At 39.9% G+C, this 422,352-nt stretch overlaps 10 protein-coding genes and 1 long non-coding RNA gene across 20 annotated transcripts; 2 read left to right on the plus strand and 9 right to left on the minus strand.

Annotated features, from left to right (window-relative positions):
* Positions 1-2,105: 2,105 nt before the first annotated feature.
* On the minus strand, positions 2,106-237,509 carry LOC144021765 (uncharacterized). The gene is made up of 6 exons (XR_013284174.1): positions 237,433-237,509; positions 237,215-237,251; positions 173,653-173,702; positions 97,376-97,438; positions 29,127-29,221; positions 2,106-2,182 (listed from the first exon to the last, which is right to left on the minus strand). It is a non-coding gene; the product is annotated as an uncharacterized LOC144021765 (long non-coding RNA).
* An 8,484-nt stretch (positions 237,510-245,993) lies between these two features.
* Positions 245,994-252,789, minus strand: rragca (Ras-related GTP binding Ca). Its single transcript, XM_077527826.1, has 7 exons — positions 252,361-252,789; positions 250,566-250,769; positions 250,231-250,430; positions 248,197-248,311; positions 247,978-248,120; positions 247,573-247,721; positions 245,994-246,632 (listed from the first exon to the last, which is right to left on the minus strand). The coding sequence occupies exons 1-7, from the start codon at positions 252,541-252,543 to the stop codon at positions 246,475-246,477; spliced, it is 1,152 nt and encodes a 383-aa protein (XP_077383952.1). The 5' UTR covers positions 252,544-252,789; the 3' UTR covers positions 245,994-246,474.
* A 901-nt stretch (positions 252,790-253,690) lies between these two features.
* Positions 253,691-256,375, plus strand: mycbp (MYC binding protein). The gene is made up of 5 exons (XM_077527895.1): positions 253,691-253,853; positions 254,135-254,207; positions 255,339-255,387; positions 255,470-255,599; positions 255,831-256,375. The coding sequence occupies exons 1-5, from the start codon at positions 253,839-253,841 to the stop codon at positions 255,873-255,875; spliced, it is 312 nt and encodes a 103-aa protein (XP_077384021.1). The 5' UTR covers positions 253,691-253,838; the 3' UTR covers positions 255,876-256,375.
* A 952-nt stretch (positions 256,376-257,327) lies between these two features.
* Positions 257,328-263,150, minus strand: rhbdl2 (rhomboid, veinlet-like 2 (Drosophila)). Of its 2 annotated transcripts, none has more exons than XM_077527894.1 (8): positions 262,942-263,150; positions 261,190-261,438; positions 260,772-260,920; positions 259,389-259,501; positions 259,170-259,270; positions 259,023-259,083; positions 258,880-258,941; positions 257,328-257,644 (listed from the first exon to the last, which is right to left on the minus strand). In XM_077527894.1, the coding sequence occupies exons 2-8, from the start codon at positions 261,424-261,426 to the stop codon at positions 257,462-257,464; spliced, it is 906 nt and encodes a 301-aa protein (XP_077384020.1). In that variant the 5' UTR covers positions 261,427-261,438; positions 262,942-263,150; the 3' UTR covers positions 257,328-257,461. The 2 variants fall into 2 exon arrangements, with proteins under 2 accessions (XP_077384020.1, XP_077384019.1); XM_077527893.1 differs by lacking the exon at positions 262,942-263,150 and adding an exon at positions 262,536-262,933.
* A 659-nt stretch (positions 263,151-263,809) lies between these two features.
* On the minus strand, positions 263,810-273,233 carry akirin1 (akirin 1). Its single transcript, XM_077527662.1, has 5 exons — positions 272,584-273,233; positions 265,171-265,317; positions 264,981-265,109; positions 264,772-264,843; positions 263,810-264,339 (listed from the first exon to the last, which is right to left on the minus strand). Exons 1-5 carry the CDS (start codon positions 272,789-272,791, stop codon positions 264,329-264,331), a joined length of 567 nt encoding a protein of 188 aa, XP_077383788.1. The 5' UTR covers positions 272,792-273,233; the 3' UTR covers positions 263,810-264,328.
* Positions 273,234-275,472: 2,239 nt separating this feature from the next.
* cnr2 (cannabinoid receptor 2) lies at positions 275,473-285,940 on the minus strand. Of its 4 annotated transcripts, none has more exons than XM_077527710.1 (6): positions 281,901-285,940; positions 281,705-281,811; positions 280,412-280,473; positions 279,303-279,363; positions 278,644-278,738; positions 275,473-277,729 (listed from the first exon to the last, which is right to left on the minus strand). In XM_077527710.1, the coding sequence occupies exons 5-6, from the start codon at positions 278,696-278,698 to the stop codon at positions 276,678-276,680; spliced, it is 1,107 nt and encodes a 368-aa protein (XP_077383836.1). In that variant the 5' UTR covers positions 278,699-278,738; positions 279,303-279,363; positions 280,412-280,473; positions 281,705-281,811; positions 281,901-285,940; the 3' UTR covers positions 275,473-276,677. The 4 variants fall into 4 exon arrangements, with proteins under 4 accessions (XP_077383836.1, XP_077383838.1, XP_077383837.1 ...); XM_077527712.1 differs by having other exon boundaries at positions 279,303-279,366; XM_077527711.1 differs by having other exon boundaries at positions 278,644-278,797; positions 279,303-279,366.
* On the plus strand, positions 284,987-289,588 carry pnrc2 (proline-rich nuclear receptor coactivator 2). The gene is made up of 3 exons (XM_077527715.1): positions 284,987-285,194; positions 285,436-285,711; positions 287,157-289,588. The coding sequence occupies exon 3, from the start codon at positions 287,179-287,181 to the stop codon at positions 287,635-287,637; it is 459 nt and encodes a 152-aa protein (XP_077383841.1). The 5' UTR covers positions 284,987-285,194; positions 285,436-285,711; positions 287,157-287,178; the 3' UTR covers positions 287,638-289,588.
* A 637-nt stretch (positions 289,589-290,225) lies between these two features.
* On the minus strand, positions 290,226-294,616 carry LOC144022695 (uncharacterized). Its single transcript, XM_077527714.1, has 6 exons — positions 294,413-294,616; positions 292,922-293,028; positions 291,837-291,938; positions 290,829-290,994; positions 290,710-290,760; positions 290,226-290,619 (listed from the first exon to the last, which is right to left on the minus strand). The coding sequence occupies exons 1-6, from the start codon at positions 294,475-294,477 to the stop codon at positions 290,352-290,354; spliced, it is 759 nt and encodes a 252-aa protein (XP_077383840.1). The 5' UTR covers positions 294,478-294,616; the 3' UTR covers positions 290,226-290,351.
* Positions 294,617-294,737: 121 nt separating this feature from the next.
* fabp10a (fatty acid binding protein 10a, liver basic) lies at positions 294,738-296,142 on the minus strand. Its single transcript, XM_077527716.1, has 4 exons — positions 295,995-296,142; positions 295,753-295,925; positions 294,930-295,019; positions 294,738-294,833 (listed from the first exon to the last, which is right to left on the minus strand). Exons 1-4 carry the CDS (start codon positions 296,059-296,061, stop codon positions 294,783-294,785), a joined length of 381 nt encoding a protein of 126 aa, XP_077383842.1. The 5' UTR covers positions 296,062-296,142; the 3' UTR covers positions 294,738-294,782.
* A 1,675-nt stretch (positions 296,143-297,817) lies between these two features.
* Positions 297,818-378,552, minus strand: myom3 (myomesin 3). 5 transcript variants are annotated; one of them, XM_077527704.1, is made up of 37 exons: positions 378,272-378,552; positions 362,602-362,727; positions 356,022-356,126; positions 345,398-345,551; positions 344,152-344,309; positions 343,345-343,437; positions 343,158-343,246; positions 341,022-341,060; positions 337,801-337,932; positions 337,572-337,733; positions 335,708-335,849; positions 333,508-333,707; positions 331,372-331,425; positions 328,830-328,957; positions 325,363-325,546; positions 323,903-324,077; positions 323,710-323,831; positions 322,074-322,261; positions 319,433-319,559; positions 317,221-317,402; positions 315,609-315,723; positions 313,126-313,282; positions 311,182-311,288; positions 309,753-309,797; positions 309,504-309,640; positions 305,815-305,959; positions 304,362-304,421; positions 304,127-304,194; positions 302,635-302,745; positions 302,477-302,564; positions 302,366-302,404; positions 302,162-302,267; positions 300,503-300,666; positions 300,395-300,431; positions 300,286-300,308; positions 300,156-300,211; positions 297,818-298,922 (listed from the first exon to the last, which is right to left on the minus strand). In XM_077527704.1, exons 2-37 carry the CDS (start codon positions 362,706-362,708, stop codon positions 298,650-298,652), a joined length of 4,272 nt encoding a protein of 1,423 aa, XP_077383830.1. In that variant the 5' UTR covers positions 362,709-362,727; positions 378,272-378,552; the 3' UTR covers positions 297,818-298,649. The 5 variants fall into 5 exon arrangements, with proteins under 5 accessions (XP_077383830.1, XP_077383832.1, XP_077383831.1 ...); XM_077527706.1 differs by having other exon boundaries at positions 378,170-378,552; XM_077527705.1 differs by having other exon boundaries at positions 377,933-378,552.
* A 3,033-nt stretch (positions 378,553-381,585) lies between these two features.
* Positions 381,586-395,211, minus strand: ifnlr1 (interferon lambda receptor 1). Of its 2 annotated transcripts, none has more exons than XM_077528022.1 (7): positions 393,559-395,211; positions 390,729-390,855; positions 388,158-388,327; positions 387,899-388,083; positions 386,985-387,123; positions 385,155-385,294; positions 381,586-383,434 (listed from the first exon to the last, which is right to left on the minus strand). In XM_077528022.1, exons 1-7 carry the CDS (start codon positions 393,566-393,568, stop codon positions 382,580-382,582), a joined length of 1,626 nt encoding a protein of 541 aa, XP_077384148.1. In that variant the 5' UTR covers positions 393,569-395,211; the 3' UTR covers positions 381,586-382,579. The 2 variants fall into 2 exon arrangements, with proteins under 2 accessions (XP_077384148.1, XP_077384147.1); XM_077528021.1 differs by lacking the exon at positions 393,559-395,211 and adding an exon at positions 392,357-393,338.
* Positions 395,212-422,352: the final 27,141 nt, after the last annotated feature.

Here is a 422,352-nt window from a genome sequence, read left to right on the forward strand (position 1 = left end):
TCTGCTTACACAAAGCAGCACCTTTCTGAAGAGTATTTTTAAAACTTTGTGAGTTAGACTGATGTATATATATATATATATATATATATATATATATATATATATATATATATATATATATATATATATATATATATATATATATATATATATATATAAAACTTGATTCATTTTTATCCGTTGGTTTTCAACGCAGCTTGAGACTAGCCTTGTTTTATTGTATTGCCAGTTTTTATTGTTTCGAACTTAATCATTTTATAGTTTTTTTTTGTATTTTTTAACTTATGTTTCAATTGTCTTATGTTTGACTTGTATGCAATTTGTTTCAGCTGTGATCGTTCCTAAAGTGGTCCATACATAAAATAGAGTTGAGTTCATGTTATGTTTACGTCACTAAAGTCGTACAAAACTTTGGAGTATGGACTGACGGCAGTGACCTAAAAAAAAAAAGATTCACACTGTGCTTTATTTGTTTGACTTTTTCGCTAATGTGAGTGAAGTAAGCGGGCACATTCAAGACTCAAGCATCACTTATCAAGAGTTGAAGTAGAGTGTTTAAGCATTTTTGTATTTTAAAGGGATACTTCACTCATTTAGCCCATTATAGCAATAAAATGTTAATATTTTGTCTATAATTAATTTGATACTTTCATTATTTTTCACGTACAATTAGTACCTTTAGAAACACATTTTGCAACTTGCTGTCGACTGAAAATGACATCACAAGGGCTCAGGCAACCAATCACAGCTCACCTGTTTTCTAGGTTTGGTCACGTGACATTCACAAGCTGAGCTGTGATTGGTTAACTGAGCCCTCTGATGTCATTTTCAGGTGACGGCAAGTTACAAAATGTGTTTTTAAAGGTACTAATTGTACAGTACATGAAAAATAATGAAAATATCAAATTTATTATAGGTTAAATAATAATGTTTGACTGCCAAAAATGGCTAAATAAGTAAAGTATCCCTTTAACAACAACAATAACAAAAATCGATAGAGTAAAACAAAACGAACTCAGTTAGTGACAGCATTATTATCTTTGTTGTTTTGATACGGCTGTTATAGTGGAACTCAATAGCGATATGTATACAGTACTTTTGTATTTAGTCAGCACTGCATTAAAAATAAACATGCAGATTTATGATTTAGCTCCTAGGACCTGCATCAAAGTCCATTATAGGGAAAGCCCGTCGGGTTTAATTGACTGCATTTCCAGTAGTGTATGCCCTCTGTCACCTGGGGTGTGTGTGTGCGTGTGCGCATGTGTACCTGTCCAGCCAAAGCCCTGAAACGAGGAGGCCTGGTTTTTACTGCGCGCGCGCGTGTGTTTAATAATGCATGGCCCCGAGCCAGGACGGACCCTTTGATAAAGTACAGCTCTGCAGCACATGCATAAGCAGCTAGCAGCCATATGCACAAAGCGGAAATTGATGGTGGAGATAAAGTCCATACTACCGCACGCGCGCGTGTATGCCTGTGTGTGTGTAATAGAAAATGCGCTTCAGAGGGATTTATGGATCATATCAATGTCCCTTCTTTGATCAGGTGGCCATTTTACAGGAAAAGTCATAGCATGTAGCATTGCTTAACCCACATGTCATGCCGTAGGGCAAATAGATGAATTAAAAAAACATTTTCAAAAATGAAAAAAAAAGTTTTTAAATTAAAAAATAACATTTTCTTGTATCTTTTTCCTTTTTTTTATTTATTATTTTTATTTTTTATTTTTTTACTGATGGCTAAACTCACATATTAAAGTTGTTTCATTTAAAAATACTGCCCTTTTTATCTTCTTTTGATTACATTTATTATTTTTTTTTTTTTACCGTTTCTCATCACTAAACAGAGAAAATAGGGATACATTTATCTTACTTTCCTTCTTTATTTACATACATTTTTCCATATGTACCACAAATATTGACAGCGAGCCAAAGAAGCAAACGAGGGATGAATTAGCTGCAGGTTTATGAGCAGGTAACTATGGAAACGTACACTGTGCGTATGTGTGTCTGCATGTTGGTCATGATTGTCTCAAGTCAAGTGCAAGTGTGTGTGTGCGTGTTTATGCGTGTGTGTTACCTCCATCCTCTCGCTGTGTTTGAGCTGTCAGTCAAATTGAAAGAGGTCACGGGTCATTGCGTTGAGGTTCAAAGGTCGCCACCCTCCTCTCACTGTGTGGTTCTGTTGGAGGAAAATAAACATTTTTTTTCCCCCCTCCAACAAGCTGCAAGTGAGCAAGCATGTGAGCATAATGACCACACATGACCCCTTCCCGAGACCCTTTTGAATTAAAAGTTCTCATATTCAAACTTCTTCCTCGACATTTCCCGTTCTGTTTTGGAATATTCTACCCTCGAAAAAGTTTTGCTTTGCAACATGAAATTTGGTCGACGAGTCTACCATGAGCAAACTCGAAAACGTCAAGAAAACATGTTTGGAAAGACACAGGAAGTTGGCCAATTTGGAGTCAAGCGGCCAGTTTGACGATGCACAATTAGATTATTATAGTAGACCTACAAAAAAGCCTCAAGATACCTGAAAAGACATACGGAAGCTTCCACTTTTGTTTGGAGAAGCCGTTCCAGGGACATTTTGGCAACAAGAACTCCAACACGCTACGACCATATTGGCCGTTTATCATGCACCAAAATATGACCAATTGTTACGTATTGTAGTTTAGCGACCTCTATCGGCCATGTAAATAGCAAACAATAGTAAAGTGAACCATAAGTGGAGTTAACGGGACTCGAATGCAGGTCATCTGGTCAGAAGATGAAATCCTATCTTGATGAGCTAACAGGCCTGGAATTAGTTTTATGTTTTTTAGTGTTGACGTATGCCAATTTGTCGTCACCGGGACGTACGGTTGATGTTACAAAACAGTCAACACGTAAATAATTGATGGCTTCCGACCTCAATCAGATAGAGAGTCGTCTTCTGACCACACTTCCCGGGTTCGAGTCCCAATAACTACACTTACACTTTACTATTTTTTCGTTATTTACATGGCCGATAGGGGTCGTCTCCATTTTGGCCAATTCCAGGAGCCCTTCAAAGATGAACTTAGAGATTTGCTTGACTGCTACCAAATTTTCACACAAGTCATCATAAAACACAAAATCCAAATACCTCTACTGTCCAATCTAATCTAAACTAATCGTGACATTTTTACCGTCTAATAGCAAAGCCATCCGATTACTCAATGGAGTAGTCGATAGGATAATCGAATCTCAAAAGATTCCATATTGACGGCCTTAATTTTGACATACTCTCAATTGTAAACACTAAACTTTTAAAGTGGGCTTGCATTCTCATCTGCCGCCCACCATCCTCACCCCATCTCCTCCCTTCATCCACCCACACCCTCCCTCCTCCTTCACTTGCATATCCCCCCGCCCCCTTTCACCCAGTCATAAAGAACAGACATTCAGATATACAGGGGTGGAGAATAAGAAGCCCCCCATTTCTTTTTGTTGCAGCTTTAATTTACTTTGTGCATTAATATTTCAGGGCCCTCTGCAGGCTCGGTGAGGGAGCCGGTGGGAGCAACACTGTGGGTGTGTGTGTGTCGAGTATGTATATGTGTGTGTCACATTCCAGCTGTAGGAAGGGAAGCGAGAGGATAAATATTTTAGCGGGCCTTATTGGAGAGCCCCGTTTCATCTCTACCGAAACACCGTGGTAGCACGGGTATCCCACCTTGATGCTCCAACCTGGATACTCCAGCCTCTATGAAGCTATCTCACATATTTCTATTATTTCCTTAAGCAAACAAAGGTTTTTCGACACGTCAAATTAGTAATCAAGGCACCAACAGACAGCTGCTGTCTGCTATGATTGATGACACGACTTAAAACAAATGTCAAATAGTCAAGGTTAACAGGAAGCTCAAGTCAGTGGTTGGCCAAGTGATTGATGCTGTGTGCGTTTCTCATTCTTATACGCATCATCTGATAAGTTCTTACTAATGGCTTCCGGCGACATGCGCTGTATGAAATACAGACACGATTATCCAATGGGACCCTATATAAGAGATGTATCAACGTAATGCTGAGTTTTGACTGACAGGGTAACAGACGTATTAACGGCAAAATAAGTAAATAAAATCATTGACTTCCTGCCCAGTGCATCCTGTTACAATAGACCTGTCCACCCAATTTCAAGTCAATCTGGGAAGCTGGCGTTGAGGGCTAATTTGATTTCAAAATGTTCAAAATTATCATGGTTTATGACAAGCACTCGGTGCATGGTTACCGTCGCTTACTTTCAATCCAGGCAGTGTGGGTTCGCTTCCCCACCTGGAAGACCATGTTTGTATCTGTGTGTGAGTGAGTTGCATTAAAAAAAATAAAATAGTGGCATGAAATGTGACCCACAAGACACAGGAAGTCTGCCATTTTGGTTTTCGGTGACATTTTCAGGTCAATGTAACCATTTACAGCAGTCCTAGAAGAACAAACTTTTCCGAGGAATTTTGACCGATTCCTACCAAATTTTAACCCATTATATTAGTCAGATGAATGACACTAAATTGGGAAGGCAAGGCAAGGCAAGTTTATTTGTATAGCACATTTCATACACAAGGCAACTCAATGTGCTTTACACGAGGAAAGACAACACATAAGCATCAAGAAACAGTAGTTAACATTCAGAGGAAAAAAAATAAATGAAAATAGGTTACAAACTAACAATCTTAAAACATTATTCAACAAACTTTAAAAAATTTAACATAAGGAAGTTTAATATGATAATGATAAAAATAAAAATAAAAATAATAATAAAAAAAACACTTAATTAAATTGGGAAGAATTTTTGTCATGGCATGTGGGCGGAGAATCACTGCTATGTTTGATGATTGCTTGGCATTGGACACAAAATTCATCTCGATGATGTCATAATTAGTTTCACTTGGCAAAATGGAATTTGTTAGGCAGACACTTCTATAATGAGTAAACCCATAAAAAAGTATCGAGAAACCTCGCCTGAAAAGAAAAATAATAATAATAATAATAATAATAATAATAACAATAATAATAATAATAAATAACTATAAATAAATAAATAAATAAATAAATAAATAAATAAATAAATAAATACAAATTTTGGTGTAATGCAGGCCATTTTCTCTGGTTATGGATCCCACTACAGCCAAATTTGGGCTATATATGGGCTACTAGATATTATGGACAACACTTAGTTGCATTTAATTTTCATTTTTGATCATCATTCCTGATTCCAAAGGGTTATAACTTCACCAAAATGTCTTGTGTGTGGTATAAATCTCTTCCAAAAATAAAAAAGAGACCATTGAAGTAAAATTGCCATTTAGAACATTTATTTGCCAAAAAAAGAAATATATATATATTATTATTTTTTTTCTGGTCCCTTAATTTTTCCTGACATTACAGTAATACGTCACTTACTTTGATTTAAAGAAGTCTTTATGCCGCAAAATATGTGCGCATGTGAAGGTTGTGTGTGGGAAAAGACCTCTAAGCAATTTCAGATGGTGAGGACGGGGGGTCGCTCGGAATTGGATTTTCAAGCGGGAAGAGGATGGGGAGGATGCAAAATGGGGTGTTTATCACAGACCAGTGGCTCTGCAAGTGAGGGGTCTCCTGGTCATTGCATCAGGGGCACGCGGCAGGAGGCCATATTGAAATGAGCTTCACCCCACCGCCACCGCGACCCCCTCCCCCCCCAAGGCTCTGAGCCACTCCCGTGTTTGTGTTGTTGGTGTGCGCTCGCCGATTGCCTCCGCTCCCCTGCTACTCGTTTCCCCACCCTCGCTTGCCTCCGATTGGTCCTCGTCCTCTTGATTTGCCTCTTCGTTTAAAAAGCACAAAATTCCTACTGAGATCCAATATGGGCTTGAGGCAGGGGGGCGCCAGCGGGCCCCCAGCAGGGGTGGAAAACACGAGATGAAGACAAGGAGGAGGAGGTGGTGGAAAGAAAGGGAAAGAGATGCAAAACGTCTTCTTTTGGTGCAGCCCACCTTGACCCCGCGGGGGGCAAAGGCAACCCAGTGCATGCGTGTGCGCCACTTTCTTTGGATGACCACCAAAGAAACGGCAGAGGAAGCTCTCAAAAGCTAAAGAGAGGCAACTTCTAAAAGTTGTCCTGCGGGTTTGAAGAGTCCAAAGGGGGAGAAAAAAAACAAACACTTTGTATAAACGCTAAGGGAAAAGTTGACTAGCCCCGAGTACTATGACATGTTTTATGCATGGCCGCTGTGTTTCACAACAACAAAGAGTGGAAGGGGGGTAAAAGGTGAGCAGTGCACTGGCAGAGGGCATGAAGGTGGGGAGGGGTGATGACAGTTGAGAGGAACAACACAGAGTAAACACATTCAGACCGAATGAGAATTGTTTGGGAGCTGCTAGGGAGAAGTGCATGCAGACGAAACTTTTTTCAGTTTTAAGAAATTATATCAGTGTTGTCCCTATCATTGACATGATTGGTATAAAAACAGCAAAAAGAAACAAAGCCAATAGACTTCAGGCAGCTGAGGTTCATAACCTCTTTTTTATTTTTAATTGAATATACATACCAAAAACAACTTCAAGCTGATATCATTAATACTACAAATCACAAAATATAAAGTCATCCTATATCAACATAGCTGACGTGGCTAACGTCAGCTTGTTTACAGTGATAATGCTAGCTTAATATTGCTAGTGATGCTCCTTGCTTGAAGTTGGGACTATGACAAATATGCACTTTCCTAATCACATGAATGAGTTTGAGGTATTATTGAAGTGAGGCTACATTCAAATCTTGCTAGCAGTTTGAAAACTGCAAACTCCTTTCTTTAAAGTTGAATGAAATGTGGTTAACCACAGCTAGGCTGAGATGGTCATGCATGCCTCAAAAGTCAACAACAAACACATCAGTGGGGTATTCATTCAACCTCTATTTTAAAATTCAGCCCCTGAAGCCAGCTTGACTCACAACATGAATTTTGGTCGACTTGTTTATCAAAAGTAGACACACAAAATTGTCTTCAATAAGACATGCTCAAAAAGAAGTCAGCCGTTTTGGTTTGAAGCTGCCATTTTAAGGTCGATGCTGAGTATTGAAATCCAACATTTCGCTTCGTTGAACCCTCTTAAGCATGCCTATCATGAGCAGACCCACATAAAAAAAAAGAAAAAAAAAAAGCCTGAAAAGACTCTGCCATTTTACTTTAGGTGAATCTGAAAATAGACAGAAAGTCAGCCATTTTGGTTCAAAGCTGCCATTTTCTAGATGTACTTCAAAGATGGACTTGTCCTTGAGTTTTCAATTAATTCTACCAAATCTGAACCACTCAGATGACACAAAATGGCGAACAATTTTAGTTTTGTCATTTTGTAAGGGCGGAGCAAGCTTGATGACTCACCATAAAACACAAATCTAATCTAATACGTCAACAAGGTAAGAGCTTCAAGTTGTGGTCAAACTCAAACGCAAGCAAATTCACAATTACAATTATTATTATTATGCACCTCAGATGTCAACAAATTACTCAAACAGAAAAATCACTGCAGTACTTGCCACTTGCCTTACATATGTAAAGAACGGAATATTATAGCGTTTCTATGGGTGGATGGAGGTAAAGTGCAGAGTAAAAGAACTGTACACCATCTAATTTTCATTACAAGCAATAAAGGACGGGTATTTTTTAATTACATTTTCTGTACAACTGAGAAAAGAATACAATTACGTAAGTAAATTTTAGGTGCAGAAATTCGAACAAAAAATAAAACACAACAACTAACAAACAAGACACTGGTGAATGTTTATCACATGGTAACAAAGCACACAAAGTAGCTCGCAAGCAGGAACACTTACTGCAGCCTCTTCTCTGATCTTCCTCTTTTATCTGGTTATGGGCACATATGAAAAACGCTCACACACTCCACAACGCTAATTGCACAGACCAATTTTCGCAACGTAAACAGAATGGAGCTGTAACCAGCTTTCTCCATATGCTACAAAACAATATAAACTAAAAGCTCGGATTCAAAATAAAATTCCATTTCCCCTGGAACGTTACTGTATTTTCTTTCATTCCTCGCCAGATTGCTTATTGTGCGCCTTTACCTCGTCGACTGTTTATTTTCCTTGTGAATATTTAAAGCGCGGACGTATCGAGAAAGCAGTGCGTTTAGAGACGTGTTGTCCCAAAACACGGCAATCAGAGAAGGGCCGTGTATGCAAAGGAGGCGACACTGGCGGGGGCCCGCCTCCCCCCTCCGCTCGCCGCGTTTGACGGAGTACCTTTCACGCTTGAATACATTAGGGGAACCTGTGGAATGGGAGCAAATGAATGCCCGCTCACTCCCCCGGCAGCCAGGCACGGCGGCCCGCCGCCATGGAAAACAACGATTCATCGCCATTACATTTTTCATTACACGTTGCCGTGTAAGCGCCTTCCCAAGCCCACCATGCACCACAAATACCACCTATAGTGCTTACTTATGCAATGCATTTGTTCAAAAGCCTTGACCCTAAAGCTAGATATACACTGCAGGTCTAAGTGCCAAATTTCGATTGACTGCCTATTACCTATTTTTCTTCTATTTACTGTATTAAAATTCACTCAGTACATAAAACAAGCTACACAACACACCCAAAATGTAGGTTAACAACAACTATACAAGTGTAAAGAATTACTTTGGTGGATTTAATGGTCATGTTAACTTGCACCTTTTAAAAACGACACTAAAAATCTCAACAACAGTGGTAGCTATCATGAGAATAACTAGCATGCTAACGACCTACACATGGACCCAGTAATTTGGCGACACCTCATCCTTCAATGGACAGGTGTTAAACCACCAGTAAGGTTGAATGCTAACATGATAACAGTTGGTCACTGGTATGCTGAAATATAGCAAGATAGCAACCTGAGCATCATCAGATTGATGATGATTTAATATCTTACCCTGTTGTTGGGTCCTGTTTCTGAGATGTTTTGAGAATCTTACAAAATTAACTTCAAGGCTCACAGACAAATAGCAATAAAGTAATAAAGTAAACAAAGCACCGGGGCAGATTGAGAACCATTTTACAACAGCTAGCTTAGTGGTGTACTAGTTCAAAGGAACACTTATAAAACACGCTATCATGCTAAACAGTTTGCTGAAATACACCAAGATAACCTGAGTGCCAAAATCTATGTAAACTTTTTTTGATCTTGCTCTGTCGTAAGGTACAAATTCAAATTAACATGCTAACAATTAGTAAAACGACACATGGTCACGTAGCAACCTGAAAGCACTAATTGACAAATGCTAATGTTAAAAGTTCACGCTGAGATGAACTAAGCAAGAAATCTGGGGTGCTAAAAGTGCTCAGATCAATTTACAAGTATGAGGCACCTTAGCATATTGTCGCGTATTATTTCTACATGCAGACCTGATTAAATGTAAACAACCTAACAATTGTTATGCTGACATATAGCAAGATAACCTGAGTACAGAAAGAGCAAAAGAAGAGATATTCAGATTTAAAAAATGGATAAAGTTAGGAGGTGCGATAGCGGGGCGCAAGAAGGACGTTTATCCTTCCTTAAGCCGGCCTGATTGGGGAGCGCCGACCCGGGACGCTGGGTCACTGCGTAGGCTCCTTATCATAATGTAGGCCGTGTTGTCTTCTCCATTACACCTCGGCCATTCAATTATCCCCCATTACCATAGTAATAGAGCACTGCGTTGCCAGGGTCGGGGCTGACAAGGGGAAGAGGAGAACGGGTCGGAGCCGCGGAAAGCGCGCCAAGTGTCATTATGACTGCGGGCGCGTTTGCGTCGCCTTCCATTTGGGCAGGCCAAGGTCAGCTGTGGTGACTTGTGGAAGGTGGAATCGCGCCAGATGAAGAAGATTTGAAGGACGACGCTCAAAGGCTGACACCCATGCTGAGAACTTCAAGGACTCGCTGCCTTGAAGATGACAAATTTCAAAGTGCATCTTTAATGCCACCCTAGAACGGCGACAGTGTGATAGATGCGGTGACCTTGCAGGACAAACACGAGCAATTCATTGTGGAAATTAAAGGAGAAAGCAAAAGACAAACAAGCAAATAAATGTTTTTTTTCCCCTCGCCAGGACATCAGTAGTGACTTGTAAAAGAGATGAATGGCAATGTATGCTGTGGGAGAAAAGCTCTTTTATTACTGTGGAGCACTAGCAGGAGGATTTTGTTGGAATTTCTGCTCTAATTTTGTACAAAAGCCTACAAAAATATCACTGGCATCAGGCAGAATCATTGCACTTCCAAAATAATCACTTTTCAGGAAACCCCAAGAATAGCATGTTTTTTTTCAATCTCCATCTGTACCAACAGTAAAATGTTTACAAAAAAATCCAGGTTGAATAGAATAGAATGCCATTTATTGTCATTTTACATCGTATAATGATCATAGGAGAGCTTACTCCTGTACGGATAAAACAATTTTCACACTGGGAGCAATGAAAACAATACTCTCGTTAAGGAAAAAACAAAACAAATCAAAAGCTATACTATCATTGTTAGGGTACTGACACAAAGGTAACACTACACTCCAAAAACCTTGTATTTGATTGACGGTTGACAGTTGAACGGGGGATATTGATAAACAATTCCAGGGCCCCGCCCACAGTGTTTGAGAGCGAAGACAAGAGCTTGTTTTTCTTTATTTAGAGTGGTTTGGTCCGGTTTTATTTACTTGGCTCCTTTGTTAAAATCATTCCAATTTGGCAGTCTTGTTTTTGACACTTTTCTCTGTGGTGCGTCAAATATACAAGTCATTTATTTTCTCTTTACCACATCATATTAACTTGTAACTGAAAACCAGGTTTAATTAGTAGAACAATAATTGTTTCCCTTCCTGCTCAAAATAGAACGAGGCTGCACTAATCACTTCCAGAACGTTAGTGGTCTCTCTATGACAGGTGCTATATATTATATTTGTAATATATATATATATATATATATATATATATATATATATATATATATATATATATATATATATATATATATATATATTAGGGGTGTGAATTGCCTAGTACCTGACGATTCGATTCGTATCACGATTCACAGGTCACGATTCGATTCGATACCGATTAATCCCGATACGAATTTATAAGTCGATTGTTGTGATTTTTTTTCATTCAAATTTAGAAAATACTAATCAGTAAGCTTGTAGAGTGTAAGATTTATATGAAAATGTATTATTTATTTATCTGAAATTTCAGTCTTATAGAGGTTGTAATCTGTTTCATGTTTGAACAGCATTAAAATAAAATATTAAGGCTTAATGTTCCGTTTATATAACATTCTTCCATGCTTAAGGTGTGAATCCTAAAAAAAATAAAAAAATAAAAAAATAAAAAAAATAAAAAAAATCGATTTTATCGATTATTGAATCGATTCGAGAATCGCGCGATGTAGTATCGCGATATATCGCCGAATCGATTTTTTAACACCCCTAATATATATATATATATATATATATATATATATATATATATATATATATATATATATATATATATATATATATATATATTACTTCTATTTAATTTACAAAAAAAAGACGAGTTTTTTTTTTTCCCCCCAAAAAAATGCAGTGTGGAGTGGTGCGTACAAAAACACGGTGTAATGACCACAGCAGAGGGCTGCTGCATCTGGTATGCACTTGCTCCTTTTCCGCAGACGTCGGTTTTGCCCCACTGGCTTTGGCTGACAACGTGGCAGACAGCCCGTTTGAAATATTGAATGGTGAGGATCTGATCTGGCCACGGTGGTGGTGCTTGGGCAATCAATGCTGAATGCACGGCTGGGTGCTGGGGGGCAAGTCTCTGGGTGTGCGCCACATTTGAATACAGTGCATTGCCATGACACCACAACTTTTATGTATTATCTTTTTCTTCATCCCAACTTTTTGTGTTTTCCTCATCGGTTCATTGTCGTGTGCCAGCGTTGCCTCTCGTCGCCATCCTCACTTTCTGGCATCGTACCCACAGTGCAAGTGGGTGAGAGAGGCAGGGGGGAAAGGGGAAGGAGAGAGGATGAGACGGAAAGATGACGGCCAGAAAGAAGAAAGGCGAGGAAACAAGGGAACGCATGCAGATGCAGACGCCCATCTCGTTTACAAATATGCAAATGATGTTGCCTTTGTGATATGCAAATGAGAGATTACAAAGCACTAATTAGGGTCAAAAGAACTGTTCACGTCAATTAGGAGAGTATGAAACAACGATCCCCTCCTCCGGTCCATCCAACCCTTGCCATGGATCTCCTCGCCTTTTTTTTTTTTTTTTTTTTTTTTAAATGGAGACATGAAAAAGATAAATAATGAGAGACGTGTACAAGGGGTGGGACACCACAAACAGCATGCACTCATCTCAAGGGCACAAAGGTCCGTGTTTGTTTGAATGGAGGGTCGCATTGGCTTCATTTGTCCCACATAAACAAATAAAAGAATACACTGATTTAAATCAACTGAAAAGTTTCCTAAACTAAAAAAATGTCTGCTTTTAAACCCATCCTGTCCATTCCCTTTTTAATTGAAACAATTGTAATATGCATGCCGGGCCACTAGTTGGCGATGTCACAAACCATTATGGAGAATTTCATTGTGAAGATAAAGTGATAAATTGTTTATCAGCATTTCAGTTTTCATGATTTTTTTTTGGGGTGTGGCTTAAACAACTTCAGAAAGTCTGCTGACATGGCTGCTTTAGAGCGCCTCGTCGGTCGTGAATGCATGCACACCATGCAGAGAGAGCTGGAAGAGTGAAGAGGGCGGATTACTTTATGATTTTTTTTTTTAATGTCTGAGTTGATAGCCAGGGTGTGGACCAGGGCTTCGAGCTGTTGTGGCCACTTTAGAGTGCCTCGTTGTAGTGAACCAAGGGGATATATTCCAGCCACCGAAGGCTTTATGTTGATAAAATACGTAAGATGCCCACAACATTTGCAAGATTTTCCAAGCTTTTGAACACTCTTCTCACTTGGTAAACTGTTTCACTCTGAAATGATCAGATCATCACCAGAAAAAAATGTCCACAATCCATTGCTTTTATTTTAACAGAAAAAAAAAAAAATGCTCTTGCAATATACGCATTTGACAAAGGGACAATTCTTATCCTGTTTCATTTGAAGGTGGTTCTGAACATATACAGAAAACGAATAACTAGGTAGAACACAAAAAGATGAGCGAGCTGTATTTTGGGATCTTTTCCTGTCCCACTACGTTCCATCATTCCTTCTTTTGTAAGTGTGTCCGTCAGGAGTGTGTTATATTTGCATTCTAATGACCCCTCCAGTGGCTGGGCCCTCTGCTCTACCCAGAGATCAATTAGGGCCAGGGCCCAGCATCTGCTTGCCTTCCATTGTCACCCCGAGCAACTTTCTCTCACTGTCGCTCCCGTCCCGTGTGTCCTTCCCCACCAACTCGTCCACGCCACACAACACAGACACCGGCGCACATCCATCCCGAGCCACACGATCCAACCATTCCGCATGCAAATGTGTGCAGACACATGCCCCGCATAGCTGCTGTCAGTCCCTCTACGAGCCTCGGCGGTGCACTGGAGTGCCGAAGGAAGGATGGCCGGGATCGCTGCGCTGTTGCCTATTGTCTCCGTCGCCTCGTTGCCAGGCAAAAGCGCACAAACACAAGGTTGCGAAATGTACATCCTTTTTGACACGGGCGCGAGGCTTCATTCAGCCCTGCCTGGCTGCCAATCAGATGGATACAAAAGCACAGAGAATCAAAAGCAGGATAAAGAACTTCACCAATGATCAACGGGGCCGCCATTCATTGTAGCTTGGCATTGCACAGGAGCTTTATCCTCGGACCGACGAGGTGCCAAGGATGTTTGATTCTTTCAAGAACAGTTAACAATTTCTTGTTAACTGTAAAATTTCTTGTTAACTGTAAAATTACACTTTTTTACACTTTTTTTTTTTTGTCAGGATGTTGGCTGCATTAATTTAGGTTCAAATGCCACTATTTTAGAACAACAGAAGTTAAATGTTACAGGATTTCAAAAAATGTTAGAATATGACATTTGAACAATTTCTAAGCGGTTTGAGTGTCAGCAATACAAATGAGGGATGTCACGATAAGGACAATATCGTGATATCGTGATATTAAAACTGCCACAATATCGTCGTCGTCATGTTCACAATATTTAAAAGGAACACATCTGTTTAAAAAGTCAGGTTGATTTCCATTTGTGCATTTCTAGCACCCTCTAGTAGCTATTTTATTAGTGCAATTTAGTTTTCATTAGGGATGTTTTGGCCTTCTATGTTTAATATCTATGCTAATTGTCAGATGAAGGGGAACCTAATTTGCTTGTGAAGCGATCAATGTGTGCTTGCATTAGCAAGTAAGAACCTCAATATTGTTATTAGAGATTGTAGGTGGTTTATATGCATTGCTGTTATATACAAAAGTACAATATTGTGCTTTTTTTTTCTTTTCCTATGAGCTCTTTTTTTTACAATATTGTGATGTTTATTAAATATCGCTAACGCCCCCACAATATCGTGATAATTATCGTATCGTGACCTTCATATCGTGATAATATCGTATTGTGATGTTTGGATATTGTTACATCCCTAATACAAATTGAACAATATTATCCATATTTCAAAACCACTAAGTCAGAATGTAAATATGTAGCCTTACACAACATTGTGGAGCGACCACATGTCAGAGTATACTGAAATGCTAATCGTTTTTAAAAACGACATTGTAACACCATGCGAGGTCATCTTGAACACTCGACATGATTACAAACACAGTACATGGAGTCCTTGAGTTAGGGACGAGTTCCATTCCTACGCTGGCGACGAAACCCGAATTTCGACGCAAGTTGGATTTCACCATTAAAGTCTATATTTACATCAAAATAATTTGTACCATAATGAAAAATGAATAAAACATATCTGCGACACCCAGAAGATGCCTTAACCAATATTTCGTGTTTCCGCACGGACATTCATTGCTGACGGACGGCAAAGCGGAGCTCATGGAAACTGAAACACGGAAATCTGATGCGCCTGATGGACACTTGTTGCTAGAAGTAACAACAACACAACTTAAAATAACTTTAAACTGCCATGATTACTGTTGAAAATTATCGAAAACGACGGTGCTATGGACGAGGCACGGGCGCCGTAAAGTCAAAATGCAGTAGGTCGTAACTCGAGGACTCCCTGTAGATTTCAGTTGATGATTTAAAAAATTGGCAAAAAAAAGAGAACCTGTTGACTTTTATAACGAGCTGAATATACTGACTTCCAAAAACCCGCAAACAAAAGTCGATTACTAGTTAAAACCAAAACGTAGGAGGTTTGTGCAAATCGTCATCGCCATTGCCAAACACAAGTCCAAATCCTGTGGTGTGTATATTTTTAGAATTGACAGAATGAAATAGAGGCGTTAGTGGGTGGATCATAACATGCTGTTGGAGAAGGCCAAATGTTCATCAGGTTTCTCCTTGAATCCAAGCGATATCGGAACGCTCGGGGAATGCTTGTTGTCGGGAAGGTTACAGAGGCTGCAGGTGGCCAATAAATCTCTCAGCAAGGAAATCAATGCCAACTCGTTTGGGGCTATTGTTCGTTTTCACTTCCATCGTTAATGACCAACACAGTAGGAATTCAAGTGATGACGTGATTGGGACCTGCAGAATGTCTGGAGGTACGCCATACACAGAACTCGTTGCAAGTAGGCTATACAAAGTTTGAAGGGAATCGGCGTGTCAGAAGCAGTGTTATTAGATGATTTCATTTCTGCCAGTAGAAGGTGCCTATGATTCTCAAGGATGAAACCTTCATCACAAAAGATGTTTGGTCAAGATGTGACCTTGTGGGGGAAGTTATTAAAATTCCATGTTTTATGGCAGAGTGATCTGTTCTCTACGTGGTTCAAATTTGGCAGCCATCAGACAAAATCTCCTGGTTGGCTTTGTTTTTGAAGGACTCCTGAAAATGACTAAAAAGACTGTGTATGTTTTATTTATTTTATTTTTTTAAGGCATGTTTACTTTTGCCTTCTGTTGTGAGTCCACACATGAAAGATGTGCCTTTCAATGTTCAAGTTCAGAAGGGAAACTAGTTTTAGGTGGGCACTCTAGATCCACTTTTTGGGAAGTCATGCCAAGAACCTGCGGCAAGTGTAAATTTTTTTACTAGGGCCAACTTGCCTATGGAAGATGTTGAGGTTTTGAGTATGCGAAAGCCCTTAAAATGGTGTCTAAGAATTATAATGAGGGAAAAGTGAAACATTTTAAAGACTGGTATGTTTGACTTTTGTTATTATTCTTGTGGATGGCCTCAACATACCTAAAAAAAAATCATCATTTGAAACAACTCAGTAACATTTAAGTCTGATAAAAAAAATAAATAAAAAAATTAAAAAAATGTCCCTGACCAGTTTCACTGATGGACTTGAAATTGGGTGGTACATGTCTTTCACAACAAAATGGACGAAACAGGAAGTTTGCTGTTTTGGACATTTCCCGAGCTGTAGCCTACTTTGATGGACTCCTACTTGGAATTCACCTAAATGAGCCCCAATCATTAAATAGGTACAGACAGGTGAAATTCCAAGATTTTCTTCCTTACACCATTTAATGTGGGCGGAGCATGGCAGCAATGTTCGAGCATTATTTCAAGGATTCTCAAAAAGTTCAACATAATTAGCCTCCTGACGCCAGTTTCACCAATCGACAGGAAACTATTTGGACTATGTCGATCAAAATCAAATGCAGGAAAATGTCACAAGCACACATGCTCAAATATTGACAGGAACCATTTTGATTCTAAGCAGCCATTTTGGGTGAATTCCAAGGATCACATTTGGCTGAATTCTTGGCGGGGAATTCACTCAAATGAAAACTGGATGGATACATCTATAATACAAGATGCATGAAAAAGTATAAGGACTTATACTTGAACTTCAACAGAAAGTCATCCATTTTGGTTAGGAGCGGGCATTTTGGTTGAAATCTAGAACTAGAGGAGAATGTGGCCAAATGATTCCCAATTGGAAGCAGATGATGTCCTTGCTACTGTCGATGGCAACAAAAACGAGTAAAGCTTTTCTTTTTTCTTTTTTTTTTCCTTGATGAAAGTCTCAAGCACAATTGGCTGAATTCAAACAGGAGGTCGGCCATTTTGGTTTGAAACATCAATTTTTGGGTGAATTCCCAATTGCCAAACTCATAGCAGCGACTCTGAAGCTGTGTGATGTCATTTTCAGTCGACAGAAAGTAGCAAAATGGCCGCCACCTGAGATGGATAAAAATGGGTGGATTTTGCTGCTTAATTCTACCCCACAAACGTAATATTAATCAGAATACCATGTTGTGACTAGTGGGTCTGCAAATATTTGAGTGAACTTCCCTTTTAACTTGCCATCAACATAATGGCTAAACATGTCCTCGTGCTTTCAGACAACACATCACATCTTGCGTGACGGTGCAGACGACGCCGTTGGTTGGAGATGAGGGACAGATTTAGTGAGGTAATAATGGGGATGTTTTATAGCGTGCGCCTCGCCGCGCCTATATGTCTCATGCAAATGTGCACCTACGCCGCGCCGTGAGTATATGCACGCCGAAAAGACATTTGTATTTATGCGTCTGTCACTTATGTCACAACACTGGTTGACTTTAAGCGTTGACGTGTGAAGGGCTCGCAAACAAAGCAGGTTTCCCCTCACTCGTCGCCGTCTTCTCTGTGCCCCCATGTGGGCCCCTGAGCCTGGGATGGGAAGGAGGAGGCCAGCCACCCTTCCTTGTCATCCCACCCCCCCCCAAAAAAAAAACGGGGCTCGGGGACTCGACCCCTGCAGCCTCCCCTCTCATCTCTGCACCGAGGCTCCCTTTGCTCTCTTCAGCAGCTGTCAATCAAGAGCCACAGATGGACAGTGGAGGGGAACACGGCCGAGGCGTTAATGTGGGAGTAAAGCAATGTGTTTAACTGCATCCACTCGCATTTTGAACCATGCAATTTCACTGAAAACACACTTTTTGAGCTTATGTGTTATATTGTTAACATTATATTCAAGTTAGGATATTAAAAACCATTCACTGCCAATGACGTGTATTTAAGTCTTCTCAATCAATTCGATCATACATTTCTAGATACTTTTATAATTTTTTTTAGGTGGAGGAGGGTCTGAAAATGGATGGCAATGTTAAATAGTTAAATAGTAACTTCACTTTATGATAGCTCAATGGAAATGAAAGGACTTTCTTCAGACATCTTATTGGCTAATAATACGTATGGACGCACATTTAGGGCTAGAGCACACCCTGATGATTTTTTTTCTTTTTTTAAGCATTTTCGAGGAAAAAAAGATGAGTTTTGAATGATTATTTTCAAAACTTTAATGCTTTTCGTTGCTGTTTTTCTTGCTGTGCCTTTTTCGAAAAACATTTTCTGAAAACTTTTGATTGGCTAGAACTTCCTCACAGTTCAGTTTCAAGTGGCACCTGTTTGATTGGGATTAAACATTTTTTATGAGTACCTTTTTTCAACATGGAGTATTTAAACTTTCAATCTATCTTCATCCTGCAATCCATTTTGTGCAGTTTTTTTCTCTCCTTTTGCACACCGGAGTGAGGAAAATGTGTTTGAATAATTGCCTAATTGTGTTGAAATGTTTGTTAATCTTTCATAACACAGTGAATTCAGAGAGAATATTTGCACATATTTACACAATATTGCACATTTTCCAGAAATGACTTCACTGATAGGGCAAAGCATTTTGTTCTGGATTGTCTGTTTCATTTGAATGTGTTTTAACATGGGCTACAGTTTTACAGCTTTTACGAAATACTGGCACAAAATGCCTTTAATTCTTCACAAAAGCAAACAGCGGTGGTTACATGATCTTCCCAAACTCTTTTTCAAGCGTCTTAGAGCCAAGATGAGTGTCGCAATAAATATGGTTCTAAACTGACTAAAGTTTGTCCCGAATTCCAATTGGCTAACATGGCATTACATTTTGAGATTATGTCACTAGTAGTTGGTTTGGTGAGTTATTGAGCAATCAATTTCAGCTTAAATGTATACGATTACTATCCAGATTTGATACTTATAGACACACAAAGCCATTTTTTTTTTCGTTTGACAACTACAAGAATTATTATATCTGAGGTATAACATTCATCATGTCTCCCGTTAAAATTTCGCAATCTTGTAAGAATCTACAGGACATCATCAGGACCAAGCAAACGAGAGCTTCAGCGATAAACATCTGCCCCCACCCCACCTCAAACAAGTCAAGTCATTGTGCCTATTGCAGGACTTTGGAGCCCTGCTGATCACTGCCATTGATCCCTGCCTCAACAGTCAATTAGATCAATGGAGCATCTTTAGGCCTGCTTAGCCATGTGTCAACTGTCCGCTTCAATTGTGCCGCCAGCGCGCAGATGGCAACCACGCGCACAGTCGGCCAGCGTTGCAATCATTGGAAAGTGATCCACAAAAAAACAGATAGTGAGGATTGTAAAGGGGGGAAAAGATGGCGTTCACGCTTCAGCAATCATGAATTTGTAATAAGGGATTTGTTGCATGGCATAAATGTTTAAGCGTGTTTTATACTTTAAGCTGCACTTGCACCGCGACCTTATTTGAAGGTAGATTTGTCGAATTAAAAATCAAACATTAAAGGCAATTCCAGCTCATTAGCATGTACTATTTACCACGTTTTGGCCTTAGCCTGCTTAAGGGCATAAAAATCTCTTATTTACTAATAATGTGTTTGCCCATAAAAACCTTGTGAGGAAAGTTGCTAACACCGGAAATCGACTTAAGCGAACATTTTCACTTTTGTACATTTTTCAAGATTATTCATTTGAGATTTTGCAAATAACACTGAATACAATGCTCTCGTTTTGGCAATTTGACAACAGTGTTTGTGAGCCTGAAAATGCAAACTTTTGAGAACATGCTTTCTAAGTTGACTGCTTAGAGGGGGGCACGGGGGGGGGGGGGGGGGGGGGGGGGGGGGTCATTTTGGTTGTAAATGCTAAAAATTGTTGACTGCCAAAAAGGAGTCCAGTATGTGCACTTTAACTGCTGTGTTGTTTTGTTGCAACCCACTACATGTTTAACCACCAAAAAAGTGAGTTAGTTTATTTCCGTATGTTTTTTTTAATGAATATATACATTGAATATGATATTACAGTACATAAATTTAGTACAAGTATAACTAAAGTGTGTAAAATGGACATTCGTCCCACATTTTAACCCCTTGTGTCACATGTCAGACACTAGTGGCGACGTTAGCGAATATAGTGGGCCATTCGTTTACAATGGAGCTCCCCACCTATTGGATTAATTAATAAACACATTTGAATTACAGTAATTATTTGTATGCAAAAATGCCTAGGACATACTGTATATACAGAAAATAAAAAACAAAGTATGGTGAGATTGCCACATGAATACATTATTATGCCGCTGTGCAAACTATGCTGTTTATAATTTTGATATCCTCTTTGATGTGACCGTAGAACTCTTGCAATAAAATGCATTGCCTAATAAAGGTGTAATAAACGTAATAACATGATATTGATTATTGAAAATGTATTGTCAATTTATTAAGCTTCTCCACAACAGTTGTCTGTCATGTGGTGTACTGGACGAAGGTTTTTGGTTCTGGTGTCTTCTTGAATGGAATTTTATGGCACGGATTTGCAATTTACAAAGTTTTACAACACTTCTCAGGCAGTTGTACTCAAGCCTTTTTCAACACTTTAACAATGCACAATAATAACACCAACGATAGGGACATACAATAATATTGATTTACGGGGCAAAAAAAAAAATGATGACAGAATTTGGACATACACAGGGCTTCGCCTGACAACGATATTTTATTGGTATTTACGACTTTTGAGAGCGAAGTAAGGATTTAAGCTCTGACTTTTTTTTTTCAACCATGTGTAGACGCTGCCAGGTTTTAATTAAGAAACATGCTACATAATAGTTTCTGGATGGAGCAGCAGGCTGGTGTACACATGCCAACAGTGGCGTGTTGCTACCTTGTAACCTCACACACACATTTTGGACCTCCACCCCACGGCGGCCTGTGTCAAGACCCTGGGAGACTGACCCCACCACCCCCCACTCCACACACCTCTTTCCCCTCCCACTGACCCCCTCCACCGTGGACCATTGTTTACTTTCACTCTCCTCCATGGCCCTGCTGGTCCGAGGAGGGGGCCGAATCGTTACATTATTGTCTGGTCCTCCCATTCGTCCCCCCCACCCCGACCCGGCCTGACCCCATTCACAGAGCTCAAAAGCACCATCTGTATCAGCCAACAGTCAGGGAGGGAGGGACGGGGGGGAGGCAAGAAAAGGGAATGGAGGGATGACGGAGGTGTTGCGCCACGAGTCGGAAAGTATCTGTCAGACACTTTTAACAGTGTGAAGGCTTCCCTGCTGATTCTCCTCCTTCAAACATTCCGCTTATTGATTTTTTTTTTTTCCGCAATCTTATAATCCTTTGCCCGGTCTTCAACTCCTGGTTCCCCCTGACCCGCTTCTCGATGCCCCTCCTTCTCGGAGTACATCCTTCATCAGGCTTGTAGTGTTTTTTTCACGAGAGCATTCCAGGGCCTCTTGTATGGGCGCATGTGTGAGGAAGGCGGATTTTTCCCATGGGGACGCAGGTGAAAACTGGGACTTGGGCTCAGTCCGCCGAGGGACGCCATCTGTCCCCGTCTCTACACTTGCTAGAGGGAACCCCCGTCTCTCCCTCCCACTTTCCCCTCCATCGGGCCATCCTTCCACGCGGCCCCTGTCCAAGCCACTCGTCGTGCCCCTCCCTCCTGCCTCGGCCCAGAAATTCCTCTTTTCCCTCCCTCCACGTCCCCAATCAATCATCCGCATATGACACTAAGTGGCCAAAAAAAAAAAAAAAAAAAAAAAAAGATCATGCAACTTGCCAGTGAGAGAACGAGGCATACCGTTTTAATTGGCCCGGCCGCGACCTCTAATTATGCGTAGCGCAGTGTATTCGTTTGATATTTCGGAGGGGATGAAGTCAAGCGAGCGTGACATTTTCCAGAAGATAAAGCAGCAATTACTTAGATTTGCTTAACAAATCGGCCCAGCATTAGAGCTACAATAGCGCGTGACGTCACAGCAGCAGGATGGAGGAAGTTACGCCAGAGGTGGGGAACTTCAAAATCATCTGCTGGTTTAAAGAAGAAACATGTAAGCCTTTTTTTGGGGCAATACAATGCAAGGCAGCTTTATTTATATTGCATATTTCATACACAATGTAAAGCAATATGCTTTACATAGTTATAAAACAATATCTAAAGGCAAAAATATTTAAGATGAACAAACAAACTGAAGAATTTAAGATATTTTAGTTTTAAACCTGGATTTAAAAGCATCTACACTCATCTACACTAACTTCAGTTCTATTGGCAGCTTATTTGCATGCATGCTCAATAACAGCTAAATGCTGCTTCACCATGTTTGCTTTGAACTCTGGGCTCCATTAATTGACCAATCTGCTGACCTCAGAACCCAACTGGGCTGCATATTCCAAAATAATTTATTCCACGTATTCAGGACCTAAACCATGCAGTGTTTGACAGACTAGAAGCCTAATTTTAAAATCTATTCTACAGCTAACTGGGAGTCACTGTCAAGTCGTTAGGACTGGAGTAAAGTGGTCTGATCCCTTTTTCCCAGTCAGAATCTGATTTTAATATGCTGAATGAGGTGCAGCTGTTTGATGCTGCTTTCCGGAAGTTCAGTCAGTAGTTTGTTACAAAAATCAAGTCTACTGGAGATAAAATGATGGATAAGCTTGTCCTGGTCACCTTCTCCAGCTGGTAAACGGCTGTTTTAGATTTGATGTGACTGCTGAAAGTCAGATGTGAAGATTTGGGACTTGGTCTTTAGTTTTTGGAGACAGTGACTCCAAGTCTTTACTAAAAAACAAAACAAAAAAAACAATACACTATACCTCAGGGTTGGAGAATGTTTTTTCTACTCTTTGTAAAGGGTTTAAGAACTTTTTTAATGGATATATTTTGTGCTTGATTAAAAATATCCCCCCATAAAGTTTATGAAAGTTTGACAATTAGTGTTTTGTTTTGAAGAAAATAAAAAACAAACAAAAAAAACCCCTCATGTTTGTATACGTTTTCTAGCCTCTCTTTGTAAACAAACTTCCCGAGTTCAGCCTTTGAGCCTCACATTGGAACCAGTTGGCGTCCCCTCAAGCCGGTGGGGTCCGCGGATCTCCGAGCCCAGCTGTCAGTCTCGGTCGCCGTCCGTCTCGCCTCTGGTCCGTACCGCTGTGATGCCCAACGGTCGGTGACAAGGGGCGCACTTTCACATGGGAAACCCCCGGTTGAGGTGCGCAGACAAACAAACGGGAAGGGGGCACGGGAGAGGGTGAGTGGAAAACAAATCTCCCCCACCCTCGCCTCCACCCGCCTCCTTGCACTCTCCAATCCTGCCGCGCAAATCTCGGCGAAAGACTCCCACCGTCGGCCCACTCGGCGCGTCCAGACATGCAGACACGCACCCCCCTTTAATGCTCCCAACCCCCATCTTGTCCCACGCCCACTGTCAATCACAGAGTGTCACGCAGTCACCACAGACACTCTCTCAAAGACAAGGAAGGCGGTCAAATGGGGAAAAAGTGGCCCATCAGTCACTTTATCAATCTAAGCCCGGACAAAGCGGGACACAACAATGCTACGACTTTTGCAATCGCAAAGCCAAAAGCGAATGGCCGACTCAAGTGTTGCCAGTTTCTCACTGGCCGGCCGCAACAAAGAAAGCAGGCGGGACCCTGCGCCACACGGCACCGCACCCGGGGTGGCGGTTTTCGCCGGGGCCCCACTTCTCTCGCCCTCCTCGGAGGTCACCCCCTCCGATGACCTCGCCTCGATTGTTTCCCGTCGCTCTGTCAGCTCCGATTGTTGCTGACTGGTTAAATGGCCGAGACCTAAAATGCAAGGGGGGCTGTGAAGAGGAGGAGGGTGGGAAAAAAAAAGTGGGAAGGAAAGAGAGCGAGGGTGGAAGATACCCCCTCTTTTTTTGTCTTTCTTGCTGTGATAACTGACTATTTGACCCAAATAAACAATCTGTCGCCACCAAAAGAAGTGGCAGTACGAGGAGGAGGGATAGTGGAAGAGGGGCGGGGTGAGGTGGGTTTGAGGTCCAAGTTATTGTTGTTCAGGATGGTCAAACAGCACCTCCTAGATCTCATTAAGAAGAACTTTCATTGTGCGCCAAAAGGGTCTAGTAGCCCAAAAGTTCACCGGAATTGGAGGACAGGAAGCTAAAATTGAATGGGATGAGGTGGATGTCAATCGGTAGCTGCAGGTAAAGTAGATGGATGGATGGATGGATGGATGGATGGATGGATGGATGGATGGATGGATGGATGGATGGATGCTTGATAATTGACAGATGATGATGATAAATGTATGGGTGGGTTGATGGAAGCTTGATAATTGGATGGATGAATTATTAACTCATTCACTCCCAACCATTTTCACTGAAGCAATCCCTGTAATGGATTTTGACTGCTTTTGCAAGGCCCACAGAGTATGGTGTTCTATTGCTATAAAACATGGAATCTACCAAAAGAGAAAATAGCATCTCTTCTTTCATCAGGAAAAAAAAATTATTAATTATATTTCCATCTGTTTCCGTTTTGCAGCAATTAGCATTAGAATATAGTTTATTAGAAATCTGTTTAAAACAGTGCGTAAAAGAGTTGTTTTTTGCAACATGGCCCTGTTTGGTCTCATACTCTGCTGCCACCTGCTGACTGTTTTTGTAATAACTACCATTGCTTCAAGCGTTTTCTTCAGTTCAGAGGCTACATCAAAGTAAAAACAAACAAACAAACAAACAAACAAACAAACAAACAAACAAACAAAACGTATAAATCCGTCTTTGGGAGCAAATGAGTTAACTTCAATTCACATCTTCACATCACTTATTCACATTGACCATCGATCAATTATAATTACACTCAAATTTGGTATCAACTAGATAAAATCTCTTGGACAAGTTTGAAAACTAAACTGACACCCACTCCCACCACATTCCGGTCCCAATAAAGTAAAAGTACTCACCCTTTGAAGACGCCTGACAGACACGTGAAGGCAAGGAAGCAAGAGGACCGTGAGTAAGAGCCAATCGGCATATTTGTCAAACTATCGAGCCGATTTTATTGCTCGCACTCAGTCAACTTGCTTGTAAAGAACAGGAACACATGCTCCGTATTGATCATCAGTCAATGATCAATTAAGCGAACCATTTGTCTAATTAGAGCAACGGGTCCATCCAGACGGGCTTGTTTAGCTGTTTGATTGCCAAGCAGTCGCGGAGGGAATGCGAGGCCTGCATAATTGATTAGCGGCGAGTCTTTAAACACTTATCTCATTCACGTCAGATCGGCGGCCCGCACGGATTCATCGTGTCTCTTGCCTCTTATACACTTATTTAGCTGTATTTTATTTTATTTAATGAATAAATAAAGTTAATGCTGCTAAGATTACCAATGACAATGAAACCAATGAAAGTGTCCGGCCTGATGCGTTAGTGTTAGTGTCCCCCGCCTACTGCCCAGAGCCAGCTGAGATAGGTGCCAGCTCCCCCAGCGACCCTTGTGAGGAATAAGCGGTCAAGAAAATGGATGGATGGAAGTTTGACCAGGTCATAATTGAGGATTTTATGGTGTGGGGTGGAAAAAAATGGAGGATGACATGGTATCTAATCAAAACAATGCCAACACAACACAGATCATGAAATGTGCTTGGCATATGGACCACGAGTAGACCCACAAAAAAGTCTCTAGATGCTATTTCCCAAAAAGGTCATTTAAGTGCCATTTTGGCCAACCAAAGTCCTTCATTGCAATAACTTGTCCACTTCTGAATCTGATGCCACAACTTCCTTCAAACCTTGAAAGCAGATCTCGGAAGTCAACCAGTCTCACAAATGTCACTTTGGATATTCCACTGTTTTCAAAGATGAATTGGAGTGAAAGTGCTTGGTAGCGCTCCAATAGAGATGATCCACATTCAATTCCGGAGACCATCTTCATGTTCATTTCACATCTCTCCTGCACTTAAGTGTCCCTTATGGGTCAACACCTGTTTGAAAGCAAGCGTGGGCGAGGTGGGTGAGACCTTCCAATAGAATGGAAGGTGGGGAGGAAGGATGGGTGCTGTGGATCCCTTTGATGTGCTCATAAATTGTGTTGAAAGGAGAGCCGGCGAGAGGATGCAGCCGGCGAGCGAGGCAGAAGAGACACTTGAGGGGCAGCTCGAGTCCTTTTCGCTCGCCCTCCAGCCTCAGGTATCCTGCCGCTTCCCCGGGCTGGCTCGATTTAATATGAAATGCTAAGACAAAAAAGGAGCCCCGCTGAAAGGGACGACGGGAGCGTGGCGCCACAAAGGGCGCCACTCAACGCCTTTGAAGAGCTGCCGAGCGCACGTACACGCACAATGACCATCTTAATGGTGTCAATGAATAGGACAGCAAATATCCATGTTGCAATTAAAATTGTATCTGATTTTCCATCGAGGATTTATATTATGCGGTTCAATGGAAGACTGATAACACGCAACGTGTTTTATGTTTGTGGGACGAACGTACGTGAACAACTTTGCGATGACATCCAAGGTTTCAAAGTAACGCAAACGTACACGCTGCATAAAATGGGAGGATGGAGTTGAATTGAAAAGAAGGGATTAGGTATTTAATGTGTGATAAACATGTACTATAATAATGTGAAATAAACAAGAAGGATTGAAGTATTTGGTTGTCGAACACATCTGAGATCAATCACGAGGCTTAATTGTAATGCATACATACACACTTTATATTTTAGTGTGAGGAACTATTATGAATCTGAGGGACCAATGGATGTGAAATGACAACAATGAATTCTGTATATTTAAGAAAAAAAAAAAAAAAGTAAAATAAAGGTTTAAAGTAAAATGTGATGCATTTGTACAGCAGATATGTATTTAGGGTTTCAAAGCAGGTTTAGGGCAGGGGTGGCCAAGTTCGGTCCTCGTGAGCCCCTATCCAGCCTGTTTTCCATATCTCCCTCCTTCAGCGCAGCTGAATCTAATGATCAGCTAATCAGCAAGCTTTGCAGACGTCTGATAACAATCCTGATCATGAATCAGGTGTGTTAGTGGAGAGAAACATAGAAAACGGGCTGGATAGGGGCTTTCGAGGACTGAACTTGGCCACCCCTGGTTTAGGGGTTCAAGACAGGTTTTTAATGTAGGGTTTGGGTTTCAAAGAAGGGTTAAGATTTCAAAGTAGGGTTTCAGAGTCTGGTTAGGCCTTCAAAGTAGGGTCACAATTTTTAACAGAGGTTATGATGCAGAGTTGAACACATTCACTGCCAGCCCAGCAAAAATGCATTATTTGACGTCTTTTTCCGGCAATGGCAGTCAATGAGTTAAGATGAGATGTAACCAAAATTGACGGATTTTTAAGCAAAAATGCATTATTTGACGTCTTTTTCCGTCAATGGCAGTCAATGAGTTAAAAATTAAGCCGCCTTGACACTTGCACGATTTTGTGGCACGAATTGGCACCACTCGAGTCGTGCCAATGCTCGAACTAGTCGTAAAGTGGCGTGAAGTGTGCGTAAACCCGTCGTGACTGTGTGTCATGTCGGGGACAAAATTTTGAAATGTTCCAAATTTTTGTCACGACAAAATTTCGCGACCGGGTCGTGAACTATGCGCAACCTGTCGCGACGATGCGCCTCGTCGTACCAGTTCGTGTCAATGTGGACACAAATGGTCACGCAGTCGTGAACTCGTCGTGAACTATGCGTCAACTAGTCGTGAACTGTGCTGGAACCTCCCAGTTCATGCCCCAAAATGGCACGACTTGCCACGACAGAATCGTGTCCTAAAGTCGTGCAAGTGTCAGGCCGCCTTTAAAACGTTGTTTTAATGTGTGACTTAATGTGGTATCAAAATAGGGTTTTGCTTTGAAAGTACAATTTTGGCTTTCGAAGCAGGGTTTCAGAGGAGGGTAAAGCTTTCAAAGTAGGGTAAGGATTTAAAAGTGGGATTTAAACGTGTGAGGGGAAAAAAACTGTCAATTGTCAAAATGTGTGACCTGAGGTTTGAACGTGGTTAAGGTTTCTAAGTAGAGTTTCAATATAAAGTTTGAAAGAAAGCTTTCAAAAGGAGGATCAGTTAGTTTGCATGGAAAATTTATAGTGAATGTTTATCATTGTTTCTTTTTTTGAAGACCTTTGGTATTTGGTATTTTTAGTGCTAACAAATTTCTTGAGAACAGTGAAGGATGGATTAGACTTTAGTCGTTGCAATAATCAATGATTACCTTCGTCATGACATCCATGCATCATTTTGAGCGTGTCGGAGAAAGCCCTCATCTTTCACAATCAAAAACCCGTTTAATTGCGATGATAGTTTAACACTAATGAAATCAATGCCACGTCCCAAAAGCTTGATTAGGATCATTCGTCTGGTGTCCGAAAAGGCCGGTCCAAACACGTCCACCCCTCCCCCGAAATGTGCCACCAGCGAGTCGGCGTCGATGACACAGACGGATAACTTTGCCTCAGAGAGGATTTTCAAAGCAGACGACCTCCATCGGGCAAACTTCAATGGGCTGCCTTTGGAAAACAATCAAGCAACGTGCTCCCTCCCTGACCTTTAGCGACTGGCCGGCCTCAGTCCAATCACCGAGTATTGACATTATCTCCCCCACGCCATTTATAACCGCGTGCCTCAAAGGTCCGGTTGAAATATCAGCGCAGTCAAGTCGGGTTTTGGTTGTGTTGAGGTGGAAGACAAGGAGCGGGGTAAAAAGGGGTGATGGGCTGATTTGAGTTCGTTTCATACTGGATTAGAAATAGTGAGCCTTTGCTAACCAAAAAAGCAGCACCTAGGTATGCAGTCAAGTGAGGAGACTTTTCCATGAGCATAGTACATTCCAGGTCAATTTTGATTCAGGCCAATAAAATCTAATAATTACCTATATCAAATAATACTGCAGATCTATTCAAAATGTACTATCAGCCCGACAGTGTCAGAACAATCAGAACCAGAATCGTTCGATATTACCTACCTGAGGGAAGGCGCTGGAAGAGGTGGTGACCAGGATGTGGAGGGTCCGAGAGAAGGCCAGACATCTCTTTCACTGTTTTAGATTCCCCCATGACCCTGCAAAGACCAACAGAAGCATTTTTGGTCAGTACAGATGTAGTAGAAACACAAACAGTTCCAGAGACAGTTTCAAACTACCTTCCGATCACACATCCCCACTGTCCAACAATTATTCACATACGTAGACATGACTTTGACTCTTTTGCTGTTTTGAGATTCCCCCATGACCCTTCAAAGACCAACAAGTAGTTATGCGGGAACTTGAGCAACTGTAGTGGACCACATACAGCTCTCGGAATTCCTTCAAAACCCCCATAAAGGCTAGAGTATGCTTTAACACCATACGTTCAAACAAATTACACAATAACAAAAGGCTGCTAGCATATAATGGGAAATGTCATAGCTCGGAAATTATCACAACATTGCGTAATTAGAAATGCAGACGTTCACAGGTGTCACAGCAACTCCCTGCTGTAAATCAAACTAAAGTAAAGTAAAACTAATCATGCTGGGAAGTGGCCTGTTGCACACCAATTCATATTCTGGAGCAGCCAACACGTTTGGCTTGTTCGCGCCCCTCCAATTTGAATCGCAAGCTGACGTCATTCCAGCGTGTTTGTGTTCAGACACCGAAGCCGGCTATTGAGACTCCATATACGAGGCCCATTGTCGGCCGCTGAAAGCCGACAGCCGACTTGGAGGCTCGTCCCCCCCGCGCCCCGCCTCTCACATGCCTGCACACACATAATGGCCATTTCACAGCTCGTCTGGGAGTAATGGAGCCTGGCTGCGGCCTGCCGAGATGGATAGCCCCCAGATGGGGATGAAATGGGTGATCTGGCAGGGTTGACGAGGCCTCGAGGTGCTTTTACAGGACCCGGCCCGAGCTCGGAGGTGCGGAGGCGCGAGGATGAACATTGATTTGGACAATGTTGTCGCGTAGTTAGGCTGACGGACCAAGGTGTTCCATCAGTAGGCCTTTGCATAATGTTTGTAAACAATAGGTGCCCGTGTGCTTCCGGCTGGCACAAAGTGATTGACTACCGCTGATTTGAACTGAAAACCATGACAAAAAGTTTGGTTTGTGCTGCAACCAATGGTGGCAGAGAACTCAACTCAAGTTACTTTACAACTAGCAACAAGTTTGGCAGATGGTGAACAATTTTGGATTTAGTAACACTCCCAATTGAGGTGGAGCAACACGCGGTCAGACAATAATAATCAAAAACATATTTATTAGCTTTTGTGAAAACATATTAGTATTACTTCATCTTAATTGACCTTACCGTAAACCATGCCCGCATGACCTAGTAAACCAATCAAGACACAAGAAATGTTTGCGACGGCACGTGCATTTTGCTGCGGACAAACAAAAACAATCCAGCTCCTGGTAGTGCATTGTGTGATTATCCAAAGCCAAGAAAAAAGCAATAACAATGGTTAAACGCTGTAGTCACAGCTTGTATAAGAGTGATAGTTATTATCCTGATAAACTAACCGGCGTCCTACGGTAGTTACGGCTTGTTTAAGAGAGACACTGTCCGGATTATTCCCTTCCCTAAACCCTCAGACAACTACAAAAAATATCTGCGCTGCCCCTCCCCCCAGCCCCCATGGCCTAGGCAAACAAACACGAGAAGGAGCGGCACAAAATCCATTGAAATGTAGCAAAACGTGGCAAAAAAGCTTAATTCTTTACATTCTATTTAATTATGTAATTACTCTGATTACAGCTAATTTAAGTCATGAAGAGCAATCAACAACCCACTGATGACGATGGCAGATATTCCAAAATAGGACACTGCCTCAAATCATCTTCCGCGTCTACACGATGACATCATTAGCCAGTCACGGCGTCGAGGATTACATGACAGCGGCAACGTGAGGGAGGAGATAAAAACAAAGACGAGATGAGGAGTGATGCACTCAACCCCCCCTCCCATCCTCCTCGAGAGAATCCTTGTTATCAGGGCAACAATAGAAGGCTTAATGCCGAGACCAAGAGCTTGCTTGTCACACCTAAAGTGCTTTGCATTAATTACATCTCATCACATATGGGCTCTATTAATAAACACATTGCTTCCATAAGGCCTCGCAGGTCGTGGTCTGTGTAAAGAATCCATGTTGGGAAACACTCTTAATAAAATTAATTTGTGATGTAAGGCGAAGGGATTGTACCATTTGCAATTCTGGGTTGGGGCCTTTAATGGACTATCCCATTTTTTGTTTAGTTTTAGGGTTGGAGCAACAGTTCCATCATGACTCAAAAGGCATGTAGATGATGTGATGCCTCCGATTCATGCTAGTTTTCAAACACAAGACAAACCGACATAAGTTGACTGGACCGCACCATTTATTTTGGGGATTTGGGTGAAGAGGGGATAGTTCCTTTTGGATCCAACCAGCAAAAAGTGGAACTATATGCCGCTAGCAAAAGTGAGAAAATGATCACATCGCTGTTTGCCCATTCAGTTTGTAGTCAGAAGGCCACTTTCTGGTTGTGTATGTGAGTATGCCATTTAGAATTTGTTCGAAATATAAACTACGGGGACATCATCTTCGCGAGTAACACATCACACGTTCAAAATAAATAAGGCTCTGTTGTCCAAATTCAAAATTCTCGTTCCATTGATGCAATCATAATCAAACAGTACATAACACATTTCAGGGGGTTAATTTAACACTTAAAGAGTTCAATTCAATTCAGTTGATTATTTATTCTACAATGTATGGAAATAATGGCTAGAAGTGCACCTTTATCCAGATTTGCACCAACATTGTCCACGTATACTGTACTGTAAGTTATCCCTGCATTTGTGAGCATGTGTGTATCTTTTAGCCAAGCGTAGATAAACAGCGGAGACAAACATCAGTTTAATGAGCCGTCCCTGTAGAGTCCCTCTACATTCAATTAAGCGCCGAGATAATTAATCGGGCCGAGCCGCTGGCTGGCGGATGGCTAGCGGGAAGCCAGGTGGTCTTACGGGGAGGTAGGTGTATGTGTGTGTGTGTGTGTGTGTGTGTGCATGCATCGACTATGCAGGTTATAAAACCGAGACAGAGAGCCTCACGATAGACTTCACAAGCGAAAATTGGCACACAACGCATTCTGCTAACAGTGCACGCTGGCCATCAATCTCCACGCCACTGAAGGCTGAGACTCAGGCGAACACCTGTACTGTCTCAAGGTGGAAATCGAGTAGAATGAAAATTACATTAGCATTATTTTTAGACTGAATAAACTATGAATTATCGTCATGGTTATTACAGTAATGTGCTCCGAGGTGTCCTGTTATTGAGGAGCAATCAATCGGGGTGGACCCAGTGCATACAAAAAATAAATAAATAATAATAATAATAATAATAATAATCACAATAATAATAATAATAATAATAACAATAATAATAAATGGATGTACGGATGGGAAAACATGTTTTATCATAAATGATAATCAAATGACAGATCAATACACGGTACATATAAGTATGGATAGGACCCCGCATTCATTATTATTTTTTTTTAGAACAATTCCAATCATTTAGTCCTGCAGTTAAAAAATGCTGGAAAAAAAAAAAATCTTTAACTCAGAGTTTCTCAGCCTAAAATATACTGTACTTCATGTTTTCAACATTATTCATAATATATATTGATTTGAAATAATAAAAAAGTAAATCAATGAATGAAATACATCCATTTCAAAGAGTATTTGATTACTGACATTAATATCAATAGTAATTTTGTAACATTATTTTATGGTAAGAATAATTAGATTTTTTTTGGGGGGGTGAGGGGGCAATTTTTAGGTATTTCTGCATGCTTTGAAAAGAAAAAAATAGTGCCATCTAGTGGCAAATACAAAATTGAAATCGGGCAGTCCACATTGAAATAGGAACATTAATAATTTAATTTGTTTGCAGTGGGATAAACGAGAGGTAAAACGTGGCATTTTGCTGCATGCTTTGAATGAGAAGTAGTGCTATCTCTTGGACTAACATAAAAATTACAACTTCAAGGCCAGAAGTTCTAATTGGTTTTGTAACGTTGAGGTTTGTGATAAGATAAATTTGGTATTTTTAATGGGTTTCAATGGGACTCTTCTTGTGTTGCAAATTACAGTATGTGACAATTGGCTGCATGCTTTGAAAGAGTAAAAGTAGTGCCATCTGGTGGAAAAATGTATAATACAGAAAAATCTAACAACTTCAAATTAATATCTCCCCATTAAGGATGAAATTATTTTAGGTGAGAAAAAAAAAAAGTTAAATTAAAGAAATATGGCATTTTCAAATATATTCAAAGGATATTTTGCTGCATGCTTTGAATAGGCAGCAAATCGCCAAAAAATCTTCAAATAATCTTAAACCTACATTTTCATTAGATATTAATTGACTTCAAGCAAATCCATTATGGCGGCGTATAAAGGCAGAACTGTCCAAATACTTCCGGATGTGACTACACGAAACACACGCGCACACACACGCTTTCATTTTCCTTCCTTCTTTGCCAGCTTGTTATGCAGATTCTCGGATTTGCCTCCTCCAAGACAGATACACACAAACACACATGCACAACGCACACACACACACACACACACACACACACACACGCGTTACGTCTGTGCCTCCCCAGGGGCAGTGGGGAAGGGCAGAGCGCGGATGGAAATGAATGCAGCCATGTTGCAAGTGGCAAATCTGCATCTGTAATTACCCACAGAAACGCACGGGGAGCTTTCTTCTTCTTCTCCTCCTTCTCCTCCTCATGCCCTCACTCGTCTCTTCCCCACCTCTTCCTCCTCCTCCTTCTCCTCCTCCATGTCTATCTCCCACCGTCTTCCTCTCAAAGGCTTCTTAAGTGTTGCTCGGTGGGCCAATTAAGGTGAGTAGCAGTGTGGGTCTGTGTGTATACAGTACATGTGTGCGTGTGTACGTATGTGCGTGTGCTCATGCATGCATGAGTGCATTTATGCATGCATCAAACACCTTGCGCAGTCTTGCTTATGTCCACACTGTCTGTGTTTGTGTCTGTCTTGCCGCACAAATGTATTTCCGTGTGTGCGCGCGTGTCATCTCTTTGTGTCTGGCTCGGGTCATATTCATGTGTTTGTAAGTGTCCCCTCAGGCCGATTACAGCTCAGCTGTCTCGTGAAATGGAACAATATTCTCTGACAATTTCTCTATATATCTATATAGATATTCCCAAACATATATTCACTTTATGCGATCTAGCGGACGCTCTTCTTCAACACGGCAGCCGTGATTCTGAGCGCAGTACATCATGGCATATCATAAAGTTTCGAGAACTATAAAGGAAGTTTTCCCTTTATACGACACAGAGTTCCTTCCCTTCTGAGCAGCACTTGACTTGTAAAACAGTCGTTAAATTTGACACTTGCACTGTTGTCCATCTAAAAAACAAAAAAGGTCCAAGCGGGGACATACAAACAGCCTAAAAAAAAACAAAGCAAAAAAATAAGGATACAGTTATTATTATTATTATTATTATTATTATTATTATTATTATTATTATTATTATTATTATTATTATTATTATTGTGGGAATGCTTCACAGTTGGCCTTCTGAGAAACTTCTGTTGGAAAATGTTAACGTTTCGTTTTCATAAAATGATGAATGGCACTTCATTTATGTTGCAGTTTTACACCTTAGAAGGCTCTCAAAGTGCTTTACATTCGACTACTCATTCACCTAATGACACAGCATCAGGAGCAACTGCGGAGGGATTCAGTATCTTGCTCAAGGATACGTTGTCGTGGTCACAATGGGATGGGTTTGAACCCACAACTTCTGGGGTTGGGAGACGGCCACTCTACCACTGAGCCATGCCCCCCAAGATAGAAAGGAATTACTGTAATCCTCCTCCATCATAGAGGTTACATTCCAGACCGCTCACAATCAGTGAAATCCGCAATCTAGTAATACCCGATTTAAATACTCTCAAATAATTTATGATTATTATTTTTTTTTAATAACATTCACGACACTTACTTTTTTAAGGTCGTTAAACACACTTAATCAACCGATCTCACAATCTACACAAAAAATATTACCCAAAAATGTACATTCTTATATTAACCTATAGCTGACACTTTCTGTAGACATAAAAAGCAGGATGAGAGCAGATGACATTAAATAACTTTCAACAAAAACTAGGCTGTGTTGAAATACCGTACTTCCTGTTTTGTTGTCCTTTTAAATTTACACTGCCTCAACTGAAACAAGAGTGCTGCCATCTAGTGGTCCACCATGGAATTACACCAATGTAAACCAGAGACCAACATCTAACTTTGAACTGAACAAAAACAAATCTGCAAAATAATGGGAGTGTAAACCTCAAACCTGTCATGGAGGGTTATTGTATATGTATTTGTTTATTATTAAACAACGGTATAGCCTTATTTAAATACACAGAGAAAAAAATATGAGCGTTCCCCTCTAACGTATTGTTTAACTGTTTTGCATATTAGTTAAAATAACTGAATGAATTCCCAGAAGATCAATTTGAGGCTTTCTACTGATTACAGTGTGTTACTCTACGTGTGATACTGTCCCTGTGCAATATATTCTCACCTTCAGTGTGATGTGCGACGTTGGATATTAACATCATTTAGCTCATCTCACGATAAAGCGAGCACATCGGCATCCAGTGGTGCATCCAAACATTTACTTCGCCAATTGTTATTCATCACAATGTTCTCCCTGTGCATCCAGATAGGTGATTGGAGGAGAGGAGGGTGGGGTGAGAGTTTACAATGGAGGTGGGAGGCGGGGGCTATATAAGGAGCAGGGAGAAATGAAGGAGAGACGATGGCAGAGGAGGAACATGCCATCTAAGTGGTAATTGTATTTCATTTATTTGAGCAAAATGTGTAATAACACTTGAATCAATATCATTGGTGTTGAACAAGAGGCTTTTGCCGCTTGGCGAGGGCCGTGAATATTTATGCGGGCTGATTAAATCATGATGTAACGGATATTAAAGAGACTCAAATGGAAATAAACCGCCTTTAAATAATTAGTGCCCTCCCTCTGTTAACCACTTGGAGCTGACGTCCTGCCTGCCTGCCTTCATTGTTCCTGTCCTAGATGCAATTATTGTACTAATAGCTTTGTCTATGAATATTTCATCTGTAATTCGTTGGGCTCAAACCATCAAAGCTCAGTGCATGACCACAGTTCAGCGAGCACCCGTGGTTAGCTTCTTTTTAAACTTGCTTTAATTCACCTTACTACACTCGCGGGGATTTCACATGCTTTGACGACGAGGCGCTCTAAAACGGCCATCCCAGCGCGAGCTCCTGTCCATACGCTGGACATCACTTCCGACTGTCCCTCTCGCCTCCCCCTTCTCGCTGTTCCGCCTTTCTCAACATGATGTGCGCACACTCAATGCCATCAATGAGGCGCTCTAGAACGGCCACGTCAGCATAATAAGACGCACTGTTGAACTGTAGGCATAGCTGGCTAGCTAACCTCACATTGCAATTGTATTGTATTTCATTACTTAAAATTTTCACGCAGCATAAAAATGTGTTCCATATTAAACATATAATACTATATGCAGTATTCCAATTTGTAATGCACCTTGTCACAATATTGCATCAATACTGTAGCAAAGTTCACAACAAAAAATGCTAAAAGGTGAGAGCGAGAAACTCCAAGGCCTTCGAAGAGACTGAACAGCGGCCGCCATCTCCGCCCGGCTTCCTGTCAGCATGTCGTCTCGTGACACGCTTCAATCATTCTTTATTGAGCCCCGCGGTCTCGCTCGTGTTCCATCCCTCGCTCTGCCTGTCTCGTTGCCACCCTCAATCAGTTATGTTGTTGCTCACGATCAATAATCAATTTCCTGGAGGAAGGAACGGGCGGGGGGTTCTCTCGCTGCCGTTTCGGGTTCTGGCTGTCAAGCTGTGACCTTATGGAAGGATAATGGCGAATCCAAGGAGGTTGTTGGGATGAGGGACCTTTCTGCCGCTCTCCGTTGACAGGCGGCAGGGATTGAAGAATGACCTCCAATGTATTCATGGGAGGGAAAATTATAACCGAGACTTGAATGGTGGACACGTCTTGATTAAGGTGGAAAATACTGGACTTATGAAAGGTAAAAATCAGTTTCGAGTTTTGTCCACAAATTGTCAAAATAACGGTACAGTCATCTCTCACTCTAAAACTTTCTTCTTTTTTTTTTAAGCACTAAACTTCAACTGTACGGTAAATCAGTACTTCTCAGCTGACGAGGTACAATTAGCACACAAGTCGGTGTTTAGTTTAAGGACACTTCGGAAGAAGGAGCGCTGATTACGTCCTCAACCTAAATGCAGACCGGTACATGTATACGACTATAAATAGCACCAGAAAAAAACAAAAAAAAAGAAAATTAAATAACAACTTGACACTTGCCTGTAGTAACTTAACTTCTGGTACGGCCCTCCAAGGACTACAAATCACCTATTTTAGGAAGTTAAATATTCACAATATGATGCTCAAACAGAATGCTGGCAGAGAGAGAGAGAGAGGAGTGAAAGAGGTGTGGCGGTGATGATTTTATTATTCACACAAGGCATAATAAAACAGGCACGCTCGGTTAGCAACACTTAAACCCCCAACGTGTTGTAGCAGTTAGCCGCTAATGCGACAGCCGTGATTTGGACACGTCCTATTAATAGTGCAGGGGGGAGCTTTCCGGGCATGCTAATGGTGCCACATATTAGCTATTAATAGCGTAGCATACGAGAGACAGGTCGTGGGATGGGATTCCTGTGGTTGTGTGGGAGGAAGTTAATAACTGAGATTTTTTTATTTTTTTTTTCATGTGCGTGTACACACCTGTGGGAATGTCAAGGTGTTGGAAATACTGCCTGTGCAGAGATTGGTGTCGACTAGTCGCTAATCGTGTTTTGTTAAATTGAATGAGTTGTTTTTGGTTTCTGAATGTGAAACATTATGGCTCAGCAGGGAAAGAAAATGGCGGATCTTGGACCAGGTAGATGACAAGTCATGAGTTGAGAAACTTGTCATGGGTAAGATTATTTAAATAAATTAATTTTTAAAAGAAGCAGCTAACAAAAGATTTTGCTTATTCATTGCTACTTCATAGCTAGAAACTGTATATTTTCTTCATAGCATCACAATGGAGCACTTCAACAAAAAAACATGTTTTTTTTCCTTTTCATTTTTATTTCCCCTTGTGCAAGAGGAATATCAGTAAACAGCTTTTCTACTAGAGTATTATCTTGTGATTCCAGTGTGCTCATTTAAGAGCCTCGTGGCAACAGGAGTGTGTGTGCGTGTGCGTTTGTGTGTGCACAAAGGTGCCACTTTTCCCTCTCCATATTTTGACACGTTACCGTATCACACATTAAAACCAGACACATGACACGCACGTTGTTTGCTTCCTGTTTGGATGCTGAAGTCACTCCAGGTATCGACACTCCCGTAACAACCACCAACCTTCAAATTCCATTTCGAGGAGGGCTGATTTTGATCAAATTTAAGAAACAGTCCTCAAAATTACTAAACGTGTTGGCAAAATTTGATGACTTGATAAAACACCAAACACAAATGACTCAGAGGCCCTTCATTGGCAAACTCATCTCCGAGTTTTTGCTACCATAATTGAGCTAATTACACAAGACAAATGGATGAAGATGAATTGTTCAAAGCAGCCATTTTTGAGTCATTTTGGCTAAATTCCATGTAGGGGTCCTTCAAAGCCAACACTGTCATCGAGATTTTAAGCTAAAAATCCACATACTGGCGACACTACATTGTGAAGACTGTTTTCATCATTGGGCAAAAGTTGATGACTAGCCATTAAACACAAAACTCTATAAATCAACTCTACAAGGTCAGAGGCCTGACCAAACATCTTGAGTGTGATGAATGAATGATCCAATAGAGTGTGCATGTATTTGCGATAGGTATTGTTTTCCAATGCGTTTCTGATTCAGAGAAAAAGAAGCCAACGCAGATCTAATGAGCATGCGGCCCAGGGCACAGCGGGGAAAGTGTATTGGCCCACTAATGTGAGGAGATGGAATTATTCGAGACCCCTGCGAGACCACCTCATACCTTCTCTCTGCATCGCGCCTCAGTAATTCCCCCGGTGGACGCAGTGCGAGCGCTCCGGCCCGCAGGCCTACGACGCCCGCCCGCCCTTCATGGGAGTACAGGTAATTGATTTTTTTTTTTTTTCAAGTGTGGTGATGCTGATGGCGACAACACGGCGCGCGAGGCTGTGCGTGTTGACAAAGCAGAGCTTTACAGTACGTCGCAGTGATGCGAGTTTGATGGATTGCTGCAGAGGTGGTGGCTTGTCTTATACGAATTGAGCTATTCTTGTCATGTCATTATATAATCAATGCAGTTTACATTGGTAGGAGTGAATCAGTGGCGGGCAACACGGATAGAGGCTAACACATTGGCTCAAGTTGGTCAGTTTTAACGGGAAGACACATCACGTTGTGACAGCTAATCAGCATCAAGAATGTGCTTACTACTGTACATAACGCACACAGCACATACACTCGGCGTCCTGGTAGCCAGACGAAACAATGTACAACACCGCCAGATTCCAATGTGAGCCAAGAAGAAGCAAACTTGGAGAATGGGGAGCGAGCAAGTTGGTTTATCTGGGCAGTGTGGTAACTTGTTTACCGCTGCGGAACTGTGAGCCAAGCTAGCAATAGCATTTAGCATTAGCCAAAGTTTTAGCATAACCACTAGCCAACTAATCGACTAGCGTTCATTTTTGGCTTGGTGTGAATGAAGCAGTTAGGTTCATATCCCGCAAGCTGTGATATTTCATCTTCGGTCTGGATTTAGCATGAGAAGAAGAAGCTCAAGTAATTCAAGAATTTTTTTTATGCCTTGGATACCCGCTTTTCATGTACACTGTCGGGCAGTAGGAGTCAACAAGCCAACCGCAGCAACAATTGTTCATGATATGCACGACAGTAACGCGACGACAACACGGTGAGAAGGCCAGCCTTGAAATAAATCTTACCGGAACAAATATGGAGATCAATGACTTGAAAAGCTTTTATTTTGATTTGTTCCGGGCAGGGTGTTGCGACACAATGGCTGACTTGACTAAACTTTCCGTGTTTGGGGCGTTTTCGCCACCACAAACTGTTGCTACCAACATCAACAACACAATTTTATTCTCAAATCACGTTCAATTGCCACTTAAGGGTGCGGAAAAAAAAGAAAAAAAAAAGAGAGACTTAATCATGCTAACATATTGTACAACACCTGTTGACAAGGTTTAGCAGTGGCTCCAGCATTTAGCAGCGAGCAATTAGCGCTCATGTTCCCCAAATAGACAGGCAAGAGCCATCGGATAACTTTTCGAAGGGAGTTTAAATGATGTAAATGGCTGCGCACTCTTTGATGCTGACAGCCTGACACAGTTGCCGTTCCTATTGCTCACTTTTTAACAAACCGGGCTTACTCAAATGTGCTGTTTTCACTCCTGTGGTTCTGACGTCATTTCGTCTCTATGGAGAGACATTTGTCTAAAATCTCACTGATGTTTCTAGAAAGGAGAACTTTAATGTATTTGATTATCTAAAAATGAAAATTAGTTGGTCGTTGATTATTAAGCTCAATGTTGTTTTTTTTAACCGACTACTCAATTACGGTACTCTGTTCAATTTTCAGCAGGATACCAAAATATTCAATAGATGTAGTCCTACAACATATTTTCTCGGATTGCTACCAAATCTAAACTACTTGAGTAATCCCAAATTGAGCAGAATTTTAGATTTCCAAATTTGACGACCTACCATAAAACACGAAACCAACAACTCAGCTCCTCAAGGTCAAGACCGACTAAATGATGAAAAGGATGAATGATAAAGATTTAATTATGTTTGTTTTTCAGAATAACTGCTTCAGTGCTGCTGTCATCCGTTGGCCTATGGGGAATGACTGATTGTCCCCTGCCTTTTCTGCCTAGTAACAAGCGGCCTGGGTAATGCTGAGACGTGACCAGGAAGAATAATCTGAACTATCGATTTACATCGTCACACACTTGGGTAGCTTAATAATGAATCACAACCGACAAACGGTTTGTTACTAAAAGACAAAGTAAGAGAGTAATGTGGTATAAAAAACACCCACCCAATAGATGCTAATTGTAGTTTACAAATCTAATAAAGGAACATGCACTGACTGACCGTTTAACATATGTAGGCCTGCATAGGGAGACATGCATTATCTATGTGAGTACATGCAGTGAGTCACACCATTGATGTGTGTTTGATCGTGCGTCTTGCCTTTGAACCCACACACACGCCTAGCGCTTCGCCGTGAGTGCGTGTGTGTGGTCTGTCTAGCAGGGGTGATGATCATGTCTGCGCATTGATATTCAAATATGCCCCCGAAAAGACAAACCCTTATGTCAGGGATCAAGGACTCGCCTGGTTTCAACACAATCACTTCACTGCGCTCGCTCCTCTCATAAATAAAGCAGCGCCCGCCCCGCTACTTCATACCAATGTCTTTTAATTATTAAGACACACGGCGCCGAGGTTATCTCGCCCGCATTTGCATGTTTGCCACCATATTGTGGTGTGTGTGTGGGGAGCAACAGGGCAGGAGTGACACAAGTTGAATTGTATCGAGAAAGATGCTTTCTGATTTATAGCTTCTAGTTAGAAAAGTGTTTTTCATTCAACAACTTTACAGCAAATCCCAAAATGTTGCAATATGCAATACCAATATGTGACCAAATTGTGGTCTATGCATGGGCCGATTACAGCCTGACAGTTTACTGTGGTATGAAAAAGCAGAGATTTCAATAACCGCTAATACGGTTTGTCACCTTAATGAGCTGAGGGGACTTCTAAGCAGGGCACAACATCATCGGGTACTAGTTAGCCTGAATGATAACATGAGTAGGCCACAGCTTTGTTCTAAAAATAGCTCACCAGTGATGACATTTATTTATTTATCAATTAACATGGCACATGGTTCTTAAAGGGATACTTGACTCATTGAACCATTTTTAGCAGTGAAAAGTTCATATTTTGCTCGGAACTAATTTGATAACTTCATTATTTTTCTTGCACAATGAAGACCTTTAAAAACTATTTTTTTTCCTGTTGCTGTCCACTGATGATGACATCACCTGTGCTGAGGAAGTAGGTAACGACCAATCATGGTTCACCTGTTTTCTGGGGTTGTTCAGCAAACTGAGCCATGATTGGTCATTACAGACTTCCTCAGCACAGGTGACGTCATCATCAGTCGACAGCATGTAGAAAAATTACATGGACAGTACATGGAAAATAATAAAGTTACCACATTAATTGTAGACAAAATATTCAGGTTTTTTTTTACTGCTGAAAATGGCTTAATGAGTCAAGTATCCCTTTAATGTACCAGAATTTTTACATTTTATTGAAAAACAAAATAGATTGTGTTAATAAAAAACAAAAAAAAAATGCTATTTTTTTTATCCAAATATTTAAAAAATAAATGACTTTTATAGAGCTGTCATTTTGATACCGAGATATCGCAATGTTTTTGCTCACTGCTTTCATAACATCAGATTATTGGTAGATGCTTATTTTGGTCACATGCCACAATAAAATAAATAAATAAATAAATGTTTTAAACGTAAAAAAGCTATTTATATATATATATATATGTTGTTTTTTTTAAAGTGGCACATTGTAACTGATGTGGAGCAAATGCAGCACGAGCCACGGGTGGCAAGGTAGATCCATCTTGAAGTGCGCGGCGGCTACACGAGGTGAATTATCATTATGGCGAACACCCACGTGCACTGCGCAGTTAACGTGGTCAGCAGCATTAAGAAAAAAAAACAAAAACACAGCCGCATTTCAGCCCTCATTAATTTAACAGCGGGCGCCATTATTTGTCCCCCCACCCCGCGTTCATTAGTCAGCTGAGGCTGACACGGGGAGGCCACCCGAGCTGGGGAGGCGAGGAAGCACTAGCTTACCTGTTGCCGGATTTTTAATTTAAACGCGACTTGTCCTTGAATGTTAGGACATTGGGATAAATACAAATAGTTGGGTGGCTTGCAATCTTATTGATTTTTCTTCAAACAAAAAAAAAAAAAAGGGGGGGGGGGGGCAGTGTAACAAAGGCGCTGTTCTTCCTCTTCTGCTTTTCCCTCACACCTTTTACACACTCGCCTTAGCATATTAGGTAGAGGAATAATGTGGAAAAAAATGCTTAGCACACGAGAACATGGCCGGTGTGTGCGTGTTTATGTGTGTGTGTGTGTGTGTGTGTGTCCCCTAGGGGGTGAGCTGCGGTGGAGCCCCCTATCCCATAAATCCCAGCTCTGGTGCAAACAATCAATTTTCAATTTTAATTATTTACCATAGCCTGGCGGACAGAGGCATTTATTTTCCCGCCGCTGTCCGGATTAAAAATTAAAAATTTGGGAGATGGGAAGAAAAGGAATAGAAAGAATTCTTTATTATGCGTCGTGACGGGAGCATTCATGACAGCCCAAACGACTCAATCAGCCACTTCATAAATTTTCACACGACGTACGCACTTCAAGCCGGGCGCCATCTGCTGGGTCAGTACCACTCAGCACTTTGGCCTTGCCGCCGTGCTGACATTTCATCTGTGAACGTAATCACGCCAGCTATCACTTGTCAAGCTCGCGTTGATGCAAGCACACCGGCCCGCGATGAAATATACGCTTCGGATAAAACGCATTATGGTTCAGTACTCGCACTTTTTAAGTCCAGTCAATGCACTGAATGAGTCTTAGCTAACTAAACACTGAAACAAATTGATATATTACAATTTTAACATCTATTAACTATTCAGTAGTAGTTGGGGTAACTATTCAACACAAACTAATCACCTTCACTTGAGGTTCAACAGTATTATTAGCTAGAACACGTACTAGCCTAAATAACACTAGCATAAACTAACAAATCGGAAAACAAATATGTGCTCTAGCATAGGATGCCCAGATATCCCGTTTTGGCCAGGACAGTCCAGTTTTTGAGACTTGGGTCTCATGCCCAGGTGGACTTCGACCACCTCATTGTTTTGTCCCGACATTACGCAGGTCCTGGTTGAACAGTCACCCAAGATAGCATTCAGTATTATCAATTGATACGCATTTTTGGCCATCTTTCGCACGCAACCACTTTTGGCTTTCACGTATAATAATACATTTTCGAGAATATGGGAACATTCGAATGGCAACGTAGACTTCACGGGCTATTCGTAGCTGCATTGGAAGAGAAGCGAAAAGACAAGGCGGCCTATTCACTAAAGGTTTGCGTCGCTTTTGCACCACGCTAACCGGCAAAAATGGAGCAATCTGGGAGCGCCTAATTCACTAAACACGTGCAGATGGGGAAATCCGTCACTAAGTGCTCTGCCAACTAGATTACGTCACGATGCGCCAGTGTTATTTGCGCGTATGTAAATTAGGTAATTTGCCTACATTTGACGCAAAATATGCCCACCCCAATGCAAATGAGACTCATTGATATGTAGTGTCTAATTCACTAACGCCAGCGCAAATAGCCACACCGAGCTTGCGTGACGCAAATAACGTTTTTGGAAAGCATGTATTAACCTGCTGCAACCTCGATCTCCGGGATCATGACAGCAGTGGGTGCCATTTGCAGCACAACATCCACGGCAGATCACGCAGAGAGGAGCGAGCGAGAGAGAGAGAGAGAGAGAGAGAGAGAGAGAGAGAGAGAGAGAGAGAGAGAGAGGGTGGGGGGGGGGGATTTTTCTATGTTGTTTTTGGACACATAGCGTAACCCGGGCTGATCGGCAATGGCGGGGAGGCATTTTACGATCATTCTTACGTGCCAGATGCATACTGTACGCCCACGCCAACCTCTGAAAATATATATTTTTTAAAAACGATCGCACCAATAATTTGTACTTTATGAATGAATGACGTCGTCGTCGTCCTCTCTGCTCTGTACAGCTTAATAACAGCGTTTAATAATAAACGCTTACTCTCGGTCCAATTTCGCTTTCTGATAATGTCATCTTTCTCGCAACTGTTACGATAACTACCATGTTGTTGGCGCAAATCCATTGCCATCTGTGGTAAATCAGGTGCAAATTTGCTTCAAGTTGTCAGTTTTGTGTGCGTGTTTGCGCCGGTTTATGACTGGAGCAATATCCTAAGTGAATAGATGGGTAACTGGGCGCAGACTGCGGGTGCAGTTGTGGTGCAATATTTTGCGCTATTACCGGACACAGTGCATTCTTAGTGAATATACCCCTAAATTTTCATTTATCGTTTAAAATAACTTAAATTAACCACCATACAATTGCCAATGCCAAACCAAATGTGTTTTTTCTTCTTCTTGCTTTTGGTAAGGTTTTAAATTCATTTAAGTAATCCATCCATGTAACGTCTGTCGTACCAGCTAGCTAGCGCTAAGCTAACCTATGAGAGTCCATCCCTCCGGCCCAGCGTCGAAGTTTGCTAACTCTTTGTGCTAGCATGGCGTCAGAGGCCAACAACCTGTTTTCAAAACAGCTCTTGTCCTGTAAACAAATGTCCAAAAGTGTTTCCTTTGTCCGTTCAAAACAGTACCTTGTAAACAGCCTCTAACAAACGCATAGCAAGGAACAGACAACCTTTTAGGCGGAGTTAATTACTCACATAGAGGAGTGGGGGAAAAACAAGACGCAACACATTATTGTCTCACTTTTCACTGTCACCCTCCCGCTTGTTTATAGAAGGAGTTCTAATGTCGCCATAAATTCCGGCGAGCAAACACACGGTGGAAGTGGAAGCTTTAATGGCGATCAATGGGACGCTGTCGATGATGTCATTGGGCTTCATATAGTGTGTGCGGGTGTGTCTGAAAACACTTACCTATATAGTGTGACTTTGTTAGCACTACTCGTCTACGGAGTGCACTTTGCTCTGTGACATCATGTAAACACTACAGTATGTCACTATTTTGACTTTTGACAAAACTGGGGGGGAAAAAAAACCACACACACACAAAGGAGGCCACCCCATTGAGTTATTTTGGTATGAGGATGTAGAGGTCAGTGACAGGCACACCTGTTTACTGCAGAAGGACACATTCCATATACACTAATTGTAATCAGCGGAAATCTGTACTATTGAGAGGACATGTTAACTTTTCCTTCGTAATTCATTTTTTTCTACTGTTGGATGCATAACATGTCAAAATTCACCTGTGACATGGCTTCAAGTTGACATCAATGCAGTTAGTCGCTTTAGTGGAAAAGTCTTTAAAAGGCAAAAGTGTGGCTAAACAAGAAGATTTGATTGTCAACATTGTGGCTCATTATTCAAGTACGTGTCAATTTCATGGATACTACGGCTTCGCGCAACCTCAGGAAAAATAACTGACCGATTAAAGTATTTGGCAGACTAAAATTCCAATAACCGATTAACCGGCTAATTACAATTCTATTTGGCAGACAAAAATTTTGCAACCGATTAATTGGCCGATTAATTAAAAAAAATGAATAAATGAAAATAAATATATATAAATATTTATTTATTTTTTGTCTCTAAACGTATACAACTAACTGTATGAATTACAGGCAGAACATTTGACAGCTTTACAATGCAGTACTTTGTCGTTTGGCACAAAAAAAACAAAACAATAATAATACAAATCCACAAAAATATGTTTTGGCCAATACTTTAAAGTCATACTTGTCTTATGTTGCAATGTGTTCATGTGTGGGGAAAAAAAAACAAGAAAACAAAATCAGCAAAAATGCCGCAAAAAGAAAGAAAAAAGAAATTAAATAAAAATAAATAAAAATCAGCCCATTTTTGCTGATATCGGTCACTTCTATCTGCAGGCCAATTAATCATTGTAGCACTTTAATAAACTGTATCTATTCTATTTCAGAACCAGAAATGTTTGGTGCATTTTGTTGCTTCATCAAGTTAACTGTCTTTCACATATAATACAGTGTAACATAAATATATAACAATCTAAATAATATAATAATAATAATAACACAACATACGTATACATAAGAAATAAAAAATCTAATATAATAATAATTCACATAATAATGGCATTATGTGCAGTTTGCATTAAGTGTAATTATTGTTATTCCACCTCCCTCCGTCACTGCACGCATCTTTGTGTATGTTTGGCAGAAAAACAAGAAAATGGACTTCACTGTCAAGTATTGACGGATGAAGGTTTAATCCATTTACTGCTATGCTAATGTACTTGAACCTTACACAGCACATCTCCAAAGACTTGCCGTGTCAAACTGAGGTCGATCAGTTAGAGTCCAGTAGCTAGAAGCTCCGTTCCGAGGCCTCCCTCAGCAGCAGCCCATCATGTCGGCATAAGGCGTATTACAGCGGACGCCAGGCTACACTTTCGTCAGAACGAGGGGGCCGTGACACCTGGAAGCAGCAGTGAAAGCGGAGGCGGTGAAGGCTTGACCTCCCTCTCCGGCCCCCGGTCGGAGGCCAGGTCAAGTGTTTGACCTCGGGGGCCCGGTCGGGGGCGGCGGGTTATTGAAAGCCGTTGACCCCGGCGACAGGCCACTTGACCCCGCTTACCCTTGGGCTGGGAGAGCTCGCCACGGTCCGGCAGTTGCAACCGGCCCACGAGCCACGGGGTAAGGAACGGTCAGGGCCGAACAAACGAGGTCAGGGCGTCGGCGCCGGGAGATTTATATCTGCCTGTGAAGTGCTTTCCGGCCCTGGAGCGGCGGGCCCGGGCTTTCTTTGTGTGATGAATGATGAATTTGTGCAACCTTGCCACGGAGGTTTTTGCACTTTGACACGGCGAAGAAGGGCTTCAAGTGCAAAATACGGAAGGGAATCAATAATCATGGACGTCAAGTGCTGTAGATTCTCAACACTGACATTTCATTTCTTTCCCGTTTCTTACCCTAGTTTTATCCTATATTGTTTGGCCTCTCTATGCAGCACAACATTTGAACGTGCTTAGTAATAGACTTGTGGATATTGTGATAGTACGCCGTGTGATTTCTTTATTATTGTAATCCTTTCATACTATGTCGATATAAAGAAAAGAAAGTGGCCAAGCGAATATGTGCAATATTCATGTATGGTGTTCCACCTGGTTCAATTCTGGGGCCTCCGCTGATTTTATTGTATTTGTGCCCCTGCACCTCCACAGTGGTAGTTGTTTTTAAGTGTTCTATTAATATGGAGTATACGGCAGAAAGCATACCAGATATTTTATTTTTTCTAATGTCTTTACCAAGGGTGGGCTTTGGCCCCGCCGTTAACGGATGCCCGCCTTTTCGGCGAGTGCCCACATTTTCAAGTGCATTATAATGCGAAGCCTTGAAAAAAAATACATGGACTAAGAAAAAACCATCTGTACTCACCCAGATCAACGGACGAAAACCTGCTTCAGTCGATGCTCAGTCCCAGTAGTTTTTAAGAGGCTTTACGTCATTTTGCATTTGTCAAAATGTGGGCATCCGTCAACGACAGGGCCGAAGGAGAGATGAAAGTGCCCACCTATGTTCTTTGTCCCACCACTATATTTGGATTTTGTCTCATATTTTTGGATTTTTAACCAATAATTTTTTGGATAATTACAAATTTTGTTTTTTTAAATCACATATTTCCCCTATTTTTGTAGTTTCAATTTGTATATTTGTCTTTTTTCCTTCATTTTTAACATAAAATTATGAATATATAAGCTCATAGATAAATGTAGTTTGACGTTTAAATCTTATTTGAACTATTATCTATTTTATTTTTTATATTTTCTAAAATACCTCATTTCACGATATTTTGTATTCTTTTCTAATTCTTGATTTTTTTTTTGCCTGATGTCTGTGTTTTTGTTCATTTTTTTAACATTCATCTACATTTTATCATATACTTTTGCCAATTTGTCTTTACTTTTTGTCATATTTTTTGTTTTTTACATTTTTCATCTTTTTTTCTCCTCTTATTTTAATATTTTCCAAATATTTTTGTATTTTGTGTTAATTCTTTGATATTTTCCATTTTTTTGTTGACCTTCGTGTTTTTGTCTTATAATTTGTATTATTTTCTAGCATTTCTGTGTGTTTTTTTTTTTAAATCATTCTCTCTTTCATTATGATATTTTGACTTGTGCCACTCTCATACTGATAAACAGTAGTCATCATGCAAGCTTCATGTTGAGTTTGGACAGACATTCCTTTATACATTCATTAAAAAAAGAAAGAGAAAAAACGATTTTGAAGCTGTTGATTTCAGCTAATGATGACAATAAATTCTTGCTTGGAAGCATCATGACCTCAGCGTCCAGAAGCAATAAATCAGCATGCAGCACTAAAACTTACTAATTTGTCCTCGTTCTTCCTGGTGCCGCCTAACATGAAAATAAATGTGCACAACGCACGTATCAATCCATCTGGCGAGGCCCCCCTCTTTTTAAAGGCACGCTGCGGGCTTTTACCCAAATGGCGGCGGGGCCACCGGTATCATTTATAACGGTGGCACGGCGGTGCTAATGCAGCGCACGGCTTCAGCCGCCATGTTTTATTCATGCTGTTTTATTATTAGGGCCCCCACTTAAAAAAGGTGAGGCGCTCCCGTCTTCTCCGGCCGCATCTTTCAGGGGGGTTTGACTGAGGCGCCAGCTTTATCTATCACCCTGACAAGCGCGCCTTCCCCGGGAAGTCTTTCAGAAAACTTCAAACGGCCTCGCTATTGATTTCTCCCGCTCTCCACCTGGGCACCGGCATGCATCTTACCCCCACTGTGCAGGGACGGAGTAAAGGAGGGGGGAGGGGTGGGGGTCGAGGAAGAAGAAGGGAAAAAAAAGCCAAGAGACTGATGGAGATAAAAGTAGAAGCAGCCCGGCCTTTGCATAACAATATGCGTGACCTCACTTCACTCCATTGCTCCACTTTTCGTTGACTTGGCATCCGGCAGACGCGGTGATGACGGCGGCGTTACGACGGTGACGCCAAGTGCGCTGCGTTGCCAGGCGGATGCACACGTGTGGCACGCCCGCCAGGCATCACGGGGACACACTATCAAGGTTCATTTCAAGCAGAAGACTGGGGAGGGTAACTTTAAAAATGTACTCTGATATAGTTACTAGTTATCCGTAGTTAGTAATGTAATCCAAGTAATCCATGTAATGTAACTTGATTACTTTTAATTACTATTGGATTACTCCAATACAACAAAATATATATATATTTATATACAGTGATTGTTCTTTTTCTTTTTTTTAATCTTATTGATGTTTTACATGCATTGTTTTGGAAGGTTGGAGGGAATGCATGAGGGAGCCTGAGCACAATTTAAATCCAAAGCAAAAGAGCTGTGAGGCAGACATCTTAAACACGATAAATGGATGGTTGGATGGATGGATGGAGAGAGAGAGAGAGAGAGAGAGAGAGAGAGAGAGAGAGAGAGAGAGAGAGAGAGAGAAAAGAGACAGAGCAGAGAGAGAGAGATAGATGACTGACAGACAGACAGACAGACAGACAGATAGATAGATTTTTTTGTAACTTTTGTGATTTTGTCAAATATTTTAAAATCTAAATGGGGTTTTACTATTTTCTACTACAGTATGCTATTTGTGAAACTTCATTCTTTTTTTGTCAAATAAATACTATTTTAAAATATTTAGGATTTTTTTTTCATAAGCATTCTCTCTTCAGCTCTCAGATTGCGCAAGGATATGTTTTGACTTCTCTATGCTGATCATCCGAATGATTTTAATTAAAAAATTGTAAATGATTCATTTGAGCTACTACAGAGAAGTGTTTTTTTTTGCGATTCTGAAGCAGTTGATGTTTCGGGTAAAGTTACAGTATTATAAATTGCTGCTTGGAAAACATCCTGACCTCACACTCCGGGAGCGATGTGTGTGCGGGCGGGTGCAAACACCCCCTGGCACTTCTTAACACGCTCAGAAATCGATCAGCACAAGCCCCACAGGAGGAGCATGGTGGAAGCCATTGATTGACACGTTGCACTCGTGTCAAACAGCAAAACGAGGCGTGACAGCAACCACCTGTCATCCCGCTCTCACCTTCCTCCCCCCTCAAAGCCCCACCATTCTGTAAAAGTGTGCCCTAGTAGGAAAAAAAAAAAAAAGTTTTGTTTTGAGATTTCTATTTTAAAGCCATTAAATGTAACTGGGGCGGCACAGTGGATGACTGGTTAGCACGTCCGCCTCCCAGTGCTGAGGACGCAAGATGGAGTCCAGGCTCCAGTCCTTCCTGGGTGGAGTTTGCATGTTCTCCCTGTGCTGGCGTGGGTCTTCTCCGGGTACTCCGGTCTCCACCCACATTCCAAAGACATGCATGGCAGTTTAATTGGGCGCTCCGAATTGTCCCTAGGTTGATTGTGAGTGTGAATGGTTGTTCGTCTCTGTGTGCCCTGCGATTGGCTGGCAATCAGTTCAGGGTGTGTCCCGCCTACTGCCCGAAGCCAGCTGGGATAGGCTCCAGCAGCCCCTGGGACCCTTGTGAGGTGTAAGCGGTAAAGAAAATGGATGGATGGATAAATGTAACTGTTTGATTCCTAGCCAGTATTTGCAAAGATCTCAGAATCAATAATGCTGTGTTCAAGAAAGCTGGGAAGTCAGATAGGAGGCAAAATGGAGTGCACTACTTGTCTGCGACCAGCAGAGGTGCTCTTGATTCAGTGCCACTGAACATAAAGCCTAAAGAAGTGCAAAAGGGATGTTAAAGGCAGCGTTTGTCTGCCAAAACAAAACATATCGGCACGGAATTGCCAATCCTGATCGTTCAGAGACATTCACCAATTCAGAAATTCATCATTTGTAGACTTACGATGCAAAGAGTGAACTATTTCATGATTTAATTTATCAATTTGAGGATTACAGCTAACATCAAGGCAAAATCTACATCTAAATGAATATCACATAAGAAACAATCAAAATGACTTAAAATATAGTGGTACTTTGACTTAAAGGGCCCTGATTTATGAGGGTTATTTTTTTTCTTTCTGTCTTAAGAGACCGACTGAATGCATTTAACGCTTCAGTCAGAAGGCGATGTAGCAACAGGTTGGCATGAACATGGATTATCGTATCCATCCATCCATCAAACAGCCAAAACTAAACTTTTTGTTTCTTGTCTCACTCTTGAATCACCAACAGAGCCCCAAAAGGTACTCTTGTTTTGTTCACATTAACATGTTTCCATTGGTCTGGCCTGGCCAACACCGCACAGCCTCAGGCTATCACACCATGACCTGTGTGGCATGGTATTCTTTCTTTTTAACACCCATTGACTCTCGTTTGCACTTTGGTTGCACAGACAGAGAGAAAGTGCAGCTCGAGTGCTCGCATGTTTGGTGTGGGGCATCTTTCAAGGGGGCATAAATTAGCACCCTGCACATCGGCACCCACGAGCTAGCTCGGCATCAATATGGAGCGAGAAGCTAGCCGGCGGCATCTCCAAGCCAAACGGTTGGGAGGGGATGTCGCATGTCAAGAAAATGTCAGGCAATGACACAAATATCACATGGAGTAGAATAGGCATTAAAAAATAAAACAAAAAAACAGCCATTATAATCAATTCCTATAATGTGCATTATACATTGACATAAAGAAGTACAACGTATTGGCCCAAAACAATAAATATTGCCTCGAGTAAATATTTTGTCATAAGTGAAATATTCATGTTATGCTTAGACCTCCTATCAGTCCTTTGGGTTGCGATCTAAAGGGAGTTGGTGGGCATCCGGTGTCCCACAAACGTGATACACAACGGGACTAAAAGACAAAGAAGACTCCTGAGTATTCATTAGTGGCATCGGAGCTCGTGGGAGACGTCGAGATGCGATGGATGCCATATATTTTTTAAATACGGACAGTCACAGCGGGCCCTCATGAGAATTAAGTCGAATATCAAATGAGCAGATAAAGATGACCAGTTTCTTACGTACGCAAATGACAATTTGAGTGTCCACTGTGTCAACACGCTAACCGAGCAATGAGACTTGCTGTAGCTTGATATTTTAAGTTATGATCCATTGCTCAGATATTTATTTTTTTTGCTTTTTGTTGTGAGCAAAAATTCAACTTAGAATACCAGCCAAGGGCGTTAAAATAATTTCTCCGTCCATGAAAAGATGAAGCTGCTGCTTCTGAATGTGAGGAAAGCATAAAAAAAAGTTCATTGAACGTTACGTGAAATCGGCGTTTTTTGAGGGGCTGGAAATAAACGTCTCATTGTCTCTTTAGATGGAGCCAAAGCCAAAACAAATGGCCATTGGTGTTATAATTGCATAAAAGTTAGGGCTGTTAGTGTCTGCATTGCTCATATCTGAAAAAGATGACAAAGTGCCTCTTCGCAAAGTCACATCTCCGAACCTTTCTGCCAACTTTCCTTCACTTTTGTGAAAAATGTCATCAGGTGAACATTGCGTGATGAAGTATTGCTGACGTAACATGGCCATGAAACTCTTGAGCATCTTCGCGTAAAATTGGTCAAATTTTGTGGCTTGTTGATTTCAATCAGGCGTGTTCAGCTCACTGGTAGCACTCTGCACTCCAAAACTGGGCGATCCCTGGGCGGACACACAGATGTGAACTCGAACCCTTTATGTGCTAGCTTTTGCCAGCGGAAACTTTACGGTGAATAAGTGCTTTGGTGTGTGATGTAAAACTTACAAAAAAATAAATAAAAAAATCAATATTTGTTTATCTCTTCATGGGCCCCTTCAGTTCAATGAAACAATTAGAGACAGCGTCACGTTTAATTTTGACTGCATGGATGTTCGTTTGTGTCGTTTTGTCTTCGGGACGGCCCCGTCCGCTTTCCACCACCCTCTTCACCGTCATCCTTCCTTCGCTTACCATCGCCGGCAGAGTCAAGGACAAAAGCAATCGACGTGAAACTTGCAAAAGCGAATTTGGCCACGTGTGTCACTTAAGCGGCGGCAAGGGGAGCAAGCAAAAGGGGGCGGGGGCAGCTCCACTCCCGCCGCATCATTTGTTACTCAGCCCTGATTGGCCCTGACAAAACAATACCCTAAAAACTCACCAAAGTAAATTATAGTCGCAGTAAATGGCCGCTGATGGGCGTGGCGGAGGGGGGAAGCGGGAGGCCAGGAAGGAAGCGGCTGTCGGCCGGGACCCCTCCGAGCCGCCTTGGCCCGCCGCCAGACGCAAAACAAAGTAATGTGCATTTGATATTAATAACGGAGATGATATTGATCGGCGAGAGCCACTCGGCCTCGCTTCATGGTGCCCCCCCCCCCCCCCCCCCCTCCCCCCATTGTGGTAACAAGGTAAGAGGGGAAGGAAGCGCTTGGGGATGGAGGGGCTCCTTGAACAACCAACCCGCCTCTCATCCTCCTTGCTGAAAGCCACTCTTCCTGAGGGTCCATTTCATTTGAGGTTCTTTAATTATATGAAATGGATTCCATGGGAGAAAAAAAAAAACATGGCGGAAGCAGAACACGAAGGGGTGGCCCGTAGATGGACGTTCCCATGTTCCCATTCGTTATATGCGAGTCACCATTCTGTCAGCAGTCATGTCTGTTGGCTTTTTAAGTGGTGGGAAAACAAACTCCGGGATCACAAGATGAATCATCCAAATGAACTTTAGGTTTTATTCTGACTTGATTATGGATATAATAAGGAGAAGCTGCTGGCAGGAGTGTTGCTGGTGCCCATAAATTGTTAGCTACAAGCCCACAGCGGCCGTGTATTCCACTTTAATTCTTCTTTCTTTTTTTTTTTCTTTTTTTTTGCGTGTTGTCATTTCTGAAGTAAATGTATATATATCTTTAGTCAAGCCAAAAAGAAGACGGGGGAAACCCGGGTCCATCGGCATTTATCTGCTATTTCATAGCAGCCTTGTACACAACCTGAAAGCTGACATCGCCTGAGGCGATGTTTTTTTTTTTTCTTCCACCCCCAAAAACATTCTGCTGCAGGCATGCTGTTGTCTCACAAATGGCAAAGTAGTGTGATTTTAAAAAGTCAGGGGAAAAAACAAGAGGAACACAGAAAAGACATACTAAGACAAACTCGGCAGCAGACAAAAAGTTGGTTTCTATCAAGTTTTTTCGCAGTCTTGTTTGGACTATTTTGCACTCGATTAGGATGCAAAATAAAAATGACACCTACAAATTTTTGCTGAAATGTATTGTAGCTATGAACATGGCTGAAATCCTAAGAAGTAGTACGGTGGAAAACAAACCGAACTAACAAAATTGTAAACAAAATTGCCATAATTGTTCTTTAAGCAACACATGCTTAGCGTAAGCAAAACCAAATCATTTAAGTACTGGTATAATAAATCTGTTATTGCCATTGTAATACTGATTAATGTTTTAAATGAAAAACAAAAATGGCTTATTAAATCTCGTTCTGTCAAAATTAAAAGCATTAACTCATTAATTACAAAAAATATTGCATTAATTATGTATTAAAGCAGATTAATCACACTTAATTTTGACCACAGATTATTCTTTAGTTTGACAGCAGATGGTTACGTTCGAGGTAGCACAGGTTGTGTTTGAGCAATAAAGATAACTACATTAAATAAATGTTTGCGTATGACATTCAGAATATTTGTTCAAACTGCTGGGGTCACTTTTTTTTATTTTGAATTATGCAAGTAATTAACTGATGAGAAAAAGAGGATGATGAGAGTGCAGTGGATCAAAGAATGTTGAAGATGTCGAAAGAAAACACATAACAGGTGCTCTTCAAATGTGGCGGGCAGAAAATGTTGATGAAAACTAGTGCTGTCAAAGTTAAAGCGTTAACTAATTAATCACAAAAAAATATCGCATTAATCCTTGTATTACCACAGATTAATCACACTATTAATTTTGACCGCAGATGATCCTTTTTAGCTGACAGCGGATGGTTTGGTTAAAGGTAGCTGTTTGAGTTTGAGCAATAAACATAACTACATGCATTAAAGTAAAGCATTTAAGAAATGTTTACATATGCCGTAAGTCATTTTTTCCCATTTTAAATTATGCAAGTAATTAATTGATTAGAAAAGGCAGTATGAGCGTGTGCAGTGAATATAAAATTTTGAAGATGTCCTCATAATATTAAATGTCGAAAAAATTAACATAACAGGTGCGCTTCAAATTTAGCGGGAAAAATATGTTGGGGAAAAAAATACTTTTTAAGTCAGTGATTAATCATGATTTATTGAAATTCTAAGATGTGATTAATCTGATTAAAAAACTTTAATCGTTTGAAACCTCTAATAAAAAGTCTTTTTCATTAAGTGATTAATCGTGATTAATCAAAATTCTAAGATGTGATTAACCGGATTAAAAAAAATAATAATAATCGTTTGACAGCGGGCAATAATACACACTAAGCACCGACAATCAAGAGGACTCCCCTCCCCTCCTTTCCCTCCCTTCCCTTCCTCTCTCTCGGCGTAGCGCTACATTAACTAGCCCGTCCGAAACGAGCTGGAAGGTGTCAGTAAATGCTAAATAATGGAGAGGGCTGCGTTGGTCTGGGTCAGAGCGCTGCCTCGCTCCGTCTTCCCTCTGATACATTATTAAGTGAGGATGCACTTCCTGCACCGCGGCGGGAGCGAACAAGGGGCAGGGGGGCACCCTGTCTTCTCCACAGGAACGGTGGAGGTGGGAGGAGAGACCGAGGCTGCGTGTGTGCGTGTATGAGCGTGTGTGTGTAGGATTAGGTGGGTACACCAAACAAGGTGCAGGAGAAACTCGCACCGCTTCCCTCCGAGCTTCCTCATCCCCCACCTTCCACGCAGAAGTACCTTGAGCCCATTTGCACTAATGACTCGCTTTGCCTCTAATGCACTTTATGGCGTATGATGGTTGGATATTCATTGGGAGTGCTCCCGCTATACATGACGGCTCAGTCCAGTATGTAAGATGGATCATTATTTCGCAAGGAGTGTGGCTGGCAACAGTCCAGAGGTGATATGCGGGTAGTAGTTCTGTTTATTTCGGCTGGTCCAGCTGGCGGTTAGCATTAATAACTGGAGGACATTTTGTTCACTTGGTGCGCAATAAAAGTGTTTTCTGAATATTTTTATAGTCCCTGTGAAGTGAAATTACAAAAGTTTGAACAATTTAACAAACCAGAGAGGGATGTGCATCAACTTGTTCAAGAGGAAGTCAACTTTAAACATAATATTTTATATGTGACCTCAACATGACATTCTGATTAATATTACATTTGTGGAATATGAGTCTCAGGGGGCGGCCATTTTACCACTCTCTGTCGACTGAAGACGACGTCACACTTGCTCAGGCTTAACGGCGAATCACAGCTCACCAGTTGTCTGAAGCTCAACTGTGATTGGTTGTTACTTGAGACCTGAGCAACATTGATGTCATCGTCAGTCGACAGCAAGTGGCAAAATGGCCGCCTTCTGACCTTGACAAAAATTGCTGGATTTTGCTGCTTAATTCATATTCCACAAACGCAATATCAACCAGAATACAATATTTAGACTAATATTATTGTCAAGAAAATTTGTGCGGGGGGTTGGCTTCTCCTTTAAATTAGCATAGCAGCTAACATAGCACATAGCATAGCATAGCCTTGAGCAAAAGAAAAAAAGCTCTTACATAATTTTGTTGCTGTTGTGCAATGCAACAGTTATCGTTAAGACATTAAAACAACCTTTCAAAACATCGGCCAAACATTATGTACTATAAGCACTTACAGCAGTTGTACACAAGTGACATCGACCCACGACTAGTGACCCCCACTGAAATGCATTTGGCAAAAAAAAAAAAAAAAAGTTACTTTATGCATTATATTTTTCTTTCAAATTAATCGGCTGTTTAATCAGTATTCAGTATTTTTTTGCTGCCAAAAATCTGCATCAGCCTTGGCCTAAAAAAAAAACAAAAAAAAAAACATGCCCGTCAGGCTCTAACCCAAACAATGTTTATCTTTCTGCGTAAAAACCAAGTGGATCCATGACAGTCGAGGCTGGGGCTCAAAAACCAATGGGGGTCCCCTCGTATCCGTTCCATTGCAACCAATGACACTCAACCAGTAATAGGAAACAAAGCCTGTTCGGACAAACTCCCTCCATATCATACGCTGTATAAATAAGTCATTAAAAAGAAGAGTTGTGGCCCGGTGGGGGGCACTAGGGGAGGGAGCACTGCCACGAGAACACACAAACACATTACCCCCCCAGGAGAAGGCACAGTCAGGGGTGAGAGGAGATGAGCAGGCTTTCTACCTGGGCTACCTTTGGATCCGGAAGGGATTTTTCCATTAATAATGAGGGCAAATGTGTGCTCGTGCACAAAGATATGATGGCCTTTGAGATATCACTGGATGTTAGTGTAACCCCGGGTTTTCACCGGATGCGGTTGCGGTGCGGTTGCGGTGCGGTGCGTCTTGACTGCGTGCTCCGGACGGGTCAATTTTTTTGTCAATCCACACCGGCTCCGCACAGCTGCGGTCCGGCAGCTCCGTCGCCGCCCACTTCCCAACGTGTCTCGCGGGACCGCGCGTGCGCGATCATGTGGCATTTCACAACGACCAACATACAGAAAGTCTGTGCTCAACAGAGAAGCAAAAAGAGAGGTGGTCTTCTGCTATGAGATTCCATGCAGCATCCTTTTTTTGGTTGTCCTTGTAAAGTATATTAATAACGAGAGTCGGGTCAGTGCGGGTCCACTCTTTATTTCTGTCTTCCCCGTCCGGCTGCCGCTCAGTAAGGCAAGCGAGACGGGCACAACAAGCAATCGCGAACATCAAACTCACAATACATTACAGTCCTTATAAAAAGGATGTGCCGTGTCATATGTTATTTTGTGGTTTTCCACCTCCAATATAAACCTCTCCTCGTCCATGTTCGCTGGTGTCTAAACCGTGAATGAGCACATGGCCCGGCGACGCCACGTCACGTTTTGCTGAAAAACTTGCGAAATAGGAGCTGGCGAGTGTTTTATTCTGAAAGGTAACCGGAAATTTATTTTGAAACTGCCTCGGTCTTCCTGTCCCGCTCGATGTGTTTTGTGCTAGCTTGCCATTTGCCGGAGGTCTACCGCTGCGGCGTCCGGCAAAAATAGAAAATAGGTCTATCCTTGCGGAAGGCTTGCGGCACGCCGCAGGCCTTCCGCAGTCGACACGCAACGCACCCGCAAGCGGTGTAAACTGCACCATTCGAATGAATGGAATCTAATTGCTTGCGTCGCCGGACCGCACCGCAACCGCACCGCAACCGCACCGCAACCGCATCCGGTGAAAACCCGGGGTAAATGTAGTGTTTTGCTTTGCTGGCAGTAGAGATGGGCATTTACAGGTATAACATCCCCAAAATAGAATTGGTAGCACCCAACTTGAATTTTTGGAAAATTTAGTACATGAAGCCGGTCAGTTCAACTTCAACCCATTTCAGGAGATATACTTGCCATACTTGCTTCAAGTATTCAATGCATATGACCTTGCAACTTTTTAGATACAACGATGGGCACAAGGAGTGCAAGCCCTCGTCCATCTCCGCTCTCAGTTTTAATTTGCTTTGTTTTGTCTCCTGCGTGAAGGTTAAAGACCTTACGAAGAAAACATCATTCGGTTATTAACGTGCCGGGTCAAGGGCGCTGTTGCAGGTAGAGCACAAACCCAAGGATAATGGATTCACGTCTAACATCATTAACTCCGCATTCTTTAGCCAACAACATAGCCATGCAGAATTGCTCGCTTAAATGTTAATGTGTTGGTCCTGATCTAAAAAAAAAAGAGCTCGGCGGGTCTTTCGACGTACAAGCGAGCAGCTTAACTGTTTGTTTGCGCCCGTTCTGGCCTGGTGGCACGAGGCCCGCTGTTGGGGTTCAAGGCTTAGTTGGCATATGCCGGAATGTGGAGGAGTTAATCTGCGAGGAGCGGCCTCGCTGAATAATGTACTTGCGCAAGGGCAGCCCGTGGCTCCATTCCGCTTTTGCCCTCTTCTACTACTCGTGACGCGTGATGTGTGCAAATAACGCGGCAAAATTTTGTTCAACTCCTGCACGGATTTCACTTGAATTGAATTGAAGCGACTTTTTCACATGGATATTAAAAAAAAAATTACACCTTAGGGGAAAAAATACATATTTGTCCTAAATGCAGACCTCCAAGAATGCAAAAATACATGTTTAATTTCAAGATACATATTATTTATTTGCTATTTACTATGTACAAAACCTATTTACTATGAGACTATTACAGGTACAGAGCTCATTATTTATCAATAATTTGTAATATTAAAATAGTTGTCCTCATAAGCGCCAGTATTTTATTAGTATTTATTATTTGTAATAGTACTGCTGTAGCATTCTTTACAAAAAAATTAAAAAAAATATATAAATATGATTAAAAAGAAAATTTTGAAAAATCTATCAATTTTTTTAACCGCTCATCCTCGGCACATAACTATATTCATTTCAATTATTTCACTTTATTAAATAACTATTAAAAGCAGATCTAATTTATTTGTTTAGTGCTATATGTATTTTGTATTGAACTTGAAAAATAAAATAAAATGTAAATTTTTACACCTTCATTTATAAATTTAAAACATCACAATATAAAATTGCAGATTTATGAAATTTATTTACACATTTTTTTAAAAAGTTGTAACAACAATGCTAAAATTATATTTGACATTCTACTTTACAATAATTAACTTTTCGTGCAAAAAATACTACTAATATAATGAAAATATATAACTTTATTTTTTATTATTATTATTTAATATGTTTTTGCATTGTAGCTCATTTTATTAATCTTTACTACTTTACTTTATAATTTAAATAAAATATATGTATTTACTCAGTGACTAAAAAAAAAAATTCAATATCAAATCAACACATAATATTACTTTTTTTTTTTTTTTTTTATTCAACAAAAAACTGTTCCAGGTAACAATGTGTTTGATTTGCCACTAATAATAGTTTACTATCCGGCTATTATCTCTTGTGATAAGGCTGACAAAACCACTGATCTACTTGTATAATGCTGCGCTTGTGTCATTGGCAATCAAACGAGTTACCTTGCCAAAGCAACAAGATCCACTTTGGAAGGCGCGCGTGTGAATAATCCCTGCGTTTGTTTACACGTAATGAGCGCTCCTTGACTGATGCGCGAGGCTGCCGGCTAAAAGGGGGAAATGATGATCCCCGTGTGTTTAAACAGGAGCATTAGGCTAAAGAGCTTGTTACGATTTACATCGATTTCCTCCCGCACGCGTGTCCCTCGGCCCGCGACCGCTCGTAAAGACCGGCTTAAATCGCCAAAGAAGCGCAAATACAGACGACTTGTAATGATGTCCCGTCTGGAAGGGGATGATGATCATGTCCCATTTGGGAATGATACGTGTGTCCATGCATGCTACTAAACATGCTGTCTGGAAGACCGTTTGAATACCGCATGCATGACTGATGCTAAAATGTTACGTGAATTAAATGGACTCCCAGCAGGAGTCTAGTTATTCTTCGGTCAAAGTCAGGACAGACTGTTTGGATGTTTTGCAGTGATTAACTTTTTTTTTTTTTTTTTTTTTTAACATTCAAAAGCAATCTTGTGACCGCACAGTCTAGACTATGAGCACACATAGCCTTAGAACGTGATCATGCTGTTCTAGACTATGACCACACAGTTTTAGACTATGACCATACTCTACATTAGTGTAGACCCAGACAATACCGTTGTAGACTGTGATCACACAATTCTAGACTATGCCGACACGTCGGTCTACTCTTGACAATGACTAAGCATAGTTTTAGACTATGAAACCCCATGGCTGTAGACTACACCCACAAATGGTTCTAAACTGTGACTACATATTACTTTAAACTATGACCATACATAATAAAATATTATCTTCTTCTTGGAGGTGTGTCATAATAAAAAATTTAGAAGCCCTGGTCTAGACTATGATCATTCATAGTTTTAGATTGTGACTATGCAGTGCTAGACTATGACCAAACACAGTTCTATACTGTAGCTAAGTCATTCTAGGCTATGACCACACAATGTTTTAAACCGCGATCACACAGTGCTAGACTATGACCGCACACAGTTCTAGACTTGGCCATGCATTGTCCTAGACTATGAACAAGCACTTATATACTTAAAAAATAAAACATCTGAATAAAATAGAGTGTGTTCTGGAAAGGACTGTATTCTAACTTGGAGGTTTCACTAGGTTCATTTCAATGTCACATGTGATTCTATATTTGTCCACCATATGTTAATTTGACAAGCCAATAGAATAAATGAGTGGATGAGGTGCTGAATGGGTTAAGGCAGAATTTACCAACATTTCTAATAGTATTGAAAATGTGAAGTAATGGGCGGCGTCACGTGCCGCAATCGTGTCGGGTTCATGTTCAACAAAACAAGGGCACGGAGGGTTGCCGGGCCATGCATTCCATAAATAACTAGATAATGGGATTTTTTTTTTCCTTTCAATTATTATTTTATTTTTTTTTTTAAACAAGCCGTCCACCAGTCATCCCCCACCCCTTTTACCCGCCTCCAAGCCTTCATAGGTGTGTGCGTATATGTGTGAAAATGGAGAGAATATTAGAATGCAAATGGATTCACAGCGCATCGTCATAAACAACAGTGTTCATTTAACCCCCGACCCCTGCATTTAACTGCCCATCAAGTCATTTGTGCCGGGCCAGACACGTGGATGCTGCTAGGCCAGCTTCTTTCAACGCGCGCATGCATATAAAAGTGTTTATTTGTTGTGTGTGTGCGTGTGCATGTGAGGGCCATTTTATTGGAGGTGCGGGTTTCACACTTTACCATCTGCAATGCTCAATTAATCTTGTCAGCATGCATTTACTTTGGAGGGGGAGGGGGGATGAACACCTTTTAAGGCGGCCCCGTCTCTGTCACTCTCTCCTCGTCCATTCATTACAGCCGTCCAGACAGACAGTCCTTTAGAAGACCTTCTGCACGACACACGTGATTAAAACATCTACTGGAGGCTCCCTTAACTGCTTTGAGCTGCCGCAGCTCCTTCAGCGTGAACGTCAATGTCGTACAGTGTCGCTTTTGTGCTCCTCGGTGTCTGTTTCCATCTGTCACGCCCGGTTTTATGCTACTTTTGTCACTCTGTTCAACATGTCTGGGATTATGTCAGTCAGTCAGATTAATGTGAAGGGCTACTAGCTTGATACACACTTCTGAAATAACAAATGTGCTCTAATTACCTTGAAAGCAGAAGTCAACCATAAACATTTTTTGACAATAATGTGACCTCACGAGTCCAATCATGACATTCTGTTTATTAAAATACATTTGTGGAATATGAGTTATGCAGCAAAAATCCAGCTATTTTATCCATATCGGGAGGCGGCTATTTTAGTACTTGCTGTCATCTGAAGATGACATCACAGTTGTTCAGGGTTCCAGCAACAACCAATCACTGCTCACCTCTTTTCTGAAGCTGCACTGTGATTGGCTGTTACGTGAGACCTGAGCAACGGTGATGTCATCTTCAGTCGACAGCAAGTAGCAAAATGGCCGCCTCCTGGGATGGATAAAAACGGCTGGATTTTGCTGCTTAACTCATATTCCACTAACACAATATTAACCAGAATACCATATTAAGACCAGTGGGGCTGCATATAACATATTATTGTCAAAACAAAATTTAGTTTTCTTTAATAATATCATTATCTTATTATTGCTAAGCAAGATAGTAATTTACTGTCTGTGAAGACATTGATCATAGTAATGATTTCTCACGTTAATTAGGATATGGATAAATATCAATATAACACACTTCACTTCGATACATCTCTGCCAATGTTCACAATTTCAAATCATTTGTACAACATTCCAGGAAATCACAATGTCTCATCAGTGGTGAGCTCTTTTTACAACAGGTTAGCGGGCTACTCAAGTGACCCTTGGGGGCGATCTGTTGGTGACCTATGTTCTAGATTAGGGTTTCCTCCAGTGCTTTATAGGCCTGCCAGGGCTATCTTGTCCCCCCCGATAGAGTAAGCACGACCAACCACTCCTTGATGAATAGTAATTTCCATATTTCACCAGCCAGCGTCAACACCTTTTAAAAAAGTAGCTAATCCATCGCAAAATAAATCATAATTAATCACGATTAATCCCATTTTCTCCTACTATTTTCTACAAAGTTTATAACAGATATTTAATTCATAATTGCCAACAGGCTCAAAACGACGCTCTCCTTTATTCTCGCATGATATTTGTCTATGTGGTAATACACTTCTTCCTTGACAATCGCACCATGTTTTTGTGGTTCAATTCAAAAAGTAAAACAGTAAATTATATGGAGACTCAAAAGCTGATAATGCCATGTGGCATGAAGGGTTGCTGATATTTTTTATTTTTTTTTGCGCCGGTCCACTTACGGCCAACTTGTTTGGTATGTGGCGGGCCTTACTTGACATACTGTCCTATCTCACAGTGCGCCATCTGCCATGGCTTTTGTGGCTGTAGCCGAGCTGCATGGCGAGAAAACGGACCGAGAGAACCGTACTACCATTGTTGCCACCGGAATCGGTATCAACGCATCCCTGTTTAACACGTCCATACGTTATAAGCCTATATTTTTTTAAAACAAGTGTTGGAGTGGACATGACTTTACTCTGCACAATTTCTTGCACATTAAGAAGCCAGAATAGACAAAAGGATGGTGCGTACAGTCAAACAGATGGAAGCAAGTTCAGCTCATAAAGAAAACGAGCAATGAACCCGTCTGAGCAAAGACAATGATGACTGAAAGATGCAGTAAGTCACGCCGTTAAAGAGCGAAGGACTTTAAGGAGAAAGTCAGTCACAGTGAAGGCCATTTTTACGAGCCCCCCCTCTCTCCCACCTCCTTCCCCTTGTCTCTTAATCCCGGGCGTTTGTCGCGGCTAATTACGGCGGACAAGCCTCTTTATCGAACCCGCTCCCGCCACGGGCATTAGGATGCATGAGCTGCGCCTGTTGTTTTAAACGCTCTCATTAAGCACACAAATCAGCGCTGTTGACAGAGTGCTTTTGAATTAAGCGTCTCTCGCCCCCGCCATTCGCGCGCCGCCGCTCGCCGGGGCCCAGGACAAGGAGCAATTTATAACGCCATTAGCCACACTCGCCGAGGTTACAGGCATCAAAATTGTTCCCGTCTAATTATTCCTAATGGATACAAGGGAGGCAGCCACGCTCAGGACAGCTTTTTCATTAGCCCTCAATCAAGGGGGGGGTTCGGAGTGGTGAGGTACGAGGGGGGACGACGGGACCAAATGCTCCGGCAGCAAAAAGCGGGAAATCAAAAATAATTATGTTTGCTTTTTTCATAATACAACAAGAATGCAGAAAAGGCGGCCAAGTGCGGCTCTTCTCTTGCGATAAGAACGAATTCATCAGCTTCAAGTGACATTTTGCTTTTTAATGGCGCCGTGCACATACTGTACAGTGTGACATACTTCTTAGCACTTAATGAAGGCTGACGTCAACTTCGGCGGGGAAAGGTTTAATTGTTACATAATTGGGCTTCCGAACATGAGCCATACTGTATATACAGTACATAATGTGGAAAAACATACAATGCAAACTGCAGCATTACCATCAGCAGGGGTAAATCTGATGCAAAAAGATGTGAAGGCCAACTCGTCAGCAACGTTGTACAATACAGCACATATGTTTAGACACACCTCATTCAATGTGTCAATTTATATTGTAGCTTGTCACTGAAGGCATCAAAACTAAGAATGAGAACATGTACTTAAAAAAAGGTGAAAATATATTTCAGATTATAGTTTCTTCAAAATAGCTGCCCTTTGCTCTGATTACTGATTTGTACACTCTTGGCATTCTCCCCTCTGGGAACTCCTTCAATACTGTTGGAAAACCATTTCAGGTGACTACTCTTGAAGCTCATCAAGGGAATGCCGAGAGTGTGCAAAATAAAGAAAACATCAGAGCAAAGATTAACTATTTTGAACAAACTATAATATAAAACATTTTAAGTTATTTCACCTTTTTTTAAATTTACATACTGCGCATGTTCATTCATATTCTTTTTTCCTTCAGTGACAAGCTACAATGTAAATAATCATGAAAATAAAGAAAATGCAGTCATGAGAAGGTGTGTCCAAAATTTTGGCCTGTACTGTATATGGCAAAGTAACTACTACTAGAGTATTAGACATCAGTCAGGGCCATGTTGCAACAAGCTCTTTTTGACAGTGTTTTCACCAGGAATGTGAATAATGTTGAAACTTAGCTGTATTCTAATGTGAATTGCTGCAAAACGGAAATAGGTACAAAATACTTTTTTTCCCTGATAAAAGAAGAGACTCTAATCTTTATTTTGGTAGGTTCCATGTTTTTGTAGCAATAAAACACAATATTCTGTGGACCTTGCAAAATCAGAAAAAATCCAGTAAAATAGCGACGGGGGTTGCTTCAGTGCATTCATTGTATGATGTACAATGCGATACATCCATCCATTTTCCTGACCTCTTATTCCTCACAAGGGTCGCGTGGGGTGCTGGAGCCTATCTCGCGCTGGCTTTGGACAGTAGGCGGGGGACACCCTGGACTGGTTGCCAGCCAATCGCAGGGCACACAGAGACGAACAACCATCCACACTCACAAGCACACCTAGGGACAATTCCGAGCGCCCAATTAACCTGCCAAGCATGTCTCTGGAATGTGGGAGGAGACCGGAGTACCCGGAGAAGAGCCACACGGGCATGGGGAGAACATGCAAACGCCGCCCAGGAAGGCCGGAGCCTCGACTCGAACCCGAGTCCTCAGAACAGGGAGCCAGTCATCTACCGTGCCGCCCCAATACCATACAAATACCAATAAATGTTTTTAAAGGTCAAACTATGGGAAATTCCTTCAATGAATTCTGAAAATAATTCTAAGCATTTCTTAGAAGTCTATGGTATCAAGAGCACTCTTGTTAATAACAGAACTTTCGCATGGTTGGGGGTGGGAGGTGTGCACTTAATAATTTCGAACGTTCATTGTCATTTTAGCCTGAGGCGGGCATGACGTGACTCAACCCAAACTGCGACGGCACCCGCTCAGCTACTGGTAGTTATCTCGCCTCAAACACCAGGAGCGGTTGTCGGCCCGACAATTAAGCTCCCCCAAAGGCTGCTCCGTCATACTGTATCTGTCATAGCGCCGTGTCGGAGAGGGGGTGCCGACCGAGCAAGGCGAGCCAAATAGTGAGTGTTAACCATCATTTTACAAGCCATTAAACGGGAAGACATTACGGGCGCGGTCCCTTAACGAGGACTGACATATGCGAGCGAGGCCGTTAGCGGCTAACATTAAGACGCGTCGGCTGGCTGATGAGATGGGACATTGTCCATGAGGGAGGTATCAGCGTTAATTAGGGGGATAATCGGCTGGCGGTTTTACATCCCCGCCGCCGCCGTATCGCGTCGCGGGCGGGGAAGGGATACGGCGCTTATCGTTCACTCGCGAGCGATCCTCTCGGCGGGGAGGCCGGGGAAGAAGCAGCTGTCGACACCTACAGGAGGATTCCGCGTGCCAGGATGCCGGCATGAATCACTCGCCCGCTAAGCAACATGCCAGGTTATTGCTCCTGATTTGGAAAAGCATGTTGAGTCAAAAAAAAAAAAAAAAACCCTCGTTGGGCCACTCCCAAAGTTTATTGTTCAGCTAAACATAAAACAAAAGGAATTACATACAACTTTGTCTTGTTAGCTTAATGCTAACCAAAAATGCAATGTTGCAATACTTTTACCCTCATGTTTTCTTATAACCGCACACATAATGTTTACTGATAAAAATGCATCCCAATTAACATTATGAACCACTTTCATTGCAAATATTTTAATTCTACAAGTTTCGTCATGAAATATTATTTGTAGTTCTTTGAGATTGAAATGAATCAGTTTGACCCAGGCTAATTTTAATGTTCCAAAAACATCTCAATAATGTATTACAGCTTATTATTAACAGTTTTCAATGCAAATGTGTTAAAACGAACCATTTCAATTTCCTTTTGATGAGAGTTTTTATTGAAAAATAAATAAATATACACATTTGTAGTTTATCAAGTTTAAAATGGGTCAATTTTACCCGGGTTATAATGTTTCAAAAGCATTCTGATAAATATTCATTATTATTATTATTATTATTATTATTATTATTATTATTATTATTATTATTATTGTTATTATTACACATCAACCATTTTAATTGTCTGTTGATGAGAAGTTTCCCATCCATCCATCCATTTTCTTGACCGCTTATTCCTCACAAGGGTCACGGGGGTGTTGGAGCCTATCTCGGTTGGCTTTGGGCAGTAGGCGGGGTACACCCTGAACTGGTTGCCAGCCAATCGCAGGGCAATGAGAAGTTTCATGATGAAAAAAAATACTTTATCGCCCATAAAATGAGTCAATTTGACCTAGAATGTTTAATATTTCAAAGCAATTCAATAAACAATGTTTATAGCTTTTCATTGCACATGTCGAAATTAACAATGTCTTATAGTCTGTTGACATTAAGTAAAAAAATAAAAATAAAACAAATGATTTTATTTATTTATTTTACTTTAAAATGGGTCATTTTGACCCTGACTATGTTGAATGTTGCAAAAACATCCTGAGAAACATTGTTATAGGTCATTATTAGCTGTTTTGATTACAAAGATGCCAACATGATCCATTTCTTGTTTCTTGTTGGCGCCAAGTTTCTTAGCAAAAAGCTTGAAAGTGGGTCATTTTGACCCACAACATCACAGGAGTGTTGAGCAACAAATATTTGAACATAAATGGTCCATCAACACACATAGACAGACAGTATAACAATACTCACAGGGATGTATTCCTTATCCTCTGTAAAAAAAAAAAAAAAAAAAAAAAACTAATGCTAATGCTTCAAGCATTGCGGTTTTCATCTGCATGACTATTACACTGCCCCCGGTGGCTTAGTCAAGAACACACAGAAAGAGGTGCAATTAATTAGTCACTGGTGTAAATGTTTTCATTATTTACATTCTATCGAATATATTATTATAGAGTTCTATTTTGCTTATTTAGAATTATTTCAAAGGGAAAAGTTGATTTCAGATACGATATATATATATATATATATATATATATATATATATATATATATATATATATATATATATATATGTATATGCTTAGTAAATCTTTCCCATCACAGATGCATTTCTTTTAGCATCTCAAACAAAGGTGACAAATGTGTCCTCAGATTTTTCAGTCTATGGCCTTCATGGGGAAAAGAAAAAAAAAAAAAAAGTTTGCTTCACGTGTAACTGGTCTGTGGTACAAGAAAAGGTTGGGGAGATCTGATTTTAAAAGAATGTCGCCGCTTCTTGATGATGAGAAAATGCGGTTGAAACAGTAGCCGTGAAGCATTGAGGGACCGCTAACGCAGCACGCGAGTTACGATGAAGGCCAGGCGGCGTGGAATGTCTCTCGCCTGCGGGGCGTCCACGGGCACCGAGAGGGAAAGAAATCGGGCTAAGCATCCCTTTGCACTCGCCAGATTGGCCCAGGGCGCTTTTTGTGTCAAAACCAAGTGAGCAAAGAGGAGCACATGCTGCGGCACAAATGCTAGCACGAGCGCGGTAACGCGGCGCTCAGAGCGAAGAAAGTGACAAGGATGGACGGACGGATGGACAGATGGACGACCATGCACAACTGTTGGACGACATATTGATCGCCTTCGACCAATCATACATCTCAATGGGCGCGGGGTGAAGCGGACCAGGATAACAACTTCCCACGTCGCCCCGAGGTGGCGGCGATGCGCGAGGGCCGGACTCATGCCTCCCAGCAGAGGCCGCCAATCACGGCGAATTACCCTCGGCGGGCACGGCGGCCACGTGTCAGGAAGGATTCGGGTTGGACACAACAAAGAGCGCTTTGTGCGGTCGGTCAGTAGCCTGCAGACAAATGCCTCCGCTGCTGCCATCTCGTTGGCTCGCCACAGGTAATGGACGCCAACAACACTCTTGGCTCCATTTTAGAATCATAACAGGAAGTAACAACATATTTCAATCACACTTCGCACAGCGACGACTCAAGGTGTGGGGAATGTGGGGTTTAGGTCATCTTATTTTAAATCCACATGTAAAACATTTATTAAATATAAATTGCATTGTTCTTGAGGAGGTGATGTCAACGTACTCACTACAGTTGAGCTCTTTTTCTTAATTTTTCTGTACAACTTTTATGATGTCATCCATGCTGTTTATAAAATGCAGGATGACAACATTGACAAGAAAACAACAAATCAAATCGAGAAAAAAAAATCAAATATATTTTCACATTATAAATGTCATTTTACTTTAGTTGAATAGGTTCTACGCTTTTACAATTTATTTGCTTGATTTAAAGCAACAAAAAGATCATCAATGTAAAATAACCGAACATTTTTTTTTTTTTTTTTTATAATTAAAGATTTTTCCAATTATTTTTATAATAATTGTGAGCACACTAACACAAAATTGAACAAAAATTTACTGTTAAAATCATTTTGTTTTTATGCAACTTTTGTTTATTTATGTTTTTACAACCATCATCACCATCATCTGTAATTGATACAATGACAATAATAATAATAATAATAATTTTACAAAATAAAAATACTATAAAAAGTAAAAAAAATAATGAACTAATTTTCTCAAAATATATTTTAAAAATAATTTGAATAGTAATTAAAAAAATAGTGAGTTATACAAATTTGGTGGTGCCTTTTTTATTTACTGCTCAAGATCAAGTTTGTTATATTACATTGTATCATTTTATATATTATACAGAAATATATACTTGAAGATGACATATTTTGCTTTCATCTGGTTTCTGTGAGTTTAATGGAGCATATTTTAATGAGGAAAAATAAGCTATATTTTTGTTGTTGTTTATTTAAATGACACTACCTTATTGTTGCATGTCCTACTTAACTGCTTTTAAACACACACTTATTTGATAATGTTGTATTTTATAATAGTATTATGGAAGAACACATTTTCAATGACATTTTGCTATACAGGAAATGGTTTTTTTTTTGGTTTTTTTTACACTTTTTATTTCTGTGTTCTATTGTAATTTCCTCCCATATTTTTTTCTTGAAGCAGTGAGGCAGGCAGAGTTTTTTTTTGTTGATATGTATTCGCCCCCCCCCCCCCCCCCCCATTCAAGGTCATGGCAACCATGCATATGACAGTTCTGGATGATGTAAAGCACTTGGGATTTAAGACAATTAGCTGTAAATAAAATCAAGGCAGAGTGATTCAGTCATGCGGAACACAAGCATTCTGCCCAGAAAACAAGAAAAAAACAAACAAAAAAAGCTGCAACTAGGAAAAAAAACAAAAAACAGTCACGGCAATTAAGCGTGACTGAAAGACAACGATAAGCAGTGCTTAATATTCAATTACAGAAATTTCTTTTTAGAGTCATTAAGCGTTTATTAATCTGATTTGTAATGCATTGTGAAGTGCACTTAACGTTGCACATTTTTATCTACCCCTCCTTCCCCCCCCCCCCAAAAAAAACAAAAAAAAAACAAGTGCAAACTTTATGGCTCAAGGTTTTTCTTTTTTTTTTTTTCTTCCCTTTTTCTATTTAGATTGACACAGCACAACGGAGCATCTGGCTGACGGCTGATTCGCATCCCGCAGCACCTTGGCACAAACAAAGGCGCTTCGACGGCATTAGGAGTACAAAAAAGGTGCAAGGACAGACGCCTTAATAGGTTTCTCTTCAAACCAGTCAAAATGTCTTTGAGAAAAGTCCGCATGGATGCAAAGGAGAGCCCGCCTTTCCCCTCACTTGCCCTTTAACGCCCGCCTCTTCCCGTGCATGCGTGCGTTGCCCAGCGCGGGTCATGTGACTTGACAGAACATTCCGGGGGGCATGAACGCGGTGCCATGTCCGTCCGCCTTGCTCTTTGCGAACGCCCACGGCACGTCCTGACAAGGTCTCGCTAGCTGCTTCTGCGTAATTTAACACAACTTTCTCCCGGACGTGTTAAAACACGGCTCGCGTGTCTCGTCGGGTATACGCCAGGATCTTAACTGCCGGGACCCTTTACTGTCATCTAAAGTGGGGTACACCTACCGACAATGGGGCAAGATTGAGCAATTTTTACGCCCTTTTCCATTAAAGTCGGCATGATGGGCCTTCTGTTAAGTCACTTCAGAAATGACAGTGACACTTCATTTATATAGCGCTTTTCCGCCTTGCAAGGCCCTCAAAGTTACTCATTCATCTACTGATGACGCAGCATCAGGAGCAACTGGGGGTTCAGTATCTTGCTCAAGGATACTTCGACGTGGTCACAGTGGCATAGATTCGAACCCACAATCTCTGAGTTGGGAGAAAACTACCACAGAGCCATATATATATATATATATAAATATATATATATATATATATTACTTAAAAAAAAAAACAAGATTACCATCTTACACTAAATGATCGAGATGATGAGAGTGTGCTGTGATTCCAGTAGAACTCTAAAACCTCCTTCTGACTTGAAGTTTTTAGTCTGAGACTGTAAAAAGGTGTAAGCCCAGCAAAAAGCAGCATACACATATAAAGATAATCAAGTCAAATTTGAGCATCCTTGTCCCCTTGCGATCAAAGTCAGCAAAGACTAACTCTCAGGTATCTCTATAAAATAATCCCGAACAATTATCCTGTGGTGTGGGGTGTGTTCTTCCCCAATCTGCTGGGAAAACGGTTGGGCCCATCAATTGTAACTGTCAAATTGGTTCAATATCTACAATCGCAAATACTGTTCAACACAAAGTCGAACAGAACCACATACTCCCTGATTGTGATGTGAAATGAAATGATGGCCGACTGAAAAAGTGACCTGTACGTCTAAAGCAGGGTACACACATACCGATACTGATTAAATGTTTCCATTTGTGATCTAGAAATCCGAACAATATATGGTCAACAGAACCGAACTGGCAGAAACATGGATTTCCAGTTTAGCCTTTTCAGAAACACAGAAATGTGAACTTAATCTTATTCTTAATATGACAATATATTCAGATAACTTTTACATCTCAATGAGCCATCTCGCAATTATCAACTCAAGCATATGCAGCAGGTGGTAATCTGTGAAGACGTACCAAGTGGGGGTGATCCATTGTTCAGCTTTAATGGAGGTCTGTGAACTACTATGAGTTATCGGAGTCTTGAACTTGCAGCTCCCTAACCGCCTCATTGGCTATCTGGTCACACACACATTCTCAGCTTCCTCCTACTTACTCGCTACCTTTGACAGTTTCCGGTAAAACAAGGCTGATCCTCCGCCTAAGCTCTCCGGCTCTGCTATCCGCTGAGCTTCCTAGCCGGGACTCCCGTCTCCGAGGCTCCCGTTGCTCTCACATCTCGCAACCCCTGCTTGACAGCTTCATGTGATCCGCACGACTTTGGGCAAGACTATCTGGCATCCCGCCCGACCCGTAGGACTCTAAATCCCACGGTTCATCCTCGCAGGTCTACCCCTCGTGCACTTATCCTCTTCTTCTTCCCACTACCTCTCGATGTGTGGCAAGAGTTTGACGAGAGGACAGGTAAGGCCCCTGAGGGGCCGGTGGGGGTGGGGTGGGGCGGGTGGGGTGGAGGGGGACAGCTAACTATGTTCTCATGTGAAGTGACAGTTTTTCTTCCTTATGGCCTTTTACCAGGGATAAAAGTCACCAGTACTTTGTCAATAAAAAGTGACAAGGAATTACGGATGTTGAAGGACTGGATAATGTTTTGTCGGCCTAAAGAAGAATCAGATGTTTTTTATGAAGGATACAGTAACTGCAGGTGCTAAGGATTTTAATGTATTTGGTACGGTAAAGAGGAATACTGAGGTTCCATATGGATTGTGAGAGAACAATCAATGAAACCGCATAGCACTCTAACCACAAATCTACTCTGTAAACAACCACAGTGCATCTCAGCCAGTGGGCAACGGAAGCCATGGCTATTGCTGCACGTTTGGCAACGTGTTAGAAGGGTATTTATATTAATTCTGCGTCGAGACAACATGGTTGTGGGCCAGTAAACGCTGAAAAATGTTTAAGTCTTGGGGGAGTTCTACAGTCTCTGAGAAATCTTCCTACACCCAGCACAAAGACTGCTTTGGGAAAGTTTGTTTTACTGAAGAGTCACACTCCTCGAGTTGGCAGCATGATGATGGAGTGGGTAACATACCTGCCTCAAAGCTCAGACTACATAAACCTTTTAAGGTCTTCATGGTGGCAGTTTAGGTCATCATTTTTGGCTCAGATCGGCTGTATAGTCACTCGCTTTCTACGACCAAGAAGTTTGTCCAGTCTGTGTGGTAGCATTATCAGGGTTGTGTGTGGAAGTCGTGCGTGTGTTTTGGTCCCTGTCAAGCCCTTGTCTAAGTAAGTCATCTTCGTTTCAGTCGAGACAACCTTGTCTTCGTCTAGTTATCCTTGTCACCATCCAGTCGCCCACATCACCATCAAGTCATCCTCGTCTTCGTCATATGATCTTTGTTACCGTCCAGTCGCCCACGTCACCTTCAAGTAGTCCTCGCCGCTGTAAGTTGCCCACGTTCTGCCAAATTGCCCACGTTTCGCCTATTCGCCCACATTCCGTCCTCTCGTTGAGTCCAGTCATGGAGACCAGCCCTCTCTTGTTCAGTCCGGTCATGGCGACCAGCTTCCCCTCGTCCAGTCAAGGAATCCAGTCCAGTCACCTTCTGTCCCGTCATTGTTCATTCACTTAACCTGTTACGTGTAAATAAAGTTCTTCACATTGCCCTTCCTGCCTGTCTCCCTGCCATGTTTCCCCATGTTTTGGTCGACCCATTTGCAATCACCCGCACCCACCATGACAGCCTCAAGGATGACCTAGAACATGCCGGCAAGATTCTGTCTTCTGGTTGGTCTTGGAATGATTTTGTGAGCCCGGAAGAGTTGGCCGAATTGGATGGGGAAGGGGATATCCAGCCTTCCTTGCTTGCAGTGCTGCAGACCCCAAATAAAATGGATGAACCTCAAAACTAGCAGCACTTGTCGTCATTCTGGAAGAAGTGACTCGAGCAAATTCCAAGCCAAAAATTATTATGCCCGTAGCCAAACCAAAAACGACTGCCATGTCACTCTTGCAGTTGCCACATCCACTCCTCTTTATTTATCCAGACATAGTGGGTAGGGGGTAGCTGTTCCCCTGTCCTGAAGCACTCCTCACCGCCCATGTCACCAGGTCATGTCTGTCATTTTGGATCTGCTCCCAAACACGGGAGGCCAGGAGGTTAATAGGGACCAAAACAATTGCCCGGGCGCAGACACAACAAAGACCGTGGGAGCAGCTCGCCCGTGGCAAGCGTCATCTCCCAGCATGCCCTGCGAGCGTCCCGCCGCCGCTCCCCCGCCACACCCCCCTCCGCATCCCACACGTCCCCCCTGTCAATAGCCTCGTCCGGTGGATGCTCATTTATACCCATTTGTAAGGTTAATTGCCATTTCATCGCCGTCTATTTATGCCATAAAAAGCCTTGTTAGGGGCGAGCTAATAAAGTGACAGCGAGGATTGCCACCGAGAGGTAATTACCGCATACGTTTAACAGCCTGAGCTCAGCAAAGTGAGGAGGATGTGGCGTTTGTCATCTCGCCGCCGTAATTGTTTCTCTCCGCTGGAGTGGTAGAAATGGCGGGAAGCTGTTGAATATCTCGATGAGACAAGTATGTGTGTGTGTGTGGAGCAGTGAAGAACATGTATGATATGGATGTATGTGCACGCCTGCACTACTTCCTGGCAATTCACCTAATTTGCTCACAGATCATTGGGGGGGTGGGTACCAAGATTTACAAAGATCCTTTGGAATGGTGTGAAATGACAAAATGCTATTTGCTGAAAAGCTCAGTTAAATTGTCATTTTAATGTTACATAATCATTTAAAAAATAAAAAATTCAGAAGTTACAAATCTGTTGTTAAAAACGGTAAGTTTGAAAAACTAAAAGTTAAAAAGAAATAAGTTGCAAGCTAATTCAAATCTGTAGCCCAATTTGAATGTCTTTTGCTAGCTTCTGTTTATCCTTTCCAGCCAGAATATACTCACTCATCGAATAAAAATGCATTATAAAAAAATAAATAAATAAATAAAATGAAAGAATAATTTTTCTCGCGTTGTTGAAATCCCTTAGAATCCATCCATTGGGCCATCTATTTCCTAAAACAAATTGCCCCATTTTTGGCCCGTATTAAGACCTCAAACATTGGCACAAACACACCAAATTTGAACATGATCCGGATAACTCAACTTATTTTTATTGATAAAACTGATCTCTGCGGTGACGGATGCACAACTATGACTCTTGCGCAATCTCTCCAGATCTCCATGATTAGATAAACAGGAGTTTGAGTATATACTCCTCTATTTTTAATCAAGATTGTAAAGTTGTAGTGAGAAAATGCACTCCTTTAGAATGCTTAGCTGATGCTTAAGATACACATTTATAAATGATAGACAAGTGAGACACTCCATTGTACAGTTATTGCACCAATGCAATTAGAGGGTAATGAGACAGAAGTAATTGAAGGTTCAGAGCCTCTTATATACTTGTGTAATGATAACATCCATTTAGATGCGCCATCCCCGCCCATTTAAAATCACTACAGCTTCCTCGTCAAAAAAAAAGAAAAAAATCATAGTCATAAGGTCAAACAGATATGTAGTATTTCTATGACGACACGGCTTTTTGATCCATGCGGACTAGACGTGAGCTCAGAGCGAGACAGTGTGGGAACGGCCAAAGACAAAAGGGGAGGGTGAGAAGGGAAGATGGAGGGGAATACAATGAAGTGGCTTAGCGAGGCCGAGGCTTCCTAAATCCTTCCGTGTGCTCACACGGAGAGCTAAGGCAGGCAAGGAGGAATAAAAAAATAATAATAATAAAAAAAGACGGAGTCCACTCTTTAGCCTGGTGTTTGCTCAGCAAGCTAACCTGGCTGGGAGGGAAGCGGGGGTAAGCGTGCTGTTGGGATATACGTACAGGGAATATAGAGGAGTCGTGACCAATATTATGTCAAAAAATGGATTGTGTTAAATATGATGGGTTTAATCTTAGAAGTTAGAAGAATGAGCAGTAATCAGATAAGTTATTGTAGTTGTAGTAATTTTGAAAGGACCAATGGAAATGGTTAAATTGACAATAAAATGGCCACTTCAAATCAAAATGGCTGACTTCCTGTATCTTTTCAGGTATGAGCTCTTGAGACTTTTTTTGTGGGTTTACTCATGATAGGCATGGCTAACAAATTTCTTGTTGCCAAGTCAAAGTGGTTGTGGTGGCTGAATTTTGTAACGGAAAATTTTATGCTTCATGGCGAAGCATCAAGAGCCAAGCTCGGCTCACAAGCAATGATGAATGCAAAAACAGTTCACAATTTCACGTGCCCATCTGTCTAGGTATATGAAATTCAAATTTGGTAGCAATCGCGCAAAATCTGTAGTACAAATTTGTCTTTGAAGGACCTCAGGAAAGGGCCAAAATAGCCGCTTTAAACCAAAATGAAAGACTTCATGTGTGTGTTTTGGGCATGGCTTATTCAGACTTTGTTTGTGCATCTACATATGAGACATAGTGTGCAAGGCATGGCAACTTACTGTACATGGAGACCCGTCTCAGCACCTCACTACGGCACAAAAATTAATCTTTCTTCGAAGAGGATAAAGAATATATGCCTGTGAGTATTGTTACATCACACGTCTAAATGCGTTTCACTGCGGTTTGTGTTTAAATATCTTTTGCTTAAGCGAACGCAATGGTGCTTCCCATTGCATGTTAGAATTAAGCTAGCAAACTTTCTGGTTGTTTTGAATACACACTGTGGATTTATTTCGGACTTATTTTTACAGGGATACCTGGATGTGCTCACTTTCTTGAATTCTTTGGATCAGGTCAGCTTCAATTGGTCAAACTGTTCACCCCCTCCCACTTAACCCTAAAGAGAGAAGCGATCAGGGGGTGTCCACTCCCAACACACACACACCACTTACTGCATTTTGTCAGACTCAGCAACAAATCGGACAGTTAAGAAAAAAGATAGGGAGTAAGAGGGGTTGGGTGGGGGGAAGTGGTATCGATTATCCTTCAGAGCTCCATGTGGGCCACTTTCATCGATTAGGAAGGAGAGAGCGGCAAAGCACAAGTGTTCCCTCCCTCTCTCTCTTTCTCTCACTCTTTCTGCCTTCTATCTCTCTGGGGCCCTTTGTCCGTGACGAGAGCGATATAATGGCCCTTTGAGAGGGAGCGAAGGAAGGAGACGGGAGATGGCGGAGGAGTGATGGGAGGAGGCAGGGGCGGGGGTGCGCGTGGAGGGATGGCGCGGAGGTAAAGAAAGACGGCACGGCGCGGAGAGAAAAGTCTCAATGACAAAAGGTCGGGGCAGCTGGGCTTAGGGCGACGGGGACCAAAGGGAGCAGCGGGATAATCTGCTAAAGCCCAGAAAGGAGAGATTCAGCATGCGCGCCACCCTCGTAGGGCCTAAGAGCAAATTTGCACATAAATAAGGAGCCAACTTTGCTTTGAACGGGAGGTCGAGGGAGAGAGCATCAGACACACAGACAGAGAGAGAGAGAGTGAGAGAGAGTGCGGTCGAGACTCAGCTGCCTGCTGGCTGGACCGACGTGCGCATTTCGGGGCCTCTCATGTTTGAGAAAGTAAGCAAAATAGATTTATCATCCTTTTTTTTTTTCCCGCCCCCCACTTTAGGTACTTCTACCCTAGGCTTCTTTCTTAGTGTGGCCCTCAAAGACTTGTCTGTCTTCTCTATTGACATCCCGAACACTCGGGGGACGTATGCGTGTGCGTGAGTGTGTGTGTTTTGGGAGAGATGGGGGTCTTTGTTGTGGCTTTTCGGCACCTCCAAGATGCTGCCTCCTACTAAGTTAAACGAAACGACTAAATGTTGTACATAGTTTACACAGCAACAAAAAAAGTATATCATATATATATATATATATATATATATATATATATATATATATATATATATATATATATATATATATATATATATATATATGTAAAGAAAAATGTAACAAAAATGCAAATGTTTAAAAACTGCAAATGTTTCTCATGTTATAAAACTAAAAAATAAGGTAAAATAAGTCTAATTTAATAAAAAGAGAGAAAGAAAGAAAGAAAGAAAGAAAGAAAGAAAGAAAGAATGAAAAAAAGAAAGAAAGAAAGAAAGAAAGAAAGAAAGAAAGAAAGAAAGAAAGAAAGAAAGAAAGAAAGAAAGAAAGAAAGAAAGAAAGAAAGAAAGAAAGAAAGAAAAATATACTGCATTTTAAGTGTCTTTGTGTATATAATATGTATAGCCTGCAATTGGCAGGCAACCAGTTCAGGGTGTACCCCGCCTACTGCCCGAAGCCAGCTGGGATAGGCTCCAGCACCCCCTGCGAAACTTATGAGGAAACGCTGTTAAGAAAATGGATGGATGGATGGATGGATGGATAATATGTATAGCATATACAGAATAAACATACAGCATATATATTTTTACGTGTTTATTTTTTGAAAGTAAAAATAAATACACTAAAAAAGAAAATACAGAACAAATAAAAAAATGATTCTAAAATATATATTTCTAATAAAAAGTGAGAACGGAAAAGCATGTTAAAAACATAGCATGTTAAGCATCCGGGTAGTACTGTAGTACAGTATGTCATTTGAACAAAGATATTATTGTCAGTTTGTTTGTGTTGCTGCGCCCTATGTATTCTTAAAGGGTTACAAATTTTGGCAACATTGGTACTTGTATTGTTAGCCTGATTATGGCATTTAGCATTGTGTGTTAGCACTAAGCTAAAACGGTTATGTAAGTTAAGTGGTTTGGTTAAATACAACAAGCTCTACTGGGAATAAACAGCTTGGATCAAAACGTGTTTTACGCAACAGTTTGTCTTGTCGCCATCAAATTTTGACCATGTTCAAAATTTCTTTGCGACTTGAAAACCTGTTTGTGACAAAGAGTTTGTGAACTTATGGCGAATGTCTTTGCAACCTGGAACGAACCCTGACGAAAAACAGTAAAATTTGCTACTCGCCTTTGCCGCTCAGTGAGATACAAGCTTTAGGAACACATGATCGAGTACGTTTATTTGCAGTCAATAACAGTTTTAAAACCAGAATATTGCCAATACTCAGAACCCTGAATATGCGTATTCTGGTTTTTCACCACCGTGTAAACATGATGGTCATGTGGATGAGATTGGCATAAGCACATTACTCTGCGGATAAAAAGAAACGACAGCATTCCCTCAGTAAAATGAGGAAAATTTAATTTGATTGGTGGACCACAGATGGGAAATTATCGTCTTTTGATAATATCCATAAACTAAAAAATAAATAAAAAATCATTATTCCGTTATATCATACGATTACATATGGGCGATAAATATTGTTTTATCGCGCAGCTCTACTTGACGGTGCTGATCAAAACTAATGCTTGACATTAACTGGATTATAATCATCCCTAAGAAAATTTTCGTGTCAATTTCTTGAAATGCATTCCTACCCAATATAATGAGGCATCCGGTGCTTGAAAAGGCAGCGTCGGGGGATAAACTGGAGTGGGGGGGGACTGCTTTGAAGAACGAGCCGAGCCCGTCACACGTCCATATTGATCGGCCTTGGAAGTTATGAACTAGCTGTCATTTCCCTTTCATGAACAGCTCAATAGCTATTGACTGTGGATGAAAAGCATGCCGGCATTAAGGTGAGGACAAAAAAAAAAAAAAAAAGTTGAGACGAGAAGCACTCAGGGCAGAGGATGGTATATGGGGGGCCCTTGACATCAGACTCTTACAAAAGAACTCGGACAATAAATTCACAACCACGCGTAGCTTACGTAAGGCCAAGGCAGACCCTACAGAAAACAAAGTCCTGATGTAATGAGATCACCCAAAGAACAAACATAGTGGATGTAGGAGAGCAAGATGGGCGATACAGATTTGAAAGAGATCCAGAGGTGGAGGGATTTGGTCTTGTCGCCATCCCCGCTGCGAGTGGACACCGGCCGGCCTCATGTCGCACAGTTGGCGGGACGCCCTACAAGGCGCAGATAAAGGCGACGCTTTCGGGCCTCCCCCTAATCCCGGCTCATCCCTGTTCCATGTTCCGTCGCTCCCGCGCGACGCTTAGCCGGAATTTCACGCCGGAGTTTTCATGCAGACCTAAAAGCCGCGTGCTACGCTAAAGGGATAAAGAGCACGCTGGCAATAGGATGAGCAACCTTTTGTCACTTACACCTCATTTTTGTATTGTCTCTGTGTTCGCTTTGCTGTCTCTCCGCCTCTTCTTTGGGTTGCAGGTTTTTTGCCCTCTTCTGATCAAAGTCAGCTAACGCCCAATTGGTGGATATCTCCAACAGTGTCGTACAATGACTAAAGTGAATGTGATATGACGAAAGAATGAAAAGTTGTTACATGTGCATTATTGGACATAAAAGTTCCGCGACCAAGATGGACCTTCACTTTGCAGCGCTTCCCTTGTTTCTAGCAGCCAATGTAATTTTAAGACGAACGCGGATTAGAATAGGTGAAGCTAGCGAGGATATTCCACTCTGCGCGATCAACACAATGCCATGATAGTTTAATATTGATCAATACAAGAATTTCTTCCGTGTGTTCAACAATGAATTTGGACGAGCCACCAACTTTTTCATTATTCAGACTTGCATCCAGTTGTTTTGAATTTTTTCAGCAAATTTACTGACAATGCGCCAAACGGACATGTGGCCTATGCCCGTTTCCATTTGTTCTTCTTTTGCAAATATTGGGATGCGACTCCGCCGCTGTAGGTGGCGGTATACGTCATAAAGATGTGATCCCCACCAGTAATTTAAAAAAGAAAGAAGGAGAAGAAGAAGAAGGAGGAGGAGGAGAAGGAGAAGGAAAAGAAGAAGGAGAAGATGAAGAAGGAGAAGAAGAAGAAGAAGAAAGAAGAAGAAGGAGAAGAAGAAGAAGAACAACAACAACAAGCAATGACGTTGTGAGTTTGCTTTTGTAATTCTTGATAAACCGTAGTGTTTCTTTTCTGTTTTCCATCTAAAATTGCATTAATATTCGCTTCTTTAATTAATTCCAAAAAGATTTCTGTTTCATCGTCCCCTCAAACATACCTTCTGTCATCGTCCGCCATAGCTTTGTGACTACCAACGTACGCGTGACGTAATGTCCGGTCAAAACGTGTGACGTGTTTCCGGTCTTTTAACATTTAGTCACAAAACATGTTTCCATAGCCAAAATTGACACTTTCCTTTTTTCCTTTTTCGCAAATTCTGGGCCCTTTTTTCACGAATTTCAAGCGTTTCTCTTCAGTTTTATTTGTGCATTTCTTGAAAATTCTAATAAAAATGGGTGGATGTAAACCTGACTATTGTGATGTGAAACCACAGTTAAGTAGTTACAGGTAAGATGAATAGGCTAGCTTCTTATAAGTGTTCTAATACTACTTTCATTCTCTTCTGGATGCCCTGTGCTGCCTCACACAGGTCAGTCTTGGTACTACAACAGGCATCAGGCTTGGTGGAGTTGACTTTGTGGTTATCTTATGCAAGTAGTATGCAGTAAACTACACCAAACGCTGATTTATTTCCATTGCCATCTGTGCGGTCTTCTACATTTTAAATAATTGGTTAAGATGTTAAAAATAAGTATGTGAGGAAGCAGAAGAGTTCACTGCAGAGGAAAGTGTCTCATCCCAGAATAAAGCAAGCAGGGTGATGTGCATGAGGATGAGACACAGGAAGGGGGGCAGGGTAAAGAAGAAAAGGAATTAAAAGAAAAAAAAATCCAAGGGGGAGTGTAAATAAGGAAGGTAGGTATCAACCTCCCCCAGCAAATCTTACTTTGCTGAACAGCGGCGCCCACAGAAAGGGACGGTTTTGAATTGCCGTCCCCGCTCAGGCGCATCGCTCCGGGTGCAGAGGGAGCAAATCCGCACCAGAACTAAGTCCCGGCGAAGAATGAGCGAGGCGGGAAAAACAGCGGCTAAGCGCGTTAGCTTCACCTCCGCAAATACGCGCGTGTTGGCAGCGCGCTGAAAAGCCGAGTGGCCCTCGCGCCGCGCCGAAACAATGACGACGGAGTGGCGGGATTCATCGGTGACGGCGAGCCAAAGTGAAAGCTGTCATTGGCTTGTTTTTTTTTTTGTTTTTTTTTGCGTTATCTCCAAACCCAAACACATTAGCGGCTATTCACAATGTGGCGTGTTGACTCATTCAGTCCATTTATCCCGGGCATTTTCATCATTTCTGTTTGTCTTTAGGGCAAATTATCCTCTCCAGATTGTTTTTTTTTTTTATTCTACAGTCTAGAGATGCATTTGCATGATGAAACGCTTCACCACAGCTGAAATCCTCTAAGAAAATGTGCCATTAGGGAGAAAGCCAAGTGTGTGTATGTATGTGTGCAAGTATAGGTGAACTTATTTGGGTTTTGTGACCTGGCGGTTACCTTCAGATTTCTTCCTCACGCATCCTAATTAGAAAATAAATAGGCCTATCCCGGCTGATTTCTGGCCTGTCTCCGCCGGTGTGCTCGGGCATAAAGCCCGCTGCTGAGCAGCTGACTCGGGCTTTGATTGCGCCGGCATCAACGGCGCGACCTAATGGGGTGCATGACCGAGAGATCCGAGGCGCCCGGGCCCCCTTTCCATATGCATCTACCCCCGCCTCTCCCTCCCCATCGCCTCTCTTTCGCCGCATCGCAAATCTCACGCGGCATTACCGCGGCTAGAGAGCGGGCGGGCCACGCTAGACTAGCGATGTTCAGTCACGTAGCATCACAGTAAATGGGATTTTTCAAATTTGTATCGTGCGTGCCTGTGTGTTTGTGTGTGAGGTTGCAAAAACGTGAGCGTCGGCTCTTTGGGTTGGTAATTTGCAAGGACTGCGAAGAGCCTTTTGCCAGTGTGTGCCTGCATTTCTTATCGCTGAATTTGGAACTGAATGCTATGCCTGTTTGTAAGCAGCAAGTAGATGCTAACAGCAGCAACGGGACAAAATATTGGAATCGCGATATCATTTTTGGTCATGTACAGTGGTGTTTCCCAACCTCTGAACCAAGGAAAATAAACATCTTACAAATGTCACAAAGTATACACCGTGGTTCCTTGAGTTAAGAGTTTAATTTGTTCCATGACCACACTCGTGACTTAAAGCAGAAGTCACCCCCCCCCCCCCCCCAAAAAAAATAAAATAAAATATTGACAACAATATGTTCTATGCAGCCCCACTGGTCTAAATATGGTATTCTGGTTAGTATTGCATTAGTGGAATATGAGTTAAGCAGCAAAATCCAGCAGGCAAAGACCAACCACAGCACAACTGTTTCCTGAAGCTGACCTGTGACTGGTTGTTACCTGAGACCTGAGCAACCGTGATGACATTTTCACTCGACAACAAGTGGCAAAATGGCTGCCCCCGATTTGGATAAAAACGGCTGGATTTTGCTGCATAACTCATATTCCACAAATGTAATATTAATCGGAATGTTATGTTTAGACTAGTGAGGTCACATATAACAGTAATGTCAAGAAATGTTTAAGGTTGACTTCCCCTTTAAAGCCACATCCAATTAAACGTCACAGATACTACAGCATTAAAATTTGAAGGACTCATCATCACAAATATTCTTTATTTACCCATTGAAATGAATGGAAATGATAATGTGCAATGGTTCCGATTAAACTGTTTTCATGCGCATTGATCGGATTATCAATCAACATAAAGCACCCCCCTCGTTTGGAATGAAATCTTGATCGGAAAGGGCTTGATCAGGTCCGAATATTGCAAACGGGGTGTGTACATGAAGCATTTTAATTCCGATCAGGTTTTGAATCCAAATAAATGCGTCCATGTAAACGTAGCCATTGTTAGTGCAAAAGCTTCAGCCTCCTCTTAAAGAGTCAAAAACAACCACAACAACAAAATCTTACCAGGGCAGAAATTAATCTTGTACAGTCATGGAAAATGAGCACAAACTTAAAACAATTTGTAACTTTTGGATCATATTGTCTGTTGACGCGGTGAACCCAAACACATGAAATATGTTCTGTTTTCCAACCTTTCCGTGCTCCTTATAATTATTTTTTTGAGTGGAACCTCACAACAAAGCAAGTGTCGACAAACCTTGGAAAATGAACGTAAAGTTTCAAACTGATGACTGACTGACTTACAGTATTTCACGGGCAAGTTTGTGTTGTCACCCTGCAACATGCGAGTAAAAAAAAAATAAAAAATGGGCGTGGGCACACACACAGCATCTAACTGGGGAGCAGTTTAGTTGTATGTTAATTGAAGCGGCTTACACGAGACTCCATTGACAGTGAACATGCCCTTCAAGGTGTTCTTTGTGGTTCAGCACTTCTGTCAAGTCATTTTGCTTCACCTTTAGTTCTATGCTTGACTACGCCGAACATTATGGAACACTGTGGGGCCCGGTAATAGATGTAAAGTGTGTGCATGTGTGTGTATGTGTGGTCAGATCGCTCACAGATGACCCAACCGTGAGTGTATGCGCACTGCGAGACATCCACTCAGGGAGGTCATTTGACACACTAACTAGGGATTTGAAAATAGTGTATTTGTAGTTTTGTATAAGTACAATATATTTTGGATTTTGTCAATTTAAGGTAAACCTTTTTTAGACTCAATTGGAGGGGGAACAAATATTCACCTAAACCACACTATTTTCCTCACATCCATCCATCCATCCATTTTCTTGACCGCTTATTCCTCGCATGGGTCGCTAACTACTGGAATTGGATTTGGGTTACTTGAAATTCCATCCATCCATCCATTTTCTGAACCGCTTGCCCCTCACAAGGGTCGCGGGGGTGCTGGAGCCTATCCCAGCTGGCTTCGGGCAGTAGGCGGGGGGGTACACCACAAACTGGTTGCCAGCCAATCCAGGTCCTCATATTTAATTAATCTAAAGTTAACAGGACTAAGTTTTGGTCCAGGTTTCAATCATTTTAAATTGTTATACATTAAAAAAAAAAAAAAAAAAAAAAAAAAAAAAAAGGTTCATGAGCGCCAATTATTATTTTTCTTAAATTACTAAAAAAAAATTAAGGTTATTCTTGTTTTATTTTTAATTTGTCATCTACTTTATCAGAACACTTCCATTTAATTTAATATAATATTATAAACTCTTTGAATTTGATAAATTAGTTTTAATTAATTTAATCACTTTTTTACATGTACACAAAGAAAAACACGGAATGACACTAAAAAAATTATCTATATATTTTTTTTAACAAATTGATAAAATATTTTTTATTTCTTTTTTAGGGAGATAGTACGGAGCCCCTAAGGTGACATGGTAGAAAAAAACAAAAACAAAAAAAAACAACAACTTTGTGTTCCCTCGCAAAACACCTTTGCAATCTTTGCGAGAGAATGCAAAGTTGTTTTGCGAGGGAACGCAAAGTTGTTTTTTTTCGCCTACCATGTCACCTTAGGTGCGCCGTAAACACTTCCGGGTCATCTCCTCGGTGACCAAAAGCGACGTGTAAACAAAGCAGTCCAGGTCGCTTTGGGAAAGCTTTCCCACTGCTTCGTTTCACGTTTACAAACCTTCCAACCTCGTCGCTTTTGGTCACATGGAAGATGACCCGGAAGTGTTTACGCCGCACCTAAAGGTGACATGGTAGGCGAAAAAAACAACTTTGCGTTCTCTCCCAAAGATTGTGTTCCCTCGCAATCTTTGCGAGGGAACACAAAGTTTTGTTATTTTTTCTCCCATGTCACCTTAGGGGCTCCGTAAGATAGTATATTTAAAAAAATGTCATCCATCCAAATAAATAAATAAATAAATAAATAAATAAATATTCAAGTTCTATTCCAGTTCCTATTCAACTTCTAGTTAAATTTAATTATCCTTGGGGAAAAAAAAAGAAAAGATGGAGACCTATTCTTTTCTAATGTGCATTTTAAAAATAATTATGAGATTTCCTCCATTTGTGCAGGGCAAAAAAATAATACAGCCTTTTGTTTCATTTGACAATATTTTGGATTTCACAAGGAAAATCCCACCTAATAAAATCAAATTGGATTGATTTGTACTATGCTTGGATACTATTTCAATTTGTCTCCACGGATCCAGAAGAACATGCGGGTGAACTTGATGTCTTCGCTGTAAAGATGTGTCAGCGTCAGTGTTTGATTCTTGGCTGAGGTCTGCGCTCTGTGAATACTTTGTGTTTGTCTGTAAAGCCACGCTGGCGTTGTCAACTCTTTCGACCTCTGCTACGATGATTATTTTGCATGTCTCGAGTCGCATTTCATTTGAATTCATGAGCACACTTGGAGCCGCGTTTTGATAAGCGGAGCGGGTGTCAGTCGCCATCTCATGTCTAATTGCTGGGCCGTCGATCTGAAGACGGGCACCAGACAGGGTTTCCCAACTAGTAGATCAGAAACGGGGGCCGCGGTCTTCCATCACGGCGGCAAGGTCACTTGTCACTTAGCATGCCTCGGCCACTGCGCATGTTTGATTTGCTTGACACATTAACAGACAACTGTGACATTTACTTGTGGATGCGAAGAGGACAATGCCCTTTAAACTCTCGTCGGCGCACTTGGCAACCTCCCTCGGACGCCATCCTGCCTCCCTTCCCACTTTTTGTGTGCCTTTAATCGGCAATTAGAAAACGTTTAAAATTCATTGCAATCAATTAGTGTTTAACATAAGGTGAAGTTAAACGGTATACCGCAATCATCGCTTGTGCCGCCCTCACACACTATTAATCACGCGCATGCATTATGCAGCCGGCGGATTGGGCATCAGCACTTTTGAGCTGGATGGAAACTACGAGGATTCCATACTCAAAACATTGTCACTCTCCGTAGATATGACACGAATAAAAGGAATGCTATCTTAGTTAATAAATAAAACAAAAAATAGAAAAAATAGAACTGCTGATGTTTAGTTCATTCTGAACCTTTTTTTTTTTTTGCTACATATGCTATGTACATCATGCTGCCTATTTTTACTGTTGCCTCAAAATACAGCCACTAATAATAGCTAAACCCATGGCAACAAAAGTGAGCCCACTCCTAAGTGAAAATGCCTAACGTGTCAATATTTTGTTCGGCCACCATTATTTTCCAGCACTGCCTTAACTTTCTTGGACATGGAGTTCAGTGATCAGTCTAAAAAAGTTCAACTTTCTAAGCAATGATTTTTATGAGAATTAGTGATATAACTATATGCAAACATCACAATACGATATCACGATATGAACCTCACAATACGATAATTACCACAATATTGTGGGGAAGTTGGAGAAATTGAAAAAAAAAGTCACAGTATTGTTTAAAAAAAAAAAAAGAGCCCTTACTAAAAAAAAAAAAAAAAACAATATTGTGCTTTTGTACATAACAGCAATGCATATAAACCACCTACAATCTCTAATAACACTTAATATTGAGGCACTTACATGCTAATGCACGCATAAAATTGTGTTCCTTCACATATTGAGTCTGTTCACAAGCAAATTACGCTCCTTGTCATTCGACGACTGGTGTGGATTTCAAGATAGAAGGGCCAAAACATCCCTTATGAAAATTAAGATCCACTAAAAAAAATAGCCACTAGAGGGTGCTCGAACTGCACAAATGGAAACCAATTTGACATTTTTAACAGATGTTTTGCTTTTAATATTGTGACATGACAATGACGACATTGTGGCAGTTTTAACAGCGCGACATCACAATATTGCCGTTATCTTTACTTCCCTAATGAGAATATGACAACTCATCCTGAAAAATTAGCTTTGCAAAACTCTGTCAACAACTTGTCAATACTGCCGTCCTTCTAATCACTGAGCCACCACAGAGTCCATTTTGTTCGCATCTCGTCCACCTTTCTGCCCTGACCAAGTTGACCAATCAATGACACAAAAGGTCACGACGGCAGACCAGTAGCCAAGCGTCCGATCCACCAATGGCGAGGGCCGCCCTTTTGAGCACGTGCGTAAAGCTGCTCGTCGTGCAATAAAGTTGATTTAGCACTGTGGCGCTACCTGCCCAGCTGACGCTCTTTTGTTTTTTTTTACGTTGCCGTTTTGATTAATAATGGGCCGAGAGGGATTTATTGTATGTGGTACATTTGCCTCAGCGATTTAATAATGGTGTAGGAGGGACGCAATTAATCAGGTGGGGTTGGTCCACATGTGCCCGCTTTGCTAAAAAAGTGTAAAATTAATGACTGTGAATGTGTGTGCTTGTTTGTGAGATGCGGAGCAGCGTGTGGTCGCGAGCTGCACTGGTGAGGATAATCTTCAGGAATGGTCAACATGAGGGAAGATGCGGTGAGATCCACATCAGTCCACTTTATGACGATTTGGCATTTTTAGCATCAAATTCTGTGTTTTCTTGCATGTAAGCAGAATGTTTTGAAAGACGTTTTGCAAAAAAAATAAAAAGCTGATGACAAATTCATTAAATAGCTCCGAAGAAGAATCCAACCGTTTACTGCCCCCGACATGTATTTGTTAAGTACAGTTTACAATGGTTAGACAGTCTGGCCCTCTTGACATGTTTCTTTTCACAAAAAGCTTTTTGTTTTTCATTTGTTGCAACCATCCTATATTATACTGCTAATAAGAACAGAAAAATAGTTATAGTTATTGTTCTTAAAGTCCATTTTCTGTCAGGATTTGTTGCAGGTCACAAATGTTCACCAAATGTTTGCCAACAGTTTTAATGATTTTTCATATCGCAAAGAAATTTTGAACATGTTTGCTTCACACATTAATTAACAGACATGTTCCAATTTATAACAAGAAAAACTGTCAGTGAGCATTAAAACTGTTAGCAAACATCTGGTAAACGTCTTTGCGACATTAAATGAACCTTTACGAAAATAAGTACCCGATACCCTCGTAAACGTTCACCGCTCAGTGCGAGACGGGCTTAAGGAGAATTAAGGCTTTCATTTGGGTTTTTTTTTCAGGATCTGCAGGCACCCGTCTGAAGACTGAAGAACAAAGGGGACAAAGCAGATTGCCCTTACTTTGACTTAATAAAACAAGTTCAGACAACTTATTTTATTTTAATATTTTTTAATTAATTTAATCCTTTTAATTTTAATTTAGTTTTAATTTTATTAGAATTTGAATTATTTTATTTTAACTCATTTACTCTCAATAACGTATAAATACGTTTTTTAATGTAAGTGTACCAAAGACGTATTTATACGTTTTTTGTTTTTTTTAATGCTAGAGCATACAGAAGGCTTTGATGCAGCCTCTCAACTGCAAAGAACGGTTGCAGAAATGGTAGTTATTACACAAACGGCCAGCAGGTGGCAGCAGAGCAAAGGAGATGAACCAGAGCCATGTAGAAAAAAAGCTCAATTACTTACAATTTTAAATAGATTTGTGAAAACTAATGAAACTTAGCTCTCTTCTAATGCTAATTGCTGCAAAACCAAAACAGATAGAAACATACTTTTTTTCCTATTGAAAGAAGAGACTTTAATCTTTCTTTTGATAGGTTCCATGTTTTTATAGCAATAGAACACAATATTCTGTGGGCCTTGCAAAATCAGTCAAAATCCAGTAAAACCGCCGGGAGCGAACAGGACTGCTTCTGTGAAAATGGCTGGGAGTGAATGAGTTAAGTATTAAACTATGAACCACGGTGATTTAAACGTGAACTATCAATGCAATTGTGAGCTTTGGGGAACATGTCATACGTTGAAACTAGGCATGTAACAGTTTTTATGTATGATACAGAAAAATACGATGCAAGATCAAGTCCAGGCTTCGGCCTTCCTGGGTGGAGTTTGCATGTTCTCCCTGTGCCTGCCTGGGTCTTCTCCGGGTACTCCGGTCTCCTCCCACATTCCAAACACATGCATGGCAGGTTAATTGGGCGCTCCGAATTGTCCCGAGGTGTGCTTGTTGTGTGAGTGGTTGTTCGTCTCTGTGTGCCCTGCAATTGATTGGCGACCAGTTCAGGGTGTGCCCCGCCTACTGCCAGCTGGGATAGGCTCCAGCACCCCCGTGACCCTTGTGAGGAGCAATCAGTTAAGAAAATGGATGGATGGAAACAGACAAATACCAGATGCCATTGAAAACGTTTCAATTGCAACAATGTGTTTCTTATAACACACTTTACCGTAAAACAGTTTTTGCATCACTGCATCCCAACAACTTGGCTCCAAGAACAGAAAAATGCACACCATCCGTTTCCGTCCCGCCGTGCCTTCTCTCAGGCTCAAACAGGTATGGGCACCTCCCACCCGCTCTAATCATCATGTTCCGACGAGCCTTGGCACCGTTGAAAAATAATGATGCGCTGTCCTGTTGGCTCATTTATCAGCATATTTTACAACAGGCGCCGGCTGCAAGTAATTAAACTCTGCCATCACTACAATGAGCCTGCCGCACCAGCCCCCCACCCCCAACCACCCACTTCCCCACCATGCTTAATAGACACCCAATGAGACACTGGAGGCCTGCGTGATAATTGTAGCCGCGGCTATGAGAGTGGTTGTGTGTCATCTAGCCCTGGTAGGATATATGATCTGATCGTTTCTACTTTTCAGCTCTATGAGAACAGCAGCATATTTGTTCAGACAGGAAGTGTAACTGTATTGCACTCTGGCCACACATCGACTTGTTAACAGTGCAGCTCAGCCTCTGGCTAGTAGGTAACGATAACGGCAATATCGTGATATTAAAACTCTCACGATATATCGTCGTCATGTCAGAATATTAAAAAAGCCGGGTTGATTTCTATTTGTGTAGTTCTAGCACCCTCTGGTGGCCACTTTTTTAGTGCAATTTAATTTTCATTAGGGATGCTTTGGCCTTTCTGTTTAAAATCCACACTAATGGTCATATGAAGGGAAATGTAATTTGCTTGTGTACTGAGTCAATATGTGTATATATATGTGCCTGCATTATCAAATAAGTGCCTCACTATATATATTTATATATTTTTTATATATAATATTTTTAGAATATGTTTCATTTTAATAATGTACAAAAGCACAATATTGTGTGTTTTTAAAAAAAATATTAGCTCTTGGTTTTTTGTTGTTTTTTTTTAATATCATATATATTATGATAATCGTATTGTGACCTTCATATCATGATAATATCGTATCGTGATGTTTGGATATCGTTACATCCCTACTGGCTAGCAGACGTCATGGCTAATGAGGTGCTTTTGTCAGTATGTCAAACTTGTGAACTCATCACGTGAATGAGAATATCAGCGCAAAATGAGTCTAATCAGTATATCGCCATAGTCAGGGATACAAGAGGAGGACACCGAGGAGCTAAGGAGGAGTGAGGGCACAAGCCCGGATCGTTCAATAAACAGATAAATACCTTGCACGGTTAATCTGCCCACTTATAAGATTTCTGTTATAATCTAATAAAGGCACAAATTGATCTTCTCGGGGGAGCATGAAATCCAGGAGCAACACGCGATCCATATTGTTAGCGGGCCTCCCGATTTGCCGGCCTCAAGAAAGCAGACAAAAACAAGTCCGGCAAGTCAACTCCAGCTCGTCCGTCATCCCCGAAAACAATTATCGGTGCTTTTCTCAAGGATATGTCGGCGATTAAGACGCCTGATCGCCAATTTGCATTGCCAGCCTCACGACGTGCGCTACTTTCTTAACCATACCTGCGCCATTTAGCATCACTTACAGTTCTAATGGCGCGATTACCCTTCACCGCCACCGCTAATAGTACTCTCAGAGATCCTTCTGACGTTACGACCCTCGCGCGTACCCCCTTCAAACCTCCATTTAGCTCCCGACGTCTGCACTCAGCGCCGTCCCGAGGCCCCCCCTTACTTTGGAGTTATCGATCTGGCAACCCCCAAACGCTACCTTCCAAGTCCCTAACGCCACAATCCTCCCCCATACTTATCTGGCTCCGTCCTTAACCGTGATCTCTCCACCCACCTTAATCCCCCTGATAATCAAATGGGGCCCAGATTGGCCTTTCAGTGCCGTACCAATTAGCCTGCAGGATTGTGTGCGCCAGTTAACATGGTGGATAGCGGTTAGCGGCAGAGGTGGCGGCAAACACAGTGGTGGTATCCAGGGAGGCTGTAAACATCCATTAGCGGTTAACCGTCCCGACTCATTTTTTTTTCCCCTCTCCCCAAAGCTCTCTCATTAGCGCAGCCAGCCCTGACAGGTAAACAGCACTAATGGGAATGGACTATCAATAAATGCCTCCTGTGTTAACAGGAAGTTCGAGCAGTGGGACCAAATAGAAAAATAAAAACGGTAAAGGCTAAAATGTGGATTGTGTGATATAAATAGAGGGCGCAGGTATTAAAGGAGGAAGTGTAGTAGAACCTCAAAGGTCAAACATAATTCTGCGATGTTGGTGGGCTTCAAGTTTTTATTTATTTTTTTTCATATTTAAATGTTTTCCCACTGGAAATAACTGAATTATAAATAAACCACATCCTTCCAGGGTTAAACAGTCGTCATCATAAATTAAGCGTCCAAGCAAAAGTTGAATCAAGGCAACAGGACTCATCTTGGTTGTTTAAGGCAAGGCAAGGCAGCTTTATTTATTTATATAGTACATTTAAAAAATTACTCAATGTGCATCAGTAGTTCCAAAACAACATTTAAAGGCAAAATACAACATTTAAGGGGAAAACAAAAACAAAATAGAAGAATTTACCAAATTAGAGAAATAAAAAGTATTTTACTAAGATTACTAGACGAATATACAGCGCAAGAACGTGATTTTGGGGGGAAAAAAAGATAGAAATGCTCTAATACGGTAGCAGCGGACCCCGGTCCTTGAGAGTCACTGTCCTGCCTGTTTTCGATGTCTCCCTCTTCCAACACAACTGACTCAAATGGTCAGCTCATCAGCAAGCGCTGTAGAAGCCTGATAACGATCTGATTCATTGAATCAGGTGTGTTGGTGGAGGGAGACATTGATTCTCAAGGAAAGATTTTCATATATTTGCTGGTAGTAAGCATAGTTTTTAGCTTGGATTTAAAAGCAATAACACTTGTTGATTTTACTTCTGCTTGCAGCATAACAGCTGAACGCTGATGCACCTTATTTGCTTTGAGCTCTGGACTTCCATAAATTGAACCTACGGGGTTTATATATTATATTCAATCAGCATTTTTGAAAATGAATGTAAGTCCTATGTGATTAAGTGATTTATCGACCAATAGCATAATTTTAAAATATGTTTTACAGCAGACTGGGAGCCAGCGTAAAGTATTTTAGACTAGAGTAATGAGTTCTGATCTCTTCCGTTTCCAATGTTCACCTTTAATCCAAAAAGTCTTCTTTAGTTTTTAATTTGGAGTGTGGAGTCCTCCAAGTTATGTCTCTGGTGGGTGTGTCCCGATTCGGATTAAAAGGTCAGAAGTCTTCATCAAGCAAGGAGAGTCCAGATGCCTCGATTCAACTTTTGCCGAGTACCATGACATGGATGACTGACCATCTACACAGGCAATGTTTTAAGCATCACTTTATAATTTATAAATCCTGGTATAAATACTGTTTCAGGCTCATAAACCCCAGTTTGTGAATCACCGCTTTTTGAGGTGTATCCCTTATTTATTATTTTAATCATTATGATTGCATGACTTCAGCTTCGTTCAACTTAAAAGCTTCCGCTGATGGTGACATAAACATTAGAAGATAATGCATCATCTAATAAAATCAAATCTTTTGAACACTTCTTTGATGCTGGCATCATTGTCACGTGCAATGGCCTCACTCAGGTGCTTCCAGGGTTGAGTTTGTTTGCGTGTATGTGTGGATTGCCAGCCGTGTAGCCTCCATTGGCGTTAATGCTTCTATTTGCGCTCACATGAAAAGAGTAAGGGAACTAGAACTGGAAGGCAAAAAAAAAAAAAAAACAGAGGCTAAAGAAAAAGAGGGAGCGGGTGGGGAGATGATAGAGCGATGTTATTTATGTTTGGAGCAGGTTCACTCCGAGTTCACCTTACCATGAGACGTCCCCGGGCGGTGACAACCGACACTAGTGCGGCGGCGGTGTCTGCCAATGTGGGGGTGTTGAGGATCTTCAACCATAAACCTGTGTGTGTGCGCACGCATGATGGGGCGGTGTGCATACAAGGGGGCTGAACTGAGGGTCAACCGCCGAGCGGGAACGTCTCGGAGAGGACAAAGGACGCGAGGCTGGGAACTCCACTGTGTGCTTCACGGGCCTGTGACCAAGCCTGCAGAGCACTAAATCAGAACTGGATGAAGCCACCGAAACACACACTCACGATATACTGCTGCTCAGTCTTTTACAGCGACACAAAATACATGTAAATGTACAGTAGGGAGCCTACCATTGTAGTCCTTTCATACATACTATTTCTCTCAGATTTCACTCAATTTGACACTATTACAAATACCCAACAAACAAATGTTTCCTAAAATGGTTCAACATACACGTGCACAAAATTGAAATCTGATCCTTTTTTTTTTTTTAATATGGTGTAGGTCTTCAACTTGTATAGCCCTTTTCCACTTGTTAAGGCATTCAAAGAACTTCACGCTGACTTTGCATTCACCTGATGGCACAGAATCCGGAGTAACCGGCATTTCAGTAACACTTCAACATGTCACTTTGGTCAAGGATCGAACCCATCACCTCTAGGTTGGGAGACAACCACTCTACCACTGAGCCATGCCATCATAGGCATGGACCATAGATAACAGTGTTTAGGAGGGAACTTGAAAAAGAATAGAGAACTTCATTTGCACAGACACGTGCACCCTTTGGACTCTCGAAACAGGAAAAGAACTCAAGTCATGTATATGTGCATTTTTGTGAGACAGTCCGAATGATGTTTACGTGGGACAGGGATGAGCAAACTCGTTCCTCGAGGGCCAGAGTCCTGCAGTTTTTGGAGGTTTCCCTTCTCCAACCCAGCTGATATATGATTAGCTCATCAGCAAGCTCTGCGTAAGCCTGATAACAATCCTGTTGATTGGAAACAGCTGCGTTGGAGCAGGGAAAAAGCCACCTTGGGGGAGTTATCAGTCCAGAGAACTGTGTGTCCACACCACATCTGTTTCCACAGAAATGTTTGGAGGGTTTAGGGGAATCTCGAAACAGAGAATAAAAACAGCAGGATTTCAATACTATTCATTGAAAAAATACATAATTTTATTTATTATTATTATTTTTTTAACAAACTATGAATTATAGTTTCAATGATTTTGTGGCACTGTGTAAAATTATATCTAAACTGTATCTGCACACATTGCACATGCTGGATCAGCACTTTTCTCTATCTCTCAAAATCCTAATAATTATTTGGTGAGTGGGAGTTTTGTTTAATTAAAAACCTCGTTAAAAAAGTATCTATAAAAGTATATTTTCTATTTGTTTGTATCAGCATACTGAATGTGCATGTTGTGCTAGTTAGCCATACTCAGTAGCCAACTAGCACGATATAGCAGCTATAGCTAACAAACCTAGCTTACATGATGAATAATCAGAAAAAGAGCTAATTTTGATTTCTACATCTATTTGTTGTACACCTTTTACAACTTCAGTCAACAGTAGCAAGACGAGGAGCCACAATTAATCCAAAAGTAAAATTAAAATTCTTTCCATAAAACCCGAATTTGGTTTATCTATTCAATGACATGCTATTAGACAAAATTGAAATTAATAAAACTGGACAGGGCATATATCTGTCCTAGAAAACCTAAAAAAATAAAATAAGATTTGAGATATGAAATCATCTCTAACTACTCAAAACGTACAATAGCAAAAATGAACATTTGAATGCACAAAGTGTTTGGCCAGGACCACCAGACCCGGATAGTATCATGCCTCCCATCCTCAGACCAAAGTCAGACATCCACGGGTCTAATTACGCCGGCTGACCTCCTGCAGGTCGCCTGAGTAAAGAGGCACCACCCCCCACCCCCCAAAAAAGATCAATATTCATTCTTTAAGATCTGTCATCCGCTTTTGACACTATCGACCATGGCCTGTGTCTGCTCGCCCTCTCTCTCTTTTTTTTTCTTCTATTTAACCCCCCCCCCCCCCCCCCCCAAACCCAACCCCCAACCCCCTTTCCATCCAACCAGCCTCCTCATTCTCTACCGAGCCGTCGTATCAGCGTTCGAATACACCTTGGCTGCTTACGACCGAAATTTACCCGGTTACAAGCTTACTTGAAGCATATTGGAGCAGTCAGTGTGCAGGACTTACCGTCACACTTGAGATGGAGACTCCATAAAAGTCTTCGGAAAAAGGCAGTTGATCCAATGGAACCTGGAAAGAGAATTGGCTCGGAGTCAGTTACATTAGCATTGACAGATTAAGGTGAATATAAATAAATGTAAAACGGACTTTTTAATGGCTTATACAAATAGTTGGGTCTCTGGAGTGCTTTGCCCACCCATCAAGTGCAAAATTAAAGAGCCAAGTAAATTGTAAATTTTCTGAATAACGACATCACATAGCTAATTTACATTACAATGTCCCCACAGTTTTTATGCCCATGATTTGCCAAGCAGGCTGGGTGAAGATCCTCTCATTTCAAGCAGCAGGTAAGTAAGTTAAGGAGAGTTGCATGAAGTGTTACGGCAAGGTCGATTCCTTTTGTTTTTGTTGTATAGTGAAGACATTTAGGGTTCAGATCAAAGGTGAATATGAGACAAAGGCTCAGAAATACAGATTTGATTTCATGGTATTTACATCTAAACGTGTGCAACAAAACAGTACAGAGTACTTTTTGTTTGAAGCCACTATCAACTGAGCAAATGTATTGGAACAGGCATTATTAAACGAACTTAACGTGAATAACATTTAATATTTAGCGTTCTATAACGCTTACTTGCAATAACCGCATCATGCCACCAGACTGTTGCATTCTTCATCTGAAATGCTTTTACAGGCCTTTACTGTATTCTCTGTCAGTTCCTGTTTTTTTCTGGGGGTTTCGTCCTTCACTCTTCTTCTTCAGAAGGTATAATGCATGATCTTTGGGGTTAAGGTCAGGTGATTGAGATGAAGGCCCTTGTTTCGTTGGCAATGGGTTTTGAGTCATTGACTTGTTGATCTGAAATGTAAATGTCTTCAATATATAATAAAAACAAATGTATTGAACTTGTCGTTCCAATACTTTTATTAGCTTTAGCATTAGCTTCTGATTTTTTTTTTGTGTTGCAAAATTTGAAAAATGTGACTTGATTTAGCTTCAGACAGTCTGCCACTAGATGGCAGCACCAAAATCCACGCCACCCAGCCACCATCAGCTGACGCATTTGCCTCGAAGTTTGTTGTGTTTCCATTTTGCCCACTTTCAGTTTGCTAATTGCTCCTAAGAAAACGAGTACTGAGAAGAAGAAGCAGATGATGTCCACTGAATAAAAAGCTTGGAGAACATTTCGACGATAGATATTATATGGAAGCAGAAGAAGTCCATCAAAGTTGTCGCGTCAGCTGAGGACATTGAAATAATTTGCGGAGAAGTTGCTGAACAAGTGGCGGGGGAAAAAAACAAAACAAAACAGCAAGATCCTCGTGTTGCATCAATGACTGTGGCCTCATCTTGCCCTCGCCTCGTGTGTTATTTTGGAGATAAGCAGCACGTGGCTAATGAACAAAGAGGGGGCGCTTGTTGAAGGTCAGCCTCTTAATTTAGGAATGCGCCCCTCCAATGAAGCAGGCTCTTCATGGCTAAACACACATCATTGTAATAATGCCAAGGACCCTTCGTGTTTCAGCCCACTGGTGTTATTCACATCACCGTATATTCACCTTTATCTGAATAATGTTGATTATTAAAAAAAAAATCTTTTTAAAGGCGCTTGCAGAGTGTCCGCCGTCTGCTGATGATAGGGAAACGCGCCCTAACACAATCAGAGATGCAAAGCGAGGTCGGCCAGGGGGGTGGTTGGGCAAACGGGGATGGGAGGGGGGTCAGCCGAGCACCAAGGCCGGCCAAGGTCAGGTTCATCTGCATGATTAAGGCGGGGGTGGCGCGTCACCCGACCTCTGGATTAGTGTACAAAGTGCGCCGTTCCCAAATTTGAAGCGATGATTGACATCTTGCTCATTACGCAAAACAAGCAACCTCCAGTCCTTCTCCTGTTCTTGTGAGGTGAGGACATTCTTTCACCCCCCCAGTCCTCCTCCTCTTCAATAAAGTGGAGGGAGGTGTCTCCCTGCTCTCTACTGTCCCCTTCTGGAAGGATCCAATGACAACACTGACACTTGACTATCAAAAACAGACTAGCACTTGGATTATGTTACGTTTGACGGTATTTGAATGAATCCGAGAGCATCCGATATGAAAGAAAATCTCAATAATGCTGGTTGACTAATTTCAATAATAATAATAATTATGAAATATTATTAGATTTTTTTATTAACAGTGCGGGTGTAATTTTCGTAACATTTTCACACAACTACCTGTCATATTTGTTTATTAAAGTAGTGGTGTAGCAGTTGACAATAGTATAAAGACAAATCAAATGTATAGTAAATAAAAATAAAAACTCCGTTTTGAGGTTCATCATGCTCTGTGTGCCTTTCTGTGTGGAGTTTGCGTGTTATCCCCATCCATTTTCTCAGAAAATTCCATAAACATGCTCCTTACATTCATTAGAGACTCAGACTTGTCCGCCTCTTGCGGAAGTTGAACCCTTGACCTGTCGTGCATGCTGCCAAGAACAATAAATAAATACTACACAGGTACTACTACTAGCAATAATAATAATAATAATAATAATAATAATAATAATAATAATAATAATAATAATAATAATAATAATAATAATAATGATTATTATTATTATTATTATTATTATTATAGAGTGAAACCTTAATATCAAGCACAAAATAGTTTGAAACTCTGGTGAAATTTGAATTATTGGTGTGCTTTTAATTTGAAGGCCTGACTTTTGACAGGATGTGTTACGATAATGTTGCCAAAACGTTTTCCCACATTTTGCCGAGCAGACCTAAAGAGTTGTCAATGCCTTGAGTTATTAAAAGCTTGTATAGTGGAATGTGCTCAGCTGTTTTTACAGAGTTCTGAGTTACAGCCACTTGATACAAATAAAAAATAAAATTAAAAAAAAGTGGCAAAATTCAGGTAACAACCTGAGCAAAGTATTAAAATTGCTATTTGCTACTTGCTCTCCCCTCCTCACCTCTCTTCCATTCATTATCACAATTCTTCAGTGAAGGTAAAAGACGAGACTTGTAAAAATGATCCATTGTGATCCAGTGATCACTATAGTCGTTTATTTTAGTTTTCTGGATATAAATCTATATTTAATCCCCTGCAAACCAATTTCAAGTTCAAAAATGTTAAATGAACTGCAATTCAATATGCCAATGATACTAATATGGAAAATAAATTACTTCATGTGATATAATTTAAAAAATAATAATAATAATAATAATATTTTTAACCAATAATTTTAGAGAAAAATGCAAACAATACTGAAGCGCTCTTGTAACATGAAAGCTTATGTTGGTGGTAGAAAAAACATCCTAATTCCTAAGTGACTTACATCAATCTTAATAACAAAACACAGCCATTAATCAGCCAGCCGGGATCTATGAGGGTGCACCATTTGGTGCCGATCCAAACCGGGGGCTCGGCGGGCCTTGGCAGAGGTCTTGGCGCTTAGTGAATGTCATTCTTGTCGCTTTTTCCCAACAGATTAATTGCTCCCTAATTCTCACGGCTGGTCTTTCTTTTTGTGTGCGTTTCCGAGCATTTCCTGTTTGTCTGAGCGTCCGCTGCCATTATACAGCCAATCCCGCTATAGCAGCTGGCAAAGGGGACCCCCACAACTACTCCCCTGATCCCCCCTGCCCCTTCCCTTCCCAAACAGAGTCCAACCACTATGAATACTAATGCATAAGCCAGCAGGGACACAGTGTAGGAGAGCGAGGAAAAGGAAGAGAAACAGTGGAGTGTTTGGAAATGTAAGAGTGAGGTGTGTGTATGGGGGAGGGGGGGTGGTTGGGTAGACCACCTCCCCGGGAGATTTCATCAGACTCGCCGACTAACGCATACACACACAGTGCCCCCCGAATCGTCCCCTTTGCCCTTACTTCACACTTAACCATGCAGGCATCATTTTTTTTTTGCGAGAGGTCTGCTGAAAACATGGAGGAAGGTGTGTGTGTGGAGAGGGGGGGGGGGGTGAGTGGCCTCCACAGCAGAGGGGCCACGTGTCAATCACCTCCTCAGGTGGGCTTGGGAGACATTACTGCAGCCCGCCGACATCAGGGGGAATTAAAAAATAAATAAATAAAAAATACACCGGCGGGGAGCAAATGGAGCGTCGAGATGCTCCAGTATGGTACAAGGTAGATTCTGTAATAGACGTTACCTGCCACAAATAACTTGAAATAAGTAAATAAATCAGCATGCATCAACCACAACAACAACATGACGGACCCCCCGCTTCTCCCCGCAAAAGGAGGTGGGAGGGCGGCGAGTAGTCAAGGGATGAGAAATCGATGGACAAACAACTTTAAAAAAAAAAAAAAAAAAAGTGGTAACATGAAGCATTTTAAGAAATACAGGACTGGAAGGGGAGGGAGGGTGTTGGGGGGCCGCAAACACAAAAGCGCCCGAGGGTCGAGGGTGAGGGCGGCGCAGCTCGGCCCCCACAATGCCCCGCGGCCCCCCCGATAGGCTTGAGTGACCACATCGAGTGTGAGGCGAGCGGCGAGGCGCTGGCAAAAGCAGATAGCAAGGAGTCAAGAGGATTACACTTCGACTACCAATTCTATATAGAAATACATACTGTCTGTTTTATTTTTTGACCCCCGCCAACCCCCCTCGCCCCCAGACCACCGTCCTTAACCCCCCCCAACCATTCCAGGCCGGCCAATCAGGGAAAAGCAGGACCAAAGAATTACTAATAGTCTGCTTTTAATGTTTCAAGTGGTAAACTAGCACCAAAGTAAACAGGTCAATAGTATTGATCCCGATTCCCAGTCACACGCACGCACACACGCACACACACACCCCAACATGGAATGTATTACAAGCCTTCTGCCTTGCACTCCAGTTGAGCACCCGAAGTTGTACTGGATCTAATAACACGCTTCTGCTTGGATTTAGAAGGAAATAATGCAAAAAGTTAAGGCCCAACTGATATGGATTTTTTTTTTTCCTTTTTGACGAATTTTGACTAAATAAAATTTGGATTACCGACAACAAAGAAATTCATTACAGGCATAACATTTTACTGTTTTACAATATTTCGTTGTTTAGTATTTGTATAACTTAAGTGGGAAAAATAAATTTAAAAAAAAGTAAAAAAAAGTGGTGTTTTTCATTATCTCGGTCGTATGTTGTAACGTGTCAATATGGACAAAAAATACAAAAAAAAGAAATTAAAAAATATATCAAAAATTGGACTGAGGATGCAAGATCGAGTCCAGGCTTCGGCTTTCCTGGGTGGAGTTTGCATGTTTTCCCCGTGCCTGCATGGGTACTCCGGTCTCCTCCCACATTCCAAAGACATGCATGGCAGGTTAATTGAAAACTCTGAATTGTCCCTAGGTGTGCTTGTGAGTGTATGGTTGGTTGTTCGTCTCTGTGTGCCCTGCGATTGGCTGGCAACTAGTTCAGGGTGTACCCGGCCTACTGTCCATAGCCAGCTGGGATAGCACCAGCACCCCCGTGACCCTTGTGAGGAGCAACCGGTTCAGAAAATGGATGGATGGATTTTAAGATTAGCCAATTTTCGCTAATTTTAATAGCGCCAATATCAGTCCGCCAATTCATCAGTCAGGCCCGACAAAAAAAAATTACATTATGCGCTTTAAACAATAGCACCTTTTCAGTTCATTTTAAAGGGGGGCATATGGGAAAATGTTCTTTTTGGCTTGTATTAGGGGTTGTAGAATTTTTTTGTTGACTATTATGTGATGAAAGTAATATAAAGTAGTATATTTATAAAGCAGTATAAGCAATAGGGGTGGGACGATACGGGTAAACCACGATTCGATACTTTGACGATATTTGGCTCACGATATCGATAATATCACGATACACGATATCTACGATTTTTGATTTATTGTCCAAAAGAAATTAGCACTATATCACGATATGTGACTGAAAAGCCAACAAATGCCCATAAAAAAGGAAAATGTCTAATTATGCATTTATTGAATGCCAAAATTTTGTACAATGTACAAAGTACAAAGCCTCACTGCCTTTGAGCCTTTTAAGTGTAAACATTGTAAAGTGAGACAAATTAAAGTGCATAAACATTTGTAACATAACACTGCACAACTGGACACATTATATAGATATCTACCGTCAGTGTATCGATAATTTATTGCAACAGAGAGCGCAACAATATATTGCGATATCAATTTTTTCTTCCACCCCTAATTAGCAAGTATAATAAAGTAGTATGAAGTAGTATAATGTGATGAAAATGTAATGATGTCATTGATATTTTTTCAACACACGGGGTTGTTGATCTTGCTCAGATCATTGGGAAGTTTGCTTCTGTACGTGCCACCACGCCGTCCAAACCAACCAACCTGCCAGTCGACAAATAGTGTTCAGTGCACCTCAGCCACCATCCATAGTTTTTTTCAGTTATGTTCATGAGCAAAATTAGCATTTTTTTTTTGTAGCTCACAATGCTAGTAAAACTAACAACTGTGCAATGCCATAAAAATGATAAAAACTGCAAAGCCACTGAGTAGAGGCCAGACCTTCAACAAGGATTTCTGTGTCCCATTTGCACACGTTTTTTGAGTCCATTTGTATACTGTGAATACTGCTCATTAAAACCAAGCTAGTTGCGGCCTAAGACTTTTGCACAGTTTTGCACACACTGACTGAGCTCGTCATATGAATACAGATTCCCATTGTCCACCCTCCCAGCCTCCTTTTTTTTTTTTTGTCAATACAACTCAGCAGTGCTGAGGGGGGAACCAGCGCGGTCAGCAACATTAGCAGGCTAATTAGCATTTTCTTGGTTCCTCCGCTAGGTTGATCTGTTCAAACAAGCCCGGGGGGGGTCCGCTGTACTTACTGTAATTAAAGGGAAGAAAAGGGGAGCGACGACTGCTGGAGAGAATGCACGCGTGCAGTAAAGGCTCTCAGGACTGAGACTCGTGGGCAGTTAGCATAGTGGTTAGCGAGGTTGTCATCTAACTGGGCTTTGATTTTGACGCACAAAATGGCTAAAACTAGAGTATCGTTCATTTCTATTATCTTTTTTTTCCCACACCTAAGAGCAAAACAAAGTGCTGAAGCTGCACATGAAGGCGCCGGGCGTTTCCCTTTGGGCAATGCGCAGAAGAAGAAAAGATGTGCTACAATGAGACTCATTACAGTTTGCCTACGTATTTACTTCTTTTTGCACTAACTGCTGAGGAAGTAGAATAAAAGCGTAATAGGAGCTTTTGCAGGAAAGTTCTTTCGACTTCACTGCTTGATTTAAATTGACAGACAACAGCTTGTCTAAGAGCTACGGCGGTGATCGGCGAGGCGCGAATGGCGCCGAAGCAACAGGATGAGTGAATAACACGTATGACAGTGTTCATTTGAGGGAAAATTATAGACTGTCATTTGTCGAGGAATGACGCCGCGGAACCAATGTTGAGTGACTTGTTTGTGATGTGATTGACACGAGTATCGAGTAACCTGAACGGCATGTAATTATTGTATCGTTGCCATTGAATATTTTCATAGCAGTACAACAACCTAGCGAGGCGTACATCCAGTGGATTTGTTCAACATCACCTCATCTTTACGACATTCATTTTTTTAAAGGTAATTTTGTGAAATTGGCATCACAGTTCTGAGGTTCTGAGATTTTACTGAACCACAAAAACATGACACGATTGTCGAGAAGTGGATTGCCACAAAGAGAGAAAACGTCGAGAAAACTCTTCATGACCACTACCGTATTTTCCGCACTATAAGGCACACCTAAAAGCCTTCAATTTTTTCAGAAATTGACCATGCGCCTTATAATCCAGTGCGCCTTATATATGGATTAATATTGAGCCGCAACAGGTCTCGCTGTCAATACGGTATCGGTGACCCTGCACGATCGGCAGAAGATCCCGCCATCTTTGATCGCTGGCTAATACTACTACTTTACCTCAGAGAAATTAATAAAACAGCTGTTTATTCATTTTGGGAGTGAATGGAGTTGTCAGAAAGCTGGTTTGTAATCTATTAATAAAGTTTGACTGACCTATCTGACTGTTTTGTTGACATTCCCTTTAGCGCAGCACCATCTAATGGATGCATAACGTAACCCCAGCCTCTACTGTAGCGCCTTATATATGGAAACAGTTTTAAAATATGTCATTCATTGAAGGTGCACCTTATAATGCGGTGCGCCTTATAGTGAGGAAAATACGGTATTTGAAATTTCTCAATTATAAAACAAAAGGGAATTTGAGGGAAGCAAGACTGACTGTTGACCTCCTGATTATTATTTAATAACACATTTGTTGTTGTTGTTTTATTAAAGAAGACTGTTGTTGGCTCACATGCATTATGTAGCATGTGTAAATAACACACCACAACAGTAGTAGGCATGTTGACAGTGTTTGTGTTGTGACATACAGTACTTGTGTGCATCTTCCACATGACATACAGAAAACGTGCAGTTTAAATATATATGTGTGCGCATTTTAATGCTCTTGGGGGTGGAACCACGTCGCATGTGACAGACAGCTGTCCAGTTGGATCAAAAGCTCCCTCAAGTAGATATTTCAGTGTTCCGCCACATTTTCGTCTGCCATCCTCCATCCTGCCTAACTGCGAGAGAGCAAGCGGGACCAGAGAAAATGAGCCAGAAAAATAATTGGTAGGTTGGACGCCTGCGATGTGGCGCTCGGGCCGTCCCATCGTCCGTCCGGATCGCTCCGGTGGCATCGGTTCCCATTAGGAGAGAGTGTCAGGGCAAAGTGGAACTGTCTCTATCACTGACGCTTGTTTCCTCCTCTGTCATCTTTTCATATTGTTTTGTCATTTGGTGACATTTAAACATTTTAATTGCCTTTGTCTTCCATAGCCGATATGGTGCTTCTGAACTACAAATTCACATCGAAATCTGGATTGCAGCATGCTCAAGTAGGCATTCTGACAATGACAATCACAATAAAGCTTTGGACAAGCAATGCCTGGCCCTTTCTAATAAGCACCCTAAGAAATGTGCAAAACCAAGCACTGTTACAAACACACAACCTGAACATGAACCAAATACATCTGCAATCTGTTTTTGAGTACAATACCTAACGGCTATCTAGCTTTGAGCCGCCAAGACTGCAGCCGGTAGTTGGAAGGTGACCAATATTAAAGCCTTGGCATTTTGAACCTTGAGGATTTTTGTACGTGGTGTCTTTATAAAACATTGAGAAACTAAAATTAAATCTGTCTTGGAAAAGCAGAGTTCTGTGGATCTTTTTCCATTACAGAGCCAGCCTGACGTGTTCGGCCTTGCAGGTGCTCCGCCGAGCATCGATACCATGTCGCTGTCATGTCACGAGGCCATCTGAGCATCTCATGCGGACGAGCCGGCTGGCAAGCGGGGACACGGCGAGGAACAAGGGGAGTGAGGATGGGTGGGGCAAGATGCTAGGGGGAGCGCCGACGGGAGTTAATGCTGTAGCCGACACGCACATGGTGGGCTCGTGTGGATGAGAAGCCGTGACAGGGACACTGGTCGGGCTGTCATCGCAGGCGCTACCATGCGATGGTGCGGGGCTGACAGGTCAGGGTGGTTTCATGTCGGACAGAACATGTCGGGGGGTGGAGGCGGGGGCACACTAGGGTATTAGCTCCCCAAACGTCACAATCGCTGAGCCATGTCGCGTTGTCTCTCTGTGCGGGCCTGACATGTTTTGACCTAGCCTAGCCCACTAGTATTTGGGTGGAATGACCCTTTATTGATATACAAGATGGGACGGAGGTAAATGCCTGTTTTACCCGTAGCACCCAAGGGTGGACTGTTCTCCATATGGCCGTCAAGTACATCGAGAGCCTGAAGGCAATTTGAACTTCATGACCCTCCAGTTTACCTGGCACTCGGCAGTGTCCTGCAGACCCTTAACGGTTGCTTCTTGCATAAGTGAGGACCCAGACCTCTGACCCGCTTTTCAGGATACATTTCGCACCTAACGAGGACTCCTACGCAAAGTGTCTCATGCCGTTTTGCCCTTGAGCCACTCGCCGGTGAGTCGTTCAGGGGGTGCCACAACTGCCTTGAACAATGACATTGAGAGGAGACCTGCAGCCCCCCTCCCTTTGCCCCAAGTCTCGGTGGATTTGGGGTATCCATCCGGCTGCTCGTGCACAAATAAATAATGCAGCGGCCAGCTAATGCGCTGGGCCCTGACGCAGTGGCTGGCGTTGCCTGCAGCTACCTTTGGGCTGGAAAATAATTACCATGCAAAAGGAGGTGGTGTTGGTGTTGGGAGCTTGAGGGGGATGTATACAAGTGTAATAGCGAAAATGGGGTGCCACAATGAAGCCGCAGTACATGCGTGGACACCCCTCATTCTCCATCCCTATGGTTGTCACTCTTGGACACCGTTTTCCTGTAGCCACTGACTAGCCAGTCGGTGTAGTCCGAGAGGCTATTAGCAACACCAGGTCTGCACTCATGGTGTGACACCCTGTCACACTTGTCAGAGTAGATAAACAGCGTTGCATCATGGCAAACTTGTTAAACTAGTTTGCGGAGAGGCTTACGGATGCCGCTCCCCGAGTTTGACGGTTCGATATTTCTGCACGAGCACCTCAAGTTCCCCTTCGCCCTCGGGCGTGATCTGCGTTCCGATGAGGCCTTGGCATTGAAGTTGGTCGGGCCGGCACAAACATGAGGGAGGGGTCGGTATGTTGACTAATCCAGTGCAGCCCGAGACGTGCTGATCATGAATAGTGGCTAATCAATGGAGTGCTGTTTACACGGGCCTAACAGTGTTTGCTGAGACACATTTAAACAGCCCGGCCGCGCTCATCCGTCAGTCCGCCGATGGGCGCAGGTCTGTCGTTTATCTCTGGCCCCAGCAATCGTGAGAAACTCAAAAAAAAAAAAAGGTCCTTGTGACAAGAGCAGTGCCAGGGGTTATTTCTGGCAGAAATGGGGGTTATTTGTGGGGATATTTCTAGAAATAAATTTCCCAGAAATATAGCCAGCCCTGCAACGTAGTGGTTAATATTTACTGTACAGTTCTGAGGAACATGGTTCAGATGTCGGATACAGTACATATGCGACAAGACTTGTGTTTCTTTGATGCGTTTCCGCTGTCTGAAGAAAAGTTACTGTTCACTGGAAAATCTGTACAGCTAAAGAAGCAATGAAAATGTGTTTAGAACAAGTAGCTCTATTGCCCGCCGGAATTGTCCTGCAAACATACAATTTCTGTTCAAACTACACGACCCAAGATTGGTTTCCGCTGCATTTTCTGACACCTTGCTGTGGGGGAAAAATGTTTTATTGGTCCTGAACCAAAGAAAAGGTAACCAGACAAAAAAAAAAAAAAAAAAAAAAAAAAAAGTCTTGATGAGAGAATTTGGGACAAAAGTGTTCATGTCCTTCACACAACTTCTCGAAGAGTGTTCCACTCTGTGAAAACCAAGAAAGCCAATAATATATGGACAGTCTGTTCTCACATCTTCACCTCCCATCAGCTCATACCAACTTTCTGAGGACTATGGCGGGACGAAGGGAGGATGAGTGCCACAGAGACGCCCGGGCATCATGGGATTGTGGCCTGTTGGTCACAGCAGAGAAGTTCCCCTTTAAATCTCTCCGGATTGACTCCATGGAGTATCTTTGCAGCCTTGGCCTACTCTCCCAAAAAAAACTCCACCCCTTTGCGGCTGTTGCTACCATCTCCTCCCCGGTGACCTCCCTTACACATCCCTTTTGAAATCCCCAAAAGTTATACCCCTCCTTATCTCGGTCGAGAGCTTTGCCGTCCAAAAATTCAACCAAAGGAGGGGTAGCAGAGAGAGCTTAGTTTCACTTTTGCAAACCAAATAAGGTTTAAAATGGTAAGATGTCATGAGAGAGTAAGTCTTAAGCCCTGAGACAGACACGCAGGGGTGAATACGACCCGCCTCGCTTGAGTGACACTGTCTGCATTTGCTCCATTCAAAAATGTGACAAAAACTGAGCTGTCCACCTGTGATACGCATGTAGCCATATTTGTCATTCGGATAAGCTGCCAGCCATTGCAAAGGCAGAATCTATCTATCTATGGGTAGCGTCAATTAGAACTCTGCGAGTGATGGCACCTGCTACGGGCAGCATCAATCGGAGCTCTCTTGGTTTTAGAAATCTGAATGGCAAAAAATTGTAAATGTGACTTATCAGCACTGCTTCCTGAATGTATGGGTTGTGGGGTGCGGTTGGGTACTTGGAGGGAGCGAGTACTAAGTGCTGATGTTTAAGAAACAGCTTTGAAGGCACATGTATCACAGCGCTGCTCTCCATCCCGGAGCATTAGACTTGCTGATGGCTTGTTTAAGAAGTGATGAAATGTGTATTAGATGTGTTGTGACTCAAACAGCTGCGTTTGGTCGTCGCACGGCACGGCGGGCTTGTTAGCTCGTTTTGCACAAGGGCCCCCGCAGCCTCCCACCCCCCTCCTCGCGCCAAATGCCACCGCACATACGCGAGTTCCATTTAGGAAGCGCGTTGAAGTATATTGCGTGTCGCCGCTCTAAGAGAATTAATTGAAAAAAGGGAGGAGACAAGATAGGCTCAAGCCCCGGGCTGCTGAATATGAAGTACGGGGGCTTAGAGAAAAGTCGGGGGGACAAAGATAAAGGAGGGCGACTCAACTTCCCTTGGAGAAGCCCCCAGACATATTCTTGGAGCCAAATCTCAGTACTTTTGCTTAGTAAGTGATAACCAAGACTTACTTAAAAAACAGGTCGGTACCTTCCTCAAATTTAGTACAAGGCTGCTTTCCGAAATTTCCTCTCTCTGGTCCCAATCGGTTAGTAAACAACACGGTGAGTAAACAACGGTAAAAATTCCAATCATACCAAAAAGTATGTAAACTGAAGAGTAGAGAGTGATAAGTGAATAAAGCAACATAAATACAGAACAGATGTCTATTCCTACGATTGTGACGTAACCCGAGACTCAGTGTAAAGTAGCAAAGTCATAATTACGGTATATATTGGCCTGAAAACATATTTCTATTCCTTACATACAAAGCAATCCAATGAAAACCAGTAAGTTTGGCGGTAGCAGAGTTTGCCTTCTTGGGCCATTCACCAAAAACTGTGAACATCCCAAGGCCAAACTCTGTCAATCAAACCTGAACTAGGTCTACTTGAAGGCTTCCCAGTTGCCCAGAACACTGAATTGGTATGACTTGATGCACACTATGTCCTTAGGAGCAAATGCTCATCTTAGGCCCAAATATCTCCAATTTCTCTTAACAAATGGTTTCACCTCATAGCTTCTGATGCTACTAAGATGTTGTCAGCCCAAGTCTCAATTGTAAGATATTGTTGTTACAATTGCTTTGGCCTAGTGTACCAAGGTGGGTGGCACCACAGTATCCTCTATCTGCCGTTGTCTCTCTGGTTTACCGGCTGCTTGGTTTGTGCTTTTAAGCACATCAATTTCATTACTGTGGTATAACGTGATTATTTTCTTTGGCTGATAAGACTAAGTCAGACAGCAATGGTCTGAGAAGGAATTCCTGGACTTCCAGAAATGAGTCACCACCTCCACTGAGGCACTACATGTCACCTAGGACTTCATAGGCCATCCGCCATTTCCTTGGTTTACACTAAAGGCCTCCTCACAGTTCTTAACTCATTCACTGCCATTGACGGAAAAAAGACATCAAATGATGCATTTTTTGCTGGTCTGGCAATGAATGTCTTAATAAATAACTTTAAAAAAAAAAAAAAAAAAATCAAAGTGGCCCATGCAGCTTTCCATTTTTCTGGATGTGGCCCTCAGAGGAAAAAGTTTGGACACCCCTGCTGTACATTATATCAACAATTTATAATTGCTTCATTGATTTTTTTACCATGTTTCACTCAATAACTGCCATTGACGGAAAAAGATGTCAAATGATGCATATATTTTTTTTGCTGGTCTGGCTATGAATGTGTTAAGTTCGTACTAAATGAGTAATCCCAAACACACCTGATCAGACAAACCGAATAACTCCACTTTCTCTTGCACCAAAGACAAGGTATACATTTCACTCTCCCGACAAATTTATTGAGTACACAGCTTCTGAAGGCTCCAAGGCGCCGCTGCCACTCCCCGTTGTAAGACACGTGGCCCATAGGGTCCCCCCGCAGGACCCGCCCGCCGCTCCCCTGAGTAACGACACATTGCGACATAATCGTCTTTAGAGAGCAGAAGACTCGTTTTGACCTCGTCACCCACCCTCCTCTCAGTCACGAGCCGGGCAAGAAGACCAAGTGAGAGACAGCGGGAAGAAAGACAGTCAGAGCAAATTGCACCGTGGACCCGGAGGCCAAAAGGAGACAGAGGGCGAGGATAGTTAGTCGTCGCCTTTGATGCTCCACTCTCGACGCCGATGGAGAATCATAGAAGACGTGCGGAGAAAGCCCTCTCTCCGCGGGGCCGCTAAAAAAAAAAAAAACGCCGGCCTCGCAGTCACTCTCGCATGCTAATGGGCTGCCATTTGGCTCCTAAATCAACCCAGGGCAGGAGACTGAAGAGAGACAATTATGTAGTTCATCATAGGGAGTCGGTGGAATTATGGTAGAGGGGAAACATTAGAAAAAGATGATTTGTCTTTTTTTTTTTCTTACTGTAGACACAAGGAGGAAAAAAAACACTCACTCAAACTCATCCATGTGGCATAAAGAGGTTCACAGCAGGGAGCACAATGAAAATGATTCTACTGTACCTTCAATCTTACTTCTTTTTTTTTTACCATCTCTCTCTTATTGTTTCACTCCCTTGCTGATCCACTAACCTAGTTTTAAAAGCATGCAGCCAAGCAGAAACAGCCCATTTTAGTAGAACTATACTTCTAATGAATATTAGGGATGTAACGATATCAAAACACCATACAATTTTATCAAAATATTAAGGTCACGATACGATAATTATCACAATATTGTGGGGAGGTTGGCGATACAAAAAAGGTCACAATATTGTGAAAAAAAAAAGCTCATACTATACTAAAAATAAAAAAAAAAAATATATATATATATATATATATATACACATATATATTGTGCTTTTGTACATTACACCAATGTTTATAAACAACCTACAATCTCCAATATTTAATATCGAGGCACTTACTTACTTATATAAGCATACATTGAGTTCATCCACATATTGACTCGGTTTGTATTCATAGAAGGGCCAAAACATGCCTTGTGAAAATTAAACTGCACAAAAAAAACTAGCCGGTTGCTGCACAAAAAAAACCAGAGGGTGCTAGAACTGCACAAATGGAAACCAACCTGACTTTTCAACAGATGCGCTGCTTTTAATATCGTGACATCACGATGACGATATATTGCGGCAGTTTTAATATCGCAATATCACGATATTGCCGTTATTGTTATATCCCTTATGAATATACTCAGTGACTGTGCAATCACCTGTGTTGGTGTAGGGGTATATAAAACAGATGTGATTGAAAATCAGTACTTTATTCACCATTTTGGAGTTGTTATCACACTGAAAAATTTTGCACGCAATGTTCATTATGAGAGGATGCACGGAAATCAACACAGGAGCTATAGTATGAAATTTGGTTCAAAGATGCAGTTTTGCTGCGTGGTGGGCCATTTCCAGGGGTTGTGCCTGGACAAACTCCTCCAAAGGGAATTCACTCAATAGCCACCTAATTTGAACCTCATATACTAGACAAATGGGCAATTGAAAAAGTCCCGAGTTTTCACCAAAGGGGTCAGTCATCGCACTGTGTGGCAAAATATGGAGTGATTAAAAAATAAATGAATTTATATATATATATATATATATATATATATATATATATATATATATATATATATATATATATATATATATATATATATATCACACCCACCAGTGTGTCCAATTGTCATATAAGCTGTCACGCATTTTAATCTTAAATTTAAATTCATGGATGCTGTTCGGTGTTGGCTATTCTGTTTGAAGGTCATGTTTGTTTGTTTGTTTGTTTGTTTGTTTGTTTGTTTGTTTTTCTGGGATTCATTGAGACCAAGTTTAACTGGGTGCACTAGACAAATGAGCGACATGTTATTGTGAAAGTTTCCTAGCAGTTTGATGATAAAATAGAAAACTCATAACAGGCGTTGAGCTATTGGTCACTACAACTACCATCCACCAATCAACCAAACCTGTCATCCACCCTTTTTTGGATGCAATACATAGTCTTCGTTCGACTGAAATGTCTGTGGAGTCTTTCTTTGCTTGCCTTGCTCAGGAGCAGCACATTTGCATTTTTAGATGGAAAATGCATGACTTGCATATTGCTTTGGCCAATTGACTTTTGTTTGGCAGGTGTATGATTCTCAGGGAAAAACGCAGACAAAACACAACCAGCTCGTCTATAAACATGCATGTAGGGTCAATTGACTTAATTGATTCTTATCCTGTTATTAATTTCCTCGAGCTCCCTCGATTTGGTCTCCCTCTCTCTCACTGCCTTCTCCTCTGCCTCGACTTGGGCTTCATCAGCAGCCTGTCAATGGGCTTCCCGGGCACGCTCCATCTCTTATCGTCGCAGGGACGCCTCAATCAAAACCCAATCAGTCACTCATACTCGCCATCAGCACCCAATTCTGCAAAGCGCCGCACTCCGTGCGACACACATACAAAATGCACACACACAGAAGCAAAGTACCCATCAATGCATTGTTATCAAGGGAATGTGCTAAATGGGGGTGGAAAAAAAAAAGTCTATTCATCTGCTCTGACTGGAGAAGAACAAAGTTAAAGGATTGAGAAAACAATTATCAAATCTCAACATGTATTTTTACAACATTTAGGGTAACTGTAGCAGCATTCTGGTCATTACATACGCTGTGTATACAGTAATAATTATAAACACACATAATAGAGGTGTGATGTGAAGATAATGTTGTGCTTTCAACCAAAATAAAATATTTAGAAAGGTATCAAATGATATTTGGCAAGATTGCCTGTAATGTATGTGTATGTATTAGGGCTGCACAATATATCGAAAAAATATCGATATCGCGATATTGGCCCTTGCAATATGCATATCGCAAAGCATGCAATAAGTTTTATATGGAATTTTATGCTTTTTATATGAATTTGACCAGTCATATGCTAACTAAAATGTGCATCGCCATTCAATAGTTGAAAATTATCAAGACATAATTACAATTAATTAACTAAGATTACATCAAGTTTGCTTATTTTGCCACATGAAAAATGTTTTTCTTTCATTAGGTAATAAAAATGTAATTTCTTTAGGTACATGTTAAATATCGCAATAATATCGATATCGCTATGTTCAGCAAGTATATCGCATATCGCATGTTTTTCCAATATCGTGCAGCCCTAGTATGTATATATGTATATATATATATATATATATATATATATATATATATATATATATATATATATATATATATATATATATATATATATATATATATATATATATATATATGGAATTTAACTCAAATACAATCAAGAGACAATTTTCCCATAAATCACATACCGTCATGTTGGAGATTGACGTATTGCTTTGTTTTGGTGCTTATTGGATGTTTCTATCAAGGGAACTCCCGATCCCAACCACCAACTTGGCAGACAAATAAATACTGATCAGATGAAGGAAAACTTTTGATAAACTCATTTTAATTGAGTAACCCTGGTACGGAAGATGTTTTTTCTCAGAATTTTCCTGGTCGTAGTCTAATAATAAATGTCATGATAATGACGATATTAAAATAAAGATTAAATACATGAGATTTTTAGTATTGTTTGCAAGTTAGCCATAATTAACTTACAGGTATAATAAAAAATTAACAAATAATAATGATAATAAATAAAATAACTTCTTGTAACTGTTATTTTACAATATATTATTATATCTGATATACACACACACACACATATATATATATATATATATATATATATATATATATATATATATATATATATATATATATATATATATATATATATATATATATGCTCAGTATTGACTTATTAACTGAGCCTAGAGTTGCATGAAGCATGCAAATCTGCAGACAAGCACACACTCTGCCCCTCCCTTTTGCCCCCCCTTGACATATAGCAGACGTAGTGTCCCTCCCCCCGGCCGGCAGCCACATCCACGTCCGCCCATCCTCTGGCCGGCACCGGGCGGCCCAGTTTTGTTATCATTAAACCTCTGGTGCGCGCCCTGCTTTGCCTAATACACCAGCCCGCAGCCTGGCAAGGAAGGGGTTAACACCATTTAGCGTGCATGTGCGTGCGTGTGTGTCCACATGGCTCTGTTTGTTGGGGTGTGTGTGTATGTGTCCACAAGGGCCGTGGTCCTGCTCGCTCTGTGTGCGTGTGTATGTAAAGGAGAAATTTGCCTGTCCTTGCCTAAGTGAATGGCTAGGATTAAGCTGACAGCCCACCTTAGTGATGGCGAAATAATTGGTTGTTCAGCTCTGTCCTTGTCAGAGCGCTGACAGTTCTGCAGATGTCCTGTGCGGTTCTCCAAAGGTTAGGCTCAGCTGGGGCCGCCATTCATTAATCATTCCGCTCTGACAGTGCACCGAGCAGCCTGCAGCTGCCACCCCGTCCCCCTCAATTTCTGTCACCGCAACCACCAATGCTAACCCCCCCACACCCGCCACACCAACGCCAGCCTCCTAGGTCTCCCCTCCACTCCCATCCACAAACAAGCTCCAACATAAATTTGCATGAGGGATGTATACAAGTGTAACCCGCCACCACCACTATCCACCACCCATGGACATGAACCGGACAAGAGCATTGTAATGGATGCGTGTAAACAAAACACGCTAAGAGAAAAGTCTACGGCCGCTAATGATGCAACTCCCTTTTCCCGGATGTATGGCGACGAGCTTGTTAATCCCGCACTGTTATGTAAATGCATGTACAGTACACCCTCCACTACCTGTATTAACCCTTATGGACCATAAAGCCTGTTATTCATCACAAGTAAATGCATGATGATAGTATAACTATAGAAATTTAGCATTAGACCTTTCCAGTTTCAAATAGCGAAACGAAGAAAATGAGTCACTATAACGTGAGCCGGCTAGCTGATCTGATTGGAATCGGATTTGTTAAAGAAACAGCCCCATCACTAAAATAGCTGATGTTATATTGGCCAGCTCGAGCGACTTTAAAGGTCCTGGACAGCTTAGAGTGACATGGCAACACAGATGCTGCAATCTGATTGGACAAAAGCAACCCAACATCCACATTTACTTGGAAGCAATGTAGCCAAGAGAAACACTACAAAATAAAGCAAATCGGTTGTTGGGAATAAATTTAGACAATTTCATGGAAACAATTTACAAATATTGAAATTTAGTTTGTAAATGTAGGTCAGTGCTTCTGATAGTATTTATACCAGCATACATTAGCTTGTTAAAAGTCATAATCATGAAACTAGAGCTAGCAAGTACTACATGAGTACATCAGTGAACATCACTCCCCTCTGGCTAGTTGATTTTTTTCTGCTTTTTGCCAGGAAATTGTGCTATTTTGTCCATTCAACATTAAAAGATGCCCGGCATTTTGGCATTTTTGCTAGCGCTGATGTACATCAGTGGACGTCACTCCCCCCTGGCTAGTTGATTGTCACCCCAGGCTTTTAGCTTAGCAGTTAGCATACATAACTCTCCGCCGGTGAGAATGACGTATAATGGTTGAAAGACCAATAAAAACAACATTTATGCTTCATATAACAAGTCTATGAATCGTAATGACTTGTGTTTGTGGTCTGGACTGATTGTGCTAACAAGCTAGCAGAGCCTCGCTAAAGCTGAGTCGATTAAAAAACAGGAAAAAAAATGGTAAACAACAATAATACAGCTTGTGTGTTTTTTCGCCATGGCAGCCTCATTGCTCCGACCCCTTTTTCTATAGCACACCATCTAACGACCCCCCTCAACTTTCTCTGTCCCTCGTTGCGGATCCTTCTCTTCCACCTTCACAAATATTGCCCTCTCTCAGGAGGCCCGTTTCCTTCACAGAAGGAGGAGGAGAGAAAGTGAGGTGTGCAGAGGTGGAGGTGGTATGGAGGTGGCCGCCGGGCACTTAAGTGGTGTGAAGAACCCAGATAAATCCTCCATTATGGTCGAACCTCTCACCAGCATTGATTAACAGTTAACTGGAGACAGCTGGCCAGCAGGACTGGTAAAACACACACAAAAACATGTGGACTGAACTGTTGGCGGCTTTGAAAGTGTATCTCACAAGAGCGCACACTGATTATATTTTCATGGGACAACACAGAATAAAATGTTTCAAATTTAGTAATGACTGCTTGACTAGTTACAGTAGTTATTAAGTACTTTAAACGATGACTTGCCATCTCTATTGAACACTTTCTACATTGTTGACACCACTTATGTTCACTCAAGTTGTTCATATTTTGGGTGTCTAGAACTGATTAATTGGATTTACATTATTTCCTATGGGAAATATTACTTTGGATTTTTTCTAATTCAGTATTTCTACAATGGATTAATCGCATAAACTGAGGTTCCACTGTATGTATGAAATATATTTAACAGACAGTGTTTGATATTATGTAGTCCCTCTCATGCGTCCAATATAACATCCCCTTTGGGTCAACAAATTTTTAGTATTTTTAGATGTCCATTTATCAGGTTTGATGTTAAATGAATTCTGGGAAAAAGGTTTCGTCTGTAGGTATCAGCAGAGTTATCTAGTGTCCTTTTTTAGTAAATGACAAAATAACTGTCGCCTCACACCAACTGATGCCTCTGTCCCCCTCTACAACTACTGCTGGTTATTTCATAAAGGCTAACAATAAGATGATGTATTTTAGTTTTTACTGTATGCGTTAAGTCAACAATTTAGGGAGCTTTACACACCAAGCGAGATAAAGACATTTCTATGTGCGGTGATGATCGATAAAATTCAAATGATATCCAGCTCTGTATGAGCGAGAGAAAGAGAGAGAGAAAATGTGAGGGAATTTCTGGGCGTCAAGAAGGTCAGATCAATAAATGCGGAGGGGGAAAAAAAAGTGACATTACAGCCAACCCTTTCTAATGCCGACTTTTAATGTGAACACGCCACTATAAACGCCCTTAGAGTATCTCTATCATAAGTGCTTTGGCCTTTGTGATGAATGCAGGTGTACAGTATGCTCTTAAACCTTAACACGCAAACGACTCATTGTTACTGGTCAGAGTCCATATCTTTGAATATACATTACATATGATATACAATATGAAGTGAAATATGGTCATATGCTACAGACAGTAATGCTAATCAATGAGAAGAGAGTTTGATCAGATTTCGTACAGCACAATTGTATAGCACAATACTTACACTTAAAATGGCATGTTCATTTTCAGACATGACACCCTGAGACTTTTCATACACCCTGTTTTGATTTAAAAAAACAAACTAACAAACAAACAAACAAACAACAAAACATCCACACAATTTTATGCCAATCAGTGAAACATTGTGGGCTAATTTTAACATACTTTACAGGGGGCGCTACTGAGTTTTGGGGTTCTCTGGCCTGCTAAAATGCTACCAGGCTAAAGACCCATGCATTTTTATTTATTTATTTAATTTGATAATTTTAGCATTAAAATGTGATTTGCTCATAATATTCATGTGTTAACTGTGACATCTAAAATAAATAAATAAATAAATAAATAAATAAATAAATAAAAGACATTGGTGATTACCAATGTTATTCATTCAGGGACACTGTTGTATAAAACTTTAAATTACAAAGTAAGGGTTCAAAAAGGTTCTTTATAGTTGAATCCGAGGGGAAAATGTCCAATTCATTCAAAATTTTTCAAAGCTAATTTTTGATCTACGTTGAGATGTCAACGACTGATCTGTATAGATTGTGACCTGTGCACAGTACGCAACAGCCCTGAATTAAATTTGGCATCTGTGATTGCCAGATGGGACAAATTTAGAATTTATTTTTATTTTTTTTGTTAATTATGATTGGGTTTCCCCCCCCCTCCTCTGAAGATAGACAAGCAGACAGTGAAAAGAACAGAACACTGTACTTGCTAAGCTCTGTTATGTTCTTGGGGCTGCTTTGCTACATCCAGCACAGGGAGTCTTATTTATTTAATTTGTCACAATACAAAAAAATATTTGCTACTAGTTAATTTTCAATACATAGTTTACCACCATCATTTATTATTACTATTACCAGTTTTAAATTACTTCAATGACCACGATGGCTTTTATGCTTTAAACACTAAGTGTATCTTTAATTTTGAGTCTTCGTGTTGAATTAAAAAAAAATTCCAGGGAAAACATGTTCAGTCACCAACATGAAAATCAACAAGATATTTGATAATGGGCATCTTATTCACAAGCCCACGCTGACCCTCCACCTTCGCGGTCATCTGTGCTGATGCTTGCCAACATGCTGACATCAACACAGACAAAGAAATAGGAGTGGGGAGACGGTGCCTGATTAAAAAGGCAGGTGCCATGTTGTGCCAAATATTCAACCTCAGTCCATCAAAACAGATCTCCAAAAAGCATCTACAATGGATATCAGTTGAAATTGTAGTTTAATTGTGGTCACATGTCACAGTCTACTGCTAATTGTTGTTGAAAATTGTTGTTGACTGAAAAATGACGGTGAAATCCGTACACAGTACTATATTGATTGTTGCGCAATCACAGTATCGCGATAGTACTTGTTTCGCATTTTCCCACCCCCTCGTAGGCACTCGTCTGAATCCACCCACCCAATATCAACTAGTGAGCTCCATCCATATCAGTCAGCGCTTAGCCAGATACAGTTAAGTGCCCCCAATCCAGGTGCAAGGACATCGAAAAGTGGATGACGTATCACCTCGACACATAATGGTGCGCACCAATGATAGATTCTTCTCAAATTCAAAGGGAAACATAGTGGGGGGGCGGGGGGATATCTGATTTGCTCCTCATAGATCGCCCGTGTTTCCCAAGTATATGTAGATCACACACCCCCAACCCGTGACTGTGATATTCAAATAGTGGCGCACGTACAGTAGATGACGAGCGGCAGTCACATGGTGGAGCCCACGGAGGAACTCATCAGCCTCTCTATGTAGATGTGTGTGCGCAGAGTGAGTGATTGCCCGTGGCTGGAAATTGGTGTGGAGGGGCTTCACGAGGGAATTGGAGGGATGGGTTTTTTCACTCTCTCGCTCAGTGCACAACACAGGTGAAAGAACACACACACACACACACACACGTATAGTCAAACAACACACACACACAATCACAAGCAGCTCAAACACAAATCTCCCTATATGCACATGCACAAGGCAGCCAGCCAGGATGATTAAGGTGCTACGGCGAGGAGATTGCGGCTGCGACGGCGCTACTAGCGCCCGCCCGTGTTCCCCGCTGAATACGCGCCACTCGTTCCCCTATTCTCCGACGGCGAGGAAACCCGTCATCGCAAACGCGAGATCAGGGGTAATTACGTTGTAATGCGCCGCATGAAATATTTCCTTGTAGCGTGCATGGGATTCCCTTTGCTTCAAAGCGCGGAATTGGTAGGGGGGGGCGGGGGTAGTCGAGGGGTGCGTGGAGATATATTACGCAGCTATTTTTTATTTTATTTATTTATTTTTTTAAGTGTGGACTGGTTGTTACCAGCTAGTTTGGGAAGGTTTACAATGCAGTGTGCTCTCGCCTGTTGTGGTTCGCTTCTTACAAATTTGTGTTTTCATCTATGGAACGTATCAACTATTCACTGAAAAAGTCACCAATTTGCGATTTTATGCTCTGTCTATAATCCTCTAAGGAAAGAAAGTAGCATAGTAATTGGTGTCAAGCAAGTACAGTATGTTGAAGTATCTCAATTGATCTAAGTACAGCATAACATTATAGGATGAGTTACTGGTGTAGAAAATCCTGAACTATTAACAGAGGTCACTACCAAAATTATTTCCATTCCAGCAGCGTTCCCAGTTTTGCCAACATCCAATCCCTAATATCAAATCATGAGTCAAATTCATTCCTGCTATTGGCAAGTACAGTGATTTCAATGCAGGGACTGATTATTTAGGACCCTGTGATGATTCAGTTGGATTTCATTTGGTCATAGTGTGCCAGTCCAATGTGATTATACCAAAGCCACTAAATTCCACATTCTAAAGCTGTGTCAAATCTGTGCTGTTCTATGGCTTCTAAAAATTGAGGGTAACAGTCACTAACAAACACGCTTTGGATTTTCCCTAAAAATCTGAGATCGATACTCAATATCGAGTAGATGAACAAAGTCAAAAATGAAGAACTGTGAGAATGGAATGTCGGGGTTCAATTTCTCTGTCACAAATGGGTTGAGACCGACCGCACACCTGGCAAACTAGCAGACATTGTGACCAATAGGTTAGTCCGGTTGCTTTACACAGGGTTATGCCAAAATAGTTATTACTACATTAACATTTCTCAAACTTCAATTTCGTAAATTCCAAGTTTAGTCCCAGAAATTCCCGTTAACTCCCTTGGAAAGTTTCCTACTTTGAATTCCTGGATTTTCCAAAACAGAGTAACAAAATGGAGCTGACTTGTGCGTGACCGATGCACCACATGGTGTTAAAATGGTTGACAAAAATGATGATGGGCGTATTTTTCAGGGTACACTGGTTGATGCCTGCTCGTTTAGAGATGTTTGACTTCTCGACGTTTCCGGTCTTGCCGCTCACTGGCGCTACAACACAGATCAATGAATTTGATCAGCTAGATTATGGCCATTGCACAGATTTCAATGTGATGACGGATGACTGATGACTTGTCCAAGCGTGGTAATCGATCATTTGGGATATTGCTGATAAGACCCCCTCCCGAGCTACAGTCTAGCATAGTAATATGCAGTAGATCGCTCTCACTATAGCCGAGATATAAACAGCCACGGTATGACGAATTATATCACCTTAGCATGTAGCATTAGCGCTATGCCACAAATCATAAACGAGCTCAAATATTCACGTTATCAATCGGGAGCACCTCTGCAGCCAACGAGCCCATGGAGAAAAACTCTGCACCCCCTCTCCTCGGCGGATTAGGGCCAGCGGGGTGATTTGTTACCCTTTTGGGAAGCTGTCTTGGTGGACGCTCATTTCCCTCCGCTGCATATTCTGCCCCCTCGCCGGCCGCCAACCCCCTCCCAGCACGCGCCGCCCCCTCCATTTTGATGAATAGCCGGTCACATGAAGGCGAGCAGCCGATCCCTGGCAACCAAGGTTACAGTAACCTGGGCTCCTCCGTCTTAGGGGGGTTGGCGGTGTTGGGGCTGCTATCGGCCTCCAATTAGCCGCGAGAGGGAGCGAGGACGGCGCAAAGGGAGCGGAGGGCTGATCCGGGGACGTGTCCGAATATGGAAACGTGACAGTTTGTAGGTTATGGACATCGTAAAATGAACTCGCTTACTATTGTATTGACTGTTTCATTTCATTGTCTTGTCTTTTTTTTGTTTTTATACAAATATTGACTATTAACTTCAGCATGTTCAGAGTTGCATAAAAAAAATTCCCCTGCAGTTAGAGAGCTATAACCTCCATAAATCATCATCGGTTAACATGGGGTGATCAAAATCACATAGAGGAGATGTGCATGTTTCTATTCTCATTCTGTAATGTCCTAAAATGTGACAAGATGGCACCAAACACCTGGATAATAAGAAAGTGGTAACTAGCGTACATACATGTGGCCACGCTATATTAATTTGTAGCCATAAATGATATAACATGCTCAAAATGCAAAAAAAACGTGGGTTTAATAAACTTGGACGCCACCCCCAACATAAATCAAAATTCAGACTATTGCACTGGCTTTTGTAGCATTAGCATTTACAGAGATGGTGCGCTCGATTTGTTTACCCAACTGTCCAGTAAAGCAACTTCATGACAACTTCACGGGCACAAATTAGTAGTTTGTGCTAATTTACGGGCAAAATGTGTCATTCATAATACCATTAATCTGACAACCAAGAAACACAGATATGACTGAAGTACTGTGCAAGCCGCAAATCTCCACAGCCAATTACAAAACAGAAATCTCTCATTTCTCATGCCCTTCACTGACCATCTTCCCAAACAGCCCAGCGACCTCACCTTCCACTTTCTTCAAAGCCTCGCAAATCTGAAGGCTTCCCAGCCAAAGACCACCATTGAGTGACCCGCGCACGGCCGTCATATTAAAAATATAATTCATATCGACAACCGTAGGCCAACGGCATTCTTACTTGACACTATCTCAGGCTCCAGCTTTTGTGAGCTTTTCTATTAGCACACAAAGCCGTTTTCCACTGCTTTGTGGGGAAGTTCATCGGCGTCCAGGAGCACTAGAGAACACGCCGTCTCTCTGCCAGCGATTACGGCAACAAGAGGCCCACTTCACTTCCAAGATTTCAAATGAAACAAAGAGCAGCGGAGTCTTCGCATTGTGACAAGAACGCTAACAGACGTGGTGGAGGACGGTTCCGGACGCAGCAACAATCTCGGTTCGAGAGCTGACTTTTAGAGAATTTAGGGCCCTTCTGGCCAGGGGATTCACACAATTGAAAGACACTCGGTAGCATAAGACCAACACCAGGGCAGAGAAGCGTAATACTTTGTCCATCTGATTATTAGCAATTTCATAAATTCATTACAAAAGGATCATGATTTGTTTTCTTTTTTTTTTTTTTTTTAAATAGGAAGTCAACCTTAAACATTTCTTGACAATAATATATATGACTTCACTAGTCCAAAAATGACATTCTGATTAATTACATTTATAGAATATGAGTTATGAAGAAAAATCCAACCGTTTTTATCCATCTCAGGGGGGTGGACATTTTGCCACTTGCTGTCGACTGAAGATGACATTAATGTTAGGGCTCAGGCAATAACCAATCAGAGCTCACCTGTTTTCTGAAGCTTTCAGACAGCGGCCAATCACAGCTCACCTATTTTGTGAAGCTGCGCTGTGATTGGTTGTTTGACCTGGCAACTGTGATGTCATTTTCAGTAGACAGCAAGTGGCAAAATGGCCGCCCCCCCTCAGATGGATAAAAACAGCTGATTTTGCTGCTTAACTCATATTCCACAAATGTAATATTATTTAGAAATCATGTTTAAACTAGTGAGGTCGCATATAACATGGCCTATTAGCTGTTTTTCAACCAACAAGACCTGGAACTGAGTTCTGGGTAAAGAGAGTTCTTGGTTGTAAAAGTTCAGCAGGGAATTTAGCATTGTGTTTCCACGGCGTCTTCGAGTTCTCTGTAATTAATTCAAATGAGTTTGATTGAGTCCAGCCAATGTAAAAACAACGCCCCCAAATTTGACCAATCAGCCGTGGCCATTGCAGGCCTCCCGCTCAAAGTTCTTGCCTGGCTCAGCAAGACCCTGCTGCTGAGATAGTACTTGGATGCCCCCCGGGGAATTTAATTACCCTGGAAATTGTTGTTGGCGGAAAAAACGGGAGAAGTGAATTTTACCAAGGTAAACTGAAAAGTTCTCCAAAAGTTCCAGCAGTGGAAAAACGTCTATTGTCAAGATTTATTTATTTTTTTGTTTGACTTCCCCTTTAAGGATAATGGGCATCTTTTAGAAAATGCAATTCGAAGCTATTTCACATGTAGGTCTAGAAAAGTGTTTGAATGTTTCGAGCAAGTGGGTTTGTGAGGGCACATCAGGTGTAGTGCAAACATCCAGATGTCAAGCCTTTACCGACTTGGACTTGTATTGTGGATTCCAAGCACTCATCCAGCAGTGGGGTCAAGGCCACGCTGTGTGCAGAGGTGAAGGCAACATGTCACCTCGCCCGTCTACTCGCCTCTATTTATCCTGGCATGTTTATTATCGTCACTGCATGTTCGTTTTTTTTTGTTGTTGTTTTTTTTGGGCTTGCTCGGTCCAAAGGCCTTTGGCTGCCCACCACTGCTCGCTAATTGCCGCCGACATTGTTTGGCCTCTTGCTGCTTTAGTTTGGGACAAACCCCTCATTCATGCGGCGTGGACAGCTCGTTAGGGCCCCCCTCAACCACCGCCTGCTACTTTTTTTTTACTGACCTTCTTAATTAACTGGTAAGGCGCTGCTGGGAAATTTGCACACAAAAGCCTGGTGTCTAGCCCGCTGGCCTCCCACTAGCCAAACACTTCATCCCCTTCCTCTGGCCCGCTACTGTCTTCATCCAGCGCTTTGCAAACACAGGTCATTGTACAGGAAAAAAAAAACAAAGTGATTCAGTGCACACATTCAGCCCATTTGTTCTTTTTTTAAGCCACGAGACCCTCCTGCTCGCCGCCCCATCTCCAACCTTCGTCCTCCTCCCTGCTTTTCTTCACAGCGGACCTCATTAGAAAGGCTTGTTTGGAAGTGCTTCACTGGTGTTACACTCTTTTCCCTCTATTTACTTTTATTGCTATTATTCTTGCTCTAACTTGCCTATTCGTCATGGCTCTGGTTTATTTTTGTTGGATTTTTTTTTTTGTGTGTGGTGGTCTCTGCCGATGAGAGCAGTTAAAACAAGGGCCCTCCAAAGGGGCACGCTGAAGTACGCACAGGGGCAAAGGAGTGTAAACAGGTGGAGCCTCTCCATTATATGGCATCCCCCCCAATGCCATCATCTCCACCCCACACATGCACTTAGCCTCCGTCTATCCACGTTGGTCGTACTTTCAATCTTTACTCCAAAATATTAACACCAACACATTTTTTTTGTCCATTCCTATTTAGACTCAAGCTAATGTTTTTAGTTTTGCATGAAAATATGCAAATTGAATGTTTCATTAATACTGCATTGAATTTGAATGTGCACTTGAAACTGAACAGGACATATAAAAACACATTACTGATTTAGGATTTAAAATTTAAAATTTAAGCCTTTTTGCAAACTATGAGATAGGCTGCCAGAAAACAATTCATTCAAGTATTTTAAAGGGACAGCAACATGAAAAATCAACTTTTTCGAGCTATTAACAGTGTAAAAATGCTAATTCCTCACCAAACACATGACCGAAGTGGTGTTTTCCTCCATTTGCCCCTCTCTGAGAAATCCTAGGTCATCATGCACTCCAAGCACAAGCCCCTCCCAACCTGAGAAAACAAGCTGTTGGCACCTTTTGACATCATAAGGTGCGGACCCACCCCCGTACTGCCCCTGCGGACTAAACCCACACCCACTTTCTCTGAGACCTCAATGGGATAGTGACAAAAGTAGCCTTTATCAGTAAACATTCAGTCCAAATGAATTTAAAGCAAGCAATTATCCTTCACATTTGCAATGACAATTGGCTGTCTTAAAATCCCAGGTGTTCTGGCTGAAACTTGTGTAAAGTAAAACTTTTGCACTATTGAACCTAAGTGAATGAATAGTATAGTGGTTCGTGTGCTTGCTCTGTAAACAGTAGGTCCCTGGTTCGAGACAAGCTCATGCTTTTTTCCCCTCTCCTCCCATCCTCCATGGTTTCTTGCTGCAAGGGGATGTTTTGTTTCAAATGTTTATTGAAAAATTGATGGCTTGCATTCAGAGGAGTGCTGAAACACAGATCTCCAACAGAAGACTGCAGTCGAACTGAACCAGGTGTTTTACTTCCGCGTTAGAAAACCATCCAGGAAAACACAAAAATTACATCACCATGATGTCAGAGGTAAGATTTAATCATCATATGCCTATAGTTAGCTGTTGGAAAAGCTTAAAATACTGTGGTGGAATGATTAAATCCCTCTAAACACCTACAGGCAGCATAGGTATGTACTATATATTTGTATAATGTGCCTGGCGTGCACACCAGTCTTCCTTAAGTGAGCTTGCGATGATGTAAGGCTGAGCGGTATAGGACAGGGCTGCAAGGGGTGGTGACAGTAAGAAAAAGAGAAAGTAACTTCTGTTCGCCTGGGGACTACTCTGCAGCCCATCTGTTGAAATTGCTCCACATATTGTGACCTAGATACGGATAAGGGGGGGGGACTTCAATCTCAGGTAGTGCTACTGCCTTCAACCAACTTTGACACTTGTCTATTCATTTTACAGCTCCAGTGGCCTCGAGACAAGAAACTTCTGCTTTATGTCAATATTTACATTACGGAAAATTTAAAGTTGATTATACAGATGATTAAAATGGATTCAGTTGTTCAACTTTTTTAAAATCTAATGAATCGATTAACTGACAAAATAACCAGCAGATTAAATCGGTTATTAAAATAATCGCTAGTTGCAGGCACCTTATAGTGGATATAGCAACGGCTGTATTGATGTGTGTTAATCAGGAATGTTGTGTCAGGTTTTCGGGCATGTGGGGACTCTATCGTGGCCCAGGCAACTACCGGGCCTACAAAATCCTTTTTCCTCGAAATGGAGACAACGATTTGAGGAAGCGGTTGAAAAATGGCCACACATATTGACGGGGATGAATACCAAGCAGTCGACCTCCGCTTCCCCTTGATTGCGTTGCTTTTCTTTGCGCGCTCTTGCCACAAATGCGACGGCGCGCGCGGCTCTCATTCATTTCGGCCCTCTCCTTCCAAGGACCCGTCATTGTCCCGAGAAGATGTCGAGGCTTTTTCTCCTTCTAAATTCCAAGGCGGTATAGAAAGGCAGAGCGGAAAAGGTTAAAAGAGATACCTTTTTGCCTGAATAGCAAGAGGGAAAATGACTGTTGGAGTGTCTTTGAAGAACTCCTATTTGACCTTCAGAAGGAGGATCAAGGACAGGCGGTCAAGAGAGAGGATGAACAAACACGTAAATGTTTATAAATACAGTAAATATTGTGTTTGGCTTAAAGGGTTGTACGATTATGACCAATATGCTAGTCAGCACTTTGATTAATATTGTAAACATGATTAATCACAATCATTCATTATGGTGGTGTTAGTTTCAACAAACAATATATGAACATTTTTCACTGCAACATGAGACTTTCAAACAGTGGGTCTTATCCTTGTTGGAGGTGCTGAACTCCACCTGTTGCCTGTGCACATTCACCGAATCCTTCTCTATTGAGTTTTTTATTTATTTATTTTTTAAGTAAGACATATTGTAGGTACAGTATAGTGTTTACTGGTAAACAAAATGAACAGTGAACATTGTGTTCTTGCACTTCCCGTGTCCATGCAGCTTAAGAAAACTTTCCTTTAGTTTTGCTATATACAGTAAATACTTGCTGGGATAGAATCGCTCAACTTGGAACTGCCAATCATGCAGTTAGGACGTTGACTCTATATTTATAGAGTACTTTAAAACAACCACAAGTTGTTGTTTTTTTTTGGTTTTGTTTTTTTTTATAATGGAACCCAGTGACAGCAGATAAAATAACAGCAGAGGTCCAAGAATTGACCCCTGTGGAACACCGTACATTCCATATACATGTAAATTCATAATGCACATATTCATCCGACCACTTTTTTTTTTTTTTTGCTCGACACAGTATGAAGGGTTTACAATATTGAAGAAATTACATGACATACATACATAGTGTGATTAACTGCATCCAATGAATGGATAATCATTTTAGATTAAAGTTCAAATAGTTAACATCTAAATTTAAGAGCTTACTGGAAAAAATACAGTGAACCTCTCCATACTTGCACTGGCTAATTCGTATATTGGCAGATTTTTTTTCCTCATTTCCCCAACATTTTGCATATAGTAAATGTTTATCAGCACTTTATGGAGAATTTTTCGGGTTTGAAATTACCCCATTATAACAAACTCAGCCTCTGTCCAGTCTCTATAATGGCAAACAAATATGGACAAATATAAGAAATTCACTGAAATTTCTGATCAAAATCATCCAAAAGTGGACTCTTAACTCCTCGTAATGGAGGTCAAATGCAACAATTAGGTGTCATGAAGCACCCTCCACTCATCTTGAATCCCCTCCAGAGATCACATGAAGTCGTCCCCTCCAGGTAAAAGGACGTCGAGCACAGACGACACGGTCATAATCACAGCGCCCTACGCCGCTTTCCCTTTGTCAGCCGTCGCGTAGCAACATTAAATTTTAAGTGCGAATGTGATTATCGCGTAGCATCCATTTTTAATGGGCTTTGCCTCTATGTGTTTTAGCATGCGGCGAGGCCCGGGCAAACGGGCTGACTCAGGCCCCTTTCCTGCTGATGGCGCATAATATTTTCGCATACACGCGCTGCTTACGCCTCGTTCTCATCGCCGACGCGCCTTCCTTCCTCATCCCTCCTTCCCTTTATCATTCCGCCGGGTTGGGAATGAAGCGGCCGAGGGGATGGAGAGGCTGAGGGAGGAACCCTCCAGAGGTCTCGCTAGCCGGCCAGTTAGCGAGAGGGCAAGTCCCTCATGTCCTCTTTAGAGCGGAAAGTGTTGGAGAAGAAAATATCAAGTCCGGAATCAGGATGACTTATTTATGACTTTTAGATTTACAACAAAGTCGGTTAAGGCAGCAATATTACATACGTACATGCCGCCAATTCCACTTGAGATGTACAGGAAAGAAAATACATGTTCATTTTATGCTATCAGACGCTTCTTGCGGGATTTGACGACGTTGCACCAATTTGCAACGTCGCCAAATCACATTTACCATTTGACGTAGTGATCAAACTGATACCTCATTTGTCTCATCCAGGGTTAGTACGTTGTTATATTTTAATTTTGTACTACAGTGGTTGAATTTCTGTATGTTTGTTTGGAATGTTACAATGTGACCTTAAAGACACTGTAAAGTGAATTATGAGATTTGTTTTCTAAATATATTATATTGTACACGTTTGAAGAGAAAACGTGCAATGACCAGACACTATGTCAGACTTAATTGTGATATAGCATTAAACTGTTTTTCATCATTTCAATTTTCCTGATTTTTATGGGTGTGGCAGAACTGCATAAATTGTCCTTCCCCTATCATTTAAAAACCTGAGCGCCTTTGTTCAGGTCAGCAGTTATCCAGTGGAAACACAGAATGCAGTTAGGTAGCTATATATGCCTACAGCCCAAATAATCTCCATTTTAGACATTATGCTGGTGTGGCCATTTTAGAGCGCTTCATTGTCAACCATGAGTGCGTGAATGTCATGCAGAAAAAGGTGGAATGGCGAAGAAGGAGGAATTTTTAAACGTTATATGTGACATCATGTGGATAGGGGCTCTGTCCACTCGAGAGTGCCTCGTTGTCGCCACGTGCAATTGCCCCATGATGACGCGGTGATATATACTGTATTCAAGTGCAGTTATTTTTCCACGGCTTAAACAATGAGTTATGTAAAAGGGCAAAACAAAAGGGCATCCATTTTTCCAGGTAAAATATACAAATACAACTTAAAGACTAAAAAAAAAAAAAAAGTTACCTTTGTACAGTTACCTAGCCTTTATGAAGCCAGAACTGTTTAAAACACACATTGTAAATTTTCAATAAAGAAAAACTACTGTTAAATTAGAACTTGGAAGGCAACCAGGCATTACGTTCCACTTTTCTGTACTACCTGCCCTTGATCATGACTTTTCAAGGAAAAATGAATCCTAATGAGTCTCTACCATATAAAATACCCTGTCACGCTGCAAAAAAAACATGCTATCTTCACTCCTATACAGACTTAATAACGCCTGTAGGAAGGGAAAAAGCAGGAAATAAAGCAAGAGTTCATGTGAAATCACAGAGGGGACGCGATAAGGCCTGGAAATTAAACCGATATACAGACGGTCCTATATGGAGATCAATAACATATTATTAACCGAGGGGCCACGCAGAGTGACGGGCGAGTCCTAAATGCATATATATTCATAATAACAATATTGAGATATATTATAAATAAAAAAGGGGGGAGTAAATACCAAGCGGGGCTTTTATTAGCTGCCAGTCTTGCACGGCAATATGCGGCGCGACTCGGCCGTCCGACACCGCAACTGTCCGACGCCGGATCAAATTAGAGAGAGTGACAGGCAATAAGAAATTGGTGAAGTTAAATGTTATTGCCGCAACCTGCCGCTCCTTGAATATCACAGGCTGGATGTCAGCAGGTGGAAGGAGAGCTGAGGTAACTTTTATTAAAACTGCGCTAACCCCTTTTTCACTCCCGCCACTCATTATTTCCCCGCACCAGATTGCGATAAGTCTTTCACCGTGACACTGACACATCCCAAAGATGCACAAGCTATACATTTTAAAATCATTCAGCTAAAATAGCTCATAGTATTGTTTCAAAATAATAAAATACTCAATATTTTTAATTAATGGAGTGAAGTTCCCCAGGCTGGTAAAGTTAGCGCATCAATACGGCTGCATACGCCCTCAGAGACATCAAGTCTTTTCAGTGAGACTATCACTCTGCTAATAATTTGTGACAATACTTTTTGAATATGCAGAAATTTAGCTCTGAGCCTCAGCACATATTGGATTATGTTGCTGTAGGCAAACTACTGTGGCCATATCAAATTGCCAGTTACTCTGCAAAGCTCACATCTTCATTTTCAGTTATTGACAGAACCGGCAGGTGGAAAACTATTGGAGTCAGGTTCCCGAGGTTGGTAAAGTTAGCACATTAATTTATCTGCAACCCCTCTAACAGATGCAGCTGGGCTATTACTACAATAATAAGCGTCAATAAAAAATAAAAAAAATCCCGATTTTCAATACGCAGAGGTTTAGCTCTGAGCTTCTACAAAATCATCATATGACTCTAATATAGAGTGATATATATTCTGTACTCTTGACAAACTGAACCTAATTTTCAGTCATTTGGTTAAACAGCAGTCATTGTCTGCTAATAGAGAGGAAATGTTTTCAGCTTGGCTATTGCTATGCTAATCTTATGCTTATTTTATTATTTCAATATATAAATTAGCTCAGAGCCTCACATAATACAGCATCGTCAAATAAACATGATAAAAACATATGTGTTGCTCACGCCTAGATTTTAGTTTTGTTTTTTTTTTTGTTTTTTTTTTATTGGTGGAAAGAGAACGAAGTGAGGTTCCCTAGATTGGTAAAGTTAGCTCATCAATACGTCACCATCCACTCTAGACAAGGAATATTTCCAGCTGGGCTGTTGCTAGGCTCATACATCTTAACAATGCTTTTTGTGGTATTTTAATATGCCAAGTTTTATCTCTGAGCCTCAGTCAATACTGGATTGTCATATTGTAGGTAACATCAAATCTCGAGTTACTCTGTGACACCGACTCTTTAGTTTTCAATACAGTACTTCTTTATCGACACAGGGTTAACAGAGTATAGAAAGTCAAGGGAGGTTCCCAAGGCTGGTAAAGTTAGCAAATTAAAAATTTTGTGTGTACTCTAATTCCATAGTTAGCAGGCTAACAGCACTCATTTTTTAATTCATGTCAACATTATGAGGTTTAGCTCTGAGCCTCAAGAAATACTGAATCATATTGTTGGCAAAATAATGCCCAAATATTAAATTGTCAGTTCCTCTGCGACACTGCCCCCTTGGTTTTAGTTAATTAACTCATTCCATCCCAGCTATTTACACTCAAGGAACCTCCTTCACTCCTGACTGTTTTCCTGGATTTTGACTGATTTTGCAAGGCCCACAGAATATTGTGTTCTATTGCTATAAAAAACATGGAACCCACCAAAAGAAAGATTAGAGACGCTTCTTTCATCAGGAAAAAAAAAAAGTTATTTTTATCTGTTTCCATTTTGAGCATTATAGCTAAGTTTCATCAATATTCACATTCCTGGTGAAAACACTGGCAAAAATAGCTTGTTCCAACTTCCCCAGGCTGATCTATTATACTCTGTTGCCACCCGCTGGCCGTTTTATTAAATAACTACAAAGCCAACTCTTCCTGTCAGAAGCTGCATCAAAGCCTTCTGTATGCACTTCCGTAAAAAAACAAAAACTATAAAAAACAAAACGTGTTTACATGTCTTTGGGACTGAATGAGTTAACAGAACAAGTTGGTGGAAAGTCAATGGAGTGAGGTGCCGTATGCTGATAAAATTAGCATACGCTAATATATGAAAAGTGTTTTCAGCTGGACAATCATTGGGCTAATAGCAGATGACGTTTTGAATACATTTCAATAGGAAGAGATTTTGCTCTGAGCTTCAGGCAACTTCCCTTATTTCTGGTTTGTCAGAATATGTATGATATGGTGGGAAAATATGCAATCTAAATTACTGAGGGATTCCACATTTTGCTCATTAAGATCAGGCAGATTTCTCCCCGACGAATAGCGTATCCCACTCCCATCCGTAGCGCCAACGTTAGCATCAGACCACACATGGAGCTGCGCTCAGCCCTCTCCTAAGGAGAACCCGTTCAGAATCCATTCCACATAATGCATTCTGAAGGCCCCTGGCTTCGGCACAGTTACTTTTCAAATGAATAGCCAGGGCCCATAGACCGCTTCCTCCCTCCGCTTGCCACCGTGATTGCGAGACTTCCCAGCAGGTCCATCTCACATCCCCTTTTCTGTATTTCTGACTGGCTTCTTTGAAGCAGGGAACGGGGGCCCCGCACACCATTGTGAGGCCTTGCCTTCTTCCTTCCCAAGTTTTGTCTGTGTGCTCATCAGCGCCGTTGAGGGCTCCGCTGCCTTATTTTTTCCCAGCGCGCTGATTCTTTTGTAGCCTCCAGGAAGGCCTTCATCTCGCACTTGTTTTTTTTTTGTCAGCCAAGCCCACCCCGCCCTCCTACTTCTACCTTTCTCTCCTCCGCCGCCAAACATCAGAAAAACGCAGGAAGTGCACGCGCATGTCAAAAGCAGCACCTGAGCTCATTGTCGATTCATTCATTCATGCTCGTTGGTTTCTTGCACACTCATGTTTTCGCGGGACCCCCACGGCTGAGGCAGTTGCTGCATCACACGGGGAAAACGTTGCCATAACGAACCTCGCAGTGGAGGCTGTCCATCACCATAGCGGCGGGCTTGTTTGTTGTCTACTTCGCCTTGTCTGTGATTTCTTATCATAACCGCATGGGCTTTTTACAGCGAGCCCACCAAAACAGGAGATTGCCACAACTGTGTGCTCTTTCACGCAGCGAAGTGGTCGCCCGCAAAAATCAGATAACGAGATGATGTCAGAGCAAACTTCCTGTGTATAGGGGTAGTGTGCCACTGAAAAGACAACTGTAGAGTAAATTTGACTATTTAGTGGAAATTTGACTATTTAGAGTGGGACCAAATTGACTCAGTTTTAGAGTTGGATAATCTTTACACTTAGAAGAGTGAATTGAAAAAAAAAGTGACTCAAGGGTTGAGGAACAAACTGATGACCTTCAGTTTGGGAGAGTGCCACACTACCACCTGAGCTATGCCCCTCCTACTGTTTTCTAATCTCCAAGAGGAGACCAAAAACTTTGTTTTAGGAAGATTCCAGCTGACAAGCGAGATACGACCACACAGCATGAGCTGCGTGGCTCAGGGAATAGGTCGACTGTCTCCCAAGGTGAAGGTCGTGAGTTTGTTCCTCAACCCAGCTCGAGTTCTGACCAAAACAAAGAGATCAGAACATATTACTCCAGTACTTAAGGATTTACACTGGCTCCCTGTCAGCTGTAGAATCGATTTTAAAGTTCTGCTACTCGTCTATAAATCACTAAATGGTTTGGGTCCTGAATATATCCAAGAAATGCTGATTGAGTACAAACCCAGCAGGGCTCTGAGATCTACAGACTCGGGCCAACTAGTGGAACCCAGAGTTCGAAGCAAACATGGTGAAGCTGCATTTAGCTATTATGCTGCACACAGATGGAATAGGCTACCAACAGAAGTGAAGTCAGCCCCGAGTGTAAATGCTTTTAAATCCAGGTTAAAAACTTTGCTTTTTTCTTATACCTTTGATTAGGGACTTTTAAACAGCTTTAATTAAGTGTTTTTTTTAATTTTTATTTTTATTTTTATCATTATCATTTTAAACTTCCTTATGTTAAATTTTTTAAAGTTTGTTGAATAATGTTTTAAGATTGTTAGTTTGTAACCTATTTTCATTTATTTTTCTTCCTCTGAATGTTAACTACTGTTTTTTGATGCTTATGTGTTGTCTTTCCTCGTGTAAAGCACATTGAGTTGCCTTGTGTATGAAATGTGCTATACAAATAAACTTGCCTTGCCTTGCCTTGCCTTGAGTTACTTTTATTTTTCTTACAATTCTTCATTTTACTCGCTTCCAAGTTTAAATGTTACTCAGTCTATTTGATCCCACTCTAAATAGAGTCAAATTTACTCTACAGAATTTACTGCTAGTGCAGGAATTAGGACGTAAAGAACCAGTAACTGCATTATCATTGAGAATGTCATTTAATGATCCAAAATAAGCAGAGATGGGAAAAGTAATGACAATTTCTACTTGAATAAAAGTACAGTTACTTATGTAAAAAAAAACTTTGGAAAAAGTACTCAAGTAAAAAGGAGACATTGACAGCTGCTTTTTCTTCCAGGTCAAGTATTCTATCAATTTTATATTGTTTTCATGCATTTAAAAACAAAAGTGACGACCTTGCTTTGACAATGTATCGAGTAAAAAGTACAGATACTCATGTCAAAATGTAACGGATAAAAGTAAGCTTCAAGACAGCCATCAAAAATTGTTTCCTTGACGTTTATGATCGTGAGAAGCTAAAATCTAAATCACAATGAAATTTCAATTAATTGCCCTGCACAGCTGTTGGCATCAGAGAAAAATACCAGACAGCAAGAGGGCAGAATGCCCACTGCAGAGACTTGATGGGCCGTCTGGCTCCTGTCATGCTGCCCGCTGGCCAGGCGGGGCATGTCGGGCAAAGAGGCCTGGCGCGGGGCAGAGGTGACTGGTGAAGTTGGCACAGGGAGGGAGCAGTGCATACTTTCACATGTGGCATTCAGTCTGGCGGTTTTTATTTTGGGCAAAAGTGCCTTTGGCCATACTTCTGTTGTCCCCAGTTTGTCGACCTGCAAATGAGCCTGGAATGGAGCGGGCCAACTGTGGCCATGGGAATTTACTTCCGTTAGGATTTATCACATTTTAAAAAAGGTTGTTTATCTGCTAAAGACCCCACGCATACAAGATACAAAATAAGGTATTTAACAGTGCCATTAACTCTTTCGCTCCCAAAAATGTGTAAATACGTTCCATTTTAAATATCACCATGCTCCCAAAGACATATTTTTTTACGCTAGAGCATATAGAAGGCTTTGATGCAGCCTCTGAACTGAAAGGAATTCTTGAAACGATGGTAGTTATTACAAAAACGGCCAGCAGGAGGCAGCAGAGTATAAGAGATCAACCAGTACCATGTTGCGAAAGGCTCTTTTCCCCACTGTTTTAAACAGATTTGACAATAATGAGTCAACTTAGCTATATTCTCAAGCTAATTGCTGCAAAACGGAAACAAATATATGCTTTTTTTTTCTGATGAAAGAAGAGACTCTAATCTTTCTTTTGGTAGGTTAAACGTCCTGTCCCTTACGAACCTACTGATGATGTTCGGGTGGTCAATAAAAGACTGAGGAAAAAGACATTGCTTACGTTTGTTTTCTCAGTAAGCGAATGAGTGATTGCGGCGAATAAATAGGAAATGTGTTTATGTGTGCATGCGTATGTACTGTACTTGCGATGAGGTTGTGGGGGAGATGGATCACCAACGCTTGTATCTCCTCCACGGCCATGCCTCGCCTCGGCAGCACGTCAGCAGCCTCCATTTACATTAGGGAGATTTAAGCTGTCTCAGGCAATGGTGACAAGTCAAGGTGTTTCACTTTAATTACACTGGGCAAGGTCACCCCCTCACGCAGGAGGAAGAAGAGGAGGAGGAGGAGGAGGAGGCTGTATTTACATTCTCATCTTCAACCTCCCTCTGCACTTTACTACAGCACAACGCCATGTACATAAAACATGCACATACAGTGGAGAGATTTAAAAATAGGTGTTTGGAAATATACAATACGGTCTCAAACAGTAACGGTTTGTTTCCAATAATCCCTCGTGACAAATTAAATGCCAGCATCTATGAGGTTATGTAGCCATATTGGGCCATTCGCCATTGAGGTGACACGGTGTATTACACACCTTTGCTATGACACCTATTCTATTGCTTGGTCTGATTTTAGACGACCCCCCCCCCCACGACAGCTTGCTTGTCCCGGGGCCACGGTGCTGCACAGGCCAACTGACAGATTGCGAGTTTGCACGCCGACTCTGAGGACTCGTAAACGCACCGAATGCTTGTCTACAGTGTTGTGGTGGACACTTGTGGATTTTGCTTTTTTCTTTGGCTTTTTATGGCTTTTATTTATTGACAACATGTTCTATAAAAGAAGGACCAGCAGCCATGGACCATGGACATTTCCTAAAAAGAGGACAAAGTATGGAGGTTGGGCCTTCCTAAAGTGAAAAATAAATATATTTATTTCCTGAAAAAAGTAGAATTTTTCTAAAACAAAAAGCTGACATTGCTAAAAATGTGATATTATTGAAGTTGCATTTAAAATTTAATTAAAATTAAGACAACTGACTGACTTTGCACTCTGCTAAAAATAACTATTGATGCGCTTGTCTAAAAAAAAAAAAAAAAAAAAAAAAAAAAAAACTATAGATTTTGCACTTTCCTATTAAAACAGAAATAATTGATTTTGCATACAGTGACGTCACATTCCTAAAACAGAAGATCAACAACTGACCGCTAAAAATAATAAACTATTTGTTGTACATTTCTAAAAAGAAAAATACTTTCATAAAAAGAAAACTATTGATGTTGCACTTCACTAAAACAAAGACTGAAAACAAAACAACTACTGTCTTTGCACTTTGCTAAAAATAAGAAACAACTCAAAACAAAGACAACTGTCTGACTTTGCTAGAAATAATTACTGGTATTGTACTTTCCTAAAAACAAATGACTGATATTACACTTTGTTATAAAAACATGAGGAAACTGATATTGCACTTTCCTTGAGACAAACGACTGGTCACTTTCCTAAAAAGAAGACAAACGATAAATGTTGCTAATGATGATTTTTGCACATTGCTATAAAAAAGGGCAAATTATTGAGATTTCACTGTCCAAAAATAATGCAATATATTGATGCTACACTTTGCTAAAACAAAGAAAAAATGTTGATGTTGCACATTCTTAAAAAGAAGACAAACTATTTTTAAGTGTAACTAACAGTAGCAATGCTATTATGGTATAAAAACACAGATGAAGAGAGGTGACCATCCAATTACCATACACTACAAGACTAAAGCAACTTTTAAAAAGCCATCTTGAAAATTCTTCAGCTACAAAAGAACACATTGACAAGTCAAGCTGATGTTAAATGCATCTGACAAAAAAAGGTTTAAAGAAAAAAAGAAAAAAAACTCACTTCACTGTGTGTGTGCGCGTCTTCCCCACAGTGATATGATTTCAGGCTGTCAGTTAAAAGCAGCCTTACCTCTCTTATCAGCATCACAGGTTTTTCACCCGTGAAAACAGCAGTTACTTGAGAGGGGGAAAAAACACACACACGAGGAGCGGGAGGGCGGGAAGTGAATGGGAGAAAGTAGTGGTGGCGTCGGAGGGGAGATTGGGGGGGGTTGCGTAGTTGAAGAAAAAGGAGAGAGAGTGAAAAAAGAAGGAAGTGCCTTCAGGGAGAAGTTATTAAAGAAGGTGCAAGCTGGCTGGGGCTTGGCAGCGGTTCAAAGGGGGCGGGAGGGGGAAAATGGGGGTGGGATTCCCGCCCTCGCCCTCGCCCTCTTTCCCGGCACCCGAATGGCAGTTGCTGGCACCGCCGCTAAACACACAATGCCTCGTGGCAAAACCGTGTCGTTCATTGACAGACGAGGAGTGTGAAGGGGAAGGAGGAGTGGGAAAGAGAAACTGCAACAGGGAGGAGACAACACAAAACGTGACGGCTTAAAAAAAAAAAAAAAAAAAAAGGGAGTGAATGTAATGTTATTCACACACGCTTAATGGTACATTTAAAACAGGTGGGTCGGGTGGGTCATAAACAAACAGGTAGTAAAAAATTACGGGGAGTAGTTGAACGTATCAACATACAGTGTCAACTGGTCCACTGGAATTTGCATGCCAGACAAAGACTGTGTATATGTATATTTGTATATGTATGTGTATATTGAATAGTACATTTAGCATTTGTGCCAAATTGATTGCTGATTAGTCATGAAGCAATTCAGGTGAAGCAGCATCTTTTTTTTCAAAACCGTCAAAAATCACCTATATTTTATATCCGAATTTTCAAGAATTGCGAAAAAAGAAACTGAATGGAAACACCAGAAATTTGAAAAAGGGCCCAAAATTCACAAAAAAAATAAAAAATAAAAAATAAAATTACGCTTGGGGGGGGTGGATTTTGAAGTGTATTGAAAAAAAGAAAATGCGCATTTTGGCTATGGAAACAGGTCTTGTGAATAAGCGACTACAAGACCGGATATACGTCGCACGTTTTGACCGATACTACATCGCACGTTTGTAGTCACAATAAATGGCGGATGATAAAGTAAGATATGTTTGGGAAGACGAAGAAACACAATTCTTTTTATAATTAATTAAAGAAAAACAATTAGATCACTTTATTGACTTCAGCTCTCAATGTAACGACACACTTCACTTACATGCGTGAGGGAAGCCAACAAAACCAACTGCAGTACTTCCGTGCAGTCCGTCAAAACCAACATTCTCACCCGGAACTCCCGCTCGTTCCATCCAATGTCCGTTTTGCTCATTTTCACAACATTCGCTTAAAAATTTTCGAAACATTTGATCGAAACCTGGCTACAGAACACACAACATGAAGGCAGCGTGCGACGCCACAAGAACGCTTATAGTGAGATTTGTGCATACGTAAATACATAATTGTCAGCCTGTGGTAGCCATGACCTCGCCCCCCACCCCGGCATGTGTAGAGCAAGGCCACGGGCGACATGTGAGGAACCGAAACTCTTAAAAGGCGGCGATAATGGCGTGTCCCATCAGACGCTCGGCGGGCCTGCAGATGGATGGGCGGATGGAGCGAGGTGGAACAAGAGATGCACTGATAGATGGCCGCTTGACCGCTGGAGCGGTGAACGGGTAAACGGTTGGAAAGTCGGGTGTCCGCTTGGAATGACGGATGGATGGAAGCGTTGAAGGATAGATGGATGTGTGGACAAACGATTGCGTGTGTGGCTGGAATGATGGAAGGAAGGGTAGATGGGTAGATGACTGGATGAATGAGAGAGGATGTATGGATGGACATGCAGCATAGCTAGAAATATATTTAAGTATAAATATCACTTTTTTTTTGTTTTTTTAATTTTGCCTCCGGCTCACTTGATTTGGAGTATCTGCCGATACAGATATTTCAGCAATGCATTAAGAAGAAAATCAAAAGATCATCAATTGATCTTTTTTCTTTCTTTTTTTTTTTTAATACGCTTGAGCTCCCCCGCAAAAAAAGTAATGTGATTTCAAATAAGAGCAATTTCTATATTTCCATACTTGAAAAAAAGTGGAGAAAGACACACGTTTAGTAACTACAGACCAATATCATTGTTGCCACAGTTCTCAAAAATTCTAGAAAAATTATTTTCATATAGATTGGATAATTTTATTGAGAAACATAAGCTCTTAAGTGAAACCCAATATGGGTTTAGAGAAAAACGGACCACCTCAATGGCAGTCATGGAGCTTGTAGAAGCAATATCTACCGAAATAGATAATAAAAAATTTACTGTTGGGATTTTTATGGATTTAAAAAAAGCTTTTGATACTATAGATCATTCTATATTAATGAATAAATTAAAGAAATATGGAATAAGAGGTTTAGCTTATAAGTGGATGAAAAGTTATTTGGAAAATAGATATCAGTATGTGCAGTTTAATAATGTACAATCAGAACACATGAAGATCACTCATGGAGTTCCCCAAGGGTCTGTGCTCGGCCCTAAATTATTTATACTGTATATAAACGATATTTGCTGTGTCTCAAAAACATTGAAAAGTGTTTTATTTGCTGATGATACAACTTTCTATTGTTCAGGAGAAAACCTGAAGCAGCTTCTGACTACTGTGGAGTATGAATTGAATATATTAAAAAAATGGTTTGATGTAAATAAATTATCATTGAATTTAAATAAAACCAAGTTCATAGTTTTTGGCACGAGACAAATCACTCATCAAGTCAAAATTATGGTGAATTCAATTGAAATAGAAAGGGTGAATGAAAATAAATTCCTTGGAATTATTATCGATGATAAATTATGTTGGAAGCCACACATAGAAACTGTTAAAAGGAAAATGTCAAAAATCATAGGGATACTCTATAAAAGTAAGGATGTTTTAAACATGAAATCATTATATATATTATATAGTTCATTTTTATTACCATATTTGACCTATTGTGTGGAATTATGGGGAATGGCATATAAAACAAATACTAACACCGTTTTCAAATTGCAAAAGAAAGCTATAAGAATTATTAATGGATCAAAGTATACAGAGCCAACACATCCACTATTTATTAAATTAAATGCAATGAAATTTTATGACTTGGTGGATTTTAAAATAGCACAAATAATGTATAAAGTTTATAACAATTTACTCTGCCACAGTACTCAGAAGTTATTTGAAATTAGACACAGTCCTTATGATATAAGGGGTACAAGTGTGTACAAAAAACCCAAAACAAGAACAAATATTAAGCAAAGGTGTGTATCTGTAAAAGGTGTTGATCTGTGGAATCAATTGGAAATTGCTCTGCAAAATTGTGATTCAATGCTGGAGTTTAAAAAAATGTTTAAAAGTAAAATTCAAAAAAATTATCTATGTCAAGCCAGTATATGAAAAATGTACATGTGAGTATGTGTAAGTGATCTAGATAGGTATTATGGTATATGTTTAGTAAATTTATGTATATATGTTTTTGGTAAATGTGAATAGGTTAAGTGCACTTGTGTATATATATATATATAACTTGGGTTATATATATCATTTATTATTTTATTATTATTATTTTTAATAATCAGTAAATGAAAATTGTATTAATAATGAAATAAGTTTAAATATATTTAGTAAAAGGGGTAGGACTAGATAAGTTTTTAACTTCTTCCTACTCCCTTTTGAACATGTAAGTTATGATTAATTGAATGATTATGTTATTGGGATTTTCTTCTATTTTGATTGTTGTTGTTTTTTGTTTTATCTCTGCTGTTCATTTGTTTATATGTTCAAAAAAATAATAAAAGGAAAAAAAAAAAAAAAAAAAAAACACATTGAGATGATTAACTCATTTGCTCCCAAAAACGTATAAATACGCTCTATTTTAAATGTTTCACATATCCCAAAGACGTATTTATACGTTCTTTGTTTTTGTTTTTTGTTTTTTTTTATGCTACAGCAGACAGAAGGCTTTGATGCAGCATCTGAACTGCAGAAAACGGGTGAAACAATGGTAGTAATTACACAAACGGCCAGCAGGTGGCAGCAGAGCATAAGAGATCAACCAGGGCCATGTTGAAAACAAGCTGATTTTCCCACAATTCTAAACAGATTCGTGAATAATGATGAAACCTAGCTATATTCTAATGCTAATTGCTGCAAAATGGAAAGAGATAAAAAAAAATATACTTGTTTTTTCCTGATGAAAGAAGAGACTGTAATCTTACTTTTGGTAGGTTCCATGTTTTTATAGTAACAAAATATTCTGTGGGCCTTGCAAAATCAGTCAAAATCCAGTAAAATAGCCAGGAGTGAAGGGTGTTGCTTCAGTGAAAATGGCTGCGAGTGAATGAGTTAAATAGAATACTTTTTTTTCCCCCTTTAATTCAATGGCCACTGTGCTGCTCCTTCTGATGAGCATGCCTTGGCCAGGACAGGAGGAGTTTTAACAACTCAGTAAACTTACTCTGCAAAGGATAAATAATATATTCTTGTGAGTATGGGCCCATTAATGGCATTTTGTAGTGTTAGCATTAAGCTAAACGGACTTTTCTACACAACTTGGAAATGTCTTTGATGTTTACTTTGACAGTACAAGTACAAGTTAACGTGGAATTGGAATTAAAGCCACTTTCGTGAAGCACTATCTGTTGAATTACAGTTGTTGTTAAATGAGTTGGGTTCAGTCCCACATACAGCACTCGCATCTCAATTTATTGCTTGCAAGTCAAAGCAGAAGAAAAACAAATTAGCTTTACGATGGCTTGTATCTCCAATAAAAACCTCGTCGCTATGAACTCATGGCACCACTATACATTTAAGGGCTTCAATGCATTTTTTTTTAAACAAGTCACTCACTTGCCCAACGACTGCAGACAGGAAGCACACTTTCCGACACTATGTACACACACACGCTTGTCAAGCCGTGGCCAAATCAGTCACGCCGTGGCTAAGCTCTAAACAATGACCTGAATGCAATGACAGATGACACGCAGGCTGCGAGGAGGCCCGGATCTCAACTCCATCTGTTACATCTCATATTGTAGAAAGGATTCACTTTTTTTTTTTTTTTCTTAACCATAACAGAAGTGAAAAAAGTTGACTAAAACGAATGGAAATTCATGTAACAAAATGGTAAACCAGCCATAAACGAGAATGGAAGGGTAAAAGTGCTGCTTTTTTAATGTATTTCTGACAACATTTTCTCAATTAAAGGTCCTTTTAACACGTAGCGCTAGCGCTAATAGCATAATAGCGAACAGAATGCCATCGAGTGGTGTAATGTACCTAAATCCCTCACCAGCGGTTTTAATGCTTTTATAATTGGGAGCGCACATTCGGAAGTTAGTGGCAGTCGAAAAGGCATTGGGAAATTATTTGTTAAGACCTGCGCGCTGGAAATAATAACCAGCCTTGGTGCTAATGCGGGGCTCTTTGACGGGGAGGAAGAAGGGGGGGTAAAAAACACAACGCTAATTGAGTTTGCCTAAAAAAAAACATTTCAAACTCATCATTTCATTTTAACGTCCTTTCTGTGGCACGTCGCATTTTGGAGAAAGGCGGGGACCAGTTTCACATCCATTTGGAGGTTAATGGTCAAGTTTCAGGCTTTTAAATTTAGTAAAAACTACACTAAAAGGATTTATTCCAATTAATTGCAAAGTGTTTTTTTCCCTCCTCCTCCCCTTGCTCCAAAACGAAAAAGTGTACGCAAAATTGCTATGGTTATGCAAGATAAATGTCAGTTTTAGCCTTCTTGATGATGATGATCGTTTGGCCAAACATTTTGCAGGCAGTCAACATAACTTGTTAGTTTTTGTTAAAGTCATAATACATGGTCAGTTTGCTATTATACATCATGTGAATCATTTACATCATAAAAACTCGATTGTTATATATGTCATATTATTATTGTTTGATTTAAAAAAAAAAAAAAAAAAACTTGCTTCAGGTCCCTGAGATTAACCTGCAGCAATATTTTTAAAAATGTGCCACAAAATTTTTTACATTTGCTCCATTAGTCAAAGTAAAGTAAAAGAGCAATATATATATATATATATATATATATATATATATATATATATAGATAGATAGATAGATATAGCCTTGTTATAATGTATTTTATGTGATGTTTTGTTATGTTTCTGTAAAGCGCTTTGTGACAGCTAAGGCTGTTTGTAAGCTTTTTTTTTTTTTTTTAATTTGCTGTAAGACATACAAACATGGCAACAATCAAACATTTTCAAGCGCTTTAATAAATAAAGATGACTTTACTTGACTTGACTTTAGACTGCAAATCGTTTGTGAGTGACTCAACAGCGCCTCTACTGGTTGTTGCTAAGAAGCGTACTGCATTTTGGGTCGAAAGCATCCAAGCACGATACATCAATTCAACACAATTAACCCCGGGTTTTCACCGGATGCGGTTGCGGTGCGGTGCGTCTTGACTGCGTGCGCCGGACGGGTCAATTGGTCCGGCAGCTCCGTCGCCGCCCACTTCCCAACGTGTCTCGCGGGACCGCGCGCGCGCGATCATGTGGCATTTCACAACGACAAACATACAGAAAGTCTGTGCTCAACAGAGAAGCAGAAAGAGAGGTGGACTTCTTTTGATTTAACCTTTTCTTCTTCTTCTGCTTTGAGATTCCATGCAGCATCCTTTTTTTGGTTGTCCTTATAAAAAGGATGTGCCGTGTCATATATTATTTTGTGGTTTTCCACCTCCAATATAAACCTCTCCTCGTCCATGTTCGCTGGCGTCTAAACCGTGAATGAGCACATGGCCCGGCGACGCCCACGTCACGTTTTGCTGAAAAGCTTGCGAAATAAGAGCTGGTGAGTGTTTTATTCTGAAAGGTAACCGGAAATTTATTTTGAAACTGCGTCGGTCTTCCTGTCCTGCTCGATGTGTTTTGTGCTAGCTTGCCATTTGCCGGAGGCCTACCGCTGCGGCGTCCGGCAAAAATAGAAAATAGGTCTATCCTTGCGGAAGGCTTGCGGCACGCCGCAGGCCTTCCGCAGTCGACACGCAACGCACCCGCAAGCGGTGTAAACTGCACCATTCGAATGAATGGAATCTAATTGCTTGCGTCGCCGGACCGCACCGCAACCGCACCGCAACCGCATCCGGTGAAAACTGAATTCTTGGTCGAATAACCTGCATTTCTTTTCTAAAGCAATCATAAAGTCATAATTTTAAACAGCAGCAACGTTACATTTTTTGTTTGTTTGTTTGTTTGTTTTGTTGCTGTGCAAGCTAGCTCATTGCATTCATGTATTGCTATTCACATTCTCTGGTATGAAACAAGGTGTACCAAGTTGCTAAATGAAACTTTTTAGGTAAGGGCCAGGAGGTGTAACAAGTCGCACGTCTACTATGCAAACAAATATAGTGCAGCTCAGCCTCTGGCTGGCTGTGTGCTTCTGGCAGTGTACCAAACTTACTTGAAATTGCATCACGCCAATGTGAAGATCGCTGAAAAGCCACGTGGCTGAACTGGACAACAACAATGTTTCCAAGTCATTCATACTGTAAGGTGTCATCTATTGGCTCATAAAATATGCAACAAATTAAGATAAATCCAAGTAAACAACTATGACACAAAATAATAATAATAAAACCTCCTGTTACAACATTGGAATTGCTAGTTGGTGATTTGGTCCTACCAAAGTGTTTGTGTGTTAACTTCCTGGAGGCCTGACTGTCTAAAGACTCACTTTAATGACTCATGCTAGGTGGGTGCACCCTCTCTGTAATAGCGCCTCGCAGGCTGCAACCAAGGAAAAAATGGAGGGGGGGGGGAACTCGAGACACTAGCCACCAGGATTGAGTGGACCCGACACAGACATTAGTACCTTTGCTTCTGGCTCGTATTGCATCAACGTCAGCGGGCAAAAACATGTCCTCCATCTTGGAAACCACACCCCGCGGCACGCCGAGAGCACCTGCAGAGTGGTTATCTATCAAAAGATAATGGCCGGAGTCGGGTCCCTTCTTTCTGGCCGAGCGCTCAGTCGTACAAATTAGCCGAGGAACGGCGCTCGCTCGTAGCGTCAGTCGACAAAGAAAAAGTACGATAAAAAGAAAGGAGGGAAGAGAAAGCTTGGGGCGGAGGCATTTACAGGAGCATGTCAGATCCGCCTAGCAAACAAACAGAAATGGAATAGTTATGCTGTACTTGGAAAATATTTCATTGAGGGTTTAACCTTTGGTCACAATCAATCAATAGAAGACAGAAGGCCACACAGACCACCAATGGGTCTCATACACAAGGAAGCACTTTAGACCTTGAAGGGAAGGTAGAAGAGGGATATTACAACAAAACAAATTAATGTATTCACACAAAATACACCATTTACATTTTAATTTAAAAAATCAAATTAGCTAGTTTTAAGATATACTGTACAAAACTGTATTGATTGAACCGTATTAGGTACAACAACGAATGCACGTACATACCTTGGTTCAAAGGTCACTGTTTGGTTCACATTTTGAACAGTAACTGATTTGGAATGCTGAAGCATACCCAATGTTTGGTTTGTAAAATTCAAAAATAAAAATAATAATAAAAATAAAGAAAACATCCCTTAGAAAATCGTGGAAATTACATCCAATCTAGAGTTGAGTTTCATGTTTAAAAAAATAAAAATAAAATAATAATAATAATAATAATAATAATAATAATAATAAAACAAAATCCAAAACAAAAATCGTTTTGCATTCCCCGTATCAAAAACTGTATGCAATCGTCTTTTGTGGAGATATGACAACCCTAGTCATAATAACTCAATGATTCAGACTCCCACGAGTGGAATGTGAAAGAATCACTGTCTAAATAGATTTCTGTTGTATTTGATTTTAATTTACACTTATTATTTATTTTTTTTGCTTTTATGTGGAATATATTTTAATTGAATCATTTAAATTGTTTTTAAAATATTATTTTAGTAGATAGAAATTTTAATACTTGTGCTGTCAAAGTTAAAGCATTGTCATTGATTCATCACAAAAAAATAATCACATTATGTATTAACGCAGATTAATCACACTAATTTTGACCATATTTTTTCTTTTATCTTGACAGCGGATGGCAACGTTAAAGGTAGCACAGGTTGTGTTTGAGCAAGAAATAACTATATGCATTAATTAATGGTTGCGTATGACATTCAGAATATTTTTTCATGTCAAACTATTGGGGTATTTTATTTTATTTTTCATTTTAAATTATGCAGGTAATTAACGGATTAGAAAAAGAAGAGGATGAACGTGTGTAGTGGATCAAGAAATGTTGATATGGATCTCACTCTGCCTTATCGATCCTTCCCTCCTTCCTCTCTTTAGTTTTTCCTCTGGTCTCTTGAGATCTCGCTAAATTTGCTGGAATTTAGAGGCTTCCGGGGTTGGCGTAAGACTTTGATTTTGTAATCATGGGGAAGGCAGGAAGTGTTTGGTCGGTGCTGGATTTCACTTTGATTTATCTTTCTTTTCTCTTTATTTTTTTCTGACCTTTTCTCTGGTCTCCTGACCATTTAAACCTCACGACTCTGGCAAGATTCTGAAGTACCTGGTTAAGGCGAAGGGTAATGGGATATTTATAAGGCTTTAGGTGAATTAATGAGTATAAATTTATACGTATTTGCACGCACACGCACGCACGCGCACGCACGCACGCAAACGCACACACGCAAAAAAAAAAAAAAAAAAAAAGAGCAATGATGATAAGACGTTGAATCGGTAAGACTACCGAATGAACAATTCTGAGCTCTTTAAAAAAAAAAAAAAAAAAAAAACATGTTGAAAATTTACTCATAACATTAAATCTTGAAATAACACTGCTCTTTAAATTTGGCAGGCAAAAAAATGTTAATGAAAATCCTTTTTAATTAAGTAATTAATCTTGAATCAAAATTCTAAAATGTGATTAATCTGATTTAAAAAAAAATGTAATCGTTTGACAGCACTAATAATCAATGGTGCATCGTGTTACATTGTCTTAGAATAATATCAAATATTATTATTATTATATACTTAAAAAAAACAAATGTATATATATATATATTTTATTTATTTTTATTTTTTTTCTGAAGAACATTTACCTTAATGCTTGGCCCACTACTCAACAATATTTTCATGTTGGTCATAATGTTGCTACTCAGAGAGCTAATTGTAAAAAGTTCCCGAACCACTTATGTATGTAATAAATGCCCAAGTATTTAATTGAGTCTGGCTTGGCTTTCCAAAACAAGATAACCGCACTTCCTCAACGCAGCGGCATGTCACTTTCGTTAAACACACGAGGGGGACGGGCGAGATCGTAACGCTTGTGACAGATGTGAGCCTAATGGCGTCGAGAAGGGCGCGTGGAGATTCACCAGCTGGTGATGGACCTGACGCCAACTGCCCACCCGGGTTGGCAGCTTGCTCTAAACATGCCAGTCGAGACCGGCGAGAAGGGGGCCCGAGCCCCGGCGACCAGTACGACAGCCCTCGGGGCTATCAGCTGCCAAAGCGTTACGGGCCCCGCCCCTCTCTCGGAAGGAGCCACTGAGGCATTTAATCTAATGAGAAGGAAATTAATTTGATTTGAGATATATATGTGGAAGTATAAGCACTGACATAATACAAATGAGCGCAAATGCTTTTAGGTATGTGATTTGTTAAGATTAAACATGGCGCTTTTATGTTTTGTTTTGTTTTTTAGAGTCCCGGCAGTTTTAATAAAGTCAAATTAAAGATCCTCTCCTTCACTTATAGTGGACATCTGTGTCTGTACTACATAAACCATTAGATTTTTAAGCAACTTTGGGACAAATATTTGCAAGTTTAAGGAAGACAAATATGTCATCTCATTAGTATATTTTGGAAACAACTCATTGGGGATTTAGGGTTAGGAAACTGTGGTTAGGAGTTAGAGCTAGTTGTTTGATGGTGTTTGGTTGGATTTTAGGGTTAGGTGATTAAGTAGTAACTGACTGTTTTCAAGGATTAAAGGGATACTTGACTCATTGAACAATTTTGAGCAGTGAAACGTTAATATTTTGTCCGGAATGGATTTGATAAATTCATTATTTTTCATAGACAATTAGTATCTTTAAAAAGTAAATTTTCTGCTTGCTGTCGACTGAAGATGACATCACCTGTGCTGGGGAAGTAGGTAACGACCAATCATGTCTCACCTGTTTTCTGGGTTTGGTCAGTAAACTGAGCCATGATTGATCGTTACCTACTTCCTCAGCACAGGTGAGGTCATCATCAGTCGACGGCAAATAGAAAAATTACTTATTTAATGTATTAATTATACATGAAAAATATTGAAGTCACCATATTAATTAGAGACAAAATATTAACTTTTTACTTCTGAAAATGGCTCAATGATTCAAGTATCCCTTTAAAGCTGTCATGTCTGGGGTCACGCCAGGGTTAAGTTTGAGTTCATGACCTGTTAAGTTGGGTTAATGACCGTGAGGTCAAGTGTTTGTTTCATACTGATGTAACAAGTGTCTGTTTTGAAATGAAACTTGCATCTAGTTTCAACTGGTTTTAGGCTATGTGATGTTATGTGATGTCAAGGGCTATGTGATGTCAAGAATCTTATGTCTTTCGGATTAGGATTGGTGGTTAGAGTTTTCAGCGTTGGGTTTTAGCTTGAGACCAGATGAATTTACAAATATAGAATGCTTTACTTTTGTGTGCACTTTGGAAAATGTAGACATATTCAATTAAATTGTTTACAATTTTGTAGCCTTAATTTGATCATTTTAAAGGGATACTTGACTCATTGAGCCATTTCCAGAAAACAGGTGAGCCATGTTTGGCCGTTACCTACTTCCTCAGCACAGATGATATCAGTCGACAGCAAGTAGAAAGATTACTTTTTCAAGATATTAATTGTAAATGAAAAATAATGACGTTATCAAATTCATTCTGAATAAAATATTAACTTTTTCCTGCTGAAAATTGTTGTGAGTCAAGTATCCCTTTAAATAGAATTAATCTTATTTTACAGGTTCACAGATTTAGACATTACTACTGCTACTGGCAACGCAAGGGGGAAAAAGTTTTTTTTATTCTTTCATAAATAAGAACATTTGCGCAGGTTTTAAATGCCAGTACGCACAATCCACAGTTCAGGGCAAAATAAACAGATGGAGATAGAAATTGTGATGCAAAACGTCCGTTTTCCCAAACACCGCCGCCCAAGCAGGTATTGCCTGTCATAACATATTGCCATCCTCTAATTGGGTCATTTTTGATACCCCTGCCGCATGGTGCCAGCATATTGATGGGGAGTCGTCGGGGTTTGCCAAGAGCCTGCGAGGGCCTCGCTGGCACCGAATCAAAGAAGGCACGAACGCTGCCCCCCAGACAATCTGGCAAGCCGGAGAAAGAGCATCCAAAAACATGGCCCCACAGCGCCCGCCCATACCATCAGGGCGTAATTGGAACATGGGCATTCCGCAGCGTTTTCAAAGGCGGAATCTTAATCCACACGCGTGCTATGAAATTGGCCATTTTGTACCCAGCTTCCCGCCACCCCACACGCACTCCTTCCTCCCCTCTTTGCAAGTCCTACCTCCGATTTGAGCACGGCAAACGCATCTTGTTTCTCTCAAGTGTCGCCATCGACTACCAACCGCCCTGTGAAATCGCCGCGGGTTTGACCACGGTATCTGCGAAGGCGGACGCGGCTGCCTAATCTTCCCTCGACAAGATACAGCTTGTTTTTGCTGCCTGCGCGTGTCGCCACGTTTGTCGAGGATGCGGATGTGACCGGCCTTAAAAACAACAAAAATGCAATTTGTTCGTCGCGTGCTTTTGCATAAAGCGGCGGCGGGTTTAAAGGGGTGTGGGTTGCGCCGATTGACGCTCGCGGCCACGCGTGGGTGAGCCAAACGCGAAGCGTCGCATCCCACTCCGTCTTCTCGGACTGGATCTTTTTCAAAACGGAAAATGTTCCCGAAAAGTAACAACATCGTTGCAGGAACGGCGTCGCAGCTTTCCTTTTGTGCGGCGGCGTGTGCCTTCCAGTCAACCTGGCATTGACTGGCACAGCGAGTAAACCCACTCCAGCTGCTTTCTGACCGAGGGGAACTCGTTTAATTAACCACGCTGCCGTTCCAAGAACAAGTCTTGCGTTGGCTCCCAGCTGTTGACCGGCCTGATGGAAGGGGGGGGGTCTGACATATCACCCCCTCGGTCGGGTCCGGTCCAATCCACATCTTCACCCCCTCTCAAAAAAAACAAAAAACAAAGATGGACTCTGCTTGTCATGCCAGGATGTATCACGCCTGAGCCCTCCATGAATTAAACATGAGATCTGGAGGAGTTCTTTTAAAAAAAGAAAAAGACCCAGAGGATGTTTCTCTGCTCAGATTCACCCACGCTTTTTTCCCTCTCTCTCTCTCTCTCTCTCTTTTTTTTTTTTCCCTTCCCCACGACTCGGACTGAGTCAAATATTGAAAAAGAATGAGGGGCAGGAAGATGTAAGGGGGTAAATGGGTGCAGAGGTGAATTAGAAAACGAAGGCCTCAAAGAGTCAGGGGTTGATTATCAGGCAGGTGTGGACAGTCCATGGTACACAACTTCAAAAAGGGAATTCTGATGATTGTCGAGATCAAGGGACCACAACTGTCTTTTTTTCCGTAATTTGAACAACCAGCATAGAAACAAAAACATGATTCCACAACTCACATTACGCTGAATATAGTTGTAATCAGTGGGAGTCCTGCGCTCGTCTTCAACGAGCCAGTCCCATCTTGAGGACAGGTCATCTTTTTTTTCCTTTTGAAAAACACCAAATGGTTGTCTTTCTTGCTTGGACTCCATGTCCCAAATCCGTTTTGGCTTCATTGCTATTTGCAAGCTGCAAGATTTGGTGCCACAGATAAAGTAATTAGAACTAAATCCATACCTTGAGTAGGACTGATGATATCAATACAATTTCATTATTTGGCCTTATCACATTTTTGAAAAAAAGACAAAACAAATTAGGGGTTTTGTTTTTGCTCATTTTTTCCAGCTTGTGGGCTTCAATTGTTCCTATATGACAGGACCAAGATGAGTGTATTGACAGGCATGGGGGGCAACTTCTTTCAGACTCTGATGGTCAACAAAACTATGTGTTCGTCTCTCTGTGTCTTCTCAGATTTGCACAGCTCACAGCCCGTGTTTTGGGGCACCTCGTTTAGACCATTGTCAAAAAAAAACAAAAAAAAATCGGAATGCCTCCAATGAGTTTGTGGAGAACTGATGGGTCGATAAACATCCCTTTTCAAATCATTCAGCCGTCACTCTACTATCACCATCAGTCCGCATTTTAATTTGTTCAACCTGATTCATGGAACAATCAGTAAAAAAAAACAACAACTCTAAAGCTGCATTCACACCACAAGGTTCAAATGGCAGTTCAGGTTTACCAAAACAGCACTTAAAGTATTTAATTAACGTCTAAGTATGGCACAGTCTGGGTACGGTAGTTGGGTAGTGTTGTCGTTACCCGAAGGGTGTGCCTCACAGTCGAGAGGTTTTGGGTTCTAATCATGCTCTTCCTGTGTCGACTAAAGTTGTTCTCACAAAATTGCCCAAGAATTCCCAGAGAGAGTTCCTCCCACATAAGAAAAAGCCTGTTAAGTTTATTGAAGACTGGAAATTGTCTGACGGTGTGAATGAGGGTGAATCCTTGTTTTTTTCATACATGCCCTCTGATTGGCTGGTGATGACCACTATCGACCACTATCATGGATGGATGGATGGATGGATGGATGGATGGATGGATGGATGGATGGATGGATGGATGGATGCTCTCTGTGTGATGTTCATGTGTGGTAGTTGGGTCAGTTTGTCTTCAATAACTACGGGATTGGATTTGGGTTACTTGAAATTCCATCCATCCATCTTCTTAACCACTTGCTCCTCACAAGGGTCGCGGGGGCGCTGGAGCCTATCCCAGCTGGCTTCGGGCTGTAGGCGGGGGACACCCTGAACTGGTTGCCAACCAATCGCAGGGCACACAGAGACGAACAACCATCCACACACACAAGCACACCTCGGGACAATTGGGAACGCCCAATTGTTTAAAGAAATACATTTAAATGGGAAGGAGAAGAAAAAAAATTAATTACTCAAATTTTCCATATTTATACTGTATTGTAACAACACCAACCCCGAAATTTCTTCACTGGACCCGAACCATTGACCGCACCCCCAAATCCAAGTCCTTACAAACTGAACTTCTGTAGCTCATCTTTCTAATCAAGGGAGTCCCCCAGCTTTGCCGTTTTATTAATGGCACGAATCATATTTGTTTGAAGGCGCAATGCTTCACCACCTGTCCGACACAAAGATTTGTTCACAGACAAATGACTGTTAATACACTGCAGGCAAGCCACCCCCACACAACCTCCCACCACCCATATTTTTGCCTACATGTCAGCGCTACCTTGCTCTCCCGGCCCTGCCCCCACCTGAGGAGGGCCAGGTTGGACCCGGCTGCGGGGCCCGGCTGAGATTGGCTGGCTCCATGCTGAGATTGATTACCCCTCTAATCTTAGGACTGCCAGTGTGTCTCCAGGGCAAAAACCCCAGCGTGAAATCCCCTCTGCCGCTCCCACCCTTCCTCTGTCTTTGGGTCTCCTCGGCCCCCCTCGGCCCGGCCCGCGTCGCCTTCATCCCCTCTGTCCCTGTGCTGCCAGCGGCACTGAGGGACGACACTAAGTCACAACTCCAGACAGGGCCACTCGCCTCGCAGTGGCTGCCTTGTTCACCATATGTCACGGCAAATGGGGCTCCCGCGGACTTCGTCGCGCACTCGGCAGCGGGGGGAAAAAAAATAATAAAAAATGTCACGGGATGAGAGGTGGAGGCCGCAAGAGTCGTGAGTGGAAAAGAGACAATCCTGCTTTGGTTTAATGATCCTCTGCAATCCCCAATGCGCTTGGGGTGCAGATGATGTGAGCAAAGCATCTGGTTGACATTTTTTGGCAGAGTACAGACATACGATCGGTGGTAGGTAATGACATGACACCACTGTCAGCATGTATACATGACAACTTGTTCAAGCATATGTTAGTTTAATAATATTCTACAATCTCAATGTTTTTGGTGTACAGTCAACACGAGAAATGAAAGCAGCCGTTGCAAACATTGTTGGTGGCGTACTGTCATAAGCTCGTTCGTTGGGGACAATGTGTCCAAATGATGGAACAAACTGTCATCCATACACTGGTTTTCAGATTATTTTCTCAGTGGTGGGGTTGGCAGTACAACCTTTAAGAGCATCGAGCCTCAATATTCAACATTCTCTTGTCTAAGAACATCCCAATAGGCTCAACTCTTCACTCTCTCGTGTGACGGTGTGAAGAAACATTGACAAAAGGATTGATTTGTCTTGACACACAACAGCATGGTTGCAGCGAAAGAACACAATCGAGCCTCCTGTAAGTTTTAAATTTTCTGATGCTGGGCAGCATATTTCACCACAGAATGACTTGACAGTCTTGAGATTTCATTGCACAAGGTCCTGGATTTGGCAAAGCAGCCCCAGAACAGCAGCATGTTTTGTGCTTATATATCTATTGTTAGGGATGTAACGATAAGTGCGATATCGTGATATTAAAACTGCCACAATATCGTCGTCGTCATGTTCATGATATTTAAATGCAACATATCTGTTAAAAAAAAAGTCAGGTTGATTTCCATTTGTGCAGTTCTAGCACCCTCTGGTGGCTAGTGTTTTAGTGCAATTTAATTTTCATTAGGGATGTTTTTAAAAAAAATATTTTTTTAACTATACCTTTTTAAATGTCACCTACCCCCCCACAATATGGTGATAATTATCGTATCGTGAGCTTCATATCGTGATATCGTATCGTGACGTTTGGATATCGTTACATCCCTATCTACTGTTTAAAGGGTTATAACACCGTGACATCATTGCAATTCATTATCTAAGGATTTTCCTACTATGCGCGAGCGTTAAAAGTGTATTCAAGGATCTTTTGTCACTGCGTCTCCCGGGTGGATCATCTTAACGATTGGTTCTCGATCCCGTCAATCAATCTGCCGTCATGACATCATGCAACATCGTTCTTAGCTGCGCATGCACACTTGGAGTGTTTGTAGCATGTAGCGGCTGAGCTTCAGATTCAGCCATTCATCGTTGTAGCTTCACCGATTTCACCGCATACTTTGAAAAAGGCCGAGAGGACATCCGTCTATGAAATGAAGCAGGCTGCTGATGAAGATGAACTTGCACGTTTCATTTACTTGAAAAAAAAATCTAGCAGTTTTTTTTTTTTTTTCAAATCAGAAAATCTAGTTAAACTTGTAAAATTTATTTAGAATTTCCGAGTGCATCAACCTTTACTAAGCTTTTCACGAAAATATCATTCCCCATTTTTACAGTGTATAGGCATTTTCCCTGGACAAGAAGGAGAGTTGGTAGGATGGGCTTCCGAATGCGCATTTATTTAAAAAAAAAAAAAAACGGACGTTTGGCTTCTACTTTGAGAAAATCCTTGAATACATCTTTCATGCTTAGTTTGACAATAAGGTCCAAATAGGAGTGGCAATCAACAGACTGAAGTGAGCACTGTACTTTCATTTCAGAGTACCCACAGTTTTATACAGGTGTGCATACCGATGAGCAAAAAAAATAGCCTCCTTTCCTAAGTCTTAGGCATACTCAAGCATTCAATCCAGTCACGAGACAACTTTACTAATACCATCAAAAGCTCACAAGCTAGTAAACACGTGCGCATGGCAACAAAATCTAGTAGTGAATATGCAACATAACGTAAGAAAGCAAATACTGCTTAGGCCAAGAAAAATGACAACATAAAACAGCCTCATGAGTCCTTTTACAGTTAAATGAAATAATTAGACACAACTCCCCTGTGGCCTTTGCCATTTTTAATTTCTTTTAAAGGGGAATAATTAAGCTGTTATCTTCCTGTTGTCGAGGCTCTAAAACTTTAATCAGTGCGTCCCTCCCTTTGGGCATTTAGGTGCTTTTATACGAAGATGCAAGAAAGCGCCGCGCATCAATTCAAACGCTACATTGCCGTTAACTTCTGCACCAAATGAAGGTAGTTATACGTGCGTAACAAAGCGGGCTGAAGTGAGGCGGAAAGGCTGCTTTTTAATTGGACAGAGGAGTCTGAAGCGAGTCCCACCTGAGGTTTGGCAGGGACTTAATTATAAGCAAACATGGCTCGCTATCGATACAAGGTAAAACCTCAGCGAAGCAGAGGGTTAAGAATAATCTCGGTAGCCCCCGCGGGTCATTGCACGCTGTAAACAACCCAGATTTATCCCCCCAAAAAACAAGCAAAAGATAACAAGTCCAATGAAATCGATATAAGGAATCAAAGATGGAAGAGAAAAAAATCTGGATAATTTGGAGGGCTTTTTTTTTTTTTTTTGCGCTTGGTCATGTTAGCGTTTCTTGACAGGAGAGAAGGAAGCAAGTACAGAGTTGATCTAGGGAAGAAAGTTCAATAGGGGTCCGAAAGATACGAGGTTCCATTCACAAGGACGTGAAGTGGTGACAAACGCAATTGCTGAGGTGGAGGATTGAGGAGATGTTCCGTGTTGTTTGCCCTGCAGTTGTGGTCGCCAACATCTGAGGCGAGAGAGCTCGGCTCATCTGCGATCTCTGGCTTGGAGGTACATGCATTAATTGAGCTGGTAATTGAATAGTTGTCTTCATTAGTTCCGGTCCTGTGCTTGTGCGTCTCGCTTGTGGATTACCCGGCGAGAAGATTCACTGTACTAAAGTAGAAGTACAGTGTTAAAAAAAAAAAAAAGATAACAGTAAACGAAACCGTTCTTTTTTCTTTTTTTTTTCTTCTTCAATCAAATACAATAGAGGTGGGCATTCTGTCAGTACTGATGGACAATTGACAATTAACAGGCTGACGGACTGCCCACCTCTGTCTGTCAGACCTCAAATAGTAATGACAAAGTGATGATGAAAACATGGATAAAATAAAATGACGGACTGATGATTACAGTTTGGTTCAGCTTGAAATAATGAGAGACTAACGATGACGAAAGGGTTTCCAGGATGAATGACCGACCAGCAAAATTTTGTAAAGTGCAGTCGGTAGCAATAATGTGGACCCCCACTATTTGCTGGGATTAGGGACCAGGCCTGCGTGCGAATAATGACAGTCCACATATAATAGCCATCCATTATAAATATATATTTTTTTATTTTAATGAGAAAATGTTTGAATAAAAAAACATTGTTAAAAAAAACAGGATAAACCTCCCCAAAATGATAATATACATTATACAAAATAAACACTGAAATATTATTGAATAACAGTTTGAAAACAAAAAAGTTAAAGTTAGTGTTACTCTAACACTAACCCTGGTGTGGGGATTCATTGATATCAAAGCCACTAGAACATATGAACGCAATTTCCATTATTTCAGATGGGAGAAAATTGTTTTGAAATCCATACCGTCACTATGCCACAATTCTTGTCTGCCTCACATCACCGATAATAAATTTTAGAGATGTACAACACCAGTATGTGTATACACTCTGAATAATCACTGATACAGAGTACAGATACCTCTACCTTTATATATAAAATTCCATTTAACACGGCAAAACATTGTGAACAAAAGCTCTCTTTCTGATGCCGATGATGATTTGCCTTTGTGCTGCAAAATAGCGCCAACTACTGCTGAGGAGGACTTTATGTCAGATTTCTTTGGCTTTTGCATCTGTGAATGGTTTCTGCACCCCCCACGAGTACCCGATACCTTAAAATAAGGCAGGTATCGGCCTAATGCTGCGTTCATACCAAAAGTGGGGGAAGGCGGTTCGGCGGCGCGTTTGCATTGTAGTCAATGGAGTCCGCGCGCACCGGAACGAAAGTGCGTGGGGCGGCGCGGAGGACGCGTTTGGTGCGCAATGCGCAGCATTGAAAATCCGCACAGTCGTGATGAAAATCCGCACGCTCACATATCCTCCAAAGTTTAAAAAATTTAACTTTTTTTGCATTTTGCCTCGCGGTAGCCAATCGGGTTCGAGTACGGGCTACGTCACACACAGCGTCCTCTATTGTCACCCCGAGTGCAAGAACACGGCCAGATGGGACAGAATGGTGAGCAAGGAAGTAGCATACAAGCGCTAGTAAGTCTATTTACTTGCCATTGAATTGTAAACCGAAGTAGCAGCAGTGTTTATCATCCATGCCAAAGCTATTTTTAGCGCAACTACTGGCCGCCGGATTGCCACTAAAAAAGCGAAAGTGCTATCATGTACCTCAACAATGTGGACAATAGTGCCACGGCTGTTTAGTTCCAGGAAAGAAATGGAAGTAGTCGGCGGTGCTCACTTTTTGTTGACTCGCTAAAGTGCTCCACGGTAGGGAAACGCCTCCTCCACTCCGTTGCGCACGAATGAGCGGCAATTGTTCCAAAAATAAACTCTACGTAGTAAAACGCTCGCGAAGGAAGTGTTCCAGTTCGCCTTTTCGTTTTTGGTGTGAACTCAGCATAATACCGCCACCAGGTATCGGCATTCGTTCATCCCTATTTAATGCCAAAATCTTGAAAAGGTGCTATTGCTATTGTGAAAGCTTTATGTAGGCAATCTCTCTTGGGTGTACCTAAAGTTGAGTCCCAAAGTTCTGTACAATTTGAAAGGGTCGGCGGGGAGAAAGAGAGTACACAAGTAAACAGCGCGCATACGGACGGGCCAGACACGAGCACGGCGATGCGTGTGGGGTCGTGCAGCATGCAGGAGAAGATAAAGGGAAATTAAAGGAAAGGTCCCTGACCCTCTCCGATAGCTCTAAATGCCTTGCAATTTTCCGCACGGGGATGACGAAAATCCTCCTCCACAAACGAAGGCCTGCGTCTGACCTCTCGCAGGGAAGTTTAAGAGAGGCTGACGCACAAAAAAAAAAAAAAAAGACTGCAAGTGAAATGGTAATTTCACTTGCTCGACAGATATTTTCTCATTCCCTCCTTTAAGGTGTGCTTTTAATAAATCCACCGGCAATTTGCATCCGCGGCGCTCGGCCAATTATTATGGCACGCGTCCATATGGGAGAGCCCGACACTGTCAAACGGGCAAACAAAAAATGAAAAAGGTGGTCACAAAAGACAGCAGGATGGTTGTTTCCTCCTCATTAGAGCGTCATTTGTCTGTTTTTTTTTCTTCAATAATTATCTTTAAGTGCTTGGAACATCTCGAAACTAACCGTACAGAGCTGCGGGTTCAAAAGATGATGGGTTAGAAGAAAAAAAGAAAAAAAAAGAAAAGTGGCTGTCAAGAATGCGCCACAGAAATCAACTTCTTACTGACGCGATGTACTATAAAGTAATTCAATAAAAAGGAATTTTAGGAGCACTTTTATATTGAGTGGTACTATAAAGGGGACATATGAAAATCGACTTTTTAATTGCGTGTATATGACTAGTTGAGTCTTTAGAGTGCCTGCCCACTCATCAAATGTGGAATTAAACTACCAATTTTGGTTATCCACCTATATTGAAAATGTGTCTGTGAGCGAACCGTTTCTCTATTTTTCAAAATTGTGATGTCACCATTTAGCTTAGCACCACCAACAAAATGAGTTTCTCCTCCTATTACTTGGCAGCTAGATTGGGTGAATAGATCCACCATTTTCAAATGGACAGAATGCACTCTCTGTATCACTAACCTATAAAAACCAAAAGCGGAGCTGCAGTGTTCAGTTTTTTTTTTTTTTTACTCAGTAGTTATGGTTTCCCTCAGAGGTCCTTTATGACTAAAAAAAAACGTTCGAAAATCCTATTATGTCATTTCTGTATGTTTTTATAAAGTTCATTTAAAAAATAAATAAAATTAATAATAATAATAATAATAATAATAATAATAATAATAATAATAATAATAATAATAAATAATAATAAAGTTGTGCTATTTTTCTGTTTAAAAGTATTGGGGGGAAAAAACTTATGACTCGTACAAAAATGTCATTTCCATAGGGAAAGAAATTTGATATTAGCGACGAGCACGGTAACATAGCAGAATAAATTTCATCCCGGACAGATCATTTTCTACCATCCAGGTCCCACTGTAACAATATTTTGCACTGATGTATTACTGCGAAGACAAAGTACTAGCATTAGCACTCCTTGTTTTGTAAGGCTCAGCACGTTTGCTATGTTACCAACTCACACACGCACATACACAGTTGTGTCCACCCACCGACATTATCTCATGCGCTTGTTAATGGGGGACAGCTCACACAAGTGAAAAATCTCCAGCCCCGTGCTGAGATTTGTTCCCACCCCGCCGACATCAATCGATGCTCCTGTAATTTTTCCGACCTTTGTGGTGGGGAGGGGGTAGGGGGGGGGATTTGCCCCCAAGTCGTTGATGCGCTTTTAAAATGTATGTTACGCTATTTGCCTGCGAGCGTGGTACGCGCACATAAACCAAGAGAAGAAAAACTAGTGGAGTTGGTGGCGGAGGTGGGATGGAGGGGGGAATTTTTGCGACCTCCCCAAAGGAAGGCGTATCCCCGGGGGAGTACATTTCCTGGCCTAGAATCAGCTGTCGTGATTTGATACATTCACAAGTTTTGTAGCGATTAATCTGGACAAATAAATCTATTTGTGAGCGCCTCCTTGTTTTCCTGCGTGTGTCTTCGGGTTGGGGGAGGGAGAGAAAGTTAGTATGCCGACGGTAAGTCAGTGGGCCGGCAGGTAAGTAGGAGACAGAGCGGAGTAATCATGCCGCCCGTAGCCCGGTGGCTCAAACATCTCACACACACACACACACGCACACAAACACACCCCACCGCAATCGTTCATTTTCCTAATGATCTGCACAGCAGCAGGAGGCGAGGGCTATATTCCCAGCGGACAATTCCGGAAAGTTTTTCCAGAGATGAACTGCACCTGTGGATGTTCCCTCAGTGCTAAAAACACTTTGGGATTTTTGTTTTAATCATCGTGGGTCCTGCTTTGTCCGTTTGACCATCATTTTCAAAGACTTAAACTACCAGTAGTGGTCCGGAAGTGGATTGTTTTCAGGACACACAGGATTTTATTGTATTTTTTTGACACCAGCTAGTAGCTAACCTTGCTCTCGCAAGATGAATTCTCATGGTATTTGTGAGTTCACAAACTCCGGAGAATACATCTTGTACCATTCCCGTTGATTCACACCAATCGTTCGGACCAATCACAGAGCAATATTGTGTTTGGGGGCGGAACATGCAACTGTGACGAAACCAGGAAGCCAGCGCTAATGTCGGGGCGAACAAACAAACCTAACATGGACGAATGGAAGCTACAATTAATTCTGTTCTTTCAGAATTACTCACCGTTTCCTTATTGAATGTTGAACAGCGAGAGGCGCTTCGTGCATTTCTAGCTGGTAAGATGTTCCTGATTTTCCCTCCTTCAACAAGAATGAAGACGAATTTTTTTTACCCGTGGCCGTGAGTGGCTAAAACAAACGTGTAGAGTGCTGCATCGTCTAATCAGCTCAAATTATTGTACAGGATGTCCCGCCTTTCCTAACCAAATTACGGTGGAGAGGTACCAGATGGATATTGCGGAGAACTCACTTGAGTGAAGCGCAATATCTATCTGGCTGTTGCCAGGTTAGCTAGTAGCTCGATAGCTTAAAAGATGACCTGAGAACGGTCAAACACACAAATACAAAATGAATACACTTGTATGAAGCAAATGTTAACACTGAAGTACCTACGTACGTAGTAAATACTGAACCAGAACCTGAGTTAGAGCTCTTGATGTCAATCGCTACGCCATAACTTTTAAAGGCTAAAGGCTAACACACGGATACTACAGTCTGTTTGTTTGTGTGACTTTGTTAAATTACTGATAAAACCATCATAATCTATTTTATTACATTCTGTATTCACATTTTTACTACTTTTTCAGTTTGTTAGATCATTAATGTCACTTTGCATCATTTGTTAGCATTAAGCTATCGAGAGGTAAAGTTGTGTGGCTGTTTTAAACAAACAGTAACAAAGATTCAGAGTGACAAACTGATTTAAGCACTTTTTTTTTCTTTTTAAATAAAGAATTGTTGACTGTCTTCCAAACATATTTTTTTTTCCCGCAAGGCAAAGAAAAACAAAAATTGGGCAAACAACAACTCATATCAAAACAAATATCAAGGCACAACTTTTTTTTTTTGGAGATACACATTGCGCATACTCCTCAAATAACTCTTGTTCAATTTCTGCTGACCACAAATTCCTTGCAAACATCTCGAAAAGTGTTAAGGAAGAGGAGGAAAAAAAAAAAAAAAAAAAGTCCATCCACGGATTCAGGCAAATATCAGGACGGCCACAGAGGCAAGGTGGCCCTGGGTGACCATTAGGATGCAGCGAGCGACGTCTCGGCACAAGACGCCATCTCCTCGCGGAAAAGGTCACCTCCACTCCCTCCACGGGTAAATACGCAGACGTATACAAATGTGGTCGCGTGGTGGCGAAATGGTTCACCTTAAGAAGGCATTAGGCTCCTCTTCCCACTGAACTTTACATCCCTCGCCTCCATTAAACGCAACTGCTGGCATTTCAACCCCGTCGACTAAATAGTGGGGCGCTATGCAAAAAGCTGTTTGGTTTGAATGGTTGATAATTGGACTACCAAAAAAGGCGAAGTGCCATTTAATTTATATGGTCCGCGTCCTATTTCCACCTTCAAGTCTTAATCGCAGTTACTTCGTTTTAAGGGATATAAAATCTGATGCTATTGAATGTAATTTTCAGGAGGGAGGTGATTGACTTTAAAAGGCTAAATTAGCCGTTAAGCTGACTTAGTTTGTTTTTTATGGCAAGTGATCAAAATTTGGTGACGTGCTCCTACACGCAATGACGAAAACCCAAACAGACACGTAAAGCTGCCTGGTTCGAATTCGGACAAATTCTTGAGGATAAGGGCATTAAATAGCTGCTTCAAACCAAGGCTTAGTTTCTAGAGACTTTTTTTGTTTTGCTACTAATGATAGATGTCACAAAAAGTAAAACTGGCGTCATGCTTTGAATTTCTAGCGCCTGAACACTCTAAAATGGCTGCTTGAATCCCAAAGGACAGAATTCCTGAATCTTTTCAGGTACAGCTTCATGAGACATTTTCATGGATTGGGTCTCCTCTAGATAGACATGTTTACAAAAAAAAAAAGAGAGAGAGAGAGAGAGAGAGAGAGAGAGAGAGAGAGAGAGAGAGAGAGAGATGCCCATGACCTCTATAAATGTACCGTATCATTAGGATGAACTTGGCTGCAATGATGAAAACAAAAATATTTCACAATTTAGCATTGCCCATCTGTCTCGTATACAAAGTTCAAATTTGATATCAGCTGAACAAAATCTGAAGGACAAGCTAACTTTTGAAGGACCCCTGAAAGTAACGCTAAAATGGATGTTTCAAACCTAAATAACATGAGGTATATGTTTTGGAGATATTTATTTTTATTTTTGTCTAATAACCATTAGAAACATGTGCCAGTTTTAATGTCACTCTGCAAAACTGGCCTCAAGGACTGAAATACTTTTTTTTTTTTTTTTTTGACCCATGACCCATGACGCTTTCATCGGGATCAAGACTTCAGCAAAGACAAAAGCTCAAATCGTTTTTAGCGTTGCCATCAGTCCAGTCCGCAAAGTTGAAAAGGATAAGCTAGCATTTGGATGATTCCTGGAACTGTCCACTTCAAAAGGAAAAAGGCCAACATCCTGTATCTCCTTGGGAATAATGCCCTTGAGACTTTTCCGTGATTTCAATCATGATAGCCATGCTTACCAATTTTCAGTGTTAAGTGAAACCATCATCAAGGGCTAAAGTTTAAAAAAAATAAAATAAAAAAAATTCCAGTGGGCACCATGGAGACGCTTATCAGGATAATAACGTCAAATGAACAGCAATTTGAAGAGTCTCTCCATCAAAAGATGTGTTTCTACTCTAAAACTGTTTGAATCATGATAAGCAGCACAGAGGATGCATTGATGGTGGTACAAAGCAAAAACATGAGACCTGCGTACATGGCTGTCATTGTACAGCAACATTGCACAGGAAAAGGGTGAAATAAAACTTTCCTTTCAAACTCACAACCCACAGACCTGTGTGCCAGTTCTATTGCAAAGCAGCACAGCATATAGGGTCTGACACTGATTGACCAACAGCTCATCTTGTTGGACTTGAGTTGTGAGTCAAGTGTTGTTCGCTCCCCTCCAGGTCCACCGATAGGCAAAAGTGCCCGGTGGGCCACGCCAGCCTCGCTGCGTGCTGTCAAGCCGCATCCAACCGGGAGCCTAACCCGTGTTGGCAGTGCCCCGCGTCCACTACAAAACACACCTGAACTTGGGCACGCCTTGTAATCAGCCCCCCCCCCGGGTGTGGAATTGCTGCCGATTGTTGCAGGGGGTGTGCCGTGACTGGCGGGGGATTAGGTCATACTGCGGCACGCAGGTTTGTTTTGGAAATGATGTCTTTGGCATGGAGGAGTGGGATTTGTTGGACATGGTTTGACTCTTGTTTTAGGTGGAATTACTGGACAAGATAACACATTGTTACACCCCTAATATAGATTATATAGATAGAATTGTTACACGCCTAATATAGATAGAATTGTTACACCCATAATATAAATAGATAGATAGAATGGTTACGCCCCTAATATAGATAGACAGAATTGTTACACCCCTAATATAGATAGACAGAAAATCAGATAGATATAATTGTTACACCCCTAATATAGATAGATAGATAGATAGATAGATAGATAGATAGATATAGAATTGTTACACCCCTAATATAGATAGAGAGATAGCTAGATAGACAGATAGATAGCTCGACAGACAGACAGACAGACAGACAGATAGGGAGAGAGAGAGAGAGCAAGAGCTAGAGATCTCTCTCTCTTTCTCTCTCAAATTATGATTATTATAGTTATATTAATAATACATATTATAGTTATTATATCAAGTCTTCCTTACATTTGAAATCGGACAGTTACAAGTTTGATTCCACTGAGTGTAGCGCCCCCTATTGTCAGCCCAATGATCCACGAGTTGGGCTTTCTAGTCCCAGGGGATGGTCTTCGCGCCGAATCCCAACAGATGCTCCTCGTACTACGCTAAGCAGGTCCACGGTTAGCATCTCCCAAAGGGAATTCCCAACAGAGACAATGGGGCATCTTAGCAGGGTAAACAACAGATTTCTCCATGCCAGGCTGCCACAATACAGTAAGTGGAAGACAATAGCGCACCGAGGAAAAAGAAGCGCATTCCTCTCAGGCGCTTTAGATATTCACAATCAATGGCCACACAAACAGATTCCCAATATGCAATTGTGCTTTTGATTTAGCCAAACAATGGTTTCAGACAGATCTACGAGATCTAATCCCCAGTGTCAACAACGGAAACATAGAAGTCTTGTCGAGACAATGCGGATGAATTACGTTGCGGCCGGAAGCACGGGAAAGTCTGCCTGATGCCACCGTGATGTCAAAGCGTTTGTGAAAGGCGGGCTGATGTGAAAGGATGGCTCGCTCTCGAAATTCATATTCACTTACTACTACGGACGAGGGCGTACGGCTCTCCAAGTAATGGCTGTTTACAAGATAAAAGAAGAGGAAAAATAGCCACTCTGGCCCGCTCAGACGAGATCCTCTTATGAAATTAGGCTGATAAAAAGGGCTTGCCGTGTTCCCACGTCAAGAAAACCTTGCCCGTGAGCATTATTAATGGCATCCTTGCGGCGTGTCATTTTTCCACATCAGCGACGAGCTAGAGATGGCGGACGGTCAACGCTCCCCGAAGCAGGTTGAGTGTGCATAAAGAAGCAAGGGTTAATTTTTGTTGGTTCCTGGTTTGGGGGGAGGAAAAAAATTAAAGCAGCGCTGAAACAAATAGCGGCATCGGGAGAGACGTGTGGCCTTCGCTTAAACAGAGCCATAAATCAGCTACGGTGACACGGCTAGAGAGCGAGGCAAGGAGAGGGGAAAGCGATGGAGGCTGGGACGAGAGCAGCATTTAGTAAAAAAAAAAAAAAAACTTTCTAGGATACATTTTTGCTTACTCTTTTTCTCAAATCAGCCCAAGTCTGAAATAAAGAGGACATAGTGGGAGGTTCGATGCTGCATTCGAGTAGGGTGGGAATCTCCCAGTTCCAACCACAAAGCCTTCAAAGAGAATGTAAACAACAAAGATGGCTGATTCTGATAAATTGTTTGTCGTTCTGGTGAACACAGTCAGTCGAAGTCACGCCGGGTTACGTAAAATTCCTTTTTCGATTATCTTAACGTTACAATAAATAAATAGATAAATATGTTTAGAATTGTCTGAATTATGTTTTGCGCGTGACAGATTAAAACTGTTTGGTGAAGTCCGTTTTTTTTCGACTTTGCAAATCTGATTTCCGGGTTAAAGGGGACGTTCCCCCGTACGTCCTGGTATGAAGTCGGAAAAGTCTGACTTCCCACCTTCCTTGAAGTTAATCTCTAGACCTAAAACCAATAAAGCATGGACTTCACTATACGGTGCCTTGAGATAAGGGTGACCCAATGTAACGATACAAGCCATTATTCAGATAATTTTTGTTGTTGGTTGTTGTTTTGGTCTACAGCCACACGTTTCAAGTCAATCACACAATACCAAAAAAAGCTTACGGGCCATAAAAATCAAACAATACACAAATATTGAAATGTGAAAGTGGAGACTGTGTAGTATAGAACTACGGCGTACAGCGCCAGCTAAGCTAATGTTAGCATGTGTTTATTAGTATGCATGCACTTACCTGACAACATCGAAGGCAACACGGGAGCAAGGATTAACAAGCCTCTTTAGAGTTGCCCAGAGGAAAGAAGGCGATGTGAACATGCGCTCGGATTACACGCGGCGAGACTCATCTCACGATGATGTGTTTAATGAAGTCCGGCGAGTCAAAGTGGAGCATCGCCACAAGACACGCCAGATCTCTAAACGCAACTTGTTCTCATTATGTCTGACATTTGGGTACACTCATATACATTTTTAACCGATTTAAAAATAAAATAAGGAAGAACTTGTTGCTTGGATGGATGTGATTACTGCTGTTATGCCCTTTTCACACTGCACTCGCTCAGTGGTTGCCAGCGTGCCCATATTTGGAAGAAGTGCTGATGTTGCAGATGAGATGTATCTTTCATTGTTGCAAAAGAAAACACCGGCTATGCTCATTTTAAGAATGAGGAGGTAGAGTGCATCATTTACTAATGGCTTGGCGGGAACTTGAATCGTTTAAGTTTGTTTGTGAGCTACAGTTCCACAAAAACTGCTTCAAGGTGTATTTCAGGCTGAGCAGGGAGTCGTGTCATCTTAAACACATCACTGTATGTCATCTCGTGGGTCTCAAAGCTCGAGACACCATATTTTTATAAATTCATGCTATTACCTGCAAATAAATCCATCAAAATAGCGCCAAATCCCAAAACCTTCACTAATGTTGGGGCTTATGGGACATCATTGCGAATTGCCACGAGCAACATTCCATTTCATGGTCTCAAAACATACCAAGCTTATTTTAGTTAACTAAAACTAACGAAATAACTAAAACAAATATTTTAAAAAAACATTTTCAAAGTAAAATAAAAACCGAAAATGCTTTTTAAAAAAAACAAACTGAAGCTACATTTTACATTCACAAAACTAACTATAATTACGGTGAAAACGTCCTTAGTTTTTGTCCTTGGTAATTAATTTAATACATGAGCCTTTGGGGTGGATTTTCAATGTGATTTAAGTATATTTATTTCAATATTAACCAGAATAAGGATTTTTTGAAAGTGTGTCGCACAGAAGTGACGTCATCTAGCAGCAGCCAATAGAAAAGCACCTTCAGATGACGTCACTCGTAGCTGCCAATTTTGCGTGTTGGACTTTTGGCTCCAATGGCTTGCCTTGCCTGCATTTTCATTAAATTCAGCTGAAATGCAACTCTAGGTAAAAAGTGCGTTACTTTTTTCATTTTACCATGGTATTTATTAAAATCTTCCACACAAAAAATAATATATAAAATAAACTAAACTAAGCATTTTTGAAAGAATAAAAACTAATTAAAAAAATGAACAGAGCTGCCTTGAAAACTAATTACAACTAGCTAAATAAAAAAAAAATTAAAAAAAAAATGAAATAAAAACCATAATGAAATTTCCAAAACTATAAAAATCCTGCCAGATACACAATCTGCTTGATGACGACTGGGTGCACCCTTCTAAGTGCAGGGTGAAAAGGGTTTAACCGTGTGGTGTACTCCAAATGACTAACCAATCTCCACGGAATCATTTTTTATGTCACAATCACAGCTCAGCTGAACTCGATGACCACACACAAAAAAATACATCAACCTTAACCCGCTCCACAATGTAGGTTAAGAGCACTAAGATAATCTTTCAGATACAACCAAGAATCAGCCTATTGTTGACTTTAATCGCAAGGGAGAGAAAAATACTCAAATTCGTCCCGATTGTCCGTCTGAGTCGTCCCCCGGCTGAACAGGATATCATATGCGACGCCACGCGTTTCCCAGCTGCGACCCGCCCGGCGTCGCTCGTTTCTCCGCCGCGACTTCTGAGGGATTACCACAGTGTGGGCTTGTGCTGAGGCGGCGAAAATAAGAGCAGGATGAGACTGGAGAAAGGGCTGAATGTTTAACACGGCGGAAGGCGCCGGCAGCATTGGAATCAGATCCCAACGCCGACGTTATTCGGCGCGTGCTGTTTAAAGGTGTCGCGAGATGGGGAATTAATGGGAAAAAGGCGGGCGCGTGGGCGTAATAGAGGCAACAAGGTGGTGCTGGTTTTAGGTAAAGCTTTATAAATATAATGGGATCGTCGTAGGTAATCCACGCAGCATCCAGCGGCTTAGCAGACCTAATGGTGCATGCATGTTTTCCCAATAACAGATTTTTATTTTTTTTATTTTTCGAGAAAAAGAGAGAATACACGGGGCAATTTCCACAGTTTAGGCTCAAAGTATGTGCAAATGATTTCATTCACCTGACACCAGAGAACAGCCTGGCACTCGCAGGGCAAATTAAATTAAGCGCCCCGGAAAACGTTACAGAAGGAAAAACTTGGCGGCTCCAGAATGGATTTACGGCTGTAAATCTGATGGAGCTCGTCGCTAATGCGGTATAAATCCTTGCTTTTCATTACGGCATTATATGGAACGCACCGGAATGGAGCGATGGATCCTATTTGACATTCCGTTACCGGAGCAGTTGTGCACAGCTTCGCACTTAAGCCCTCTGAAGCTAATACATAAATGTAATATTACAAATATAGATGCAGCTGGAACGATCAACAGATTTTTATTTTTTCTTCATTCTTTGAATCAGCTCAACAAGAGATGATTCTCCCAAATTAGTTAAAAAAAAAAGTAACTAATGATGTCTCGGCGACAATGCTGCTAATCGGCTCAGCTGTTATCGCAACGTCAAATGTGGATCATAATGCGCATTCCTTTGCTTTTTTTTTTTTTTTTTTTTTAAATAATGTCAATGTTGCACACTGTCATCAACTGGTGCTGATTCGAATGCAGAATTTTCACATGAGATGCTGAGAATTGAGCAGTCTAGTTAATTTATATATATTGAAGGAGCTTCAATGTTTATGGGGAATGAATTCCATCCTCTAAGAAAGTGCAGTTGATACCAGATAGAATCGATTAATCTATCGATTATTCACTCGATTCATCGACTAATCAGATTCATTTTAATTTTGTGTTAAAGTCTATTAGAAAAAGCATTTTTTCCCCTGGTTACTGTTTATTAACATTTGGTCAGTGTTCATATTTTGTATTTGTATGGTGATTTAATAAAAAGGATGATTGATGGTGTACTAATGTTTTTCCAAAGTATAAACAAATGTTTTAAAAATGTCTCATATTGATTAAACACGGAAGATAATCAGTCTTTCATGAAAGACTACATAAATCAGTGAACAATGACCGTTTGTATGTTGAGCTCAGAGGATTCGGACAACTTTAAAAAAATTAAAAAAATGGCTCCAAACCTTTACTTGATGACTAAAACTATTGTCGATTAATTTGATAATCGCGATCAATCGATTAATTTTGACAGCTCGACTTGGATGCCTTGTGCGTGCAGCAAGATTTCAGTCCAACCAATTTCTGACGTCCCCAGAAAGAGTGACCAGGCCTCGACTCAAGTTTTCAGGTGCTAGTTGGGGGTCCATTTCGGGAAAGGCGGGGTTGCGCAGATGCATGGCGCCCTATGGCGTGACAGTTGCGGGCGTCACGTATGGGGCCTCATTGTGCCGAGATTATGTAGGACGAGCACGCCGGCTGCTAATCCGCCTGTGGGAGGGTGCTGCACGCCTGTGAATTATTGCACTTTGGGAGAGACTGCGTGCGGGGAGGGGGGGCAAAAAGGAGGAAGAGGGGAGAGAAGAAGGAGAAGAAGAAGAAGGGCCCTCGGCTGTGATTATGAAATGGTCTGTCACAGATTAAGGCTACGGGGATGCAGAGGCAGAGATGAGCCAGAGCCTCCCACAGAAACACACACACGCGCACGCACACACACGCGGCTCGTCGGGCTGCTTTTACTTGAGCTTACCTGAGGTTATACATGCCTCGCATCCATCCCAGTGCGAGGAGGTGGGGGTGATGAGAAAGTGTGAAAACAAACACGCCGCAAATAGGCTCGCGATTGAGCGAGAACGAGGGAAGAAAGACGCCCGAGGAAAAAGGAATAAAAGAGAAAAGGGGGTTGGCAGTCACTAAAATAAGACCTGTGTGGCCATTGTCTGTTTCCTTTGGTGATAAAGAGCCCACACTGTTTATTTGTCTCTCCTCGAGAGCATAGATACCTTGAGATGTTGCTTTTTTCTTTCTCTCATGTCAAGAGAGGAGTGTACACCAAGATTCTCTGCAATGTAGAAATTAAAAAAAAAACAATAAAAAAAACAGAGCAGAGTTCTAAGCATCTATTATTTTCACGCCTGGCAGCTTCAAGGGGAAAAGGAGGAGGAGTAGATAGGGGAGGGTGGGGGAGAAAAAGGTCAGAAATACTCAACTCCGCACTGATTGATTGACAGCTACAGGCTGCAGATGTCCAATCACAAGTCGATTCGCGTTACGCCGCAGAAAACGGCGGCGCCGTTTGATTGGCAGGACGAGCACAGCCAATCGGCTTAATTAGAGAAATGGTATTTCCACTTTTCTATCTACAAGCGTTGCTTTTTGTGAGTGACTGGAAGTTTCTGTCTGTTGTGTACAGTAAGAAGAACAAACTACGCTTCGTTTACTTACCCAGTTTTCCCACAGGAAATGATTAAATCTGCTTGGTACGCCATCATAAATCTTCTATTAAATGTACAGGTGATGTATTTAGACATATGTAAATATAACTTTTTATGATTTGTATACTCAAAGTTGCGTCTCTGGAGACATCAAATGTGAAATTGAACAACTAATGAAATCATTTTTCTGCCTATTTCAGAAAACGGGTAACTGAGCGAGCCGTTCAGAATCTTGTCAGACTGTGATGTAACAGTGGGGCTCATTAACATAACCGCCCCGACAGGGAGTGGCTATACCTTAGCAGCTGAAGTAGGTGAAGATCTGCCATTTGAGCCACGCATAATTGACGACCATTGAAATGCACTGGTGAAAGAAAGAGGAAAAAAGGTTCAATAATATGAAAAACGAGAGAAAAATGGGGAAACCCCAATGTTTTTTGCTGAGTGCAGGTGTAGATCTATTCTAACTCATTTGCTCCCGAAAACGTATAAATACGTTTTAAGTGTCCCAAAGACGTATTTATACGTTGTTGTTTTTTTGTTTGTTTTTTAATGCTAAAGCATACAGAACGCTTTAATGCAGCCTCTCAACTGCAAAGAGCGGTTGCAGAATTGGTAGTTATTACACAAATGGCCAGCAGGTGGCAGCAGAGCAAAGGAGATCAACCAGGGCCATGTTGAACAAAAGCTAAATTACTCACAATTCTAAATAGATTTGTGAAAAATTATTAAACTTAGCTATATTCTAATACTAATTGCTGAAAAACGGAAACCGATAAAAACATACTTTTTTTTTCCTGATGAAAGAAGAGACTTTAATCTTTCTTTTGATAGGTTCCATGTTTTTATAGCAACAGAACACAATATTCTGTGGGCCTTGCAAAATCAGTCAAAATCCAGTAAAACAGCCGGGAGCAAACGGGATTGTTTCTGTGAAAATGGCTGGGAGTGAATGAGCTAATAGGATGCAGAAGAAAGAAAAAAAAAAACGCTAAAAAAATAAAATACTTAATAAATACGCTAAAAAAATAAAATACTTAATAAATAATTGTTTTCAAATTTTTCTGTATATAGTGCTATACGTTTTGACACCTCCTTTGTTTTTGTATTTAGTTGTTATACCAAACCATAAACAATGGTTATAGTTTGGTAAAACTAAATTATGGCACTACCTGGACGGAAAATGCCCTTATAAATCATCAAATACAAATGTTATCTTACATTATCTCCATGTTATGTCACTCCATTGATTAGATAAAAACGTCTTGGGGAAATTAAGTCTGCCGAGGAAATGAAAGATATTAAAAGACGAGGATTTAAACGGCTCATCAAGCACGTGACCGTACATACGCGGCATCGCACGCTCTCCAGTCATTAGACGGTGTCAAACGGAGCAGGGTGACTTATGACGGCATCTGCGGCGACAAACCCTCGCCGACGCCGGTTAATTGTCCTCGCCGCTCGCCACTTAATGAACGTAATTATCGCCTTCCTCGGCGTTCGCCCCGTGATTAATTGTTACAACGTTCCTTTGTTGGCTCGCCGCAGCAAATTGCCGCTGCCATTTTGAAGTTGGGCAATCATGTTGTGAAGGGGGGGGGGGGGGGGGGGGGGGCACTTGAGAGCCTTGTTGAGAGCCATGTTGGGATACTGGAGGAGGCCGAGGAAGTGGAGGACTCACCAATCAGTCGTTGAAGCTGTCACTCTTCTTCATGGAGAGGAATAACACGTCTGGTGGTGATAGTGAAAGGAGGACACATTAGCTCGGAAATATGCAAAAATCACATCAATAACAACACGCGGTGCTCAGTGGTGCGGGCACGGCATCGGTGACACGTGTCAACTAAGTCCAAAAAATAAAAAAAACAACCCCCAGTCAAAGCATCTTGGCTCAGCAATTATCTCGGACGTGTCTCGCAAGACGAGCTCATTGAGAAGCTGTCGCCCAGTTAAGCAAAAGCGCATTTTAAGAGCGTTGGCTTAATAAGCCGTGGCCTAATGCAATAAGGTGCCATTTGCCAGTCAGCCGTGACTAAGTCAAGATCTGTCGACAAGCCAAATGAGCAGCACGTTGGGAGTCTTGAGGTCACAGGCACTGATTGTGACCACAGGAAGGTGGGACGGAAAACAGCAAATATAACACTGCACGGTGGTCTTCTAATTGTGGGAGTACGTTCCAGAACCGCCCCCCCCCCCCCCCCCCAAAAAAAAAAAAACAAAAACAAAAAAAAAAGATATTGATAGTACAGACCAATTTAGAGCCACACACACCTCTCATTGCACGCTTTCATTTATGACTGCACATGCAAGTTGTCAAGTATCTGTAAATGAGTCCAATTCTAATGAGCTCTTCTTACTACAGTCTTACTACAGTGGAATTCAGTGGAATTATCTGCTTATCTGGAGAATTAGAGAATTAAAAAAAAATATATACTGCAATTTTGGAATCAGCATACAATTTTTAGTTTTCATCAGCAGAAAAATATAACAAATTATTTTTATTTTTTTCCCACATTGTTCCCCTTATTCAATAGACTGCTGGAACAACCACAATCACAATGTTGTCAAGTGACAAATGTGTGCGCTGTCTCCACATACATACACCAACATTTAATTGACCAAAACCATGCTGTTTTTGGTTCGCAATGATACTCAAATGGCCTCAAAACTTAATTATCTATCAATTTGACAACAATAGGGTCTAGAGCTGACAAAATTAATTGTTCATTGATTTCTGTGATCCATGATGAAAGAAGACTTGTTATTTTCTGTGTTAAATCAAAATAAGACATTTGCAAACATCTGTTTTTTACTTTGGAAAACAATGACCGAACTTGTAAAGAAAGTAAAGATAGTACTAACATCAATCCACCTTTTTTTAATCAGTATATGAATACGAAGTACAAAATAAACACCAATCACTGATTAATAAACAGTAATAAGGGGGAAAATTGCTTTTGTAACACTTAATAATCGACTAATCAGTCGATTAATCGATTGAATAATCGGTAGATTAATCGAATCCAAAAAAATATTCGATAGTGACAGCAGTAATAGCGTCTATGAACTGAGTTAATTTCTTTAAGGGTCTATTTGAGAGAAAGGTTTATTGACCTAATAAAAAAAAAAAAATGTAATGAATTGTTATGTCATTTTCTATGTCTCTGTAAATTTTATTTCCCGTTTTATGGTGATGGTATCATAAAATACACAAAAGTGTCTTGGGCGACTGAGGCACGCCGTCTTTCGATTTAAGGAACTACATACAGTATATTTCCGTTTGTGCACAAACACAGCTTGTTGTCCAGACATGGTTTGTATGAACACACGCACACACAAACCACACAGAACTGTTGAGTGATGGCTTCGGCGGCACATCCGATCGCTCACGGTGACAAATGGCAGGCTGACAGCCTGACATGAGAAAAGACTCCCCTCCCCCCATCCTAACACCTAACCTGTGATGGGGGGGACGCAGTCGCCAGTTCCTCCATCTTATTTTACCTCAACATCCCCGACTTTTCTACCTTGCTACTTTCCTCGTCAGGAAAGTCGTCTTCTGACACCCACACGACTACCTCCCTCTCGGGGGAGTGATAGATTCCCCCCCTGTTCATTCATCCTGGAAGCGGAGGACACGCCGGGTGTGATGTGATCCATCTCGCCGACGACGGCGGGCGCGAGCGCTGCGTCCCTGATCACAGGCCCTATCAATCTCACTCATAAGAGGGCCGGATCAGCGCCGGTGTCAAGACGCCGCAAACGCGCCTGGCCGACTTCCTACTGTACATAGTTCACTTTCTCTCCGGTGGGGGCCGGTGGGGGCAGGACAGTGGCTGGGACACCCATTTGGCTCTTCTTGTTAGCCTGATACGTGGAGAGTATTTTTTTTTTTTTTACCTTTGTAAAGGAGGAATATTTTGTAAAGGGTTTTTTTTTTTTTTATATATATGTGCTGTACACAAATAAGCCCATGACCACCTATGCAGGTGGGAACTCGAACCCTAAACCATCAAGTAAATCTTTCCTATTTCGGAAAATGTGTCCCTGAGCAAACCCTTGTGAATATTGGCCAATTGTGATGTCACAATCTGACTCATTTGCATAACTAGGCAGATCAAAATCTAGTGTAGCAGGCTGGGTGAAGATCCGCCATTTTCAAGCAACTACATGGAAGCATGATCACGTTCAAGCCAAAAGATAAGCAGAGCTACAGAGTTAGCGTGGATTAGCATTAAATAACTGGGGGGGGGGGGGTTTCACCCAAAAAGGAACGCATAATTTGTTGTTTATGTGACCTTTAAAGGGAAAAAAAAATTAAAAAAAAAATTGACAAAGAATTCAAAATTGATCTTTTTTTTTTTCAATTGATTATTTTTTTTAATTAAAGATATTTGCAATCAATTTTTTGACAAATTACATGAAATTTGGGAGTGGCAACTAGACTACATTGGAGGTAAAATAAAATTTTAACATGTTTTTTCGTCTTTAACTTGAGATGCATAATATAACGTGTTTGATATGAGGGTAGAGAGAATTTGTGTTTGACGTTATGTCTGCTGTATTCTACACTAATTGACAGGTGTAATTTGGCATTTTGGTGATGAATTGGTGCGTCTACGGTGGGGGTCAGACAATTACAGCACCACCATTGTTATAGCAAAAGAAAGACACGGGTTATAACTAGTGTTGTTCCGATACCGTTTTTTGGCCCCCAATACCGATTCAGAGATCCAGCTTTGCAGTATCGGCCGATACCAATACCATACCAATACCGAACGTTTTTTTTCCTCAACATGAAAAAGCTGTTCTGCCATTGGTTCAGAGCATTCAAAGGCCAATAGGATAGGATAGGCATGCAGTGAGCATGTCACATATCAGTGAATGTCGTGCACCAGCAAGACACAAGATGCTGCATCCAAAATCCTATATTAGCATTGAAATTAATGGTATCGGCATGTTACTTGTGAGTACTCACTGATACCGATACCACTGTTTTAATGCAGTATCGGCGCCTCTGCCGATACCAGTATCGATATCGGAACAACACTAGTTATAACTTATTTGAATCAGACAGATCTGTCCTCTAAAAACCATTTAAACCATTAAACCAAGTGAATGTCCAGTTTGATGGAAATCTTTATCCATTGTGTTTTCTGCCCGAAATATGTCAGAAACATCCGAGAACGGTTTTAATTGTGGGGATAAAAGTATATGTCACTTTTAAGTCATTTGAATGAAGCGGAATTTCAAAGTGATCACTTCTAAAAGAACAGTCAACAGGACAGCAGCAGTTGGAGGAAAATAAAACACAAACAAATTCAAATCATTATGGAAGTAAGTCAAATTGCTGCATCCTCAATTTGACAGTCCACGTTCTATTTTGGACATCCTAAAAGATGTTAAAATAATTGTTGAGAAAGAAATCAGTCATGCTGCTGCATTTCTGCCCCATTGAGATGTAAATACTTTGTTTTTTTGTTTTTTTTGCCAGCCAAAAAACAAAGATGCATAATTTATCACGTCAAGCTAAATTGCTAATGACAGCGTGCCTACTTTTAGACATTTTATGGGACAATTGATGCGAAAGACATTTTATTTGCGTCACAACGTAACCGATAATTCTTCTTGCAACGGGCTGGAATAGCCAATCAAAAATGAGTCTCATCATAAACCGAGGAAATGACAAGCGGAATCAACTGAAAACGGCAGTCAGTCGAGCACAGACCGACCCGCAGTTTGGTTTCGACACTTTAAAAGATAGTTTTCATAGATTAATTTCATAGATATTCATAGAATCGTGTCAGTTAGGTTTATGTATTATTCACAACAAGATCATGGGAGCTCTCCCAATGTTAGCAAATGATGATGATAATAATAATAATAATAATAATAATAATAATAATAATAATAATAATGATAATAATAATAATAATAATAATAAATCACAATAAGGTATTTTTGGTGCGTGGATTCATTTCACATGTTTGTAAGGGCAAAAATAGAAACATATTTGGAACAAATTCTTTTTATGGCCTTATTTGTCTTACAATCTAAATTATCAGTTATTTGGCAAACAGATTATCACACCCATACAGCAAAATCCAAGATATCAATAGTTTTGGTAAAGAAGAGGCTTTTAATTTGAAAATCTGCTACTTTTTTTTTTTTTTTTTTCCCCCCCATTCATGTGGATGAGGATGACAACAATTTGTCAAGTGGCAATTCCAGCCACGTCCGATCACATCAGGCCTCACATCAGACCGCATGTCGCCTTTAAAAACACATCAAAACTCTCCATGACACTCGTGCACACAAACTCACACACGCACTCCTGACACGGCTCAAAAAACACTTCCCCGCTGACGTGTAACACTCTTCTCCGTCGACACTTCATAACCTGACGTGCATCGCCCTGACACACACATACGCACGCACACACACATCAAAAGCAGTGGGCTGTAAAGCGCCATCACTATCCACCCCAGCAGACGGCATCCACCAATCAAATTAGGCCTGATCAAAACATGTCATTCAAAGCCAGGCGGCCAGGCAGGGTTGGAGGTTGATGGTGTGGGGGGGGGATTCCAATACGCTGACCTTGGGAGCAATTAGCTTGACCAGGAAGAGAGAGACGGAGATAAAAGGGTCTTTCTCCTTATTTGCAAGCTGCCTCGATTCTGTCCTTCTGTTAGGAATCAAGGAAGTCCTATTTTATTAAATACTACCCAAATAAAACAGACACTGCAGAATTCTTCCCGGAAAAAGAAGAAAAAAAAATCACGAAGCCAAGTTAAGCTAGAATAGAAATGGTTTATTCATCCTCATGACTAACTGGGTTGATGTCTGCAGATGTTCGTTTTGGGTTGTTGATTGTTCTATATCTGGTGGAGTGAGTGGCTGGCAATTGGTGGAGAACCAGGAAGTGAAAAGGGGACGGCTTCTGGTGCAGGTTGCGTCGCACCTGCCATATCTTAGTTCGCTTGAGAGTCTGTGGGTGTCGTGTCTTGGTGGTCTTTAGAGTTTTGGTTTTTTGGTTGACCTTGGTTCTTGTTCATGTATCTCGATTTGTTGTTTTTGTTTTGTTTTTTGTCTACTGAGTGTCTTGAATTGGTTTTCTTGAGTGTCTTTGCCTTGGTTGTCTTTGGAGTTTTGGTTTCTTCGTGACTTGGATGTCCATGGGATCCATAAAACCAAGAGAACTGTCTTAGATCTTTTGGTCATCTTGGTTGAATACTTTGTTCTTGGGTATCTTGGGTGTCTTCTCGTCTTGGTTCTTGGTGTGCTGGTTTTTCGGTTCTCGTCTTATAGGTTCTTTATTGTCTTGGTTCTATTGGGAATCTTTGCATCTTGGTTTGTTGGGTGTTCTGTTTTTTGTTGTCTTGTCTTGTGTCCATCTTGTTTCTCGAATGTCTTGATTCTTGGGGGGGGGGGGGGGGGGGGGGGGTTGTTGGGTCCCACACCGCGGACAGATCTTTCTTGTATTTTCTTCAGAGCTTCTTCAATATGTCACATTTGATATCTGACATTACATCTGTCTTTTCCCTGCTAATTAAGATAGAAAATACTGAACCAGCGCCACATCAATGACCACATTGAACTACTTTTCAGTATACAAGCATATATACCCATGTGTCCTTTACATATACATGTTCATTAATTAAGTGGTCATTCATCAAAACCAATCGTACGGTCCATCAATGGCTCTGTCTTGGGAAGGAAAGCATTGACTGCTTTGCTAATTAATTAATTAAAAGTACGGCAGCAACATGTTCCAGCTGTGTTTACACAATTGCATATTAGTTGGCTTCTTTACGCTAGTCAATGAGTTTAATAGTTAATCATTCATTGCAGTTTTGTCTGGATTGCAACACTGGACGTCTGGGTCCATTCACTTTGCCGTAAACAAACAGCTCATAGTGCAATGTTTAGCAGTTTTGAAACCATGACGACTTTTTCAAACGACAGTAACAAGTAAAGTGGGGTGAGTTTACATAACCAATCCACATTATCCAATGATTGTATTAGGTTAAATTAGAGATGTCATTTGGCACGGAGAAAAGCAAAGCTACATTGGCTTTTGTCAGATGCGCACATTAGCGTTAGCTAAATTGTTAGCATCTGATAACCCGCACTTGGATTCTCTGAAGTTGGGGTATTTGGTTATGGCAAAGTGTCCATGAGGTGTTTTTTTTGTTTTTTTTTTGTTTTTGCAACAACTGTAATGGAACAAACTTTGGTCGGTTTCACTATATTTCTTTGTGTAAAAAACTGTCAGTTTGTAATCAAAATATGATTGTCAATCATGTGAAGTTAAAATTTCCTGGCATTTTCTGTGCTTTGTTTTGCCCTCACTCCCAGTTACATGGGAAGTCATGGATAAAATGGCTGGGCAGTGGACATATTCCAGAAATGTAATATTAATCCGAATGCCATGTTTAGACTGGTGAGGTCCCATAAAACACATCATTGTCAAGAAATGTTTAAGGTTGACTTACACTTTAACAACCTCCCAAAGAGCTTTTAAGCTTTCGATCTATTTGTTTTACAATACTTACGCACGCACACGCCGACAAAGCAGCAGCAAAAGTCATGCTTTCATTATGCTAAATACGTTGGCATGAGTCAGGCGCGTATGTATTATTCCGTTCCTATTCTGGTTTTGTCTCGCTATTACAATGGGATATTCCTAATGGGTGGGTAGTCAAGGCGGCGGCGTGTGGGGGATTACTATTTCTCGGCATTGTTCCACTGAGCCTCTTGTCATCCTCGATCTGTTGTTGGTACGACGCTCGGCCTGCGACTCACCCGTTTCACTTTCACTTAGCGGCGTAATTACCGCCGGGCGTCTTCAAAAGACGAGAGACAAATGGAAAACAAATACAATCAACGCACGTCTTATTAACCGGGTTGTCTGATCACCCCCCCGAACACCTCGACGCAAAGATAAGCTGTCGGTGTGTATATATATATATATATATATATATATATATATATATATATATATATATATATATGTGTATGCAGAGTGCTGATTGAGTGTCTGTGACTAGAATGCAAACGCAGGTTTGCATATGCACACAAAACAACGCCGGCTAGCAATTAGCAAAAAGGTAAAGAGCTATAAGGAAGGATGGTACAAAGTGGTATGAGGTCCATGGAACAAAGTTTGATCAATGCAGGATATGTTTACCATTCTGCAGAACCGAAAAAAGGTTAGCTATAACTTTTGGTATGTCATCGAAGTCAATATGCAACGTTGTCGACCAACGCTAAAACATACATTCAGTTGCCAGAGCTCGACTGGCCATCTGGCATATAGGGCAGATGCCCGGTGGGCTGACATTTGTTGGGGCCGATGCAGTGCTTTTTGATGATAGTTTTCCTCCATTTTATCCCAAGAGACTGGCCCACAATTTAGAGAGACTAGTCCATTAATCCATTTTGAATATACACGGCAAACTGAACCAACATAAGTCAACATCAGTGGCAGAACTGTGTGTTAGGTGAGACGATCCGGAGCCAGGCCGGGTTGGCGGGCTTAAGTCAAAATGCCAGGGTCGATTTTTTTTTTTTTTTTTTTCCATTTTCTTCTGATAGATATAGATTTTGGTTTATATCAATTACCACTCTCTGATTCTCAACCTGAGTGTTTTTTTTTCTTATCTGTATCATGTTGTTGTTGGAAAACAGGAAAATGGCACTTTTGACGCATTTTCAAGTCTCTCAGGAATGATCACTTTTATACTGATTGCAACACTATTTTAGGGCGTCACGGTGTGATTGAGTGGTTAGCACGTCCGCCTCCCAGTTCTGAGGCCGCAAGATGGAGTCCAGGCTGCGTCCTTCCTGGGTGGAGTTTGCATGTCCTCCCCGTGCCCACGTGTGTCTTCTCCGGGTACTCCAGTCTCCTCCCACATTCCAAAGACTTGCATGGCAGGTTAATTGGACACTCCGAATTGTCCCGAGGTGTGCTTGTGAGTGTGGATGGTTGTTCATCTCTGTGTTCCCTGCGATTGGCTGGCAACCAGTCCAAGGTGTGACCCCGCCTACTGGCCGAAGCCAGCCGGGATAGGCTCCAGCACCCCCGAGACCCTTGTGAGGAGAAAGCGGTTAAGAAAATGGATGGATGGACAACACTATTTTTTCTACAAAATTTGACAATTTTTAGCGAGATGTTAAATGTTGCGTCGTACGGATGATTTCGTCAGGAGCCTCCAACTCATTTTTGTTTGTCTCATTCGGGGAGCTCGTCGTTGGTCTTGAGGGCGGCGGGGGCGCGTAAACAAGACGAGATCCAAATTAGCCTCTCGGAAAGCCCCGTGGCCTTGAGTGCTGCTGTCCTACCCCCCAGCTACATTATTGAGCAATGCTAATGATGCGGCCTCCGCTCATTTACTCGCTCTTCCACGCCATTTCGTCAGACTTTCCATCACGTGTTTTTTTTTTTTTTTTTGAGTGACTCTCAAGGTTTTTGGTGAACAGCGCTGCTCTTCTAATAAGCTTCTTTTCGCTGGTGTGTGTGTGTATGCATGGACGTTTATACTGTATGCGTGTAACAAGATAACCACCCACCCCCGATCCCGCCGCCGCACCCCTGTTTACTCTAGCAAATCCTCCACGAGGCCACGGCGCTCCGAGGAGCTCCTGTTAATTGGTCATTAAAAGCGCTGCTTTGTGGGCCGCGTTACATCTTTAAACAGGCTGTGAAATAATAATAATAATGATGATAACAATAATAATAATTAAAGCTGCAGAGAAGCAATGAACGGGCCCCTTTTTTCAGTCGAATCAAAACGATCAAACTTTGTACCACATTTTGTTTAGAAGACCTGCGTTTGCTCATTTGACAAAATTCCCGAGCAGGTTTTGTTAAAGTACAAGAACTTGAAATATTCTGAATCAAATCATATTAGTAAACTTCCTTTCCAATTTTGGGCATAGGTGCTTGAGACAACAAGAAAAACTCTTCTTAATTTAACGGACCCAAACAATAATAAAAGGGGAAATTGAGCACCATTGCGAGCCCCTTAGAGCAGAAAGTGAGAGAGGCGGCGTTTGATCATTATCTGACGGAATTAGCATGACTGATATTAATTGCTCGCTTCTTGTCGAGCCGCCAGTAAAAAGATGGTGAATAAGGCTCGTGGGCAGATGAAAGGAGGGTAGAACAGAAGCGGTGCATCTGAAATGGGGGGGGTGGTAGTAGTGGTAATAGTGGGAAGTCTTGTTATGACACCGGGAACACAATGTGCATATGTTTGACAATGTGTACCATATAAAGGAGAATTACTGTAACTAATGCACATTGACAACATTGTTATTTATTGATTGATTGATTGATTTATACTTGAGTAATACAGTGGTACCAAGAAGAACAAGGTTCTAAATTCAAGAAAGAAACTTTTATATTTACAAATAAAAATAAAAAGATAAAAAGAAAAAAAACTCGTAGATATGAACACTAGATGTCTTGAGGCGGAGTCTGCAACATAACCACTGGTCGGCCATCTTAGGACAGGGGACTGCTCACATTTGCTGTGCTGTAGTCGGCGGTCAATTAGGTGATTTACTCACATAAATACTCATAACTCGCTGAACGGATTGCTTTATTACAAACCATGTTAACGTGGCTATGATTCAGGCTGGATTTTAAAATCGCAGATTTTTGGCGGGAAAAACGTGGCACAGTTGTTCGTGTCATCTTGTGTCATATCTAAGAACTAAAATAAAAACCGATCTGTTGAGAATTTGAGTGTTGATGAGCAATCTACGGTTATTTTAAAGTCTGCGCTACATTGAGTGATCTCGCAACCTTGTCCCAAGATGGCCGCCCTGTGGTTACGTTCATTACCATTGGCTCACAGCACCGACGAGCCGTCTATAGTGTTTATATCTATGGTCCGACCAGTCAGTGTACATTATTGGAGTTTAGTCTAGCTCATTGGCTCGCTCTTTGTTTTTTGTTTTTTTTCACCAAATCCAACAAGGTCTGTTCAGAAAAAGAGCCTTCAGACATAAATGTTGGCCGACTCCCCTTCCACCTTTTCTATACTTGAATAGCCATTAACTCATTTGCTCCCAATAACGCGTAAATACGTTTTTTTTAATGTAAGTGTCCCGAAGACGTATTTATACGTTCTTTTTTTGTTTTTATGCTAGCGCATACAGAAGGCTTTGATGCAGCCTCTCAACTGCAAAGAGTGGTTGCAGAAATGGTAGTTATTACACAAACGGCCAGCAGGTGGCAGCAGAGCAAAGGAGATCAACCAGGGCCATCTCGAAAAAAAGCTCAATTACTTAGAATTTTAAATAGATTTGTGAAAACTGATGAAACTTAACTCTCTTCTAATGCTAATTGCTGCAAAACGGAAACCGATAGAAACATACTTGTTTTTCCTGATGAAAGAAGAGACTTTAATCTTTCTTTTGATAGGTTCCATGTTTTTATAGCAACAGAACACAATATTCTGTGGGCCTTGCAAAATCAGTCAAAATCCAGTAAAACAGCCGGGAGCGAACGGGATTGCTTCTGTGAAAATGGCTGGGAGTGAATGAGTTAAGAAATGTTCAAATGTTTCTGAAACAAAACTGCTTGACTCTATGATTGTTTTTGACTTATGACGGTTGGCTATGATTCAACGTCAGCTTTAGATTGAGCCAGATGGAGACAACAGGTGTCAACGGCATAAAGAATATTGCGTATTGTAAGCCCTGAGGAGAGTAAATGATTCTGTTATACTTGCATGGCTTCTCATTTATCGATCCGGACCAGGAAGAGGGCCCCCAGCCTTACTCCGCCCTCCACCTCCCTCCATCTCGCTCTTTTGACTGCCCACCCCCATTGTGTCCTCAGCGCCAAAAATACCGGCAGTTTGTGCATGCCTGCCTCTCCTCGACACACCTACCCGAACACATGCTGCATACGAGGTGCCCGCGCTCATTGTTGGGGTATCAATTTGAGCGGTCAATAATGGTGCGCTGGAGCGTGACGGCGCAGACATGACCCAGACTCCCCGCACGGATAAAGAACGCCAGATCGCCACCCTGTATGACCTCGTCGTCTCTTTCTCTCTCTCTCTCGCCACCCCTCATCTGTTTGTGTGACCCCCCCCCCCTACAATTTTCCCCTCTCACCCCTGACCCCCTCCCACTCCCAGTCTACCAAAACCTCCCATTGTTTCCTCAGCAACCCCACCTCCTTTGTCTGAAGTCGGGCGTGCTCATGCAAACATTCTTAAAATCTTGTTTAAAATATGAGACACTAAAGCGGTGTGCAAACATGCAAACATAACGGCAATAATTTAAGCTTCTTTTTTTTTTTTTTCAAATGCCTGATTCTTGGATGTCTCCAAGATGATTCTGTGGATTGGAGTAGTGCTGTCACAATCTTTTTTTCTTTTTTTTTTTTTTAAAGAATCGACTAATCGGACCCATTTTAATTTTACATTATAAAGTATTACAAAAGCATTTTTTCCCTGATTACTCTGATTACCGTTTATCAACCAGTGATTGGTGGTTATTTCGTACTCTGTATTCGTATACTGATTTAAAAAAAAAAAAAAATGGCGATTGATGTACTATGTTACCAGTTCAGTCATTTTTTTCCCAAGGTAAAAACAGATGTTTGCAAATGTTTTATTTTGATTAAACACAGAAGATAATCAGTCTTCTTTCATGAAGGACTACAGAAATCGATGAACAATTACTGTTGATACGCTGAAATCAGAGGATTTGGACAATTTTAAATTTAAAAAAAAAAAAAAAAAAAAGAGGCTCCAAACAATTACTATTAAAATAGTTGTCGATTAACTTGATATTTTATTATTTGTCGATTAATCGATTTTGACAGCTATAGATTGGAGTGTGTTGAGTAGTTTTTTTGTGTCTGCGCTGTTGGTGGCGACCAATCGCTTCACGGCTCACACGTTTTCTGGGATTGGTCAGCAAACTGAGCCGTGATTGGTCGTTACCTACTTCCTCAGCACAGGCGATGTCATCTTCAGTTGACAGCAAGTGGAAACATTTGTATTTAAAGGTATTAAATGTTCATGAAAAATAAAGTTATCACATTAATTACATACAAAATATGATTTTGTTACTGTTGAAAGTGGCTGAATGAGTCAAGTATCCCTTTAAGGAGTTGCAGGTAAAAATATTGAACATAAGTGAATTAGGAGTGTAAAAAAAATAATTTTGACAACACTTCACACCACAAAATATTTAAGTATTTACAGTATTATTATTATTTTTTTCAGTTCAGTTGGGTTCTTGTCTTCAACAGTACAGGAGAAAAAGAGTGACTTTTTAACAAATATATTTAATCCAAAACTGATTTAATTTTTGTTCACCAAATTTGCAGATCTTTAACACATTTTTCGGCATTTGCATTTCAGCTGCTGTAGACCATCAATCTAAAAAGATTCCAAAAGAAACATTGCGCAACAATTACAGCCACTTTTTGGATGTCATCCATCTTGCTTGCTTACACAACAGATTTGAAAATGCATCCTGGTTAAACATGACATGGCTTCAGTGTACATTTTTCCATGTTGACTCGTGTGCTTAAGTGAAACAAACACAGAGGCAGCTTGAAGCTTGATCCTACAATAAATACAAAAACACATTTGACCTATGGAGGAATATGGTTTGAAGAGAGAGAGGGGGGGAAAACAGAGAGGGGGTGCAGCAGATTGTAGACTAACTAGGTTTTGGCTGCCATCTTCAGGTGCAGGCCAGTATTACCCTCCAGAGGCACATCATATGATATACCGAACAAGCCCTGCGGCTAAACATGGTGATTGTTCCTTCATGAAAATTAGACATACCCGCCCCTAATCTCTTCTTATTTCACTCAATGATTTGGAACAAGACACAATGAATAAAGACTTTGTCCCCAAAGAGTCCAAATGACAACTGTCTAGAAACATTTGGATTTATGTCTTTTTCAAGTAATGTAAGTTGATCAAATAATACCTCATCCAATGTGGTGTTGTTTGGGGCAAAATTTGTACCAAAGAACTAAAAATAATTACTTGACATTGATATTGATATTCTTCAGATAAACAAGTACAGTCCAATGTCTACACTCATTTCCATCCATAGAAATGTGTCATATTGCCTAAAAAGGTTTCCTAAGAAAATATACAAAATGTGGTTTTAATTGCGTCATTTTTCGTACCAATGAATGACTGATTTTTAAAAATGGCTGAGGCCTTCATTCTGAGAAATCAAACTGCAAGACTGCGTACACCTTGATCGTGGTCATATGACTGAAGGTATGGTAAATTATGACAGTAATCAACATGGTCATGGGCAAAAATCAATGACTTCATTGCCAACTTATTTCTTTGTTGAATAACTAGCGCAAACATATTTTTATATTTTGTTTTTTCCTGAACAACAAAAGGTGACATCTCCTCACACACTGGATAATTATTAATTATTATTGAGGATAAAGTGGTACAAAGACTTAATGGATGGCTATTAATAAATTAACAACTTGTTCTCCAAATGCCACCATCACCATGACTAACGTTATAATGCAGTAGTGCAGTGTGCCTGTTCAGCAAAAATGAGGCAGGTTTTATTGATGAAAATTTTCTTATTGCTTATTGTTATAAGCCACTGCGACAATGTACCAAGTGTGAAAATTAATGTGCATAAATACTGGGGAAATAAAAAAGTTTATAAATTATGATTCAATTCAAATATACTGCATACAAGTTACACAAAAATTGTACCTAAAAAGTTCCTGACAAATGTACTCAACTAAAAAGTTAAATAGAGCTGTCAAAATGAATCGATTAATCGTCAAGTAGACGATTATTAAATTAATCGACAATGATTTTAATAATCAAAAAATCATTTGAAGTCATTCTTTAATTTAAAATTGTCCAAATCCTCTGATTTCAGCATATCAAAAGTAATTCTTCACTAATCTCTGTTGGTCTTTCATGAAAGAAGATGACTATGATGAAGATGATTATATTCAGTGTAAAATAAAATAAAAAACATTTCAAACATCTGTTTTTACTTTGGAAACACTAACATTGTACATCAATCGCCCCTCTTTTTTTCCCTTTTTTTTTTAATCACTATGTGAATACGGAAATAAACACGCTGGTTAATAAACAGTAATTAGAGAAGGAGAAAATGCTTTTTTAATACACTTTGATGTAAAATTAAAATGAATCAGATTAGTCGGTTAATCAATTGAATAATCAATAGATTAATTGATTCTAAAAATATTCGATAGTGACAGCACTAAAGTTAAATACAACTGAATTGTACTCAGGCAGTGATTCATTGGTATACCGCAAAAAGACAGCAAAATTTGACAATCACTGGTCTATTTCAGTTGTGCAATTTGCAGATATCAGATTCGTATCGGATTTTTATTCACATATGAACCGAGGTCTGATTCTAATGTGACACAACAGCGTGGTTATTTTTAATATCATAATGATCTAGCAGGTGTGTTCAGAGATAAGTGAGGTATCACGTTAGTGCGCTACTTCATAAAACTTCACCAGTACGAAATCCAGGCAGATAATAAAGTGTGCATTATTATTATTGGTAAATGGTGCGGATCTATTAGACAGCAGTAACGTCGACGGATGCTGAACTGATTTTTCTGAGAGCCTCCCGGCGAAATGGAGGAGGGGTTGGCATCTCTTATCAATTTTCCTCAAAAGCCAGAATGCTTTATGCCTGGAAATGAAGAAGGAGTCGCCATGTGAATATATAGCACGCTGAAGGCCAAATAATCACATTTGGTTCGGGGGACCCATCACAGAATTACGACTCGGCTCGCAGGTAAGCTTTGGCCACATTTACAAGTGACATATTTCTAACGCGCGCAGCCCGCCCGGGCTACAAAGCGAGGAGATGTGTGCTCCAAATCACCCTCCCCGAGATCCCCCCCCCCCCCCTTCCCCCCTCTGGGGAGTTTGCGGTATTAAATAAGAGCTACCTTTGGCGCATTAGCGGAATTCAATATGGGCGACGTAATTATGCTGCTCAATAAGCCACTGGAGGAAGATATTCCATTTACACGCTCGGCAGCAGGTCGGGCTGCCGCTGTTTTATGTTTGTGCGCTAACAGGCGACGCGCCACCGGCTAATTTTATACGCACGTCTGATGGTGGCTCGGGACAAGGCGGGAAACGGCATGCGACAATTTCGGAGGGGGGAAAATAGTACATCTTGTGACTTTGGCTTTGTTTACAACTGCAAACGAAAGGGTGTCATTCAAATTTTTTAAAATGCAAGAAAAGCACAAGGAATTGTAGTTCAATTATCCTAGGTCATGCAACAAAGATGTCAAGCAAGTTGTTTGAAAGGGTGCGTTTACACGACATGACAAAAAAAAAATGCAAACATGCCTATTTCTTGAACAGCCCAATATTTGTGTACCGAATAGTACAGACATAACAAATCCACCTTTTCATTTGGAATACAAAGTTGCAATATAGACAATACTTTAGTGCGCATGGACTACATAACAGTTTTACATCTGTGTTGCGTGGATTTCACAAACGTCACAGGACGACAAATCAGTTTGTCTTTGAGGCTTCAGTTTGGAATTGTACACGCAGTCTTCCCAACAAGTGTGCGTGTATGGAACGGAAATGCTTCACGTCTGTGTTGCATGGACTCCATCACCTTCACAGGCATAATAAATGTGATCAATTTGTCGTCCCGTTTCGATTTGGAATACAATGTGACATGTTTCCAACGCACCCGTGTGCGTGCAACCTGCTTCACATCTGTGTTGCATAAATGTCGTAAGATTAACAAATGTGATGATTTTGTCTTCATATTTTGATTTGGAATTGGATACCAATGCAATTGTGTGTATGGAATACAGAGAACTGCTTCTCATCTGTATTGCATCCAAGTCCACCGACTTCACAGGAATAATATTTGATTTTATTTTTTTTTCTTTATAGTTTTGATTTGGTATATAATGTGCCATCTTCCCAATATGTGAATGAATAGAATAGAAAACTGCTTCACATCTGTGTTGCATGAAGTCAACAAACTTAAGGAGTAACACATACATTTTTCTTTTGTTTTCATTCGATAAACTTGCATTTTTATCCTTTTTTATTTACCCATTTCTTTCTTATTACTTTTGAGCAAACTTACGGTATGTAATATTTTTTAAAGCACTTTTTAACACTACATTTTACTCGGCATATTTTGTGACTAAAGGAACCCTGTATATTTAAATTAGTACTTTGTTGTGAATTGTGACGGATGTATTCATGCACTTTTCCGGACTTTGTTAAAATAAATAAATAAATAAATGAATAAATCCATTGTAAGAAGTTTTGCATCGGCAAGGACAGAAATTTTTGCTGAATAACTTGCACAACTGCCCCATCTGTGACTGTGTATTTGCACACATTTTGGAAGATGTGAGAAAAGACATCCCCAGTCATTATGAATGTGTCTTTCAAGTGTAAACAGGTTGAAATATAAAAGCCTGAACAACACATGCAGCATCGCCAACCATAATGAGTTTGAAAATGAGTGTTGGGGGGGAATGGTGGGGGGTGTTGTATACTTTTTATGCTGTCCCACTTGCTGAAAGTGATTCCCTCAATAATGCATTAGCGCACTTGTTTATTATTTACTGTTTACACGCCGCAACTATGAGAGGGCTCGCCGAGCTCAGCCGCCACCCGAACGGGGGCGGCCATATGCGGCCGCGGCACCGGACTGACAAATAAAAGACATTTGGGTTCAGGAGGGGGGTCTGTCGTACACGCATCCCGAGGTTGTCAAAAAGCGTGCACATGCACAGAAGGGGCTGAAGAGGGTGGGATTCGCTGGGTGGGTTTCGTGGATATGAATATTAACGCGACCCCCTGCACTCGTCTCATCCTGAATCGGCCACTTTATTTTCCTTTAAAGTGACCCTTGTCCAAATATGGCCAGGTTAGTCACTCCCTGACGTGTGCTGCATGTTAATTGACTTAAGTGACTTTATAAGCCACATTTCCTTAAATAGTGAGCAAGTTTATTTATCTGACAAGAGATATTTTTAATAGGGGTGCACCAGATCCTAATTTTCTAGCCAATTCCCGATCTTCGAAAAAGTCTGACCTGCCGATCTCGATTTTTGCTGGTCCCAATTTTTTTCTATAAAAGCCGCAGACACCTTCAGTGTTCCAATCTTTTTTTACTGGAAAACATTGAGCTATTTCTGTGAAATAATACAAATGGGTTATGTTAACTGCAGCAGAAGAGGACAGCGGCGGATATTTTTCAGACCTCGAGATCGTTGAGAAAGAACTGTTTATTTTTAAGGGATCAGCCAATCACCGATCACCCAAAATTAAGGAAATTGGGGCCGATCGATCGGCACAACCCTAATTTTTAGAATAATATTTAATAACTATTTGGATATTTGTCCCCATAATAAACAAGGATGATTACAATCGGTATCAGTATTACAGTACAACATCTTGTTAGGAAAGTGGCCGTTTTTGTTAGTACTTTTTGCACAGTGATTTACGCTTATTTAGTGCAGTATCAGTCTTGGTCCTCGTGAACCTTATTTATTGTTTACTTTCGTCTCAAGATATATGTATAGGAGTTTTACCTGTGAAATTTATTGTTGATCTTAGTAACGAAAATGACTTGTTTTTAACCTGGGGCAGTGACAAACGCAATTTTAATTCCTATGCATGTCTGGTATATGTGAAGAAATTACAATAAATCTATGATGATAGATTTGTTCCTTTAACTGAGGTGAGGCATTCGTTTCTATGCGGTGGTGTGAACAGTGGCAGAGTACGTAGTCGTCTCACAAGCCAGAAGTTGTGGGTTCGTTCCCATGCCATTGTGACCACGGCGAAGTGTCCTTGAGCAAGATACTGAACCCGCAGTTGCTGTTGTCATCATTAGGTGAATGAGTAGTCGATTGTAAAGCGCTTGGAGAGCCTTCAAATGGTGGAAAAGCACTATAATAAATGAAGTATCATTTACCATTATTTAAAAAAAAAAGAAAAAATGCACTAATTGAAATCCTGCTAATGCTTGGCAGACTTGTATGAAGTTCTGGAGGATGATGATGGTTGCCGCAAAGATTTCATTTCAATTATTGAGGCATGAAGAAATTGTATAAATTCAAATGAAATTGTGGTAATGATCAGCAGACTTCAATTTAAAAAAAAAATATTGTCAATTCATTTCATCATGGTGAGGCGTTCCTCTTTGAAGAAATGGTGCAAACTTAACTGAATTTGTGCTAATGTTGGAGGTACTTCTATAAAATCTAAGATGTTTTGGGGTAAAACGGTGTTTCCATAACGGCAAAGATTCAATTGGAGTGTTTATAGTGAAGGTGTTGGGGCGGAATTTGAACAAATGTGATTGCCGTCAGCAAACATTGAAACTAGAGGTGGGAATCTTGGGGCACCTCACGATTCGATTGCGATTACGATTCAGAGGCGACGATTCGATTATAAAACGATTATTGATTTCCCCCCAGGCAGCAGAAAAAAAACTATGTATTTTGGCGCTTTTAATGTTTCGTACATTAGTTACAAAAATAGTACAAAAGTCCTCTCAGGCCTAAATAAACTACTATTTCAGTATCAAGTTAACAGTTCAAAACAGTAAATAAAATACTCAAGTCCTCATTCTGTAACAACAGCTTTTAAGTATACTCAGTCTTCAACAGAATAAAACATAGCATTGAGCAAAAATATATTATTTTTATCCACTCAAAAGTGCACTGAGGTATAAATGAAAGACAATGTGAACTACTACTTCAATACAAATGCCTTAAAAAAAAAGTGCTTTCCTGCTTTTTAAGTTGTGTAAAGATGAACATGTAAACATTAAAGTTTCTCAGAGGTACAAAAAAAAAAAAACCCTCAAGTGCTTTTCTGCTTTTTAACTTGTGTAAACATGAACGTGTAAACATTAATGGGATCGTTCGGCTTTTTTAACATGAATCTCAATTTGATCCTCACCTCCCGTGTGTGCGATCAGCACTGACTTCGGCGTTGGACGAGAGGAAAATAGTCCAGCAAGCTGGCTGGGGTCTCGGAAATAAAGCGTTTTTCTTCTAAAAACTTTTTGTTTTCAAAAGCGTGATACATTTCCACCACAATACTCTTTTCTGAATAAAGTCAGACGCCATTACCGCCAGCCACTACTTTTCTGTTCGTTCGTTCGTATCACTGCGCGGCGCCCTGTAGAACGCTAACCGACGCACTGCAGCCAGCTAGCTGATACTTCTGCCTGAAGTTGTTTGCCTTTTCGGAGCAGGTCTGATCTCACGAAGAGGTGGGTTGGTCAGCTCAGCCATGCTTGTTGTTGTTTTGAATCTCGAGGCGTGAGTTGTGGATGTGTATTCTCGGTCCGTCCCAAAAGCGTCCCGAAGACCGCGCGCGTTTCGCTTCCCTTGGCATATTTATATAATCGGAATTTGGACATTTGTGAATCGTTCTCGATTGTTGCACGGCCGAATCGTGAATAATCTAAGAATCGGAAATTTTGCACACCTCTAATTGAAACAATTTCGACTTGTGGCGTTAAATAAGCATCTTCTCCATTTCTTTTAAACTGATCAAGCTTCTCCAGATGTTGTTAAAATGCAAACACACCACTGGACTGTGGTAATTAAGAAATATATTCTTTTTTTTTTTTTTAAATAATACTAATAAATCTGGTCATAACATACAATAATTACATTGTTTTGGAGTATAGACATTAAAGCCAATCAGCTGTCCTGGGACGGCTTCTTCAGAGGAAGGTAGGCAAACACACAACAGTCAACAACACACACACAGGCAACATTTTCAAAGCCATAAAACGAGGGAACTTCAAATGTAGCTATTTGTTTGGGGCCTGTTGTCGTGGGAATAGGCAGCAGCAGCAGCAGCAAGAGCGACTGTGCCGCCGCCGCCTCATTAGAATTCCTTTCAAGTCGTCGAGTGCGGCCTCCCTCTGTTCCTCTCCCCATATTCCCTGACCCCGACGCATCTCCGCGGGGCTGAGGTAGGGGGCGGGGTAGCGGCGAGGGGGAGGGCTGGCGAGGAAGACGCACGCACTTTTGGGCGTGGAGAGTACTTGAACTGGATGTGAAGTCAGGAGAACTTGTGAGGAAAAAGCGGAAACGGAAAAAGTGCCAGCTCTCCTCCTCGATGTTGTCACCTCGCCGCATCACCCTCTCAGGGATGCGGGGGGAGACGGGCGGAGGTGTTGTGTTTTTGCCACCAGAGACGGCGGTGGGGAAATTGTGGAGCGCACACCTGGCTCTTTCCTGCAACATTAATTATTATTTTTAGTCTTATGACTCTCCTCCTTTGCCTCACAACTCCTCGAGGATGGAGAGGGATTTCCAAAAAGTGACGACTGCCATACTGCTTGTTTAAAAATAACAGAAGTACTTTTTTTTTTTTTTTTTTTCTGGGGTGTCTGCCCACCCATCAAGTGTGTGATCACACAACCATGTAACTTTTTCTATGTATTATATTAGAAAATGTGTCATTAAAAGGAAAGATATGTAAAATGTACTTGTTTTAATACAAATTTAAAAAATAGGTGTTTGAAATGCCGCCCCACTAATCAAATGTTAAATTAAAGCACTTACTAAACCTTTTGTTGTCTGCCTATATTTGAAAAATGCATCTGTGAGAGAAAGCAGTTCAGAATTGTTGCCTCATTCTCATAATACCGACCTCATTTTGAGATCCTCTGCCCATGACTTGGAGGCGAGGCTGGATGTACATCAGAGCCACTTGCAAGCTACCACCAGTCTAAACGGTCTAAAGATAACTATCATGGCAACCACGTGCCCCAAGAGTGTGCTGCCCCTCGCTCGCATTTCAAAACCAAAGGGTAAGCAGAGCTGCATTGAGTTTTGCTCTACAAGTTAAAATGCTTCTGTTTTCTTGACATGTTTGGTATTTACAATAGATTAATCCTTGCCATTTGTATTTATTTATTTTTATTTTTTTCAATTAATGTGCATGGGCACCTTGAGTTGCATTTTGATGTACGAAAGGTGCTTAATAGTTTGATTGATTGATTGATTGATTGATTGATTGCAAAGAAATTCAATGTTGGCTGACAAAATATGATAAAAAAAAAAAAAGTCATATTAAAGTAACAGTGTGTAATGTTTAGCACCATCTAGTGGTGAACTAAAAATTAATTCAATTTAATAAAAAACACACTATTGATTTTAATAATATGCAAAAAAAAGATTAACAGAATCCCTAATAACCTTATTTATTGATTTAATTTTTATTATTTTATTTTATTTTCTTATTATTATTATTATTATTATTATTATTATTATTAATTCAATCTCTGGTGTAATAACCTTATTGATTGATTGATTGAATTATTTTTTATTTTATTATCTGTTCTCATTGCTGCTGGACATGTAAATTTCCCAGAGGGAGCCATCCCAAAGGGATCAATAAAGTCAAGTCTAAGTCTAAGTCTAAGTCTAAATTGAGAAAGAATTCAAGTGTAAAAATCCTCTATTTATATAGTGCATTTTCCTGAGTGAAAATGGAAGACCGTGCCTTTAATTTCATTAAATTTGGTATAATATGAACCTTAGCCAAAGCCAAGAAACGTGCTGGGTTCTTTTTAGAGCAACCTTTTACAACATTTGTTCTGGCATATGATAGCTAACAAGCACTCTCCTTGAAAGAGGTAAGAAGGAATTTGTCCTTATTTTCTCTCAGTGTGATTACTGTACATCCAAAATAGATGAAAGCTATGTAACATGTATTTGTGCTACTTAGCACGAGTGTGAGTCAGCAACTTAACCATTAATGATGCACTTGCCAATTGTTATTGTACTCGGTGGGCTAACCACAATGTAGTCCATCACCTTGCCCACTTAGGGAGTACTTTGGCTATATGCGCCATGATTTTTAGTTCATTTTCTGATTATTTTTTTTTTAGCCCCTCATGCCCACTCACAGTTTGAGCGAGGTCACTTTGGCAAGCTGGGCTCAGCGGGCGCCAGACTGCGGGGAGAGGGACGCGGGGCTGCTGCCCGTCACAGCCCACTAGTCGCCTGACGGGCCCCGGGGCCTGCCAGACTGACACCGCCTCACCCGCCAACCCCCCCAAGGCCGGGCAGAAGGGAGGGTGAAGGAGGAGGTTGGTTGGCATGGGGAACAATCAGTATCCAATGCATTTTCTATGTGGTGACTAGTGGCAAAGAGGCGCAACGGTGGAACACGGCGGAGGTGCTTTCAACTTTTCCCCCCAAATTTTTCGGAGATCAATAAAGTTTGTGATCCAGAAGGGGAGTTGGGAATAGAATTGATAGATTGAATCAACTACTACAAGATTGTGTCTTGATGATTACATAAAAAAATGTATTGAAGATGAAGGAATAGGTCATAGATGTGAGTGTGTCTCAGCGTGTGTCTGATGGGGGGGCTACGGGGGTATTTGGGGAGGTTGGAGGTGGGGGTGGGGTAGGGGGCAATACTCCCAGAGTCTCTCAGGCGTGTCCAGAGCATGAGGCAAGCATTCTACGTGTTTCAGCCATTTAACACTGAATACTAGGGCTGGGTTAAAAATAAAAAATAAAAATCATTATCGAAACGATTTTCCTTTGAGTGTGATATTGATTCATAAAATCATGAATCGATTATTTTAATATCTCTTTTTCCCGTAAATTAACAATAAAATAGAATTTTTCAAGGCTGAATTGTTTTGTATTTTGTTTTCTTGATATTTGCTGTTCACATAAATTTAAAAGTATTTTCTTACATTTATGAAAGACCCGACTTATTGCAATTTATGACAATTCAGAAACTTTTTGATTTATATTTACAACTATTGAATTAGATTTATGAAAACATTTTCATTGTATCTATGTTGTCAATGTTTAACACTTAAATGATTATAACGTGTTATTTTCATTAATGAATAAATCATTTAACCACTTACTGCCGCCGCAAAGTATAATTTGGAATTTAATTTGTGTAGTTTTATTTTTTTAAATCATGTCCTTAATATTTAAAGGCGGGGTCTTCCGTTTTCACTCAGGAAAACATACAGGATGTATACCCATGAGCTCAATCTACACCTCTGGGCTTTTGTTAATGTGTGGTGGTGATTTTTTCCTAAACAAACAACGACAAATTCGCCCGGCCCCGTCTGCGACACGCCCCCCCGTGATTCTAATTGAATTAGGAAAAATACATCTACATCAAATCGAACTGAACTCTTGTGAATCGAAATCAAATCGATTGAGGAAATTCAAATCGATACCCAGCCCGACTGAATATGCCTTGTGCTTTTTCTTTGGCTTCCCGTAACCGTTAACGTGGACGGCAGCCTTTGCAATTAAACAGTAAATGGATCAATGTTTGGATACGTTTGTATGCGTGTGAGCTTGGAAAGCAGGGGGTGGGGGGTGGAGGTGTGGGGGGGCTCAGGGGTCCGTCCTAATGAGCTTTCCGTGCGCATTCCTAATAAGAGCTGGGTGCAGCGCCCACGGCACTGTCATCCCGGGTCCGGGCTGACCTTGCTCAGCTGCCGGGCTTGTGTCGTTTGCGATATTTATGGCAGCCGCACCGGCACCTTGCCGTGTGTTTCTATGCGTGTGTGTAGATTTGTACGTGTGCTCGACCAAGGGGAGGGTGGGGGCTGGCCCGGGAAGCAAATAGTGTGTATATCAGCATAATGAATCAAGTGGCAGGGAAAGAGAGAAGGAGAGGGGGGGTTGTGGTGGGAGTATGGATGGAGAAAACCATTATCCCTCTGCTGTGTTTCTACCCTCGTGGCGACAAACCCCCCGCCATGTTCATCCCGCTTTTCCCCTTTTTTCCTGTCTGTTCCCTGCTTTCATCCTGGTTTTTCGGTCTTTGCTTGGATTCATCATGGAGCCTTTTCCTCACCTATACGTTCGACAAAGCGTGTTACAGGCCTCAGTGAATCCAAAAAGTACTAGAGCGCTTCATTTGACACATTGTTATGTAACAGCCTTTTTTTTTTTTTTTTTTTCAAAAAATGTAATACATTAAACTTCTCAGAATTCTACATGTAGCATGCCAAAAAATCTCTACCAGAGCCCAGACCTGTAACCTTGCTCTCTCAAGATGTGAGTTCACAAACTCCGGAGAATACCATCTTGTACTGCTCCCGCATATAACTCAGACCAATCACAGAACGACATTGTGTTTGGGGGCGAGATATGCGACTGTGACAAAACCAGGAAGCCAAAGCCGACGCCGGATCTAAAGAAATAAACAAAACATGGACGAATGGACGGTACAATTCTGTTCTTGCAGATTTACTAACCGTTTCCTTGTTGAATGTTGAAGAGCGAGAGGTGCTTCGTGCATTTCTAGCTGTAAGATGTTTGTGCTTTTCCCCCTCTTCGACAAGAACGAACACGAAATGTCTCCTGTGGCTGTGATTGGTTAAAACAAACATGTAGAATGTCGCATCGTCCAATCAGCTTGAATTATTGCGGAGAATGTCCCGCCTTTTCCCGACAAAATGACTATGGAGCGGTACGAACATCCATCGGGCTATTGCCAGGTTACCAGACCTGAGAACCCTTCAACAATGGCGAGATGACGAATTGAGACCCTAACCGAGACTTGAAACCCTACTTTTAAAACTAACCTTTAGGCTGAAATGCCAAATTGAAGCCAAACCTTTAACTGAAACGAATTTGCTAATTTGTAACCCTGATTTTGGCTCAAAATCTTAACTGGATCAAAACCCTCATTTGAAACCATAACCCTCGAAGTGAAAACCTGATTTTAAACCTTAGCTTTTGCTTGAGACACGAACTCAGACTTGAAACCCTCATTTTAAATACATTTGGCTTGAATGACCAATTTGAAACCTTATCACTGTCTTGAACCCTAACTCTTAACTTGAAACTGAATTTCTAATTTTCACCTTAAATTTTGGCTTGAAACTTGACCTGTGCCCACAACTTTTGTTTGAAACCCTAATTTGGAACACCAACATGAAAACCTGTTCCTTTCTTGAACCATAACTCAACTCCCACCCCTTTTTAAAAAAAAAAAACAACTTAATTCTGGTTTGAAACCCTAATTTGAAATATTAAACTTGAAACTAGGAATGTTTGAACCGCTTTTTTACAGACCAATACAAATATGAGTATTTTGGAACAACGATTCCGTGTGCCGATACCTCTACTACTTTTGAGATATAATATTTAGTTTAACACAATAACGAAAAAATTGAGAAGAAAAACTTTTCTTTTTGACACAGATGATGATTCGCTGATGTGTCAAACTGCAGCAGTATAACACCACTGCCAATTTCTTTTTCTTTTTTTTCTAACTTGAAGTATCAGTGGCTGGTAACAGCAGCCTCAATGAGAACCCGATACCTTAAAACAAGGCCGGTATTGGCCCGATACTGATACCTGGTTTCAGCCTGGTTTTAAAGCCATACTTTTAAACCTCAACTCTAACTTTTGCAACCCTATTTTAAAACTAATCGCTGTCCTAAAATTTTTACTTGAAACTTTCACCTTTACTTGAAACTAATTTGCTATTTTGCAACCCTACTTAAAAAGTGTCATTTGAAAATCAACCCTTAGGTTTGAAACAAATTGAAACTTTAACTCTGGTTAAATATTGCACACATTTGACATAGCCTTCGTAAAAATATATACCGCACTATAAGGCGCACCTAAAACCTTCCATTTTTCAAAAGCTGACCACGCGCCTTATAATCCAGTGCGCCTTATATATGGATCAATATTGAGTCGCAACAGGTCTCGCTGTCAAGACGCTGTTGGTGACCCTGCACGATCGGTGACGCGCATGCGCAGAAGATCCCGCCATCTTGGATCGCTAGCTAATACTAATACTTTACCTCAGAGAAAATAATAAAACAGCTGTTTATTCATTTTGGGAGTGAACGGAGTTGTCAGAAAGCTGGTTTGTAATCTATGAATAAAGTTTGACTGACCTATCTGACTCTTTTGTTGACATTCCCTTTAGCGCAGCACCATCTAATGGATGCATAACGTAACCCCAGCCTCTACTGTAGCGCCTTTATATGAAAACAGTTTTAAAATAGGTCATTCATTGAAGGTGTGCCTTATAGTGCGGTGTGCCTTATATATGGAAAAGGTTTGAAAATATGTCATATATTGAAGGTGCGCCTTATAGTGCAGAAAATACGGTATGTAAACCAATTTAAGAAAAAAAAAAAAATGCAATATTTTTGTGCAAAATTCTCCTAAATTGTTGGACAGCAATTTTAGATTATAATTGCTGCAAAATATCTTGTGTGGATATGCAAAGTTCTCCAGTGGTGGTTCAAGGAAGATGAACATGCTGCTGTGAATACTCAGCCGGGCCTGGCGGTGGGAGGTGCGTGCGTACCCCCCATCACCTCGGGGTGCGGGGGGGGAGTCTGCTTCATTTGCTTGGTGGGACACACACAGACACACACACCCCCACGCGCACGCACGTGACCACGCAGACACACATCAGTCGCACACGCGTATATTTAGACGATAAGCCAACGAGCGTTATGAGGAGAGATGGAGGGAAAGTGGGGGGAGGGTGCACTGTCGGGGTTTTGCCGTGACCAAAAGTAAAGTTTTAATTCGTTCCTCGGGGACACTGCTTACTCATCCAACTCCCACCCCGAGGACCGCGCTTCCTGGGAAATCTATTCAAATCACATCTCTCCTCCGCCTTTTATTGCATTGCCATACACAAGCAGCAGCAGCAGCCCATCACAAAGTGACAAATCAGCGCACACTTCACACAACTAAACGCCGCGTTTGAGCAGGAAGCACACATTGCTGCATTTTAGCTTTAAAGTGATTAGGAAAATTGACTTCCCTAACTCACGCACACGAACGCACTTTACTTCACGTGTAGGTTTATGTGGAGGATAGCAAAGTGATTACTAAATATTTCATACCGGTCCACTAAACATCAGGTTTCAAAAGTACAGTTGAAGTCAGGTTTAAACCCGACTCTGAAAGGTTAAAGTTACAAAATTGCAAACAAAAAATGTTTCACGTCAGGGGTTTCAAGATGGTAGTAAGGTTTGATTTGACACAAATTTGAAATTTATGCACAATCGATAAGTTTTAAAGTCATAATTTGCCGATGACATCATTGAGTGGATCCGCAAAATAAGACATTACAGCAATTATAATCCCATTCATCTTCTGTGCTGCCATCTTTAATACTCCAAGCTTTCTCAGCATGTACAGCTTTTTTCCCCCTATTTTTATTTATTTATTTATTTATTTATTTTTAACTCATTAGCTCCCAGCCATTTTCACAGAAGCAATCACGTTCGCTCCTGCCTGTTTTACTGGATTTTGACTGATTTTGCAAGGCCCACAGAATATTGTGTTTATTGCTATAAAAACATGGAACCTATCAAAAGAAAGATTAAAGTCTTTTCTTTCATCCGGAGAAAAAGATTATTTCTATCTGTTTCAGTTTTGCAGCAATTAGCATTAGAATATAGCTAAGTTTAATCAATTTTCACAAATTATTTAAAATTGTGAGTAATTGAGCTGTTTTTCAAAATGGCCCTGGTTGATCTCCTTTGCTCTGCTGCCACCTGCTGGCCGTTTGGGTAATAACTACCATTTCTGCAAACGTTCTTTGCAGTTGAGAGGCTGCATCAAAGCCTTATGTATGCTCTAGCATTTAGCAAGTATAAATACGTCTTTGGGACACTTAAAACATGAAAAAAAAGTATTTATAAGTTATTGGTAGCAAATGAGTTAAATTTGTGCATGTGTATAGATATTTTTTATCAGCTTTTTTGAGAGAGTTGTTAGGGTTTAAATGTCATCCCCCAATGCATTTCAATGGATGTCAATTATATTTAAAAAAAAAATTGTTATTCATTATATAACTTCAATTATTCAAGCTGTTTAAATAGATTGGATAGATTGGTCCATCTTCTGATCCGATCGGTGACCAGTTATCTTTTCTTTTTTTTTTTCTTTAACTCGCTGGTCAGTGATCGTCTCCAAAATCCTGATCATTAAAGCCGGACCCGTCGCCATGGGCGGGCCTTGGGGGTCTGTGCCCGCCCTAGCAAGATGACTCACCAACTATTCGTCCTATCACTCACGTTTAACTTGCCCCTTCTGTTTTAAGTAAAGCATGGCGTGCCAGCCAACCACATACCTCCTTTCAAGTTTGGCTGTGATTGACAACTAAGCGAGCCAATGACAATCAGGATCAGGAGGGATGGGGTGGGGCGGGGGGGAGACGCGCGCTCTGCAGACGTGCCTTAGCCAAATCTACTTCCGGGTAGATAGTGCGCATTTTCCGGCTGGCGCTGGGACAAAGACTGAGCAGTGAGCACGTCGTTCCGCTTTTTTTTTTTTTTTTTTTTTCCTATGTGTATATTTACAAAGTGTATAGTGCAAAACTAGTGAAGTGAGTAAGAGGAGCGACCAGCGGGGCCTCACCCAACCCGGCGGGTGTAGGTGGCACGCCCGTCCCCCAGCACCCCCCACCCCCACCCGCCCCCCACCCCACCCATCTGGCACCACAATAGACGGACCGCCAGCGCAGCAGGGCTACTGGACAGCCCACCGGCCACCGGAGCCCGCCCGGGGCGCCAGGAGTTCTACCGGAGTGGGGAAGGCCTCAAACCCCCGCCCGGCCCCCGGAGCCCGACGCCCGGGCCGGGGAGGGAGCCCCAGGCCCAGGGAGAGGGAGGGGGAGGGGGCGGGTGGCAGACAGGGAAGGGGGGAGGGGGAAGCGGGGGGAAGACGACAAGAAGGCGAAAGGGCGGCTGCAGGGCAGGAGGGGGGGGGGGGGAGGAGGAGGGAGGGCGACAAGGGAAAAGGGACCGGGAGGCAGAGGAGGATGGGCGGGAGGAGGCGAGGAGGGAGAGGCGACGGGGGGGAGGAAGGGGGAGGGGAGAGGGAGCCACGGGGCACACCAGAGGCCCACCCGCCCCGAACCGTGCCGCCGGGCACGGAGCAGCGGACTGCGACGGGACGGCACCGCCCCGGGCACCAGGGGAAGCACCCCAACACCGCACCCCACAGGGGGCCCAGGGAGCGGCCAAGACGCAACCGCTACCGAGCAGACAACGGGGGGCAGAACCACCCCCGCCCGACCACGGGGGACGGCGTCAAGAAAATTGACTAATTAGCATGCAGTAACACCAAGTGTTGATGCTTAGTGCCCACTAGAAATAACTCTTAAGGAGTTCCGCTTTCATGGAAGCCACCAAATGCCAAACCTCGATCCAGGATGACACAGTTGACATCAATGGGAATCCTGAGTCCACTGGTTACGTTTACAAGTGAGTGTCAAACTTTTATTTTAATTAGTCAAGCCACACAGCACGGATGAATTGTAGCAATACTCATACTCACATAACTCAACCTTATTTCTAAATCACTTTAAAACAGCCATTGCTGCATACAAAGTGCTGTGCATGGAATAGAAATTAGTCTTTTAGTAGACACAAGTGAAATAAAATAACACAAAATAAAATTAATTAGAGTAAATATAAGTAGATAAGTATACACGCAAATAAAATACTAAAAAAAAAAAAAAACATCTGTACAAGTATAGAAATAAAATAACACAAAATACAGAAGGCACCATAAAAAAAGTAAAATGATGTGAAGTCTCATGCTGAGTCAAAGATCAAAGAATAGAGATGTCTGGCAAAAATGAAAGGAAATTTTGTGTATATATCGTACAACCCTAATCCAACACGCAAATGAAGGCAACTGCTAGCCAATTCCAGATAGAAGGGGCTGGGTCACAGAGTCATTCATTCGGACATACTTGTTTACAGAGGTGAAGAGTGGATTTGTTTCAAATGAACTTTTGAGTTGAATAAATGCAAAATGAAATACACTTTTTTTTTCAGTTTGTCTTTTAGATTTCAGAACGAACTGCCGCTTTTAAGTGACAGAAAAGATTTCTGAACACTTTTGCAGTTGACACAATGCCGCTGTTCAACCTGATGAACATTAGATTTAGGTTGAGAAAGTGTGCCCCCCAAAAAAGGTAATGCCCCCCCTACAATTTCTTTCTGGTGACGGGTCTGATTAAAGCCAAGTTTCAAATAAAGGTTCCAACCCCGAGTTCGGGTTTCAAGTCTGAGCTGGGGTCTCAAGCAAAGGTTAAGGTTCTAAATCAAGGTTTGACGCCAGGCTTAGAGGTTGATGTCAATATATTAAATCAAATGCCAATCAAATAAAATACATAGGAATATTTTCGAATATATTTCTACTAATCAGTACACTTCCATTTTATAGGAAAACACTAAATTCATAATACTTACTGTACTGTATGTGCAGCATTGACAGGCGTGACTATCACTTGCAATGTGTCGTGTACACATCAAACATCGGTTTGATTGTGCACTATTACCATTTTCCTGGCATGCAAACACACACGCACACACACACCACTTTTCCTCTGCCCTGCATTCTCAATAAAGCAGGTGATGAGCGCGTGGAGCCATAATTAGTTTATTCAGACGTATGAAGCGGGCGGGACAGGCGGAATTTGTTATTATTCCGCTGCCAGCCCACTGCGCGCGCACACACACGCACACACAACAGTGACACCTACAGCATCACGGTCGGTTGACGGGGAGAAGAGAAGGAGGGAAAAAACGCCACTTGATGGAGCCGTAATGTTCCTTAATATTTTCATTTTGATGTCATTTGTGGCCCCGCTTTTTTAAATATCCGCTCTGTAATAATGTTTAATTTCAAGGGTCAGTCTGCCAAGGAGTATATTAAAGCTGATAAAACTCATTTTCCACGGGCCCAATATCACGCCCAGATCAGGTTAGGAGGCCAGCCTCCCTGAATATTTCATCTTTTATCACGCCGATAATGGGGAGATGACAGAGGCGCATTATTACAATGAGAGAATTGCTCATTTCCCCAAAACGGGGGAGGGGGGGCAGGCGGGACGGCGGTGGCCGGGCGGGTGGGACGACGGCGGCTGCTGCTGCTGCCGCCGCCGACGGCTTTGCCGCAGAGCGTTTGCTTCCACAAAAGCAATTCTGCGCAGGTGGCGAGTGGAGAAAGAAGAAGAGAAAGAGAGAGAGTAACTTTCTCCGAGCAGCTCACTTATTTGATTGCCATGAATAATAAATGTGTGCTGTGGTGGGGATGCAAAAAAAAAACAAAAAAAAAAACAGCTCCAGTGTGTACATGCATGAGTGGGGAAAAGGTATGTGCGACTAAAACATCAGGATTAATTGCTAGATATTGATACTGTTTGGTTGGGTTTTGGTTTGTTTTTTTTATGTTTTGCTTTTGTCAGGGTTCTAGTTTTGAGTGGGTTTTCTTTGAGTTTGTCATCATGTTCCTTTAAGTTTCTGTTATGTTCTCGTGTGTCAACCTATCAGAATCCTCTGCCACTTGTGTCTTGCCCAGCTGTGTCTTGTTTTGTCAACTAGTATGTGTGTATTTAGTTTCTTGTCTCCCATGTGTCTGTGTCGATTCATTGTCATTTTCCTCCTGTCATGCTGCCGGGGTTTTTTTCAAGACAGGCTTAGAGTTCTAAGACAGGTTTCAAGAGAGGTCTTTGGTCTAAGTTACGTTTTCAAGACAGGGTTAGAGTGTCTGAGCTGCAAAGTAGGGTTTCAAGACAGTCAGTTTTTCGAAATAAAATTTTAATATGGGGTTTGTTAATTTCAAATTAGCATTTCAGGTTTCAAGAAAGGGTTCAAGAGAGCTTGGGTTTTAAGCCTGAGTAGGGGGTTCGTGAAAAATCCAAGGTTTCAAGACAGGGTGAGAATTTCAAGTTAGGGTTCAAAATTACTGTAGAATGTACAGGGGAAAGGTTTCAAAGTTGGATTTCAAGACAGAGAGGGTTTTGGTCTTAGGTTTTAAGACAGGGTTAGTGTTTCAAAAGAGGTTTAGAACAAGTCAATGTTTCAAGCTAAGATTTCAAGACAGGGTTTGGATTTGAAATTAGTATTTCAAGCCTCAGATAGGTTCTGAACGTATGATTTTGAGACAGATTTTTAATTAAAGTTTCAAGCCACAGTTAAGTTTCAAAAGTAGGGTTTCAGGACAAGGTTACAGTTTCAAGTTAAGGTTGCAAGCCAGAGTTGAGGTTTCCTATTATGGTTTCGAGATGGGGTTGGGTTTCATAGGAGGGGGTCATGGCAGTTATGGGTTGAACTTAGGGTTTCAAATATGGTTTCAAGCTGGGTTTACAATCTCAAAACAAGAGTTTTAATGCAAGGTGAGGGTTATAGGTAAGGGTTTGGGATTTGAAGACCGGTTTCAAAAGTAGGGCTTTATGAGAAGGTTTCGGGTTAGAATTTAAAATTAGCTTTCCAAGCCAGAATTTTGAAGTCGGGTTCCAAGCCAGTGTAAGTGTTTCAAGAAAATGGGTGTCAAATGTGGGTCTATTTTCCCCCAATATATCAAATTTTAGATATCTTTATAACGGGCAAAAACTGATGGCAAGTTCCAATGTGATTCCCAGCCCATGGCGTTCGAGCGCAAGGTGCTAATAATAGATTTGTGGGGGTCCTGCCATGAATTAACTTCTTAATTGAGGCATTAGGACATAAAGCTTCAGCCACAGGGCCAAGATTCCTCTCCTTGGGTTCAGATCCTTTTCCACACACTAACCAGTCACCGGGACCCGCACCAGCATCAGAGTGGCTTAATAAATGGAGCCAATCAAAGACGGTTCTGGAGACCACCTGTGTCCCGCACGGGTCAGAACCATTAGACCCCGCATTAGAGGGCCGTGATGGACGCAAGCGCCGCACCCGCCGCCCCAGTAATGAGGATAATAAGAGGAGCATAATGGCATATTTCTGGGCTGGGAATGGATGAGGATAAGGATGAGGTGATCTTCGGACCAGCAGGGAATACGTCTATGTGGCTTTCAGCTGACTGTACCGTAAAGTTTTTTCTCTCAGTTGTGTTTTTTTTGTTTTTTGTTTTTTCCCCCATTTGAGCCCTAATCAGAAAAAAAAAAAAAAAAAAAGTATCCTCAACAGATGGATGACACCAAACTGAGGTTCTGTTCAATATATGCTGTGGCAGAACATTGCTTCAAAGTTTGCTGAATAATTCCAGATTCATCAAAAAAAAAAAATGTTCCTGACAACAGATGAACCAATTGACACCAAGGTTGGTAGACATATGACATGTCTACCACAGCAGGACACATGGAAAATCTCATTGACCAGTTAATGACATTACAACAGGAAGTTGGCCATTTTGGTGTGAATCGGTCTTTTTGGTCAAATTCAAAGACTCGAACTTTGATAAACTCAAACTAGAAAAGTCACCTGAATGACCCTCAATTTCCTATGCTACCTCTACATCAGAAGTGGTCATCACATCAATCTTTAATCAGAGACTAAAACTCGCGAGTTGTAAGCCCCACATATCGGCAGATCAATGCTGGATTGTGAAGCCATATCATCGAAGATGAATACGGCATCAATGTTTAACGATGATTTCGTGGACTCTTGGAAAGTTTGAAAAAGTTAGCCACCTTCACCCATCGATGTGTCATCATAACTAAACACACAGAATGCTGCCAAGGGCCCATTCCCGGAAATGAAAAGAAGGAAGTCGCCCATTTTGCTTTAAAGCAGACATGGTTGAATTTGGTTGGGGGGAAAAAAAAAAAAAAGCATTACATATTTTTGTCTTTTTCTTGTGTAGGGTACTGCATTACGTCATCTTTTTACACTATACAAAACCACATTTATATTAGTCCATGATGCAATAGAAGACCCCCATCAACATACAATCAATACATTTATTCTAAACAGACTAAAAAGTAGACTACACAGGAAATTCTGTAGTGTAAATTTGACTTTATCAGAGTCATTTTTGACTCTATTCAGATAGGGATCAAATAGACTGTTTTAGAGTAAGATTTACACTAGGAAGAAAGTAAAATAAAAAAATTGAAAATAAATAAATAAATAAATAAAACTCACTCAAGGGTTAAGGTCGTGAGTTCGTTCCTACCTTGAGTCAATTTTATTTTTTATGTTTTATTTTTTCCAATACTTTATTTTACTATCTTCCAAGTGTAAATATTACTCTAAAACTGAGTCGATTTGGTCCTTATCTAAAATAGATTCAAATTGACTCTCCAGATTTTTTTTTACTGTGTACTGGTACCAAAACAGCTTGCTAATGTTGTCAAAGCAACATCTTGTCACACAAAAAAAAAAAAAAAAAAAAAAAAAAAAAAATGTGGCAGACAAATTTAGTGACCCGCCCGCCCGTGGAGTTGAACAGGAAGTGATGAGTACCCCAAAAGGGTAAGGGAGGTCACTGGTGGACAGCGCAGCATGGAGAGCTGGGATGGAGTCAAGTGTGTGGACCCCACACGCCATCAAATAAACTGTCAAGGAGAGGTGGGAGTGGTCGATTGTGGTGGGTTGGGTGTTGGGGGAGGGTGGGGGGGTGTTGATTTGATGGTGGGTACCAGACTGAGGCACCTCGGGGGACTTTTGGAAGAGGAAGAGCCATGCTCCACATCTCGTGCTACCAACCGTTGTTCCCTCATTTGATTGTGATCCATGAATAATGTATGGAGGAGAATGAGGAAGGGAGGGGGGTGTCCAGGGTGTGGGGGGGATTGGGTACCTAAACCTTAAAGGGGCCCTGCCACAGTGGGAGTCATTACCCATGAACAGTCACACTGATGAGCCATGCGGAGAAGGAGAGCGAGGCGGAAAACAAATATGTCGTCAACAAAAACAGAAAAATGGCCGTGAAATTTCTCAAATGTTGCAAACGCAACGCTCATTGAGTGCCCTTCTCCCCGACACCCCCCCACCCACCTCCCTTCCCGACAATTCGCTCCCTGTTTTGTTGTTTTCATCTGTTCATTTAGCTATTCATGATTCAAAAGCGGAAAATAGTCAACATCTTTTCCCGTTTGTTTGCTGCTGAGGTTTTATGGTACTTTCAAGTATGTTACTGCTGTAATTTAGCATGAATACAAACATTCAGATGTTAACTTTTTTTCATTAAAAAAAAAATCTCTGCAACACATATGCTTTGTAAACAAATACAGTGCAGCTCAGCTTCTGGCTAGCAGGCATCAAACCTGTTTGAAACCTTGAAAATGTTGCACGTTCCTGAACAGTTAATACATATTCAACAGCTTTTATTTTATTGCATACACATTTGTTCATTTAATAATTTTAAAATTTAAACTTTGCATTTTGAATACAGAAAGACCGATACGTTTGTTTTGTTTTTTTTCAGGGCCGATGACGATGACGATTATTAGTAGTTAAGGAGGCTGATAACCGATATTAATTTTCACAAATAAGGAAGGGGAGGGGGAATATCGGCGTCAAAATTTAAAAAAAAAAAAATACAAATATCAATCTTGACTTTGTTGCAATGTCTTAAAGCATTAATTCTTATTGAGCAATTTTGCAGACTTTTCAAAATGTAGATTTTTTTTTTTTTTTTGGTAGAAAGAATCCTTCATTTTAAATTTTGAAAAATAAATAAATAAATAAATACAGGGTGCTCCCAAGGTTATCAGTACGTCCGAAAAAGTTAAACGGACACTTAAATAAAATAAAATAAAATAAAATAAAATAAAATAAAATAAAATAAAATAAAATAAAATCTGAAAACTCTCACATTTCTTTGTTTTAATGTCGATAAATAAATAAATAGTTTCCTGCGATTAAAATGGTTTTAGATTGATATTTTAATCGGCTGTCAGAATTTGATACTGATATTTGTCAAAATGCCCAATATTGGCGCCGATAATCTGCCTCTCTCTAATTTTAATAATGTTGCTAAATGAATTCCTGTTTGCGCGAATAAGGACAAAGTAACAGCAAACAAGAACTCCCCGTAACTTGTCAAATAGCACAGACTTGCACCCCTACACACAAACAGCGTTCACACCGCATATTATCTTCTGCACGCAAGAGACACTCCTGCGGCGGCAGCAGCAACGGCGGCGACGGCTAAGTCGCTGTAGCAGGACGAGGCGTTATCGCTCATTCCGACTCCCGTATTACGGCATGACGGATGGGCCCCCGCGGGCCGGCAAGCGTCGCCGCGCGCTTATTACCGCCGCTCTTAAGTGGGAGTTGATTTAGCTTAAATAGGTTGTTTCATAAGGAGAAGACACCGGCACACTGTCGCCCGCGCCACTCGCCTCGTCGCCGGTCTAATTGAATAAGGCCTTCTCTACATACCTATTAGGAGGGCTTAGGTACACAGTGTGCCCCGATAATTGCTTATAAAACTCGGCTAATTTGGCCTTCCTCTCGTGCACAAGGGGTAGCGGTACCTAGCGACATTATTGAATCGTCAGGAGTGTGCGTGCACTCTCTATGTAGGTTAGTATTGGAACGTTTGATGCAAGGGCATATTAGGCAAAACAAAACAAATAAGGCTATATTTAGGTCAGGAACACAATTTTAGACGCAGCAACGCTAATTTAAAACTCCGGCAACCTGAATACAAATGGAGAACAGACTTCACAAGGCTATCAAAGTGCAAATAAACATACATTATACAACAGTGATGCCCAAACTGATTGAAATCGCTTCCATTTTATTGGGGACAACGTATATCTTTTTCATAGATTTGGGAACAGCAGTATTTCCCAACCTTTATTGAGCCAAGGCACAAATTTTACTTTAAAAAAAAAAACAAATCTAATGACACACCACTAAAAACAAAAAAATTACTGAAATCATGATAAACTCATCTAAATTTAATAAATTAATCAAACGTACTTAGAGTGACATTTGGGCCCGTTTAGTTGAACACAAAGCTACTATTCTCTTGCACTGTATGTGTGCACCTTCTGCCAACTAGCAGAAGACCAATTAATTGTTCTGCATGTCACGATGCAGCTGGCATAAATAGATGAACAAAGATACGTTGGTAGTAGTATAATAATAATTTATTGTGTAAAATTGAACCAATTAGTAATTTAATTTCCTTAATAATGTTTGTGGTGCAAGAAAAAAAAAGTTCTCTTCACTTAAATTAACATATTGATTAAAGCTTAAATGTAGCATTGTCATATTGTTAGTATTTGCGTGTATAATATTTTGTACAGTTATTGTTGTGTCGATATACTTAATGAGCAATTTCCAAAACTGTTGCAGAAAATTACACAACACTGAGAAAGATTTTACTTTTAAGCTTAGACTTGGAGGAGGTCTACGCATAACCAAGTGTGAGTCAAGTTGTGTTTATTATAACATTGCTATGTAGTAGTAGTTTAAAAAAGAAAAAGTGTAATTGTTTTGTTTTTTAATATATTAGCCTTTCATCATTTTATTGTTACATTGTGAACAAAATCTTGTAGTCAATAAGTCTCGATAAGTTGATTGCATGCTTATTGTACAGGACAACTGTTCTTGATCAGCTTATCAATATGATCAAATATCGTCATGTGATAGCAACGGAATCATTTCAATATTGCGATGTGGAACAACAGGCCTACCCATATAAACATTTTCGCCATGACGTCACAAATTTATCCATCCACGTGACAAATGCTCAAAGATGAAAAGTAGAAGCAAATTTTTATTTCAAATGCTGTTGCCGTGGCGATGCACTGTTTGCCAAGAACAATGATGCTGTTGTGTGCTGAAGGGTTGGATCCCAAAACGCAGACACAAATAAGGTTTTAACTATTTATTCACATAACTTGACTAAACTAAAAACGAGAATGCATCGAGAATCACGACACGCCAAGCCCCCTTTGGGCAGCGGAGAAGCACAGCGAAACAGGGAGCAATAATCCGGCAAAATACACAATTCTCAGGACCAGTGATGCCATGGAATTCTCTGATTGGCTGTTGACCCCGGAACACGACGACAGATTCTTGACATCATATACATCACACAGCATTAAAGATTCCTGACATCGCATAGTCCAGACATCATATAGCCTAAATCTAGTTGATACTGGATGCTGTTACATCAATATCAAAACAGACACATAACGGGTCGTGAACTCTACTCAAACTTAACCCAGGCGTGACCCCAGACATGAGACAAGACCCAAACATTACTCCTGTATGACCCGAGTCATGACAGATGCTGATTTGAATGAAAACATACGAAAAGCTGCACAGACATCCAGCTCACCCGGTCACTGCCATGGCACATATTGCAAACAAATATTACGAAAAGGTATTTTATTAAAGCTGGATTATAAAAGAAACTGATTTGTTGCGATATATTCTCGCACCCCAACGACACACGATTTCAAAAAGTTTTGGGTCTTGAGCTGATCGACTTTGGGAATCCCTGCTATAAAGGATTAGCGTTGCATTAGCATATCACAGGGAGGCATTCCAATAATACAAGTGACTTTGCGTGGGGGTGGTTACGACGGGAGGAGGTATTGATATAAAAGCATTTCTATTAACAAAAGCCTGAGCCCCTTTTCCCCGTCTCTTGTTTGCTTTGAGAGATTATTGCTGACGCAACGGTGCGCTGGCATGTGAATCGTGCAACCTGTGCCAACGCTCGGGAAGAGAACAAGACGCCGCGGATCCCTGCCAGGAAAACGAGTCGACACACTCTCGGGGAAGTTGGCCGTCAATCACCAATCCTCAAATGGAAACAACTCCGCTTTCGCACAACGCGTTCACCCACGTTGCATAAATAAATAAACCGACACGCGCAAAATACTTTGGGGTGAATGTCTGATAAGGCCTCGGAATGTTGTGACTAAATCCAGGCGCTTGGACTAAATTTAACCGCCATCCGTTGAGCAGCGGGGGAATTTTCTGCAGATCTCTTGCCTCGGGTGAGAAATAATCTGGTTAGAATATAATTTCACTCGCTGGGCTACTTGTAGAATCGCATATAGTTGGGATCTGTGCAAACACTATTACAGTGATGCCTTGATTCACAAGTTTAATTTGTTGTGTGACTGTGCTTGCATCTCAAAACACTCATTTCGAACAGTCTTTCCCCACTGAAATAAAAAGAAATATCCTTAATCCATTCAAGCCCCATAAAAAAATACCCCCAAAAATGTATAATACAGTATAAAAAAAGAAAGAACAAAAGAAAGAAGAGTTTCACTACTAAATAACTCACCAAGCTACAGTAATAATGAAATTTTGTTCTCACAGGATGAAAAATATACTCAACAAAAACACTTTTGTTTTCGCTCCCATTTTTTATGAGATGAACTCAAAGACCTAATACTTCTTCCACATACACTATATCACAAATTCTCTCAAATATTGTTCACAACCCAGTCTAAATCTGTGATAGTGGGCACTTCTCCTTTGCCGAGATAATCCATCCCACCTCACAGGTGTGCCATATCAAGATACTGGTCAGACACCATGATTAGTGCACAGGTGTGCCTTAGACTGCCCACAATAAAAGACCACTCTGAAAGGTGCAGTTTTGTTACATTTTCTGGGTTTTACTGACTAGTTTTCCGAGTCCCCACCCCATACCTCCCCAGTGAAACTGATTTAGACTGGTTAGTGAACAATATTTGAGAGAAATGGTGATATGTATGTGGAAGACGTTTTAGACCTTTGAGTTCATCTCATAAAAAAATTGGGAGCAAAAACAAAAGTGTTGTGTTTATATATTTGTTGAGTACTGTCAAATGTTTGACAGGCAAAAGTTGGTTGAGGACCACTAGGCTATAAATCAATGGTCTGACGGACAAGAGGGACAGATGCTTAGACAGATGGCCTCAGGTGAGGACCACGGTGGTCCGATCACTAGCTACAGAATCTGACTCTTGGGATACAGAATCTTACCTCTCTGGCAAGGAAGAGAGCCTGTACTGGTACACAAGGTTGGAGACCCTGGTACCAGTCCTCTTTCACAGGGGTCGGAGTCGCCTCCAGTGAAAGTTGCAGAGCAGGCATGGACAGACTATGTACGTTCCCATTGGGTTACAGCCCAGTGGACAGGAGAGTAGCCTCCCTCCACCTTTGGTTGGATTGGTCGACTCCTGACTGTTTTTGCCCGTACACCAAACAGCAGCTCAGAGTACCCAAGTCCTTGGACGGGATGCTGGAGAGAGCTCCTGCTGGGGACACCCTTGTTCTGCTGAGGGGGCTTAGAAGGGGCATAACTGGGAGGAATGAAATCCGCCCAAGTTCCTAAAGGCCCTGGATGTTGTGGGACGGTCCTGCATGGTTGATTTTGTTTCAAAAGGGCGACCGGATGGTGGTAAGGTCTGTTCTGGGGTTCTGAAGAGGAGGGTCCGTTGTGAAGGTGAATCTCGGACACAGTGGACCATCTCTAAACCCTCAGAAAGGTCTTTGGGGGTGCATCGGAGCTTACCCACCCAGTGTACATATGTTTTTTGGACTTAAAGACGTTTGACTGTGCCCTTTGAGAAGTTATGAGTTAAATGGCAGATCTTCGCCTACCCTACTGCCAAGTCATGGGTAAAATAACTGTGTAGGAAGGCACTATATTGTAAATTAGTCCCACTTTGTCACACAATCAGGGCAGGCACTCCAGAGAGACAATTATTTTTACACAAGCAATTAAAAAGTATATTCTGTCTTGTAAATATGTACGAGATATTCTTGTATTAACCAACAACGCTACGACCAAGATAATTCCCTCTAGATTGCTTCTGTAACGTGCGGATGGTTGCAACGTGATGGATAACCCTGGCAGGCTGGCAGACCTCAATGGGCCTCGGGGGTGACCCGTTACGACTTTCCATTAAAACCTCCGCCCGATAAACGGTCGTGATTTGGCCATAATTTATGATGCCATTATGGGCCAATTAGTGCCAGCATCCCACTGCCATGCTCAACATGCCAAGTCCTTGGCAGTTAAGAGGGCTAGATAGACATGCACTAGCATACTGTTTTGAAACTTGTGAAAGATGGGTGAGGGGGGGGAATAACTAGAGTAGGACTTAATGGAGAAGAGACTTCTGCCAAGGCCAAACAAAATGAAAGTTTGGGAGCTCAGTGTGGACTACTTTCTGGTTTATGAATGATAACCGAAGAGACAGGATGGACACAAATTTCCATTTTGATTGTGCAGTAACACAAAACAAGGAAAAGTGAAATGATTTCCTCTGTCACCTTTTTGCTTGACCAGTGTGTCAAGTTTTCTACACTTTTTTGAATGTTTTAACACCGCTTGAAAAGCTATAAAATGACTACTAAAATATAACCTTTGACCTTGTTACGACAACTAGAACTTGAAAAATTGTTTAAACAAAATAATAAATCGATGCGTGTATCATGCGTTCATCTTGATCCAGCCTGTGTTAATTTTATCCAGAATTTTTAAATTTAGTCTCGGTTTTAGTCCAGTTTTAATCACACTTCTTCGTTTTTATCATAGTTAGTCCACCCCGTCCCGTTTTTATTTAGTCTATTTTTTGTCGACTATAAATCTAGCGATTTAGGTTTTATTTTAATCCAAGAAAATTTTATTTGTCTAGTTTTAGTCAACAAAAACTGTCAGCGTTTTAGTCAGGACAATCATTTTACCCGTGTATATATTTTTTTGTCAGCCGATATGTTGAACATTTCTGATCCAAAATTATTTCACATACGATTTTCTCTAACCATTTTTATGTAAAACAACTTCACACACAATTACAGTATATCAACAAGTGTCTACTATGGCTCGATGCTACAAGCTAGTAAGTTAGCAAGCATTAGTTAGCGGTCGGATTAACATTATTGTTGGGACGATGCAGCCATTTTATTTTATTATTTTTTTTTTTTTACAAAATCATATTTTCCATCTCAATTTTTTGTTCACGTACTAAAATGTCCATAGATTTTAGTCTTGTTTTTTTTATTAAGTGACGTACATTTTCATCTAGTCTTCATTAGTCGATAAAAATGCATACTGATTTAGTCTTAGTTGTTTTTATTAAGGAGGGTTTCAATCTAGTCTAGTCAAGTTTTAGTCCGGGGGAAAAATGTGTGTTGACGAAATTATTTTTGTTTAGTTTTTGTTGACGAATAATCCAGAGCCAACCAAAAGTTGAAGGTTTGACTTGCCCAATAATTCACCGCCCAAAACATTCCACGCACGCTTTCCATAATCTTCTCCACTAACACGCATCCATGAAATTTGCCTTGGGGGAGGTAATAGAATCCTCATAGGGGCCACGTGGATTTCTCACCCACTTGCCCCTGAATTGCTTGGTCTGATCCTTGCGGAGGCCTTGTAAAACTTAAGGAGTGTGTCATCAGCATTCAGAGCGTACGGTTTGAAGTTGCTCGTGTGACTCAACTGCTTGTGCAGATTGTGTAGGTGTGTGTGTGTGTGTGCGCGTGCATGTGTGTGATACTCATCAACGTTGGTGCAGCCATGCGTGAAAGTCAATCCACTGCTTGTGTGTGTTTTATTTATTCATTAGTGACACACGACTTGGACGGGAAAAAAGGGAGTGGGAATATTTTTTAAAAAACGACAAAGTTCCATTCAAATAAGCAGAGGATCCCTCAAGTGCAACACAAATGCGATGACACAAGTGTGTGTGCGTGTGTGTGCCGGAGTGGGATGACTTCTTTTAATTTGGGGGGGGGGGCCTCTCGGGGGAAATTGAGCCCACGAGCTGGCAATTATGACAGTCATCAGCATGGCGTAAAGAGACGGAGAAAATCATTTGAGCTTTTCGTTTTCATCTCTTGCAGTTCTTGATCACAGACACACACACATGCACCAACAATTACATCTTTGCAGGTAATCTATTACAATTAACTGTCAGTGTTGGATTGGGGGGTGGGGGGAGGGGGATAGCAAGATTGTCATCATTGGCCAATTATTGTCTTAAATAGGGGGGGGTGCAAAGTCGTCTCATATTAGGGTCAGTGGCCCTCATTTCAAGGGGGAAAAAAAAATATTTAACCTCCGAGATAGTAATACACACAGCCCAGCAAGGGGGCGGGGTCAAATTATAACAGCCTGCTGATTGGATATCAGTCTTTTTTTGTTTTACATGCCCAAAATCTTCATTCGATGGAAACTGAACCCTGCCTTCGATTGCAAAAAAACAAGCGTAGTTGATGACAACTCAAATTTTTAGAATTGTTTTGACATTTTACAGTAATTACCATCTAAAAATAACTTAGCGAAATTTCCCATGATTAACATGCATTTTTTATTTTTTTACCCATAAGCTATTTTGGAAAAATTGTCCCATTTTATACGTGCTTACAAGCGCTACGGAGAGGTTGCAAAAGGCATAAATTCCAACATATTTAATGTATGTAATGTATACAAATTAATGTCTAATGGTAAAAATTGAATATAACAAAAAAAAAATGTAATCACCTCATGAGAATGTTAAAAAAAAAATTCCGACATTTGTAAGGTTTTTCAAAATTTGCGTGTACATTACCATTTTGCTATTGCACAATTTAAATTTTGGACATTTCTCAAGGTACTCGAAACCCAACTACTGATAAATGGGCTCAAGTGTGGTTCAGAACAAATTAATAAAGGCCCCAGCAAATCGGGGGGTTTGTGCAGAGAAAAACAAAACAAATTTGACGGGAAATTAGGGTCGCTCTCAAAGCATCATAATCAACATTAAACAATACTACGATTAATTTTACCTTTACAGTAGATCTACAAAGTCAAATTTAAATGGTCTAAAATGATTCAAAACTTGGGCAATAATAGCAAAATTCCTCAAAGGTGTCACAGTGCGCACTTCATCCACACTCCACAGTCAGACTCTGTTTTCCAATAACTTTTTTCCATTGAGTCAGGTGAGAGTAAATCCATTTAGCTGTTAGATGGGATATGAACGACTCTCCTAAGTGAACCTGCTGTATGTGATTTTGGGGAATTACTGTTTGCAAATTGCTTCCAATTTCTTTTCCCACTCAAAATCAAGTTGTTGTTTTTTCACCTTGGAAAATTCTCTTTGTGGCCATATTGCATTGGCTTTTATTGCACTGTCCCTCAGGTGGGCTTTTATATATATATAAAAAAGGGTTGCGGGGGGGTAGGGGGTGCTTGTGCTAGACCTGAGGGTCCTGTGTGGCCTGTGGCTTATATTGAGAAAGACACACAATTGGCGGCTGACTCTCCCACTCAGCAAATCCTCTAAGTGAGTTACCTGTCCAGGGAAGGTGGATGATAGAATGAAACACTCACTTGTCACTTTTATTAACCCTCTTACACTGCCCCCCACCCTCACCTTAACCATCCTCATTTTCCTTTTCTCCCCTAACCTCACAATTCTCCCTATCGGACCCCCCGGAGCCAAAATCATCCTCGTTTTGCATAATGCTCCATTTAACCTGATAGCGGTGACACGGCGAGGCACGTCGGGGAAAAGAGAAGAGGGATATGATGGAGCTTTGTCCCCCTCGCTCTCTTTTTATCAGCGTCCTTCGCACCCCCTCCCAGGCTCGCGGTGAACCCTGCTGGCAGTTATTATCCGCAAGGTCGCGCTCGGCCCCGCGTCCCACGAGTCGGACGCGACCTCTTCCTAATGTGGTCCCCGTGAAGTCAAACAGCCGCTGAACCCCCCCCCCCCCCCCCCACCCCCCCCACCCCCCCCACCAGTGACTCTTCTATAACTTGGGCTGCACAATTTTAAAAAAAAATAAACAAATTGTATTTTTTTTTTTCTTCAATTGCGATTGAATATGCGATTTTTTTTCAAGGTCCTCTCAATCATGTTTTAACAATTGCAATAAATTAATTTATATTACAATAAATGCGATAAATCGACAATTAATCAATCACTAATCGATTATCAGATTTATAAATTATATATTTTTTAAATCATCAATGACACTTTTAGATATCTTTTTGAATTTAAAATTGCCCAAGTGACATACGATGATTAGTGTTGTTAGGTTCTTCGTATTTTTTATATTTATTATATTTTTCATAATTTCTAATATTTTGTCATATTTTTTCCACCCCCCAAAAAATGGGTAATTTTCTTTTGTTCATTTTTCATTAAATAATTTTGTACATATATAATTTAATGAAAATTATGATTATACGTTTATATTTATGTTTTTTCCTAACTGAGCATTTTTGTCTATTTGTTTTTGTGATACTTCTCATTTTTATAGGTACTATTTTTCACTATTTTTCCCCCAGTGTCAGAACGCACTGTTTGAATCTAGCGAGTATTTAGGGATGCTTTCCAAGGGGAACGGCTCAGAAAGTGAATACTTCTGCGAACTCCTGGCGCTAACGAGGGATGAAATTATCATTTAAATTGTAGTCAGCCGACGGGAAATTAATTGAAAAATTCAAAAGAGATGAATTATGTAAGTCGTTTACTAGGGAGAGACTGCAAAGCACATGGTGATGTCAAATAATCGGATGTCATGTTAGGGTTTCATTGCTGGGTTTTTTTTGTTTGTTTTTCATTCAGTTTACTGGTTGAGTGGTGTAACCTTCAAACACATTCAACACATTCACCATTTGGAAAAAGTAGTGCGTAAAGTATTTTTTGAATAATACTTTTATACAATATAAACAGATTTTACACCGCTCTAATCAGTTCAATCAGATCGGCAGATACTTTGCTTTTTATTATGCTATTTAATTCTCTTTTTTTTTTTTTTTTTTTGTCTGTGAGTGGTCCGCATCCCGGTAGCAGTCCACAGACCAGTGGTTGGGGACCGCTAACCTACAGTATAACAAACCAGGAGGGTAATCATATTACTTTTGACAGGTGTCTTCTAAGAGTGCATAGTTTTAATTTTAGTTTGGTCACACTGCATAATTTATCAACTCAAATGTTCAAAAATGCATTTTGTTTTTCACTATCGAGTATTTGGAAGTGTTTTATTTTTTTTGTTTCTCCCCTCCTGTGACAATTCTTCTTCGATTCCAGGGCGAAAGGAAAGGCGCAGCGTTATCTCATGAATTCAAATGGACGTCGGGAATGTCGGTGGCCTCGCCCCTTTTCCCGCTGCTACCTATTTATGTTTTCCATATGGGTCCTTTAAAGACAAATGGAAGTCAGCCCGCCCTGTCCCCTTCTCCCCTGGAAATAAAAAGGTTGTCAAAAGTCAAGGGGGGAAAAAAAATTTCAAAACAGCGAGCAAACAGCCGTGTGTTGGCAAACGTGCACGCCCTCCCACTGAGATGTTGATGCTTCTTTGGAAATTGGTCGTTATGACGTACACTGCAGCAGGACACAAGACGTACAAAAGACAAACATGGTGTCTTCATGATTATTTAACAAAAAAGAAAAAAAAAACTCCAGCCAGCGCAAAGAAAGTCATCATATTTTCGTTAATGTTTTTTTTTGTTTATTCATGTCATAATTTTGAATAATGCTTTAGTATTTTGCTATTGAGTAAATTTTTGTAATGTAATTTTTTCATTTATTTTCTAATTATTTCCTATTTTTATTTTATTATATTTATTTATTATTATTATATTTATTTATTATTTTATATTTATGATAAGACTTTCATGTAATATTTTTTAAATCATATTTTATCTATTTTTGTTTATTGGTTTTTGGTTTGTTTTTTTCCTCAATAATTTAGTATTTTTCCATAAATATTTGATTTTTGTCTTAGATTCTTGCATATATTTAAAATTTTGTTCTATTTTTCATTTAACAGTAATATTTTTTATTCTTTTAAAATATATATTTTCTATTTTTTAATACATATAATTTTTTTTATTATGTCTGTATTTTCTCGATATGTTTTTATTTTTTGTTTAGTATTTTCTCCAATAATTTAGTATTTTCCCATTTAATATAATTTTTATTTCTGTCATATACTTCTATATATTTATAATTTATGTTTTTTTTCATTTTAATTTTATATTCTTTGTGTAGTTTTTGTATATTTTGTTTCAGATTTCTTTCTTTCAAATTTTACTTTCCCCCATCTAATACTTTCCCATATTTTTTTTATTATTTGTTGTTTCTTTTTTTTTTTTTTTTTTTAGCTTTTTTTGTAATATTTTCTGCTTTTGGTATTTTGACATTCTTCATGTTCTTGTAATAGCTTTCTATTTTGCTTATTTGGGCATTGTTAATCTATTATAGTACTTCATTTTATTCCTCAAGTTTTCAGGGGGGTTTTTTCTCGTGTATTTTTTTTTTTCTCAATTATGTTTTGCATTTTTAAATCATTTTACCTTGTGTCATCTCCACGGGAAATAAAGCTTGCCAAAAGTCAAGAAGGAAATTTCTAAGCAATGTCATAATGCTAAAAAAAAAAAAAAAAAAAAAAATGTATCAAACTAGCAAAAAGAAAGACAGGAAGTACGTGTAAGAAAAAAATATGTAAATGCAGAGTCAGAGAGTTCACGAGGAGAGAGGATTCATAATGTGCCAGGTGACCTGGGGGGCAGCCGGGGCTGAGTGTCCAGGGGCCGGCGTTGGCGGGGACGGAGGAGGGGGAGCGGCCCGGTCTCAGCGATTATCATTACGGCTCCATTTCGCCGGCGGGGCAAAGGTGAGGTGGCCTGGGGGAGCGGCGGGGAGGTGAAGGCTAATGCGGGGCGGCCGCCGGGTCGTCGGCTGTCGTTAGCGACACGTCGTGACCTGCTCACCCGCCACTTGGAGTTCGCAGGGATTTTTTCCCCCCCACCCCCAAAGTCTCGCTCTTCTTCACTACCGCACCGACCAGAGACGAATAAAAAATAAAACGTACCCATTTGAATTTTAATGTGTTTCATCGACGGTCTAGAGGGAGAAGTTTGGCGAGAAGTCCCAACTCAAAAGTAGTTTAAAAGTAGGTTAAAAACATACAGTACGTTACTATTCCATTAAATGTCGCGTAATGGAAAAGTAATCAATTAACAAGATAATTAAAAACATATTTTGATAATTAAATAACCATTTAGACAGTTTGATTTAAAATTGTCCAAATCTCAAATGAATGAAAAACTAATTAATTATCAAAGTAATCAAAAAATAATGTGATAATTGGACACTATTGTTAACCAAAACAGCAGCACACCCATCGATCTTTTGTGATCGAGTAGACTGTTGTGACTCCACAACGCTTTTTGCGATTATGTTTCTGGCAGTTTCAGGACTTGGAGCCCAGCTTCCAAAGCAAACATGGTGAAGCGGCATTTAGCTGTTATGCTACATGCAAAAAAAAGTTGACAATAGAAGTAGTGTTGTTCCGATACCAATACTGGTATCGGCAGAGGTGCCGATACTGCATTAAAACAGTGGTATCGGTATCGGTGACTGCTCACAAGTAACATGCCGATACCATTAATTCCAACGCTAATATAGGATTTTGGATGCAGCATCTTGTGTCTTGCTCGTGCACGACATTCACTGGTATGTGACATGTTCACTGCATGCCGATTTAAGACATCCTATTGGCCCTTGAATGCTCTGAACCAATGGCAGGACAGCTTTTTCTTGTTGAGGGAAAAAAAAAACATAAGTATCGGTATGGTATCGGTATCGGCCAATACTGAAAACCTGGGTATCGGTATCGGTATCCAAAAAACGGTATCGGAACAACACTAAATAGAAGAGAAGTAAGACCCAAGTATAAATGCTTTTAAAGCAAGGTTAAAAACTATGCTTCACCTTTGATTAAGGTCTTTGAAGTGTTTTTAAAATCTATTTCACTATACTACGGTCTTTTCGTTTATTTCCATCCCTTGTTTTTAAATGTCATCCTTAAAAGCTTAAATGTCTTGATGAATTTAGGTCTGTTGTGTATGAAATGTGCTATGCAAATAAAGCTGCCTTGCCATATCTACCTATCCAATATTTAAAAAATCGTATCCAAAAAACGGCCTGTACTCCCATCTACTGTTGAATCGAGACATTTTGGTATTCTATTTTAGCACTTTTATGTAACTCAAAGACCATAACGTGACCTTTGGCAGCAGTTTTGTGGCTATACGACAAATAACGGTGCCTGACCTGAAACGAGAGATTAAACGCCTCCCTTTATGCTTGTACAGACTATATATGTGCTACAACTAATAGCAGGAAAATAAAAGAAAGAAGCTGGAGTGGTGGATGAGATGGTGGAGGGACCCTTGCGCATCAGATCATGGGATCAAACACCCTTTTAAACCAAAAAAAAAAAACGTGTCTAAAACCGGTAGATGAGACCTGGTGTCATCTTACAAAAGGTGAAGGTCTTTTCATTGCCGCGCTCTCTTTTCGCCGCTTTATCAGCGCAATTACGACACAAACACGACTACGGGGCGTCCGATCCCATCGCCTCCATTTCCGCAAGCGGCCTAATTAGTCCTAAAGAGCTGATGAGGCGAGGAGTAAAAAGAGGGAAAAAGGCCGCCGTGGCGTCCCATTGTGTGTGTTACGGGAACACAAATTGTTGGGCATCCGGGTGTGTTTTCTTCTGTTCATTCTCCTTTCTAAAGCCTTCAAAGGGCCGATTGTGTATCGCCGCCGTTCAAGTGGCCTTTCGGTGTAAGCGGACACAACAACAAACATGGCCGGCACTAATCAGGGCCCCGGCTAATGTAAACAATGTCATTTTTCCCCCCCTCCCTTTTTTTCAGCCTTAATGAGCCAATTTCTCGCAGATACGAGGGGGCCAACAATTGGGCCGCCGCCTTTGATGTGATTCATCTGAAGGTTTGTTTGTGATCGCTTGGCACTTTTTTTTTTTTTTGTTGGGAGCCTCTCGCCCCGGACCGCTTTCATCTCCGCTGCGACGCACTTGGGTACAGCAGCAGCAGGAGGCGGAGGGAAGAAAAATCTTCTTTTTTTTTTTTAAAAGAACCGCCCTCCCCCATTCTTTTAGTCCTAACCTTATTTATTCATACTACTAAATTTCTATCCCAAGTCTTAAATTCTTAGTTTTAATGTATCATCTCTATCCCTACATTCCTTGTCTTAACTTTCTCTTTCTAAACGATATTACGAGTCCTAACCAATCCCTAGACCTGCATTCCTAGTCCTTCATTTATATCAGTATAGCCCTACTGCTACCCTACCATCCCTCGTCCCTCTTTTGAAGGCTCCGAGGCGTGAGGATTTACAAACAAGTCCCAAGTCCTACATCCCTAGTCCGCATTTACTGTTGCAGGCGTTCCCCGTCCTAACATTCCCTTGCCTTAACTAATCATTAACTTTCTCTCGATGGCGGAATTCCTAGTTTTAACCTTCCAACTGTTCTTCCTGTATTGCTAGTCCGAGTTTTTTGTACCATTCTTAGTCCTAACCTTCGACCGTCTAATCCAGCATTCTTTTCCCTAATAGGATTCCTAAGACTAACATTTGATACAGACTCTTGCATTACTAGTTTAGTCTTAATTTAGCTATCCCAAGTCTGACATTCCAAATCCTAATCTTCTTTCCCCTAATCCTAATTTTCTATCCGAATCATGGGTGGACATTTCAGTCGTTAAATTGGCCCGTCGCTGACGCCCAATTCACATTGACTGCAGAAATGACGCGGTGCGTTTTCCGTGAGGCTTCTGCAAGGACTGCAATTCACACCGCGTGCGTTGCGTGTGCGGAAATTTGCACCCGCCAGACCACAAGATCACGTGGGGTTCAAACTGGAGAGTCGAGTTCACGCAACAGTCCTATTTTGTAAACAATAGCCACGCTTGCCTGTTGTCACATCGATATGCTTTTTGGACATTATTTCTGGGACTTCTACCATGGCTCCACTACCATGGGTAAGTACGTTTTGTTTTTAAACAGTGTTATTTTGTCATGTTTGATTTATTCTGAGCTGATTTTTTTGTCTTAAATGTCCGACTCGTGTCATGCTCTGTAGCTAGCTAGCTTCCCTCCAAAAAAACGAGTTCGCAACTGTTTCATTTTGAAATATACTGGATTTATCTTGATGCGAGACACCCAACTTCCTGTCCAGCTCGTGCTATTTCTTCAGTTTCATGACAATCCGCATGCAGCGTCCGGAAAAAATAAAATGCTTGCGGATACCTTCCGCATCGCTGCATCCGTTCCGCACCTCAGACGCACCACACCGCAACTGGTGTGAATTGACACGTAGACTTGAATGCATTCTATCCATACACCCGACGCACGGAAAACGCACCGCGTCTGTTCCGCAGCCAGTGTGAATTGGGTGTAAGAGATGCCCACCTTCCGACGAGCGTTTACGCATTTTCGGCATGTGCTTTTTTGACGAGAGGCCGCGAAAAAAACGCACAAACTTAAGATGACCGTCTGCCGTAAACCTGCTTCAGTCGGTGCTCAGTCCATGTATTTATTTGAGTTGCTGAAAATGGGGGCATCTGTAAATGACGGGCCAACGTATTGACGGAAGTGCCCATCTGATCCCGACATGAGTAGTCGTTACCCTTTGATCCTTAACGCTGCATAAAGTTCCATGACCATCGTTCGTCATACATTTCAAGTCCTGACCTATCCTAAGTCTGGCATTCCTAGTAGTCAAATACTTCTATCCCAGATCTTGCCTTTCTAGTCCATCTATTTAAGACAACCACCTCTTTTATTATCCACTAATCAGCTGACCAGCCCTTGGGCAAGAGGGGACGAGCACCATCCAGAGAGAGAGAGAGCGAGCGAGAGCAGTGTCTGTTGTGATCAAACAGCGGACTCATTAAAAGGCGCCCCGGCGTGCGATAGGTGGGCATTGACAGCGCCTTCATTAACACGGCGCTGACAAAAGGTGAGACGTACCAAAGAGGCAGCCGGCGGGGCCAGGTGTGTGCTACAGACGCTGCGCCTTTCAACATGTCAGCATGGCGGAGGGGGTGGTGGTGAGGGTGGAACGGGGGAAGAAGTGCGGTGGTCCGTCAAGTGCTGACCAGAAGCGAGAAAGAAAGTGAGAAGGGTTTTTTTCTTCTTCTTCTTTCTTTCGCCAGTGTGAACTACATCCTACAAACTTCTGCCCAATCTGTTTCACATTCAAGATGATTGTGGTAGAGTTATTATTGTACACTGGACTCTCCAAAATATACGTCGTATATAATTCTGATGTTCTAGTCCAAACTTGTCCCTAGTCATAGATTCTAAGCTATCGTTCTAACCCTACACGTATACATGGTCCACAGTCTGGCCGAGAGTAGAGATTTTGACTTTACCAGCCAATGGCAATTACTCTTCTTGAAGACGTAATCTGCCCCAGAGCTAAAATGGCTTCAAGCACATTTTACCTCAGAGCGGGAGGAGTTGCCCTCCCCCTCCTCCAAGGACCTCAGTGACGGTTTTTATGCTATCACGATATAATTTAGCGTTCCTGTGAAGGGCTTCAAGATCAATTTATGCCGTGATACAAATTTTACAAAATAACACCCAGTCTACTCTAGTCCTTAACTCCCATCCTTGGTCCAACTTTTCTAGTCTTAACCCATCCTGAATGCGTCATTGCGAGTCCTAACTTTGTATCCCCAGGTCTGCATTTTCAGTCCTCACATTCTATCCATCGTCCGAATCGACAGTATCCATACAACAGCATTCCGAGTCCGAACCTTATATCGCTAGGCCTCAAGAGAACAAGTTTATGGCACGGCGAAAGTGGGCCACATGATGATGTCATCTTCTCAAAATTGACAAAATGGTCACAAGAGCACATAAGGCAATACAAAGAGGGGGGGTTAGAGGTGGTAGTGGTGGTGTGGTTCTGTATTGATGTAATTTAGGTAGTCAAAGCTCGTGACCAAAGGCAACACATTGGCCCACGTCCGGGCCAATTCTAATCAATCACCGGAGCTGAAGTGAACTCCACTCCAGGCTAATCCCACCGCGATTGCATGCACATGCAAACAAACACGGGTACACATACACACACGAATCTCGCCTCTCTGGCCGTGAGTCAGGGGGGCCCTCCGGGAGCACACACACACACACTGCACCTGCTGGGCCCCGCAGTTAGCAGCTGTCAACTCCACGTGCACACTGTGCCGTCTGTGCTGTGCTGCTGCGTTGGGGTGTGGGGGTGTGTTAAAAGGGTTGAAGCAAAGTTAAACACTTCAGTTGGGCCAGATGAAAATGAAGGTGGACCTTCATGAAGAACATTGGCTCACTTTCAAATTGCCTCTTAAGCAAAAAAAAAAAAAAAAAAAACAGACCATGTTTTAACAGCTATATGCCTTAAGTTTGTGGCCAATCAATGAAAATATTTCATGACAGCAACTAATGATTGTTTTAATAATCGATTAATCGAGATTAAAATCACATTTTAAAAAAACAAAAAAAACTATTTAACTTTCACCTCTCTACCAAAAAAACAATGTTATTTCCAAATGCCCATTTAGAAAATACACAAACATGAACTGAGTATGATTCACTTCCTAGTTTAGTCCATAACATGTCAGAAAAATCGACAAAAATTGTTAATCATTGATTTCCAAAGTAAAAGCAGAAATTTAAAAATGTTGACTGTTGAGGGAATGACATTACATGAGTAATCAATTATGAAAACAATTATCAATTAATTTAATAATCCATTATCTGTCAATTAATTGAATGAACTGTTTTAAAATGCTGACAGTCTTTTTCACATGGTGTTTTCAAATTTGAAAAGATGATTGACAAAAATAAAATTATATTTTTACTGAACAGTTGCCTGACTGAGGGATGGGGGTCAAATTAGTGTGGTTAAATTAGCCGCTAATAAACTGATGTCAGTGTAAAAACATCAATTTGATGCTTTGATGACATTGTGGGCTTTGTGTAAAATCTTTTTTTTTTTTTCTTGACATCATTGAGAGGACTCGTAAATGTGGGTTTTGTCGTCATGGAAAGCCATTATTAGACAGACCTTATTAGTATGCGGGCTTCAAAATATCAGTCCATTAACATGAGGGACATCCACAATATGTTCCTGGCAAGGCCTTGCACGTGGCACTAATAAAATCTATCATCCCCCAATTTTAGGTTTTAATTGATTTTGTGCCCTTTCATTCTAGAGAATGACCAACATTATTCAAAACAATTTTTTCTATTTGGGCGTTTCGTTTTGGGGTTTTTTCACCCTCTTACCAGTTCCACATCACAATCCGCAGAATGGATTTACAATTGCAAATATTGAATATGTTAATGTTTACAATTGATGGCCTGACAGTTTTCTGAGCAAATCAGGGATGGGGAAAAAATATGAGAGCCACTTAATTAGCCACTACAGGCTAATCACAGAAAATAATAATAATAAAAATAATAATAATAATAATGATAATAATAATAATAATAATAATAATAATCTTTGAGACATCTGATAATTAGGCCTTTGATGAGGGGGGAAATGCTCCAATTCGACCCAGTAATCGGTGTATGTGTGTACCCAGCTTGAAGAAAAATGTGCAAGATAGCTACTGACAGTGCAAACTGCCTTAGTTACCCAAAGAATTGATAGTTATGGTGGTGGAATAAGACACATTACAGAGGTTAGCTCGAGGGTACGACCTTCATCCTGAGCTCCTTAGCTACCTCGGTAGCAAGTACTGCTGAGATAGGAAGCCAGACTCGAGCAACAATGTCTCTTTTGGGGAAGGGAAGAAAAGAAAAGAAGAGGGGAAGAAAAAAAAAATCAATAATGTGTTGTGATGTGAAACTGATTCCCCACTGGGTTTGCCGGCTCTCTGTGAAAAGCCTATTCTTTTTGTGGCCCCGAGGTAAACTGTGTACTTTGTAGCAGTGTGCCTCGGTAAGCCTTGGAGACCCGGCGCACCGATTAAGCCGTACCGGAGCACATTAGCGCCGGGTCTTGTCACGGCAGGCGGAAACAGCCCTGGTGAGGGGAAAGGGGTGTGTAAAAAGAATGAAGAGTCGGGGGTACACCCGAGGGGAGGACAGGGATGAGTAACAATTGAGATGGATGGAACTGGAATGAGAGACTTCTGCCAAGGGTGAACAACCCTTCGAGCGTTTGTCTACTTCAAGTTGATACAGTGCCACTCCAGTCCTCTAGGTGGCACTAGTGATAGCTAATGGACTCTTAAGCCTTTTGTTTTTGCAAAAGCCTTTTACTTTGTAGCACTTTAAGATTGGTGAAATACTGTATAAAGGATTTTACAAATAAAATTTATTATTATTATTATTATTATTATTATTATTAATACAGCCATTTTAATTAATATACAATTTTGTAATTTGTAAATAAAAATTCTCATAAAACTCATCAAATTAGAAAGTTTTAATAAAATACATCATGTAACATATCTAACATTGCAACTCACTTTGCTATATCTGGGTTTTTTGTTTCACTGTTTTTTCAGAAATAAGGTAAAAGTGTACTAGCGGCGAAGACATTCCAGTCCTGTAGGTGGCAGTAAAATAAATTGTAAAGACTGAGCTAAACTTAATGATTTGTAATGTTTAACAACTGTGATTGTCTATTAAAAAGCATGTATCTCCAAATTCTGCTAGGTTTGTATTTTTATTTGGGTTTTCCAATAATAATGACAAAAGACATGATTCTGAAGTTGCACAAAAACTTTGGCGCACAAACATCACATGATAACCTCGCTTATTTTAGGATTAACCAAAAGGCATTTTACTTCCCACCCCATTGTTAAGACGCGAAGACGAAGAAAACTTGAAAGTTAAGGAAATTCAAGGCGGTCAGACCCAAGCATCACAATTTCACTTGTCGAACTTACAGTAAGATCGTGGTTGACTTGCTGTTTTTCCAAATTAACATTTCAAAGTTGTATGACTGCGGAGATTGTTCAAATCTAACTTAACACATTGCCCCTACAATGAATTGGTTTGATGATGGTGACAGTCTGACTTTGACAGATTATTTTTGTTGTAAATAGTAGTCGATACACCACTCCGGTCCTGTAGGTGGCGATAATGCAAGTAAAGAAGAACAACATGACATTCTGCGCATGTGGGAATTCATACAGTGGTAACACAGTACAAAAAATTCTGGAAAATGTGATATAGGTGTTCAATTACTTTTGGAAATTGTAAGCTAACAGATGAGCTTGCTGAAAATTTTAATAAATCTAATCCACAGTGCAAACAATCTCTTACGCCACCATTTTGTGATCAACGAGGTTTAGCCCACCCCAGCGTGATGATGTCACTCCTGACGTCGGAGAGAGACCGCCGCTCAAGGATGGCCTAAGAGGATGGAAGGACGGGACAGGAGAGGAGACAAGTGACAAATCCCCCGTTGATGGCTATCTACAGGCTATTTCCCAAACCTCTCGCTACAGAATAGGCCGGGGCCTTAAGCCCCTTCTTTCTCATTTTCTCCTCTTTATTTATCCCTGCTCTTCTCTTCCCTCCCGTGGTCAATTTGTCACTTTTTGCATAATGGCGTGGCGTGGAGCGCCGGAAAATGGGATGGCGAGATGAGCAGTCCGAGGAGGTGTGATGGAGGGGTGGTTGGGGAGGGGTTGGTAACACAAGGGGAGGGGACGGAGAGGACCGTGTATCCTCACCACCCCCTCCTTAAAAACTCTTCTCCGTCCCCGCCCCTCCCCGACCCTTTTCTCTCCAGGAGGCAGATGTCAATCATGTGCGTCTCCCACAATCCCTCTGGAGCTCATTGTGCCCGCGGTCGCTGGCGGAGGCCGGCGTGGCGAGGAGCCGCAGATGGAGGGAGCGCTGTCAATCATTGTCACTAATTATTAATTTCTGTCACTCAGGCCCCCGTGGCAGCCACGATGAGGAGGCGGAGGGGGCCCTCCCTCCCCCTCTTTCGCCGTCCCTCCCTTACCATGCCCGCCGCCTATTAGGCAAGCGGGCCCCGCGTCGGCCCCTCTCCTCTTCCCCGGTCCCTCGTTAAAGTCTCTGCCTCTCCTCAAGTCGTCTGGGTCGCCTCTTGTTTCCTTTCCCTCCCTTTCTCCCCGCACTCCTGGAAGGTGACTCGATTTGGTATGCCGACCCAGACGCCCCCAAAAGTTCAACTGTTCATTATGTGGCGCACGTACCCCCCACCCTCTTCCCACCCTCCAAACCCACTCAGTTCATATTACGAGGTCACTCCCCCACCTTTTTTTTTTTTTTTTTTTTTAATTGTATGCTACCCTCTACCCTTCTCAACCTCTCCCTGTACCCCACAATCTCCTGTGCACCCACCAGCCCCCACCCAAAGAATCCCCAAATACTTTTTTTTAAGCCCACTTTTCTGCATCAACTCCCCGGGTTCTGATGACTGTGTCGTGGCTGGAGCCAGTCTGTGATGGCAGGCTAATGAGGGAAAGGCCCGGCCAGGACCGGGACCCCGCTCGCGCTAAGGGTTCTGATCCACCTTCACCTCATTACCAGAGGCGGCGAGCCGGCGAGGCAGGGAGGTGAGCGAGGGCAGGGGAGTGGGAGATAGGAGGGAGGGCATACAGAGATAGCACTACGCCATGTATACAGGCTGGATGTACACTGTATGGTTCAAGAGACACAATTTGAGGTACATAAAATAACTGTTCCGGATTTCTTCGGATCGGAATCAGTCACGAAGTACACTGACTCTGACGTCCTGAATACACACGTGTTGTTGGTAGTTGTTTTCTGCTTCATGTGTGTGAAAGTAGAAGTTGTACCGTAACATCGACGCTAACTTCTGTGGAGCCCGTCTATGCATTTCACATGACATGTTAGCATTAGCATTAAGCTAGCTGAATGACATGATGACAGCGAGTCCTCGAGTTACAACGTACTCTAGTTACGACGTTTCGGGTTTACGGCGGCCGCACCTCATCCGCCAATTTGTCCCTCGTCCACCATTTTAGCCCAGTGTTTCTGCTTAGCTAGTGCTAGCGCTTGTCTGCGTTTATGAACCGGGACCATCTTTGGCTTTTTCTAACTTTTTTCCTACATGATTGCACCAAAGAAGAAAGCTGGGTCAGCTTTCTTGTTTATTTTAATGTATTTTATTTTATTTTTATACAAAGTATTTTGATGTAAATTTCAGCTGTAACGGTGAAATCCGACTTGTGCGGAAATTTAGATTAGATCGCCAGCGTAGGACTGGCATTTGTTCATAACTCAAACACGGTTTGGTTGAACTTTTTGGTGTTTCAATAGTCAATGTTTCATTCTCTTTTAATTTTTGTGTCAGTTTTACAGTAAACTTCAATTGGGAGTGACAAAATAAAGTGAAACAAGCAGGCTTAGCCTCTTGTTTGTAAAACTGTGTACTCAAAGTCATTTTATTTCTTGACAGTGAAAGTGACAAATAATAAAAAAAAAAAAAAAAAAGTGTGTTTTAATTATGTGTTTAAATCAGGGATGAGCAATAACGATACTTGGCGCACACTCATGGCTGACAATGAGGCTCTCTAAAGCGGCCATGCCACACTGGGGTAAAACTGTTGGGAAAAGAAGTTTTAATATGGTGTCTCTACATTGTGTTTTCACCTATTACAGGTGGTAAAGGTGATAAATATGAGTTCACTGTAGTTACTGTTTGTAATTAGACAGTTCTATTTAGTATTTTTTATACAAACATTAATTCTGACTTTTGTACAGCTTCAACGTACGTTCGAAATCAGACAACTCGACAAATTTGCAATACGTAGCCAAAAATGGAATTCCGCTGTATACCAAGGACCCTCTGTAAGTAAATAAGTGACCGATAACAAAAAGTTCCTATCCTGAGCCGGCCAATGCTGACTGCTCTTAAGAGGTTAAACTGGACATCCTTCACCTCTCTCTTTACCGCCACACGGTCATTAGCAACCCGCAAGGCCTCTCTACCTATTACCTCCCGCCTCCTCCTTTCTACTTTCTACTTCCTGTCCGTCTCCTCTCCTTCCTGTCGCTCTTCAGCACCTGTCACTTTTCCTTTCACCCCCCCCCCCCCCCCCCTTCCACCACACCTCTCCAAGACCCTTATACCCCCACTCTCGCATCTCTGTTTATTTTCTTTCTCGCCCTCCATCTCCTCTTTCTCATCTCCTGTGGGCTGTCACTGTCTTTCTCTTCCCATTTGCTTGTCTCTTTACTCCCTTTATCTATCCATCGCTCTCGCCACTGGCAGCCTCTTTCTTCTTTTCTCACTTGGGGTGTGCGTGCGCGCGCGTGCGTGCGTGCGTGCGTGCGTGTGCGTGTGTCAGCATTCAGCACCTCAGTGGCGACAGGGTTTATTGGCGTAATGCATTTATCACTGTGGCGAGCTAGCCAGGGCCTCACCTCCTCCTTTGAGGCGGTGAGTAATGAAAATGGGATCACTTGTGACAACACTGTGAAGCGCACGCACACACACAAACACACAAAGTCCCACGCAAACAACAACGAAAAGAGCGAGAACGTTGGCCGCAAAAAAAAGCTCAGCAAGAGAACAATGCTTGTATCATCATCTCTTGCGCGTTAGTTGGCTTTGTTTTATGGTGAGGCAGCTATTTGTTGCACTATTAAATACTTTTTTTTTTTTTTTTTTTTCCCCCATAGGAAGAAATGGAAAAGGGAATAATAAGTTCTGGGGTCAAATTGTCAACTTCATGAAAACTTTTATTAACTCTATGGGTAATGTTTTACGTAACATTTCAACATTCTCAACTGACTTACTGTCATTCCCTACATTGACTGACAGAATAAGTGTTCTGTGACAAGAGCAAACTCTTCCTTCACCAGAAAAAGTTTGTTTCTACCGTTTTCTGGGTGAGCTCCTCTTCAATGCCGACCCATTAAAAAAAAAAAAAAAAAAATGAGCCTGACGAATATACAGTGTAGGTTGTCTTAACTGGCTGGACTCCATTTGATAAATATAAACGTCCAGAGCAGTGATTTGACAAATGTAGAGATGGTACAAGTCCTCACACCTCATGCATTCAAAGTAAGTCACTGTAAAAATCCATTTTTAAAAAACCGCAAACTTCATATCTACCGCCTAACTCTGATCCTCCTAATCCGAGTCCCCCAGTCTTTACAAGAGTTGATTTGAAGCCGAAACAAAGTTATTAGATGCCAAGTGGGGTTCAGTTCAATGAGGAATTTGATTGTTTGGCCTTGATCAATAACCCTAATTTAATTGTATCAGGACACCAGATTCAAAGGTAACAAGTCCAACAATTCCAGCAGTAGTGTTTTCCTCTCAATGGCGAGAAGTATCTGTCTAATTCAATTTTGGTAAATGAACAAACAATGACTGCAGCAGCCGCACGCATGACTCGATGCCAAATCGGCTAACGTGTGTTTACACTGTGTGGCTAGCTTGCTAGCTTTAAAATCGGTTATCCTATCAATTATTCCATCGAATAATCGCCCTGACCCCTGCCATAATTTTTTAAAACTTATTTTTGTTAATCTAAGGTTGAACGTGGGTTGAATTGAGGAGACATAACGACTCAATTATTATCTTATGTACATATACATTATTAAACACCAACACAATTAGCCTATGCTAAACGGTTAATAAACATAATTCGCCTTTTTTTTTTTTTTTTTCCTCAGCCCTAATTCTCTCTCAGTGGCTCTTTTTCTGGTGTTTATATTGTACATTGAGGTCAATGAATCAATAGGCATTTTTCCACCAACAAGCCCAGGAACTTTGAGTTCTGGGTAAAAGGGAGTTCTTGGTTGTAAAGGTTCAGCAGGGAATTTAGAATTGGGTTTCCACAGCGTCTTAGAGTTCTTGGTAATTAATTCAAATGAGTTTGAGTCCAGCTGATGTAAAAACAACGCGCCCAAATTTGACCAATCAGCCGTGGTCATTGCAGCCCGCCCCCTCAAAGTTCCTGCCTGTCTCAGCAAGACCCTGCTGCTGAGATAGTACTTGGATGCCCCCTGGGGAATTTAATTACCCTGGTAATTGTTGTTGGTGGAAAAACGCGAGAACTGAATTTCACCAAGGTAAACTGAAAAGTTCTCCAAAAGTTCCAGCGGTGGCAAAATGCCTAATAAGAATTCGAACCCTATCCTCCAAAACCCTAGGCCGCCTTAACCCTCTAACTAAAACTGTTCATGCACAAACATGGATCAATGAATCACGGAAAAAAGGTGAACCCTCGACCACTAACCCGCCTAAACCTAACCCCCTCTAACCCTAACCACCCTAACCGGTCCAATGAGGAATTTGATTGTTTGGCCTCGATCACTAACTTTACTCTAATTGTATCAGGATGCCAAGTTGAGATTCAGCATGTCCAGCAATTCCAAAAGCTTTTTTTTTTTTTTTTTTAATGGCCAGAGGTGCCTGTCTAATCCAATTTTGGTGAGTAGAGGGGGGGGAATCTTCACCGGTGTTAAAACTATAGCGTCACCTCACATACTCCGTCCAAGCTCTGATTAGCCTTGACAGAACAAAAAACATCAGTCGCCTCCCGTCCCACTTGGTCCAACTTCAATCAGTGGCAACTCCGGAGTTAAATATGATACCATCACTGCTTAAAAACGTATGTCAGCGAGGGAATGTCGCTAATAATTCCCCCCCACCTCCCCCCAGTCCAAAGACTGCTGACTAATGCGGCGAAAACGCTGGAAATAGTCGCCTGCTATTTGTTATTCATGCGGCCCTCAAGGTGCATCCACAAGGCTGACGCTCAAGTGTGCGTGCGTGCGTGCGTGCGTGCGTTGCGGATGCCATTAATGCCCGCCGCTGATCGCCCTCGCACATTTAAATAACAATGGCGCAGTCAGAGGATTCAGCGGTGTGAATCCGACCCGCAAAAACACCCAGGAGGGCTGCAGGCGTAACTCCTGCCGTGTGTGCGAGTGTGTGCGTGGGTAAGCACAAATACAAAACAGTCGGTCGCACATCACAGAGTAAGAGCAGGGATGAAAATGCAGATTGAGCATGAGGCTACAGTACAGGCTATCATCCACCATGTTGTGTGATGCATAGCTGCACTAAAGTAGATGGATGTATGTTGTTGTTGTTTTTTCCACAATTTAAAATACTTCCCAGGCATCTTAATCTTAATAAAAGGTCAGTGACACGCTTTCGAGTGGGCGGTCCTATCTCATGCACGTAAGAAAAAGAACACCCCACCCTATACGCTATAATGCTGGGCCAATGGACAGTTAGCATGACAAACGTGGTGAAGCTAAAGGATTTAAAAAAAAAAAAAAAAAAAAAAAGCATTTAACCAGCACCCAAGAGAGAGTAAAAACATTTTTACAACTAATTTGTGTGTATGTGTCACATCAATCAACGCAAGTTTACAGAGAAATCAAGTAGCACCACTTGTTGGAAGCTAATGCTGCTAAGCTAACGCGCATCTGTGCAGCCAATACAGCTTTGCTTACCTGCTGGGTTTGACATAATGGGAGATGTGTCGTGTCAATTCATAAAGTGTAATAAAAAAATAAAAAAATAAAAAAATAAATAAATAAATAAAATATTCAAAATCAATGGTACAGATAAAACAAAATTTATGTAACAAATTTAATGAAAATTTGCGAAAAAAGAAAAGAAATTGTATTTTTAATAAATAAATTTGAGTTGTATCTTCAAAGCCATTTTGTTTTAAGACTAACACTCATAAATGCATTATCGTCAATAGAAAGATAAATCTTAGTATGGTTTTAAGTGTAAAAAGTCTGGACTACCCCTGGTGTAGCTTTGAAAGCGGTCATGGATCTTAGACCGGACTAGTTGACCATTACATGAGCAAAGAAACTGTGTGGCATTGCTGCTATTGCATAAATTAGAACTATTGTTATGTAACAGTAGGCCGGAAATGGCAAATAGCAGCTCACATGACACATTTTCAGAAATGGGCAGATAACAGAATATTTACTTGATTCCTCACTTGATGGAGTAGGCAGCCACTCAGCAGAAACAACCATTTGCATAAAAGCCATTCAGAATTCAATTTTCCGTCATATGTCCCTTTAAGAATACATTAAGTACAGGGAAGGCCAATTACTTTGCACCTCTGTGTACCATGCAAAAAAAATCATTTTAAAAATCTTAAAAACGATTTTTTAAAGTAATTATTAATTTCAGCCCACTAGCAAATCAAGGTTTCTTAAAAAAAATAATTAGAAATTAACAACTGCTGTGAGGAATTAGTTGAAAAGATGGCAAACGTAGGCCCGTCAAATCCTAACCAACTGCTTCAACTAAAAGCCATGACACCCATTCAAAGGCCTGTGTCATGTTGATCAACACGCACTGAAAGATACTCACCATATTTACAGGTACTTCTCCACCCCCCCCCCCCCGAACACATATCACACAGATGAAGGAAAACAGTGGTACTGTGTTAGGTCATTTATCATAGCAAATGTTGGAGCACGAACAGCCACCAGAAAGATCAATTTTTAGTTTTAATATATAGCCAATAATTAATTATAGTTAACCCCAACTGAAAGTCATATTTTCATGTAAAAGCTTCAAAATATTTATAACGAGTTGCTGTTTATGTTTATTTGAAAACTTCAATTACAGTCCCCTGCAATGAAGCCAGCATGCAGTAGTAGGTATATTAATCAAAAACACAACTGTAAATTGATTACCTTTTTCAGATGGTCTACAGGGGCGAGGAGGTCTTTACTGGTGATGAGGAAACATTTGAGTATGAATCAATTTTTGTGATGCACTCGTTTTGTAGTGTCAGTTGTTGGTGACAACATTTATGGTAGGCCTATTTAGTGGCCAACATGTGACAACACTTCCCCCTGTTTGAGTTACATGAGCCCTTCTCTTTTTTTACTCACACAAATGAAATACTTACTTTTTTTTTGGTGTGGGGTAAAAAAAAAAAAAAAAAAAAGGACATTTTGAGAGGGAACACATTATCTTCCACCATGCTGCAAGTTGGTCAAAAACAGAGACCAACGCACCTGGTTTTAAGTGGACTGAACCACATCACGGAAGTAAGGGGGGGGGGGGGGGGGGGGGGGGGTGATCATATGTAGAAGCTGTCGGAATGTTTATTGAATTTGTCTTAAACAGCTAAAAAGGAAAACAGAGTTAGTCATTTTGTAACTTTTAAATAAAATAACTAAGTTTAAACATGATGAAATGTTAATTAATTAGTGCTGTCAGAGTTAAAGCATTAATTAATTAATAAATCACACAAAAATATCGCATTAAACATTGTATTACCACAGATTAATCACACTAATAATTTTGACCGCAGATGATACTTTTTAGCCGACAGCGGATGGTTACGTTAAAGGTAGCTGTTGGAGTTTGAGCAATAAACATAACTACATGCATTAAAGTAAAGCATTTAAGAAATGTTTACATATGCCGTAGGTCTTTTTTTCCCGTTTTAAATTATGCAAATAATTTATTGATTAGAAAAAGCCGGATGAGCTTGTGCAGTAAATATAAATTTTTGAAGACGTCCTCATAACATTAAATGTCGAAAAAATTAAAAAGAAATAACACACAAAAAATTAACACTTAACAGGTGCGCTTCAGCCAGCTCCCCCCGCGACCCTTGTGAGGTCAAGAAAATGGATGGATGGATGGAGGTGCTCTTCAAATTTAGCGGGTAAAATATGTTGGGGGAAAAGCATTTTTAAGTCAGTGATTAACTCATTTACTCCCAGCCATTTTCGCTGAAGCAAACACTGTTTTTCTGGATTTTGACTGATTTTGATTTGATTCATCAGGGAAAAAAATATATATATTTCTATCTATCTGTTTCCATTTTGCTGTAATTAGCATTAGAATATAGCTCAGTTTCATCATTATTCACAAATATGTTTAGAACTGTGGGGAAAATAGTTTGTTGCAACATTGCCCTGGTTGATCTCTTATACTCTGCTGCTACCTGCTGGCCATTTTTGTATTAACTACCATTGCCGTTATCTTCAGTTTAGAGGCTAGATCAAAGCCTTCTGTATTCTCTAGCATAAATAAAATAAAATTAAAATTAAAAAATGTATAAATACGTCTTTGGTACACTGGTAATATTTAAAATAGAACGTATTTATACGTCTTTGGGAGCAAATGAGTTAATCATGATTAATCAAAATTCTAAGGTGTGATTAATCTAATTAATCGTTTGACAGCTCTATAATTAATGCAAGTATTTGTAATCATTATTATGGGAATCCCCAAACGTCAAATGTGGGCTTTTAAAATGGTTGCCTGCGCATTCCGAACCTTGCTCTCGCAAGATGAATTCTCGCGGTATTTGTGAGTTCACAAACTCCGGAAAATGTTATTATTATTATTATTAGTAGTAGTAGTAGTAGTAGTAGTATTATTATCATTATTATTATTATTATTATTATTATTATTATTATTATTATATATCCGGATATTGCGGAGAACTCCCTTGAGTAAAGCGCAATATCAATCTGGCTATTGCCAGGTTAGCGCAATTCCTAACTGAATAAAACTTCACCAAAACAATTAATGACATATATAAAAGTTGTTTTCCGTGGTGTTTACTCACTAATTGACTTATGTCCCTTTGAGAGGAAAACAAAATAAAAAAGTAGCCTATGTGAAATACAAAGAAATTAATTTTAGGGGGTCTTTTTGATTATGCAAAAAGCAATACATCATCTAAGAACCAAATGTGTTATCCCAGAATTCCTTTTCAAGTAAAGTTGTTGGAAGACTTGTTAACAATAACACGTTTGAGAAGGTTTGTCAGCATTTTTATTTATTTTTTTAAAGCTGCCATATTGCTCCCAAATGCTTCTCAGCAGTTGTTTTGTTTTAAACACACTGTGGAACAAAATTAAAGGGGAATTTCCTTTTCTTTTCCTTTTTCTTTTGTTGGAAGTGTGGTATCCAGCAGGAAGTAGTCGAAGAGGATGACACAGCAGGACACAACATCACAACAGCCTTTTCATTAAAATATATATGTATATCTTTTTTCTTCTTCTTCTTCCTTTCTCAAAGCTCCAAAAAGTCAACAAATGTCTGCAAGCTGCTGACAAGCTGTCGATAACCGCGTGGTCGCACAAAGCTGCCACTTCATATGCTCCCTCTCCCCATTCTCTTCTTTTTTTTTTCTGCTTCCTGCAAATGACCAGAACATCCTCGGCTGAGCGGCGCCTATTTTAACGAGGGTGCACAAACACCCCAGCGCCCCAAAAAAATGGACCCTAAAAAAAACAAAAAAAACAAAAACGCAATGTGCATGTTCACCGAGGCCGCATGCATTGTAAGCACGGAAGCGCCGGCTGACTGATCCGTCTGTCTTGGTGTAACAAGACGAAGACATGCATATGCATGAAAATGTACGCACGAGGGACACCATTTTGGACATTGCTCGATAAGCCACCCCTCACACACTCGTAGTGCAATACTGCAATGTTTCGTATCAATCGACTATTAAATCAATACGGGGCCGGTATCGCTGATATTGATATGATACTTTCATAATGTAAAATCCAATTGAAAAATCTAATATTTTGTATTGATTCCATACTAACTAAATACATATTTTAAAATGAGATTTGGTACTGATATAATACCAAGTAAGTATTCAGTCCCAACCATTTTCACTGAAGCAACCTCCTTCACTTCCGGCTGTTTTACTGGATTTTGACTGGTTTTGCAAGGTCCACAGAATATTCTGTTCTACTGCTATAAAAAAAAAAAAGGAAACTACCAAAAGAAAGATTAGAGTCTCTTCTTTCATCGGGAAAAGTAATATAGTAAAAGTATATTTGGATCTGTTTCTGTTTTGCAGCAATTAGCATTAGAATATATAGCTAGGTTTAATCATTATTCATATTCCTGGTGAAAACAATGGCAAAAGAGCTTGTTGCAACATGGCCCTGGCTGATCTCTTATACTCACCTGCCACCTGCTGGCCGTTTTTGTAATAACTAATTGCTTTAAGTGACCTCTTCATGTCAGAAGCTGTATCAAAGCCTTCTGTATGCTCTACCATACAAAATTAAAATAAAATAAAAACATTAAAAATGTATAAATACGTTTTTGAGAGTGCAGGACAAAGTATTAAAAACGTTGGGTTTGAATGAGTTATTGATTTATCAGTAATGAGCTAAATCTGATCCTGCAAGTTTTGGAATCAATCTGATATAAAGACGATACAGGACCAATGACACAACAATGCCAATTTCTTTTAATGGCTCTGTGTCTTCAAATTCATGAATATGATACCACAAAAAATGGTATTGAACATCATATCCAACATCACTCTCGGGTCAGTATGGCCCATATTGATATTTTGATAGACCGCCTTGTTTTTCACTTAAAACTGTAACAACTGACATGCAGTTCGTTTACAATTAAAATTATAATTTGAACCCCCCCAACCCCCACCCACCCCCCTCCACCCCCATTTTCTTTTCTTCACATTTGCGTTCATGGAACTTTCTATATAAAATTATTTAAACATCAATACTGTATGAGTCAATGTCCACCAGCCACAACATAGCCTGCTTGGAATAATAACCATCCATATTCTAAAAAGTTTATCATAGCGTCATGGATATATGAAGTCTAGCCTGGTTGACTGGAGTGTGCCAGGAAAAACACCATTCACATCTTCAAACCCAGATCTCCTGACCGTGTCGGAAGACATGGACAAAACAAAATCCAGGGGCCTATTTAGTCCCCGCCCCACCCCCACATGTGACTCACAATGCACAGCCGCCTTATAATCAACATGTAGGAACAGAAAAACATCATAGAATTTTCTTTTTAAAGCCCATTTGTCTGATGTTTTCAAATTGTCAACAAGGAGACGCCATTGAATTAATGGCATGCCCTCGTTGCATCTAATAAGCTCCATTCGCAAATAAGAAGTGTGTCAAATAGTTTTCATAGCAACACCAAAACACAAAACTAAATCCTCCGCCTCGAGCCACCGCCATAAGAGACACATGGATAAATGAATGCCTCGTTGAGCATGATTATCTGTGTAAAAGCACCTTAAAAAATAGTTAAAAGCATACTTGACTCATTTAGTCATTTTCAGCAGTATTATTTGTTTATAATGAATTTAATAACTTCAAAACAAATTTTGCCGCTTGCTGTCGACTGAAAATGACATCACAGGTGCTCAGAGCTCAGGTAACGATGGATCACGGCTCACCTGTTTTCTGGGTTTGGTCGTGTGACGTCAAACGGGAAGCATGAATGGTCGGTACTGTGACATGAAAAATAATGAAATTATTTAATTAATTATAGACGAAATTTAACTTATATTTACTACTGAAAATGCCTAAATGAGTCAAGTATCCCTTTAAATGATTCAACATAAACAAACTCTCTTCACATGATGCTCATCAGTAGTTTTAGCTAGCATCCTGGTTTCCATACCACGTTAGCACAAACTGACGTCAACATACACGTCAAACAAATATTCACACTAGCACTTAGCTTTGTTAAACTTTTGACTGAGTACTAAATAGTCCTATAACAAAGGAACATCAACATATAGGATATCTCAAATGAAGACAAAAAAAAAAAACACTATCAAGAATTCAAACAAAACCAAGATTCCACCAGATGGCGACAAAGTATCTGTAATATTTTATTACTTTATTACTTTTATTACTAAAAATTTCAGCGAATAACAGAGGATAACCTACGCCAAAAAAAATATAAAAAATAAAATAAATGTGCGAATATGCAAATATCAAACCGCGACAAAACCGAAATTAACTGTACTTGTGAATAATTTGCCTGACAATCCTACAGATGAAGTCCCACATTTTGTATTGGGCTGTAAAATTCATTTTGCGGCCCTGATTCCTCCACAGCTAATAAAAGATGGCAGATAACGGCGGCGTTTTATTAACAGCCTAATGGTTGTAATGATAACCAAGATGAACAGTGGGCCCGATCGCATGAAAAATCATTTCAAAGTAGGCTTGATGTCATTACTGTTATAGCTGCGTTTATTATTAGATACAGCGGAGAGGCAGCCGTGCCTTTATGATAAAACAAGACATTTTATTATACATCGTGGAGTGACTTTTACTGTGACTGAGTTCATTCTTTCTCCTGGGAGGAAGAAAGCTACGTTAGAGGGCTCTTGAAGCAGGTAAGGAGAAAAAAAAAAAAAGTGAGGAAAAAGTACAAAACAGCCTCATCTAGTGGTTAGATTGTGTATAGCAACAACAGTTGTCTTTTTTTTCACTAGGTTTTTTTTTAATGCATCATTGAAAAATATGTTTTATTACTGGAGTGCATTACATGTTTCTTTTTAACTTTAGTCATCTTTTTCATCTTTTTTACGACTTTTCTAACATAAGCTAAAAATAATTGAAAACGTACATTATTGGAGAATTACAGGACGTTTAATACTGCGTTTTTGTTTGTTTTTTGTAATTTTGTGGGGGTTATTTTGCTATTGGCGTACAGTCTGTGACTTTTTATTGTTTGCTAGAACTGTTTTTATTATTTTTTCTTCCGAAAAATACAAATACTCAACCGGATACCATCCAATGTTTACACAATAAATAAAAACAAAACAAGTACCCACAACAAGACTGTAGTGCCCTATCTGGTTCTAGAATCGATACAATTTAAATAACCATAAATCCAATCTACTTACATCATTCATTCATTCATTCATTTTTTGAACCGCTTGCTCCTCACAAGGGTCGCAGGGGGTGCTGGAGCCTATCCCTGCTGGCTATGGGCAGTCGGTGGGGTACACCCTAAACTGGTTGCCAGCCAATCGCAGCTACTTACATCATTATTTCTTTATTAATGGCTTCCAGGTCAGTTCAAATGTGACATTTTTGCCATAGGTAATTTTTTTTCGAATGGAAGAGTTGCTCACATTTGATGTTTTTCATTGGTCCAACGTTGGTCTATGACATTTCTTCGAGGAAAGTGATATGCATCATTCGGCATTGGGCAAACATACTTCCAAATATTTCATTATATTAAATCTGAGAAGGTTTAACTATGGTGTAATTTTCCATTTTATTTGTTCTTAATCATTTTTTAAATAAAAAGATTTGCTAAGATAACGCCCAAAACAAGTGCTGTATTTTATTTTTTATTTTTTTACTTGGAAATTTACTACCCAATTCAGTTTATATTATTGTTGTAGTTTATTTTATTTATATATATTTTTTTAAATGCTCTTAACTTTTTTTCTTGTTGTATCACAGCAGAGAAAGAACAGGGTGAACCAACACACTTGCTCTTGCTACTATGCCCCCAATGGAGCTCAATGACGTCACGCTACACCGTTCGGTATACCAGTATATGACACAATGCCGATCACAATAATATTAATCAATAAATGAACTGTTAAATGAATCAAGCCAATCAAAAGTGAGCATCGTTGTCTTTCTGTCGGCACATTTCTTGTACTCGATGTCAGATTGTTTACATAAAAAAATGTGACCTTGTGCGAATTGTGGCGTGACCTTCACACAAAGAAATCACGTACCAACATTGGAATAGTCATCATCATCATCATCATCATCATCATGTCAGTGTATCCCCCTTTGCCTTAATTCTCCATCCCTCCTCTAGTGTCACACTTTCCATCCCCCCGGCATGGCCTATGGCTGCATGCGGATGCATAATTGAGCTGAAATTAGCGGCCGTTTGAGTGAGAGTTCAAGCCAAGGAAAGCGACAATGCGAGAGGGATTAATGCAATGGTGTATTTTTTCTAAAAAAAAAACAAACAAAAAAAACAAAACAAAACAAAAAAAAAAAGACTTGAGTGAAGAAACAAAAGAAGCTTTCAGAGTTTTATTGCAGCTAAATTGTGTGTGAGGCAGACTGGGAAAATTATTAGCATCAACTGCATGTTGCATTTGTTTCTTTTTATGTGCACTAAACATCAATATTCTAGTTTCATGCAAGACACATAAATGACCAATTATAGCTGTAATATGATCATATGACTTTCTTTCAATCACTATGGAACATTAAAGATACATTTTGAAAGTGTAGTGAGTCATTCAATTATGATTAATATAGACATGGATGCTTCTATATGCTATTTTTTCCCCAGCATCAATGATACACGTTAATAAACCTAGTCAAGCCGCAACAAAAACAGTCCTACAACGCCATCTAGTGGTTTTAAAACACCATTAGCTAAACATCCATCCATTCATTTTCTTAACCGCTTGCTCCTCAAATGGGTCGCGCGGGCTGCTGGAGTCTATCCCAGCCGACTTCGGGCAGTAGGCGGGGACACCCTGAACTGGTTGCCAGCCAATCGCAGGGCACACAGAGATGAACAACCAACCATCCACACTCACAAGCACACCTAGGGACAATTCGGAGCGCCCAATTAACCTACCATGCATGTCTTTGGAGTGTGGGAGGAGACCGGAGTACCCGAAGAAGAGCCACACAGGCACGGGGAGAACACGCAAACTCCACTCAGGAAGGCCGGAGCCTGGACTCGATCTTGCGTCATCAGTATTGGGAGGCGGACGTGAAAACAACTCAGCCACTGTGCCATTAGATAAACATCTGCACAAAAATTCGGATTTAATAAAAAAATAAAAAATAAGACGTAAATGTAGTTGAATGTTTAGTGCATTGAATGAGTGGTTAGCACAAATGCCTCCCAGTTTTGAGGTTGTGGGTTTGAACCCAACCCTCATACAAAGCTGGGACTGGGACAATTTATTTATAGGGGGAAAAAATGAAAATGACAATTTTGCTCCAGAATTTATTTTTTCCCCCACCAATAAATCTGTGGATTTTTCCCCCAAGAAAAAGAAAAAAACTTTACTATGAGATAAGTTGTTTTTTTTTTTTTGTAGTTGTATTATTTTTAAGAAATAAAGACATTTCTCCCCAGGAAACCACTTTTTTTTCCCTAAAAAAAATAATAATAATAATAATAATAAAAAAATAAAAAAAAGTTTCAGGGTGCTAAAGTCATAAATTTTGGATTAAAAAAAATAACAGTTGCTATTTGTCGACATTAACGAAAACGTTGCAAATTTACTTGAATGGGTCTCTCATTATACTTTTGATGTAAAATAATTTACTTCAACCACCAAGACCCTTGATATATCCTGGCAAATGATTGAACCCTGTTTTTATTTTTGTTACATCATACCAGCTAGCCTGTGCTAAACTAAATCTAGGCGGGTGCATGTCTCCAGCCCCGTCCCGTGTTAGGGTTGCAAACTCCTTTGACCCCTCCACATACACGTCACGCACGTTGCCATTCAAATAGTCCCGTGACACAAGCAGACGTATCAAATACGGTTTCTTTTTTTTCCCCCTTTCACTCAAATCCGAAAATTCCGATTCAGCATGAACAGCCCTAATAATTGCGTATGAAAGCATGTGTATATTAAAAACGCTCGAATAGCGTCTCCGGTGAAAAAAAAACTAATGACACTATTGATTCTGAGTGTTTAATTAGTTGACTTTATTGAGAAGAAGAACACACAAAGCCTCACCGGCTCAACCCGACACACAAACACACCCATTCACACGTGCATTCACATACAATCCCTTTCGAGTGCGCTCTTGGCGCGTGCAATCACAGGAAGTGACGTCCCGGGAGCATTGGGGCGGGGGTGAGGTGCGACTCGGATGCGAGGTGCTCGTTGCTGCTTTGGTAAGGCCATCTTTCCTTTGCCTTACCTTTAATATGATTTTTTTAATTTTATTTCTTTTGCAGGTGGTCGAGTGGGTGCATCACAATCCCGCCAACGCGGCGACCATTGGTCCCTCCCATCGGTCGCCTCCCAACGCCAAAGAAAGAGTCCATGTCCGCTCCGAGTGGCCATTTTAGGCCCGGCCAACCGCGTGGCCTCGCCTCTCTTCCTTTGGCCGCTTTATTGGCAGGTCCATGACCGTCTTTTACATGTGTGTAAAGCGTCTTAGACGGTGTTGCGCGGCGTGCCGTTGAGCGCCACGGCCTTGCTGCGCGCCGGCGAGCCCACGGGAAGCGTCCCCAGTGGGCGCTGCGCCGACACGCCCACCTCGAACACTTCGTGGATGGCCTTGCGGAAACAGTGGAAGTTGTAGTCGATCAAGCCTGACGACAGAGAGACGTCAAATTGGTTTCAAGTTGGAACATTTGGAATTTGGAATCAGAAAATGTAATTCAAACCATATGCTGTATTCCTTTCATTTCATGCACTGTTTTTTAAATACATTTGTACTGCATATGAAACTGATTTGAACAATGTTCTCATTTCATACAATAAATTCATTTAAAAATAACTCATTTGAAAAACTTGGGACAGTATTTTCAGAGTTTTTAATTTGTGAATTCAAATGTTAATTTGAAAATAAAAATGCACATTATTTCATTTTAACCCATTTTCACTCCCTCTTCGCTACCGGCTGTTTTACTGGATTTTGACTGATTTTGCAAGTCCAACAGATTATTGTGTTCTATTGCTTTAAAAAAAAAAATTAAAAAAAAACATGGAATATCCCCCAAAAAAAGATTAGAGTCTCTTCTTTCATCAGGAAAGAAAAGCATAATTGTATCCGTTTCCGTTCTGCAGCAATTAGCATTAGAATACATCTTAGGTTCATCAATATTCATATTCCTGGTGAAAACATTGTCAAAAAGAGCTTGTTGCAACTTGGCCCTCTGTTCTCTTTACTCTACTGCCACCTACAGGTCGTTTTTTGTAATAACTACCACTGCTTTAAGCCACCTTTTCTGCATCAAAGCCTTCTGTATGCTCTTGTATTTATAAAATAAATAAATAAATAACCCTAACAAACAAAAACGTATAAATATGTTTTGGGGTTTGAATGTGTTAAATCAATGAAACATTTGTTAAAATATTCCAAAATAAAATATTTGACTCAATTGTGTGACTACGTAATAATTTGTCCATTTAAGTTGTTTTGATCTATTCTACTTATGTTCAACTAATCCCACTAATAGCAGGTTAGCGCATTAAGCCTCAATTGAGGTTCGCAATTCATCGTACAAGTAATGCAGTGTCGTCTCGAACCTTTGCGCTCAAAGCTTTCTTCCCTGAGGATGCATACGAGCGCCAAGAACTTGGTGACCTCCTTCAGGTAGAGCACGGTGGTGTTGTTGAGCTTGATGATGGCCATGGACTCCTTGTCGTAAGCGCTGCCGCTGCCGTCCTCCCTCAAACTGGACCGCCGGCGGGAAAGAATTGGATTTAGTCAAACTTGGGTGGGCCTGAAAATAAAATCTAATGTTTACACAAATGATTTCACTCATTTTTTTTCCCCAGGGTGTGTAGACTTTTTCTATCCACTGTACATACGTTTGGTATGGGGAAAAAAAAAAGCCTGACTAAGGGCGTTAAGAGTGTACTTTGAACTACGAAAGCTCCTAAGACAAAAAAAAATGGATTGTTTTGGCCAAACCCGAGAATTGCGCTTACCCGTAGATACAGGAAACGTCGATCACCACATCGATCATGTCGCAGCACAGCTCGTACGACTGCATGTCCACAGGGGAGCTGTCGGTAGCGATGTAGATCTTGCTCACCACGTCGAACAGGAAGGCCTTTTCAATCCCTGAATTCTAAAAAGTCCAAGGAATGCGGAAATTGCAGCGCCGCGGCGACAAACAGGAAGTGACATCACAAACGCGTCCTCACAGAAATGAAGATGTTGAGAAGGTTCTCCAGCGTGGGCAGCTGCGGGATGAGCTTCTGCACCACCTTGCTGAAGGCCTCGAAGATGGAGTGGTCGTAGATGCTTGTCAAGTAAAAGCTAAGCCACAAAATCAACAACAAAAAAAAGATAAAAGAGGAAGTGAGGAAGTCGATCACGCTGCTGACTTCCTGAAAATAAACGATAAGGTGACGGTCGCATGGCGACGGTGTGACACGACGGAAGCCGGAAAATGTGACGCTGATTCAGACAGCGAAACGTGGACAGGCCCTGATGTAATTACTGGTAGTAAAAATGTGTCAACACTGAACACTCTCCACAAACAAAAGGCTTTATTAATAGTTTAAATTAGCAATATACCCCCAACTATGACCCCAAGAACTCTTAGAAGCATTTTAAACGTTTTAGCATCATGTTGTCATGTTGAGCTGATCTAGTGGACTTTCGTAAGGCAACGTTAATGTGCTTTTGGTTAAATAAATACGCATTTAATTCTCTTTGATTAGTTTGACTTTAAACTTCAACAGGGAGTGTCAATAATTTGTTTTTAGTCTCGTGACATTCCCTGCCACCATCTCGTGACTGCAGCTCTAATCAATGCTCATGACACAAGGCAAAAAATTGATTGTGTGATTAGCAAATCAGCAGCGTTTGCTGTATACATCATGCTCAAAGATAGTTGTGACGGCTGCTAGCAAGAAGTTGTTGTTTTGTTTCATTAGAAGAAACAAGTGGAATGTCACAGTGCCGCATCAAACTACGAAGCTAATGAGGAATCGGCCACAAGTGATGTCACGTCAGTTTGTGCTGAGCGTCTATTTTGAGCTAGTATGCTAGCTAGTACTATTGAGGAGCTTCATTTGAAGGCATTTGTTTTTGTTTGTGTTGCATAATTTAACTGCCGAATAGTTCATGTAACGTTGCTTCATGAATGTGTAGCCTACATGCTAGTTGCATGGTGTTAGTGTTTTATGATCATTTCTGCTTTAAGTGCTTTGCTGCCATCTTGTGGCATCTATACGCAACTACAAAACCCTTTTGGGGGAGTGTCAAGTTAAAAACAAAAAAAACAAAAAACAAAAACAAATAATTATTTCTCATTTGCAAATTGGGCACCAAACAACATATTTAAAATAAAATAAAATAAAATAAAATAAAATAAAATAAAATAAAATAAAATAAAATAAAATAAAATAAAATAAAATAAAATAAAATAAAATAAACGCGATCCTTGTGAGGAATAAGCGGTCAAGAAAATGGATGGATGGAAAATAAAATAAAATAAAGCAAAATGAAAGCCAATACAATTCATTATATTTTCACAATTTGTGGCAGGGGCCAGTCCCAAATTAGTGTGAATAACGGTGGTTCACTGTAAATCTTTAAGTTATCAGTTTTACATGTGCCCATCAATTTTCTCCGCACTTGAGATCTTTGATTGATTGATGGATTGAATGATTGATTGAATATATAAACACATCACAATTATAAAATACATGTTGTAGTTAAAAAAAAGAGAAAAGGAAAATAAAAATAAATCGTCATTAGTCTCATAATTTACATGTTCAAAAGGAGTAGGAAGAAGTACAAAAACATATCTAGTCCTACTCCCTAATGCTTCTATCATAATAATATACTAAAGTTGGTCTGACTAACATAAAAATTAAACAATATAAAAAAAAAAAACATGTTTATCTTAAGTGCACAGGTATATTGGTATGCGTTATAAGTCCTTATCCATTACATATACACAAAGAAGAGAGAGCGAAAGTAGGCTTCAGGTAGGCCAGGGGAAGATCCAGAGCCACTTTCAAGCTGACTACACTATCTGAAACTATCATGCAGAAGCACCCACATTCCTCAAAAGGTGTGACACCCCCTGCTATCATTTCAAAGCCAAAAGGTAAGCAGAGCTGCCTTAAACTGTGTTGGATGCGCAGCATAAACTAAATGTTAGCTTCTGACTTTGACGATGCATCCTACCCCACTCAGTTGTACGATATCAAAATGCGTGGCACCTGAGATGGAGCTTCTCCAGGCTGGCGTCAGCCAGGTCGTCGTTGGCTCTCTGGTGGATGTCCCGCTGGGTCTCGATCTTGTGGTCGTCCGAGAGGCCGTCCACCTTGTGGATAAACACTTCGAAGTTGATCTCCGGGTTGACCCGGTACGCCCGCGACACGGTTAGGTGGAGTCGCCCCAGGGCCTCCACGTAGTCGTCCTGAAAATTAACACAAAACAACAAATACAAATAATTCATATAGGATATTTTAAAGTACAAAAACAGTGTATTATGTTGCACTTCAAGGATGTAGGTGGTGATACTACAGGATGCCATTGTGGCCGCGCGCTTCACCTGAGCGTCGATGACAAAAATGAGGGCTCCGGTGCCCCTGAAGATCATCTCGTAGTCGAAGGTGGGGTCGAAGAAGTCCACCTGTCCCGGGAAGTCCCAGATCTGGAAGTTGACGAAAGAGCTGCTGGAGATGTCGTCCTTGTAGATCTTGTTGGTGCTCTCCAGGAACAAGGTTTCGTTAGGCGACATCTTATGGAACACCACCTGGAAAACAGAAAATGGACCACAACATTTCAACTTTCTTCGGTGAACTTGTTTTTATTTCTTGGTGATATTGTTCAATGTTGAAAGACTTGAAAACCCATTTTGAAACCCTAATCTGATCTTGGAACACTAACATTTGTTTCGACCCCGAACCGAGGCTTGAAATCTTAACCCTATCTTGAAACCCTAACTTTCGTTCAAAACCCTAACGTGGGTTTTCAATCCATAATCCAAGTTTTGAATCCTAATTTGAAACTCTTACCTCTGTTGAAAACACTATTCCAGGCTTGAATTCCTGCTTTAAAACTTCAATCAGGGCAACAAACCCAATTTTGATCCCTATCTTTTGTTTAAGACCAGGATTGAAGTTGAAACCTCAGCACTTGGTTTGGAAACCTACTTTAAAACTCCAATTAAACAGTTAGTTATCATTTATGTTAGCACTTCTGGTTTTGTGATGACAGCAATCCAATAAACACCACCTTAATCTACCATATACCAGTACTTTCATATTATAGGGCCGTTTCAGAAGCACTGTCAGATGTCACATGCACATAACAAGGGAAGAGTGCAAGGCAAACACATAAGTGAGCCTACAATCAGCACTGTCAGCTCACATCCAGAAAAAAAAAAAAAAAAAAAGAGCTTGTGTTTGCAGCGCCGCATGAGCTCTTCAAGTCACAGGGGCGGTGAAGCAGCAAAAAGCCATATCACATGTTTGCTGGGCCTTCTCAAAGCCGATTACCACAAGGAACTGTATGCCCTCCACAATGGGGTGATGAACTTGACCACCAGAAAAAAATATCATGGGACGCTTAACATTTCTTCAAATAGTAGTATCAAATCTAACATACGCCGTGCCACCTTTGTTCACCAAATGCGATTTTAATTGTTGCACCTCAAATTGATACCTGAAACTTCCGCTTGTCAGGTTTTGCTTTAATATAAACGGGACAAATTCCTGCTAGCACTCTGCAATCACTCCGCCAATCCTACTGGACGCCACTGTTACATTGATTTGTTCAAACAGATATATCAAAGTAAATTCGCATTTATTCTTTTATAAAAAAAATCAAACATTTATTTAGGTACAATATTTATTACAGTGAAATAAATGTTCATTGAACATTATTTTAGTACTTTTTTTTTAGTTACCTGTTTAAGCACAGTGATAAAGTTCAATCTGTGCCACATGTGAGTCACAATAACAAACACCTTGCTTCTGATGAACACTTGGGGATACTACGCTACTGTAGTTTAATGTTACTTGGTGTCAAAACCTAACCCGTCAAAAACTTTGACAACCACTAAAATCACAGGAAAGAGAGCTGGTTGTTTTGCTGTGCCCAGACCAGTGTGGCCACTGTTCGATAGCCTTTAAAAGTCACATGACGTTATGTCCACATAATCAGGGAGATGCACTGAGAGACTCTGGTTAATAATTTATAGCCTCACTTCCACAAGGAGACAGTACTGTATTTAAGTTAGCATCGTGGCTAGCTGTTAGCCCGTCGTACTGTACTTATGTTACGACATGTGATATTTGTAGCTACATGCTATGACGAAGCTAGCTGTCGGCTAGCTTGCACACCTTCTGTATCGATGACTTGCCACTTCGCCTCAGCCCCATGAGCAGGATCCTCGGCTTGCTGTCGGACGGCGCCGGGCTGTCCTCGATGTCCGCTTCTTCCTCTCCGTAGCCGAAGTCTTTGGGGAACGAGTCGGCCACCCCGTAGCTTCCCGCAAGTTGCTCCACCTCGTACTGGATCGACATTTTGGGCCAAAAGCGACAGTCGCTTGATCCCCCGGGTGGTATCCCACCCCCTGGTATCCCCCTACTCCTCCTCCTCCCGGGCCCCGCGCCAACCTTCACTTGTCAGCCACCACGCCCGTGTTGTCATCCACGGGATTCACCTCAAGTGTAGCCGCAAAAAAGCGCGACTACTCGGCCGTCAAATGCTCCATTTGACTGGTGAACAGTGGTGCTCGAACTCACACGTTTCGTTCGGATTTCCTCTCCCATGGGGGGTGGGGGGGGATGTATTTTCATCCCGCCCTTCCCGGTTATGATTGGGTGAGCGGCGTCCAATGCGAAATGCGATTGGCCCGCGCCTGTACTGCGAAATGCGATTGGTCCAGAGCACTTGTCAATCGAGCAAGCGCGAGTCGCTGTCACCTGACTTGTTTCGTGACCTGCTCAGTAGCCCCCAAAAGAAGCATTCTTCCACGCTATTTCATCATTTTTCTTAGATTGAACAAGCTTTATTATTTCACCACCGTACACAAGGAACAATTGTGTTCTAAAACTAAACAAACGCTAAAAAAAAAAAAAAACGCAATGTGGAGTGGCACCGACAGATGGCGACAACACACTTGAGACGTTCAAGGTTTCACACAAATATTTGAAATTATCACGAGCAGCAAGGGAAAAGTAAAAAGTATATTCACAATAAAATACAGATATTCTAAAATTCAAACATAAGAGTTAGGTGACCATTACAAATATAGATTAAATACTTTTAAAAAAATTAAGTTGCGGAAACAACTCCTTTAGATTAGATTTAAACTTCAACTATAAACGCCTCGGCAGGAAGTGACGCAGTAGGTTCTGACCTAGGACATTGTGTTGTCATTATTTATTCGTTTTTATAGCAAAATAATTGTAAAGATTTAAAACAATGAACATCACCGGTATTTATACTCGTTGGTAAAGCTGATTAGTGTGCCGATAGATCAGCGATTCAAAGTGACAATCGAGCAGAACACCAGTTACGTCATCAGTACGATACTACAAGAATTTAGGTTGGATTGTGTTTGATTATTTTTTTATCACTGTAATAATATATCGAAGAATATAACACAAATTTACAAGGGGTAAAAAAAATAAGCAATAGGGAAAAAGTAAAATAAAAAATAAATCTATTTCCGGTCTGAGTCGGAGGTTGTCATCACTACCTTGACCAACGTAAACTACAGCGCACTGCTTCGTTACCTAGGACGTACTAAACAAAACAGTACTGTTAGACTCTATATTATTTGAATTGATAAAGTTCTACAGTCAGCGTCAAGATGTCGCATTATAAGGTAAGTTTAGTTTGAGTCGAACAGTTGACGCGGAGTTATTGTTAAAACGCAAGCATAATGTTACAATTAAGAGTCAGTCGCGCACCTGCACTTGTTGCAAAAATGTGATTACATTCGTTTGACTCCAACAGATTTAACCAGTTGTTAAATTATAATGTTTCAATTTTTTTAAGAGCTTCTAAGTTCTGTTTTATGGCGACACCCACGTCTTTGTTTCGTTTTCGGAATTTCTATCTGCATTTCATTGTTTATTTGTGAATTCTTTTTTAACACATCAACAGGCACCAGACCACAAGAGAGAGCAGTTTCGGAGATACTTGGAGAAAGCTGGTGTTGTTGACAGTCTGACTAGTGGTAACTTAACTCAACTCAACTTTATTTATAAAGCGCTTTAAGAACAGGCGTTGCTGTATACAAAGTGCTGTACATAAACATCAGTTTTGCAGTAAGATAACGATTATTTTTTAAAACAGTGGTGTCCAACTCGTTTCTCAAGGGCTGGAGTCCTGCAGTTTTTTTGGGTTTTTTTTTACGTTTCACTGCTCCAACACACCTGTTTCTAATGAATAGGATCAATATCAGGCTTACGCAGAGCTTGCTGGCCCTTGAGCACCAAGTTTGGACACCACTGGTTTAAAATATAAATAAATTATCTTGGGGCTCAAACGTTGCAGATGCACCTTGCCCCTTCATTTATTTATCTAATACAAAGCAGTGCCCGCTTGATTTCAGAGAAGTCTGCCCAGCAACAAGTTACTACTACTTTTTTTTTTTTTTTTTTTAAATATCAATTAATATTTGGAAAGAATATTTAAAACAAAATTCATGGATAGATATTGTGTCTAATAAAATAATACGTATATTTTTCTCATTTATTGGGACCAGCATAATTATTTCAAGTTCAAATCCATTTCTTGAAAAAAAATAAAATGAATAAAAATGTCAGTTGTCGTATTGAGAAAAAAAGATACTAATAGTTGGTTACTACTTAGCTAGGTAATTCTAAACAGACGGTTAGAAAGCTATGCAATCAGCTTCTAGTTCGTTGTTAGCTAGCCAAGTTGTTAATTTAGTTGAGTTAAATATTTGTGAGCTAGGTAGTTAGCTACGATTAGTTTGTTGATTATACTAGTTAATAAGCATAGTAGTTGGCTAAGCTTCTTTATTGTTAGCTTCTAGTTAGGTTATTTGTTACTACTGATAAGTGAATTAGCTGAGTAAATGGCCTACTTAGTAGTTAACTGGAAATTAGTAACTAGCTACTGGTAAGAGTATGTAATTTTGTGTAAAAAAAAAAATATTGCACTCTGTCAATATTTTAATGGTTACACATGGAAAAATAATTTGATACTATGGGAAAAAAAAAATGTACAAGTAGTCCTTACCGCCTAATAGGTGTGTGGTACTATGTAGTAGTTTAGGAAATAACAGTCAACATATGAGTAATGTTGCACGCTGTCCACGTTCATGTTGTCTCTATTTCAGTTTTAGTAGCGCTGTACGAGCAACCAGAGAAGCCTACCAACGCTCTGGAGTATCCTCACTGCTAAGCTAAGCGCATTGTTTGGTATAAAGGCCAATGATGTAGTCAGATACCTTTAATGCAACCCGTCCAGATTTGTCAAGCAGCACCTTGGCACGCCGGGACTTACAGACGCTGACACGGAGGCTCTGCAGCAGGAAGTGGTGGACCTGAGGCAGAGGTGTGCTCGTCTGGAGGAGGAGAACCTAGAACTCAAAGCCAAAGTGAGTGGCACAATTTTCAAAGTATTCCACAGTTTCCCCACAAAAAAACAACATTTTAGTCACTGAGACATTCAGCAGAAAAAGTTATCAGTCATTTCCTTTCCATATGCAAACTGTTTAAGTTTGACATGATACATTTAAACTTTTTATTTTTGTAAATTGCACCATATGTCAGTTCATCTTTTGTTGTTGTTGTTGTATTTTTAGTTAACATTATCTCCTTTCCTCCAGCTGCAGCGCCACGAGCCGCCTGAGGATGGCGCTGTTGTGGAATAGACTCCAGAACAACTCCAGGAGGGTCTAATTTCTTTAGTTTTCATGTTTTCTTTTGGCTTAAAAACAACAACAAAAAGTGCCTTTCTCTATCATCAGTATCACAGGAACTCACATTATGAAGATAACACCTTAGAAATATGAAGTAATGAGTTCTAGCTTTATCTAGTAGCACACATCACGACTTGTAATTTTTATTATTTATATGATCAGAATTGCTGACAACTATTGATATGCTCAGCTGTATTTTCAGGTTGTGGCATCACATGTGCACTTAAATCGGATCACTTTAATCTGATTGCAACCAGAATGTAAGCAGAACACTGCAAAGGAAATGTCAAAACGAAAGTTATTTGCCTATATAACTACAATACTTGTATAAATACAGTAAATATTGTGTATTTTTGTTGTTTGATTTAGATGGACATAAAAGTAGGTTATCTCACAGAATTTTCTCACATTCTGTGAGATAACCTGATTGAATAAAACATGTTTTGCACATACTTAGCTAGTGGTTTACTTTATTTAAAAAAATAATTCATTCATTCAAGCCCAAGTGGCGACACTGATAGGATGAGGGACATGTGCCGCCAACATCAACTCCACGAGGAATCTATGAAATGTATATTTAGGTCATGGCTTTATTGACCTGCAGGGATTGTTTGAAACATCAACTCGCATCATCACGCAAAAGTGTGTGCGTTTCAGACAAACATGACAACACTATGTACAATCACATTTGTTCTATGTAGTACGCATATGTAAACAACATAACTGTCACCACTGAATGAGTTTGTCATATAAGGAAAAAGTGATTGTGATGGTGTTTCAAACCCATAACGTTTAAAAGAAATCTGTGATCATCTCTTCATTCACATGCTACTATCTCGTCACTGAATTATTGAGTCAAATATCTGCTTTTCGGCTTCTTAAGTGTAGTTTTGGTTAGTTAGGAATTACCAACATATTAGTTTCTACTTTCTAGCCAACTAACATAGTAAAAAGTCCCAAATACAGTAATTCCATGGTTACTCGCTAAAGTCACACGCTAGTCTCAGCTCACCTTTTAATAATACACTAGTAAGTTAAATGCTAGTTAAGTTACTAACAAGCTTATTAACAGCAGGGTAACTTTCACAATAAACATCTCACTGCTCGTTCATTCAAACGCTAGTAAAATGTCCACGTTTCAATTTGCTTTGGACGTGTTTTTTTGTTTTGTTTTGTTTTTTTTACGTTATAGTTAACTGTTACTTAGCTAGGCTATCTACTTGTTAGCAAATACGACTTAAGCTTAAAGTTAGCTAGTTTATCTGTTAGTAAGCAGGCTACTAAGTAACCTATCGTATCTGTTAGGCAATGTTTTAACATCATAATTTAACAATTCCTTGATGTGTGACAACAACCTGCACTGTGTACAATAAAACTAAAATGAAGTCATAGTAACCAAACAGATTGAAAATGGACTCTTTTAATAGGAGAACATGCATTAAATGACAAAATACAATATGTAAAATAGTAATAGAACCTCAAGGGACTTTGTATAAAATTTTAAACTAATTCAAACTAACAAAAATTGAGTGGCTATGTTAGGACGCCGCGGGCGAGATGAAAATGTTGAAGATGACGGCGAAGAGGAAGAAGACCAGGTAACCCACGATACACATCCAGAAGCGAGGGTCCTTCAGCAGCTTCTTGTTGTAGTCACTAAAGAACACGTAGCCCACCGTCATGCCCGCCACGATCCCCCCAAAATGAGCCACGAACGATACCTGGTCACCACAGGAAACTGGGTTAAACTTCCTTAACGCGAGTCAGCTAAATCACTGTTAGTACATTACTCGGTCATTTATTTGCTAGTTGGCAGTTAGTAAGCCAGCTACCAGTTAATCAGTAAGGTTAGCCATTTTAGAGATTGTAAAGTAGCTAATAGTCTGCAGTCTAGTTTATTAAAATGTTTAGTTGGCCAGTAAGCTAGTAAGTAAGATAGCTAATATGTTGGTTAATGAATTACTTAGCGTCAGCTACTTTCTAATTATTTAGGTGCCTAGCCACCGGTTAGGTAATTAGAACAATTGTTTGTTACTGAAATAGCTACCTAGTTGGCTATTTTTTTTTTTTTAAGTCAACGAGTTGGCTGTTATTTCATTAGAAAATTGGTTCATTAATGAGTTAGCATGTTAGCATCTAGTTAGTAGCGATTGTTCGATAGCTAGCTGCTAGTGAGTAAGCGACACAGCCAATTAGCCAGTCAGTTACTGAGTTGGTTAGTTAGCAACCTAGTTACCAGTTACAATGCCTGTTCCAGGGTTCACGTTAGTTGGCTACTAGCTTGTTAGCTAGTTAGTTGATCAGTATCTGTTAGCTAGCCTGCTGTTAGTACATTAGATAACTTTTAGTTTATTGGAAGTCAGTAGGTATGAACTAACAGTAGTTCATGAGTAACGTGAAAGCTAATTAATTAGTTGTATTATGGTTACCAGGCTACTAATTTGTAAGGCTGATGTATGTCAGCTACATGGTAGGGTAGATAGTAACCGAGTTAGCGAGCCACTAGGTGGGTTATAATCGAGCTACTATGATTCGTTCACAACTAGTTTCTCAGTTAACAAGTTACTAAGTTTGCTACAGGGTTAATAAGTAATGTAGTTCAACTAGTTTCAATAGCTAATAATTTGTTACTTAGTTTGTGCGCTTTCTACTTGTCAGTAGTAGTTGGCAAGTCAGATAGTAGTTCGTTGGTTTGTCATATTCCATGAATTTGGAGTCAACATGCAAATTAAACTTTTTGTAAACTTTTGTTAATATGGGAGACAAATTTCATTTCATTGGCTTGATAGATCAAAAGCTAAAAGAAGCATATATCAAGTTGTAACATGATCTGCTGATGTACCACGAGAAAAAAAAAGCTAATGAAGCACATCAGCCATTTTGTAGCAAGGATATGTGACACGCTGGAGGCGAGCAAGTTGGATTTGTAGAAAACACAGCAAGCAGCCGCACGTACCTTCATACCGCCCTCATCGCCGGCAAATCTTCTGTAGAAGGCGAAGCCGAAGTCCACACCCACTACAACATATAACATGCACTTCAACCCAATAGAAATGAAAAATGAGTGCAAAAACATGAAATTCCAAGATGTTTGCCTACCGATGATGACTATGACAAGGATGCGAAACACACCAAGTAGCGGGATCATCTCTCGGAAATTCTGCAAGACAAGTCAATTGACTTTAAAGTTTTTACTCTTCTTCTTTTTTTTTATGTCTTGCAAGATAAAGATTTTCAGAGGCTCACCACTACAGCGTTCATGAAGTATCCCCCGATAAGGGCGTAAACTCCCCCAGAGGCCCCTACCAGGGCACTGAGGGGATCAAAGATGGAGCTTGCCAGTGAGCCTGAGTGGATAATATACACGAGGCAGACGTCTTGAAAATATATACTTCATTATCAACAGAATAAAAATGTGTCATGAATTAAAAACGTTTCTGGTTTTATCTCAAAAGTGTTCCTCACCCGCCAAGACTCCGGCCATGTAAAGAACTCCCACCTCAAAGCCTTTATGGACCATCTCCAAGGGAATACCGAGCAGCAGCTGCATGAACAGGTTGCCCAAGATGTGCTCCACTCTGAATGGAATCAATGCACCGTTAGTACCCAAGTTAGTGCCGACCTTCCCTCAACTGCTATGTGAAGCACCTGTTGCCGAGGAAACGACGATGATGCGTAATGAATACGTTTTAACTTGCAGTACTTCCGTATAGAATATTATATTTTTTTTACTGCATGTTTGAAATGAAGTTCATTCAATTAATTGCCATATATATATATATATATATATATATATATATATATATATATATATATATATATATATTTATTTATTTATTTATTTATTTATTTATTTATTTATTTTCCTAATTGGGACCACAGAGTGCAAAAAGGTTTGTGCCCCGTAAAGTCTGACAAGCAGCCAGCCGTCGTTAAAAATATTTTAAAATATTGACAAACATTTTGAGGGTGGGGAAGGAAGGGGGGGGGGAAAAAAAACAAAAAAACAAAAAACGCTGTCCGCTGGTGTCAGATGTGTTCGGGTTCAACTACCGTAATTGGATGTACTCATTTCTTTGCATTTAAATAAATACAATTTGTTAGGATGTACTGTATATATTATCGTGTAGTATGTCTATTGTCTATTTTAGAATTTTATTATTGATTGAACAATTTAAAAATTTTCAGCAGTGAAAAGTTCATATTTTGTCCAGAATTAATTTGCTAACAGCTTTATTTTTTATGTACAATTACCGTAATTCCTTTAAAAACTTTTTTTTTTTTTTCCCACTTGCTGTCGACTGATGATGACATCACCTGTGCTGAGGAAGTAGGTAACGACCCATCATGGCTCACCTGTTTTCTGGAGTTGGTCAGCAAACTGAGCCATGATTGGTCGTTAACTGCTTCCTCAGCACAGGCGATGTCATCATCAGTCGACAGCAAGTAGACAAAATACTTTTTAGAGGTATTAATTGTACATGAAATGTAATGATGTTACCACATTAATTATAGACAAAATATTAAGATCAAAAACTTTTTTTCCACAAACTATGTACGGCTCTGGGAAAAAAAAAAAAATCTATGATATGATATAGGTATATCCATCCTTCCATCCATTTTCAATAGGAAAATGATTATGTTGTTTTGTTTTATTTTCTTCTATTATACACTGTATAGACTGTTTGCATTTTAGTGCAGTTCTGGTGGTAGTGGGTGTAGAAAAACGCTCGTGCTTTTCATGCTCCACTTCTGGATACGAGACTTCAAAGCTAAAGCAGCTTGTATCGAGTTGATGTTTGTTTTCCTTCTCTTTCTCATTCCCACGTACGTTTGGGCCGCACTCACCCGGCGTGGACAAACATGTAGGAGAGAAAGCGCCACGCTTCCTGCCTGTACTCGGGCCGGTATGTCAGGCGGCTGTTCCAAATGCCTTCCTCCAGAGTCACCCACTGCTTCTGAGGTTTCCACACGGCATAGTAGATGAACATGGACAGCTTGGAGACAAAACACAACATGTACGTTTTAGTATGTGTTGAGCTCATGGTGACCATTTTAACTGCGGAAGATGAAAAGTGTTTCCCCCCCAAAAAAAAAAATCGGGGGGCACGTCACTGCAACACTTCCTGTTTGGCTGACTAACATCTGCAATAGTCATCAGAAATCCACATTGTACTCGTGAGCCACAAAGGAGGAAGGAAATGACGCTTGAAGCACAAAAATCTGTGCCCGTATTCAAGGCAACTCGTCGTTCCAGATCTCTTACCTCTACAACACTGATGACGATGATGAAGACAGGTGGCGGGCAGCAGTTGGCCCTTTGCAGGTAGGTGCTGCGGGCGTCTTCCGGAAGCATCCACCTGGAGACGCTCTGCTGGAACTTCTCGCAGCATCCCAACTTCCGCCTCCCGTCGGGGAGGTCCTCTCCAACCTGGGGGTCACGCCTCTCAACTTGTCGCTCCACGGGGAACGGCTCCTGCTGCTCCAGGTCCACGTCGCCCATCGTCGCTGCGTACTTGTGTAGCGGGAAAACGTACGTTAATTAGGGGCTGATATTAGCGCTTTTAAAATCAGCTTTTTTTTTTCTTTTTTAACACATTAATGCATTACAATAAAAGATACCCAAAAAGACCCAAAAGAATAGGCCAATTTTTGGGGGGGATTGGAAAAGAAAACCCAAAACATATTCGCTTTTCATTTAAAAAAAAAAACAAAAAAAAGTTTTAGATAAATAATTTAAAAACAGTTTAAAAAGAAGTTTTGTAGAATTAAAATGTTCACACAAAAAATAATTTCATTTTGAAACCCCCACCTCGGGGGGAGCAAAAACATTTAGTGCGTTGGTACAATTTCAGAGATGTGGTGAGGTTTTCCAATTAAAAAACATTTTGTAGGAGTGGGGCACTTTCATTAACAGACATTGTAATTAAGATGTGTATTTTTTCTTTCTTTTTTTTTTTTTCAAAACATCACAGTAAAAATACTTTTTGGAGGGGATAAATAAAATACAATTTGTCATGTTTTTTTTATTATTATTATTTCTAAAAAATATTTTTGAGAATTAAAAAATGAACTTAGTTTTTGTTATTATTATTAACATTATTATTATTGCAACTGAAATATTGCAAGCCTTTTATTGTTTTAATATTGCTGATTATGGCTTTTTTTTTTAAACTTGGTCTGAGGAAATATTCTAATATTTTCATAGGAAACTTGAGTTTTCTTAAGCTATAAACCATAATCAGCAATATTAAAATAATAAAATGCTTGCAATATTTTAGTTGATTTGTAATGAATCCAGAATGTATGATTTTTTTTTTTTTTTTAATTACAGAAAATAAAGAACTTCATCACAATATTCTAATTTTCTGAGACAGTTCTGTAAATAAAAAAAATAATTCAAACTAATCGAGGCAGGCATGTTAGATGCATGTCGTTGCCCTCAGGGTAAATAAAGCATGTAGTACTGTACATTACAAACGTTGTTTAGCACACATCTTGCGTTATCAAAACAGCAACAAACGCATTCAAAACTACTCAACATATTTTTTAAATGACGGAGGGGAAAAAAAAAAAAGAAAAAAAAAAGTGTCATTTAGGAGGCAAACTCACCTCAAACTGCGAGCCAAACAAAAATATCGACTCGATACTGTACTGTACTTGATTTGGATCAATGAATGACAGTTTCAATCGTCATTGGATGAGTTAGTTCCGTTTTTTGTTTTTTTGTTCAGTGTTAGCGAGCCTCGATGTTGCTAGCCGGCGTTGTCTTCTCTCGTCTCGAATGAAAATTGGAGCAGGAGGAGGGGAGAAAAATGGCTCGAAGATAATTATAGTCCCCTGAGTTTTTTCCCCTTCCTTCCTCCCAGCGACTAAAACTAACAAGCCGCGCGTAATTCGGAATATTTGACCGTCCTGCTTCTGAGTTCCGCAGTAGCCAAGAGGCGGAGGTGGAGGCGCAGGGCGGCTGCCTGACTTGACTCTACCTGTTAGCTCCTGTTAGCTACCTGACTCTCACCTGCCTGTTAGCTCCCGCCTCCACCTTCCCTGCCACGCCCGGAAGCTGCGACGCACCGGGTAGGCTCGATTTGCAAACCGAACATTAACAACAAACTAGAGACAGAGACAGGAAATTAAGGCCACGAGGTCATGTGAATCCAACGTGGGTTTTTTTTTTGTGGATAGTTGTACAAAGAACAAGGGGAAAAGGAACGTGTTGGTACGCTAATAAACCACAAAGTGGCGCTAGAGTCCATATAATGTACTGTAACCCTCTCGTTTGAACATGCTGCAGGATTAGATTAGAAAACAAAAATTGTACCGTACTAATTTAGTTTTGAATAATTTACTTATCGTACTCAAATTTATTTACAATTACAATTATTAATACTACTGGATAATGCATTATATATTTTCAATTGTATACTTTTCTTTAAACTACCTTTTAAAAATTAAGCTCAAAATACTGCGACAGAAAAAATAAGTTTTGAGAAAATGTATTTTTTTTAAGAGGATTTTTCTTGTTTAAAAAAAAAAAAATCAAATTTTGGTTCTTAAAATCTCTCAACACTCAGATAATTGTTAACTTTAGTATTTCTATTTCATTTTTTATTTTAACCAGTTAAAATAATTAAAAAAACTCGCAATGCATTGTTAACGTCCAATGAAACCCCTTAATTTGTATACAGTAAATATTTCTGCCTGTTACAACCTAAATCACAAGTTTTGACTTACGAAGACTTATGCCATTCTGACACCAACATGGGTTTCTTCCTTGCCTTAGTGTTGCAACCACCATCGTAAATCAAGTCCAGTAGTCCACATCATACAATGTAAAATAAATAAATAAATCATTGAGAAATATAGAAAGAATTTCTCAGACAAACTTTAAATCACAGAACTTTTATTTTTTCCAAAAGGGAGAAGAAGAAAAAAACAAACAAAAAAAAAAAAAAACTTCTCATATTAGAGGAGAGAAAGTGAGCGAGGAGGGACGACATTAGAGGCGTTAAATACAGCTGCTCGATCCAAAGAGCTTCTATCACATGAGCCAAAAAGAAGAATAAGCTTTGTAGTCTACAGCGCCAGGCCAGAGATTGGACACACGGGGATCGGTTTCAGTCCACAGTTTCAGAGACAGTGAGAGCAGAGAAGGGAAACTAGAAAAATAAAATAAAGACATAACAGGAGGGAGGGCGGGGGCGACAGGACAAAAGGTCGTCTCTCAAGATTTCAGAGGATTTGGCCAGCAGCAACAGTTTTGGATAAAACGCGGTTAAACCATGGCACTGTGTGCGTGTGTGTACGTGTGGTGGGGTAAAAATTAAAAATCAAGTGGTAGAGGGCCTTCGAAGAGCAGCCATTTTGTGTGTGAGGGAAGATGGTGGGATCTTGTGGTGGTACGTTCAGGAGACATCTGAAAAGAAGCGAAGGGCAGCGAGTTGGCATGTTTGAAGACTCATTTTTACAAACTAAAAAATAAAATAAAACATTTAAAATAATCTATAAAACAAATGTTGAACAAACTAATACATGCACTTAAAACAATTTAAAATATGTAAAATAAAATAAAATATTCAAACCAAGAATTACTCCCCTCAAAGACTGAAATGTGAACTTAAAAATGAATGAATAAATGAAACAAGAAAAAAAAAAACATCTAAAAATACTTGCCTCTATAGAAAAAAAAAAAAAAATTAAAAAAAATAAATAAAAAAAATGGGGGGGGGGGGGGGGTGTAAAAATTGAAGAAAAAAACACACCAAAAAAAATATGTAAATACTGAAATGAAAGAAAATTAAGTAGTTCCTAAATAGGACTGGGGTAAGGGGGACATTAGTGTACTTACAACTCGCAGGCCGGGCGCCATATCTTCGCATGATCTGATCTTGTGTGAATTTCACAAATGATTCGTATTGTTCTATGGAGGAAAACAAAAACAAAAACAAAAAAACAAGACCAAATGTGTTCATCTCGATTGACCAATCACTGTCGCCATGGGCTAAACCTGATTTATAGTGTGCCAAGTCTATCAGAGAATCTAATTGTCACGGTTACCTGACAGTTTTGTGTTGAGGATCTGTTCATACTCCTCTCGGATCTTCTCCTCATGGTCTTTGAGCAAGCGCTCGCACAGGTAGCTCACCTGCTTCAGCGTGAACGAGGGCTGGTCCCGTCTTGAGGCGCCTGACAAAACAAAATGAGTGATTAACTGATTCAATCCAATAAACGGGCATCTTTCGCCTACCTGGTGGTGAGCTGGGGGCGTGCAGGGATGAAGAAGGGCTGGGGACGTCAGAGGCTCCGCAGGCCTCCGTCTGGTTGAAGGCCCCCTCCAGCTGCCGCCTCCTCTGGATCCTGCTGTACTCCTGGCGCAGGTTTTGGAAGATCTGCTCTGTTGAACCACAAACAAAAACGAATGTCAATTGTAACACGCATGATACCGATGATGATATGAGCGTTTTGTCATTGTCTTCTTTTGAGGGAATCAACTGCCACTGACATCATTAGAAGCGTTTTACAAGAATAATAAGATATAAAACAGCCTTGGCCTATTGACAGGCAGCTGCAGATTTGCATACCAGTGATAACATGCTAATTTCGGCTGGTACTTCACATCAAACTTTAAAAAGATGCAATGGTTTCAGAGAAAGATAACATGAAAGCAAAGTAGCTGATAAGCAGATGAGAACACCGGCCTTGCCATTTCTATCTTTTTTTTTTTGCGCACTGTTAAAAGGATGTCTGTAGTTATATTTTTGCAGTGGTCTTTTTTTTTTTTTTTTTTGTAGGTTCTGTGAAAATATTCCCCCACAATTTTAAAGAGCTATGTGAAAATTCATTCACATTTGCTAGACTCTTGTACAATCAAATTATATTTTTTTTTTCTCAATTTGCAGAATTACTTTGTCAGAAAGTTTTAATATTGTGGAATATTGTGGACAAAAAACTTGTGTAATGGGAAAAAAAAATCTGTTGCAGCAAACTCATTTGACCCTCCTTGTAATTTCACTTAATATTTATAAAAAATATATAATAAATTAATTAATTTTAAAAAAGCTGGATCTGTGCAAAACTTAAATTTTAGTAGCATCCTTGTGTAAAATTGTTTTAAATTCTCCAGAACCTCGATTTTGCAGGATCCCATTTTGTGTTAGAGATGCACGATAATGCTATTTTCAACCAATAAACCAATAAATTAGAAGTGCCGATGTCGATAACTGATAAGTAAGCCGATTGTTTGCAAAATTAACTTGAATACAAATATACTTTTGAGTCCTACTACAAGTCTAACAAATACATTGAAACATTGTATAAACTTTGCACAATGTTTCAATGTATGTAAAGCACCATGAAGGTGAATTCTTTTTGATATGAGCCACAACCACAACAGATGGTCCAACGTGGCATGTCTATAATTATTGCTGGATTTCTTTATTACAGTATATGGTTTATCTTTATGAAATCAAAATTGCCAACAATTATCGGCAGATTTCTCCATTATCTGGTTTATCTGTTTGACGTCAAATTGGTCAATAATTATCAGCCACCTATATTATCGTGCATCCCTAATTTGTTTGTTTTTAATTTGTGGAATCTCAGTTTTCAAATGTTTTTTCACACGTTCTGGATCTTCTTGTATAACGAATACGTTTGCAGGATCTATGTCAATCTGTTAATTTTGCGGGATCTTTTTGTGAAGTGTGGAACATTTTCAATGTTGCTGGATATCCGTGGGAGTAACGTGTGGCATACATGATGATGATATAAAAAAAAAAAAAAGAAAAAAAAAAGAAAAAGAAAATGATGTGTCCGTGCACATTTGCCTGCATCCTCATCAGTCATAGCAACCCAACTCCGGGGGGTTGCTCGGTAACAATAGCCAGGCTGAGTAATCAATCAAGACACTTCCTTCCGGGAGTTTGGGAGGAAACATGGCGAAAGGTACCGAGCTAAAAGGCTCAGACGCTGACCAAACAATGAAGCAGACAAGACGAGATGAAGCACATAGATTGGATGTGGGCGGGTGGCCCGGGTTGTGAGAAAACCCAGTGTGTGTATGTGTATAAAGGGGGGCGCACTGAGGCGCATGATGGCTCAGTTCAAGTTACAGTAAATCAACAAAAGGCTACGCTTCGAGGGATGCAGTTTTTGTACCAATTCTGCATTCCAGGAAACTGGGACACGTCTCCGTCAGAAAAAGTGCAATGAACACTATTTTTGTGAAATTTTGCCATTTGTTTGTCAGCTCGTTTACATCCATTTTCACACTAAACATTAGCATGTTAGCGTTAGCATGACAGGAAAAGGCAATGGAGTGCAGTGTTGCTTTTAACGTTTTATTGGGATAAATGCCGCTAATAGTTAGCATTATGCTACCAGCTAGATGCCACTGTTACCTTTACAGCAAACTCGGAAATTTCCACATTAGATGTGCAGTTCTGTCAAGGAGTCAAGACTGCTTTGAGTTTGACTTTTTTTTGCCCGACACGTTTTGAGATCCAATGTAGGATACTTCAGACTTTGAACGCAACACGACTGACTAATTTCCATTGATTGGATCTCCAGCCATTTCATGACAGCTTAACAAAGAGATTTGACAAAATTCCGTTTGACGGGCCTGGCTTGTTAACAACCAACCACCCCTCCCCCCATGACGGCTAACTTGGTGAGACCGATACCTGCAGCTGCTGTGCTGTAATTCAAACAGCCGCTGGTTGGGATTCTAACCACAAGTATCAACAACGGGCATGAAATCTTGTAGATCATAAGTGCACCCATGAAAACGCCAAGGACCCATCATGCCTGAAACAGAGTGTCAGCCATTTTGGGCCAATTCCAGAGTAGTTTTTTTTTTTTTTTTTTTTTTTTTTTTTTAACTACCTGATGTCATAGGTTTGAGAACCACTGCGAACGACACTGTTTTGCCTACACAGTCTACAATGTTTTAGAGTAGAACTCAATCCAACATTGCTATAATTGTCCATAGTTTACATAATACCGCGATTACGCGAGAATTGATATTACAAAAATTGTACATGTCAAACACGTCATCCTAACCATGACCAACATTTTCTAGAGAAGAAGCTTATAGTGTTACATAACAGGTAGATCCGTGTCTCAAAAACGGGAAATCACAGTCTACATTAGTGAGAGACCCGACACTGAGGGGCGGAGGCAGGGATGCATTCTTGTAGCGGGTAAAGACATTTTTGCAAGGAACATCCTTAAAGGGATACTTGACTCACTGAGCCATTTTCAGCAGTAAAAAGTTAATATTTTGTCTATAATTAATGTGAAAACTTCATTATTTTTCATGTACAATTAGAAACTTTTAAAAAGTAAATTTTCTACTTGCTGTCGACTGATGATGACATCACCTGTGGTGAGGAAGTCAGCCAATCATGGCTCAGTTTGCTGACCAACCACAGAAAACAGGTGAGCCATGATTGGTTGGTACCTACTTCCTCGGCACAGGTGATGTCATCAGTCGACAGCTAGAAGAAAAAATAGTTTTTAACGGTACTAATTGTATATGAAAAATAATGAAGTTATCATTCATTCTGAACAAAATCTGAACTTTTCACTGCTGAAAATTGTTCAATGAGTCAAATATCCCTTTAAAGCGACCACAGTTTTAAAATTCTTCTCTTATTCCCTTTGCAAATGTCATGATCAGACTGCAGAGGTAAGCTTTGAAATGGGCACTCGTCGCTTCCTGTCAATTCACTGTCATGAAGGTCAGGCTTTACGTAGGTTTAAAGGTGACCTACTTTTTTTCCTTAAAGGGGAAACCAAATCCTCCATTCAAAAAAAACAACAACAAAAAAACAAAACAAAAACAAAAAAAAAACATGTTCTATGCAGCCTCACTTGTCTAAATATGGTATTCTGATTAATATTACATTTGTCAAATATAATTTATGAAACAAAATCCAGTCATTTTTATCCATCTCAGGGGGTGGCCATTTTGCAAATTGCTGTCAACTGAAGATGACATCGATGTTCCTCAGGTCTCACAACCAATCAGTTCTTCTTCAGAAAACAGGTGAGCTGTGATTGGTCATTGCCTGAACAACATTGATGTCATCTTCAGTCGACAGCAAGTGGCAAAATGGCCGCCCCAAGATGGATTAAAAAAAAAAAAAAAAAAAAAAAAAAAAAGTCTGGATTTTGCTTCATAACACATTCTACAAATGCAATATTAATCAGAATGTCATCTTTAGACCAGTGAGGTTACATAACATTGTCAATAAATGTGTAAGGTTGACTTCCATACACACATACACAAAAAAAAAAGATAAATAGACTGATCAAGTGGTTGGCCACTCCTGGCCTAGACAATATCATTTTCCCATTTATTTATTATCCATGCCACAAACAAAAGCTTCTTAGAATCAATTATTTGAGTAGTATATGGAATAATCAATTAAATCAAATTAAAAACAGTGTGGCACTAGCGGGTAATTTATTGGACGTTTGACAGTATGAAGATCTGATCATTGTGATGAACGTGTAATAATCTGTTCGGCAAAGGAGCAAAAGAAAAAAAAAAAAGCCACTTCCATCTGAGCCACAGGGAGAAGTCATCATTTCAAGGCGTGCAAAAAAACATCTGCTCAATACTGTGATCAAGATAAACCTTTGAAGGTTGTTTTTTTTTCCCACCAAGGATGAGGGAAAATATTTGACAGCTATTTACATGTTGGAAAATCACACAGGATCACATGAAAAAGTCATACCAATAACACATCAAGCATGATCAAGCACTGTGTTTTAATGCAGACTCAATTTCAGTGAGCAGATTTTGAGTCCTTGATTAAGCTCCAAATAGAATATGAGATGAACACCCAGAAAGCCCACATGAGCACAAGGAAAACATCCAAGCTCATACCTCCAAGCTCTGAACTGTAAGGCAAAAGCGTCAACCACACTATCACTTTCTCAAGCTTAAAAATACACAATGTAAAATGTCTACATAAACAAACTGCGAATAGAACATAGTACAGTCCGTCTTCCTGGTGCACGTTATCTTATCAGCTATTAATACAATGTCAACCATTTTGTAAACGCAAAAAAGTAAAATCTTCTCAGGGAGAGAAACCAAACGTCTAACTGGAATGACACTTGTCTCCGAGCACAAGCACATGACGAATTTGTCAGAACACAGCTGGGTTGAGCGCGAGCGCATGTGTTCCATCAAGCTTGACTAGCATGCAGTGTTAAAAGATAAGCTCCACTCCCCGTGTCGGCCTACGGGCACGTGCTCTAACAGGTCCATATTCTGGCAGTTCTAAAATCAAGCTTGTGGCTTTTTCTTTGGCTTTTGGTCATGATGGAGTTACTGGAAATGGAGGTTGCCAGCAAAACAGGAAGTTGAACATACTGCGACACATCTTTGTCCTGGTCATGCGGTACAACATTGCTGACAATCATATTGTGATCATGGGCAGGCATGGGGTCTCATTGTGAAGAGACTTCCCTCCCAGGAGATTCAAAACCAGTTAGGGTGAATCCCACTTCTGGAATGTTGACCAACTTCTATGAGGGAATTCACTCGATTTTTGCCTTTGCCAGTCAAGGGATGGTGAAGCATGGCGGAAAAACTTGGTGGGAGGCAAGGACCTAAAGCAAAGTTTTCCCTGTGACTGACATGTTTATCATAACAGAGCACACGCACACGCACACACCCCCCCCCCCCCCCCCCCCCCACACACACACACACACACACACACACAAACACAAAAAGTCTAAAGGTCCCATGACAGAAACTGAACCAGAAGTTGGCCAGTCTGGTTGAAGCAGTTTAGTGCAAATTCCGATGCTTGCTCTTTGACGAACCACGAATCCACCCAAAAGAGCACCAAACCGAAGCAGGCAAATGAAAAGCATTTATTGATTTATTTTCATTAGCATCCATTTTGAGGTGTTACCGTGAATAGACGATGCGAGGGTCTGGTTGTGAACTTGTCTAAATAGAACGCACAAAATATTTTGCAAGTGAAACCTGTTAGCCGGAGATGGGGTTGACTGAGTAGTATACAAAATGAAAGAGATAATGTTGAGAAATAATGAATTTAGAATAGGGCTGTACAATATATTGATAAAATATCGATTTCGCGATATTGGCCTATGCAATAAGCATATCGCAAAGACATGCAATTAGTTTGATATGGAATGTTATGCTTTTATCTGAATTTGACCAGTCAGACTGTTAGGTTTACCTGTTTGAGATGTATTAAATATGAGAAAAAAGGAGATATGACACTCGGTTCAAAGTTTGCGAGGTGAGGTGACTGATACAATTTACTACTGCACTCTCTGAAAAAAATCCCCTCCTCACTCTCTCTTTTTATTTGGTTTCCACACCCCGAGTTCCATGGGTGTTCCAACCGTAATAATGCAAATGCAAAACATAGTTGGAACAGTGCACTGCCATCCAAATAGTTCAACATTATCGAGAGGTAATTACAATTAAGAATACATTGAGTTTGATTATTTTACCGCATGAAAAAAAATGTAATTCTTTCATTAGATAATAAAAATGTCATTTATTTAGGTACATGTTAAAGATTGCAATATCGATAGCTATATTCAGCAATTATATCGCATATTTTTCCAATATCGTGCAGCCCTAATTTAGACTACAAAAACATTTAAAAAGAAAATTAAATTAAAAAAAAGGCAATTTATGCCAACACGCATACACAAAAAAACAATTTCTCCGAAAAACATCGTCTGCTCAAAATGCTTCATACTTTGTACTCAGCTTGGCCATTCCAAACGGACTTGGCATTTTGACAAGCTGTCATTTTTGGGAAATCATGTTATGATGCCACTAAATGGCCCCTACCAAAAATTGACCACAAAGTCGCCCACGTGCTTAATGGGGAAGAGAGAAAGAAAAGAAAAAAGGGAGGTATCCTAGACAGATAAGACAACGCTAAGTTGCAAATCTTCACCTTCTTCATTTCTTCATCAACCATGGGGCAGAGCTTGGCATCAAAGCTGGTCGACCATTTTGAGGATTCACTGTGATGATGATGGGACCCCCTTGTTGCGGTTTGCAGCTTTAATTCCTACTTCTGCACCTCAGTTTATGCAGGAGGGTGAAGCAAAAGGCATCAAGGAAATGAACAATGCCCTCCCACCCTCAGGAGGAAAGGAATAATGGAACCAACCCTCCCTTCACCACCTCAATCCACGATGGTTGTGCCACCTTCGTATTACTGATTAGCCTACTGCTATCATTTCTCCAACCTTTACCTTCCATTTTGCAACATCTTACATGACGACAGATGAGCAAAAACATAACGGCTACGGAAGCAAAACGTGATGTCCACATTAATAAGTGAAATCGTTAACTTCGAATTCAGCATTTAAAAGAGAGCCAAACGATTTCGATTTCAAAGAGACGCATTCTGGAGTGAAGGCCATTAATGATAAGATTTAACTGAACACATGAGGAAATGTAGGTCATAAATCAACAATAACACAACGACGACATTCCCCTCGCGGATATTAGCCTAGCGAACTAAGCGTTAGCTTCCAACCCCCATTCAAGCTAACCACTCCACCCAAATCCCCCCCTTCCTCCCCACAATGACACCCATGAAAAAAAAAGAAGAAAAAAACGCAATCCGATCTGAGTCAATCGTACCTGGCGTGAGTCTGTTCTCGCCCGCGACGCTCTGCGGCGACATGGAGTGAGTCGGGCCGTCGACGGCGGCGCGGAGGTTGTTGCATCTTTGCGGGGACGGAGTGCCGGGAGTCCCCGGTAGGGGGTTGCACCGTCTCCGCTTGGGAGACTGGGGACTGAGGAGGGCCTCAAACTCCATCGAGCGCTTTAGCGTCGCCCCGCAGGCCATTTTCGGTAGGAAAAAATGGGACGTCAAAGCAATAGAAAAGAGATTCGATGAGTGTTGATGCCGGTGCCGATGGCAGGCGTCCTTTTCCGGGCTTCGAGGCTGACTGTCTTCCTTCCCACAACAACGGCTTTTTTTCCCCTCTCGAGTGCCAAGAGCCGAGTGAGCCTTCTGAATTTTTCAAACGTCACAATGGCGGAGCGTACCAACGAGCAACCAAGAGAAGGGGGGTTGTCGTAATGTAGCAACGTCTTGCTTGCTGTCCCCTCTTATTCACCGGTATAATGAATTCACACGTTGTTTGTAGTATTTTATATTAACACATTCTGAAATATAAATATTTTGTTATGACTAAGTGTAGGTTTCATAACATTAATATACGGCGCTTCCCCTGCGATTAGCGTTATGGTTTGAGTTGAACGCAAACTAAAGTTGCTGTCTGAAAGGTGGAAGCGGTCAGGTAAAACGTCAAATTTATCACGGGTATTATCTTTCCCCCTCGTCTAAATGTGCAATCAATTCATTTAAACGTCACGCCTTTTAATTGTCAAGCCTTCAAACAACTTGTAAACGTCATATCACAGTGGATATGACTCACAAAAACAATTGCCGCTATTTGTTAGTGGCTAGCAAGTAGGCCTACATAGGCTAACATTGAAAAATTTAAATGTGTATAGAAAAGGGAGGAAAATTGTCATGAATCTTGTTGAATAAAGACAGTGTACACTAGTTCACTTTCTTCAATTACTACTTATCAACTATTTTATTTATTGATCAGTTTAAAAACAGCAGCCTAAACAGTACATAAAGAAACAATACATGGAATATAAAAGACGACAATAAACAATACAACAACAAATAAAACACTAAAACTCATGGTCAGATTCTCATACTGGGTTTGGGACGAGTGAGGTAACAGAAAAAGCCTTATTCGCTCTGAGTTTCTGCTTAGATTTCAGGACCTCCAAGACCAAGAAGGAGTGTAGTGATGAAGGGCCTTAGAGAATTAAGGTGAGCAAAACCATTTTGGATTTGAAAAAACAAATAGAATCTTAAAAAACAAAACAAAAGTGCAGGCAGCTTAGGGAGGCCAGAAAAGGAGTTATGTGCTTCCTGTATGTGTTCCATTTAAAAGCAACAGTATTTTAATCCAACAAGTCATTTAAGAACAGGCTGACGCCAAAACATAATACATTCTAGTAAGATATATCCAGCCAAGATGTAATAATGATGGTATTGATTATTGTTTCAAAGCACCGACAAAAATGTGGAACTTTACTGCACCAATTTGCTGATCCAATTTAAAATTACTATCCAATTAAAAACCCAAGTTTGAGATCGTTTTATTACTGTGTTTTTAGCACAGCTGACATAAAAGTCCCCCATCATCAGGAAAATGCCTGAGAGGTGTTGGACTCAGCAATAGTAATGATTTTGAGAAAATGTTAACAATAGCAATAATAACAATAATCACTTGCTAGGATTCTCATCCAAAATGGCTTCTCATAGGACCAACACAGTGTCAAACTGTCACCTTTAATAACCCATTAAGATGATGAACATGGAATGTGTAAAATAATCTTCTTGGCCATTTTTCATGCTGGTAATTTTAGTTACATACTATTTACATGAGCATATGGTTGGTAAAATTACTGTGTGAATAATTGACAGTTATTTGTTCTCAACAAATGTGGTAAGTTGCACACTTTTCCCTTACTGCATTGGCATAAAAGAAAAGGCAAAAGACACAAAATAATCATACACTACTGCCCAGAGCCAGCTGAGATTGGCAGATGGATGGACGGATTTTAATGACAGGGTTGAAACCAGTAACTTGTGGTGCTAATGTCCTGACTTCTCTCCATTAGTGGCCCACATGAGTGTCAATGGGAGCTTTTAGCAGTAGCCCTCCCACCTTTATCATAACAAAGAATGTTCTCGTAGTGTATTCTCCTCCTGTCCCGCCTCACCCCAGCAGTCTTTTCTTCCTGGCATGTGCCCCATTTGAATCCCCCTCTACATTGGGGCCATTGTGGAGGCCTGGCATTCACGTGCAGATAGCATAGACGCCCCCGCCTAAATAACACACCATACCCCCAAGCTCTGTTAGGGCCATACGCACACACAAGCATCATTTTGTCATCATACCTAGAACAACACTGTACGACCACAATTATGACGAGAACACTTAATAACAGTGAAACTTGCTTTTTTTGTGACTAGTGAGGTCAGCCTGTCCAATAAAACAATAAATAATGGTCGACATGTTTTACTGAGCAGCCGTGTCGCAAAGCCAAAGGACAAAAGGGGAGAAGGTCATTCGAACTTGAGCTTCCACAAGATTTGCTGAAGTCTAACATCAACCCCATTTTTTTTTTCACAATATGTTCTATGCAGCCCTCACTGGTCTAAATATGGTATTTTGGTTAATATTGTGTTAATGGAATATGAGTTAAGCAGCAAAATCCGCCCGTTTTTAGCCATCTCGGGGGCGGCCATTTTGCCACTTGCTGTCGACTGAAGATGACATCAATGTTGACATCATCTTCAGTCGACAGCGTGGCAAAATGGCCGCCCCCTGAGATGGCTAAAAACAGCTGGATTTTGCTTCATAACTCTTATTTCACAAATATAATATTAATCAGAATGTCATGTTTAGACCAGTGAGGTCACATATAACATATTGTCAAGAAATGTTTAAGGTTGATTTCTACTTTAATGGGTTACACCGGGTATAGCCTTGTTCAAAATGGCGAACTAGCTTAGCTCCAATCATTTCACGATACATTTTTTCATTGATCTAAAATAGTTCAGTTGGATTATATTTGATAGAAAAAAAAAAAAAAAAAAAAAATATATATATATATATATATATATATATATATATATATATTACATAAAGCTCTGAAAACCTTTAAGAGATCACCAAAAAAATGGGAAGAAACTGTTGGTCAATTTCTGTCAGCGATGACGATGATAATTGTGATCATCGATCACAAGCAGCTTTTGCCTCAAAGTCCATCCTTGACTTTGAAGTATTTTTCTTTAGTTTTCCTAAAAGGGCTATTATATTTGAAAACAACTACCTAGCAGTGACTTTTAAGGCCTAGATACACCAATCCGATGTCAGCACGTCGTGTAGAAAAATGACGTAAATACACACTGCACCAACCCGACTGTTACGTAATTTCAGCGTACGCGCGAGAAGTAATTCCCCTCCATACCATCGGCGGTGGTAGTCATTATTCCTAAAGGCAACCAGAAAACTCTATACGGGGGCGGGATATAAAAACGTAAACTATACATACCGGTTACCTTTTCTCTCAATGTCCTCTCACGTGAATGAAACCCTGCGGCTTTTTGCACAGTATTGTATATAAAAGTTAAAACAAAAACTATAAAACTAGGTAACTAAGTAAAAACTATGTCCAGTCGCGCCCCCATGCCATGCTTTCATACCTTTGTCGGCAAACCTTTTAATGGTAATATCATACAATGCCGGTCTCTCTTGAACCAAAGGGATGAAATCATCTTCCCGATCTGTCGAGACAGACATTGTATGTTCAAATGTAGAGGGTAAAGCAGGGTGACGATGCGCAAAATGAGCAAAAGAAAAAAAAATGGTCCAGGCTTTGCTATCAGTACTGTTTATCCGCCTTCGTCACTTCCTCTTCTTGCCCCGTGTGCTGATTCGTTAGCTAGCAGCCAATCACAGTGATGAAATGCCCCGACGCCGATTAAACATTTTGCTGGAAACGCCCACCCGACGTATTCCAACTCGGACCGAATTTACGACAGTAATTTATACACTGATCAGACGGCCCAGCGCTGTCCGACTCCCGATGTTGGATTGGTGTATCTAGGCTTTTAGCATCCTAATATCCAGCTACTACTCGTCTGTTATTTCTAAAACGGAGCGAAGTTGAGAGCTTCTGGCCATTTCCTGGGTGCTATAGTTCTCGAATGATGGTGGTCTTGGATCGGAATCCCCCGCGGTGGCCTTTTTACACCTGGTGGCCTGGCTGAGAACCTTGAGTTGGTGCAGCAGGGCGAGTCTGAGCTCCCGGCAGCGCAGTCCATATAGCAGGGGGTTGACGGCCGAGTTGAGGAGACAAAGAGTGCTACAAAAAGCGAAGGCCCTCTGCTGATTGCGGGTCAGCACCACGGCTACGTCGGCCAGCATGAAGGAGAGCGCCGGAAGCCAGCAGCATACCAGAGTGAGCAGGATCAGGCCGAAAGTGCGCGCCAGCCGGATGTCCATCCTCATGCGGGCGTGGCCTGACCCCACCGCCCCCTGGAGGTTGCCCATGGAGGCCTCGTGTCGGTGAGCTTTCCACAGGATCAGGACGTAAGCGCACAGGATCAGCACCAGGAGAACCAAGATGAGACTGGTCCAGCAGGCTAGGTAGCCCCGACTGATGTAGGGGAAGAGGCGGGAACAAGGGGCCGCCAACCCGGCGGAGCACGTCCAGCCCATCAACGGCAGTGACGAGATGAAGACGGTGGCGCCCCAGAGGGCGAGCAGCCAGAGCAGAGCGCGGCGGCGGGTCAGCAGCGCCTTGTAGCTGGACGGACGGTGGATGCACAGGTAGCGGTCCAGGGCAGTCAGCAGCAGGCTTCCCACCGAGTTGGTGAAGGCCATGGTGACGCCGCCCAGCTTGAAGAGGTAGGCGGTGGGGCCATCGCTGCGGCGGAACAGGTGGAAGTCCAGGAAGCTGGTGGTGAAGAAGCAGCCGGCAAAGACGTCAGCCAGCGCCAGGTTACCGATGAAGAGGTAGGAGGGGCGCCGGCGCAGCGAGGTGTTCGCTGCGATCAAGCCGAGGATGACGGCGTTCTCCAGCAGTGTGATGGGCCCAGCCAGGAAACAGATGGAGCCGATGGCCGTCTTCTCCACGGCCATCAGGACCATGTAGCAGTCCAGGTTCTTGCAGGACCTGTTGACTGAGAGGAAAGTTCTTCTGTACAGCCGAAAGTCAGCTGAGAAATGCTGCATTCGAGGAAAGTGGGAAGTCGGACTTTTCTGACTTCAAACCAGGAAATACGGCAACATCCCCTTGAACTCGGAATTAGTACACTCACTCACACAAACACGCACACTTACAATCATGGTCTCCCGGGTGGGGAAAAAAGTACCTCGACTTCACCGACTGACTTCGATGTGACATCACTCTACAATGGCAACCACTGTGGAAACATACCGTGAATGGCAAAACACAATTTACTCGCATATAAAACTAGGTAGCTTTCTTCATTCATAAATATTCAACATGACTTCACGTAACGCAACACACGTGACAGTATGCCGCTATCTCTCTGCATGAAATTATAGGGTGAACTTCCTTTCTTTGATCCTTCCTCTGGTCTCCTGACAACCTCAAGACTCTCGCGGGACTGAAGAATCCGGTTAAGGTTAAGGGTCTTGGATTTATAACAAGTTTCAGGTGAATTAAAGACAACAAACTCGCATGCACGCACACACAAAAAGAGAGCGATGATAATGATGACATGTTTACTCGGGAAGCCTGCCAAATGAATAATACTGAGCTGTCTCTCTCAAAAAAATAAAAATAAAAAAGAAACATTATACGGTGAACTACTGAACTGTATGGAATGCTTATGAAATAAGATAAATACATAAATGAAGCAAAAATGCAAGAAGGCAAGTTTGCTGGAGGTCAAAATGTGTGTTGTGGTCCAAAAGAAAAAACACAACTTAACGCTATCCGCCATTTTGGTTGTTTACGTTTGCCTCGAACGCTTTCAGGTCGTAACTGGGAAAAGCCAACTGGGATCAATCCGATTTTCGGCCGTCCTCGAATGCAGCATTCATTTTCCGCTCACCCATCACTCCTTACCCTGTGAAGCCGACATGTTTTCCTCAACTTGGGTGGGAACATCCAATTCTTCCATTTTAGCACTTTATCTTTGCAAATTGATGGTCTTCGTATCACTTTAGGACAGACAATTGAAGTCAACTCGATTTCTACAGCACATTAACAACGTCGCCAGCTGTAACGAAGTGCAGACAAGGATGTTAAGACTTATTAAAGGACATTACGTTGATGTCAACGTCTAAGATGTCAACAATTTTACAAAATGGCCGCCAGCAATTAGACTATAATGATGTCACACATCAAATTTGACAGAATTGCTCCCCAAACAGGAAAATGCCTTTTAAATTTCCACAAAATGCAAAATCTCACAAAAGTCCAGTTAGTCGCATATCAAAGGAACAACCCGCATCTATGTATGAGTTTTGTTTGTTTTTGTTTTTTTTATTATTTTTATGTATTTTTTATTTTTTTTTGCTTTTGGGGCTGAAGCACCCTCGATTGCCTTTACAGTCAATATAAGGTTTTAGGATGGCCATGGAATAGATTATTTCAAATAGCGGAATAAGGTTTTTGAGGAAATTGCTTGTGTTGTGTTTGTTATTAAAGGTTACGCTACTACGATAATAAAATACATAAGTAATCAGTTATGACTGTCATATACGTAAAGACAAATGCCAAACCTCATGGGCGCCAACGAGGACAACCTTTTCCACTCCGACAGCAATTAAGGGTGGACGCTTCCTGCTGAGGGAGTGGGGGGACAACAACAATAATAAGCAGAAAATGTAATTACGCGTCCTCTCGGTCAATATTGAACTTGGACCTCACATGGAACATTGACATTTTTAAGGCAAAGTGGAAAGTCATTTGGAGCTCAAAGCAAACAGATAAAACGATCATTATGGCCTCATGCTGAACAGATATAACATGCTAGCCATAAACACAAGAAAGAATGGCTTGAATGTATTTTTACAAGTTGTCTTTAGTTTATATACAGTGCAAAAATAGATATATTATTATTTGTGATGAGTCACCAAACCAATTTTTTTTTCTCTTTTCCCCCCCAAAAGGCTGCAATTCCTCGCAATGTGAATGCACAATGCTCCCCCCTGGTGGACGCATGAAGTAGTGTACTGGTAATCAGGAAGTGAAGGTCATTCAGCTTTTATCAATCATTTCACCTATATGCAATCAATAGATTAAACTAATGTAAGAGGATTGGGCCGGAGTATTAAATAACGCAGCTGTTAATGGAGTAACCCAAATGAAAATATTTCTACATACAGTATATGTTTGAAAAATATATACCAAGTATAAAGAAATAACATGTATAATATCCAATCAAAAATGGATATCAAATCTACTCTAATGTATTTAAAATATAATGTAAATAAACAATACTAAAATATCAAAGTAGCATGTATATTAATAATCTGTCTTCCCTAAATAATAAAGCCATACTACTCCATTGTTTCAATATATTTTAAAAATGATGATGATTCTGTGTATTAAAAATCCATGTAGAATGAAGAAGAATGCAGAAGTGCTCTTGTTTTTGGAAAGGAGACTTTTGCTCATTTCCCATCAAAAATACACTGCACATCCCCTTTTCACAGCTGACATGTCGTTGAGTCGCTGTCTCACTGTTTCCACACGCGGCTAGCTCAGCAGAAATTCATCATCAAAAAAGGTTGAAGACTCCCAAAAGTATTGCTCAACCATTATTGCAGCTTACATCAGCATACTTAACATTTACAATGTACATGTGAAGAACCTGGCAGGGGCTTACCTGTTGCCGTTTGCCCTCGACACTTTTTAGTGGTGGGAGCACAAGACGAGAGCAAAGAAAGACTGGACAGAGAGAAGGGAGGGAGAGAACAAATAATGATGATGATGATGATGATCATGACGATGATGAGAGGATGAAATAATACACGTAGGCATCAATTTGAGGTGGTAAACACATTCTGGCCTTGCTGGTAAACTAAAATGCAACCTTACTTTCACACATGGATCTTGTAAAATTGGCACATCACAGAAAAAAACGGCATTGATCTCACTTGTTGCTGTTTTTTTGTGCTGTTCGTGGAACAAAATAAGAAGACACAGGATGGCGTCAAAGCCCTATACCGAATTTGTCAAAATATATTTGATAAAATATTGTTAAATATTTTGTTGCGGGGAAATCCTTGTTTACTTCGGAAAATGCTTATTGGTAGTACATCCCCACTTATTCAAGAATTTTTGGGGTTATTTTTTTTTTTTTACCACCAATAGAATTGAATGGCCATCAATTATTCACATATATTTGCAGGCAGGCCCAATCCGCATCTTCCTGCTGTAAATCGGTGTCAAGGAAGTACAGCAGTGCCTTGCCTTTACTTATTACTAGATTTTCAAGAGACGAGTCGTCACTCGGCCATTTTCCGTCTTGAAATATGAGCAGAAATTTGAGATACAAGCATGGTGGAAGCAAATAGCTGGCCACCATCAATTGCCATTGTTTTCTCCTTGCAGTGGAAGGACAATGGCTGGTTTGCCAACCACCTTTGACCCCACAGGAAAACGAGGAGAGACAATATTTTCTTTATTTACAGGTTATGTGAGGAACAAATGTTATTATTCTGATTTTTTCAGAGATGGGTAGACTCGCTTTTCTTCTTAACATACAATCAAATATAAGGAAAATGTATGCATCGAAACTACTCTAACAAGTACAATTTAAAACAAAAGTTATTTGAGTAAATGTAGCACGAAACTACAGCACTCACATCTGGTGTTTTTATTTTAAAAAAAATATTGGGGGGGTAATTGCAACTCAGGACACAACTGTAATTTTTTTTGTCAATTGACAATTGTTTTGTCATTTGTTTTTAAGGGTAATGTAAAATGAGTATGTTTTGTTTTGGGATCATATAGTTTGTGGTATATTTACGGTTTAAACTACCATTACAGGCAATTAGAAGCATTTTTATGAGGGTGCCAATTACTTGCGGTTGTTTGGTATTTGCCGCAGGCCTCTAATTAGCCACCACAAATAGCAAGGGATTACTGGAAAACAAAATGTATTGAAACTTCTCACCCTCGCCTTGCCCATCACGCCTCGGAAGGCGCAAAACTCGACTTTATTCCCCAAGTTGGTGCTGTGTTGATACAAGCATGACGCTTTCCAAAACGGGATCGAACATCCTTAATAAGACATGATTAGATCAAAATGAGGTTAGGCGCAAACTTGATGTGCAAGTAAAGTGTCAACTTGCATAAGAAGTAGGTCACACCATCAAATCATAAATTATCATCTGCGGTCAACTGGCAGCGTCTCCTCCTCGGCACAGCACACACAAGCTGAATGGAAGCAGGTCCGAGAAGCACGCTGGGACATATTTTTTCGTGGCTCTATTGGCTTTTCCGTCGCTTAAATCAAACGACAAATATTTTGCACAAGTAATACACTTTAAAAAAAAAACAACAACAACAACTAATACTCAACTAATACTAAGCACTTTTTAAATAACTAAAACTAATAATAAAAAAAAGAAAAACTAACAGAACCACCCTGAAAACTAATTAAAACTAACTGAATAAAAAAAAAAAAAAAACTCAAAATGAAATCAAAACTACCTAAAATAAAAATTCCAAAATTATAATAATCCTGTTTGTAATATGCTTCTGTCAGCATATGAATTGTGGTCACTCATTCACAATGAAACCAGTGCGGCAAGTACATAATTATTGTGACGCAAACAACTTAGGCCTGCAATTAAACAGCCTCTCCCAATCCTCTTCAAAGCTAAACAAATGCCACTCGAACATTATATTTCATTCTGTTAAAACGGTAGCTGTTGGACTTGTCCACTATTCAACTATTAATGTACTTTCCTTTCAGGTTTTCAGTTGTTATTTTTGTTTATTCGAGAACTTACGGCTAGGACTCGGTTCCTGTTTAGGCAAAAAAAAAAAAAAACTTTTGTTTTGCATTTTCTTCCGTTACTGTAACAAATGTGAAGTGAAGCATGACATTCAAACAGATACAGAGCAAACCATTTCTGTTGTTGGTTTTGTCTCAAGAAGTACCCGTTTTTTTTTGTTTTGTTTTTTGTAATCAGTTCTCCCTGGGGAACTCTCTCTGAATATTATGAATGTCAATGTGTGAAAACTCCACCATTGTGGTATCTTGGTGCTCAGTCAGCAGAACTTCCCCCACAGAGTGAGGGCCTCCAATGAGTTTGGAGGGAAAAGATACGCGCGTCATGTATTTGATTCAAGAATCAAATGACACGGGTGTGTGTTTTTTTTGTTGTTGTTGTTTTTTTTTAAATATCATTTTGTTTACTTTTTTTTTTTTTAAATATCATTTTGTTTACTATCAGTGTCATGTTTACATCGACAAATATGGTGACGTGGCCTTCTGCCGGGTCTGCGCGACCTGCAGGAGGCCTTGACCGCTGACCTACTTTCCTTACATAGTTTGGGACTCGTGATTGTGACTCCGCCCCTCCCCCAGCCCAGCATGCTCTGTTGTTGTGCAACTTTTTAAAGTCCACTCACTCTCCTCAATGCAGGAAAGCCACTCATGAGGCATCGATCTGGTTGTTGTTTTTTAACCTTTTAAGTGCAAATGTGGTCAAGGTTGTACTGACCGTGACGTACGGAATAGCACAAGTGGTACAAACCAAGTAACGTGAGGCTCAAAATGATTTGTTTGGGAGCTATGTTATTGCTCTTGTTTACAGAGTACACTTCCGTGGCTGGAGTGTGTGTAGAGAAGAAAAAACAGTTACACATATACATACAAAGACAAAAGAAAGTGGAAAAACAGATGTTTTTCCTTTGCATGCGTGGGATTTTCCGGGTACTCCAGCTTCCTCCCACTGTACAAAACCATGCAAGTTACTGGATGTTGTAAATTGTCCTTCGGCGTACGAATATGAGTGTGAATGGTAGGTACGCTGTATGTCTTTGGATTGAGGTCATGCACTTGTTGGCTGAGTAAATATGATATTCCAGTCTATTATCAGTACTTTTTATTGCCTCTATGCTAAACCTGACTGTGTGTCCTCCTCACAATGCTGAAGTCCAATTAAAAGTCACCCGGCAAAAGGTTAATAACATCACCCACTACCCTACCTCACGTAATTGTCCCTCACGGTGCCACATTCAATGCCTACTGTTTTGTATTGAATTGTATTGTTTGAATGTTTTAAATGAGTACATTTAAAATGCAAAAGGGTACATTTTAGATTTCCCCATTTCATCCCCACAAAATCTGAGATGTTCCATTAAACTTCATATTTCTTGTATTATAAACACAAAGATCAAAATATGGTATGTGAGCTTGGTGACAGGGTGGACAATGCCAGAGTGGACATTTTGCGCTGTTAGCATTTTGTGAGCACATGATGGACCTTCAGCAAGCTGTGCACTGTTTAATATTATCAATTTACTGAAATGGCTTTATTTTCCACAACTTATTTGAGCAAATGAGTCATTTTGATGTATTTGAATAGGTACTGGAAATACTCATTTATTTATTTATTTTTATGTTATGTTTTCAGTGAATTTCATCCAGCATTTTGTCTTTCTTCGATGTAGGCTGAAACGGTGGCTATTTCATAATTAATATTTACACAATTTTCATCATCACTTGTGTAGTTGGATGTTGTCAAGCGACTCAATCTTATGTCCACTCTGTCATTGTAAAAGATCAATTGTCATAAAGGTAAATTTAGAATCAATTAGGTTTCTTCTTAGTATACATAGTGTTATTAACAGAACAGACATTTAAAACTAATCGTAAACAGATGTGAAGACAAAGGCACTTCGTAGTTATATTGCCCCAAACGCTGTTGGCTGACTTGGATGCAAAAGTAAATGTTTTGGTGAGTTACGGTGGGGGATGGGTGAAAGGTTTCACGTCCAGCCTGTTGCAGCTGTTTCAACAGAAACAAGAAACAAAAGCGTCACAGACAAGATTGGAGACCACCTTATGCCATCAAATGATTATTTTAAAACTAAATGTGTCCGATTTCGACAAAGGATCGGCATTACATAACGTTTAATCCGACGCATGTTGCGGCTTCTCCGCCTCGTATGGCTTTTATAATCACATAACGTTACCTAACAATTTTTTCGGAAGCGAAACAGCTTTATACATTCGACGTGAGGTGTGCTTTTTCGTCTTTTCTCTCTTCTCACTTCTCTATGAGGAAATTGCGGAAAGCACAAAAGCGAAGACAAGTCGGCCACTGACGTCACTGGTCTGGCAACAAGACTGAATGCGTCCGTCTCACTCGCCGCTGATTGGCCCGAGCCCTTCAAACTCGCGACGTGATTGGTCGGAGGCGGTCAGCTTCCAGCTACATAGACGAGTAGAGGCGACATTTTGTAGCAATTAGACGCAGTCGGAAAAGAAGGCGAGAGAGAAAAGAGGCGATTGCTTTCTCGAGTTATGTTTTCCCCATCTACAAGGGTGACCACCAACCGAATTTGTGGGAAATATTGACGAGGGATATCTGTTTCGCTAAAACGACAAATCGGACAAAAGGCTTCGACGATCAAGCCTTAAGAAGTCGGTAAGAGACTTGTTTTTGTTCCTGAGCCAACGATTCTTTGTTTTTGTTCTCCGCTAAATGAAATTAATTAACGACGCCATCGCTTCACTCGATTAATTAATACGTAGTAACGTAAATAGAAAATAACCACCCTGGTTGGAATGAGTTTTTAACCACCGAATCTGCGTCACAACAGGAAGTGTTCGACGTCGAAATGGCTAATTATGAAATCTGTTGTGTAATGGCGGCCATTATGTTTTAGGTCCCGCGGCTTCGTAGTGTATCGTGTGCGCCGAGGTGAATTCATGTTCAGCTCGGCTCCGCGACCAAACGACGCCCATTGGCACCATTCGACGACCGCCATCCCGGCACACTCGACGGAACAAAGACCGCTCGATACCAGCAGGAGGAGACCCGACCGTGACAACATCAACGTCGACTGTTCTCGGAGACGGAGGAGGCTATTTGAAGGCGAAAGGCAGACCAAAAGGACGAAGAAGAGGGATCTCTTCCTGGGCAACTTCGTGGCGACAAAGAGGTGCGTGCCTGGGCCGTGCCGAGAGCTTGTTTTCGTCTTGTGTGGTGATGGGGGAGGGGTGACTGGCTGGTTGCTCTTCCGCACGTAGGCAAAGGCTGCAGTTTAAAGGCCAGAAATGTCTGCAATTAACTTTTAAACCGATGACATTTCTAATGACTTTTTTTTCTTTTTCTTTTTAATTATTGATGATCGTTTTTATAGAGAAACGAATTTCCAACAAGTATCCACAATTACTTTTTCTTGAATCACATTTTTGTTTGTGTTTTGATATGTATTTTTTTTTTTTTTATTTTATTTTTTTTACATCTACTTCTGACAAGTTTTACCTATGCAGGACGATATCATCAGACTATCAAATGCTACTAGCTGCTAGCCTTTTTGTTTACTTGATTTGGCGGCGACTTGTGTAATGTGGAAAGCAAGCCATGAATTATTAAACACAACCTGTAAAGGTGCGTTAAATACCTTTTAAGTCATCAGAAATCAGTTTTAATTAATTTGCCAGTTCTTCTCAAATAGATAGGGTACATTTAACATCAGGAACTTTTTCCCCCAGTCTAGAATAAAGTGCAATTGCACATCCACTGCAGTAGGTGGCAGTGGTGCTTTGTTAAATTTAATAGAAAAATAGTACTACTACACCAGAGGGTGCAAAATATATTCTTATTCCTTTGGGCTGTAACAACAAAATAATTGAGGACTGCAGTAAACTGTAATATCCCCTGTAGTACCTAATTGGAGAAATATCTTCACACAGACAAAAAAAAAACTAAAGTCCTCTTGCTGCTGACTGTTGCCCCCGGTTTCCGTGACGCTGACTTAAAAATAACGCAAAGTACTTCGCAAAATTCCGTTCGCACACCATTCATTTAGTCTAGTTTTGTCAGTTTTTCAAACACTATTTAATTTTAATGACAAGTTTCAATTACCTGTGATTGTATGCGCTCACCCACAAAAACAATGGAAGGAGGCCACTAACTGACGTCATTGTCGTTTACTGTACACACCAACCCGATGAGGTCATCTACAGGAAGTTGAGCTACAGCCAGCCATGGAATGTCGCAGCATATGTGGAGAACAGGCTCAAATTATGACTTATTATTCCCTCCATTTTCAGCTTGTGAGAGCCACGAACCAGTATTTTTCTGTGTATGTTGACATAACTAATAAAAACAGCACTTTTTTTTTTACCCCCCCCCCCCCCCCCCCTCCCCCCCTACTTAGGACAAAACCAGTTGGTCAAAAAAAAATTTTTATTTTTTTTTTTAAATTGGAGTCCAAACAGGACAGTAAAAGAACATACAAAATTGACATTGTGTTCCCAATGACGCAAAACATTCTTAGACTGACCACACGTTTACTTTTTTAACACAGAGGGTGGTTACACTAGGGTTACTGTGTTATTAAGCAGAACAAAACTGACGCACGCATACCTGTGTGTTTAGGTGACAGTCAAGGTGAAGCATCATGGGAGGTGGAGGCGGAGAGCGGTGCAGCAACATTCCAGGCCCCCATCATGAGCGCCCCAAGAAGAAGAACCAGCAACTGGGCCGAACCAAGCAGAGGGGCCGCGACCAGAACGGCAACGTGACGACGGCGACGACCGGTGGCATCCACCATTACCATCACCGCCGCAGCAGCAATGAAAAATGCTCCCCGGAGGCGCGGCAGGCCGAGGCGGCCGCTTCCATCGCCCGTCTGGCCGCCGCCTACGAGCAGGACTGGGAGGGGGCCGTGTCGCACCTCAACACGCTGCTGAGCGTCCGGAGCAGCCCCAGCTACGCCGGACCCAAGTTCAGCGAGCCGCCCTCGCCCAGCGTACTGCCCAAGCCGCCCAGCCACTGGGTGTCCTTCCCCGTGAGCGCCGGCGAGAGCAGGGAGATGATGACCTTCCAGCTCAAGAGCCTCTTGAAGGTGCAGGCCTGATGGGGAAAAATGGCTGTAGTACACATTTTAATGAATTTTTTTTTTTTTTTTTTTAAACAAATCAGATATTACAGTCCTCTGCTGGTGACAACAAAGCGGATTTACCCCCCTCCCCCAAACACTCACCCACCCTTTTTTTTTTTCTTTTTTTTTTTTTGGGGCGTCGATTTTTGTTCTTTTTATTTTGGCTATCAAAGCAGATTGGGTGCACTTATTTTTCCACACGTTACTTAATTCCTGTCCGCTTCTGTGGACATATACAGCCGTTTTTATTTTTATACTCTACAATGGGTTGCCAGCACATCACATGGTCCAATTTTTTTATTTTTTTTGTAGCACATTTCAAAACGAAAGCCCCCTCTGGCGTTCGTTTTTAAAACAGTAGGACGCTCAACTGCGATTCTGCAGGGAAATCACGTGTACATTCTTTTTAATGGCCTTTGACGAAATGTTGATATCATGGCACAAGGACGGGGGCCTTAGGCGCTCGACTCTTGTGTACCTTTTATTTTTTTTCTCTTTCTTTTTTTTTTTTTTTTTTTTTTAAATTGCGCTGTGCGCACATGCACTGCAGGAGACGAGCTGCTCTAAGGCCTTTGACAACATTTTTCCGCTGTTGCGCTTGTTATTGTCCTCCTTTTTGGAGGGAGTATCCAGAAGGGGGCGATGCCCACAAATGTGTGCAAAATGTAAGACGGGACAGACATGCACTCGGTGTCAAGTGCCAATGTCCCACGTGAAAGGTGAAAAGGCGGAAAAAATGCCGGGTCTTGTGTTCATATTGTGTCCAAGTGGTCTTGTTGTGCTTTGGTGGTGCGCCGTGCGTCAGCCAAAGCAGACCCCCCCCCAAATCATGTTTCTGTGATGCAGTCTCCTCTTTTAACGCCCTCTAGTGCCGTCTTGATGTGCGGAAGAGGACCGATCCATTCGGTCCTGTCTGCGGCACACTTTGACGTTGAGAAGACGAGACCGCGTCACCATTTTGTGACGTTACGAGCACGGTGCGTTGTTTGTGTTACATCATGAGTTTGAGCCCATTTTGCACTGCACTTGCTCCAGTTGTGTTGTTACAGGCTGCGACGTTGTTGAATCAGACGTGTAATCGACTATCTTGTTTATCATCCTCATGTGAGCCATTTTTTAGAATTTGTTGTTGCTTTCCCTGTGCAGAATTGAATCTGCTTCATAGCCAGACTAAAGACGACAAAACCTCATTTGTTGATCGTGTCTTTCAGGAGCCATGTAAATACTAAGAATGATGGCATGTATAAAGTTCTTGTAGCATATTGTACATTTTTGCAGGCCCACAGTGCGGCAGAGGCTTGCAGACGAAAGTATTTTTAGTACTAATAACACTGAATGTATGGGACGCGTGCTGTCTCGACTTCGAAGATGCTGAAGAATATTTTTGTTAAGAAAAAAAGAAAACCAAGCATTTGCCAGTATGAGTGAGCCCTGCACTGAAGTCTTTCCGGAGATCTTGCACATGTTTTTATGATTTTGTATGATGCAGTGTAGGGTGAAAGAAATTGGTTTACAATTGGAACCGGGGAGATTTTGCACATGTATGACATTTATCTGGATGAATTTGTACCTTACCTTAAAGTCCCTTTAGAAGACTATTTGAATCCCCCCCCCAACCAAAAGTAATTCTTCGAAGCACCTTTATCTCTCAGCTGTTCTTCCGCCAGCAGATTTTTATGTAGTCATTTTCTATATATGTTTACCCAGTTAAGTCATGCATTGCAGTCTCCTCATGCGAAATTAGAACTTGTCAAGAATTGGATTTAAATTTGTCCCAACTGATGATGTCATTGTATGTGGAAAGAAGAAAATGTCCCATTTTAAAATTGGTAACAATTGGTTGTAAGAGTATGAAAAAGAAGCACAGTTGATTTGGAGATGTTAAATTTTACAAAATAAATAAAATCCCTTCCCCTTCCCCCCTAAACAGTTTGTCTTGGTTTCTATTTTATTTATAGTCTCATGGGGTAAGTTTTAAGACTCAATACAGTTTTGGCAGAGGTCTTTTATTGAACTAGAGAATACTCAAGTACAGTCACTGTACAAATAAATGGCAATATTATCATGAATATAAACTGCTTCCTTGTTAACACAAAAAAGGCAACGCAATTGTAGAACCTTAGCGAATATTTCCAAGTCATTCGAAATGTATTGTGGGAAATGTCAAGACATTTGTCAAACTAAATAACATGGAAGAAAAGAACTGTACGGCACTACGCATGAGAAGTAATGGATAAGGTGATACTGCCACCTTGTGACGTTTTTGAGGTACTGTTGAAATTGAGACTCATACAGTACCAGCTTACCAAGGGTTATTTATATAAGCATTATGGTGTAATTTACAATTGAATTGGTCATGTCGCACTGAGCAATCAGAGGCTTTCCTATGTTGATGTAACTGTTACAGATATACCAGAAAAACAAAAGGCAAAACAGTCCTCATGAGAGACGCAAACATCAAATTGACTTCTGGGTCTTTTGCCCACAAAGTCATTTGGATGTGGGGAAACTCCAGTGTAGCTAACAGCACATCATATCAATACACCACAAACAAGTAATGGGCATGGTGTTAAACCGATTTTAATAGTCTACTTTGAAAAATTAACACCTCATAAAACATAAGTCACTCAACAAAAAATGCAGACAAACAAGATTTAGCTCCTAAAGAAAGTGTTAAACTTAACTGTTGTTCAGCGCCCTCCGGACTTGTACTCTGCCCAGGAGCGGGAGCGTGATCGCGAGCGGGATATGGATCGTGACGGGGAGCGGCCAAAGGAGCGCTTGTGGGAACCGGGGGCCATGTGGAAGTTCTCTTCCTGGGCGGTGGGGCTGCCTGATCGGGATCGGCTCTTCCTGCCCTTGGGCCTGCCACGGGGCGAGGGCGAGCGGGAGGCCGAGCGATTCCGGGAGCCGGCCTCACGTTGGGCCCTGTGGCGCTCGTGCTGGCCGCCTTTGTGCCTGGTTACAAAAAAAAGAAAACATTTCCCAACATCTAAAATTTGTAGGCCTAGTTTTGGGCAGACCTGAAAGGTCACAAAAGAACACTACCTATCATTTTCCCGGCTTCTGCTGCGTCTGTGTCGGCCGTAGGAGCGTGAGCTGGAGCACAAAATGACAAGTAACAATCAGGGGCCCCCAAAATGAACACAAGAGTGTGCAGGACATACTCTCTGGGGCTGTCGGACCTCCGCGGCCGCCGTTCGTACGAGGGGCTGCGCGACCGACGGCGCTCATAGCTGCGACTGCGCGATCGCCTGCGGCGGTCGTCGTCGTCGTCGTAGCGTGAGAAACTGCGAGGGGAATGGCGCTCCTTGGACTTCATCTGGCCGGGAGCTTTTTAGACAAATGAACAAGATGCATTTTACAACAGGAACAATGGGACATTGGATCATTTCCGGACCAGCAGTTAAAATGGGCACTCAAATTTGATAGCAAGCTTACCCAAAAGTGCAGAAATTCTTGCTAATTATGCCTGGTTGGTGAGTCTCTATACAGTCAACACCATTTTGTGACATTATCAATTGTTACCATTTTTTTTAGAAACAGTTTTAAAATTTGTCCTATAGGAGTGTAGCACCCGATAATGTATTAATTTTCTGAAAATGTAATAACATTAGTACTTAATTTTATCCAAAATGTAATAAAACAATGCATTAATTTCACCAATGTAATAAAATATCACATTTTGTGCAGACAATGCAATACAAGGAGCAAAAACAGCCACAGAAAATACAAAAATACAGATTTACTCCTTAGTTTGAAAATTGCCAAAATGAGGTCTTTTAAGACATTGGTGTGCTAACATTTAGCATAAATTACATACCTGAAGTCTACCGACCTGTACTGCAAAGTTTTATATCGAAAATTGGAGGTGCATACTGTAAATCAACTTGCACAGTAAATATTTGTGTCCACTCATGTTCACTATTTTACTGATAATTTGGTTGACGTGTGGAGCATAATAATAATACAAACAACAGAAAATTTAATGGTGAGAGGTAGAAAAATTTTCTTCAGAAGTCAAATTTTTTGGGATGCAACGATAACCAAATGTCACGATACGTTACGATATGCAGCTCACGATACAATAATTACAATATTATGGGGAAGTCGGCGATATTTAAAAAGGTCACAATATTGAAAAAAAAAAAAGAAAGAAAAAGAAAAATTCTCACTCTTGCGGTCCCCCTGGGCAAACTGGATCTCGATCTGGCGCCCGCCAACCCACTTGTGGTCCAGGTTGTGGAGGGCGTCTTCAGCATCTCGGACATCTTCGAATGTGCTGACGCGGTTAAGGTTTTTTTTTATTTGAGGACACAAGGCAACACACGCACTACTTTGACACTCATGCGATGAAAGTCGAGTCGACAAGTCGCCGATGACGTGTCGTCACTGATATATTTCAATACAGTGTTATAAAAATGATAATAAAATGGAAATATTACAGGAGAAGGGAATAGCAAAAACGGACAGCTAAATTCAAAATCCTGGCCGTGCTATTTTCCTCATTATTCATTCTTGGTCACTTACCAAAGATGCACAATAAAAAAAAAAATAATAAAAAAAAAAGAGAAAGTGACCATTTTAAATGCTTAGCAATTAGTCCATGTTACTGTAAAGCTGACAAATCTCACACGCCACAGAGCTCCGCTATTGACACATTCCCTTGGAGATCAGTGCTGGCACATCATGAAATAAGTACAAAATATGACACTAAAGAATTCAGTGTTTGGAGACCGCATGGACAAGACAGATCAATAAGTAGTGATCAAATTGAGGAGGATACATTTATATATATATATATATAAAAAAAAAAAAATCTTGTCTTGTTTACCTTTTAACATGCTTGATCTGTGAACTTGAGCTTGTTCTTTATTGCTTTTCTTGGCAGAGGAATGCAGGCAGCGCTTGTCTTTGCCCAATAAACACTTTTTCACCTGCTTTTCCTCCCTTTGGCCCATAAAATGGAGGCGCTCCCTTTGGCAGACAAAATGGCCGCTCTCTTTCTTTCGCTCTCTCTCTCTCTTGCTCGCACCCCTCTTTGCATCTTGATGCTTTTGCTGTGTTATTTTGCTAGCGCTTGGGTCTTTGGCTTTGGCTACTCTACCTGGTAACTTTTCTGTGTGTAGCGGTAGTGGGGGGAGGGCGGGCTCTCCAGAACTGTATCTTTAACATTCTGAGGCAACAACAGAAGAGATAATAGTTACAAAACGGAAACACGCCACAGTGGAAACAGCACACAAGAAGAAGAAGAAAGGATATTGAATGTAAGCAAATCCTCTTGGCCGCCGCGTATAGAAGTCAAGTGGAATGTAGACGTCTACAATAGGCCCGTAACGACCAAACTCGCGCCGCAAATCTTCTGGCCTAAAGTGTCGTGAAATAATGAAATGAGGGACATTTTCATTTGTTTATTTTTTGGAGTCCACTGTGCGACTGAACACAAGCAGTCTAACTGTAGACAGTGGAAGGAATTATGGTTAAAGTTTTATATAGAGACTGGGGAGGGAAAAAGAAAAAAAAAAAAGTTCACACACAACCATAGCAGGATACAAAGTGGATGACAAAAAGCTAGTTTGGAAGATTTTATCACTCAAAAAAAAAAAAAAAAAAAACAGTAAACGTTAAAGATATTAATTAATTATTTCATCGTTAATTATGTTGTCTTGCCAGTCAAAAGGTCATTTATTTGCACCACCGGCGGTTATTCATGACAGACAAAAATAAACAATCAAATAATATGTAAAAAAATTAGTAACATTGCACCCAATGTTCAAAATTTCAAATCGCAGCAGTTTGAAATATTTTTAATGAACAGTGTACAAATATCCAAGTGAATAAGAATCTGGTACATAGAAAACTAAAATAATTAATTTTAAATAAAATTAACACATTTCTCCACAAATTAATTATCAAATATTTAGAAGACATCAAATCCATTCTTCCAATGAGTAAAATATTCAATCTAATATAAGCTATTCAGTAGATGAACACATTTTAATATACAAAAATAAAAACTAGTGTAGAATATTTTTATAATAAATTAAATATCTTTAATGTGCACATTCTGTATATCGTGTAAATGTAGAAATAAAAGGTTTATGCAGTTTATAATATACTATGTATAATTAATAAATACATTATGTAGGTTAGTTTAATGGCTTTCAAGTAGAATTCCACCTTTAAAAATGTCAATAATTACTTTCTTGATCATTTTAAATATCAGTTGTCTGTTGTTTAATTTAATAAATCCATTAAAAAGAAACACTACACAAAACAGCGAACGATTATTCACGTTTAATTAATCAAGATGGCGGCGAAGTTTGGTGAAAAAAAAAAATCACAAAGTGTTCGGATGTTCAACTTCAACGTTTCTCCATTGGACAATTGTTGCTATTTTATTTATTTATTTAGCTACCGTATGTTACAGAAGTATGTACGCAGTTTTCTAGTGTAACGTTACATATTTTATGTTTCAGCTCCATTATCATGCTAACGTAGCAACTAGCGGTTAGTTAGCGTAACCAACGTTACTAATCGCCTTCTAAATAAAACGGCGTCTTCCCTAACGTCATTCCTGGTCAATTTTAAACCACCCATGCGCCTGCAAAGACGACATTTGAGAGAAACGTCATCTACATTAACAGAGAGCAACAACGTCAGTTAGCCTTTTTTTTTTTTTTTGTAGTGTGGTTAGCTGTAGCTAAACTAGCATAGCTAAACTAGCATACTGTTGGATGCGAAGACTTACCTGGACTCTTCAGAGATATTCCGTACAAAGAGTGAGGAGTTTGGGGGTCGCAGGTACCTCGCCATTTGTAACGACGATTTACTATCCGCAGGTGTTGTTTTATTAAAGGTCACTGTTAGACGGACCCCAACTGTCGGCTACTAAACCTTAAAGTCTAAAAATGTACGTGACGAACGTGGTGCAGACAACGCGCATGCTCGTTTGAATGCGTCGGCGCGGTGTGTGCGCATGCTCAGTGGATAATCTCCGCTGTCAAGCGTGATACATTTAGGGTTGGTAAATAAAAACAGGGATGATCAATAAACACACAATGAAAGGCACTGTATATTATTTAAATATAAATTTATTTCAAGTTTCACTGGCCGGGTTTTCACATTTTTTTGCTTTTCCTGACGAGAGTAACGGTGCCCATGCTCAAAGTCTAAAAATGAGAGAAGAGAAAAATGACATGACAATGGAAGTGATTTAAAACAATATGGATATACTGTGCGTGAGGCAAGTGATGCGTTCATTGTACCTCGATCATTTCGCCTCCCTTGATTTCTTGGACGTGGCAGAACTTGCCGGTGTTGCAGACCAGCTTGCCACCCTCCATGTTGACAACGCACTGGGGGAGGTCACAGCATACATAGTGAATATATATATATATATATATATATATATATATATATATATATATATATATATATATATATATATATATATATATATATATATATATATATATATATTAGGGGTGTGAATTGCCGAGTACCCGACGATTCGATCCGTATCACGATTCATAGGTCATGATTCGATTCAATACCGATTAATCCTGATATGAATTTACAAGTCGATTGTTCCGATTTTTTTACTCAATTTAGAAAATACCATTCAGTAAACTTGTACATGTACACTGTAAGATGAAAATTTATGATTTATTGATCTCAAACGTCAGTGTTATAACTGTGAGCCACTGTTTTTAACATACAGGTTGTAACCTTTTTCATGTTAGAACAGCAATGAAATAAAATATTAAGGCTTAATGTTCCATTAATACAACATTCTTCCATGCTTAAGGTGTGAAAGTTAGACGTTTTGTTGAATATTTTTTCATCAAAAATGGATGTTAAAAAATCGATTTGCCTGCCTATTGAATCGATTCGAGAATTGTGTGCTGTAGTATCACGATATATTGCCGAATCGATTTTTTTTTAAAACCCCTAATATATATATATATATATATATATATATATATATATATATATATATATATATATATATATATATATATATATATATATATATATATATATATATATATATATATATATATATATATATATATATGGGTTTTCCACCTTGAGCTTCTTGCCGTCCATGGTGGTGATGTCAGCCTCCTTGCCGATAGTAAAGGAGTTGGTTACAGTCTTCCCGGGGGTCTTGGAGGTCACCACGAAGTCCTTGCCCTTCTGTGTTATCTCCGTCACTGGCTTGATGTCCTTGGCCATCTTGATGACATCATCAGGGAGTTCTGGTGAGTGAACATATTTTTAATTCACATATAAAGATAGAACCAGTCCCCTAAGTTCTTTTTCCTCACCCATGGCCTTGAGAAAGGCCTCGTAGTTCTCCTGGGCATACACCTGCCACGTGCCGTTGAAGTCCATCTTGACCAAAAAGAGGGCTGTGTGGGGGTGAAGCTGAACCGTGTGGGGAGAGTTTGCCCCAGCCGGCTTGCTTTTTATACTCCGCAGGCGAGGCGTTTAATTAGTAACCCCATCGGACGCTGTTTGAACAACCCCGAGTTCATTTGCTCCATGAATTGGCGTGAAACGAAGATGGCGGCTGCTGCTTTTGGGATCAAGAGGTTCCGAGACTTGAAGTAGGGGCAAGTAAATTAGTACAAATACTTGATTACTGTAATTTAGCAGATATTTTGGCTATATCTGGACTTAGAGTATTTATTTTTCTGGCGTTTATTTTTTTTATTTTTTTTTGCTCACTACATTTGAAAACAGCTACCGGTGCTTTTTACTACGGTAATTAGTTTGTCAAATGTGGACCATTACCAAAATGGAAGCACATTTGGTGAAGCAAGATATAGCAAACAAGAGATACTGTATGTAAAAAAACCCCAAAAAAAACAAAACAAGCAAAAGCAATGCACCCTCGTCCACACGGGGTGAGCATTTTATTTCAAAATAAATCTGAACGTACCAGGGACACTGCTTTTCACAAATGAACATTTCACATTTACCATAAAAAAATGTGTCATTATCTCATTTCATAGACACTTTTGTTCTGCTGCACAAAATACAACTTGCTAACCAAAACAGCAGCACCTACTGAGGCACATGAACTCTCAAAGTGTTTCTTGAGTTCTTTGCACAGTATTGATGATTATTGCTTACACTGTATGGCGGCGATGGTTTCAGCAACGATTAGCATTCCAATTGACTCTGATTTTGCGTCATCCACGTTTATCTTCTGGGGAAGTTTCAGCCATTTTTGCATTTGTATTTGTTTTGTAATTCATATTAAAACAGTTTAGTTTAGTTTAAGTTTAGTTTATTCATTTTTTCCTTTCGGACACATTACAGTTTACATCAATCACATCACATCATTTGCAACATTGACATCCGAAAGAAGGGCTGACGGGTAGAAGCCGAAGCTTATTCGAGACCCGTCCCCATCGACCCATTACTATAACGCATCAATCATATACATTATTTAGAATAGTCATGAATTTTTATCATTATCCATCCCATACTATCAAACAGTTGATTCCACATAAAATGTACTTATAAACAAATGTTAGTAAGTGTAATTATCTTAGTTCATATATGTTATAGACAGGCTATATTAAACTGCTGAGCCCATGTGCTTATGCTAACCAAAACAGCAGCACCTATCAAGACACATTATGTGGATTCCCCAGCAACCATTTGCTTTCAATAGACTCTGATATGTGGTCCCTCCACAATGTTGTGTGTTTCTGGTCTACATGTATGTGTCTTGCAGTTAACTGGTGACAGACGCACACAAAAAAGGATAGATGGGTGGTTTATTAAAATAAAAAAACTTGCACTAACAGTAGGCCTCTCCCACTTGTGCAGTTGAGTAAACACACGCCACTTTTTGTGGAATCGTATTAGTTGGGCTTAATTCCTACACGTCCGCAACCTTTCCCCTCTCTGCGGTGCCGTTGAACCTCCTCACGTGACTGCAGAGGCCCGCCACTGGGGTGAACGCCCCCGTGGACTGTTTGCACTTTTAAAGTACAACCCGGGTCCTTTAAGTTTTGCATTTTGCTCCCTTACTGTACCCAATGTGTACCGAACCGTGACCTTCCTTAAAACTAAAGCACGTACCGAACCAGAATTTTATGTGTATCATCACACCCCGAGTCCACGATATACAGAATCAACCAGGAAGTAGCCTGCTAATAAACAGACACAAATATAAAACGCTCCATACACTGAAAATTTAGTGACAGTTTTCCTTGGCAGAGTTCTACGCTTGAGAGATTCTAATATCACTTTCATTGAAGCTTTTCTCTCTCTCTCTCTCTCTCTCTCTCTCTCTCTCTCTCTCTCTCTCTCTCTCTCTCTCTCTCTCTCTCTCTCTCTCTCTCTCTCTCTATATATATATATATATATATATATATATATATATATATATATATACACATACTGTATATCTGCCAAGCCACACCATGTGCACTTTTGTTTATACTGCACCAAATAATCTGTAACAGGGGTGGGCAAAGTCTGGCCTGTGGGCCACTTTCGGCCTACTATGTTCTTTATTAAGAGTCCGCTAATATTTTATTTTATTTCCACTAAAATTGGTAAATTAAAATATAATGGTGTTTTTTTTAAATAAATTTTTATTATAGATTATAATTGTAAATGGTCAACCAATTATTTTATAAAGTGGATTTGAAAAAGCTGTTCAATTTATTTTTTATTTTTTTTAAAAAATGGATTAATTAACATACACATTTTAAATGTGTATGTAAAATTGTTAATTTTAATTATACCCTGTTTGGTTAAATTTATAAACTCGTACACATTTTAAAACGTTTTAGAATGATAGATAGATAGATAGAAATATATTTTTTTTACTCTCATCTCCCACTGATCTTGCTCATCCACCTGTTTTAAAAATCAATCACATCCCTTGATTACAAAAGTGTGCTCACCCCTGATCTATGCCTCACTATACTGTCCACTCCTCGTCTGGCCACCCCCGCTCACAAGCCCATCTCCACGGCGTTGGTCGGCGGCAGCTCGCCGCGCTTGTACACGCTCACGGTCACGTCCACCGACTCGGAGCCGCAGCGGTTGCGCACCAGCACTGTGTATTTGCCCGAGTTGTCCGTGTGGACGTTGTTGATGGTGATGGTGCTGCAACCAGGCTCCCTGGTGATGAAGAACTGGTCTTCGCCGGCGATCTCGCGCTCGTTGCGCAGCCAGAAGACGTCCGGGGTCGGGTCGCCCTCGATGAAGCATGTCAGGCACAGAGACTGCAAGCAGCAGAGAGTTGTGGAATTTGGAAGCGGACAAAATTAAGTCAAGTCATGTAAAACAAAACAGGGATGGCGAATTTTAGTAATGTTTCATTGCGGAGGACCAAAACTGCCAGAATTAAAAATCAATAAATGAATGAATAAATGAATAAATACAAAAAAAATAAACAGAAATAAAACAAACACAAAATATATATATATATAGATAGTTGTTCATTGCTGGAACTCTCCATGCAAGCCGGCAAGACTTCCTTTTTTTTCAACCTGCTCACACGACCATTGAAAGGCGGAGTCCAACCCAAGTCATGTGTAGGACCACCCCCACATTTGAATAACATTTTGTCCTGGCAGAGCGTCTGCAGCATGAAATAAATAAATGTGAGAGCAGAGCGTTTCTATTTTTTGATTGATATTTAATTCTATTTATATATTTATTTTTTGTATTTAATTTTTTAATTATATATATATATTAGGGGTGTTAAAAAAAATCGATTCGGCGATATATCGAGATACTACATCGCGCGATTCTCGAATCGATTCAATAATCGGCAGAATCGATATTTATTTATTTATTTATTTATTTTTATTATTATTATTATTATTATTATTATTATTATTATTATTATTATTATTATTATTATTATTTATTTATTTTTAGGATTCACACCTTGAGCATGGAAGAATGTTATATGAACGGAACATTAAGCCTTAATATTTTATTTTAATGCTGTTCAAACATGAAACAGATTACAACCTCTATAAGACTGAAATTTCAGATAAATAAATAATACATTTTCATATAAATCTTACACTTCTACAAGCTAACTGATTAGTATTTTCTAAATTTGAATGAAAAAAAAATCGCAACAATCGACTTATAAATTCGTATCGGGATTAATCGGTATCGAATCGAATCGTGAACTGTGAATCGTGATACGAATCGAATCGTCAGGTACTAGGCAATTCACACCCCTAATATATATATATACATACATATATATATATATATATATATATATATATATATATATATATATATATATATATATGTATATATATATATATATATATATATATATATATATATATATATATATATATATATATATATATATATATATATATATATAATGTTTTTATTTTCACTTTTATTTATTTATTTATTTATTTATTTTTATGTTGGCAGTTTTGGTCCTCCATATTTCATTGTCATGTTGTCTTGTGTATTACCTTGCCCTCCATGATGGCGACCACATCCGGGAGACCTTTTGTCACTTTGGCCCGATCTGAAACAAAATCAGTTAGTCTCTGATGACACCCGCTCTCGTAGTTTCATCTGATTTGTAACTTTGTTTCTCACTTTTCTCAATGACGGCCTCTTGCCTGAAGGGTTGTAAACAATATGTTCAATCAGTAATCGATCGATCAATCATGCTGAATGATTAGAAACTAAAGAAAAGACGTCTTACTTCAGCCTCTGGTGCTCCAGCAAGGCATCTTTAAATGCTGCAAATAAATAGGATTATAATCTTAGTGACGTCATTCTATGTGTTGTTGCATCTCGCACGTCCCCTCACCTTGTCCCGACAGGTCCAGGTGACGCTCGTGTGTCTCGCCGCCGTCAAACATCTCCAGGGTGTATTTGCCTTTGTCGTTCTCAGTGGGGTTGAAGATGTCCATCCAGACTGTGTGCACGTTGCTGCCCATCCTCATCCTGGACTGCGGTTCTATCCGTTTGCCCCTGCGAGACAAACAGAAGCAATTTGTCATTGCGAATGAATGCATAGGCAGTGCAGTGGGTGGTAGGGTAAGCAAACATGGTGAAGGGGCATTTAGATGTTATGTTGCACGCAAATGGAATAAGATGGAAAGAAGTCAGCCCCGAGTATAAATGCTTTTAAATCCAGATTTTTCATTCCCCATTAATTGATGAAGGCATTTTAAGCATTTTTCAAATAAATTTTCACTCTACTGTCTTTTGTTACTGCAAATATATTCAGTTGTTTGATAATGTTTTTAGATGTGGTGCTTTTGGTTGTGTGAAGCACATTAAAGGGATACTTGACTTATTTAGCCATTTTTGGCAGTAAAACTAATATTTTGCCTATAATAAATTTGATATTTTCATTATTTTTCATGTACAATTAGTACCTTTAAAAACACATTTTGCAACTTGCTGTCGACTGAAAATGACATCACAAGGGCTCAGGTAACCAATCACAACTTGTGAATGTCACATGACCAAACCTGAGCTGTGATTGGTTACCTGAGCCCTCGTGATGTCATTTTCAGTCGACAGCAAGTTGCAAAATGTGTTTTTAAAGGTACTATTTGTACGTGAAAAATAATGACAGTATCAAATTAATATAGACAAAATATTAACTCTTTATTGCTATAATGGACTAAATAAGTGAAGCATCCCTTTAAATTGTCGTGTGGAGGATACGTGCTATATAAAGTCGCCTTGCCTAAACAATATCAGCATTATGACACAAACATTTTGGTCTCATAGCTTAGAATTATATTAAAATATAAGCAAATGAACCACAAATAAATATGAAAGGTATACAACTTCAATTAAAGTTACTTATTTACTAAACATGTTGACTTTTAGCCTTTTGAGTGTTGACTAGTCCAACTAATGAGGACAAGCACTACAGAAAAAAAATGAATAAAAAGTTAAATATTTAACTAAATACAAAATAAATAAAAAATATAAATATTGTAAAATATAAACAATACATCTCTAACAAACTGTAAAATGGAGTAGTCCAAAGTGCGACTGTAATCTGTATTCAGTCTATTACCTCCATGTCCAGCAGGTGGTGCTACAGGCTTAGTTTAAAAATGCTTTTGCACACTTGCCATAATGATTGGCCATAATCTTTGATGACGTTGAAATCTGCTTTTTCTTTGTCCAATGTACAGACGGCAAAATGTTGTTTTGTTTAGTCTGTCTAGTTCAGTTAAATCACCACCAATGTGGGCTAAATTGCTGCTTTCTTACAAAGACAAATGGGACATTACTTAAAGCAAACGTGAATAATGATGGGATGTGGTTATAGAATGAATGTACAAAAATGTATTCAAATTTGGTTTGACAGCCCATTTATCTTTCAAGACTTTCTTTTGGCTCCACTTGACTCAAATCATTGCCAAACATCAGTGTTCATATACCACAATTTATATTGTCCTCGTTAGGATTTTTCTTTGAACTGTGACTTGACTTAACTTACTTGAAGCTCCAGGTGGTCTTCAGGTAGCTGATATAATATGTGAGGCAGCAGTAAAGCCTGAAACCTTCTGCCGTGCTCTGAACCCTCAGCGGACCCGCTGATAATCCTGCAGAGACGGATGCATGCAGAGATGGATGGACGGATGTTGTTGTCATGTCAACACAGCACATTTGGCCGGGGTCCTCCACTGTGTGACTCGCTCACCGCATTGTTTGCTCAGCTGCTGGAGAAGCTTGTCGCACTCTGTGAAGAAACATAAACCAATAATGATAATCAGCGGTGTGTGTGACATTAAAAGAAATGAGCTCCCGTCACCTTCATCCCGCAACGCCAAGGTGCTGACGTCCTCTCCTCTTGCATCCGACACCACCGCTTTGTACGAGCCCGCCTGCTTTTTTTCAAACTGTGGGGACACGCAACTCATCTCATGATGTATTCAAAACGGACGCACGTATTGATTCATGTTTGATGACCTGTGGAATGGTGAGCGCGCTGACTCCAGACTGGGGGTCATAATCAGCCTCGGTCACCGTCGCTCCGTCCTTGGACCACTTGAGGGTGGAGTCTTTGGTTGTGTTTGTCACCTGTGGGAGCCGCGATACATTACACCAAATACAAGTCAGTGTATTTAATACAAAAAAATATATATATTTCTGATAATTTAAAGGGCTATTTTTTAAAATAAAAAGTAACAGTAAAAAATTAGAATAAAAAAAAGAATAAAAATAAAGCTATTTTTAAAATTTTTTTTCCTTTCTTACAGTTTAAAAAAATATATATTTTAATTGTAAATATTTAAGTAGGGGTTGGCAATACTTCATCTTATCAGAGGATATTTCAGTTTTTATGAAGTCCTCCAAAGACCATACAAAATTTATGAAAAACTAAATTACTATGTATGATGTACATTTATGGGTTTAAATATATAAAATACTTGCAACAAACAAAAAACAAATTTGACATTTTAGCCTGCCTTTTAGTCACTTGTGTTGCTGCTGGGTGAATCTATTTAACCGAACATGTATGTGGAGTGTTTTTTTTGTTTTTTTTACAGGTTAAAAAATAATTATAAAAACATGTAATAAAAAAAAGAAAAAGAAAATGTTGAGCACTTGTGATATTTTTACTCCAATTAAGTTTTATTTAGTTTAATTTTTAAAAAGTAAAAAAAGTATTAAAAAAATAAAAGTATTATTAAGTATAAAGTATCATTAAGTATTAAGTACTAAAAGTATTATTTAAAAAAAATTGTTTAATTTCATGCAGTGTAAATTTAATCAATTTCCATTGCAGTAGCCTTTATCTTTAAACCAAGACCACCATGTAAAGGAGTAAAAAAATATTGCAAGTGCTTCATGAAGCTCAATTTTCTCATCAGTACTTTTTCATTACTAGAAAAAAAAAAATGCAATTATTCAACAAAGTGGATTCAAAATAGAATTTTGCAAATCTTCTGATCTTTCTGCCACCTTTAGTCCCTTGTGGTAATATATTGAACCCCGTTATTGGAACTCCATCACCCAAAAACTGTACTGCTTATATGTGCCACAAGATGGCAGCAAAGGACTACAATAGTCTAAAAAAAAAAATGAAGCTCCTCAACTCACTTCAGCACCAAGAGGCCACCAGATGGCGCCAAATCAATACTGACATTCGGCCAATACAATAACCAGGAATATGTCAGTCTTCAGCAGCAAATAACAGAGGCTAGATTCCAAAACAAACAAATCCCAAAAAATCTAGGTGCAACACATATTGAAAAAAAAAATACTTTTTAATATTTTGAAGCTTTAAAACTGGCCAATTTGAGCCAAAGCAAACATTCAAACTTCCAAATTTGTGAAAATTACAATCACGCTTTTTGGAGGATTTTACGACAGTTCCTCTTTTACTGTTCGCACTAATGACCGTCACGCAACGGCAGACGAAAACAGCGCCATTATATTCATTGCCGCAATTAAGTACCTTGCACTTTATGATCGCTTGGCAATCCTCGTTAACGTCCCACGACAAGAACTCCTCGAAGTACGGCCCTTTGGGAGAAGCAAAAGGACGACAATGTCACGGTGATGTATGCCGGCGCTCGGCGTGCATCTGTGCCGCTTAAAGGTCACCGGCAGCCATTTGTTATCGTAATGAGGCGGCCGTGTTTTCGTGAGCGGACGTGGCGTGTTTACAGAGAGATGCGCGCGCGTCTCACCGCTCTTTCGCTCGTGGTCGCGCCGCTTGGCGTTTGCCAGGGCCAGCAGCTCGCGGAATTCTGTTGGCCAGGTGGAGTGGTGTTGAAAGACACAGATAATTACAGTTCATTCGATACACCGACACGGTCTAATTACACGAGACAAAAGACAAGCAGCAAAAGGAGGTTGGATGTTTTTCACAGCTTTGGTTACTGTTTCCTCATTTTTGTGGTTGTCTGCCAGGTGTGAGATGTTATTTTGGGAAAAGCATTGTTGCTATTTATATATTTAATTGTATCATCATAGTGGTATAAAAAAGGCCAATGTCAGAGTCTTCTTTTTTTTTTTTTTTTAATTGGCTTTCCTCATAGTTAAGAGAGGCGTTTTTTCCCCCCTCCGTGTTTATTCAAAAGCAGTCTGTCCGGTGTAAGAGGTTTATTCAGGTTTAGTTTGTATTGTATTTTTATTATAATTATTATAAAGGTTGATTTATTTTTAAAAAAATGTTTGAAGAGTTTATTATGTGTAGGACAGATATTGCGGTAAGACCTGCATTTAAAATTTACTTATTGCCATTATTAATGGGTTAATGTTAATGTACTTTAGATTTGATATTTTCCCAGCCTAGCAATTTTTTTTTTTTTTTTTTTTAAATATACTATAGTCTGTAGTAGGTATATGTTTCTTGGTGTAGCGTTTAATTTATGACCTTTGATCATTTTTGTGTTATTATTATTATTGTTATTATTATTAAATTAGATATAAATAATTGGTTCCGTTTTTACTTTTTTAAATCAATTTTGTTAGGTGTATTTTTTTTAATAACAATAAGTATTCGTTTACAGTTTCAATAATTTTTATACCAATTTTTTTTTTTTTTTTAATGATTTGACTAAATCATGCGTGTCAAAATAATTTCCGGGTAGAGGTATTCTTCAGAGGGTTGTTGTGACTACACCCAAATACAGTATTGCCTTGTATTACATAAACACACCAAACTGATGATTACATAACGAGTTTGGAAATCAAAGGTCAGTAAAAGCTGTTAGTTCATATATACTTCAATTTATTTATTTTAAAAAGGGGTTGTTAATAAAAAAATGCTTGCAATATCTCAATGTTTTTAAAAGGGAAGACAATTTGCAATTTTGGTAGTTTAATTGAGACACATAATTTTCTTTTGTAGGTTTGACACCAGTGGACTAAATGATTATTTTATTCGATTTGAAGAAATATGGTATCGACTGCCAATAACATTTTGCACCCCCATTCCAGCAACATACAGGAACAATCCTGCCCCTGATGCTACGTCTAACTTTGTACTCTGCATCTGTGCCATTTCCACAAAACGGCACTGCTGGAAAATGCCAGCAGGCAGTGGCAAAGTGGCTCATATCTCCATAGTAAACGTACAAAGAGTATTGATGACCGATCATAAGAGCTTGAATGCATCTCATCTGTTGTGTGACTCACTATGATCCACCAAGACCAACGTGAATTGGTTCCTGGCACGTCCATCGCGCAGCTGGGCCGTGTATGAGCCTTCGTCGTCGTGGCTGAGCCGATCAATCATCACCTCCACTAGACCGGCGGCCTTGTCGAAGTGGATCCTGCGGCGCTGCAGACGTACAAACCACAAGATACAAGGTATGAATGTGTTGTCGTTCGGAGAGCTACTCACCCGAAGTGCATTATGAAATAGCTTGCAATTCACGCAGGACACAATCACAAGCGGGGAAAAACATCATTTGAGATCATTTGCCGGGCTTTTTTATGATCATTACATGGAGTGTACGATTGCGTGATGGTGATGGGACTTGGGCGGTTGATGTGATGTACGGCGAGCCCGAGGGCGCTAATCAGCTAAATGGGCTTTTGGATTCGCAAACCTCAGCTGTGATCATTCAGTAACGACGCGGAATCAAGCGCTCCTAAGATGGAACTCGGGATAGCGGGCAGATAATGGACCAAATGCAAATGAGACGCGATTGGCGTGTGAGTGGCAGCTGCTGCTGTTCAGAGAGTTGATGGAAATAAGTGAGTGAATGGTGACACCAGGTTGGACTGTGTTTAACTCATTTGCTCCCCCCAAAAAAACGTATGAATACGTCCTATTTTAAATATTACCAGGGTCCCAAAGATGTATTTGTTTTTTTTCTTTTATGCTAGAGCATACAGAAGGCTTTGATGCAGCCTCTGAACTGAAGAGAACGGTTGAAGCAATGGTAGTAATTACAAAAAAAGGCCTGCAGGTGGCAGCAGAGTATAAGAGACCAACCAGGGCCATATTGAAAATTGAAAACAAACTGTTTTCCGCACAGTTTTTATTTTTAGTGCAATAGAACACATAATTCTGTGGGCCTTGCAAAATCATTCAAAATCCAGTAAAAATACAGCCGGGAGTGGAGTGGATTGCTTCAGCGAAAATGGCTGTGAGTCAATGAATTAAAGCGGAAGTCAACCTTAAATATTTCTTGACAATAATATATTATATGTGACCTCACCAGTCTGAACATGACATTCTGATTAATATTACAATTGTGGAATATGAGTTATGAAACAAGATCGAGTTGTTTTTATCCATATCAGGGGGTGGCCATTTTGCCACTTGCTGTTGACTGAAGATGACAACATAGTTGCTCAGGTCTTAGCAAACAACCAATCAGAGCTCAGCTTCAAAAACAGACAAGCTGTCTGTGATTGGTCGTTGCCTGGGCCCTGATCAACTGTGATGTCATCTTCAGTCGACAGCAAGTGGCAAAATGGCCGCCCCTCCTGAGATGGATAAAAATGGCTGGATTTTGCTGCTTAGCTCATATTCAACTAACACAGTATTAAACAGAATACCATATTTAGACTAGTGGGGCTGCATAGAGCATATTATTGTCATTTTTTTTTACATTCGTAATTAATTACAATCAATATATGTATGAAGAACACTTATAGGCCATTAATACAAAACAATCAAATCCCCCCCAATCGAAAAAATTGCCCCAGCCTCTCTCTTAATAAATTCCTCATAAATTCTTCACCTTTCTTAACAGTTTGGCCTTGGGGGGGGTCATTCCAGTACAACCCTCCACTTGTCTGACTTCATTATAGACATGGAATGTAATAAAATGGATTGTGCAGCATCTGTTTTGTGTGAAAAAACACATTTAAAAAGGTCCTTGCCGAGCCCGCGCTAAATAATATTTGTGTTACGCTGCCCTATCATTTTATTTGTCATTTTATTTTCCTGTGCCCCCAAGGGTAATTTCCTCCAGCGGACGTCAAATCTACTGAGTGCAAAATTGTCAATTTGTTACACCTTGGTTGCCCGTTTGCTTTTTTTTTTTTTTTTTTTTTCTACTCACGGCAGTATGTACGTCGCCTTGGCCTCACTTGCTAGCGACTCCTCACTCTCACCTGTTCCACGTTATTAATATCTCGCCCTGCAGGGTTTTAATTAATGCACTGACTTCTCATGTTATTTACTTTATATAGAGAAGTTAATTCCAAAAAATGGAGTTTAATCCACACAAAAGGTTAAAATTTGAGTCAGGGGTCTCAGGACATTTATAGATGTAAAATTAAATTAAAATATGCACGTATAATGTGTTATACATTAATAGGGCTGCACAATATATCGAAAAAATATTGATATTGTGATATTGGCCCATGCAATATGCATATCGCAAAGACATGCAAGAAGTTAAATATGGAATTTTATGTTTTTATCTGAATTTGTCCAGTCAGCCGCTAACTAAAATGTTCATCGCCATCCAATAGTTGACCATTATCGAGAGTTAATTACAATTAATTAAGATTATATTGAGTTTGCTTATTTTGATGCATGAAAAAAAGGTATTCTTTCATTAGATAATAAAAATGTCATTTCTTTAGGTACACCTTAAATATCGCAATAATATCGATATCGCTATATTCAGCAACTATATCATATATCGCATGATTTTCCAATATCGTGCAGCCCTAGTAATTAATTTAATTATAATTAACTAATTACCAGTAGTTTAATAAATTAAAAAATGTTTAATGTATTTTTTTAAATTTACAATAAAACAATTAACCAATTAGATAAATATACATTTAAAAAAAATAAGTGTGCAAATACATTTTACTTACAATAAAATGTATTTCGTTAAAAATTCGGCTTTACACAAAGAGGATGTTTTGGCCGATCATCGATCAATGAGTTTGAAAAAAAACTAACCAATCACAAATTTGGTCAGAAGATGCAGCAATATATCTATTTAAAAAACTATTTTATTTTATCGACAGTCGACCGGCGCCATTGACGGTGGAAAGGGACTGGCCCGAGCCACAATAACCCATGTAAAATTGACGCCGGTCGAAATCCAAATCAAACAAAAAAATTATTTAAAAAAACGCCGTTGAATATTGGTGGAGCCAAATAAGACACTGGTTTTGCATAAAATGTAATAATAATTACAATAATAATAAATAATTTTATTTCAACTTCTCTTTATACTTGTATGACATCTCAAATGACACAATACAGGACACAAGTTTTATGATTTGGAGGCTCCATTGTGCGTCAGCTGAAGGCCAATGTTGTGCTGTGAGGAGAAATTCAATGCTTGCATCAAGCTCAATTTTCCCAGCCAATGAACGAACGGCAAGAGAGATCCGACTTGAATCAATGGCGGTTGCCATGGTGGCGATGATAAGCCCCATCTACTTTTCTTTCACTTTGTTTCTGTTGTTTGTCTCTGTCCGCAATCTTGTCGCACTGACTCGCGCATCACATCCTCATACCGATATAACTGTGATGTAACTTTTAGTGTTGGTGTGTTTGTATTAGTTGTCAACAGGAACAAAAAAAAAAACATACCAGAAATGTATCTGGTAAAAAAAATGCGGTAAGTTAATGTCATTCTAAATGACACGGTAATTATTATGCCAAATGATATTTCATCAATGTTAATGAAATCATAAACCAATAAGAGTATAATTCTACTGTTTTTAATCAAACTGTCAATGATAACATTTTATAGGCTGCAAAGAACTGGATAAGGTCAGGCACAGGCATTTGTCCATATGTGTTCACATTCTTCATTGGATGAGGATATCATTCAATGATTTTTCTTTTTCAAGCCTTATCGTAACAGTATTAGCAGAAATTTTTCAACTGTTCTTACCGGAGTGCTGGAGATTTCTTTGTCGTTGAAAACGAGACGCAACTCTGCATCGTCGCTCAGACTTTCCGTCTGGAGCCACAGACGCGCGCCGCCCGTCTCCGAAACCTCCACATGCCAGCCTGACTTCAGAGCGATTACTGGCAAAGGATGAGAAATGTCAATCGTTTAAAAAAAGAAAAAAAAAAGCAGGATCACTGAATAAATACTCATAGAATGAGTTCAAAAATACAATAAAGATGAGATGCGTACATGGATTTCGGACTTGCTGGCTGAGTTCTTTGAGGCGTTCAAGGTCTGCGAGATTGAGAAGAGGTTCATTAAACTTTTATGTCATTGATCACATTTTGAAAAGTTGATGGAGAACATGACGGCTTATTGGTGTAGCGACCTTGAGCGAAGGTGCTATGCAAGAAGATTAGATTGCTAGATTCGCCCAGTTCATCTTTGTAATGCCACTGGAGGTGATTGCGAGTCCATATATGTTCACAGAATTAATCAATGGCATTAAAATGCAATGAATGATTAATCCATTCACCAACACATGAGGAACTAGATGCAGCAATGTTAGAAAAATAAGTTACAAAAAACAATTTGAAAAACTATGTCAAAGGTAGAATATCATAATTTCAACGTAACTTTTGTGAAATATTTAACTTAGTGAACTTTTGAATATATCACAGTGGGTGCAGCAGCTTGAGAAAAATAAAGAAAAAACATTTTTAGTCTCCTAAGATAACTCCAAAAATCAAAACATCTTCTTTTTTTTTATTTCTAAGAAAAAAAATATGTGCAAAAAAAACCCTTTAAATTAGCTTCAATGAAATTTCCATTCCAAGAATTTATGAAGATATTACAGTAGTTGCAGCATCTTTTTTTATTGTTGCAAACTTAACTTCAGTCACATCAAAGTCAAGACAAATAGATTTAGTTTATCCTTTGTAAAATTTATAAAAAAAAAAAAAAAAAACATAACAGTGGGGGCAGCAGCAAGGAAAAGTACGATTTTTTTTCATTTATTAATTTTAATTTTAGACCTTTTTAACATATCACAGTGGGTGCAATAGCTTGAGAAAAATACAGATTTTTTTTTTTTAATTATTAAGTTATAAGTAATATGTAACTTCAGCCATTCATAGGCAAAACATATAGATTTTTTTTAATTTAGCCTTTGTGAAATATCCATTTCAATTTTTTTAAACATATCACAGTGGAAAGCAGCTTGGGAAAAAAACATGTATTTATTTATTTTAAACCTGAATATTTATTTATTCTAAACCTGATAAACTAACTCCAGCCATGCCAAAAGATACAGATTTTTCTGTTCTGCCTCTGTGAAATGTGCGGTCTGAGAATTTTTGAACATATCACAGTGACTGCAGCAGCAATGCTAACTTTAGTCATATCAAAGGCACAGCAGATAGATTTTTTGGCTGTGAATTTTTTAGTCAGAGAGTTTCATATTTACATATTGCAGTGAGTCTATCAAAATGATAAAATCCCTTCATCTTCAAAGTGCTGCTGTTTAGTAAACAAATTAGAATACTCAGAATATGTTCCCCTGTTCCAAAGGTGAATTGTACAGTGCTGTCAAAAAGAAACTTTCCAGATGTTTTGGAACTGGTATAGAACATTAATATTAATGGGGATTCTGAATGGTCGGCACGTCATTTCACACAACCTTCGGCTGTGAGGAGGTAGCTGGATGACAGGCTGGGATCGTCGCTCATCTCCACGGTGTAGAGGCCCAAGTCTTCCTCGGAGGCGTCGCTCAAGGTAAGGACCGACCTAATGGAGAAAAGTGTGCAATTTTAGTCATTTTAACCTTTGTGGAGGCCTAAAGACACACTATGATGTGCTTCGAGTCCATACCACATAAGCTAAAATAATTTAAGGAGGCCAGTTTTTTTTTCTTTTTCTCTTTTTTTTTGTCTTTTCAAAATTACAAACAGTTCCCATGTTTCTAAATAATTTTCAGTGAAAAAAAAACAATAAAAAATTAAAGTAAACTTTTCACCGTCTTTTCAAGCCTCATGGAACTCAGCCTGTTTTGAGTAGGGATGTAACGATAAGCTCGATATTGTGATATCGTCATATTAAAACTGCCACAATGTCACCGTCGTCATGTTCACAGTATTTAAATGTAACACATCTGTTAAAGAAAGTCTGGTTGATTTCCATTTGTGCAGTTCTAGCACCCTCTGGTGGCAAGTTTTTTTTGTGCAATTAAATTTTTATTAGGGATGTTTTGGCCCTTCTGCGTTTAAATCTACACTAATTGTCAGATGAAGCGGAACGTAATATGCCTGTGAAACAAATCAATATGTGGTGGAACTAAATGTGTGCGTGCATTAACAACATATCATAATAATAACATAATAATAATAAAACAATAATAATAACATAACATTGATGTCATGTACAAAAACACAATATTGTGCTTTTTTTTTAGTATGAGCTCATTTTTTTTATTATTTTTTTTTTTACACAATATTGTGACCTTTTTCAAATATCGCCGACCTCCCCACAATCTCGTGATAATTATCGTATCATGAGCTTCATATCATGATATCGTATCGTGACGTTTGGATATAGTTACATCCCTAGTTTTGAGGTGGCGGTCCTGTTTCTACCTCATGCAAATTAGCCACAGAAAAATTGTGCTCTTCCACAAGATGGCAGCAGGTGGAGAAGTCAACCTTAAACTTTTTTTTTTTTTACAATAATATATGTGACCTTACGAGTCTAAACATGACACTCTGATTATTATTACATTTGTGGAATATGAGTTATGCAGCAAAATCCTGCCGTTTTTATCCATCTCAGGGGGTGGCCATTTAGTCACTTGCTGTCGACTGAAGATGACATCACAGTTACTCACCAATCAGAGCGTAGTTTCAGAAAACAGGTGAGCTCTGATTGGTCATCGCCTGAGCCTGGCCCCTGAGCAACTGTGATGTCATTTTCACTTGACAGCAAGTGGCAAAATGGCCGCCTTCTACATGATGTAAGCTTGTGTGAGTGAATGATATAAAAAAAATAAATAAAAATAAATGGCTGCCTTCTGATATTGATAAAAATGGCTGGATTTTGCTGCTTAACCCAGATTCCACTAAGGCAATATTAACCAGAATACTGTATTTAGACTAGAAGATATTGTTGTCATTTTTTGGGGGGGTTGACATCCTCTTTAAAATTTAATTATTTTCCACAATGTGTCCCCTTTCATGAGGCCTCAAAACTAGATTCAGGCATTCATCGGGGCTGACACTCAATGGGAATCCTCCCAAATTGCCAGCCGGCTTGTTCAAGCCTCATTGACACCAACAGTCGCTCTATTAGCTCATATTTTAAGCAGAACATAAGTCATTTATCCTAATATAATTCGCCCCTGTGCGGATGATATGGTTTTACGACGGGAGCGGGGAAGGACGGAACATCGCTTGCAAACGAACACGAGAAGGCACTTAAGGAGTGTGAAGAGGTCAGAGACTTTGGTGAGTTGAGTTCAGCGACTGAAATCCAACTTGGCTCCGTCTCGCTTCTCTTTTGACCGAGTTGCCGACCCGTACGATATCACTCCGTGTTCACAGCCACACCGAGCGGGCAGCCCGCCCGCCCCCACCTGCCGTCCTTGCTGTCCGCCTGAGCTCTGGCGCCATCGATGGGCTCGGTGTAATTTTTGTTCCAGAGACCCTCGTTGCCGTCGCAGACGTGATCGCACTCGTATGCCAGGTAGATGAAGCCGTCGTCGTCCACGCCCACCTCGATGTTTTTGGTATCTGAGGATGACACAAGGAAGAATTTTTCGTTATATTGTGTAAAAGTGTAACAGTGTTCTTCGCCTATTGCGATTCACTTCTTGCAAAATCACTGATTTTTTTCATTGCTCTTGGTTCATGAATTTATATATTCCTGTTTTTTTTTCCTGTGGAGCCTAGTTACCTGCTGTAAAACCCAGTTTTTATTTTATTTTTTCGTGCTCTGTCAGATGGTGATATTGGAGAGTTTTTTTTTTTATTTTTTATTTTTTTTTTTAGCAGAGGTGCATTTTTTTTGCTTTCAAAATAAATCTGCTTTAAACCATTTATTTTTAAAGGAATATTTGATTCAATGGTTGACTCATTTTCAACAGTAAAAAGTTCGTATTTACATTATTTTTTGTATACAATTAATACCTTTAAAAACAAATTTCTCCACTGTTGACTGAAAATGACATCACCTGTGCTGAGGAAGTAGCTAACAACCAAACATGGCTCAAGTGTTTTCTGGGTTTGGTCAGCAAAACTGAGCCCTGATTGGTCATTACCTACTTCCTCAGCACAGGTGATGTCATCTTCAGTCGAGAGCAAGTGGAAAATTTAGTTTTTAAATGTATTAATTCCACATGAAAAATTATTCTGAACAAATTATTAACTTTTTACTACTGAAAATGGATCAATCAGTCAAGTTTCCCTTTAAGAGTAGTTTTGCAAAATACATATAATATCATATTTATGATTATACTTGGTGTTATATTTTAAAGATTAAAACTGGCTACTCTTTAGAAAAAAATGTAAGTATTATTCTCACTTTAGTGCAAACCATGTTGCATGTCCACAAGTTGTGGCTAAGGAGACACATATCATTTACAAGGCGACTGAGAAATTAAAGCAGAAATGTGGAGAGTAAGGCACACGTGTTAGTTTGAGCAATTTCTAGCGATATATCGCCAGGTCACCATGACTCCGGCATGACGAGTCTGCTCAACTGGAATGACCAGGTACTACAAATAGTAACTTGTAGTATCTGGTTTTGTCAAGAAAAATATATGGCACACAAAACGTAATAATAATAATGGGTAGTGATTCTTGCATGTGAATCTTACTTGTAGGACTACGGATATAACAATATCTAAATGTCATGATACGATAACACAATATGAACCTCACAATACGATAATTATTATGATATTGTGGCGTGGTTGGTAATAAGAAAAAAAGCTCACAATAGGCTACTGTATAAAAACTCACAATATTGTAAAAAAAAATAAATAAATAAAAAATCATTGATTTGTACATAACAGCAGTGACAGAGAAATATAGTTCAAATAGAACAGTTAACATTAACCTCAATGCACACAAACGGCCTATAATCACTAATAACACTTGATATTGAGGAACTTATTAATGTACACATACATTGCGAAATGAGTCAATTTGTGAAGGAACTCAAACGTGTTGGGTTTCCCTTCATCTGGCGATTAGCATGGTTCTTAAACAGAGGTGACCAAAAACATGCCTGATTAAAATTAAACTGCACTATTAAACCAACCACCAGAGGGTGCTGGAACTGCACAAATGGAAAACATGGCCTTTTTATCAGATGTCCATCCATCCATCCATTTTCGTGACCGCTTATTCCTCACAACGGTCGCAGGGGTGCCGGAGCCTATCCCAGCTGGCTTCGGGCAGTAGGCGGGGTACATCCTGAACTGGTTGCCAGCCAATCGCAGCGCAAACAGAGACGAACAACCAACCACACTCACAAGCACACCTAGGGACAATTCGGAGCGCCCAATCAACCTTCCATGGAATGTGGGAGGAGACCGGAGTACCCGGAGAAGACCCACGCAGGCACGGGGACAACATGCAAACTCCACCCCCAGGAAGGCCAAAGCCTGGACTTGATCTTGCGTCCTCAGTACTGGGAGGTGGACGTGCTAACCAGTCTGCCACCGTGCAGCCCCTACGACACTGATATTGTGGATCTTATACTGCCCCCAGGTGGCCACAGGAGGAAAGAATATATTCTATTCAACTAAAGTATGTCATTACTGTCTGTTTTTGTAAAGGACAATATTATATAACGCTATATTCCCGTCATTAAAGTACAAATTACAACAGCTTCTTTTATTTTTATTTTATATCAGTGATTTGGTTCAAGAATACATTTTACAAATACTGTTTTCTATAGAAGGGGGGAAAAAAACCGCAATGGATTGTAACTTTTTCCCCTGCTCAAATTCTTTCTGTTGGGCATTTCTAGTATAGTTCTGCTGTATCAATGTAGCATGTAGAAAAGCGGCTCACGGTACACTGTAACAAACAGAATTATGCAAAGGCTGACCTGGCGAGGTCTGTGCCGTGACTGGCTCCGAAGGGAGGGAGGCGGCTCCCGCTCCTGCCTCATTGACAGCCGACACACGGAGACGGTAGATTTGACCTGCCTGAAGACCTGAAACCTGAAATTATGTTATGAGAAACGCATCAAACTTTAAGAACCCGTGCAATTTCTCAGGATTTTTATGAAAATGTTGGAGCTGCAGAAACGACCTTGAATATAGCAGACCCTCAGAAAACACACCAATCGCCTCGGATTTGTTTGTAATTCAAATTAATTTCCCTCATACGGAATAACGGAAATAGAAGTTACCCACCATATAATCAGATTAAACTAGGGGTGTCAAAATTAGTGCGATAATTTTCAGTTAATTTAAAACTCCTTTATTAATAGCACTTTTTTTTTTTTTTTTTACGTGCGATTAATGATCGTCCCTTACTTGGAAAGCCTGTACTGGGAGAAATTCCAGTTGCAACACGACCACGTCAAAATTTAACAGTAATACATGTAATAATAATGCATATATTTATGGAGAATGGGGTCAAGTTGTGTTTTACAATTTTAAAAAATGTGAAGAATTTCACAAGTTACTTCAAGTTAAAGATAGTTCTTAATATGAAACGAAAAATGCACTGAGCTGTCACCATCGTCTTACAAATGCAATTATGACATCTAGTGGCAGAAAAATGGATCTCAATACAAATGAATATCGCACTCGTTTTTTACAGTACAGTTCATCTTTTACATTTTTTTTTTCGGATGTGGATACAGAGATCACACTAATCCAATATTTATACAACTAAAAACTTTAAAATTTCATGAATTGATAGAATTTAACCGCCTTAAGATAATGTATAAAGCCCATCATGAAATCTTACCAATTAACATGCAAATAATAAAATAAAATAAAATAAAATAAAAAAGGGGAAAGTGAGTACAAATTAAGAGGAACTGATATTTTTTCCAAACCTACATACAGAACCTAACAAAAAGAACAATTTCAAATCCAAGGTGTCAGTTTGTGGAACAATCTGGATTATAAAACTAAATCATCTCAGTAAATTTGTATTTTTGAAAAATGTATAAAAGCACAATTTTGGGAAAAATATATATATATGGCACAAGGTCATGCTGTTGATTTTTTTCAACTTCACTACTTGCTGTTATTTATTTTGTGTTCATTTTTTTTGTGCTGATCAGGGGCAGGTATGTTTTACTTCTTTCTGTCCCCTTTCATTTTTATTTTTTTTTAAAGAATGAAATAACAATTTTGAATTGAATTGAGTTGAATTGAATTTTAACTCAATTTGATTATTATTAAATTACTGTATCAATGACTAAAAAGATGCAGCCATATTTCTATTTGTTTACCATTTTTTTCACTTTTATGTGAACCAGAGTATGAAAACTTATGTAAAAAAATATTGTGTACATTTAGAACAGATATATTTGCGATTAACTATTGAAGTCATGTGATTGATTCCGATTAAAAATTTTAATCACCTGACACCCTCAAATTGAACACAATAAAAATTAAGTCAAACTACACAGCTTTCACAGAGTTATGAATAATACTTTACTGCTCTCCTATATGCTTACCATTATTATATTTCCTCACCTTATAATAGGTGTCCGTGACTGGCTTATCATTCACAGCAGTCCACGTGTCAGACTGCTCGCCCTGGCTGATTTCCAGCAGGTATCCCGTGACGGGGCCTCGGCCTTCGTAAAGTGGCGCGGCCCACAGGAGCACCAGCGAGTGGTCCCTCACCTCGCGGATCTCCAAATCAAAAGGACAACCTGAGGAAGAGATTGACCGCTGAGCATGCGTATACATGACCACATCGATCAATGACTGCCAAAAGAACACGGCGACGTTCCTCGATCTACCTGACTACAGCGGTTAATTTACTTTTAATGATTTTTTGGGGCCCGCTGTCATATTATTAACTCCATCCACAGAAGACCATGCATGTGCGTGCCAGAGAGTGCTTAGTTCGTTCCATTTTCAATATTAATGTGAGCGTGAGTGAGCGTGTATCCATGTTTTTATGCGATAATTATACATGGCTCGGAACACACGTAGGATCCCCGAGGGCTTTTGTTTTCACGTTTTATGTCGTCATGGCAACACTTGAAGGCCAAGATGGGGCCTTTCTGCAGCTAGAGAACGCTCGGTTTGCACTAGCATGATGAAACGCGGCATCAGCCTGCAAGTCTGATAGCGTTGAACTTTCTATGTATTATATAAGAAGGGAGCATGAAGTGAAAAAGCTTGTTTACTCAGAAATAACAATCTCTTACACCATTTTAGGGGCTGGTGCCCCTGAAAATTTTGAAAGGCAAAACGCCCATGTTGCAAAAGTAACGAGGATTCCGTGTTGGAAACATTTGTGCCTCCAAACCACAAATATTTTTTCCGCCTTACCTGTACAACTCCTTCTGAATAAACAACCTGCAGGAGCTGGCGAAAGACATAAGCACCAGCAGAGCCATGCAGCCTCAATGCATATTTAATGCTGTTAAAATGTAAATGTTACATTTAAGTTTGACCAAATTAATTGTGATGACATGACGCATATATTTGTGTGCTGTGTAGATTTTAAAATGACGCTACTGCGTCCAGAAGGGTTCTGAGCTCAGCAGATTTGGGTCAATTCGTGAAGGTCAGAGTTCAAAGTAAACAAGATGCATCAGCATTTAGCTGTTATGCTGCATGCGAATGAAATAAGATGCCAACAGAAAGGAAGTTAGTCTCAAGTGTAAATGCTTTTAAATCCAGGTTAAAAACTGCCCCCCCATACCAATTATTAACTCATTCACTCCCAGCCATTTACATTGAAGCAACCCCCTTTGCCTGCCTGTTTTACTGGATTTTGACTGATTTTGCAAGGCCCACAGAATATTGTGTCCTATTGCAATAAAAATATGGAAACTACCAAAAGAAAGATTAGAGTCTCTTCTTTCATCAGGAAAAAAAAATATTTGTATCTGTTTCCGTTTTGCAGCAATTAGCATTAGAATATAGCTAAGTTTCCTCATTATTCACCAACCTGTTGAAAACACTGGGGAAAAGAGCTTGTTGCAACATGGCCCTGGTTAATATCATATACTCTGCTGCCACCTGCTGGCCGTTTTTTGTAATAACTACCATTGCTTTAAGCGACCTCTTCAGGTCAGAGGCTGCATCAAAGCCTTCTGTATGCTCTAGCATAAAAAAAAAAAAACCCCCTGATAATTACATTTTTGGGCCATGGCAACATTTAAAATAGAATGTGTTTATACATTTTTGGGAGCAAATGAGTTAAGGTATTTTAGAGAATTTACAAAAAACATCCATCCATAATTCTTGCACTTTTTTTTCTTTATTTACTTTACTGATAAATATCTTAATGTTATTAATTAATGTTTTTAAATAAATGTGTAATGTAAATATATTTTTCAAATTTTCACATTACCAATAAAGAATGGATTTTTCCTATTATTTCAATGGAAATTGATTTAAAAAAAAAACCTTGCTTGGTATAAGGAGAAATTGAGCAACTCATAGAAGGCAAAAAACAAAAGCAGAACTTGGTTTGAATTAATGTCATTGTTACTTTGTTTTTTTCTATAAGAAATAGTGAAAATGTATATATATATATATATATTTCTGTGAAAAATAAATCCAAAGACTTTATTTTTAAGTCATATTGCAGAGGCCTATTAACAGTTTTTTTTTTTTTTAGGGGAATAATTTCCATGATTTCCCATAGGAAAAAAATATGAACAAATTGGAGGTTAATCAGCAATTGATTATAATCCTCCCCCCACACAGTTTTGGCACTTACCTGGCTCCGGCATGGTCCACTCTTCACACAGAAAAGCCTCGCTGGCCTCCGACGGTTTCCCCAAGCCAACCATGTTGGCAGCAAACACGCGGAACTGGTACCAAAGCCCGCTGCTCAGGTTTGAAACCTATTTATGTATATATATATATATATATATATATATATATATATATATATATATGAAAAACAAAACAACAACAACAACAACAAAGACTCAATAAGGCAACTAACAACAGGCAAATAATGAGTCCAGTGGAGTGGCGAGTGTGAAAAATGCTGGATAAAGCACAAGCGAGCGGGACTCGGCATTCCGGCTGTCTCTTCCCCGCCACGTTTGTTTGGATTTATTGCTCCCGGGTCGCACGGGAGCCTTTCTCCAGACTCCAGCAGGCATTTGAGAAGGACATTAGTGCTGCTGCCAGCGATTTCTCTTGAGACCACCCCAGACAGTTTTGCTTTGGGAAGAGAGGGGATTCAGCCTTATTGATCTGCACATTGATCTTACTATTCGCAGCCACTTAGACTTTAAGACTCTTATCGCCTCGGTGAGACGCTCTCGCCTTACTCACCGAGGCTAAATGATGCACTCGGAGGTGCGGTGGAATCCAAAGGCAAAAAAAAAAAGGACATTTTAACTCTTGAAATTGACATTACATTTTAGAATTCAAAGTACACTCGGGATCCACATGGGGGCAAAGAAGTAGCGTTTGATGTTTTGACTCACTTTTCATTCCTCTGTGTAATCAGCCTCTCTGCCCTGTTCAATAAATCATGTCGGAAGTACAGTAGATGCAATCTTTTACCAGGACATGTTTGTTTTGCCCTGTATGTTCTCACCTTTTAAAGAAGGCTTGCATTTTCATAAAAATAAAATAAAATAAATAAATGTCTGTGCCATGAGTTTGTCAGAATAGAGTATTTTGTATAGTTTGTCAGAAGCTCTATCGTATGGAGGACCAAAATTACAAAAACTACAAAATTATTTTATTTCTTTAGGGATAAAAAATAAATAAATACATAAATACGGATGTAAAAAATATAATTAAAAAATTAAATACAAAAAATAAATGGATATGTTGTTTTTATTTCCATTTATATTTATTTTCTGTATTTTATTTTTGAATTATATGTTTATATCCGTTCTTATTTTCAATTTTATTCATGTATTATTTATTTTATTTATTTATAAAAGTGAAATTAAAAACTGATATAAAAAATAGAATTCAAATATGAAACACAAAAAATAAATATAAATGGAAATGTTCTTATTTGTTTTAATAAATAAATAAGGATGTAAAAATATAATTCAAAAATTAAATAAAAAAATTAATATAAAAGGTAAAGTTGTTTTTATTTCCCTTTATATTTATTTTTTGTATTTTATTTTTCAATTATATTTTTTATATCCGTTTTTATTTTCAAATTTATTTATTTTTTTATTTATTAAAACAAATAAAAACATTATTTATTTATTTATTTATTAAAACCAATAAAAACATTTCCATTGATATTTATTTTTTCTATTTAATTTTTTTATTATATTTTTTATATCCGTTTTTAATTTCACTTTCATTCATTGATTTATTTATTTGTTTTATTAATTTTTAATTTTGGCAGTTTTGCTCCTCCATGCACCCACAGTAATACTATCCATCCATCCATCCATCCATCCATCCATCCATCCATTTTCTTGACCGCTTATTCCTCACAAGGGTCGCGGGGGGTGCTGGCGCCTATCTCAGCTGGCTCTGGGCAGTAGGCGGGGGACACCCTGGACTGGTTGCCAGCCAATCGCAGGGCACACAGAGACGAACAACCATCCACACTCACACGCACACCTAGGGACAATTCGGAACACCCAATTAACCTGCCATGCATGTCTTTGGAATGTGGGAGGAGACCGGAGTACCCGGAGAAGACCCACGCGGGCACAGGGAGAACGTGCACTCCACCCAGGAAGGCCGGAGCCTGGACTTGAACCCAAGTCCTCAGAACTGGGAGGCGGACGTTCTAACCAGTCAACCACCGTGCCGCCCACAGTAATACTACACTCCTTATTTCTTGTCTCACAGATTCCAGCCACTTGTCTCATGCAAACGAGCGACTGCATACCCCACCGTATACACTGCTGGTCCAATGACAAGTCCAGCTGCCGTTTCCATGACGACCGTGGGCAGAGTTTAAGTGACTGGAGTGGCTTCGGCTGCACTTGTGGGAGCAGAGCTCATAATGTAGTCAGAGTTTTCAAAAGTGAGCAACCATAAAAGACAATTACATTTTAACTCTTGGAAACAGAACTTCACAATCGCCAAATACAAATACTTTCTTACAATATGTTCTAATATATGTTACAATATGTTCCATGTGTCCCCATTAGTCTAAATATGTGATTAATACTGCAATTGTGGATGATGAATTAAGTGGCAATCCATCTATCTCAGGTGGTGGCCATTTTGCCTCTTGCTGTCGACTGAAAATGGCATCACAGTTGCTCTATTGTCATTATTTTGAGGCTAATTTGAGAAATAATGGAGATCTATGTAATTTATGTAAAAATGTCTTTCCTCATTCAAAATGGAACAACACATAGGATGCTATTAAAAAAAAATAAAACATCAAGGACGTGAGGCAATTTACCGACCGTTGCCCGCCTCTCTCTGACCGCTTTCACGTTGACCTCCCGCCACGTTTCGGTGTCCGCCTCCCGCTTGTCCAGGTAGTAACCCCTGACGGGGTCGCCGCCGTCACAGCGAGGCCTCCTCCAGCCCAAAACCATCTCTGAGCCCGTGCACATCAGCAAAGCGATGGCCGAAGGAGCCGAGGGGACGCCTGGGGTAGACGAAAGGAAGACGACGGGAAAAAAAAAAAATCACAGCAGGGGAGCTGCAGCTCGACATTCAAATAAGGGCTATATTCAAATTCAAGGCGATTCATCCACATGCAGAGCCTCACGAGGAGACGAAAGGAGCCCATAGCAAGAAAATGAGACACATTATCTGACATTGAGTCACAAGAAAGGCCCAGTGGCTCTCTAACTGTGTCTGTTAAGAAACAGTACATCATAATGGCTGGCATCTTTTTAACTTGAGTTGATATACAACATTGGGTACACCAATCGGTAGATTGTAGTGCTGTCGCTATCGAATATTTTTTACAATCAATTCATCTATCAATTATTTAATCGATTAATCAACTAATCAGATTCATTTTGATTTCACATTAAAGTGTATTACAAAAGCATCTTTCTCCTGATTAACTGTTTAATAACTACTGATTGGTGTTTATTTCGGGTTTGTATAGTGATTAAAAAAAAAAAAAAAAAAAAAGTCGGATTGATGTTGTACTATGTTACCGGGTCGGTCATTGTTTTCCAAAGTAAAGACAAATGTTTGCAAATGTCTTGTTTTGATTAAACACAGAAGATAATCAGTCTTCTTTCATGATGGACTAAAAAATCCGTCAACAATTACTGTTGATATGTTGCAATCTGAAAAAAAAAATGGCTCCAAATGATTACTCAGTTATTAAGATAGTTGCCAAATTAATTTTGAAAGTTGATTACTTGATGACTAACAGCTCTAGTTGGTTGGTCCACTGTTTAGTTGGTCAGTTGTTTGTTTGGTTAGTGTTTGTGTGTTTGGTTGGTCAGTCGAACAGTCGGCTGCTTTGGTTAGTTGGATTTTCAATCAATCAATCAGTCGGTTGGTTGATTGGTTGGTCCAACAGTCATTTGATTGTTTTGAGAGTCAGTTGTTTGGGGTCATTTTGGTCAGTCTATTGGATGGTTTACTGGTTAATTAGTTGGTTCATCATCAATCAATTGAACAGTCTGGCAGTCAGTCATTTGGCGAGTCCATTAATCGTTGGTTTGGTTATTTGGTTAAGTCCTTTGGTCAGTCGGTTAGTTGGTTGGTGGCCCATGAGTCAGTTAATTGGATGGTTGGGCCGTTGATTGATTGATTGATTGATTGATTGATTGATTGATTGATTGATTGATTGATTGATTGATTGACTGATTGATTGATTGATGGTCCTTTGGTCAGTTAGCTGGTTGGTCCATTATTCAGTTGTTTGGTTTGTCAGTTAGCTGGTGGACTGATCCATCCATCAGTTGATTGACTGATTGGTTGGTCCATCAGTCAATTGTCCTCCAGTCAATCAGTTGATTGTTTTGTCTTGGCAGTTTTACACCACGGCCAGGTTCAAAATCAGTGAAAGCACCTTAACGTGGATACATATTAGGTTTTCTTGCAAGAATAGACCTGTGGTGCACTTACGAATGGCGGCTTTGACCAGGATGGGGTGAGACTCCTCTGAGTAGCCGCTGTTTCCCGCTCGGCTCACTGACTTCACCCGGAACACGTACTCCTTACGAGTCTGGAGGCCGTGGACTGTAAACCTGAAGAAGACAAAAACAAGAACTAAAAAATAAATGTGTGTACAGAGGGTATATAAAGCCTTTGATGTCACCTGGGGTCGGTAACGGGTTTGTTGTTGATGACCTTCCAGTCCCGTTCACCGGTTTTGCTGCAGTACAGGTAATATCCCAGGACGTTCTCTTTGTCTTCAGGCTCTTGCCATTGAAGCAACACCGAGGTGTCGGTGTCTCGGAAGGCCATGATGGAGGAAGGTGGAGCTGGGATGCCTATGAAAAAACACAAATATGCATCAGCTGCTTGGTTGGTTGGTTGGTTGATCATTTAGTCATTCTTCTTTTACTACTCGTACTTCGACCTCACTTCTATATACAGGTAGAAGCAACGAGTGACAGGAAGAAGCAACAGCTCTGAGGCCCTGTTTACATGACATCACATCCTCAAGTTGTTAAAAAAAAAAAAAAGACAAGCGTTTCAAAATTTTGTATTTATCCTCTTTCTTCTATGCTCCATTTATGATGTACTCGCTCTGGTTGACTGTTTACATGTATTTTTTGTTTATTAAAACACTCCGTGCTTGTGTGACGTATGGCGGAAGTGATGTCAAAGTCGAGCAGTATTTGGCTAAGAATTACTGCCACCTTGAAGCTTGGCCTGGACTGGCCATCTGGCATGGAGGGCAGATACCCAGTGGGCCGGCATCTTTTGCAGCCTCAGTGGTTCTAATTTATTATAATTGTCGTCTATTTTTCCATGAGACCACCCCATAATTTAGAAGGAACAGCCCATGAATCCATTTAAAATACCAATCAAGATCAATGGCAGAGCTATAATGTAGCCAGGGGCGGTTAGGAGTCGGGTCAAAATACCAGGGTCAATTTTTGGTGCCAGTCTAGCATGTAGATTTATGTGGATGTGTTTTTTAAAACAAACCAGGCAGTGTGGACGGGGGTTTTTTCCTACGGGGAGGGGGAAAATATTCAGTTTTAAAAATACCCTGCTACATGTGTACAAAGCCTCAATTGCAAGCTCCCTGTGGGCCGCAACAAAACAGAAATTACTTTGCATACCACTAGATGACGCTAGTGGCCCAAGGTTGGGCCAATGGTTAAAAGAATCACTGGTTTACGTCAGCAGATCAGTAAGTTGGTTGTTTGCTCATTTAGTTGGGTTGTCAGTTAATCTGGTCAGTTGGATGGTTGCTTGGCCCATCTGTTGGTTGGTCATATATTGACATATATAATTAAGTAAGTTACTTTAATGTAGGCCATTATATCGCTGTGACTTTTCTATGGCACCTTTTGGTACACTTTCCAGTTGAAACCAGTTAAGACTGTGGAATCATACATTGGAAAAGTCCAAAAACATTAATAGGTTCAAGTCGGTTATTTGGTTAGTCTGTTCATTGGTTGGTCACTTGGGCAGTTGGTTGATTGGTCGACTTGTCAGTTCATTGCTTTGATTGGCTTGGGCAGTCATTTAGCCCGGTAGAGCTAAGAGGTTTTTCAACAAATATTAAGTACAGTACTCTGTCCACACATACACAGTCCTTACTTTGTGCTTTTCCCAAGCAGATCGGGTCGCTCGGCTCTGACGGCTCACTGACACCGTACTTGTTGACAGCACGCACTCTGAAGTGGTACTGCGTTCCCTTGACCAGGTCAAAGACAGGAAACCTGGGAGAGTTGACCACAGCATCCAGACTGGCCATTTCCCAGCTCTTCCCCCCGTCTTGCGACTAAAAAGCGAGCACAAAACATGAGTCAGACTCCATCCAAAGTGCCTCCATCTCTGTTCAGGGCCGCAACATGCCGGAGGATTCAACGCGCAGACGAGTGAGCTGCCAAAAGTATGATAACTCCTTCCCAGCAGAGTACCATCACTCACTGGTAATTGTGTCGTTATCTACAGCGAAGCACTTCACACGCTCTGGCAGGCATAAAGACCGTCACCTGTTGGTAGTTTGGAAACTTCAATGGATTCAAGATTCAAAGAGTGGCGTGCAGATGCAGGGAAGTAAATGCAAAACCGGGACTGCATCGACACAGATACCAGTGTGTCAGTATGGAACATCTGTACTCAGATTCACACTTTAAGAAAAAAATAAATCTTTAATACTACAACACTGCAGTGGCAATTGCTCTAAGACCGGTCAGCTTCCCCTAAATCAGGGGTGTCAAACATACGGCCCGCGGGCCGGATCAGGCCCGCAAAGGGGTTGAATCCGGCCCGCGATGCAACTTTGTAAAGTGAAAAAAAAAATTGTAATGTCGGACCAATTAAGTAGCCAGTCACAATCAAATATATAAATTTATAATTTCACAAGCAGTCCTCAGATGAGTAATGTACACGGATCGCCGTGGAAGTCATTATTTTACACACAACTTAAATTTATGGTTTGTTTAAAACAATGTTTTTTTTTTTCATCATAGACCAACATAAATGTGTTAAATAAGACACAAATTCAATTACTGGTAACACAAATACATATGACAGGGATTAACTTCCTTATAACTTGATTAACTGTGCATTCTGGGAACTATATATATGCAAAACAGGTCGATTGAACACGTCCGAAACTCATACAGGCAAAGTGTTGCCGCATTTCATTTGCATTCGTGTTATTTAAAAAAAAAATAGATTACAGTTGTCCGTAATTTAGGGCTGGCACAAAAGTCACAAAAATCTGCGTATAATTGACGGCAATTGTTTTGAAGTTATATACCATTATTTTACCGATTCGGCCCACTTAGTAATATATTTTCCTCCATGCGGCCCCTGAGCTAATATGAGTTTGACACCCCTGCCCTAAATGCTCCTCCCTCTGAGAAAAGAAACTGATGAAATATGTAATACTGTGTGTACAATTCATTATGCGCTAGAATACCTTCATCTTTTGTTCAGAATCAGCTATTTTTTCAAAATGACACGACTTTCTTCTCATTCATCCATGGCACTGTTATTTATTTATTTATTTATTTATTTATTTATTGATTGATTAATTTATTTATCCCCTGCAGCTGAGTAATGTGGAGTTCTAGAAACTCTGGTTGTCTGACGGCCTCACAATGTAATACTGGCCGATGTCACCTAAATATACTGTAATTTTCTATATCCCACAAATCTAATTTGATGGGATATTTGATTTACCAGTTGTCATGGTGCAAAATCAAAAAGTATCCAATAAATCAATAAGCATCTCTACTAGAGCGGGAGCGCTTCAACTGTTAGCTTTGACGATTACCTCTAAAGTGAACAGTTCACATCATCCAGCTTTAGCCCAGCCTACATTTCCGATTCACATTTCTGTCGAAGCGTTATTTGACTTTCCAACGCACATTGCCAAAAGGAAGGAAGGCAAGCCAGTAAAGACTGTCAAAGGCACCAACGATTATACACAGCTCGCTCAAGGGCGAGAGATATATTTGAATGCGGCCTTCATTAAATAAGTGGACGGCAAGTAGCAAACTTTTGTATTTCACATATGCCTTTGACAGCTCTGACAGTTTTATTACCCCAGTAACGAATAACAGTCCAATAAAAAATTATATTTCCTGCGGCACGTTCCTGATAGAGCTGGAAAATGTTGGGGCGCCTGGGCTTGATATTGCAGAGCCTGCAGGGCTTTATTGCCGAAAAGAACAGGCGGGCGCCCGCAAGGTGGAGGGATTCATCTTATTTGAACATCACTTTGAACTTTTGATGATTCTCTGGGATAAAAGAATAGAAGGTGGTGAGATTTTTCTCCCCATGCCGCGTTCAGTAAGGACGTGATGGGAGCGCTGACCTTAAACTGCACCCAACCTTGAAATCACAGATGTGCATGCCTGTCTATGTGTGTTTGTGTTCGTGTGTGTTCACTTGCACCTGTCTCGTTAGATTAGAGCTGCAGTTGGGAGCCTGCACTTTTAATTTGCCACATGTTCCAGCGCCGGGCGGCCCAAAATCAACAAATGTGCGATGATGAAATATTGATCCTTGAGTTCAGCATATTGTCGCTGCTATGCGAAAAATATTTTTTCCAATTTTTCCAATTTATTGTATTTATTTATTTACATTTTTGGGACATCTGCATTCAGTTTCATCCCATAAAATGTAAAAATAAAATAAAATAAATAAATAAATAAATAATACAAAAATTGACATTTTTTCACATTATTTATTTATTAATGTAAAAATATGTATTTTTTTTATTTATTTATTTATTTATTTATTTATATTTTATTTATATTTTATAAATAAATTTATAAAATGTATATTTTATAAATAAATAAATACATAAATAGATAAAAACATGGATATAAGTGTTTTCACATTATGTATTTATTTATTTATTTTTTATTCATTTATTCATTTTTTTTTTACATTTTTATGTCTTTGGGATGTCTGCATTCAGTTTCATCACCAAAACATAAAAATGTAAAAATAAAATAAATAAATAAATAAATAAATAAATAAAAAAGAACTTAAGTGTTTTTTCACATAGCGCAACGATATGCGGAAGGATTACTAATGTGCACAAATTGATCAACCAAATTATAAGGTACATCTACGATATCCAATAAAGGAGCTGTATTAAAAATCAGGTCCAGGGCTGTCAAAATTGGATTAGTCGACAAGTACCGGTAATCGATTATCAAATAATCGACAACTATTTTAATAATAAATTTAAAAATGTCCAAATCCTCTGATTTCAGCATGTCAACAGTCATTGTCCGCTGATTCCTGTAGTCCTTGATGAAAAAATAATTATCTTCTGTGTTAAACCAAGGTAAGATATTTGCAAACATCTGTTTTTACTTTGGAAAACAATAACCGAACTGATAACATAGTACAACATCAATCCCCCTTTTTGAATCACTATATACAACAATCACTGATTAATAAACAGTAATCAGGGGAAAAATGCTTTTCTAATACACTTTAATACAAAATTAAAATGAATTTGATTAATCGATTGAATAATCAATAGATTAACTGTGACAAATGAATCCAGTTTTCAGAAAGCTAATAACGCTGACCTGCTCCACATAGTAGGTGAGCGGCTCCTTCCCTCGGGGTTCGGGCTCGGCCCAGCTCAGCACCACGTACGTGTCACTCAGCTCGTAGGCGTGGACGTTGGTGGGCGGGAGGGGAACTCGGACCTGACCTGTGGCGTGGGGAGAAGATGAAGAAGAACAGTTGGAGGAGGAGAAGAGCTGGTTCGATTTAGGAGCAGGGAGGATAGTGCTCCACCAAAAGAAGTTGCGTCATCTTTCAATTAGTATTATAGACAGGTGTAATGTCATCATATTTTTCTGAACATTCACATAGTAGAGTCCGCTTATAAAATTACCCTTTTTGTGACATTTTTTGTTTGGTGGTGTGCCATGAGTTTTTTTTCGAGCACAGGATACTGCAAACTCTTCTGACTCATAAAAGTGGGAAAGTCGTAAAATCCGTTTGAGTGTCTCTGTCCCCACAGTTCTCTGTGACGATGCGGCAGCACCGCAGTCAGTGTGCATCAGAGTAGAAAGAAAGCGATACGGCGGCGGCAGCGAGTCGCCGCGTTTGCCAAGTAAAAGGACACAGCTGTCAGTCTTGTTATCTCGCATACCGCAAAAACAAAAGTGTGGATGTTTTTTTGGTATCAGTGTATGTGTGCATAACCGCATGAGCTTTCAAGTAAACAACACAAAGTCGATCTCTGTTCCGTGAAGTTACACTTACATAAGTCAAATACTGTATGTGAAAAATAATTAAACAATGAGGAATTTAAATAAGCATGTGCACTACAATACCACGGTAAATGTTTGCTTTATGATTAAAATAAAGACATAGAATTGTATCTATGATGTATAATGTACAATGAGAGTTGATTTTCTTGTGTTGTTGATAACACTAATTATATAAAATGTACTGTATACACTATACACAGAATGTAATTAAACTAGTTAGATTTTTTAAAATGAGATTCAGATTTTATTACCTCCTCGAAAAGCCTTGTATTTTCAGTGCTCTCAGTGCTCTTTCTTTCACATTGAGTATTATTACTAAAACACAAAAAGTACCACCAAAATTAATATTAAAATAATCATTATCATCTCAGTGAGATCATTCAGGTTGAATATGTTGATCAATTTTCTCATACTGAAAAAAAATAACATAAATACTATGATAATTAATTCACAATATCGAACTAGAGTTGTAATTATGAGAAAATCGGACATTCATAAGCAACCTTATTATCATGAATTTATTTAAAAAAAATATCAAAGGGTAAAAAAATAAAATAAAAAAAATAACCAACTTGCATTAAAAAAAATAATAATCTGAATATTTATGAAGTTTCTGAAAAAAATGTGGAAATCACAAGCAACCTCATTCTAAAATCGGACATTCATAAGCATCCTTATTATCATGAATTTATTATATTGTCAGGTGAAAAGGTATAATTTTACATATCGACACCTTCTTAAATTAATAGCCTAAGTAATTTTTACAGATTTTTCCGGACACAAAAAATTGAACCATTTGCATCACAAAGAGATGAGTTACGCAAAAAAAACTTGGGCAAAAAGACTTGGGCAATTATTTTAGAAGGGTGACAATATACAAAAAAAATCAAAGCGTAGAAAAAAAACCCACATTAACCAACTTTTATTTTATTAAGAAAATCACAATATTTATGAAATTTCTGAAAAAACTTTTAAAAATCGAACATTAGGGGAAAGGGTAAAATTGTACATACAAAAAAAAAATCCAAAAAAAAAATCAAAGAGTCAAAAAAAACCCCACTGTCATTTAAAAAAACCCCTGAATATTTATGAAATTTCTGTAAAAAAAAATTGGTTATCACAGTCAACCTTATTATAATGAAATTATAGTATTATCAGGGGAAAGGTAAAATTTTAAATACAATAAATAAATAAATAAATAAATAAACAATTGTCATTAAAAAAAACTAATTTATGAAACTTCATAAAAAAAAAAATCAAGAGAATTTTGACAAATTTTATGATTTTTTTCCCCCTCTAAAAATACTATATTCTCAAAACATTTCAACTTACTTTTGTTGTAATATTCCAACTTGATTATTGTAAATCACATTTGTGTGTGTGGCGCCGAACACTCCTCCTCCGACTGTTGCTCACAAACGTGGCATTTCAAAGTAGTGCGCAATTGGGCCCAAATGAGGATTGCTCCTCTGAGTGCCATTCTAGTTTATGAATATTTCATTACCCTGAAAGAGAATTTGCCTGCGATGAATGAAGCTGCACACAACGCACGCTTGATGCATGTTTTCACCTTCATGTGTGCGCGGATGCATTCTCACGAGCTCCACAACAACCACGGCGCCTGCGGCCATCATGTGCATTTGCCGAGAAGCCATCGGGGGCTGTTCATTGTCTTCATTTGAGAAATGGAACGATCAATTACTGCGGCGTGTTGTCCAAAATGATATGAAGACACATTAGGCCGCAACGGGGAGCCCACGTGCTGCTTTAATAACGTGCTTTGCGGGCGTACTAACGACACCATTTCGACAACACATTCACTGGAATGATAACACATAATACTCACCTTCCAGTTCATCTTTTGTGATGACGACGGTCCTTCCTCTGTGCACTTTGACCACTACGGGAGCATGAGAGAAAAGCCGTAAACGAGAGGCCTAATGCAGTCACATTCGTGGTCATGTTAACAGCATGAGTGTGTCAAAATGGCGGGCGCAGGTTCGGCGTGACAGCTCGAGAAAGAGAGACACAAATAGGTGAGAGGGAGCAACATGGATGGATGGAGAGCAGGCCGGAAGGCGGTCAACCTTATGTCTTGTCCTTCATCTGTGTTTAATGAGCCACAACACTGGACTACAGCCCATCTGCCCTCTGTATTATACATTGAGAGACAAACACGCACACACGTGGGCACGCGAACACACAGGCCACATCTCAGTGCACATTTCAATCCCCAGTGGAAGACTGCCAGAGTCCACCACCACCACCACCACTAAGGAAGTATTGCTTTTACACTGTTTGTATATACAGTGGTATCTTGACTTCGGTTAATTTGTATTGCAACTCAGTTTACTCGTATAGCAAATCAAATTTCCCCAATGAAATGACTTGAAATCACCCACCACCACCAAAAAAAAAGAAAAAAAAAAGATTAATTTTAACAAAACAGTAACACACTAAAAATATAAATAAACTGGTTCTGTGATGTGTAATTACTGTACATATTGGAAAGTATGAAGAAGATACTCGCTCATAACTCAAATTGTAGCTAACAACTGACCAGGCAACGGTTTGTAATTTGAAAAAAACTATTAAGTTGGTGCACCCATAAGACAAGATACCATGCTATATAAAATGTATTTAAAAAATACAATATTCATACACCAGCGGCTAATTAACAATATTGGGATGAAAACTACATCTTTGTTGTGTTTAAAAGTAACAGGCATTGTGCCACAGGGTTGTGTACTCAAGCCCCTCCCCTTTCCCCACACACATGCAATATATGGATGTAGGGATGCACGGTTAACCATAACAAATTTTTTTTGGGGTACCGCCTCATTTAAAACTATACTATACTGCGTTTTGTATGGTACTGGTACTTGCAGCGCCGCCGCGCGCCGAGTTTAGTTTTAGTTATTTAAAAAATGCTTAGTTTTATTTTAGTTTTAGTATTAGTTTTTGTTTTTTGTGTATTACTTGTGTGCAATATTTAATAAATACCATGGTCAAATGTGAAAAAGCTACGCCCTTCTTACCTAGTGTTGCGTTTTGGCTGAATTCAGTGAAAAAGCAAGCAAAGTGAGCCAATGGAGCCAAAAGTCAAACACGCAAAATTGGCACCTGGGAGCAATGTCACCTGAAGGTGCTTTTCCATTGGCTGCTGCTAGATGATGTCACTTCCACGCGACACACTTTCAAACGTCTTTATTCCGGTTAATAAATCACATTTTAAAGCAACCCCAAAGGCCCATGTATTAATTTAATTACTCGAGATGAAAACTAAAGAGGCGGCGCGGTAACCGAGTGGTTAGCACGTCCGCCTCCCAGTTCTGAGGACTTGGGTTCGAGTCCAGGCTCCGGCCTTCCTGAGTGGAGTTTGCATGTTCTCCCCGTGCCCGCGTGGGTCTTCTCCGGGTACTCCGGTCTCCTCCCACATTCCAAAGACATGCATGGCAGGTTAATTGGGCGCTCCTAATTGTCCCTAGGTGTGCTTGTGAGTGTGGATGCGTGTTCGTCTCTGTGTGCCCTGCGATTGGCTGGCAACCAGTCCAGGGTGTTCCCGCGCCTACTGCCCAGAGCCAGCTGAGATAGGCTCCAGCAACCCCTGCGACCCTTGTGAGGAATAAGCGGTCAAGAAAATGGATGGATGGATGGATGGATGGATGGAAAACTAAAGACATTATAATTAAAATTACTTTTAGTTTTGTAAATGTAAACTGTAGTTTGAGTTAGTTTTTGTTTTCTTAAATAAGCATTTTCGTTTTTATTTTATTTCGTTAACGAAAATGCTTTTTGAATTTTAGTTTTAGTTATTTAGTTAGTTTCAAATAACCTTGGTGCCATGCCACCTCTATTACAAATCATACTTCTGAGTGCAAAATATTGTTGGGTGGACGTCCATTTTGTTTATCCTCTGCTTACAGAACAGCAACACAGACAAAACCCAGAGAAATGCCGGCATTTAACGGCGACGCCTCACCCATGGTCCTGGTATGTTGTAGGGGGTCCTCGGTGACAATGGGCTCCGTCGCCTTGGAGGGTCGACCCACACCGGCTTGACTGACCGCCCGAACTCTGAACTGGTACGTGGCTCCTTCTTTCAGCCCGAACACCGGGTAGTGGCACGCTTTCTGAGGGCGCGCGTTGCAGCGCACCCACTGACCCTGGCTGACGTCACACCTGTAAAAGACAGAAGGACAGATTGATGGCTCCCTGCAAACGTAAACGAGCACATTACTTCCACGGTTTAACTTTATAACGAAAATGGCGAGACGGCACAACAAATCTAAAGCGGTAAACACCCCGCTAAGACCCGTAATAACCACGATGCTCAAACAAAGGGCCTCCCAAACACATTAAAAACTTATTTCCAAAGATAAATGCGGGGCCCGGATCCGGGAACTTCAATAACAATCTATTGCCGCATTCTGGAAAACAAAGAGAGATGAGCGGAGTTTGCACTAACGATAAGGCTGTTGCTAGGGAACTGGGGGAGCAATGTTGTCCTCTCACATCCAGGAAACACTCATGTTTAGGAATTCAATTCACCACTCCAATTAAAAGAGATAAAACACAAACATACACAGTAGCATCATCATTGCGCAGATGAATGAGGACATTTTCAGAATACAAAAAAAAAAAAAAAAAAAAAAAAAAAACACACACACAAAGACAAATTACAAATCAAAAGGAGTGAGATTGTAACAAGACCAAACGCGCAGGATGGACCTGATTGATTGGTGCGCTGATACCGTACGAGCAGCACCTGTTTCTCCTGCAGGAGTCTTTGATTCCGATATTCGCGGGATGTCGAGGGCTGATAATTATCGCACCTACACATTCATCTGGTGAAAACGATCACACCTGCCTGCCCGGTCCCTGCCTGCACTTTTATCAGCCACAAATCAATTTTCTCTGAGAGCAAGATGAGGTTCCCACATTAGAATCTTGCTTTTGGTAACTTGTTACTCAAGGACTCTCTGGAAATATATTCTAAATACATTTTTTATTGATATCCTCGGAATGGTAATTAAATCCTGATTTGGCTTTTGTAGATTGCATATGTGGGATAGCGAAACAATAGAAACAACAAGAAAACTACTTGGGCAGTGTGAAAGTGTAATAACGCGTTGATTTCACACTGGCTAAGCCAACTTCCTGAAAATGTTTCAAAGCAAACATGGTGAAGCGGCATTTTGCTGTTATGCCGCACGCAAATAGAATAAATTGACAACAGAAGTGAAGTCAGGCCCGAGTATAAATAAATGCTTTTGTGCATACAATGTGCAATAAAAATATAATATTGTCGGCTTGCCTGGAGTCTCAAAACCAGATACAGGGTTAAGATATTTCCATTGCGTCAGAAAATGTACGCTATAAAAAGATAATTGTTGAACCAACTTAAGTTTAAAAAGAGAATTGTTGACAAACAAAAAAAAAAAAAAAAAAAAATCACTTCAATTGGCAACCCACGATTGAATTAAGTTAATGATAATCCAAAGTGAACTCATTTACTCGCAGCCATTTTCACTGAAGCAACCCCCTTCGCTCCCAGCGGTTTTACTGAATTTTGACTTATTTTACAAGGCCCACAAAATATTGTGTTGTATTGCAATAAAAAGATTAGAGTTTTTCATCAGGGAAAAAAAGTATATTTGTATCTGTTTCTGTTTTGCAGCAATTAGCATTAGAATATAGCTAAGTTTCGCAATTATTCACATAAGTGTTGAAAACACGGTCAAAATAGCTTGTTGCAACATGGCCCTGGCTGATCTCTTATACTCTGCTGCCACCTTCTGGCCATTTTTGTAATAACTACCATTGCTTTAAGCCATCTTTTCATATCAGAAGCTGCATCAAAGCCGTCTGTATGTTCTAGCATGAAAAAAACACACAAAAAAAAACAAAAAAAAAACATAAAAACATAAAAGTGAGTTTTAGGGAGTGAAGTACAAAGTATTAATAAACGTATTTATATGTTTTTGGGTTTGAATGAGTTAAATTAAGTGTAATGAACATTAAATGGAATATATTCACTTTGGATTAACTGAATTCAATCATGTGTTACCAATTGAAGCAATTTTGTTAAGTTGGTCAACAATTCAATGTGTTATCTTAAATTGGTTCAATAATTCTCTTTTTATAGTTTACGGTGCCAGTTTACATTTTTTTCTTCATACCTCTCGATGTAATATCCCTCGACAGGTGAGGATCCATCGGCACTGGGTGGCTGCCAAGTGAGGAAGACGTAGTCCTTGTTGATGTCGGATACTTGGACCAACAGGGGAGAAGCAGGACCTCCGACCACTGTGGCCGCCGCATCTGAGTTGTGGTACACGATAATAATTGAGTGTTCTAGATAAGTGAGGGAAAAGGATATAAATGGCTGTCTATGTTATGTTACAAACTATAATAACACAGCTGGTGGGGAAATAAAATAACGCTCCTCATTTATGCAAATCGGATTGAAGTAATGGAATCTGACATGCTCCAAAACCTTGTCTTGAGGCTAGGAGGGATCATATTTTTCTTCTCCGCCAGTAAAAAATCACCCAACACATCTTCGCGTTGATTTTCCTCCGGCTCCCATGTTTGTTTTTGGTCTCACGAACCTTCTATTTGTAATGCAAATGTGAGTGCTGAATGGAGGCACTCGGCTCAGATTGACTAATTAATACCTCCAGCTCTCGCAAAGAACAGGCTTCGTAACAAGGGAGACAGCGAGAGTGCAACCCAGACACAATTTCAACGTTTGAGGCGTCATCTGGGAGCTGTTCCTTGTCCTTTTGTCACCAGTCGCTTTGCTCGGCGGGTAATGCTGTCAAAGGTATGAGACGTTCTCTGTCAGAGACGACTTCTGATGTGAGTGCTGCCATGATTGGCTCATTCGCAAAAATACTAGGCTGTGGAAAAATACATATATAGTTTCAGAAAAAAAAAAAAAAAAAAAAAAACCAACCTGACTGATGGTGCAACTTTCCCACCTGAATGAATGTGCCGGCAGGAAATTAAAGCGGAACCAAACTCATGGCAGCAAACTATTTTGAGAGTGCAAAACAATATTTGAGAGACTAAAAATTGTACACGCACAATCCTATTTTATATGCAAACACATATTTCAGAATGCAATGTGGTAGGTAAAGTGTGTGGAGTGTTTTGAGAATGATCTAATGCGATGTGACAGCAATTTGGTCTCACGGGAGACGGCAGAGGAGTTCACACAATATGGCCGCCTGCCACTTTAAAGCAGACGCGACTCAATTACAAGCACTTGCTAATGTCTGCTTAGAAAAACAAACATATGACAAAGGAAAAATTGTTGTATACATATATAGTATAGACCCCCAACTTGACTATATCGACACCACGGCCATATTGAAAGTGGCAAAGTTGAAGCAATTTGTGAACATGCCCAGTTCACTTGCTCCTTGGATACGTATCATCAAACCAGAACATCTGGGATCAATACCGAACCGTTGTTTTTATTGTATTATGTAATTCTAAGTCTATTTTACGAATATAATGTGTCCATTTTATGGCTAATATGACAGCCACTAACATATGGCTCGGAACAGGCCACCCGACTCAAGGCGGTATCTGCAGCAGAAATAAAATTAATTTAAAAAAATAAAAAAAAGGACAAGAAAATCAATATTCATTTTAGATGTCCAAAGGGTTTTTGGATCCCGTGGTTTCTTTTATGGTTTCTTTTTTCAAGTGGTTCTTTATTTGCAGACGCCAATGTCATACTGTCCCTCCTCGCTTGCTGTCCTGGGATTGTGCCAGCATTATATAGTACACTTTACGTCGCCTAAAGATTGTATCTCACTGAGCGGAGAAGGCTTTCGAGCGTTGATTTTTCGTCAAGGTTCGTTCAAGGTTGCAAACAAACGTCAGACATTTGCAAACACTTTTAATGGTTGCAACAGTTTTTCAAAAAATGGACATTACTCTCTCTTACGTTTAACCGATAACCTATCTATCTATCTATCCATCTATCCATCCATCCATCCATCGACATTTTGTTCATTCAATGGTCCTCACCTTCAACGTAGACATAGGCACTAGATTCCAGGATTCCGTCCCAGGTCTTCAGGCGGACTGTGTAAATGCCTTCATGCTCCTTGTACACAGCGTTTAATGTAATCGAGGCAGTGTTGTTTGTTGTCTTCATGTCCACCGAGCCGGACTTGAGCAGCTGCGTACCTGATACGTGCCGAAAACCGGCGTTTAGGTCGATATCTAAAGGGTGCGCCTCGGTGTAGGACCTTACCATCTCTGAACCAGGTGACATCCTGCTGGAAGGGTAGCAGAGGTGAGGTGAAGGAACAGTTGAGGGTGAGACTGTCGCCTTCTGTCACCCAGGTTGGTGATAAGGTGGTAGCAAAGCTGGCTTGCTGCGAGGCTGGAAAGAGGAGTTAAAAGCAGTGTTTCTAACTTGTGGAATGGAAGGACCATAGTCGAGTTTGAATCGGTCAATTCTAATCAGGGCTAGGCAGGATGACACTAGGATTGGTTTAAAAAATCCTGTGAAACAATGTTTTGTTAAATTTAAGTGTGTTTAAAGAGAAAGTCAACCTTAAACATTTATTTACAATATGTCTGTCATACATGTGACATGTCATATATGTGACTTCACTAGCCTAAACATGACATTTTGATTAATATTACATTTGTGGAATAAGAGATATGAAGCAAAAGCTGTTTTCATACGTCTCAGGGGGCGGACATTTTGCCACTTGCTGTCGACTGACGATGACATCACAGTTGTTCAGGGCTCAGCCAACAACCAATCACACCTCACCTGTTTTCTGGAGCTGAGGTGTGATTGGTTGTTACCTGAAACCGGAGCAACATTATGTCACCTACAATCGACATCAAGTGGCAAAATGGCCGCCTTCTGAGAGTGATAATAACTGCTGGATTTGGCTGTTTAACTCATATTCCACTAACGCAATATTAACCAGAATACCGTATTTAGACTAGTGGGCCTGCGTAGAACATTATTGTCAAGAATTTTGGAGGGGTTTGACTTCCCCTAATGTATTTAAAATGTGTGAGAACGGTATCGCTTCAAATTTGTATGTATTTTTTTTTAAATACAGACTCTCCTGTAGCACGGATTAAACGGGGGTTCACTGTATTATAGTCTGAGATCAGTGATTTACGTATTCCCAGTTTTCTGGAACAACGTTTATGAAGTGAAATCCTTCTCAGACACAAGCACACAGGAAGATAGAAATAGGGAACAGATGAGCCAGGCATTCTCTCAAGGAAAACACTATGCAAAAGCCAAAGATGTGACAGCTCGAGGATAGTGAACAATTCCTGACACGCCATTACTTCAGCTAGCACTTGTCAAGAGCACTGAGGCGATACAATCCCACAAAAAAAGGAAGCTACGGGTGCTGTGAGGTCTTGTCAAATCTCACTGTCAGGGATAAATCAGAGAAATGGTGGCATAATTTATTTGTGTTCTTGACTATCACAAGGATACATGCTGTTTTAATAATAATCACCTCGGTTGGATCCTCGCTTGTCATCATTCAACGGCTCGACCTTTCCCTCGTTGCGAGGATAAATGTGCCGCTGTTGCGCTTTTTGCTGATTGACTGATTCGCCTTTGCAAGCTGTGATGGTTTCCATATGAGTTACTAAAGCAAAAACTAACATTTCCCCGTAGCATGCAGACAAAGCTCTATTCAAAGCTCCAGAACGGCGGATTGTATTTATGCCGCAGTGATGTTGACGTACAGCAAGTCATAGAAACGATATTTGAAACATCAGTTGAGTCATGACTGGAGTTCAACTCTGCGCGTGATTAGGGAATACTTTGACAGTTTTGGCACACCGAAGCGACCACGTTAAGGTACGACAGGAAAGAGACCCGGCTCATACAGCGGTGCAAAATAACGATAAATCATTCGGAATGCACCGCCCTGGACTTTGCTCTGTTTTTATCAGGGCCTGTAAAAGGCCATGTTTGTTTGGTTTGGCATGTCAAGCGTTTGTACTACGTATCTGTGTAAATGGCATTAGCGAGAGACGAAAATTTAAGCAGGGAAAATCCCCACAATGAAAAAAAAAACTTCCTCCTCTTTATTGCATCATATTGGTGTCTTCTGCTGTAATCATGGAAAGTTTATGTTGAAATTTTAAACTTCATAAAGGTTGACAACAAGCAAGAGATAAAGTGATTGGATGACCATGACCGCATTGAATGCAATTTTGCTTATTTGAAGTAATAATTTTCTTATTTTACAATATTTTTTTCTTAAATTTTCTACTGTCCTTTTGGCAGGGTAGTATTGTTTGTATTTGTCATCACTTCAGAGTCCTTCCCACCAGAACATTAAATAAAGGACAGTGTAAGTGTAACTGCCTCCCGCTCGAGTCACATGTCTCCGTAAACAAACAGAGTTCAGCACAGCCTCTAACGAGCAGCTGTCATGGCCAGCGATACGCTTTTGCCGATATGTCAAAACTCGTTGATTGATTTGAAAACGGCATCGCGCCAGTGCTATTATATCGATGTGTATCAAAAAGTAACTAGCGCGATGCAAACACAACTACCAGCGGCAATTAAACTGCCTCTCCTTTTCAGACAGTGCCAAAGCAATAAAAATGCCCGTGGTCTTTTTATAGCTTAATAATTCACTCTGTTCAACCGGTTACTGTTGCACTTGTCTGCATAGTTCATTTACTAAAAAACAAGACAGCTATATCACTTTACATCCATCCATTTTCTTGATCGCTTATTCCTCACAAGGGTCGGGGGGTGCTGGAGCCTATCTCAGCTGGCTTTGGGCAGTAGGTGGGGTACACCCTGGACTGGTTGCCAGCCAATCGCAGATATCACTTTCCAAAAAGAAAAAAAAAAAAATCTGTATACATACATACTGTAAAAAAAAATGCCTGTTTGGAACTTGAACCGACCTTGAACCCTGAAATGTCGTATGAATGGAACCACATGCACATAAGCACGCTGGACGTACAATTTTTAAAGTATAAATTGACCTTTGGTGTGCCCTTACCAACGTCAACCGAACCATAACCCTTAAAACCAAGGCAAAGCAAGGCAAGCAAAACAGTGATTATTGGCATACTGTTACACCCGTACAACAAATCTCCAAATCCAATACAGTCAAGGCGTCTCACAGATTGAAAAATAACCACTTCGATACAGAAGGCGCTTCTGGTAAATCTGTTGATTCTGTTGATCCACTTTGCTTTTGGAAGGGATCTCGGGCCAAACAGTGTTGCAGCCAATATGAGAAGCTGTATGACTTGAAGCAAAAACAGAATGCACTCCCTCCTGACACTGGGATTAAATATACATGGCTGACGCTGCAGCTCTGGCAAAAAGTTCCATCCCAACAGACTTCCATAAGACCCTTTGAATCCGTGCACAAAACAAACAGATCTCACTAACTAGAAGCTTGTGGAACATTAATAGGATAAAATACATGTGGACACTCATTAGAGGGAGCTTACCCCGGGACTCATCCGAACCAGCCGTGGCTCCTTTATATGCTGCGTGGCGAAGCAGGACCCATCCAAAATGGAGATACAGAAAAAAAAAAGAGGTTCACATTAAAAGGATGAGAGGACACACAAATTGATAATAAAACCCATTTATGCTATATGCCATTAATGTTTACGGGCAGCAGGAATGAATGTGAATGGGAATTTTTTTATTTTTTTTTCATCAGAACACGGACTGATGATGTTTAAAGAATGAAAATACCAATCCATCTCAACAAAGTAAGATATGAAAAGTCAACATTAAAGAAAATTACAATATTTGTCTTGGTGCTGCAAGGCCAGGAAAGCTGTTTAAAGTCATTCCCGCCGCGCTCCCTCTCTCTCTCCTCCATCTACCTTTTGAATTCATTATGCATGAGTGCTGCAAGATCACTTGTTATGTAATGGAGATAGAAAGCTACTTCGCCGTGCAGTGTGAGAAAATGGCATTCCGTATATGAGGTGTGTCAGAAGTTGAACAGTTCCAGGATTTGGTGTCAAAAAAATATACTCAATGTTTCAAATCCAAACTAAGAGTTTTCCACCCCTGTCAACGGGGGTGAGATGATCAACCAGCATGTCTGCAAAGAGACCCGGACCAACTGACCTTGACGATTTTTTTTTTTTCATCATCCAAAGCCTGTCATCAAGGGGACCCGTTTTGAATATGTGGATGATAACAAGATGGTGGTGACAATATAGCTACAGAGGATCCCGGAAAAGGGCATGCGGGCAGGCCAGAGCGAGTGAGTTAGACTTACTTTGAAGGGTAAAACTTGTTTGGATTTGAAGAATATCTTTCGTGACACCTCAACGACACCGTTCAATTTACAACAGTTATTTACAATCTCTGTGCTGTGAAAGATCATCAGGTGTGCCACAAGGAACCATCCAATGTCACTTAGTTGGTCGAAAAAACATTTATTTACTACAAATAATTTTTGAGTGAACTGAAATGATCACGAGTTCAAGGGGGCGTTCCCGTAAACACTTCCTGGTTTGAACTTGGAAGAGTCCGACTTCCAACCATCCACAAATGCAGCATTAACACCACTCCTTTGTTTCCTGTCCTCTCATGATTGGACAAACTAATTAATCCAGGTGTGTCTGGCCATTGTCACCGTGATTATTGAGATCAGGCACACCTGGATTAATCAGATTGTCCACTCATGATAGACAGGAAATTAAGTAGTGGATTTATGTAAAGAGCCCATTCGGCCAACTTGCTTTACTTGGACTTCTTTTAACTTGAAATGGCTGATAACCGCTTTACTTTGACGTCAAATAGCGTCGTAACAAAAACACCATTAACCAGAATTCACCTGTTGAAAAGTCGATGCTAACCATGTAGCTAGACAGCCATAAACGCACACCTGGCATCTTCCAGATGAGGCTGAAATTTTGGAAACCGTTCCATTACAGTGTGATAAAGAGGACGGGAAACAACTGAAGTTTGAAGTTTGAAGTTTGAAGTTTATTGAACATATGCATATATACACGTATAATTATATAAACACATAAACAAATAAAGAAAGTTAAAAGTAAAAAAATAAAAGAAACATCCAATAAATATCTATGTATATGTTCAAGGGAGTAGAAAGAAGTTGAAAACTTATCCAGTCCTACCCCTTATTCTTCATATCCTATCACTTATTTAAAATAAATTACATTTTTAATAAAAGAAAATATAATATAATAATATAACTGGTAAATGTTTGTCGAGGAAAATGCGACACTGCAGGTTTGATTCTGGAACGCTCTTGAGCACGGAGTTGGACACCGATTGAGATGGACTGACTACACGGTGAGTAAAATTAGGGTTTTCGTTAATGGACTTCTGCACTTAAGCTAACAATGCTACATGTTGGAAATACTGCACAAGTACTTGCTTCTTTCTTTGACATACTAAATGTATAAATGCCGTTTAGAGTAATTCAAAATGTAAATATTTAACATGATTTATATTCCGACTGCAACCGTAAGGGGCGGTTGTTTGGCCAATCTTTTATTTAGTGTCATGTTTTGATACCATAGCACGTTTTGATACTAAAAAGACTGACTTTTAGTGCCTACAATCATTTATAATGTGTAGACAGAATTACTCACAATTCACCACAAGTGTGGCGAAGGTCATCGCTTCACCCAGGGGACTCTTGGCCACCACTTTGTACACGCCGGCGTCACCAGGAGAGCATCTAATGGAATATATGGTGCGTATAAATTGAGAGGGAAGTAAATGTATAAGGTATATTTCTAGAATGTCAGCATGAATAGATCAGTTTCAGTTACATACCGTCTGATCTCCAAGTAATTCAGACCAAACGCCTGCTGAAGCCCGTAATTCCACGGCATCTCAGGCTTTCTCAGCACCACACCATCTTTGTACCTGTAAGACACCATTAATTTTTTTTTTTCTTCACAATCCACAGATAGATGTACACAGATTGTGATGGCAGCTAGTGAACCTGACAAAATATACTATAGTGTGCTGGAGTGATCGTTGATTCATTCCATCCTGTATCCCAAGTAATATTTTTTTTAACAAAGAAAGTTGGACTTTTGAAGATAAAATACTGCAATATATTTGGTTGTAATCGGTTCGAGCAGGAATTTGACTAAAGGGGTTTTAATGTCTTGGCGTTAAGTGTCTTTATCGTGCAATTTTAATGCTGTGCTCCATCTCTACTCCATTCCATCATTATGCTGAATTTATATGACAAAACCGCTACCGTCCATCCATCTTCTATAGTCCTCATTAGAGTCGCGGGTGAAATGGAGCCTTTTCCAACTCACTGCACCAGGAGGTGAGGCACACCTTGGGTTGTTCATCAGCAAATTGCAGGGAACATTTAGACAAATGCAAAGGTTTTCAATTAACCTAACCTGCATATTTTTGGAAACCATACCCAGGAGAAAACCCACACAAGCACGGGATAACATGCCAACATCCACACAGGATGGTGGCAGGTGAGCTTTAAACCAGGGACTCAGCAGCAGATACGCTAAATACTAGCGACAATAACAACAGTCAAATCTGAATTTACTGCTCCAGCAGAGGCCAGACAGACTAGCATTGCAGAAGATCAGATACATGTCTTACCATGTGACCTGAGGGGGTGGGCAGCCTTGCACCACGCAGGCGAGCTGCACCGTCATGCCCTCCCAGACAATGTGAGCCCTCAGGGGCACGGAGAAGTCTGGCACCTTCTGACTTAGACGCTCCAGATACTGCAAGTGCTCGGACGCCTTCTTTTGCGCCTGAAGTGTTGCAAACGCACACACACACACCCCCACACACCCCCACACACACACACATATATTTGCACACTACAGTAATGTCATGAAAGAAAAGAAACACTTTTTTGCCCATTTCGAAATCGTGGAAATGGCAACTGCATCCATTATTGAAAATGCATTCATTTCCAAATAACATAACAATAAAACTATGATTAGCTTCAAGCACGTAATGCAGTTATATATTTGTTTGTTTAAGTTTACTTATGCAACTTATGTTTATTTGTCAAACGTGTAAAATAAACTATTTCATTCCATTCCAAAGGTGTACTCGCCCCATAACTCAAATTTAAGTTCAGCAATTAGCTGCTTATGAACAACATTATGCAACAACTGACATTTATTGATCTTGGCTGAGGGGTGTGAAAGAGTAAAAAATAAATAAAATAAAAATCAATACAAATGTGCTGCAGATCTTTCAAATCCAGCACGTTGATACATATTTTAACAATGGCCGTGGCAGGGCTTTGCCACGTCTGGCAGTGAGTTAATTGAGTTTGATTTATTCATTTATTTTTCTAACGTGTGCAAGAGGAGAAAATATGAATATGACACTGCAAAAATGTCATAATAAATAACCAAACGTATTTGATAGCGAAATTATAGTGTTAGATGACAAGTCAACACTCCCAAAAGGCCTTTTTTTCACATTTTGAATTGAGTATTATTAAATTTAAAAAAAAAGTCACTGTTAGGTTTAAAGTGTATCTAAGTTATTATATATTTGCTAAAATGCTTCACACTCATATGAACTTTAAGTGAACTACTTTACACCCATTTCATCAGATGAACTCTACCAGACAGTGTGTCTGTGTTTAAAATTGCAATATTGCGCTTTCCTCACTCCTTAGTAGTGCAACGCTATTTTTTATTTTTTGTAACCGGACAGGAAATAATCCCCAATAAAAAGAGAGGATGCAAGAGAATTGCCAGAGCATATTTGACAGCTTGTACCTGGCAACTCTAATTAATAAGTCTTGTCTTCTCATCTTTGTGTTGTCATTCTTATATGTATTGGTGTATAAACAGTCACAGACTAGTATTTTTTTTACCTCATTACGAAGAGCCATTTTGTCCACGCGGGTGCGGAGCAAACGTCGATTCCGCATCATGCTCACATCGAACTTCTCCGCCTCGTTCCCAAACATCGTCCATTTGTCTCGATGGTAGCCTTCGTCGGCCGCTAGAGTTTCCCTTAGGATCTCCCTGGTGGACGCAATAATCAATTACAATCATGACAAAAATATGATCCAAAATACAGTCACGATCAAACCTTAATGGTATGCTCTACCAACATTAAAATGCTGAGGGTAAAAAAATACTTCGTAAGTAGTTTTGCTTCATTCTGCTTCCAAATGGGGATCATTTGTGTATATTTTATAGTTCAGTTAAAGTATGAGCCCTGGAATTCACCCAAAATGGCTGGTTCAAACAAAATGGCCAACTTCCTGTTCAGTTTCAGGCATGGGTCTTGGAGTTTTTCGTGTGACCTATTAGGATAGACATGTCAACCCAACTTTGTGTCGATTGGTTAAACTGATGCTGGAGGATGTTTGTTTGTTTGTTTGTTTTTTCCCTTTCTTCTTCTACATAAAACTAATCCTAACTTAAACCCCTAAACCTTATCCCCAACCTAAATGTTAAACCCTCTGCCACCTCTTAACCTGACCCTTAACAAAACCTTAATCCTAACATTTACCCCAAAGTGTTATAGCTTACCTTATGTTTAGTTATGCCAAAAATAATGACACTTTTTATCTGTATTTGCCAATTTCCCCAGTAGGTAGACTGACTACACTCGCATTGGTCTTTCATCCATAAGCATAATGTCTAGTGTGCAGTTTTTTTTAGTTTAATGTGATTTAGTGGATCAGGCCATTCTAGGGAAGATGAGCAGTTCGGAAAATGAATGAATGAATGAATGAATGAATGAATGAATGAATGAATGAACAAACGGATCAATCCCTCGCTCTCCATGACAAATGAAGAACAGAAGCAACCTTGAGGTAAAAAATATAAACCTTTGAACTATCTGAATGGGGCAAAAAAAGATTTTCAAATCGTGTAAGCTGTCATAGACGCTGCTCATTTCCAACGTAAGCGATAGCAATGCATAGAAACATTCATTTAGAGACTGACATAGTGACATTGTCATCTAAGAGGAATAAAACTTCAATTCAACATTGATGGAAGTTTCTTTTTCGTAGTCAGCACAGTCCAGACTGCTATAAATTTCACCGCATTCGACAGCTTGATGAGATCCATGCGCAACTGCTCCATTTCAACCGATGTGTCATTTTACACGAGCACCACTCGAGAGAATTCAAAAGGTCGGCCTTTTTGAGACTCGCCTTGTCATGGCTGGTGATTTGCTCGAAAAATCTCTGGCAGGACGATTCCAAGAACCCTTCTGTCATGTTGCTGGGCCCTCAGTGTGTTTTCCTTGTCTCACAGTGCCTGATTAATGAGAGGGGCGTGTCCCCTGCACCACACCTGCAGTGCATCACCTATTAGGCCTTCATAAGGACTGGGACTCCTTGCAGCCACTGTCGGGTCGTTGCTCCGTCTGCTCACAGCCATCGTCTAGTGTTTCTACTGTTTTTCGCAGTGAATAAAACCTCTCGCTTACTCCTGTGTTCTGTGATTCTGGGATCCACTCTCCGGTCGCACCGGAATCTTAACACCTTCAGGTTTGAACGTGTCAGAGCTCGGTTGCTCGGATGCCTTTTTGCTTGATGGTGTCAGTGATGGCTGTTGTTTTTTTGTGCAATCACAAAAAAATACATTTTCCTGGACTAGTTTATGCTACTAGGATGTTTTTTTGTTTTTGTAATTATCATATGTGGTGACAAGAAGGGGTGGGAATGTTTGTCTGTCTCACGATTCGATTCGATTTTTGGGTCTGCGATTCGATTCAGAATTGATTTTCGATTTAAAAATGATAAATGAAATTGATGCTTTCTGCTTCATTTTATGAATGAGCAAATAGTCATGATCTACTCTGGTTTAACTCGCTAATGCTAATTAGGGTGCTACTCGCGGCACTTTTATCCCTCAAAAGTATGACTATTCATACAAAACGCTTTAGGAATGAATACAGAGAAGCATCTTAACATTACTCACGGTCATATGCTCTTCCTACGCTACAAAAAATTTTTAATAAAATCAACTTTTATTGGCATAACCTGATCGTAACTTTTTCCTTCAACTCTCCATGTAGCTACAACTTAACTGTGTATCAGAACGCACGGAACCACACTGCCCTAAAGTGGCGAAATCGGGTACAACATGAACAGCGTTCCCAGTAAAAAAACAAGGGCAAGACAGGTTAATATAATTGAAATAAAATCGATTTGAGGACATTTAAAATAGATTCTGAATTGTACTAAATGAGAATCGCGATTCTTATGAGAATTTTTTTTTTTTTTTTTTTTTTTTTTTTTTTTGGGCACACCCCTAGTGACAAGGTTGGACTGGACTTCGTAAAAAGTCAGCTATGTGAACCACTACACAGCACTGCTGTTTTGGGTAAAAATTGTCATATTTTTCCCCGTCAAATATTAAAGGCTTACAGAATCTGTGCCAGAGTGCATTGAAGGCAGTTCATTTTTTTTATTCTTCCAGATATATGAAGAAAAATGCTCCCAGACAACTCAAAGGCCCTGATAATTAATCATGAAGTAGGAATAAGCGATCCTACTGCCCCGCGATGACACCTCCCCTAATACATTCAATGTTTTCTTTTAATGCGCCTCACCGTCTCTGTTGTCGTCGACATGCGGCTATAAGCACGCACACTTAAACATGAATAAGTGGAACGTTTTAACACGACACTCGTCGCCAGGGGCGTGCATTTCGTGATCTATCTCGCCATTAAATATTCACAAACGCAGCTCTGATCTATGACGACCGCTCTGGCATGAAGGTCTGAACAAATAGAGATAATTGGCAGTGAAATGCACAAACAGCATAAATCCGCATGGATGCTTATGTGTGCAAAAGCCACTCTCCAAAAAAAAAAAGTAGTGGCCCCTTTAATACTCATTGCGACCTTTCCTGTCACCATTTTTAAATCAAGGATCAGCCTGTCAGTCCTCAAGCAAAAAGGCCGAGAACTCATCCCGCCTGCAGGAGTGAGATTGTTTATGGCTTAATTTCTGCTCTGGAGGACATTTTTAATATTTACTAGCAATGTAGAGGACAGCTCCTGTCAAGACAAAAACATCGGCGCATCCATCTGTCAATCCAACGTCACGCCTCAGAGGAGATGATGCTAAAGAAGCCATTGGAGACACACTGACTGGGAAATCGGTCCAATTAATTATTAAATCAATAATTGTTAATTATTAAATTAATAATCAATTGGCTCATTAATTGAAGGAGACTCAAACTTAATATTTAAATTAAGTTGAGCTTGCCTGCGGAGCACCACATCTCTTTTTGATAATTTTATCAGGATAACAGATGAGAACCTCGTTGAATCAGTCATTAAAATGAAGGTTGTGCCCTTACTACAATTTTGTGAGTTCTTTGTTCAGCTTAGAGGTCACTATAAATTGATGAAACACACACACAGTAAACCAGGGGTTGAGTTTTGTGCACGTTTATTCTCTAACCTAGGTGGGATAATCTACTTAGAATTTCAAGAAGCAAAACTAACTACTATGATAGGAAATGAAACGAGAACTAAAATAATAAAAATAATCAAAGGAGAAGAAAAGAAGAAAAGAGAAACGGTCTTAACCAAGGTGATAGATTTCTTAAATCAAACCAACATGGGACCCACAATCAACCTAGTTTGCACCAATTTGTACTAGGGCGAAGGCCTGCAAAGTTGCACTTACAGAGGGGGTTGGTCTCAGAAGCAGGACCCTGGATGGAGACTCGCCAAGCCCGTTTGAAGAAGGGATGAAGAAGGTTCAGTTCAGGAGAGGGAGAGACAGGTCGTCCGGCTGGCCAACTGAGCGTCACGGAGTCAACCTGCTGGCTGGGAAGAGGCCCTCTTGATTGAGGCCTCGGTGCTTGGGAAAAGCACCATCCGTTGAGCCTTTGCAGGGACTAAAAGCAGCGTGTTTCGCTGCGCCTGTCGCTACACGCGATGGCTTCTGTGCGTTGCCGTGTGCTGGAGGTTAAGCTAGCTGGGCTAGCCCTTTGTCTGGCAGCCGCGCCGATGGAGACCAGGAAGGAGCCAAGGAGCAGCGAAGAAGCGGGAGCCAAAGAGCAGCGGAGAAGAGCAGCGGAAGAGAGAGAGCAGCACGCAGGGAGTGTGCTTTTAAATTGGGAAGGCGGCGGCCTCCACACCAGGGGGGGGGGGCCGGTTGAGACCACAGTGGAAAGTTACCAGCTGGGGGAGGTTTTTGGTTGACTAATCAGATTGAATCTGGATCCCATGTGTGTTAAGATTCTAAGGTCAGAATTCAACCAATGCAACACGTACAATTGAATACCTCAAATAAAATGTTACCTAGCTTACACTGTTAAAACGTGCATACACATGAAAGTTTAGTGGAGAATCTGCCACTGCAATGGAACATTTTCATGACATTTCATGGAGTCAACATTTCACAAATGGCAAACATAACATTTCATAATTCATTGTTCTGTTGCAAAATAAGAAAGTCAAGTTTCTAAGAAGGCTTTTACTGTTCTGATTTGTGTGTGTGTGCGCGTGCGCGTGTCAATCAGAGCGTTTGTGGGGGATGTTCTTGTCCTCCCCACCCCCCACAGTGGCATGTTCAGGCCACAGGAGCTCAATTCCTTTGGAACTGAGGTTGCAAAAAGTTACAACCGGCCGATAATCGTTACAACGTGCACAAATTAATTTTGCTGTTGACATATTTCCGCCTTTCCCCTTTTTCTCCACTTCTCTGTGAAGTCCTTGGTAAAATTAGAATTTAGGGGAAATTACGTTTGTCTCCGAACAATAAGCGTAGTAGGTTGTTTGCATTTTTGTGGATTTTTTTTTTTTTCAACAATGAAGAGGTTGCTATACAGAGGTTTGGATGGAGGGGAAAAATGTTTCTGAATGTGAAAACACGTTTTCTCATTCTGGTTATTTACACGTTTACATGCATTTTACGGTTAGTTAGTTTTAATGTCTTTATTGGAATAATACATTTTCTAGTTTATGCATAGATAGTGTTGGATAAAGATTTTTTTTTTTTTTAATTTCAGGGCTGACACCGATGCTGATGATTAGTAGTTTATGGATAACCGATATTTGGAGCCGATATTCATTTATTCAGGAAAAAGGGGGAGAAAGATTTTGATGTCATTTTTTAAAATACAAATACCAATCTTAACTTTGCTGTAATGTCTTAAAGCATGCTTAAAGGGATACTTGACTCATTGAGCAATTTTCAGCAGTGACAAGCTAATATTTTGTCCAGAATGAATTTGATAACTTCATTATTTTTCATGTAAAATTAATACCTTTTAAAAGGTAAATTTTCTACTTGCAGGCAGATCACCTGTTTTCTAGGTTTGGTCAGTAAAATGAGCCATGATTGGTCATTACCTACTTCCTCAGCACAGGTGATATCATCATCAGCCGACAGCAAGTAGAAAAATAACTTTTTTTACAGGTATTAATTGTATATGAAAAATAATGAAGTTACCACATTAATTATAGATAAAATATTTACTGCTAAAAACATTTTACTGCTGAAAATGGCTTGATGAGTCGAATATCCCTTTAACTCATTCACTCCTAGCCATTTTCACTGAAGCAACCCCCTTCACGCCTGGCTGTTTTACTGAATTTTGACTGATTTTGCATGGTCCACAGAATATCCTGTTCTATTGCTATAAAAAAAAACTACCAAACGAAAGTTTCATCATTATTAACAAACCTGTTGAAAACACTGGGAAAAAGAGCTTGTTGCAACCTGGCCCTGGCTGATCTCTTATACTCTGCTGCCCCCCGCTGGCCATTTTTGGTAATAACTACCATTGCTGTAAGCAACCTCTTCATGTCAGAAGCTGTATCAAAGCCTTCGGTTATGCTCTAGCATAAAACAAACAAACAAACAAACAAACAAACAAACAAACAAACAAACAAAAAACACACGTAGAAATACGTTTTTGGGAGTACAGGACAAAGTATTAAAAAAACGTATTTAGACATTTTTTGGGGGTTTGAATGAGTTAATGAACATTTTTTCAGACTTTTCAAAAGGTACTTTTTCCCTTGTGAGGAATAAGCGGTCAATAAAATGGATGGATAATTGACATCCTTTTATATATCAAACAAAAAGGTTCTGAACTCCCAAGGTTATCAGTTTGTCTTAATTAAAAAGTTAAATGCAAACTTAAGCAAGTAAATTCTATAGCTCTCAAGAGTTTTCTACAGCATTTTTTCCCCCCAAAATTTTAAAAATAACTGACGTCTTAAACTTTCTTTGTTTTAATGTCGAACAAAAACAAATGTTTCAGAAAGTTCCCAAGGTCAACAACATCTCTCAACTGAAAATTTTAATAAATAGTTCCATGAGATTAAAATGGTTTCAGATTTACTTTTTATCAGCTGTCAGAATTATTATTATTTTTTTAAAAAGGCTGATACCGATATTCATCGAAATGTCCAATCTCAGCGCCAATAATCGGCCAGACCGATTATCGGTCTATTCCTAGTTATTGACTACCATGGAAAAAAGACCTGCCTCGCACTTGCTCTCCTTCCTCTCTTTTCGTGAGCGGTGTCAGTCCTCAAGGGTCTTAACAGGTGGAGAAATCCAAACGTGAAAGTGAGAATCGGTTGGCCCCAGTGGAAGATTTTGAACGATACGCTCGTACATTTAATCAGAAGCCGAGTTGCCCTCAGACCGTTGCTGCAGCTGAGGTTCATTACTGTCACGTTTTGTCTTTTTGGGGGCGTTCCGATGTCATCCTCAATGACTTGTCCCTGCTCTTCGCTCACCCTCTGCAACTCCAAAATAACCGCTCGTCTTCTTCATTTGGCATCGTGACAGCTTCTCTGCTCCATCCTTGCAAAATTGAGCTGCATTCAGTGTTCCTGTCCCAACAGGTACCACACACACTTTGACATATCCCATAGGGCTAATTATTTCAGTACACATTTTTTGAAAAGACACAAAGGTGAAGGTGTGTTCCCAAGATGGAAAAGTCAAATGTCAAGTATGTGAAGTGGTATCTGAAGGAGAACATAGAATTCCAGACTGCTGGGGAGTTTTAAATTTCCCACTTGGAAGATAATATCCGAGTTTTCTAAAACCCCAATGACCAGTAGTCATACCGTTAATGGTGCAGCGATGCCTTATCCCTCTGAGAGTATGGTACTCATTGGGTACTACAAAGCACACTTTTCATTCTCTTTTCTTCTTAAACCCAACTGAAGTCAGCCTGTTTAGATGGGCGGCCTTGTCTCATGCTTACCGCGCCCCATTCCACCGTGGAACCAATGCTGAGTTGTACCAAGTTCCATACTACATACTCCAGGTATTATCAGACACATGCGACCAGGACAGCAGACATTCCTGTGAGACAATTTAATGAAGAGGCACTGTTTCTTGTCTGGGATTATTTTTAGAGCCATACATGACAGCCGAGCAGGGATTCCTGCCCTCCTTCCATGATAACGAGATGTGCACGAAGTAAAGGGTGACAGACGTGTTACTTCATTCCCAGAACAATAAATAAATCAACCTCTTCTCTCCATCATTCAAATTATACAAACTCTCTGTGGAAAAAGAAGTTTAAACATAAGGCAGGGGAGCATAAAACAGTCAAGGCCAATAAGAAAAGTCTGACCTGGATAATGCGGCAGCTGTGCCCAGTGACGCAGCGAATTAACAAGAGGCTGTGTGATGACCCCAAAAAATATGGTTGAAACGTCAAAAGTGGAATAAAAAAACACTTGTGTACAGGTAGAAACATTAAGAAAAAAAATCTTAGGTTTTGTTTTGGCACCTGAAAACTTTTTTTTTTTTTTTTTTTTTTTACACTCAAATTTCCTTTTAAACCCAAACTGAACGGGAGCAGGTTCTAAGGTTTGAGATTCAGATATAGGGCTGTCAAATTTAATCAAGTAATTGATGATCAAATTAATCAACATATTTACTATTTTACTATATTAACTCATTTGCTCCCAAAAAGATACATTCTATTTCAAATGTATTAAGTGTCCCAAAGATGTATTCATACGGTTTTTTTATTTATTTATTTTTTTATTATGCTAGACAGAGCACACAGAAGGCGTTGGTGCAGCCTCTCAACTGCAAAGAATGGTTGAAGAAATGGTAGTTAATGCACAAACGGCCAGTAGGTGTCAGCAGAGTATAAGAGATCAATCAGGGCCATGATGAAAACAAGCGGTTTCCCCACAATTCTAAGCAGATTTGTGAATAACGATGATAACTTAGCTATATTATAATGCTACTTGCTACAAAACGAAAACAGATATAAACATTTTTTTTCCCCTGATGAAAGAAGAGACTCTGATCTCTCTTTTGGTAGGTTCCATGTTTTTATAGCAATAGAACACAAAATTCTGTATGTCTTACAAAATCAGTCAAAATCCAGTAACCCAGGCGGGAGCAAAGGGGGTTGCTTCAGTGCTAATGGCTGTGAGTGATAATCGAGACGTTTGGAGCCATTTTTTTTTTTTTTTTTTTATTTAAAATTGTCCAAATCCTCAGATTTCAACAACAACAGTAGTTGTTCACTGATTTCTGTAGTCCTTTGTGGAAGAAGACTGATTATCATCTGTGTTTAATCAGATGAAGACATTTGCAAACATTTGTTTTTACTTTGGAAAATAACGACCGAACCGGTAACATAGTACAACATCAATCCTCCCCTTTTTTTTAATCAGTCTATGAATATGAAGTACAAAATAAACACCAATCACTGGTTAATAAACAGTAATCAGGGGGAAAAAATGTTTTTGTAATACACTTAAATGCAAAATTAAAATGAATCTGATTAATCAATCCGTGTCATTTTTGGTTGTGGATACAGAGACCACACTAATCCATTATTTATAAAACTAAAAACTTTAAAATGTAATGAATTGATGGAGTTTAATCGCCTTAAAATAATGTATAAAGCCCATCATGAAATTTTACCAGTTAATATACAAACCAAATTTATAAAAAGGGAAAGTGAGTATAAATTAAGAGAAACTGATTTTTTTTCCAAATATAAATACAGAACAAATCAAAAAGAACAATGTATTTCAACTCAAGGCGTCAGTCTGTGGAACAATTTGGATTGTAAAACAAAATCTTCTATTTGTATTTTTTTTTAAAAGTCTATAAAAACTCCAAAAATATATATAGCACAAGGACATACAGTTGAATTATTTTTTAATTATTTTGTACTATTGTTACACTGAAACCGCTTGACCGCTCACTGTTATTCATTTTGTGTTGATTATTTAATTGTATTTTTTTGTGTTGATTAGGGGCAGACATACGTTTTACTTTTTTCTATCCCCTTTCATTTCTTTTACTTTAAATAGTGAAATAAATTCAATTGAAATGTCTATATCTATAAGAGCCCTATGACTGACTGGCAACCAGTCCAGGTTGGACCCCGCTTCTCTCATCAAGTCAGCCGGGATGGGCGCCATTCAAATGTGAGCCTCTTCATAACAGTCTGTATAGAAAATGTATTTATGGACTGATGAATGGGAACACCCATTAGCGCGAACAAAAACGGGTCTGCTCAATGGCTCCTCCGAGGGCCTTTTTGGTGAATAAGGACACATGTCCGTCCGCAAGCTGGCCTTCCGCAGACTGATGAAGGGAGGAAGAGCGGCCCTGACTTCCGACGTTTTGTCGATACGGCGTAAAAAGAAATGAAAATCCGCCTTTTAATTTCATGCACGAAAAAGGACCGGAAGATTTGAATCCACTCGAACGTCACAAAGTAGGGAGCGGAGAGCTTTCCAGTGATCCACCCAGGAAGAAAGTCATCAAGACCACAAAACGCATTCACAAAATGAGATTGGCAATGAAATTTGCCTCCCGTGGCTTTGATTGATTTGCGGCTTGAAAAGTGGTCGCCATAGCTTTTGTGAAAATGTTTGTGCCCGCCACCAGAGTTGCATCTCCAACTGGGTGCCACCGCATCTCATTTATCACATTTATTTGTCTGCTCTGTTTTTCCACTTGTCTTTTAAGCTCCCAAATGTGTTGCCTGCTGTTATTTATTTAATTGCATTCTCTTTGTGCCGTCGAAGATTTTGACGCGTTGCTGTTCGCTTACTTTGATCAATCGTGGCCCAGCTGTTCCGGGAAGCACGTTTGGTTGGCAAATTTGAATAATCTTAAAGGAGGCGCGTTATGACATTTTCTTTTCACAAGTTAAAACGGTTCCCAGATGTCCTCATGACACGTCTGTCATTGCTTTTGTCAAAAATGCCCCAAGGATCAAGAATAACAGCATCCTTCTCACCCTCTTTTATATTGCTTGCTTCGGTCTTCTCGCTGATGATGATTTTTGTTACCATGAATTGTATTGTATTGTACTTGTGCATTTTTTCCAGAATATTTTTCAAGTTTGTTGTAGACCTTCACTTCAAAGTTCTAGGCATCATCACAAAAACACGACTTCATAACATTCTGACAAGAATGAATAATAATAGAAAATTGAAAATATAGTTTAATCCTTGTTCGACATACCAACCACATCTGCACCTCGATCAAATCTCACCAAGTCCTGTGGCGGGGAAGCTTTTCCATGTCCAGGATCTCCTTAACGCTCATCACGTCAGCGGGGATGACGGGAACAACATCAGAGTATGGGACTTCCTCGTCACTGTCGAATAGAGAGAATGGAAGTGATTGTAGTTGGATACCAAAAGACGACGATGCATTGATCTATTCTTGACACTTGAGCTTTTTTGTTTGTTTGTTTTTTTCAGCAGATAATTGATAATTAGGGGTGGGAACCTCTGGCGACCTCACAATGCGATACGATATGCGATATAAGGCTCACAATAATGATTATCTCAGGATATGACAATACCACGATTATCGATATATTGCTCAGGTAATAAATCCACGATAATCTACGATAAAACTAATCATAAAATAATAATAATAACATAAATAAAAAAAAAATAAATAAATACCAATAAATACCAACAAAAAATAAATAATGAATAAATTATAATAAAAAATAATCATATTATAACATAATATAAATAAATACAAATATAATAAAAATACATAATATGTAAATATATATATATATATATATATATATATATATATATATATATATATATATATATATATATATATATCATATATAAAATAAAATATATATATATAGCATATATAAAAATATAAATACAAAAAAATACAAATAATAATAATGCTAATAATAATAATAATAATAATAATAATAATAATAACAATAATAATAATCTGCAATTGGCTGGCAACCAGTTCAGGGTGTACCCCGCCTACTGCCCAAAGCCAGCTGAGATACGCTCCAGCACCCCCCGCGACCCTTGTGAGGAATAAGCGGTCAAGAAAATGGGTGGATGGAAGGATAATAATACTACTACTACTAATAATAATAATAAAAACTATGCTCATGAGGCTTCTTCACCTGAAGACTTCCGTCCATTTACCCGCCACTCTTATGCGGTGCTCCCCCTAGTGGCCCGCCAAGTAATTGCTCAATAAGTCATGAACAATGGAGCTGTTGTAGTGGCTGTATATTAATTACAAATATTGCAATACTTGCGTAGACGTATCGATAATCTATCAGGAGACAAAGTATTACGATTTATAGCGATATCGATATATCATCACATACCTATTAATAATTGATTACAACCCAAAATGGAAGCAAAATGTAGTTACTTCACACCAGCTGTCCAAGTATTGCTTTGCACACATACATAAAACAACTTCTTCCGTTATGGCTCCGATACGACCTCGTAGACACTCTTCCTACCATTCAGTGGATTTAACAGCAACGTAAAAAAAGTGCACAAATGCATTTTTTTTTAATGCGCAATATCAAGGATGCTTATCTGACAGAAAGGTTAATTGCTTTGTCATGAAAGATCAGGCAATTATCTGCAGAATATTGACCCAATAGGTCAGGATAAGTGCGCGGCGAGTGTCAAACTTTCCCTCACACATAATCTTGTCTATGTTATGTCTCTGATACGACCGTCCAAGACTATGCATAATTGTCATTGTACATTATACATTTGCTACCTTCTTCTTTCATTGTGGAAATCCGCTTCTGTCCTGACAATCGCGTTTTGTTTTTGTGGTTCAGTAAAAAAATAAAAAAATAAATAAATGTGAGGTACTCAATCATTTGGTGGTGGCAAATACGGTAGTCAAAAACGGTATTTTTTTCCCAGTGGTTTACATGAGCTGTGCTCTGCCTTTGTACTACCTGCAAATGTTCCGCAGACCACTTTGCAAGTGTCAAATTTTACTTGCTCATCGCCTACCCCCTAAATTGGAATATTCACAGGATGACGTTGCCTCTACGTTCTCTGTTGATTTTGTTTATACCAGGAGTGTCGAACGTAAGGCCCATGGCCCGGATCAGGCCCACAAAGGGGTTTAATCCGGCCCCCAATATGATCTTGTAAATTAAAAAAAAACAAAAAAAATCCAAACATAGAAATTTGTAGTTTCACAAGCTCAGATGAGCAATGCAATTTGTACACAGAATTGACATGGATGTCATGATTTTACGCACAACCTGAACTTAAAAAATAAAAAACATACATCAAACATGAACGTGCTGACATGGATTCACATACTATAACTTAACTTCATTAACTGTGCCTCACAATGCATTCTGGGAACAGTACAAGTGCAAAACAGTCAGATATAACATGCCCAAAACTCATACGGGCAAAGTGTTGCAGCATACCATTTCCCTTGTGAAGCATAATATGGGCATAAAAAATCTTCAAAGTTAAATTTCTTCACGTACCCGCTGGTATCCTGTTGGAAAAAATGACAATTCTTATCTTCGCAGACAGTAAGGAGCTTAAACGGATGATGTTTTTTTGAGGGGGGGGAACTCTTTTGACAAAGGCGCAAAAGTCAACAAAGACAAACAAAACAACAAAGTGTCGTTAAGAGCGTCTGACAGTCAGGCGCTCTTTGAAACGTCAATTGCGCTAATCCCGTGTCAGCATGACGCTTGTGGATAAAACCAGCCAGTGAGTTTCGTTCGCGACTTGTTGGTGTTTTTTTACCAACACTCGCTTGCAGAAACGTTACGTCGGCGTATGCGGATTCGACGCACTTCACTGCAAGCCATTCTGTGCTTTTCATGGTATATTTATCGCAAATGACACTTTCCTTCTTGAGATTAGTGTTAAGGACGCCACGTGCGGCTTTGTCGTGTCGCACGGCGTGTTTGTTTTAGCCTTTCTCTTCCGCGAGAAGCCTTCTCTCCTCTTGTGGCACAAAATCGAATCCACCGCATGACCTGTTTTCGCTTAAGTGAGATAAAGCTGATGAGTTTATTCCTCTCATACACACACACACACACGCACACACACGCGCACACGAGCGTGCATTCACAGTCTATAGGGAGCTTATATAATAAGGTAGAACGGGCCACTTGATGTGATCACGAGATGGTTATGACAATAAAGCTCAATGGGTATTTACATCATAGTGACAACGTTTTTATGCATGCTATGCACTGGTTGTTTTGCTGGAGATTCTATCTAGCAGTCATGCAGCGGTGTCAAAAGTACTCATTTCCTTTGCCCAAGTGAGGTTAAAACGACAGCTAGGGTTGTGCATTTCTACAATCAAAGAGGATTTGATGCGTATCTTGTGTCATGGCGATGACAAATGTTTCAAGAACGGTACATTTTCAAGTGGAACAATTCAATTTGATATGATACAGTTGTAGTTTATCGTGTTTACTACTGATAATGTGTAACATGTAAAAGCCCTCTACAGCCTCATACATACTATTCTACCTCGATACGATTCAAGGACGGTAAATTTTAAAATGTAAACGGTTCGGTTCAATGAAAACATATTTTGTGATTAAAATCATTGTTTGTTACACCACTAGTACAAACTCTAAAATGTACAATATTTGTTTTAAAAATCTAACAAGTTCAGGGATCTTCCAGGGGTGGTAGTATGTCTTCAAAAGTTAAATCAAAACTTAAGTAAATAGCTCCCTATTGTTTGCTTCAGTAAATAAAGTGTTTTAAAAAATCTTGGAAGTATTGAAATTTTACTTTCAAACAAAAACAGAAGGTGCAGAGAGTTCCCTGGGTCTATTATTGTTAAATGGATCAATTATCGGCCGTATGATTCTTCAAAATGGCCGATGCCAACATTCGTCAAAATGCTGAATATTGGCGTCGATAATCGGCCCAGCCTATAATCGGTCTATCCCAAGTCAATACTCAAGTACAGACACCTAAAAAAAAAAAAATCTACTAAGTATAATAAGAAAATATGTCCGTTTCTTTACTTCCCACCACTGCAGTCGCGCTCAGACAGACAATAGATAGAGGTGGAAAATCCAGGTCCAGAAAGTAAAAACCCTGCCACAGTTGGGCTTTAGCCCCAGGTGCTAGCTAGCTAGTTAGCTAGCTCCCTCCCATGGTGCTCATTTACCTGCTAGGGCGCTAGCTTTCACTAACAAGCTAGCTAGCTTGCATTACAGGCTAAAGCCAAATTGTGGCAGGATTTTTACCTTCAGGTGCCAGCTAGCTGGCTCCCATGGTGCTCATATACCTGCTAGGGAGCTATAGCTAGCTAGCATCAGGGGGTAAAGCCAAACTGTGGCAGGGTTTTTACTTTCTGGACCTGGATTTGCCACCTCTGACAATAGACACACGTGTAAGTCTACACCAAAGCACCGTGTCCATTTAAAGCACACAACAATCGAGTTAGCTGACCTTTGTGGGCCTGCCAACAAGCGTTTTGTCATCATCATCATCAAGGTCACTTGAGGCATCCTTGTAACTGGAGAAGCAGCTGGCTGAAGCCCGCAGGCACCCCGTCGGTGACCCTTTATTTAGACTGTTACAAATTTTTGTTTATTTTTCCACTAACAGTTGGGGGCTAAACACTCTAGTGTGACACAAACGTCTCGTTAAAAAAAAAAAAGAAAAAAAAGAAAAAAAAAGTGTGCTGTTGTTACGTCGTAAAAACAAGCAGCATCTCCTATATTTACTCAGGTGCGACAGCCAGCTTCCGTTGTGAGCCTCTAAGCCCCGAGGCGTCGCTTTCAACCAAGGCCCTCATTTTACAAATGGCTATGCAAATCCGCACGCCACTTCTCGTTTTTCTTTTTGTTTGCAAGCCTGGGAAATTTTCCTCGTGTTTCATCACGGCACGCACAGAACAACTTCTGCTTTTTTTGGGGAGATCTTATTTTTGTTTCTTTCTTCTTTGTATAGACTCCCTTTGAGAGTAAGCTGAAAGGCCGAGGCCGTTGAATTATGTAGCGCGCAGCCCGCGGCCCCTCGCAGTATCGCTCCGGCACGCAGAACGCCGTCACATGCATATAAACGACTGACAAACACGCGAGCGTGCACGAGCTGCGTACGCCATCTTGCATTGTTTGCGCTTTGCCAACATTAATAACAGCTTCCTCAATTTCCCGCAGAAAGGGGAAATAAAAAAAAAAGGGAATAAAAATGCTGCGCGGGTAAACAGCGAGACGAGTCCGAAGAGCGCTCGCTTTTTAAATCAAATCTGAAAGCCTTCCGCCGAGGAGGAAATTTTACAGCGCTACCTCCCGCTAACACGTCTGCTGCATAGTTTTTGACTGGAGGCGCGATGTCTTTGGGTTCGTCATCTGTCCGTCACATTACCATTTAATTATTTTCAAGAGTGAGTTTGTTAGTTTTGTTAGTTTTAGATTTTACTTAAATAGTTCTTTATTTGTTATTAGTTTTAGTATTAGATTTTGTGTTTAAAAATTGTGTGTATTTCTTATGTGCAAGATTAAAAAAAAAAAAAAAATCACGGTAAGTACTGTTAGGGATGTAATGATATCAAAACATCACGATATCATATCACGATACGAAGGTCACGATACGATAATTATCACGATATTATGCGGAGATTGGCAATACAAAAAAAGAGCTCATACTAAAAAAAATAAAAAAAATAAAAAAACAACGCAATATTGTACTTTTGTTCATTACATCAATGAAAAATGTAAAAATATTATAAATATTCTACTAAAAAATATATATATATATATATATATATATATATATATATATATATATATATATATATATATATATATAGAGGCATTGAGTTCCTCCACATATTGACTCTGTTCCTATTACTTCATCTGACCATTAGCATTGATTTTAAACATAGAAAGGCCAAAACATGCCTTGTGAAAATTAAACTGCACTAAAAAACTAGGCACCAGAGGGTGCTAGAACTGCACATACCTAACTTTTTTTGAACTGATGTGCTGCTTTTAATATCGTGACATAACGACAACGATATATTGTGGCAGTTTTAATATCACAATATCACGATATTGCCATTATCGTTACATCCCTAAGTACTGCGTAGGGAAAAATTGAAGAAAAATATTTTAAAAACAACCATCCTTGTTTGCCAAGTTGCTGACTTTTAACATGGATTTGTGGCTTGAATTCTTAACGGCCATGTTGTAATATCAAAATAAATTCCTTTAAAATCAACCCCAAATGCTCTTGTATTAAATCAATTGCCATAGAAAAAAAACGGACATTTTTGCAGCAATTATAGTAGTTTCTGTTAGTTTTTATTTTTATAAAAGCATTTTTTTAATTAACCAAAATGTTTTTCAATTATTTAGTTATTTTCCGTAATTGAAAATAATCTTGTTAATTAGATGCACTGTAAAAAAATATAACGTTTTGTTTTTTTTATTTTACAGGTTTGGTTTTTTTTAATTAAAAAAATAATAATTTAATTTACAAAAATAAACTGATTTTACATGTCCAATGTAAAATAACATGAAATCACTGTAACTGTAAAAACACAATATTTCTGTTCTTTTGTTTTGAAAGATTAATCACTATTTTTTGTCATATACTGTTGTATTACATACTTCGCCATATCTTAAAAGTAATTTTCTGTTATTTCACAGTATTTTTCTGGCGCCCCACCTGCTGGAAAATTAGTTTTTTTTTTCAACAATATTTTTTTTACAGTGCAGTTGACAACATCAGTGAAAGAAAACCGGTGAAGTTGCTCGGAAGCACACATATTTCTTGGGTCCGAGTGCGTACAAACACTCGATTTGGCACCTCGAGGTGAAGGTCTTCTTGTGACTGTGCGATGACACCGCCATGCTGCAAGACATGCTGGACGACTCTTCCTCCCGCTCTCGACGCATCGTCGTCCTGGTTTCCATGGTAACCCCCAACAGGCACCTGTGGAGGTGCGTGGGAGGAAAGCGGTTGAGCTTGTTTCTTTGTTCTGAAGATAACTGAATGTTACATCTACGATTCAGAGGTTGCCTATGAATTATTGTTTGCATATCATGGCTGGTCACATCATAAGTTTGATGCAATGAGTGTGCAAAAGTCGAAGTGAAATGCATTCAAACATGAATTGTTTGTAATTTGGACTACAAAAGGGTGGAACATTCCTGTCAAAATTCTGAAAATGTTCCTTGAATTGATCAAATTCTCAGTTAAAATTTGAATAATGTATAAAAAAAATAAATCTGTTAATAAATTCTTTAAAATCTTGATTTGAATTCACGGTTTTCATGGGGAGTCTCAAAAAATGCATTGAAATTACTTGTATTTTTCCATAATATTCTAAAGTTTTTAATGAAATGCTCTATATTTTTCATTACAATTAGCAAATATTCATTTAAAATTCTCTAACATTCCTTTGAAATGAAGGCAATTAATTTGTTAGAATTTCCCCCCATTTTTTTTTTCTAAATCTCGCTTCTTTAATTTTTCAAAAATGTTTGTTTTTATACAATTCACCAAAAAATCTTTTCATGAGGTTTTAGGCAAGAAGAATTTGAAAATGAAACTTGGCACAATGCCCACCGTTTCCCACACATTCCCGTTAAATTCCACGGAAAACTGTCCAACTTTGAAATGACTCTGCTTTTCGTTTCATCGCTGTTGATTCAGTGTCAATGGGCTGAAGTGTTTTTTCGGCCTGGTTGAACACATGTTATTTCCGACCCTTATTAAATGAATCAGCCCTTTTTGTTTTGCTGCTAATGACTCTCCCGTCGAGGTCCGCCGCTCTCCTCACCGCCATTAATCATACAGCTGCTCCCGGTAAGCCAATGTTCTTATGCGACCAAACAAACAAAATCAGGTCGCTGTTGAGTTATAGCTTCATTCGCCCACTTCTACAAACGGCGGCCGTTTACACAAATGTAATGTGTCTCTCGCAATTAAACCGTGTCGGGAAGAGCGTGTTGGCTAACGTGCTAATAGGCTAATGTGCCTCCCCTGTTGGCTCCTTTGTTTGTATCTCGGTGGTGTTAAGACAAGATGAGAGCTTTGTTTGTGTTCACTGACGGCTTTATTCCCATCCAACTAATTAAAATGGACCTGTATCCAAAAGCAACAGTGCTTTTTCTTTACATACTCTCAGCAACAAAGAACATTATGTGTACATTCTCCAACTTTTCCATTAATAGTTTCAAAAAGCTTGCATTCAAATTCTCCAAATGTCTGTCAAAGGGTTCGGGTGAATCAGTGAATCACTGCTTATGCATGTCTGATCTCCTCGGGCATGTTGTTCCAGCTGAGGCCCCTTAAGTGGATGACGCACCGTGGCATCTATTAGAGGGAAGGCCACCAGTAAAATAGAAAATTACACTGTCAACAGATGACCAAATAATACTATTTCCTCTTGGTATTGTTGTTATGGGGAAATGCTTCGTCCCGACTGAAAACAAACTCGCTTTCCTGTCTTCCCCTAGTGTGTAATTAAATCCTGCAACTATTATGGCCTTAAAAAAAAAAAAAAAGGTAAGACTGTAAAAACGTATAAAGACCCGAGAGATAAGCAAAAAAAAGAGGGAAATTGTAGCCGGCAACACAGGTTGGCTAATCAGTGTGGCGCAGGTGCAGCCTTTGAGGCGGCATTGTTTTTATGTCAACGAGGACGACTGTGCGCTCTAAATTGCAAGTAACCTTTACCGTGCAAGAAAGGCGGAAAATTTGCATGCCACCTGTGCTAAATAACGTCCGTGGATATTTTTAACAAACACCATTGTTAAAAAGATGCAGCATTTTTAAGTAATGCATTTGTTTTCTATAGCGCGTATCCTGACTAGGGTCACGAGAGAAGCGAAGTAATGCCCTGGACTGGTCGGCAGCTAATTGCAAAGTACACAGTCAGTACATAGTCAAACAGCCTGGGGAAAACCCTTGCGAGATTCACACCCAGAACCTCTTGACTGTGAGGCAGACGTGCTACGAAGCATCCTGCAAAAACAACAAAGGACTAAGAAGTGGAGGGCTTTTTCTTATCTGAGTCAATCTCCAGACTTAAACGCTACAGAGAATGCATTTGACCTGCTGAAGAGGAGTAACCACTGAAACTTTCATTCATCTATTCACTTTGGATAGCTCGAGACTTCATTATTGTTGGCTTTTTAAAGAACTTATAAAAGCCCATTTGGGAAACAAGTGTCTTTTTTTATTAGGGGTATCAAAATTAGTGCATTTATTTTGAGTTAAGTTAAAGTTCTTTTAACGCCACTAATTTTCTTTAACCTGCGATTTAATGATTGCTCTAAACTTGGAAAGCCTCTAGTGTGGAAATTCCAGTCACAACACAGCAGACATGCCCACATCACAATTTAGCTGTAATAAATGTAATAATAATGCATATATTTGTGGAGACTGGGGTCAACTGTGCAAAATTTCACATTACTTCATGTTAAAGATTAGATAGCTCTTAATATGAAAAGAAAAATGCACTGAGCTGTCACCAACGTTTTACAAATGCAATTATGCCATCTAGTGGCACAAAAATGACCTCAACACAAATCAATATCACACTCGTTTTTTACAGTATAGTACATCTTTTAATTTTAACTTAATTTTATGAATTATTTTTAAATTACTGTACCGATGACTACAAGATGCAACCATATTTCTATTAGATAACCGCCCCCCCCCCCCCCCCCCCACACACACACACACACACACACTTTTGTTAAGATTGTGAACATTTGGGGGAAAAAGAATTATTGTATATTTAGAACACATATAAAATTTGTGATTCATCGTGAGTTAACTATTGAAGTCTTGCGATTAAATACGATTAAAACTTTTAATCGCCTAACACCCCTACTTTTTATGAAAGGATAATAAAGTATGTAGTAGTTTTTTTCTTACATAAATTTTTTTTTATGTACAAATCCCGGCTTTTACAAATTTCTACTTTTTTCTACCGGTGTACAATTTTTTTTATTTTTTTTATTTTTTTTTTACAAGTTACTTTTGCACCATATTTACCTCCATAATAAAGCCCTTGAAGACTTTGTATGGATCCACGGACACCAATTTACTCTAACAATCGGCGACCTGAACCCCCAAAAGTTTGAGAAACCTTGCTCAAAGCCAACACTTGCTTTACTACACAAATTTAAATGAAAACTGCTATTGAAATTTTAAGGACATAAATACAAGCCAATACAAGCCAAATAAATGCCAAAAGATACATTAACTTCGTGTGTGGATGAAAGAAAGTCCCAAATGCATTGAAAAAAAAATTCTGTGATCGTCACTCACTCTTTCCCTCAAGGAAGCAGGTAGAATCCTCCGGATCGCAACGTTTCTGTGAAGCCGAAACACCCTCGCTTTGTATGACCTCTCACGTTCTGTTACCGTCTCATCCCTTTGTGGTCCGTCCGGATGAAGCGACACAATACTCAAATATAGACCGATGACCACCTCCCCATGCACTCAGTTGCAGCCATACATAAACAGTAGTCAGGTCGAATTAAAAGACTTGTGCTGGCTATGGGATGAAGCAATAGGATATGATGAATGACCAGAGCAGCTGATGGGAACAGCTGGAATGCTCTCGGGAGAACAACGGGCTTCACATGTATCCTTGATAACTTTGACTGGGAGAAAGATGTGTTTATTTAATTTAATGCAGCGGAGGCTCTCTAAAGTCTAGTTAGTATAATTCGGAATTTGACCAAAGACCTCTGCACTTCGCGAGGCCTCATATCATCAAGTATCAAAGGATCAGCTTGCTTTTTGCCCAACACTCCAAAAAATGCAGAGAAAATGCATGTGCAAAACCTGTTGCTGTGTTGCAATTGTAACTACTAATTGATATAACGATATCTAAACATCACAATGCGATAAATTTCACGATATGAGGTTGGTGATATTAACTTATTCACTTAGAGCCATTTTAACTGAAGCAACCCTCTTCCCTCCCGGCTGTTTGACTGGATTTTGACTGATTTTCCAAGACCCACAGAATATTGTGTTCTGTTACTATAATAACCTACCAAAAGAAAGATTAGTCTCTTCTTTCATCAGAACCCCCCCCGTATGTTTCTATCCGTTTTCGCTTTGAAGCAATTAACATAAAAATATAGCTAGGTTTCATCATTATTCTCAAATCTGTTTAGAATTGTGGGTAAATCAGCTTGTTTTCAACATGGCCCTGGTTGATCTCATATACTCTGCTGCCACCTGATGGCCATTTTTGTAATAAATACCTATAGCTTCACCTGTTCTCTGCAGTTGAGAGGCTGCATCAAAAACTTAAAAAAAAAATCCAAACATCTTTGGGACACTTAAAACATTTAAAATAGAACATAGTTATACGTTTTTGGGAGCAAATGACTCACGATAAAAAACAAAAAGCTCTCTTTAGACTTCATGATGGTTTGAGTGTATGCTATTACGCTACTCCAATAAAAACAGAAGAAAGGAAAGAAACACTTCTAATTTCTTGTAATTAAAAGTGGCAATGTTTTTGTTTGGATGAAAATATAAAAGACTTTTCTCTCTGCAAATGCTACTTTCCACTCAAGAGCAGATGGTTATATAGACGTTGGAGGGTTATTTATAAGCTCTTAAATGGGAACGCACCTGCCTGTGGAATATATGCAACAATATGAGCTTGGGTTTCCAGACTGGCCCTTCTCATCATGACACCAGCAATGACTGTCAGACTAAGAATAACCAGTGGGACAAAGCAGCTGTGAGGGGACCACCTTTTATTAGCGAGACATCCTGGTCCGCCCGGGATCTGCGCTATCTTTAATTTCTCGTCGGGGATTTCCACTCAACTTGAGTCGGCGGAGATGGAGTGCAAAAAATCAAAGTCCAGCAATCAAGCAAAACAAATCAATTCTAAGTGTTAGTAAGATTTAAGTGGAGGAAGTTGAACGCCTCTATTGACAGAGTACTTCCGTGTGGCAGAAACTGATTGACTACTGCTGACTTGTACTGAAAATGATTACAAAAATATATTGTTAGAAATCATGATTCAACTCATTCACTTTCTGCTTTCTGTCAAGTGACATAAAAGTACAGTATTTGTTTTCTCGTGGTTGGAAATCGCTTGAGCTTTTGCCACTCGGAAGTACGTGTGATGTCGCTCTGCTGACAGAATATCATAAAATAAGGCTTTGTTACTTCTACAATACGCATAAAACATTTGGTGGGGGCATCTCCGTAAAGAGTTTTCCATTAGATGTCTGCCAATAGTTGATGGTTTTACTTTATTATGGTTTTATGAGCGCAATGAATTTCTCTTTGTACGGTGGAGACGGTTAAGAATGTGGTCAAATGTGACTTAAAACATTGCCCGTACAGTTAGATTTTATGGTGGCGACAATCACTTCACATTATTTTCAACAGGGACAATTTGTGCAAAATCCTCTGACATCAAACGGCTTCATCTAGGGCTGTGCAATTAATCAAAATTTAATTACAATTTCAAGTATGACACTCCACAATTACAAAATTGGCATAATTGTAAACAAAAATAAAAGATTATAATAATAATAATAATTTTGAGTTGTTTAAATTTATATAGTTGCTCTTTTTTTAATTTATAAAATAAATAATTCAATAAATCATGTTTGGTCCAAAAGAAACTTGCATAATCTGTGTTTCAACGAAATGTATTTGTCTTAATATTTTTTACGTTTAAATATTGTCTTGTTTTGCACCCAAAAAAGCAAATGATCATCCTAATCGTGATTTCAATTATTACCAAATTAATCGTTATTAATATTTTCTTCATAATCTAGCAGGCCTACTTCAGGTTGCTTCAGAGTGGTGAAGTCGTCAGGAGACCAGAGGAAGGATCAAAGGAAAGAAAGATGAATCAAAGTTAAATCCAGCACCAACCAGACACCACCTGCCACCCACAGGGTTACAAAACCAAATTGTAGCTTAAACATTGCCTGTACGTTTATGATGGTGAAAGTTTCTGTGAGGCAGGTGTCAACTAGTGTCAACAATTGTGGTTCATTGAAAAAACAAGAGCGAAAACACTGAGACTCTCCCATCCCATTTGAAATACTTTTAAAATTGAACATCCCACCCATGCACATTCATGGAATTTTGTGTGGTAATAGAGTTGTTGCTTTAAAAAAAAAAAAAAAAAAAAAAAAAAAAAGGATTCAGTTCAGCTTCCTCTGGGTATTCGTTGAGCTCACATGTTGCTCCCTTGCAGAGGTAGGAAATGCGTAATGAGTTTGTGCGGGTGCGACGTGGACGGCATAATGTTGAAAACGACTATTAATCATTCATGCTCGTTCGCTACTCGCACTTATGTATTATGAATAAAAGGCGGCGCTTGGCCTTTTGCGCACTGCAAACATTTATCCCCCCGTCGGACGCTCTTGCATTTAATCTCAAGTGAAAGTGTAACGCTCTGTGATGTCGCCATTTTGTCTGATCAAGATGTTGAGAAACATTTTCTTTGGGTTGGCTGCAAGCAATCATGGCCGCAAACCTCTAACGGGTCCAGGTAGCTTCAATCCATTTCCCTGGCAACGTTTCCCTTACATTCCGGTCCTGTCGCCATCACGGGCCCATTAACGGCTTGTTAGAAAACAAGCCAATGGAAGCATTTTGCAACGCCATGTTTCGAGCTACTCGCTGGTGTCCAATTTGAACCCTATTTGGTTTGATCCGGGAGCATGTTTGGTGATTTCGCAATGGGAATCAGCTGCGCTGAACACAAAAGGGAAAAAAAACAATTGATTTTTATTCTCAGATCAAGCAGTGGCTATACAGTTATATTTCTCTTAATGAAGCTTGTTTCTTTGTCACTTCTCCCCAGAAATCTGCAATAACTCACCAGTAATCATTTTAAAGGCAGAATATTATGAAAAAAATATTTTTAAATGTTTACATTATTATTAATATTATTATTTTTTAAATAAAGTATTTTATTAGCTACTATTTTATTCATATTTAGATGCCTAGTTAAAAAAGTGTATAATTATATTTATTTCATCCATCCATCCATCCATCCATCCATCCATCCATCCATCCATCCATCCATCCATCGCTTATCTGGGGTCGGGTCGCTGGGGCAGCAGCTTTAGCATAGCTAAGCATATTTATTTCATTCATTAAAAAAGAAATGAAAGGGAACAGAAAGAAGTGAAACTTATATGTGCCCCTGATAATAAATAAATAAATATATAAATACATAAATAAAAAAATAAAATAGAAATAATAATAATAATAATAATAATAATAATAATAATAATAATAATAATAATAATAATAATAATAATAATAGACAGTAAGCCAGGGGTGTCAAACATAAGGCCCGGGGGCCGGATCAGGCCCGCAATGGGGTTTAATCCGGCCCGTGAGATGGTTGTATAAAGTGTAATAAATAAATAAATGTAGGCCCAATTAATCAGCCGGCCACAATCAAAGCTTATAAATTCATAATTACACAAGTAAGTCTCAGTTGAGCAATGCAACTTGTACATGGAATTGCTCTGAATGTCGTTATTTTAAGCACAATTTAAAGTTAGTTTGTTTAAAAAATAAAAACATGATTCAAACACAAACGTGCTGAATAAGACACACATATGACAAGTATTAGCGTCCGTATAACTTCTTTTTTTTTTTTTTTTTTTTTTTTTTTTTTTGAAGAGCTCAGAATTGTTCATTCGGTAGTCTTACCGATTCAACGTCTTGTCATCATTGCTCTTTTCCTTTTTTTTTTTTTTTTTTTTGTGTGTGTGTGTATGTGTGCGTGCGTTTGCGTGCGTGCGTTTGCGTGCGTGCGTGCGTTTGCGTGTGTGCGTTTGCGTGCGTTTGCGTGCGTGCGTGTGCGTGCGTGCAAATACGTATAAATTTATACTCATTCATTCACCTAAAACCTTATAAATATCCCATTACCCTTCGCCTTAACCAGGTACTTCAGAATCTTGCCAGAGTCGTGAGATTTAAATGGTCAGGAGACCAGAGAAAAGGTCAGAAAAAAAAGAAATAAAGAGAAAAGAAAGGTAAATCAAAGTGACATCCAGCACCGACCAAACACTTCCTGCCTTCCCCATGATTACAAAATCAAAGTCTTACGCCAACCCCGGAAGCCTCTAAATTCCAGCAAATTTAGCGAGATCTCAAGAGCCCAGAGGAAAAACTAAAGAGAGGAAGGAGGGAAGGATCGATAAGGCAGAGTGAGATCAATAGAAGCCAGTACATCCAATCCATCAAAGTGAAGTCCAGCACCAACAAGACCCCTCCTGCGTGGTTACAAAACCGGAGTCTTATGCCAACCCCAGAAACCTCATACTTCTAATAAATTAAGATCTCAAGTGACCAGAGGAAAAACTAAAGAGAGGAAGGAGGGAAGGATAGATAAAGAAAAGTGAGAACCACAGACACCAGCACCAACTGATTCAAGGGGCTGTGGGAGGGAGAGGGTACTTCTGTTGAGTTTCAGTAGATGCTGGTGCGACGGATCTGGCATGCATAAGGACCACCACCAAAGAGAGAAGCCGTCAACCGCGGTCCAGCAAAGCGAGCACCCCCCCCCGGAATCCCCAGGCCGCGGCAGCACCAAGGCCACCCCCAAGCCACCCGAGCGGACACCGGTCAGCGAGCCGACCCAGACACCCGGAACACCCCCGCCCCAGCCCCGGCCCACACCCCCGAGCCCAAGGCCGTAGAACGAGGCCCAGCGGGCCCCCACAGCGCCCCACCGGTCCCCAGCCCCCATCCCCCCACGACCCCCCCGCACCCCACCCAAACCCGCCATCCACCACGACCCAGGCCCCACCACCCCCGACCCCCAAACCCCCGAACACACCCCGACCCCCAGCACCCAACCCCCCACCCACCCATACCTCCACCCCCCCCCCAAACAAGCCGCCCCCCCCCCGACGGCCGCCACCCCCCCCCCCGCGAACCCGGCCCCCCGCGAGAACCCCCCACCCCCCCCCCGGAAACCGGCACCGGGCAGCAGCGCAGAGAGGGAAGATGTGCCCACCCCACCTCCAGCCGCGCGAGATTTGCACCGCGGCGGGAGGGGGGAAGCAGAGGAGGAAGCACCAGGGGAGAAGGCGGGACACCAGAACACCGAGCCCGGTGGGGAGAGGCCCCGGTCGTCACGCCAGAGTACAAGTGACACCTAACCCTGTTACTGAGTCCGCCAGCTCGCCGACTGGCGAGCTCTACCCTTACACCGTGAATGTGGCCCCACCCAGTGTATATACAAGTGTGTGCGTGTGGTGCATTAAAATTGGGAGCAGGTGAGTCGGAGCAGAGGGAAAAAATTTCCCCTACTCCGACACACCCGTATCCCCCCCCAAAAAATGAATATGTATATGTGTGGTGCATTAAAAAAGGGAATGGAGGGACAAAGTGGTGGGGCAGGGACACAAATGGGGGGGACCACAGCGCTGCCAGGCACTGCAGTCCATCCCCTCTGATGGCTCCCCGCCCCAACTCACCCCTCCCCTTGGACGTGAGGTGCATTAAAATTGGAGGGGAGTTGAAGGGTGAAGACGGTGTTTCCACCCTTCCCCACCCCACCAAGAAATGTGTTGTGTGCCCTATGTGTATATTTACAAAGTGTATAGTGCAAGCTAGTGAAGTGAGTAAGAGGAGCGACCAGCGGGGCCTCACCCAACCCGGCGGGTGTAGGTGGCACGCCCGCCCCCCAGCACCCCCACCCCCTGCCGCCCCCCACCTCATCCACCCGGCACCACAATGGGCGGGCAGCCAGCGCAGCAGGGCTACCGGACAGCCCACCAGCCACCGGGGCCCGCCCGGGGCACCAGGAGTTATACCGGAGCGGGGCAGGCCCCAAACCCTCGCCCGGCCCCCGGAGCCCGACGCCCGGGCCGGGGAGGGAGCCCCAGGCCCAGGGAGAGGGAGGGGGAGGGGCCGCAGGGCAGACAGGGAAGGGGGGGGGGGGGCGGGGGAAGCGGGGAGAAGACGACAAGAAGGCGAAAGGGCGGCTGCAGGGCAGGAGGCGGGGGGGGAGAGGAGGAGGGAGGGCGACAAGGGAAAAGGGACCGGGAGGCAGAGGAGGATGGGCGGGAGGAGGCGAGGAGGGAGAGGCGACGGGGGGGAGGAAGGGGGAGGGGAGAGGGAACCACGGGGCACACCGGAGGCCCACCCACCCCGAACCGCGCCGCCGGGCACGGAGCAGCGGACCGCGCCGGGACGGCACCGCCCCGGGCACCAGGGGAAGCACCCCAACACCGCACCCCACAGGGGGCCCAGGGAGCGGCCAAGACGCAACCGCCACCGAGCAGACAACGGGGGGGGGGGGCAGAACCACCCCCGCCCGACCACAGGGGACGGCGTCAAGAAAATTGACTAATTAGCATGCAGTAACACCAAGTGTTGATGCTTAGTGCCCACTAGAAATAGATCTTAAGGAGTTATTGAGTATAGTGTCGTATAGTGTGGTATGCTCGAGCCCACTAGCAGCAACTAGGTTCCTGACTATATAAAAATAAAAACAATCAGATACAAAATACCAAATACAGGAGCAGCGAAAACAGAAGTTGTAACGATGTGGTGGCTCTCGTTAACAGGCAGAATCTTGGCAGGATTAAGTTGCCAAATTGAGATTAAAATATTCTATGTACATAGACCATATTTGTTTAAATCTTGATACTTGATTTTTATTTAAGGCAGAGATTTTTTCCATTGAGATATAATTTATTAGTAAGTTTAACCAGTGGTCGATATTTAGAGATTGTTTATTTTTCCAATTGACAAGGATTATTTTTTTAGCAATAGTAAGGGCTATAAATATAGATTGAGATTGTTTACATGGTCGCTCAGTTATTGTTAAGTCACCTAGTAAACACAGTCTTGGAGATAAAGGAAGCCTACAGTTTAATATATCAGCGAGCTTTTCCAAGATTTTAGTCCAGAAATGCAGCACTGGAGTACATGACCATAAAGCATGAAGATAAGTATCGGCAGTGTTTTGTGAGCACTGGAGACAAATGTCGGAGTCAGAGAGTCCCATTTTTTTCATCATATATTGTGTAATATATGTTCTATGAAGTATCTTATATTGGATAAGTTGCAAATTTGTCTGTTTGGTCATTTTAAATACATTTTCACAGATTTGGGTCCAAAAGTCTGGTTCCGGAACTATAGACAAGTCTTTTTCCCATTTTAAAGTCGGTAAATACGTTTTATTTGTGTATAAAAATAACTTATATATTTTTGATATTTTCTTTATTGTTGTTGGAGAAAGCTTTATAATATCTTTAGCTAAGACAGGCAGTTGGAGCGTATCTTGAAGTGTTGGGATTTGTTTCTTAACCATATTTTTAACTTGCAGATAATGTAAGAAATTTCCCTTTTTTATTTCATATTTCTGGACCAAGTTTGTATACGATATAAACTTATTATCTGAGAAAAGATGATGAAGGTGTGTAATTCCTTTCTGCTCCCATAGGCTTAAATGGAACGACTGATTATTAAGTTGAAAGTCGGGGTTATGCCAAATGGGAGAGAGCCCACAGGGCGCCAATTGGGAGTTTGTAATTTCTAATGCCTTCCACCAGGCAGTCAGGGTGGCGGCTATCATTGGGTTTTTAAAACAATTATGTCGTCTTATTGATTTTGTAATAAAGAGTAAATCTGACAGTCTAAGATTATTACAATCCTTCTGCTCCAATTCCAACCAACAGTTAGTATCTCTGTTGGGTTGTGTCCATAGCACAAGATATTGTAGTTGATTAGCTAGATAATAGTACATAAAGTTTGGTGCCTCTAAACCTCCTTTAGATTTACTTTCCTGAAGAGTAGATAGACTAATTTTGGCTTTTTTTTTATTCCAATAGAATTTTATGATAGCAGAGTCCAGCGATTGGAACCAGTTAGACGTAGGTTTAAATGGAATCATTGAAAATAAATAATTAATCTTTGGTAAAACTTTCATTTTTATAGTAGCTATCCGTCCTATTAAAGAGATCGGAAGATTATTCCAGCGTTCCAGGTCACTACGGATACTATCCAATAATGGTGAAAAATTTAAAGAAGTTAATTCAGTTAACTTAGGTGAAATTTTAACACCTAAGTATTTTAAATTACCTGTAGGAAAGGAGTAGTGTGGATCCTGACTTGTAGGATTCCATGAATTTTCTGTAATAGGTAATAATGTTGATTTTGTCCAGTTAATAGAGTAATCTGATAAGTGAGAGAATTTAGTTATTAATTTAAATGCTTCCCCTAGCGAGATAGCAGGTTCTTCTAAATAGAGTAATATATCATCGGCATATAGATTAATTTTATGTTCTATTGTCCCGGAGTGGATTCCTTGGATCCGTCTATCCTGACGTATAGCTAATGCAAGCGGCTCAATAAATATAGCAAATAATAAAGGAGAAATTGGGCACCCTTGTCTTGTTCCCCTTTGTAAAGTAAAACTCTGTGATGTAATCCCATTAGTAGTAACTGTAGCTTTAGGAGAATCATATAATATTGAGACCCATTGAATGAATGACTCCCCGAAGCCGAATTTATTTAAGACAGCAAAGAGGAAGGACCAGTTAACTTTATCGAATGCTTTTTCTGCATCCAGCGAAATAACAACTGCCTTTTTATCATACCGCTGTGACATACTAATCAAGTTAAAGAGTCTCCTAATATTATTAGTAGAATGACGACCTTTAATAAAACCTGTTTGATCACTATGAATAATTGTCGAGATTACCGTCTCTAATCGAGATGCCAAGGCCTTAGCGATAATTTTAATATCGGTATTAATTAGTGATATCGGTCGGTAACTTGACGGGAGGGTAGGGTCTTTTTCTGGCTTTAATAAAAGTTTAATTGCTGCTATATTCATATCTTGACGTATATCACCTTTACTTTTAATTTCAGTTACTACTCTTAGAAATAATGGAGCAAACATTAACCAGAAATGTTTAAAAAATATAGCCGGAAAGCCGTCTGGACCAGGTGCTCTGCCATTAGGCATACTGTCTAAAGCACGATACAACTCATCTATAGTAAGCGGGGTATCGAGAATATCTTTATGTTCAATAGATAACTGAGGTATATTTAAGCTGTTTAGGAATTCCTCAATATATTCAGGGTTAGGTCTATTAATTTCTGTGTATAGATTTCGATAATAGTTATAAAAAATATGGTTAATTTCTTCTGGTGATTGTGTGCATTCACCATTTATATCTTTAATAGCCGTTATAAGAGATTTTTCCCGATTCCGTTGAAGTTGATTTGCCAGGAATTTACCTGATTTATTATTATGTTCAAAATTATTATATCTCAACTGTTGTATTATAAACTCTGTCTTTTTAGATAACATGTTATCTAACTGTATTTTTATATTCTGTAGTTCTATCCATATTTGATTATTTGGGTTTAATACATATTCATCCGTTAGTTGTTTAATTTTATCTTCCAGGTATTTTTCTAATTTTTGATCCTGTTTCTTTTTATAAGTTGAATATGATATAATTTTCCCTCTAATTACCGCTTTCCCTGCTTCCCAGAGAAGAGATGGAGATATATTTGGAGAGTCATTTATTTCCAAAAAATCTGCCCACTCCCTTCTAATAATTTTATCAAACTCTACGTCTTTCAGTAATGAGATGTTAAAACGCCATATCGGGGGAGGTTTAAAGGTAGAGTCAATTTGTAGAGTGAGGGAGACTGGTGCATGATCACTTATAATTATAGAATGTATTTTTATAGCAGTTTTATCAACAATAGAATTATTTGTAAGGAAAAAATCAATTCTTGAGAATGATCGGTGCACAGCAGAGAAGAAAGTAAATTCCTTCTTAGTTGGGTTTTGAAGTCTCCAGCCATCGCTGAGGCCAAAATCCTCCATATATTCATCTATTACTTTAGCGGATCGTAATCGCCTTGTATATATCGTATTATTAGAACGATCTATTAACGGGTTCAAGACCGTGTTAAAATCACCTCCAATAATAATAGTAGAATTTGTTGCTAAATCGAGTAACCGAGAGAAAAATTCATGGAAAAAATCAGGGTCATCATTATTTGGGGCATATAAATTACCAATTGTATATACTTTATTAAATATAGTTACCTGGATAATAATATATCGGCCCTCTAAATCTGTTACTATATTATTTAGAGTAAAGAATAAATTCTTATGTATAAGTATAGAGACACCTCTTTGTCTACTATTATAGGAGGCAGAGTAAACTTGACTAAAATTTTTATCTATAAATAATTTTTCTTCTGATTTTTGTAAGTGGGTTTCTTGTAGGAGACAAATATCTGCCTTAAATTTTGAGAGATGGTCTAAAATTTTTATTCTTTTTGCCTGGGAGCGAGCGCCACACACATTCCAGGAGACCAGAACTAATTTCTGCATACAAGCAATATAGACTCAGTCTTATGTATACATCTATATAAGCTGCTTATTAATATTAACATATTGTAGGATAGCAAAAGAGTAATTAGGCAATTTATATAATTTATATAAAGAGAGAGATAGCAAGTAGATAAGTATAATAGTGAAGAAACGTGGGGGGAAGTGAGTGTGAAGGAAATCTGTGGGGGATTCAACATAACAATACACCAGTAAATGGTGACCTAAGCGAGATTATTATTATTATTATTAATTTATTTTTTTAAGAATATATTTCTATATTATTATTATTATTATTATTATTACTATATAGCCTATGCATAATATAAATTCATATTCTATTTCGTAACCCATTATCCATACATATACATACATATACATATACATATATATACATATATACACATATACATACACATACATATACATATACCTACGTCACATAATCACACAATGCTCGGCTCTACCAATTGTCAGTTAGAACAGCCAAGGGGTCGAGGTTGGGTTTCGGAATAGCTGGCCGTCGATATATAATTTATCAACGACCATCGAAGTCCGTTTACCCTCCTGTCTATTTTGTTTCATGATAGGAAACAGTACTTTTCGCCGCTCGTTTATCTCTCTTGGGAATTGATCATTCATCCCGAAAGATGTCCCTTTGAGCTCCCGTCCTTTACTTTTTACCAATTCTTTATGTTTAAAATGTTCGAACTTAGCAATAATAGGACGGGGCTTATTGCCCTTACGAGCTCCGAGCCGGTGTACACGGTGAAAAGAGATATTATTTACCGTCTCCTGTGGGATCTTTAGCGATGATGTCATGAATTTTTTTATCTCACCCTCTGGATTATCTGGAGAATTTTCGGATATACCTGAGAATATTAGATTTTCCCGCATACTACGGGATTGAACATCTAAGACCGTTTCCTTTAGCATTTTATTTTCCTTTTTAATCGTCTCCAACTCGGCTGTGACAGCGACGAGAGAGGAGCGTAGCTCGGAGTTATCGCATTGGAGATCGCTTACCTGTTGGCTAACGAATTCCAAACTTGCCTTTAATTCTTTGACGTCCTCGCGGATAAGACAGAGGACGTCAAGTTTTTTATTTATGGAATCCAGCATACTCACCGATACGTCGGCGGTTGCTAAATCGTCCGTGTCTGTTGACGAGTCATTTTTCCTTTTTTTTTTCGAAGGATTATCCCGACTGGCCGCCGGCTCATCCATCGCGCAGCTATAAAAATGATCGTCAATAAAACGTTCGAGGTCGTCCACACTGGATAATATTTCCGATCTTTCTTAGAAAAGAAAAAAATCGAATTTATCTAATCATTAAATTCAGGTTTAATTAGAAATATAAAGCTAATTCTATTTTAGCAGCAGAGCGCCGCCATGTTAGATTTTCCCAGTCTCGCTACCGGTCACGCGATAGTCACAGCATCTCGCGATGGGAAATGTAGTCCATCCAATCCCTGTCTGAATCCCCGTCCGTATAACTTCATTAACGGCACCCGGCACACAATCAGTGAACAATATACAGGTTTATGCAAAAAAAATTTGGGACAATATTTGTACAGATGCGCCCCACAATTTAGGGCTGGCCCACAAATAGCGAAACTCTGCATGTAATTGACGGCAATGTTTTAAAAAGTATGTACAATTTGACCGATCCGGCCCACTTGCGAATATATTTTTCTCCATGTGGCCCCTGAGCTAATATGAGTTTGACACCCCTGCAGTAAGCAGTAAGATGCTTTCATGGTAACAATTAAACAAAAATTATTCAACAGTATGACTTTGTACTATAGTATATTTTTCTAGTAATTGAGCTTTTATACATTTTTAAAAAAAAACAAATGAACTGAGATGATTTAGTTTTATAATCTATTTAATATAATTAATAAATTGTTGTAGTTTTATCAATGTATTGTTTTATTATCTATTGGTTTATTCCTCTTATGTGTCTAGATCTGAAAAGTGTCTGAAAGCAAGCCGTTAGAAATTTCACCAAATTGCGATATAGGCATAATTATTCATTAAATGTTTCATTATTAAATTGCATTTATAATCCTGTATCATTTTACTATATATTTCTTAGCTACATAGTTCCAAAAATGTAGGTGAGCCTTTCTAAATGATGTCATATTGTGATATTCGGGTGCAGGTTTACATCATCAGGTCCTCACCTGGTTTCTCCCAACATAACATAAGAGCACACCTGGGCAAAGATCCGCCATTTTCAAATCGTTACAGGGAAATACACGTCAAAGCTAAGAGGTAAGCAGAGCTGCAAAAGTGTTACCTTCTGGTGCATACGAGAATGTCCGTCCAAATTGTCCACGTGGGGGATTGAGAACCTTTTTTGTATTTTAAGACTTTTGGTTATTTTTTATTTATTTATTTATTTTTTATGGTGAAAAGAAAAATGTGCAATATGGCTCCTTTAAATCTATATCACAACAAAAAGCAAATATCTTAATTGAAATAGACAAACATCGGAGAGCGACTTTATCAGCTCTGTGTTCCCAGGAAAATCTCAATGACCTTATACCTAACCAGCACTAATTACAACTTCACTCACGGGAAATCAAAGGCACACTACAGGTGTTTTTTTGTTTGTTTGTTTTTTTTTCTATCAGATTTTTAATTTTTTTTTAATTACTGTGGACGGTCAATTTAAAAAAAAAAAAACATCATAAATGTACACGTTGCTAGGTTGCGCTTGGATGTCAGCGTATAAAGTTCATTTCAGCGGAACAATAAAACTTAATCAGGATGGGAAAAAAAACAAATGAAAATCGAAAAGTACTCTCTTCTCAAGCTCGTGCTGTATACAGATAATATTTCTAGTTACGGGTCTTCAAAGTGTGCCTTACTTGTCTTTCATCGATCTGGGATCTCTGATCTAGTGAAGTGTATACACCCAAACGTTCCTTCTAAAGACTTGCAAAGACATTTTCTCCCTTCCATCTGCATCTTTGTTCCTGTGCACGTTGCCTGGATCAAACCAACGGGAGACCATTGATTTCGAACCTCGCAAACAGCTCGGGAGTTTCACTCCCGATTTGCCTATTCCAGTTTAAGCCTTAGCATGTTTCATCACTGCGGTCATTGATCACGTACATCCAGAGCAGTTATTGAAGTTCTGTTTTGGCTTTTAAAACAAATATTACGGGACAGATTAAAAAGCAGCACACCATATTTGGCCCATGGGCCATATTTCCCCGCCATCCCTTGTGTAAAACGTACTTCTGGTTCCTTGTTGTATTTTGGCAAAATCGTCTCGTAAATATGTTACGAACACTCCTGGCTGTTGTTTTAAATTGAGCAGAAACAAAGGACAAAGGTCAAACGTCTTCAACAACCCAGCAGTATTCCAAATGTTCTTATTTGATTTGTTCCTGTTTTCGTCAGAACACTCCCATTGTTACTTTACAGCTTGTGTATGAACGATATGTAACCTAAATCTGTTATCAGCGTCGCTTGAACCTTGACCCTTACCTTTTCAGTATGTTGACGCGCTTTATTTACCCAAAGGCTACAAGAACAGCTAACAGTGAAGAGAACAAAGCAGACCGCAGAGTCAACAGTAAACAGAATAGCAATTTTTTTTTTTAATACGTTTTGTGTCACGAACGCTGAAACATGTAGATGGTTAAAAAAAAAAAAAAAAAAAAAAAAAAAAGATTCAGTCACACTTGAAAGCTTATTTAGTCATTTTTACATATTCTTCTTAACAACTCATTTTGTACACCTTCATAGTTAATAAGTCAACATGGTCGGAGGTGATAACAATTTCTGATGTTGCAAATGAGTGACTCGTAATGTTTGCCCAATTGCCTGATATCAATTAATAAAATCATGAATCGATTATTTTAATATCTTTGTCCCATAAATTCGTAAGAAAATAGAATTTGAAGGCCATTTTTTTGTATCATACTGTTTTCTTGTAATTTACTGTTCAAATGAATTTGAAAGTATTTTCTTACATTCATGAAAGACTTATTGCACTTTAAGACAATTCGGAATCTTTTAAATTTATATTTATTGAATTAGGATTCTGAAAATATTTTCCATCTCATCCTTGCTGATGATGATCATTTAACGAGTTACTACTGCCTCTGCAACATTTAATTTAGAATTTGGAATTGAATGTTTGTGGAGTTTTTTATTTACCAGGTCCTTGATATTTAAGAAGAATCGCACTCTTGGTAAAGAATGGACTGGTGCCAGTCAATCGCAAGGCACGTATAGACAGAAACGGTTTAGACAACGGTTAAAGTGGAAGTCAACCTTCAACATTTTCTTGCCAATAATATGTTATATGTGACCTCACTAGTCTAAACATGACATTCTGATTAATACTACATTTGTGGAATTTGCGTTATGAAGCGAAATCTAGCCATTTTTATCCATCTCAGGGGGCGGCCATTTTGCCGCTTGCTGTCGACTGAAGATGATATCACAGTTGTTCGGAACAAAGGAAACGACCAATCACATTTCACCTGTGCTCTGAGGCTGAGCTGTGATTGGTTGTTGCTTGAGCCCTGAGGAACTGTGATGTCATCTTCAGCCGACAGCAAGCGGCAAAATGGCCGCCCCCTGAGATGGATAAAAACGGATGGATTTTGCTGCTTAATTCATATTCCAGTAACACAATATCCACCAGAATACCATATTTAGACTGGTGGGACTGCATATAACATATTATTGTCAAAAAAAAAAAAAAAAAATGTTTTTGGGTTGGCTTCCTCTTTAATAGCAAGTACATAGGGAAACACTGAATGGATCACCAATCAATCACAAGGCATGTATCAACTAGTGTTGTTCCGATACCGATACTGGTATCGGCAGAGGTGCCGATACTGCATTAAAACAGTGGTATCGGTATCGGTGACTACTCACAAGTAACATGCCGATACCATTAATTCCAACGCTAATATATAATTTTGGATGCAGCATCTTGTGTCTTGCGGGTGAACGACATTCACTGGTATGTGACATGTTCACTGCATGCCGATCCAAGATATCCTATTGGCCCTTAAATGCTCTGAACCAATGGCAGGACAGCTTTTTCATGTTGAGGAAAAAAAAAACTTAAGTATCGGTATCGTATCGGTAATGGCCGATACTGCAAAGCTGGGTATCGTATCGGGAGCCAAAAAACGGTATCGGAACAACACTAGTATCAACACACATCGGACTGGTGGTCAGTCAATCGCATGTCACATGTAGACAATGGATTGGTCACCAGTCAATTGCAATGGACGGGTCGCCAGCTAGCCACAATAGCTCGGCTCATATAGACAACCAATAGGCTGTACGCTAGTCAATGACAAGACACATTTATTCAGAAGGTGCTGAAATGTAAAGTTCCGTGGCTTGTCATTTTTGGGGAGATTTAAACATAAACAAAAGTAGTTTAATCTTACGGTATTACTCTTGTATTTGCAAAACCCAGTCTTGGAGAAATGTTCCTTGAAATCCTGCATTATCATTGAACTCACCGTCCTTCATTTCTGGAGGACCGTCAAAAGTCCAAGGGTGATTTCTCCTCATATAATTCTGATCATTGGTGGGTGTGGCATCAAGAGGCATCCAGTTTTGTTTGTACCCCGAAGCTGGATCGGCTTGACCGGGTGCCACATTATTGCTGATGTAATTTCCAAGTGGAGCCGAGGGAGCTCGGTCGCAGTCGGTCACAACCGGCGTCCCATCGACACACCCAGAATCTGACGATTCGGAGCTGTCCAAACGCTTCAGCAGAGCTAAAACCGACGAATCCTTTTCCGATCCGGGTAGGTCAGATAGAAGGGGTTTTCTCTCTGTGCCGCTCGCTACCTGGAAAGCGACAGACGACAACTTCAGCTGTCCCTTGGCGTCTCGCACCGTGTGCAACTTCAGCTGTCCGCATGGTTCCACGTCCAGGCTTTGCGGTGGAGGTGATGGTCCTTCCCGGTCTTCCACAGGGAGCCTCGAGGGCTCATTCAGTTCTGCGGGAACAGCCGCCGCCAAGGAACTGTAGACGACAGAGGACTGGCTGCTGGACGGCTGGACAGTTGACCTCCCCACCGATGACCCGGTGATGCCCAGCCAGGGTTGGCAAGGCAAGTCCTGCGGGGAATAGCTTCCAACAGGTCCAACATGAAGCCCGTTCGGCGTAGGCTTGACGGGAGCTGACTTGTAGATGTCGATTTGCTCAGTTTGAGCGGAGACCGTTGGCCTGCGCATAATCAGATTATTCTCTGGGGTTTGCTGGAAACTTGGCAGTACTCTGGCAATATGCACTTCCTGTTGTAAAAGGCAGATGACACATTAAGGCAAGGCAAGTTTATTTGTATAGCACATTTCATACACAAGGCAACTCAATGTGCTTTACACAAGGAAAGACAACACATAAGCATCAAGAAACAGTAGTTAACATTCAGAGGAAGAAAAATAAATAAAAATAGGTTACAAAATTTACTAAAAAGAACATACAATAACAATCTTAAAACATTATTCAACAAACTTTAAAACATTTAACATAAGGACGTTTAAAATAATAAAAAAAAACACTTAATTAAAGCTGTTTAAAAGTCCCTAATCAAAGGTATCTGAAAAAAGCAAAGTTTTTAACCTGGATTTAAAAGCATTTACACTCGGGGCTGACTTCACTTCTGTTGGTAGCCTATTCCATCTCTTAAGGAAATTGTGGAATCTATTTTCTTATCTTGCTAGCTAACTAGCTAGCTATTCATCAGTAAACATGCGTATGTAAACAACCCACCTATACTTGCTTCAAATTCACCCACAGTGGTGCTACTTTGGCTTACGAGTGCCGCAATTTACAAATTTGTTTGGATTATAAGGACATTTTGAAACCTTTCACAAACCCTGACAAAAACCCAACATTAGCTACACTCGAATGCATTTGTCACTCAGTGAGATACAGTGAATTTTTCATGTATGTATTTATTTAAATTTCCACTATAAAATATTGTGCTGACACTGGGAACTCCATCCACATATTTTTAAAAATTAAAAAAAAAAATGTTAAAATTAAGAAATTATGTTGAATTTTTGGAAAACATCTACAGTGGTAAATCTTCAGGTAGCCTATTACTTGCTTTTTTAATTTTTTAAATATTTTTTTCCAGTTTAACACATGGTGATGACCAGGGAAGCTCCCTGCAATTTTTTTTTTTTTTTAATCATTCTTAAACGAATCTGTCTATTCTTTCTATATTTAAAATTAAAAGAAAAACCTTCCAAGTGTTCAAAATTTGTTTGAACAAACATGCTTAATGGCATTTCAACAAATTAGTTTTTTTAAAATTCTGATGATAATATTTTCTCTTTTACTGCAAATGAATATCAACTTAAAATATCTGTTGCCGGCCTCCTTGACTGAAAGCTAATAGTCGATATCGGCCTTGAAAAAAAACACATCTGTCTATCACTACTTTTGTGTACCGAATGTTGTACGCAGTACATTAGAAAAGTTATTCTTTCCATTGTGTTGTGTTTATGTCACCACAATAAATATATATATATTTGTGCGTCACCAAACTACTGTTGCAATTACTAAAAGTAAATATTTAAACAGTCATTCAATGGCCTCAACTTTCTGCTGACATGCCAAATCTTGTGCTACAGGGCCTGATTTTCCAGTTTTGCCACATTTCCAGATGGTTATTTTAGACCAAAGATTGCCCACCAGTGCGCCGTAGCACAAATCATTAGGTCGAGCAGGAAATTAGCAAATTGCACCTAATTATTGCTCTGCATGTGTGCGCATGCTACTGTGTATATAACATTTGTTTTGTTGTTTTTGTTTTATGATGTGCATCACGTCCAGTGGCACACAGCAACCGACAGAAGAATGGAACACTCTTCCACTTGCTGGACGAAGGTGGAAATAACCTGTGTGTCCACTTTTTGCGACGCTGCTGTTTTGGTGATGTGTAGAGAGATTTTGGCTAACATACAAAGGTTGGGTAAACGGCGGTGGAAGAATGTGACTGCTCACCAGTGATCGTGGCAGCTTCCTGTCCAGCCCGCCCTTCATGTAGACAAACGCCGCTCCAACCGACGCCATGACAATGATAGCCAGTAGGGCGGCGCCCGTGAGTGCCCACGCCAGAATCTTGGCAGGGTCACTTGGCTTTGCTTAAGGAGAAGTACAGATATTTGTGTAAAATATAAACAAAAGTACAGATACTGATCCAAATCCACATTTCTAAAGTAATAATGTACATTCTCTGAATTGTACTTTGGTCTAAGTTGTTGGTTTTTTTAAACTGTCAATTATATCCAGAGGTGGCAAACGTCCAATACGTGCAGTGATAACTTCATTATTTTTCATGTACAATTAATACCTTTTAAAAAGTAATTTTTCTACTTGCTGTCAACTTATGATGACATCACCTGTGCTGAGGAAGTAGGTAACGACCAATCACCTGCTCAATTGTTTTTTGGGTTTGGTCAGTAAAATGAGCCATGATTGGTCATTCCCTACTTCCCCAGCACAGGTGACGTCATCATCAGTGGGCAGCAAGTAGAAAAGTTACTTTTTAAAGGTTCTAATTGTACATGAAAAATAATAAAGTTATCACATTAATTATAGACAAAATATTGAGTTTTTACTGCTGAAAATGGCTCGAGTCAAGTATCTCTTTAAGTACAAGTAGATAACTAAGAAAACACTGACACATGTATAATTACTGATTTAATACCTTCAAAACCTGCAGTTTCTGAAATAGTGAGTTAACTCATTCACTGCCATTGACGGATATACACGTCAATGGGAACGGAATTGACTTAACTCATTCACTGCCATTGACGGATATACACATCAATGGCAGTGAATGAGTTAAATTACAAAAGTAAAAATTGTTTATTTTCAATTATATACCATACTTATTGGTTTTGATAATTTTGGCACAAGAAAAAAATCCACTCAAAATAGTGACCTTCATTTCTTAACTTTGTGGTTTTCATTTATTAACAGTGGTTGTACTGAGATGGAAAAAAAATTATATTGTTGCTGTCTGTGTTACTTTCACAAAGCTCTCAAGTCAATCAAGATCTCAATGGTAAATGTTGGTTGACTTTCCCGTTTGTTTGTTTTTTTTTTTTTTTCCTCGTCTTTGTCATCGGCGGACACTGAAAATAGTAACAAGCCTATTTCGACAAAGTAAAATAAAGAAATGACATTTCCTGAAGTAGGGCGTAAGCATAAGTTACCAAAAAAATAAACACTCAAGTGAATTACAGATACTTTAAGCACACTCACAAAGTATTTGTATTTGGTTACTGTCCTGCATGTGGAAGTCGCGATCCAGAAGTGCTTGGCGGAGCAAAATTGGGGATTTATCTCTGTTGAGAACTGCACAACAGCGTCCTTGAGGGAATTGGAATGTTGATTTTTTTTTTGTGTGTGTGTGTTGGCGTGTGTACTGTATGGTGTGAAGCTGTCGTCATCAGCTTTTGTTATTCTTCGAGTAAGCAGTGGCGCTCCGGTAGGAGATTATTTTTTTCACGCGAGATTTAGTCTCAACAATGGGACAAGAAAGGAGGGAAAGGTCACAGGCACGTTCACTTTCTCATGCTAACAGTCGATAGAGACATGTAAAAATATCCACCCACCATGCTCTATGTTCAAAACTGCAGCTCTGCTTACTCTTTGGCTTTGACAGGACAGTGATTTTTTTTTTTTTTTAAATACCCACAGAAAACCCTGTGCGGCAGGCATCTTAAGTCTAGCCAAAAAGGTCTGAATGGACGCATGGACCCAAATCCTTCTATCGTCAAAAATACCACAACAATTGAAAGTCAAGAGTAACCAATCAGCGTTCACCTGGTAGCGTTTCGCAGAATTCGGCCTTCTCACTCTGCAGAGGAGCCACGTGGCATAAATTCTTGTAGACCACATAGCCACAATATCTTTGGTTGGATTTCAAGTTGAAGACAAAATGAGGAGCTGTACTGTTATGCTCCTAGAAATTGAAAAAAGAAATTGATCAGCCATTGTTCTATTACACTTATGTGGATGAGACAAACTGATACAAAATGAGAACACTCCAAGGTTATTTTAGGTGACTCAACGAAAAAACTAAAACTAAAATTCATAAAACAATTTTGTTAACGAAATAAAATAAAAACAAAATGAAACAAAACGAAACAAAAATGTCCTTCGTTTTAGGCTTTGGTAATTCATTAGATGCATGAGCCTTCGGGGATGAGTTTAAATGTGATTATAAGTACATTGATTTTGATATTAACCGGAATAAGGTGAAAAGAAAGTGTGTCACACATACGTGATGTCATCTAGCAGCAGCCAATGGAAAAGCACCTTCAAATGACGTCACTCATATGGTGTTTTTTTTTTGGTGTTTTTTTAAATATTGTGCACAAGTAATACACTTAAAAAACAACTAAAACTAAACTAAAAGTAAGCATTAAGTAACTAAAACTAATAAAAACTAACAGAACCACACTGAAAACTAATTAAAACTAACTAAACTTAAAAAAACAACTCAAAACGAACTAAAATGAAAATTCCAAAACCACAATAACCCTGGAACACTCACAAGGAGCTGCGTTCGTTCACAACACGCGACCAGATGCCGACGTGCAATATAACCCATCCAACCAACCCGACCCCCAATCCAGCTTTTCAATTTGGGTTGACTGCTGAGATAGGCGCCAGCACCCCCCGCGACCCTTGTGAGGAATAAGCGGTCAAGAAAATGGATGGATGGATGTAACTACCTGTTTAGCCGACTCGGGGGAGGCGAGGTTAAAGGTGAATTCAATGCAATTATCGACGAGCCTGCTTCTGTACTTCTTGATGATGTCCTCCAGGGATTCGCCGTTCGGCCCCAACGGAAGCTCGGCGCTAACGTGCAGGGATGTCGGCGTCACGACTGTTGACAAGTTGGCTTGGCCCAGAGTCGCTGCAGCAGTCACAGAAGATCCATCATTCAACACGTGCAACTCTCATTTGCGAATGTGGTTACTTAATACTTACTCATGATGGGTTCAAGCCTGGACGTCATCCCGTGGAACCGACCGTCGGCGTACACCCGCGCATTGTAGTATACGAGAAGGCGCGGCGGTGTTTCTGCAGTCAGGTCGCACTGAAGTGCTGTGATGTTCTGGCACTCGCTCTTGATGTGGTAAGGTTCTTCTGTTTCGTACCTGGAATGATTTTGGTGTTTGAAATGAGGTTGATACTGCCACACACAGGTAGTATACCAACATCTTGTCTCAAGTTGAGTATTATTCCTCTTTTGACATCTAAATTAGAAAGGCGTGATTGACAAATGTCACTGAAAGGTGTAGGTGTGTTCAGTGTTTTTTTTTTTGTTTTTTTTTCTCCCTGATCTTCCTCGAAAATAATTGGGGACAATCATGGTAAAAATCAGTTTTCCTTTTGCAGGTGATTTGAATCAGGGAAGTACTTGACATTTTCCTCATACAGAACCTAAGTCTTAGGGGTGTGCCAAAAAATCGATTCATAAAAGAATCGAGATTCTCACTTATTAATCGAATCGAATCGATATTAATATCCAAAAATCGATTTGATTTAAATTACAAATAAAGAATAAGGAGAAAAGGCAGTTGGAGCCCACATGCTGTTTTTTTGGAAAAAGGCACTTACAATACAAAATGAATAAATGTTTAAACAAAAAAAAAAAAAACTTTAATGTCTATTTGCCATTTTGTCTTGCAAAGCAGACTGGAGCAGATCATCACAATGTTGTGCATATCTGTAAATTGAAGCAGAAATCATTTGTCAATCAAATAATTTTGAATCGAAAATCGATTCTGAATCGAATCGTAGACCCAAAAATCGTAATCGAATTGAATTGTGAGAGAGTCAAAGTTTCCAAGCCCTACTAAGTATACAACTAATAACATGTCGTTCTAATACATCATGTGGATTAGGTGTGAGAGCATTCCTTTAAATTCCTTCTTTTATACTGATTGCAACTATGAGTGGAACAGGACGTGTATTAGCGCCAACTAGCGCAATGCTAGTTTTGAGAGTATACTATGTAACATTCATTTAAAGGGGAAGTCAACCCCCAATTATTATTATTTTTTTACATTGACAATATTATGTTATGTGCAGCCCCACTAGTCTAAATATGGCGTTCTGGTTAATATTGTGTGTGGAATATATCAGTTAAGAAGCATAATCCAGCCATTTTTATCCATCTCAGGGGGTGGCCATTTTGCCACTTGCTGTCAATGTCAGTGTTGCTCAGGTCTCGGGCAACAACCAATCACAACGCAGCTTCAGAAAACAGGTGAGCTGTGATTGGCCGTTTGCCTGAGCCCTGAGCAACATTGATGTCATCTTCGGTCGACTGCAAGTGACAAAATGCCCGCTCCATTAAATGGATGACTGTATTTTGTTTCATAACTTATATTTCACAAATGTAATATTAACCAGAAAGCCATGTTTAGACTAGTGAGGGAACATATAACATATTATCAAGAAATGTTTAAAGCTACTGCTAGCTGTATGCATTTTTTTTATGTCAAAATGTGGTTACGTTTTTTCCTGTTTATATTAAAACCAAAGTACCTTCCGAAGTGTGATTTTTGTCTTACTGCCACACCTCAAGTCGCTGTCAACCTTTGCTCCTGTTTCACACTAAGATGTAGCAACAGTTTTTTGTTTTTTTTTAGCTATTGTGGACGGCCATTTCCATGATTGTGTCATGTTTCAGTTTGGTTTGGGTTAGGTTTTGTTTTATTTTGGTGAGTGTGTTGTTTGTCTGGTGTTCTTGTGTGTTTCCCCTGTCTCGTTATGTCTGAGTAGCTGTGTGTCATTCCCCTTCCCAGTGTGTATTGACCTAATTAGTGCCTTCTGCCTGTTGTTGTTTCCCCATGCCAGTCCATGTCTTGTTGCCCTTGTCGCTTTAGTTTGTTTTTGACCTTGTTAATTTTTATTTTGCCAAAGTACCTTGTTTGCCTTTTTTGTTAATTAAACCTTTTTTTTTTTTTTTTTTTTTTTTACTTGTATCCCTACCTTGCCTTGTTTTTGTTGCCCCCTGCATTTGGGTCCTGCCTCCGACACCCCCCAATGCTGATAGAAAAACAAACTAAAGCGACAAGGGCAACAAGACATGGCCTGGCATGGGGAAACAACAACAGGCAGAAGGCACTAATGGGGTATATGCCACGGAAGAGGCGGGACTGTTTTTGCACATCAGTTTGTTTCCGGTTCAGTTTGTGACGTGTGGGATGCGTCAAAAATACTTGTGCTTCCGACTTTGTGCCCCTCGGTTGCAGGTTCGCAACCCGGACCGGAAACAAACTGATGTGCAATATCACGTCCCGCCTCTTCCGTGGCATATACCCCATTAGGTCAACACACTCTGGGAAGGGGAATAGCACACAGGTGGACCTACTCAGACATAACGAGACAGGGGAAACACACAAAAACGCCAGACAAGCAACACACTAATCAAAATAAAACAAAACCCAACCCAAACAAAACTGAAACATGACAGATTGTGCATTAGTAGAGTATGGTATCGTCCTTTAGTATAGTGGTTGTAATGCAATATTTCGGCTGGTTCCGTACCTCCTGTACTGGACGCTGTAGAAGACCTGTTGGTTTGGTAGCGAAGGCTCCAATGCATTCCAGTGGAGCACATTGTAAAAGTTCTTGGAGCGAAAGTACACTTTGTCTTCGCCAATGGAAAGACAAGCTGCCACAGACAGAAAGAGTGCAAAGTCCAGTTGAGTCATTTGTTTGGATGATAATTACCGGTTTTTGTTCACTCGTGTCAAACAACAGTCACACCTTTTTCTTAAGTAAGCCAACTTGTAGTACTCTCATGTAACATTACACAAACAGATAGGAATCTTTGTCCACCCATCTTTGATTACGACGAGTGTGACAGTGGTGCAAAGTCATTTAATTTGTGGCTATGCTCATAACTTGAAACACCCGTTGAATTGGTTCGAGTGGTCAGTTCGAAGAATGATTCATGTCTAAAACAACATTGGATCCTGGTATTAAAATTCTCTAATCTGAAGAAGAAGAAAAAACATTCAGGTTTTATTTTTATTTTTATTTTTGTATTTTTTTTTTTTTCATTGAGCAAATTTAGCAAATGTATTTGTGAGTCAGTTTGCAAAGTTTTGGAAGCTGTTTTTATTTTGTAGGCAGGGAGGTTTTTTTTTAATTATTATTAAATTTTATTGTGACAATGTACAGTATTTAAACTGGTAATGCATATATTTGACAACTTAAATGAATTTTTATTGTCCCTTTCTAAGTTTGTACAGTTTGTACACATTTCAAGTATTTACAGTAAGTAAATGAGTATGTATGTATGTATATATGTATATATGTATGTATGTATATATGTATATATGTATATATGTATATATATGTATATATGTATATATATATGTATATATATATATATATATATATATATATATATATATATATATATATATATATATATATATATATATATATGGGGTGTTAAAAAAAGCGATTTGGCAATATATCGCGTTACTACAGCTCGCAATTCTCGAATCGTGACCTATGAATCGTGATATGAATTGAATCGTCACACCCCTAATATATATATATATATATATATATATATATATATATATATATATATATATATATATATATATATATATATATATATATATATATATGCATAGTACAGAATTTGAGCACTTTTGCTGATCCCCACAACTTTTTGTTTCGTTTGCCGTCTCGGCTAAGCTGCTCAAGTCTCCTGCGATTGTCGTCTAGCGTGAGCCCAACAAAACTTCATGCGCTCTCTTTTGTATTTAATAAATGAGTTACATATTCGCAACGTGACGTCAATAAAATGAAACTGGGCCATATTACCGTTAAACGTTATTGCCCTTGCACGCAGTCAGTCAGAGGTGAGCTAAACAAAGGATTTTTTGGTGGGGGACAATTTGCATTTTTATTAGCTATGTAATGAGTTCATCAATATCGCGTCAGGTGTTGATCATAAAACGACATTTTTTCCCCCATCAATTACTGCCTTATAAAACATCCCAGCGTTGCCAAATAATTAGTCATCTTTGCTTTTAATTCCAGGCATTCTTTTTGTTTCATGCAAGATTTAAAAACAATCTAAAAAAGCAGTTACTTTATTATGTTTTGATTGAAAATAGAACTAATGATACACAATGCAAACATGCACTCACCATAGCAGAAGAGAAGCAAGTTAAGGACTTTGACGGACCACATCTTTTTTTGGGGGGGTATTTGTTAAAATTCTGCCAATAAATGTCCTCCAAAGTGTTTGATGGCCCCCTGGTTATGGTTCAAAGTTGCCTTGGGTTTCACATCGCTGCTGCAAGTCATCCTCGGGACTCTGCTCAAAGGAGTGGTCTCCTTCAGGTGTGCAGGTGTACCTTTTATCACCTTGCTTCCTGATATTCCGCTCGCAGGCGGTTCCGCCTATTTTTTTTTTTTTCTAATTCACCTTACTTGCGCGTCATTCTCTCTTTGCTCGTTTTTTAGTGGCTAGAGATCATCCAGACAAAGCATGACCACCCCCCAAACCCCCTAAAGGGAAAGTGAAAGATAACATATAATTCCTTGATACGGTATGACACGAGCATGTTTTTCAGGTTCTCACGCACGTAAACACGGGGATACTTTGTGCTCATTGTTATCATGTATATATGCAGTTGTCACGCTTGCAGAGTAACGTGAGAACAGTGTTGGAGAAAAAAGCATCCAAACTGTAGTCACATTTCTTAGAAAAGTTGGCTTGAGTGTAAGTTTTAGGGTTAGGCATTGTACATCACAGTTTGGTTTATGTTTGGGTATACCTTAACCCGAAAAGTGAGCTGAACACCAACCCTAACTTTTACAAAAACTGTGCGCTACGTGTTATAGATAAGATTCACACAAAGCAGTCCTAATTTATATATGACTCAAAAGTCTAAAGTGTTCTTCAGAAAATATTAATTAAGCGAGAAAAGCTATTTCCTTCATTTAAAACCAGATTTGATGAAAGGACAGCTGCGGCGTAGTCATTATTATATATTGGTACGCCGGTTTCAATGTAATTAAACTTTGACTTTATCATGATTGTATTGTGTTTATCGGGAATTTTATCTTTTTGCTGTGGGCATTTCATTTCCCTCATGGATGAATATAATAATCTTTCATTTTTAGTATACAGTACATATAACTTACCTTTTAACAGTCATGTGCTCTTTCTGAAAACACCTAAGATGGTACAAGAATTTGCTTCTCCCACCGGTATCTGATCCGGTTACGATTCTGATGTATCTGGGGTTGGTGAAGGGTCCTGGTGGCGGTCTTTTTGCACTCCAGATCCAACACAACAGTATCTACGAAAAAACAAAAAAAAACAAGAGTTTGTTTCTCTCACTTTGCTTCATCTTTCCTTCCTCTGGTCCGTCCTCTGCTTTCCTGACAACTCCACAATCCTGGTGGGACTTTTGACGTATCCAGTGAAGGTGAAGGGTTTCAGGTGAATGAGCACAAACACCCGAGCACACATTTATGCACGTTCACAAACACGTTTGTCTTTGCTTCCCATTGGCATAATGCATTTCCTAGCCCCTTACCATAAACTTAACCATCACAACTGATTGCCTAACCCTAACCCCAACCAAAACCCATTTCAAACCTACAATCTAATACCAAGTATTAACCCTCAAAAAGAGTTCTGAACTTATGGGGACCACCAAAATGTCCCCACAAGATCAAGTCGGTCCCCACAAAGGTAATTAAATCAGGAAAAACACGAGTGTATGGGCCCCATAATGTATCAAAGACAAAGGCACAAAGAGAGTGATGATATGTTGACACTGCAAAAAAAAAAAAAAAAAAAAAAGATGATACAAGATACCAACAAAACTAAATAAGTGTATTTTTTCAAGGTTTCGTGCCATACAGCACTCGCCAAAAGGTGGGCATCCGTCAATGACGGGCCAACAACGGTTTTGCCCGCCTTTGGTTCTTAGTCGATCATGTCAAGTCTTTGACGCATGTGCATGTCATTTTTTTCAATACTGCATAATCTCTAAGCTACATGTGTCTAGATCCGGTCCTGGAGGGCCGCAGTCCTGCAGGTTTTGGATATTTCCCTTCTTCAACACAGCTGATTCATGATCAGTTCATCAGCAAGATAACGAGCCTGTTAATTGGAATCAGCTGCACTTGGAGTAGGGAAATCTATAAAACCTGCAGGACTCCGGCCCTTGAGGACTGCAGTTTTCCACCCCTGCTCTAAGCCATACTGTTCAAAGATTAGGTGTGAAATGATGTTAGTGTTTTGAGATCATAGTTTGTGGTATATTTACTTTTTAAACGAATGCAAACATTTTTGGAAGCTTGGAAGGTCATTATTTGTAACAGACTTGACTTCTTTGATTCTTTGATTTGACTTCTTAACTCTTTTACTGCCACACATTATCAAAACAACACAACCTCCACAGTGCCAGCTGATTTTGCCGATTACGAGCATTCAGCAGATTTCATCCGTCATGTTTCATTACAATTCCATACACTGGCAGCCCATTGAAAAGAGACACAATGCTGCCATCTACTGGCCATAGTTAGTTGGTGTTTTTCATTCCATAACCCATTGACCAGGCAGCGCTGCACTTCGACGTTGCACTTAACATTGATAAAAAAATAAAATTAAATAGTAGATGAAGTCATTTAACGTTTATGGCAGCATACATTGTGATTTACCAATCGTCATTAAACGTTTTTGGCAGTCAAAGAGTTAAGAATCAATTTAATTCTCAATTTAATAAGCCCATCCATACGGTCAACCCAGTTCCAGTGCAGTATTGGTTGTTTTTCTTTAGCTAGTGACACTGTTCAGTGACTTGTGCATCACCTGCCCGCCTTTCCTGGTCTTCAATGTCCTGTGTGACGCATAAATCAAGATGACAAAAAAAAAAAGATGATAATCATAGAAGTACATGCTTTCCTGTACATTTGGACCTTTCGCTCCATGTGGCACCTCGGTTTCACTTCACGCCTCCCAGAGCGTTATTGCGCTCCTTTCCTTGTCCCAGCGGAGGCGTTCCCCGAGCGCCGGAAACGCTTTGATGGCATCGGCTCGCAAACTGAGACGAAGCGACTCGCTCGCTTCAAGAACGTCATCAATGAATCATCTTTGGGACCGTCTCAGTGAATCAGACGCTCTCTTTCCATCACTCGGGCACAGCTACCTCTTTGATCAGTCGACACGGGGGAGGAGGCTTTTCGGCAGTTCACCTAATCCAATCTTTAGCACGTTTGGCATTCACGTGCTATTTCTATCAACATATTAACCGATGACGTCTTTTACTTTAGCGTCATACCATCCACAGTTTTGTGAGCCTTGCACACAGGAACGATCTATGATCTCTTTGATGCATTTTGGACTTTTGTCCGCATACAAACAATGTGAATTGGTTTCAAACATAAGGTGGTTTACACATGAAACGAAGTTCTACTCACACATTTTGTTGGTTGTACTGACCTTTCTCAAGAAAGTCCGACAAAACTGGTATACTCCAAAATTCTCATGATTGACTGGAGTGCAAGCCTGTTACTATGGAATATTTTGAGAATCAATTAACTCATTCACTCCCAGCCATTTTCACAGAAGCAGTCCCGTTCGCTCCCGGCTATTTTACTGGATTTTGACTGATTTTACAAGGCCTACAGAATATTGTGTTCTATTGCTATAAAAGGATGGAACCTATCAAAAGAAAGATTAAAGTCTCTTCTTTCATCAGGAAAAAAAAAGTATGTTTCTATCTGTTTCCGTTTTGCAGCAATTAGCATGAGAAGAGAGCTAAGTTTCATCAGTTTTCACAAATCTATTTAAAATTGTAAGTAATTGAGCTTTTTTTCTAGATGGCCCTGGTTGATCTCCTTTGCTCTGCTGCCACCTGCTGGTCGTTTGTGTAATAACTACAATTTCTGCAACCGTTCTTTGCAGTTGAGAGGCTGCATCAAAGCCTTCTGTATGCTCTAGCATAAAAAAAACAAAAAAACGTATAAATACGTATTTGGGACACTTACAACATTTAAAAAAAGTATACGTTATTGGGAGTAAATGAGTTAATCTATCTATTATTCATTTGATTAATTGACTATTTGGATTCTTTTTAATTTTGCATTCAAATTTATTACAAAAGCATTTTCCCTTCATATTCAGATAGTAATTTAAAAAAAAAAGTGGGATGTTGTACTATGTTACTGGTTCGGTCGTTGTTTTCCAAAGTAAAAGCAGAAGCCTTTTTTTTTTTTTTACCCGAATTAGGATTTTGGAAGCCAACAGCTCTTTGAAATAACTTTTGAACATATTGTTATGAAGAGATTAAAAAAAACAAAAAAACAAGCACTATATGCCCTCATTTTTGGGCCTGAGTTTTCCAAGAGTAGCAATGGCAACCATGTCCTGCTCCAAAATTGGGATGCACCCAAACTGGGAATTTTGTAGTCTACTTTCACATTTTTAGGAGTGAGCATTCTAAACTTTTGCCTTTAGAGAACCACCTTAACACGGATTTTGTTAGTCCACAGAGAGTTGATCATTTAAGCATGACGTCTATGGAGGGTTCCTCTTTAATGTACAGAGAAGGAACCTAGTTCTACTTCCACATTTTAGGACAAAGCATTTTGTTTTTTCATTTCTTGGGGGCCACAACTTGATTCTCTTTCTCTTCGGTTTAGTGTTTCAGACAAAAAAAATAAAAATAAATAAATAAAAGACTAGTTTTCCCCCCAAATGTTGTGACATCATTGCATCTTTGTTGTCTTTGATACCAATTATGAGCTTCTTCTTGTTCTTCCGGAATTGACAATTGTCTGTACTGAGACAATAGCAAAGCTCTAAAGTAGGCAGCTGCAAAGAAGGGTAAACGTACCAAAGACAAAGGTGGCTCCACTCCAAATACATCCCACAATCAAACAGCCATCGCTCAGCAAGCAAAAATAAATAGAGCACAATGACATTTAAGTCCTTTTGAAAACATCAATCTTGTGCAGATTTCTTGGCTCATTGGCAACGCGTGACAGATAAATCCCGGGAAGTTAATTAAACACAACAGCCAAGGCCAGGAGGCGCCGCCGTAATGAGTTGAGAATGTATGTAGTCCCAAACAAGTGCACCGGAAAACAGATTGGATTCCCTCGACGACACGCCCGCGAATGGGCACATAATGAAGTTTTTTTTTTTTTTTTTTTTTTTTTTTTTGGCCCACTGTGCCCTTTTACATGAATTAATGGGCGATGCTTTTGTATGTCAAAATCATCTGTTGTGTGTCTGGTGGCTAAGGCACTCATTTTAGTTGCTGGTATGAATTGTGCAAGTGCAGGCAGTGACATTATCCAACGCCATCAATTAACACATGATTGTTATAATTAATATTGTGGAGTTGAGGTTGGGTGAGGGAGTAATGTGAAGCCAGTGCACCGAGTGAAAATGATGGAAATGCAGCATGAAATTGGCTTCCATAGTAAGTAATAACTCGAGTTTTCCCAACTCAGACATGAGTTGTGAATGTCTAGGTCGTGGCCATGAATCACCTGAACAATAATTTATGAGCATGTATTACAGATCCTCTGCCAATGACGGATGAATAGAGTCAGAATTCCTCTAATTTGTTTAGATGTGATGTAGGAGGAGGAAAAAAAATGGCATTTTCCAAAGGAGAAAGTGAAGAACATTATTCTTCCATTGCGCAAACACACTTTTGCTTGCCATTTGTCTTTATCGAATGTAATCTGTGACCCTTTGTGGAGTTCACAACACCAGGCAGTGTCTGCGAGAGTAAAATGTTGGACTATCTTACGTCCTACAACTCATTTTAATCCCTCAAGGGGAAATTCAACTCACACTCTGTTGTCAATTTTTTTTGTGTTGTACACCATACAGAACTGGATCACACACATGCAGGAATGCAAGGGAGGCCAACTAGTTTGCGTTTTAACATTTTACAGCACCGCGGTCCTCCGGCTTCAAAACAGAAATCCTTCAAGATGAAGTACCGCCCTTTGTAATACGATACCAAACAACGAACTTAAAAGGGAGATGTTCATAAAGTATCAACACCATGCCTCTAGGAAAGTGTGAAAGTGTGTCACACAGAAGCGACATCATCTAGCAGCAGCCAATAGAAAAGCACCTTCAGAAGACGTCACTCCCATTGTGTTTTTTAAATATTGCGCACAAGTAATACACATCAAAACAACAAAAACTAATACTTTAACTAGAACTAAACTAAATTTAAGCATTTATCAAATAACTAAAACTAAGAAAAACAGAACCACCCTGAAAACTAATTAAAACTAAATTTATCCATCCATCCATTTTCTTGACCGCTTATTCCTCACAAGGGTCGCGGGGGGTGCTGGAGCCTATCTTAGCTGGCTTTTGGGCAGTAGGCGCGGGACACCCTGGACTGGTTGCCAGCCAATCGCAGGACTAAATTTAAAAAACAAAACTCAAAACAAAATCAAATCTAACTAAAACGAAAAATTCCAAAACTGTAAAAACACTGGTTACATAACTGTGTGCGGAATAAATCAATAAAACACCTTCACATGAGGCCCATCAATAATTTTAGCTAGCAAATTAGCCTAAATAACACGTTAGCACAGACATGATTTCTTGATTAGCTACTTTGTGAGAGAAGCAGAAACATATTTCAGGGCATTGCAAATGGTAGTGAAAACCATTTTTAATGAATTAAACCTAACAACAATAACTTGATGACACTAGATGGCACCATAGTAATAGTTGTATTGCGCAAAATTGGCGAATAGACAAGGCTTTACGCAAGTAACTAAGGATAAGCGCTGAACTAGCTTAGTCCTTGTTCACTCCTCTGCACTCAAAGAAACGCCAGCCACCAAAGTTCCTCTCATCTAGTCACATTACATAAACAATACATAAATGTTGTGCTACAACAACATAAGCTAATACCTAGCTCAACAAGTAGTTGGAAAAGCTCAAACTGAGCATAATATGACTCTTAGTGTAACATGTCATTCATGTATTTGTTAGCGCTGGTGCCGCCCACCGTTGTCATTGGCAGGCTGGCACATGCGAGTGTGCTACACAAGGCATTGAACGAGGGACCCATGAGAAACCAAAATAAATGTCAAATATCAATACTAGCTCATTGGTATTGATACAATACTGATACCCGTTAGCATTGATTCTATTGATACTTGGCTCGGTCTCGGATAATTTGTCAATACTGTATTCGTCAAGTCATCACCATTTAAGCTTAAGAACTTCCATGTCCTCGTCGGCTGAGCGTCACGTCCTCCATTCAAGTCATGTCACTAAGCTGTCGAGCGGCAGGCTTATTCTGCCCGCCCGCTCCCGTCGGGTTTGTCTCAGATTCGGCAAGCCGCTTTGGACGACACGGCTGACTTCAAGCACATAATGCCGCCCTTCAAAAGCAGTCAACTCTGAAATGAAATCAAGCCAAAGGTACATAACGGAACAAAAGACTTCTCCATATTATGCCGGCGTCCTGCTTCACATTGGGCGCTTTTCAAGCGAATTCGACGCACAAGTAAATAAGCTGTCTTTAAAACGTCCGTCACCGTGAAGTCTGACTCCTTCTGTGAGGGGAAAAACAACAACAAAAAAGGAGGGATATGTTCCGAGTAGGCTCGGACTTCATCTGTCATGATGTGTTCAAGGTTATCTGGCCGCTCTCGCAAAGCAATTTGCAGCTGCTCGCGTAAAGCGGGCATCCATCTTTCGCTGTGTGGCGGAAAGGAGAGTGATTCTTGAAGACTTAATGAGACTTCCTCCTATAAGACTCCTCGATCGCTGTCTCTCTGTCTGTGTAGTGGCCATGTTTTTGTAAAATTGTATTTAAATAATTTTTTTGTGCTTCTCCTGCACATGGTTGCAGTAAGCACATTCTCAACGCCGATTGGCTTTCGGCAACTTGACCCCACCAAATGTTAACATCAGTAAAGTACAGTGAAATGAGTGAAGAAGCTTTTTTTTTTTTTTTTGCTTCAAACTGCTACCCCTCAATCGTGTGAGACCTAAAAAGAGAATTGTTGTTGAACCAATTTAAGATTACAAATTGAATTGTTGACCAACTTCAATTGGTAACACACTATTCAATTAAGATAGTCCATCCGCTGTATATCTTAAGTTTAATTATACTTAAACTCATAATTATAATTATGAGTTCATTAAACTTAATACTTTGGATTTGAGTCACTTTGGATTAACTTAATTCAGGTGAATATATTAAGTTTAATGAACTCATAATTAATGACACTTAATATATTCACTTTGGACTAACTTAATTCAATTGTTTGTTACCGATTGATGAGATTTTTTATTTTTTTTTAAGTTGGTCAACAATTCAATTTGCTAGCTTAAGTTGGTTCAACAATTCTCATTTTAGAGTGGAAGTCACAATTTGACAAATGTCATACTTTTTCAAAAAAAATTCGAAAATTTTGGTCATTCCAAACGTGACAATTTTACGAATTATTGACCAGGTTGACAATGGCTTGTTTAGACTTTTTATGTAATGTATCGCTATATTTTGTGTTTTATATTAGAGAGAATATTACAAGGCCGCTTCTGTCAAAATTTGATGGATGACATTCTTAATTAGATTAGGGGGGTCATGTATGGGTCATGACCCCTCCCTAATGAAGATTAATGACCCTTTAATGACTTCCAGATGTCATATAATGAGGGTTAATGACCCTTAATGACTTCCTGATGTCATTTAATGAGGGTTAATGACCCTTAATGACTTCCTGATGTCATTTAATGAAGATTAATGACCCCTAATGACTTCCTGATGTCATTTAATGAAGATTAATGACCCTTAATGACTTCCTGATGTCATTTAATGAAGATTAATGACCCTTTAATGACTTCCAGATGTCATATAATGAGGGTTAATGACCTTTAATGACTTCCAGATGTCATTTAATGGGGGGTAATGACCTTTAATGACTTCCTGATGTCGTTTAATGAGGATGAATGACCATTAATGACTTCCGGATGTCGTATAATGAAGATTAATGACCCTTTAATGACTTCCGGATGTCGTTTAATGAAGATGAATGACCTTTAATGACTTCCAGGTGTTATATAATGAAGATGAATGACCCTTAATGACTTCCTGATGTCATTTAATGAAGATTAATGACCCCTTAATGAAGATGGATGATGTGTAGGTGGTGTTCCTACCTGTTTTTGCAGATATCATGGCTGACCCGGGTTCAAATGCTAATTGTTTGGTTAACTTCCGGATCCGGTGCACGCCCCCTAGATTGAGTGAATAATAATGAGATTGAATGACGTGATCGGAGGGAGTGGTTTAGTATGGGTAAAACCGCCGGGGGAAAAGTACTAGCCATTTCTATTATGGTGAAGGGGGAAAAGTATGCGCAAACACGGCTCAAAGATTGTATTTTTAGAGGTTGTAAAACAAGAAGTATAAGGTAAGGTTAAACTGTGATACGGTGGTTGGTATTATGAAATTAAAAAATATGAAGTTATACATTATATGTAAAAATGTTGTAAGAGTCGTTCGTGACTGCTGGGGTTGAATCTGAAAATAAACGGATAAAACTATATAATTTCCCCTTACTGATATAGTTACTATCTGACATTTTTGTTCAATATTTCTGTGAGTAGGGGGAAGCATATGCAGTCAAAGATTCATGGGGAGGTCAAATGTATGTCTGTGCTTGTGCTACGCGCATGTATGGCTGCATGAGGGTCAAAGAAGTGTGAGGACAGACGGGCGGCTGAAGAAGTGTGAGGTAAACGATGGCTATAATGTTAGTTTGAAAGACAACGCTTCCTAAAATATATTACAAAAATAAGCATGTACTCTGACGGTTACATTTATATCAGTATCAATTTTACAAAAGGAAAATGGTGAGCAGGTCTCCTCACCCCCCCCTGTGAGAACAGAGGGGTTGCTGGTCATAAAATTAAATTAGGCTGAAGAAGAACGGATACGCAGCTAATTGTGAGGGGCCATTTTTGGTATGAGAAAGGCGATTGTTCAATATTCCTGTGAGTAGGGGGAAGCAGAGGCAGTCAAAGATTCACGGGGAGGTCAAATGTATGTCTGAGGGGCCTGTGTATGCGTGTGTGCGTTTGCAGGAGAGATGAACAGTGTAAGAGTAAACGGTAACTGTAATGTTGGTTTTCAAGAAGACATTTCCAAAACTGCTTCTTTAAAAAAACATCTACACAGATATCCATTTATGAGAGTTTTATGCAGCAACCGATAGTTGAAACATCCTAGCTAACATTTTCTCAAGGATTTGAAAAGTGGTGACAAGTGAAAACTAATTAAGCTTACCTATAGGCGTAACGGTGTGTGGCTTTGAGTCCATCACATACATGCTCTGCATAGAGCATATATGCGTAGCAGCGAGGTATGCGTAGCAGAAAGGGGAGATGTCCCTACACTCGTGAGAATTTTCTGAGGCTTGTTGGAGACACTAGGACTCTGTCACAGTTTGAGTGTGTGTGTTTCAATGACCATAATTGTTGGGGGGCTGGTGGATATGAGCGAGGGGGTTGGTTAGACGTCTGCCAGCGTGCTCTCCTTGGGATATTTTCTCAAATACTAAAACCCAAATGCCAGTCCTCTGAACCGAATGACCAGTTGTCTAAACACATTGAATAAATGTAACCCCTCATTTTCCAATGCCATAAAAACATTTTACATGAAGACACAATTCACAAATTGCTCTCGTGCGATACAAAATGTTTACCACAAGTCAACAATATTTGAACACAACGGACTTAACTGGCGTTCACACAACAACTCAAAAATTGAATACACTTGTTGCTAATGATGTGACCACACCTATAAACTCAAGTTCAGAGTGTACAGTTTGCTGGAGAGTCCAAACAAGCGCAATGGATAGAGGCAGAGCCAGAGGAAGAGGAATTAGAGGAGGGAGAGGAGCAGGTCGAGCAATGCAAAAGTTATAAAATAGTAACATGGAATGGTAAGGGTATTCGTAAACACGAAAATAAAAATAATAATTTAACCATCTTATTACAGTCTTTCTCAATTGCTAATACACATTTCTTGAAACCTGTACCCATTTTCTCAAAACCTTAAACACAAACACAAAAATTCAAACAATTTTCACAAAAGCCGTGACTTTTCACTTCAAAACCTATTATCCGGTATTCAAATCCGAACAATATATTCAGATCATACACACAGTAAGTCCAAATATATTCACCATGAGAGCATTTGTTAGACACGACATAAAATAATCTAACACAGAGCATCCAGGGTAGGTAGTCAACAGAGGTTTATTTTATGCATGAACAAACATAGTTTTTGGCACTAGACAAATTACTAACCAAGTTAAAATTATGGTGAATTCAAATGAAATAGAAAGGGTGTATGAAAATAAATTCCTTGGAGTAGTTATTGATGATAAATTATGTTGGAAGCCACATGTAGAAAATGTTAAAAGGAAAATGTCAAAAATCATCGGGATACTCTATAAAACTAAGGATGTCCTGAACATGAACTCATTATATATATTATATAGTTCATTATTATTACCATATTTGACCTATTGTGTGGAAATCTGGGGGACTGCATATAAAACAAACACTAACTCTGTTTTCAATTTGCAAAAAAGAGCCATAAGGATTATTAATCGTTCAAAATATACAGAATCAACACATCCATTATTTATCAAATTAAATACAATGACATTTTATGACTTGGTTGAGTTTAAAATAGCACAAATAATGTACAAAGTATATAACAATCTACTCTGGTATATTACTCAGACATTGTTTGAAAATAGACACAGTCCTTATGATATAAGGGGTACAAGTGTGTACAAAAAACCCAAAACAAGAACAAATATTAAGCAAAGGTGTGTTTCTGTAAAAGGTGTTAATTTGTGGAATAATCTGGGAATTGAACTTGAAAAGATGTGACTCACTTGTTGAGTTAAAAAAAAAATGTTTAAATGCAAAGTTAAAAAAAATTACTTTTGTCAAATAAGAGCATGAAAATTGTATATAATGAGTATGAGTATATGATTTATAAATGTATAATGGTATATGTTTAGGAATTTCATGTATATATGTTGCTGGATAATGCACGCATCATTTTATTTTTAAAAATATTAACCTAGTATTGTATCAATAATGAAATAAGTTTAAATGTATAATGTATGAGGGGTAGGACTAAATAAGTGAACTTCTTCCTACTCCCTTTTGAACATGTAAACTATGATGAGTTTGTTTTTTCTTTTCTTCTTTTCTTTTTTAACTTTTGTTTCTCTGCTGTTTGTTTTTATGTTCAATAATTCAATCAAAAAACGTGATAGAGTCAAAATGGGTACTTTTAACAAAAAAACATGCATTAGTCTTAGGGCAAAATAATTTAGGAATAGTGTGAAATGTGTTTAGGTTTTATCCAAAAAGAGTGGATGAGTTTTGAGAATTGGGTCTAAGCCTGAACCGTGTGTAAGGTTTGGTCAAAAAAGTGTTTCATTCCAGAAATTAGTCTCGGAAACTGAGAATTTGCTTCATCGAACGGGGTTTGGTGTTTTAGCAACTGATAAAAACTGTTAAGTTAAAAGCGGACATGACAATACAATAACCACACATAACAAAATCAGAACAACCCTATCTCAATTGTAAATAATACATTCAAATATTCACACCAACTTCTAGGCCGTGGGGTGAACCCCGAAAAAGTGCCTAGAAAATGAGTTTCGCTCCACTGTCTGGGCACTACTTGTTCAATGCATTTTTTGATAGATAATACCCTTCTGAACTTTGGGTTAAAAGTTCACCCAATGTTTTCCTGCCCCAATTTTGTCACAAGCCAGAAATGCATATATAGGTAAATAACAAAAAACGAAAATCTTGTGCTACAGTTTTTGGTTGTAAAACGTCTTACATTAAATTTGGCAACAGAAAATCATTCCCAGATGTTATAAATACATGTACCTAACATCAGAAACAAGTATTGGTGGTTTGGTGCAATCATGTGAATTTAGGCAAGGCAAGGCAAGGCAAGGCAAGTTTATTTGTATAGCACATTTCATACACAAGGCAACTCAATGTGCTTTACACGAGGAAAGACAACACATAAGCATCAAGAAACAGTAGTTAACATTCAGAGGAAGAAAAATAAATGAAAATAGGTTACAAACTAATAATCTTAAAACATTATTCAACAAACTTTAAAAAATTTAACATAAGGAAGTTTAAAATGATAATGATAAAAATAAAAATAAAAATAAAAATAATAATTCTAAAAACACTTAATTAAAGCTGTTTAAAAGTCCCTAATGAAAGGTATAAGAAAAAAGCAAAGTTTTTAACCTGGATTTGAAAGCATTTACACTCGGGGCTGACTTCACTTCTGTTGGCAGCCTATTCCATATGTGTGCAGCATAATAGCTAAATGCAGCTTCACCATGTTTGCTTCGAACTCTGCGTTCCACTAGTTGGCCCGAGTCTGTAGATCTCAGAGCCCTGCTGGGTTTGTACTCAATCAGCATTTCTTGGATATATTCAGGACCCAAACCATTTAGTGATTTATAGACGAGTAGCAGAACTTTAAAATCGATTCTACAGCTGACAGGGAGCCAGTGTAAATCCTTAAGTACTGGAGTAATATGTTCTGATCTTTTTGTTTTGGTCAGAACTCGAGCTGCAGCGTTCTGAATGAGCTGCAATTGTCTCATGTTCTTTTGAGAGAGTCCAGTCAGAAGACCGTTACATTAATCTAGTCTGCTGGAGATAAAAGCATGGATAAGCTTCTCTTGGTCTGCTTGAAGCATGCAGTCCTTCAGTCTGGATATTTTTTTCAGCTGGTAAAAGGCTGTTTTAGTGATGAATTTAATATGATTGCTGAAGGTCAGATCTGAGTCTATTAATACCCCAAGATTTCGAACTTGGTCTTTAGTTTCTAAAGACAGTGACTCAAGCTGTTTTTTTTAACAGCAATCCTCTTTTCTTTATTGCCGAAAACAATGAGCTCTGTTTTGTTTTCGTTCAGCTGAAGGAAATTTTGGTTCATCCAGTTGTTAACTTGCTCTAGAGAATGACACAATGCGTTAATAGAACTGCTGTCATTTGGGGACATAGATAAATACAGTTGTGTGTCATCTGCATAACTATGATAGTCAACATCGGTGTTCTGAAGCATTTGACCCAAAGGTAACATATACAGACTGAACAACAGGGGTCCAAGGACTGACCCTTGAGGGACCCCACATGTCATGGCCTTTCGATCAGATTCAAAATTTCCAATGGTCACAAAGTAACTCCTTTCCTCCAAATATGACCTGAACCATTTAAGGACTGTTCCATTTAACCCCACCCAAGTTTCCAGCCTGTCCAACAGTATATTATGATCAATCGTGTCAAATGCTGCACTGAGGTCCAACAAGACGAGCACTGATACCTTCCCTGCATCAGTGCTCAATCTTATATCATTCAGTACTTTAGATAATTAAATATATTAAATTTGTGCCAAAAAAAACAAAAAACGCTTCAACTAGAAGTGAAACCAGCACACAGATGTTACATTTAGCTATGTTTATGTTTCATATATGAAAACAATTCACAACCTATTACGTAATGAAAGGTACACAAGAAGCAGCATACATCGGCCAAAAATACTACCATGCACCACAAACCTGGAACAAGGCAAAATGGACTAGATGGAAATAGATGCATTCAGAGCCCAGATTATTATAACATATAGAATATTTATTAAAGTATCAGATTGTGTCATCACAGCATGTCATTTATACCCCCCGTCCCCTACCCAAAAAATATTAATAAAAAAAATAATAATAATAATAAAATAAAAATCAAATGTGCATTCACAATAAAACCTTTGGAACTTCATTGGAACAGCTCTCTTTTATTTTTTTTTGGCAGACCAATTTAACAAAGGTCTGTGTTGTGGAAAAATGGAATACAGACATTTTAATTTTTGCTTGAAAAGTGTTAAAATGGAGAGTTAACATCTTGATAATGAAACAAACAAAATGGCAGATTTTACATAGATTTTACAGCCCTGCACTGTAAAGTGTCCTCGTATGCCCTGTCATTTTCCAACCTGATGTTGTACCAGCCATGTGTTAGTGTCACTTTCTTGGTTTACGTCAGTAGACTCAGTAGTTGATGTATCTGATGAGTGAGGTACCCTGTCTAAAAGTTTGTCAGTTGTTGGTAATGTCTCTACAAAAACCATTTCAGAGTTGTTGCTGGAAAGGGGTGTGAAAAACCAGATGGGGGAAATCACGCCTCAATCTTCGTTTCAGTATATCCTGCCTGAAATAGAAAATTGAAGGGGAAGATGAGCACAAGATACACATATTCACATCACACTAGGGCTGCTCTATTATGGAAAAAAATAATCATCACAATTATTTTGGTAATAATTGAAATCAAGATTATTCTAAACAATTATATTTTGTTCAAATCAAGAAAATATTTCAACATTTGAAAATAAGACAATCACAATCATATGAAACTATAATTATGTAAGTTGCTTTTGGATCCAACAAAATTTATAATATATTATTATTATGATTATTATTATTATTATTATGACGTTAGCAAAAATTTGAAGTTGGGGTGCAGTGTGTGTGTGCAGTAAGCTAGTTTTGACATGGGTGTGTGGTAAAATAACTCGTGTGGGCATGCCACAACTCAAAATTAGTATTATTAGTGCTGCAGCTATCGAATATTTTGGTATTCACTAGAATTTTCAGTAGGATATCCAAATACCAAAATATTCGATAGCTGCAGCACTAATAATACTAATTTTGAGTTGTGGCACGCCCACACGAGTTATTTTACCACACACCCATGTCAAAACTAGCTTACTGCACACACACACACTGCACCCCAACTTCAAATTTTTGCTAACGTCATAATAATAATAATAATAATCATAATAATAATATATTATAAATTTTGTTGGATCCAAAAGCAACTTACATAATTATAGTTTCATATGATTGTGATTGTCTTATTTTCAAATGTTGAAATATTTTCTTGATTTGAACAAAATATAATTGTTTAGAATAATCTTGATTTCAATTATTACCAAAATAATTGTGATGATTATTTTTTTCCATAATAGAGCAGCCCTAGTGTGATGTGAATATGTGTATCTTGTGCTCATCTTCCCCTTCAATTTTCTATTTCAGGCAGGATATACTGAAACGAAGATTGAGGCGTGATTTCCCCCATCTGGTTTTTCACACCCCTTTCCAGCAACAACTCTGAAATGGTTTTTGTAGAGACATTACCAACAACTGACAAACTTTTAGACAGGGTACCTCACTCATCAGATACATCAACTACTGAGTCTACTGACGTAAACCAAGAAAGTGACACTAACACATGGCTGGTACAACATCAGGTTGGAAAATGACAGGGCATACGAGGACACTTTACAGTGCAGGGCTGTAAAATCTATGTAAAATCTGCCATTTTGTTTGTTTCATTATCAAGATGTTAACTCTCCATTTTAACACTTTTCAAGCAAAAATTAAAATGTCTGTATTCCATTTTTCCACAACACAGACCTTTGTTAAATTGGTCTGCCAAAAAAAAATAAAAGAGAGCTGTTCCAATGAAGTTCCAAAGGTTTTATTGTGAATGCACATTTGATTTTTATTTTATTATTATTATTATTTTTTTTATTAATATTTTTTGGGTAGGGGACGGGGGGTATAAATGACATGCTGTGATGACACAATCTGATACTTTAATAAATATTCTATATGTTATAATAATCTGGGCTCTGAATGCATCTATTTCCATCTAGTCCATTTTGCCTTGTTCCAGGTTTGTGGTGCATGGTAGTATTTTTGGCCGATGTATGCTGCTTCTTGTGTACCTTTCATTACGTAATAGGTTGTGAATTGTTTTCATATATGAAACATAAACATAGCTAAATGTAACATCTGTGTGCTGGTTTCACTTCTAGTTGAAGCGTTTTTTGTTTTTTTTGGCACAAATTTAATATATTTAATTATCTAAAGTACTGAATGATATAAGATTGAGCACTGATGCAGGGAAGGTATCAGTGCTCGTCTTGTTGGACCTCAGTGCAGCATTTGACACGATTGATCATAATATACTGTTGGACAGGCTGGAAACTTGGGTGGGGTTAAATGGAACAGTCCTTAAATGGTTCAGGTCATATTTGGAGGAAAGGAGTTACTTTGTGACCATTGGAAATTTTGAATCTGATCGAAAGGCCATGACATGTGGGGTCCCTCAAGGGTCAGTCCTTGGACCCCTGTTGTTCAGTCTGTATATGTTACCTTTGGGTCAAATGCTTCAGAACACCGATGTTGACTATCATAGTTATGCAGATGACACACAACTGTATTTATCTATGTCCCCAAATGACAGCAGTTCTATTAACGCATTGTGTCATTCTCTAGAGCAAGTTAACAACTGGATGAACCAAAATTTCCTTCAGCTGAACGAAAACAAAACAGAGCTCATTGTTTTCGGCAATAAAGAAAAGAGGATTGCTGTTAAAAAAAACAGCTTGAGTCACTGTCTTTAGAAACTAAAGACCAAGTTCGAAATCTTGGGGTATTAATAGACTCAGATCTGACCTTCAGCAATCATATTAAATTCATCACTAAAACAGCCTTTTACCAGCTGAAAAAAATATCCAGACTGAAGGACTGCATGCTTCAAGCAGACCAAGAGAAGCTTATCCATGCTTTTATCTCCAGCAGACTAGATTAATGTAACGGTCTTCTGACTGGACTCTCTCAAAAGAACATGAGACAATTGCAGCTCATTCAGAACGCTGCAGCTCGAGTTCTGACCAAAACAAAAAGATCAGAACATATTACTCCAGTACTTAAGGATTTACACTGGCTCCCTGTCAGCTGTAGAATCGATTTTAAAGTTCTGCTACTCGTCTATAAATCACTAAATGGTTTGGGTCCTGAATATATCCAAGAAATGCTGATTGAGTACAAACCCAGCAGGGCTCTGAGATCTACAGACTCGGGCCAACTAGTGGAACGCAGAGTTCGAAGCAAACATGGTGAAGCTGCATTTAGCTATTATGCTGCACACATATGGAATAGGCTGCCAACAGAAGTGAAGTCAGCCCCGAGTGTAAATGCTTTCAAATCCAGGTTAAAAACTTTGCTTTTTTCTTATACCTTTCATTAGGGACTTTTAAACAGCTTTAATTAAGTGTTTTTAGAATTATTATTTTTATTTTTATTTTTATTTTTATTTTTATCATTATCATTTTAAACTTCCTTATGTTAAATTTTTTAAAGTTTGTTGAATAATGTTTTAAGATTATTAGTTTGTAACCTATTTTCATTTATTTTTCTTCCTCTGAATGTTAACTACTGTTTCTTGATGCTTATGTGTTGTCTTTCCTCGTGTAAAGCACATTGAGTTGCCTTGTGTATGAAATGTGCTATACAAATAAACTTGCCTTGCCTTGCCTTGCCTTGCCTAAATTCACATGATTGCACCAAACCACCAATACTTGTTTCTGATGTTAGGTACATGTATTTATAACATCTGGGAATGATTTTCTGTTGCCAAATTTAATGTAAGACGTTTTACAACCAAAAACTGTAGCACAAGATTTTCGTTTTTTGTTATTTACCTATATATGCATTTCTGGCTTGTGACAAAATTGGGGCAGGAAAACATTGGGTGAACTTTTAACCCAAAGTTCAGAAGGGTATTATCTATCAAAAAATGCATTGAACAAGTAGTGCCCAGACAGTGGAGCGAAACTCATTTTCTAGGCACTTTTTCGGGGTTCACCCCACGGCCTAGAAGTTGGTGTGAATATTTGAATGTATTATTTACAATTGAGATAGGGTTGTTCTGATTTTGTTATGTGTGGTTATTGTATTGTCATGTCCGCTTTTAACTTAACAGTTTTTATCAGTTGCTAAAACACCAAACCCCGTTCGATGAAGCAAATTCTCAGTTTCCGAGACTAATTTCTGGAATGAAACACTTTTTTGACCAAACCTTACACACGGTTCAGGCTTAGACCCAATTCTCAAAACTCATCCACTCTTTTTGGATAAAACCTAAACACATTTCACACTATTCCTAAATTATTTTGCCCTAAGACTAATGCATGTTTTTTTGTTAAAAGTACCCATTTTGACTCTATCACGTTTTTTGATTGAATTATTGAACATAAAAACAAACAGCAGAGAAACAAAAGTTAAAAAAGAAAAGAAGAAAAGAAAAAACAAACTCATCATAGTTTACATGTTCAAAAGGGAGTAGGAAGAAGTTCACTTATTTAGTCCTACCCCTCATACATTATACATTTAAACTTATTTCATTATTGATACAATACTAGGTTAATATTTTTAAAAATAAAATGATGCGTGCATTATCCAGCAACATATATACATGAAATTCCTAAACATATACCATTATACATTTATAAATCATATACTCATACTCATTATATACAATTTTCATGCTCTTATTTGACAAAAGTAATTTTTTTTAACTTTGCATTTAAACATTTTTTTTTTAACTCAACAAGTGAGTCACATCTTTTCAAGTTCAATTCCCAGATTATTCCACAAATTAACACCTTTTACAGAAACACACCTTTGCTTAATATTTGTTCTTGTTTTGGGTTTTTTGTACACACTTGTACCCCTTATATCATAAGGACTGTGTCTATTTTCAAACAATGTCTGAGTAATATACCAGAGTAGATTGTTATATACTTTGTACATTATTTGTGCTATTTTAAACTCAACCAAGTCATAAAATGTCATTGTATTTAATTTGATAAATAATGGATGTGTTGATTCTGTATATTTTGAACGATTAATAATCCTTATGGCTCTTTTTTGCAAATTGAAAACAGAGTTAGTGTTTGTTTTATATGCAGTCCCCCAGATTTCCACACAATAGGTCAAATATGGTAATAATAATGAACTATATAATATATATAATGAGTTCATGTTCAGGACATCCTTAGTTTTATAGAGTATCCCGATGATTTTTGACATTTTCCTTTTAACATTTTCTACATGTGGCTTCCAACATAATTTATCATCAATAACTACTCCAAGGAATTTATTTTCATACACCCTTTCTATTTCATTTGAATTCACCATAATTTTAACTTGGTTAGTAATTTGTCTAGTGCCAAAAACTATGTTTGTTCATGCATAAAATAAACCTCTGTTGACTACCTACCCTGGATGCTCTGTGTTAGATTATTTTATGTCGTGTCTAACAAATGCTCTCATGGTGAATATATTTGGACTTACTGTGTGTATGATCTGAATATATTGTTCGGATTTGAATACCGGATAATAGGTTTTGAAGTGAAAAGTCACGGCTTTTGTGAAAATTGTTTGAATTTTTGTGTTTGTGTTTAAGGTTTTGAGAAAATGGGTACAGGTTTCAAGAAATGTGTATTAGCAATTGAGAAAGACTGTAATAAGATGGTTAAATTATTATTTTTATTTTCGTGTTTACGAATACCCTTACCATTCCATGTTACTATTTTATAACTTTTGCATTGCTCGACCTGCTCCTCTCCCTCCTCTAATTCCTCTTCCTCTGGCTCTGCCTCTATCCATTGCGCTTGTTTGGACTCTCCAGCAAACTGTACACTCTGAACTTGAGTTTATAGGTGTGGTCACATCATTAGCAACAAGTGTATTCAATTTTTGAGTTGTTGTGTGAACGCCAGTTAAGTCCGTTGTGTTCAAATATTGTTGACTTGTGGTAAACATTTTGTATCGCATGAGAGCAATTTGTGAATTGTGTCTTCATGTAAAATGTTTTTATGGCATTGGAAAATGAGGGGTTACATTTATTCAATGTGTTTAGACAACTGGTCATTCGGTTCAGAGGACTGGCATTTGGGTTTTAGTATTTGAGAAAATATCCCAAGGAGAGCACGCTGGCAGACGTCTAACCAACCCCCTCGCTCATATCCACCAGCCCCCCAACAATTATGGTCATTGAAACACACACACTCAAACTGTGACAGAGTCCTAGTGTCTCCAACAAGCCTCAGAAAATTCTCACGAGTGTAGGGACATCTCCCCTTTCTGCTGCGCATATATGCTCTATGCAGAGCATGTATGTGATGGACTCAAAGCCACACACCGTTACGCCTATAGGTAAGCTTAATTAGTTTTCACTTGTCACCACTTTTCAAATCCTTGAGAAAATGTTAGCTAGGATGTTTCAACTATCGGTTGCTGCATAAAACTATCATAAATGGATATCTGTGTAGATGTTTTTTTAAAGAAGCAGTTTTGGAAATGTCTTCTTGAAAACCAACATTACAGTTACCGTTTAATCTTACACTGTTCAGCTCTCATGCAAACGCACACACGCATACACAGGCCCCTCAGACATACATTTGACCTCCCCGTGAATCTTTGACTGCCTCTGCTTCCCCCTACTCACAGGAATATTGAACAATCGCCTTTCTCAGACCAAAAATGGCCCCTCGCAATTAGCTGCGTATCCGTTCTTCTTCAGCCTAATTTAATTTTATGACCAGCAACCCCTCTGTTCTCACAGGGGGGGGTGAGGAGACCTGCTCACCATTTTCCTTTTGTAAAATTGATACTGATATAAATGTAACCGTCAGAGTACATGCTTATTTTTGTAATATATTTTAGGAAGCGTTGTCTTTCAAACTAACATTATAGCCATCGTTTACCTCACACTTCTTCAGCCGCCCGTCTGTCCTCACACTTCTTTGACCCTCATGCAGCCATACATGCGCGTAGCACAAGCACAGACATACATTTGACCTCCCCATGAATCTTTGACTGCATATGCTTCCCCCTACTCACAGAAATATTGAACAAAAATGTCAGATAGTAACTATATCAGTAAGGGGAAATTATATAGTTTTATCCGTTTATTTTCAGATTCAACCCCAGCAGTCACGAACGACTCTTACAACATTTTTACATATAATGTATAACTTCAGATTTTTTAATTTCATAATACCAACCACCGTATCACAGTTTAACCTTACCTTATACTTCTTGTTTTACAACCTCTAAAAATACAATCTTTGAGCCGTGTTTGCGCATACTTTTCCCCCTTCACCATAATAGAAATGGCTAGTACTTTTCCCCCGGCGGTTTTACCCATACTAAACCACTCCCTCCGATCACGTCATTCAATCTCATTATTATTCACTCAATCTAGGGGGGCGTGCACCGGATCCGGAAGTTAACCAAACAATTAGCATTTGAACCCGGGTCAGCCATGATATCTGCAAAAACAGGTAGGAACACCACCTACACATCATCCATCTTCATTAAGGGGTCATTAATCTTCATTAAATGACATCAGGAAGTCATTAAGGGTCATTCATCTTCATTATATAACACCTGGAAGTCATTAAAGGTCATTCATCTTCATTAAACGACATCCGGAAGTCATTAAAAGTCATTCATCTTCATTATACGACATCCGGAAGTCATTAAAGGTCATTCATCCTCATTAAACGACATCCGGAAGTCATTAAAGGTCATTACCCCTCATTAAATGACATCCGGAAGTCATTAAAGGTCATTAACCCTCATTATATGACATCTGGAAGTCATTAAAGGGTCATTAATCTTCATTAAATGACATCAGGAAGTCATTAAGGGTCATTCATCTTCATTAAATGACATCAGGAAGTCATTAGGGGTCATTAATCTTCATTAAATGACATCAGGAAGTCATTAAGGGTCATTAACCCTCATTAAATGACATCAGGAAGTCATTAAAGGTCATTAACCCTCATTATATGACATCTGGAAGTCATTAAAGGGTCATTAATCTTCATTAGGGAGGGGTCATGACCCGTACATGACCCCCCTAATCTAATTAAGAATGTCATCCATCAAATTTTGACAGAAGCGGCCTTGTAATATTCTCTCTTATATTTAACATATTAATGTTTAACTTCAAATATTTATATATTTATGTAAAATCATAGCTCTCTTGGTCATAAAAAAATCTTTTTCCTAAAATGTGTTTACAAATAGAACGAGGGCAGAGTGAATAGTGGCTAGTTTGCACGAGACAGTATTTGCCATAAGTACTTAAAGTGAAAGTCAACCTTAAACATTTTTTGACAATAATATATTATAGGTGACCTCACTAGTCTAAACATGACATTCATTTGTGGAATGTGATTTATGAAGCAAAATTTAGCTGTTTTTATCCATTTAAGGGGGCGGCCATTTTGCCACTTCCTGTCAACTGAAGATGACATCATAGTTTCTCAGGGCTCAGACAACAACCAATCACAGCTCACCTGTTTTCTGAAGCTGTGCTGTGATTGGTTGTTACCTGAGCAACATTGATGTCATCTTCAGTCAACGGCAAGTGGCAAAATGGCCGCCCCCCCCCCCTGAGGTGGTTAAAAACGTCTGGATTTTGCTGCTTAACTCATATTCCATTAACGCAATATTAACCAGAATAATATATTTAGATCATTGGGGCTGCATAGAACATATAATTGACATAAAAAAAAATAAAAAATGGGGCGTTTCATTTCCCTTTTAAAACACCTGAGAACCATATTAAATCCTTCAACTTGCAGAAATCATAAAATATAATATGACTTTTTTTTTTCAAATAAATATATCACTGGCGAGGTCACAATTTCGTAAAATTGATATTTTTTCAAAAATTTATACTGTTGGTCATTCCACATGTTGGATTTCTTTCTACAAATAACTCATCTAAAGTGTTGAAAATGCCTGACTCTCTTGAGGATACAATGTTAATAGTTGAACAAACATGGTATTTTTGGGGTCTCCTGAAAACCTATTTTGGAGGTACAAGGTTTGTGATGTGCGTCCGAACACATACGGATGTCAACCCGTTGAAAGGCTTTAAAATCAGCGCGTCCAACTTGACCTTTTCCCTGTGAAATCAGCGCCGACTGTTTAGCCCATGGGTGTGCTTGCCTGCATATTTAATCGAAGTGTGTACTGGCAAATTAAAAACACAACGAGAATGTCACGCCATCCAGTGTGAGTTTACAGAAATCCATTTGCAAAAAAGGTCACCCCCCCTCTCTGCCACGACCGTCAGTCTTCCATGCAGAGCGGTGAGCAGCTATCGAGCTGTCACATCTTATCTCCAGTGTGCTCTCTTTTCCGGGGAAAAGGGAAAAAAAAGACGAAGCGTCGCTGGAGCCGAGGCTCAGCGGGTTGTTGGCCATTAAAAAATAATAACAACAACAACAACAAGCGAGCCTGGCAGCTTTTCGCCGTGTATTCCAAGCATTTGGGGAGTCATTTGGTCACTGTGGGAGACATTGTGTTTGTTGTGGTTCGTTTTTTTTTTTTTTTTTTCGTACAGTGTTTGGAAGCATTTGTGGATCCTGTAAGAACTTAAAGAAGACATATTATACACTTTTTCTTTTTTTTTTACAACTTGAAATCGTTCCCAGGTGTCTTAATAAGATGTATGTACTTGCTTTTAACAAATGACCCCATGGATGAAGAGTTAGAGTACATCTATATCTATAAAGTACTACTATATGTCGCTGGCTTACATACAGTAGATCCTTTTAAGACCCTTTTAAGCACATAAATAAGGACGCACCCCCCTCCCCCATATTTAAATACACTTGATTTGATTTGAATTATTTTTTGACCAGTTAGGTGATATTGGACTTGTGGTAAAAACTGATGCAGCTCTGTTACTCAAATGCAGCTCTGCTTACCATGTGGCTTTGACAAGTTAGTGGGGGATGTAGGAGTTATTGATATTTTTATTGTTATTTAGACATTTCGTCAGTTTGAAAGTGACTCTAAATTCTCACCCATCCTTGCAAGGTGTCAAAACCTATTAATGTGGTTATTATGTCAATCAGCCCCATTGTTATGTCACAATCTGACAAAATTTGGAGATGCTTTCACACATACTTATTTTAAGAAATGGGCGAATAAAAGATTTACTTAATTGTTTGAGATTAATGAGAGACCCAACTATTTGTATACAATCCATTAAAATCTGTTTTACACAAAGGATCCATCCATCCATCCATCCATCCATCCATCCATCCATCCATCCATCCATCCATCCATCCATCCATCCATTTTCTTAACCTCTTACTCTTCCCAAAAAAAATAGCATGAAATAATTAATGTTTTTAACTAAACAAATTGATTAATTGATTTGTACCTTTCCCATAGTTTAATGTTATTTATTTAAAATTTTATTTAATTATTCTATAAAAATTACAAATCTCTATAAAATATTTTAACATGTAACTACCCTACTACTCTTTATATGAAAAAAAAAAAAATCTGATTCTGATTCAAATCAAGCAATGCCAGGCACTGAACAACACTTGAACAGTATGTATATGGCATCAGGTGTGTATGTGTCACATACGTAATAGAAAGTGTCGGTCACGATTGTGAGAGAAATAAAAAATGAAAATTATGGAGTGACACCGTATATAAATTGAAATCTGTATATAAATTATTATTTTGAAATCTCAGTCTTGTTTTGTTTTACAGTCGATACATCACAAAGTAGAAAATATTAGCGCCAAAGTTAATGTTCTACATGCTCTCACAAAAAGCTAATTTTTCCGCTTCTTGGTCAGAAACCTGTGTTGGTTTTGGTGAAATCAACTCGTGTTCGTCCTGATTACCAAAAAAAGTAAAAAAGGTAGAATCTTTTCCCTGGTGAAAGACGAGCTTGCTCTTTTTTTTCTTTTTTCTTTTTTTTGGTAAGTTTGGTGCTTGCTTATGCCAAAGCATAATAATCTGTAGGTCTTGAAAAAAAGTCCAAATGCTCTAAAATGGCTGATAATTTGAGGAACTTTTTTTTTTTTTTTTTTTACGGCTAAAATGGAAAGTGAGTGAGTTGAAAAGTATTTTTTTTTAAATAATACATTTGGAAAATAAAATTAAATCATTAAAAAATTAACTGTGAAACTACTATATAAAATTTGATTTCTTCCAAAATAATAATCTTATTATAATAAGTAACAAGCCCACCTTCTCCCCCTTTTGTCTAAACGTTTCACAAGACGTATATAAGATTTGCTGACCCCTGCTGGTGCATCCACAACATGGCCCAGTAAGCCCCTCAGAGACCTGAAGCTTACTTTTATCTTTGATCAAATGTATTTGTTGTGCTCCTGATGGAATTTGCCAACTGTAACTTTGCACTCATAAATCTCTTCATGCTTTGCTGTCTGTTTCTTTTTGCTTGCTATCTGATTAGCTGAAGCGTGAAGCCGACCAGGAATCATTTCAGCGCCGTCTCCCTTCGTTCCGTTCCGGCATGTTGTTTCCCCTCCAAAAACAATGCAGCGACAAGACACGAACAAACGGCGAGCATGCGTTGTTGCTATCTGTACTTTTTCCCCGCTTCCGTTCTTTATGCAAACGTTAGCGAGCTGGAAGAATTTGATGAGCGTTTACATGAAAAAGACCTCAGGGAGTTATTTGGAAGTTGCGTGAAGTGAGCGCACTCGCGTTCAAAGCACTTGCTGTCAAAGACATGCTAAGCTAAGTAGTCAAAGTTAAAGTTCAGCCAAACTGACAAAATACGCTTTTAGTGAGTTAGAAGAAGATAAACATGGAGAATTAAATTCTTTTTGAAAACATTCCTTGGAAAGTTCAGAGTGGACTCGCGTTCAAAGCACTTGTGAAAGTTGAACCACACCAAGAAAATTAAATGCATTTTATAAGATAAACGTCCTTCGTGAGTTAGAAGATATGATACACAGGAAGTTGCTTTAAATGAGCAACTCGCATTCAAATGTTGAAAAATCACCTTTTAAGCCAAAACAACAAAATGGAAGGCTTTGGAAGTTGTGTGAAAGAGAAGACTTAGAGAGTGGCATGACTCAGTGGTAGAGTCCCTTTCTCCTCAATTCTCAACCTTTGTGACAATGGCAAAGTGTCTTTGAGCAAGACACTGAGCCTCAATTTGATCCCAGTGGATCTGTCAGTGCCCCACATGGCAGCGGACAAGAAATGTGAGGCTTTGTAAAGCGCTTTGGGCACCATATGGTGTCGATAAAAGCCCCATATAAAAACAGCCCTGTTACCATTAGAGACTAAAAGCACTTGTTAACAAAATTAAACCAGACAGACCATCATAAATGCTTTGTTTTCTTATTTTTTTTTCAAACAAAATTACTGAGTTAAACCAGATTGACAAAACTTTAAGAAAAAAAAAAAAACCTTAATAAAGAACGGGATCCACCGTATGCTACCCTTTTCCTGGGCTCTGTGAAAGCCAAACCGTCTTATCACATCTTCCGTGATGACTCTCAGTATTTCTGAGTGAAAGCTGTCGCGCATGTCGGCCAGCGACTCACATTTGGCGCAGACTAACCACCGCTAGCAACGTGAACGTTTGGAGTCACGGCGCCCCATGTGACTTCATCAAGTGGTCACATGGTGACGGCACGCGACCACTAAGTGAGTAGCCGTGTTATTACCGTCATGATTATTAGCCAGCAGACACCCAAGCGCTTTGGCTCGGGACCAGCGCCATCACACCAGCTCAGCTGTTCCCATAACTCATTAAACTGAATAGCGCATTACTGGGGGGGGTTTAAATTGCCATGTAGTGCTTGAATTAGTTCAACCGATGGGAAAAATGTGTCATAGTACTTATGGATGTGATGCTTTAGCTCAGCTACTTTACCTTAGCTTGTGTAACAGATGTAGCGACCAGTCAGCGTTCCAACAGCGCAGATGGTAGCAATAAAATATCAACCGCATACTCCTCATTTGAGCTTTTCATTGTCGTTGTTTTCCCATTTATTTCTTCTTTTGTTGTATAGAATCAAATCAGAGGAGAGAAAATGCAAAAAAAAATAGCTGGCATCTTCAGGGGAGACTCGCAAAGCAGTCAAATGTTTTACCTCTTTAATACGTCTGAAAACAGGGCACGCGGGAGAGGTTTACGCCAGATAAAAAATCACCGGTTAGTCTATATACAAATATAACGGCCGTTTATACGCATCAAAGCGTCCATTTTCCACACGTCTGGTATCTCCATACATCAACATTACACACGAGGCACCTTTAGCGTTTATTTAAGCTCAGAGACCTGAGCGAAATTTACTGGTGACAGGACAAAAACGCATTGATCTCTCCTTCGAGCTTGACTTCAGGCTTCCACTTTTCGCACACTGGCCTCGTAATGAGGAGAACAGCCTCTTTGTGGTTGCCGCGGCAACCATGCATAAGCTATCATGGTGGTCTGCTATACTGCGTGGTATTGATTGATGGTCTGTGTACTAGTACATTATTTGCCCTCCTTACTAGTAAGGCAATTCAGCATTTGCTGTTTGTCCTCACTAGTAGGACGACTTCAACATGCTAGTAAGGATAAATACTGAGTCAAAACTGCTCATTCCAAAGTCGTATTACAAGTGTGCAGAAATGTTGTCATAAATAATCGAACGACTTCCAATAGTGAAAGGGAAGAACTAAGCTCAAAAGTCTACAAGGCACAGCGGAATCTAGCAAACAATGTCGTGTTTACGTAAATGATGAGAAAGCACAGCATTGGGGCACGTTATGTATACAAACTCCTATATGTTGGATTCATGCATTATTCATCCATGTAGATTAATTATGAAAACATCTATTACACTGAATGATTCCTGGATGCATTAAGACCGTGAATTTTGGTATAATCCTGGCAAGAAGCGTAATAACCTTGGGGAATGAGCGACATGCTGCTTCACCAAGATAAAGGAATTAATGTGTGACACAAAGCAGCCTGCTCAGGTACATTACAACAGAAGAGTTGAAGGACCATATGAGCATCCCAGGGGTCTTTTCTAAATAATAGCTCAACAGTTATGGGTCATTGTGATTTCCTAGGAGTGTTGTAGGCGTGATTATTTGAAAACGGAAATGTGATCGAGATTTATAGAAGCGTTGCATATTAATTTGCTTTGCTTTCTACCTTGTTAAATTATTTTTGTGAGAGGGCATTAAGATGATCAGGCTCTTCACAAAGATGTATATTATTTATTATGAATACCATGTACGTAAATGTATTTAGTGCAAATGTGTTCTTTCAGATGCGTGTATCCAGCTGATAGTCCTTCACATGGTAAAGAATACAAGAAAGAAAAGAAATATCAATATTTGATGCTGGTGTATCGATACTGTATCACAAGATACATGGCTATCAATATTTCATGCTTGTGTATCAGACAATTATACGCTAGTTTGCAATACACAACGATTTGGTTCACTGCAATGTTTCTATTTGATGTTGGTGCCTCCAACAGACAGTGAAAGTAAGTAGTGAAATTGACATATCATGTTGGTTTTTGCATTTCTCTGGCTATATATGAAATGGAGCATCATGACATCCAATGCTACGATACTTCATGTTAAGGATAAGTCAAGCTAAAACGGTAAGCTACGTGGCGAAATTGATATTTTGATTCTAGTTTATCGATATTGTACTGAAGAAGTCAACAGTACAAAAACAGCAAATTGAAACCTTCCAAAATAAAATTGTAAACTAAACATAAACAGAAGTCACTTTTGACAGGACTTGAGATGTGGACGGCAGTGTTAGCTGTTAGCTTCCTGTGCTAGCTACCAGCTAGTGAATTAGCCTCCACATAATGCACTTCTCTTTCTCGCATATGAATGAATAACTCATTAATGCGTTTGTGAAAACAGTGATACCTTGACCTATGAATTAGGGGGCATATCTGAAGCTCTCAAAGCACAAAATTGACCCCATGACTTGAAAAACATATACGTGAAGGCATATGGTTCCACTGTATCAGCCATCTTAGCTCCCGATCATTCCAACGTCAGTGATGGAGCATCCTCATTGATTTGCTGCTCACACCGCAGAGAGGAAAAAACGGTGACGTTGGCCGGAGATACGAGAGTGCGAAATGATGAGACACCGTGCATCACGTTGCGGGAAGTCCTCGCGGGAATCGCCCGTTAATCACAAATTCAGAACCGAACGGCCGCTATGGCGGTGGTGGCGGGTTCACAGAGAAAGCGCATGATAAGATTTGATGAAAAGAAAATGGCTTTTGAATGCGCCATTGATCATCTTTAGCACTTTAACGGAGGCACAGACTGGAATTAGCAAGCAGGATGGGATTGCTTCATGACC

This window comes from Festucalex cinctus, chromosome 7 (assembly GCF_051991245.1).
Source record: "Festucalex cinctus isolate MCC-2025b chromosome 7, RoL_Fcin_1.0, whole genome shotgun sequence".
In the NCBI taxonomy this organism is placed as follows: Eukaryota; Metazoa; Chordata; class Actinopteri; order Syngnathiformes; family Syngnathidae; genus Festucalex; species Festucalex cinctus.

What these genes read in the sequence shown, in the direction of transcription:
- rragca (XM_077527826.1), bottom strand. Translation starts at nt 252,543, where the DNA reads ATGTCGATCCAGTACGAGGTGGAGCAACTTGCGGGAAGCTACGGGGTG. An exon ending in TTTTTGTCATCGACGCTCAG is followed by an intron (nt 250,431 to 250,565) that starts GTGAAGCGCGCG and finishes GTTAATTTTCAG; the next exon opens with GACGACTACGTGGAGGCCCT. An exon ending in GACGTTTCCTGTATCTACGG is followed by an intron (nt 247,722 to 247,977) that starts GTAAGCGCAATT and finishes CCGGCGGTCCAG; the next exon opens with TTTGAGGGAGGACGGCAGCG.
- mycbp (XM_077527895.1), top strand. An exon ending in TGTTGACAGTCTGACTAGTG is followed by an intron (nt 254,208 to 255,338) that starts GTAACTTAACTC and finishes TCTCTATTTCAG; the next exon opens with TTTTAGTAGCGCTGTACGAG. An exon ending in ACCTAGAACTCAAAGCCAAA is followed by an intron (nt 255,600 to 255,830) that starts GTGAGTGGCACA and finishes CCTTTCCTCCAG; the next exon opens with CTGCAGCGCCACGAGCCGCC.
- rhbdl2 (XM_077527894.1), bottom strand. Translation starts at nt 261,426, where the DNA reads ATGGGCGACGTGGACCTGGAGCAGCAGGAGCCGTTCCCCGTGGAGCGA. An exon ending in TCGTCATCAGTGTTGTAGAG is followed by an intron (nt 260,921 to 261,189) that starts GTAAGAGATCTG and finishes TTTGTCTCCAAG; the next exon opens with CTGTCCATGTTCATCTACTA. An exon ending in CCTTGTCATAGTCATCATCG is followed by an intron (nt 258,942 to 259,022) that starts GTAGGCAAACAT and finishes TATATGTTGTAG; the next exon opens with TGGGTGTGGACTTCGGCTTC.
- akirin1 (XM_077527662.1), bottom strand. Translation starts at nt 272,791, where the DNA reads ATGGCCTGCGGGGCGACGCTAAAGCGCTCGATGGAGTTTGAGGCCCTC. An exon ending in CGAGAACAGACTCACGCCAG is followed by an intron (nt 265,318 to 272,583) that starts GTACGATTGACT and finishes GTGGTTCAACAG; the next exon opens with AGCAGATCTTCCAAAACCTG. An exon ending in CCTCAACACAAAACTGTCAG is followed by an intron (nt 264,844 to 264,980) that starts GTAACCGTGACA and finishes TTTCCTCCATAG; the next exon opens with AACAATACGAATCATTTGTG.
- cnr2 (XM_077527710.1), bottom strand. Translation starts at nt 278,698, where the DNA reads ATGGAAGAATTGGATGTTCCCACCCAAGTTGAGGAAAACATGTCGGCT. An exon ending in AAACATGTCGGCTTCACAGG is followed by an intron (nt 277,730 to 278,643) that starts GTAAGGAGTGAT and finishes CTTTCCTCTCAG; the next exon opens with TCAACAGGTCCTGCAAGAAC.
- pnrc2 (XM_077527715.1), top strand. Translation starts at nt 287,179, where the DNA reads ATGGGAGGTGGAGGCGGAGAGCGGTGCAGCAACATTCCAGGCCCCCAT.
- LOC144022695 (XM_077527714.1), bottom strand. Translation starts at nt 294,477, where the DNA reads ATGGCGAGGTACCTGCGACCCCCAAACTCCTCACTCTTTGTACGGAAT. An exon ending in AATATCTCTGAAGAGTCCAG is followed by an intron (nt 293,029 to 294,412) that starts GTAAGTCTTCGC and finishes ACGACACTTTAG; the next exon opens with GCCAGAAGATTTGCGGCGCG. An exon ending in AGAAGCCGGGAAAATGATAG is followed by an intron (nt 290,620 to 290,709) that starts GTAGTGTTCTTT and finishes TTTTGTAACCAG; the next exon opens with GCACAAAGGCGGCCAGCACG.
- fabp10a (XM_077527716.1), bottom strand. Translation starts at nt 296,061, where the DNA reads ATGGACTTCAACGGCACGTGGCAGGTGTATGCCCAGGAGAACTACGAG. An exon ending in GGCCTTTCTCAAGGCCATGG is followed by an intron (nt 295,926 to 295,994) that starts GTGAGGAAAAAG and finishes TTCACTCACCAG; the next exon opens with AACTCCCTGATGATGTCATC. An exon ending in TGGACGGCAAGAAGCTCAAG is followed by an intron (nt 295,020 to 295,752) that starts GTGGAAAACCCA and finishes GACCTCCCCCAG; the next exon opens with TGCGTTGTCAACATGGAGGG.
- myom3 (XM_077527704.1), bottom strand. Translation starts at nt 362,708, where the DNA reads ATGGAAACCAGGACGACGATGCGTCGAGAGCGGGAGGAAGAGTCGTCC. An exon ending in CGCCACACTTGTGGTGAATT is followed by an intron (nt 341,061 to 343,157) that starts GTGAGTAATTCT and finishes TTCGCCACGCAG; the next exon opens with CATATAAAGGAGCCACGGCT. An exon ending in TCGCCATCATGGAGGGCAAG is followed by an intron (nt 298,923 to 300,155) that starts GTAATACACAAG and finishes TGCTGCTTGCAG; the next exon opens with TCTCTGTGCCTGACATGCTT.
- ifnlr1 (XM_077528021.1), bottom strand. Translation starts at nt 392,399, where the DNA reads ATGTGGTCCGTCAAAGTCCTTAACTTGCTTCTCTTCTGCTATG. An exon ending in CTTGCTTCTCTTCTGCTATG is followed by an intron (nt 390,856 to 392,356) that starts GTGAGTGCATGT and finishes TGTCTGTGGCAG; the next exon opens with CTTGTCTTTCCATTGGCGAA. An exon ending in CCCCCGAGTCGGCTAAACAG is followed by an intron (nt 387,124 to 387,898) that starts GTAGTTACATCC and finishes TTCAATTTCTAG; the next exon opens with GAGCATAACAGTACAGCTCC.